General features: G+C 44.6%; 4 protein-coding genes and 1 long non-coding RNA gene across 5 annotated transcripts; 4 read left to right on the top strand and 1 right to left on the bottom strand.

The window, feature by feature from the left end:
- Positions 1-27192: 27192 nt before the first annotated feature.
- LOC141047832 (vitellogenin-like) lies at positions 27193-42382 on the top strand. Its single transcript, XM_073543154.1, has 7 exons — positions 27193-28325; positions 31246-31316; positions 34117-34285; positions 34640-34777; positions 37786-37966; positions 38065-38192; positions 42209-42382. Exons 1-7 carry the CDS (start codon positions 28104-28106, stop codon positions 42380-42382), a joined length of 1083 nt encoding a protein of 360 aa, XP_073399255.1. The 5' UTR covers positions 27193-28103.
- Positions 42383-115088: 72706 nt separating this feature from the next.
- On the top strand, positions 115089-119527 carry LOC141047664 (uncharacterized). Its single transcript, XR_012219876.1, has 3 exons — positions 115089-115238; positions 119036-119218; positions 119381-119527. It is a non-coding gene; the product is annotated as an uncharacterized lncRNA (long non-coding RNA).
- Positions 119528-126452: 6925 nt separating this feature from the next.
- Positions 126453-180269, top strand: LOC141047831 (apolipophorins-like). The gene is made up of 11 exons (XM_073543152.1): positions 126453-126461; positions 127191-127335; positions 163308-163466; positions 164863-164981; positions 166762-167043; positions 167884-168039; positions 170933-171117; positions 172684-172866; positions 179634-179683; positions 180096-180175; positions 180264-180269. The coding sequence occupies exons 1-11, from the start codon at positions 126453-126455 to the stop codon at positions 180267-180269; spliced, it is 1374 nt and encodes a 457-aa protein (XP_073399253.1).
- Positions 180083-474355, top strand: LOC141047663 (uncharacterized). The gene is made up of 52 exons (XM_073542859.1): positions 180083-180175; positions 180737-180917; positions 182030-182185; positions 193241-193374; positions 196671-196829; positions 198027-198198; positions 199933-200144; positions 203999-204187; positions 207494-207633; positions 242663-242825; positions 248572-248664; positions 258598-258732; positions 261402-261521; positions 263040-263132; positions 265034-265251; positions 266021-266214; positions 267023-267322; positions 267677-267897; positions 271388-271549; positions 276591-276668; positions 277576-277947; positions 278053-278406; positions 279919-280269; positions 312523-312657; positions 313757-313906; positions 315917-316033; positions 316574-316747; positions 325131-325338; positions 327494-327654; positions 329257-329369; positions 339069-339150; positions 375859-375996; positions 376226-376388; positions 376540-376661; positions 383271-383411; positions 385951-386064; positions 387756-387884; positions 414766-414927; positions 415012-415173; positions 415482-415650; positions 421436-421620; positions 423476-423568; positions 434914-435118; positions 442699-442886; positions 443617-443711; positions 453160-453344; positions 456330-456532; positions 456625-456787; positions 457327-457436; positions 460008-460130; positions 462697-462838; positions 474097-474355. The coding sequence occupies exons 2-52, from the start codon at positions 180740-180742 to the stop codon at positions 474099-474101; spliced, it is 8331 nt and encodes a 2776-aa protein (XP_073398960.1). The 5' UTR covers positions 180083-180175; positions 180737-180739; the 3' UTR covers positions 474102-474355.
- Positions 474356-541349: 66994 nt separating this feature from the next.
- RMI2 (RecQ mediated genome instability 2) lies at positions 541350-573193 on the bottom strand. The gene is made up of 2 exons (XM_073542858.1): positions 572791-573193; positions 541350-541735 (listed from the first exon to the last, which is right to left on the bottom strand). Exons 1-2 carry the CDS (start codon positions 573077-573079, stop codon positions 541581-541583), a joined length of 444 nt encoding a protein of 147 aa, XP_073398959.1. The 5' UTR covers positions 573080-573193; the 3' UTR covers positions 541350-541580.
- Positions 573194-576716: the final 3523 nt, after the last annotated feature.

Raw genomic sequence — 576716 nt, 5'->3', positions numbered from 1 at the left:
ACACAATTTTTCCCAGCTACCTGATCCCCACTATGAAGATAGTAAATCCTTGTAACATCCTTACATTATATGTTCCAGCAGTATACAAATCTTTATATTTCTTTTAAATGGGTTTTTACATAAACAAAATTTATCACCTCTTCACTGAACAGAGGAAAAGTGATTGCTGTGGGTCTGGCTGCTGAGACTTCTACTAATCTGAATAACAGAGGGACACAAGTCCTATAGACAGTGAATGGAGGAGTGGTCACATATGTCTGTTACTGCTCTGTTCATCTGAACGTGACATTGGTGCGTTCTCATGATTAGTGGGAACACTGGCACTCAGACCCCCAGCGATCATACATTTATCAGCTTTCCTGTGGACGGATAATGTATGTTGTTTAATAGACAACCTTTTTAAGTTTTAGCATTCCTCTAGTTCTTAGCTACAAAATCCAGCAGCAATGAAAACCACAGTGGCTCTGTAAGGAGATGGACATACTGGCCACGTTCCCCCTTGAAGACACGAGTATTGCTATGGTGTATAATGTTTATTGTGACATGCGTTGGTAGTGACAGAGTTGTGCTCTGCCCAGCTACAGGTAGTTACCAGAGGGACACAATGTTAATAGTGGGACTAGCCCAGAGTGAGAGGGGACAAGGTGAAGGGATAGAGGCAGTTTCCTGTTAGAAAGTCAATTCGGCTCTATCTTGCAGCTAGGGCAGACATTTGGTCTGAATACTCAGTCACATTACGTGAATTTCCCCGACGTGAGTGGAGACTAAGGCAGTAGATAACGTGATCCTGAGCAGAGAAAAAGAGAAATGTGACAAAAGGAGAGATGAATCTCCAGATGGGTCATGCGACAGGACGTGTAGCAGTATGGGCCCAGAGTTTATAACTCAGAGAGGTAACGGGGCAGGATGGAAACGAGAACGTGAGACAAAGAGAGTTCTCTGAGCGAGAGTTCAAGGTGTTAGAAGCAGAGAAGCTAAGTACCGTCCATAATGGGAAACTGATTCCTTTAAGAGGAAGAGATGACGCAGAACTATGGATTGATAATAGGACTTTCACTAAGTGGACAGTAGTATCATACTGGGGTATGGTGAAGGAAATGGGACTAGTTGAGGCAGAAACAAGTAAATATGTAAGGTGTAAAGAGACTGTGCGTGAAAATGCTTCGTGTTGGGTGTAATGCCCCTTTAGACGCAGTCCACACACCCATCCACCCTCATGTAATGTGTTGGGGCATAAGGCTGGAGTCAAACACCAAGTATAAAAAATACGGTCCGTATTTTACCGTCGTAATACGGAGAAATGTTCCCTGAACAGTGATCCGTATATCGTCCGTTGTCAAGATGTGGCTGCGCTTTTTGCGCATGTAAGCAACCGTATGACATCCATATTGCATCCGTATGCCGAGATTTTCTCGCCGGCTTGCAAAATGGACATATAATGGATCCCAATGACAGGTTAAAACACAAGCGAAAGAATAGATATATACACATAGAATACACACATATATATATATATATATATATATATATATATATATATACAGTATATACATGTCATTGAGACACACACATATATATATATATTTATATTTCATAGAGTTCCACATAGCATAATAGCCGCTAAATCAATTGGCGGCTTCTGTAAAATTAATACAAAACCCGACATGAAGTGACACATGGTTTGCCTGGGCTCCCACGGTAATTTTTCAACCAGAGAGGGAAAGCCAGTGAGTAAGGACAGATATTAATAGCCTAGAAAGGGACCATTGTTTTTGCCCCCCCCCCGGCTAAAAAAAAATCTGCCCCCAGCCACCCCAGAAAAGTTAGTGTAAATCCCTCAGTGTTCTGATTCTCAACCCAGGCTTCTATTAAAGGGATCATTGGTATGGAAGTCAGGACAAATCCACTCAGCGCTCTGGTTCTGACCCCAGGCCTCTCTTAAAGGGATCCCCGGTATGGAAGTTAGGGCCATTCCACTCAGCACTCTGATTCTGACCCCACGCTGATGGGGTGATGTGGGATATTAGGGGTAGTAGTCCGGTGGCTCTGGCTAACGGGATGATGTGGGATATTAGGGGGAGTAGTCCGGTGGCTCTGGCTGACAGGGTGATGTGGGATATTATGGGTAGCAGTCCAGTGGCTCTGGCTAACAGGATGTTGTGGGATATTAGGGGTAGTAGTCCGGTGGCTGTGACAGGATGATGTGGGATATTAGTGGTAGTTGTCCAGTGGCTATGGCTGACAGGATGATGTAGGATATTAGTAGTCCGGTGGCTCAGGCTGATGGGACGATGTGGGATATTAAGGGTAATAGTCCGGTAGCTCTGGCTGACGGAATTATGTGAGTTATTATAGTGAATGTGGCTATGCGGAATGGGCGGGGCTATACACTCAGCTTTATATATATATACACTCACTGGCCACTTTATTAGGTACACCATGCTAGTAAGGGGTTGGACCCCCTTTTGCCTTCAGAACTGCCTCAATTCTTCATGGCAGAGATTCAACAAGGTGCTGGAAGCATTCCTCAGAGATTTTGGACCATATTGACATGATGGCATCACACAGTTGGCGCAGATTTGTCGGCTGCACATCCCTGATGCGAATCTCCCGTTCCACCACATCCCAAAGATGCTCTATTGGATTGAGATCTGGTGACTGAGGAGGCCATTTGAGTACAGTAAACTCATTGTCATGTTCAAGAAACCAATCTGAGATGATTCGAGCTTTATGACATGGCGCATTATCCTGCTGAAAGTAGCCATCAGATGTTGGGTACATTGTGGTCATAAAGGGATGGACATGGTCAGCAACAATACTCAGGTAGGCTGTGGCGTTGCAAAGATGCTCAATTGGTACCAAGGGGCCCAAAGAGTGCCCAGAAAAAATTCCCCACACCATGACACCACCACCACCAGCCTGAACCGTTGATACAAGGCAGGATGGATCCATGCTTTCATGTTGTTTACGCCAAATTCTGACCCTACCATCCGAATGTCGCAGCAGAAATCGTGACTCATCAGACCAGGCAACGTTTTTCCAATCTTCTACTGTCCAATTTCGATGAGCTTGTGCAAATTTTAGCCTCAGTTTCCTGTTCTTAGCTGAGAGGAGTGGTACCCATTGTGGTCTTCTGCTGCTGTAGCCCATCTGCCTCAAAGTTCGACGCACTGTGCGTTCAGAGATGCTCTTCTGCCTACCTTGGTTGTAACGGGTGGCAATTTGAGTCACTGTTGCCTTTCTATCAGCTCGAACCAGTCTGCCCATTCTCCTCTGACCTCTGGCATCAACATGGCATTTCCGGCCACAGAACTGCCGCTCACTGGATTTTTTTTCTTTTTCGGACCATTCTCTGTAAACCCTAGAGATGGTTGTGCGTGAAAATCCCAGTAGATCAGCAGTTTCTGAAATTCTCAGACCAGCCCTTCTGGCACCAACAATCATGCCACGTTCAAAGGCACTCAAATCACCTTTCTTCCCCATACTGATGCTCGGTTTGAACTGCAGGAGATTGTCTTGACCATGTCTACATGCCTAAATGCACTGAGTTGCCGCCATGTGATTGGCTGATTAGAAATTAAGTCTTAACACACAGTTGGACAGGTGTACCTAATAAAGTGGCCAGTGAGTGTATATATATGTGTATATATAGATATATAATCATTATAATTTGTTATAACTAACCGTAGTTAGTTACTATGCACGGGCAGCGCCGGGCTCTTCAGCTAGTATGTATATGTGTCTCAATGACATGTGCATATATATATATATATATATATATATATATATATATCCAATGAGAGGAAAGAATAACATAGCACTCACCGATCCAGGTGAAAAAGTCCGCTTTATTTAGCAATCCACATTAAAACTTCATGGTCGGGAGGCTGGAGGGAGGAGTGAGCAATGTCTGACGATGGCATTGCTCACTCCTCCCTCCAGCCTCCCGACCATGAAGTTTTAATGTGGATTGCTAAATAAAGCGGACTTTTTCACCTGGATCGGTGAGTGCTATGCTATTCTTTCCTCTCATTGGATTTATACATTGTGTTTTCTGCACTAGCGCCCAAAATCGGGGTTTAGCCTCCACGAGCAGTATGGATATGACAGTCTCACATCAGCAGTAGTATTGGCAGTGCCGACTGGCTTTTTCTTTACGCGTTTATATATATGTATATATATATATATATATATATTCTATGTGTATATATCTATTCTTTCGTTTCTTAATTAAACATGTCAGTGTGATTTTACTATATTGCGCACTGAAGTGCCCGCTTTTGTTAAAGGACACCGGCGTGTATTTTTCGCAAGTCACACGTCTGGTCCGTGTGTATTCCGTATTTTTTTTTCTCGCCCCCATAGACTTGCATTGGTGTATTTTTGGAGGAATATGGCTGAGAAATATACGGCTGATGGGAGCTGCCCCATAGAGAATCATTGGTCCGTGTACATTGCGTTTTTTTTGTGCCTCTCACTCGTCCGTATTTCTCTCTAGTGTGACGCCAGCCTTAGAGATGAGTACCTTTCTCACGGCTACCACCCCGTGCCACGTTACACCTCCTATCAGTGATCCTGTCACAGTTCCGTGAAATGTTCAGCAAAGACCCCCATATATTTCAGCTTTTTTTTGCCACGGAGGTGCCGGCCTCGCAGATTATATTTCCCTCCCAAATATTAGTCATAACATTACTACAAATAGCTGCCACAGTTAAAGAAGTCGTCGCCAGGCTGCAGTTTGTTTGCTTTACTTACCCTTCCCGGGTCCAGTGCTCAATCTAACCGCTGCTCCCACTGTCCACAGCGCTAACATCACGTCAACAGTGCTGCAGTCAATCAAGTGAACTCAAGGGCTCTGAGCGACTTGAATCCCCTTGGCCGGAGCTGATAAGCTCAATTATTGGCTGCAGCTCTGTCGACTTGACGTAGGCACTGCAGACTAGGAGCAGCAGCAGAGATTGAGCACTGGACTAGGGGAGAGTGAGTAAAGCATTTTTCCTCTTTTTTTTCTCAAACTAGAAAACTGCTTTAGCCCATAAAATTCAGTCGCGGTACCCTCATAAGAACTTGTTCTGCTCACATCTTTTGCTGGGGGTTTGCAGATTGGTATTGGAGCCCTCCTACTAATGAAAGTGTGTTAGAGAATTTCTTCTTATCTTTTTCATCTAGACTTGTCTTTATGATATATTATTTCACCTTGGAAATACTTTTCCTTATAGATCGTGTGTGATATTTGTGTCCTAAACCATCTTTCCTGAGTAATGTATGCACTACCCTGCTATAGTTGGTGTGGCGCAGAATCCCCCCTTACCTTCTCGGGGCTGAAGGCTACTTGTGATTGGCTGGAAGTTTCTTTTCCCCTGGGAAGGGTGTGTGGGATAGGAGTTGTGCAGCAGGTTCTGATAGGCTGTGTTTTGTTCTTGTAGACCCCCATCCCTCCTACTGCAGTGGGGTGGAAATCAAGCAGTCTGTGCTTTGTGAAGAAAGTTTTCATTCATGCTGCTCTCTCTCTCTGAGCTCTCTTTTAGAAAAAGGACCAATGTTGCTTTGTTAATGTGGACCTAAGGGAGGTGATATTTTTTGGAGCATGGAACTGCGCGCTGTTCTCTTCTGGGTTCTTGTTGCTGGACCTTATGGCAGTAAGTAAAACATTAGAAACATATGTATTTTAGAGCCGGTTTAGCAGTTGACATGAGCAGCCATAAAAAAAAATGATTCCCTTCGTTCGTCACTCAGATTGATGGCAACTTATCAAATGTGAATGTTTAACTGAAAATTTACAGAGCAAAATGTTTTCATTGTCTTGTATCAGATTTTTTTTAACATGGCAAATGGAGGCGATGTCTTTTAACTCAAGTTTCTAAAGTTTTCCTCCCATGTTCATGAATTAGATGGAGGGGTCGGTGGGATACTTAGTAGTTCATCTAAAGTGTCATCTTTTCAATACAGGCAAATTTCTCAGGATAAGAATTGATTTTCTAAACTGCCTTTCTGCCCTATCTCTCTTGTCTATGTAATCGCGTTTCGATTTATGGTACCAATTCACATTACTGTTCCAATGATCCTTTCTACAAGACGGGGTATTCAAGGATAAAGGGAGAGATTTATTATCACTATTATTATTTATTATTATTATAGCGCCATTTATTCCATGGCGCTTTACATGTGCAAAGGGGTATACACAATAAAAAGGAGTACAGTAATCAGAGATGCAGAAGAATCCAAAATTAAGTCAACCATATTGGGTTTAAAGCGTTTATCCTGGGACAACGGAAATGGGTTGTCTCAGGATAGGCTCGGTCACTGATGATAATTGGTGCCATATTCCGTAAGTGTCTCACTGGTGAGGAATAGGGAGGACTCCTGCGACAAATTCAGATTGCTAAAGGCATTGTCGGGGAAAGTTTTGGGTCACTTTAGCCCTTGTTATCTCACTATTCACCAGTGGGCATATAATCTGTAATATATTGACTATGTGACCTCTTTTGAAGGAAATAAGTAGGAGATAAGGTGGCGGCGTAATTTTCCTATTGCTTTTGACATTTTATTCTAGTTTGGCTCTGTTCACATGAACATTGAAACCTCCGTCACAGATTCCTCTGAAAATTCTGGACATCATCCTGCACCCCATATTAAAATATAGGGTTCAATCACTGGGGTTAATTTCCCTGTTCTGATCCTTTGACCGAGCCCAAGAGTTGGATTTACTCATGTGAACAGATCATAAGTGATGGAGGTTGCAAGAGTAAGTCTCCCAACTGATTGGACATTGATGTCCTATCCTTGTGCTATGCTATCCATGGTTGTCTTAAGGCAATCCAAAAATTCTAGACATTGAGAAGATACATAATAAACGATAAATTGTACCAACTAATCATAATCATAATCTACATAAAACAATCCTGGAATCTCGCAGTTTTCTGTGTGACCTCTGAACCTCCTTATGGGGTGACAATTCCTGTTCTGTAGATTTTGGTATGGGTGGCAGGACATCCCTATAGATAACAATTATTTCTATGCTGTATATTCCAGAACATTTTAATGTTTGGAACTGAAGGAGAATGTGACAAATGATAAAAGTAGGACAGCACACACTGTTATTAATGCACAAAGATGTAGAAGTTTATTAATACCCCAGTGTCATGCATTAGCCCTAAAGCTCTTTCTCAATCCAAAGAGCCAGAGAAAACAGATTTAAGCTGCCATCTGAGATCATTGTCATCTCATTAGCATCACCAGTGGAATTACAATGACAGGTTTCACATATTAGCAGTTCTGTGCAGGGCTGGACTAGCCATCTGGCAATTCTGGCAAATGCCAGAAGGGCCTGTCTGGTCGTGGGCTGCCTTCTCTGCTACGTTGTTAACAGAATCGGTGTTCTCAAGGCACCCATACTGTTAAGAGTTGTGACGAAGCACAAAGTCACTTACCCCAGCAGGCCACGGGTGTCATTAGAAATATTGGACTTGTAGTAAGTCTTGCTTTCTTCAATCCAGGGCAATATATCCCATCTGGATCTTGGGGACGGGGACAACATGGGCCTGTGTGATTTCAAATGCCAGGCCTGAATTTCATTCCCAGTCCGCACTGTGCAAAGGTTTTAGGCAGGTGTGAAAAAATACTGCCAAATAAGAATGCCTTCAAAAATAAAAGTGACAATAGTTTATTTTCATCAATGAACAAAATGGAAAGTGATTGAATAAAAGAGAAATCTAAATCGAATCAATAATTTGCGTACAAAACAGCATTAATTCTTCTAGACATGTTTGCAAATATTTGAAAGATCTCTGCAAACATCTTGGAGAACTAACCACTGATCTTCTGTGGATCTCGCTTCTGCAAATCCTTCTGTTTCTTCATGTAATCCCACACAGACTTGATGATGTAGAGTCAAATACTTATCCATCATGCTATACCAACAGTGAGGCATCTAATTGTCTCCAAGTTTATTCTGCAGCAGGACAAGATCCCCAAAAATACAGCCAATATCATTAAGATCTATCTTCAGTGCCAAGAAAAAATGAAGAGTCCTGAAAGCGATGATCTGTTCCCCACAGAGTAATGGAAAACTGACAGAAGGATTTTCACAAGTATACATTCACAGATGATCTAATGTAACATAGTAACATAGTTAGCAAGGCCGAAAAAGACATTTGCCCTTCCAGTTCAGCCTATATTCCATCAGAATAAATCCCCAGATCTACGTCCTTCTAAAGAACCTAATAACTGTAAGATACAATATTGTTACGCTCCAGGAAGACATCCAGGCCTCTCTTGAACCCCTCGACTGAGTTCGCCATCACCACCTCCTCAGGCAAGGAAGTCCAGATTCTCCCTGCCCTAACAGTAAAGAATCCTCTTCTATGTTGGTGGAAAAACCTTCTCTCCTCCAGATGCAGAGAATGCCCCCTTGTGACCGTCACCTTCCTTGGTATAAGCAGATCCTCTGAGAGATATTTGTATTGTCCCCTTATATACTTATACATGGTTATTAGATCACCCCTCAATCATCTTTTTTCTAGAATAAATAATCCTAATTTTGCTAATCTCTCTGGGTATTGTAGTTTCCCCATCCTTTTTATTAATTTTGTTGCCCTCCTTTGTTCTCGCTCTAGTTCCATTATATCCTTCCTGAACACCGGTGCCCAAAACTGTACACAGTACTCCATGTGCGGTCTAACCAGAGATTTGTACAGAGGCAGTATAATGCTCTCATCATGTGTATCCAGACCTCTTTTAATGCACCCCATGATCCTGTTTGCCTTGGCAGCCGCTGCCTGGCATCTGTTGCTCCAGGTAAGTTTATCATTAACTAGGATTCCCAAGTCCTTCTCCATATCAGATTTACCAGTGGTTTCCCGTTCAGTGTGTAATGGTGATATTGATTCCTTCTTCACATGTATATAACTTGACATTTATCATTAAACCGTATTTGTCACCTTTTGGCCCAAGTTTCCAACTTATCCAGATCCATCTGTAGCAGAATACTATCTTCTCTTGTATTGACAGCTTTACATAATTTTCTAGCATCTGCAAATATCGATATTTTACTGTGTAAACCTTCTACCAGATTGTTAATAAATATGTTGAAGAGAATAAGTTGAATCTGTGGTTGATTCTCCAAGATATTTGGAACAACCTCCCTGATGAGTTCCTTCAAAAACGGTGTACAAGTGTACCTAGAAGAACTGTGTCTTTGATGCTGTTTTGAAGGCAAAGGAAGCATGTGAACCTGGGTATGTAATGGTCACAGCTTCTCTACACAGATCACACCGCATGCTCAGAACAGTCTTCAGTAGAAATCAATCCATCATCCCTATGGTCCAATGGTCCATGTGGCTTCTATAAAACATCTCTGAACTGCTGCAGACAGAGCAGAGCAGCCATTACAACAAGGAGACAATTCCCATAATAATATACAAGAAATAGAGTAAATACATTTGGAATAAAAATTAAAAGCAAAATAAAAATAAAAGAATATAAAAACCTGTCACCTGGGAAAACATTATTAACCTGCAGATATGGGGTCAATCTGTAGGTTAATAGCGTTATTAACCTGCCCGGTGCCCACATGTAGCTGAGCACTGCGGGGAGAAAATTAACTTTAGCCCACCAGCAGTGTTTGGGTGAGTTCAGTCACCACTCTGAGTTTAGAAAGCGGCGGCTGTAACTGCGTCCCCATCCTTGACTGACACTGGCTCTGCATTGGGGCTGGCTGTCGTCAGTGCCGGGGGTGCGTTACAGCTGCCGCTTTCTATACACAGAGCAGTGACTGAATCAGCAGCAGCGCCACCCCTGTGGCTGAAATCAGAACTTTGCCAGTGAGGAATAAAGATCATTTTCTCCCCACATTGTTTGGCTAACTGTGGTAGATTGGCTCACTCGTCTGCACACAGAGGTAGACACGGGTACACGGCGTCTTTAAGACCTTCCTTTGGTTTGCTATAGGCAGCATAAACCAAAGTGAAATAAAGCAAATACAGCCCTCTGGGCAAAACCGGAAAAAAAAAATGGTGGCAGGAAAACACAGTCTTTCTGAGAGTGGAGTTCTTCCCGCTAACGTCTCTCAGAACACACACAATTCAGGGTTTGAAAGCTTACACTTTCCTGGAGTGCTCCCTCTCCAGACACACACTGAACACTGAAAGCTTTGTCCGTCAGCCATTTAAGCCGAGACCATGTGACTCCTCCATCATGTGACTGATCACATGATCTTGACATCACACAGGTCCTGTCAGGACTCTGCAGATGGAGATATAGTGGACACAGGGCCGGCGTTAGGGGCAGGCACACCAGGCAGCTGCCTAGGGCCCCCGCTCCCCCAGGGGACCCCAGCTAGCAGCACATCATGCCGCCGCTATGGAGCCCCTGTGAGGCAGGGGGGCCCACCTGCCGCCAGCGCCGTCTACCCCCGCCACCGCATTGAAGGAGGCAATGATGGAGGAGAGAGCATCAGCCGACGCTCCCTCTCCCATCATTCCCTGCTCTGCCTCTAACACAGTGGGTGCACGATGATGTCATCGCTCACTCACTGTGTGCCAGGCAGAGAAGGAGACAGGAGCCGGGAGCAGCGCAGGCACGAGGAGAAGGTGAGGAATGTTTTTTTTTTAATCAGTGTGAGTACTGGACTGTGGGGCCATTCTGGAGGAGCTATATCCCATGCTGGGCTATATACCATGCTGAGCTGTATACTATGCTGGGCTATATACCATGCTGGGCTGTATACCATGCTGGGCTATATACCATGCTGGGCTGTATACCATGCTGGGCTGTATACCATGCTGGGCTGTATACCATGCTGGGCTATGTACCATGCTGGGCTTATACTATGCTGGGCTGTATACTATGCTGGGCTGTATACCATGCTGGGCTGTATACCATGCTGGGCTATATACCATGCTGGGCTGTATACTATGCTGGGCTGTATACTATGCTGGGCTGTATACCATGCTGGGCTGTATACTATGCTGCGCTGTATACCATGCTGGGCTATATACCATGCTGGGCTGTATACTATGCTGGGCTGTATACCATGCTGGGCTATATACCATGCTGGGCTGTATACCATGCTGGGCTATATACCATGCTGGGCTGTATACCATGGTGGTCTGTATACCATGCTGGGCTGTATACCATGCTGGGCTATATACCATGCTGGGCTGTATACCATGTTGGGCTGTATACCATGCTGGGCTGTATACCATGCTGGGCTGTATACCATGCTGGGCTATATACTATTCTGGGCTATATACCATGCTGGGCTGTATACTATGCTGGGCTGTATACCATGCTGGGCTATATACAATGCTGGGCTGTATACCATGGTGGTCTGTATGCCATGCTGGGCTATATACCATGCTGGGCTGTATACCATGGTGGTCTGTATGCCATGCTGGGCTATATACCATGCTGGGTTATATACTATTCTGGGCTATATACCATGGTGGGCTGTATACTATGCTGGTCTATATACCTTGCTGGACTGTATACCATGCTGGGCTATATACCATGCTTGGCTGTATACCATGGTGGTCTGTATGCCATGCTGGGCTATATACCTTGCTGGGCTGTATACTATGCTAGGCTGTACACCATGCTGGGCTATATATCATGTTGGGCTGTATACCATGCTGGGCTATATACCATGCTGGGCTGTATACCATGCTGGGCTGTATACCATGCTAGCTGTGTACCATGCTGGGCTGTATACCATGCTGGGCTGTATACTATTCTGGGCTATATACCATGCTGGGCTGTATACTATGCTGGGCTGTATACTATGCTGGGCTGTATACCATGCTGGTCTATATACCATGCTGGGCTGTATACCATGCTGGGCTATATACCATGGTGGTCTGTATGCCATGCTTGGCTGTATACCATGCTGTGCTATATACCATGGTGGGCTGTATACTATGCTGGGCTGTGCTATATACGATGTGGGGCTAGGCTATATACCATGTGGGGCTGGGCTATATACCATGTGGGGCTGGGCTATATACCATGTGGGGCTGGGCTATATACCATGTGGGGCTGGGCTATATACCATGCTGGGCTATATACCATGCTGGGCTATTTACCATGCTGGGCAGTATACCATGCTGGGCTGTATACCAGGCTGGCTATATACCATGCTGGCTATATACCATGCTGGGCTGTATACTATCCTGGGCTGTGCTATATACCATGTGCGGCTGTGCTATATACCATGTGGGGCTGGGCTATATACCATGTGGGGGTGGGCTATATACCATGTGGAGGTGGGCTATATACCATGCTGGGCTATATACAATGCTGGGCTGTATACCATGCTGGGCTTTATACCATGCTGGGCTATTTACCATGCTGGGCAGTATACCATGGTGGGCTGTATACCAGGCTGGCTATATTACATGCTGGCTATATACCATGCTGGGCTGTATACCATGCTGGGCAGTATACTATGCTGGGCTGTATATCATGCTGGGCTGTGTTATATAACATGTGGGGCTGTGCTATATACCATGTGGGGCTGGGCTATATACCATGGTGGTGCTGGGCTATATACCATGTGGGGCTGGGCTATATACCATGTGGTGCTGGGCTATATACCATTCTGGGTTATATACCATGTGGTGCTGTGCTATATACCATGGTGGGCTGTGCTATATACCATGGTGGGCTGTGCTAGATAACATGTGGTGCTGTGCTAGATAACGTGTGGTACTGTGCTTGATAATATGTGGTACTGTGCTATATACCATGTGGGGCTGTACTATATACCATGTGAAGCTGTGCTATATACCATGTGGTGCTGGGCTATATGCCATGTGGTACTGGGCTATATACTATGCGGCTGTGTTATATACCATGGGGGGTACATTTTACATTATATTCTATGGGAGAGGCTGTGTTGTATAATATGGGGGGCTACATTATATTCTATGGGGAGGCGAGCTGTATTATATTCTATTTGGGGCTACATTATATTCTATGGGGGGCTGTATTATATTTATTATATTCTATGGGGGGTGATTGCATCATGCTTTATGAGGGGGCTACATTATACTATATGAGGAGGCTACATTGTATTCTATGGGGGTCTGGATTATTTTCTATGAGGGGCTAGATTATATTGTATGGGGGCTTCATTATACTATGAGGATGGCTACATTGTATTCTATGTAGGGGCTACATTATACTATATAAGGGGCTGCATTATATCCTATGAGGGGGTTGCCATATATTCTACGGAGGGGTTACATTATACTATATGGGGGGTCTGCATTATATTCTATGGAGGTTACATTATTTCCTGTGGAGTGGCTGCATTATACTCTGGGGTATCTGCATTATTCTCTAAGAAGTGGCTGCATTATATTATAAGAGAAGTGCTGCATTATATTCTATGGGGGTTACTTTATATTGTATGGCGGGGCTGAAATTATACTCTGTAGGCTGGCTGCATTATGCTCTATGGGGTGGCGGCATTATACTATATGTGGGCTGCATTATACTGTGTCGAGCACTATGGGGAATACATTATATGAAGAACTATGGGGTGCATTATGCTATGGGAAGTGAATTGTACTACATGGATGACTATGGCGGTGCATTATACTATATGGAGAACTATGAGGAGTGTATTATACTATATGGAGGACTATGAGAAGTGTATTATACTATATGGAGGACTATGGGGGACATTATATTATATGGAGGACTATGGGGTGTAAACTGTAGATGTGCTGCTGATAACATGATACTGTATGGGGATCTGTTAGTGATCCATTAGTGATCATTCTGTCCCCATCATTCTTTCTCAGACGGTGAAAAGAGGCCGGGAAACAAGTGTTGAACGACTTCAATATTGTCGATCACACTCATTTAGTGGCCTGAACTCAGCGCATGTAAATAAAACCGAAATTCTTCTGTGTGATGTACAATATGTGAGCATTTGGGGCCCCATTTTATACTTTGCCTAAGGCCCCACTTTGCCTGAAACCGGCCCTGGACATTCTCCCACCCACTCTTTGAAGGTCCACTAAAACCACCCATAAAATAACTTTCAATTAATCCTCCCAACATGTAGTGTGCTGGAAGAAACTACTCTGGTTTTACATCAATGATGCCATCATGCGCAGTGACACGTATCTCCCATTCATCACTTCACCAGTGACTCCGTCACAATTTGTAAAAGGAAATACATTTGACACACCTTATTTCAGAGGACAAGTGAAAATTCTGGTGCCTAATCAAAATCAAAGGGGTATTCCCATCTTTGATTTCAGAATGTCTCATGTAGCGCAGAGAACTCATTGAGAGGTGCACTTCACTTAATGAATTTGGTGCATCTTATCAGTGGCATTCACCTCACTAGAAATGGTACTCCAATAAAGGACTGGAGTAACATTTCTGGAGTTAGAAACATAGAAACACTGTTACTTTCCTTGGATTTGATGGATAGCGGAGCCACAGCCCATCCCGCCCCAGCTCTGCCCATTTTGGTGTGAAGACTGAAAAAGTCGCCATATTTTCATGCAACTCTGCATTGTGAAAAAAAAATTGAGATTATTAAGATTTTTTAGGCCAGGTATCTGCTAAGTAGCACCAGTCTTGCCCCCAATGTGTGTTTCTGGGAAAGATGGCTGACATACAGTATTTTATATCTCTAAAACTCTTAAATTGTAATTCTGCCTAGAGATACAAAGGATATCATTTCATGCAAAAACGAAAAGCATTGAACAGGACGAAAATTCTTCCTTTTAAAAATGATTACATTCAGAATCAGAAAATGCTTAATTTTATACTGTTTATTTCCCCATTAATGTAAATTACATAAAAATCACAGCTAGATAATAACACTATGCTTTAATATCACCAAAAAAGGTAATGGAAAATACACAACTAATTAAATTCTCACATATGATGCAAACTCGCTCACAGACCGTGATCTTCTATGGGGTCTCCACACACGTTACTGTGGATATATAACAAAAGTGCAAGGTATCATTATAATTAGTGGAGGTTCATCAGAGTTTATAAGTAACCCCACGACAAAGCGGGTCCATATGTGTGATTTTACTGTTTTCTGCCCCTCTGCAGCACAATGTAGGAATTGCTCTTTAATGTGACTTTATTTGCAATAAAATTAAACACTTGGCACACCACAATGGCGGTGATAAAAGAGAAGAATAGAACAATGGGCGATATCTCCACCCCCTATTCAAAGATGTCCAGAGATGTCACTATAAAATGTCAACGGGGAGGAAAACCACTTTTGTTCATGGTTCCTTTATTCCCCCAGTTGATTGACTTTGAAAATTGAATGGGTCACAGTGAAGGTGGCAGAAAATGGCCTAATGAATAACTAACTCCAAGTCTCCGAGTCTATGTGTATTTTCTTCAATCTCTTGATTTTTTTTACCACTGAATATGAAAATTTTGAGACATTTGGGGCATTTTTGGTAGATAGCACCATGTTTTTCTTTTCACTGTCATATGAGCATTTGTCTTGCATGCATACGATATGTCGCCATACAGTGTTCAATAATAACATGATACACAGTGTTTCATTTACCCTTTAAGAACCCAGACATTTTACATCTTTGCACTTTTGATTTTTCCTCTTCTTGTTCCAAGAGCCATAACTTTTTTATTTTTTTTTTACTTTTTCATCTATATAGCCATGTGAGGGCTTCTTTTTTGTGAGATGAGTTGTACTTTTTATTGGCACGATCCATTTTACTCTATAAAAAGTTGTAAACGGTATGAAATGGTCAAGAAATACATTTTCATCATTGTATTTTGGGCATTGCTTTTACGGTTGTTCATTCTGGGATAAAAAATGACCTGTTAATATGATTCTACGGGTCAGTATGGTTATGGTGATACCAAGGGTTGGTAAATTTTGTGATATAAATCTACGCGTTTCGCAGTTATCCATCTTTCTCTCAGGACATAACCACATTCATGAATGTGGTTTTGTCCTGAGGAAGACGTTAGATAACTGCGAAACACATAGATTTTAAACCATGTGATAAAAACAGCTTTTATTCAATTCCATCTCTCGAGTCCATTTGTGGGGCATCACCAGCAGCGGCGCAGGAAAAAACGCCTACCTCCATACTACTACCTTTTGATCTCTGAATGTGCTGTGCTTGCACACTGCATCGGCTATGGACCCTCTGCATTTATTTAGATCTTAGTCTATGTACAGTCAGGGCCGGCCCGAACGTATAGGTGAACTAGGCGGCCGCCTAGGGCGCCGACCCATAGGGGGCGCCAGAGAAAAAATAGAAAAAATTATAAAAAATCTTTTCAAAAGGCAAAAAGTTTTAGGGATGGAAAGAAAAGTGTACATATTTAAGGGCAAATATGACGCAAGAGAGGTTGGTTGGGTTGGCAACAATTTCGATAGAATCTGAAGTTGCTAAACAAATTAATCTCGGTGACTTAGTGTCATCCTTTTAAAAAAAAAAAGGCAAGGAAACAAAAATTTTAATTACCTATGGTCGTTTTTGTTTTGTGTTATTGATTACTTTGTATATATTTGTCCTATACAACTTCTCAGAAGATTAAAGAGTTAGGAGAGAGTTAATTAATCATTGTTGTTGTGGTTTATTTTGCTCCTAAATTTATATCCCAAGTTTTCATCTACTGCCAAGAATAGTAGGGGCGCAACAAAATAGTTTCGCCTAGGGCGCCGTAATCTCTCGGGCCGGCCCTGTGTACAGTGATTGTGTAAAGAGGCTGCTCTATGACGTGTGTGCAGAAATAAGCAGATCACATGCACACAGATGAAATCCCAGTTCAGTGACCACATTTTGACAGCTTGTATATTCCATAACTGTCAGTGCTTTTAGTGCTCCGTTGAATCAATAAATATGCAGCACTACTTGTCTACGGTGTATAAAGTAAAATGTCTTGGAGAAACATCTGAAGTTTTGATCCATGGGTGTAGGCATTCTGGGACCCCAAGTGATTCCTGGAACAAAAAAGCACAAGTGCTCTACGTCATACCGTGCCACTTTGGTTCCTGCCAGCATTTTTTGGCTCGCTTTGGAGAGCAATGTATAAGCCACATCTTTTTTGCTAATGTGGGGCTTGTCCTTCTCTCACTCCTATCGCTGCTTAGGATTCAGGGCTAGAGACAAGCGATTACATTCAGAAATGATCGCCAAATGCGAGTTTGCCATATTCGTGACATATTGGTACCCTATTCGTGCCGAATTTATGTTTGACGATCATTTCTGAACATATTCGCTCATTTCAATATTGATATTGTGGTTGAAGTGTGATCCCCGTTACTTTGATGTGAATCTGATTTTACAGAGTTTCTTTTCTCCTTAAATGAAGAATAAATAAGATGTGGGCCTTGTATACGTCTGTTATCTCAGTCCAAAGAAATTGGATTACCGGAGTATTGTAATAGCCAGCAAACTGTTTCCAAAACGGCAAAACTTGAAATCAAATTGCTTGACGATAGCGCTGACGATTCGGAGACCATTTTTTAACTTAGATTTTCTGAAACATTGACCAAACACATAGAAACTATTACCATTAAAATGGTGGTAGTGCTAAAAAGAGGAAAACAATGCCACATAAAACTGTCCAGACCAGAGCGACCCAGAATTGTACAACTGAATGTCCAGACAGATCCTGAGGTCAGGACGTGAATAATGCTAGAACAACCCCTCTGTGGTTACAGAACAATGGACGGTTCGGACACAAAGCAGATGAGGAACATCCCGGTAATTCAAGGGTCAGAACTCAAGTCAAGCAATCCTAGTAATCAGGTCGGACTGGGTTTCCAAGGGCCCACCAGTAAGAAACCACTGTTCAACTACATGAAATGTTATCTTACCCTAGCTAGCCAATGTACTTATACTTCTCTATAATTAAAAAATGAGCAGTTTGTTAAATAAATGATGAGATGCTACTCTTGTCTGTACATAGTGAATTGGGCCAACAACTTCTCACATAGGCTAATTTCTGCACAAGGGCCCACTGTGGGATTCACCGGTTCCTCCATGAGCCAGTCCAAGCCTGATATTAATAATTTACGCTCAGATATTTTTTAAATTTGCCACCAATCTAATATCTACCAATACATGATTGCCTAGTGATAATGAACAGCAAAAAAACTTTTTACCCTCTGTCTGAGATTGGGCGTAATAGTACGCCGACGTCGGAATCCCTTCCTTTGATGTGAGCTCCGGTGCTAAGCCCACATCTTTCCCGGCACATGTCAGCTGTTTTGAACACACCATATGATGTGATTTAATTTTACCTGTATGCACTGTTTCTTAATATAGATATTATTTTTGACTGAAATAGATATTTTATCTGACTACACATATTTTTTTCTTTCTACAGTTGGAGCATCAGAGATTGTCGCAGACAATGGACCTTGTATGTCAGAATGTGCAGGTAAATATACAATATGCAGTAGTAATATGAATGGTAATAATAATATATTATCGTGCTTCGTCTAATAATTTAATACTATAACTTATTTTCACATATTTGAAACTTTTGTTTTTTGTAATTATAATAATGATTTTGTTATCATTTTACTAACGACCAAACTGGGCTACCGAACCCCTCAGCAAGGAAATCTGTGCCCGGGTAAGAAAATTAAAATTAAGTGTTACATTTATCATGTATCATCTAATAAGTTGAGACATGACACCAAATTGTGCTATCAAAAAGAGTATTGGAAGGTAAGTACTGCTCCAGCTCTTATGACCTCCTATGAGATTATTACCCCCAAAAGGATTGCCCATAGTCATGGCTGTCATGTGCCTGAAAATCTCTTTCTGCATGGCATGACTACATACCCAATGGAAGACGTTTAGCCAACACTTGTAAACCAGGAGAAATCTGTATAAACAGCAATTCCCAAATATAGAACCACATATACATTTGAAGATTATGAAATTTCTGGTCAATTCAGGATTTATCAAAGGAAACTTTGCAGTAATCCTAGGAGCAGTGTAAGGGTGCGGGAAAATATTCTGCAGATTTTATCAAAATATTTTTCTATTAGAGGCGAGCAAATCTATTCTTATCTATTCTTTGGGAATCGAATTTGTGCTAAACTTTAGTAATTTTAGTAATTTTCTGAACATGACAAATTCAAACTATTTTGAGATTTGATTCACCCAAATCACCTAAAATGACATTTTACACATTTCAAAAGATTGCATCAGTCAGAGAATACTCATGTAACCTCAAGTGTAATAAGGGGCTTCTCAATACTGTCACAGCGCATATAAAAGCACAAGCAGGGAATGGAGCAACCTTTTTGTGGTGAATCTGGTTAGTAAGAGGAAATTAGGGTTCAAAACTTAGCTAAAGAAATTGGGAGCAAAAGCCATAAAACACTTGATTAAACTATACTAATAGTTGCTAATGAGAAGCAAACGAGAGCCAGGCCGAAGTTTGCCAAAGACCAAAAGGATTGGACCATAGAGGACTGGAGTAAGGTAATCTCTGATGAGTCTAATTTTCAGCTTTGCCCAACTAATGGTTAGACGGAGACCTGGCGAGGCGTACAAACCGCAGTGTCTAGCACCCACTGTGAAATTTGGTGGAGGATCGGTGATGATCTGGGGATGCTTCAGCAAGGCTGGAATTGGGAAGGTTAATCTTTGCGAAGGACGTATGAATCAAGCTGGATGCAAGGTTATCCTGGAAAAACAGTTGATTCCTTCTGCTCAGGAAATGTTCCCCAACTCTGAGGACTGTTTTTTACCAGCAGGACAATGCGCCATTCCACACAGCTAGGTCAAACAATGTGTGAATGAAGGACCACCACATCAAATCCCAGTCATGGCCAGCCCAATCTCCAGACCTGAACCCCATTGAAAATCTCTGGAATGTAATCAAGAGGAAGATGGATAGTCACAAGCCATCAAACAAAGAAGAACTGCTTACATTTCTGTACCAGGAGTGGCATAAGGTCACCCAAAAGCAGTGTGAAAGACTGGTGGAAAGCATGCCAAGATGCATGAAAGCTGTGATTAAAAATCATGATTTTTCCAAAAAATATTGATTTCTGAACTCTTCCTGAGTTAAAACATTAGTATTGTTGTTTCTAAATGATTATGAACTTGTATTCTTAGCATTATTTGAGGTCTGCAAGCGCTGCATTTTTTTGTTATTTTGATCATTTCTCATTTTCTGAAAATAAATACAAAACTTAGTACTTGGAAATTCAGAGACATGTTGTCTGTAGTTTATAGAATAAAAGAGCAATTTACAATTTACTCAAAAACTATACCTATAAAGAGAAAAATCAGACAAACTGAAAATTTTGCAGTGTTCTCTTAATTTTTTGCCAGAGTTGTATATATATATATATATATATATATATATAAATATATTTTGTCAGGGATATCACACAGATTCCACCGCTGCCACCGATTTGTCAGGGAATGCCACTCCACTGCCTCCAAATGTCAGGACAATTACGCAATTGACTGACGAGTGGTGGACGAGGCCGCAGCTGTTTCCACTACTAGGCCGGTTATTGGAGAACTCACAGTGAGCGTGTGGTATATACACCTTGGATTCCTACACATAGAATATACATATATATATACTCAGATATTATCACTGCCAACTCCACAATAATAAAATGAACTACTAGCTGCCACCATGCAGGCCGATTGGACACCCATAACAGGTAGCATATAGCTTCAGGGATGCGGTTTATAGAGCAAGAGGAGTGGAGCTATACATTTTATATATTTAATCCAGAAAGGTAAGCAGTGTTTCTTAAAAATATACAAAGATGTATCAAAATGGGAACAAAACAATATACAATCACATTGCTAATTAAAAGGGATATCAAAAGAAAAATTCTAAATCTGTGTATTTGAAATGGTTCAGAGTTTGGCAGAGGAAGATCCCCCTTTTAGGAAAACAGATAGAACCACAGCAAGCTGTACCTTACAGGACTGACAAATGAAAGAGACCCAAACTCTGATTTTTATTAGATTGGTGAGCACATGTGTGGGGCTGGTTGTGGGATGTGCTAGGTGTTTTAGAAGTTTGAGATCCTCAACATTGAGGATATTTTTGCCCCTGAGAGATATCATGTTTCCTATCATGAATTTACCTTTATATAGAGTTGAAACACGGCAGGGATAGCATCATCTATCTGACCAATATTGAGTTGGAAGTATTCGGCTGGCCTTATGGTGATATGAGTGCATGCATTATGTTCATCCCTTCGCTACAAATGCCGAAAATATATCTCCCAATAATATCGGATTGATGCAAATTCCAATATTCATCCATGGTCACTGGCTCCAGAGAGTCTGAGATAATTTTTGAAGAGAGGAAGCCCCTGTACTTCTTCACCTCTGTGTATATCAGTGGTCCCCAACCTTTCTGACCTAGAGAGCTACAGTCAGCTCTGAGAGAGGGTCGCGAGCCACAACTAGCTCCCCCCTCACAGTAGTGGCAACTAGAGCCCCCATTACTGGTATAATGATAACCAAAGTTTTTCCACAGAAGTCACCCCAAAAGACTACAACAAGATCCAGTGATCCCCACAATACCCCCATTCAGTATTCTCCGATCCAGCACTCCCAACACACTGTCTCATCCAGCTTCAGGCACCATCTCTCACAGGTAGTATCAACCTGTCTCCAGCGTACCATACTTAAATTAAATCAAAACCCCTAAAGGGCCCATCACACTAAGCGAGATTGCTAGCGATATCGCTAAAGCGTCACCGATTTTGTGACGCAGCAGCGATATTGCTAGCGATATCGCTATGTGTGATACTTACCTCCGACCGGCTCCCCCGCTGGCTATTGCTGATCGCGCGAGAACGTCCAGGGCCATTTCTCGTTGGCCGCTTCCTGCTGGTGCCGACGAGCGACGCGTGGACGCGGGCGGGAGGACGTCTTCATCGCCACATCTTACAGTTAAGTAACGACCGCCGACCGCTGCTATGTCGCTGGTGAGATCTGCCTGTTTGGCAGCTCACTAGCGACCATTTAGTGATGCACCAGCGATCCTGACCGGGTTGTATCCTTGTCGGGATCGCTGGTGCATCGCTAAATGTGACGGTACCTTAAGACCAGTATATGTGCATCCAGATCTGCTCTTCTGTGCAGGACTACTCACAAAATTCACCATTTTGAGATGTACTCTTCATACCTGTTTGCTCCACCTGGAGCTAATGCAGCATGCTGTCAGACAGCCACGAGCCACAATTCATGGGACTGCAAGCCACATGAGGCTCCTGAGCTACAGGTTGGGGACCCCTGGTGTATATGGATGCTAGGCTTGTTGGCTTGTTCTCTTTAGATCCCCTGTGGTAATTACCTGTTCACAACAGGAGGTCATACTTTAATGGAGTTTGAAGTGTCAGAACTTTCTCACTTCCCCAGTTATAAGTAATGTCATATGTTCAATGTGAGTGTGATATGTCCCCTCTCTGGAAATGTCTTTAAAGATTTTACAAATTTTTTCTAAGGATGAAACTGACCACCGGAAAAAGTGAGAAGTGCTGCTGCCCTTTGACTCCCTCCAGATGTCAATAATGTCCAAAGGAAGTGAGAGTGAAGCAGCTACTGATTGGATATTTAAGGAGGTGGCGGGGACCCTCACATGCCTCCTCTCCCCTAGTAGCTGCTCACAGGATTGCGTGTAGCACATCATTGTTTATTAATGTGAAATGTAATGTTTATGTACTGTAATGTCATATGTCTGTCAGGTTCTGTGTATATGTGTGTAAACTAACTTGGCACACACACGTGAATTATGAAGGTGAGAAGAAGTATTTTAATGACCTTCGTCACTGTACTGAAAACAAAATTACTAAATTTCAAATAAATAAACCAAAGTATATACAATGAAATATTCCTGGGTACAGTTGTATACAAAAATAGTATTATGCCGTATACCCATAACGAATTATAGTGGACATTGAGGTTTAGAGTTTCATCCATAGGAATTATATGCACACAGAAAGACACAAAATACGTGTGAGCACATACCTATGTAATGTACTGAATGCACCTGTTTATAGGGCAACCTGTCCTATAGAGAAAGGATACTATTAATATTATCTAGCATGCCAGCACCCAGGTCCCCGTGTGCCCATAGTGGCGTGGTGGTGTTACATACCATAAAGAATAATGCCAGAGCATGGAAGATTAATTGTCTGTTGAGCCTAAAATAAAAGGTCCTTTGATGAAAAATTGTGACCATGCAGCCGATCCAAAGTTACAATGTAAAATGTGGTATCTTACCGGTTATGAGGGCGTGAGGTGGGTAATGGCCTGGACGCGGTTTCCACCGCTTGTCTCCCGTGATGTGTAGCGTGTGCCGGCCTGTGTTATATATACCCTGTGATTATCGCCGCTAACCGGAAGTTCTAGGGCGGAAGTACCTTAGCGTGCGGTTCAACGATGCCATCCTGTGTGTTCCACAGGCAGGAAGAACGTAGGGGGAGGGCGTGCTCAATGCCTGTCTATCATTGTGGGTTAAGGCCCTTTTACATTTAGCGATGCACCAACGATCCGACCAGCGATCCGACCCGGTCAGGATCGCTGGTGCATCGCTAAATGATCGCTAGTGAGCTGTCACACAGGCAGACCTCACAGCGATGCAGCAGCGACGCAGCGCACGATACTCACCTTTCACACACAGCGATCCTGACGTCCTCCCGCCCGCCTCCACGAGCCGGACATTCTCGCGCGATCAGCGATGGACAGCGGGGGGAGCCGGTCGGAGGTAAGTATCACACATAGCGATGTCGCTAGCGATATCGCTATAACGTCACAAAATCAGTGACGTTATAGCGATATCGCTAGCGATATTGCTATGTGTAAAACCCCCTTTACTCTTGCGAGAGCCGTCCTACTTAGAGCGCTGTTGCCTTCAAGATGTGTCTCAGTGCGGTGTTTCAAAAAAGGCATATGTCATTGTGCTGTTCAAGTGGGGCTGTGATCAGTGTTGGTCCGTGCTCACAGATAATAAATTCAATTCCGGGAGTTCTGTAATAGAGATTCATGGTGATAGTATCCTATAGATTACAGCTATGTCACAGCTTATTACATATAGAGAATCAATATGCAGAAAAGGCAATAGAACAATTATAGGAAATACAAATGCATTTATGATGTCAAGAAGGATTGTACGTCGTATTCTTTATTTAACCCCTTAGGTGCCAATGAGTTCAACTCATGAATCCAATACGCTTCTCTTCTTTTTAGTAACTTTATGCGGTTACCCCCCCTGCTTGGTGTCTGAACCTGCTCCATTATTTGAAATTTTAATTGAGCAATGTTGTGACCTGCTGCAACAAAATGTAAGGGAATTGGGAGGAGTAAATTTTTACATCTGATTGTGGATTTGTGTTTGGAGATTCGGTCCCTAATGGGCTGTGTGGTTTCCCCCACATAGAGAAGCCCACAGGGACATTTTATCAAGTATACCACAAACGACGTATTGCAGGTGTAATACTCCTTGATATTGTAACTTTTACCTGTATAGGGATGGAAAAAATGGTTGCCCTTGAGCACATTGTTGCACTGTGTGCATTGTAGGCAAGGAAAGGTGCCAAATTTAGGATTCATTAGGAAACGTTGTTTCCTGAGAGGTTGTGAAGAGCCAATGTCTGCTCTAATTAAATGGTCGCGTATATTGCGTGGGCGCCTAAAACAGGGGAGGAATGGTTCTTTAAATTCCTTGATGTTTGGATGAGCCGTACTGAGGAGGTGCCAATGTCTGCGTATACTGCTATGGAGGCGATACGCCAGAGGGTGGTAATCGTGAACGAAGGGGATGCGATTGTCCATTTTAGGTTTGGATGGAGTATTAGAGGGAACCATTGATTTTTTAGGATACCCCTTTCTGTGAATTTAAGGCACATTTCCTCCAAGCGTTGTTACCGAATCTGCTGATTGGATACTATTCTCTGGACCCTTTTCATTTGAGATTTTGGTATGGCATCTTTCATTTTGGTAGGATGTAAGCTCTCATAATGGAGCAGACTGTTACGATCTGTAGGTTTGACGTATATGTCTGTTGAAAGGATGCCGGTTTCATCTTTAATGACGAGGGTGTCGAGAAAATTGATCTCACGGGCGCTATATGACATTGTGAAATCCAGGCTCGGCCAAGAAGAACGTAGACGAGAAAAGAAACAGTTCAATGTATCTAGATTGCCCCCCCAGATGCAAAAAATATCATCAATATACCTCTTCCACACCAATGCATGTGTGCGGAAGAGGTCATCCATGAAAATGACGTCCTCCTCATAGTGCGCCACATAGCAATTAGCATATGGGGGCGCAGTATTCGAGCCCATAGCTGTGCCTTTGATCTGGAGATAAAAGGTATCCTCAAATAAAAAATAGTTCTTTGTGAGGAGGATAGAGAGTAGGTCACAGCATAAATTCACTTGTTCTGGATCAAAATGTGATATTTCCAATAGTCTACGTAATGATCTTAGACCTTCCATATGTGGTATTGATGTGTATAGATCTTTTATGTCAAAAATGACCAGTAGGGCTTCATTGGGAATTTGGCCTAAGTTATGTATTAGGTCAAGGAACGCTCCCGTATCTAGTATGAATGAAGTTGTGCGTCTGATGAGGGGTGTTAAAATTTTCTCCAGATATTTTGAGACAGGTGAAAAAATGGATTCTGTGGAAGCCACAATGGGTCTTCCAGGTGGATTGTCTAGACTTTTGTGTATTTTGTGGAGTACATAGAACACAGGGATGATGGGGTATTGTTTTGTTTGATATTCACAAGTTTTTTTTATCTAGAACTCCTCTGTTTATATATTTCATGAATATTTCTTGAAACTGATTTTGAATTTCATGAGTCGGGTCACCCCGTAGTGGTTGATATGTAGATGTATCCCCTAATTGGCGGTATATTTCATTCAGGTACATCGATTTGTCGAGAACTGCAACAGTTCTCCCCTTTGTCAGCAGGCTTGATAATTATATCATTGTTGTCTTGTAGGTTTTTTAATGCTTGTTGATCGAATGAAGACATGTTCCTAGGAAAGTGAACCTTTCCTTTGTTGATGTCATCCCTAAGGCCCTGAAATGTGTCATTGGCAAAGGATATAAATGTCTGTAGAGCATGTGAACCTGGAGGGGGCCTATAATTGCTTTTATTTCTAAGGCCTAAGCTATCTGAAGATATAATTGAATCGGGTAAAGTGGTGACAGGATTTGTGCTTCTCTCATTATCAGAAAAATGTAATTTCAATCTTAGCAGTCTGCAGTCTGTAAATCCATATCTAAATTAAATGTATTGAATCTGTAGCTTGGGCAGAAAGAGAGGCCCTTTTGTAACAACTGGTATTCCGCTATACTTAGGCTTTTGGATGACAAATTAATTACAAGCGGGTTGTTACCTGGGAACGAGTCTCTTGGTTGTAGTCCATGTTTCTCCGTGGATCTTTTTCCTCTACGGGTCCTCTTTTTCTGATGGGTCGGCATCTCTGCCCTAAAAAACGGTTCATGGACGGTTGTCTCTCGTGGTCTGATCCAGACGTGGAGATATCTGTTGAAGACCTGTAGTTGGAACGTGGAAAAAAATTTACAGAGTTGGAGGATTCCCGCCATTTATAAACCCTGTTCAGTTCGTAGTCTTCTGTGTCTCTGGCGAACTTGTTTCTTTTTCTTGCTTCCGTGTCTCGTCGGTGTTGTTCTATAATCCCCTTGATTTTGGTCTTCAGGGTGTTGAATTCCTCTGTGGGAATAGAAGAGGCCAATTGACTCTCAATGTTGTTGATCTCTTCTTCGCATTTGGTGATTCCTCGGTGAAGATGCTCTAACGTGAGAGTTATGAGATCAAAAGAACATTTGTTAATAATTTGTTCAAAGTGTGAGCAAAAATCTTGAGAGTCACTGAAGAGGGTGGGGCGCAAAGGAACATGTAGGCCTCTAGGTATCCTTTGGACCTTTAGATACTCAGTAAGTGTGGCACAATATAGTTCAAAATTAGTGCACTGAGTCTGAGGTCCCTCTCCAGATCCCGTCCCCTAGTTTCCTTGATTGCTTTCCATTGGGATAAAGCTGCGATGGCAGTAAAGGGCCCCAGGTGGAGAATAGTGCAGTTGGGCACCAGCTCAACAGGACCATCCCCAAGAAGGATCTGTGGTCTAAGGCCGGGGCGGGAGCAGCTGAGATGGCGTTTCCGGCACCTTTCCCAATTGGAACCCGAGGGGCTGACAGGGATTTGGTGACATGGAAAGCACAGATGGGACACTGACTGTCCAAAGAGATTGCCCAGATGGTAGGGAAAAGGAAGGCACGGACAGAACGGAGTTTGACTAGAGGTACAGCAGAAAATGCCGAGAGGAAAGAGAGAGAGATTACAGAAAGAATAGAGTCTGCCTGGAAGGCAGGGAAAGTGCAGAATATGTGACTGTGTGAATTGTGCTGCCCGTGTGATGAAAATACTGCTGTCCAGTAGTGGCAAGATGTTCCAACTTTTTAAATAAATACTGTACTTTCCTTTCCATGAAACGTGATTGTTTTATTTTAGAAAACAGTTTTTTTATTCATCAGTACCGAATGAATTTGGGAGTTGCATCATATCAGCTTTATTTCTTTAAATGAAACATCTGAAATAAACTTCTAAGTCATCTGCATGGATGAGTCATATATGCAATGTTTCACTGCGTTTAGTTTTTCCCTATAAAAACTAAAGTTCATTATTGTATAAACTTCAATGCCGCCAATAAAAGCTTTACCGAAAGCAACTTGTTTCCCACAAAATGTAAATTTATACGAACGTGTATAATACCAAAACATCTGATTGAAAAAAAATGAGTTTGGAAACGTTTCATTAATACGTAACGTGTTTTTGTGCAGAGAAATTCAATTGGGATCATTTACATAGCAAAATATAAATGTACATGTTAAAAGTGGGTCATATCTGATTAAAGAAAGGCTTGTTTTTGTTTTTATTTTGTCCAATGACTTGGACAATAGTAACCAAAAGTCATGTTTAACTTTGGAGATTTACACTGAGATTATCTAATAATTCTCTGAAAAGTATCTCTGTAGTATTCATCTAAAAACACTGGGAAGGTGCAGGATCTACAATAGTCATATCATTTTCTGAATATGCTTATACCGATTGTATTATTCTTGACAGTAAAGAAGTTCTTTCTACTTTTCACTCTTTTAGGTACCGGTCAGCTGGCGTTCCAGAAGGGATACAAATACATATACAGCTATTCTGCCATCACCGAAACATTTTTACAAGGAATTTCTGGCAAGAGCCTTCTGAAATTACAATGCTTTGTTCAGATAGAAGTTGTGGGAAAATGTCAGATGCTTTTAAAGGTGGATACTGTCTTTTACTTTTTAATTCTTATCTTTCAAAGTACTGAACTAATAACAGACATAGTACAAAGTGATGGCGCTCTCCAAATCACCCACTGTGGATTAATTATTAATTTTATTGGGATGCCCTTCACAATAAAGTCAACTTTCCCCTATACTTAGCAAATAGACGTGGAAAGTTCTATGTTACCCTAGAAGAATTGCCAGGGCAGAATATGGCGTCATGCTATAATTCCATACAAAGCCAATGAGGCGTCATCTTATCACTGTACAGACTCTGTTCACACAGCTTTGTAAAAGAATGTTTTTTCAACATTTTGGTAATTTGTAGTAACTCTCTGCTTTAGAATGAAGGGCAATGTGGGTTTGTTAAATATCCATCACTAAAAAAAAATTAGACTATTGTATTAAAGGGGATCTGTCTAATTTCACAATACAGACTGAACACATTATGAAATAGATCTTAGACCTGATGAGATTAGTGTGTTTACTTTGAAAATCAATCTCGGAATGGTCAAGGTGCCGTCATAAACCAATTGTGTCAGTGGGTGAAAACTCAAAATGGGGCCTTAAATGCTAACATTTTGCACCATCACATAGGAACATTTATGGTGCGTTTTCACAAATCACTTTCAAAGCATTAAACAAGCGCATTTCGGTGCTTGTTTTCCGGCCTCTTAAAACATGAATAATGATGGGACCGGAATGATTCCCACATGCATGCGCTTACGGGGGCGATATGATATCGACAATGATACATTTTGTTCTGGCATAATAGATCCAAGCACCCAATGAATGAGCATTTTTCTCATTCATTAAGTGACTGCTGACAAGTTTTTACCTACGAACACTTGTAGCGGGTATTTATAATATGGATACTACACAAGCACGCACTGTGTTATACACACATTCATACACTGCATATTACAAACAACCTATATGTTAAACATGCTGAATGTCACACACTTCCACAAACTGCATGTTCCACACACTCCATGTTACTAAACACTGCACACTACACACTCGCACTGCACATTAGACATGCTCACAGGGGATGCTACTCACCATGATGTCACCAAAGGTCCTTCTACCCTTATAACCTTGGAATTTGCACTGATAATACAGGACAGGCATTATCAGAGCAGTTTGTGGCTTGTAAAGGATGGGAGCCCTTATGACAGTTACTTTCCCTCCCCTTACCTCAGCCCTGAGATTAGATTTATAATCCTAACATTAGAATGAGAGTTTTAAACAAAAGCTATAGAATTAAAAAGCTCATGAGTAGGAGTGTATTCACTCTCAGCTCAGCCTGCCTGCCTGACAACTGCAGCTTGTACTGAGCACTGTAAGATCTCAGCAGGAGGAGGGACACTGAGGTTCTGTCAGTCAGGCTAGGTGGGTAAAGATTGGATTAAACTTTCATGAAGGATTGTACAGCCATTCCGATATGGATTATCAAAATAGATACACCAGCCTCATTGGGTCTAAATGGTCTATTTAATAATATATAGGGTTTACTTAGTGAAATCTGTTGACAAATTTACTTTAAGCCCTGTCTAAACAGATACTAAACAACAACCTACTAAATAGAAATATAAACAAAATAACCCACATTTACTAATGCTCTCTAAACAGTGTCCTGTGTGCAGTTAGACACTATTTTTTTTTAAATTTAAAGTCAACCGAACCTGTCAGCAGGATTTTGCTAAGTCAACTACAGACAGGGTCGGGTTGGAGCTGTTACTCTGATTAAAATTATACCTGGTGTGAAGAAATCCGTTTTGTGGTTCTTGTGTAATCAGTGTTAGAAGTTTTTAATTAATGAGATTCTTGTACTTCAGGGCAGAACCTGTCAAGAGATAGATGCTACTGCCCATACACCGCCGGCGCCATTTTACTGATGTTACTTTTTTTTAAAGACCAAAATATTAACTGCCCAAGCACAATATTTAAAATAAGAGACGGGTCTGAGAAGGTTCAGTGACCTGTCATTTAAGCCACAATGATGAGGCCAGAGCACGAAAAAAAGAGTTCCCCCGGAGCACGTGCATCACATTAACTGAAAACTTCTAACACTGGTTACTAGTGATGAGCGAGTATACTCTTTGCTCGGTTTTTCCTGAGCATGCTCGGGTGTCCTCCGAGTATTTTGGCATGCTGGGAGATTTAGTTTGTGTCGCCTCAGGTGCATGATTTGCGGCTGCTGGACAGCCTGAATACATATGAGGAATGCCTGTTTGTTAGGGAATCCCCACATGTATTCAGGCTGTCTAGCAGCCGTAAATCATGCAGCTGCGTCGACACAAACTAAATCTCCGAGCACGCCAAAATACTCGGAGGACACCCAAGCATGCTCGGGAAAACCCAAGCAATGAGTATACTCACTCATCACTACTGGTTACACAAGAACCACAAAACAGATTTCATCACCGCAGGTATCATTTTAATCAGTATAACAGCACCAATCTGACAATACCTGTAGTTTACTTAACAAAATCACGATGACAGATTCGCTTTAAGTTATGGCAGCTTTTATATGATTTACTTTATCCTATTAACTTGCTCCTAAATACTGGCACTTGCCATTAATAAATCTGGCACATTACTAGACTTTTCAGAGCCATTTTTTTTTTGCTGCCGACACATTTGTAAATTTGGGCCAATACTGTATCTATATAAACACATTAAACTTGCAAATTAAGAAGCAGCAAAACTACGTTAAAATACACAATGTGCCTTAGGAAATGCCTATAACTTACACTGATGATCATGGAGCTGTAATAGGGTAATGCAATATACATTTGAGCTCTACTCAAGAGGTACACAGATTTCTTTACTCTACATTTTTCAGTTTCTTGTGTACTACAGCACATTCCAGACTGTATTATACAATGTGTTCTTTTGTCTTCTTATTTTTTAGATACACAATGCACATTTGAAGGCAAATTTGACAACGCAGCAGGATTCAGAAAAGGAATTCCATGAGTTAAGGTGATAAAAGAAGGAATACAGTATATTAATTTATATTCTTATCATAGAACAAATACATGGATAGACAGACAGATTACACAATACAGCATATACGTGACAGAGGCAGCAGACCCCCATGGCCAACATGTTAAAGGTTTATGACTCATGTGTGGTTTTATGTGATAAGGGGGCTCTTTCTAAAATAGAAGTGTTATATGGTATACCCCTTTAAATAAAGTCACAAAGTAGTGCCTTATGGTGTTAGACTGATTTTCCACTTAGGATGGCACAAAAGTACAGAAGTACGCAGAGGTAATTGAAAAACTTTTGTCACAAGGAGGCGATGAGCTTGAAGGTACACAGTCTTACCGGAGGCAAGGTACCTGATGGTTTCACAGCTTGACTTGAGCAAACGAAAAACAGGTGGCCATTTACAACAATTTGCTGACACTTGAAAGAATATTTTGACATTTGCGATAAAGAGGACTTTTCCCCATTCGTTTTTCTTATATTTTATTTAAGAATAGATTGGGCAACCCCAGACTGGTGCATTTTCTAATCATCACTTATTTACAAATGAGATAGCAAGTGTTCCTAATGCCCCCGACTTTCTAGCACAAGTTGAGTTTTAACTTCCGGGTGGTAACTTCTGACCTGCAGAATAGGATCCCACAATTCTCCATGGCCCTTCTTCTTGGAAAGAGCAAGATCTCACTTTTTTGCACTAACTGAGTGCTGCCATATACTTTACTGAGCTGTTACCAAACAATAATTTCTCTAATAATGTTACTGTTTGGTTCCAGCTTAGTAAACTACGGGGCAGCAATGGTTTGGTGCAAATAACGAGATCTCACAAAATATTGCATTTTGACAGCAAGGAGAGCTGAGGATGGTTGTATGATCCTGCTCTACATGCCAGGATCCCATAATCTGGAAATTTGGACTTGACTTTTGCTAGAAACTTGAGTTCTTTAGGGGACATTAGAGACACTTGGGACCTTTTATGTTAATAGAAGATGTTTATTAAAATCAACAGTCTGGGGCTGCCTACTCTTTTCTTAGTTAAAAATGGCAGCCCGAAAATAGTGTTAGTTAATATTCTGTTCAAACTAAGTACCCTCGCTTGGTGCTGCAAAGCAGGGCCAATCACTTAAATACACCTTCACACCTGCTTGTTTTCCTTTAATCAACACCCCCTCTTCTTTGACAGCTATGGCTTCATAGGCCAGAGAAAGGAGGAGATAGATGAAAACCAAGCAGGTGGGAAGGTGTGAAGCGCCTGTGCTTGGTTTGAACAGTCATTCTGTGCTGACAGAGTCCCATTAATGATAATCTGCTGGCACTTTCCTCAGCAGCACCTCCATCACTCCACAACAGTCTCTGTGTCACAATCTCAGTGACTCAGCACACACACTTTGTGACAGTATCAACCTCAAACACAGTCATGTCTTGATGGCTAAAACAGGCACAACAGCTGGACTGGTAACTTTACACACTGTGCAGTTTACAACCACCGCCTGACAGTCTCTCACTCACATGCATAAATCTCCTAGTCTTCTCTAACATTACACTCAGGCCTCAGTATGCAGATGCTTATGGAGAAGCTATGTCCATGTTCATCTCTGGTGACTATTTCTTTACCCCATTCACTTGGTGGACTCTTCACACAGGCTGTATGTTCGCTAATCTCCTCCATCTGGAAAAACTCCAGAAAACTGCAGCTTAGGTGGGAGATTTATTGCTCCCATGTAGCCCTATCTACCCATGGAACCTCCTCACGCCCCACCTCTAGCTACCTATAGCATTGGTATTTTCTCACTACATCCTCCTCTTGTGCTTGTCTGCACTGATTGTATGTCGGACCACTACTGGCAGGACAGTCCCCTCCTGTTATGCTTTTTGACATGCCAAAAGCGAAGAAATCTGGCCCGATCCACACTAATCAAACTATCTCATCTTCAGCCTAAGGTAAAACCCTCACCCACTAATGATGGTCCTTCAAACTCTTGACCTGCTTACCCATTGACCCAGCAAAAGGTATTTCTTGACCCTGGGATGCTACATCGTCTAGCTACACCATCACTAACTCACAAATTTACACATGGTTTCACATCCATTAGTCACACATCTGTTACACAAAAAGATTTAAACATTATTTTTGTCACATATTCCATAGCATTGCTGTAACTTACCTAATTACAGGAGCAAAGTACTACCTAGCACCAACATATATTTACATGATATTGCATTTTCAAGAAATTTATATAGCAACCACTTAACTTTGGTGACCAGATGGTATTTCCACGGCAAGAAGGTCTTTTTCTGTTTGAGGGTAACTTTAATCCGTATAGCATAGCATGAGTCTCATAGCATTGGCGTAGTATGCCAACATGGTGCACTCCTACCATCCACTTCTCTCAAAAGACCCTCAAAGATATCTGGATGATAGTTGTTGGCAGAATGGTACCATCCCTACATTACTGCTACATCCCTGGGTGTCTTATGTTTCCTCCTTACGTAAGTGACCCAGCAATGTAACGATCAGTAGCAATATGGTATGAGATATCTTCGAGTACCATTGGGAAGATAGGTGTAAAGAAAGATGGATGGGTAGATGGATGAGTAGATCATAGACCGAAGATAGAGACTGTAAGCAGATGTGATATGTTCTGTTGAACTCTTTCTTATAATCATCTCTTAAAAAGTTCTCATGAATGACCTATCCTATGGATAGGTGATAAATGTAATTCCCAGGGAAAGAAAATCTTTAAGACGAACAGCTAAAGTGCACATAATCATTTTTCTTGTTTGCTGATAACAGGGACAATCTAGAAAAGCATCCCCTCCAGTTTACATACCACGATGGGAAAATCTCAAAGATATGTCCAGTGCGAGAGGAAAAGACATGGGCCCTCAATGTCAAGAGAGGAATTCTGAGCATTCTGCAGGGTAATCTTAAAGCACCTTCTGCTGGACGAACCATTGAGGAGGTAACATATTCATCTGCTTACTGTACCCTCATTTTATTAGCAATGTCCTCTCATCCATCATTCTTCTTTCCCACCATTGACCTTCCATGTTTTCCTCTTCACTGGAAGACACTAGTATTTCTGATTATTCTGGCATCTGTCTGTGAGTGTGGGATACTGGAAAGATCACTCCAGCTGTATACTCCAGAGGGATCACATTTGGAGTTAGCTGAATGACTCCGCTGTCTGCATGTTTCATGGCTTTGCAGCAGATGTTATTAATATGCACAGAACTGGAGTATTTCGGATTCTTTTTCTTGTGCTGTTGATGTGACAGTAAATGGTAACTGTAGTAGTAACTCTTTTTCTTTGCAGGTTGATGTTTTAGGAAAATGCCCAACAACATATGAGTTCAGAGGACAATCTGTCTGGAAGAAAAAAGACTTGACTCAGTGTACAAACAGTAAATTAGGATCCATATCACTGAAATCAGTTGCTCTTCCCGGGAAAACCGTAGGTATCCGACATGTTCTCATGCAAAAATAAGTCTGTGTCTGAGACCACATTAGAGGTAAATGTTCCTTGTGGTGAAAAGAATGGAGAAATAAGCTCAAAGCTTCAGAAAGGCCTGCTATCAAAGTATTGATTGTGGTGACCTTCAGTTCAGCTAATATAAGAGGCTTCTGAAGTGATGGAGAGCATGGAGCAAGTGGCAACAAAATAAAGCATTGGGACTATTTATTAGGATTCTTGATTTTTACAGACATTTATCATTTAGGGGTTTCGTATTCATACAGTGTGTGAATGACTGAATGCAGTGGAGGAGGAGTTTGTGCGGTTAGACCAAGTAGCAGCCGGCCATAGTGTGTAGGCTCAAATAATGAAAGACAGAGTCCCGGTGATGATGGGATGTTGATGATGTAAGACCTACTCTAGAACTGCATGGAGAGGTGGTTTGAATGATGTGCTGTATACTGTGTAACCCCATAAAATCCAGGCACCACCTGGCATATAGAGTAAGAGCTGGAAAACTGTTATCGCCCTTGTGTCCATCATTCTTGGACTAGTTGGTGACCCTGGGAATAGAGTCATCCTTCAGGAAGAGGAGATGACAGTACGAGGGGCCTATTACTGGTGCCATGTGTATGACGTGATGATGGACATTGATGGTTGTATTGTGGTTTCTCTAAGAGAGAATGAGGTGCTGATAAAAAATATCAGAACACTGACTAGGCTTTAGCCACAAGTCCGATTTTTGTATACTTGTAATTGTCAGTCTTTAGGGCCATTCAAAAGTCTGTGATTTTTCACAGACCAGAAAATCATAGAGACATGTCTAATTTTGATCGGAGGGTCAGATCAAAATTGGCAATTCAAGTCTATGGGTCTGTTAAAACATCAGACTGCATTCACATGGTTCGATTTTCATGGACTGTGAGAATGGAGAAGGTGGGGAAACTTTTTTTTCTACCACATATGAGAAAAACATGTCACTCAGACCAAACGCTAATCAAAGTGTGATTCATAAAAAATCGGTCCGTTTTTCTCGTACATGAAAGATTGGAGCCCTGACACACACAGATCCTATGTACCTAAAGGAGCAAAAAGCTGGCTTTCTAAGGGTGGTTTCACATTAGCGTATAAGGCCGCAGCATCGGCCTGCACATGGCCGCCGCTAAACCCCGCCTCTGCCGGTAGTTCCGCCTACGGGCGCATGACGCTGCATGTGTCCTGCGTCCCCTATCTTTAGCACTGGGGACGCAGGCCGTGCACAGGTATGCGTTTGGCGGCGCATGCGTCCTTTTGACGGTGCGCCGAGCGCACCAAATTGCAACAGGTTGCGTTTGGCGCTGGTTGGCGCACCCGTCAAAAGGACACATGCACCACCTGTAATGGTCAGGGGATGGACAAAGTCCGAGAGTGGACCCTCTGGGTCGCGGATCTGGAGCCCCTGGGTCGAGCGCGCCAGGTAATGACCGACCCCTATACAGGGATCGTTAGGGGCAACACCGCAGAGGACAGAACCGCGACAGCCGGTACCAGGAGGGGCGGCTCGGGGACACGGAGTACTGCGGGGCAAGGGCACCGGACGGGGATCCAGAGAGCCAGAGCCAGGATATAGGAGGAAGCAGCCAGGTAGCAGCTACTAGAGGGTAGCACAGGAGTGGACGCAGGAGCGAAAGGGTTACAGACTAGGAGGACCCAGAAGGGAGACACCAGGGCGGAATACGGAAGGGCCGTGACCCAAGGGACCAGGAGGAAGGGGCGAGGAGAAGGAAGGACAGGGCAGAGACAGCCAGGGAGAAGGAGAGGGAGCTAACAGGAAGCTTTAGCCAAACAGTGGGGCCAGAACAGAGCGTGGAGTATCACACAATCCTCAGGCGTCCTCTCTACAGTGAGGACGCCTGAAATACCTTAGGGTCCGGAAGTGGGAGGTACGCCCAGCCCTCAGCGCCGCCCACCGCCAGCAGAAGAAGGAGTGCTGGCGCGCGCCCGCGGCCTAAGGAGAGGGCGCAGAGAAGTAGCAGAGCAGGAGGCAGGGTAAGAGTGCGTGCTGTGGCGAGGACACTGATGGGGGGCTGTGGCAGCTGGTGCTGCCGACGAGGCCACGCGACCGGGCCCTGCCGCGGATGCTACACCACCAAACGCATACCTGCGCATGGCCTGTGTCCCTAGTGCTAAAGATAGGGGACACATGCAGCTTCATGCGCCCGTAGGTGGAGCTACCGGTGGAGGCGCGGCAGGTGGCGGGGCTTAGTGGTGGCTGTGCGCAGGCCGACACTGCGGCCTTAAACGCTAATGTGAAACCACCCTAAGTGCCACCAATTGAACGCTACCAGCCAATAAGTCATATAAAGTGTGTACTGAACCTTCCCTCATGACTTAGGGAATGTATCCAAACCCGAGTCTCCTCCTAGAGAAAAACACCCCCATGTGCACAAGTCTACTGATGGATATCTTTTCCTTCTTCCCCTGTGGTTGTCCATGCAGAGGAATTTAACACTTGCTGCCAGATTACAGCTGTGGTTCCTAACGGCAGGATGTGTTTTGATCAGCAAGGCAAAATTACAAAAAAGTTATTATCCAAAGTTGAATCATCCTTGCAACCAAATATTTGTAAAAGGTTTAGTCTCCTTGATGTCACTGTACACAGGAAATGCTCTTAAACCATTTTGATAAATGATTTCACTTTGTTTTGACAAGTTGCTCACATACTTATTGATGGATATGTTATTTTGCTAGATTTACGGAAATATTCTTAGAACGCTTTAACAGCTTTCTGGGTATCTAGTCTTAGTTATCCCCTCTTTTGCAATAACCTATTTTCTTTCCAGGAATTATCCAGGGCTAGTTAATCAGCATTCTTGAAATTTCCACTGACTATTGAAAATATGGAGGGATATACTTGTAATGCCATAAAACTTTATATTTTGTCAAGAGCAACTACTTTTAATTTGTTTTTGGAGTTCAAAAAGCACTGTCCCAATTGAAGTTCTTTTTGTTTTGTGTTTTTCATACAGCAAATTCTTGACTCTTACCTGGAATGTGTGCAGGTTTTTAAAGGCGGCGTATTAGCAGAAGCCACTTGCAATGAATTTCATCTCGTCACACTATTTTCTCGAAAAGGAATTGGCGCAAAAACAAGCGCTAAAACTATTCTCAAGCTGCAAAAAACAGATGTGGATACTATATCTAATAAAGGTTAGAGAAAAGGAAAACGCGTTTTATCTGTTAATCTTTCTGTTACCTACCTATACAAGTCATTGATGTTAATTTTTATGTCTATGGTTTGTGATTAGAGACGCTTGGAAGGGTTTATGTAACCAATCTGATGTATGAAAAGGAAACAGGCCCCTCCAAGCCAGGCGGAGAAGATGCGGCTGAGACTGTGAGAAACCTCTGCCAGTCTTCACATTTGAACTATGAGGTACTGTAGTAATGCAATATATTTGAATGAGTCTCAACATGACCAGCCTAAAGACTTAAGGAAGTTGGCCACTGCCTCAATACCTGATCGGTGGCGGCAAGCTACCTATTAGCGTTGGCCGGATGGTTGCTGGGTGTTGCACCGCCACAGATCAGATATTGATGGCCTATCCTAAAGATAGATAATCAATAAAGAAGTGGCCAACCCCTATAAGGTCTCACTTACATCTTAAATGGTCACCCCCCCTAAGGATAGGCTATCAATAAAAGAAGTAGTGGCCAATCTCTTCAAGCTCCCCATACAGCTTAGATGGCTGTCGGCTGAACAATGGTTTGGCCGACATATATCTCAGCCATTTTTCCCATACACTTGAGAATACAGAGTTACATAAGGTTGAAAAAAAAGACCTAGGTCCTTCAAGTTCAACCTTTCTCCACCACTTATACAGAAACACAGAAAAACACAGTATAACAAACCTATAAAAATACTCTGTTGTAAAAAAGTAATAGTAAACAGCAAGTGCTAGTAAAAAGATGATAACAAAACAGGGTATTTGGTTGATACGTATTTTGCAAAAAATGTATACTAAGCCGCTCTACCAAACGTCAAGGTATACCCATATCAGAGCAGTCCTAACTGATGTATTAAAAACCTGACCATGTGTATAGTACCTATATGAGCAGGACTCAGAAAGGTAATGTCCGATGTGGACACGCTGTGGAAGAGGGCTTATGTGTGCATGGCCCATAAGGGAGGGGTGGAGACCTCCCCAATCTTGCAAAAACAAGAAACCAATTGAATATAAACACATGGGCCATGCACACCGTGAACAAGTCTGTAGGACAGTGTTCACACCACCAAAAGACTGAAACACAGAAAAACACAGTATAACAAACATATAAAAATACTCTATTGTAAAAAAGTAACAGTAAACAGCAAGTGCTAGTAAAAAGATGATAACAAAACAGGGTACTTGGTTGATACGATTTTTGCAAAAAATGTATACTAAGCCGCTCTACCAAACATCAAGGTATTCCCATATCAGAGCAGTCCCTAACCGATGTATTTAAAAACCTGACCATGTGTATAGTACCTATATGAGCAGGATTCGGAAAGGTAATGATCGCATGAGCCGTCTTCCACAGCGTGTCCACATCGGACATCACCCTCAGTGATCTTGAGAATGGGGCTCTGGAACTTCATCGTTAATGGGAATGATGGAGGAGGCTGAGTACAGTCCCATTGACAATGAATGAAGCGGAGGTCAAGCTTGTGCATCTACTCCATTCAAGCCAAGGCTTTGTAGAGCCATGTTCTCAAGATTGCTGAGGTCCCAGAATAGTTAGTTTCTATCTCTTGAATAGGGGATCACCTTAGATTTAGGGAAAAAAATAAGTCATATAATTTATAGTGCAAGGTGCCGTTACTTTACTGAAAAGTGGTTGGAGAGACCTGGTTTGCTAAAGGGGTTGACATTAGTTATTGAGGTTTAGTATGTTGTATAATGCTTGCAGATACATATTGTAATAATGTTGATCGGAAGGCTGGGGAATCCTATGTTTGGATTCGTCATTCCAAATTTCTTTCTGCATTTGTGGGTTTAGAATTTTCTTTAAATGAACCAAATTCCTTTAACACTGTCTGGGACTGACGCTGAGGAACAGCTAGGGAACTGTGAGAAAGTGGGCAGTGGCTGAGGGTCTATACAGCCTCCAGTTACTGATGTTCTTCTGAATGAGAAGGTCCTGACCACAGGACTGCATGAGATATAGTGCTCTCATTCATAGGCTCTATCAGCCTTTTACATGCTTGAGCATTTCCACAATGATGGCTACCAATGTATGTATGTATGGCAGCGGTCACAGTAAGTGGTGTGATGACAGGATGAGAAATATGTAGAAAAGTATGTAACGCTGTGACGACCTTCTTACCTAATAGAGCAAGCAATTCATCTGCCATAAAAATGTAACTGGTGTAAACAGGTTTAATCTCATTTAAAAAATGGAGCTGTCTTCCAGTGGTCTTCCCTGCTGCAAAATCTTATCATTTTATTAGAGGGAACCTGCCTCTTCCAGAAAATCTTTTTACTTGTAGATATATTGTTAATCTGCAGATAAAATGTTAAAGGCATGTTGGGCTGCATAACTGAAGCAGTAGTTACAGGGAGAAAATAAACCACTATCTTCCCATATCAGGGAGGTGGAGGGAGCGATTACAGTCACTGCTCAGCATACAGTGAGCGCAGCTATAACCATGCCTGGCACAGTGATTGGCAGCCTGTTCTGAAGCATGTGTGTGCAGCATGTGTGTGCGGTGTGTGTGTGCAGCGTGTGTGGGCAGTGTGTGCGGCATGTGTGTGGGCAGTGTGTGCGGCATGTGTGTGCAGTGTGTGTGTGCAGCGTGTGTGGGCAGTGTGTGCGGCATGTGTGTGCAGCATGTGTGGGCAGTGTGTGTGTAGCATGTGTGTGCAGTATGTCTGTGCTGTGTGTGTGCATTGTGTGTGCCGTGTGTGTGTAGCTTGTGTGTGCAGCATATGTGTGCGGTGTGTGTGTGCAGCGTGTGTGTGCAGCATGTGTGTGCAGTGTGTGTGTGCAGTGTCTGTGCGCAGCGTGTGTGTGCAGTGTGTGTGCGCAGCATGTGTGTGCAGCATGTGTGTGCAGTATGTGTGTGCAGTGTGTGTGCGCAGTGTGTGTGTGCAGTATGTGTGTGCAGCATGTGTGTGCAGCGTATGTGTGCAGTGTGTGTGTTTAGCAAGTGTGTGCATGTGTAAGCAGCAAGTGTAAGCATGTGTGCGCAGCGTGTGTGTGCAGCATGTGTGTGGAGTGTGTGTGCGCAGCGTGTGTGTGCAGCATGTGTGTGCAGTATGTGTGTGCAGCATGTGTGTGCAGCGTGTGTGTGCAGCATGTGTGTGCAGTATGTGTGTGCAGTGTGTGTGCGCAGCGTGTGTGTGCAGTATGTGTGTGCAGCGTGTGTGTGCAGCATATGTGTGCAGTGTGTGTGTTTAGCATGTGTGTATGCAGCATGTGTGTGCATGTGTAAGCAGCAAGTGTAAGCATGTGTGCGCAGCGTGTGTGTGCAGCATGTGTGTGGAGTGTGTGTGCGCAGCGTGTGTGTGCAGCATGTGTGTGCAGCATGTGTGTGCATGTGTACGCAGCAAGTGTAAGCATGTGTGCGCAGCGTGTGTGCAGTGTGTGTGCGCAGCGTGTGTGTGCAGCGTGTGTGCAGTATGTGTGTGCAGCATGTGTGCGCAGCGTGTGTGCAGTATGTGTGTGCAGCGTGTGTGTGCAGCGTGTGTGCGCAGCGTGTGTGCACAGCGTGTGCACAGCGTGTGTGTGGAGCATGTGTGTGCAGCGCATGTGTGCAGCATGTGTATGCAGTATGTGTGTGCAGAGCTGGCAGTCATCAATGTGCAGGAGAGTGATACATTTTCTTCCTTTAGCTGCTGCTCCAGTATTGCAGGCAGGCATGGCATGGCATGATTGAAAAGTGAATAACAGTGAATCTGTCACCAGATTTTTGCTTTGTTATCTGAGAGCAGCATGATGTAGTGGCAGTGACCCTGATTCCAGCAATATATCACTACTGGGCTGCTTTCTGTAGTTTTGATGAAATCACTTTTATCTCCCAGTGTCCTGAATGCTGAGCTCTGTATAACCCCGCATATACCACTGATTGGCAGCTTTCTGTGTACACTCTGCATAGGCAGAAAGCTGGTGGAGGCGAGGTTATAAAGAGCCATTGAATATGGGGGACTACATCACAATACTAGTCCTCTAGTGACAATCTACTGCTGATAAAACCGCGACTTTATCAAAGCTACAGAAAGCAGCCGAGTAAGTGGCACATCACTGGAATCAGGATCTCGGACTGTATTTCATGTTGCTCTGAGATTAGGTGGCAAAAACCTGGTGACGATATCCTTTTAAACACTGTTCACCTGCAAATTAACCCTATATCTGACTGGTTCAGTTGCAGATTGGGGGGGTACATTTGATTTTCCTGATTGAAATTGTCAGTTACTAAGAGTGATTTCTATTTTGGAGATTTGCTCCCTTTCGCTGTTCCCCAGCAGTAATAAGGGGATTACTGTGTCTATTACACAGGAGGATGACATTGTCTCAGAAACATATTGGGCTACAGATTTGGGCACCACGGAAATTCAGGTCTGTGTGACGTCCCTCGCTGCATAATGACTTACTGTGTTTAATCATTTTCAGACTCTCATACACATCAGCTTGTCGTGCTTTTGGTTAACATGTAGGGTATTTAAAGTAAGGTTCAGATTTAAAGGGGTTTTCACAAGGTCATTAGCTTCCTGTTCACCAATTGCACTGTGCTCCTGCTTGAATGACAGATCGAGGCAATGGCATTGGGTCACGAAGATGCTGCGCGCTCTCACATGCTGCAAGCAGAGGCAGCTCTGCTTCTGCAGCACCGAAGAAGTAAAGTGAACGGGCACTTAAAGGGAATTTTTCAGCAGGTTTTGCTGTGTAATTTGCTGAGTAATTTGTAGGATCAGAGTCCCTGATTACAGTGTTGTGTCATTTACTTGGCTGTGTTTTGCTGTTTCAATACAATCAGTGTTTTACCAGCAGGAGATTATTATTACAGGACAGCTGATCTCGTGCCTCCTAGTCCAACCACACCACCAGCACTGACAACCTCTTTAATTGGTGACTGAGTATGATGAGTTGGTGGAGCGACACTACAAGCCCCGACACTGTCCAGTTGGTGTTGCCAGCGCCTGACTACGCAGGCACACGCCCCTTTGACAAGGAGAAGGGTAACATCCAGTTGCCAATATATTTCTAAACTTCTAGTAGGAATAACAGGGGAACCGCACAATGCGGTGTGCTGAACAAGATGATCCAGATTTCTTTCTTAATGGAGAATACAACAAACTCATCGGGAGATCTGATGGGGCCTCTTTAGATGCGTGAAAGCGATCACATTCATGGTCGAACTTTCTGAATAATTGAAAACATTTCTGGGTGGAATATTTTTCTTTGTCGACTGCAAACATTCCATGGCTTTAGATCAGATAAGAAAGTTGCCAGTTACCAAAACTAAATCATTCTCATAGTTTCTACTGCATAAAGTCCTTCATACCACCAGCGAGTGCCAAGTTCTCCATGCTTCATCTGCACCCCTAGCCATGAACAAAAGCTAATCGCACTAGACGGCTGACATCTCCCACCCAGCCGGGACCTCAGACCAATCTCATTAGAACGCGGGATTTTTTCCAACCTCCTTTTGTTGCCTTGGAGATATCATGTCTGTGACTTTTGCTAATTTGCTTCACTGATGTCTAATTCTTAGAGCCTTGTCCTGCACGCTCGGAGATTAATCTTGGTGCTTAAAAGCTAAAGAAAAACGAATAGGAATGTGGTAAAGCATGGAAGAAAAACTCTGGTCTTTAGAGTTAAGGATATATGAAATTAAGCAGGAGATTGTAGGAAAAACAATTTTAATTGGAATTAGTATGAATTTGACCAAGTTCACACTATCAGTATTTGGTCAGTATTTTATATCAGTATCTGTAAGCCAACACCAGGAGTGGGTGATAAATTCAGAAGTGGTAACGTGTTTCTATTATACCTTTCCTCCGAATGTTCCACTCCTGGTTTTGGCTTACAAATACTCATGTAAAATACTGATGAAATACTGAACGTGTGAACATGGCCTTAGTCTTGGGCTTGGGACGCCCTCCCAGGGCTGGGGGGTACTCGGTACCGGGCCGGTGTCAGGGGAATGTGTCACAGCAGCGGTGACCCGGTCCGTGGCCCTGGACGCCAATATCAATGGCGGTGGTGTTAAAGGTGTTAGAGTTTATTGGTATAGTTCGTGACGCCACTCGTGGTATTTGGCAAGTGAGGTGTTAGCCAATGCTGCATACAGATCCTCTGGGACTGATGGTGTGGTGCAGCAGAGATAGTATAGCTCCCCACAGGTGGAGCTGTAGTCCCAGGGCAGTGTAGGTGCAATGGATGAGGAGAGGCACAGGATGGTGTAGATGTTGTTACCCAGGTATAGTGATGCGGGAATAACTGGAGGACACCAGAGTATGCGGTTCCAAAGCTTTACTCACTGTTTGCAGTTCACACCACTACCTGCCTCCGTACTGTGTTCTCCAGGTCAGGGCTCCAGCCAACCTCCAGGCAGTACAGGACTCTCCCTTCCACACTCCGCCAATATGTACCTTCACTGAACGACTCCTCAAATGCGCCTTTAGGTGCGAAGCACTCCAGTACTTAGTTACCCTGGAATGCCTCTCTCTAGGTGTTCCTAGTCTCTACTTGTATGACAGACAGCTGTAGCCTGCTTCGGGGACTCCTCTCCTGAGTCCCGGCTCTCTATCCGTTTCGCTGTTGTGTCCCAAGTCTATGGTGGGAGTAAGGCGTTAGCGGCTCACTGCTCCTCCAGTGTCTGTTGCCGGATATAAAGATCCAATCAACCTCGGGGACCGGGCCCTGGCCTTTGCGCTGAGAACCTATAGGCAGGGTTCCTATCCAACCCACTCCTCCTCTCTGTTCTCCTTCTTCATTCCGATCTGTTCTATCTCTCTCTTATGGAATCTGTAGTCTTCAGTCTACGTCTCTTTCTCCTTCTCTTCCTTCCCTGAGAAGCTTGTTCCACTAAGACCAGTCCTCAGCCTCTCCTGTCCGACTGCCTTCCTCCGCCTTGAGCTCCTCTCAGGCTGACCTGCTGTCAGCCTGCTCTCTTCTCTGGGTCTCTGCCCAGACTGACCCCTTCTGGGTCTCTCCCAGACTCCTCTCTGGGTCTCTACCAGAGTGAACTGAAATCCTACACTTTCCCTCTCTTTTATATCATCTAACTCCACCCGCCTCCCAGCACATCTCGTGTTACGAAGCAGGGTTCCACGAGGGGTGCTCTGCTAACCCCCAGCCTGTAGCTGTTAGGTGGCCCCACTGAACTATCCTGTGTGTGGAATGCAGGTGTGGAGCATGGTCAGGAGTTCCCACCTTACCTGGATGGTGGGACACTACACCTTAGGAGAAAGTGCAGTACCTCTGTGGCGACTGAAGCCTCAGGGGCGCCACATACCCCCCGTTAAACACAGCACGTCCACGGGCTGCAAGACAACAAAAGGTACAACACAGGAACACACAAAAATTTTTAAATGCTGTTTAACAATACTTATCTAATCTTGCTAGTATAGGAGGCACATTTCTTAAACGTTACAAACAGGCTAACTTCCTATCTTAGTATCAAAGTTTACTTAAGTGCAATTCTCAATTCAAAGTGCTATACTCAACACATTCTCTTTATTAAATTTTCTATCAATTATTCTCTTTTTCTTTTTCTCTACTACTACTGCTATTGCTGGACGCAAGACCCTTACCATCTACTCTTGGCCTGTCACCTGTCACTTGCAATTCTTCAATCTTTATTCAATTCTCACATTCTATCTCAAAATTTTACTAATTCTCTGTATCAAAATATTCTATAAAAGACATTTACTTTTCATAAGACACAATATTATCAAATACGTTATCAATAAAACATTCAAAATTCTTGTAAGGTGCTGAACACTGCTCCCAGCCGGGATTTCTTGCAGTGTCTCTTGAGGTAGACATCATTCTTAGAAAAGTGTCCATGCAAAAACATTATCTTTGCAAAGAGTCTTTGTATGTAAAACCAAGAAAGGGGCACCTAAAGAGGTGCAACTATTTCCAAATAAAGTTTTTGGATCATACAGCGTTCATGATCTCCACAGTTCTATTTCAAAAACAAAGCAACAAGGGTGCTACCGGAAAAACATGATAGCCAAAAATAGAAAAAGGCACAACTGGTGCAAACAAAAACCCTCCTGGGTAACGAGAAATTTTGTAGATTAATAATAATAATCTTTATTTTTATATAGCGCTAACATATTCCGCAGCGCTTTACAGTTTGCACACATTTTCATCACTGTCCCCGGTGGGGCTCACAATCTATATTCCCTATCAGTATGTCTTTGGAGTGTGGGAGGAAACCGGAGTGCCCGGAGGAAACCCACGCAAACACGGGGAGAACATACAAACTCCTTGCAGATGTTGTCCTTGGTGGGATTCGAACCCAGGACTCCTCAGCTAACCACTGAGCCACCGTGCTGCCCTGCCTTTTAGTGCTGATCCATTCCTGGTGTTCTGGTACTGGAACCATCACCGTATTCTAGATAGTCATTCGCAATCCTCAGGTATTCCTCTTCCCACGGTGTCAATCCAGAGATTTTTTATTTGGGCTGCCGAACTGGAGATGATGCAAGAGCAGCCTGGTTTCCTGGAACAGGTACCGGAGCAGTCTGAGTGGTACCAGTGGATGGATGGGTAGCAGGCCGCTTCACATTATATCTTTCCAGAAGCTCCTCCGGAATGCGGCGGATATTCAGGGCGTACCACCCCCTGAGACCCTCATGTCGAGTGAAGGTGACATACTCCCCAGGTTGCAGGTTCCTGTCGGGATGCCCCCTCCTCAGGTGGGGCTCCACGTTCCGCCGGTTGAAGAACAGGTCACCGATCTTCTTGGGGTCTGCAATGAATCCGAACCTCTTCTCTTGGTTCACGTTCAGAACCTGCCCCCAACCAAGTGCATCCGAGGGTCCGTAATGGCCGGCACGGGCCTTCTCCTTCCAGGCCAAATCTGGGCCCAACGCAGCCTTCTTCCTCTGCTCCCTCTCCCAATACTCCGCTGCCAGTTTCTTCAGTGTGGCTCACCAGTGGGCCTCATTCTGCTCCTCCAGGGACCCACTTTCACCCACAGCACCAGCATCCCGGTCCCAGACCAGGTCCAGGACGACCTGGCCAGCCGCTGCAACTGCGGTACACCCCGGGGCCTCCCCAGGTGGAGGGACATCTGACATACCTGGGGCCTCCTGGCGGTGCGGCCTCTGCTCCGATGCAGGTGGTGATGGAGCAGCTGGTGGTTCCGGGCCCGCAGGGGACGCTGTGGGGACCTGCGCAGCCGCGTCAGGTCCGGGCGGGGGCTCCGCTTCCATCCCCGGGTCCTCCAGTAATTTCTTCGGGCAGGCGGCACCTAGCCGCACCGTCAGGGTGGACGTGTATATCACCGCTACCCGGGGACGGTCCAGTGTGGCAGCGGCAGGTACCGGTGGAGGGGGTACCGCTGGTGTAGTCCCCGACGGGGCGTGCTGCCGGCTCAGTCTTTCCAAGGCTTCCCGCCTCATCTGTAGACGGGTTGTCAACTCAGCTATTTCAGCCTCTATTTGTTGTTGGTCCATGTCGGAGCTCGGGTTGGAGCCTTCAGCCATGGCGCCGGGGGTTTGCACTTCCCCGCGCTCCGCAGGCCTCCTTCCCTTGCTCTCCAAAATGGCGTTCTGGTGTTCTTCTCCTTGCTCCGCCCTTCTGCTCGCCACTGGCTTTCTCTGCCCCTCCTTCCGGGGGCGGCGTCTTCTTCCCGCGCCTCCATACCAAGCCAGTATACGAACCCCTCGGGGGGTGGGCCATGCATCTGTCACATAGTAATTTAGGCAGGGACGGCCAAAGACTCTTCGCGGTCTTTTCTTAGAACCTCCCATCTCTTCGCGCCCTTCTTCTCCGCGCCAGCGGCCATTTCTAATGTCCATTTTACAGTCTATTAAATTTGGTCTTCTGGACATTTTCAAAAATTGTAAATCCAAGGCACACAGAACCCGATGGCATCGGGCTTCGTTATCCTGTTCGTGACGCAAAGTTGGGTCGCCCTCCCAGGGCTGTGGGGTACTCGGTACCGGGCTGGTGTCAAGGGAATGTGTCACAGCAGCGGTGACCCGGTCCGTGGCCCTGGGCGCCCAATATCAATGGCGGTGGTGTTAAAGGTGTTAGAGTTTATTGGTATAGTTCGTGACGCCACCTGTGGTATTTGGCAAGTGAGGTGTTAGCCAATGCTGCATACAGATCCTCTGGGACTGATGGTGTGGTGCAGCAGAGATGGTATAGCTCCCCACAGGTGGAGCTGTAGTCCCAGGGCAGTGTAGGTGCAATGGATGAGGAGAGGCACAGGATGGTGTAGATGTTGTTACCCAGGTATAGCGATGCGGGAATAACTGGAGGACACCAGAGTATGCGGTTCCAAAGCTTTACTCACTGTTTGCAGTTCACACCACTGCCTGCCTCCGTACTGTGTTCTCCAGGTCAGGGCTCCAGCCAACCTCCAGGCAGGACAGGACTCTCCCTTCCTCACTCCACCAATATGTACCTTCACTGAACGACTCCTCAAATGCGCCTTTAGGTGCGAAGCACTCCAGTACTTAGTTACCCTGGAATGCCTCTCTCTAGGTGTTCCTAGTCTCTACTTGTATGACAGACAGCTGTAGCCTGCTTCAGGGACTCCTCTCCTGAGTCCCGGCTCTCTATCCGTTTCGCTGTTGTGTCCCAAGTCTATGGTGGGAGTAAGGCGTTAGCGGCTCACTACTCCTCCGGTGTCTGTTGCCGGATATAAAGATCCAATGAACCTCGGGGACCGGGCCCCAGCCTTTTTGCTGAGAACCTATAGGCAGGGTTCCTATCCAACCCACTCCTCCTCTCTGTTCTCCTTCTCCTTCATTCCGATCTGTTCTATCTCTCTCTTATGGAATCTGTAGTCTTCAGTCTACGTCTCTTTCTCCTTTTCTTCCTTCCCTGAGAAGCTCGTTCCACTAAGACCAGTCCTCAGCCTCTCCTATCCGACTGCCTTCCTCCGCCTTGAGCTCCTCTCAGGCTGACCTGTTGTCAGCCTGCTCTCTTCTCTGGGTCTCTCCCCAGACTGACCCCTTCTGGGTCTCTCCCAGACTCCTCTCTGGGTCTCTCCCAGACTGAACCAAAATCCTACACTTTCCCTCTCTTTTATATCATCTAACTCCACCCGCCTCCCAGCACATCTCGTTGTGACGTCCGCCTGCGGGTCTGGGCTGCAGCCAGGCAACACCCCGAGAAACACTGATACCCTTTACCCCTATACAGGGATCTGGATTTATAGCAGAGCCCAGGAGGCGCTGTCTGAATAGGAGCACTGACCAGAGCAGGACGGTCACCAGAAAGGTGTTCCAATACAGGACACAAACGTGGAGATATGCGAGTCTAAACCAGTCGGGCAGCAATGGTACAAAAACGGTAGACAGAAGCAGAGTCAGATTCAGGCCGAGAGTCATAAACCAGGAGAGTAGCAGAGGTACAGAATCGTTAGGCAGAAGCAGAGTCAGATTCAGGCCGAGAGTCATAAACCAGGAGAGTAGCAGAGGTACAGAATCGTTAGGCAGAAGGAGAGTCAGAAGTCCAGGCCAAAGTCAGTCAGAAAGCAATTCACACAGTAACACACAGGGGAACCAAGAATATATCCGGCGGCTTGCAAGACCAGTCCCAAGGTATTTCAGGGATCAGGTCACCCCTCATAGGCTCCTGGACTGATGATGTCATCAGTACCGCCCCCAGGACCAGGCCAGATGGAGATGCAGTAACCTCTTGATGACTGACAGAGGGGTGGAGCCTGCGTCCACCAGATGCCTGCGCAGGTGCCCTTACTCTGTCAGCACCATAACTCCCGGGCGAGCCATGGCGCCTCCTAGTGACCGCGACAGGAGCAGCAGACCCAGAATTTAACGGCGACGTGACAGACCGGCGCCTCCTAGAGGCTAAAGCCGGGACAGTAGGCTCTGAGCCTGACGTGACAGAACCACGGCCCTGTCCAGTGGCCGAGGCAGGAATAGCCGTCCCTGAGTCTGACGATAAAGTGGCGGTCCGGCGCCTCCTAGAGGCCGCGACCGGAACAGCAGGCCCTAAGTCTGGCGGAAACGTGACAGTACCCCCCCTCCAAGAGGGGCCTCCGGACCCTCAAAACCCGGTTTATCAGGGTGAAGGAGGTGAAACCTTCTAATCAACCCCTTGGCATGAATGTCACTAGCGGGGACCCAGGACCTCTCCTCTGGGCCATAGCCTTTCCAATGAACTAAATATTGCACAGACTTTCTCACTAAACGGGAATCAAGGATGCCCTGGACTTCGTACTCCAAGGCACCCTTGACCAAAACTGGAGGAGGAGGGGACTGGACGGGATGAATTGGGGAGCGGTACACCTTGAGAAGGGATTTGTGGAAAACATTAGGAATTTTAAAAGACTGAGGGAGCCTTAAACGAAAGGCTACCGGGTTAATTACTTCTAATATCTCGTAGGGACCAATAAACCTGGGCCCCAGTTTGGCAGATGGCACCTTAAGCTTAATGTTTCTGGTAGACAGCCAAACTTTGTCCCCAACTCCTAGGTGCGGCCCCGTGGACCTCCGTTTATTTGCGGCCGAAGCCTGCCTGACCTGAGACCCTTTCAAGTTTGTGTTCACCTCCGACCAGATTGTCCTTAAGTGACGTATGGAATTCTCTACTCCCAGAAGCGCCGACATCTTGGCCGAAAATGAACCAAAACGTGGGTGCAAACCATGATTGCAGAAGAACGGGGTGGTTTTGATAGATTCCTGGTACTGGTTATTTAGAGCGAACTCAGCTAATGGGAGATGTTCCGCCCAATCAGACTGATGTTCCGAGACATAGCAGCGAAGATATTGCTCTAGAGCCTGGTTGGTACGCTCCGTTTGACCATTGGTCTCAGGGTGGTAAGCGGAGGAGAAGGATAATTCAATACCAATACGTTTGCAGAATGCTCTCCAGAATTTGGAAACAAACTGGGTACCTCGGTCGGACACGATATTCTCTGGAGCGCCATGCAGCCTTATTACATGAACAATAAACAACTTACTCAGAGTTTCTGAATTAGGTAATCCAGAGAGAGGAACAAAATGACATTGCTTACTGAACCTGTCCACCACCACCCAGATACATGTCTTCCCCTCTGAGGGTGGTAGGTCAGTAATGAAGTCCATGGAGATGTGGGTCCATGGACTCTCTGGAGCGGGCAAGGACTGGAGCCAGCCGGCAGGCCGATTGTGAGGGGACTTGGCGCGAGCACAGATTTCACAAGCTAGTACATAATCCTTGCAGTCCTTAACTACCGTTGGCCACCAAAAACTCCTAGTCACAAGTCTGGCGGTATTATTGACCCCAGGATGGCCTGCCAGGATGGAGTCGTGCGACTCCTTCAGAACTTGTAGGCGAAACGGCGCTGGAACAAACAATTTCTGGGGGGGCGTCGAGTCAGGGGCTGGTTCTGGGGACCTACGGATCTCCTCCAGAAGGTCCGGAGACACAGCCAACACAACAATACCATTGGCCAGTATTGGAACTGGTTCCGAGTCCTCAGCCTGTGAGGGGCAGAAACTTAGAGAGAGAGCATCAGCCCTCACATTTTTGGTACCAGGACGAAAGGTTATTAAGAAATCAAACCTAGAGAAGAACAAGGCCCACCTCGCTTGTCTAGGATTTAATCTTTTTGCTGACTCCAGGTAAGTCAGATTCTTGTGATCTGTAATCACAGTGATCTTATGTTTGGCGCCTTCGAGGAAGTGGCGCCATTCCTCGAAGGCCCATTTGATCGCCAATAACTCCCGATTACCTATATCGTAATTCTTCTCAGTGGCAGAGAATTTGTGGGAGAAAAAGGCACATGGGCGAAGCTGAGTGAGTGATGCAGTGCCTTGTGACAGCACTGCTCCCACTCCGACCTCAGAGGCGTCCACCTCTACAATAAACGGGCGGTCCAGATCAGGCAGAACCAAAACTGGGTTGGCTACAAAGCACTCTTTTAACGTAGCGAAAGCCTGAATTGCCTCAGGGTTCCAATTGGTCACGTCTGCCCCTTTTCGGGTCAAATCCGTGAGTGGTTTAGCAATTTCGGAGAAATCCCTGATGAATTTTCGGTAATAATTTGCAAACCCTAAAAATCGCTGCAGCGCTTTTAGCGACTTGGGTTGCACCCAAGTTTTAATAGGTTGGATCTTGGCAGGATCCATGCGGAAGCCTGTGCTTGAAACCACATATCCTAAAAATTGTACCTCCTCCGCAAAAAAAAACACATTTCTCCAGTTTAGCAAACAGGGAGTGTTCTCGCAGTCTCTGCAGTACAGAGCGAACGTGCTGAGCATGTGTCACAGGGTCAGCAGAATAAATCAAAATGTCATCTAAATACACGACGACATACACCCCACAAATGTCCCTGAAAATGTCATTTACAAAGTGCTGGAACACGGCAGGTGCGTTACTGAGTCCGAAGGGCATTACCAGGTACTCAAAGTGGCCAAGAGGGGTATTAAAGGCTGTTTTCCACTCATCCCCGTCTCTTATGCGGACTAGATTGTATGCCCCCCGGAGGTCCAGTTTAGTAAACCAACGGGCTCCCATTAGCTGATTAAAAAGATCAGGGATGAGTGGAAGCGGGTACTGGTTCTTTACAGTGATTGCATTCAATTCCCGGTAGTCAATGCAGGGTCTGAGACCACCATCTTTCTTTTCTACAAAGAAGAAGCCAGCTCCAACTGGTGAAATGGACGGTCTAATAAACCCCTTTTTTAAGCTATCAGCTATGTACTCGTTCATAGCCTGACGCTCTGGACCTGAGAGATTAAATATTCTCCCTTTTGGGAGACGGGCATCTGGAATCAGATCTATAGGGCAATCATACTTTCTGTGAGGGGGTAGCTTTTCAGATTTTGCAATAGAAAAGACATCCTCAAAATCTCTGAAGGCAAACGGTATGTGGAGGGGTTTAACTTTAACTTGGTTTACTGTTAGCGACATGCAGTTTTCCTGACAGTGTGAACTCCAGCGTATAACATCGCCTAGGTGCCAGTCGATGACTGGATTATGCTGGCGTAGCCATGGCATCCCCAAAATGACTGCAGCAGACAAATTATCCATCACAAAAAATGACATAACCTCGGTATGCAATGCTCCCACCGACATAGTGATTTTGTCAGTAACAAATTTAACCCCCTCCTGGACAATAGATGTGCCATTAATAGCCGTAGTTTTTATAGGGGCATTAAGTCTTAATAGGGGTACACCGAGACTTTTAGCAACCAAAGAATCCATAAAATTCCCTTCAGATCCACAATCCACATATGCGTTCACACACTGAGATTTCTGACCAAAAGAAAGGGCAATAGGCAATAAAACTTTAGCCGCATCTGCGGGCAATACCTGTGCCCCTGGGCAACCATAGCCAGAGATGCCCAGAGGCCGATGTCTCAGTAGTATGGATCTCTGACGCTCAGCTCTCTCTCTGAAGGCTCCAGACTGCAGCATACTGGTGCAGGAAGATGAAAGTGCTCCTTCAGGCTGTGCACTGAACCAGGTGTTTAGGCCAGAAATCAGCTCAGTCAGAAGGGAGAGAAAAAAAAAGTTCAGGGAGACTGCTTTTGTATATGCTGGATATATACACAAGAAGCAGTTTTTTTTTATATGGCCGGATATAATGTGACGTCCGCCTGCGGGTCTGGGCTGCAGCCAGGCAACACCCCGAGAAACACTGATACCCTTTACCCCTATACAGGGATCTGGATTTATAGCAGAGCCCAGGAGGCGCTGTCTGAATAGGAGCAGTGACCAGAGCAGGACGGTCGCCAGAAAGGTTTTCCAATACAGGACACAAACGTGGAGATATGCGAGTCTAAACCAGTCGGGCAGCAATGGTACAAAAACGGTAGACAGAAGCAGAGTCAGATTCAGGCCGAGAGTCATAAACCAGGAGAGTAGCAGAGGTACAGAATCGTTAGGCAGAAGCAGAGTCAGATTCAGGCCGAGAGTCATAAACCAGGAGAGTAGCAGAGGTACAGAATCGTTAGGCAGAAGCAGAGTCAGATTCAGGCCGAGAGTCATAAACCAGGAGAGTAGCAGAGGTACAGAATCGTTAGGCAGAAGCAGAGTCAGATTCAGGCCGAGAGTCATAAACCAGGAGAGTAGCAGAGGTACAGAATCGTTAGGCAGAAGCAGAGTCAGATTCAGGCCGAGAGTCATAAACCAGGAGAGTAGCAGAGGTACAGAATCGTTAGGCAGAAGCAGAGTCAGATTCAGGCCGAGAGTCATAAACCAGGAGAGTAGCAGAGGTACAGAATCGTTAGGCAGAAGCAGAGTCAGATTCAGGCCGAGAGTCATAAACCAGGAGAGTAGCAGAGGTACAGAATCGTTAGGCAGAAGCAGAGTCAGATTCAGGCCGAGAGTCATAAACCAGGAGAGTAGCAGAGGTACAGAATCGTTAGGCAGAAGCAGAGTCAGATTCAGGCCGAGAGTCATAAACCAGGAGAGTAGCAGAGGTACAGAATCGTTAGGCAGAAGCAGAGTCAGATTCAGGCCGAGAGTCATAAACCAGGAGAGTCGCAGAGGTACAGAATCGTTAGGCAGAAGCAGAGTCAGATTCAGGCCGAGAGTCATAAACCAGTAGAGTAGCAGAGGTACAGAATCGTTAGGCAGAAGCAGAGTCAGATTCAGGCCGAGAGTCATAAACCAGGAGAGTAGCAGAGGTACAGAATCGTTAGGCAGAAGCAGAGTCAGATTCAGGCCGAGAGTCATAAACCAGGAGAGTAGCAGAGGTACAGAATCGTTAGGCAGAAGCAGAGTCAGATTCAGGCCGAAAGTCATAAACCAGGAGAGTCGCAGAGGTACAGAATCGTTAGGCAGAAGGAGAGTCAGAAGTCCAGGCCAAAGTCAGTCAGTCAGAAAGCAATTCACACAGTAACACACAGGGGAACCAAGAATATATCCGGCGGCTTGCAAGACCAGTCCCAAGGTATTTCAGGGATCAGGTCACCCCTCATAGGTTCCTGGACTGATGATGTCATCAGTACCGCCCCCAGGACCAGGCCAGATGGAGATGCAGTAACCTCTTGATGACTGACAGAGGGGTGGAGCCTGCGTCCACCAGATGCCTGCGCAGGTGCCCTTACTCTGTCAGCACCATAACTCCCGGGCGAGCCATGGCGCCTCCTAGTGACCGCGACAGGAGCAGCAGACCCAGAATTTAACGGCGACGTGACAGACCGGCGCCTCCTAGAGGCTAAAGCCGGGACAGTAGGCTCTGAGCCTGACGTGACAGAACCACGGCCCTGTCCAGTGGCCGAGGCAGGAACAGCCGTCCCTGAGTCTGACGATAAAGTGGCGGTCCGGCGCCTCCTAGAGGCCGCGACCGGAACAGCAGGCCCTAAGTCTGGCGGAAACATGACACTCGTGTTACGAAGCAGGGTTCCACGAGGGGTGCTCTGCTAACCCCCAGCCTGTAGCTGTTAGGTGGCCCCACTGAACTATCCTGTGTGTGGAATGCAGGTGTGGTGCATGGTCAGGAGTTCCCACCTTACCTGGATGGTGGGGCACTACACCTTAGGAGAAGGTGCACTACCTCTGTGGCAACTGAAGCCTCAGGGGCGCCACAGGCTAAACCCACACTTTTGGAGTTAGACATTTTACCCTGGAGCAGAGATGTCAAACTCAAATACACAGAGGACAAAATTAAAAGCTTGGACAAAGTCGCAGGCTGACCTTGATATTTATTAAAAAAGTCTACAATTGAGGAAGTTTTTCCTTATCATTAAATATAACAATTAACTTTTTCATATAGAAGCAAACTTAAAGTGGTTGTCCCACAAAAATTACATTTTAATTAATAGATATTAGAATAACATAATGGAATAATATAGATTATGTAAGAGCAGTAAAAAGCACATGGCCCAATGGCCTAATTTAAAGAAGTAATAGCAAAGGATTAAAATCTTGAATAACACAGTTAATAAAACATGATGCAAACAAAAGTGCCCCCAAACACAGTATGATACTCCCACAGTGAATTCCTCCACAGTATCCTCCACACTAACAGCATGATGACCCTACTGTACCCCACTCCCTCAAGAAAGAATGGTGACCCCATCACAGTATGATTCCCCAACTGTAATTCCCACACAGCCCTCTATACAGTATAATGGTCACAAACGTGCTCCACACAGTATAACGGGGCCCTGCATTGCCTTCCATACAATATAATGGCACCACATAGTGCTTCATGCAGTATAGTGGCCCTACATAGTGCTCCATACAGTATAATGGCCACAAAAAGTGCTTCATACAGTATAATGGCCCCACATAGTGCTCCATACAGTATAGTGGCCCCACATACTGCTCCATACAGAATAATGGCCCCACATACTGCTCCATACAGTAAAATGGCCACAAAAAGTGCCCCATACAGTATAATGGCCCCACATAGTGCCCCATACAATATAATGGCCACCAAAAGTGCTCCATACAGTATAATGGGCCCTTTATAGTGTTCCATAGAGTGTAATGTCTTTACATAATGCTCCATACAGTATAATGGCCTCACATAGTGCTCTATACAGTATAATAGTCTCCTATAGTGCTTCATACAGGATAAAGGGCCCCACATAGTGCTCCATAGAGTATAATGGCCCCACATAGTGTTCCATACATTATAATGGACCTACATTGTGCTCCATACTGTAAAATAGTCTCACATATTGCTCCACACAGTATAAAGGGCCCCACACAGTGCTCCATACAGTGTAAAAAAAATTATTAAAATAGGTCCGTCATCCTCTTACAAAAATTAAAGGCGTTCTCCAATCTTAAGCTACAAGTCTACAGTCATTCAATGTGACTGCAGATTTGTCAATCCTCACATCACACATACTGCACACTGTGAGGTTTCTCCGGTGCCGGGTGGTCATGTGACGGCAGGTATACGGTATGTGTGCAGCCTCACTCAATGTAAGTGTGTTGAGCGAGGTTGGAAACAGTCTAGTCGGAATGTGGCCGGAAGTATGCATATCGTATACCCACGGTCATATGACTGCCCCACGCCTGTCTAGGACTATGACTAGGACTGTCTATCCTATGTTGGTTGCTGTGGTTGACCGTTATCTCAGTTGCCTTATTACCAGGCAGATGCCTATATTAGGTTATTATATGCCATGCGTATGCCATAACCTGCTAAGTATACCTGTAGTATGTTTTATTCTTGGTAGTATTATGCCCCATTAGAGTTCAATAAAAATGAAATCTGGCGCTCCCAAACAATTGGTATAGAAAATTCTTTAACCCCTTTCTGCCATGTGATGTACTATCCCATCCATGTGCCCTGGGAGTTAATTCCCAAGGACGGGATAGTATGTCATGGCATTTAATGCGACATCGCGACTTAAGTCGCGATGATCGCATTAAAATTCCGACGCCATCTTACCTTATGGTAGAAGGCCTCGGCATCCTGGGGTCTGTCGCCGCCTCCCTTCCGAGCGCTGTGATAGGCTGTTGAAATCGAAACAGCCAATCACAGCGCTTCTCATTGTTTCAGCAAATCGGAGCGGCTGAAACAATGATATCCTAGGCTAGGATCGAGTACCGATGTACTCGATCCTGGACCCGGTGCCTGGCAACACCAGGCACCGGCAAACCCCCCCCGGATTGGCGTGATCGCCGATTGCATCGATCGCGCCAATCGCAGGGCACAACGGCGCTATAGCGCCGCTCTGCCCTCCCAGTACCGGTCCGGATCGGTGCTGTATTAGCACCAATCCTAGGCAGGGACCTGATACAGAAACACAAACAAAAAGCACAGAATTACAAATGTGCAGAAATACCTTGCAGTAAGACATTTGACAGTAGTCAGCAAGTGCTGATAAAAGGTAACAACAAATACAGGGTATTTAGTCGATACGTTTTATTTGCAAAAAAATGTATGCTGTTGTGAGTTCATTTTCCCCTTCGTCACTGAGGTCTGGTGAACTCCCTATTCTGGTAAAGGAAGGTAATGAGCCTGATTATCAGGCACCTGAGCCTGATGATGATGACTGGCTGAGTGGAGTCACGGACTGGATATAAGGCTGCCGACGCCCTTCTGCCCTGCGGGTGATTTCTCTGTGGACCTCTAGGAGACCAGTCTGATTCCTGCTCCTCTAAAGCTAAGTTTTCTGCTTTGCCTGTTAGCATTTGTGTTTTGTTTTTTGTTTGCCTTGCTTTTCTGGATTCTGCCATTCCCTGCTGGGGTGAGCTGAATCTCCTTTTGCCGGTTGCTCTGTCTTCAGAATATTCCTGAGTACTGACATAGCTTTTTGAAGCCTAGCGTCTTCAGGGCCTTTTTCACTGTCAGTTTGTTGGCTCTTATTTTCATAGGGTTTTTCACGGATTGCAGACAGCAGCCTTCCTGTCCTTTCCTATCTAGTTAGCTTGGGCCCCGTCTTTGCTCAGTCTATCTTTCTGTCTGTGTTAATGTTCTTTCTTCTTGCTTCACCGTCATTATATATTGGGGGCTGCCTTTTGCTTAGGGGTCTGCTCTGGGGCAGTTTAGATTTCCCTTTCTGTCTTTAGGCTATATAGTCCTCTGGCTGTGATCGAGGGGTCTAGGGCATCGTAGGAATCCCCCATGGCTACTGCTAGTTGTGTTGATAGGTTCAGGGGTCTGCAATCCGATAGCTGCCAACTTCTCTGGTTTTCTGGACTTAGCTAGCATTTCTGTTTTTGCCTCCTACGGTGACTCATTCATAACAGTATGCCAAGCTGCTCCACCTCTTCAAGGTAACCCGTATTGAAGCAGTCCCTATCTAATGTATTTAAAACCTGAACATATGAACAGTGTCTAAATGAGCAGGATTAAGACAGGCGCTTTCTAGTATGGGCACAGCTCCTTATGTGCATGTCACACAAGAGAGAGGTGGGGTCTCTCAAATCATGCATAAGCACGAAAAAACTGGATTAAAAACACATGTGACATGCACAAATGTGAACAAGTCTGTTGGACAATGTTCACACCACCCACTGACCGAAACACAAACAAAAAGCACAGAATGACAAATGTGCAGAAATACCTTGCAGTAAGACATATGACAGTAGTCAGCAAGTGCTGATAAAAGGTATCAACAAATACAGGGTATTTAGTCGATATGTTTTTTTGCAAAAAAATGTATGCCAAGCTGCTCCACCTCGTCAAGGTAACCCGTATTGAAGCAGTCCCTATCTAATGTATTTAAAACCTGAACATATGAACAGTGTCTAAATGAGCAGGATTAAGACAGGCGCTTTCTAGTATGGGCACGTGGTGTAAGACAGCTCCTTATGTGCATGTCACACAAGAGAGGGGTGGGGTCTCTCAAATCATGCATAAGCACGAAAAAAACTGGATTAAAAACACATGTGACATGCACAAATGTGAACAAGTCTGTTGGACAATGTTCACACCACCCACTGACCGAAACACAAACAAAAAGCACAGAATGACAAATGTGCAGAAATACCTTGCAGTAAGACATATGACAATAGTCAGCAAGTGCTGATAAAAGGTAACAACAAATACAGGGTATTTAGTCGATACGTTTTTTTGCAGGGCCTGCAGGAGCTGGTTGGCGCGATCGATTAGATCGGTGATCGCGCCAACCACAGGGCACAGCTACTGTCACTCTGTGACCCCTCTGTGCCCTGTTGATGACCTGGGCATGACCTCCCTTTGAATCGGAGCTGTGAGCTCCGATTCTAGGCGGTTGCCATGGTCACCAGGCAGAGCAGGGATTGGTGGATCGATGTTATCATTCGATCCCACCAATGACAGGTCACAGCAGCGATGTGACCGCTCTGTGACCAGTCCCTGACCTGCCTGTGACCTGTATGACAGCTCTGCAGGGGATTCTCACACTAGCTGAGGATTCCCTAGAAAGCGGTCATACGTCTGGATCTCCTGGTGTGCTGGGTATTGTGGTGCCACAGCAGCTTGTAACATCACAATACCTGCTAAAGAAAGAAGAAAGAAAAACCTTACAACTGTAAGTATTGCCTGATCACCGATCCCTGCCCAATCTAGATTCATCCTCCCAATCTAGCTTCATCCCCCCAATCCCCCTTCCCTTTACCCCCTCTTTTTACCCCCCACCCCCCCTTTGCGCCACCTCCGTGCGCACATTTAGCAGCCGCCGAGCGTTGATTGGTGACGCAGTTCACCAATCAACACTCGTGCTTGCTTTTTTTTCCTAAGCCCCCTTTGCGCCAGCTCTGTATTCGCATCCTACAGCCGCCAAACTTTGATAAGTGACATAGTTCACTTATCATAGCTTGTGCTTGCTGATTTCCTTTTTTTACCCCCCCTTTGCGCCACCTGACTACAAGCGTAAGTGCTAATCTCTGTCCGATCTCTCTTCATCCCCACCCTTCCCCCTCTTTTTACCCCCCTCAATCCCCGTTTGCGCCGCCTCTGTGCACACATTTAGCAGCCCCCTTTGCGCCAACTCCGTATTCGCATCCCACAGCCGCCAAACTGTGATAAGTGACATAGTTCACTTATCATAGCTTGTGCCTGCTGATTTCCTTTTTTTCACCCCCCCTTTACGCCACTTAACTACAAGTGTAAGTGCTAATCCCTGATACCTGTCCGATCTCTCTTTATCCCCCGTTCCCCCCTCTTTTTACCCCCTCTATCCCCCTTTGCACCACCTCTGTGCGCACATTTAGCAGCCCCCTTTGCGCCAACTCCTTATTCGCATCCCACAGCCGCCAAACTGTGATAAGTGACATAGTTCACTTATAAGAGCTTGTGCCTGCTGATTTCCTTTTTTTCACCCCCCTTGCACCACACCTGTACGCACACCCAGCAGCCGCCACTGAACTTTGATAAGTGACGCCGTTCACTTATCAGAGCTAGGGCCTGCTGTTTTATACTTTTCTTTTCACAGGTATTTTTCTCCCCATTTCCTTTTTTCTTTTAGCTTTTTCTTTACAGAATAGGGTGCACCAATCACTAGCCCCCCCACACATACACATAGTTATAAATAAAGTACACCCAAGCACCACTTTCACAAAAAATGTCCCTCCCATCGCGTTCGTCCCAACAGCGCTATTCAATGGCATATTCTTACCTTGCCTCCGACACTGTTAGCGAGGACGAGGATCCGACTTTTCTTTATTTTTCGGATTCGTCATCCTCTTTCCCCTCCTCATCTTCCTCCTCGGGTCCTGCGGAACCGCCATGCAGACGCTCCAGGACAGAAGATGAGGCAGCGCCCACCATGCCCGAAGCTGATTCAGTAAACCCTGTTTGGACTTCGCCCCCCGAAAATTACGAGCCACTGATTCCTGATTTTGTGGCAGAATCAGGAATCAAGTTTGACACCACCGGCCTCACAGAAATAGACTTTTTCAAAGTCTTTTTCTCTGAGGATTTTGTTAACCTCATGGTGGAGCAAACTAATTTGTACGCTTGTCAATTTTTGGCGGAAAACCCGCGTTCATCATATTCCAACTGGTCTCCTGTGGCCGAAGATGAAATGATGTAGTTTTGGGGCCTGGTCCTCCACATGGGGATACTGAAGAAGCCAGAAATTCGGCAATATTGGAGTGTTTATATTTTATACAACACTCCAGTGTTCCGAATGGTCATGGTCCGGACACGTTTTGAGGCCATCCACAAGTTTCTGCATTATACCGATAATGCACAGTGTCCCGCACGAGATGACCCTAACTTTGATCGTCTGTTCAAAGTTCGGCCAGTCATCAAACACTTCAGCAAAAAGTTTGCTGAAGTGTACATGCCCCAAAGGGAGATCAGCGTGGATGAGTCCTTGGTCCATTTCAAGGGAAGGCTCGGATTCCATCAATACCTGCCCAGTAAGAGGGCCAGGTATGGAATCAAACGCTACAAACTTTGTGAGAGTACCTCAGGGTATACTCACAGGTTTAGAGTCTACGAAGGAAAGGACACCAGGATTGAACCCCCTGAGTGTCCTCCTGTCCTGGGAGTGAGTGGGAAAATTGTGTGGGATTTGGTTCACTCACTGCTGGATAAAGATTATCACCTCTACACTGATAACTTTTATACCAGTATCCCACTCTACAAATCTCTCTCTGCGCGAGGTACCGCAACTTGCGGTACTGTCCGCAAAAATCAGAGAGGCCTTCCGAAGACGCTACTTGGGCAGATGCTCAGAAAAGGTGAGAACAGAGCCCAATGTAGCGACCACCTACTGGTGGTCAAGTACAAGGACAAGAGGGATGTCCATCTCTTGACCACCATACACGGTGATGGCAGCACCCTCTGCACTCTACGGGGTACCTCCACACAGGTCAGCAAACCGACCTGTGTAGTGGGGTACAACAAAAACATGGGGGGCGTTGATCTCTCCGATCAATACCTCCAACCGTACAATGCTCTCAGAAAGGCTAGGGCGTGGTACAAAATGCTGGCCGTGCACATCGTACAAATGGCAGTGCTCAACGCATTCCTGCTGTCACAATGTGCACGCCACACCGATACGTCGTACCTTCATTTCCAGGAGATAGTGGTTAAGGCCCTGATGTTTGGCACTCAGGAAGGAGCGGGTCTCAGTACTTCCGGAACTGATGGTGCTCATATCGTACCAGGTCAGCATTTTCTGGGGGTGGTCCCGCCAACTGGTTGAAAAGGTAAGCCGCAAAAAAGGTGCCGAGTGTGTTACAAAAAGGGAATATGCAAGGACACCATTTACCAGTGCGACACCTGCCCCGAAAAACCTGTCCAGTGTATAAAGGATTGCTTCAAATTGTACCACACCTCCATACACTACTAATTTAAAATAGTTTAATTGGGGGCACATCTAGATTTGTTCTTTGGGGGTCTAGTATACAAAATGATGTCACATGTGGGTTTTTTTTCCTGTTTAGGCACATCAGGGGCTCTGCAAACGGAACATGACGCCAGAAGACCCATCAAAGTCTGCATTCCAAAACGTCACTACTTCCCTTTCGAGCCCCGACATGTGCCTAAACAGTTTTTTCCCACATGTGGGGTACCAGCGTACTCAGGACAAATTGGACAACGTCTTTTGGGGTCCAATTTCTCCTGTTACCCTTGGGAAAATTAAAAATTTGGGACTAAAAGATCATTTATGTGGAAACAAAATAGGATTTTATATTTTCACGCCTGGGCATTATAAGCTTTAACGAAACACTTGGGGGTTCAAAGTGCACACCACACATCTAGATAAGTTCCTTAGGGGGTCTAGTTTCCAAAATGGGGTCACTTGTGGGGGGTTTCCACTGTTTAGGTACATCAGGGGCTCTGCAAACGGAACATGACGCCCACAGACCATGCCATCAAAGTCTGCATTCCAAAACGTCATTATTTCCCTTTCGAGCCCTGCCGTGTGCCCAAACAGTGTTTCTCCCCTACATATGGGGTATCAGCGCACTCAGGACAAATTGTACAACAACTTTTGGTGTCCAATTTCTCCTGATACCTTTTGGAAAATAACAAATTTGGGACTAAACGATCATGTTTGTGGAAAAAATATGATTTTTTATTTTTACGCCCTGGCGTTACAAACTTCTATGAAGCACTTGGGGGTTCAAAGTGCTCACCACACATCTAGATGAGTTCCTTAGGTGGTCTAGTTTCCAAAATGGGGCCACTTGTGGTGGGCTTCCACTGTTTAGACATATCATGGGCTCTCCAAATGGAACATGGCGTCCGATTTCAATTTCAGCCAATTTTAGGTTGAAAAGTTCAAACGGCGCTCTTTCCCTTCCGAGCCCTGCCGGGTGCCCAAACAGTTTTTCTCCCCCACATATGGGGTATCAGCGCACTCATGATAAATTGGACAACAACTTTTGGGGTCCAATTTCTCCTGATACCCTTGGGAAAATAACAAATTGGGGAATAAACGATCATGTTTGTGGAAAAAATATGATTTTTTATTTTTACGCCCTGGCGTTACAAACTTCTATGAAGCACTTGGGGGTTCAAAGTGCTCACCACACATCTAGATGAGTTCCTTAGGTGGTCTAGTTTCCAAAATGGGGCCACTTGTGGTGGGCTTCCACTGTTTAGACATATCATGGGCTCTCCAAACGGAACATGGCGTCCGATTTCAATTTCAGCCAATTTTAGGTTGAAAAGTTCAAACGGCGCTCTTTCCCTTCCGAGCCCTGCCGGGTGCCCAAACAGTTTTTCTCCCCCACATATGGGGTATCAGCGCACTCATGATAAATTGGACAACAACTTTTGGGGTCCAATTTCTCCTGATACCCTTGGGAAAATAACAAATTGGGGAATAAACGATCATGTTTGTGGAAAAAATATGATTTTTTATTTTTACGCCCGGGCGTTATAAACTTCTGTGAAGCCCTTGGGGGTTCAAAGTGCTCACCACACATCTAGATGAGTTCCTTAGGGGGTCTAGTTTCCAAAATGGGGTCATTTGTTGGGGGTTTCCACTGTTTAGGCACATCATAGGCTCTGCAAACGGAACATGGCGTCCGATCTTAATTTCAGCCAATTTTAGGTTGAAAAATTCAAACGGCGCTCCTTCCCTTCTGAGCCCCCCCATGCGCCGAAGCAGTGGTTCCTCCCCACATATGGGTTATCAGCGTACTCAGGACAAAGTGGACAACAACTTTTGGGGTCCAATTTCTCCTGTTACCCTAGGGAAAATAAAAAAAAATGTTGCTAAAACATCATTTTTGTGACTAAAAAGTTAAATGTTCATTTTTTCCTTCCACATTGCTTCTGCTCCGGTGAAACACCTGAAGGGTTAATAATCTTCTTGAATGTAGTTTTGAGTAGCTTGAGGGGTGCAGTTTTTAGAATGGTGTCACTTTTGGGTATTTTCTGCCATATAGACCCCCTCAAAGTGACTTTAAATGTGAGGTGGTCCCTAAAAAAAATGGTTTTGAAAATTTTGTTGTAAAAATGAGAAATCACTGGTCAACCTTTAACCCTTATAACTTCCTAATAAAAAAAAATTGTTTCCAAAATTATGCTGATGTAAAGTAGACATGTGGGAAATGTTATTTAGTAATTATTTTGTGTCACATATTTCTCTATCCTAAGGGCATAAAAATTCAAAGTTTGAAAATTGCAATATTTTCAAAATTTTTTCCGCATTTCTGTTTTTTTCACAATTAAACGCAAGTTATATCAATGAAATTTTACCACTAGCATGAAGTACAATATGTCTCGAGAAAACATTCTCAGAATCGCCTAGGTCCGTTGAAGCGTTCCAGAGTTATGACCTCATAAAGGGACAGTGGTCAGAATTGTAAAAAATGGCCCGTCATTAATGCGCAAACCACCCTTGGGGTTAAGGGGTTAATTATATGGTCCACTGTAGTGTACAGTATATACAAGTGACATTTCGGTCAACTTGATCTTTTTTATATATACACAATTATGGTAGTATAGGACCACGTTGATGGCTTCATAGAGGTACAGTGGGGAAAAAAAGTATTTAGTCAGTCAGCAATAGTGCAAGTTCCACCACTTAAAAAGATGAGAGGCATCTGTAATTTACATCATAGGTAGACCTCAACTATGGGAGACAAACTGAAAAAAAAAATCCAGAAAATCACATTGTCTGTTTTTTTTTCATTTTATTTGCATATTATGGTGGAAAATAAGTATTTGGTCAGAAACAAGCAATCAAGATTTCTGGCTCTCACAGACCTGTAACTTCTTCTTTAAGAGTCTCCTCTTTCCTCCACTCATTACCTGTAGTAATGGCACCTGTTTAAACTTGTTATCAGTATAAAAAGACACCTGTGCACACCCTCAAACAGTCTGACTCCAAACTCCACTATGGTGAAGACCAAAGAGCTGTCAAAGGACACCAGAAACAAAATTGTAGCCCTGCACCAGGCTGGGAAGACTGAATCTGCAATAGCCAACCAGCTTGGAGTGAAGAAATCAACTGTGGGAGCAATAATTAGAAAATGGAAGACATACAAGACAACTGATAATCTCCCTCGATCTGGTGCTCCACGCAAAATCCCACCCCGTGGGGTCAGAATGATCACAAGAACGGTGAGCAAAAATCCCAGAACCACACGGGGGGACCTAGTGAATGAACTGCAGAGAGCTGGGACCAATGTAACAAGGCCTACCATAAGTAACACACTACGCCACCATGGACTCAGATCCTGCAGTGCCAGACGTGTCCCACTGCTTAAGCCTGTACATGTCCAGGCCCGTCTGAAGTTTGCTAGAGAGCATTTGGATGATCCAGAGGAGTTTTGGGAGAATGTCCTATGGTCTGATGAAACCAAACTGGAACTGTTTGGTAGAAACACAACTTGTCGTGTTTGGAGGAAAAAGAATACTGAGTTGCATCCATCAAACACCATACCTACTGTAAAGCATGGTGGTGGAAACATCATGCTTTGGGGCTGTTTCTCTGCAAAGGGGCCAGGACGACTGATCCGGGTACATGAAAGAATGAATGGGGCCATGTATCGTGAGATTTTGAGTGCAAACCTCCTTCCATCAGCAAGGGCATTGAAGATGAAACGTGACTGGGTCTTTCAACATGACAATGATCCAAAGCACACCGCCAGGGCAATGAAGGAGTGGCTTCGTAAGAAGCATTTCAAGGTCCTGGAGTGGCCTAGCCAGTCTCCAGATCTCAACCCTATAGAAAACCTTTGGAGGGAGTTGAAAGTCCGTGTTGCCAAGCGAAAAGCCAAAAACATCACTGCTCTAGAGGAGATCTGCATGGAGGAATGGGCCAACATACCAACAACAGTGTGTGGCAACCTTGTGAAGACTTACAGAAAACGTTTGACCTCTGTCATTGCCAACAAAGGATATATCACAAAGTATTGAGATGAAATTTTGTTTCTGACCAAATACTTATTTTCCACCATAATATGCAAATAAAATGAAAAAAAAAACAGACAATGTGATTTTCTGGATTTTTTTTTCTCAGTTTGTCTCCAATAGTTGAGGTCTACCTATGATGTAAATTACAGACGCCTCTCATCTTTTTAAGTGGTGGAACTTGCACTATTGCTGACTGACTAAATACTTTTTTTCCCCACTGTAGCTCTGTGGGAACGGTGACTGGTCAAAACTATGGTTTATCTTAATTATTGCAATGTTTCCGAGTATTACATAGTTTTTTGTTCTTGGGGAGCTTAATAATGCTTTTTTCTGCCCTTGGATAGATTACCATGATGCCAGGTTTTCTTTAATATTACTTGAAAATAAAAACTGAACTCACTGAAAAGTTAGTGTAAGTTTTATCTAAGTATCTAAATATTTTTTTTTTATTTTTTTTATGTGCGGCCAATTACCTAAAAGCTATTGGCCAGAGATGCTATCTACTCTGTACATGAGCCATATTCAACACATTATCATTTACCCTGTCGAACTGTCCCGAATCAGTCTTTAAATAAGCCTAGAGTGCTCTTAGTTGTGGGCTATGGATATAGTTTTCCAAGAGTGTCATATCTCTTCCAAGGAGTACAGAACTGTGTAAAGTAACCTTTCAGTTATTTACATGCAACATTCCGACTCTGAAACGCGTTCACTGAAAGTTACTACTGTTATTTTTAATGTAACTGTAATAACATGAATCTTATATAAACGTTTAAAGAGACTATGAAGTTCTACTTATTTAATGTTTCTATTTTTGGGCCCATGGAAAGGTGAGTGTGGATCGGTTTTATAGAAAGCAGCCACTGCTGCAATAACATTTAGCTGTAACTCAACTACTACGTACTGTATGTTATATAGGAGAAAATAGGAAAAATTCATGTGTGAATGCGGGGGCTCAGAATTCCTTTTATTGAGATAATTTGGGGTCCACAATGACTATAAGTTTATCGCCTGTCTTGTCAATTGGTGATAAGTGTATTTGATGGGATAAACCCTTATTGGACATGACCAGTTCCCTTCAAGAACCCTTTTACCTCTTTTCTGTCAGATATTCCTGTATTTATTAAAACAGTGCAATATGGAGCAGGTTTTGAATATGTTCTTTAAAGGAGATTTTAGCAGCGGAACCCCCCACTGATTATCTATTAATAGTACAGGTGCTTCTCACAAAATTAGAATATCATCAAAAAGTTGATTTTAGTGATGAGCGAGGATACTCGGTAACACTCGGTAATCCGAGTATTTCCGGGATTATTTGGCGGGACCTCGGTCCCCACCCTGCATGTTTGCCACTCTTTAGAGCGCCAATCAACATGCAGGGATTGTCTGCCATGCACTGTAATGCCGCAGTCATTTTGGTTGTGACATTACAGTGATTGGCTGGCCATACAGCGTCGTCAGGTCTATATCAGACCTGGCGCCGCTCTGCTCAGCACAGTCAGCTCCGAACTCAGGCAGTGTAGGGAGAGTTTCAGTTGAGATAGGGAGAGATTTGTGATTTTGTTAGTTAGTGTGGGTATACCATTGTTGAATCCACATATCAATCTAAACCATCAGTCATTCTAAAGTAAAGACTAATTACGGGGTATATAGATTGCAGTGCTAGGTAGGCAGGGAGTGTATCTGGTATATAGATATCAGTAGCAGGCAGTCATTTGTAATTGGCATACTTCATTGCATACTTCAAGAGAGTCCAATCCATTACTGTCTGCTGCTGCCTATTACATATATTGACCATGTATATGGGTCGCCCTCCCAGGGCTGTGGGGCCCGATGAGCTTCAATGGGAGATGTCACGGCAGCGGGGACCCGGCCCATGGCCCTGGGCGCCCATTATTCAGTGTGCTGATGATGAGTGATTCGTGATGCCACCTGTGGTGTTCGGCAATAGAGATGTAAGCCGACGCTGCAGACGGATCCTCTGGGACAGATGGTGTGGTACAGCAGTGATGTTATAGCCCTCCACAAGCAGGGCTGTAGTCCCAGGGCAGTGTAGGTGAAGTGACACTGAGGTGGTGTAGTGTCAGGCACAAGGGATGTAGCCGTGCTGGGCAGGTTGGAGCAGGAATAAGTGGAGGACACCAGGGCATGTAGTTCCAAAGCTTTACTCACAGTTTGTTGCAGGTACAGGTGCCCGCATCCGTGCTGTGTCCTCTGGGTCAGGAGCTCAGCCAACTTCCAGGCAAGATGAAGTACTCCTTTAATAATAATAATCTTTATTTTTATATAGCGCTAACATATTCCGCAGCGCTTTACAGTTTGCACACACTTTCATCACTGTCCCTGATGGGGCTCACAATCTAAATTCCCTATCAGTATGTCTTTGGAGTGTGGGAGGAAACCGGAGTGCCCGGAGGAAACCCACGCAAACACGGGGAGAACATACAAACTCCTTGCAGATGTTGTCCTTGGTGGGAATCGAACCCAGGACTCCAGTGCTGCAAGGCTGCAGCGCTAACCACTAAGCCACCGTGCTTTCCAACACTCCGCCAACATATGTGCCTTTTCTGAACGTCTCCTCTTATAGCGCCTTTGAATGAAGTACTCTTAGTACTGAGTTACACTGGAGTTCCTCCTGTCAGATGTTCCTATGAACTCTACTTGTACGGCAGACAGCTGTAGCCTGCTTCGGGGACTCCTTACTACTAAGTCCCGGCTCACTAGTATGTTGCTGTTGTGCCCCCAAGTCTTGTGTGGGAATAAAGTGGTCACTACTTCTATTCCTCCAGTGTCTGCTGCAGGACCATTAGTATCCATACAACCTCGGGGACCGGACCCCGGCCTTGCACTTAGAACTTGAAAAGGGTTCTCCTCTAACCCTGGTCCTTGTTCTCTTATTCTCCTTACGTTCCGTGCTAATCCTTCTTCCCAATGGAGAATCAAGCTTCCTTTCTCTGTCTCTTTCCTGTGCCAGCAGACCCAGATCACTGTGGCCTGCTGCAGCACTTCCTTCTTCCATCACTCTTCCGGGGATCTTCTTTCTCACATTCTGTCCTTCTACATCCTCACTCACTGACTGAATGAAAGACTGACTCACTGACTCAACTCTTCCCGCTCTTTTATGTGAACTAAACTCCACCCACCTCCCAGCACATTTCGTGTTCCAAGCAGGGAGCCACCAAGGGGTGCTATGCTACACTCCAAGCAGGGAGCCGCCGAAGGTGCTTTGCTACATTACTTTATGGTGTGGGGTACAGTTGTTGGAGCGTGGTCAGGTGTCTCCACCTTACCTGGATGGTGGGGTACCACACCTCAGGAGGATGTGCAGTACCTCTGTGGCGACTGAACCCTCAGGGGCACCACATATACATAGCCGCTTTATAATTGGCCAGGAATCATTTTTTTTGCATCTTAATCTAATTATTTAATTCCAAATCAATTCAGAGCACACTTTTTTTTCTCTATTTGCTTTTTGGGACTGCAGAACACAGCCAGATCCTTTTCATAGTACAGCGTGAAAATCCAGCTATTTTAAAAGGGTTTGCCCATCCCAGCGATCACATCTGGGTGCTCATAAAATTCTGCCTTTTTTGTGGTACTGTTAAAATTTTTTGGGAGTGTCTTATACCATTTCTTGACACCATTTTTCTGCCAAAAAATATTTAGCTGCCAAAAAAATATTTAGCTACAGGGCAGATATTTTACACTGGGTTTTGTCCGCCACACGGATCGCATGTCATTGCGCTCAAAATTGTGCCCTTTCAGGCCTCCATAGAATTGCTTTTGTTGTGTCTTAGCCTAATTATTGATACAATTTTGCTGGCCAAAAAAAAAATTTTTTAAATACAGGCCAGATATTTGAAAGTGGGCTATCTCCGTCAAGATGCCTCATCTATCTGTGGGCTACAAATTGTGACATTTGAGGCCTCCATTCAACTGTTTTTGCTGTGTGTTACTCCAATTATTAACACTATTTTGCTGTAAAAATATAAAACTACAGGCCACATATTTTACAGTGTAGTATCTCCGTCATACGCCTCATCTATCTGTGGGCTACAAATTGTGGCATTTGAAGCCTCCATTCAACTGTTTTTGCTGTGTGTTACACTAGTTCTTGACACTATTTTCCTGTAAAAAAATAAAAAATACAGGCCACATATTTTATAGTGTAGTATCTCCGTCACACACCTCATCTATCTGTGGGCTACAAATTGTGGCATTTGAGGCCTCCATTCAACTGTTTTTACTGTGTGTTACTCCAATTATTAACACTATTTTGCTGTAAAAAATAAAAATACGGGCCACATATTTCACAGTGTAGTATCTCCATTACATGCCTCTTCTACCTGTGGGCTACAATTTGTAGCATTTGAGATCTCCATTCAACTGATTTTCCTGTGTCTTAGCTTAGTTATTGACACCAGTTTGCTGAAAAAAAAATTGTTACCTACAAGCAAAATATTTTAAATTGTGGTTTTCGCGCACACAGATCACATAAAAGTTTGCTCCAAATTCAGCCATTTGTAGTGAACGTGGAAAATATTGTAGTCCATTTAAAATGGGCAAGGTGCGTGGCAAGGGACAGGGAAGTGGACGTGATGGTGATGGTGCATGCAGAGCCCGAGGCGGGGGCCTTGGGCAAGCTGAAATTGTGCCACAACAAACACCCACATCTTCTTGTTCGACCTTCCTGTCCCAATTACTAGGGTCCAACAGCATCATACCACTATTGAACCCAGAGCAGTGTCAAAAGGTTGTTGGTTGGATAGCAGATAATGCTTCCAGTCACTTTGCCACTTTGCATATTCCTCACTCTGATTCTCCTTCCTCCCACCATGACGGGTGCCGAGAGACAACTGATCCCACACTTAGACACTCCGATGAGCTGATCACTTTTCCATTTATAGATTCGGGCCACTCGCCCGGCCCACTTGAAGCGGGGCAAGAGGAGATCGCATGTAGCGATGTCCAAATATTTGAGCAGCCATTTTCACACGAAGGCGACAGTGGGAAAGTGTCCTTAGAGGTGGACGATGATGTGACACAATTGCCAGAAAGTCAGGAGGAGAACAATGGTGCGGAAGTGGAAGAAGAGGTGGTGGATGATATAGTAACTGATCCAACCTGGCAGGAGGACATGCAGAGCAAGGACAGCAGCACACGGGGGAGGGAGGCTTAGCACCCCAACAGGCAGGAAGAAGCAGTGTGGTGGCCACAGACAGAAGGTCGGCAACCATTTCTTATACCACCAACATGACTGAAGTTGGCAGTACAACTGTTAGGTCTTCCCGAGTCTGGTTGTTTTGTAAAGACTCTGCCGAAAACCCCAAACAGGCCATTTGAACCACTTGCCATGCCCGGATCAGCAGGGGTAGCAAAACTACCAGCCTGACCACCACCAACATGATCAGGCATATGGCAGCAAAGCACCCAACTTTGTGGGCCGAACCCCAGGCTCTAGGAACAGTGTCTGCGGGTGACACCACTGCTTCTTCCACTGTTGTGCGTGCAAGCCAATCACCTGTCCACGGTGCATGCGAAGATGCCTACTGCCCTGCACCTGTCGTTGCCCACACTCAACTAGCACCATCATCAAGCATGTCTACGTCCTTGTCCCAGTGCAGCCCTCAATTGTCCATACCCCAGTCATTGGAACACAAGCGGAAATACGCAGCCAACGCCCCACAGGCCACAGTACTAAATTCACACATTTCTCATCTGCTTGTGCTCAAAATGTTGCCTTTTCAGCTCGTGGAGACGGAAGCTTTCCGCAACCTGATGGCTGCGGCCGTCCCAAAGTACTTGGTCCCCAGCCGCCACTATTTCTCCTGGTGTGCCGTCCCGGCATTACACAAGCACGTGTTTTGTCAGAGCGCATTTTTAGTGCCGCTGATGGAATTATAATTGATAAGCGTATCTGCCTGTGAACTGAAAATGCTGACAGTCTGACTCCTATAAAAATGAACAAGGGCTGGATTAGGCCAGACTTCTGTACACCACCACATGATATCAGTGAAACCTAACATCAAATCCAGTGTCTTTTTTGGGAGGTATATTCCTATGCACCTCTTTACACCCACACATGGGTATACGCTTCCTGATTTGGGCTGTTTGCTGTTATCCTCCTTCTCCTCATCCTCATTATCCACCACCACTAGATCACCAAGGCGAATGTGTTCTGTGATACAACAGCCACGCTGTTCTTTTCAAGGGTGTTTATGATGCCTGTAAAAAAATGATGACACAGTAGATTGATGTGTACCACCAGGGGGAAATGTTTATCAGCCCATACACTTAGTGTACAGGCGTTACAAGTACAGGAGACCAGCTCCTTTAAATTGGGAAAGGATTTTTAGGAGGCCATCCTCCACATCTCTTCAGACACCACCACTAGATCACCAGGGTGAACGTGTTCCGTGATGCAGCAGCCACGTTATTGTTTTCAAGGGTGTTTATGATGCCCGTAAAAAAAATGTCTACACAGTATGTTGATGTGTACCCCCCCCGGGGGAAATGTTTGTCAGCCCATACACTTAGTGTATGGGCATTCCAAGTATAGGAGAGCCGCTCCTTTCTAATGGGAAAATTTTTTTATGAGGCCTTCCTCCACATTTCTTCCAAGGGGGATTGGGGTGCGTGCAAATTTGGAGCAGGCCTTGCGTTCACTTCATGGGCAAACATTATGGGAGTACCAAATGAATAATGGTAGCTATAGTTTCATGTGGCCATCCATTATGTGGGTGCAAAGGCTTATTGGGGTGCTTGTAACTTTGGGGCAGGGCAGGCCTTGCATTCAATGCATAATAAAACAGTATGGGAGTACCAAATGAATTCTGGGAATTTTGGTTGCATGTCGCCATCCAGGGCGTCTGTTCAATAGGTTGTTGGGGTACGTCCAAATTTGGAGAAGGCCTTGCATTCACTTCATGGTCAAACATTATGGGAGTACCAAATGAATAATGTGAACTTTGTTTTCATGTGGCCATCCAGGACGTTGGCTCAAAGGCTTATTGGGGTGCGTGTAACTTTGTGGCAGGGCAGGCCTTGCATTCAATGCATAAGCTAACAGTATGGGAGTACCAAATGAATACTGGGAACTTTGGTTGCATGTGGCCATCCAGGACATCTGTTCAATGGGTTATTGAGGTGCCTACAAATTTTGAGCAGCCCTGCCACTCACTGCATACGCAATAACAGTATAAGAGACCTACTGTTTGATAATGTGAACAACAAAGCATAGCCGGCTGATGGCTCTCTAAGAATAGTGAGGGTCGACTGCTGGCCCTATAAAAATAGACTTTGTGACTTGCAGAGTCCCTACTTCATAAATGAAACAGGATGTGCCTGATGATGTGTCACACACCACATGGCCAAAAAAGGTTGTAAAATGTTAAAATGACATTTCACAGTGCATGCATTTGTCTTGGTTGAAAGCAATGCTAAAGTTGAAAAAAGCATAAAATAATGCTACGTGTGAACATAGCCCAAGTGGTGGAGGAACATTTTAGTTTTGGGTTATTTATTTTGCCTTACATACAAATCATTACCCTGGAAAGGATGTTCCTTAATATATTTCCCAGGAAAATTCATTTTGGTTTTGTTTTTGTATGTTTTATTGTGCGCCTGTAAAAATGGCCTAAGACTCTGACAACATTGTTCACGGCTGTGACCTGGGAGTCAGAAATGCTTCCAGGGGTCTTCCCCATGATGTTCCCATGACATTTGAGCACTGTTCCCATCGATTTCGGACGTTTTTAGACCCTAAAAAGACCCCCGAGTGGTGCCGTGGCAAAAATGCTCCGTTTTCCCATACATTGAGCTCGATGCTTGGGGTGAACATCCGAACATTCCAATTTGCTCGACTCAAGCAACGAGCACCCGAGCCTTTTAGTGCTCGCCCATCTCTCGCTAATTTATTTCAGTTCTTCAAAACAAAAAGTGAAACTCATATATTATATAGAGTCATTACACACAGAGTGATCTATTTCAAGTGTTTATTTCTGTTAATGTTGATGATTATGGCTTGCAGCCAATGAAAACCCAAAAGTCACTATCTCAGTAAATTAGAATACTTTATGACACCGGCTTGAAAAATGATTTTAAAATCTGAAATGTTGGCCTACTAAAATGTATGTTCAGTAAATGCACTCAATACTTGGTCGGGGGTCATTTTGCATCAATTACTGCATCATTGCGGTGTGGCATGGATGCGATCAGCCTGTGGCACTGCTGAGGTGTTATGGAAGCCCAGGTTGCTTTGATAGCAGCCTTCAGCTCGTCTGCATTGTTTGGTCTTGTGTCTCTCATCTTCCTCTTGACAATCCCCCATAGATTCTCTACAGAGTCAATGTTGGAATATGTTTGGTGCAACAACTCCATTCCTGTCTATGAGTGTGTTCAGTTGCTAGATTTGTATGCTGTTTAGAAAGTTCAAAAAAAAAACTCCCAGAGGAACACACAGGGAGAGCATGTGACTGTATTTGCTGTTTTTCCTGTGTCTGTGTATGAGTGAAGCAGCCTGCTGTAGATGATGCACAGATAGAGACACACAAATTATTTATTCCTGATCTATTAAGCTTATCATATATTGTTCCTGAATAAATAAGCTATGTTGTCACACGCTTGGAGAGTATCCTGAATAATCCGCTGCCAACAGGATGCCAAACACTTGTTCCATTAAATCTCTCACATCAACCTTCAATAAGACAAGATTAAAGGGCATGGTCGATTGATTCTCCAACAGAGTCACAATGCCATCAGACATCGTGAATAATGTGATTCAGTTTATGCAAAAGTTATTATTTTTTTAAAGGCCATTTACAAATGCATCCTGAGATGACTCTTCTTAATAAAAGTAGTTCTTAAAACCTGGGCTTATAGCTAAGATCGTCTATACTATGTGAGGCAGTGACAGGTGTTATATTCGAGGGTTGCTATGTGTCCCCCACGATGTGCATAGAATCATATTAAGATCGCTGGAGGTCATTGCAGTCACAGATATAGCTGTGACTGCAGTGCAAAATAAAAGTTAGTTTGGTCTTGGACAAGCTATTTGCCCAAGGCAGATTTAAAAAACCCAGCATGGGCTTTTATTTTATTTTTGGAGCGAACTACAGGATGGTAGTGGGGCAGTTGCTCCCTACAGGCCAGGTCATACAAGTGGCTGACTGCCACAGGTTCCATTTAAGAAAAACCTGCAGCAAAGTGTTGGGTCACGGTCAGTGTCAGTCTTGGTTTGCACACTGCAGAGCAGGTGGCTTTGTAAATCTCAGCCTGTGTGAAATAACACGGAGCCAAGCGAAACTAAAAGGCCTGGCACCCCTCAGTGTGACACGGTGATGCAACACCCACGGCCACCAGTCTCTGATACGGACTATCTTGTTTCCCGGCTGCGATCTGGAGTTAACAAGATTTCAAAGACAACATTTAGGACATTTGCACCCCACTTGATATGCCCCAAAAAGCCCTTATAATGCATTTACGCTAAGTTTTGCTAAGCCACGGCTCTTTTTACATCTAGATCTTGAGACTGTCATGCCAAAATCAGGATTATTGGCATGCGTTGTACTCCAAGATCCTTACCTGATGAGTCTTGTTACAAAAAATTGCTTCAGGAAAGCACCAACTGTGCATCTTCTTTGGCGTGTTTTTGAGTTGTTGAAGCTGCCTGAGGATTTGACCGGTCACTACTTTTAACTGTTTCACGTCGTTACAAATGTGAGGCAGTTAAAAGATGTTCAAAGGACTGAACATATGCACAGCAAGACATTTGTATATTGCTGTGCATATGTTCATTCTGTAAACTGCTTAGCAAGCGCTTTTTCAGGGGGTTACTGAGCTAATTTAATTAATGGATGTACTCGTATAGTAGTCCTAAGAATCATCTACATTGATCTGTTGTTGATTAATATAAAATATACAGTGTATGACTCCATAGCAGAACAACCTTCTCAATATTGGCCTCCCTTACTTTGATGTTCAGCCATGAATTAGGTTAACTAAGCAGACACAGGATAACTGTGCAGGGTGAACAGTTCAAGTCAAAGAGAACGTCTTAGCTAGATATGTCAAGTGCTCCTTATTTGTGGTTAACCTGTAGGCATCTCTAGAAGAAGAGAGACTTTGTAATTTCATGCTTAGTGCTGGTTCATTTAATTAGCTCTACTGGCAACCTCTGGGACGCGGCTTTGTCCTTAGTGAAGTGTTGGCAGCACATGACACCAAACCTCGGTTGTTTTTGGAATCGTCTCAAGAGACCGCTATTTCAGATCATAAAAAATATTACCGGGTTAGTTTCCATTTAATGAGAAGCCATTTATGTGTTACAAACCATACCACAGGCAGGGAGGAATATCCTAAGGCCGCTTTCACACTTCAGGCTTTCGGTATCCGGCATGGTGCGGTGAAAAACCGGACTACCGGATCCGGCCGCAACCGCACACACCGGATCCTTCTTTCTGCCGGATATATTCCTGGCAGAGAAGGCTCCAGGCATGCGCAGTGCGAAAAAATGGTCCGGCGTTGGGAAAAAACGTTGCATTCAACGTTTTTTCCAGACGCCGGACCGGCTATTTTCTCCGGATCCGGAAAAAAACGGACGCGCCGCATTGCCATCCGGAGCAATGCGGCACTAATGAAACAGCACGGGGAAAAAGCCGGATCTGGTCGTAACAGGCGCCGGATCCGGCAGTCCGGTTTTTCGCCGCGCCATGCCGGATACCGAAAGCCTGAAGTGTGAAAGTGGCCTTAGAGAACCAGACCTAACGTGGCCGGGGTGCTGAAGCTGTGTATGGACCAATCTGCTCCAGATTGTAAGCAGTTTTTATTTCTAATATGAAATTTCTCTTTTTGAAAATTCCCTCGAATCAATTTGAATACAATCACGAGCAGCTATTTTATATAATCAGTCAGTGCATAATGAATATTGCGTGCTGATAGAAGAATTGATGATGAGTACTTTACAGGAGACCTGTCGCAAATTCAAAAGTGACTAGTTTTTGCTTTTATTCTGCTCTTGCTGTCCTTTTGCTACCCTGATTATTCTGCTTTATTTTCTTTTTTCTAAATACGCCGTACGGATTTTTTTTAGCTAGTGCCAATTCTTAAGGTGATTACCGATGGGGCGTGGGTAATTATGTAGACACGCCCCAAAAGAATCTTGTGAATCACCAAAATTTGCACTAAAAATAAATGCACATAACTCTGGAACTGCATGTTGAATTTTTGAAAAAATAAAAACAGAGTACTCTAGGGAGCAGCAGGAATAAAATAAGATGACAGTTAGTTAGGCGTCGGGTTCCTGTCACTGCACAGTGGATATCCCGAGCCTTGCTTCCAGCAGGGTCTCACATTCCTCTCCAGCTGCAGAGGAGCCTGCTCAGCAGACTGGTCGATCCCAGCGCTCTGCTCAGACCAGCTCTGTGGGCTTGGTTGCGGCTGTTGCCACCTCTGGTCCACCTATAGCAACACTTGCTGGACAGCAGCGAGCCACTCCAGGGTCTAAGTCCTCCTTTCGGTCCACTGAGCATGCCAGTGGGACGATCTCTCATTGGAGATCAGAGGTCACATGCTCAGGTCCTTCTCCAGCTTGGATTGGACCATCTGAAAGGTCAGGAAGGTCCCGGATGGACGCGGCTATAAAAGAGCCGCATGGCCGCATGGCCATGCGTTAGTATAGATTCTTATGCTTATTTGTGTGTATGAGGATGGATGCATGTATCTGGTGACTCACTCATTAAGACTCCCCTCCCTTTGATAAGCTTGTTGGTTAGGGATTCAGAGTGAGAGTCAGCGCCAATGGGTGGCTAGGCTCAAGCCACTGTGCTCCAAGTAGTCTACGCACACTAGCGCCGACTGTGCCTTCCTGCTACGGGCACTGTCGTACCACACCAGGTAGCTGTCACCGCCGTGCGACGCCGTGCGCACCTCTAGCACTTTCCTCCCCGTCCCGGGTGGTTAGTAGTGTCCGCCGAAGCGGCACTATGTGCACTTGGTGCAATTAAATACATTATTACCTCTTGCTGGCACCGCAGCCGCGGCGCTGAGCGCTGATGGTCTGGAGGAGCTCTAGTCCGGTGTCTCTAGGACAGGGCTCTGTTACCCTAATTAGCGCTCACTCAGCCGAGCTCTGTGAGTTCAACAGGCTCCGGCGTTTGTTGTAGCGGCTCTGTGGAGCAACAGAGTTCGCCTCTATTCACACTGGGTGAAGTCAACCCACGTGTAAGTAAGTATTTAGCCACCATCTGGCTCCGCCATTACTCAGCAGCAGGTTCCATCTCTGCACGGTGGACCACGGCTGCGAACGCACCTCATATTTCCTGCGTTCCACAGTCCCTAACATTATACTAGGGCCAGGGTCTGGCTAGTAATGGCAGATGAGCAACGACTGCATAGGTACATCCAGCAGCTGGAGGGCAGGTTGGCAGCGCTAGAGCGTTCCACCTCAGCTGCGGATGTTACCTCGGTCACTGTTCAAACAGCCACAGAGGCTGTCTCCCGTGTCTCCACGGCCATCCCTGCTCCGACTTTGTCCCGCCTCCCGCTGCCCGAGAAGTTCTCGGGTGATAGTGCATCATGCAGGGGTTTCATGAGTCAGTGCTCCATTCACCTAGTGTTGCTGGCCACATGATTTCCCTCTGAGCGGGCTAAGGTGGGATTCATCATCTTCCTCCTGTAGGGCAGGGCCTTGGAGTGGGCCACCCCGCTGTGGGAGCTTGGGTATCCCCTGGTACAAAGTGCCACCCATTTTCTGTTCACTCTGAAGCAGGTGTTCCTGGGGCCTCGGGTCACGCACGACACCGCACTTCAGTTGCTGGCCCCTAACTCAGGGTTCGTCTCTGGTCAGCCAGTAATGCCATCCTCTTCAGGACTCTGGCCTCAGAGCTGGAGTGGCCAGATAAGGTTCTCATACCTATATTCTGGAGAGGTCTGGCTGATCATGTCAAAGATGCCCTGGCCACCAGGGAGGTGCCCACCACTCTGGAGGAGCTCATTATGGTCTCCACCCGAATTAACCTTCGTTTCATGGAGCGAGGGCTGAAGCGCTCCAAGTCCAGTCAACGGTATAGGTTGGCCTCAACTTTTGCCAGATCGCTGGAACCTCCCGGTCAGGCGCACGAGTCTCCAGAGGCCATGGAGGTGTCCCGCACGGGTTCCAAGTTCCGGTCCGCACGGGTACCCCCGGTCTGTTTCCGTTGTCGGCAGACTGGACACCTTGCTAACCATTTCCCACAGCGGTCGGGAAACGCTCGCGTGTAGTGGTTATCGGAGGGGGCCTACTTGACAGCGACTTTCTCCTCCAAGCTATTGTTCAAAGGGGCGCTCGAGTTCAATTCTTCCACTCTGATTGTGGAGGTTTGCGTGGCAATTTCATGTCGTCTGCCTTCGCCCAGCAACATGCAATCCCCCTGGTCTTGCTGCCTCAACCAGTCACTATCAGAGTGGTGAATGGTGCGACACTACCGTCCCAGATCACCCACCAGACGGCTCCTCTGAGGCTCTCACTGTCTCCTTCTCATCAGGAGATGTTATCTCTCCTTGTTATGCCCGAAGGTATCGACCAGGTCCTCTGGCTACGATTTCACTCTCCTCATATAGAGTGGTCCTCGGGGAAAATTCTTGGTTGGAGCAAGTCCTGCGAGGGTAGGTGTCTGAGGGACTGCGTACAGGTCGCTACCTCTGAGGTTCCCGCAGATCTCTTCTCGCTTCCCAAGCCCTTTCAGCAGTATGCAGACGTTTTCTCCAAGAAGGTGGCGGAGACTCTTCCGCCGCACCGCCCTTACGACTGTCCTTTGACCTCTTGCCCGGTGCTGAACCCTACTCCCTTAAGGCGGTGCAGCGCCTTTTGGGGTTTGTTAACTATTATCGCCAGTTCATCCCCCATTTCTCCACCTTGGTGGCTCCTTTGGTTGTCCTCACCAAAAAGGGAGCCAATCCTAAAGTATGGTTTGAACAGGTCTCCGAGGCCATTTCCGCCATCAAGACACATTTCGCTGGCATTCCCATCCTCCACCGTCCCGATGTGGATAAACTGTTTATCCTGGAGGTAGATTCCTCGTCCGTCGGTGCCGGAGTGGTCCTTTATCAGAAGGACGCTCAAGGTTGGAAGCATCCCTGCTTCTTCTTCTCTAAGACCTTTTCACCGGCGGAGAGAAACTATTCCATCGGGGACAGGGCATTGTTGGCCATGAAGTTGGCCTTTTCTGAGTGGAGACATCTCCTGGAGGGTGCGTGGTTCCCCTTCCAGATGTACACCGACCATAAGAATCTTGTATATCTACAAACGGCCCAGCGGCTGAATTCCCGCCAGGCCAGATGGTCGCTGTTTTTCTCCCGATTCCGTTTCACCCTTCATTATCCGTCCGGTGAGAGGAATGTCCGGGCCGATGCTCTCTCTCGCTCCGTGGTGTCACTGGAGGAGGAGACTGAGCCTCGGCTAATCGTCCCATCCGAGAGCTTGACGACTGTGGCCCCGGTCGCTCTTGAATCGGTGCCCCGGGCAAGACCTTTGTCCCCACCCATCTGCGGCCAGAGGTTCTCTCTTGGGCCCACGCATCCAGGGAGGGAGGTCACTTTGGGATGAAGCGGACCACCGAACTCTTGGCGAGGACATATTGGTGGCCGCACATGGCACGAGACATGGGAGATTATATTCGGGCATGTGTTTCCTGCGCCCAGAACAGGTCCTCTCGTCAGAGGCCTGCCGGGCTACTTTACCCCCTGCCGGTGGCGGACAGACCTTGGGAGATGGTCGGCATGGACTTTGTGGTCGGCCTACCCAAGTCTAGTGGCAGCACGGTCATCTGGATGGTCACCGATCTTTTTTCTAAAATGGTGCACCTGGTACCACTCTCGCGGCTACCCTCTGCACGAGGCCTGGCAGCCTTGTTCATAAAACATGTCTTTTGCCTGCATGGTATACCGGACAAGATAGTCAGTGACTGGGGTCCCCAGTTTGCATCTCGGTTCTGGAGAGAGCTCTGTAGTCTGCTCAGTATTGAGCTAAATCTCTCCTCGGCCTACCACCCCGAAACGAAATGGATGGTTGAGAGAGCCAATCAGACCCTGGTCACATACCTATGACATTTTGTCTCGGCCTGACAGGATGACTGGGCATCCTTGCTACCATGGGCGGAGTTTGCTTTGAACAACACTGTGGCCAGCTCCACTGGTCAGACGCCGTTCCTCCTTAACTACGGCCAGCATCCGCGCGTCCCTGTCCCTATGCCCGTGTTGTCCACCGATTGCAGGGTGGCAGAGTGGGCAGTGGAGGCTCGAGACATTTGGGACCGCACTCAGGATGCCATCCAGGTCTCTAAGGAGAGAATGAGGGCTTCCGCTGACACGCATCGGCGCCCGGCTCCGACCTTTGCTCCTGGCGACTTAGTGTGGCTCTCCACCCGTAATATCAGGCTGCGGGTTGAGTCCACTAGGTTTTCTCCTCGCTACATTGGCCCATTCAAGGTTCTTCAGCAGGTCAATCCTGTGGTCTACTGTCTGGCCCTTCCACCACACTTGGCTATCACTGACACCTTCCATGTGTCCCTTCTTAAGCCTGTTCACATTTCCCATCTCTCCGAGTCATCTGCCAGGACATCAGACCTGTCTTTGGATGAGTTTGAGGTCAATGCCATCGTGGGATGCAAGGTGGTGCGTGGTAGAAAGTTTTATTTGGTGGACTGGAAGGGTCATGGTCCAGAGGCTCGGACCTGGGAGCCAGTGGAGAACATCCACGCTCCGCTTCTCATTGCGGCATTCGAGCGTAGCGAGGCTCAGAGAGGAGGGGGCCCTAGGAGGGGGGGTAATTTTAGGAGTCGGGTTCCTGTCGCTGCCCAGCAGGAATCCCAAGCCTTGCTTCCGGCGGTCTCCCATTCCTCTCCAGCCACAGAGGAGCCTGCTCAGCAGACTCGTCGATCCCGGTGCTCTGCTCAGACCAGCTCTGTGGGCTTGGTTGCTGCTGCCACCTCTGGTCCACCTATAGCAACACATGCTGGCCAGCAGCGAGCCACTCCAGGGACTAAGTCCTCCTTTCGGTCTACTGAGCATGCCCGTAGGACGATCTCTCATTGGAGATCGGAGGTCACATGCTCAGGTCCTTCTCCAGCTCGGATTGGACCATCTGAAAGGTCAGGAAGGTCCTGGAAGGACTCGCCTATAAAAGAGCCGCATGGCCATGCGCTAGTATAGATTCTTATGCTTATTTGTGTGTATGAGGATGGTTGCATGTATCTGGTGACTGACTCATTATGACTCCCCTCCCTTTGATACGCTTGTTGGTTAGGGATTCAGAGTGAGAGTCAGCGCCAATGGGTGGCTAGGCTCAAGCCACTGTGCTCCCAGTAGTCTACGCACACTAGCATCCGACTGTGCCTTCATACTACAGGCACTGTCGTACCACACCAGGTAGCTGTGACCGCCGTGCGACGCCGTGCGCTCCTCTAGCGCTTTCCTCCCCGTCCCGGGTGGTTAGTAGTGTCCGCCGAAGCGGCACTGTGTGCACTTAGTGCAATTAAATACATTATTACCTCTTGCTGGCACCGCAGCCGCGGTGCCGAGCGCTGATGGTCTGGAGGAGCTCTAGTCCGGTGTCTCTAGGACAGGGCTCTGTGACCTTAATTAGCGCTCACTCAGCCGAGCTCTGTGAGTTCAACAAGCTCCGGCGTTTGTTGTAGAGGGTCTGTGGAGCAACAGAGTTCGCCTCAATTCACACTGGGTGAAGTCATCCCACGTGTAAGTAAGCGTTTAGCCACCATCTTGTTCCGCCATTACTCAGCAGCAGGTTCCATCTCTGCACGGTCTCCTTTCATATTATTTGGTGCGTTCCGCAGTCCCTAACACAGTTCCTCTTTAAAATGGAAATGGACCTAATTTTTATGTTTTCACAAACCTCATCCCGGAGTTTACAGCCTCTTATCTCTTTTGATTTCCAAAACTGCAGAGCAGCTAGACGCTTCCCTATTTGGCATTTATTAGAATGGCTCTTTACCCAAGATTAGTGATGATCGAATGTACTTGGATAACATCTTATCTGAGCACTCTTGGGTGTTAGCCGAGTATCTTGTACTGCCTGTATATTATGTTCGAGTCTCCATGGCTGTATGATTTGTGGCTGTTAGAGCCCCGTCACACATAGCAACTCACCAGCGATCCCGACAACGATGTGAACTTGTCAGGATCGCTGGTGTGTCGCTACATGATCGCTGGTGAGCTGCCAAACAGGCAGCTTTACCAGCGATCAGGACAGCGACACGCGGGTATTAGCGACGCACGCCGCTTAGTTACCCACTGTGTGCCTTAGTTATCAGCGTGCTAGTGCAGGGAGCTGGTAACCAAGGTACACATCGGGTTTCTAAGTGTCGCTTGGCGCTTAGAAACCCGACGTGTACCTTGGTTACCAGCTCCCTGCACCAGCGCACTGGTAACTAAGGTACACATCGGGTTTTTAAGCGCCGCGCGGTGCTTAGAAACCCGATGTTAGCTCCAGCTCGCTGATCGCTGGTCTCCCGCCTGCCACACGCAGTGATGCATGCTGGCCAGCGGGAGACCAGCGAACAAAAAAAGGTCCTGGCCATTCCAGGACGATCAGCGATACCCGGCAGGGGGGCCAGTCGCTGATAAGTGTCACACACAGCGATCGCGCTGGTGAGATCGCTGTTGCGTCACAAAACTTGTGACTCAGCAACGATCTCGCTAGCGAGATCGCTGTGTGTGACGGGGGCTTTAGACAGCTTAAACACATGCAGAGATTGTGTATCAAACAGGCATTCCTCACATGCATTTAGGTTTTCTAACAAACACATATCATGCAGCCGCAAAGACTCGAACATAATATACGGGCACGTCCAGATGCTCGGATAAGACATTATACGAGCATGTTCGCTCATTACTACTCAAGATCTCTAACCATTGACAAAATATTTGACTGGTGTTGAATAATGGTGACATCAGACGTCTGTATAAATCAGATAGGGATCGGACCGCAATACTCAGACTGGCCACGGCTCTCTCTATCTGAGCATGACAGCTGCATTGAAATAAGTGAAGGTGTCTTGCTTGGGTTGGGAGAGCCGCCGGACAGTCCGTGCACTGCATTCTGATCTCAACCTGATTTATATGGCTGTCTGCCCTAAGTGTGAGGGTCAAACAGAAGAAATTATTATATCCATCTATACAGGCCATATAGGTGTAGCCATCTTGACAACTAATGAACCATCTTGATAACTAGTCACTAGAGTTGAGCGACTTTTGTTTTTTTAGGGTCGCGTTTCGTTTCGTGAAACCCGACTTTTCCAAAAGTCGGGTCGAGCAAGATCGTCCGATTATAGGAAAAAGTCGGGGTCGTCCCGAAACACGAAACCCAATGTAAGTCAATGGGGAATAAAAGTCGGCAGTGAGAGGAGGACAGGAAACACACCTACAGTGCCCATTTGAATGCCAAAAGCATCAATTCTTCTTACTTAAGCTTGTCAACCTTAATTAACTTCATAATACAAGTTACGCACTGAAAAATGGGGGTTATTTGGCTACAGACTGTGGGGGGGAGGGCTGGCTCCAGGTTTTCATGTGCCCTGGGCGAAAGAGCGCCCCTTTAACACATACCACAACTCATCATGCTCCGATACGGCAGAGAAATAGCGGTATAGTACAATGAAAAATACCTCACTTTTTACATCTCATGACGAGGCCCATCTATTTCTCCATACAGAATCATTGGTCCCATATAATGTTTGAAACAGTATATGATGAGCTCCACATAATGCTACAGTATATGTTGGTCCCCATGGATGAAGCTCTACTGTCTTATGGGCCCAAATAATGCTCCAAACATAATGGGCCCCATTTCTAATGCTCTAGTGTATAATGGGCCCTGTAAATGCTGCTCCAGTGTCTGATGTCCACCTTTGGAATGTTCCAGTGTATGGTGGGCCCCATCTATCATTCTCAGACGGTGTTAGGCCCAGTATGGATTGCACGTGATTGCACAAAGGTTAGAAAGGGTACCGTATCCCCGGATAACATGTATGGATAGCGTACACATTCAAAATATATGTCTCAGGAGGCAGGCTCAGACGGTGTTAGGCCCAGTATGGATTGCACGTGATTGCACAAAGGTTAGAAAGGGTACCGTATACCCGGATAACATGTATGGATAGCGTACACATTTAAAATATATGTCTCAGGAGGCAGGCTCAGACGGTGTTAGGCCCAGTATGGATTGCACGTGATTGCACAAAGGTTAGAAAGGGTACCGTATCCCCGGATAACATGTATGGATAGCGTACACATTCAAAATATATGTCTCAGGAGGCAGGCTCAGACGGTGTTAGGCCCAGTATGGATTGCACGTGATTGCACAAAGGTTAGAAAGGGTACCGTATCCCCGGATAACATGTATGGATAGCGTACACATTCAAAATATATGTCTATACATCAGGAGGCAGGCTCAGACGGTGTCAGGCACAGTATGGATTTGACGGCCCAGATTACACAGCGGAGGAGCAGGGAGAGGTAAAGATTGCAAATGCTGGGGCCCTGCCCAAGCAAGGGGGGCCCACTCGTGGGCGTCGGTACTGGCACTGGGCCCCTCATAGTACAGCGGTGTGTCTGACGGCGGGTGTGCACCACCACCGTCAGAGACACTTGATTGCACTATGAGGGACCCTGTGCCAGTGCCCGCGCCCAAGAGTCGGCCTACCCACCTGTCCAGGGCAACGGCACTCGCACGGTGTCGTGCGCTAGGTAGTGACCCCGGCCATGGGGGGGGAGGCAGCACAGTTAGGGAGTTTTAGAAAGTGGCATATGTTGATGTTGGACATTCAGCTGATGCAAAAGGCGAAATAGGTGAAGTACCAGGAAGAGGTGGACCAAAGCAAGCCATTTTTCTGTCACCCTATGTGTCATCAGGGGAAGGTGGGACAAAATCCTTGGAAACCCATGCGTGGTTCATTTTAATGGAGGTTAGATCATCCACATTTTGGGTTGACAGACGGGTCCTTTTTTCTGTCAGGATTGATCCAGCTGCACTGAAGACTCTTTCCGATAGCACACTTGCAGCTGGGCAAGTGAGCTCCTGTAAGGCATATTGGGCCAATTCAGGCCAGGTGTCCAGTTTAGCGGCCCAATAGTCAAAGGGGAATGACCTGTGTGGGAGAACATCGATAAGGTGCGTCAAAGTTTGCATGAGCAGACGCATAAGTGGGATGCTCATGCTTAGGATGGCGTCGTCTGCGCTTACCAGCCGTGTGCATTCCTCAAAACACTGAAGGACTTTACAAAGGTCTTTCAGCTTCGACCACTGCACACCTGTCAACTCCATGTCTGCTCTCAAAGTGCCTGGCCGTGTATCCTCCCACAAATGCATTATGGCCTGCCTCTGCTCGCACAGCCGCTCCACCATGTGCAGGGTGGAGTTCCACCTTGTTGCAATGTCGATAATGAGGCGGTGGTTGGGAAGGTGGAGCAATCGCTGCAGCTTCTGCATACGAACGGAGTGTACAGGCGACCGGCGGATGTGCGCGCACAGTCTTCGCACCTTCTGGAGCAGGGCTGTTAACTCCGGATAATTTTTGAGGAAGCACTGCACCACCAGGTTCAAGGTGTGAGCCAAGCAAGGTATGTGGCTGAGTTTTGAAAGGGCTATGGCTGCCACAAAATTACGGCCGTTATCACTAACTACCTTGCCTGCCTCAAGATGTACACTGCCCAGCCATGACTCAGTTTGTCGCTTCAAGTACTCGGCCAGCACCTCGGCGGTGTGTCTGTCGCCCAAACACATCATCTGCAACACAGCCTGCTGACGCTTTCCACTAGCTGCTCGATAGGGGGACACATCGTGTGCAACAGTGGCAGCTGCAGATGGAGTGCTCGTACGACTGCGCTCTGTGGACGAGCTTTCGCTTCTGGAGGAGGAGGAGGAGGAGGGTCGAACGCTTACAGCCAACTGTTTCCTATACCGTGGGCTAGGCAGCACTGTCCCACCACCGCTGTCCCCTGTGGACCCTGCATCCACCACATTAACCCAGTGCGCAGTGATGGACACGTAACGGCCCTGGCCATGCCGACTGGACCATGCATCAGTTGTGAGGTGCACCTTTCCGCTCACTGACTGCTTGAGTGCATGGACAATGCGGTCTTTCACATGATGGTGGAGGGCTGGGATGGCTTTGCGAGAGAAGAAGTGGCGACTGGGTAGGTCATAGCGTGGTACTGCATAGGCCATGAGTTCGCGGAAAGATGTGCTTTCCACCAACCGAAAGGGCATCATCTCAAACGAGATTAGTTTGGCAATGTGGGCGTTCAAACCCAGTGTACGCGGATGAGAGACTGAGTACTTTCTTGACCTACTGATAGTGTCTGGGAGGGTGAGCTGGACTTGAGAGCTGCATATGGTGGAAGTAGCGGTGGACAGGGCGGACTGAGAGAGGGTTGATGATGGTGATGGAGTTGGTGTTCTTTCTGATGGCCTAGAATCAGTCTTTCGTTGATATAACAGTGGGATTCCCTGACTGCTGTGGTCTTGCAACGACACCTCAACATTTGCTGCTGTGCTAACCGGTGGGCTTACAGTGGGGGAAACAATGTAGCGTTGCTGACTACCTTCGTTGTGATCAGTTGCACATGTGGCACTTGAGGTTTGGTGTTGTGTCCACGCTTGCAAGTGCATGCTGGTTAAATGTCTAAGCATGCAACTGGTATTCAAATTTTTCAGATTTTTCCCTCGGCTAAAGGTCTTTGCGCACTTCTTACAGATAACCTTGGCCTGATCATGAGGATTTTGGTCAAAAAAGTGCCACACTGCACTCTTCCTACTTTGGCAGACATTTTGCGGCCTAGCACGCTGTGATCTTTTGACCCTCTGGACAAGCTGTCCAGCAACTCTTTTGATGTTTGGAACCTGTCTTTGGAGTGCTCCGGGCCTGCCAGATAACAGCTGTTGCGATGTCGATGTCTGCTGTGGATGCTCCTCATCTGAGCTATTGGAAGCAGCACCCTCTTCCCCCAATGGATGCCAATCTGGGTCAACAACTGGGTCATCCATCACCTCCTCTTCTATGTCATGTGCACCTTCCTCTGTGTCACCGTGTATGGTGGTATAGTGTGCGGGAAGGGGCACCTGAGTCTCATCAGGGTCAGAATGTGGCTCTGTACACTGCGAGGACAATGTAGTGCTCTGAGTGAATGTACCAGCAGAATCATCCATCAGCGGCTGTGCATCAGTGCACTCCATGTCAGATTCATCTTGGCCTGGGTAATTCACCATTTCACTTGATAATCCAGGCATGGTATGTGAAAACAGCTCCATGGAGTAATCAGTAGTATGGCCTGCGTCATCCTTCAATCTTGGTTGGGGTGAAGGACACAAGGAAAGGTGTGGTTCATGAACATGAGCCTCCAATGACGACTCAGTGCTTTTACTTTTTACAACTGAAGAAGAGGAGGCGATAGAGCTGGAGGCTGAGTCAGCAATGTAAGACAAAACTTTTTCCTGATGCTCTGGCTTTAAAAGCGGTTTGCCAACTCCTAGAAAACTAAGCGTTCGAGGCCTTATGTAGCCAGACGATGACGCAGGGTCAGCACCTCCTGCATTTGGTCCTATTTTGCTCTTGCCACTACCATCAGATCCACCACCAACACCATCATTACCAGCTGCCAACCCCCGCCCAATTCCACGGCCTCTTCCACCAGCCTTCCTCATTTTTGGTAGAAATGTAGACAAAATCCAACAAACTATATAGTAATGTAAAACAAGGTACAAGGTGTCTATAGGACAGGGGAGATTTTGAATTTCTGCAGACACTTGTGGACACTGGACACTTTTGGATTGTGTGAGGCCCAATGAATATCTGAGCGCTAGGTGACAGGCTCGATGGCACCGCTGTGACCAAAGTGCCTAGAGGATAAGGGAGATTTTGAATCTCTGCACACACTTTTGGACACTGGACACTTTTGGATTGTGCGAGGCCCAATGAATATCTGAGCGCTATGTGACAGGCTCGATGGCACAGCTGTGACAAAAGTGACTAGAGGATAAGGGAGATTTTGAATCTCTGCACACACTTTTGGACACTGGACACTTTTGGATTGTGTGAGGCCCAATGAATATCTGAGCGCTATGTGACAGGCTCGATGGCACAGCTGTGACAAAAGTGACTAGAGGATAAGGGAGGTTTTGAATCTCTGCACACACTTTTGGACACTGGACACTTTTGGATTGTGTGAGGCCCAATGAATATCTGAGCGCTATGTGACAGGCTCGATGGCACAGCTGTGACAAAAGTGACTAGAGGATAAGGGAGATTTTGAATCTCTGCACACACTTTTGGACACTGGATGGACACTTTTGGATTGTGTGAGGCCCACTGATATCTGAGCGCTATGTGACAGGCTTGATGGCACAGCTGTGACCAAAGTGACTAGAGGATAAGGGAGATTTTGAATCTCTGCACACACTTTTGGACACTGGACACTTTTGGATTGTGTGAGGCCCAATGAATATCTGAGCGCTATGTGACAGGCTCGATGGCACAGCTGTGACCAAAGTGACTAGAGGATAAGGGAGATTTTGAATCTCTGCACACACTTTTGGACACTGGACACTTTTGGATTGTGTGAGGCCCAATGAATATCTGAGCGCTATGTGACAGGCTCGATGGCACAGCTGTGACAAAAGTGACTAGAGGATAAGGGAGATTTTGAATCTCTGCACACACTTTTGGACACTGGATGGACACTTTTGGATTGTGTGAGGCCCACTGATATCTGAGCGCTATGTGACAGGCTCGATGGCACAGCTGTGACCAAAGTGACTAGAGGATAAGGGAGATTTTGAATCTCTGCACACACTTTTGGACACTGTACACTTTTGGATTGTGTGAGGCCCACTGATATCTGAGCGCTATGTGACAGGCTCGATGGCACAGCTGTGACCAAAGTGACTAGAGGATAAGGGAGATTTTGAATCTCTGCACACACTTTTGGACACTGGACACGTTTGGATTGTGTGAGGCCCAATGAATATCTGAGCGCTATGTGACAGGCTCGATGGCACAGCTGTGACAAAAGTGACTAGAGGATAAGGGAGATTGGATTGCTTTTAAAAAAGCAGTTTGCGGAGCAGTGGGTAAACAGCAATGCAGGAATGTCAGGAAGCCTTAGAAGGCAGCCCAACAACCAACACCACTGATACACCACTATATAGCCTCCCCTTGCACTGCACACACAGTGACTGGTGTGTTGTGCAGGCCAAATTGCTAGCAGCAGAAGCAGTTTTTTTGTCTTCTCAGCAGGACAAAAAAAAAAATTGGGATTGCTTTTAAAAAAGCAGTTTGCGGAGCAGTGGGTAAACAGCAATGCAGGAATGTCAGGAAGCCTTAGAAGGCAGCCCAACAACCAACACCACTGATACACCACTATATAGCCTCCCCTTGCACTGCACACACAGTGACTGGTGTGTTGTGCAGGCCAAATCGCTAGCAGCAGAAGCAGTTTTTTTGTCTTCTTCCCTGCCTAACGCTCTCCCTACAGAATCAGCAGCAACCTCTCCCTATACTAAGATCGGCAGAAGTAAGATGGCGGTCGGCGTGCACGCCCTTTTATACCCCCTGTGACGCCCACCAAAGCAAGCCAATCACTTGCATGCCCTTCTGAAAGATGGTGGTGACCCGTGCCTATGTCATCACGTTGCCCACAGTGTCCGTGGATCCTGATTGGCTGAAAAAGAGCGCAAAACAAACTTTTGAAACGCGACTTTGGCGCGTAAGTCGCCGACCTCGTGGCCGACCTCATCCTAGGGTCGGGTTTCGTTTCATGAAACCCGACTTTGCTAAAAGTCGGCGACTTTTGAATTTTTTCGACTCGTTTCGCTCAACTCTACTAGTCACAGAAGGTTATCTCACTTAAAAGGCCTAAAATAACATTGCATAACCCACACCCACAGAATGATACCGAGCTACGAGTCAAATTACATTTTTTTGCCATTATATCTGTGTTAAGGGAAACTTGGCTAGATCTGTGTATCAATAAGGTCTAACAGGTTATTTGTGAATCAATCCGTTAGAAACAGACCCTAGTGTCATGTGATTGGGTCTAAAATCAGTGTGACTTCAGCTGGACTTTGAGATCATTGTGTTGGATATTGGACCCATCAGTGGATCCTGTGTACTTCTCTTTCTACTGCTTCGGTTCACCTGATCATCTTTACTTGTGAAATTGATGGTGGCCTGAGTTCATAAGCCATATTCTTATAATATGCACATCAATCAGTCATTTTCGAAATACTTTATTAAAGTTTTATAATACAATGATGAAGGGAAGGGTAAAGGTAAAAGGGTCTTGGAAAGAGATATAAATGCTTTATTTAAGACAAAAAAAGGGTAAAAACAGAAGGAAGGGAAGGGGATCAGGAGGGAAATATAACAGTACTGTTACACTTTAGTAAGAAAATGAGCAGAGATATGTATATACATATTATAAACTTAACAGTATGATATTATCTTATTATAATGCGGTGCAATGCTGAATTAGTCACATGGAACTATGCAAAAAGAATATTAGGATGGAGCTCTAGGGCCCAAAAAAAGGACCTTCATACCAAAATAACGGCGTGAATTTGACCCAAGAGTCCCATCTTTTGCTGAATTTATCAAAATAATTATTCGCAATTCCATGCGATTTTTCATAAGAGTAGTGTAAAGACATCTTATCTATAATATCATTCACTCTGGGAACCGAGTTTTCACCCCATAGTGTAGCAATTGCGTTTTTTGTTATCAGGAATAGATGAATAACTATATATCTTTGAGAAGAGTGTATGGTTTCTAAATCTAAAGAGAGCAAGGCCATTTGTGGGGTCAATAATACCTTTTGTTTAAGAATCTTATTTATTATGTTCTAAATTTCTATCCAGAGCAGACCAATTTTGGGGCAATCCCAAAATACATGCAGTAAACTTCCAGTAAAGCTGCAACCCCTCCAGCAGTCTGAGGATTTGCTTGGGAAAATTCTAGTCATTTTGGCCGGATCAATCAGTCATGAGCTAATACACAGGTCGATATATGTAAAAAAAATAGAAAAATGAAGAATGAAGGAACCTTGAAAAATGCATGGGCATTGCTTACCAGACTTATGTGTATGGAGATAAGCCTTGCCTGAGTACAAGTCCAGCATATTAATGTTCTCCCATTTTAGATTTACTATGCTGTACTCTACATGAAAATGAAATGCTTGTAAGACTTGTCACAACACATACAGTATATGAATTACAGGATTGTGTTTTTCCCTTTCCCTTTCTATCTAGACCACAGATCTGTTCATGAGTTTGGTTTTTGAGTTGAGACTTCTGACCCCTGACGCATTGTCTGATCTCTGGCAAAGGTCATCATTTAAGTGTAGAGACAACTGGTGAGTACTATGCAGGTTTAGCCTTGTGCCCTGAAATCACCAGTATATTATACAATTTTCCAAAATGCATGATTGATATATTCATGGTACATTTTATGTTACACTTTATTTTCTTGCAATTTTGTTAGTCATATAGTTTTACAAGTTGTTGTCTGAATCATGGGCTGACCTGTGCTTAAAGTTCCCTATTACCCCAATCTACTTAAAATGGGACTGTACTTTCAACAAACTGTCTAGAAATCAATAGTGCAAGTGATTATATGAAACTTTAGCATTGTATGTTATCAGAGAAATTAGCTTCATTCTTTACTTATCAGACACTTCTTACCCCCCCTCCTACCTCCTGAACTTAGAAGAGACAGAATGCAGGTGTCATGACCCCCCCATTATCTTCTATGCAGAGGAGAGGGGTAGAAGGAGTGACAAGCAGGGAGAAGAAACAGGCAGAGGCAGACAGAAAAACACAATGCAGAGCTCTGTAACTAGTGTTTTCCATCACATCAGAGTTTGATTCAGATCAAGACCGCTCAGTTCTGCCCTGCATATTGCTGCAGCTTGTCATTGTGAGCTAGCTTCCCTCTGTGTGCTGTGCTGTTTATGGAGGAAATCACTGCAGCCTGACTCCTCTCCAGCTTTCAGTGGCTTGCAAACTATAAAAAACTGGTAAGAATTTAGAAAATAAGTCACATGTAATATGCCGGCCGGATGGTAATCTTGTCAGCACAATCCATACTCACTGTGCTGTCAGTTGTTTCTTCCCTGCTGTGTCCCCATTATTCCTTTCACTCAAAAGACAAGAGGCAGAGTCCAAAGCAACTTTAAACATAACGGATTTATTCTCTTCACGACACAGCATATCCATAACACTTCCAGCACACTTGTCACACTACCAGAAATGCATTATTCTTTGTCTTTCCCTAACTTCTTATGCTTCACAAGAATAGGCCACAAAGATATAACGGGACGAGGAGCCTGCCACTTGTATTTATCTCCCTGGAATCGACTTCAGCCCAGACATGGAAATATTATCTCACCCCTTTACGGTTATCCTGCCCATGCACTTTCACGGTGGCCCACTCTACTACTTCTGTACTCAAGCTTCTTCTGTAACTTCATCACTACATTGCTGCATGTACTGTGCTCTTTACACTTCCCTTTTTACTTAATACTCCCACTCTTTCCTTGGATGGCTGGGCTTCTACGTCAGAACGTTACATGATAGCTAAGCAGCTCAGGCCACACTCAGTGCCCTCATCTAGTGGCCCTTTTCCTAACTGCACTGTCCCTAGCTTACATATAGTGCGAAAATACGTCACAATGCAATATATAGCAATTATATACATGACACATACAAATATGGCAATTATGTACATGTAGACAGTAGCATCAACATATAAAGGGGTTAAGCCCTGACCCCGTTACACAAACAGGACAGATTGCTCTGAAAAGACGCTTGAAAGTAGTTGTCCTTCAAAGGTTCATTAGGTCTGAAGAAATTACATATACGGTATACATAAAAACATGGCAACAGATTACAAAATATCTATATTCTTCAATCAGTAATGATAAAGTTGGTGACAATATGTAAGCAATCAGTAGTTTATTCCACCTGGACTACTAAGATGTAAAGAGTCCTACGTTATGTATATTACATGTAATAGTTTACATTTACAGCATATACGTGATAAAGTTTTAAAATGTATACTTTGCATGGAAAAATAATTCTGTATCATTTTTGTAAAGTTATACTGACCCGTACACTGATGTACCAATATTTGTAGACAAGTATATAGCTTGCAACTAGAAAGCGGTTGTCTGGTATTTTAAAAAGCTACCCTAAAAGCAAGCAATGTTGTAAACTATTAAAATAAGATTTAACAGCTACAAAGGTAGCACAGTCACAGAAGAGCAAATCTCACAGCTTTGCAGCCCTACAAAGTAATTTTGCTCCTGTTGAAGCCCCTTAGTGTCCCCATTCCACAGTACTCTCCACACACACAGTATGATGACCCTACAATTTCTACCCCACAAAGTATGATAGCCCAAACAGCTACCCCGAACACAGTATAATGCTCCCACTACAGTATAATGGACCCCACAGTCCCCCACACACAGTATGGTGGCCCTGGCACGGTCCTCGATACAGTATAATTGCCCCCCTACAGTATGTTCCCATTCCACAATACTCTCCACACACACAGTATGATAACCCTACAGTTTCTACCCCACAAAGTATGATAGCTGAACCAGTGACCCCCCCAATACAGTATCATGCTCCCAAATACAGTATAATGGCCCCCAAAGTCCCCCACACGCAGTATGATGGCCCTGGCACAGAACTCCATACAGTATAATTGCCCCCATACAGTATGATGGTCATAGACCCCATAGTGGCCACATGGTCTACTACTATTAGTGGTATGCCACTGACTGGGGCTACAGGGGATTTATAAGTTGAGTATTGTTGATTTTTTTATTTTATCACATTGCCCGCAACCTTGGAAGAATGTTTCTCAGGGCCGGATTTAAGAGGTGGGTGGCCCAGGGGCCCATTTTGGAGGGAGGCCCATTTTGTCAAGGTGCTGCAATTTGTAATGCAAAAACACAAAATTAAACGAGCGCAAGTTTAATTACAAAAATCATTTGCGCAGAGTAATTCACGTGAAATCATTCATTTTTTACAATCCAGGCACTTTCCTTGATTTTCGTGCTGCAAAATCACGAATGATGTCACTAAAGTCCAATTCACGCAGTATATCTGACTCGATGCTCATGATAGCCAAATTTACAAGTCGTTCCTGCTTCATGGATGTCCTTAATCGGTTTTGAACTAATTTAAGTTTTGAAAAGGAGCACTCACCACTGCAGTTTGTTACCATCAAAATTAGATATATCCTTAGAGCTATCTCAATAGTTGGGAAAGTGTCCTGCACACCCTTTTCCTTGATAAGCTTGTATACTACTGTTCAAAAGTTTAGGGTCATTTAGAGATTCCCTTATTTTTGAAAGAAAAACAGTTTTTTCCAATGAAGCTAACATTAAATGATTCAGAAATATACTATATACATTGTTAATGTGGTAAATGACTATTGTAGCTGCAAACGTCTGGTTTGTAATGCAATATCTTCATAGGTGTATAGAGGCCCATTTCGAGCAACCATCGCTCCAGTGTTCTTATGGTACTTTGTGTTTGCTAACTGTGTAAGAAGGCTAATGTGCAAGTATGTTAGCACAGCTGAAAACAGTTTGGCTGAATAGAGAAGCTATAAACCTGACCTTCCTTTGAGCTAGTTGAGAATCTGGAGCATTACATTTGTTGGCTCCATTAAACTCTCAAAATGGCCAGAAAAAAAGAACTTTCACGTGAAACTCGACAGTCTATTCTTGTTCTTAGAAATGAAGGCTATTCCATGCGAGAAATTGCCAAGAAACTGAAGATTTCCTACAATGGTGTGTACTACTCCCTTCAAAGGAGAGCACAAACAGGCTCTAACCAGAGTAGATAAAGTAGTGGGAGGCCCCGCTGCACAACTGAGCAACAAGACAAGTACATTAGAGTCTGTAGTTTGAGAAATTGACGCCTCACAGGTCCTCAACTGGCAGCTTCATTAAATAGTACACGCAAAACGCCAGTGTCAACGTCTACAGTGAAGAAGCGACTCCGGGATGCTGGCCATCAGGGCAAAGTGGCAAAGAAAAAGCCATATCTGAGACTTGCTAAAAAAAGGAAAAGATTAATATGGTCAAAATAACAGACATTGGACGGAGGAAGATTGGAAAAAAATGTTATGGGACAGACGAATCCAAGTTTGAGGTGTTTGGATCACACAGAAGAACATTTGTGAGATGCAGAACATCTAAAAAGATGCTGGAAGAGTGCCTGACAGCATCTGTCAAGCATGGTGGAGGTAATGTGATGGTCTGGGGTTGCTTTGGTGCTGGTGAAGTGGGAGATTTGTACAAGGTAAAAGGGATTTTGAATAAGGAAGGCTATCACTCCATTTTGCAAAGCCATGCCATACCTTGTGGACAGCGCTTGATTGGAGCCAATTTCATCCTACAACAGGACAATGACCCAAAGCACACCTCCAAATTATGTAAGAACTATTTAGGGAAGAAGCAGGCAGCTGGTATTCTATCTGTAATGGAGTGGCCAGCGCAGTCACCAGATCTCAACCCCATTGAGCTTATGTGGGAACAGCTTGACCATATGGTACGCAAAAAGTGCCCATCAAGCCAAACCAACTTGTGGGAGGGGCTTCTGGAAGCATGGGGAGAAATTTCTCCAGATTACCTCAGCAAATTTTAACTGCTAGAATGCCAAAGGTCTGCAATGCTGGAATTGCTGCAAAGGGAGCATTCTTTGACGAAAGTAAAGTTTGAAGGAAAAATTATTATTTCAAATAAAAATCTTTTTTTCGAACCTTGTCAATGTCTGGACTAGATTTTAAATTCATTTGACAACTCATTTGGTTAATAAAAGTGTGAGTTTTCATGGAAAACACAAAATTGTCTGGGTGACCCCAAACTTTTGAACGGTAGTGTACATGAAAAGTTCAGTGCTGATATCTTTTGGCTCCTCGCCTGTGAATAAATTGACAAATGTTACAAACTGACACAGTTCATTGATAAATGTAATGTCCAAGTCATCTGAATAAGACCTGACGAGTTGCTCTGCTGTGGCCTTAAGCTCATCTGAAGACAGTTCTTTCAGATGGCTAAAAAAGCTAAATTTGCTTGATATATCTTTATATGCTTGAAGACGTTGGTCAAGAGAAGCGATAAACTAATCAATGATAGGCAAGAAAGTTTCTGTTCTGTATTTTTCAGAAGGGCTGAGTTGAACTTCTTCCATATGGCCATAATCCAATGGGTTGAGACACACGTTTCGGCGCCTGTGTCGAGTTATCGTCTGAACATACTCAGATGAACCAGACAGCTCTTCGTCTTGCTTCTCATAAATTTTGAAGGAGTCACGCTTTGATGCGACATAGTTTTTTTTAAGCTGGTCAGTGACGCCACAGTAGGGTTTAGATCGAGTTTTGCGTGTTGTAGATTTTTACTAGTAGCATCTGTTCTTTGCAGGATATCATTCCAGAAGGTGGTGTTAATACCAATTTCAAGCTGATTCATTTATCTTAACAGTCCTTCTGCTTCACACCGTACACAGCTTTTTTCTTCAAATTCATCAGCATTCTGTTTAAGTACATCTAAACATTAGGTACAGGTACTAAGGAAGTCTGGCTAGCTAGGTCAGTGGATGCTGACGCAGGTGCCATGACTCTGCCACTCTGCGCCAGCCACTGAGATGTAGGACCGTAGTCAGATCCCTACACTTTCAAAAGTTTCTCTTTTGTTAAATGTTTCTTATCATTAGAAACAGTTCACAGCAAAGAGAGACGTATATTCTACATGTTTTGAGATATTTATCCCTATATTGGTGGGAGGCCCCCACTTGGTGGGTGGCCCAGGGCCCGGGCCCCTTGCCCCCCCAAAAAAATCCGGGCCTGATATTCCTTTAAAAATAATCCAAAATAAATGCCATATTAGGAGGAAGTGGGAAGGCTGCTAAGAAAGTATATAGATATAGTGTAGTTCATGTGTTAATACAATGAAGGAAATCCGAAATTCACCAAAAGAGTGTACGTATTCTACCATGAATGCAATCGTGGTAAAGAACAGTCAGGATTCCATAGGAAGGGCTCTTATTGTAGGTGAGGATACGACATGGCATTGATCCCAAACTAACGACCCCGTGCATTCTGAACCGTGCTGTAACCAAGAGTTATCCCTAGGGAACCAAAAATATAAATGACTTCACCCAGTGAGAATGACTTAGAGAGTCACCAGAGAAAGCCGTCATTCTCATGCAAATGTAATCCTCGGGGCAGCGCTGTCTGGGTCTCCCTCGTGAAATGATGAAGTGCACCTGTCCTTCCCTCGCCTTTCACTTACTCATGACTGACATCTATCACAGGCGATCTGTTTCATTTTAATGCTCGCCTTATTGTCTTTCTTTATCTGGCAGGAAATAATTCTGCAAAGAATTCGGTCTCACCGACAAAGGATATTTTCTAATTAATTCCCCTTAAATCCTGCATTTTCCTTGCTACTTCTGACCCGATTATCCATATTAATCAATGTAGTCGTTCTTGAAATATGCCTAATTACAATTGTTCTCTACTGAATTTCAATTGTTTGATTAGTTTGCCGGAGAATATGGACATTTGCAATGCTACTTGGCTTCTTTGTAATTAATGTTAAGCATTAAAAAGTAAAATATGACATCAAGGTATCATTTTTTATACAACCTATTTACCCCTTTCATACCAAACTATTAACATTCATACTTTGTTCACAACTTGGCTTTAAAGTAAAATTTGAGGACAAGATATTCTTGAATTTTCATTGTTTAAAGGGCTGTATCATTTGGATTAGGATCAGAATCGTTCAAAGTAAGGAAAGGGAGCTATGGGCGATGAGCCTGTGTGCGGCACATGGAGTCTCTATGGCTCCTTAGTGTGCAGAATATCCCCGAAAAACAGAATTCGAAAGAATATGAAACAAAGGGACGGACAAGAACTTTTGTCACAGCAGTCTGTGATACATAGGATAAGTCTCATATATGGCAGCTATTTACTAAGTTACAACAGTTATTCATGCCATACGATTTTACCAAACATTTTGCATATGTGTCAAAATTGCTACAAATTTCAATCAATGCAGATCTCTGAAACCTAAATTCATCAACACCTTTATATCATCTATGAGTTGCTGCATTCCAGAGCAAATAGCATTTTTATTCATATGCAAATTAAGTATTATGTGCTCTGGGCGTGGCAGAACACTTTCCAAGCTGCTGCCTCCCAAGGTTGTTTCCCAGCCTCTTCAGCATGGTCTGATTTCCTTGTCTGACATCAAAGAAGACAGTGAGTGAGCTATCAATCAACTAAAGAGCCTGGCACTGGGCAGGGAAACAACCTATGAAGGGAGAGACTTGTTAAGTGCTCTGTCACGCCCAGAGCAGTTAATACCTCATTTGCATATGAATTAAAACACTAATTGCTCTGGAATGCAGCACCAAATAAAAAATGTAAATATGTTGATGTATTTACAATGCAAAGACCTGCATGTCTGAATATGCAGTTTGGGGAGTTTGATCTGACCAACAGATTCCCTTTAACCCCTTCATGACCAAGCCTATTTTGACCTTAATGACCAGGCCATTTTTTGCAATTCTGACCAGTGTCCCTTTATGAGGTAATAACTCAGGAACGCTTCAACGGATCCTAGCGATTCTGAGAATGTTTTTTCGTGACATATTGGGCTTCATGTTATTGGCAAATTTAGGTCGATAATTTTTGCGTTTATTTGTGAAAAAAATGGAAATTTGGTGAAAATTTTGCAATTTTCAAATTTTGAATTTTTATTCTGTTAAATCAGAGAGGTATGTGACACAAAATAGTTACTAAATAACATTTCCCACATGTCTACTTTACATCAGCACAATTTTGGAAACATTTTTTTGTTAGGGAGTTATAAGGGTTAAAAGTTGACCAGCGATTTCTTATTTTTACAACAAAATTTACAAAACCATTTTTTTTAGGGACCACCTCACATTTGAAGTCACTTTCTTTGAGGGGTCTATATGGCAGAAAATACCCAAAAGTGACAACATTCTAAAAACTGCACCCCTCAAGCTACTCAAAATTACATTCAAGAAGATTATTAACCCTTCAGGTGCTTCACAGGAACTAAAGCAACGTGGAAGGAAAAAAATGGATGTTTTAATTTTTCCAGCAAAAATGTTCTTTTAGCATCAATTTTTTCATTTTCACATGGGTAACAGGATAAAATGGATCATAAAATTTGTTGTGCAATTTCTCCTGAGTACACCGATACCTCATATGTGGTCATAAACCACTGTTTGGGCGCACGGCAGGGCTCAGAAGGGAAGGAGCACCATTTGACTTTTTGAATGGAAAATATGCTGGAATATTTAGCGTTTGCCTTGTCGCATTTGGAGAGTCCCTGTGTGCCTAAACATTAGAGCTCCCCACAAGTGACCCCATTTTGGAAACTAGACCCTCCAAGGAACTTATCTACATGCATAATGAGCAATTTGAACCCCTAGGTGCTTCACAAATTGATCTGTAAAAAAAAAAAAGTACTTTTTCTCCACAAAAATTTATTTAACCTCAGTTTTTTCATTTTCACATGGGCAACAGGATAAAATGGATCCTAAAATTTGTTGGGCAATTTCTCCTGAGTGCACCGATACCTCATATGTGGTCATAAACCACTGTTTGTGCGCGTGGCAGGGCTCAGAAGGGAAGGAGAACCATTTGACTTTTTGAATGGAAAATATGCTGGAATATTTAGCGGTTGCCATGTCGCGTTTGGAGAGCCCCTGTGTGCCTAAACATTGGAGCTCCCCCACAAATGACCCCATATTGGAAACTAGACCCTCCAAGGAACTTATCTAGATGCATAATGAGCAATTTGAACCCCCAGGTGCTTCACAAATTGATCCGTAAAAAAAAAGTACTTTTTTTCACAAAAATGTTCTTTTAGCCTCAGTTTTTTCATTTTCATATGGGCAACAGGATAAAATAGATCCTAAAATTTGTTGGTCAATTTCTCCTGAGTACACCGATACCTCATATGTGGTCATAAACCACTGTTTGGGCACACGGCAGGGATGGCATCCCGGAAGGGATGTAGCGCCATTTGACTTTTTGAATGGAAAATTAGCTCCAATCGTTAGCGGACACCATGTTGTGTTTGGAGAGTCCCTGTGTGCCTAAACATTGGAGCTCCCCCACAAGTGACCCCATTTTGGAAACTAGACCCCCTAAGGAGCTTATCTAGATGTGTGGTGAGCACTCTGAACCCCAAAGTGCTTCACAGAAGTTTATAACGTAGAACCGTGAAAATAAAAAATAAATTTTTTTCCCTCAAAAAATGATTTTTAGCCCACCATTTTTTAAAAATTTTTACAAGGGTAATAAGATAAATTGGACCCCAAAAGTTGTTGTCCAGTTTGTCCTGAGTACGCTGGTACCCCATAAGGGGGGTGGACCACTGTTTGGGCACACGTTTGGGCTCGGAAGGGAAGTAGTGACGTTTTGAAATGTCGACTTGATGGAATGGTCTGCGGGCGTCATGTTACGTTTGCAGAGCCCCTGATGTACCTAAACAGTGGAAACCCCCCACAAGTGACCCCATTTTGGAAACTAGACCACCCAAGGAACTAATCTAGATGCGTGGTGAGCATGTTGAACCCCCAAGTGCTTCACAGAAGTTTATAACGCAGAGCCGTGAAAATAAAAAATAATTTTTTCCCCACAAAAATTATTTTTTTAGCCCCCAATTTTTAATTTTCCCAAGGGTAACAGGAGAAATTAGACCCCCAAAGTTCTTGTGCAATTTTTCCTGAGTACACTGATACCCCATATGTGGGGGTAAACTACTGTTTGGGCACACGTCGGGGCTTGGAATGGAGGCAGCACTGTTCGACTTTTTGAACACAAAATTGGCTGGAATAAATGGTGGCACCATGTCGTGTTTGGAGACCCCCTGATGTGCCTAAACAGTGGAAGCCCCTCAATTCTATCTCCAACCCTAACCCAAACACACCCCTAACCCTAATCCCAACCCTAATCATAACCCCAACACACCCCTAACCCTAATACCAACTCTAACCCTAATCACAAACCTAACCCTTATCCCAGCACCAACCCACCCCTAACCAAGGGGGGCGGTGATTTACTTTTTTTATTTTGATCACTGTGAGAGTTTATCACAGTGATCAAAATAAAAAAAATGAATCTGCCGCCGGGAAATGCCGGCTGGTGCTCTGCGCATGTGCCCGCCATTTTCCAAGATGGCGGCACCCATGGACCGGGATGGCCGGACGGCGGGACACCGGGACGGCCAGGGGGGGTTCGTGAGTATCGTGGGGGGGAGCGGAGGGAAGGGGGAGGGGGGTAGATTGTGACAGCGGCGCTCGATCGGCGCCGTCAGTCAGCGGGGGGGGTTAACTTAGTGTCTTCAGCCATGTCCGATGCTATTTCAGCATCGGCCATGGCTGGATTGTAATGTTTCATCAATTTTCATTGATGAAATATTACTATCGCTCTGATTGGCTGTTTCACTTTTAACAGCCAATCAGAGCGATCGTAGCCACGTGGGGGCGAAGCCACACCCCTGTGGTGAAGAACAAAGCCCCCTGTATCTGCGGGTTGGGTGACCTTTCAGTGACCCCGGTCACCCGACCCGCAGGGGGGCTTTAAAGTCATGACGCCACATAGGCGTCACTGGTCAGATTGGCACCAGTTTTCATGACGCCTATGTGGCGTCATTGGTCGGGAAGGGGGAAGATATTGTCGACTGCTTTTACATTGATGGCCTATCTTTAGGATAGGTCATCAATGTCTGATCGGATGAGGTCTGACACTGGCACCCCCGCCTATCAGCTGTTTTTGGTGTCGCTTGCCGAGCTGCTCCATCTACTTGTAGTGGCTGGTGCTTGGTACTGCACATTCGCCTCCTATTCAAATCAATAGGAGGCATATGGGTAGTACACTACGGCAGCCACTACAAGTAGATGGAGCAGCTTGGCAAGCGAGTACTTCCGGCCGGTGGTGATTAGCAGGGATGCTGGGTGTCGGACTCGACCAATCAGACATTTATGACCTATCATAAGGATAGGTCATCAATGTGTAAGTAGTGGACAACCTCTTTAATCTGAAGATGCATGATACATGGTAGAAAGTCTCAGACTTCAGTGCAGTGAATAGTGGGTTTCTTGACTCAATGACTTCAAAGCATTGACATTTTTGAATATATTGCATTGACACATTAGAAAATTTTAAAAGGAACTTGTTGTTCTTGCCGGTCTTGAGGAGGAGACATGCTGGAGTCATCTGCTCCTGACTCATGAAGAGGCCTTTCAGGAGTGTTGGACGAATGGTGTGATCCTCTGTCTGCGCCTCGCCACAAACCCAACCCCAGTCCCTGCTGCAGTAAGATTGTGACATAGTGACTGCTCATCATGAATTTGACGAGCGGCGGTCGGTACACCTCTGTGTTGCCCCAGCTCCTCCCAGTTTGTGAAAAGTTGCCTAATTTTAGTGCGTTTAAATTGCCCCATTAATTATACAACTTTTCAAAGCTTTTTACATCAGAACATTGACACCACAACTTTCATAAAACGGGTCCAATATATTTATGCTGACAATAAGTATTGTTGATAATCGCTTACGTGCTTCCATTATATTTGATGCCCTGTCCATGGTGCTGACATATTCTGTTGTAAGCATCGCCATAGATAACCACTTCATCTTCAATGGTAAAAGTCTTCACCCGAAGGAAAACCACCAAGCAACAAGTGGATTTTCTCAGGCACTTGTGAATCTCAGAGCTACAGACACGGGATCTAATGGTTTTGTTTGCTGACCCCTGGAAGGGTGCCAGGTCACCAGTTCTGTAGTTTATGGAAGCATTGAGCTTATGGGGTACGCTGCAACCAAGAAGGTGACCCCCAGAGAACACGTAAATGAGCAGCGTAGATTCTAACTATACATTGACGAGACTCGTAAGATAAACAAATATCACTATATACTGCGGCCAATAACTCACAGTTCTGGAAAGTATTGTGTAGTAAAGTAAATACACCCTGCTAATGATGTGGGATATGCAAACATGTCGCCCAAAAACAAAGGCCCTTACACAAGAAAACACAGATGACAGAGCGATCTATTTACTGGTCACTGCCCCAATCGCCCCATCTCGCCTTTATTCAATGTAATTATTTGGTTAACTCTATGTGTTCTGCTTTGAAATTATGCAAATATTGATTTTTCACCATGCTGTAAATAAAGCCTTAAAGGGGTATCTCCAACTCCAACATCCTATCTCAATATATAGTAGGTGCAATAATAATAATAATAATAATAACAATAATAATATTAACAAATGCCTCTAATTAGAAATGTAGAATAATTCTCCTGATTTGCTAGGTCTCTTACCCCTTGTGCAGGGCATTGCAGTAGCTTAGGTATCCATGGTAACAACCAAACATATCGTGACAGCTAGTTGCTAGTGGTTATAACCATGGATACCTAAGCTACTGCAATGCCCTGCACAAGGGGTAAGAGACCTAGCAAATCAGGAGAATTATACTACATTTCTAATTGGAAGTTTTTGCTATTATTAATACTAAACCTACTACATATTGAGAGAGGCTCTTGGAGATGGGAATACCCCTTTGAAGTAAATCAGCCCATCAACGTTATTTTTGATTCTTTACTATAAGCAGATTCATATTTACAGTATGTGCCAAATAAATGCATAAAAAAATATCTTCCTAGTGTCTGGAGCAGTTTTTTATCATCAAGAGCACCAAATCATCTTCCTCATCAAGATTATTAGAAAAATTTGATATATTGCTTTATATAGTGGCATGTAAAAGTTTGGGCACCCCGGGTCAAAATTACAGTTATTGTGACCAGTTAAGTAAGTTGAAGATGGAATGATTTCTAAAAGGGCTAATGTTAAAGATGACACATTTTCTCTGTATTTTAGGCCAAAAAAATTATATATTGTCATTTTTTACATTTTAAAAATTACAATAAGGAAAATAGGCCAATGCAAAAGTTTGGGCACCCTGCATAGTTAGTACCTAGTAGCACTCCCTTTTAAAAATATCACAGCTTGTAAACGCTTTTAGTAGCCAGCCAAGAGTCTTTCAATTCTTGTTTCATGGATTTTCATCCATTCTTCCTTGGAAAATTCTTCCATTTCTGTGAGATTCCTGGGCCGTCTTGCATGCACTACTACTTTGAGGACTAGCCACAGATTTTCAATGATGATCGAATCGGGGGACTGTGAGGGCCATTGAAAAACCTTTAGCTATCGCCTTTTGAGGTAGTCTATTGTTGATTTTGATGTGTGTGATCATTATCCATTTGTAGAAGCCATCCTGTTTTCAAATTCAGCTTTTTTACACATGGTGTTATGTTTGCATCAAGAATTTGTTGAAATTTAATTAAATCCATTCTTCCCTCTACCTGTGAAATATTCCCTGTGCCATTGTCTGCAACACAACCCGAAAACATGATTGATCCATTCCCATGCTTAATGGTTGGAGAGATGTTCTTTTCCTGAAATTCTATGCAATTTTTTCTCTGCACATACCTTTGATCATTGTGACCAAAGAGTTTTATTTTAACTTCAACGATTCACAGGACTTGTTTCTAAAATGCATTGGGCTTGTTTAGATGTTCTTTTGCATACCTCTGATGCTGAATTTTATGGTGAGGGTGCAGGAGAGGTTTTCTTCTGATGACTAGAGTTGAGCGAAACGGGTTGAAAAAATTCAAAAGTCGCCGACTTTTGGCAAAGTCGGGTTTCATGAAACGAAACCCGACCCTAGGATGAGGTCGGCCACGAGGTCGGCGACTTACGCGCCAAAGTCGCGTTTCAAAAGTTTGTTTTGCGCTCTTTTTCAGCCAATCAGGATCCACGGACACTGTGGGCAACGTGATGACATAGGCACGGGTCACCACCATCTTTCAGAAGGGCATGCAAGTGATTGGCTTGCTTTGGTGGGCGTCACAGGGGGTATAAAAGGGCGTGCACGCCGACCGCCATCTTACTTCTGCCGATCTTAGTATAGGGAGAGGTTGCTGCTGATTCTGTAGGGAGAGCATTAGGCAGGGAAGAAGACAAAAAAACTGCTTCTGCTGCTAGCGATTTGGCCTGCACAACACACCAGTCACTGTGTGTGCAGTGCAAGGGGAGGCTATATAGTGGTGTATCAGTGGTGTTGGTTGTTGGGCTGCCTTCTAAGGCTTCCTGACATTCCTGCATTGCTGTTTACCCACTGCTCCGCAAACTGCTTTTTTAAAAGCAATCCAATCTCCCTTATCCTCTAGTCACTTTTGTCACAGCTGTGCCATCGAGCCTGGCTGTCACATAGCGCTCAGATATTCATTGGGCCTCACACAATCCATAAGTGTCCAGTGTCCAAAAGTGTGTGCAGAGATTCAAAATCTCCCTTATCCTCTAGTCACTTTTGTCACAGCTGTGCCATCGAGCCTGTCACATAGCGCTCAGATATCAGTGGGCCTCACACAATCCAAAAGTGTCCACTGTCCACAAGTGTGTGCAGAAATTCAAAATCTCCCTTATCCTCTAGTCACTTTTGTCACAGCTGTGCCATCGAGCCTGTCACATAGCGCTCAGATATTCATTGGGCCTCACACAATCCAAAAGTGTCCAGTGTCCAAAAGTGTGTGCAGAGATTCAAAATCTCCCTTATCCTCTAGTCACTTTTGTCACAGCTGTGCCATCGAGCCTGTCACATAGCGCTCAGATATCAGTGGGCCTCACACAATCCAAAAGTGTCCAGTGTCCAAAAGTGTGTGCAGAAATTCAAAATCTCCCCTGTCCTATAGACACCTTGTACCTTGTTTTACATTACTATATAGTTTGTTGGATTTTGTCTACATTTCTACCAAAAATGAGGAAGGCTGGTGGAAGAGGCCGTGGAATTGGGCGGGGGTTGGCAGCTGGTAATGATGGTGTTGGTGGTGGATCTGATGGTAGTGGCAAGAGCAAAATAGGACCGAATGCAGGAGGTGCTGACCCTGCGTCATCGTCTGGCTACATAAGGCCTCGAACGCTTAGTTTTCTAGGAGTTGGCAAACCGCTTTTAAAGCCAGAGCATCAGGAAAAAGTTTTGTCTTACATTGCTGACTCAGCCTCCAGCTCTATCGCCTCCTCTTCTTCAGTTGTAAAAAGTAAAAGCACTGAGTCGTCATTGGAGGCTCATGTTCATGAACCACACCGTTCCTTGTGTCCTTCACCCCAACCAAGATTGAAGGATGACGCAGGCCATACTACTGATTACTCCATGGAGCTGTTTTCACATACCATGCCTGGATTATCAAGTGAAATGGTGAATTACCCAGGCCAAGATGAATCTGACATGGAGTGCACTGATGCACAGCCGCTGATGGATGATTCTGCTGGTACATTCACTCAGAGCACTACATTGTCCTCGCAGTGTACAGAGCCACATTCTGACCCTGATGAGACTCAGGTGCCCCTTCCCGCACACTATACCACCATACACGGTGACACAGAGGAAGGTGCACATGACATAGAAGAGGAGGTGATGGATGACCCAGTTGTTGACCCAGATTGGCATCCATTGGGGGAAGAGGGTGCTGCTTCCAATAGCTCAGATGAGGAGCATCCACAGCAGACATCGACATCGCAACAGCTGTTATCTGGCAGGCCCGGAGCACTCCAAAGACAGGTTCCAAACATCAAAAGAGTTGCTGGACAGCTTGTCCAGAGGGTCAAAAGATCACAGCGTGCTAGGCCGCAAAATGTCTGCCAAAGTAGGAAGAGTGCAGTGTGGCACTTTTTTGACCAAAATCCTCATGATCAGGCCAAGGTTATCTGTAAGAAGTGCGCAAAGACCTTTAGCCGAGGGAAAAATCTGAAAAATTTGAATACCAGTTGCATGCTTAGACATTTAACCAGCATGCACTTGCAAGCGTGGACACAACACCAAACCTCAAGTGCCACATGTGCAACTGATCACAACGAAGGTAGTCAACAACGCTACATTGTTTCCCCCACTGTAAGCCCACCGGTTAGCACAGCAGCAAATGTTGAGGTGTCGTTGCAAGGCCACAGCAGTCAGGGAATCCCACTGTTATATCAACGAAATACTGAATCTAGGCCATCAGAAAGAACACCAAACTCCATCACCATCATCAACCCTCTCTCAGTCCGCCCTGTCCACCGCTACTTCCACCATATGCAGCTCTAAGTCCAGCTCACCCTCCCAGACACTATCAGTAGGTCAAGAAAGTACTCAGTCTCTCATCCGCGTACACTGGGTTTGAACGCCCACATTGCCAAACTAATCTCGTTTGAGATGATGCCCTTTCGGTTGGTGGAAAGCACATCTTTCCGCGAACTCATGGCCTATGCAGTACCACGCTATGACCTACCCAGTCGCCACTTCTTCTCTCGCAAAGCCATCCCAGCCCTCCACCATCATGTGAAAGACCGCATTGTCCATGCACTCAAGCAGTCAGTGAGCGGAAAGGTGCACCTCACAACTGATGCATGGTCCAGTCGGCATGGCCAGGGCCGTTACGTGTCCATCACTGCGCACTGGGTTAATGTGGTGGATGCAGGGTCCACAGGGGACAGCGGTGGTGGGACAGTGCTGCCTAGCCCACGGTATAGGAAACAGTTGGCTGTAGGCGTTCGACCCTCCTCCTCCTCCTCCAGAAGCGAAAGCTCGTCCACAGAGCGCAGTCGTACGAGCACTCCATCTGCAGCTGCCACTGTTGCACACGATGTGTCCCCCTATCGAGCAGCTAGTGGAAAGCGTCAGCAGGCTGTGTTGCAGATGATGTGTTTGGGCGACAGACACACCGCCGAGGTGCTGGCTGAGTACTTGAAGCGACAAACTGAGTCATGGCTGGGCAGTGTACATCTTGAGGCAGGCAAGGTAGTTAGTGATAACGGCCGTAATTTTGTGGCAGCCATAGCCCTTTCAAAACTCAGCCACATACCTTGCTTGGCTCACACCTTGAACCTGGTGGTGCAGTGCTTCCTCAAAAATTATCCGGAGTTAACAGCCCTGCTCCAGAAGGTGCGAAGACTGTGCGCGCACATCCGCCGGTCGCCTGTACACTCCGTTCGTATGCAGAAGCTGCAGCGATTGCTCCACCTTCCCAACCACCGCCTCATTATCGACATTGCAACAAGGTGGAACTCCACCCTGCACATGGTGGAGCGGCTGTGCGAGCAGAGGCAGGCCATAATGCATTTGTGGGAGGATACACGGCCAGGCACTTTGAGAGCAGACATGGAGTTGACAGGTGTGCAGTGGTCGAAGCTGAAAGACCTTTGTAAAGTCCTTCAGTGTTTTGAGGAATGCACACGGCTGGTAAGCGCAGACGACGCCATCCTAAGCATGAGCATCCCACTTATGCGTCTGCTCATGCAAACTTTGACGCACCTTAAGGTGCAGGCGTCTGCAGCCAATGTTGATGAGGAGGAAGAGGAGGAGGGAATCCTTGATGACATTCAGCCATTGTCTGCTCAGGGACCTCTCCTGGACGAGGTGGAGGAAGAAGAGGAGGAGGAGGAGGATGATGGGGATGATTACTTAGGGGAGGAGGATGCATCTCGTGGGGCAAGTGAAAATGTTGGCGTGGCAAGGTCTGGTACAGGGTTTGTGCGTGACTGGAGGGATGTGGATTTGCCAGAAAGTGCTCCTCCAACCAGCACTCGCAGTGCATCATTGACACCGGGAACATTGGCCCACATGTCAGATTATGCCTTGCGGATCCTAAAAAGGGACCCCCGCATTGCCAAAATGATGAACGATGACGACTACTGGTTGGCCAGCATCCTGGATCCACGCTATAAAGGCAAATTACAAAACATCATGCCACAGGAGAACCTTGACCTAATATTGGCTAATAAACAAGCAACTCTGGTAAATCGGTTGCTTGAGGCATTCCCAGCACACAGCAGCGGTGATGGTTCTCACACGAGCCGTACGGGCCGGGGGCAGCTTGGCAGAGGTGTTCGTGGTGCACACAGCAGAAGTGGCGTTGGAGACAGGGGTTTCATGACAATGTTGTGGACTGATTTTTCAAATACCGCTCACACAACTGGTAATACTGCATCGATGGAAAGTGACAGGAGACAGCAGTTGTCAACTATGGTTACAAACTACTTTTCCTCCCATATCGATGTTCTCCCACACAGGTCATTCCCCTTTGACTATTGGGCCGCTAAACTGGACACCTGGCCTGAATTGGCACAATATGCCTTACAGGAGCTCGCTTGCCCAGCTGCAAGTGTGCTATCGGAAAGAATCTTCAGTGCAGCTGGATCAATCCTGACAGAAAAAAGGACCCGTCTGTCAACCCAAAATGTGGATGATCTAACCTTCATTAAAATGAACCATGCATGGGTTTCCAAGGATTTTGTCCCACCTTCCCCTGATGACACATAGGGTGGCAGAAAAATGGCTTGCTTTGGTCCACCTCTTCCTGGTACTTCACCTATTTTGCCTTTTGCATCAGCTGAATGTCCAACATCAACATATGCCACTTTCTAAAACTCCCTAACTGTGCTGCCTCCCCCCCCATGGCCGGGGTCACCACCTACCGCATGACACCGTGCGAGTGCCGTTGCCCTGGACAGGTGGGTAGGCCGACTCTTGGGCGCGGGCACTGGCACAGGGTCCCTCATAGTGCAATCAAGTGTCTCTGACGGTGGTGGTGCACACCCGCCGTCAGACACACCGCTGTACTATGAGGGGCCCAGTGCCAGTACCGACGCCCACGAGTGGGCCCCCCTTGCTTGGGCAGGGCCCCAGCATTTGCAATCATTACCTCTCCCTGCTCCTCCGCTGTGTAATCTGGGCCGTCAAATCCATACTGTGCCTGACACCGTCTGAGCCTGCCTCCTGAGACATATATTTTGAATGTGTACGCTATCCATACATGTTATCCAGGGATACGGTACCCTTTCTAAACTTTGTGCAATCACGTGCAATCCATACTGGGCCTAACACCGTCTGAGCCTGCCTCCTGAGACATATATTTTGAATGTGTACGCTATCCATACATGTTATCCAGGGATACGGTACCCTTTCTAACCTTTGTGCAATCACGTGCAATCCATACTGGGCCTAACACCGTCTGAGCCTGCCTCCTGAGACATATATTTTGAATGTGTACGCTATCCATACATGTTATCCGGGGATACGGTACCCTTTCTAACCTTTGTGCAATCACGTGCAATCCATACTGGACCTAACACCGTCTGAGCCTGCCTCCTGAGACATATATTTTGAATGTGTACGCTATCCATACATGTTATCCAGGGATACGGTACCCTTTCTAACCTTTGTGCAATCACGTGCAATCCATACTGGGCCTAACACCATCTGAGCCTGCCTCCTGAGACATATATTTTGAATGTGTACGCTATCCATACATGTTATCCGGGGATACGGTACCCTTTCTAACCTTTGTGCAATCACGTGCAATCCATACTGGGCCTAACACCGTCTGAGCCTGCCTCATGCTGTATAGACATATATTTTGAATGTGTACGCTATCCATACATGTTATCCAGGGATACGGTACCCTTTCTAACCTTTGTGCAATCACGTGCAATGCATACTGGGCCTAACACCGTCTGAGCCTGCCTCATGCTGTATAGACATATATTTTGAATGTGTACGCTATCCATACATGTTATCCAGGGATACGGTACCCTTTCTAACCTTTGTGCAATCACGTGCAATCCATACTGGGCCTAACACCGTCTGAGCCTGCCTCCTGAGACATATATTTTGAATGTGTACGCTATCCATACATGTTATCCAGGGATACAGTACCCTTTCTAACCTTTGTGCAATCACGTGCAATCCATACTGGGCCTAACACCGTCTGAGCCTGCCTCCTGAGACATATATTTTGAATGTGTACGCTATCCATACATGTTATCTGGGGATACGGTACCCTTTCTCACCTTTGTGCAATCACGTGTAATCCATACTGGGCGTGAGAACGGCTGGCGAGCTGTTAAGCAAGCTACAGCACCTGTCCAGACAAGTACAGGGATTCCCTAGCGAGGAGACATATTTGATTGTTTTCAATGTTGGGACAGCAATTTTTGGGGAGCACTATACTCTGGAGAATGATAGATGGGGCCCACCATACACTGGAACATTCCAAAGGTGGACATCAGACACTGGAGCAGCATTTACAGGGCCCATTATACACTAGAGCATTAGAAATGGGGCCCATTATGTTTGGAGCATTATTTGGGCCCATAAGACAGTGGAGCTTCATCCATGGGGACCAACATATACTGTAGCATTATGTGGAGCTCATCATATACTGTTTCAAACATTATATGGGACCAATGATTCTGTATGGAGAAATAGATGGGCCTCGTCATGAGATGTAAAAAGTGAGGTATTTTTCATTGTACTATACTGCTATTTCTCTGCCGTATCGGAGCATGATGAGTTGTGGTATGTGTTAAAGGGGCGCTCTTTCGCCCAGGGCACATGAAAACCTGCAGCCAGCCCTCCCCCCCCACAACTTTAGCCAAATAACCCCCATTTTTCAGTGCGTAACTTGTATTATGAAGTTAATTAAGGTTGACAAGCTTAAGAAAGAAGAATTGATGCTTTTGGCATTCAAATGGGCACTGTAGGTGTGTTTTCTGTCCTCCTCTCACTGCCGACTTTTATTCCCCATTGACTTACATTGGGTTTCGTGTTTCGGGACGACCCCGACTTTTCCCTATAATCGGACGATCTTGCTCGACCCGACTTTTGGAAAAGTCGGGTTTCACGAAACGAAACGCGACCCTAAAAAACCAAAAGTCGCTCAACTCTACTGATGACTCTTCCATGAAGGCCATATTTGATAAGGTGTCTCTGAACAATAGAACAATTACCACACCTCCAGAATCTGCTAAATCTTTCTGAAGCTCTTTTGCAGTCAAGTGGGGGTTCTGATATGCCTTTCTAGCAATCAGACAAGAAGCTCTCTGAAATTTTGTTTGGCCTTCCAGACCTTATCTTGACCTCCACTGTTCCTGTAAACTGCTATTTCTGAATTACATATTGAACTGAGGAAAGGACAACTTGAAAACGCTTTGCTATCTTCTTATAGCCTTCTCCTGCTTTGTGGGCCGCCACCATTTTAATTTTCAGAGTGCTAGGCAGCTGCTTAAAAGAACCCATGGTGGCTGTTTTTTCGCACAAGGTTGGAGGAGGCTATGTGTTTCTAAACCTGTGGAATCTGCATCAGCTGGCCTTTCCTAACATTGAGGGTGAACAAGCCATAACCCTTACAGGCTAATTAAGGTCTGAAACCTTGGTCAAAGTTATCTGAGCACACAAATCTCCAAAGGTGCCCAAACTTTAGCATCGGACCATTTTTCTTTTTGTAATTTTTAAAATGTGAAAAAATTACAATGTGTATTACTTTTTAGCCTAAAATACAAAACAAATGTGTCATCTTTAACTTTAGGCCTTTTAGAGATCATTTTATCTTCAACTTGCTTAACTGTTCACAATAACAGTAATTTTGACCAGGGGTGCCAAAACTTTTGCATGCCACTGTACATTGAACTGACTAATAAGAGAGTACACTGTGAGCCCCATAATACCATCTAGTGGTGGATACTGGTAGCCAGAATTTATGAATTTAAGGTCTACCTCTAATTAAAAAAAAAAAATACTTTCCATAAATTAATAGTAAAAGCAAAGATAAGAAAATTTGTACCTTATCATATCACTGGAAAAAAAACAAAAAAACTTTTTCTGGTGATTACACTTTTCTTTTGCTTCCCCTGCCTTCTCCACTAATCACGCAATAAATAAACTGCTATGAGGCCGCCCATAGACTACACAGAAGGAGAAGAGACAATCATGATCCCTTACCTTTATTTATCAAACAAACAGCATCATTGAGGACATTATTCAGCAGTACTAAGCAGTGTTGCTGTAAATCCAGCACTGGGAGGAGACAGAAACCCCTTTGGAAGCCACATCAGTATATGTGTATGTCTGTACACCTTTCCATGTGTCTCTGCAGCCCATCCCCTATCCTTTTTTTCCATAGATTAATATCGGCAGCCATTGTAACCTTATCCCTTAGTAAGCTGACAACTTGCCTCACTAACGGGACAAATTTTACCAATATAATCAAGGTAAATTATCAGGGAAAGGGGAAAGGGAGAAGAAAAGAAGTCTGAAAAGTGGAGAAATTAAGAAGTGGAACATTTTAACGTAGTACATGTAATATACTTCAAACCTTGCCTGTACTATGGAAATCTGTTTTACAGTTTGAGCTACACTGACAACTTTCTCTGTGATGACTTCTAATAGTTTTTTCATCAATTTCCCATTAGAATATATTATTTTTTTCTTTTAGGCAACCTCTTCTGGACGCTCTTCCATCCTGTGGAACTGAAGCCTGTGTTGGTTTAATGAAAGAAATTCTGCTTTCAAAAGAATTAGAAGATGAGAAAGTGGAATCATATCTGTGGTCACTGGCGTTCATAGCGGAACCGACATCCGGGATGATCGGCTCTCTCACTGTGAGTTTCTAAATTTCTTTATGTTTTGATAGTTACCCAGTGTTTCTTAATTGATCTGTTTGGTTTCTCTGACAAACGAGTATTGGTTGTATTTATAGAAATTGTGGAAATATTTTTTATCAAAAAGTAACACTTTAATAACACAAAAAAAAGTTCTCCAAAGTAATTTGGTTTGTTCCTTCCTATCTATTAGTGAATCAAAAATTCATTCTTACTCATCATTACTCACAATTATTAGGCACAAGAATAAGGCTCTCATGAGAGAATCGCATCACAACTGTGGAGAAGAAGGAGAACTTAAAGGGGTTGTCCGGGCTTTTCACATAATCTCAGTACATATCTGGGCTGCAGAATGGTGACAATAAGTAATTTACCTTCTGTCACCAGTTTGCAGGGTTTTCTAGATATCACTCTCTTGCTTCTGAGCAGAACATCCAAGGGGGGGTGTTCTGGCATTGAAATGAGAACTGGTCGTTTCCTCCTACTCTAATACTCTACTATGATTTTCCCTCCTCACTAGAGTTTCATTTTCCATAGATCACTGTTCAGTATGTGTCTGGGGGAGGAGCAGCTGGGTGGTTCTGCTCTCTGCACTGAGGCTGCTAGAGGGGGAGGATTTGTTACTGTGTGATGAGGGCTTGTTCATGTGGACGGGGAGGGCCTGTTGCTATGGAGGGTGGGGTTGTTGCTATAGAGGGCAGGTTTTTAGTAGAGTAGGAGGAAACGGACAGTTTTCATTTAAATGCCAGAACACACACCCCCCTTGGACGTTCTGCTCAGAAGCAAGTGACTGATATCTAGAAAACCCTGCAAACTGGTGACAGAAGGTAAATTACTTATTGTCAGCATTCTGCAGCCCAGATATGCACTGAGATTATGTGAAAAGCCCGGACAACCCCTTTAATTTCTCCATCTTTTCCATTGTCTGAGTTTGCGGATGTCGGACTGCACTAGGATGACATCTGAGGGTAGTCCGATATTTTACGCGCACCCATAGACTTGTATGAAAATAAACTAGTTTTACAAATTAAAAAATCCAGTATTGATATAATGTGTATAACGTCAGCGGTAGGTGTTGTCATCTGCAGCTTGACCAAATGAGTATCTCACTTACTAGAGGTCAGATAATACCTCATCCTGGAAGGTTTTTGCTTTTTTTATGTATTTTATGCTGACATCTCGACTTTCTGTGACTCATTGCCTATGACATCTTGTGTGTATTACAATACTAATTCTCTTAAGGTCAGCAGTATAACTTAGGACAGCTGAAAATAATTCTATGCAGTTGTTCAGAAGAATTTTCCATTTGATTATGTGTAAAATGAATGCAGTCTGCTTCTCATCCCGGCTGCAGCACTGACATTTCATACATTTAAAGGGACCATGTGCTCATCACTTACTATTGTTTTTACCAATACATATTACTGATGTTACCTAGTTACCTAAGCACTATATGGTAAAATATATGTGGTCATCTGATCATCACACCTGTATTTAGACCCTCTAATATTACGATTACTCTTCAATTTTGGTCTAGCCCAAACCCTGAAAAAACAGCCCCAAATTGGGCGATTGTCCTCATTCCTTCATATTTTACAGTAAGCACTCTTCTATTCTGACTTCTCAGCATTACACACTCCCAGTTTTCGTCAATCAGTCTGCAACATGATTTTTCACTCCAAGAACACATTTCCACTGCTCTGAGGTCCAGCAGCGCCATGCTTTGCACCACTCCAATCAGCGCATGACATAGCGTTGGTTTTCTAAGGCTTATGTGCAGCTTCTTGACCATGGATTCCAATTTCCTGACTCTCAATACTTGTGATGGTGTTACCTCTAGAGATGGCCTGTAATTCTGTAGTAAGAGATTCTGTAGAAAATGTACGTAATATTTTCACAACAGCTCTTGGCAGCCCTACTTTGCGAGATTGTGAGGTCTACTGTTTTATAGCTGAGCTGTTCTTACTCCCAGTTGCTTTGAGTTCACAAAAATAACACTTATAATATTCTAAGGTGTGTAAGTTATCCCCTATACATTGAATAAATTCCCGATCGCCGGTGATTCCACCGCTGTGACCCTCACCGATTCCGAGTACCGGTGTAACAGGCCATAGTGTACCCCGAGTCCAGACTATACCTGGGGTTAAATCGGCCTAGGCTTGACTATATCCTGGGTATATTATGGCCTAGGCCATTTCATACCCCCTCATGCCAGATTATACCCCTCTTGATATCAGCAGCGTTGAGTGATATGCAGAAGAATTATTTAATTTTTCAACATCTTTTTGGGGGTTCAGGTTTGTCAGGTAAGTTATGTGAACAAATAATTGACTTTAATCTTAAAGTTCTAAGCACAGATTTTTATTATTGAACCAGAAAAACTTCAATCAGTAAAAATATTAGACTTCTATAAAGATATAATGAGGTAATGAATCTACCGCACTTCTCAGTAGTTACACATTAACGGCAGCTGTGTCTGAGGATGACAGAAAGATCTGCACACTTTTCTACCAGAGAAAACCAGTGAAGTGAAAAGATCAAGTTACAATTGCATTCTAAGGGGTACTTCACACTAAGCGAGATCGCTAGTGAGATCGCTGATGCGTCATCTATTTTGTGACGCAACATCAGTGACCGGACCCCCCCGCCGGGTATCGCTGATCGTGCAGGAATGTCCCGGGCCATTTTTTGATCGTTGGTCTCCCACTGGCCAGCATGCATCACGTGGCAGTGGGAGACAAACGATCAGCGAGCACCCAGCGCTGTAAGCAGACGCTGGGAGCTGGTATCCAGGGTAAATAGCGGATAACTAAGTGCGCGCGTCGCTTAGTTACCCGCTGTGTACCCTGGATACCAGCGTGCTCGTGCTGGGAGCTGATATCCAAGGTAAACAGTGGGTAACTAAGTGACACACGCGCTTAGTCACCCGCTATTTATCCTGGATACCAGCGTCCTCGCTGGTCCTAATGCAGTGACCGCATCAAAATTGCAACTTGTTGCGTTCGACGCGGGTCGCCGCGGCGTCAAAACGACGCACCCGCATACATCTGCACGGCCTGCATACTCAATGTTAAAGATAGGTATGCGGGCGTAGGTGGAGCTGACCGGAGGAGGTGCGGCAGTGGGCGGAGCTTAACGGAGGAAGTCCACAGCCCTCCACAGCTCGACCATACGCAAATGTGAACCTAGCCTTAGTCTACAAACTTCTGACAACATGTCTCTGAATTTCCTAGCAATAAATTTTTTATTTTTTATCTGAAAAGGAGAAATGGTCAAAATTAAAAAAAAAACCAGTGCTTGCAGACCTCAAATAATGCTAAGAAAACATGTTCATAATCATTTAGGAACAACAATACCAATGTTTTAACTCAGGAAGAGTTCAGAAATCAATATTTTGTGGAATAACCATGATTTTTAAAGCTTTCTTGCGTCTTGGCATGCTTTCCACCAGTCTTTCACACTGCTTCTGGCACAAAAATTTAAGCTGCTCTTCTTTGTTTGATGGCTTGTGACTATTCATCATCCTCTTGATTACATTCCAGAGGTTTTCAATGGGGTTCAGGTCTGGAGAATGGGCTGCCCATGACAGGGATTTGATATGGTGGTCTCTTAATTTTTACCAGAGCTTTATGCTGTATTGTTTGGCATATCCATGAGTAAACCAAAGACAATCCTATAAAGCCTAATACATGTCTTGGGTACAGGCTTTGATCTATTCCCTATAAAGGTTTTCCCCAGCAGGAGAGTTTGGGCATTTTTGGTTTACAATAGCATAAATTATGGATCATGTTTTCCAGTTTTTGCTGCAAGACCCCGGAGCTGGACTGAGTGAATACCTCGCCATCACCTCCATGGTCCATCACTTCTGCTTGGCCAACGCAGCCTGTCATGAACTCCTGGAAGTACAAAATGTGCTGAATATTTTGAAAGAACGCCTGGGAAATAACTGTACTGCACAAGAACCTGAGGGAATACAGCAGGTGCGGGTAATGTGATGATGGGTGAACATTAATAAAGCCCATCAGAGAAGCCTGATTGTCATTTTTATACATTGTAATACTAAAATGGAATCAGACTAATTATTACTTTGGAAGTTTGGGAATATTGGGTTATTTTATTTTTGTTTCCTCATCTTTGTTTAGATGCAGGGCTTTTTAAAAGCTATAGGAAATGCTGGAAGGGCTGCAAGTTCACTAATACCTACACTCAGCTTGTGTGCTCTCCTGAAAACCAGTCCGGAAGGAACAAGGCTGGCCGCGGTGGACGCATTCAGGAGGATTCCCTGCTCCGCCAATGTAAGTGTCTGTTTTACACCACATTCTTCACCCACAAAGATGCCTTGAAGTATATAGTTCCCATTTTTAAACAGCATTTCCGCTTGGTGGCATAGCGTGGGTTGGCAGTGGGCAAGACAAGTATTTTGTGCTCCCTAACTCGTGAACCAGTAGTGCGCCCTCATTCCTTCCACCAGTATTGAACTCCTTATCCTCCACGTACAAGTAATTTATTTTAAGAAAATACTGATGCCATTACACTTTGCCCTCTGTTCCTCTATTTTCTGCTATTTCCTAAAATCTAATATATAGTTTAAAAAAATGAAAAATTATGATTTATTTTATTCTTATTACATTTTTGTGTTTTTATGTAGCTATCTTATCACCCTAGCCCAAAACCAAACCCTACCACTATCAATAATTCTAGGCCTAACCCTTAGGCTCGTCCTAAACTTTTTCCTGATCCAAGCTCTAACCCTAGTGCATGTCATAACCATACTTAGGGGGAGTAAAACATATTTAAAAGCTGAAAGTTTATTATAATATTAATGTGTTTTGTTTGCATGTGACACCTTAACATTTGGGGACAGGTTCTTGAGCAGTTCTCTGTCTCTCCTCTCTGAAAATTACAACTCGGAGGGGAGGCGGGAGCTGTAGGAGAGCACAGTGCAGTCTTTGTCATCTCAGTCAGTGACTATGCAGAGCGCAGCAATAGAGTTGAGTTTGTTCACAGGTGCTGTGCTTTGTATAGGCAGCAATATAGATGACAAAGCTGACTTCATCTTATTGAGCATTTGATCAGCTCGGTCGCTGCCTATGCAGAGCACCACAATCAACAAAAATTGACTGCTGTGCTTTGAATTGGAAGCTTTGGCAGCACACGACATGGCAAAGCAGCCCCTGGATGACTTCTGGCATCCCTGTGTTGCTCCAAAGAAAAGCCTGCAGTGACAACGGAGGGTGAAATTTTACACCCCCATAGAGTTTAAGGCCCAAGGAACAGCCTCTGTTTTCCCCCCATGGTATGCCATTGTTTCCACCTAAAAGGCTATGTAATACTAATGACTAAAGATAAGCGGAAAATGTGGTATGTGTTGAATAAATATGCCTCTACTTGCATTGCTATACAGTTTTGAATTGCTTGGAAAATATATGTATAGCATATGTAATCTGCAGGTTAATTAGTGTTAGAAAAGTGACTGGCGCCGCGGACGCGGCCCAGCAGGCGCCTCCACGCCGACAACGAGGGGCATGGACCCTCTATACCACAGAGGGGGACCGGGGCTTACCCCAACTAGGGAAGGGCAGCGACCGGGATTCTGTGGCAGCTGAGCATGTGAACAAAGGAGACACATAGGACTAGGTAACACCGCACAACTTCAGGTATCAAGAACGTAAAGTTTACTAAAGTAAAGTCACAGTTCATAGATGAAACAGGGCTATGCCAGGCTCTCGATTCCACACCTCCCAGAAGGGTACCACCCAGTGGTCCCCAAGGCACCAACGAATCATCGACATAGGCAGGACATCGGGATAAAGGCAGGACATAAGGGTACATGAGGACATCAGGACATAGGTTGGACATCAGAACACAGGCTCGATATCAGGACACAGGCTGAACATCAGGACATCAGGACACAGGTTGGACATCAGGACACAGGCTGGACATCAGAGTCACCGGCAGTCATCAGACAGGAGTCGTTTGTTTCCGGACATCCGACACAACCTACAGGCACCAATACAGTCATCAAGCTCCAGGCTCCAAGCAGCGGTTATCTGGTTCCAGAAAGCGGTCGTCAGGCTCCGGGCATCAGACCTAGGAAGGAACTGAAGCATGATGGTGCTAGAACTGCAGAATTGCTGGGCCTGCATGGAGCTAGCACAGCATGGTAGTCAGAGCACAGGGTAGTAGGTGCTCAGCAGGAACACCGATTTACTAAAGACAGTCACTGGGTGTGAGGCTCCAAACACAGAGGGATTCCAGGAACATAACAGCAGACAGTTCAGACATGGTCAGGCACAGGATTAAGAATTCAAGCCTGGATACACCGCCTCCAGGGCAGGGCCAATTTAGATAGGGTCAGGTACAGGACAGGTACAGGATCAAGGATTCAGGCCCGGATATACTACGTCCGGGCCGAGCGAGGGAACAGGACAAAGCAGGAATCAAGGCAGGGAATTTGGTACCAAAACAGAGAGAGACGAGGTCCAGAGACACAGACACGAGACACACATGCCAAAGTTCAGGAGATTTGTGAGTTGTGAGTAGCTCTGGCCCCTGCCCATAGGGGAGGGTAAACTTATAAAGGAGCTGCCCCTCAGCAATTGGCTGGGGACAGCATTTCAAGTACACACACTAACCCTGATAAAAGCAGGGGAGGTGTGGCCGCACATGCCCTAAGCACACACAGAAACCATTACAGCACAGTCAGTGCAGGAACTGAGGCTTAGAGCACCTGGCATCATCTGCAAGCCTAGACAGACGTGGAAAGTCATGCACTAGTTGCAAATGACGTCGCAGCCCGCGGACAGCTTCCACAGCGGTAACCAGGGACCGCACATGCGGATGGTCAAGCAGCAGAGCAAAGACCTAACAACACATGTGCAGCTACACAGCAGAGCAGGGAACTGAGCAGGCTCCATACAGGTAACAGCCAACAGTATCCCAGCTCAATTAGGGGGAAAGGAGCAAAGGGTTAAAGCAAACACATGCATTGTCACAAGCAGATACAGAAAGAACGGCGTGACACCGACCTTTTGACTGACAACTGGCTCTGTAGCGCATCAGTACAGGGATGTTCAGAATATGGAACATCACTCGGCTCACTCACAGCTGGAAGATATTTCCTCTGACAGTGACACCGTCAGTTTAGTTCATTGTCTTGCACAGCCCTCCTCCTCTGCTGCCATAACAGTTAAAGGGAATCTGTCAGCAGGTTTTTGCTAGATATCTGAAGGCAGCAAGAGATAGAGGCTGAAATACATTACAGTGTTCAGGGATGTGTCACTTCTCAAAGTGTGTGTTGTAGTTTACTAACTGCAAACCATTTATCACTAAGAGATTAACATTGCCGGACTAGTGCGGCAAATAAGCACCTCACTTTCTATGGACTTTGTACATACAGAGCCTGTTGTGGGCGGGGTTAGCTGTGGTGTGGGCATGGTTAGCTTTCTCAGCTCTGCTTCAGTCTAAATCTAAAAGCTCTGATTGTGTCAGAGCGGCTGCACCCTGTCATCTAAGTGATACACCACTGGATTCGACTTCTCTTTGCCTATATCAGGCTGCTCCCAGATGAGGTAGAAAAACCTGCTGACAGATTCCCTTTAGTCTTTTATATTGCAGACCTTCAATTCAATCAGTGACACTTGTCTTTTCTGCGCCTTTGTCCCCTAAGCCACAGCACGTCAAGGGCTAAGGAAGATATTTCACAACAATTTCCAGTTGATGTATTGGATGAAATGATTAATCCACATTTGTACTTGGAAGAGATGTTGTTGGATGAGATGGAGGACATGATTCAGGCACCTAGCTGTGTTAATGGCTTTTTCAGCCGTAGTGACAGCAGCATCCAAGATGGTTGTGGCACTCTTGAGTCAGAGCAAATCTAGAGGTGGGAATCAGGAGTAGGGGCAAGGAGCTGAGGACATTTCCCACACTGAGATATCTGTTAGTTGAGTAATTGATGATGATGTTAATGATAATGTTGAAGATGTTGATGTTGATTTTGATGGTAATGAGGATTTTTGTATGGCGGACAGGACCTGAGAACGAGATAGGGGTGATGAAAAGGTGGTGAGTGGTCATCAGAAAAGTGACTTGCGCGAAAAAGAGCGGAGCTGATGTTTCACATTGTTTTATAAATATTCTAACTACCTTCTTGGGGTTTTTGGAGTATGATGGGCAAGAAAATGTAACATTATTTGGGATTTTATTGCTGTGCTCCCAAAAAAGTTGTGTCAGGACTTAAGAATTGAACCGTTGTTTCACTGATTACTTATTCACCATCATCCCCAATTTTTTGTGAATATGAGAATTTTTTTTGATTATTGATTGGTGCAAATGATCACTATGCAAGATTGGGCTCCTCCGAAAGGCTGGCTCTAAAATGGAAGGTCATCCTCAAGTCCTGGCCCCTGCATGCATCGTTTATAAGAATGTATGGTTAAAACATGTTTTCCATGGGTCACATGACTAGGCAGATGAATTCTTAGTGGGCCCCTGCACAAGAAATTTCAGTTATGTTGCACACGTCTTTTCAAGGTAATTCAAGGCTTTTCAGTATTTTCAAATGGGAATTTTAGGAAAAATTTGGTGAATTTCAAAAGGTTAGCTCTTCTCTAGTGTCAATCTATTTGTGACGGTTCTTGTGAAAGGCACGGTGGCTCAGTGGTTAGCATTGCAGCGCTGGGGTCCGGGGTTCAAATCCCACCAAGGACAACATCTGCAAGAAGTTTGCATGTTCTCCATGTGTTTGCATGGGTTTCCTCCCACGTTCCAAAGACATACTTATAGGGAATTTAGATTGTGAGCCCAATGGGGACAGAGATAATGTATGTAAAGTGATGTGGAATTAATTGCGCTATATAAATGAGTAAAAAGAATAAATTCTTGAAGAATACTCACTAGAAAGAAGCTCTCTGCAGAGTGTTGTGTTCCATTGACTTTCCAATTTGCATTCCTTAGGATTAGTGTTTCTCCTAAGAAACAGGCAATCCCCGCATGTATTCAGGCTATCTAGCAGTCGCAAATCATGCAGCTACAGCGACAGAGACTAAAGCCCCCGTCACACTAAGCGACGCACCAGCGATCCCGACAGCGATACGACCTTGTCAGGATCGCTGGTGTGTCGCTATATGATCGCTGGTGAGCTGTCAAACAGGCAGATCTCACCAGTGATCAGGACAGCGACGACGCGGGTAACTAGCGTGCGCGGCGCTTAGTTCCCCGCTGTGTACCTTGGATACCAGCTCCCAGTGCGAGCATGCTGGTATCCAGGGTACACAGCGGGTAATTAAGTGAAGCACGCGCTTAGTTCCCCGCTGTGTACCTTGGATACCAGCTCCCAGTGCGAGCATGCTGGTATCCAGGGTACACAGCGGGTAATTAAGTGAAGCACGCGCTTAGTTCCCCGCTGTGTACCTTGGATACCAGCTCCCAGCGCGAGCATGCTGGTATCCAGGGTACACAGCGGGTAATTAAGTGAAGCACGCGCTTAGTTATCCGCTGTTTACCTTGGATACCAGCTCCCAGCGTTTGCTTACAGCGCTGGGAGCTCGCTGATCGATGGTCTCCCGCTGCCACATGCAGCGATGCCTTCTGGCCAGCGGGAGACCAACGATCAAAAAAATGGCCCTAGGCATTTTCTCAGTGTTTTTTTTCTGCAGCAAAACCTGATCTCTTGGCAGGAAGGAAGCTTCAGTAAAAAAGCGTGTTTTCCTTGTTTTTTCTTGCGTTTTTTGCGGCATTTTTTGTTTGTTTTTATGCGGTACTTTTGGCATGCTAGATTCGTCCCTTGTGCATGCTGATAACGTTTAGTGTTGAAAAAAAAGTCCTATTCTAAAGAATCAGGTATTGGCACAATAAACGCTGCAAAACTTGATTTCTCTGTTTTTGGTGCATTTTTTTTAGTGTTTTTTCACCACTCATTCAAGTCAATGGGTGAAAAACACTGAAAGAAGTGACATGCTCAATGTCCAAAAAACCTTGCAAAGCACAAAATACTGATGACAAAAAAAAGTGTGCGCATGGGATTTCGGAAATCTCAGACATAGCTGGTGCTGTAAAACGCAGCTGAAAATTAGCATAAAAACACAGCAAAAACACAACATGTGAACATAGCCTTAATATTCAAGACCAGTGCCTTGTATGAATCTAGACTAGACTAGCAGCTACTGTTCCCCAGACTAGCAGTCAAAAGTTTAATAGGTTTTTAGTATCATCGGCAGCCGACTAGAAAGTCAAAGATCTATTTTCTCACGGCATGTTGGCAAACAATATTTTGGAATCCCACCCTTCTTTAGGGGCTTCATTAATGAAGAATATGTTGGAATCCTGATTATCCGATGAAGATTTAGTTATTGTAATTGTGACATCTTGTTTTAAATGCAGAGTCTATAAAAACAGAACCGACCAGAGAATTTCAGCGGCTCAGGGTTAACGGCTTGGAGGAATGCTGAAGAATAGAGACGTGCCAGCAGGATATCTCCACATGCCGCTCTCCTCGCGGATCGCCCTGCGGTCTTATAGGAGGAGATCACTGAAGGTCTCACAGCGGGAAATGCTGAATATATCTTGCAAGCAAAACAGAAAGAAAAAAAGATGGCAGTCTGTCCTGTCTCTTACAGGCAAAATTTCACACATCTGCATTTATTTTTTAAAGGACAGCACGTTGATCCAACATGGATGGCATTCACGTCCTGCCCGTTATATCATGGACCCATCCACTGATGGGTGTGAGTTTGGGCTGTGAATTGTGAAAGCCGCTGTGAACTCGACTTTGCTTACATGTATACAAAACTTGGACACATGAATGGGATTTAAAGGGGTTGCCATCTTTCAAAAAAACCCTTGTCCCACGGCTGTAGTTTATTAGCCTGCTTTACTCCCCATCCCCTGGTCCAGCGTTGAGTCTCTACTGCTGCTCCCAGAGTCTGATATTAGATTGTCTCTACAGCCAATCAATGAGCTCAGAGGTTATGAAGTAGGTGTTCCTTCTACATGGGCAGCTCACTGATTGGCTGATGAGCTGTTGGCATGACATCAGTGCCAAAGCCAATATCGGATACCGAGGGAAAGCACAAAAGACTCGGGGATGGACCTGGGGACAGTGAGGAAAGACAATTTTTATTTTTTTTTAAGAGAAAGTGCAGCAGGGGATTTTTGGAAAAGGGGCAACGCCTTTAAGGGAGGTGAAGTCCATTTTGCTTTGCCAATACAAACATGGCTGGGGTAACTATCCTATCTATCTCATTACCAATGCTCAGTCAATATTCAACAGAGTAGAAGGTTATTAAGGTTATGAATGTTATTAAGCGCTGAGATCTCCTATCTCGAGATCTTGATGCCAAGATCTCCATCTGCGCATGCACCGCCCCCTGCAGCCATTTTCCCGAGTCCACCGCATAGGAAACCATGAAACTGCAGGGACTCTGGCCTTTCACAAAATGTCAGCAGAGCCTCTGCAGCACCGGACACCCGCAGTGGCACGCCGCACACCCTCATCCCAGCCGGCGGCCTGCAGCAACGCTCCACGCTTTCCTCCTCCAGCCGCAACCCTGGAACCCTGCTCCACCGTGGCCGGTAAGGTATATCCGCATTATAAGATGCACCCCCATTTTCCCCCAAAATTTTTGGGAAAAAAGTGCGTCTTATAATCCGAAAAATAAATTTCCGCACCATATACTGCATCTTTTGTTTGCTATCGTGATATTAAAAATAGATGTGTTCTTTGCTTTTTTTAGGAATCCTAATGTTTCTCCGTTAAAGCAGGATAATAAATAATGTGTATGGGCTATAGGGTGTTTAGGGAGAGATTTCTTGGTACTTAAGACATGGTGTAAATCAATCTTGTTTTCACCCACAGTCTCTTGTAGTATCATCCATCACTATCACAGATCACAGATTACTGACGTTTTCTCAGACTTTAGTCTAAATAACCTAAACTTCACTTCTTCATAGCGGGACACGTTATTTCAGCTGTACCACGACCTAGAAGAGTCAGAAGAGATACGGATTGCGGCATATTACACTGCTATGAAGTGTCCAAGCCAAGAACTAATATATTTAGTGCGACAAACACTCCGACGTGAGACATCAACACAAGGTAAGGCCAAAAGATGCAAATTCGGCCCATGGGTCTAAAACTGGTTTGCGATATAGACTTAAAACTTCACATCCCAGCATTTGACTAGCTGTTCAAGCCATGTCCAGATTTACTTATGGTGATATCATCGATATTGTGTTCCAGTCCTTCTACAGGGTCTCTACTATTCTCATTAGCTTAGAGATTCAGTGTTGTCATCCACCAAAAATCCTACTGCCTTGCAAACTGTGCGCGCAAAGTTATTAAAAGGAATCTGTCAGTAGGTTTTTGCTATGTTGTTTGAGAGCAGCATGATGTAGGGGCTGAGACCCTGATTCCAGCCATGAGTCACTTACTGGGCTGCTTGATGCAGTTTTTTATAGAATCCTTGTTTTCTCTGTTGTAGATGTAGTAGTGCTTAGAATGCTGAGCTGTGTATATCCATGCCAACATCTAAACTACCAATCAGTGGTGGGGCTGGGTTATACAGGTTAGCCTGACTGCCATGCACGTGAGACCTAGTCCTGCAGTGATATTCTCCTGCTGATAAAACACTGATTGTATTGAAACTACAGCACACAGACGAATAAGTGACACATCCCTGAAATCAGGCTGTCTTGCCCTATAGTATGCAGCTCTCATATTAAATAGCAAAAACCTTCTGACAGATTCTGTTTAAATGCTCAATCAAATTAATTGCAATAGGAAAAAAGTATATGAAAACTTTGTGGGTCGTATTTGTCCATCAAGACTTTGTATTATATATGTATATTTATATTATATATAACTTTATCCATATTTGTCTAATATACAGTGGGTCCAGAAAGTATTCAGACCCTTTTACATTTTTCACTCTTTGTTTCATTGCAACCATTTGGTAAATTCAAAAAAATCGAAATTTTTGCTAATTTATTAAAAAAGAAAAACTGAAATATCACATGGTCATAAGTATTCAGATCCTTTCCTCAGTATTGAGTAGATGCACCCTTTTGAGCTAGTACAGCCATAAGTCTTCTTGGGAATGATGCAACAAGTTTTTCACACCGGGATTTGGGGACCCTCTGCCATTCTTCCATGCAGATAGGAGTCCTTCATGTGTTTTTTTTTAGCAAACTCTATGCAGGCTTTCATATGTCTTGCACTGAGGAGAGGCTTCTGTCGGGCCACTCTGCCATAAAAGCCTGACTGGTGGAGGCTGCAGTGATAGTTGACTTTGTGGAGCTTTCTCCCATCTCCCTACTGTATCTGTGGAGCTCAGCCACAGTGATCTTGGGGTTCTCCTTTACCTCTCTCACCAAGGCTCTTCTCCCACGATTGCTCAGTTTGGCTGGACAGCCAAGTCTAGGAAGACTTCTGGTGGTCCCAAACTTCTTCCATTTAAAGATTATGGAGGCCACTGTGCTCTTAGGAACCTTGAATACTGCAGAAATTCTTTTGTAACCTTGGCCAGATCTGTGCCTTGCCACAATTCTGTCTCTGAGCTCCTTGGCCAGTTCCTTTGACCTCATGATTCTCATTTGGTCTGACATGCACTGTGAGCTGTGAGGTCTTATATAGACAGGTGTGCGCCTTTACAAATCAAGTCCTATCAGTCTAAATAAACCCAGCTGGACTCCAATGAAGGAGTAGAACCATCTCAAGGAGGATCACAAGGAAATGGACAGCATGTACTTAAATATGAGTGTCTGAGCCAAAGGTCTGACTAATTATGACCACGTGATATTTCAGTTTTTCTTTTTTAACCCCTTTCTGCCATGTGACGTATTATCCCGTCCATGTGCCCTGGGACTTAATCCCCAAGGACGGGATAGTACGTCATGGCATTTAATGCGACATCGCGACTTAAGTCGCGATGATCGCATTAAAATTCCGACGCCATCTTACCTTATGGTAGATGGCCTCGGCATCCTGGGGTCTGTTGCCACCCTCCCTTCCGAGCACTGTGATTGGCTGTTGAAATCGAAACAGCCAATCACAGCGTTTCTCATTGTTTCAGCCAATCGGAGCGGCTGAAACAATGATGTCTTAGGCTAGGATTGAGTACCGATGTACTTGATCCTGGACCCAGTGCCTGGCAACGCCATGCACCGGCAAAACCCCCCTGGATTGGCGCGATCGCCAATCACATCGATCGCGCCAATCGCAGGGCACAGCGGCGCTATAGAACCGCTCTGTCCTGCCAGTACCGGTCCGGATCGGTGCTGTATTAGCACCAATCCTAGGCAGGGACCTGATACAGGCCCAGTAGGGCCTGCAGGAGCTGGTTGGCACGATCGATTAGATCGGCGATCGCGCCAACCACAGGGCGCAGCTGCTGCCACTCTGTGACCGCTCTGTGCCCTGCTGATGACCTGGGTATGACCTGCCTTTGAATCGGCGCTGTGAGCTCCGATCCTGGGCAGTTGCCATGGTCACCAGGCAGAGCAGGGATTGGTGGATCGATGTTATCATTCGATCCCACCAATGACAGGTCACAGCAGCGATGTGACCACTCTGTGACCTGTCCCTGACCTGCCTGTGACCTGTATGACAGCTCTGCAGGGGGTCCTCACACTAGCTGAGGATTCCCTATAGAGCGGTCATACGTCTGGATCTCCTGGTGTGCTGGGTATTGTGGTGCCATAGCAGCTTGTAGCATCACAATACCTGCTAAAGAAAGAAGAAAGAAAAACCCTACAACTGTAAGTATTGCCTGATCCCAGATCGCTGCCCAATCTAGCTTCAACCCCCAATCTAGCTTCATCCCCCCCATCTAGCTTCATCCCCCCCAATCCCCCCTTCCCCCTACCCCCTCTTTTTACCCCCCTCCACCCCCCCTTTGCACCACCTCCGTGTGCACATTTAGCAGCCGCCGAGCGTTGATTGGTGACGCAGTTCACCGATCAACACTTGAGCTTGCTTTTTTTGTTCCTAAGCCCCCTTTGCGCCAGCTCCATATTTGCATCCCACAGCCACCAAACTTTGATCAGTGACATAGTTCACTTGTCATAGCTTTTGCCTGCCTGGACCTGTTGAAGCGTCTGTGTACGCAAAATGGCTGTCGTCCGCTTTTTCCTCGCATGCCTCATGTAATCTGCCCGTCCTCTATTGTGTGACCTTTAATGGTCGAATAAAGAAACACTACACTGCAAATTGGGTGAGTGCCGCATCTCTTTTTCTTCGTTTAAATAATTCTACATGTTTTTTCTGATGCAGAGCACCATTAACCCTAGCAGCGTGTTGCATACTGTGTGCCCGTGATTGATCCTGGACTAGTTGCTGGTGGATTAGGGCCTTGGTGCCGTTCATCTATGTTTTCTTTGAATTTAAACTAATTTGTACGCTCGTCAATTTTTGGCGGAAAACCCGCGTTCATCATATTCCAACTGGTCTCCTGTGGACGCAGTTGAAATGATGCAGTTTTGGGGCCTGGTCCTCCACATGGGGATAATGAAGAAGCCGGAAATTCGGCAATATTGGAGTGTTGATATTTTATACAACACTCCAGTGTTCCGAATGGTCATGGTCCGGACGCGTTTTGAGGCCATCCACAAGTTTCTGCATTATACTGATAATGCAAAGTGTCCCGCACGAGATGACCCCAACTTTGACCGTCTGTTCAAAGTTCGGCCGGTCATCGAACAATTCAACAGAAAGTTTGCTGAAGTGTACGTGCCCCAAAGGGAGATCAGCGTGGATGAGTCCTTGGTCCATTTCAAGGGAAGGCTCGGATTCCGTCAATACCTGCCCAGTAAGAGGGCCTGGTACGGAATCAAACTCTACAAACTTTGTGAGAGTACCTCAGGGTACACTCACAGGTTTAGAGTCTACGAAGGAAAGGACACCAGGATTGAACCCCCTGAGTGTCCTCCTGTCCTGGGAGTGAGTGGGAAAATTGTGTGGGATTTGGTTCACCCACTGCTGGATAAAGGTTATCACCTCTACACTGATAACTTTTATACCAGCATCCCACTCTACAAATCCCTCTCTGCGCGAGGTACCGCAGCCTGCGGTACTGTCCACAAAAATCAGAGAGGCCTTCCGAAGACGCTACTTGGGCAGATGCTCAGAAAAGGTGAGAGCAGAGCCCAATGTAGCGACCACCTACTGGTGGTCAAGTACAAGGACAAGAGGGATGTCCATCTCTTGACCACCATACACGGTGATGGCAGCACCCTCTGCACTGTACGGTGTACCTCCACACAGGTCAGCAAACCGACCTGTGTAGTGGGGTACAACAAAAACATGGGGGGCGTTGATCTCTCCGATCAATACCTCCAACCGTACAATGCTCTCAGAAAGGCCAGGGCGTGGTACAAAAAGCTGGCCGTGCACATCATACAAATGGCAATGCTCAACGCATTCCTGCTGTCACAATGTGCACGCCACACCAATACGTCGTATCTTCATTTCCAGGAGGTAGTGGTTAAGGCCCTGAGGTTTGGCGCTCATGAAGGAGCGGGTCCCAGTACTTCCGGAACTGAAGGTACTCTTATCGTACCAGGTCAGCATTTTCCGTGGGTGGTCCCGCCAACTGGTAGAAAAGGTAAGCCGCAAAAAAGGTGCCGAGTGTGTTACAAAAAGGGAATACGCAAGGACACCATTTACCAGTGCGACACCTGCCCCAAAAAACCTGGCCTGTGTATGAAGGATTGCTTCAAATTGTACCACACCTCCATGCACTACTAATTTACATTAGTTTAGTTGGGGGCACATCTAGATTTGTTCCATGGGGGTCTAGTATACAAAATGATGTCACATGTGTTTTTTTTTCCTGTTTAGGCACATCAGGGGCTCTGCAAACGGAACATGACGCCAGCAGATCCATCAAAGTCTGCATTCCAAAACGTCACTACTTCCCTTTCGAGCCCCGACATGTGCCTAAACAGTTTTTTCCCACATGTGGGGTACCAGCGTACTCAGGACAAAATGGACAATGTCTTTTGGGCTCCAATTTCTCCTGTTTACCTAGGGAAAATTAAAAATTGGGGAATAAAAGATCATTTATGTGGAAACAAAATAGGATTTTATATTTTCACGCCCGGGCATTATAAGCTTTAGCGAAACACTTGGGGGTTCAAAGTGCTCACCACACATCTAGATAAGTTCCTTAGGGGGTCTAGTTTCCAAAATGGGGTCACTTGTGGGGGGTTTCCACTGTTTAGGTACATCAAGGGCTCTGCAAACTGAACATGACGCCCGCAGACCATTCCATCAAAGTCTGCATTCCAAAACGTCATTACTTCCCTTTCGAGCCCTGCCGTGTGCCCAAACAGTGTTTTTCCCCCACATATGGGGTGTCAGCACACTCAGGACAAATTGGACAACAACTTTTGGGGTCCAATTTCTCCTGATACTCTTGGGAAAATAACAAATTGGGGACTAAGAGATCATTTTTTGTGGAAAAAAAAATTATTTTTTTTTCATGCCTGGGCATTATAAGCTTTAGCGAAAAACTAGGGGGTTCAAAGTGCTCACCAGACATCTAGATAAGTTCCTTAGGGGGTCTAGTTTCCAAAATGGGGTCACTTGTGTGGGGTTTCCTCTGTTTAGGCATATCATGGGCTCTCCAAACGGAACATGGCATCCAATTTCAATTTCAGCCAATTTTAGGTTGAAAATGTCAAACGGCACTCTTTCCCTTCCGAGCCCTGCCTTGTGCCCAAACAGTGTTTTTCCCCCACATATGAGGTATCAGCGCACTCAGGACAAATTGGACAACAACTTTTGGGGTCTAATTTCTCGTGATACTCTTGGGAAAATAACAAATTGGGGACTAAACGATCATGTTTGTGGAAAAAATATGATTTTTTATTTTTACGCCCGGGCGTTATAAACTTCTGTGAAGCCCTTGGGGGTTCAAAGTGCTCACCACACATCTAGATGAGTTCCTTAGGGGGTCTAGTTTCCAAAATAGGGTCACTTGTTGGGGATTTCCACTGTTTAGGCATATCATGGGCTCTCCAAACGGAACATGGCGTCCGATTTCAATTTCAGCCAATTTTAGGTTGAAAATGTCAAACGGCGCTCTTTCCCTTCCGAGCCCCGCCATGCGCCGAAACAGTGGTTCCTCCCCACAAATGGGGTATCAGCGTACTCAGGACAAATTGGACAACAACTTTTGGGGTCCACTTTCTCCTGTTACCCTTGGGAAAATAAAAAAATTGTTGCTAAAAGATCATTTTTGTGACTAAAAAGTTAAATGTTCATTTTTTCCTTCCACGTTGCTTCTGCTCCTGTGAAACACCTGAAGGGTTAATAATCTTCTTGAATGTAGTTTTGAGTAGCTTGAGGGGTGCAGTTTTTAGAATGGTGTCAATTTTGGGTATTTTCTCCATATAGACCCCTCAAAGTGACTTTGAATGTGAGGTGGTCCCTAAAAAAAATGGTTTTGTAAATTTTGCTGTAAAAATGAGAAATCGCTGGTCAATTTTTAACCCTTATAATAACTTCCTAATAAAAAAAAAATGTTGTTTCCAAAATTGTGCTGTTGTAAGGTAGACATGTGGGAAATGTTATTTAGTAATTATTTTGTGTCACATATATCTCTAATTTAAGGGCATAAAAATTCAAAGTTTGAAAATTGCAATATTTTCAAAATTTTTTCCATATTTCCATTTTTTTCACAATTAAACGCAAGTTGTATCAATGAAATTTTACCACAAACATGAAGTACAATATGTCACGAGAAAACATTCTCAGAATCGCCTAGATCTGTTGAAGCGTTCCAGAGTTATTACCTCATAAAGGAACAGTGGTCAGAATTGTAAAAAATGGCCCGTCATTAACGTGCAAACCACCCTTGGGTGTTAAGTGGTTTATAAATTTGCAAACATTTCTACATTTCTGTTTTTTTCAGTGAAGATGGGGTGAAGAGTGTACATTAATGAAAAAAAAAATGAACTTTTTTGGATTTACCAAATGGCTGCAAAGAAAGAAAGTGAAAAATTTAAAGGGGTCTGAATACTTTCTGTACCTACTGTATCTACTGCTATTGGAAGGGCATATTGATTCATCAGCAGTGGAGTGATGGAGCAGCTCTTCATTTTCTGCATTATACATTACAGTAGTTCTTTTTACTAGTAGTGCCTCCATGAGCCGACAATAACTGATGTAAGACATTGGCCGTGGCAAGCTGGCATGCCAAACTAGTTATTAAAATTCTTCAACTTTAAAAGTACAAATGTGCCAGCTAGTAGAGCTCTGTGCGCATTTCATGCCTGTGGCTGTTCTAAAGTTTTTAATTAAACACCCCCAGCCCTCACCTCCTCCGCTCCTATGGAAAGTATGATTTTTATTAGTCTGCATTAAATAGTAAGGCTGACTTCCAAAACTGAAACAGTCTGATTATACTTGCAGGGTAAGCTACTAAAGAAAAATTACGGTTGGCTATAATGCCACACATGTAGGCTGGATACTCCATGTAAAAGTATTATAGTAAGAACCCATAAAACATGGTTAAATTTATGACATTTTTGTTGGCTGGAATGTAAGATTACATCACATAGAAAGTGTAAAGAATGTTATTGAAGGAGGAATAAATTATTTTGCTGTGTATATTCATACTGTTATTTTGTTATTGCTAAAGTGCAAAAAAGTTGACAAATTTATAGAATATGCCATAAAATTAATATTGGCACAGGTATGACCACTCAGACCCTCACCAAAGGGGCTGCAGTGCTTTTACAAGTGCTATAATAATTTAGTTACCAGAGCTGAATTCACAGCTATACAGTATATCTCAGTACCGATGTGTGATGTACAGCTTGCTGCTGCTGCTTCTGAGCTTGTGCTCCATAAATACAGCAGAGAGCGGAAATCCCTCATATTTCTGTGCACCATATATATTGGAAATAACATATTTACTATTCTCCACCCACTAGTTCAGACACAAGTGCAGGTTAGAAATGGAGGCTGCAGAGTGGAAAGCTGGTGTAAAATGGAGGATACAAGTACACTTTAAATCCTAATATTGCTATTCTTGTCACAACTCTCTTGTCAAAATGCCCAGTTCCAGGGTCTCCTTCCCTGTCCCTAACACTAGGGGCACCCTAGCTATCCCTGCTACTCAGATTACTTCTGATTGTGAAGACGCCGGGACCACGTACCTTGCTGAACTCCTGGATCATCCCTATATCTGTCCCCCTTCCCCACCCAGGGAAGTGGGGAGTAATATTGTAATTATATTCACAAAGTAGACTTACAAGGGAGGACGTATAGGGATAAATGAAATACCAAATATACAAATATGCACTCACAGACGACAGACAGGAACACCAGGGGAAAAAAGTAAGGAAAACCAAATAAGAGGATTTGTACACTGCTGAAACACCAAGCAACAGTCACAGATTAACACTCCAAACGCCTCTACCAACAATAGACACCTCCACTCCAGACCAGGCAGTATAAGACTAATACTGGCAATTCCTGATTGCCAGAGGTGACTTTAAAGAGTATATATAAGAGAGGGTAGTGGGTGGCCAATATTGAACAGCTGAGATCATCCAGGCAGGAAAGTTTCAGTGTCTCTAAGCTGAACAGTTTAACCCCTGCACTGCTAACAGAAACCAGCACCGTTTAACATGAAGGAAAAGTGCTTCGAATCAGTGTAGGAGTACGTGAAATCAGACGCTTCTGTTTTTTGGCCACTCTCTGTCGCAGTAAACCCACGACAATACCCCTCTTTTAAGAGGGGCCTCCAGAATCTCAGGGACTGGTCTATCAAGCTGTGCTGCGTAGAATGACTGGATCAACCTTACCGCATGGATATCAGTTGTTAGTACCCACATTCTCTTTTCAGGACCGTAACACTTCCAGTGTAGCAGATACTGAGTGACTGACGAACCAAGTGACAGTCCACGATCTTGGCTATCTGAAACTCCAAATTCTAATCAACAATGACCTGAGATTGAGGTGGTGGTGATGGTTCAGAGGACGCAACATATTTTTTGGACAGAGACCGGTGAAACCCACTATGATGAATTCTAAAAGACGGAAAGCTACAGAGTAGACAATGGGCACAATCTTATAAGGACCAATGAACCTGGGACCCAGTTTACTAGTAGGGACCTTTAACTTAATGTTAAAGTTGATTAGTTTAATCTCTGCACTTCTAACAGAAACCTTAACCATTTATTATGAAGGAGAAGTGCTTCTAATCAGTGCAGGAGTACATGAAATGAGAAGCTGCGGTCTTCTGACCCCGCTCTGTCATGGTAAACCCATGACAATTCTCCTATGATTACCATATACATTATTAACATTCTATGACATCTGTGTGCATTGTTATTGGGTGCATAGGTTACAGTTGCACCTGGATATTACTGGATTTTTTGCCACATTTGAACAGTTCCTTAAGGCATTATGCTGTACATGTACTCCATTGCAAAGGATATCAGAAAAAAATTTACCATTTTTGCTTGCTGGTAAATTCATGCACCTTATAACGCTATTAAAGGGTAATCCAACATTAGTCACTCTATGGGTACCTTTACATATAACGATGTCCCAGTGATCCCACCAATGATCTGACATGGATGGGATCGCTGGGACATTGTTAGCTGATCGCTGGTGAGCTGTCACATAGACAGCCCCTCCAGCGATCAGGACCAGCGAGCAAGCTGGTTACCAACGTAAACATCTGGTTTCTAAGGGCTGCGGGGCTCTTAGAAACCCGATGTTTACCCTAGATACCAGCATGCACTGCAGGCAGGGCGGGAGGTGGAGGCAGAGCGGCGCAGACAGACCGGCGTAGCTCTGCTATCTGCTACTCCGGTCTGAAAGACTGGAGTAGCAGATAGCAGAGCTACTCCGGTCTGTGCGCCGCTCTGCCTCCACCTCCCACCCTGCCTGCAGTGGACTATGGTATCTAGGGTAAACATCGGGTTTCTAAGGGCCCTGCGGCCCTTAGAAACCCGATATTTACGTTGGTAACCAGCGTGCGGCGTCGCTCATCGCTGGCTCCTGCTGCCACACGCAGCGATGTGCGCTGGCCAGCGGGAGACCAGCGATGAAAAAACGGGCCAGGACGATCCAGCACGATCAGCGATACCCCGCGGGGGGGGGGGGGTCGATCGCTGCTGGATGTCACACACAGCGATCTCGCTGGAGAGATCGCTGATGTGTCACAAAATCAGCGATCTCGCCAGCGAGATCGCTGTGTGTAACGGGTCCTTGTGTGACTGCAAACTTATTTAACCTCACAGCATGTACAATGCATGCTGCAAGGATTCTCCTGTACTGGTGCCAGGAGTGGCCGGTAATGTGACCGCAATGTACGATTTGCATACTTTCAGACACATTCCGACTAGACTTGTTTATGTTAACTCAATTCAATTGCATTGAGCGAGGCTGCGTACGTCTAGTCGGCATGTGACCGCATGTATGCAAATCGCATACTTGAGGTCACGCTGCTACCTGAGAATCCAGACAGCACACAGCCTAAGGCCTCTTTCACATGTCTATGTTTGCAGTATGTGTGGCATCTGTTTTTTTCACGGATGTCACACGTACCCATATTAACCTATGCTGCTGTGCACATGTCCGTGTCTTTACATGGACCGTGTGTCCGTGTTTAAGTCACATGGAAACATGTCCGTTTTTTTTCCAGCAGCACAGATGGCAAGAGCCAATATAAGTCTATGGGTCAGTGTTAAACCCTTAGAGCACACAGATGGGATCCAAGAGCTGTCCATGTGCTGTACATGTTTAACACTGCAAAGAACAAGAGAAGCTTTGCAATATCTTTTTCATTTGCCATACTGGAAAAACACTGATTGCACACTGATCCAAAACACTGATGGCACACTGATCCAAAATACTGACTGCACACTGATCCAAAACATTGATTGCACACTGATCCAAAACACTGATGAGCCTGGTACTGTTTTTTTCTGGTACCGGTTTTATACGGACATGTGAAAGGGGCCGAAGCTGAACAATCCCTTTAATGAATGTCTCCCTTCATCTTCTGTAATTTTTCTTTGCAAATAGTCAACATATGTATTATTATGTGGTAAAGTAGAGTTCACTTTATGTGGTGTCATCATGTTGATTCACAGCTTTTAAATCTCCTAATTATGAGCGAAGAGAGGAGCAATTTCTGGCTTGGGAGTACGGACTAAAAATGTTCATCTCTCACATTTACTGTGACAATGATAATAAAGAACGGCAAAGTTATTGCCCAGTTCATGCCAACTCTTGAGTGCTCTAATATTGAAATATAGTTTCAATCTAGGTGTTGGAGATAAGTTTCTTTTATGAATTTAAAGGATACAAGTAAAAAATCTGATAGAATATGATAATGTGTTCTTTGTTGGAATTTTATTGTTTTTTTCCTTAACTGCTGAATTCTATATCTGTAAATGGATGAGTCGTTAACACTCTTGTCTTTTACCATTGGAACCAAGGGCAACCGTTATATGAGGGATTGTTCTTAGTGCCCCCCATACACAGTAGACTAATGCCAGCTGAACTCACCAATATCAAAGTGTTTGGCAGACGGTGTAATGTGTATGGGGGCTCTGGCTCAAGTCTTTCACAATCTTATTGTTGCAAAACATACTGAGGGCACTGACAGAGACATTTCTAAACTAGTGAAGTTTCCAATGAGCACTGTTGGGGTCATAATCTGAAAGTGGAAAGAACTTAATTTCACCATGAACCAGCCACCACTACATGCTCTCTGCAAAATGTCAGACAGAGGAGTGAACAGTTGTCCAAGAACAAAGGGGATGGGCGAACCCGAACAGTAAAGTTCGGTGTCTGTACCGTACACCTACTGTTCGAGCATGGACACCGAACTTGGACTTCACCAGGAGGTCCGTGTTACTGTTAGGGTTTGGCTGCCCGAACACTGGGTGTTTGTCGCACTGTCATGTGCATGACAGAGCGGCAAACACTGCTTCTGATAGGCAGTGAAATACTCCCCGCCGGTCAGAGAGCTGCGGTTCCCACACTGTCAAAAGACACCGCGAGCACTCGGCTGTGATCGGAGGTATAAAGTTTACCTCCGGTCACTGGTGTCAGCGGATGGGAAAACTGCTGCCATCATATGACACCTGTTGCCACTAATACCAGTGAGAGCAGGAACGGCTGATGGGATTATTCTTCAGCCGCTCCTGCGCTGTAAATAAATAATTTAAAAAAAAACTGGCATGGGTTCCCCTGTATTTTTGCTAACCAGCCAGGCAGAACTCACAGCTGGGGGCTGCAACCCTCGGCTGTCAACTTCATCAAGGCTAGTTATCAAGAATAGAGGGGTCCCTGTTATGAATGGGCATTGAGGAGGATAGCAGGCCCAAGCTAAGCCACAGAAAACCAGAGAGGTTGGTAACTAAGTGGATGCAGACCCCTGATCCTGTCCACACAACTAGCAGTAGCCGTGGAGCGTGCCTACGATGATCCTAGACGCCTCGGCACAGCCGGAGAGCTAACTAAGCCTAAACCAAGAAAGGGGAAAACCAAACTGCCCCGGAGCTGACCCTAAAGGAATAGATAGCCCCCAAACATATATTGTCGGTGAGACAAGATGAAAACACAAACGCAGGCAGAAAAATAGACTGAGCAAACGATGGGGCCCACACGGACTAGACAGGACAGAAAAGACACTGTCTGCAATCACGCAAAAAGCCCTGCAAAAAGTCCAACACGTCTGATGCACAAAAACACTGAAGTCGCACGACTATATCAGCACTCTGGTATATTCTGAAAGCAAAGGAAAAAGAGACCAATGTAACAGGGGACAAAACAAACTGGCACATGCAGTAACATATGGGCGGTGATTCAGCACAGCCCCAGCCGGAGCTCGCTGACCCGCACAAAGCAGAGATAAACAAAACCTGATCAAATGCAAACAGAATAATCAAATAACAACTTAGCTGAACATGCAGGGAAAGAATAGGAGACATCAGACCTCAGAAGGAACAGGAAGAAAATCACCAGCAGGGATAGAGGGAGTCAGCTGTCTTAAATCCCAATCAGAAACCCCAGATCTCCAATCGTCTTCCTCATTATCAGGTGGCAAGCCTCTGTCAATCAGATCATCTCCACTACCTCCAGTAACCACCAGAGGGAGTCCAGAAAGAGAACTCTCAACCCCTCTGTCAATCTGACCAGCTCCACTACCTTCAGTAATCACCAGAGGGAAGCCAGAGAAAGAATTCACAACAGTACCCCCCCTTGAGGAGGGGTCACCGAACTCTCATCCACGCCACCAGGCCGGTCAGGATGGGCCCGGTGAAAAGCACGACCCAATCTATCAGCATGAATGTCAGAAGCAGAGACCCAATAATTATCCTCCTGGCCATAACCCTTCCATTTGACCAAGTACTGGAGTCTCTGTCTAGCCAAACGAGAATCCAATTTTTTCTCTACCTCATACTCCAAATTACCTTTAAACAATACAGGGTCAGGAGGTGCCGCCATGGGAACTACTGGATCTACAAACCTCTTCAACAAGGATTTATGGAACACGTTATGAATCTTAAACGTAACTAGAAGAGCCAAACGGAAAGAAACTGGATTAAGGATTTCCAAAATCTTATAAGGTCCAAAGAATCTTGGCTTGAATTTTGGAGACGCAACCTTCATAGGAATATTCTTTGAAGACAACCAAACCATATCACCCACTTTAAACCGGGGACCAATGGTCCTATGCCGGTTGGAAAACCGTTGTGCCTTTTCCTGAGAGTGGGACAACTTATCCACCACTTGGTCCCAGATCTACTGCATTTTCTCTACCACAGAATCCACACTTGGGCAGGCAGAAGATTTTACCTGCCCTGAAGAAAATCGAGGATGAAACCCCAAGTTACAGAAAAAGGGCGACATCAAAGTGGCAGAACTAGCCCTAATGTTTAGCGCAAATTCGGCCAAGGGCAAAAATGAGACCCAGTCATCCTGATCAGCAGATATGAAACATCTCAAATAGGATTCCAAAGTCTGGTTTGTTCTCTCAGTCTGCCCATTGGTCTGAGGATGAAATGCAGAGGAGAAAGATAACTGAATTCCCAGTTTGGAACAAAAAGCTCTCCAAAATCTGGAAACAAACTGGACTCCTTTGTCAGACACAATGTTCTCAGGAATCCCGTGCAACCGAACCACCTGTTGTAAAAACAAGGGCACCAACTCAGAAGAAGATGGCAACTTTGGGAGTGGTACAAGATGGACCATCTTAGAAAATCTATCACAGGTCACCCGGATAACAGTCATTCTCTGAGAGACAGGAAGATCAGAAATAAAATCCATTGAGATATGAGTCCATGGCCTCCTTTGCACCGGCAGGGGCATCAACAACCCACTAGAACGAGAACAGGGCTTGGACCGAGAACAAGTCCCACAGGACTGCACAAAATTCCTGACATCACGCGATAAAGCAGGCCACCAAAAAGACTGACTCACCAAATCTCTGGTAAAAAAAATACCTGGATGACCAGCCAATGCAGAGCAATGAATTTCAGACATAACTCTTTTCCTCCACTGGTCAGGGACATACAATTTTCCCATAGTGCAACGTTCAGGTTTGTCCTCCTGAAATTCCTCCAGGGCACGTCTCAAATTGGGTGAGATGGCGGAAAGCACTACACCCTCATTTTGAATGGTAGTAGGCTCGGTCACATCAAGAGAATCCACAAAGAAACTCCTAGAAAGGGCATCTGCCTTAACATTCTTAGTGCCCGGAAGAAAAGAGACAACAAAATTAAAACGCGTGAAAAACAAGGCCCACCTAGCCTGTCTAGGATTCAAGCGTTTGGCCGATTCAAGATAAATCAAATTCCTGTGGTCGGTGAGGACCACAACTTGATGTCTAGCTCCCTCCAACCAATGTCTCCACTCTTCAAATTTCCATTTCATGGCCAACAATTCTCGATTCCCCACGTCATAGTTACGTTCAGATTGGGAGAATTTTCGAGAAAAGAAGGCACAGGGATTCATCTTAGAAGTCACCGGACCTCTTTTGGACAAAACGGCTCCTGCACCAATCACAGAAGCATCTACCTCTACCTGAAATGGGAGTGAGGCATCAGGTTGCCGTAGAACCGAAGCAGAAGTGAATCTCCGCTTAAGCTCCTGAAATGCCAAAACTGCCTCTGAAGACCATTTCACCACATCAGCGCCCTTTTTGGTCAAATCAGTCAGTGGTTTAACAATACCAGAAAAATTACTTATAAATTTACGGTAGAAATTAGCAAAACCCAAAAACTTCTGGAGAGCCTTCGAAGAAGTGGGCTGAACCCAATCATAAATGGCCTATATCTTGGCCGGGTCCATTTCAATAGCAGACGGGGACAAAATGAATCCCAAAAATGAAATCCTCTGTACACCAAAGAGGCACTTCGATCCCTTAACATACAGAGAATTTGCCCTCAAAATCCGGAACACAGTTCGGACATGTTCCACATGAGAATCCCAATCACTGGAAAAGATCAAAATATCATCCAGATAAATGATCAAAAACTTATCCACAAAGTCCTGGAAAATATCGTTCATGGAAGACAGAAGGGGCATTAGAGAGCCCAAAAGTCATCACCAGGTACTCGAAATGTCCCTCCAGAGTATTAAACGCCATCTTCCATTCATCCCCGTGCTTGATGTGAATAAGATTATACGCCCCCTGAGGTCAAGCTTGGTAAACCAACAGGCACTTTTAACTCTGGAAAATAAATCAGAAATCTGGGGTAACGGGTACTGATATTTAACAGTGATTTTGTTAAGGGAACGATAGTCAATACATGGCCTTAATGAACCATCTTTCTTGGCCAAAAAAAAAAACCCAGCACCTAAAGGTGAAGAGGATGGTCTAATATGATCCGTCTCCAACGACTCCTTGATATAAGATCGCATAGCATCATGTTCGGGTACCGATAAGATGAAAAGCCGACCCTTGGGAAATTTACACCCTGGCATTAACTCAATTGCACAATCATAACTCCTATGAGGAGGCAAAGACGCAGACTTACTCTCACTGAAACATCAGCCAAATAGTCAGGAATATCATGAGACTAGGGAGAGGTGGAGAAAACAGGAGTGTCACTAAGAACACATTGACAACCCCAACTCACCACAGACACAGATTTCCAATCTAAAACAGGATTATGAGTTTGCAACCAAGGGAAACCCAGAACAGTAGTATCATGCAAATTGTGCAACACCAAAAATTTACAATTTTCTTGGTGGTCCGGGGCGACCCGCATTATCACCTGGGTCCAAAACTGGAGTTTATTCTCCTCCAAAGGAGTAGCATCAATAACCCTCAAAGGGATAGGAGTCCGAGGGGTATCATGGGAAAACCACAACGTTTAGCAAAGTCCAAATCCATCAGATTCAAAGCTGCTCCTGAATCAACAAAATCCTTAGCGGAAAATGTAGACAAGGAGCAGATCAGGGTAATCGCCAAAAGGAACTTAGGCTATACACTGCCCACCGCAAATGTGTGAGCAAAACACTTTTCTCGTTTAGGGCAGACAGCAATAGTATGAGAGGCGTCCCCGCAGAAAAAGCACAACTTATTACGCCTTCTAAACTCCTGACGTTGCGCCCTATACAAAACCCTATCACATTGCATGGGTTCAGAAGTTTGTTCAAAAGGCGGCAACGCCTCTTGTGTAGTTTTACGTTCACGTAAACGCCGATCAATTTGAATGGCCAATGACATAGAGTCGCCAAGACCAGAGGGAACAGGAAATCCCACCATAACATCTTTTACGGTTTCTGCCAAACCCTTCTGAAAGAGAGCTGCTAGGGCATCGTCATTCCATTTAGTATGGACCGCCCACTTTCAGAATTTTTGACGATATAACTCTGCAGAATCGTGACCATGATTCAATGCCAATAAAGTTTTCTCAGCTTGATCAATACCATTAGGTTCATCATACAACAACCCCAAGGCTTGAAAAAACGCGTCCACATTAGCCAGAATAGGATCTCCGGGTGTCAAAGAAAAGGCCCAATCCTGGGGATCGCCGTGTAGCAGGGAGATGACAATTTTAACCTGCTGCACAGAGCTCCCTGATGAGTTAGGTTTCAAAGCAAAAAATAGTTTACAATTATTCTTAAAATTCAAAAATTTAGACCGATCCCTAGAAAACACATCAGGAGTAGGGATTTTTGGTTCAACAGCAGATGATTGAGCGAGATAGGTAGAAATTCCCTGCACTTCAGCAGCGAGCTGCTCAACATGATCAGACAATTGCTTAGTCTCCATTTAGACAAAAAATATCCTCCTACAGCCCCAGAAAAAAAAAGAGGAAAAAATATTTAAATAAAAAAATTCTGACCCTTTTTTTTTTTTAAATTCTTTCCTTCTTTAGAGTACCCTAGTCTACAGTTAGGCTGGTGATTCTGTTATGAATGGGCACCGAGGAGGATAGCAGGCCCAAGCTAAGACACAGAAAACCAGAGAGGTTTGTAACTAAGCGGAGGCAGACCTCTGATCCTGTCCACACAACTAGCAGTAGCCGCGGAGCGTGCCTACGATGATCCTAGATGCCTTGGCACTAGAGTTTAGCAAAACGGGTCGGTCAAATTCAAAAGTCGCCGACTTTCGCTAAAGTTGGGTTTCACCGATCGAAACCCGACCATAGCGTGAGGTCGGCCATGCGGTCGCCGACCCGAGCGCTAAAGTCGCGTTTCCCATAATGCTTCTAGCGCCTTTTCTCAGCCAATGATCAAGGACGCACACTGTGGGCAACGCGATGACATGAACAGCGGCCACCCCATCTTAGAGAAGGGCATTCAAGTGATTGGCTTGCTTTGTGTGGCATCACAGTGGCTATAAAAGCCCTGACCGCCGACCACCATTTTACTTCTTTCTCAATAGGGAGAGTGTTAGTCAGGAAAGAAAAAAAAAATCTGTGCTTCTGCTGATAGCGATTTTAACTGTACAGTTAGTGTGCAGTGACAGGGGAGGATTTTTGTGTGTGCAGCAGCGCTGGTGGTTATTAGGCTGCCTTATTAGGCTACCTGATAGCTGCATTGCTGTGTGCACACTGCTGTGCAGACTGCTTTTTTCAAATCACTCCTACTTTTATTCTTTTTTTCTGCACAGTTACCGAGCGTTCATTTTTTCACACACCGTATAGAGGTGTACGCTCTTCACACACTACCGTGTACCGGCTGATATCATGGACAAACACATGCTATCTGTGTGTGACTCCATAAAAAATAGACGGAGATTTACATTTTTCCATACATACACCGTATAGAGCTGTCCGCTTCTCAAACAGTATCGTATATCTGCTGTTTGGATTACGGTCAAATCTATACAGAGACAGCGTGTGTGTGTGAGACTCCGGAAATACATATACGGACATATCCATTTTTCCATACACCGTATAGAGCTGTCCGCTTCTCAAACAGTATTGTATATCTGCTGTTTGGATTACGGTCAAATCTATACAGAGAAAGCGTGTGTGTGTGAGTCAGGAAATACATATACGGACATTTCCATTTTTCCATACACCGTATAGAGCTGTCTGCTTCTCAAACAGTATCATATATCTGCCATTTGGATTACGGTCAAATCTATACAGAGGCAGCGTGTGTGTGTGACTCCGGAAAAAATAGACGGAGATTTAAAATTTTCCATACATACACCGTATAGAGCTGTCCGCTTCTCAAACAGTATTGTATATCTGCTGTTTGGATGATGGTCAAATCTATACAGAGACAGTGTGTTTGTGTGAGATTCCAGAAATACATATACGGACATTTCCATTTTTCCATACACCATATAGAGCTGTCCGCTTCTCAAACAGTATCATATATCTGCTGTTCGGATTACGGTCAAATCTATACAGAGCCAGCGTGTGTGAGCCCGTAAATACATATACGGACATTTCCATTTTTCCATACATACACCGTATAGAGCTCTCCGCTTCTGATACAGTACTGTATATCTGCTGTTTAGATTACGGTAAAATCCATACTGAGACAGCGTCTGTGTGTGACTACATAAAAAAATAGACGTAGATTTTCATTTTTCCATACATACATCGTATAGAGCTGTATGCTCCTCACACACTACCGTGTACCGGCTGGTATCATGAACAAATACATGCTATCTGTGTGTGACTCCGTAAAAAAATAGACGGATGTTTTCATTTTTCTATACATACACTGTATAGAGCTGTCCGCTTCTGATACAATACCGTATATCTGCTGTTTAGATTGCGGTAAAATCCATACTGAGACAGCGTCTGTGTGTAACTACGGAAAAAAATATATGTAGATTTTCTTTTTCCTTACATACACCGTATAGAGCTGTCCGCTTCTGATACAGTATCGTATATCTGCTGGTTGGATTACGGTCAAATACATACTGGGAGAGCGTCTGTGTGTGACTCTGGAAACAAATATATGGAGATTGACATTTTCCCAAAAAATGTATACAGCTGTACACTTCTGATACAGTACCATATATCTGCTGGTTGGATTACGGTCAAATTCATACTGGGAGAGCGTCTGTGACTAAGGAAATATATACAGAGATTTTAATTTTTCCCTACACCTTATACAGCTGTACGCTCCTCATACAGTACCATATATCTGCTGGTATTTTTGGTACATTTTCCCAAACATGAGGAAGTATGGTTGAAGAGGCCGCGGACATAGGCGGGGGGGCAGCTGGTACTCATGGTGGTGGTGGTGCATCTGCTGGTTACGCCAAAAGCACAATAGCAGCTAAGGCAGGAGGTGTTGAGCCTGCGGCATCGTCTGGCACAAGAAGGCCTGTAAGGTTCCCTTTTCTGGAAGTAGGTAAACCGCTTTTAAAGCCGGAGCATCAGGAACAGGTTTTGGCTTACATTGCCGAAACAGCCTCCAGCTCTATTGCCTCCTCTTCTGAGGTTTCAAAAACTGCAAGCACTGAGTTGTCAGTGCAGGCTTCTGGTCAGGAACAACACCTTTCCTTGTGTCCTTCACCCACACCAAAAGTGAAGGAGGCGGCAGGCCACACTTCAGATTACTTCATGGAGCTCTTTTCACATACCATGCCTGGGTTATCAAGTCAAATCTTGAATTCCCCAGTCCAAAATGAATCTGACATGGAGTGCACTGATGCACAGCCACTGCTCGATGATTCTGCTGGTACATTGACCCAGAACACTACATTTCCCTTGCAGTCTACTGAGCCAGAATCAGACCCTGATGAAACTCAGATGCCCCTTTCCGCATACTATACCACCTTACACGGTGACACAGAGGAAGGTGCAGATGAAAGTGCCGGTTTCCTGAGCAGGTGGGGGGCATACTCGTGGGTGACGGCACTGGCACAGGGCCCCTCATGGTACGCAAAAGTGTCTCTGCTGGTGGGAGGGCCCACTCGCCGTCAGACACACCGGTGTACTATGAGGGGCCCTGTGCCAGTGCCGTTGCCCACGAGTGGGCCCCCCGCTTGCTCAGGGCCACAGCACTTGCAATACTTACCTCTCCCTACTCCACCGCTGTGATGTCTTCTGCATTTCCTGATAGTGACATTCAAGTCAGAGAGAGCGATGACATCACGTCTGTATGCCCTCTGCCTAAACAGTCCAAGTGCAGAGAGCTGGAAGTTGGCGATGCTGAGGAGTCCAGAGTAGAGCAGTGCCCAGAGAGGAGAGGTATTTAATTTTTTTAAAGGTTGGGAGCAATTTTTGGGGAGCACTATACACTGGAGAATGATATATGGGGCCGATCATACACTGGAGCATCATCCATGAGGCCCATCATATACTGGAGCATTCCAAATGGGGGACATCAGACACTGGAGCAGCATTTACGGGGCCCATTATACACTGGAGCATTAGAAATGGGGCCCATTATATATGGAGCATTATTTGGGCCCATAAGACACTGGAGTATCATCCATGGGGCCCATCATATACTGGAGCATTCTAAATGGGGCAGATCAGACACTGCAGCAGCATCTATGGGGCCCATTATACACTGGAGCATTAGAAATGGGGCCCATTATATATGGAGCATTATTTGGGCCCATAAGACACTGGAGCATCATCCATGGGGCCCATCATGTACTGGAACATTCTAAATGGAGCAGATTATCAATGGAGCATTATTTGGGCCCATAAGACACTGAAGCATCATCCATGGGGCCCATCATATACTGGAGCATTCTAAATGGGGCAGGTTATATATGGAGCATTATTTGGGCCCATCATACACTGGAGCATCATCCATGAGGCCCATCATATACTGAAGCATTCTGAATGGGGCAAATTATATATGGAGCATTATTTGAGCCCATCATACACTGGAGCATCATCCATGAGCCCATCATATTCTGGAGCATTCCAAATGGGGGAAATCAAACACTGGAGCAGCATTTACGGGGCCATTATACAGTGGAGCATTAGAAGTGGGGCCCATTATACATTATATGGAGCATTATTTGGGCCCATAAGACACTGGAGCATCATCCATGGGGCCCATCATATACTTGAGCATTCTAAATGGGGCAGATCAGACACTGGAGCAGCATCTATGGGGCCCATTATACACTGGCGCATTGGAAATGGGGCCCATTATATATGAAGCATTATTTGGGCCCATAAGACACTGGAGCATCATCCATGGGGACCATCATATAATGTAGCATTATGTGGAGCTCATCATATACTGTATGGAACATTATATGGGACCAATTATTCTGTATGGAGAAATATATGGGGCTCATTATTCTGTATGGCGCACTATGTGGTGGTCATAATACTGTATGGAGTAATATACTGTCTGTTTTTTGAGCTATTGTAGAATTTAAAATAGGTATCAGTCATGTCATGAAATATTTTTCATTGTACTATACCTATATTTCTGTGCCGTATCGGAGCATCATGAATTGTGGTATGTGTTAAAGGGGCGCACTGACACTCTTTGACCCAGGGCACATGAAAATCTGGAGCCAGCCCTACCCCCCACAACTTTAGCCAAATAACCCCCAGTTTTCAATGCGTAACTATTATTATAAAGTAAATTAAGGTTGACAAGCTTAAGTAATAAGAATTGATGTTGGCATTGAAATAGGCACTGTAGGTGTGTTTACTGTCCTCCACTCCCTGTCGACTTTGCTTCCCCATTGACTTGCATTGGGTTTCGTGTTTCAGTAAGACCTCCGACTTTTCCCTATAGTCGGCCGATTTCATTCTCCTCGACTTTTGAGAAAGTCGGGTTTCATGAAACCTGACTCAACCCTAAAAAAGGCAAAGTCGCTCATCTCTGCTCGGCACAGCCGGAGAGCTAACTAAGCCTAAAGCAAGAAAGGGGAAAACCAAACTGCCCCGGAGCTGACCCCAAAGGAATAGATAGCCCCTAAACATATATTGTCGGTAAGACAAGATGAAAACACAAACGCAGGCAGAAAAATAGACTGAGCAAACGATGGGGCCCACACTGACTAGACAAGACAGGAACGTAAAGACACTGTCTGCAATCATGCAAAAAACCCTGCAAAAAGTCCAACATGTCTGATGCACAAAAACACTGAAGTCGCACGACTTCGCCCCCATTCTATCAGCACTCTGGTATATTCTGAAAGCAAAGCAAAATAACATATAACAGGGGACAAAACAAACTGGCACATGCAGTAACATATGGGTGGTGATTCAGCACAGCCCCAGACGGAGCTGGCTGACCCACACAAAGCAGAGATAAACAAAACCAGATCAAATGCAAACAGAATAACAAATGAACCACTTAGCTGAACATGCAGGGAAAGAGCAGGAGACATCAGACCTCAAAAGGAACAGGAAGAAAATCACCAGCAGGGATAGAGGGAGTCAGCTGTCTTAAATCCCAATCAGAAACCCCAGATCTCCAATAGTCTTCCTCATTATCAGGTGGCAAGCCTCTGGCAATCAGATCAGCTCCACTACCTCCAGTAGCCACCAGAGGGAGTCCAGAAAGAGAACTTGCAACCCCTCTGTCAATCTGACCAGCTCCACTACCTTCAGTAATCACCAGAGGGAAGCCAGAGAGAGAATTCACAACAGGTCCCCATGCTGTTTTTTAAATTATTTAAATACAGTTGTGGCCAAAAGTATTGACACCCCTGCAATTCTGTCAGATAATACTCAGTTTCTTCCTGAAAATGATTGCAAACACAAATTCTTTGGTATTATTATCTTCATTTAATTTGTCTTAAAAGAAAAAACACAAAAGAGAATGAAGCAAAAAGCAAAACATTGATCATTTCACACAAAACTCCAAAAATGGGCCAGACAAAAGTATTGGCACCCTCAGCCTAATACTTGGTTGCACAACCTTTAGCCAAAATAACTACGACCAACCGCTTCCGGTAACCATCAATGAGTTTCTTACAATGCTCTACTGGAATTTTAGACCGTTCTTCTTTGGCAAACTGCTCCAGGTCCCTGATATTTGAAGGATGCCTTCTCCAAACTGCAATTTTTAGATCCTTCCACAGGTGTTCTATGGGATTCAGGTCTGAACTCATTGCTGGCCACCTTAGAAGTCTCCAGTGCTTTCTCTCAAACCATTTTCTAGTGCTTTTTGAAGTATGTTTTTGGTCATTGTCCTGCTGGAAGACCCATGACCTCTGAGGGAGACCCAGCTTTCTCACACTGGGCCCTACATTATGCTGCAAAATTTGTTGGTAGTCTTCTGACTTCATAATGCCATGCACACGGTCAAGCAGTCCAGTGCCAGAGGCAGCAAAGCAACCCCAAAACATCAGGGAACCTCCGCCAAGTTTGACTGTAGGGACCGTGTTTTTTTCTTTGAATGCCTCTTTTTTTCTCCTGTAAACTCTATGTTGATGCCTTTGCCCAAAAAGCTCTACTTTTGTCTCATCTGACCAGAGAACATTCTTCTAAAACGTTTTAGGCTTTTTCAGGTAAGTTTTGGCAAACTCCAGCCTGGCTTTTTTATGTCTCGGGGTAAGAAGTGGGGTCTTCCTGGGTCTCCTACCATACAGTTCCTTTTCATTCAGACGCCGACGGATAGTATGGGTTGACACTGTTGTACCCTCGGTGTTGTGAGTTCATTTTCCCTTCGTCACTGAGGTCTGGTGAACTCCCTATTCTGGTAAAGGAAGGTAATGAGCCTGATTATCAGGCACCTGAGCCTAATGGTGATGACTGGCTGAGTGGAGTCACGGACTGGATATAAGGCTGCCGACGCCCTTCTGCCCTGCGGGTGATTTCTCTGTGGACTTCTAAGAGACCAGTCTGATTCCTGCTCCTCTAAAGCTAAGTTTTCTGCTTTGCCTTTTAGCATTTGTGTTTTGTTTTTGTTTGCCTTGCTTTTCTGGATTCTGCCATTCCCTGCTGGGGTGAGCTGAATCTCCTTTTGCCGGTCGCTCTGTCTTCAGAATATTCCTGAGTACTGACACAGTCTTTTTGAAGCCTAGCGTCTTCAGGGCCTTTTTCACTGTCAGTCTGTTGGCTCTTATTTTCATAGGGTTTTACACGGATTGCAGACAGCAGCCTTCCTGTCCTTTCCTATCTAGTTAGCTTGGGCCCCATCTTTGCTCAGTCTATCTTTCTGTCTGAGTTGTATACTTTCTTCTTGCTTCACCATCATTATATGTGGGGGGCTGCCTTTTGCTTTTGGGTCTGCTCTGTGGCAGTTTAGATTTCCCATTCTGTCTTTAGGCTATTTAGTCCTCCGGCTGTGATCGAGGGGTCTAGGGCATCGTAGGAGCCCCCCACGGCTACTGCTAGTTGTGTTGATAGGTTCAGGGGTCTGCAATCCGATAGCTGCCAACCTCTCTGGTTTTCTGGACTTAGCTAGCATTTCTGTTTTTGCCTCCTATGGTGACTCAATCATAACAGAATCACCCGCCATACCGCAGTTCCTAGGGTACTCAATTGCAGGAAAGAATTGTGTTTAAAAAAAAAAAAAAATAAAAAAAGAGTGTGTATATTCTTTCCTCTATATCTCTGAAGCCGTAGGGGGAATTTTTTTTTTTTCTCTCAATGGCGATAAAGCAATTGTCTGATCATGTGGAGCAGCTCGCTGCGGAAGTGCAGGGAATTTCCGCCTACCTTGCTCGTTCGTATGCTGTTGAACCAAAGATCCCTACACCTGATGTATTTTTTGGGGATCGATCTAAATTTTTGAGTTTCAAAAATAATTGTAAATTATTTTTTGCCTTGAAGCCTAACTCGTCAGGGAGCTCAGCGCAGCAGGTTAAAATTGTCATCTCTTTGCTGCGTGGTGATCCCCAGGATTGGGCGTTTTCTTTGAAACCAGATGATCCTATTCTGACTAATGTGAACGCATTCTTTCAAGCCTTGGGGTTGTTGAATGACGAACCTAATGCTATTGATCAGGCTGAAAAGACCCTGTTGGCATTGAACCAGGGTCGAGATTCTGCAGAGTTGTACTGTCAAACGTTCCGAAAGTGGGCGGTCCTTACTGCCTGGAATGATAATGCCTTGGCTGCTCTCTTTCGGAAGGGTTTGTCAGAAGCCGTAAAAGATACTATGGTGGGATTTCCTGTTCCCTCTGGTCTGGATGATTCTATGTCATTAGCCATTCAGGTTGATCGGCGTTTACGTGAATGCAGGATTGCACGAGAGGTGTTGCCACCGGTTGAACAGACGTCTGAACCTATGCAGTGTGATAGGGTTTTGTCTAAGGCGCAACGTCAGGAGTTCAGAAGGCGTAATAAGCTGTGTTTTTTCTGTGGAGATGCCTCGCATATTATTTCTGTTTGTCCTAAACGAGAGAAACGCTTTGCACACACGTTTTCTGTTGGTGGTGTTCAACCTAAGTTTCTTCTGGCAATTACTCTGATCTGCTCCCTGTCCACATTTTCTGCCAAGGCTTTTGTGGATTCGGGAGCAGCGCTAAACCTAATGGACTTGGATTTTGCTAAACGTTGTGGATTTCCGATGACACCTCTGCAGACGCCTATCCCTTTGAGGGGGATTGGTGCTACTCCTTTGGCGAAAAATAAACCTCAGTTTTGGACCCAGGTGGTCATGCGGGTCGCCCCAGACCATCAAGAAAATTGCAGATTTTTGGTGTTGCATGGTCTGCATGATGCCGTTGTTCTGGGGTTTCCCTGGTTGCAAATTCATAATCCAGTTTTGGATTGGAAATCTGTGTCTGTGGTGAGTTGGGGTTGTCGGTGTGCCTTTAGTGAGGCTCCGTTTTTTTCCACCTCTCCTCAGTCGCATGATGTTCCTGACTATTTGGCGGACTTTTATGTTTATGATGTATTTAGTGAGAATGAGTCTGCGTCCTTGCCTCCTCATAGGAGTTATGACTGTGCAATTGAACTGATCCCGGGGTGTAAATTTCCCAAGGGTCGGCTCTTCAATTTATCTGTACCCGAGCACCAGGCTAGGCGGTCCTATATTAAGGAGGTGTTAGAGAAGGGTCATATTAGACCATCCTCTTCACCCTTAGGTGCCGGGTTTTTTTTGTGGCCAAAAAGGATGGTTCTTTAAGGCCTTGTATTGATTATCGTGCCCTCAACAAAATTACAATTAAATATCACTATCCGTTACCCCTGATTTCGGATCTATTCTCTAGAGTTAGAGGCGCTTGCTGGTTTACCAAGCTTGACTTCAGGGGGGCATATAATCTTATCCGCATTAAGCAGGGGGATGAATGGAATACGGCGTTTAATACTCCGGAGGGACATTTTGAGTACCTGGTGATGCCTTTTGGGCTCACTAATGCCCCTTCTGTCTTCCAGTGCTTCATGAACGATATTTTCCGAGACTTTGTCGATAAATTTTTGATTATCTATCTGGATGATATTTTGATCTTCTCCAAGGATTGGGATTCTCGTGTGGAACATATTCGGACTGTGTTCCGGATCTTGAGGGAGAATTCCCTGTATGTCAAAGGATCGAAATGCCTTTTTGGAGTACAGAGGATTTCATTTTTGGGACTTATTTTGTCTCCGTCAACTATTGAAATGGACCCGGCCAAGGTACAGGCCATTTATGATTGGGTTCAGCCCACCTTTGAAGGCCCTCCAGAAGTTTTTGGGTTTTGCTAATTTTTATCGGAAATTTATAGCAAAATTTTCTAGTATTGCCAAGCCATTGACTGATCTGACTAAGAAGGGTGCTGATGTGTTGAATTGGTCTCCGGAGGCTGTTGCTTCCTTTCAGGAGCTGAAGCGAAGATTTACCTCCGCCCCGGTTTTGCGGCAACCTGATGTCTCACTCCCGTTCCAGGTAGAGGTGGATGCTTCTGAGATTGGTGCAGGAGCTGTTTTGTCCCGAAAGGATCCTGTAACATCTAAAATGAATCCCTGTGCTTTCTTTTCCCGAAAGTTCTCTCCATCTGAACGTAACTATGATGTGGGGAATCGGGAACTGTTGGCCATGAAATGGGCATTTGAGGAGTGGAGACATTGGTTGGAGGGAGCTAAACATCAAGTTGTGGTCCTCACTGACCACAAGAATTTGATTTACCTAGAGTCGGCTAAACGCTTGAACCCTAGACAGGCTAGGTGGGCCTTGTTTTTTACACGTTTTGATTTTGTGGTCTCTTTTCTTCCTGGAACTAAGAATGTCAAGGCAGACGCCCTCTCTAGGAGCTTCTTTGCTGATTCTCCTGTGGTGACCAAGCCTGCTACCATCTTCTGCGAAGGGGTAGTTCTTTCTGCCATCTCGCCCGATTTGAGACTTGCTCTGCAAGAGTTCCAGGAGGACAAACCTGAGCGTTGTCCCAGTGGAAAGTTGTATGTTCCTGACCAGTGGAAGAAGAGAGTGATGTCTGAAGTTCATTGCTCTGCATTGGCTGGTCATCCAGGTATTTTTGGTACTAGAGATCTGGTGAGTCGCTCTTTTTGGTGGCCCACCTTGTCTCATGATGTCAGGAATTTTGTGCAGTCCTGTGGGACTTGCTCCCGGTCTAAATCTTGTTCTCGCTCTAGTGGGTTGTTGATGCCTTTGCCGTCCCCAGGAGGCCATGGACCCATATTTCAATGGATTTCATCTCTGATATGCCGGTCTCTCAAAGAATGACTGTTATTTGGGTGATTTGTGATAGGTTCTCTAAGATGGTTCATCTTGTACCACTCCCTAAGTTGCCGTCTTCCTCTGAGTTGGTGCCCCTGTTTTTGCAACAGGTGGTTCGCTTGCACGGGATTCCTGAGAACATTGTATCTGACAGAGGAGTTCAGTTTGTGTCTAGATTTTGGAGGACTTTCTGTTCCAAGCTGGGAATTCAGTTGTCCTTCTCCTCTGCTTTTCACCCTCAGACCAATGGACAGACAGAGAGAACAAACCAGACCTTGGAGTCGTATTTGAGATGTTTTATTTCCGCTGATCAGGATGATTGGGTTTCATTTTTGCCCTTGGCCGAATTTGCTTTAAATAATAGAGCTAGTTCTGCCACTTTGATGTCACCTTTTTTTTGTAACTTTGGGTTTCATCCTTGATTTTCTTCAGGGCAGGTGGAGCCTTCTGCCTGCCCAGGTGTTGACACTGTGGTGGAGAGAATGCAGCAGATCTGGGACCAAGTGGTGGATAAGTTATCTCTCTCCCAGGAAAAGGCCCAGCGGTTTTCCAATCGACATAGGACCATTGGTCCCCAGTTTAAGATTGGTGATATGGTGTGGTTATCATCTATAATAATAAATGCCCTAAGCAGCTTCCGGTTGTAACAACTTCCATCCAGTTGTAACCGGTGACGTCACCACACACACACGCACATGTTAACCCTCAACACACCACACCGCCTCAACACACACTCCTCTCACCTTTCACCTCCACTCACGTCCACTCACTCTTTCACTCCACATACGTTCCTTTCTCTCACTCCGTTTCTCATACTCACACCGTCATCGTCGCTGCCCCGACATCTTCCTCCGCCGCCGCGATCCTGGATCCAGACGTTCTCCAGGCCGCCGACATGTTCTTGCGGCGACGCCATCTTGGATTTCGTGAAATCCCGCGATATTCAAGATGGCGTCGCCGCAAGAACATGTCGCTGGCGTGGACGACTCGGGATCCAAAAAGATGGCGTTGGCGAAATCTTGCGAGATTACGCCGACGCCATTTTGGATCCCGATGTCGTCCATGCCGGCGACATGTTCTTGCGGTGACGCCATTTTGGATCGGCAAAATCCCGCGATAGTCAAGATGGCGTCGCCGCAAGAACATGTCGCCGGCGAGGACGACGTCGGGATCCAAAATGGCGTCGGCGAAAACTCACGAGATTTCGCCGACGCCATTTTGGATCCCGACGTCGTCCACGCCGGCGACATGTTCTTCCGGCGACGCCATCTTGACTATCACGGGATTTCACGATACTCAAGATGGCGTCGCTGCAAGAACATGTCGCCGGCGTGGACAACGTCTGGATCCAGGATGGCGCCGGCGGAAGAAGATGTCGGGGATCGTGGAGCAGCGGCGATGACGGCGTGAGTATGAGAGACGGAGTGAGAGAAGGGGTCGTATGTGGAGTGAAAGAGTGAGTGGAGATGGTGAAAGGTGAGAGGAATGTGTGTGTTGAGGGTTAACATGGCAAGAGGTGTGATGCTATCGCATCCTCCCGATGCGATGGCATCGGGCCATAATCTAGTCAAAAAATATTGCTATGAAGGTGGCTTCTCCTAAGTTTAAGCCTAGATTTATTGGACCTTACAAGATTTTGGAGATTATTAATACGGTCTCTTTTCGTTTGGCTCTTCCTGTCACATTTAAAATCCATAATGTGTTCCATAAGTCCTTGTTGAAGAGGTTTGTTGAACCAGTTGTTCCTGGGGTGGCACCTCCGGACCCTGTATTGGTTGAAGGTAACATGGAATATGAGGTAGAGAAAATACTGGATTCCCGTCTGGCTAGACGGAGACTCCAGTATTTGGTTAAGTGGAAGGGTTATGGTCAGGAGGATAATTCCTGGGTCTCTGCCTCTGATATTCATGCCAAAAGATTGGTGAGTGCCTTTCATCGGGCTCACCCTGATCGCCCTGGTGGCGTGGTTGAGGGTTCGGTGACCCCTCTTCAAGGGGGAGGTACTGTTGTGAGTTCATTTTCCCCTTCGTCACTCAGGTCTGGTGAACTCCCTATTCTGGTAAAGGAAGGTAATGAGCCTGATTATCAGGCACCTGAGCCTAATGATGATGACTGGCTGAGTGGAGTCACGGTCTGGATATAAGGCTGCCGACGCCCTTCTGCCCTGCGGGTGATTTCTCTGTGGACTTCTAAGAGACCAGTCTGATTCCTGCTCCTCTAAAGCTAAGTTTTCTGCTTTGCCTTTTAGCATTTGTGTTTTGTTTTTGTTTGCCTTGCTTTTCTGGATTCTGCCATTCCCTGCTGGGGTGAGCTGAATCTCCTTTTGCCGGTTGCTCTGTCTTCAGAATATTCCTGAGTACTGACATAGTCAATTGAAGCCTAGCGTCTTCAGGGCCTTTTTCACTGTCAGTCTGTTGGCTCTTATTTTCATAGGGTTTTTCACGGATTGCAGACAGCAGCCTTCCTGTCCTTTCCTATCTAGTTAGCTTGGGCCCCGTCTTTGCTCAGTCTATCTTTCTGTCTGAGTTGTGTTCTTTCTTCTTGCTTCACCGTCATTATATGTGTGGGGCTGCCTTTTGCTTTGGGGTCTGCTCTGGGGCAGTTTAGATTTCCCTTTCTGTCTTTAGGCTATTTAGTCCTCCGGCTGTGATCGAGGGGTCTAGGGCATCGTAGGAACCCCCCACGGCTACTGCTAGTTGTGTTGATAGGTTCAGGGGTCTGCAATCCGATAGCTGCCAACCTCTCTGGTTTTCTGGACTTAGCTAGCATTTCTGTTTTTGCCTCCTACGGTGACTCAATCATAACACCTCGGACTGCAGGGCAGCTTGAACTTGTTTGGATGTTAGTCGAGGTTCTTTATCCAACATCCGCACAATCTTGCATTGAAATCTCTTGTCAATTTTTCTTTTCTGTCCACATCTAGGGAGGTTAGCCACAGTGCCATGGGCTTTAAACTTCTTGATGACACTGCGCACGGTAGACACAGGAACATTCAGATCTTTGGAGATGGACTTGTAGCCTTGAGATTGCTCATGCTTCCTCACAATTTGGTTTCTCAAGTCCTCAGACAGTTCTTTGGTTTTCTTTCTTTTCTCCATGCTCAATGTGGTACACACAAGGACACAGGACAGAGGTTGAGTCAACTTTAATCCATGTCAACTGGCTGCAAGTGTGATTTAGTTATTGCCAACACCTGTTAGGTGCCACAGGTAAGTTACAGGTGCTGTTAATTACACAACTTAGAGAAGCATCACATGATTTTTGAACAGCACCAATACTTTTGTCCACCCTCTTTTTTATGTTTGGTGTGGAATTATAACCAACTTGGCTTTAGGACAATTCTTTTTGTGTTTTTTCATTTAAGACAAATTAAATGAAGATAATAATACCAAAGAATTTGTGTTTGCAATCATTTTCAGGAAGAAACTTAGTATTATCTGACAAAATTGCAGGGGTGTCAATACTTTTGGCCACAACTATAAATAATTAAAAAAAATGGTTTAGGGTCCCCCCATTTTTGACAACCAGCCTTGCTAAAGCAGACAGCTGGGAGATGGTATTCTCAGGCTGGTAAGGGGCCATGGATATCGCCCCCCCAGCCTAAAAATATCAGCCCGCAGCTGCCCAGAAAAGGCACATCTATTAGATGCGCCAATTCTGGCCCTTTGCCTGGCTCTTCCCAATTGCAATGTAGCGGTGGCAAGTGGGGTGATAGTTGGGGGGTTGATGTCACCTTTGAATTCTCAGGTGACATCAAGCCCTGAGGTTAGTAATGGAGAGGTGTCAATAAGACACCCCCATTACTAAATCCATAGTCATATTGTATGAAAACACAGACACCCAGAAAAATTCCTTTAATTGAAAGAATGACACAGACTCCTTTAATAATCTTAATTAATCCATACTTATGACCTCGCCTAATTCCACCGAAGCCCTCAATCTCTTGTAATAAAAATGAAATAAAAAAATAATAATATACCACACCTGTCCGTCGTTCTGTCCCACCGTGAGAAAAACTCGCAGCAGTTTATTCACCAGTGGTTCTCAGCCTGGACGTTTGCATCTTGGTACCATCTATGTTGAAAAATGTTTATCCCCAGACATTGATTACGATGAGGGACAGAACGACAGACAGGTATGGTATATTGTTGTTATATGGTACATTGTTGGTATAAAGCTGCTAGTATGGCCAGGCCTGACCTGAATCCATTAGAAAATTTATGGAAGGAACTAATACTTGGTTCATAGAAGGAGCCCACGGGACCTTCATGATTTGAAGACTGTTTGGAAGAATGGGCCAAAATCACTCCTGAGCAATGCATGCGACTAGTTTCTCCATACAGGAGACATCTTGAAGCTTTTATCACCATCACGAACAAAGACTTTAGTATCAAGTATTTATTACATTTCTGTACACTTGTTCAATACTTTTTCCCTGTGTCATTTCTCATTATTAAACAAGGAGGGGAAAAAGACTAGACTAAATATGGTATGCACAACCACAAGTAAAAGATGAAAAAACCTTTATTACACATCAAGACAACCAACCATAAAAACAATTAAAAACAATGCGTGATGGTAAACCAACACCCACATGTAGACAATCAATGTGTGGAAATCCACCCTAAGTAGCAGTTTATGCAGGCTAATGAAAAACACATATATATGAAAACACCTGGAAGGTACATAAATGGAGCATGTATAAGTTATATAATGTGAACAATATGATGATAATAGCTGCCCTGAAAAACACAGAGCTAATAATAATGAATGTACCACCAGATGTGATAAGCCCTCACATATGCAAATCCTGGCACTGTAATGAATACTGGAGCCGCATAACCATAAAGTAGGTCTCAAACTCCATAACAGAAATCAGCTAGACATGAAAAGGGATCTAGTCCCTATAAGTTATATAGTGAGCATAAATATAAATTAGGTCACTAGAAACTATAAGAAGCTGGAGAAGTTCCTGACAATCACAAGGAGAAAATGACCATAAACCTGATGAATGGCGATCTGAACCAAGTGAACAAAAAGGGGGGCATGGACAAACCCAGTCACAACACAATGCCAGCTGTAATGGCTTAAAATGAAGCCATGTGGATGCGCTGCTACAGAGAAAAAGAGGGGGTGTGGAGGCAAGGCCCCACGCGTATCGCTGCACTTGGCAACTTTGTCATATTTCTCATTATTACACATAATTTTATTTACAGACTTCTATGGTTTAATTTCTTTGCCTCTGTGGATTGGATGGGTTGTTATCGACATCTGGTGACAATTTCATGTCAATAGCACCTTTAGAAATATATTTACTCAGAAAATTGGTGACGTGTTCAATAATAATTTCAACTACTGTATTTAGTTAAAACAACAGTTACTCTTTAAATTCCACGACAAGGGCAATCAATTTTCTATTCAAAAATGTTGTTTAATCCCTTACCGGCAATTGACCTACAGTTATGTCATATGCCGGCTACCAAGCTTTGATACAGGCTAAGAAATTGAGTCTGCATCCTTGTCGACAGGTGATGGCTGTTATATTCAGCCATCACCTACCTCTAACAGCCACACATAAAGCTGAGCTCCAAAATCTGCTGCTAACCTGTTAAATATCACTGTGAGTGTGTGATAGTGGCATTTACAGAGCGTGTCCTGATGGGCGAGCTGTTATAGTTGCATATCGGTGTACCTATCATGACGGTACTCCTATAGAGACCAGTTCCTGGCTGGCGTTCATAGGAGACTGTGATCTTTACTATATACAGAAATACCTTGCTCTGCTTTATATGGCTCAAGCAATCGAACAGGTGTAGTACGAGTGCCGACTGGGGGGTGGTCCCTTTCGGCTGTGGAACAGGCTGGAGGCAGAGGCAGAAATCTGTTCAATCAGGTCCAAACTTTATTCGGTGTCCTCTTGACATCCACAGCAGACACACCAGCTTCTGCTCCCTGGCCTGGGTACCAGTCACCTTCCTTCTGCTTCGATTGGCAAAGACCCTCCGGGTTCTTTCACCGTGGCTGCCATTAGGCCCATGGCCACAGCGCTTCGCCCTGGCTAAGTCTGCCCACTGTACACCTACTCACTCTTCGGTGTCCCAGCCGGCCAGTACCAAAACCTTCCATCAGTCGCTGCCATCCCCTCCTGCGGCTGCTTCCTCAGGGCCACCCCCCTCTCCGAATCACCGTCTTTGGCTCTCCTCTGTCCTTCCTGAGCTTCTCCTCTCTCCATCCTCTCCTGTGCTCTTCTCACTTCTTTCTTCCCCATGGGTGACTCTCTGCCCTGCCCCTGGGACTCTCCTCTCTTATATCTCCTCTCTCTGGAAATCCCCTTCTCAGTCCCATAACTCCGCCCACCATGACTATGCAGTTTCCCCAGCCTAAGGCTTGCTGTTAAGTTCTTTTCCCACTGCTCTCTGTCTCCATCTTGTGGCCAAAACCCAGTACTACGTTATCCTGCACTAATTCCCACCTGTTAACTGTACACATACAATAAAGCATAGTGCACATCATCCTTTACATGTTCTTTCTATCTCAGACAGGTCCATAGGTCAGTCCACCCCTACGCAGGATCAAGAGGACTAAAGCTGGGTTCATACTACTTTATGGCAGTCCATTAGATGGCCTGCATTACACCGCAGAATAACGCAGTGTAACGCAGTCATTAACCCCTATTATCGGGCGCATCGCTAACGCATGCCATAATCGGCATGTGCTAGTGATGTGCCGTCATTCTATGCCAGAGCCTCGGACACGGGCTGCAGCGTCTGAGGCTCCGTCACCGCTAGCGCAGATGAACCATCTGCGCTAGCGGTATAGTATAACGCCATCGCGTTAACGCAACCCGTCAATGCTATGCGTTGAACAGGCTGCCTTTGTGCAATATGAACCTGGCCTAAGAGGACTAACAAATGCAATAAAAAGTTAAAAAAAAATTTTGTTACAAAATATGAAATAGTAAAAAAACATAAGTTTAAATCAAAACCTCAAAAGCCCATTAAAAATTAAAAAATAAAAAAATTAAATAATATAGTTATGTTGTATCTTCATATTTGTAAAAATCTGATCTATTATAACATAAAATAAATTACCCAAACAGGCAAACAGTATAAAGAAAAAAAATCTTAACACCAAAATTGTGGGGGGGGGGGTTTGGCTGCTGCAACTGCGCCAATGATGATTATAAAAGGTGATCAAAACATCATATATACTTCAAAATGGTAAAGAGAATGGCTCAAGGCTCAAAATACAAGTCCTCACACAGTCTCATTGACTGAAAATTGAAAACGTTATTATGGCTCTTGGAAAAAGGGGACAGAAGCAAAAAAAACATTTTTACATACAAATTCTTAGTTTTTTTTCTCAGTACTTAAAAAAAAAAAAATATTCATACTTGGTATATTTTTCTCGCTTTTCAGTACATCACATCATAAAAGCAATTTTGTCATTCTAAAGTACAATACGTCCTGAAAAAATCAAGGCTTCATACAACTATGTTAATGGAAAAATAAAAAAGTTATGGCACTTGGGAGAATGGTAGGAAAAAAAACAAAAGCTGAAAAACGAGGCTCATAAAACTTTTACAAATAAAGCAACTTTTGTAAAAACTGCTTGGTAAAGGTTGCCAATTTCTTGATGTATACTATACAAATCTAGCTATCAATTCCTAAAATAAATTGTCTTTCCGAGGAATAAAAGGACACAAACTCCTGCATTCTGAAGAGAAGCCTTGGCAGCCCGTCACGTCTCCCTTGGCCTCTAGCAACCAAAGAGGATGTTAAATGACTTCATTAGTAAATTGATTTATTCACACAAGACATACTTTCAAGATGGAAATTAAATGGCTTCAAAATTTATGTCTGAAAGAAAGTGTCCTAATAAGATTTGCATTTTTTTCTGATCATTCTGAAAACAGTCTCTATTGTTAGGTCTTAATTAATCTTTTCTAAGGAGTTAATGTGAGGACATGGCTGAATTTTAAAGCTCGGTTCCACTTCAAATCTGAGAATGGCTTCACGTAACCCCAGATTTCGGAGATTTTCAATCATTTATGACTTATTTTTGTCATTTCAGTGGGGTCTTTTGTATGGAGTCACTTGTCACAACTCCTAGAATCTGATGATCCTCTCAAACAAGTCGTTGCAGATAACCTACCTGATGACATTCTCACCAAGGATTTTGAGGGTGAATCATGGAAATACTCAACATATTCAGATGCTACAGTTCACTCAGGTACCATTGCCAACCACTACCAGCAAACTAGCAAACCTGTCTTTTTTTTTTGCATTATTGCTATTGATGAGCGAGTATACTCGTTGCTCGGGTTTTCCCGACCATGCTCGGGTGACCTCCGAGTATTTTGGCGTGCTCTGAGATTTAGTTTTCGCTGTCTAATCTGCATTATTTGCGACTTGTAGACAGGCTGGACACATGTGGGAATTCCCTAACAAACAGGCATTCCACACATGTATTCAAGCTGTCTATCAGTCGTAAATCATGCAGATGAGATGACGAAATCTAAATCTCCGAGCACGCCAAAATACTCGGAGGACACCCGAGCATGCTCGGAAAAACCCGAGCAACGAGTATACTCGCTCATCAATAATTATTGCCCCATGAATGGGACTGTAGTGGGTGTTTATATGCAGTCTATAAGTGATCATTGAAAAAGTGTAATTAGAAGCTCCCATGATTTGCATTTGGTATGGTAGTATTTATAAAAGCTGGGACACTGTTCCTTAGTAGAGTTGAAAATAGACTGATGTGCCATAAAAAGTGAATATATTCGCAAAGCCAAATTTACACACAGAATTTGGTCAAACACAAAAGTGAGCACGAGAAAAGACCAGTAGTAATTATTATTTATACTTTTTCTTTCTTTTGAATGCACTGTTGGTTAAAAAAAATACACAAAAATTGCACTGAAACTGAATTAGAAAATCTGGCCTTGAAGGGAATCTGTCACCAAATTTTTACCACCAAATATGAGAGCAGCATAAGATAGAAACAGAGACTCTTATTCCAGTGGTGTGACAATTCCTGTGCTGTTTGATAAAATCACTGTTTTATCTGCTGCCGATCTACCAGTTTTCTGAATGCTGAGCTCTGTATAACCCCACACTGATTGGCTTTGTCTTCAGAAAGCAGCCAATCAGTGATGTGGGAAGGGTTATACAGAGCTCAGTATTCAGAAAACTAGTAAATCGGCAGCAGATAAAACAGTGATTTTATCATTTTTTTTTAATAGACAGCACATGGATGTAACATGGATGACATCAGTGTACTGTTTAGTATATCAAAGGCCCATTAATTCACATATATGTTTGGCCCGCAAATTTTAACAACTCGAACATATCTCCATTTTAAGATTCATGGACTTTAATGGTTACGTGTTCTGTTGAAAAAAAATGATAAAACATGTACACAAAACTCCATAATGTGAATGTGGCCTCAGTCAAAGCAAATTATGCACCTCAACTGAAAATGTAACAGCTTTTAATTATAAGTTACTATGGAAATTTTAAGAAATTTGCATTATTCTAGTTATTTTGGCAAGTGTGATACACTGTGTTTTGCCATTCTTTTATGAAAAGCTTTTGTCCTTAATATTTTACAAAAATCCTTCCAGATTCTGTAGGTGCCAATATGGAGGCTTCACTGATTTTTACACCATCATCCTTCATTCCACGCTCTGCAATGGCCAACCTTACAATACACACGTTGGGTCGAGCAGTGAATGTAATTGAGGTGAGTCAGTATGTTATCTACTTGTATAGCTTAAATTCAAATGATCGTATCTCAATGATTTACACATTTTTTTCTAAGGGGTTCTCGGGGAATAGAAAATAAATAAATAAGTAAATAACTAAATGAAATATAATTATAATTTCATAAATACATTTAGTTAGCAAATCATAATTGTTTTCTCTATGGCGGTGACGCTATGGAACTATAATGGCAGCCGTCCTGTTACAGTGATACAACCCTGTCTTAGAATGTCAGTACAGGAGACTGTGAGCATGTGCAGTAGGAAGGTCCACTGCAGTGACCATGAAGAACCAAGTACATATGCCATATATGGTCATTCAAAATTACAGGTAGGACAGTAGTGTGGGCAGCCTCTTCTTACCTCAGCCCCCCGGTATATGCAGTATTAGTTCAGTTAGACATGGCGGACAGCAGTGTGAGCAGCCTCTTCTTACCTCAGCACCCTTGGTATTGCCAGTATTAGGTCATATAAACAGGGTGGACAGCATTGTGAGCAGCCTCTTCTTACCTTAGCACCCTTGGTATTTTCAGTATTAGATCATATTGACAGGGTGGACAGCAGTGTGAGCAGCCTCTTCTTACCTCAGCACCCTTGGTATTTCCAGTATTAGGTCATACAGACAAGGTGGGCAGCAGTGTGAGCAGCCTCTTCTTACCTCAGCACCCCTGGAATCTCCAGTATTACATCAGGTAGACAGGGTGGACAGCAGTGTAAGCAGCATCTTCTTGCCTCATCACTTCTGATATGTCCAGTATTAGATCACATAGACAGAGTAAGCAGCAGTGTGAGCATCCTCTTCTTATCTCAGCACTCCTGATATATCTAGTATTAGATAACATAGACAGGCTAGACAGCAGTGTGAGCAGCCTCTTCATACCTCAGCACCACTGGTATCTTCAATATTAGATCAGATAGACAGGGTGGACAATAGTGTGAGCAGCATCTTCTTACCTCAGCACCCCTGATATCTCCAGTATTAGATCACATAGACAGGGTGGACAGTAGTGTGAGCAGCCTCTTCTTACCTCAGCACCCCTGATATGTCCAGTATTAGATCACATAGACAGAGTGGACAGCAGTGTGAGAAGCATCATCTTACCTCAGCACCACTGGTATCTCCAGTATTATATCACATAGAAAGGGTGGACAGCAGTGTGAGCAGCCTTTTCTTACTTCAGCACCACTGACATGTCCAGTATTAGATCACATAGACAGAGTGGACAGCAGTGTGAGAAGTGTCTTCTTACCTCAGCACCACTGGTATCTCCAGTATTAGATCACATAGACTGGGTGGACAGCAGTGTGAGCACCTCTTCTTACCTCAGCATCCCTGATATCTCCAGTATTAGATCACATAGGGTGGACAGCAGTGTGAGCAGTCTCTTCTTACCTCAGCACCCCTGATATCTCCAGTATTAGATCACATAGGGTGGACAGCAGTGTGAGCAGCCTCTTCTTACCTCCGCACTCCTGATATCTCCAGTATTAGATCACCTAGAGAGAGGACATAGCAGTGTGAGCAGCCTCTTCTTACGTATGCACTCATGATATCTCCAGTAGTAGATCAGTTAGACTTGGTGGACAGTAGTATTTCCATATCAGGTCATATCAGGAAATTAAATGGAGGGCATTTTATAGCAATTACAGTATATACATTTGTAATTTAATACAACAGTTATTAACAGCAAATTAGAAATATGCTCATAGATAACGTTGGAAATTGATGGTGGCCATGACTGCTTTAATGTTTTATCCTAGCTTGGAATTCGCTTGGAAAATGCAGAAGATCTTCTGAAGTCATTGCTGGGTCGTCACTCTTCAACATTAAATGAAATTCTTGTGGGGAAAGGGGAAGACAAGCAGTTTACTTCTGAACCACCCATGGAGACTGTAACATCACCTACTGATAAGAAGCCTACATCTAAGCGGTACAATCCAGGGGAACTGCTGGGAAAAAAGTCTGATCAGCAAAAAGTCAAGAAATCCAAGCACAGCTGTCCAAGTGGAAAGTACAACAAGCTAAATGAACTACACCAGAAGGTAATGAAGTATTACATCCTAATCCAAGCCAAACAGACCTTTCACCCTGTTCTGTATAGAAGGGCATATGCCACAAGCCCACCATTGTGCCTCACATGTCATGGTCCCAGGGGATATCACTGGAGCCAGATGCAGCTGCAAGTTGACTCATGATCAAGATATAGTATATAATATAATTTTAACAGTAAAGAAAGAAGATCCTAGTAGTCATATTAGAAACATAAAATAGAGCATAGAAATACAGAGATCATGATTTATATTTCTGTCAATTTATAGTTAATGGGTTGTCTAGTGAAAACAAGTTATAACCTATTGATCGGAGGGGTTCGGACAACTGGAAGCTGCATAGGTTAGCAGAATAGGAACACCTTTTTTCTAGAATGGATCGGTAGTGCCCGTGTTGGACCACCTCTCCATTGATTCCTTAAACGACAGCCAAGCGCTGTTCTCATACTCAGCAGTTCCGTAGAGTATGAATGGAGAGTATCAAACTTGCTTCTCTATTCTGTAATAGGGATATAAGTACCCACCCATTCATGGATACAAATTCCCCATTCTGCCAATCGGTGCTTTTCAATAAATAATTTTTCAAGGATCCATTTTGCTGGATTTTCCACTTCTTTTTCTCTGGGTTCTCAAGTTTCCTCCCACATTTCAAAAACAAACTGATAGGGAATTTAGATTGTGAGCCCCAATGGGGACAGAGATAATGATGTCTGTAAAGCGCTGTAGAATTAATGGCGCTATCAAAATTAAATAAATATAGTATTGATAGTAGTGGTCTTAAAAAAATAATAAAAGTAAATTTGATTAATGGCTTTTTCCATCATCTACTTGAAGTTTACAGAAGGAATGACTGAAAAGAGAGAACTAAAATGTGGTCTCAGCATGAAGATTTTTGGGAATGAACTCATCTTCCTGGATTGTGAAGGAGTAAGAGACACGATGAAACAATACTCCTTGAGCCTCGCTGGACTTGCAGTAAAACTGCTTAAGGTATAATCATTAGTGTTAGGTTTGTGTTGTGACCGTAGTTCTCAAGCGTCTCATGATAAAATATCTTCAGCGTTTCTTCAGGGATTAAATGACTTTCCGAATTTCCGTACTTTCCTGCGACTTCTGAAACAATTGTAAAATCCCACATGTTTGGAATATTTATTGGCCATTTGATAGAAGAAACAATCAGCCTTAATTGTTGAGTTTATTGCAGTGAAACCTAAAAAAAGCAATAACCCTTCACATATGTTTATTTTTTGTTTAGTTTTCTAAAAAATTTAATTTTGTAAAGATCTGAGCTTTTTAGGACAAAAAAACCTCACAAATGGGTGGTCTGAAACTAACAGACATTTAGGATTATATAATTCAGTTTAATGTAATAATTTAATTTCTTTTCTAATATACTTTAATTAAAAAGTCCCTACTATCAGTGGCGTACCTACAAAGTTATTGACCCTGATGCGAACTTTCAAATGGGGCCCCCCACCCCGGGCTGCCACTAGGAATTTTGGGGGCCACATACTGGCAAAATTTTTGGGGCCCCCTTGAGACCAGCCCAGGCTCCATCCCTCGAACTGTCCACAGCCCCACCGCTCCCATAACTCTACCCCCACATAGAGAATGAAAGGAGTGGAAGGCAGGTGTCTGACTTGCTACACCATAGAGGTCGCCCTCCATATTATATAACACAGCCTCCCCCATAGAATAGAATGTACCCCCCATGGTATATAACACTGCAGCATAGTATATAGCACAGCACCTCATGGTATGTAGCACAGCACCACATGGTATACAGCACAGCCCTGCATGGTATACAGCCCCCATGGTATACAGCACAGCATCCCCCCATGGTATACAGCACAGCGCCCCCCATGGTATACAGCACAGCACCCCCATGGTATACAGCACGCCCCATGGTATACAGCACCATGGTATACAGCCCCCCTAAGAATGGCCCCACAGTCCTGGCTGTACTCACTGTTGCATAAAAAAAGCTCCTCACCTTCTCCTCATGCCCGCGCTGCTGGCTGCTCCTGTCTCCTGCTCTGCCTGATACACAGTGAGTGCGCGATGACATCATCGCGCACTCGCTGTGTGTCAGAGGCAGAGTGGGGAATGATGGGAGAGGGAGCGTCAGCTGATGCTCTCTCCTCCATCATTGCTTTGAACTGTGCCGACGCCGGTATAGTTCAATGCGGCGGGGGGAGTCGGCGCTGACATGGTGCGTCTCTGACCCCCCCTCTCACCCAGCCTGCCCCACTGCTGGGGCCTGATTCAGGCCCCCTCTGCTCATAGTGGCTCCATACGCCAGTCAGGGCATTAATGCCCTGACTGGTGGCACTGGCGTTCGGGCCCCTAAACGCTCAGGCGCCCCGTCGCAGCTGCGACCCCTGCGACTGGAGATGTTATGCCCCTGCCTACTATTCCATCTCTGCTCTAACTGCTTTTATTTATTTATTTTTACCAACTTCCTGTTTGATAGTGCTTTCTTTGAGAATCCCTAGTGCATGCTAGGATACTCAAGATGTCCCTGTTGCAGTATCTGTCTCCACCCTGAAATGAGTCATCATCAATGACATTTCAAGGGCTGGGCTAGTCCCTGCTTTACTTAGCATGCATTGGTTGTCAATTCCGACATATGCTCATTAGATTCTTGTCACTGTGCAATTTTACTTTTAACGCATAGTGACAATGGGCTCCCTCGCTGCCTCTCATGAGACATAATGAGTCATTAAGACATTGCATGGTAAGGAGAGAACCCAACGAAAATGGAGAACAGAGATCAGCCTCACACCCGAAACTGACATCACTTTCAAGTATGGGTATGGTCTCTGCTTTTCCTTCTCACCAGGTTATCGCCTTGTAATGCACAATGACAGTGCGTTCTCTTTCTGGTTTGTCATTTCTCATCACAGCCGGCGAGGGAGCGCACTGTCAATGTGCATTAAAAAGAATATTTCACTGTTACAATATTCTACTGAGGATTCATGGAAATTGACAACCAACGCATTCTCAGCAGAGCATGGAATAGCCCAGCCCCTGAAAAAGATGTCACTAATGAGGCTTCATTTTAGGGTGGGGATGAAGGTTGCATCAGTGACCACAGCTTATGCCCGCTGATGACATCTCATTTTAGTATTCCAGCATACTCTTGGGATTCTCAAAGCATCCTCCAACAGAATATTAGCAAAATAAAGCAGTTAAGGTGGAGGGAGAACGGTAGAGACTTTTTTTTTTGTAGATACATTGAGCGTGATTCATTATTGCACTTGCATCAGGTTTTTTTTCGAGTTTTTGCTGTTTTGTCCTTTTTTATATACACCAAATTCATCTCTCCATTTGTGTATTTTTTTTAAATGTGTTTGCCTGTTTTTATTTCTTTTTTATTAGTTCACCTTGTTTTACAGTTTGCATATGTTCTCAACCTGCTTCATCACGAAACAATCACTGACCTCAGGGAGACCAGTCAAAGAAAACACTGCGGCAGCCGGCAAAGGCGCTCAATCAGTGAAATCCTAGGTGCAATGCTCCCTGGGAAATACAAATATGCAAATAAAGTCCGTGGAGCCTCATCCCTGGAGGAAGATCTGGCTAGTCCCGTGTTTGAGACTCTTAAATGAGGCTCCACGGACTTTATTTGCATATTCTCAACCTGCTTCACCATTTGCAACTTTTGAAAAAAAATAAAAGTCACAAAATTTCCGTGGAACTTTCAGTACACCACTGAATTGTTAGACAGACCTCGGCTGAGTGCAATTTTCTTTTTATATTATCACCATAATTCTAAGAATATGTTTACTTGTGACCAAAACATTATTGTTTGATGCACTAAGGGATATATATGAGAGAATATCTAATTTTTCTTTATTCTATGGGTTCTTATTTGTTACAGGGCCAAGAAGTCCAGTACAACAGAAGGCTGACCTTGGCAGCGGACAGCTTTATATTTCCAGTCATTTCTGGGTTTCCTGTTCAGCTTGCCATCAATGCCTCAGCTTCCACCAGCGTCAAGATTCGAGGAAATATGGACTTTAAGCAAGAAACTAATTTTTTCATAAATGGATATATTAAGCCAAGGTAAGAAAGCTCAGTGTAAGCAACGTATGCACCGTGCCACAGAGATGCAAATATCCTGAGTTATCTGAGGAGACCATTGATATAAACCCATAGTGCTAGTTTACTGGTCCTTTCTCAGACTTTACCCAAAGGAACATATAGGTATCCATCTGCTTAAAGGGCTTGTCCGGTCTGCAGTCACTGTGTGCAGACCTGTCGCTTATGCACGTAATGCGCGCTGAGAATTCTCCCCTGCCGGCACAAGGAGCAGACCACCATCTGACCGCAAGCATGTGATATGCATACTCCCAGCCACATTCCGACTAGTGTATTGAGTGAGGCAGGATACAGTCCAGTTGGAATGTGGTCGGGAGTATGCATATCGCATACTTATGGTCACATGACCGCCCTCTCCCTGAGCCGCAAATGGAGAAAAGTTACAGCATGTAGTGCCCGCTACGTGAGGATTCACAAGTCTGCAGTCACAGAGTGACAACTCCCACCTGGACATCCCCTTTAATGGGATCCTGCCAGAAGGATTTAGTTATGTAATCTGAGGTCAGAATAATGTAGATACTCAGACACTGATTCCAGCAATATGTCACTTAATGGGCTGTGTTTTTGATTAAATACAGTCAGCGTTTTATCAGCAGATTATCATTACAGGACAACCATACACCATCACTGATTAGCAACTTTGTGTCACTATACAATGCACACAGAAATCTGCTAATCAGAGGTGTTTGTGGGGTTACCAGGGCTCAACATTCTGAGCTCTGCTAGATCTGCAACAGAGAAAACTGTAATTCTATCATAACTGCTGCACCCAGTAAACTACAGTAAGTGGCATCACTGCAATCAGTGTCTCAGCCCCTAACTCGTGCTGCTCTCAGATGACATAGTTAACACCTGCTGGCAGATTCCTCTCAAGAGGTTATTGTCATCTCATTAAGTGATGGCACATCCCAAAAGCCTTATTGGCAGGGCTGCAAACTCTGGGATCCCCACTGATACTGAGAATGAAAGAGCCGCGTCCAGCTCACTGTGGGCCGAATGAATTAGAGCCTGTCTGTACTATTGCAACTAGGTATATTCTTCTCTAAAACACTCAGGCGTTTCAGAAAAAATATACTGTACTTAGAAAATCCAGCCGGGGACCATAACTGAATACGAGACTAGCCCGTTGCCTCCCTTGGCCGGCTCTTCCCAGCACTGCTGCAGATGATTGTCAGAAATAAAGTCAAAAACCTGTCTGTTGCATAATTGATAAAAATGGAAGCACTGATTATTATGGGGTCTGTCCCAGTTCCATTATATGTCAATTTTTAAAAGGAAAGAACATTTTTTGCACGTTGCGCTTTTTCTCCCGATCTAAAAATTGACACAAAAAACAGAACCCCGACAGATCACATAGTAATCAGCGGGATCCCTCTGCTTCCATTTCCTTCAGTTATGCCACGGAGGCGTTTTTTTTTTACATTGTTCCATTTGTCTTTTCCACTAAACTGAATTGTCAAACAGAATGTGCAAATGGAAATGAGAACTTTCTGTAAACTCTAAATCAGGAGTCTTGTCTTCCCCTACCAGTGCTTCACTCCAGCTATCTGCCCATATGGGAATTACCGGCGCAGTGGGAAAAATTGGCCTGAAGTGGGTGACAGGTGTAAAAAGTACGACCAGCTTGGATGGGGGAATTCATGTGAAGCGTGGACAAGATCTCAAGGTTTTCCTGAACACGCATGAAGAATCCATGGAAATACTGGATTACAGGTGAGGTTTTCGGGATCTTATCCATGTAACATTGTACTTGGGCATCACGTATGAAGTTTCCTGTAATGTCAGAATAACTTTGAGACATTGATCGTTGGATTAGTCTTGTGTCTTAAGTGCTTGCACAGGACCATGCAATGTAGTCATCTGCAGCAAATTCTCAACATTAACTTTCACTATGGGAAAAATCTTTCCCCTGGGGAAATTAAAGGGTTATAAGTAATATCACATAATGAAATAAATCTGGTCTCATATTAGTGTTACAATGCCATTGGTTTTCGTCATTTGGGTTTCATTATTACGGACAGTAGTTTGGATGAAATTTTGCCAACTGCAGGATCACTTGGCCGTAACTACAACAGCGACATCTATAGGTTATTTGTGGGTACTACAGTTCTGTGTGTTTTGGACCACTATACAATGAAGGTGATGAGCCTACACCCCAAATTGTTGCTACACTGCATTAACTGAGCTGCCAGCACATTTTTCAATTTCAGTTATAGGGAACACACAATAAGAAAGAACTTTGATGAATGGGTTAACATTATTGCTTTCTAGTTCCCAGCCAAAACGTCTAATAACCACTGGTAACCTCCTCATGTCCATTACTTATTATCCAGTTATAAGGTTACATATAACTAGAGTTGAGCAAATTTGTTCGGAATCGGTTCCAAATATGATCGGAATCGAATATTGTTTTTGCAATATTTGTCAAACACAGTCGAATGTCATTAGAGTCAATGGCAGTAGAAATTACCGAATATGTTCGGAACTGATCATCAAACATACATTCGGCAAAAATAGTGTTCGAATATGGCTCGAATATGTCAAAACCAGATTCGGTGACAAAAGCCGAACAAATTTGCTCATTTCTACATATAATCAGCATTGCCACTTAGTGATGGGCTAAACAGGAATTGTTAGAGGGCTGGTCAGGTGAGGAAAGTCTCCAGGAGTGGACCCTCTGGATCGGGGCACCGAGGGGCCCCGTGCGAGCCGCCAGGTGAAGCCGACCCCTATACAGGGATCGTTAGGAGCAGCCCCAGGGATTCGGGTACCACGATAGCAAGTACCGAGAGGGGCGGCTGAGAATGGACTGGAGTAAGACCACGGAACTACAGGAGACAGGACCGGAGTAGGATTGCAGGACTAGACCATGGACAGTAGGACGAGGCAGGGACACGGAAGACAGGACCAGAGTAGGACTGCGGGACTGGACAGCAGGACGGAGTGTGGACACAGAAGACAGGACTGGAGTAGGAATGCAGGACTGGACCACGGACAGCAGGACCGAGCAGGGACACAGAAGACAGGACCGGAGTAGGACTGCAGGACTGGACCACGAACAGCAGGACGGAGCAGGGACATGGAAGACAGGACCGGAGTAGGACTGCGAGAGACAAGTGTGGCAAGGTGAGCAGCAGTGGTAGCGGAACAGGAGCCTAATGTGCTATATGACACGAAGATCAGGCACCTCCATTACAGGAGGGCGGCCTGATATACCCCTGCCTGGTCTCCCATTGGTCCGGCGGTGCTTCCAGGTCACGGCACCACCGAAGCACAAGAGATGGGGAGGAGGCGCTCCCGCGGCTTACGGCACATGTGCATAGCATGCAGAGATGTCATCGGCCGCGGACCTGTCAGAAGAGGCCGCCGCAGCTGACGGGCAGCGAGAGGCTGCGACGCGGTAGCAGAGGCAGGGTGAGTATATGGTGGCGGCGTGACAGGAATAGTCGAAACCAATGATGTAAGTATACGTTAATCAAGGCCTAAAGTTACATTCAGACATTTATAGGTTTTTTTGCTAAACTGTTAGAGCAGCCTTACTGTAACTTCAAGGTTCTTGGACTCAGATGATGGCCGGTGACATAGATGCTTAGCTTTTGACTTCCACAAATCTCCAATGTTTAAGGGTATGTGCACACGTAGTTTTTAGTCTCTGCGGATTTTGTAGAGAAAACCGCAGGAAATCCGCAGGACAAAGTGCTGCGGTTTTTCTGCGGTTTATCTGTGGATTATCTGCGTTTTTTCTGCGGTTTTGCCCTGCGGTTTTACACCTCATAATGGATGAGGTGTAAAACCGCAGCGTTTCTGCACCAAACAATTGACATGCTGCGGATTGTAAACCGCAGCAAAACCGCGCGGAAAAAAACGCAGCATGTGCACAGCTTTTTTTTATTTCCATAGGAAATAAAGGTACTGTACAACGCAGCAGAATCTGCTGCATTTCTGCAGAGCCAAAAACGCTGCGGAAACGCAGCAGAAACCGCAAAGTGTGCACATACCCTTCGGCAATCTGGACATAAATTTGGGCGGCTCATACCTAATAGCAAATACAGAATTCATACCTACATGATGAGTAAAAGATGTCCCACTCAGGTTAATGCTTGGTCTTACATTTGCCATAATTATAAGAAAAAAGAAAGCTCTCAGCTCATCCACCATAAGAAAGAAAACCTCCTATTTCAGAAGGCGCACGAGAAAAGAATTCCGTGTTGAAGGGGCAAGAAGACTTCCAAAACGAAATAAGATCAAAGTCCATCAACAAGTCCTAAGTAGAAGAATTAAAAATCACTGTTTGTTAACATATAATGAATAGTAAAAAATCATTTGGGACTTCCCTCCGCATTTTGAACTATGTGGTTCTTAATCATAGATCGTTTTTTTGATTTTTAATTTTTCTACTTTGGCTGTTAAGGTGGATTTTTTTTTTGTATTGTACGTCTTATATTTGCCACATAGACCCATGCTGTATCTACTCTTATATTGAACATACAAGTGATGCAATTACTTATTTTTCTCTTCAAGCTCCCAATTGTACCTTACGGCAGGAGATGTTGTAGAAAAAATCAAAAGCCCTAGAGGTCAGACTGACAAAAAATCCTGCATGAATGAGGAAGGTAAGGACACAAAATGAGAATCCACATTGTAACTGATATATTTAAGGGCGTATTCCCATCTCCAAGATGCTATCCCAATAGGTGGTAGGTGTAATAATAATAATATTCGCAAATACCTCCAATTAGAAATGTAGTATAGTTCTTCTGATTTACTATGTCACTTACTCTGTTGTGAACTATCTCAATTTGACTTCTGAGTCGGGGCTCCCTCTGGTGGTTACTGTGGGTAGTGGAGCTGGCCGAAGTCTGCCACCTGACGACTATGATTGGAATGATTGGAAATCAGGGGTTAGTGACAGGAGTATTTAAGTGAGCAGGCATCTTTCAGTGTCTGCTGGTGATTTGTTTTCTTCCTGTGCATTCTGAGGTCTGCTGTCTCCTGCCTGATCCTGCATTTTTCAGTTAAGTTGTTCATTTGCTAATCCTTTGCATCTGATCTAGTTTTTCCTCTTTCTGCTTTGCTGTGAGGGTTCAGCGTGCTCCCTGCTGGGGCAGTGCTGGACCCTGCTCCATATGTTACAGCTTGTGTCATTTTGTTCAGTTCCCTGTTATATTAGTCTCTTTTGCTTTGCTGCCAGTTCATACCAGAATGCTGATATAGTGGGGGAGAGGTCGTGAGACCTCAGTGTTTTTTTGTACATCAGACGTGTTGGATTTTTAGGGTTTTTGCGTGATTGCAGACTGTGTCTTTCCTTTCCTTTCCTATCTAGTCAGTTTGGGCCCCATCATTTGCCCAGTCTATTTTCTGCCTGCGTTTGTGTCTCATCTTGTCTCACCGACAATATATGTCTGGGGGCTATTTTAGTCCTTTGGGGTTCTACTCCAGGGCAGTTTAGATTTCACCTTTCTTGCTTTCTTGTGTTGTTAGGATTAGGGGTCTGCAATCCGCTAAGTTATTATTTATTATTATTATTATTATTATTATTATTATATTTATATAGCACCATTGATTCCATGGTGCTGTACAGGAGAAGTTACCAAACTTTCTGGTTTCCTAGTGGCCTAGCCTATTCCTGCCATCCTCCTCGGTGACCAGTTCATAACATTACCCCATGTGCAGGGCTTTGCATTAGCTTATATATCCATGGTTACGACCACTAACACCTAACTAAAAACTGTCTCTATATGAGTGGCCATAACTATGGATACCTAAGCTAGTGCAATGCCCTGCTCATAGGGTAAGAGATATAGAAAATCAGAAGAACTATACTACATTTCTAATTGGAGGTATTTGCTAATATTATTATTATTATTATACTGAGTACGGATTGGGATAGGATCTTAAAGATGGAAATACCCGTTTAAAGTCTTATTTCATTTGTAAAAAAAAAAGAATATATAAATTTAGATGATTCCGTCTTACTTTTTTCTTTCTGTTTTCACCTGGATTTGCATACAAAAATGTTTAGTAGGCGTTTTTGGGGGGATGCGGGAGTCCATACAGGTTTAATAATTTATTTTAATATATTTTTTGATTGTTTATTGTTTTCTTTTTATTTTTAAAGTGATAACTAGCCTACCCTTTTATTAATATTTTATACTTTTTGAAGTTTTTCGTGATACATTTCACGAATGCATAGATTCCGGTAATGAAGTGTAGTTTTTGGAGCCATTTTCTGGGAACATATGGGTGGTAAAATCAACATTAAAGCAAAAAGATCCTTTAAAATCACTTTTTAATGCAATTTATTAAATCCTTCCACCACCACATAGAAAAATATACGTGTTTCAGATACAGTCCTTAGTCATTGCTTTATATATTGTAATGACTAAGTGTCTGAAAGTGTATGCTTATAGTGGTGGAAGGATTTTTTTTTTTACATGGATTTTAATATATCATAATAAAAAGTGTATTAAAGGATACTTTTACTGGAACCTCGCATCTGGATCTTGCAGTACTACAAGTCTCAGTGCAATTGGTATCCTTGCCCTGCATGTGAGCTGACCTTCTCTTTCTATTCAATCTTCATATGGGTGATGGTATCAGATTTATAGGCATACATCATACATAGACTTCAGCAGAAGAACACAAAAGTTATACAGGGTGAATCATTCTCTACTGTACCCGGTAACTTCTAAAACAGACAATCTATCGTACAGAAATTTGAACTGTGCTTACCTTTGTCCATGAGAAAGTGATGTTTTAAAGCACGGGTTGAAAAAGTCCACCGTTCGCATCCAAGCACTCCCCCATGCTTGGATATTGTAGAATGTATTTCGCAGAAGGTCTGGGGTCATAGCCTGAATTTCTCGCTGTATGTTCTCTCGGAGGGCCTGTAATTTTTGTTGCTCAGTACTCTACACCCAGCCTTTCAAACGACCCCAAAGAAAAAAATTCCGGCAATGTTCAAGTCTGTCTTGTAGTTGAGACAACTGGCGGGGCAACAAGTCAGCGAGACAACTCGGCGCGAGGATGTTTATCATCGCTGTCACTGAGGTTCATTGCACTCTCACTTCTCATGAACCAAAGAATGTACAGTCCAAATTTCATTACGGTCGCATGTCTTGTCTCTTTTAAAAGTTACAACAATTTTTCCAGGTAAAGTACTGAGTGAATCAACCTGTATAAACCTAAAATCAGGTGATGGCAAGAAAACTAATGTCCATTAACCACCAGGAGGACAGTTATGGTGCATGCAGGCGTTGCAGTTGCACCTCAATGTTAGATCCTACGGTTGCTTAAAAGGTCTCTTAGGCCTATATGAGAAGACCAATACTGTTAAAGTCCTGTGACAGTTGAGGGCTCCGTTGAACATTTTGTATTGGTCTATCAGCTTCAAGTTACGCCCCTTTTTACCACTTGCTCTTTTGCTTTCTTAGCCTCCAAGCTGTTGGGTTGGCAGCCTTGTTTGGAGCTGTCTTTCCCCGATGGGGATAATATATTACCTTTCCCCTTGTCTGGATCAGGAAAAGCATTGCTTATATTAAGAAAGCAAGACAAGGGGCTGCAACAATATCTCCTTGAAGCCTCTTACAACCATATCTCACAGGTACCGGAGATTTATGATTTTTTTTTGTTGTTGAAGTTATTAAATTATTAGACTCATTGTGGGCAGAAACATTGTGAAGTCATACAAATATATTTATTTCTTATCAGTTATTATCAGCTGCACCTTATACGAAATGGTAAAAAATATCTGCCAATTAGTGATGAGCGAACGTGCTTGGACAAGGTGTTATCTGATCATGCTTGGGTGCTAACAGAGTGTCTTCAGCGTGCTCAAAAAAATATGTTCTATCCCCGCGCCTGCATGTCACTGAATGACAGCAGGCAGGGCTCAGAAAACTGATGGATTCATACTGAAAGTGTATTCAAAAATTGTCTTTTCATTCTAGAAGTAGATCCCTTTTTTAAGAAATACTAATACCTTTTTGAAGCCTAACTTCACCCGGCCATAAACATCAGGCTGCCGTCATTCCCAATCCTCATTAGGTTCTGATTAGCATGAGACCCCAATGATCATGAGAATGAAAGACTGGCGTCCCCCACTTGAATGGAGTTGAGGTCATGCACATCAGATCCATTCATTGTCTGTGGGACGCAATAGGGTGACAGTGGACATTCATTGTCTATGGGGAGTGACAGTGGACATCGTTGATCGTCTCTCAGATGAGGTGTTTGGGACCCCTGTAATTATGATCTGTGGGTACCCCACTAATGGGACCGTCAGCAACTAATAATTTATCAATATAAATAGGGATTTCCTTCTATTCCTAAGCTGAGTTTCTGTACTTTATTCTTCTGCTCATTTTCCAGAGAGGTGGATGGTTGCCAAATGAAGCCACGTTGCATTTTTTCCTGGGAACGCCAAAATCTGAGATTAAAAGGGATGTTGGTATTGATTTATATTATAACATACCACATAGGAAATTCAGACTAAAGCTTTTACATCCTAAAAAGAAGGTTCAGATGGATGGTACGTTACATGGTGCTACGGCACACACACTTCTTACAACGGATCTTTGGCTATAAGTAGTTAGATACACCAGCATTACTAATTATGACACCATACATTCAACATAGATAAATATCTGAGACATGTATGTAAGGACGGAAGTCCTAAATATCTGTGAGGATTCCAAGGTACAAAGCAAAGCCGTAATTCACCATGAAATATAAGAATGCCAAGTCCCCTATGCTGGGAACCTTTACATGAAGAACATGTTTTTTTATGTTGCCAAGAGTGTTTCTGACGCTTCTAGTAGGATCGGTCATTGCTCTTGGTGATAAGAACAAGAAGGGAGAATGATTACACCTTAACATTGAGTCCAATCATTTCGATATATTCACTTTACATAAATAATTTTGTGCTTTTTCATTTTTAACAGGAAGAATTGAGTCGTCAAGAAATTCTAGGAACGGACACTTGGAATTAATTGTGGACGACAAGGAGATATATTACATCAAAGTATTTTTTTTTCTAAATTTTCATTACAAAATGAAAGATGCCAAACGTCTTAGACCTTTTCTTAGTTACTTTGTTGATCTGCATTTAGGTTTAGGACCTACATACTGCCATTTCATAGTGAACATCCAACGATTCTGTGAAAACCCATCCACTTTTCTAAGGCTAGTTTCACACTAGCGTATGGAGGAGCTGCGGAGGGATGCGGACTTCCTCAGTGAAGCTCCGCCCACAGCCACACCTCCTCCGGTCAGCTCCGCCTACGTCGGCAAGCGGCCTGCGTACCCTATCTTTAGTACTGGGTACGCAGGCTGTGCCGATGTATGCGGATGCCTCCGCATGCATCATTTTGACGGTGCGGCAACTGCACCAAAATGCAACACGTTGCGTTCAGCGTAGGTTGCCGCACCGTCAAAACAACACATACGGAGGCAGGACTTGAGAATTACATGCTGGCGGTTATTATTATTACATCTACTACATATTTGGATAGGCTCTTGGAGATGGGAATACCCCTTTACCAATACTGAGTTTGGAGAATGACTGTTTCCGTGTCCGTTTCAGGGAATGACAGATTTGCAGACAGTTGGTGGAGAACAGCGATACTCTGCTTTAGCGGAAGTGAAGTTGAGCAAGTATGGCAGCCCCATCATAGTCACGGGAAATATTACTAAACAACTGGGGAAGAAGATGGTGTTCTCTGCATCACTAAATAACTTACTGAAGGATACGGCCTTTATGACTGGTTAGTAACAGATTGCATTGCATTATATTTATATGTGCAGGAGTCAGTGCTGTCTGCTAAAAATGTCCACATTTTTTGGAATCCCACAGTCCCAATAATATTGTAGTGTACTGTATGTAAAAAATACACAGCAGGGTATTTGTTGTAACAGGCAGATGTATGCAACTGTATATGCCAACTACTTCTTGTACAAAGCGATCAAGTGATGCACACAGGTGTAATCCACAGGTAGGTTCACCTGTCCTATTCTAATGAATGCTACCGATGCACAGTGTCTGCCATTTGTGTACATCTCCTAGCGGGTATCTGTGGACGTGACTTCCTTGGCCCAATTCACCTTCCAATGTAAAAGTTAGCAGTGCCAACCTAACCCTTTAAGATATTACGTATCCTGTGGATAACCTTCTGATCGGGGTGGTAACACCCACAAATCCCAAGGATGGGGATCTTAAATTCCCCATTGGAAAGGATTGTTGTCGGTGCATGGTCGCCAACTCTCCATGCATTCTGCAGTTAGCCAGGAAGTACAGAATTCAGCAATTTCTGACTGTCCCATGTCTCACACTGATAGCGCCCCCTTTAAAATAAACTCTGAAGTCAGATTCTCAGGGAGATCTATGCCCCGCCCATAGATCTTACCAGCTCATTTACATTTGAGAAAGACATGGCTTTCTCTGGAATAAGACATCAGATAGCAAATATCAAGGTATCGTCTATACACATTTCTATGACCTAAATAATTAATTCAATATCGGGACAAGAAGCTTTTTTTAGAGTTGTTAAAAGTGAATATAGGGAAAAAAAACAAAACATGTGCCTGGTCAGTTTGACCATTAGGCTTTCATCTTTTATATAGTGTGTCACTTTTCATATTCATCTAAACATGTCAGAAAAGCATTGGATGCCCATGCAATGTTTTTTAATGAAGCCTTAATAGGGAATTTTTGGAATCTTTAAACTTGATGCCAGATTCCAATATTGAATTTGTCTCAATCATTTATTGGCAAAAGTCTCTATATCTTGTTTGAATTGACTAATTTGTGGGGGTTTTATTGTATTTGTTTGTCCATTATTTCAATAATCATTTGTGTTTCTTTTTTTTTCCAATACAGTTTTAATTGATAAGAAGTTTGACGATAAAATGAAGCAATATTCACTGGAGAGTGAAGCTTACGTTCCCGGTGTGTTTGGGTCATATGGTATTGGACTTTTACAACAGAGAGGAAGTGTATGGACCAACGCAATGAGAATCAAGTATGGCCTTTTAGGTAATGTGTCTAAGGACTCTGATGCTTTCTAGGGGCCAATGCTCACTGGAATAGGATGACCCTAATATGCAAACTGTTAGTTTTTGGGTTTAATATTACATTAACCATGGAGTTAGGAGCATTCCCCATATTACTGTAGTGGGAAATGCGATGCAGAGTAGATGAAGGATCTATGATTTACTTTATTGTGCTGGAATTTCTGCTAAAAAGGAATATGCAGTCATATATGGTGGGTGAAAGAAGTATTGCACACACCACCAATTTTCAAAGTACCAAATATATTTCTAAAGGAGCTACTGACATGAAATTCTCACCAGATGTCGGTAACAACCCATCCAATCCACAAATTTTCTATTGGACTCAAGTGAGATGATTGGCTCGGCCATTCAAGCAGCTTTATTTTCTTTCTCTGAAACCAATTGAGTTTCCTTGGCTGTGTGTTTGGAATGATTGCGGTACCGGGCCCGATGAGCTTCAATGGGAGAAGTCACGGCAGCTGGGACCCGGCCCGTGGCCCTGGGCGCCCATTGTAAAAGGGGAATGTTCAGTGTGCTTATGGTGATGAAAGTTTATAAGTGATTCGTGAAGCCATCTGTGGTGTTCGGCAATGAAGATGTTAAGCCGACGCTGCAGACAGATCCTCTGGGACCGATGGTGGGGTGCAGCAGTGATGTTATAGCCCTCCACAGGCAGGGCTGAAGTCCCAGGGCAGAGTAGGTGAAGTGACACGTAGATGATGTAGTGTCAGGCGCGGGGGATGGTGTAGTGCTGAGAGGGTTGACGCAGGAATAAGTGGAGGACACCAGGGCATGTAGTTCCAAAGCTATACTCACAGTCTGTTGTGGTACAGGCACCCGCATCTGTGCCGTGTCCTCCGGGTCAGAAGCCCAGTCAACCTCCAGGCAAGATGAAGTCCTCCCTTCCAACCCTCCGCCAACATGTGCCTTTTCTGAACGTCTCCTCTTATAGCGCCTTTGAGTGAAGTACTCCTAGTACTGAATTACACTGGAGTTCCTCCTGTCAGATGTTCCTATGAACTCTACTTGTATGGCAGACAGTTGTAGCCTGCTTCAGGGACTCCTTGCTGCTAAGTCCCGGCTCACTATCATTGCTGTTGTGCCCCCAAGTCTTGTGTGGGAATAAAGTGGTGACTACTTCTATTCCTCCGGTGTCTGCTGCAGGACCATTAGTATCCATACAACCTCGGGGAGCGGACCCCGGCCTTGCGCTACGAACTTGGGAAGGGTTCTCCTCTAACCCTAATCCTTAGTCCTCCTTTTCGCCTTACGTTCCGTACAATCCTTTCTTTCATATGGAGAATCAGGCTTCCGTTCTAATGTCTCTTCCCTGTGCCAGCGGACCCAGATCACTGAGATCTTCTCTCTTTCACTTCCCTGTCAGACTGACTGAATCCTAAACTCTTCCCGCTCTCTTGAGTGCAAACTAACCTCCACCCACCTCCCAGCATGCTTCGTGTTCCAAGCAGGGAGCCACCAAAGGTTGCTTTGCTACACTACTATGTTGTGTGGGATGCAGATGTTGGAGCGTGGTCAGGTGTCTCCACCTTACCTGGATGGTGGGATACCACACCTCAGGAGGAGGTGCAGTATCTCTGTGGCGACTGAACCCTCATGGGTGCCACAATTGTCATGCTGAAATGTGCACCCTCGTCTCATCTTCATCATCCTGGTAGATGGCAGCAGATTTTTTTCAAGAATGTCACTTTAAATATGTCCATTTATCCTTCCTTCAATTATATGAAGCTTGCCAGTGCTGTATGATGAAAAACAGCCCCACATCATGGTGTTCCCACCTACAAACTTCACTGTTGGTATGGTGTTTTTGGGGTCATGTGCAGTGCCGTTTGGCCTCCAAACACAGTGTGTTTTATGACATCCAAAAAGTTCAATTTTGGTCTCATCTGACCATACTATATTCTCCAAGTATTTCACAGACTTGTCTAAATGTTGTTGTGTGGTGAGCATGCATACAGGCCATGGAGGTTGAGTGCAATACTTATAGTTTTCCGTGAATCAATTATACCTGCTGATTTCGGGTCTATTTGTAGCTCTCCAAAGGTGGTCCTTGGCTCTTCGACAACTTTTGTTCATGTGTGCAATACTTTTTCCCTGTGTCATTTCTCATTATTACACATAATTTATAGACATCTACAGTTTGATTTTTTTGCCTGTGTGGATTGGATGGGTTGTTACCTACATCTGATGAGAATTTCATGTCAATAGCACCTTTAGAAATACATACTTAGAAAATTGGTGATGTGCTCAATACTTATTTCAACCACTGTATATACACCTCAAAATTGGCATTGCAATACCAAGAAGGAAAAGATGTGGAATTATAGAAAATCACATGAGCACAATGTGCAGAAATGTACAGTGTTGTACACACTTACACTGCTTGACTGCTATCAATCAGGTTTAATGGTTGTCTGAGGAATGTTCAGCCATGATGAATGCACTTGGGCATAGAAATCATCAAGATCCACTGCTGGCAGCTCACTCTGCAGATGCCGCCCAATGACATCCCAGATGTGCTCTATGGGAGACAAGTCTTGAACACGCTGTAGCCATGGTGCCATTCTTAGGCCATTGAAAAATGACTGCACAGGTATAGACTCTTTCAGTGCCATCATCTGTACTCCAAATGAGTATATTCTATTATTAATGCAGCTGAGAGCAGTTAAATAAATTGTGGCAAAGCAGGGGTTTGCAAGCCACTGGCATGCATTTTTTTTTACAGGAAATGAAGACAAATCCCCTAATAAAGGGATTTGATAATTTTCCTAACTTTCGACGTTGGACAAAAATATTAAAAAACATAAACTTAATTACTTTTTAATTTTAAAGCTTTAAATTGAGGGAAATTAAATTATCTCTCTCCCTGCAGGGTAGTACGAGAGCCATATATGGATTTGAGCCTGTGTGTGCCTAAATTGTAGTAGCACCCAGTTAAAGAGGACCATTAACTAAAAAATTCTTGCTGCGGCGATAACAATCAAACTATTGGCATTAGGGATGGGCGAATCCTGAAATACTCGGAATCGCTAGACTCTAACGAGTCCGACTCGGAAACTCGCTACTCGTTGCGAGTCTAGCGAGTCCAATGTTAATGAATGGGGATGCGAGTATTGCAGCGATTCCTGTGCTGCCATTTTTTTTGTTCCGCTTACTTCCCGCATGTGGCTGTGCCCACCATGCGGAAAGTAAGCAGAACAATTGCGGATGGTACCCACGGTCCGGAGGAGAGGAGACTGTCCTCCGGGCTTTGGGTACCATATCCCTGTAAAAAATAGAATTTAAAAATAAAAAATATTGTTATTCTCACCCTCCGACGTCCCGCGCAGTCTTCCCGCTTCTCTTCACGTTCTCGTTCCCAGTAGTCCTTTGCGAAAATGCCCGCGATGGCGTCCGTTCTCGCGGGATCGCGAAGTCTCGCGGTCATTCGCGCGACGTCATCGCGAATCACCGCGAGACATCGCGATCCCGCGAGAACGGACGTCATCGCGGGCATTTTCGCAAAGGATTACTGGGAACGGATGCGTGGAGAGGCGGGAAGGCTGCGCGGGACGTCGGAGGGTAGGAATAACACCATTTTTTATTTTTTTTTACATTCTATCTTTTACCATTAATGCTGCATAGACGGCCTCAGTAGTAAAAAGTTGGTCACACTTGTCAAACACTATGTTTGACGAGTGTGACCAACCTGTCAATCAGTTCTCCAAGCGATGCTACAGATCGCTTGGAAAACGCTAGCATTTTGCAAGCTAATTACGCTTGCAAAATGCTAGTTTTTCCGCGGGAAAATCGAGGGAATTTAAAATGCGATTTTCCCGCGGAATGGAATTCCGGAATTCTCGCGGTAATTTCCCCGAGAGTTCCGGTACGTGTGCACTTAGCCTTATTTGCATTGGACTCGTTACTGTGCGAGTAATCGCTTGGAAACTCGCAGAGTACCGACTCCTGCGAGTCCCCTACTACTCACAGAGTAATGAGTCCTAACGAGTAGATTCGCCCATCCCTAATTGGCATCGAAAAAGATAACCTTTGTTAAATCCAAGTCGATGTTATCAGAAAGTTTTCACTGGGTGTGTGAATTTCTTATCTTCGTACTATGCTGACCAACCATATGCAGGCAGCAGCATAGCAGAAAAAGAACTAGCCAATACAATAGCTTAGATTTCTCAGTTTGAGATGTAAGGATACATCTCTGACTTCCTGGTCTAACCTCCTGCATGAGTAGAAAGTAGTGGGATGTTAGAGCACACATGACTAACCTCTTTCAGATAAGGTCCCTGTGTAGGGAGGAGCCATATAGCTGAGTTTAGCGTTATAATATTAAAAACCCTTTCATGAAATCTCATCCTCTCATAGCACTGTCTGCTCAGTTGTACTTCCCCTCTCTCACCTTGCCTGTCTGAAGATGAATCACTCTTATGTCTGTTGTTCTCAAAACAGCTTTTGACCACAACATACATAAGTGTGTTTACTGACTCCCGACAGGCAGTGTGGGTGAGGGGCAGAACAACAGAACTGACAGTGCTATGAGAGAATGAGAGCTGATAGAATAGTTTGTAATGTGACACAGATAAACTCAGCTGCACTGTCCATCCCTCCACACTGACTCAGGCAGGAGGTTAGACCAGGAGATCAGAGCTGTATCCTTAGCTATTGTGGAACGTGTTCTTTTTTTTGCTGTGTACTGCCTACTTATGATTGGGCAACTCATATAGGAAGAAGAAGTACACTCCTCCTATGTCCAAGTGGATGCTAACTCAATGATTCCTATTATCTCCACAATGGAGAGGCAAAATAAAAAATAGGTGTTTTTTTATTCCACTCTACAGACACAATTACATTCTGTGTCCAATTTAAAATTAAAAATCTGGTGAAAGATCCTCTTTAAAGTATTAACCTTTGCTGTTAAGTTCTGCATTTTTTGGTGAGCGGTGCTGATGACATCACGTCTCCAGATACCTGGATTCGTGCACGAATATCATCAGTGCTACTTACCTGCCGAGGAGGAAGTGAGCAGTGTCGGTAAAACTCTACGTTAGGAAGAGTAGGCATAGCTTTATAAGCATAATATTATAAAGCTCTTTTACTGTTCAAGAACAAAAATATACATCCAAATGAACCCCATTAATTGAGCATATGGACCTGGAGTAACGTAATGGGTCCATCATATTTTTTTTTTAGAGAAAAACATGTGGTAATATTAGGTGGAAGCTAACTTAGCTGAAAGCTAATTTTATTATTTCATAAATGGCTGCTTTAAATTGTACTTTTCATAGATTACATTACTTCAGGCTCATATATTCACAGCACAGTTCGCGGTCCTTGGCACAGGCGCTGCTTTATAACGTTCATTTATCGTTTATCTTGTGCTTGGCTTGTTCCATGGAATCATTAGCTATATTTTATAACCTCAGTCTTTAGCCAGATTCAGCTGTGGTTCAGCGGGATCAGCGCTGTCAAATCCGCTCTTGTAACACAATTTTGATTAATTTTTTGCTTCTAGTTCATAACCCTGGACGCTGTTCCAGAGGGCACTTTCCTCGGAATTAAGATACAATTGAATGCAGATCTCATTCATTTACATTTGCCTAAGAGATTGCTAAATCTACGTGACTGTTGTGCAATCGAGCTGCTAAGGTGACCTCCCCTCTTCTCCATATTTCCACTTTATGTACATAAGTGTTGAATCAATCTAATTTCCAGCTTTACTACTTTGCTATAGATTTTTCGGACACTATTTTCCTTTTTTTTCTGCATATTTGTTTCTAAAACCAAAGTTTTTCATGGGAAATATTCATTAGTGCATCAGGCATTTTCATAAAAAAAAAAAATTGACCTTGCTGTCTCCTAAGCTGCTATCTAAAATGTTCAGAGCATCAGAGGTTTTACAGTAGGGTGAAACATAATAGACACCTTGTCTTGTGCACATACCCTAATGGAAATCTGTCACCAGGTTTTTGCGAACCCATCTGAGAGCGGCATAATGTAGCGGCACAGACCCCAATTCCACCAGTGTATTACTTACTGGGTTGTTTCCTGCAGTTTTGATGAAAATGAAAGTTTTATCTACCAGTTCTCTGAATGCTGAGCTCTGTGCACCCCGCCCACATCACTGATTGCCTGTTTATAACCCCGCCCACATCACTGATTGTCAGCTGCTTTCTATGTACACTGTGCATAGGCAGAAATCTGCAATTCAGTAGCTGGGACGGGTTATATAGGGCTTAAAAATATGGAGGACTACACAGCAGCTGAATTACTATTCCTCTAATGATTATCTCCTGCTGATAAAACAGTGATTGTATCAACACTGCAATAAGCAGCTCAGTAAGTGACACATGGCTACAATCAAGAGTCTCCGTCTGTACATCATGCTGATCTCAGATTACATGACGAAAACCTGTTGACAGAGTCTCAAATGGTTAATCCAGATTAATAATCTAATGATATTCATCATTCTGAACAATCTGATAACTAAGCAGACCAGCTAGTGGAATACATAATTTTCTGGCAACGGGCATGATCACTAGGAAGTTTAGATAAGGTGTTAAGGTTGCTATTTGGCTTCCCAATTAGCCCCGATTATTCCATAAGCCATTTTGATGGATGATTGCCTTAACTAGCCCCCGTCACACACAGCGATCTCGCTAGTTTTGTGACGCAACAGCGACCTCACCAGCGAGATCGCTGTGTGTGACACTGACCAGCGACCGGCCCCCCTGCCGGGTATCGCTGATCGTGCTCGAATGGCCTGGACTTTTTTTGATCATTCGTCTCCCGCTGGCCAGCACGCATCGCTGCTTGTGGCAGGCAGGAGACCAGCGATCAGCAAGCTGGAGCTGGTAACCAAGGTAAACATCGGGTTTCTTACCATGGTTACTAGCTCCCTGCACCAGCTTGCTGGTTTCTAACATACACAGCGGGTAACTAAGCGCCATGCATCGCTTGTTACCCGCGTGTCGCTGGTGCTGATTGCTCGTGAAGCTGCCTGTTTGGCAGCTCACCAGCGATCATGTAGCGACACACCAGCGATCCTGACCAGGTCAAATCATTGTCGGGATCGCTGGTGCGTCGCTATGTGTGACGGGGCCTTTAGTCTGATTGTTGTGACCTCTGAGCAGTAGGGTGGCCGATCGCACTACATAGGCACCCACCAGCACGAACAGACCAGAGCAGTGGCAACTGGCAGGGTAACAGGATGATGCAGTGTGTGAGTGCTGGTCAGCAAACCCAGACTTCAGAATACTTCCTTTATTATTCTAGTGTAGGGAAGGTGGCCGGACGGACGGACTAGTCAGAGTGAGGAGGGAAGGGTTTGCACAGTGTAGGTAGGTGTACAGTGGGGAAACAGCTAGGAAAGTGTAGTTGACGTGCAGTACATTGGGTTGACCATTAGATGGCAGGGAGGAGTGTGAGCAAAGGACTTGACATCAGCTTAGGGCTTTAGAAACCGTTGGTCATGGGGGGCGGGGGGGACAGTTTCAAGGAACCGGGTTAGCTATAAATACTGAGGGAGGGATCCAGAAAGTTCCAGTCCCCAGGGGGAGCTCCAGTGACAGGAGGACTGCGACAGTCTGTGCGCTGTGAGGTGAATCCAGACCAGGGGGACTGAGGAGAGAGAACGTCAGGGGGGTGGTCCTGACAGGAAAGTACCGCAAAAAAAGACGAGACAGAGGCGAAACATACCGTGTGGAAGAAGACGTCTGACCAGTAAAATTACTGTTGGTGTACGGGCCTAAGGCGGCCACAGTGACGGACCTGTCAGCAGCGTCATCAAGTGAAGTAGGGACGGTACGTGCATGTACGTCCCTGGTGCTAAGGTACGGTGTGTAAAGCGGGCCTAGAAACGGAGGCTCAGGATTGAAGTGAAGTGCGGTGTACTTCAGAGGCCGTCAGGCGGACGGCAAGCGAATAAACCTGGACCTGTTGTACCCGAATGTTGCCTCCAATTGTCTCTGTGCGTCTCTGCGTGGTATAACGAGGGATCACCCCCCTAGTCCGGCCCTCCCACCTCTACATTTGGCGTAGTCGGCAGGATCGCCGCCGCTAATACATCATCTTCTGCGGCAGGCCTGCCTTAAAGGATGGAGAAGGACTTGGACTGTGCTGCTTGGATTATAAATACCTGTGGATTACAATTGGCTTACCTGTGGATTACAAATTGGGTGCGCTGTGGTGACTCCGTGGTGCTGACAGAAGATCCGGGGCGGCATCAGGTGCTGCGCAAGATGGCGGCATTACTACAGAGCAGGGGAGAGGTCCGAGTGTTTGCAGTCGTGTTGAAAGGACTGGGGCCCCCTCCAACGTACCCCCGTGGACAGCAGTATGTGCCCGGAGGCCGACGCTCCCATGTACTGGACCCTGGCAGATGGGTGGAAAGGTCTGCCAACGCCCCACCCAGCAGGAGGAGTGGCACAGAAGAAAAACTTGGCTGCGGCTGTCTGACGCCATTCGAGTGCTGCCCAACGGACGGTATGAGACGCTGCGGGTGTCGGGGCCCCGGCCGCCTAGAGTGGCAGTGGCGGCAGGGGATGGAGCTGTGCCAGAAGTCGCCCTCAGGACCACGGGCAGGTAGCAGGATGCTGAGCTGGGGAGCGGAGCCTGAGCGGAGTCAGCGAGAGCGGCCGCCACCAATACCAGCAGAAGACTTCTCAGCGGAGCCCCCGAGTCTGGGGGAAAGGCCCGCAGGACAGTGGAGCGAGGGACGGAGGCTGCGGGGGAAGCCGCGTGTTGATGTGATGGAGGCCGCAGCGCCGGGGAAGGTGAGAGTACCCCCGGCACCACCAGTGCCTCCGCAAGCGGCCCCCACCATTCTGTCACAGCACGCGGCCCCCTGCGCACCGGAAGGCCTAGTTACATCGGGCCCTGTGGTGTATGCAGAACTGAGCGAGGCCCCCGCTCATGTCCCCGAATTACCCCGCCCGGAGTCACCAGTGCAGAGCTCACCCAAAGAAGACGCTGCTGCGCTTCCCCTGCTAATAGCAGCTGCATTGTTGAAATCGTCCGTAACTCCGGCTCTGTTGGCAGTAGTTGATGCGGCCTGTCCAGAGGCCGCGGTTATGCCTGCGCTGGAGCCGGCTGCGGCCGACTTGGCAGGCCCTGTGACTCCAGCCCTCAAGGACCCGGCTGTCCCCATTTGCCACCTGGCCCCAGCGGCAGCTGGGCCGCAGATATCATCGGCCGCCTCTGCCCCACGCACCTTTCCAGCGAAGTCCCGCCCACCGGACTCTGGGACTGGCGTGGCACCCTCCGTTTGGGTTGCGGAGGTGATTAAACAAAAGAAGACCCGGGAGCAGGAAGTGTGGAACCTGCTCCACGCTCAAGGAGAGGCCGTCATGGAAAAGAAGAGGACTTGAATGGACACCCTCAGTATCCCCGGGGGGCTCCACGGCTGTGGGGTCCCTCACTACTAGCCGCTACATAGTGAAGTAGACTGTCGAGAGTTCGGTGCACTGTAGTGCAGGTTCTGAAGAACAGTTCTAGTTTAAAAAAAAAAAAATGTTTGATGTGCTGAGTTTGTTTTTAGTATGTTCCTCTTACAGGATGTTATTTGCTGATTTGAAACTTGACAGAACGGGGATACGGAGAAGTGGAGGAGTGTTCAGGTCCAAGGAAGGGGGGAGAAAGAAGACTTGCAATGTTTTTTTTGTTATATGTTGGTTTTAGAAGCAAAAGAAAATGAAAAAAAATATATAAAAATGGGTACTTGTGCTATTATAAAGTTGTTTAATGTATAATATGCCAAAGTAAAATGCAACAGGTCCGGGTAAGGGAAGGTCTGCGGGACCAAAGGAAAGTGTGAGATCCGGTAGGGATCTGAGAGTTGAGGAGGTCTGGGAGACCGGGACGCCGACCATGACATGTTATTGAAAGAAAGGAAAATGAGTTGGAAGACGTGAGAGAGACAGCCATCCTAGGTCAGGTCCCCAACACCACGGACACCCCTGAAGGAGGAAGGCGGGCGCTGGTAATGATCTGGAAGGTAAGAGACCTCGATCATGGCGTACCGAATAGTGGAAGGTGACAGTAGGGGAGAGTAGGGGAAAGTACACGCCATAGAGAGAATATGGGTGTACCTAGCCCAATTTGAAAGACGTTGTCACGTGGCGTGCGCGCTGGTGAGTAGCAGTAGGCTGCTCAGAGCATAGTGCCCCCGCAGATAGTGGGTTTGACTCAACAGCTGGTCCGACAACAGAATGTAGGTTAGTTTCAGAACGACGAAGGCAGGGATGACGATTGTCGAGGACGACAATGGACAAAGGAAGGGAGAGTGTAGGGAAGGTTGTCTCTGTACGTCTCTGCGCGGTATAACGAGGGATCACCCCCCTAGTCCGGCCCTCCCACCTCTACACTAGGATAGTGGAAAGAGTTAGATTTTGCGAGATCTTGCCCTTTCACTGTAAGTTGTGGCTATAAATTCTGAATTGTAGAATCCCGCTGAATCTCACGGTCCAGACGTTCCCTTTTGGGGGACATTAAGCACAGTTACGAGTGTTTTTGTCACTATTACTGTATATGTAAAAAAATTGCAAGTCGGGGTTGACCACTGTGTTAAAAAAAACAGGCAGCCCTAGATTGGTGATATAGGTACTATGTACTGTAAGTATAAAATGTACCTAACTAGTCTTTTCACTCTTGTGTCTTGTCTCCACCTTGCTTATGTCAGTGTATGTTGTTTTTTTATCCAAAAAACATGAGTTTCCACATGTTAAAATTCTTAAATGCTAAAGGTATGGAGCACCTAAAATCCTGAATTTGGGAGACTGTCCCGCTATCCTGGGAGGTCGGTGGTATGTCCCATCATCAACTGTATGTGTCTCCTTAAGACAGATACAGCTGAACATATTGGTGGAGCGGGGAATTGTCAGATTTCCATAGTGTGAATTACAGCACATCATTTTCCAATGACTTACAGTTTTGCAATTTCCACTTTGCAGAAATCTGAATTTAAAATATATTTTTTTATTTTCACCATATCATTTTTTTTAATGTGACTAAAGTTATCTATTATTTGTTGCAGGTGATGCAAAATTTCTCCGCCATGAATGTGATACAGGCCAAAAAATAAAAATCGACACAGATTCTGAAGAACAGTATAGAGTTGACTTTGAGCATGAATTTCATTGTACACAAATTCAAGCTTTTAACCACAAGGTACGAAATTGGTTGTATAGTGCTACATTTGTTGTTTTATATATTGGACGTGATTAAAGGGGTTCTCTGAGAATAGAAAAAAACAAATATGTAAAGGAAATGTAATTATAAATACATTTCTAAATGCTTTTATTTTGAATTTGTATACCTCTAGCACTGCTGGTATCTCCAGTATTAGATCATATAGACAGAGTGGACACCAGTGTGAGCAGCCTCTTCTTACCTCACCACTTCTGGTATCTCTAGTAGTAGGTCAGAAAGATAGGGTGGACAGCAGTGTGAACAGTCTCTTCTTACCTCAGCACCCCTGATATCTTTAGTATTAGATCAGATAGACATGGTGAACTTCAGTGGGAGCAGCCTCTTCTTACCTCATCACTCTTGGTATCTCCAGTATTAGTTCATACAGACAGGGTGGGCAGCAGTGTGAGCAGCCTCTTGATATCTCAACACTCCTGGTATCGCCAGTATTAGGTCATATAGACAGGGTGGACAGCAGCGTGAGAAGCCTCTTCTTACCTCATCACTCCTGGTATATCCAGTATTAGATCAGATAGACAGGGTGGACAGCAGTGTGAGCAGCCTCTTCTTACCTCATCACTCCTGGTATATCCAGTATTAGATCAGATAGACAGGGTGGACAGCAGTGTGAGCAGCCTCTTCTTACCTCATCACTCCTGGTATATCCAGTATTAGGTCATATAGACAGGTTGGACAGCAGTGTGAGAAGCCGCTTCTTACCTCATCACTCCTGGTATATCCAGTATTAGATCAGATAGACAGGGTGGACAGCAGTGTGAGCAGCGTCTTCTTACCTCATCACTCCTGGTATCTACAGTATTAGGTCATATAGACAGGGTGGACAACAGTGTGAGCAGCCTCTTCTTACCTCACCACTCCTGGTATCTCTAGTAGTAGATCAGAAAGATAGGGTGGACAGCAGTGTGAGCAGCCTCTCCTAACTTCAGCCCTCCTGATTTCTCCACTATTGGATCAGATAGACAGAGTGGACAGCAGTGTGAACAGTCTCTTCTTACCTCAGCACCCCTGATATCTTTAGTATTAGATCAGATAGACATGGTGAACTGCAGTGGGAGCAGCTTCTTCTTACCTCATCACTCTTGGTATCTCCAGTTCATACAGACAGGGTGGGCAGCAGTGTGAGCAGCCTCTTGATATCTCAACACTCTTGGTATCGCCAGTATTAGGTCATGTAGACAGGGTGGACAGCAGTGTGAGAAGCCTCTTCTTACCTCATCACTCCTGGTATATCCAGTATTAGATCAGATAGACAGGGTGGACAGCAGTGTGAGCAGCCTCTTCATACCTCTTCACTCCTGGTATATCCAGTATTAAATCAGATAGACAGGGTAGACAGCAGTGTGAGCAGCCTCTTCTTACCTCATCACTCCTGGTATATCCAGTATTAGGTGAAATAGACAGGGTGGACAGCAGTGTGAGAAGCCTCTTCTTACCTCATCACTCCTGGTATATCCAGTATTAGATCAGATAGACAGGGTGGACAGCAGTGTGAGCAGCCTCTTCTTACCTCATCACTCCTGGTATATCCAGTATTAGATCAGATAGACACGGTGGACAGCAGTGTGAGCAGCCTCTTCTTACCTCCTCTCCTGGTATCTCTAGTATTAGGTCAAGTAGACAGGGTGGACAGCAGTGTGGGCAGCCTCTTCTTACCTCAACACTCCAAGTATTTCCAGTATTAGTCCAGTGAAACAGGGTGGACAGCAGTGTGAGCAACCTCTTCTTACTGCAGCACTCCTGATATCTCTAGTATTCGATCAGAAATACATGGCAGATTAGATAGACAGGGTGGACAAAATTGTGAGCAGCCTCTTCTTACCTCAGCACCTCTGTTCGTTGTGTCCACTATTTGAGCAGATAGACATGGTGGACAACAGTGTGAGCTGACTCTTGTTACCTCAGCACCTCTTTGGGAGCATATCTTCATACACATGAAGGAGGAATGGAGCTTGAACTTTCTACTCCATGTGCTCATAAATAGCTGCCTTATTAACATTCTAGGAAAGGTTTCTGGCAGTGCAACAAGACAGCATCCATTTTAATATACTATAGTGGTTACCGACAAATTTGAACAAATGTTATTTGCTAATTAAGGCATTTTATAATATTTTCAGAATATTTTTTTATGTATTTATTTACATTCCTAGCTATTCCCTTTAAATGGGATGTGTCACCTACAGTATATTATTTTCAATACAAATTAAATCTACATACTGATAAGTTTTCATTATTTATTTTGTGTTTGTCGAATTTAGAGTTCTTTTTTCTGTACATCATCGTGGAGGCTTCTTACTTTCTCTAGCTGCTGTTAACAGGATTCAGAAATATAATGCGCGGCAAGAATAGAAATCAATAGAAATAGTCATGATTTGACACACTGACTTCTATGGGAAAGTGTTGTGGGCATGCTCTGTGATGGGTGGAGAGGTCGGTGTGCAGGGAGGGGCAGGAAGTGAGCTGTAACTATCAGTAATTATAAACGGAGTATTCCGTATCATCATTATATAGAGGTCTTTTTTCATTGTAATCTTTTCTATGATTATACTGACACAACTAAGAAGTGATCCCTACAAACAATATGTGTATGGGGTTGTCCCCACTTCCTCTAGATGGCAGGGAAAAGAAGGATCAAGCATGTTGAGCTTCGACATGTCCGATCCTTTGTTCTATTATCAGATGTGGATGACAGATATTAATTTTCCTCTGCCCATGTCTAGTACTTGTAAGAGGTATTTTAAAAAAACAAGTAATGCAGTGAAGTATAAATTAGAAATGATAAAAGTATTTACATTTATTTCAGTAATAGAAAAATGAAACTCATGCAGTGAACAAATCGCCCATGATGGACAAAAACGTGCCTAACAGAATCTATTCACTATCATGGGGCCCGATAGCTTTCGGTTAGATTACTCGTCGCTTCACCTGAAAAAATAGTGAAACAGGTTGCACTAAAATTTCTACATTTTCTAAAGGTAATGCAGTTGGAAGACCTGAAATTACGTGGCAAGTGTAATTAATGCTGCAGGACTGAGATGTTATTTGAAACAGACACATAATATCATGAATGATTTACATGGGACTGACTGCAGAGAAGCATACTGTATATTATATCTTAGAGATATGCTGACATGAGCTCAATAGCTGATTCTTCAGGACTATGTCTCTATGTATAAACCGGAAGATCAAATATCATTTCACTTCCTATTCTTAAATTTTACTGATGTCTAACCACCGATGTTCTACATGTGTTACAGGTACATTTACATCATGAAGAATACGCACCTCACATACATTCCTACCTGGAGGTGAGCTATGGAAAACACTGGGACGAAATGAACAACAAGAAGAAACTATTCATAAGTCAGACATTCAAAAATAACTCCAATCCTTCTGCATCCAACTACTTCATGGAGGTAATGACATTTCCATAATGGCTATAGATCTCTGGGGGTAAGTTATTCTCAGTATAACTACAGCTGTTCTGTGTAGGCTTCAGAGGTTTGTTTTGAGAATATTAACTATAGAAAAGCATCATGAAAACCAAGGCACACACCAGACAGGTCAAGGATAAAGTTGGGGAGAACAGTAATGCAGGGTTAGAGTATAAGAAAACAATCCAAGCTCTGAACAACTCACGGAGCACTGTTCAATCTATCATCCAAAAATGGCACAACTGCAAACCTATCAAGACATGTTCATCCACCTAAACTGACATCCCAAGCAAAGAGAGCACTAATTAGAGAAGCAGCCGAGAGGCCCATGGTCGCTCTGGAGGAGCTGCAGAGATCCACAGCTCAGGTGGGAGAATCTGTTCACTGAACAATTATTAGTCACATACTGCACAAATTTTGCCTTTATGGAAGAGTGGCAAGAGGAAAGACATTTTTGAAAGCAAGCCATAAGACGTATCGTTTGCAGTTTGCAAAAAGTCATGTAGGGGACACAGCTAGCATGTGGAAGAAGATGCTCTAGTAAGATGAAAACAAAGTAGAACTTTGTGGACTAAATGCAAACTGCTGTGTATGGCAAAAAACTAACACTGCACATCACTCTGAAAACACCAGCCCCACTGTGAAACATGGTGGTGGCAGCATCATGCTGTAGGGGGGGTTTCTTCAGCAGGGTTTGGGAAGCTGGTCAGAGTTGATGTGAAGATGGAATGAGCTAAATCCTGGAGGAAAACCTATTAAAAGCTTCAAAATACTTGAGAGTGGGGCATATATGTTCATCTTCCAGCAGGACACCGACCCTAACCATAGTGACAGAGCTACAATGGATGGTTTAGATCAAAGCATATTCATGTGTTTATTCATTAAAGGCAGAAGTGGCCCTTTAAGGTACTGACTCAGGGGGATCAATACAAATGTACATCATAATTTTCAGATTTACATTTTTAGAATAATTAGAACACCATGTATCATTTCCTTTACACCTCACAAACACTTGCTACTTTGTGTTGGTATATCACATAAAATCCATGAAAAATAAATGTAAGTTTGTGGGTGTAACGTGAAAAAAATGTGAAAAATTAGTTTTTGGCTTTGGTTTTATTTGAAGAGCTCTAAAAACTTTCTTGTTGATTCTTGAAAGAGACAATGTATTTCTTTCAGTTCACCCTACAAGTCGCTGAGAAACAGGTGAACTATAGGACACAACTGCTACATACTCACTCAGCCCTGGAAAGCAATACTAATTTCAAAGTTCAGTACAATGACCGAATGCCATTTGTTGCCGGACTACAGTGGAAGGATATATCAAAGAATGACCTTTATAAATGGGAAGGTAAGATGGACAGAGACTCTGTTCTTATTATTTCATAGCATCAGAGCCAAATCCATCGCAATAATCACTGGCTGCATTTCAGGTTTTCTGCTGCTGATTTGTCACTGCTATATGGGGATTTGCAAATAGGTCAGTCTTGTTAAAGGGAATCTGTCACCTAATCTGGTTACAAGCAATACCTCCATAAGCACGGTAAAAATCAGAAAAATACTGATAGAGAAATAATTATGTTTAAAAATTACTATATTCACCGTGTTATATAGTTGCTTAAAGGAGAAGGGTTGACCATTCGAGAAAAGACTGAAATACCGAACCAGAGAAAAACTCGAATTTGTGGTCGAGATAAAAACTTTGATTGTATGAGCACACAATGCTTTTTACATTTTTTAGCTTTGTTACTATTTACCACTGTTGTCCAATAAAGGTATTTTAATTTTATTTTATGATCTCTCATTTTATTTTTTTTTTATATATATATTTTTATTATTTTTTATCTCGACCACAAATTCGAGTTTTTCTCTGGTTCGGTATTTCACCTAATCTGAGAGCAGGATAATGTAGAGACAAAGACCCTGATTCCAGCGATGTGTCACTTACTGGGCTATTTTCTATCGTTTGGGTAAAATCACTGTTTTATCAGCCAGAGATTATCACTAGACGACAGGTAGTCCTCCATATTCATGCGCTTTGATTGACAACTTTCTGCCTATGCACAGAATGCTGCCAATCAGTGATGTGGGCTGGGTTATACATCGCTCAGTATTCAGATTACTGAAAGATCTGCTGAAGAGAAAAGAGTGATTTTATCAAAATGACAGCAAGCAGACTAGTAAGGGACACATCACTGGAATCGGGGTCTCTGCACATACATCATGCTGCTCTCAGATGGGGTAGCAAAAAACCTGATGATAAATTCCCTTTAAGTGATCAAAACCTGCAGCTTTTGATCAGAGTCTGCGGGAATAAAGTACATGCTGGGAATTTTATAATATGCAGCACCGTTCTTCATCTGTGTTGATTGTTTCTAAATCGCTTGCTTGAAAAAGTTTTGATTCCCCATACAAATGTAATATACTAATATTATAAATATTATAAATGAAAATATATTATAAATGTAATATACCAATATTATACTGCATAATCATACCACATCTGCCAGGGCTCATTCACATTTCCATATTTTCAGTTGGAGTGCGATCCGACAAAACATTGGCTCTCACTTGCACCAATGTTAGTCTATGTTAGCCTATGTTGCCATGCACATGTCTGATTTTTTTATTCTGAGGAATAAATCGCTGCATGTCCAAGTTTGATATTATATCCAGATCACACTCAGCTATGCAAATGAAATAGTGTGTGGAAAACATCGGACTGCACTCTGATGACATCTGAGTGCAGTCCGATTTTCGCACACTGACACAATGGAGAAAATGGAGACTTTTTTCCCCCATCCTTTCCTCATCCGAGAGAATCGGATCACACTGATCAAATTATCAGAGTCTGATCAGAGTGGCATTTACACAATTGTCTCGATTCTCCCCGATGTGAGAATCTACGGCTGTCTGCAGCCGCCCTTTCTCTGTTTTATCGAGTGAGGGGCCAAGTTATGGACCACCCACTATGAAGACTATCATATACCCATTACTGACTAAATAAGTTGGCAATTAATCAGTTTCCTTTCTGACGATCTGTAGAAGACTCTAACATAACGTTACATTTTTTGCTTGTTCCTAGGGGCATTTACTATGGACACACCTTGGTTATATCTCTACTCAGCCCTCAAACTCCATCAGCCTCAGCGACACGCTTACCAGACAATGATTGAGCTGTCTGCTGGAAAAGCTCTGTCCGTCAAGAACTTAGTGCTGGATGTGTTCTACAAAGACTCAGGAAGTGAGAAAGAGGGAAGAATTCATATACACACACCTACGGTTACTTACCTAAGAGTCAGTCCAACCTTAAGATTGTTTTATTTTACAATTATGATTCAATATTCTTACATTACAGGAGCCCTCCTCCTCCTCCCATCAAAGTTTTTTTTCTCCTAATATATTGCAGTCATCATATTATTATACAGCACTGTGTACTTACAATTGCTCATTTTGCCTTTCTACCCAGCTAATTCTTCTCTTTTCCATTAGGTCTATGGCACAGTGTGATTAAAAACTGACTAGCTGAATCCTTCTAAGCTCTAGGTAGAAACAGTAAGTCTGTTTTCTCTACATAAGTCATCGTTAAACTAGAACTCTACAGCAGCTGGGTCAGGAGTTGAATAGGAGGTGGAGCTGGTCTGACATGGACTTTTCAAAGACATAGAATTGTAGTTGTAATGATGACTCATGCAGGGAAAATTGACCTCCTGTTTCTACATAGATCATAGAAGGATTTGGCTAGTCTGTTTTTAATCACATGATGTCATAGACCTAATGGAAAAGAGAAGGATAAGCTGGGTAGAAAGGCAAAATGAACAATTGTAAGTACACAGTGACATATAATATGACTATAATATATTAAAAGGATAAAACTTTGATAAGAGGAGGAGGAAGAGGAGGGCTTCTTCTGGAAGATAAATGTTGAAAAGTTCATTCTGCTATGACTGGGACGTTGGTTATAATGTATGTTATTGACCATTCAGTGAAGAAAATACCCGAGCTACAGTATATTATATTACTAACAGGTGTGAGGTCTGGACCCAATACAACAAGAAGATAATCCCTTTAATGGAATAAGCAGGGGTCAGTGCTTCACAGGGCTATAGGAGTCCACCACGGGATAGCCCCAGCTTAATCAACTCAGGATCCAAAACAGTGTATACTTACCTCCTGTAGGGGCGCTGTTCCAGTAAGATTGACTTCTATGTGACTTGTCCTGTCACTTGCTTCCTGCATCTATCGAGCAGCGGCTCGTCATCTGCAGCTCATCAATATTCTGCCAGGGGTGGAGGGGGGCGGTTATCCTCTCTGTACTAGCTGCTCACACAGTTCAGAAAAAGATGACTTCATTCCAGTAATATTGACTTCTGTTACTTGTCCTGTTACTTGCTGCCTGCATCCATCAAGCAGTGGCTCATCATCTTCAGTTCATTAATATTCTGCCGGTGGGGGGCGGATATCCACTCTGTACTAGCTACTCACACAATTCAGAACAAGATTACCCCATTCCAGTAATACTGACTTCTACGTGACTTGTCCTGTCACTTGCTGCCTGCATCCATCGAACAGTGGCTCGTCATCTGCAGCTCACCAATATTCTGCTGGGGGGGGCAGATATCCACTCTGTACTAGCTACTCACACAGTTCAGAACAAGATGACTCCATTCCAGTAATACTGACTACTACGTGACTTGTCCTGTCACTTGCTGCCTGCATCCATCGAGCAGTGGCTCGTCATCTGCAGCTCACCAATATTCTGCCGGGGGGGGGCGGATATCCACTCTGTACTAGCTACTCACACAATTCAGAACAAGATGACCCCATTCCAGTAATACTGACTTCTACGTGACTTGTCCTGTCACTTGCTGCCTGCATCCACCGAACAGTGGCTCGTCATCTGCAGCTCACCAATATTCTGTTGGGGGGGCGGGTATCCACTCTGTACTAGCTACTCACACAGTTCAGAACAAGATGACTCCATTCCAGCAATACTGACTTCTACGTGACTTGTCCTGTCACTTGCTGCCTGCATCTATCGGGCAGTGGCTCGCCATCTGCAGCTCACCAATATTCTGCCGGGGGGGGCGGATATCCTCTCTGTACTAGCTACTCACACAATTCAGAACAAGACTCCATTCCAGCAATACTGACTTCTACGTGACTTGTCCTGTCACTTGCTGCCTGCATCCGTCGAGCAGTGGCTCGTCATCTGCAGCTCACCAATATTCTTCTGGGGGGGGGCGGATATCCACTCTGTGCTAGCTACTCACACAGTTCAGAACAAGATGACCCCATTCCAGTAACACTGACTTCTACGTGACTTGTCCTGTCACTTGCTGCCTGCATCCATCAAGCAGTGGCTCATCATCTGCAGCTCCCAATATTCTGCCGGGGTGGTGGATATTCACTCTGTACTAGCTACTCACACAGTTCAGAACAAGATAACTCCATTCCAGTGATACTTCAACGTGACTTGTCCTGTTACTTGCTGCCTGCATCCATCGAGCAGTGACTCGTCATCTGCAGCTCATCAATATTCTGCTGGTGGGGGGGGCGGATATCCACTCTGTACTAGCTACTCACACAGTTCAGAACAAGATGACCCCATTCCAGTAATACTTACTTCTACGTGACTTGTCCTGTCACTTGCTGCCTGCATCCATCGAGCAGTGGCTCGTCATCTGCAGCTCACCAATATTCTTCCGGGGGGGGGGGCGGATATCCACTCTGTACTAGCTACTCACACAGTTCAGAACAAGATGACCCCATTCCAGTAATACTGACTTCTACGTGACTTGTCCTGTCACTTGCTGCCTGCATCCATCGAACAGTGGCTCGTCATCTGCAGCTCACCAATATTCTGCCGGGGGGGGGCGGATATTCACTCTGTACTAGCTACTCACACAGTTCAGAACAAGATGACTCCATTCCAGTAATACTGACTTCTACGTGACTTGTCCTGTCACTTGCTGCCTGCATCCATCGAGCAGTGGCTCATCATCTGCAGCTCACCAATATTCTTCCGGGGGGAGGGGGGGCGGATATCCACTCTGTGCTAGCTACTCACACAGTTCAGAACAAGATGACTCCATTCCAGTGATACTGACTTCTACGTGACTTGTCCTGTCACTTGCTGCCTGCATCCATCGAGCAGTGGCTCATCATCTGCAGCTCACCAATATTCTTCCGGGGGGGGTAGATATCCACTCTGCACTAGCTACTCACACAGTTCAGAACAAGATGACCCCATTCAGCGCTGATTTGGAACCCTTTGCTTGATGCGACTGCCAATTCATATGAGTAGACTTACAAATAATATTATTCTGGTTGTCCCCTTTCAGAAAACTTTCCTTGATATGCTGCGGTAGCTATAAAATAACAGAGTGTTATTTACCCTCCCCAAGAACTGAACTGGCCTCTTATTTGAATGCAGCACCGTCGTAATTTCGCCGACACTGCAGCACAGGTCGCTGAGCTCGCTGATTGGCTGCAGCGCTGCAAACAGAGACTGGGACAGCAAGAGAGAGTCGGCGCTGGACCTTGAAAAAGTTTTTTTTTTTTTTTTTAACTACTGCAGTCGATGACAGAACGTTTTCAGAAAGGGGATACACCCCCTTTAGATTGCCAAACACATTAGACTACAATCACCCTAACCATCCAGTATTGTTGGACTGGCTGATCTGTACCAGACGTTCAGCCAATGCTCCTTCTGCAGATATCCCTATCTTGTGCTGAGGCGGCAGTAGCTTGTTGTCCCTCTCCATTTAGAAGATGAGCGCCCCCAGAGGTGGGGAAGACTAACTGTTACAATGCAGCTATTAAAGCTTTATGGCCACTTTTGCACTAGGGCTTGTCCTGGATTAACATATTAAAGGGACTCAGCAGAGAATGACTGTTCAAACCAAATCCCACCACTTGGTGAATCATGGTGGGGACAAATATTTAACGGCACCTTCCCACCTGCTTGTTTTCACTCTTTTTACACCCTTCCTCTTTTTTGACTATTCAGTATTTAAAAGCATTAAAGGTTAAATTTCTATAAGGAGGGCAATATTATCACGCTGTGATCATTGCGGTGCTTGTACGTCAGTGATTTGCTCAGTAACGTTTTATCAACATGCGAATAACATTTGTCATCTGTTCCGTAGGCTTCTACTGTAAATTTTATTGGGGGCAAATCCTTCAGAAGTTATAGCGAAATGGTGTCGCTGTGGAACCAGTTGATTAAGAATGAGATCCACCTAGGAAATAGTGACAAAATGAAGATTATTTTGTTCAAGATCAAGGGCTCAAAACAAGAGTTTAATGTGACAGTGGATTATTGGATCACAGATCTGGTATGTTAGAAACGGCGGTTCTTAAGACATGTGTGAATCGCAATATGATTGCAAGATGTAACTGGAAGCTCCTAGGCCCAGATGCAAAAACTGTAACATAGCCTCAAACTATTATGCATCTTTAAAGGGAATCCGTCACCAGGTTCTTGCTATCCCATCTGAGAGCAGCATGATGTAGGGGCAGAGATCTTGATTCCAGTGATGTTTACTGGACTGCTAGTTTTGGTAAATCTCTGATTTATGTGCTGCAGATCTACCAGTTCTCTGGATGCTGAGTTCTTTATAACCCTGCCCACATCACTGATTGGCTGCTTTCAGTGTACACTGTGCATAGACAGAAAGCTGCCAATCAGTCGTAGGAGAGGAGTTATACAGACCTCATGAATATGGAGGACTACCTGGCAGCAGTTTTTATAGTCCTCTAGTGATAATCTCTTGCTGGTAAAACAGTGATTTTATGAAAGCTACATGTGGAGACATAGGGGTTCGGTGGGCTCTCCGGTCCGCTAGCTAAAATCACGTTGACCAGGGATCGTCCCACCGAATGCCCGGTCTCCTTTTAACGTGGGCATAACGCTAATCAGAAAACACAGAGTGAGGGTAAAATAGTGTGACAATACTTTATTGAACCGGCAGATAACACGTTGAACAGTCCCAGCAAAACACCCCAAGATAGTGCACATTACAGAGTCTCACCCTTCCGCTGACTCACTGGGATAATAGCAGCTGTTACCTCAGAGCTTCCAGGGTAGACTATGCCACATGTGATATGCACACAGAGAGGAGGTAACGACAAGCGTAGGAAGATGACAGTCCATTCAGATACAAGGCCAGTTGACCAGAGGGTCATAACCTGGCTTTATCTTCTCTGGGTTAATTCCCCTACCTGTGGCATGCATAGAGAGAAGGTAACGACAAGTTTAGGAAGAGACAGTCTGTTGAGTTACAAAGCCAGTTGACCTGAGGGTCACAACCTGGCTTCATCTTCCAGTGAGCCAGGAGACCGGCACGTCTCAATCTAGGGTTTCTCCAAATGTCTTTAAGGATTCAGCAATGGTAAATGGAGCAGATCTGTATTCTAACCGGGGCTCCGGTCCTCTAGGTTGTTTCCTGTAGAATGATAGATCCATGTCCCTCATGTTAGAGCCATGATGTCTTGCCTGCTGTCCTGTCTCTGGTCCTTTGGATCTTTTGATGTCTTGGTTGAATCTCTGGCTGTCTCTCTGTCTTCTGTTTCTATATATAGAAGAATGTACTCTCCTTTTATAACTAATAAGTGTCCTTCAATCCAAAATCACAGATAAGGGGAAGAATGGTGATGACCAAGTCGCATTGTTTGATTATGTAATCTATTTGCATAGATTTTTCTCCTCTATTTGGAATGCCAATAAACTATTGGGCCCGGAGAATGTGTAATTAGCATATCAGTAAACATCACTAGTCATAAAGGATAAGAGTACAATATGTTACATTAAATGCCAAGTCAATATTTCAGGTTTATACAAGCAAAAGTGTGTTTTCTTGACCAACCAGAAATCAAAACTTAAATTGAAAAGTCAACATATAGATAACAGTCTATTCTTTCTGGCTTGCTAAAAATAGTCGTCTAGTTAATTAAGATGCAATGCCGTGTCTCCACACTAAAGCAAACAGCCGAATAAGGGGTACATTGCTGAAATCTCTGCCCCTACATTATGCTGCTCTTAGATTAGATGTGAAAAAAAAAATTAGATGGCAAACATCTTTTGACAGATTCCCCTTAAAGTAGTTATCCCAGTAAATACACAGAATATGTGACTAACAAGAGATAGCTGTCCCATCAGTCCCATGGAAGTAAATCGAGTGGTAATCAGACATTTGCTCTACTGGTCCATTCACACTTCAAGACTTCCGCTCTCGGGATTTTTACCAGCCCCCCGGTTGTTGGACTCCCAGTGATCATTCATTTATCATCTATCTGGTTGAATAGTTGAACAAGTGAGAATCTGTCCTATCATAATATATAAGGATCTGCAAAGCAAAAATGAACATTTTTAACATTATATTATTATAAGTTTCAATATACATTCAAAGCCTTCATTGATTTTCTTTAAACTCTTAAAGGATCAAGACATTTTTTCAGTTTTTCCTTCCCTTCTTCCTGGAGCTATAACTTGTTTATTTTTCATCAACATAGTCATATGAGGGCTTGATTTTTGCAAGTCAAGTTGTGGTTTTGAATGACATTGTTCATTTTACCATATATTTTACTGAAAAACAGGAGAAAACTTCCTAGTTTGCTGAAAAAAATGTAATTCAGTCATTTTTGTGGGGGTTTTGTTTTTACGGCATTCATTGTACGGTAAAAATGATCTGGTAATATGATTCTATATGACTATTGTTATACAATCTTATAAGGATTTTTCTCAATTTCAGTGGTGAAAAAAAATCATAATCTTATAAAATACATGCTTGTTTGTGAAGCCATTTTCGGAGTCTCGTGGTTTGTATTTTTCAGTCCAAGGAGCTGTGTAAGGACCTTTTTTTTGAGTGCTGAGCTGTACTTTTTATTGATAATATTTTAGGTCAAATAAGACATTTTGACCGTTTCTCATTCTATTTTTTAAGGAAGTGAAGCGGCCGAAAAATCACAATTCTTTGATTTTCTTTCAGCATGTTGTCCTATGGTTTAAATCATTTGATAGTTTGATGTATCAAACTATTTTCAAACAGAATGATATCAAATATGTTTCTTCTTTTATGTTTTAATCTGTTTATTTTTGAATGGGGAAAAGGGGGTGATTTAAAGCTTTTTATTTTATTAAATTTTTTCATCCTTTTGGATGACTTGAACCTGCGATCATTTTTTTATTAATTATATATTTTTTTATTTTTGAGTTCCTAGAACTTGAACCTGTGATTGTTTCATCGTTTAAACCATATTCTACACTACTATAATATTCATATGAAGCCCAGTGTCAGGCTGAGCTTCATATGAGGACTAACATGGCAACCACTCAGGCATGTTAACCCATCAGCTCCCCACAATCACATCGCAGGTGGCTGAATGGAGCTGGTACATGAGTGTATCAGAAAACAGACCATTTAAATGCTGTTGTCAGAGATCAACAGTGGCATATAAATGGTTAACAGCAGCGAACAGTCGGTGAAATTACAATGTGTACATACCTTCTAAAATGCTGCTTCTAAAACTCACATATCAAATCAGTTGTTTTCATAAACTTTCCTCTTCATCGTTATGTTTTTTAAATCCAAAATTCTAGAAATACATTTTCCCTCCTTAACATATTTTTCTTTATTTTGTAGCCAAAGAAATCTAATTTTCTAATTAAATCAGTTTGGGTCGGTCAGAAGAACCCCCCATTAGTTTTACAACTGAACGGACAAATAGAAGATGTGAAAAAAGAAGTTCTGTTCTATCAGAAACGTGGACTCATACATTTCAGGTATTTTCATCTACAGACCCCTTGCTTTGACACCATGCACGTGCGTGTCATACTACACTAATACAAATGGTAATATAGTATTTTTACAGCTAGTCTCATTTTCATTATGGGTCACATTGCAAAAAAAAAAAATTCTGACAATCCATTCACCAGAATTGGTGACCAATGATCATATAGTCCCGTGAAATGCATGCGGTTAGTAAGCAAGAGCATTATATCATGGGTCATTATATCATGACCAGTCATTGCCCTGTGCCCCCTGAAGGGTGATCATAAAGATTTCACCCGCTAAGTCATCCCTAAAATTCCTGTTAGTTAGGGCTCATTCATTCCTCAGTTTTTCTTGTACGAGTGCTATCTGTGTTTTTCATGGATATCACACGTACCTATGATAGTCAATGGGGTAGTTCATAAGTTGGATTTTATTTTTTTCTTGGATATGGTGGTCTGCTCAAAATCATGGAGACTCATCCAATATTGGTCACATCAAACTCACTAATGCAAGCCTAGGGATCCATGAAATAATCGGATGCCATCCATGGCATATTTGTTTTTCACAGATGTTTGATAGGAGAAGCTTCAGAAATTTCCTTTATTTTTTTTTCCATCCATGAAAAGCTGATGGTAAAAAACGACATTGACCAAACTGTGATGACACTTTGATCAAAAACACTGATGAAACTAGGACTGTTTTTTGCGAATGAGAAAAATCACTGACATCTGAATCGACCCAAAGGGTCCTTTCACAACATAGTATTTTTCCTACGTTCAGTGGCTCTTTGGATGCTTAGATTCGATTCCGAATCCACCCGCAAAACGGGATTTGTGCTGATGGGGCCGTCGACTATAATGATGCAGACTGTCACCGTGTGCTCTGTTGTGCATCATTTTCGGCCATATATGCCAATTGGAGGCGGTCATGCAGACATAGTCTATTATTTTGCGCTGTCCGCTTCCAAAAGGCATATGTGGCCGAAAGAGCACACGGTGACTCCATATGAATCATTATAGTCAATGTCCCCTTTGACGCATACACCTGAATTCTGTTCTGCGTGAGGTCTGAGATGTAAGCCCCGACGGAGCCACTGAATGTAGGAAAAAACGCTATGTGAAAGGGCCATAACACAGTACTATGACCCCAACTGAACTCTTCAATAAACTCTAGAAATAAAGGAACAAGGTTCTGGTAACTGAGATGGTATATAAATCATCTCTCTTCCAAGAGGAAGAAAGCTAACGATGGGTGGCACCTGGGAGTCAGTTCTCCTCTTGGAGGAGAGATGATTTACACATTGTTTTTCGAGGGAGCATTTTCTTGTTTAGAAATCTCCCTTCACCACATTGGCCGGAAAAAGTGCCCCCTAGACTTGGACCTCCTAGTGGCATGTCTGATTGACAATTTCAATTACAATGTTGTAAGGGTTCTCAAAGTCAAATCATACATATATATCCCTTAAAAATGGTACTTTATTGTTTAAAAAACCACAAATGTGGTATACACCAGAAAAAGCGTGACTAAAGATGAAAAACAAAAATTAAAGTGTTCAAACAAACAAGCCCATACTAAGGTGACACCTTGGAATCCCTCGTAAAGACTAAGCTGTATCCTGCCTGTCCGCGGAGGTTGGCACCCTAGGGGGGAACGTTGTGGCGCCCCCGCTCAACGATGGCTGTCCCTAGGGGCCCTGATAAGCCCTACCGCCACTAGTGGTCCCTTCTACCCGATGCAAGATATGGGAACCCCTATCTCTAGACAGAGACCAAGCTGCTCTAAAGAGGACCCTGTGTCCCAAAGCAAAGAGGTTAAAATTAAATAGAACACATATGGCAATCGGTGGTCAGATTAGAGCAAGAGACATCATAATAGAAAAAACAGTTTGTGAATAGTGCCTCAATCTCATGTAGAAGATCTCTTAATATATAGAAAAGGCACTGACTCTAATAAGTCATAACACACAGAACGGATAAAGGCTATATCTCATTGCTGTATAAATACAGAAAAAATGCAGAACTGCCACAGCGATACTCATCTGCATTTTCTGCCACCTGCCAACAACCAGTTAACGCCTCAACGCGTTTCGCCTTATTAGGCTCATCAGGAGGCCCGATGCTTCGATATCTTGTGTCCCATAAAGGTGCAAATAGCTTACCGATACTCAGTGCAACTCCCCTCTTTAAAGCCGCCGCGCAGAGCAACAGCTCCGCCCACTCACGTTGCATGGCGTCTCTGCGCGCCAATTGCCTCGACACCCATCCACTGTTGCTCCAATCAGCTAACCGGACTCTCCAGCAGCGTCATGGTGACCAATCCGATGTCCTCAGACAGAAAGTCTCCCAGCATTCACCAATCAGCAGAGCTGAAACTGTTTGCCACGTCTGACATATACGCAGCGTCACTGCTGGATCGCCAATCAAATGTCTGTGGATAAGCCATCTCACAGCGCTCTCAAAGCGCTGCGGCTTAGAATCGCTGTCCACTCCGAAGTATATCACCCACATGTAAAATACACTCTCCAAATAAATCCACAGTAAAGCGCTAGGTATGGCATATAGACCGATGCTCAGTAGTCTTAATATGTTTTTCTTTTTTCGGCATGATGATTAGCACGCAGGTACGCAAATGTAAATCGCATCATAACCTTCAGCGGTGTGAACAGGAGTCAGTGGGCATGTCCCTCATTAAATGAATTGAACACTCTTTTACAATCAAAATATATATACCTATAGGAAAAAAGCATTATAGCACATATATATAGATCCTATAGTTGTTAATCCGATGTTAAATGATTTGCAAACATAGTTGGAGATAATAATAGATATGCATCAATATATATATACAGCATCCCTAGCACACACCTGTTAAAAAATTATTATGCCAATGGAGCTGAGATTAATAAGAGCTGCTCACATTCATTAGAGGGTGGATCTAGATACGGCAGTGAGGAGGGAAATTTTTTATATATATCCAATATTCCATGACAATGCATGGGGATCCCATTAAAAATGGGAAACACAAACAAAACCCAAAAGACCAATATCCTCAAAGCAGAACACATTATTCTACTGTGGCTCATAAGAAACAGGCAAACGACAGTTGCTCATTCAACCCCCTCGGCTCCAGGGACTCCATCCTGAATATCCATTCACATTCTCTCCTAAGAATCACCTTGTCCACATTACCTCCTCTTGGGTTAACATTAACAACCTCTATAGCACAAAATTTGATGTCACCGAGGTCGCCTTTATGGCACGTCCACATATGCATTGCAAGCGGGGTTTCTCTTTGATGCCTTATGTCCCCAAGATGTTCCCCCACTCTTCTTCTGAACTCTTTCCTAGTCTTACCTATGTAATTTTTAGGGCACGAACACGTGGCCATATAGATGACCCCTGTTGTCTTGCAGTTAGAGAAGTCACGATGATAGAAAATCTTGCCTGTACTCGCACTACAAAAGGACTTCCCTGGTCTCATATATTTACAAAAACTGCAATCCCCACACTTAAAAAAGCCGCAGGGTCTCCTATCTAGCCATGTCCCACCAACCCCTGGTCTCCTATAAAGGCTATGGACCAGCATGTCCTTGATTGATTTACCCTTTCTAAAGGTAATATTGGGACGCTCACCAATGATATTTTTCAAATCCGGATCTAACCTAAGGACATCCCAGTGCTTGGACAGGACCTTCCTAACCTCCTGATGATTTACATCAAAAGTCCCGATGACTCTTATTACTTCTGTCGAGTCTCCAGTCTCACGTTTCTGCAGCAGTTTACCCCTGTCTGCTTTCCTTGCAAAGTCATACGCCGTGTTTAAAACATGTTGTGGGTATCCCTTTGCCTTAAACCTACAGAACATGTCACCAGCCTGTTTATGGAACAGGTCATTCCTGGAACAATTCCTCCTCAATCGTAGGAATTGTCCCTTCGGGATGCCTCTCTTGAGGGGAACTGGGTGGTGGCTCTGCCAATGTAATAAACTATTTGTACTTGTCGGTTTCCGAAATATACTAGTGGAGATACCTCCCATTAGATCTTTTTTGATTTTGATATCTAAAAACGGTATTTCGGTTTTATGAATTTCTGAGGTAAATCTCAGGTTCACATTATTTTGATTCAGTTCTCTTACAAACTGATCTTTTTCCCCTGTCCATATCATAAAGACATCATCTATGAACCTGTACCACAGAGAAATCAGACCGTGCCACCACTTCTCTTCTCCTCCAAACACAATAGTCTCCTCCCACCAGCCCAGGAACAGGTTTGCATACGAAGGGGCACAGGGGCACCCCATCGCAGTGCCCCTGAGCTGGTGGTAGAATTTTCCATCAAAACAGAATGCATTATGGGTCAATACATATCGCAAGAGCGAGCACAAAAAAGTATTATGCCCTCTACAAGCTATTGACCTCTGACTCAAATAGTTTCCCACACCTCTGATGCCTACGTCATGTGGTATATTGCTATAGTGGGCTTCTATATCAATAGAAGCCAACCAAGCATCCCCCTCCAGATGTACGCCCTCTAATTTTAGCAATAGGTCGGATGTATCCCTTAAGTATGATGGCATAGAGACAACAAAGGGGCGTATTATCTGGTCGATATATAAACCGCTATTTTGTGTCAAAGAGTCCACACCTGATACAATCGGCCTCCCTTTGAGGGGATTGAGGCCCTTATGTATCTTTGGCAATGCATAAAAGGTGGCTACCATTGGAAACTTAGGAATAATGAAATCAAATTCAGTCTTTGAGATCAAGCCCTCCACTAGGGCCCTATCCACAATCAATTGCAACTCCCCTTTGAAGGTGACCATAGGATTCTCTTTTAACCCCTTCATGACCCAGCCTATTTTGACCTTAATGACCTGGCCATTTTTTGCAATTCTGACCAATGTCCCTTTATGAGGTAATAACTCAGGAACGCTTCAACGCATCCTAGCGATTCCGAGATTGTTTTTTCGTGACATATTGGGCTTCATGATAGTGGTATATTTAGGTCAATAATTTTTGCGTTTATTTGTGAAAAAAATGGAAATTTGGCAAAAATTTTGAAAATTTTGCAATTTTCAAATTTTGAATTTTTATTCTGTTAAACCAGAGTTATGTGACACAAAATAGTTAATAAATAACATTTCCCACATGTCTACTTTACATCAGCACAATTTTGGAAACAACATTTTTTTTCGTTAGGAAGTTATAAGGGTTAAAAGTTGACCAGCAATTTCTCATTTTTACAACAAAATTTACAAAACCATTTTTTTTAGGGACCACCTCACATTTGAAGTCACTTTGAGGGGTCTATATGGCAGAAAATACCCAAAAGTGTCACCATTCTAAAAACTGCACCCCTCAAGCTACTCAAAACTATATTCAAGAAGATTATTAACCCTTCAGGTGCTTCACAGGAACTAAAGCAACATGGAATGAAAAAATGGACATTTTAATTTTTCCAACCAAAATTTTATTTTAGCATCAGTTTTTTCATTTTCACATGGGTAACAGGATAAAATGTATCCTAAAATTTGTTGGGCAATTTCTCCTGAGTACACTGATACCTCATATGTGGTCATAAACCACTGTTTGGGCGCACGGCAGGGCTCAGAAGGCAAGGAGCGCCATTTTACTTTTTGAATGTAAAATATGCTTGAATGTTTAGCGGTTGCCATGTCTTGTTTTAAGAGTACCTGTGTGCCTAAACATTGGAGCTCCCCCACAAGTGAGCCCATTTTGGAAACTAGACCCTCCAAAGAACTTATCTAGATGCATAGTATGCACTTTGAACCCCCAGGTGCTTCACAAATTGATCTGTAAAAAAAAAAAGTACTTTTTTTTTCACAAAAATTTTATTTGGCCTCAGTTTTTTCATTTTCACATGGGCAACAGGATAAAATGGATCCTAAAATTTGTTGGGCAATTTCTCCTGAGTACATCAATATCTCATATGTGGTCATAAACCACTGTTTGGGCGCACCGCAAGGCCCGGAAGGGAAGGAGCGCCATGTGACTTTTTGATTGGAAAATTAGCTCCAATCGTTAGCGGACACCATGTCGCATTTGGAGAGCCCCTGTGTGCCTAAACATTGGAGCTCCCCCACAAGTGACCCCATTTTGGAAACTAGACCCCCGAAGGAACTTATCTAGATGTGTGGTGAGCACTTTGAACCCCCAAGTGCTTCACAGAAGTTTATAACGCAGAGCAGTGAAAATAAAAAAATAATTTTTTTTCCTCAAAAATGATTTTTTAGCCCGCTATTTTTTATTTTCCCAAGGGTAGCAGGATAAATTGGACCCCAAAAGTTGTTGTCCAGTTTGTCCTGAGTACACTGGTACCCCATATGTGGGGGAAAACCACTGTTTGAGCGCACGGCATGACTCAGAAGGGAAGGAGCGTCATTTGACTTTTTGAATGGAAAATTAGCTCCAATCGTTAGCGGACACCATGTTGTGTTTGCAGAGCCCCTGTGTGCGTAAACTTTGGAGCTCCCCCACAAATGACCCCATTTTGGAAACTAGACCCCCTAAGGAACTTATCTAGATGCATAGTGAGCACTTTGAACCCCCAGGTGCTACACAGAAGTTTATAACGCAGAGCCGTTAAAATAAAAATATTTTTTTTCCCTCAAAAAATAAATTTTTAGCCAGCTATTTTTTATTTTCACAAAGGTAACAGGATAAATTGGACCCCAAAAGTTGTTGTCCAGTGTGTCCTGAGTACGCTGGTACCCCATAAGTGGGGGGGGACCACTGTTTGGGCACACGTTGGGGCTCGGAAGGGAAGTAGTGACGCTTTGAAATGAAGACTTGATGGAATGGTCTGTGGGCGTCATGCTACATTTGCAGAGCCCCTGATGTACCTAAACAGTGGAAACCCCCCACAAGTGACCCCATTTTGGAAACTATATCACCTAAGGAACTAATCTAGATGTGAGGTCAGCACTTTGAACCCCCAAGTGCTTCACAGAAGTTTATAACGCAGAGCTGTGAAAATAAAAAAATATTTTTTTTTCCTCAAAAGTGATTTTTAGCCCACTATTTTTTATTTTCACAAGGGTAACAGGATAAATTGGACCCCAAAAGTTGTTGTCCAGGTTGTCCTGAGTACGCTGGTACCCCATATATGGGGGGGGGACCACTGTTTGGGCACACGTTGGGGCTCGGAAGGGAAGTAGTGACGCTTTGAAATGCCGACTTGATGGAATGGTCTGTGGGCGTCATGTTACGTTTGCAGAGCCCCTGATGTACCTAAACAGTGGAAACCCCCCACAAGTGACCCCATTTTGGAAACTAGACCCCCCAAGGAACTTATCTAGATGTGTGGTGAGCACGTTGAACCCCCAAGTGCTTCACAGAAGTTTATAACGCAGAACCGTGAAAATAAAAAATCTTTTTTATCCACAAAAATAATTATTTTAGCCCCCATTTTTTTATTTTCCCAAGGGTAACAGGAGAAATTAGACCCCTAAAGTTGTTGTGCAATTTTTCCTGAGTACCCTGATACCCCATAAGTGGGGGTACACCACTGTTTGGGCACACGTCGGGGCTCGAAATGGAGGGAGCACCGTTTGACTTTTTGAACGCAAAATTGGCTGGAATAAATGGTGGCTCCATGTCGCGTTTGGAGAGCCCCTGATGTGCCTAAACAGTGGAAACCCCTCAATTCTATCTCCAACCCTAACGCCAACACACCCCTAACCCTAATCCCAACCCTAATCATAACCCTAACCACAACCCTAATCCCAACACACCCCTAACGAAATCCCAACTCTAACCCTAACCACAAGCCTAACCGTAATCCCAACCCCAACCCTAATCCCAATTCCAACCCTAACCCTAAATTCAACCCTAACCCTTAGTCCAACCCTAACCCTTAGTCCAACCCTAACCCTTAGTCCAACCCTAACCCCTAGTCCAACCCTAACCCCTAGTCCAACCCTAACCCCTAGTCCAACCCTAACCCTTAGTCCAACCCTAACCCTAACCCTAACCCTAGCCCTAACCCTAGCCCTAACCCTAGCCCTGGACCTAACCCTAATGGAAAAAAAAAAAAAAAATTATTATTTGTCCCTACCTATGGGGGTGATAAAGGGGGCGGTGATTTACTTTTTATTTATTTTGATCACTATGAAAGTTTATCATAGTGATCAAAATAAATGAATGAATCTGCAGCGTTGCAGATTCGATTCGGCGCACTGCGCATGCGCCCGCCATCTTGCAAGATGGCGGCGCCCATGACGCTGGACGGCAGGACACCGGGACGGATAGCGGGAGATCGGAGGCACAAAGGAGGGTGAGGGGGTGATCGGAGGGTGAGAGGGGATGATCGGAGGGCTGGGGGGGCGGAGAGAAGGCGGGGGGGCAGATCATGACGGCGGCTGCCGATCGGTGCCGTCAGAAGGTGGCGGCAGCCGATCGGTGCCGTCAGTCGGTGTGGGGGGGGTCGGGTCTCGGTGTCCAGCCATGTCCGATGCTATTTCAGCATCGGCCATGGCTGGATTGTAATATTTCACTAATTTTCATTGGTGAAATATTACAATCGCTCTGATTGGCAGTTTCACTTTTAACAGCCAATCAGAGCGATCGTAGGCACGTGGGGGCTAAGCCACACCCCCAGGTGTTAACTCTGAAGGGTCCTTTGTGTGCGGGTCGGGTGACCTTTCAGTGACCCCGGTCACCCGACCCGCAGGGGGGCTATTTATAGCATGACGCCTACGTAGGCGTCATAGGTCGTTTGGGCACTGCTTTTCATGACGCCTACGTAGGCGTCATAGGTCGTGAAGGGGTTAAGACCTCATATGTCGAATTATCCTGCAGTATAACCTGGCACATTTTACGGTACTCAGCGTGGTTCAAGATTACCATATTACCCCCTTTGTCGGAGGGTTTCACTACTATTTGGTCATTTTTCTTTAAGGCCTCAAGTGCTAGTCTCTCACTGGTCAACAAATTATCATTATTCTCCCATTCTGGTCCTGTTAATCTCTTAAGGTCCCTTTCTACCAAACTGGCAAAGATATCAATGTTTCCCATATCCCCCAGAGGTGGCATCTTTTCGCTTTTATTTCTTAAAGTAGTAAAGGGACCTTTCCCAGCAATGGGGGCTCTATTATTTTCATTTAGAAGTCCAATGAGCGCCTCGTATCCTGCAATGTCCTCCTCATTAAGGCCCTGTTGTCTACAGGCCTCACGACTATTGTGTCTAAAGAACTTTTTCCACTTGAGTTTCCTACAAAACAAATTCAGATCTTTTACCCACTCAAAACAATTGAACCTATTCAATGGCACAAAATTCAGGCCTCTTGAGAGGACACTCTGTTCATCCATAGTGAGGATGTGCGAGGATAGGTTTATAATCTGACCTTTTAATGGTTGAACCGAGTTCTTAATTGATAACCCGTCCTCGCACCTTGTTCCAAAAAAGAGGAAGAGGAGACAGCTGGGGTAAAGGGCTGAGCAGAACCAGAACCTAAACCAGATACTAAATTGGAACCTGGAGAGGGAGAGGGAGTTGGCATTCGTAAACCTCCCCTGTGCGACCCTCTTCCTTTTTTCACATATCTGCCCCTCCCACCTTGCCATCTCTGTCTCGACAACGTCTCTCTGTACTGATAAGTACCCCCCGATACCCTCTCTGTCCTTTCTGTATCAGAGGTATCAATATCAGATGAAGAAGCCTCAGACTGTCTTTCTTTTTGGTAACTAAAAACCTGATTGTCACTAAAGTCCTTAAGATCTCTATGAAACTGGAGGTGCTTTCGCTCTTTTAGTAGGGCCTGATATCTCTCAACGGAATTTTGTAGTACTCCCTCCCTTCTATTAAAGTCGGTATCCCCTTTAAATTTCAGGACTTGTTCAATCAGTTTATTTAATTCCCCAGTGACCCTCTCAAACACCTTCCTTTCTTCTACCAATAGGATTTGCATAAATCTGAGAGATGACTCAATGGATTCCTTCATCCACACATTCAAAAGGTCCGGTGAAGAGATTCTGGGGGAAGGATTGATGTTTATCCTCAAATCTCTTGGGATTGTCCGATTTTTTTATATAGTTCTCAAGTGTCCTGAGTTCCCACCAAGATTTCAAAAAGTTTTTATAACCTCCATAGACTTCATTAAACAAATTTTTTAGAGCCAACGGGCCAGTATTGCCCTCAACTGACCCTACTGTATTGAATGCCTGATTTGCATCTTCCAGCCACAAATCTGAATTAATGGGGCCTGCTAGAAAACCAGCCATCCCAGGTTCGAATATAAACAATTTCAATTACAATGTTGTAAGGGTTCTCAAAGTCAAATCATACATATATATCCCTTAAAAATGGTACTTTATTGTTTAAAAAACCACAAATGTGGTATACACCAGAAAAAGTGTGACTAAAGATGAAAAACAAAAATTAAAGTGTTCAAACAAACAAGCCCATACTAAGGTGACACCTTGGAATCCCTCGTAAAGACTAAGCTGTATCCTGCCTGTCCGCGGAGGTTGGCACCCTAGGGGGGAACGTTGTGGCGCCCCCGCTCAACGATGGCTGTCCCTAGGGGCCCTGATAAGCCCTACCGCCACTAGTGGTCCCTTCTACCCAATGCAAGATATGGGAACCCCTATCTCTAGACAGAGACCAAGCTGCTCTAAAGAGGACCCTGTGTCCCAAAGCAAAGAGGTTAAAATTAAATAGAACACATATGGCAATCGGTGGTCAGATTAGAGCAAGAGACATCATAATAGAAAAAACAGTTTGTGAATAGTGCCTCAATCTCATGTAGAAGATCTCTTAATATATAGAAAAGGCACTGACTCTAATAAGTCATAACATACAGAACGGATAAAGGCTATATCTCATTGCTGTATAAATACAGAAAAAATGCAGAACTGCCACAGCGATACTCATCTGCATTTTCTGCCACCTGCCAACAACCAGTTAACGCCTCAACGCGTTTCGCCTTATTAGGCTCATCAGGAGGCCCGATGCTGCGATATCTTGTGTCCCATAAAGGTGCAAATAGCTTACCGATACTCAGTGCAACTCCCCTCTTTAAAGCCGCCGCGCAGAGCAACAGCTCCGCCCACTCACGTTGCATGGCGTCTCTGCGAGCCAATTGCCTCGACACTCATCCACTGTTGCTCCAATCAGCTAACCGGACTCTCCAGCAGCGTCATGGTGACCAATCCGATGTCCTCAGACAGAAAGTCTCCCAGCATTCACCAATCAGCAGAGCTGAAACTGTTTGCCACGTCTGACATATACGCAGCGTCACTGCTGGATCGCCAATCAAATGTCTGTGGATAAGCCATCTCACAGCGCTCTCAAAGCGCTGCGGCTTAGAATCGCTGTCCACTCCGAAGTATATCACCCACATGTAAAATACACTCTCCAAATAAATCCACAGTAAAGCGCTAGGTATGGCATATAGACCGATGCTCAGTAGTCTTAATATGTTTTTCTTTTTTCGGCATGATGATTAGCACGCAGATACGCAAATGTAAATCGCATCATAACCTTCAGCGGTGTGAACAGGAGTCAGTGGGCATGCCCCTCATTAAATGAATTGAACACTCTTTTACAATCAAAATATATATACCTATAGGAAAAAAGCATTATAGCACATATATATAGATCCTATAGTTGTTAATCCGATGTTAAATGATTTGCAAACATAGTTGGAGATAATAATAGATATGCATCAATATATATATACAGCATCCCTAGCACACACCTGTTAAAAAATTATTATGCCAATGGAGCTGAGATTAATAAGAGCTGCTCACATTCATTAGAGGGTGGATCTAGATACGGCAGTGAGGAGGGAAATTTTTTATATATATCCAATATTCCATGACAATGCATGGGGATCCCATTAAAAATGGGAAACACAAACAAAACCCAAAAGACCAATATCCTCAAAGCAGAACACATTATTCTACTGTGGCTCATAAGAAACAGGCAAACGACAGTTGCTCATTTAACCCCCTCGGCTCCAGGGACTCCATCCTGAATATCCATTCACATTCTCTCCTAAGAATCACCTTGTCCACATTACCTCCTCTTGGGTTAACATTAACAACTTCTATAGCACAAAATTTGATGTCACCGAGGTCGCCTTTATGGCACGTCCACATATGCATTGCAAGCGGGGTTTCTCTTTGATGCCTTATGTCCCCAAGATGTTCCCCCACTCTTCTTCTGAACTCTCTCCTAGTCTTACCTAAGTAATTTTTAGGGCACGAACACGTGGCCATATAGATGACCCCTGTTGTCTTGCAGTTAGAGAAGTCACGATGATAGAAAATCTTGCCTGTACTCGCAGTTCCATGACGCTGCTGGAGAGTCCGGTTAGCTGATTGGAGCAACAGTGGATGGGTGTCGAGGCAATTGGCGCGCAGAGACGCCATGCAACGTGAGTGGGCGGAGCTGTTGCTCTGCGCGGCGGCTTTAAAGAGGGGAGTTGCACTGAGTATCGGTAAGCTATTTGCACCTTTATGGGACACAAGATATCGCAGCATCGGGCCTCCTGATGAGCCTAATAAGGCGAAACGCGTTGAGGCGTTAACTGGTTGTTGGCAGGTGGCAGAAAATGCAGATGAGTATCGCTGTGGCAGTTCTGCATTTTTTCTGTATTTATACAGCAATGAGATATAGCCTTTATCCGTTCTGTGTGTTATGACTTATTAGAGTCAGTGCCTTTTCTATATATTAAGAGATCTTCTACATGAGATTGAGGCACTATTCACAAACTGTTTTTTCTATTATGATGTCTCTTGCTCTAATCTGACCACCGATTGCCATATGTGTTCTATTTAATTTTAACCTCTTTGCTTTGGGACACAGGGTCCTCTTTAGAGCAGCTTGGTCTCTGTCTAGAGATAGGGGTTCCCATATCTTGCATCGGGTAGAAGGGACCACTAGTGGCGGTAGGGCTTATCAGGGCCCCTAGGGACAGCCATCGTTGAGCGGGGGCGCCACAACGTTCCCCCCTAGGGTGCCAACCTCCGAGGACAGGCAGGATACAGCTTAGTCTTTACGAGGGATTCCAAGGTGTCACCTTAGTATGGCTTGTTTGTTTGAACACTTTAATTTTTGTTTTTCATCTTTAGTCACGCTTTTTCTGGTGTATACCACATTTGTGGTTTTTTAAACAATAAAGTACCATTTTTAAGGGATATATATGTATGATTTGGCATGTCTGATTGACAACACCGGACCTCCACGAGCACCATAACAGTCCTATCACCCGCAATCACCACCCTTTGTTGCTAAGCCGCTAATAGAACACACATTGCTTTAATGATATTACTGAGAGTTACAATTACTCAGTGCACTGGATGGATGACAGATGATTTGCAGTTAGCCTCAAGAAGCCTTTCCTGGCTAATACAGCGAGGCATATTTCACCGATGCTTTCTAATGCTCTTAGCATTCTCAGTCCCCTGCTCAGAATTTACTGCGCTGAACTTTTACACTCTGATAAACTGCTGAATTTCTTTGCACAATATAATGTGACTTGATGCTTATTATCTTCCCCTATAAAAATAGACATTAAAGGAATATACCAGTTATAGCAAATAAAGATTATTAGGATGTACTGTATCATGAAAGATTCTACAAATGTCATGTACGTTTTCTGTTTCAGTTTCTCATGGCTTTCAAAATTTTTGCTTACTAACATTTAATAGAAACTTTCATTGTTTTCTTACACAGGATTAACATCAGTGAGCCTAAGAACTAACAAGAACTAACTACCTGCCAGTTGTGCCTGGCGCCAATTTCTGCAAGCACAGAGCAGTCACACACCACTCCTGGGGGCGAATCAGCTGCTTCCTCTGATATCACATTGACATAAAAGCGGCTGCTCTTCCATGCTGCTCTGTTGACGGAACGTGACTGACGACATTATGCCGATTGACGGCCGGCTCTCCATTGCCTATTTGCGGGAATCCAGCTGTCAATCAGCATGACATCGGCAGTCACGCCACGTCAGCAGAACAGCCAGCAAAAGGAAGAGCTGCTCTGTTGACATGAAGCAGCTGAGTCGCAGGCAATTTTGGTCAGAGACTGCTCTGAGCTGGAGCTAGGACAGGCAGGCAGTTGCCTCTGTTAGCAACTACCTGCCTGATAGTGTTTGGGCCCATAGTAAAAAATTATAAAATATTCCTGCACAACTCCTTCAATGGTATAAATTCATATGCAGCTTCCTCTGCTTCCTCTGTGATAGCTGAAGGTAGCTAGAATTCTGTTATCTGAGAGAAGTTTGTAACCTACCAAAATATGAAATCACAGCCTCCAAAGATTGAAAAAGCTAATATTTATTGAAAAAAAAAATTATATATATATATATATATATATATATATATATATATTAGGGATTTGCTCTGATAGGTAATGGCAGGGCTGCAGTAACGAGGCAACACACAGGCTTAAAGTCCAATTTCAGTGGTTTAATGTCACGTTGCAAACAGCAGATTAACAGAAAGTAAGGAAAAACATAAATAGACTCCAGCTTGGAGAACTACTGGTTCCAGACTCGCCCCTTGCACGGGACGGGCTTAACTAAGCGGCTGCCAGGTCCTGCGGCATCCGCCAGGTGCCATTCCCAGGGTTTTTGAGAGTCTTGCTGCTATAGTCCTGCAGCATGGGGATCCTGTATACAAGTTCAGGCTAAGTCCAGCCAAGTTCCTGTAACTTCCAGACACACTCACCATGTGCCAAACACCAACCTCCATTACATAGCCCATAACCCCTCCTACAAGTGAGGTAAAAATCACATGGGCTGATCACGTGACCATGACATCATCGCAGGTCCTGTCTTTAGGGAAAAACCCGGCCAAACATTATCCTGCTGGGAGAAATGTATCTCCCATCCAATAAAACACCCTTTACTGTACCACATAATATATATATATATATATATATATATATATATATACTAGATGGTGGCCCGATTCTAATGCATCGGGTATTCTAGAATATATATGCAGTTTATTTTTGAAGATTTAATAATAATGCAATAATGCACCCCTCAATCCTGATATGTATGGTTATCTCAGCCCCAATCCTGATATGTATGGTTCTCTCACCCCCAATCCTGATATGCATGCTACCCATCAACCCCTTATCCTGGTATGCATGGTCCCCTGACCCCCCAATCCTGGAATGCATGGTCCTCTCACCCCCCCAATCCTGGTATGCATGGTCCTCTCACCTCTCTTTCCTGGTATGCATGGTCCTCTTACCCCCCTTTCAGGGTAAGCATGGTCCCCTCACCCCCAATCCTGGTATGCATGGTCCCTTCACCCCCCTATCCTGGTATGCATGGTCCCCTCACCCTCCTTTCTTGGTATGCATGGTCCCCTCACCCCCCCTTTGCTGGTATGCATGGTCCTCTCACACCCCAATCCTGGTATGTATGCTCACTGTCACCCCCCTTTCCTGGTATGTACTTTATGGTCCCCTCATCCCCCTATCCTGGTATGCATGATATCCTCACCCCCCTTTCCAGGTATGCATGGTCCCCTCACCCCCCTATCCTGGTATGCATGGTCCCCTCACCCCCCTTTCCTGATATGCATGGTCCCCTCACGCCCCAATCCTGGTATGCATGGTCCTCTTACCCTCCTTTTGGGGTATGCATGGTCCCCTCACCCCCCAGTCCTGGTATGCATGGTCCTCTCACACCCCAATCCTGGTATGCATGGTCCCCTCACCCCCCTATCCTGGTATGCATGGTCCCCTCAGCCCCCTTTCTTGGTATGCATGGTCCTCTTACACCCCAATCCTGGTATGTATGCTCACCGTCACTCCCCTTTCCTGGTATGTATGGTCCCCTCACCCCCAATCCTGGTATGCATGGTATCCTCACCCCCTTTCCTGGTATGCATGGTCCCCTCACCCCCCTTTCCTGATATGCATGGTCCCCTCACCCCCCAATCCTTGTATGCATGGTCCTCTTACCCCCTTTTGGGGTATGCATGGTCCCCTCACCCCCCCAGTCCTGGTATGCATGGTCCTCTCACCCCCCAATCCTGGTATGCATGGTCCCCTCACCCCCAATCCTGATATGCATGGTCCCCTCACCCCCCTTTCCTGATATGCATGGTGCCCTCACCCCCCTTTCCTGGTATGCATGGTTCCCTCACCCCTCTTTCCTGGTATGCATGGTCCCCTCACCCCCCTTTCCTGGTATGCATGGTCCCCTCACCCCCCTTTCCTGGTATGCATGGTCCCCTCACCCCCCTTTCCGTGTAGCCGCGACCAATCAACGTCGCAGCCCTCTGTCCGCGACCAATCAGCAACGCGGCCCTGTAGCCGCGACTAATCACTGCCGCGGCCCTGTACAAAAATAATATTAAAAAAAGTTATTCTCACCTTCCGGCGGCCTCCTGTTTTCTTTACACGCGCCCGGCCTCGCGTTCCCAGTAATGCTTTGCGGCTTAGACCGCTGATGACGTCGGTCTTTCTCGCTCTCGCGAGAGCGACGTTGGTCTTCTTTCTCGCTCTCGCGAGAGTGACGTCATCAGCGGTCTAAGCCGCAAAGCATTACTGGGAACACGAGGCCGGGTGCGTGGAAAGAAGACAGGAGGCTGTCGGAAGGTGAGAATAACTTTTTTTTATTTTAATTCTCTTTTTTACAGATGAAGGCCTGCGCCTGCTGCTGATTGGTCGCGGCCGCTTACCGTTACAAACAGCTGCGCCTGTCGCTGATTGGTTGCGGCCTGACGGGGGCATGGCGGCCCGCGATTTCGGTTACAGACAGACACGATAAGGCGTTTATATATATATATATATATATATATATCTATATACACTCACTGGCCACTTTATTAGGTACACCTGTCCAACTGTGTGTTAAGACTTAATTTCTAATCAGCCAATCACATGGCGGCAACTCAGTGCATTTAGGCATGTAGACATGGTCAAGACAATCTCCTGCAGTTCAAACCGAGCATCAGTATGGGGAAGAAAGGTGATTTGAGTGCCTTTGAACGTGGCATGATTGTTGGTGCCAGAAGGGCTGGTCTGAGTATTTCAGAAACTGCTGATCTACTGGGATTTTCACGCACAACCATCTCTAGGGTTTACAGAGAATGGTCCGAAAAAGAAAAAAAATCCAGTGAGCGGCAGTTCTGTGGCCGGAAATGCCTTGTTGATGCCAGAGGTCAGAGGAGAATGGGCATACTGGTTCGAGCTGATAGAAAGGCAACAGTGACTCAAATTGCCACCCATTACAACCAAGGTAGGCAGAAGAGCATCTCTGAATGCACAGTGCGTCGAACTTTGAGGCAGATGGGCTACAGCAGCAGAAGACCACACTGGGTACCACTCCTCTCAGCTAAGAACAGGCATCTGATGGCTACTTTCAGCAGGATAATGCGCCATGTCATAAAGCTCGAATCATCTCAGATTGGTTTCTTGAACATGACAATGAGTTCACTGTACTCAAATGGCCTCCTCAGTCACCAGATCTCAATCCAATAGAGCATCTTTGGGATGTGGTGGAACGGGAGATTCGCATCAGGGATGTGCAGCCGACAAATCTGCGCCAACTGTGTGATGCCATCATGTCAATATGGTCCAAAATCTCTGAGGAATGCTTCCAGCACCTTGTTGAATCTCTGCCACGAAGAATTGAGGCAGTTCTGAAGGCAAAAGGGGGTCCAACCCGTTACTAGCATGGTGTACCTAATAAAGTGGCCAGTGAGTGTATATATAGATATATATATATAAAAATGTAAAAATGAATGTATGTATGTGCGTATCTGTGTGTGTGTATATCAAGCCACGCCCACTCCACATAGCCATACTCAAAGCCCCATATAATAAATATCATATATACATATACTGTATATTTAATAAATATCTAATATAATATATATATATATATATATATATATATATATATATATATCTAATATATATATTTCATAGGCACCTCTTCTTGACCACAACAGGTTACACTGCCTGTATTGCCCATAGCAACTAATCACAGAGCATCTTTCATTTCACCAGAGCTCTTTAAAAGATGAAAGCTGAGCTGTGATTGGTTGCTATGAGCAACAGTTTTCCTTGTAGACAGTTGTGGTAACTGAGGCCTATTATTCTTATCATTTCTATGGTGTTATCGTCCTTCTGTAAAGCTGGAAATAACACAATTTATTACCGTGCTGACACAGACCACCCTCTGACACAGACTGCAGGGGGAGCCCACAATTAGGAACTTCTCTTTGTCTGGCATGAAGCCTCTGCCCCTTGCCAGTCATGTATAGTATCTAATTGGTGTATCCCTCTTTTTGAGCCTTCACTGTGAACCTCGCTTATTAATTTTTGGCAGTTTGTATATATCTAACTTAATTGATTAATTCTTTGTAATTTTATATATATGTATTTTTCAATAAAAATGTGCATATTAATTATTTTGAGGTTGTGACTTCATAATTTTGTAGATTAGATATTAACTGAAGTCCTCTCTCAGTTGTTATGATTTTTGTCCAGATATATTCTTTTCTCATATTTGAGGGAAGTATTGCATGAATGAAATGAAGGTAGGAGCTCTATGTGTCAAAAACATTAGCTCTCTGTTATTATATTTGAATTCTGTTTTAAATTCTCATTTCAGTTCATTGATGGTTCCTATAGTTTATGTGCTTCTATTCACCAAGTAACCTCTCCCTTTAATCTCTGTGTGCAAGTGTGTAATCCCTGAAAACTCAATGTGCCTGACAAATCCTGGTTATCAGTGGTCACTACTGTGTCTCCGGAGTCCAGGCTGTTTAACTTACTGTATTCCTCAACTTACCCTCTGGTATAGAAGCCATACAGCAGGACTAGGACTTGCCAGGGAAACTTAGATTATTATGGGGCTTATTTGTGTCTCAAATTAAGTAGCCTTTCATTCTTTGAAATTACATGGCGTGCCTATTTTCCAGGCTACCCCTGCAGTCTAGCAGCGGTAGCTAATTTCCTAGTAAAGCATCTTCCTGTTGATGAAGCTAGTATAATCACTGGATCAGGCCAGTTCCAGTGTCCCTGTGCTCCTCTGATGGTGCAGAGGCAAAGTTCATACGAGCAGTGCAACAATGCCACTAGTCTGAACTATCAAGCGCACTGCTTCCTTGCAAGCAGGAGGCAGGGGAGCAGTGCACTCCTGAAGACCAATCATGAGAACAACCAACAAATCCTTTAAAATACCGATATTTCAAACTATTAGTTCACTTTACAAAACAAAGTGAATGCAATATTTTAGCATGCTGTTCCATCAGTGCAGTGGACACACATTCTGTATACTTATTTCTCTAAAGAATGGGTATAATACCTCCTCACAGCAGGTAAATGAAAACCACCGGTGCCTTTCTAATTTACTTGTTCTGAGTATACTATAGATAAAATACAGTAGCTAATTATCTGTTCAATGAAGTGCTGCTTAATTGCTCTTATTAACCCAAGTTTTTTTTTTATAGTAGAGAATAAATATGCTCTTTGTTCTGCCCTTGCTGGCTCAATTTGCAGCTTAAATGGAGTTCTTAAATGTAAAAAGTCATAAAAACATCTCACAGCATATTGGCCGTGTATCCTGCTTTGTAATGGCTTTGTAAAGTTAGAAAATTTACACCTTTACAGCCGAGTAGAAGGGCATATATATATATATATACACTGCTCAAAGAAATAAAGGGAACACAAACTGCCTGTTGCAAATGGAATAGTGTTCCCTTTATTTTTATGAGCAGTATCTATCTATCTATCTATCTATCTATCTATCTATCTATCTATCTATCTATCTATCTATATATATATAAATATTATATATTGTGTTTACACTGTATACACTGTGTTTCGGGGTACTGCCCCTCGTAGTACCCCGAAACACAGTGTCTGCAAATTGAGATTCTGGCTTGGCTTTTATCCTAAGTCATGTAACAAGGCTCGTTAAAGGGTCGACATTGACTTTTAGGATTGCTACCTCCAATAGGTGGCACTAGAGTTCTAGTCCTCTTACTCTGAAGAGACAATTTGCATAATTAGCATTTCATTTGGAAAAAAAAGGTCCCAGAGTCTGGAGGAAGAGTGGAGAAGCCACAATCCAAGCTGCTTGAGGCTTAGTGTGAAGTTTCCACAATCAGTGATGGTTTGAGGAAGCCATGTCATCTGCTGGTGTAGGTCCACTGTGTTTTATCAACACCAAAGTCAGAGCAGCTATATTCCAAGGACATTTTAAAGCACTTCATGTTTCCCTCTGCTGACAAGCTTTTTGGAGATGGAAATTTCATTCTCCAGCAGGACGTTGGCCCCTGTCCACACTGCCAAAAGTACAAATATCTGGTTTAAAACCAACAGTATCACTGTGCTTGATTGGCCAGCAACCTCTCCGGACCTTAACCCCATAAAGAATCTATGGGTTACTGTCAAGAGGAAGATGAGAGACACCAGACCCAACAATGCAGACGAGCAGAAGGCTGCTATCAAAGCAACCTGGGTTTCCATAACACCTCAGCAGTGCCACAGGCTGATCGCCTCCATGTCACGCAGCATTGAGGCAGTAATTGATACAAAAGGAGCCTCGACCAAATATTGAGTGCCGGGGCGGACACTGACAGCTTGGGGCCCCTGTCCTTTCATGGCGTCAAAGCTACGTGTGTGTGTGTGTGTATATATATATATATATATATATATATATATATATAATATAGCCACACACATACATGTATATATATTACATAGTCTCCTTTATTATGTATATTGCCGTCCCCTATTATACAGTGCCCTCTCTTGTCATGTACAGTACCGTCCCTTACATATTGGATTATATAGAGCCCTGTTTTTTATTACGTACCGTCCTGTCTTGATAGCTGTATAATACAGTGATGGCTGATGGAGCATGGGAAAGCGTCCTTTCTAATGGAGGAGCTGATGGACTGGTAGTTTGGTCACCGGCTCCTCGATCAGCAGTCATTTTATATCTAAAAAGAGAGGGGACTATGTAATAAAAGAGGGTGCTGTGAATAACAAAATTAACAAGAATACATTATGTAAGAGACAGCACTATACATAACAGCAGAGGAAGCTATATAATAAGGGATGGTACAATAAATAACTAGAGAGGATGGTACGTAATAAGGGATGGTGTTATACATAATAAAATAGGAAACTATGTAACTAAAGATGGTGTTATACAGAATTAGTGAGTATGGGTCACCCTCCCAGGGCTGTGGGGTACTCGGTACCGGCCCGATGAGCTTCAATAGGAGATGTCACGGCAGCTGTGACCCGGCCCGTGGCCCTGGGTGCCCATTGTAAAAGGGGTTGTTTTAGTGTGCTTGTGGTGATGAAAGTTTATAAGTGATTCGTGACACCACCTGTGGTGTTCGGCAATGAAGATATAAGCTGACGCTGCAGACAGATCCTCTGGGACAGATGGTGTGGTGCAGCAGTGATTGTATAGCCCTCCACAGGCAGGGCTGTAGTCCCAGGGCAGAGTAAATGGAGTGACACGTAGATGGTGCAGTGTCAGGTGCAAGGGATGTAGCAGTGCTGGGCAGGTTAGCGCAGGAATAAGTGGAGGACACCAGGGCATGTAGTTCCAAAGCTTTACTCACAGTCTGTTGTACAAACAGGTGCCTGCCTCCGTGCCGTGTCCTCCGGGTCAGGGACTCAGTCAAGTTCCAGGCCCAATGGAATACTCCTTTCCAACACTCCGCCAACATGTACCTTTCTGAACGTCTCCTCTTATAGCGCCTTTAGGTGAAGTACTCCTAGTACTGAGTTACACTGGAGTTCCTCCTGTCCGATGTTCTTATGAACTCTACTTGTACGGCAGACAGCTGTAGCCTGCTTCGGGGACTCCTTGCTACTAAGTCCCGGCTCACTATTATGTTGCTGTGGTGCCCCCAAATCTTGTGTGGGATTAAAGTGGTCACTACTTCTATTCCTCCGATGTCTGCTGCAGGACCATTAGTATCCGTACAACCTCGGGGACCGGGTCCCGGCCTTGCACTTAGAACTTCTAGGAAGGGTTCTCTTCTAACCCACGTCCTCTGTTCTCTTTTACTCCTCACGTTCCACACTGATCTTCCTCTCTATGGAGAGTCAGGCTTCCAGTCTACGTTGCTCTCTTTCTCTTCCTTTCCCGTGCCAGCAGACCCAGGTCACTGGGATCTGCTGCAGCACTTCCATCCATCTATCCCTCTCTCCAGGGATCTTCTTCTCTCCAACTCTCTAACCAACTGACTGACTAATCCTAAACTCTTCCCGCTCTTTGTAATGTCATCTAACTCCACCCACCTCCCAGCACGTTTCGTGTTCCAAGCAGGGAGCCACCAATGGGTGCTTTACTATACTCCAAGCAGGGAGCCGCCGAAGGTGCTTTGCTACACTACTTTGTGGTGTGGGGTGCAGGTGCTGGAGCGTGGTCAGGAGTCTCCACCTTACCTGGATGGTGGGATACCACACCTCAGGAGGGAGGTGCAGTACCTCTGTGGCGACTGAGCCTCAGGGGCGCCACAAGTACACTATATACATAGGGACTTTGCTATACATAATAAGTACGTACACTATATACTAAGGGACTGTGTTAGACATAATAAGCGATAATGTGTTCCTCCACCTCCCCCTATTCCTAAGGCCATTATAAGTCCCCCTTCCTCCCATCCCAATCCCTCACACCCCTCATTGTCCTCCTCCCCTCGCATCCCATTATTTTCCTCTCCCCCACCCCATCATTGCCCTCTTCACCACCTCCATCATTTTCTTCTCCCCCACCACTATCTTTGCTTTCTCCCCCACCACCCCATCATTGCACATTCCATCACCTCCATCATTTCCTCCTTCTCCACCACCCCATTACTGCCCTTTCCACCACCACCATCATTGAATTCTCCCCCACCCCATCATCATTTCTTTTTCCCCCACCACCCCCTCATTGCCCTCTCCATCACCCCCATCATTGCCTTCTCCCCATCATGGCTTTCTCCCATCACCCCAACATGGCCTTCTCCCCATCACCCCATCATGGCCTTCTCCCCATCACCGCATCATGGCCTTCTCCCCATCACCCGATAATGGCCTCCTCCCCATCACCCCATCATGGCCTCCTCCCCACAGTGGCGTATCCAGGGGGGGCAGCCGGGGCAGTTGCCCCGGGCGCAGGCAGCAGGGGGGCGCAGTCGGGCCGCCCGGCCGCCTAATGCAGCGGTCCGCAGTATCTCCCCCCCCCCGGCGGCTGCGTTCTGCCGCTACCAGTCCTGGGAGTCGGCTGTTCTCTGTGTCAGCTGTCAAGCTGACAGCCGACGCAGAGAAGGAGGCCACGCCGACTCCCAGGCAGCAATTGTACTTGGCGTCTATACAGACGCCAGTACAATTGAAGCTCTGAACGCCGGGTCAGAGCGACGTCAGCAGCGTGATCAGGTCATGTGATCACGCTGCTGACGTCACTCCCGGCGCCCAGAGCGAACGCTGGTGGTAAGTGTGCTCCTCTGTGGAGCTGAAGAACCACCGAAGATGGGAGATGGGGGGGTGCTCATGAGTGGAGATGGGGGTTAATGAGCGGAGAAGGGGCTTAATGTGGGGATGGGGGTTAATGTGTGGGGGTTAATGAGTGGAGATGGGGGTTAATTTGTGGGGGTTAATGTGCGGGGGTTAATGAGTGGAGATGGGATTAATGTGGGGATGGGGGTTAATGAGTGGGGGGGTTAATGTGTGGGGGTTAATGAGTGGAGATGGGGGTTAATGTGGGGATGGGGGTTAATGTATGGGGATGGGGGTTAATGAGTGGAGATGGGGGTTAATGAGTGGAGATGGGGGTTAATGTGGGGATGGGGGTTAATGTGTGGGGGTTAATGAGTGGAGATGGGGGTTAATGTGTGGGGGTTAATGAGTGGAGATGGGATTAATGTGGGGATGGGGGTTAATGAGTGGGGGGGTTAATGTGTGGGGGTTAATGAGTGGAGATGGGGGTTAATGAGTGGAGATGGGATTAATGTGGGGATGGGGGTTAATGAGTGGGGGGTTAATGTGTGGAGATGGGGGTTAATGAGTGGGGGGTGTTAATGTGTGGAGATGGGGGTTAATGTGTGGGGGTTAATGAGTGGAGATGGGATTAATGTGGGGGGTTAATGAGTGGGGGGTTAATGTGGGGATTGGGGTTAATGAGTGTGGGGGTTAATGAGTGGAGATGGGGGATTAATGAGTGGACATGGGGGATTAATGAGTGGAGATGGGGGTTAATGTGTGGAGGGGTTAATGTGTGGGGGGATTTGGAGTGGGGGTACATAATGTGTGGGGGGATTTGGGAGTAGGGACGAGGGGTTATTGAGTGGGGATGGGTGTACTTAATGTGTGTGGGGGATTGGGGATGGGGGGATTTGGAGTGGGGGGTACATAATGTGTGGGGGGATTTGGAGTGGGGGTACATAATGTGTGGGGGGATTTGGGAGTAGGGACGAGGGGTTATTGAGTGGGGATGGGGGGTACTTAATGTGTGTGGGGGATTGGGGATGGGGGGATTTGGAGTGGGGATGGTATTTAATGTATGTGGGGAGATTTGAGGACACAAAATGAAGAGTATGTATGAGGAAACAGTATGGGGGATGGGTGCAGACAGTAAGGGGTGCGAACGGGTGAATGCATGTGGACACAGTATGGGGAGTCGGGGATATGTGTGAGCAGACAGTATAGAGAGTGAGGGGGTAAATATATGAGGAGACAGTATGGTGAACAGGAGGGATGTTAGAGGAGACAGTATGAGGAGGGAGGGGAATAGTGTGTGGTGACAGTATATTGCAGATATTTGTATTTAGGGGCATTATAATGACTCTTCTATCTTTAAGGGCATCGTGTGGGGATTTGCTGCAGAAGACCGGAAAAGATGGAAGTCTACAGAGACGGCTGTGGATGAGAAAACTCATCATGGGGTCTGGACAAGAAGATGAAAAGGAGACCGACTGCAGAGATGACGTCATCTATAAGGTACCTGGATGTAAATATTTGTGATACTGACTAATTCTCATGTTTTTATTTGTTAGGAACATTAAAGAGTTTGTCCAGGTTTGTGCTGAGTCTGCAGACATTCTATGTGACTGCAGACTTCTGAATTCTCACAGTGCACACTGAACGCTGTCAGGATTCTCTCGTGCCGGTAATTTACATACATACGGTCACATGCTGACTAGACATGTGTGGCCTCACTTAATGAAAGTGAACGGAGCGAGACCGGGCACGTCTAGTCGGAATGTGGCCAGAAGTATATAAATCACCTGCTTGTGCTGACATGACTGTACATCAGCAAGGGAGAATCCTAAAAGTGTGCAGTGCATTCGTTGTGAGATTCAGAAGCTGCAATGTCAGGATTCAGCTCTGCAGGTTCCAGTAGTCATCACATGGACACTTCACTCATATGCGATTTTCATAGTTATGGTCCTGTGACAACGAGCATCTCATCCTGCTTTCAGTTTTTTACTGAACATTGAGAGCATTAGGGAGGGCAGCTCGTGGGTACATGACTAACTGTGCAATTCGCATATGTACTTGGGGGGGGGGGGGGGCGCCGAACCAAATTCTTGCCCCGGGTGCCAGAAAGCCTGGATACGCCTCTGCCTCCCCATCACCCCATCATGGCCTTCTCCCCATCATGGCCTTCTCCCCATCATAGCCTTCTCCCCATCACCCCATCATGGCCTTCTCCCCATCACGGCCTCCTCCCCATTACTCCATCATGGCCTTCTCCCCATCACTCCCATCATGGCTTTCTCCCCATCACCCCATCATGGCCTTCTCCCATACCCCCATCATTGCCTTCTCCCCATCACTGCCATCATTGTATTCTCCAAATCACTCCCATCATTGCCTTCTCCATCACCCCATCATTAGCCCTCTCCCCATCACTCCCCTCTCCCCATCACCCCATCATGGCCTTCTCTATCACTCCTATCATTGCCTTCTCACCATCACTCCCATGATCCCATTAATTTCTTCTCTCCATCACCCCATCATGGCCTTCTCCCATCACCCCAGGGCCCAGGCATCATGGCCTTCTCTCCCCATCACTGCCGTCTCCTTATGCCCCCATCATTGACGGTTGACCTTCTCCTCCAGGGCCAGGCAGCTCCACCTACACACACACACACAGACATGCATATATACACACACACACTGACTGAGACACACACACACTGACTGACACACGCACACTCACACACACACTCACTAACACACACACACACACACACATACTGACTGACACACACACACACACTCACAAAGACACCACGCCACCTCTCTCCGCTCTCACCTGTCTGCAGCATCGCCCGCGGCCGCGCTTCCTCGCTCTGCTACAGCAGCGGCAGCTCAATGATGATGTCATTCAGCGGCACGCTCCTCTGTGTCAGGGACGGCGGGCAGGAAGCAGGATGGATAGATACTTGCAGCTCCACTCTTGCAATTTTCTCTTGCAGGTAGCGGGCCAGGAGAAAATGCCAAGATTGCCCTCCTCATTAGCCTCCCTGCAGGGGCCCCCTGGAGCCTTTGGGCCCCGGTGCAACGCACCGGTTGAACCGGCGGTATGTCCGCCCATGATTGAGTGCATTTGCTGAACATACATTTCAGTAGGCCAACATTTCAGATTTTAAAATCATTTTTCAAGCTGGTGTTATAAAGTATTCTAATTTACTGAGATAATGACTTTTGGGTTTTCATTGGCCGTAAGCCATAATCATCAACATTAACAGAAATAAACACTTGGAATACATCACTCTGTGTGTAATGACTCTATAGAATATATGAGTTTCCGTTTTTATGTATTGAAGAACTGAAATAAATTAACTTATTGATGATATTCTAATTATGTGCGAAAAAGCTGTGTATCTATACTCACATGGAGGGAACTAAATATTTCAGTCTTCCTGATTCTTGTCTAGCTATTCAATGGGCAAATATAGTGCAAAAAAACTAAAAAGTCATTTTACTGAAGAGGACTAGAAGAGAACTAAGGCTCATTCAGACATCAGAAACGAGAAAACGAACCAAGTTTCATCAGTGAGTTTCATTAGAGTTTCATCATTTTTTCAGTGATAAGAAAAAATAGTTTATCCACCTTCTCCTTGTCACGATCCATGCTGGATCATGTCAGATAAAAGCACTGGTAACCTTTTTTTTTCTCTCTAAGCTTTGTGCTTAGAGATAGTTTTGCCCTCGGTGGCCAGTATGGTCATTGCACTGGTGTTTTTAGAGATAGTTTTGCCCCGGTGGCCAGTATGGTCATTGCACTGGTGTTTTTAGAGATAGTTTTGCCCCCGGTGGTGGTTAGTGCAATTGCATGGGAATCATTAACAGGTGTGTTTACTCAATAAAGGTGTGTTAGTTGTGCTCACTCACGTTGGTGATATTGTTGGTCTTTTCCAACCATCCTGGGTGAAGCAAGGAGCTGAGGAGAGTCCAGGACAGCTCAGTCAGAGTCCTGCAGTGATAGCTATGGTGTCAGCGAGGAGTTCCTGTAAAGCGTGGTGGAGTGGCAGCTATGGTGTCAGTGAAGAATTCTTGCAAAGCTTGGTGGAGTGGCAGCTATGGTGTAGAGCTGCACTCAGTTGCTGGAAGCTGCACTCAGGTGCTGGACTCCGTTGCTGTACAGTTGCATTCAGGTGCTGGACACTGTTGCTGGACAGCTGCACTCAGGTGCTGGACTCTGTTGCTCCAAGGCGGCACTCGGGTGCTGGACGCTGTTGCTGTAAAGCTGCACCCAGGTGTTGGACACGGTGGGAGGAAGATGCACTCAGGTGTTGGACTCTGTTGCCAGGAGCAAGTGCATCAGAGAAAAGCTAAGTGTTTCCCTGTTTGTCACTTTTCCTCATGTTGGTGTTAGTACAACGGTGGGGCCAGTGCCTGCACCACCCAGCTCCCTAGTAAGGAATAGGTGTAGGGTGTGCTAGGGTGACAGGTATCCTGATCGGCGACAGGTGAGGAGCCTGTATAGGGAACGTTAGGAGTGTTAGGGACTCTGTCTTAGGGGAGTGCAGGAGGTCTCCACGTCCCCCGTTCCCTATCGCAGGGCCCACCATTGTAAATGTTTCCCTATCCCTTGTGTCTTGTTGTATTATTTACCGGCCTGCGAGCCACGTCACACTGGACAATTACACGTGCCGTGTCCTGTTGTATTAGCTACCGGCCTGCTGGCCGTGTCACACAGGACGGGGCATGTGACATTGTCACCAACCATACATTATTTTTCTGGTGAGCTTTGGGCCGTGTTCAGACCTGTGAGCAGTTGCTTCTGGGCCTCACTGAGGTGGGTGAGGAGCTGCATGGTGTGTTGAAGCAGGTCCAGCAGCAGTAGTCAGGGTCTGGGGCCTCCCCTCTGGTTCAACCAGAAATTCAAATTGTGGCTCTGGCAAAAATGCCCCCTAGAGTCCCTGCTGGGGAGCGGGACTTGCTCATACATGCGGACGCTCCCAGGCAGGTGGGAGGAGTCGGTGTCCCCATGGTGCTGTCTGGGATTCCCTGAGGTGAAGGGGTACATCCCTATAGTGAGCAGACTGGTGATATGGTCTACGGGGCTCACAACAAATCTTCCATACCACCGAAGAAGCCGCCCCCTCCTGGTCGTGTGGAGGAAGGCGACCAGGGAGTGTATTTTTCCTCCATATCCCAGGCCCCTCCCTCTCCAGTGTGAGCAGCAGGTGCACTGCGGGGGAGTAGGGGCAAGTCTCTACCCTCGCCATTAGCCAACCCTGGAGGGGCAGACCTCGTGGTGGAAAGGGTTGGGGGGTGGTGTACCCCTTGGTGGAGTGCGGGGGTGTGAGTGTGGTGACACAGGGGGACACCTCTGTTGTCAATCCCAGAGAGAATTCCCAGAGTGTTGTCAGACGAATACGTGGCAATGGACGTTCGGGTCCGGACCTGTGTGTGAGCGAGTGTGTATGGGTCCCACCAGGGGACATCTAGTGGAAGTGTGTTGTGGAGTCTTACCATCTCATATCAACCATATACATATATAACTCGTTCCCCAGGACGGCGCTTTGGAGATGTGTGGTGCCTCAGGAACTTATATTGCCAATGCCAGGGGTGCGTTTGTCGTGAACCTGGGGTGCAGGTGGTTGCTGGGGTGAGCTCTGGATCTGGGCGTCCCCTCTGTAGGTAGTTCCTCATGAGGAGCGGTTTTGAGGGTCCAGAGGCCCCTCATTAAGGGGAGGGTACTGTCATGATCCATGCTGGATCATGTCAGATAAAAGCACTGGTAACCTTTTTTTTCTCTCTAAGCTTTGTGCTTAGAGATAGTTTTGCCCTTGGTGGCTAGTATGGTCATTGCACTGGTGTTTTTAGAGATAGTTTTGCCCCGGTGGCCAGTATGGTCTTTGCACTGGTGTTTTTAGAGATAGTTTTGCCCCGGTGGTGGTTAGTGCAATTGCATGGGAATCATTAACAGGTGTGTTTACTCAATAAAGGTGTGTTAGTTGTGCTCACTGACGTTGGTGATATTGTTGGTATTTTCCAACCATCCTGGGTGAAGCAACGAGCTGAGGAGAGTCCAGGACAGCTCAGTCAGAGTCCTGGAGTGGCAGCTATGGTGTCAGCCAGGAGTTCCTGTAAAGCATGGTGGAGTGGCAGCTATGGTGTCAGTGAAGAATTCTTGCAAAGCTTGGTGGAGTGGCAGCTATGGTGTAGAGCTGCACTCAGTTGCTGGACTCTGTTGCTGGAAGCTGCACTCAGGTGCTGGTCTCTGTTGCTGGACAGTTGCACTCAGGTGCTGGACACTGTTGCTGGACAGCTGCACTCAGGTGCTGGACTCTGTCGCTCCAAGGCGGCACTCGGGTGCTGGACGCTGTTGCTGTAAAGCAGCACCCAGGTGTTGGACACGGTGGGAGGAAGATGCACTCAGGTGTTGGACTCTGTTGCCAGGAGCAAGTGCATCAGAGAAAAGCTAAGTGTTTCCCTGTTTGTCACTTTTCCTCATGTTGGTGTTAGTACAGCGGTGGGGCCAGTGCCTGCACCACCCAGCTCCCTAGTAAGGAATAGGTGTAGGGTGTGCTAGGGTGACAGGTATCCTGATGGGCGACAGGTGAGGAGCCTGTATAGGGAACGTTAGGAGTGTTAGGGACTCTGACTCAGGGGAGTGCAGGAGGTCTCCACGTCCCCCGTTCCCTATCGCAGGGCCCACCGTTGTAAATGTTTCCCTATCCCTTGTGTCTTGTTGTATTAGTTACCGGCCTGCGAGCCGCATCACACTGGACAATTACACGTGCCGTGTCCTGTTGTATTAGTTACCGGCCTGCTGGCCGTGTCACACAGGACGGGGCACGTGACACTCCTATCTATTAACCAGTGAAAAACATTGCTGATTTTGATCCCACACTCTGATCAATATCGAATATGTCTCCTTGATTTTGCACATACCACTCAGTCCAAGGAAAAAATCTGACAAGTGAAGAGCCCCATAGACTGTCATAGGTACGAGCGATATCTGCGAAAATTATTGATAGCAATTGTGAAAAATCTGACCACAGACACTTGTGAAGAGTCTTATTTTTTCCCCACTCTGAATAAATCGCTTCCTGAACCTAGAAGCTACTGTGGTGTCCTAATTATCTTCTACCCACAATAGGAGATAATAGTGTATCCTGATGATAGTTACTGCAGATGCAGAATATGTGCCAGTGTGCTGACCATGGAAGGTTGGTAAATGAAAACTACAGTTTTGCTATTTTTTTTTAACTTCCTTTGACTCGAACTCAAGCCATGGCGACTTGATGAATGATCTGTAGAAAAATCGATTTTGTGCAAGTCTAGATAGGTCCACCAGGTTCTTCTCCACCATTGTCTTGATAGTATCAAGCCATCGGGTTGCTGGTCTTCCTCTTCGACTTGTTCCTTGTATTTATCAGCACATGATGTCCTTCTCCAGAGTTCTGCTATGAGAGCTAGAATTCAAGGAATCTCCAGTCGTGGTTATTTAGCACCTTAGTCGATGTAATCAATACTGATCAATACACTTAAGGCGTATAAACAACCCTCCTCAGCTCTAGCATTGTGATATAGTAAGGACCCAAGTGCTGTCCTGTAATAATGCCAAACAAGGCCTTTACATACACAAGAAGTAATTTGTAAGAACATGCAAATAGTTAACCCCTTCATGACCTTGACATATAGGTACATCAAAGGCTGTGTTCCTGTCTTTGTTGCGGCCTCCGGCGCTGAGCCTGCATCTTTCCCAGCACATGACAGATGATCTGATCAGCTGACATGCGCCTCTAACAGCCATGGGCGGATCTGAGATCTACCCACAGCTGTTAACTAGTTAATTGCTGCTGTCAATCACTGACAGCGGCATTTAACATGCGCCAGACGGAAATGCATCACAAGTCCCGTCTATTGGTGCACCTGTCACATGATCGTGTGATACCGATAGGTTGTCATGACAAGTGGGGGTCTGCAGAAGAACCGCATGCCTGTCATTGTGAAAAACTTATTTTTCCAATTTCACCTCACTTGAAATTTTTTTTCCAGTATGGGAAAATTAATTGTGTCATTCAAAAGTACAATTTTTCCCACAAAAAAAACAAGCCATCACTTGGCCATATTGACGGAAAAATAAAAAAGTGGTGGCTCTGGAAAGAAGGGGAGCAAAAAACAAAAGCACAAAAATGAAAAATTGCAAGCGGCTAAATGAGTTACAGTTAAAAATAAATGAACAAAAGTTAAAGGACCCAAGTGGGACAAAAAAGTGTAACATAGAAAAAGAAATTATGTGACTACAAAAGCATTACAAAAATATTATGAAAAATAGAATAAACAAAGTTAAAGGTCCTTAATAGGACAAAAAAACGAAAGAGAAAAAATGTATATACAGTGGGGAAAAAAGTATTTAGTCAGCCACCAATTGTGCAAGTTCTCCCACTTAAAAAGATGAGAGAGGCCTGTAATTGACATCATAGGTAGACCACAACTATGAGAGTCAAAATGAGAAAACATCCAGAAAATCACCTTGTCTGATTTGCCAAGATTTATTTTGCAAATTATGGTGGAAAATAAGTATTTGGTCATTAACAAAAGTTCATCTCAATATTTTGTTATATATCCTTTGTTGGCAATTACAGAGATCAAACGTTTTCTGTAAGTCTTCACAAGGTTGGCACACATTGTTGGTGGTATGTCGGCCCATTCCTCCATGCAGATCTTCTCTAGAGCAGTGATATTTTGGGCCTGTTGCTGGGCAACACGGACTTTCAAATCCCTCCTAAGGTTTTCTATGGGGTTGAGATCTGGAGACTGGCTAGGCCACTCCAGGATCTTCATATACTTCTTACGAAACTACTCCTTCATTGCCCTGGCAGTGTGCTTGGATCATTATCATGATGAAAGACCCATCCACATTTCATCTTCAATGCCCTTGCTGACGGAAGGAAGTTTGCACTCAAAATCTCACGATACATGGCCCCATTCATTCTTTCATGTACACGGATCAGTCATCCTGGTTCCTTGGTAGAGAAACAACCCCAAAGCATGATGTTGCCCCCCCATGCTTCATGGTAGGTATGGTGTTCTTTGGATGCAACTCAGCATTCTGTCTCCTCCAAACACGACTAGTTTTGTTTCTACCAAACAGTTCTACTTTGGTTTCATCAGACCATATGACATTCTCCCAGTACTCTTCTGGATAACCCAAATACTCTCTCGCAAACTTCATACAGGCCCGGACAGGTACTGACTTAAGCAGGGGGACATGTCTGGCACTGCAGGATCTGAGTCCCTGGCGGCATAGTGTGTTACTGATGGTAGCCTTTGTTACGGTGGTCCCAGCTCTATGCAGGTCATTCTCTAGGTCCCCGCTTGTTGTTCTGGGATATTTGCTCACCGTTCTTGTGATCTTTTTGACCTCACGAGGTGAGCTCTTGCATGGAGCCCCAGATCAAGGGAGATTATCAGTGGTCTTTTATATCTTCTATTTTCTTATTATTGCTCCCACAGTTGATTTCATCACATCAAGCTGCTTGCCTATTGCAGATTCAGTCTTCCCAGCCTGGTGCAGGGCTACAATTGTGTTTCTGATGTCCTTCGACAGCCCTTTGATCTTCACCATAGTGGAGTTTGGAGTGTGACTGTTTGAGTTTGTGGACAGGTGTCTTTTATATTGATAACAAGTTCAACCAGGTGCCATTACTACAGGTAATGAGTAGAGGACAGAGGAGCCTCTTAAAGAAGAAATTACAGGTCTGTGAGAGCCAAAATTCTTGCATGTTTTTAGGTGACCAAATAGTTATTTTCCACCATAACTTGCAAAATAAATCTTGCCAAATCAGACAAGGTGATTTTCTGGATTTGTTTTCTCATTTTGACACTCATAGTTGTGGTCTACCTCTGATGTCAATTACAGGCCTCTCTCATCTTTTTAAGTGGGAGAACTTGCACAATTGGTGGCTGACTACATACTTTTTTTTACCCACTTTAAATATATAAACATTACCCAAAAAGAGCATGTAAGACAGAATAATCACTTGTTTAAAAGTAGGAAAAAATTTTAACATATCCAAGTTTGATCCAATGTTCATATCGCACTTGGCCATGCAAGTCAATGGCTGTGAGACCCTAGGCAAAACATAAAAAAGACAAAAATATACACTTGTGTACAATGTATTCATCTATTGCAAATCTGTTGAGAACTCACCATCACATAAAATTTACAAAGGATGGCAACTTTTTCTTTAGTAAAAGTTCATGTGGATAATATATTTGCAGTGTCTTACATTCTTGTCCGAATACGTTGTCTCCTGGCATAGAATAAATATTATTTGTTAATATTGCAGCACCTTTCAATATTGGTTTGGTTTTTTATTACATTTTATATTGTTAATGTTCATTTTACATGAGAGTCTAAGACTATACCTGGAACTGGAGAATAAATGGTGTGCAGGAAAAAAAAATCATTTTTCATTTTTAAATTAATAAAATAAATGGTTTTTTTTGTAGAGTTAATCTGACCTTTGTCTTTAAGGGTCAGATTCATTATCTCATTTGTGCCTTTTTGAAGTGTACTTTATTTGTGGTCATCTGACTTTTTTAAATTTGCCACTGTGGGGATGGTGTGGGGATTCCAGATGTTTTTGCCTGCTTTATCATTTGCAACTTTCCAAAAAGTCTTACATTTTGCTGCAAATGTATACCGGCCTATAAGAGTGATTTTATGTACCCCGACAATCTTTTTTAACAATTTTGCAAAATGTAGGAGATTTAGGTACTCTGCACTGTTTGCCAGTATTAAATAAGATATATCCAGAGTACAGGGCATTGTAGAATAGTTGCAGTTTTATTCTCAATGCATTTTGAAGTATTTATAACTTCTTCAGATACTTCGAAACGTGTTGCGAATAAAACAGCATCTATTCTAAAATACTCAGGACTCTCTGGATATTTCTTATTGGATACCGACCAGCAGTGCAGCATATCCACATCTCATACATGTGATTTCTGCGTTGGGCCTCCAACCTGCAGAGCAGCAGCAGCTGGAATTCGAACTTGAGGCCTTTCAGCGTTGGGCTTTCTCACAATACTAGGTGAGCATTCCCGTGCAACCCTACAATGCTTTTGTCTGGATAACGCCCTATTGCTTTTGTTTGTCCCCCCAGTTTTCCCTCATTTTGCAAAACGTAACTTTTTGTTCTAAAAAAGTCACAAATGGTTAAAGACAGAAAAAGACCATTTTTGACTTTGCCCCAAATTCTTTAACCATATGAGCCATTTTGATTCATTTGGCACAAAAAATGTCTCCCAGTGCCACAAGATAAAAGAAGAAAGGTGGCTTCAAAAATATCGCACATGATGAATCAGGCCCTAAATTTTTTAAAGAATTTGTGGATTTACTGCCATGGAAGTTAATTTCCATTTTTTATCTTGATAAATACAAATATAAGACGACAAGATATAATCTTGTATCTCCTGGCAACCGGGTAACCTTAAAGCAAATCCTCTCTCATACAAAGGGGCTAGCATTCTTGTATATACAAGACAAGCTGTCAAAAATCCTTTATGAAATTGTAAAGTCCCTTTAAGTGTTTCTTTTCTTGTTTAGGCATCCATTCAAACTTCCTGTCCCACAGAGTGTCCTTATCCAAGAAACGTTCACAGTTGATAAAAGGAAAAAACATTACGTACTGGAAACCAAACTGGTTCTTGACCAGACTGATGAATGCATACAGACCATTGTGCTTGGCTACCAAAGTGAAAATCCATATGTGAGTAGTAAAACTATAGTAGTAAAATAGTGAGTAGTAAAATCAACATATATAAAGTTGAGTGTAGGTATGTGTGTGTATGTATCAAGCCACAACCACTCCACATAGCCCTGACCACAGGGTTGCAGAGGGAAAGTGCGAGACGCGGGTGGATAGCGGAGCAGCGAGGGAGAGATCAGGACACTTATGGAGAGCGGTGCTGCGGAAGAATACAGCGGGACGGCACGTGGAGAGCGGGGCTGTGGAGGGAGAGAGTGGGGCTATGGAGGGAGAACAGGACATGGATGGCAAGCGTGGCTGTGGAGGGATAGAGTGGGACAGCGCATGGAGAGCAGGGCTGTGGAGGTTGAGAGCGGGGCTGTGGAGGGAGAGCAAGACATGGATGGAGAGCGGGGTGCAGAGGGATAGAATGGGACAGCGCATGGAGTTTGGGGCTGCAGAAGGAGAGAGCATGATGGCGGGTGGAGAGCGGGGCTGTTAAGGGAGAGAGCAGGACCCACAGTTAGGTACTATGCCTGGGCAACACCGGACTCTTCGGCTAGTGGCAATATAAAATCCAGTTATTTAATGGCCCTCCTAAAACCACAATCCATGTACTTGGGCCAAACAGCATACATATATGCACCACCAATAGAAAAATGGCACAGGTCAAATAGAAAGTATGTATGTAACTTTATTCATATAAATAATGATTTAGATAAAAACATAAATAAGGCAAGATAAATTGACGTTAGAGGCGGGAACACGTGAACAAAATTATATATGTATCATATACAGTCCCAATATGCATCATATATCCTGCAGTAGCAAACATAAAGTATACAATATGGTTTACATGAAGCTAGATGGCTTGAATGGAAAAAGTAAAATATAATACTAAATAAACCTTTAAAAAAAACACGGAATAAAGCCAGGGTGGAGTAAGGTAATAATAAGGCTATTACAAAAGCATCCATTGTAAAAAAGACAAATGCCAGCAGTATGAAACACTCATAGCAGAGCAGGAATATATAACCTGTAGGGAAGATAGCCAGGTAACCACTGCTCCCGACGCGCATTTCACAAAGAAATGCTTCATCCAGGGGTGAATTGTATTAAAAGAGTTATATCTATTTTCTATTTAGCCTGTGGCACTTTCTCTATTAATGGTGCAATTATTTAAAGAGATCGATCATCTTTGTGCAGTTTTTCTGGGGTTTCTGGATAATTGTTTACTGACAAGGACCTATGGTTCTCTTCCAATATAACCATTTTCCTGTCTATGCGATATTGGTCCCAGTGCCATGTCAGAAGATGAACGTTCCTATACATATATATATATATATATATATATACATATACAGTCATGGCCAAAAGTATTGACACCCCTGCAATTCTGACAGATAATACTCAGTTTCTTCCTGAAAATGATTGCAAACACAAATTCTTTGGTATTATTATCTTCATTTAATTTGTCTTAAATGAAAAAACACAAAAAGAATTGTCCTAAAGCCAAATTGGATATAATTCCACACCAAACATAACAAAGAGGGTGGACAAAAGTATTGGCACTGTTCGAAAAATCATGTGATGCTTCTCTAATTTGTGTAATTAACAGCACCTATAACTTACCTGTGGCACCTAACAGGTGTTGGCAATAACTAAATCACACTTGCAGCCAGTTGACATGGATTAAAGTTGACTCAACCTCTGTCTTGTGTCCTTGTATGTACCACATTGAGCATGGAGAAAAGAAAGAAGACCAAAGAACTGTCTGAGGACTTGAGAAACCAAATTGTGAGGAAGCATGAGCAATCTCAAGGCTACAAGTCCATCTCCAAAGACCTGAACGAGGAGGGGGTGTCGCATTGTATGTTAGAAACGCGTATATCTGCACAGAGATTGAAGCTTCAGAGACTGGGAGTTCTGTGGAAACTGTTTGGGTAAGAATACAAGGACAGAACAATGGAAAGGACACCATTGTAGGCATTTACTACAGGCCGCCTGTGCAAGCTGAAGATATGGATGAACTCTTTATGCATCAAATGGCCAAGTTCTCCAAAAAATATGACATAGTTGTCATGGGAGATTTCAACTATCCAGACATTTGTTGGGAATCTCTCTCAGGCAAAACTAACAGGTCAAGGAAATTCTTATCCTCTCTTGCTGACAACTTTATCTTCCAAAAGGTAAGGGAGAAAACAAGGGGAACTGCTACCTTGGATCTAATCCTTATAAACAGGGAGGAAATGGTTGAGGAGGTAAAAGTGGCTGGGACCCTAGGAGGTAGCGACCATGCTATTTTAGAATTTTGGATAACTAGAGGCGGAAGACCTGTGAAGACTCAGACATCAAGGTTAGATTTCAGAAAGGCAGATTTTAAAGGATTCAGAAAGAGAATTGGAGGGATCCAATGGCTGGATATCCTTAAAGACAAAAATGTCCAGGAAGGATGGGAAATCTTGAAAAATGAAATTCTCAAAGCACAGTTAACAATTCCGAAAAGAGGGAAGAATAGGAAGCATTTAAGGAAACCAGAATGGATGAACACAGAACTTAAGCACATGCTAAAAAGGAAGAAAAAAATGTTTATAAAATGGAAAGAGGGAGGCATATCTAAAGAAGAATATAATGCTGTCTGCAGAACCTGCAGGGCACAAATCAGATTATCTAAAGCTGAAAATGAATTGAGGCTTGCAAGAGATGTCAAAAGCAATAATAAAGGATTTTGGGGATATGTCAAAAGTAAAAGAAAAGTCAAAGATGCTATAGGATTTTTACAGGATGAAAATGATGAAATGGTAAGACAGGATGTTGAGAAGGCTGAACTTTTAAATTCCTATTTTGCATCTGTTTTCTCTCAGAAAGGAAATGTAACATCAACTGTTATTCACTGTCCTATTAAGGGAATAGAAGAATCCAGGATATCTATAAACAGAAAGATAGTGAGGAAACACTTAGCTAACCTAAATGAATTCAAGTCTCCAGGTCCAGATGAATTACACCCCAGAGTACTGAAGGAGATAGCAGAAGAAATTTTCGAACCCCTCTCCATAATCTTTGAAAATTCTTGGAGAACAGGAGAAGTGCCAGAAGACTGGAGAAGAGCAAATGTTGTTCCTATCTTCAAAAAGGGGAAGAAGGTGGACCCAGGCAACTATAGGCCGGTGAGTCTGACTTCTATACCAGGAAAGATCTTTGAACAAATTATTAAACAACATGTATGTCAGTACCTGGATAAGAATGAAGTGATTAAACAGAGTCAGCATGGGTTTGTAACTAATAAGTCATGTCAGACTAACTTAATTTCCTTCTATGATGGTATCACTGATTGGGTGGATCAAGGAAATGCTGTAGATATAGTATATCTTGACTTCAGCAAAGCATTTGACAAAGTCTCTCTTACAATCCTTATTGAAAAAATGACTAAGTATGGAATGGACAAGGCAACTGTTAGGTGGATTCATAACTGGCTTAGTGATCGGACACAAAGAGTGGTTGTAAATGGCTGCACATCCAGTTGGAAGAATGTCTCAAGTGGGGTACCACAGGGCTCTGTCCTGGGCCCTGTATTGTTCAACATCTTTATCAACGATTTAGATGAAGGAATTGAGGGTAAAGTGATTAAATTTGCTGATGACACAAAGCTAGGAGGGATAGCTAATACTAGAGAAGAGAGAGAGGATTCAAAAAGATTTAAATAAACTGGAGCAGTGGGCAGCAACTAACAGAATGGTTTTTAACAGGGAGAAATGCAAAGTACTACATCTGGGCAATAAAAATGAAAAAAGCATATATAGAATGGGAGGAATAGGGCTAAGTGACAGCACATGTGAAAAAGACTTGGGTATACTAATAGATAACAGACTGAATATGAGTCAACAGTGTGATGCAGCAGCAAAAAAGGCAAATGCAATTCTAGGATGTATTAACAGAAGCATACAGTCTAGATCACGTGAAGTCATTATTTCCCTCTACTCCTCTTTGGTCAGACCTCATCTGGAATATTGTGTCCAGTTTTGGGCACCACATTTTAAAAAAGACATCAACAAACTGGAGCAAGTTCAGAAAAGAGCGACCAGAATGGTGACCGGTCTGCAAACCATGTCTTATGAGGAAAGGTTGCAGGATTTGGGAATGTTTAGTTTGCAAAAGAGAAGACTGAGAGGAGACTTAATAGCTGTCTACAAATATCTAAAGGTCTGTCACATTGTAGAAGGATCATCTTTATTCTCATTTGCACAAGGAAAGACTAGAAGCAATGGGATGAAACTGAATGGGAGGAGACACAGATTAGATATTAGAAAAAACTTTTTGACAGTTAGAGTGATCAATGAGTGGAACAGGCTGCCACGAGAAGTGGTGAGTTCTCCTTCAATGGAAGTCTTCAAACAGAGGCTGGATAGACATCTGACTGGGATGATTTAGCGAATCCTGCTTTGAGCAGGGGGTTGGACCAGATGGCCCAGGAGGTCCCTTCCAACTCTACGATTCTATGGTTCTATGATTCTATGAATGTTCCTGTGTCATCAAGAAGTTTAAAGCCCATGGCACTGTGGCTAACCTCCCTAGATGTGGCCGGAAAAGAAAAATTGACAAGAGATTTCAACGCAAGATTGTGCGGATGTTGGATAAAGAACCTCCACTAACATCCAAACAAGTTCAAGCTGCCCTGCAGTCCAAGGGTACAACGGTGTCAACCCGTACTATCCGTCGGCATCTGAATGAAAAGGGACTGTATGGTAGGAGACCCAGGAAGACTCCACTTCTTACCCCGAGACATAAAAAAGCCAGGCTGGAGTTTGCCAAAACTTACCTGAAAAAGCCTAAAACATTTTGGAAGAATGTTCTTTGGTCAGATGAGACAAAAGTAGAGCTTTTAGGGCAAAAGCATCAACATAGAGTTTACAGGAGAAAAAAGAGGCATTCAAAGAAAAGTACATGGTCCCTACAGTCAAACATGGCGGAGGTTCCCTGATGTTTTGGGGTTGCTTTGCTGCCTCTGGCACTGGACTGCTTGACCGTGTGCATGGCATTATGAAGTCAGAAGACTACCAACAAATTTTGCAGCATAATTTAGGGCCCAGTGTGAGAAAGCTGGGTCTACCTCAGAGGTCATGGGTCTTCCAGCAGGACAATAACCCAAAACACACTTCAAAAAGCACTAGAAAATGGTTTGAGAGAAAGCACTGGAGACTTCTAAGGTGGCCAGCAATGAGTCCAGACCTGAATCCCATAGAACACCTGTGGAGAGATCTAAAAATGGCAGTTTGGAGAAGGCACCCTTCAAATATCAGGGACCTGGAGTAGTTTGCCAAAGAAGAATGGTCTAAAATTCCAGCAGAGCATTGTAAGAAACTCATTGATGGTTACCGGAAGCGGTTGGTCGTAGTTATTTTGGCTAAAGGTTGTGCAACCAAGTATTAGGCTGAGGGTGCCAATACTTTTGTCCGGCCCATTTTTGGAGTTGTGTGTGAAATGATCAAGGTTTTGCTTTTTGCTTCATTCTCTTTTGCGTTTTTTCATTTAAGACAAATTAAATGAAGATAATAATACCAAAGAATTTGTGTTTGCAATCATTTTCAGGAAGAAACTGAATATTATCTGACAGAATTGCAGGGGTGTCAATACTTTTGGCCATGACTGTATATATATATATATATATATATATATATATATATATATATATATATATATATACATATATTCTGGTAATGATTTATTTGTAACCAACATTTTTTTCTTCTCTTCTGCGACGTGTTTCTAGATTTGTGCTAGCCTAAAACATCCATTCAAGCAATCTCTTCAAACTCTACCTAGCAACATTGAAGCCTGCGTCTCAACGAGAAGATACATCTCTGTAAGTTCCAGTTTGCTTTTTGCAAATTGTTCAGTTGTAGTTATTGAAACCAGAGTCATCTAAATTAAATATCTGATGGCCTATGCTTTAGAAAAGTCCTCCTAAATGACATTCAGTTCCCATCCTATGATGTCTGTGACCTAAACCACGTGGGCGAGGTGGAAGTGTTTATGCTTATAAATCTCATCATAAGGAGGCCTCAACAGAGTTGTTTGCTTTAGAGAACCCCTTTATGTTAGAAAGGTTTCATCCTCAAAATTAGATGATCCCAATGCCCAACTGCAAATGGCGGGATGACCACTCATCTGTGACTCTCTCCATTCACATCTACGCGAATTCCAATAATCACAGAAAAGTGCATGGAAACTGGAGTGCATGGGCCTATGGCCAAACTATGCTGCAGACATTTCAATGAATGAACATATTAATTTATAAATCTGCAAACAAAAATCGACCAATAAGGAGCATATGACATCTCCTGACAAAACTGCAGAGGCGGTTAAACGTGCATCGAGTAGTGTTGAGCGATACCATCCAATATCGTGAAATATCGGATCGGATTGGATCAGACCGATACCCAAAAAGTATCGGATATCGCCGATTACGATACCCGAAACCAATGCAAGTCAATGGGACAGAAATATCGGAATTAAAATAAACCCTTTCTTTCCTTGTAGGTTAATTCTACATGAAGAAAAACAACTAATAATAATGTAGAATGTATTGGGGGAGGTAGAGGAGACATTAAAGGCATAGAGGTTTAGCCCAATCAAATGGAATACCAGGAAAAAAAAATTTTTTTTAAGACGTTCGAAGTTACAAAGATATTGACTACGTTAACCTTTTTTATATTTTGTCAGCTATGTATGTTTCACTACTTCCATGCTCTTCACCTTCTTTTTTACTTCTCCCACACTTTCTCCTTCATGATCCTCAGTAGCAGCAGCATTTTTTTCATCAACTTCATCACCTTATTCATCTTCTTCTTCACCTTCTTCCTATTATTCTTTTTTTTACATTCTTCATATTCTTCTTATTCAACTATTATTCTTCTTCATGTTCTACTTCTTCATCTTCTTCCTATTCTTCTTCTTCATCACATTCTTATTTGTGACAGGCATTCCTGTAGTTGTTATCTATAAAAGTTTGAAGATTACACCAGCCGTTCTGCCTGTCACAAAAGATTTACAACAGGATTTGTCTGCGTTCAGTTTGGTCTGCAGCAGCAGGCATTTTCCAGGGGCACCACGAGGAGGAACGGACTCACCCCCATACACTGCTTAGTCTTCTTCTGCTTATAATTTAGATAATATCTTTTGCTCTGATTTTTAGTCATATGCTTAATGTTCTTCTGCTTTTTGTTCTTCTGCTTCTTGGTCTTCTGTCTCTTGTTGTTCTGTATCTTGGTGGTTGTCTTCACGTTCTTTATCCTCTTAGTCATCTTCTTCAGGGTCATCTTTTTGGTCTTTGGGGTGGTCTTCAGGGTCGTCGTCAGGGAGATCTAGAGTGATTACCAAAAACCATTTCAAAAAGTTTGAACTTGGAAATGTAGCAGAAGGTACCAGAAGGCTGAGGAACTGCCAAGAACCAGCTGACGGTGCTGGAACCCGGATGGGTAGCAGAAGGAACAAGAGCCAATGGCACTACCGAGGACCAGCTGACGGTACTGGAACCCGGTGACTAAGCAGGAGGTACCTGTGCTAGAAAGCACTACCAAGGACCAGCAGACGTTGCTGGAACTCAGATACCGAGAAGGAGGCACCTAAGCCAAAGGCACTGCCGAGAACCAGCTGACGGTGCTGGAACCTGGATGGGTAGCAGAAGGTACCCATGAAAAACAAATTTGCAAGGCCGCGAACCGGCCGCAGTTACCGAAACCCACAGTCCTACAGGGGGGTGCTTGTCCTATTGGCACTACGGAACCAGCCTTTATTGCCAGAACCCGCAGCCCACATAGGAAGCACCTAAACTGCAGGCACCATAGAGTCGGCTAACCCGACCGCAACACGACAGGACAATGTATTGGTGCCAAAGTGACGTTGACACTTCCCTGAACCAGCTGACAGTGCTGGAACCCGGAGGGGAAGTAGAAGGAACAAGAGGCAATGGAACTACCGAGGACCAGCTGACGGTGCTGGAACCCAGATGGGTAGCAGAAGGAACAAGAGCCAATGGCACTACCGAGGACCAGCTGATGGTAGTGGAACCTGGTTACTAAGCATGAGGTAACTGTGCTAGAAAGCACTACCAAGGACCAGCAGATGTTGCTGGAACTCGGATACCGAGATGGAGGCACCTAAGCCAAAGGCACTGCCGAGAACCAACTGATGGTGCTGGAATCTGGATGGGTAGCAGAAGGTACTCATGAAAAACAAAGTTGCAAGGCCGCGAGCCAGCCGCAGTTACCGAAACCCACAGTCCTACAGGGGGTGCTTGTCCTATTGGCACTTTGGAACCAGCCTTTTTTGCCAGAACCTGCAGCCCACATAGGTAGCACCTAAACTGCAGGCACCATAGAGTCGGATATCCCAACCGCAACACGACAGGACAGTGTATTGGTGCCAAAGTGACGTTGACACTTCCCTGAACCAGCTGACGGTGCTGGAACCCGGAGGGGCAGCAGAAGGAACAAGAGGCAATGGAACTACCGAGGACCAGCTGATGGTACTGGAACCCGGTTACTAAGCAGGAGGTACCTGTGCTAGAAAGCACTACCAAGGGCCAGCAGACGTTGCTGGAACTCGGATACCGAGATGGAGGCACCTAAGCCAAAGGCACTGCTGAGAACCAGCTGACGGTGCTGGAACACGGAGGGGCAGCAGAAGGAACAAGAGGCAATGGAACTACCGAGAACCAGCTGACGGTGCTGGAACCTGGATGGGTAGCAGAAGGTACCCATGAAAAACAAAGTTGCAAGGCCGCGAGCCGGCCGCAGTTACCGAAACCCACAGTCCTACAGGGGGTGCTTGTCCTATTGGCACTACGGAACCAGCCTTTATTGCCAGAACCCGCAGCCCACATAGGAAGCACCTAAACTGCAGGCACCATAGAGTCGGCTAACCCGACTGTAACACAACAGGACAATGTATTGGTGCCAAAGTGACGTTGACACTTCCCTGAACCAGCTGATGGTGCTGGAACCCGGAGGGGCAGCAGAAGTAACAAGAGCCAATGGCACTACCGAGGACCAGCTGATGGTACTGGAACCCGGTTACTAAGCAGGAGGTACCTGTGCCAGAAAGCACTACCAAGGACCAGCAGACATTGCTGGAACTCGGATACCGAGAAGGAGGCACCTAAGCCAAAGGCACTGCCGAGAACCAGCTGACAGTGCTGGAACCCGGATGGGTAGCAGAAGGTACCCATGAAAAACAAAGTTGCAAGGCCGCAAGCCGGCTGCAGTTACCGAAACCCACAGTCCTACAGGGGGTGCTTGTCCTATTGGCACTACAGAACCAGCCTTTATTGCCAGAACCCGCAGCCCACATAGGAAGCACCTAAACTGCAGGCACCATAGAGTCGGCTAACCGAACCGCAACACGACAGGACAACGTATTGGTGGCAAAGTGACGTTGACTCTACTCGGAAACAGCTGGCGTGCTGGAACCAGGCTGGGCAGGAGGTAGTACCTGTGCCAAAGACACTTCTGATCAGCAACTGGCGGTGTTGGAGCCCAAGGATTACAGTAGAAACAGAGTGCATGCAGAGGCCTAATTGGAGCAAGTTTAAAATCTGGAGTAGTGTGAATGTGGACAGAGCAGGCGAAATTGCCGGACACACAGCAGGGGATCAGCTGACGTTACTGAACCCCACTAACACTGCAGCATGTGTTTTTCTCTGTGCAGACGGCACTTCTGAGCAACAACTGGTGGTGTTGGAGCCCAGGGTAATTCATGGAGTAGGCTAAGGTCTAATTGGAGCAAGTTTAATATCTAATGTTGGGATGAATGTGGAGGGAGCAGGAGATATTGCCGTACACACAGCAGGAGAGCAGCTGGCGTTACTGAACCCCACTAACACAGGAGCTAGTGTTTTTTTCTGTGCAGACGGCACTTCTGAGCAACAACTGGCGGTATTGGAGCCCAGGATCAATCATGGAGTAGGCCGAGGCCTACTTGGAGCAAGTTTAAAATCTGATGTAGTTTGAATGTGGAGGGAGCAGGAGATATTGCCGGACACACAGCAGGGGAGCAGCTGTCGTTACTGAACCCCACTAACACAGGAGCTAGTGTTTTTCTCTGTGCAGACGGCACTTCCGAGCAACAACTGGCGGTGTTGGAGCCCAGGATCAATCATGGTGTAGGCTGAGGCCTACTTGGAGCAAGTTTAAAATCTGATGTAGCTTGAATGTGGAGGGAGCAGGAGATATTGCCGGACACACAGCAGGAGAGCAGCTGGCGTTACTGAACCCCACTAACACAGGAGCTAGTGTTTTTTTCTGTGCAGACGGCACTTCTGAGCAACAACTGGCGGTGTTGGAGCCCAGGATCAATCATGGTGTAGGCTGAGGCCTACTTGGAGCAAGTTTAAAATCTGATGTAGTTTGAATGTGGAGGGAGCAGGAGATATTGCCGGACACACAGCAGGAGAGCAGCTGGCGTTACTGAACCCCACTAACACAGGAGCAGGTGTTTTTCTTTGTGCAGACGGCACTTCTGAGCAACAACTGGCGGTGTTGGAGCCCAGGGATTACAGTTCAGGTGGTAGAAACATGAACACAACAGGAGACCTGGATACTGTTGCCATCCAATTATTTATTCTGGAAGAGGACTGGCAAATTCAGGCGAGATCCAGGCCTTGATCATTTTCAGAAAAGTAAGCCGGTCAACGTTATCGGAGGATAGTCACCTGTGATGGTCTGTTAGTACACCACCTGCAGCACTAAAGACGCGTTCCGATAATACACTAGCAGCAGGGCAAGCCAGCACCTCCAATGCATACTGGCTAAGCTCTGGCCATGTATCCAGCTTAGAGACCCAAAACTTGAAGGGGGAAGAGCCATCTGGGAGTACACTGACAGGGCAAGACATGTAGTCTGTCACCATCTGACGGAAACGTTGCCTCCTGCTGACTGGAGCCGTCTGTGATGGTGTAGACATTTGTGTCGGGCACACAAAACTTTGCCACATTTGGGCCATACTGGTCTTGCCTTGTGCTGAGGCGCTGCCTCTGCTCCCTCTTTGTGCAGAGCTTCCTCCACTGCCTCGACGCACAGAGCTGCTTTGTAAAGCACTAGCAGCACTGCTCTCGGGTGGAATGGAGAACATGATGGAATGCACCAGTGTGTCTTTTTACGCTCCCGGTTCAACAGTGTTATGAGGCTTTGTAAGTTGTCCCGGTAGCGAGGATCTAGGAGGGTGTACACCCAATAATCAGCCGTGTTGAGAATGTGGGCGATGCGGCGGTCGTTTCTCAGGCACTGCAGCATGAAATCAACCATATGCTGCAGACTCCCAACTGGCCAAGAAACGCTGTCCCCTGCTTGAGGCGTCATCTCTGCCTGCTCTGCATCACCCCACCCTCGCTGTACATACTGACTACTAGAGCATTGTGTACCTCCCTCCTCTGGAGAGATGTCTTCCTCCTCCATTAACTCCTCCTCATCCTCCTCACAAAGTGTCCCCTGCCTAGGCCTTTGTGAGGAACCACGTTGCGCTGACTGTCCAGAAGCAGATGGCATTTGTGACTCCTTGTGACTCCTCATCCTCCACCTCTTCCAAAACCTCCTCCCTTAGTGCTTGCAGTGTTTTTTGAAGCAGGCAGATAAGGGGGACAGTCATGCCAACTAGTGCATCATCTGCACTTGCCATCCGCGTGGAATCATCGAAGGCCCCCAAAACGTGGCAGATGTCCTTCATAGAGGCCCATTCAGTGGTGGTGAAGTGTGACCGGCGTGCAGTGCGACTTGTTTGCGCCTGATGCAGCTGGTACTCCATTACTGCTGCCTGCTGCTCACACAACTGCTCCAACATACAGTATGTAACGTTGAATTCCACCTGGTGGGTAGGTCAAATATGATGCGATGTTCCGGAAGGCGGAATCGGCGCTGCAGAGCTGCAATGCGCGATCTTGCCATGCTGGAACGCCGCAAGTGAGCGCACTCTATGCGGACCTTGTGCAGCAGTGCATCAAGATCTGGATAGTCCCTCAGAAAGCTCTGCACGACCAAGTTGAGCACATGTGCCAGACATGGGATGTGAGTGAGGCTGCCTAGGCCGAGAGCTGCCGCCAGATTTCGGCCATTGTCACACACTACCAGGCCTGGCTGGAGATTCGCTGGCACAAACCACACGTCGCTTTCCTGCTTGATGGCATTCCAGAGCTCCTGCGCTGTGTGGCTTCGATTCCCCAAAGAAATTAATTTCAGTACGGCCTGTTGACGTTTGGCCACGGCTGTGCTCATATCGGTCGTAACAGGTAAGCGTTCACGGGTCCATGTGGAGGTAGACCGTGACGGCTCCTGCAGCGCTGATTCTGAGGAACTGGAGTATGAGGAGGAGTTAATGTGTACAGACTGGATTCCTGCAATCCTTGGAGTTGGCAGAACACGTACAGCGCCACTCTCAAGATCTGTACCCGGCTCCACAACATTGACCCAATGGGCAGTGAAGAAAAGGTATCGTCCCTGTCCATGTTTACTGGTCCACGCTTCAGTGGTCAGGTGGACCTTGCTACTGACGGCGTTTAGTAGCGCATGTTTAATTTTTCCCTTCACATGCGTTTGCAGGGCAGGGACGGCTTGCCTGCTGAAATAAAAGCGGCTGGGTACGGTGTATTGTGGGACTGCCAATGCCATGAAGTTACGGAAGGTGTCAGTCTCCACCAGCCTGAATGAAAGCATTTCAAGGGCCAGTAGTTTTGCAATGCCAGCATTCAGAGCCTGTGCTCAGGGATGGTTTGCCAAGTATGGCCGCCTTTTCTCCCATGCCTGTGCTACCGATGGCTGTAGAGTGGCCTGGGAGTGTGAGGATGACAGGGAACGTGGTGCTGTGGGTGGAATGTCACTGGGTCTCTGGACAACAGTGCCAGAGGTTCTTCCATGGCGATCCTGTGAGGAAGCCGAACCAGCTGTGTGTGAGCTGGAGGAAGAAGCTACAACACGAGCTGAAGAGGTGGTAGGTGGTGCTGTAGGTTGGCCTACGTCTTCAGTGTTTCTTTGGAATTCCACCACGTACTTGGTCCGCACATGTTTCCACATATTTGTGGTATTGAGGTTGCTGACACTTTTCCCTCTTTTGACTTTCTGATTACACAGCTTGCATTTGACAAAGCAAATGTCATCTGCAACTGTGTCAAAAAAGGACCACGCACTGCAAGTCCTGGGAGCGCCCGTTTTGGGTTTTGTAAGAGGAATGCTCCTAACGGGTGCCGAAGTGGAGGCTACAGGCAACCAAGTCTGCGCCCTCCCTCTCCCTCCTGTTTTGGCCGTTCGGGGAATCTCTTCCTCAGAGCTGCTCCCACCACCTTCCTGTTCCTCATGCCATGATGGGTCAAGGACTTCATCATCTACACTCCCCTCTTCAAACACCTGCTTCTCCTGGGTAGTCTTGCCAGCACAGTACGCACCAGAAAGTGGCACCTGAGTCTCATCATCTGATGCGTACTGAGGTGTGCTGACCATAGGCACTGGCCCACCCGCCTCTTCAGATGCAGAGGGACAAAGCAGTTGCGCATCACTGCATACTAACTCTTCATCACATTCTAGAATGCTGCTTGGCTGGCCCCCTGTTTCCAAGCCAAGAGATGCAGAGAACAGAAGTAGAGATGGCTCCTGTCCAGGGCTCTCTGACTGCCTGGGCAATTTGGCAGGTGGTGAAGAGACAGATGGTTGCTCTTCAGTGCTCTGGCCCTGAGAGGATGTGGAAGTAATTGAAGTCGATGCGTTAGCTGCCATCCATCCGACAACGGCTTCAATTTGTTCATCCCGCAGCAGTGGGGTACGGCGAGGTCCTACAAAGCTGCGCATAAAGGACTGTTCCCTGGTAAAACTGGGGGATGCTGAGTCACTGGTGCCCGCAGCAGGCACAGAATCCCCACGTCCTCTCCCTGCTGAAACTCCACGTCCACGACCACGTGCCTTACTCCCTGCCTTCTTCATCTTGGTAGACTGATAAAGATAGGCAGAAAAGTACAAAGGGGGGGCTTAGTGTGCTTATTCCTGAACAGCAGCTAACAGGTATAAGTAACACTAATTTTATAAAATGTGTGGACTACACTTTAATATGAGCTAATGTGGCCTACACAACTGTCAGGTGGAGTGTTTGGTGAACTTTATTTACATGTTTTTTTTTCAAAAAAACAAAAATGATGTGACCAAAGAAGTGAAAGCGATAGTATCACAAACTTTTTGGAGTTATTACAATGCAGGAAGGTAACCTACAATGCAATAGATGAGGCTCCAAAAAATAGGCTAATACTAGTCTGGCTGGGGCTGCAGGGCACAAGCTAGAAAAAAGGCTCCTCTATCTTCTCCTATTTAGTGTTTGCAACCAATCTAGCTGGATACAGATGGAAGCACACTAATAGGAGAAATTCTGGAAAAATAAGCAGGACTACAGCAAAAAAGAACAATGTGTGACGCAGTGACGCACGCTGAGCGGACTACAACCAGAGGTGGCTGCAGAACACGCTACAGCGTGAGCTGCACTCACACACAGAGACCTCACAGACAGCCGTGAACAGTGCAGAGAACTGTGCACTAGCATTGAATGGCTGCAGAAAGGCTCCGGTGTCTACTACTATATAGTGTTTGCAACCAATGTAGATGGATACGGATGGATGCACACTAATAGGAGAATTAATGAAAAATGAGCAGCAATAAAACAAAAATAAATATGTATGAGACAGTGACGCACGCTGAGTGGCCTACAACCAGAGGTGGCTGCAGGACACACTACACAGCATGAGCTGCACTCACACAGACCTTGCAGACAGCTGTGAACAGTGCTGCAAGGCGAAAGAAAGCTACAGTGGTTGATAATGTAGCCTGGGTAAAGTACAATATTATATAGCACATCGCTATCTCTAACTCTCCCTCAGAGTCTTGAACAGCAGCCTGTCCCTAACTGAATTCACAGCAGAGTGAACATAAAAATGGCGGCGGTGGCGGCTTTTATAGTGCATCATGACATCATTTCAGCAGCCAATCACAGCCATGCCATTAGTTAACATGCCTGCATGCCTAACAGGATGTGCCCACACTTCTGAGGATTCCTCATTGGCTGAATCAAATCAAACTGGCTCATAGCATTATGGGAACTTCCGATTCGGGTATTCGATATGCAAAAAGTATCGGAACTTAGTATCAGAATTCCGATACCGCGAATATCGTCCGATACCCGATATTTGCGGTTTCGGAATGCTCAACACTAGCGTCGAGGTGTTAGCAGCTGAGCAGCACTTTCTACTACTGTGGCCACAGGTAATAGACTATATTCATAACCTTGTACATTTAATATTTATGACTATCCTAATGCCCAATGATGTATATATGCTGCATAATAGCACAATTGACTGGGAATCAGTAGAGCATAGGTGCACACTGGGTTAGCTGCAATATTATTACCTTAAAGAGGTATTCACACTGATTGTGGCTATAGATAGATATATGTGACTACTATCTGCCTACCTGCTGCATAGTTTTTGGTATCACTGTCTGTCCTCCCTTTTTTGATTAATGTAATATATTTGATGTATTTTTGATATGTTATTTAAAATTATTTTACATCATCTAGCTGATCATATGCTCCTTCTTGGTCGTTTTGTAGTTTGCAATTCTTATGTTTGGAAGCAATCATTATATTATTCATGAGTACTTTTGCTGATTCCATTTTTATATATCTGCCTATTTTTTAATTTATCATTCATATTGAATTTGAACTACCTAAATGTAGCCAGTAAAATTACTTATTTATTACTCATACACCTCAACAGGGCAGGCATGAAGCTGAGGCGATCATTAAAGTTAACAGGAAAGATATCTTTGGTCTCACAGGGAAGTTTGAGAACAAATCTACCAAGAAGGAATTGCTGCAAGCCTTTCACATTGATATGACTCACGCTTTCCAGGTAATGTGACTTGGCGCTGATTCATTTGTGAAAAAATATCTGAACTGTTGGTCTCTTACAAATTACATTTTCTGCTGAAGCAAACGTTCCTTCCATTTCTTTATTAACATTGAGTTATACAGGCATAAAATATCAATGTGATTTGGCATTGTCTTACTCAATGGAAAACACAATCCAGTGGAGCCTTCTGTAACCTGGGCCTGAATTGAACAATGGAGCTTTTTCAGCATTTTTTAAGCTTTACATTTTAGAGAATTTTGGGAGCATTAGCTATTTTCTTTCAATTTTATTATGGCTGGTTCGCGGAGCCATGTAAAAAAAATCGTTCAGGGTTTCATACAATTGGGGCTCACAAATTAATCTAAATTCCCTATCAGTATGTCTTTGGAACATGGACGGAAACCGGAGAACCCGGAGGAAACCCACGCAAACACGGGGAGACCATACAAAATCCTTGCTGATGTTGTCCTTGGTGGCACTTGTGCCCATGACCCCAGTGCTGCAAGGCTGCAGTGCTAACCACTGAGCCACCGTGCGACATTGTGCTATAACTGCTTGTCATTGTAAACATTAGAATGAGCATTTATCTCATTCTCCACCCTCCTAGCCTCATTGACAGCTCCCCAGTGTTGCTTCTGCTGCTGAGATCTCACATTGCTCAGTACAAGCTGATGTCAGTCAGTCTGCAACTTGTTACATTTGAGCTCATTAATTTTCTCTCTCTCTATAGCTGAACTTATGAAATTCTCAACTTAATATTAGGATTATTTTTTTATCACGATAATTTTCTAGTGATGTTTTGTTCCACCAAAGTTTTATTCTTCTATGTAAAACATTTTTGTATTTTATCATTACATTTTAATTACTGGTCATATTCTCATTACCACTAAAGGAGACACCCTGTTTGAATATATCAGCTGCTTTGTTCCGCCAAGAAACTTCCTTGGCTTTTAAATCCATATGGAAGGACAGTCTGGTAATGTATGGTGGCGGCGTCTCACTACCCCAATGCGCGTTTCGCGGTTTGCTTCTTCCGGGGGCGCCCCCGGAGAAGCAAACCGTGAAACGCGCATCGGGGTAGTGAGACTACACCATACATTACCAGACTGTCCTTCCATATGGATTTAAAAGGCAAGGAAGTTTCTTGGCGGAACAAAGCAGCTGATATATTCAAACAGGGTGTCTCCTTTGGTGGTAATGAGAATATGACCAGTAATAAAAATGTTATGATAAAATACAAAAATGTTTTACATAGAAGATTAATATTAGGATTGTCAAATCCTTCTAACATGGATTTCCAATATAAATACACCAGTTTTATTGGGACTAAATGATTTATTTAATAATTTCTGCATTATGAAATCTAGTGACAGATCTGGCTTAAAGGCAGTCCGTCAACCTCAAAATTTCTTTTAAATGGGCTAAAAAATGTTGTAGAGGATTTAACCCCTATAAAAATGATACTAGCTCTGTACCTGTTAATGTAACAGTAAACAGTGTAACAGGAAAATAACTTTTAATTTGTATGCAAATGAGGGTGGCTATGGTCCACCCTTGGCCAAGAGTTCAGTGCACTTTTAGGTCTCCTTATTTGCATATTGGGGCTTTCCCCACTTCTGACTGACAGTGCTTATGTTATGACTGAGCCCTAACTCTCGCGAAGGAGGAACCTGTGGTGTGCAGGTTTGACATCTCCCCTGGGAAACCAGGGGAGATGTCAAACCTGCACACCACAGGTTCCTAAACAGACTAGTCAAATCTGTATCCTGACCCTGATTTATCCCTGACTGACCATGGAGGATGGCACCCTAAAATTATGCAATGGTGCCCCCACTCAACGATGGCTGACCCTGAGTGTCCTTAACTGCACCCTCAACTATACACAGAGTGTAACCCAAAACAACAACAACAGAACATATTGCACACAGACAGAGGGTGAGACACAGGGCTAAAAATGTGTTCACAAAGTCATACATGAAGGACAAAAGAAAAATAAAGGAACCCAAAAAGACCTTCAGTATACGTGAAAACCCCCAGACCCTGAATGTAACAAAATGGAAGAAGTGCTGAGAAGGGAAACACACAACCAAACTGCAGGAGAAGCAATAGAGAAAACCTTAACAAGATAATCATTGACTGGGGAGCTGGGACTCTAAACATCCATCTAACTTAGAATATAGCCAGTAAAGTCTACATGTGTCAGGAGAGTATAATTATCCCCTCGCAAGATGTGATAGGACAAATCAAAAAGAGGAATTGAAAACACCTGCACAGAAACAACACAGCAAAGCAAAGACAAGAGCATTATCAGCAGTTGGACAGAGACAACTCAGGCTGTGGTCCAATCAAGAGGGAAACCGACCACACAGCCAGATTTCACCAGATCAAGACCTCACCGATGTTGAGCAATTATAGCTCACATCCCAGAGTGAGCACTGTCTGAATGTTGCTGGTGTGTGAGTGCGCATGTGTATGGACATTGCCTGTCCTGTGCCGCGTATGCCCACAGTGACCGGGTGTGTTCTCCTTCATGTCTTCTTTGTGTTGATGCCGCTGACTACACTAATACACATCCATAAGTGTAGAGAGCTGCTTCAGAGAACTCGTGTGTGAGTTTTTAAGAATTAATCAGTAAAAATGTTTTTCTTCTGCTGTCCATTCTTTTACAGTTGAGGTTTCCACGTAAGTTGAGGTTTGATGGGGAAGTTTACTCAAAGGAAGATAAGCAAGTTGGATTTTACCATGGACTACAAGGAAAAGTCATAATCAATTCCAACAGCACAATACAGGTATGAAGTATAATTTTCCAAGACCTATAAGATTATCTTTTTTGGGTTGATAGGGCTGTGTGAGAGCTCATTTTTTGCGTGGCCAGCTGACGTTTTTATTGATCCCATTTGAGGGTCGATTTGACAATTTCATCGCTTCATTTTGCAACAAATGAAAAAAACGTGTTTTTTTCTTATTACATCGTTTACCGGGTTGATTAATTTTTTATTTTGATAGACTGGACTTGACGATACCAAATATGTTTTATTTTTTTATTGTTTTTATTTCTTCACTTTTATGGAGGAACAGTGGACAAAGGCTTGATCCGATTTTTTTACTTTCTTTAAAAACTATTTTTAAAATTTTTACTGTGTTTTTTATCTTCCTTAACAAACGTGAATGTGCAATTGTCCAATCGCTTATGCTATACTGCAGTACCACATTATACTGTATAGCAAAAATCACAGAGCACAAGCCACAAACTGGTCTTTACAGAAGCTCCATAATGGCAGGCACGGGGGGCCTTCACTAGACCCTCAGCTGCTAGGGAAGCCCATGGGCCCCCCGAAATCACACATAGAACAGTACGTCCCTGGTTTAAATGTCTTTGTCAGAAATTGACAGCAGCATTTAAAGAGAACCTGTCAGCACAATTTTGTAATGTAAAGTAAGGATGTGGCTGTAATGGTGCTGTAATTCTGATTACATTGATACTATAGGTGAAGAAATCCACATAGTGCTTCTTCTTTAATCACCATTTGGCATTTTCTGCTGATTAGATTTCAGTGCACAAGGGCTGGCCTGTGCGCTGGGTCTTCTCCTCCCTGTGATTTCCCTCCTGCCTCCGATCTGTGAATGAGGCAAAGGGGTCGGGGAATCACACACCAGATGCAGGCAGAGGGGACTCACAGGCAGAGAGGAGAAGACCCAGCTCATAGTCCGACCCCTGTGCACCGAAATCTACTTGGCAGAAGACTTCCAAAAGTGATTAAAGCGGATTTCTTCAAAAAGGTATAAATTTACTATGTATTACAGCACCATTACAACCATGAGTTTACTGTACATTACTAAAACCATGCCGACAGGTTCTCTTTAAGTTGTCTTCAACAGTGAATGGAACTCGGCTCTGCTAGTTGCTTGCTAGTTGCAGATGCTGGCTGTGTAACACAGCCATCATCTGTTGGGAAAGATGCAGGCTCAGAAGCTGAGCCTGCATCAAAGACAGTGACCAGATATAGGATGTAACACTGCATCATGCATGTCAATGTAAGTTTTCTCAATTTGTTATTGCTCTGTGGATCGATTGATTCTCATGCTACTTAGATATTTACATAGATTTTTCTCAAGTGCTCCCATCTTCTGGAATTGACATATTTTTATGTACAATACAAATAGAAGATTAAGATAAAATAGATAAGAAAATTCTAAATAGCCTCTGTTAAAAAGAAGCATATAATCAATTGTTCATAATCTCTGTAATTTTTGGTAATTTTTGTAATATTTTCTCCTGCTATTTACATGTTTTTTTTCTTTCACAGCTACACATTCAGTTTAACAAATCTCTCAATCAGATGGGGTTCTACTCTCAGCTATCCCATCCTTATCAGTGGAAAATTCCCCAGAATCTTCAGGTAACATTGAATAATAACCCAACATTTTGCCAGCTGAAGCTTTCATATGTGTAGCCAAACTGAGTCTAAGATCACACGCTGTCTTCCAAACGCGTTCAGTTCTTCTGTTACCTCCCTTCCTCTGGTTCACTCCGACAGAGTATGTCAAAGGAACTAATTTTTTCATTTTAATGGATTTGAATAAAAGTTTTTGATTTTATTTATGAAGCTGGATCTTTTCCTTCTACAAGCAACATTGAATAAAAACCCAACATTTTGCCAGCTGAAACCTTTATCGATCACTGAGAAATTCTTTGCAAAACATGATCCTATACAATAGAAAAAAAGTAAAATAACCCTTCTGTTGTGAACTGACCTGAGCTAGAGTAGTGATATTGCAAGCACTAGAGGCAGTTCCAGCAGGTAGCATCATCAGGAAAGAGGTTGGTACTCGGTGCAGTGGTATAGTTGGGAGGATAAGCAGGTATCATAGTCACGAAATAGCCAGAGGGTGGTACACAAAACAGCCGTAGGTTGAGGATATGCAGCAGGTGGAAAGAAGCTAGGCTAAAGGCTGGGAGCTCAATATTCTCGCAAGGAAGGAAGTGCACTTCCAGGTTTAAGTAGGGTGATCAATCAGGAGATCACAGGTTGGAGACAATCAGGAACTCGGTGGAGACAATCAGAAACATGGGGCGGAGACAATCAAGAGCTACACAGGTAATAGTATCTGGTATAGCAAGGAACTGTCCAGAAATATGAATAGCTCAGAGGGAAGAGCTGCTGGCTGGTGTGTAAGAGCTGCTGGGTTTGAGTCCAGACACCTGTGGCTTCAGTATTTGAGCATTGAATGCAATATTACAGTGACCACTGCCATAATTTGAGGTTGTTCTATCTTAATCTACAAGTCTGCAGTTACTTTCTGCGACTTCTGAATCCATAATGCCATAATTTGAGGTTGTTCTATCTTAAACTACAAGTCTGCAGTTACTTTCTGCGACTTCTGAATCCTCACATTGTGTGCACTGCGCATTGTGAGGATTTTCTGGCAACGGGAACTGGCGGGCACGGCCATGTTCAATGCTCGTGTATTGAGCGAGGTATACAAGTTTAGCCAAAATTTGCCCTGAAGTATGCAAATTGCACACTTTTGATCACCTTACCAACTGCTCTCGTGGTAACTACCTGCATCCTGCCAAAACGCAATGCATGCGAGGAGAGGATTAATAAGCCTGCAGTTACATAAAGTGACTGCAGACTTGTAGCTTAAAGAACTTGTCCACTAATTGGACAACTTCTTGTCATACTCCATGCTTGGTCCCCATAAAATAATAAAGCTTATACTCATCTCCCGCGCTGGTTACGTTACTGTGTTGACGGCCCTCGCTCTCCCCGGGGCTCTCGTGTATGGGGGCCAAATATTTTTGACCAAGAAGGGATTGTCCTAGTAGTGGACACCCCCTTTAAGATCGGACAACTTCTTTAAGCAGATTAAATTAATTAGCGCTTTATTTTCAGGTCTACCTACAGCACACGTCTTACAATAAATATTAGAATAGTGTTCTGCAAAATACTTTCTAGGCCTCGAACTACTAATTATCTGTAAAACAAGTCATATGCATTAGACTACATATTTGTCGATAAATCAGTGGCAAACTAGACGCTTCTGAACTCTAATGTAAAATGTCCTGCAGGAGCCCCCAATTATTACAGGTCCTTAATAGTATTCATTTTTTCATATGAGCCAAAGAGACATTTTGGGCCCCGCTGGGCTCAGGTACCACAGTAACCCTTGCATTCACTATATTTACACCCATGTGTTCGGTCATATTTATTCTCCAGTGTTTGTTTTCCTAATAATCTTATGTTAAGTGTCTTGTTAACTGGATCTGTATGTAACTTTCACATTCTTCTGTATTTAGATTCAAGCAATAGGAAAGAAATATGGTGGAAGTAGTACCAATGGAAGTGTTATTCTCCAGTGTGATGGTAAAGACATGGTATTAATAGAAGTTGATTTGAACCATGAGAGCCGAAAGCATATCAGAATACTTGGTGCGAGTGTGTCCATGCAGCAAGCTCTAACACCCGATCTGCAGACTGCTGGCTTAAAAATAATTGGGAAAGTCCTGCCGTCCAGGTAATATAATAATGGCAAGTTCTGTACATATGTGATGGCAAACATTTTAAATGGGTTGTCCGGTATAAATGAAAAGTCTGCAGTCAATCTGTGTGTCTGTTGATGTCTGAACCTTCCCAGCACACACGCAGTGTGCTGCGAGGATTCACCGGTCTCTAAACTGGGACTGGTGGGCACATATGCCTTAGGCATACTCCCGGCCAAAGCCCGTCTAGTGGACATGGCCTCCTTTCATGCACTTGTATTGAGCGGGGCTGCGTCCACTTGATGGCTACTCTCACTGGATGGCCACATCACTAGAAAGTGCACAGCCTTGCTCAATACAAGTGAGCCTGATTAATGGCTCCTCAGTGTCTCTCCTCCATGCTGTTGCTGAGATCTCACACTGCTCAGTACCAGCTGCATTTCTTAATCAGGCTAGGTAAAGAATGAATATACTTAGACTCATCAGCTATTTCATTTTGTAGTTGAACTCATCTTAATATCAGGATTGTATAACCATTCTGTCATGGATTTTCAAAGTACAGTAAATACATTAGGCTAGGTCTAAGAGATCTATTTAATAATTTGCATTGTGAAATCTGGTGACAGAACTGATGTATTCTTGTTAGCCAAGTTTCAGAATAAAGACTCTTTCCTACTATTTCATGGATCTCATTTTTTTCATGTTTTTATAGTTTCTTTGTCACCCTATAACACTATATTGATTAATTTCCCTTTTTTGCTGAGATTGATTCAGATAATTAACACATTTGTCGTTTTATGACAGAATGTCTTTAACATCCAGGATTCATTTCAATGACAAATCTTTCTTAATTGACTTATCGGGATCCAAAGAGCAGAAAGTGGGTCTTGTGTTATCATTTGCTGGTAATTTGGTACACAACTTTGAGATTTTGGCTAATGTCCCACAACAGCTTTCTGTTGAAGGAGCTTTAAAGCAAAAAAAGAATATAAATGAAGGTAAGATCCCTCTATGGAAAAACTAAAATCTGCATGACTACTCTCCTTTAACTGTTTTATGCAGCAAGACACATTTTAAGGTGATAACCATTCCCCTTTATGTGTGTCAGATTGAGGCCAGACAGACTTATAAGGTGTTACAGATTTCTAGGATATACTAATACCTATTGATGTAAGTCCAACATCTGGTACTTTTTTTGATTCTAAGAATGAGGCTGTAGCACCATATACTAATTGCCGCAGTCCGGTCCAATGGACATTGCTGGTCTGTGCCAATATAGGGGAGTTGTATAGGGCTGTGCTTCAACTGCACAAGCTCGGAGACATCCTGGAGACCATAGACTGGTAGTGGGGTTACTGGAAATCACAAGCAGAAGAAGAATCCAGTAGATCTCAGACAGACATCAGAGTTACTAGAAACTGCAGGGAGACAGGAGACGTCCCGGAGACCACAGACAGATTGCAAAGTTACTGGAAGCCGAAGGTAGACTGGAGACGTCCGGGACACCACAGACAGTTAGCAGAGTTACTGGAAGATGATAATTTACCAGAGACGTCCTGGAGACCACAGACAGGTAGAAGAGTTACTGGAATCCGCAGGCAGACAGGAGACATCTTGGAGATCACAGACAGGGATCAAAGTTACTGGAAGCCGCAGACAAGTAACTTGGGGACTGGAAACCACAAGCAGCCAGGAGATGTCCTGGAGACTGTGGACAGGAACTGTGTACAGACACGCTAAAAGTCTTACTAGAAAACCTTAATACCATGCACTTACAAGCCAATGATCTCCTAACTGTATTTTTAGGTTACATCAAGTTTGCAAAGAAGCGAAATTTCTACCAGATCAATTTCCGGAACAGAAATATTTTTCTCAGTGGCAGTCTTCATAATGTTAGTATAAGTTTTGCCCAAAATGGAAGCCATACGCTGCCTACAGAAGCTAGACTGAGAGCAAATGTTCACCTGGAGGATCTGCATAAACATGGACAAGTCTGCATCCAGATTGATTCAAAACTTCTCTGTGTTGACTTGGTAAATGCAGTTGACCAGGAGCACCATCTTAAAGGAGTGTTGTCACATAATATAGTTTCATTACAGAATGCAGGTATGTTACAGCAGACTTCATTATATTCTTATTAGACTGGTATTGGTACGTCCTATTTATTAGGATGCATATCTACATTAAAGCCAGTCACCTATAGGTACTAATTCTGAAATTAGAGTTACTGGCTCTTATGCACAGAACATACTGTTTTACCTAGTAATCTAGAGATAAGGGGCAGTAGTTATAGAATCGAGGCCGATACAATAAAGGAAGGAAGACATGATCGATAGAGGTGGTATCAAGTGCGGGAGATGGGTCATTATACAAGTTAATAGTTTTTTAGTGAAGCTTCCACCAAAGACTCAGAAACAAAATTCTTCTTGAAGAACTAACTATTTTGTGCTTATTTGGCAGGAATTCCGGTAGAGAGCGCTCTCGAGCTGACATATAACAACAGGAGTAACAACAAAACTTGTGGCATGGTATTGGGCACTGGACCGAGTAGAATTGATGTGTCCATGGGTATAGAGAGATCAACAGTACATACTCAGCTGGGCATGAGCTTGAAGCATAATAATGAAAAGCTTAAAAGTCATAAAATTCCCTACACTATGAATGGCGTCTGCTATTATCAGGTATCTAACCCGTTGCTATTTGATTTACATTTGGAATATTTATAATAAATGTACAATTGCATTGGTGTTAGACAATGAGGTCAAGCCTGGTTACCATTGTGTTGGTTTTGTATATGATCTCTTATGATTCATTCTTTTTTGTCATTTAGACAAGATTTGATGTTGGTGGAGCGAGAAATTTCCCAAGCCCCAAAACTGGACGCTTTTTAATTCCAGAGAATTGGCGGCAGGGTATAATACTTCTACTTCTGAGTGCCCTAGTTCTGCAGTGCTTACAGGTGTTGCCCAGTCAAATGATAATTATGCCATATTCCGAGGATCGAAGGGGGTCCTATACTCAGCACTCCTATCAATAATCTGAATTTAGTGAAGCTGCACTGTGCATCTCTGCTAATTGTGTAGCAGCCACTGTTGAGAGCAGCAGATCAGCTGAACAGGTGATGATCTACAGTACTTAGCAGCAGCCACTACACGGTGAACAGAGTTGTGAAGTGCAGTTCCATTAAGTGTTTACATCCAGCCACCACCAAAGCTAATAACAGCAGATCAGACCATCAATCCAGTATTAATAACCTAATCCATCAATATCATGTGCATGGAGAAACTCTTTTAGGGGAATTTATAGAAGAGTGTTCTCCAATCTGTGTTTAAAGGGAATCTGTCAGAATGATCACATTCACCACCCAACCTCTATACAGAATTATATTGCTTTTTGGACGATATTGTCATCCACAACTTTACGTATGCAATCTGCTACTTCCTGACTGAAATAACAGATTGAATACATAAAGTTGATCAGAGAGCAATATGATCATACAGACAGTTGAGGTGAGGTGGATTGTTTTGACAGATTCCCTTTAAGGAGCTACATGTGGAATACATTTTGCGCTCCAGTTGTTGGCAGCTCGAAATACTATTGTGCATTGCTTGAAATTAGTACAAGGGTCACCAAATAATATCACTGGCAATTATAATTTGGGTAATGGTGGCCATACACCTCAAGTAGCTGAATGCTTATTCGATTGACAGCAATGCCTTCCGACACCTCCATTTATGTGAACACTAGGCTGAGTGTTCATGTGCTCTAACCTCTCAGCCTGTCAGGGTTGTGAGCAAGTATGGTGCCACATCAGTGACAGGGTCTTAAAATCAACTCAGCCTTAGATGTCCGAGTACAAATACTGTAAGGAGTGTAGGTGAGTCAGGTTGCAGCTCTGTGTCAGTGACCAAAGATTGCAAGGCTGGCCAGTGACACAAGGGGCAGAGCTAGGGTAATGGCCAATGCTATGGATGGGGGGGGTGGAAGGCGATGTTCCTCAAGCAGAAGAGGAGTCCATCCAAGGCTGTCCATGGAGCCAGTCGCTGGAGGTAAGTCCTGCAGTGGGCTGCTCACCACCTGCAGGTCCCCCAGCCAGGCAGGCTTGAATTCCCTAATGCAAGCTACCCTGGCCAGTCTCGAGGCTGGGGACAAGGCTACCTACAAGACCCTCAGGGCAACAGCAGAGCGTTGTGAGGCAGCAGATGCTGCAGAACGTCAGTGTGAGAGCAAGTACATGGCTTTGCTACCTGGCTTCTACTTCTATGTAGCTCCCCAAACTGGTGTGCTAGAACGGATCGAGACCCTGGAAGGCATTCGGCCCGTTCCAGAGATCTGGAAAATGTAACTGGTGTGTGGGTAGGACGTACGATAATTCCATATGGTCCTTAAAGCACAGTAACCTACAGAAAGTGTCAGGTTGGCGCCGTTATACTGATTAAAATGATATCTTGGTTGCTGAATTCTGTCTTGTGGTTGTTTTTTAATCTTTATTTTCAGTTTTCAGTTAATGACATGCGAGCCTCTAGGGCGACTTGTGGACTTCATGTGGTGATCTGATTAGGTATTCATCAGTATGACTTCTGACAGGTAACTGATCCCCCAGTGACCAGCAACCTAGTTTACATAATGAATATTATATATATATATTTAAAAAAAAAAAATCCCCTTCTTCACGCAGGTGACGGCGTTGGAGCCTGCACTCCAGTATGATGGCATCCATAATGTGCATTTAATTATTCTTTTTGATGGTATCCATAAATTCCTAAAAAAAGAAAAAAAAAAAAACATTTGAAAATGGTGCCAACCGTGCCTGCGCAATAGCAGCTATCGGCGATCCGATAACTGCTACTGTACTGCGCAGGTGTCGGTGGTACCATTTGGCTAGAGAAAAAAAAATTGCCTCTTCCATGATCGTGATGCCTGCGTAGTAACATCTGTTGGATCGCCGATAGCTGCTACTTCGCAGGCATGGCTGGCGCCATCTTATTGTAGAAATTTTTTTTTCTATATCAAGATGGAGCTGCCTGCACAGTAGCAGCTATCGGCGATCCAACAGATGTTACTGCGCAGGCGCCGGCAGTGCCATCATGGAGGAGGCTTTTTTTTTCCTCTAGCAAGATGGCGACATCGGTGCCTACACAGTAGCAGCTACTGGATCGCCGATAGCTGCTACTGCAGGGGCTTGGCTGGCGCCATTTTCAAACTGATTTTTTTTTTAGGAATTTACGGATACCATCAAAAAGAATAATTAAATGCACATTATTCATGTGATCATGCAGCAGCGCAGATGCCGACGCCACCTGCCTGCAGAAGGGGATTTTTTTAAAATATATATACTGTATATAATATTCATTATGTAAACTAGGGGCAGGTCAGTGAGGGTTCAATGACCTGTCGGAAGCCATACTGATGAATACCTAATCAGAGCACCACATGAAGACCCCCCCACAGGCCGCCACGGAACACGAACATATCATTAACTGAAAACTGAAAATAAAGATTAAACAACAACCACAAGATGGATTTTTATGAACCAAGATATCATTGTAATCAGTATAACGGCGCCGACCTGACACTGTCTGTGGGATACTGTGCACAATCCTGCTGACAGGTTCCCTTTCTATCTTCTTACGAAATCCTATAAGACTGGACAAAGCAGTTACATGTCATGGGCTCTGCAAGAAGCCATCTTGGATACTAGCTGGTGTGGCTTGACCATCTGCTGAGCCAGGTGTCTTGTTATAGCTACACATGCTGAAGGAAGATTGTAAGTTGCCAGTAAATCCAACCATATTCTTCACAAGAGGGGTTGGCTGACATTTCTCTGTCTGTATGGGGTTTAAGGGATCACATCATTTTGTCAAATTCTTGATGAACGTTTTCGATCTTAACTTTCAATGTTGTTCATCCTCACCAGTCACATTTTCAAGCAGCTTGACAGCTACAAAGAATTTTAGACCATTGGCTTGGATGGGGTCCAGTCCTCTCTGTGTATTGCTTTTATCACATTACCAATATTATTATTGATTGATGTTGCATTTTTACTCTAGGTTCATTATTACTAATATCTTACATCCATTTACAATATACATCTGTTTTACTTAAGGTAAAAAAAAATATATATATATTTTTCTGCTAATAAAGTAAATTGTGTCTTGCTTTATATTTTAGAGTGCAAACAAGAAACTTCATGCTGGAGTCAATGTTTCAGTGGAAGGTGAAAACGTAAAATTTGAAGTTCAGAAGAATGTGTCAGGAAGCACGTCCGATATCAGTCTCGTTTTCCACAATGACTTCAGCTCTATAAAAAATATAATACCATCTAGCATAAAGGTTAGCGTCAGATCCACAATCACCAGTACATAAGCCATACATATGCAATGTTGAATGGTGAGGTGGTAGAGAGGTCATGCTTTGTAAACATATTATTAGCACATGCGTTAATGCTAGGAGCGCACTTTGTTAGATTTACGCTAAGACATGGAATCTAATGGTTGTTCCTTCAGTTAATGATCACAGTAAGGTCACATTCACAATTCCAATATTTGGAATATTTCACCATATGTACACTGCAGCCCATCTTGACTGAAAAAATCAGAAATGTAGAAATTTTTGCAGATTTATTAAAAAAGAAAAACTGAAATACCACATGGTCATGAGTATTCAGACCCTTTGCTCAGACACTCATATTTAAGTCACATGCTGAACATTTCCTTGTGATCCTCCTTGAAATGGTTCTACTCCTTCATTGGAGTCCAGCTGTGTTTAATTAAACTGACAGGACTTGATTTGTAAAGGCGCACACCTGTCTATATAAGATCTCACAGCTCACAGTGCATGTCAGACCAAATGAGAATCATGAGGTCAAAGGAACTGGCCAAGGAGCTCAGAGACAGAATTGTGGCAAGGCACAGATCTGGCCAAGGTTGCAAAAGAATTTCTGCAGTACTCAATGTTCCTAGAGCATGGTGGCCTCCATAATCCTAAAATGGAAGAAGTTTGGGACCACCAGAAGTCTTCCTAGACCTGGCGGTCCAGCCAAACTGAGCAATCGTGGGAGAAGAACCTTGGTGAGAGAGGTAAAGAAGAACCCCAAGATCACTATGGCTGAGCTCCACAGATGCAGTAGGGGGATAGGAGAAAGTTCCACAAAGTCAACTATCACTGCAGCCCCCCACAGTCGGGCCTTTATGGCAGAGTGGCCCGATGGAAGCCTTTCCTCAGTGCAAGACATATGATAGCCCGCATAGAGTTTGCTAAAAAACACATGAAGGACTCCCAGACTATGAGAAATAAGATTCTCTGGTCTGTTGAGATGAAGATAGAACTTTTTTGTGATAATTCTAAGCGGTATGTGTGGAGAAAACCAGGCACTGCTCATCACATGCCCAATACAATCCCAAAAGTGAAACATGGTGGTGGCAGCATCATGCTATGGGGGTGTTTTTCAGTTGCAGGGACAGGACGACTGGTTGCCATTGAAGGAAACATGAATGCGGCCAAGTATGGAGATATCTTGGACGAAAACCTATTCGAAAGTGCTCTGGACCTCAGACTTGGCTGAAGGTTCACCTTTCAATAAGACAATGACCCTAAGCACAAAGCTAAAATAACTAAGGAGTGGCCTCAGAACAACTCTGTGACCATTCTTGACTGGGCCAGCCAGAGCCCTGACCTAAACCCAATTGAGCATCTCTGGAGAGACCTGAAAATGTCTGTCCACCAACATTCACCATCCAACCTGACGGAACTGGAGAGGATCTGCAAGTTAGAATGGCAGAGGATCCCCTAATCAAGGTGGGAAAAACTTGTTGCATCATTCCCAAGAGGACTCATGGCTCTACTAGCTCAAAAGGGTGTCACGACTGCAGCAGCAAACGCGGCCCAGCAGGCGCCTCCACGCCGATGGCGAAGGGCGGGCATCCCCCGGGGACGCAATATGGACCCTCTATAACACAGAGGGGGACCCGGGCCTACCCGAACTAGGGAAGGGCAGGGACCGGGATACTGTGGCAGCTGAGCACGTTGACAAAGAAGACTCGTAGGACTTGATGACACCGCACAACTTCAGGTATAAATAAAGTAAAATTTACTTAAAATAAAGTCATAGTACATAGACAAAACAGGGCTAAACCAGGTATTTCCCAGTGGACCCCAAGGCACAATCAGATCACCGAGGCACTCATAAGCGGGACATCGGGACACAGGCAGGACATCAGGACACACGTGGTCATCAGGACACACGCGATCATCAGGACACACGCGATCATCAGGACACACGCGGTCATCAGGACACACGCGGTCATCAGGACACACAAGGTCATCAGGACATCAGGACACACGACGTCATCAGGACATCAGGACACACGACGTCATCAGGACATCAGGGTCACCCACAGGACATCAGAGTCACCGGCAGACATCAGACGGGAGTCGCTTGGTTCCGGACATCCAACAAGACCTACAGGCACCAGGCCCCACTGCAGTCATCCAGCTCCAGGCAGCGGTCATCAGGTTCCAGACTGCGGTCGACAGGCTCCGGGCATCGGACCTAGGAAGGAACTCAAGTGTGATGGTGCTAACACCGCAGGATTGCTGGGCCTGCATGGAGCTAGCACCGCATGGTAGTCAGAGCACAGCATAGTAGATGCTCAGCAGGAACACTGGTTACAAGAGTCTCAGAGTCACTGGGTGCAGGGCTCCAAACACAGAGGGATTCCAGGAACATAACACAGCAGACAGTTCAGACATAGTCAGGTACGGGATAGGTACATGATCAAGGATTCAAGCCTGGATACACCGCCTCCAGGCCAGGGTGAATTTAGACAGGGTCATGTACAGGACAGGTACAGGAACATGGATTCAGGCCCGGATATACTGCCTCTGGGGCAGGGCGAGGGAACAGGACAAAGCAGGAATCAAGGCAGGGAATTTGGTACCACAACCAAGAGAGATTAGGTCCACAGACACGAGACACACATAGCAAAGTCCAAGAGCTTTGTGAGAAGCTCTGGCCCCGCCCATAGGGCAGGGTAAGTTTATAAAGGAGCTGCCCCTCAGCAATTGGCTGGGGACAGCATTTCAAGTACACGCACTAACCCTGATAAAAGCAGGGAAGGTGTGGCTGTGCACGCCCTAAGCACACACAAAAACCATTGCAGCACAATCAGTGCAGGAACTGAGGCTTAGAGCACCTGGCATCGTCTGCAAGTCTAGACACACGTGGAAAGTCATGCACCAGCTGCAAATGACCTCACAACCCACGGACAGCTTCCACAGCGGCAACCAGGGACCGCACATGCGAATCGTCAAGCAGCAGAGCAAAGACCTAACAACACATGTGCAGCTACGCAGCAGAGCCAGGAACTGAGCAGGCTCCATACAGGTAAAAGCAGCAGTATCCCAGCTCAATTAGGGGGAAAGGAGTAAGGGGTTAAAGCAAACACATGCATTGTCACGCCGACAAGCTGATACAGACAGAGCGGCGTGACAAAGGGTGCTTCTACTCAATACTGAGAAAAGGGTCTGAATACTTATGACCATGTGATATTTCAATTTTTTCTTTTTAATAAATTTGCAAACAATTCTACATTTCTGTTTTTTTCCATCAAGATGGGGTGCAGAGTGTACATTCATGAGAAAAAAATGAACTTTTTTGAATTTACTAAATGGCTGCAATGAAACAAAGAGTGAAAAATTTAAAGGGGTCTGAATACTTTCCGTACCCACTGTACTTTAAAAGTTATAGGACAGCCAGGCTGATTTATGGTAACTAGCTTTATTTGCATCCTGCTTATTGTCAGCAGCTAAGGGCTCACTTGGGAAGGTGGCTTTGGTATGTGTGTCCATTTTTTTTCCACTCACTGGTCTGTATGTCCGGTTTTACACTCAGTGTTTGGTGTGTGTGTGTCTGTTTTTGCACTCACTGTTTGGTCTGTGTCCATTTTTACACTGAGTGTTTGGTCTGTGTGTCCGTTTTTACACTAAGTGTTTAGTGTGTATATCCATTATTACCATCAGTGTGTCTGTTTTTACCTTGAACGTTTGGTCTTTGTGTCCATTTTACCGTCACTGTGTCTTTGGCGTTTTTCGCCGATGGATAAATAAGTTAGGAAGCTTCTCAAATCCTTTGCAACGTTACACATGGGCACCACATGGATGCCATCCATGTTCTGTACATGTTTTTTATGGACCCATAGACTTACAGTATATTGGCCCTCGTCATCCGCGCTACCGGAAAAAAAGACATATCTGTGTGCGTTTACACGGACATCCGATCCATGATAAAACATGGACATGTGCACAGCAGCGTAGGTTATAATGGGTGTGTGTAGTGTACGTGAAAAAAAATGTGCAACATGTACATGCAACATGTCTGAATCAGGCCTTACAGGGGGGCATACAGGAATCACTGGTGTAGGAGCAAGAACCATACAGAATTGTCCCTGCGGAATCACGTATACATCAGCTAGACCTTTAAGATGCTTTGCGGTAGCAGGCAGTTAGATGACATATTGTAGCATGGTCTTTTGCTTGGTCCGGTTTGTATAATATGAATGAAAGGGAATCAGGTTTTTGCTATATAATCTTAGAGCAGCATAACATAGGGCAAGAAAGCCTGATTCCAGGGATGAATCACTTACTGGGCTGCTTGGTGTAGCGTTCATAGAATAATGTATCATGTAGATGTAGCAGAGCAAAGTCTTCTGCTCTTTGTATAACCCCAACCACACCCCTAACTGGCTGCTTTCAGTGTACATTGTGAGTAGGCAGCCAATCAGTGGTGAGGGCGGGGTTACACAAATTAGTCTGACTGCCTGGCACCTGAGCTGTAGTCCTGTAGTGTTAAAACACTGTTTACATTGAAATACAGCACACAATCTATTAAGTGTCACATCCCCAGAATCAGGCTTTCTTGCCCTACATAATGATGCTCTCGGACTAAAGAGTAAAAACCTGCTGACAGATTACCTTTAAGAAAAAAAGTTCCGTTAAAGGGTAACTAAACATTTCTAATGTTTTTACATATTTCAGTGCACTTGTAATTACAAGGTGATTGGTGGGGATATGGGTCTTGAGACACCCACCGATTGCTCAAGTCCACCCTGAGAGGTGTGCAGCTGAAGAGACAGGAGCATATACACAGAGCTGGGTACAGATTGAATAGAAAGCATAAACTTCTTTGCCACTGCTTTCTATTGAATCCGTACTCTGGGTGTTGTGTGTGGTCCTCTCGGGTGGGTGGGAGAGTCTTGTGAGATTATTGGTGGTCTTGGACCATATAACAATGTGCTGCTAATGTGAATTGTATTTGCATCTTGATTAGGCAGCAGATAAATGTGTAATTCTTTCTCATTCTCTTCTTATGCTGTAGGCCATTTGCAATGGTGAATTCACTCCTAACTTATTTTATGGGCACTGTCATGGGGAACTAACACGGAAAGTCATAGAGGTAAATAAAAATATTTATGCAATTAAAAAATCCAGATGGATTGTGACTCGGAAGATTATTATAGAAAAACTTAATGATACAGGAGTCCTACTTTGATTTGATATAAAGCTTTGGTAGTGATGAAAGATAAAATGTGAAATTTTTCAGTTTTCTACTGAAACTAGAGGATTGATAGAGGCCCCGGTTACAGGGAAAACAAACTGCCTCCGGTGATGACATCAGTCACTGGCAGAACAGATAGGAGTCCCAAGCTGTCACTGATTGCTATGTATGCTATATAGAATATTTTTTTAGATTCATTCCGCAACATTACATGTACAATGATGCAAAACTAAATCCCAGGAACAAATGACATCCCTGTATTGGGCTTGATCAATATTAGGTTAAAGGGGTGTTCCCAAAATTGGAAGTTATTCCCTATCCGTCAAAGAGAGGATCACTCCCCGATTGTTTGGGGGTCAGACCGTTAGGACTGCCACCAATCCCAAGAAGCAGGGTTCAGAGCCCTGCATGAATTGGGCAGTAGTTGATCATGTGAACTACCACTCCATTCATTCTTAATGGAACCGGTAGAAATAGCCGAGTGCTGCGTTTGGCTTGTCATTGGCACTCCCATAAGAATGAATGGAACAGCAGTGCCCATGAATGACCACCAGTCTATTCACATGGGGTTCTTCAGAGCCCCAATTCTCACATTTGCTATGGATCCCAGCAGTCAGACCCCCCCCCAACGATTGGGAACTTATTCCTTTTCCTATGGATAGGGGGTAACTTCCAAACTTGAGGCCACTCTTTTAAGCTCTATGTTACATTGTTTAACATTGAGAAGAGTATATTGTACAGTGCTTATCTTGCTGTGTATAATATTATATGCTAATCTAATGTAATAACTTCATGCTATGCTAAGATTTCAGGTCCCGTAAAAGCTACGTTCAATGGGTCACTTTTGACTACTGGTTACAAGACCAACATATTTGGACTGGCCTCCTCAGGTGACTCATTTGCTCGCCTAAACATCAACTCTGAATGGGGCCCACATAACACTATAGAGATCAGCTTTAAACACGCCCTACCTAAACTTCAAAGCCTTGGGATAGCCAAAGACGGCAAGATGAGGATTGTGGCGATCAGACAGGGGAAAAATGCCGCAGTGCTTGATGTTACAATTGGGAAATGCGTCTTCAAGGCCAATTGTGAAGTTCGGAGTGAGAGCAATGGAAGTTCATCGTCAAATCTAAACTGGACCAGCTCGGTGCTAAACTCCTGCAGCCTTCTTGAGGTAAAGAGGACCTCCACTGAGTGACTGAGTTTTATTCTTTACTGTATGGAAATTTAATAATCAAGTTATGCAGCTAAGACTAGTATTATTTTTCTTCTTTTTCAGAAATTACATTTCCCAAAGAACTTGACTATGAATGGCTCGTTACATAGAACTCACTGTGATTTTGGCTTCTCTATGAGGGTTGGCTATGAAGGAAAAGATGTCAAAGTGCAGTTGAAAACAATTTGTGACCCTTACACCGTCCAGGGAACAGTGAACCATTCTGTACCTTATCTAGCCGCTCTCGGATTGCCAATTACAAACCATATCGAGCTTTCCACATTGGCTGGATCCCCTGTTGGCGGTTGGATTTTGTTTAATTCTGGGAATTGCAAAATGAATGCAAAGGCGGACATAAGATCTAATAATCAAACAGAATGGCTCCTACAGACTCAAAATGATTGCAAATTGTTAAAGGTAACAATGTTGTATTCCTATGTTCTCTTCTAACTAAACTTAACGAGGACGTGCCACCAGGTCAACAGAAGAAATGTTATTCTTGCAGACTCCTTGAGTATCTTGTCATTTTTCTTTCTTAAATTTGCCATATGGTTCCAAAGATATAAACACTTTTTACTTAGTGCGCCCCATATTCCAATATTTATGTTTTGTTTTTGTTTTTTCTGCCAAGGGTGCCTGACTCACATGATCCTCGGGGGTGTTTCTTTGGGCAACTCTGCAGGATTACTCTATGAGAAACACACCCATGGTAAAATCGCTGATAAGACCGCCCACTGGACAAAAATCCCAGAGAGAGCAGATGTTTACATGACTAAATTGCAGATTATACTGAGTCTTTTTTCACAAAACTATATATCAATGTTCTCAGCTCCTCCTGATCTATAACATGGCACCTGCAGACTGGATGGTGTTTTCATAGGTTGCCTTTAAATGATAAAATTGCTGAAAAAGTTACTGGTGCGAGAATGCACAGTACATCACAGCGTATTATGTATAGAGGTGTACAGCTACAGACCACTTAGAAGGCATTTTGACCACCTGTCCACTGCTAAAAGCACCTACAATGAGTATGTGCCCATTGAAATTTGACCGAGCAGCACTGGACAATCGTGTCTTCAACTGAAGCATCACGTTTCCCTTACAATATGTGGATGGCTGTGTGTTGCTTGCCTGGGATGTGCTGCCCCTAGGATGCATTTTGTAAAAAAGGCAAGCTGGCAAAAGCATGAGTTTGGCAACCATATGCTAAGAATCTTGGGTTTCGGCATTGATATTACCTTGACATGTTGTAGACCAAGTGCACCTTTTTAAGGCAACATTTTTCCCCAATGTCAAAGGCCTCTTCCAGTAGGACAATGTCTACAGGTATACTGTAAGAATTGTTCAGGACTAGTATGAGGAACATGACAAAAAGCTCAAAATATTGAATTGGCCTCCAAATTCCCCAGATGTTACTTTGATAGAGCATTCATGGGTTGGTCTGGAAAAATCCATGAAGGTCATCTTCCAGTGTACAGCACTGCTTGATAATATCTTGGCAGCAGATACAATAGACCATCTTAAGACATCTCGTGGAGTCCACAAGTCAGAGTCATTTTGGTGGCTTGTTATATATTTAAATGCAGGAGAAATAAATGAAGGTGGATCCAACCTTGGTCTTAAAACTTTCTGTCTCAGGTTTTGCCCTTTATAAAAATTTGGAAAACTTTGTAATCAGTTTGCCTGATTTTATATTATTGATGTGGGGATTTCATTTATCAGTAAAATAATGCCCACATCAACCTTCACATCATCCAGTCGTAAAAGCAATTTAACGCAACAAAACCACCTAAGCGAACGAGAGGAAGCTCAACCCAATCCTCCTCATTAATTGTATGTTTTGGCAGCTTGATTCAATTAATAAAGCAAACACATTTATTTTTATGAGTGATGGAGATTAATATCCTGTGGTTTCATTTGCTTTGACAGGATCTCAATATTCCGTCTCAGGCGCGGATTAATGGTTCTGCTGTTATTAATGGTTGTGAAGCTGAGATGCTCTGTGCCCTGACGTTAGATGGCAACATGTCTGTGCTTCAAATCAGGACTGAGTGCCAGCCAAAACTAAAAGCCGAATTTATATTTAGACATAACCTGCCCATGATTAAAGAAATCAGCGAGGAAAGCAAACTCTCCATCACTGTTGGCAAACAGACAAATTACAATGTTGACGTCCTACTGAAGTCTGGAACTTGCTCTATTGAAGTCAAAGGAGATATAAATGCGGACAATAAATTGCAATGGAAGATGGTGGCAGAGAACAAGTGCAAAACTATCCAGGTAATAGGAATAAATCAAATTCAAAGTGAATGTATTTTTCAGTGCTATAGGTAAATATCTCATGTTTTGTGAGGATCTTCACCCTTGAGGTATGCTATCTTAGTCCCTTTTATTTTACTGTTGAGAATGGAAAAGGTAGTAGACGTTTTATGTCTTTTGTATTTCATTAAAAAAACTAGCTTGGCCCGTGCAAAATTTTCGCACATTGGTTGTCGGGGGCGCAGGCAATTTCAGCAAAAGCAAGCTGGTCAAATGTAAATGTATTTCATGAGCTGATGAACACAAGCAGGTATGTATATATGTAGATTGATAATACAATAAATTGTTTTGACAAGTAGAGGCCAAAAAATGTCTTCCGGTTGAGGTGCCACCTGCAGGTCATTGTGTCTTTCTGCAGGTTTATGAAAATGAATGTTTAAACTTTACCTTTCAAATGGTGTATCATGTGTGTGTGTGGGGCGAAGTAATGAGTGAAAAAGCAGTGCATGTTTACAAATGTGTTGGTAGTGTTCTTTGGAGTACTGTGGCGCCACCTGCAGGTCATTTTTCCTTACTGCAGGTTTATGAAAATTAATGTTTAAACTGTATCTTGTGATCAAATCATGGCTGTGTGGTTTGTTTGGCTGTTTTCTTGCTGAAGGAGGCAAGTTTACCTTTCAAATGGTGTATAATTTTTGTGTGTGGGTGCAGTATGAATGGGGATACAAAGGAATCACCGAAAAACAGTGTTTAGAAATAATAGAATAGATTGTTAAAAAAAAAAAATTCAAGGGGAGTATTTACATCCACGCTTACTGTGTAGTAAGCAGTGACTGTAGTCATTCCCTGACTTATCATCATACTGGGAACTGGCTTCGTTTTTCCATGTACACCATTTCAACAGCTGTAGGTTCCTTTCATCATACATCACTCAGCATTACAATTGCAACACAGAGAAGGAAAAATCATGGAATTATGGAAGTCATGGGATGGATAGATATGCTACTGATATTCAAATGATGAAAAATAGAAGCAAAATTTTAAATCATTTCACTTTATTCAGTACTGAGTATGAGCACAACGTGCAAAAATCCCCGCACTAACATACTATGACTGCTATTAATGGTTATTGGAGGACTGTTCTGCCATTCTGAATGCACTTGGGCATACAAATCATCAAGATCCTCCGCTGGCAGCTCCCTTTTCAGTTGCCAACCAATGATGTCCCAGATGTGCTCTATGGAGAACAACTCTGAAGAAGCTGCAGGCCATGGTACCACATTTAGGCCACACATGCTCCTCAAAGTAGCACAAGCAACATATATCTTGTCATTGTAATGTTGAAAAATAGCTCTTGAGACACTTGGGAGGAATGACCATATCCAATGGACCCATAGCCAAATTAATATAATGCCAAGCTGTTAGTTTAACTGCAAAAAGGACTAGAAGGGTCCGGCCAACAGACATTAAGCCACCCAACACCATAATCCTGGGAGTAGGACTGATGTGATGCTCTATCCTGAAGGCCACCTCTTGATGTTGCCAATGTGGTCTCTTCAGTCCAATCACCAGCTATCATTGCATCCAAGACAAAAGTGGAACTCATCAATGAAGAAGATAGACCTCAATTCTAGCCTCTGTGGCGCCCCTGAGGCTCAGTCGCCACAGAGGTACTGCACCTCCTCCTGAGGTGTGGTATCCCACCATCCAGGTAAGGTGGAGACTCCTGACCACACTCCAACACCTGCACCCCACACCACAAAGTAGTGTAGCAAAGCACCTTCAGCGGCTCCCTGCTTGGAGTATAGCAAAGCACCCATTGGTGGCTCCCTGCTTGGAACATGAAATGTGCTGGTAGGTGGATGGAGTTAGATGACATTACAAAGAGCAGGAAGAGTTGCGTTAAGTCAGTCAGTTGGTTAGAGAGTTGGAGAGAAGAAGATCCCTGGAGAGAGGGATAGATGGATGGAAGTGCTGCAGCAGATCCCAGTGACCTGGGTCTGCTGGCACGGGAAAGGAAAAGAGAGAGAGCAACGTAGACTGGAAGCCTGACTCTCCATATAGAGGAAGATCATTGCGGAACGTGAGGAGTAAAAGAGAACAGAGGACGTGGGTTAGAAGAGAACCCTTCCTATAAGTTCTAAGCGCAAGGCTGGGGCCCGGTCCCCGAGGTTGTACGGATACTAATGGTCCTGCAGCAGACACTGGAGGAATAGAAGTAGTGACCACTTTATTCCCACACAAGACTTGGGGGCACAACAGCAACATAATAGTGAGCCGGGACTTAGTAGCAACGAGTCCCCGAAGCAGGCTACAGCTGTCTGCCGTAAAAGTAGAGTTCATAGGAACATCCGACAGGAGGAACGCCAGTGTAACTCAGTACTAGGAGTACTTCACCTAAAGGCGCTATAAGAGGAGACGTTCAGAAAGGTACATGTTGGCGGAGTGTTGGAAAGGAGTATTCCATCTGGCCTGGAGGTTGACTGAGTCCCTGACCCGGAGGACACGGCATGGAGGCAGGCACCTGTTTGTACAACAGACTGTGAGTAAAGCTTTGGAACTACATGCCCTGGTGTCCTCCTCTTATTCCTGCGCTAACCTGCCCAGCACTGCTACATTCCTTGCACCTGACACTGCACCATCTACGTGTCACTCCATTTACTCTGCCCTGGGACTACAGCCCTGCCTGTGGAGGGCTATACCATCACTGCTGCACCACACCATATGTCCCAGAGGATCTGTCTGCAGCGTCGGCTTACATCTTCATTGCCGAACACCACAGGTGGTGTCACGAATCACTTATAAACTTTCATCACTTCAAGCACACTGAAACAACCCCTATTACAATGGGCGCCCAGGGCCACGGTCCGGGTCACAGCTGCCGTGACATCTCCTATTGAAGCTCATCGGGCCCGGTACCAAGTACCCCACAGCCCTGGGAGGGCGACCCACCTCCAATCTCAGATAGATAGATAGATAGAAGATAGATGAGTAAGGGTCCCATTTCACTTAGCGACGCATCGGCTATCCTGACAACTATACGACCTGGTAGGGATCGCTGGTGCATCGCTAAATGATCGCTAGTAATCTGCCAAACAGGCAGATCTCTTCAGCAATGCAGCAACAATCCAGCGATCAAACACAGCGATGTGCACTTGCCAGCGGGACGCCGACGAAGAAAAAATGGCCCAGGACATTCCTGCACGATCAGCGATATCCAGCAGGGGGTGCCGGTCGCGGCTGTGTGTCACATGTAGCGAGATCGCAGGCGAGATCGCTGCTGCGTCACAAAATCGGTGACGCGCTAGCGATCTCGCTATGTGAGACGGGGACTTTATTAGTTTATTTTTTATCAATTGTTTGTGAATTCATGATACCATCAATGAAATGTAGGTCCCTGACACCAGCAGCACTCATGCTACCCCAGATAAGGACACTGCCACCATCATGTTTCACTGTAGGCACCATGCATTTACAAGAATGAATGGTGCCTACAGTGAAACATGGTGGTGGTAGCATCCTTATGTTGAGCTACATGAGAGTTATTGGCGTTGGGAAGTTATATTTTATTAATAGTATCATGAATTTACAGAAGCACTGCTAAATATTAAAAGACAAGATGCTACCATCACTCCATACCCTTGGTGAATGTGCACACATCAAATATATACAGTGTAGATAGATAGATAGATGGATAGGATAGATATAATTTCTTTGTTTTTTTACGCTTTTTTGGACTTTGTACTAACAGGGACTTGGCTCTCCCCGTTTTTGATCCCAGAAAGAAAGCACACAGTTGAACGGCAGACTAGGGCACGCAAATCACCATATTAGCAGACGGAGCTATTTATCTGAAGTATTGCGGTATATATTTCAGTCAAAAAACGGAGGTGCTTGCATGAAAAAACATGAATATTTCAAAGTGAAATGAAAGAAGAAGAAATATGCAGCACTCACCAATATAGCTGAAAAGCTGTGCGTCTTTATTTCACATGAATTCCATCAACAGATGTGTGGACATGCAGGACGTTAGAGGAATGCTAGGGGAGTGAGGTGCCGGACAACGGCCGTTTCGCGATTACTCGCTTCTACGGGTCCACGCTTCTTCTTTCATTTCTCCCCATTTTTGATCTATGCATTTTGTCTATATATAGCTTTCAATGGGCAGGTTTCTGAACAGTGGGGCCTGCTTTGCCCACATTTACATTGAGGTCTGCTGACACAGGATGATGTTTACTATTAGAGACAGGGTACACCTTGTCACGGTGGGATGGCTTTTATGCTTTTTTTGATCACAGTGTCAACTGAGTACCCTATGTTATTTGCATGTACCATTACATTTTATTTATTTACTTACTGCAGGATATTTGCTCATTTTGTTTTTATCTTAGGTTTTGTCTGTTAATGGCCACAGTGTGAATGTGCTCCTATATGTTGCACCTATACCTATTTACAGTATATGTTCTAGTCTGACTTCTAACAGTAAATGGGTTCATGTTGGTTTCACTGTTTTCTGCCCTTCTGAGCTGATGGCAGCCTTGTACAGCTTTCTATTTTGAAAGGAAGTAATCATGGTGTGTCTTTAATCTGCTGCATTTAGCTTCCTCTGCCAACAACGGCGTCTTCGGTCCTCAACATTTATTATTTTTTGATGTTCCTCAAAGGAGCTTGAAGAGCACATGATAAACCCCAAAAAATTTTTATGTATTCACACAATGCATTTTGAAAAATGATCAAAATAAATTATTAATACCTTTATTTTTAACCCCTTTCTGACGTTACGTAATAGTACGCACATGTCGCACTAAGCATGCACCTTTCCTGGCACATGACAGCTGATCTATATAGCTGACATGTACCTGCAACAGCCGCGTGTGGAATCGCGATCCACCTGCGACTGTTAACTAGCTAAAAGCCAAGTCACTAATCCCACCCTTCGGTAACCCTGTCACATGATCACAGGTCACCGATGGGTCGGCATGACAACCAGAGGTCTGCAGCAGACCTCTATGATTGTCATTGCCAGATTGCTATGAGCACCGCCCCATGGTCAGCGCTCATAGCAAGTGAGCATTTCAACTACACACAGACGATCTGATCATTGAAGAATGCAAAAGTTAAAAAAAAATGTTTTTAAAAAATTAAAAAATATATAAAAGTTCAAATCACCCACCTTTTGCCCCAAAATAAAATATTTTAAAAAAATTAAACATGCACATATTTGGTATCACCGTGTTCAGAATTTCCTGTTGTATCAATATAAAAAAAGAATTAACCCGATTGCTTAACAAGAAAAAAAATTAAAAACCTCAGAATTAGGTTTTTTTAGTTGCCGCTACATTGCAATGAAATACAATAACGGGCGATCAAAAGATCGTATCTACACCAAAATGGTGTCAATAAAAACATCAACTCAGAGCACAAAAAATAATCCCTGACCCAACCCCAGATCACGAAAAATGGAGACGCTACGGGTCTCGGAAAATGGCACCTTTTTATTTAAAACAAATTTTGAATTTTTTTTTCACCATTTAACTAAAAAAAAAATCTACACATGTTTGGAGTCTGTGAACTTGTAATGACCTGAAGAATCATACTGGCAGGTCAGTTTTAGCAGTTAGTGAACATGATAAAAAACAAAACAACAACAACTGTGGAATTGCACTTTTTTTTGCAATTTCACCGCACTTGGATTTTTTTTCCCCATTTTCCAGAACACAATATGTTAAACGTGGTGTCGTTCAAAAGTCCAACTTGTCCCGCAAAAAAAACAAACCCTCACATAGCCATATTAAAAAGTTATGGCTCCTCTCATAGCTCTGGAAATAAATGGAGTAAAAAAAAGAAAACCCAAAATATAAAAATGGCCTTGGGGTTAAGGGGCTACAGCATTCTTTTTTTGCAATATTCTTTCAAAGCAAGAAGCCTGAAAATTTTGCACAGAACTATGAATGTATTGTATATGTGAATGCACAAAAAATATTTGGGATTTTATCGTGTGCTCTTCAAGCTCTTTTGAGGAACGCCAATAAATAGTCAACGTTGAGGACCATAGACACCTTTGTTGGTAGAGGAAGCTAAGTGCAGCAGATTAAAGACACACGATGATTACTTTCCTTCAAAATTCTGAAGGTTTCCAAGGACGACATCAGCTCAGAACTGGCAGAAACCAGTGAGACAAACCTATACCCATTTACTGGCTAGAAGTGGATAATGGCTGGCATTCTATTGCACTTGTATCACATGGATCGCTGTTCAGTTGGTTGCCATTTCTAATGCACCTTCCTTGGAGTGTGACCCACTCCAGACCCACAACAATTATATGATCACCATGTTGGCTTCTATCCGAACAGGAATGTTCTTGAGGCAAGCCCTTTAAATCTTGCTCCATTATTTCCTGTCTTGTATAGCAGGACACGTCGTTAGACTATTGGGTGTGGGTTGATGACTTGTCCTAATTTAGGCAAACTAAACAATATCAGTATGCCCTTTGAAATAAGTTCACATCTCCAGTTTTTATGGGAGCTATGAAGTGCTTTTGAGATAAGTGATATCCTAGTAAAGCTTGTAAAAGGGATTATCCAATGCTGATAGCCCCAAAGTTGCTGTTTCCTAAATTATGTATAAATACTGCTTAGAAGTACATGTTTAATGGATCATTTTAATTCCGGGTACATTTATACATAATTTACGTTTATACATAATTCACACATAAAATGCAATTAAGCAGCATGAGTTGCTTGGAATTACTGGAAAATTAATTGTCATATAATTATAATTTATTATAGGTTGAAATATGTTCGATGACCCGGCTTGTGATGGGTAAATGTCACAAGGTTTATTTACGGTAAATTTCAGGACACAATATTATGGTACCACTGATAGAAGAGCCTGTGTGTAAATGAGGTCACTTAGATTTAGAGTATGCTCCAAACATTGTAATTAAAATGTCTTTCGATAAGTGTGGTAAGTTCCCCTGGGTGGACATTAAGTCCTACAGTTCAGCATATGTGTCTAGTGATTAAAGGATTTTTAATAGTGACAAGACACTTGGAATAAACATGGTCTCGTAATGGTTATGAAAAGGTGAAATGAATGAAACTTGGCTATACATCTAAATTATAATTTACCATCCAAGTTATTTTCTTAGTTTTTTAACCTTTTTAGGTTGTCCGCTGAGGAAAAATCTGGCAAAGGGTTCAAACCGTTGTTTATTATTTTTTTATGATAAGCTATGCTCACGTGAACAATCCACATCACCACTGTTCCAAATTTGACTGTGTCCTTTGCTGGTGTCTACTACTGACCACATTAGTGGCCAAGGAAAGTCCTTGTATCCCTGCTGCAGATCATAATCAAGGGATTGGTTGTCTCCTTGCTGTAGATAGTGATTGGCTGTGTCCCCATTTAAATAGTGATCAGCTGTGTCCCTGCTGCAAATAATTGGCTGTGTCTCTGCTGCAGATAGTGATTGGCTGTGTCTCTGTTGTAGATAGTGATTGGCTGTGTCCCTGCTGCAGATAATGATTGGCTGTGTCCCTTCTGTAGATAGTGATTGGCTGTGTCCCTGCTGCAGATAGTGATTGGTTGTGTCCCTGCTATAGATAGTAATTGGTTGTGTCTCTGCTGTAGATAGTAATTGGTTGTGTCCCTGCTGCAGATAGTGATTGGTTGTGTCCCTGCTGCAGATAGTGATTGGCTGTGTCCCTGCTGCAGATAGTGATTGGCTGTGTCCCTGCTGCTGATAGTAATTGGTTGTGTCCCTGCTGCAGATAGTGATTGGCTGTGTCCCTGCGGCAGATAGTGATTGGCTGTGTCTCTGCTGTAGATAGTGATTGGCTGTGTCTCTTCTGTAGATAGTGATTGGCTGTGTGTCTGCTGCAGATAGTGATTGGCTGTGTCTCTGCTGCAGATAATGATTGGCTGTGTCTCTTCTGTAGATAGTGATTGGCTGTGTCTCTGCTGTAGATAGTGATTGGCTGTGTCTCTGCTGCAGATAGTGATTGGCTGCCTCCCTGCTGTAGATAGTGATTGACTTTGTCTCTGCTGTAGATAGTGATTGGCTGTGTCTCTGCTGCAGATAATGATTGGCTGTGTCTCTGCTGCAGATAGTGATTGGCTGTGTCCCCACTGCAGATAATTGATTGGGTCCCTGCTGTAGATAGTGACTGGCTGTGTCTCTGATGAAGATAGTGATAGGCTGTGTCCCTGCTGTAGATAGTGATTGGCTGTGTCTCTGCTGCAGATAGTGATTGTCTGTGTCTCTGCTGTAGATAATGATTGGCTGTGTCTCTGCTGCAGATAGTGATTGTCTGTGTCTCTGCTGTAGATAGTGATTGGCTGTGTCCCCGCTGCAGATAATTGATTGTGTCCCTGCTGTAGATAGTGACTGGCTGTGTCTCTGATGAAGATAGTGATTGGCTGTGTCCCTGCTGTAGATAGGGACTGGCTTTGCCTCTGATGAAGATAGTGATTGGCTGTGTCTCTGCTGCAGATAATGATTAAAAACACATGTGACATGCACACATATGAACAAGTCGGTAGGACACTGTTCATACCACCTACTGACTCAAACATAAACAGAGAGCACAGAATGACAATTGTGCAGAAATATCCTGCAGTAAAACATATACCAGTAGTCAGCAAGTGCTGATAAAAAGATAACAAATACAGGGTATTTAGTTGATATGTTTTTTTTGCAAAAAATGTATACCAAGCTGCTCCACCGCGTCAAGGTAACCCCTATTGAAGCAGTCCCTATCTAATGTATTTAAAACCTGAACATGTGAACAGTGTCTAAATGAACAGGATGAAGACAGGCGCTTCCTGGTATGGGCACGTGGTGTAAGCAAGCTCTTTATGTGCATGTCACACAAGAGAGGGGTGGGGTCTCTCAAATCATGCATAGGCACGGAAAAAACTGGATTAAAAACACATGTGACATGCACACATATGAACAAGTCGGTAGGACACTGATCATACCACCCACTGACTCAAACACAAACAGAGAGCACAGAATGACAATTGTGCAGAAATATCGTGCAGTAAAACATATACCTGTAGTCAGCTAGTGCTGATAAAAAGATAACAAATACAGGGTATTTAGTCGATACTTTTTTTGCAAAAAATGTATACCAAGCTGCTCCACCGCGTCAAGGTAACCCCTATTGAAGCAGTCCCTATCTAATGTATTTAAAACCTGAACATGTGAACAGTGTCTAAATGAACAGGATGAAGACAGGTGCAGATAATGATTGGCTGTGTCCCTGCGGCAGATAGTGATTGGCTGTGTGTCTGCTGTAGAAAGTGATTGGCTGTCTCCCTGCTGCAGATAATGTTTGGCTGTGTCTCTGCTGTAGATAATGATTGGCTGTGTGTCTGCTGCAGATTGTGATTGGCTGTGTCTCTGCTGCAGATGATTGGCTGTGTCTCTTCTGTAGATGGTTATTGGCTGTGTGTCTGCTGCAGATAGTGATTGGCTGTGTCTCTGCTGTGGTTAATGATTTGCTGTGTCTCTGCTGTAGATAGTGATTGGCTGTGTCTCTGCTGTAGATAATGATTGGCTGTGCCCCTGCTGCAGATAGTGATTGATTGTGTCCCTGCTGCAGATAGTGATTGGCTGTGTCCCTGCAGCAGATAATGATTGGCTGTGTCGCTGCTGCAGATAATGATTGGCTGTCTCCCTGCTGCAGATAATGTTTGGCTGTGTCTCTGCTGTAGATAATCATTGGCTGTGTCTATGCTGCAGATAATGATTGGCTGTGTCGCTGCTGCAGATAAAGATTGGCTGTATCTCTGCTGTAGATAGTGATTGGCTGTGTCTCTGCTGTAGATAGTGATTGGCTGTGTGTCTGCTGCAGATAGTGATTGGCTGTGTCTCTGCTGCAGATAATGATTGGCTGTGTCTCTTCTGTAGATAGTGATTGGCTGTTTCTCTGCTGTAGATAGTGATTGGCTGTGTCTCTGCTGCAGATAGTGATTGGCTGCCTCCCTGCTGTAGATAGTGATTGACTTTGTCTCTGCTGTAGATAGTGATTGGCTGTGTCTCTGCTGCAGATAATGATTGGCTGTGTCTCTGCTGCAGATAGTGATTGGCTGTGTCCCCGCTGCAGATAATTGATTGTGTCCCTGCTGTTGATAGTGACTGGCTGTGTCTCTGATGAAGATAGTGATTGGCTGTGTCTCTGCTGCAGATAGTGATTGTCTGTGTCTCTGCTGTAGATAATGATTGGCTGTGTCTCTGCTGCAGATAGTGATTGTCTGTGTCTCTGCTGTAGATAGTGATTGGCTGTGTCCCTGCTGCAGATAATTGATTGTGTCCCTGCTGTAGATAGTGACTGGCTGTGTCTCTGATGAAGATAGTGATTGGCTGTGTCCCTGCTGTAGATAGGGACTGGCTTTGTCTCTGATGAAGATAGTGATTGGCTGTGTCTCTGCTGCAGATAGTGATTGTCTGTGTCTCTGCTGTAGATAATGATTGGCTGTCTCCCTGCTGCAGATAATGTTTGGCTGTGTCTCTGCTGTAGATAATCATTGGCTGTGTCTATGCTGCAGATAATGATTGGCTGTGTCGCTGCTGCAGATAAAGATTGGCTGTATCTCTGCTGTAGATAGTGATTGGCTGTGTCTCTGCTGTAGATAGTGATTGGCTGTGTGTCTGCTGCAGATAGTGATTGGCTGTGTCTCTGCTGCAGATAATGATTGGCTGTGTCTCTTCTGTAGATAGTGATTGGCTGTTTCTCTGCTGTAGATAGTGATTGGCTGTGTCTCTGCTGCAGATAGTGATTGGCTGCCTCCCTGCTGTAGATAGTGATTGACTTTGTCTCTGCTGTAGATAGTGATTGGCTGTGTCTCTGCTGCAGATAATGATTGGCTGTGTCTCTGCTGCAGATAGTGATTGGCTGTGTCCCCGCTGCAGATAATTGATTGTGTCCCTGCTGTAGATAGTGACTGGCTGTGTCTCTGATGAAGATAGTGATTGGCTGTGTCTCTGCTGCAGATAGTGATTGTCTGTGTCTCTGCTGTAGATAATGATTGGCTGTGTCTCTGCTGCAGATAGTGATTGTCTGTGTCTCTGCTGTAGATAGTGATTGGCTGTGTCCCTGCTGCAGATAATTGATTGTGTCCCTGCTGTAGATAGTGACTTGCTGTGTCTCTGATGAAGATAGTGATTGGCTGTGTCCCTGCTGTAGATAGGGACTGGCTTTATCTCTGATGAAGATAGTGATTGGCTGTGTCTCTGCTGCAGATAGTGATTGTCTGTGTCTCTGCTGTAGATAGTGATTGGCTGTGTCCCCGCTGCAGATAATTGATTGGGTCCCTGCTGTAGATAGTGACTTGCTGTGTCTCTGATGAAGATAGTGATTGGCTGTGTCCCTGCTGTAGATAGGGACTGGCTTTATCTCTGATGAAGATAGTGATTGGCTGTGTCTCTGCTGCAGATAGTGATTGTCTGTGTCTCTGCTGTAGATAGTGATTGGCTGTGTCCCCGCTGCAGATAATTGATTGTGTCCCTGCTGTAGATAGTGATTGGCTGTGTCTTTGCTGCAGATAGTGATTGGCTGCCTCCCTGCTGTAGATAGTGATTGACTTTGTCTCTGCTGTAGATAGTGATTGGCTGTGTCTCTGCTGCAGATAATGATTGGCTGTGTCTCTGCTGCAGATAGTGATTGGCTGTGTCCCCGCTGCAGATAATTGATTGTGTCCCTGCTGTAGATAGTGACTGGCTGTGTCTCTGATGAAGATAGTGATTGGCTGTGTCTCTGCTGCAGATAGTGATTGGCTGTGTCTCTTCTGTAGATAGTGATTGGCTGTTTCTCTGCTGTAGATAGTGATTGGCTGTGTCTCTGCTGCAGATAGTGATTGGCTGCCTCCCTGCTGTAGATAGTGATTGACTTTGTCTCTGCTGTAGATAGTGATTGGCTGTGTCTCTGCTGCAGATAGTGATTGGCTGTGTCCCCGCTGCAGATAATTGATTGTGTCCCTGCTGTAGATAGTGACTGGCTGTGTCTCTGCTGCAGATAGTGATTGGCTGTGTCTCTGCTGCAGATAATGATTGGCTGTGTCTCTTCTGTAGATAGTGATTGGCTGTTTCTCTGCTGTAGATAGTGATTGGCTGTGTCTCTGCTGCAGATAGTGATTGGCTGCCTCCCTGCTGTAGATAGTGATTGACTTTGTCTCTGCTGTAGCTAGTGATTGGCTGTGTCTCTGCTGCAGATAATGATTGGCTGTGTCTCTGCTGCAGATAGTGATTGGCTGTGTCCCCGCTGCAGATAATTGATTGTGTCCCTGCTGTAGATAGTGACTGGCTGTGTCTCTGATGAAGATAGTGATTGGCTGTGTCTCTGCTGCAGATAGTGATTGTCTGTGTCTCTGCTGTAGATAATGATTGGCTGTGTCTCTGCTGCAGATAGTGATTGTCTGTGTCTCTGCTGTAGATAGTGATTGGCTGTGTCCCTGCTGCAGATAATTGATTGTGTCCCTGCTGTAGATAGTGACTGGCTGTGTCTCTGATGAAGATAGTGATTGGCTGTGTCCCTGCTGTAGATAGGGACTGGCTTTGTCTCTGATGAAGATAGTGATTGGCTGTGTCTCTGCTGCAGATAGTGATTGTCTGTGTCTCTGCTGTAGATAGTGATTGGCTGTGTCCCCGCTGCAGATAATTGATTGTGTCCCTGCTGTAGATAGTGACTGGCTGTGTCTCTGATGAAGATAGTGATTGGCTGTGTCCCTGCTGTAGATAGGGACTGGCTTTGTCTCTGATGAAGATAGTGATTGGCTGTGTCTCTGCTGCAGATAATGATTAAAAACACATGTGACATGCACACATATGAACAAGTCGGTAGGACACTGTTCATACCACCCACTGACTCAAACACCAACAGAGAGCACAGAATGACAATTGTGCAGAAATATCCTGCAGTAAAACATATACCAGTAGTCAGCAAGTGCTGATAAAAAGATGACAAATACAGGGTATTTAGTTGATACTTTTTTTGCAAAAAATGTATACCAAGCAGCTCCATTGTGTCAACTGAAGCAGTCCCTATCTAATGTATTTAAAACCTGAACATGTGAACAGTGTCTAAATGAACAGGATGAAGACAGGCGCTTCCTGGTATGGGCACGTGGTGTAAGCCAGCTCTTTATGTGCATGCCACACAAGAGAGGGGTGGGGTCTCTCAAATCATGCATAGGCACAGAAAAAAACTGGATTAAAAACAAGTGACATGCACACATATGAACAAGTCGGTAGGACACTGTTCATACCACCCACTGACTCAAACACAAACAGAAAGCACAGAATGACAATTGTGCAGAAATATCCTGCAGTAAGACATATACCTGTAGTCAGCTAGTGCTGATAAAAAGATAACAAATACAGGGTATTTAGTCGATACTTTTTTTGCAAAAAATGTATACCAAGCTGCTCCACAGCGTCAAGGTAACCCCTATTGAAGCAGTCCCTATCTAATGTATTTAAAACCTGAACATGTGAACAGTGTCTAAATGAACAGGATGAAGACAGGTGCAGATAATGATTGTCTGTGTCTCTGCTGTAGATAGAGATTGGCTGTGTCCCTGTTGTAGATAGTGATTGGCTGTGTCTCTGCTGTAGATAGTGATTGGCTGTGTCCTTGCTGTAGATAGTGATTGGCTGTGTCCCTGCTGCAGATAGTGATTGGCTGTGTCCCTGCTGCAGATCTTGATTGGCTGTGTCCCTGCTGTAGATAGTGATTGGCTGTGTCCCTGCTGAAGATAGTGATTGGCTGTGTCCCTGCTGTAGATAGTGATTGGCTGTGCCCCTGCTGCAGATAGTGATTGGCTGTGTCCCTGCTGCAGATCTTGATTGGCTGTGTCCCTGCTGTAGATAGTGATTGGCTGTGTCCCTGCTGCAGATAGTGATTGGCTGTGTCCCTGCTGTAGGTAGTGATTGGCTGTGTCTCTGCTGTAGATAGTGATTGGCTGTGTCTCTGCTGCAGATAGTGATTGGCTGCCTCCCTGCTGTAGATAGTGATTGACTTTGTCTCTGCTGTAGATAGTGATTGGCTGTGTCTCTGCTGCAGATAATGATTGGCTGTGTCTCTGCTGCAGATAGTGATTGGCTGTGTCCCCACTGCAGATAATTGATTGGGTCCCTGCTGTAGATAGTGACTGGCTGTGTCTCTGATGAAGATAGTGATAGGCTGTGTCCCTGCTGTAGATAGTGATTGGCTGTGTCTCTGCTGCAGATAGTGATTGTCTGTGTCTCTGCTGTAGATAATGATTGGCTGTGTCTCTGCTGCAGATAGTGATTGTCTGTGTCTCTGCTGTAGATAGTGATTGGCTGTGTCCCCGCTGCAGATAATTGATTGTGTCCCTGCTGTAGATAGTGACTGGCTGTGTCTCTGATGAAGATAGTGATTGGCTGTGTCCCTGCTGTAGATAGGGACTGGCTTTGCCTCTGATGAAGATAGTGATTGGCTGTGTCTCTGCTGCAGATAATGATTAAAAACACATGTGACATGCACACATATGAACAAGTCGGTAGGACACTGTTCATACCACCTACTGACTCAAACATAAACAGAGAGCACAGAATGACAATTGTGCAGAAATATCCTGCAGTAAAACATATACCAGTAGTCAGCAAGTGCTGATAAAAAGATAACAAATACAGGGTATTTAGTTGATATGTTTTTTTTGCAAAAAATGTATACCAAGCTGCTCCACCGCGTCAAGGTAACCCCTATTGAAGCAGTCCCTATCTAATGTATTTAAAACCTGAACATGTGAACAGTGTCTAAATGAACAGGATGAAGACAGGCGCTTCCTGGTATGGGCACGTGGTGTAAGCAAGCTCTTTATGTGCATGTCACACAAGAGAGGGGTGGGGTCTCTCAAATCATGCATAGGCACGGAAAAAACTGGATTAAAAACACATGTGACATGCACACATATGAACAAGTCGGTAGGACACTGATCATACCACCCACTGACTCAAACACAAACAGAGAGCACAGAATGACAATTGTGCAGAAATATCGTGCAGTAAAACATATACCTGTAGTCAGCTAGTGCTGATAAAAAGATAACAAATACAGGGTATTTAGTCGATACTTTTTTTGCAAAAAATGTATACCAAGCTGCTCCACCGCGTCAAGGTAACCCCTATTGAAGCAGTCCCTATCTAATGTATTTAAAACCTGAACATGTGAACAGTGTCTAAATGAACAGGATGAAGACAGGTGCAGATAATGATTGGCTGTGTCCCTGCGGCAGATAGTGATTGGCTGTGTGTCTGCTGTAGAAAGTGATTGGCTGTCTCCCTGCTGCAGATAATGTTTGGCTGTGTCTCTGCTGTAGATAATGATTGGCTGTGTGTCTGCTGCAGATTGTGATTGGCTGTGTCTCTGCTGCAGATGATTGGCTGTGTCTCTTCTGTAGATGGTTATTGGCTGTGTGTCTGCTGCAGATAGTGATTGGCTGTGTCTCTGCTGTGGTTAATGATTTGCTGTGTCTCTGCTGTAGATAGTGATTGGCTGTGTCTCTGCTGTAGATAATGATTGGCTGTGCCCCTGCTGCAGATAGTGATTGATTGTGTCCCTGCTGCAGATAGTGATTGGCTGTGTCCCTGCAGCAGATAATGATTGGCTGTGTCGCTGCTGCAGATAATGATTGGCTGTCTCCCTGCTGCAGATAATGTTTGGCTGTGTCTCTGCTGTAGATAATCATTGGCTGTGTCTATGCTGCAGATAATGATTGGCTGTGTCGCTGCTGCAGATAAAGATTGGCTGTATCTCTGCTGTAGATAGTGATTGGCTGTGTCTCTGCTGTAGATAGTGATTGGCTGTGTGTCTGCTGCAGATAGTGATTGGCTGTGTCTCTGCTGCAGATAATGATTGGCTGTGTCTCTTCTGTAGATAGTGATTGGCTGTTTCTCTGCTGTAGATAGTGATTGGCTGTGTCTCTGCTGCAGATAGTGATTGGCTGCCTCCCTGCTGTAGATAGTGATTGACTTTGTCTCTGCTGTAGATAGTGATTGGCTGTGTCTCTGCTGCAGATAATGATTGGCTGTGTCTCTGCTGCAGATAGTGATTGGCTGTGTCCCCGCTGCAGATAATTGATTGTGTCCCTGCTGTTGATAGTGACTGGCTGTGTCTCTGATGAAGATAGTGATTGGCTGTGTCTCTGCTGCAGATAGTGATTGTCTGTGTCTCTGCTGTAGATAATGATTGGCTGTGTCTCTGCTGCAGATAGTGATTGTCTGTGTCTCTGCTGTAGATAGTGATTGGCTGTGTCCCTGCTGCAGATAATTGATTGTGTCCCTGCTGTAGATAGTGACTGGCTGTGTCTCTGATGAAGATAGTGATTGGCTGTGTCCCTGCTGTAGATAGGGACTGGCTTTGTCTCTGATGAAGATAGTGATTGGCTGTGTCTCTGCTGCAGATAGTGATTGTCTGTGTCTCTGCTGTAGATAATGATTGGCTGTCTCCCTGCTGCAGATAATGTTTGGCTGTGTCTCTGCTGTAGATAATCATTGGCTGTGTCTATGCTGCAGATAATGATTGGCTGTGTCGCTGCTGCAGATAAAGATTGGCTGTATCTCTGCTGTAGATAGTGATTGGCTGTGTCTCTGCTGTAGATAGTGATTGGCTGTGTGTCTGCTGCAGATAGTGATTGGCTGTGTCTCTGCTGCAGATAATGATTGGCTGTGTCTCTTCTGTAGATAGTGATTGGCTGTTTCTCTGCTGTAGATAGTGATTGGCTGTGTCTCTGCTGCAGATAGTGATTGGCTGCCTCCCTGCTGTAGATAGTGATTGACTTTGTCTCTGCTGTAGATAGTGATTGGCTGTGTCTCTGCTGCAGATAATGATTGGCTGTGTCTCTGCTGCAGATAGTGATTGGCTGTGTCCCCGCTGCAGATAATTGATTGTGTCCCTGCTGTAGATAGTGACTGGCTGTGTCTCTGATGAAGATAGTGATTGGCTGTGTCTCTGCTGCAGATAGTGATTGTCTGTGTCTCTGCTGTAGATAATGATTGGCTGTGTCTCTGCTGCAGATAGTGATTGTCTGTGTCTCTGCTGTAGATAGTGATTGGCTGTGTCCCTGCTGCAGATAATTGATTGTGTCCCTGCTGTAGATAGTGACTTGCTGTGTCTCTGATGAAGATAGTGATTGGCTGTGTCCCTGCTGTAGATAGGGACTGGCTTTATCTCTGATGAAGATAGTGATTGGCTGTGTCTCTGCTGCAGATAGTGATTGTCTGTGTCTCTGCTGTAGATAGTGATTGGCTGTGTCCCCGCTGCAGATAATTGATTGTGTCCCTGCTGTAGATAGTGACTTGCTGTGTCTCTGATGAAGATAGTGATTGGCTGTGTCCCTGCTGTAGATAGGGACTGGCTTTATCTCTGATGAAGATAGTGATTGGCTGTGTCTCTGCTGCAGATAGTGATTGTCTGTGTCTCTGCTGTAGATAGTGATTGGCTGTGTCCCCGCTGCAGATAATTGATTGTGTCCCTGCTGTAGATAGTGATTGGCTGTGTCTTTGCTGCAGATAGTGATTGGCTGCCTCCCTGCTGTAGATAGTGATTGACTTTGTCTCTGCTGTAGATAGTGATTGGCTGTGTCTCTGCTGCAGATAATGATTGGCTGTGTCTCTGCTGCAGATAGTGATTGGCTGTGTCCCCGCTGCAGATAATTGATTGTGTCCCTGCTGTAGATAGTGACTGGCTGTGTCTCTGATGAAGATAGTGATTGGCTGTGTCTCTGCTGCAGATAGTGATTGGCTGTGTCTCTTCTGTAGATAGTGATTGGCTGTTTCTCTGCTGTAGATAGTGATTGGCTGTGTCTCTGCTGCAGATAGTGATTGGCTGCCTCCCTGCTGTAGATAGTGATTGACTTTGTCTCTGCTGTAGATAGTGATTGGCTGTGTCTCTGCTGCAGATAGTGATTGGCTGTGTCCCCGCTGCAGATAATTGATTGTGTCCCTGCTGTAGATAGTGACTGGCTGTGTCTCTGCTGCAGATAGTGATTGGCTGTGTCTCTGCTGCAGATAATGATTGGCTGTGTCTCTTCTGTAGATAGTGATTGGCTGTTTCTCTGCTGTAGATAGTGATTGGCTGTGTCTCTGCTGCAGATAGTGATTGGCTGCCTCCCTGCTGTAGATAGTGATTGACTTTGTCTCTGCTGTAGCTAGTGATTGGCTGTGTCTCTGCTGCAGATAATGATTGGCTGTGTCTCTGCTGCAGATAGTGATTGGCTGTGTCCCCGCTGCAGATAATTGATTGTGTCCCTGCTGTAGATAGTGACTGGCTGTGTCTCTGATGAAGATAGTGATTGGCTGTGTCTCTGCTGCAGATAGTGATTGTCTGTGTCTCTGCTGTAGATAATGATTGGCTGTGTCTCTGCTGCAGATAGTGATTGTCTGTGTCTCTGCTGTAGATAGTGATTGGCTGTGTCCCTGCTGCAGATAATTGATTGTGTCCCTGCTGTAGATAGTGACTGGCTGTGTCTCTGATGAAGATAGTGATTGGCTGTGTCCCTGCTGTAGATAGGGACTGGCTTTGTCTCTGATGAAGATAGTGATTGGCTGTGTCTCTGCTGCAGATAATGATTAAAAACACATGTGACATGCACACATATGAACAAGTCGGTAGGACACTGTTCATACCACCCACTGACTCAAACACCAACAGAGAGCACAGAATGACAATTGTGCAGAAATATCCTGCAGTAAAACATATACCAGTAGTCAGCAAGTGCTGATAAAAAGATGACAAATACAGGGTATTTAGTTGATACTTTTTTTGCAAAAAATGTATACCAAGCAGCTCCATTGTGTCAACTGAAGCAGTCCCTATCTAATGTATTTAAAACCTGAACATGTGAACAGTGTCTAAATGAACAGGATGAAGACAGGCGCTTCCTGGTATGGGCACGTGGTGTAAGCCAGCTCTTTATGTGCATGCCACACAAGAGAGGGGTGGGGTCTCTCAAATCATGCATAGGCACAGAAAAAAACTGGATTAAAAACAAGTGACATGCACACATATGAACAAGTCGGTAGGACACTGTTCATACCACCCACTGACTCAAACACAAACAGAAAGCACAGAATGACAATTGTGCAGAAATATCCTGCAGTAAGACATATACCTGTAGTCAGCTAGTGCTGATAAAAAGATAACAAATACAGGGTATTTAGTCGATACTTTTTTTGCAAAAAATGTATACCAAGCTGCTCCACAGCGTCAAGGTAACCCCTATTGAAGCAGTCCCTATCTAATGTATTTAAAACCTGAACATGTGAACAGTGTCTAAATGAACAGGATGAAGACAGGTGCAGATAATGATTGTCTGTGTCTCTGCTGTAGATAGAGATTGGCTGTGTCCCTGTTGTAGATAGTGATTGGCTGTGTCTCTGCTGTAGATAGTGATTGGCTGTGTCCTTGCTGTAGATAGTGATTGGCTGTGTCCCTGCTGCAGATAGTGATTGGCTGTGTCCCTGCTGCAGATCTTGATTGGCTGTGTCCCTGCTGTAGATAGTGATTGGCTGTGTCCCTGCTGAAGATAGTGATTGGCTGTGTCCCTGCTGTAGATAGTGATTGGCTGTGCCCCTGCTGCAGATAGTGATTGGCTGTGTCCCTGCTGCAGATCTTGATTGGCTGTGTCCCTGCTGTAGATAGTGATTGGCTGTGTCCCTGCTGCAGATAGTGATTGGCTGTGTCCCTGCTGTAGGTAGTGATTGGCTGTGTCCCTGCTGTAGATAGTGATTGGCTGTGTCTCTGCTGTAGATAGTGATTGGCTGTGTCCCTGCTGTAGATAGTGATTGGCTGTGTCTCTGCTGTAGATAGTGATTGGCTGTGTCCCTGCTGTAGATAGTGATTGGCTGTGTCTCTGCTGTAGATAGTGATTGGCTGTGTCTCTGCTGTAGATAGTGATTGGCTGTGTCCCTGCTGTAGATAGTGATTGGCTGTGTCTCTGCTGTAGATAGTGATTGGCTGTGTCCCTGCTGTAGATAGTGATTGGCTGTGTCCCTGCTGCAGATAGTGATTGGCTGTGTCCCTGCTGCAGATAGTGATTGGCTGTGTCCTTGCTGCAGATAGTGATTGGCTGTGTCCCTGCTGTAGATAGTGATTGGCTGTGTCCCTGCTGTAGATAGTGATTGGCTGTGTCTCTGCTGTAGATAGTGATTGGCTGTGTCCCTGCTGTAGATAGTGATTGGCTGTGTCTCTGCTGTAGATAGTGATTGGCTGTGTCCTTGCTGTAGATAGTGATTGGCTGTGTCTCTGCAGTAGATAGTGATTGGCTGTGTCCCTGCTGTAGATAGTGATTGGCTGTGTCCCTGCTGCAGATAGTGATTGGCTGTGTCCTTGCTGCAGATAGTGATTGGCTGTGTCCCTGCTGCAGATAGTGATTGGCTGTGTCCTTGCTGCAGATAGTGATTGGCTGTGTCCCTGCTGCAGATCGTGATTGGCTGTGTCCCTGCTGCAGATAGTGATTGGCTGTGTCCCTGCTGCAGATCGTGATTGGCTGTGTCCCTGCTGCAGATAGTGATTGGCTGTGTCCCTGCTGTTGATAGTGATTGGCTGTGTCCTTGCTGTAGATAGTGATTGGCTGTGTCTCTGCTGTAGATAGTGATTGGCTGTGTCCCTGCTGTAGATAGTGATTGGCTGTGTCCCTGCTGCAGACAGTGATTGGCTGTGTCCCTGCTGCAGACAGTGATTGGCTGTGTCTCTGCTGTAGATAGTGATTGGCTGTGTCCCTGCTGCAGATAGTGATTGGCTGTGTCCCTGCTGCAGATAGTGATTGGCTGTGTCCCTGCTGCAGATAGTGATTGGCTGTGTCCCTGCTGCAGATAGTGATTGGCTGTGTCCCTGCTGCAGATAGTGATTGGCTGTGTCTCTGCTGTAGATAGTGATTGGCTGTGTCTCTGCTGTAGATGGTGATTGGCTGTGTCCCTGCTGAAGATAGTGATTGGCTGTGTCCCTGCTGCAGATCTTGATTGGCTGTGTCCCTGCTGTAGATAGTGATTGGCTGTGTCCCTGCTGAAGATAGTGATTGGCTGTGTCCCTGCTGTAGATAGTGATTGGCTGTGCCCCTGCTGCAGATAGTGATTGGCTGTGTCCCTGCTGCAGATCTTGATTGGCTGTGTCCCTGCTGTAGATAGTGATTGGCTGTGTCCCTGCTGCAGATAGTGATTGGCTGTGTCCCTGCTGTAGGTAGTGATTGGCTGTGTCCCTGCTGTAGATAGTGATTGGCTGTGTCTCTGCTGTAGATAGTGATTGGCTGTGTGTCTGCTGCAGATAGTGATTGGCTGTGTCTCTGCTGCAGATAATGATTGGCTGTGTCTCTTCTGTAGATAGTGATTGGCTGTTTCTCTGCTGTAGATAGTGATTGGCTGTGTCTCTGCTGCAGATAGTGATTGGCTGCCTCCCTGCTGTAGATAGTGATTGACTTTGTCTCTGCTGTAGATAGTGATTGGCTGTGTCTCTGCTGCAGATAATGATTGGCTGTGTCTCTGCTGCAGATAGTGATTGGCTGTGTCCCCGCTGCAGATAATTGATTGTGTCCCTGCTGTAGATAGTGACTGGCTGTGTCTCTGATGAAGATAGTGATTGGCTGTGTCTCTGCTGCAGATAGTGATTGTCTGTGTCTCTGCTGTAGATAATGATTGGCTGTGTCTCTGCTGCAGATAGTGATTGTCTGTGTCTCTGCTGTAGATAGTGATTGGCTGTGTCCCTGCTGCAGATAATTGATTGTGTCCCTGCTGTAGATAGTGACTTGCTGTGTCTCTGATGAAGATAGTGATTGGCTGTGTCCCTGCTGTAGATAGGGACTGGCTTTATCTCTGATGAAGATAGTGATTGGCTGTGTCTCTGCTGCAGATAGTGATTGTCTGTGTCTCTGCTGTAGATAGTGATTGGCTGTGTCCCCGCTGCAGATAATTGATTGTGTCCCTGCTGTAGATAGTGACTTGCTGTGTCTCTGATGAAGATAGTGATTGGCTGTGTCCCTGCTGTAGATAGGGACTGGCTTTATCTCTGATGAAGATAGTGATTGGCTGTGTCTCTGCTGCAGATAGTGATTGTCTGTGTCTCTGCTGTAGATAGTGATTGGCTGTGTCCCCGCTGCAGATAATTGATTGTGTCCCTGCTGTAGATAGTGATTGGCTGTGTCTTTGCTGCAGATAGTGATTGGCTGCCTCCCTGCTGTAGATAGTGATTGACTTTGTCTCTGCTGTAGATAGTGATTGGCTGTGTCTCTGCTGCAGATAATGATTGGCTGTGTCTCTGCTGCAGATAGTGATTGGCTGTGTCCCCGCTGCAGATAATTGATTGTGTCCCTGCTGTAGATAGTGACTGGCTGTGTCTCTGATGAAGATAGTGATTGGCTGTGTCTCTGCTGCAGATAGTGATTGGCTGTGTCTCTTCTGTAGATAGTGATTGGCTGTTTCTCTGCTGTAGATAGTGATTGGCTGTGTCTCTGCTGCAGATAGTGATTGGCTGCCTCCCTGCTGTAGATAGTGATTGACTTTGTCTCTGCTGTAGATAGTGATTGGCTGTGTCTCTGCTGCAGATAGTGATTGGCTGTGTCCCCGCTGCAGATAATTGATTGTGTCCCTGCTGTAGATAGTGACTGGCTGTGTCTCTGCTGCAGATAGTGATTGGCTGTGTCTCTGCTGCAGATAATGATTGGCTGTGTCCCTGCTGTAGATAGTGATTGGCTGTGTCCCTGCTGTAGATAGTGATTGGCTGTGTCTCTGCTGCAGATAGTGATTGGCTGTGTCCCTGCTGTAGATAGTGATTGGCTGTGTCTCTGCTGTAGATAGTGATTGGCTGTGTCCTTGCTGTAGATAGTGATTGGCTGTGTCTCTGCAGTAGATAGTGATGGGCTGTGTCCCTGCTGTAGATAGTGATTGGCTGTGTCCCTGCTGCAGATAGTGATTGGCTGTGTCCTTGCTGCAGATAGTGATTGGCTGTGTCCCTGCTGCAGATAGTGATTGGCTGTGTCCTTGCTGCAGATAGTGATTGGCTGTGTCCCTGCTGCAGATCGTGATTGGCTGTGTCCCTGCTGCAGATAGTGATTGGCTGTGTCCCTGCTGCAGATCGTGATTGGCTGTGTCCCTGCTGCAGATAGTGATTGGCTGTGTCCCTGCTGTTGATAGTGATTGGCTGTGTCCTTGCTGTAGATAGTGATTGGCTGTGTCTCTGCTGTAGATAGTGATTGGCTGTGTCCCTGCTGTAGATAGTGATTGGCTGTGTCTCTGCTGTAGATAGTGATTGGCTGTGTCCCTGCTGTAGATAGTGATTGGCTGTGTCTCTGCTGTAGATAGTGATTGGCTGTGTCCTTGCTGTAGATAGTGATTGGCTGTGTCTCTGCAGTAGATAGTGATTGGCTGTGTCCCTGCTGTAGATAGTGATTGGCTGTGTCCCTGCTGCAGATAGTGATTGGCTGTGTCCTTGCTGCAGATAGTGATTGGCTGTGTCCCTGCTGCAGATAGTGATTGGCTGTGTCCTTGCTGCAGATAGTGATTGGCTGTGTCCCTGCTGCAGATCGTGATTGGCTGTGTCCCTGCTGCAGATAGTGATTGGCTGTGTCCCTGCTGCAGATCGTGATTGGCTGTGTCCCTGCTGCAGATAGTGATTGGCTGTGTCCCTGCTGTTGATAGTGATTGGCTGTGTCCTTGCTGTAGATAGTGATTGGCTGTGTCTCTGCTGTAGATAGTGATTGGCTGTGTCCCTGCTGTAGATAGTGATTGGCTGTGTCCCTGCTGCAGACAGTGATTGGCTGTGTCCCTGCTGCAGACAGTGATTGGCTGTGTCTCTGCTGTAGATAGTGATTGGCTGTGTCCCTGCTGCAGATAGTGATTGGCTGTGTCCCTGCTGCAGATAGTGATTGGCTGTGTCCCTGCTGCAGATAGTGATTGGCTGTGTCCCTGCTGCAGATAGTGATTGGCTGTGTCCCTGCTGCAGATAGTGATTGGCTGTGTCTCTGCTGTAGATAGTGATTGGCTGTGTCTCTGCTGTAGATGGTGATTGGCTGTGTCCCTGCTGAAGATAGTGATTGGCTGTGTCCCTGCTGCAGATCTTGATTGGCTGTGTCCCTGCTGTAGATAGTGATTGGCTGTGTCCCTGCTGAAGATAGTGATTGGCTGTGTCCCTGCTGTAGATAGTGATTGGCTGTGCCCCTGCTGCAGATAGTGATTGGCTGTGTCCCTGCTGCAGATCTTGATTGGCTGTGTCCCTGCTGTAGATAGTGATTGGCTGTGTCCCTGCTGCAGATAGTGATTGGCTGTGTCCCTGCTGTAGGTAGTGATTGGCTGTGTCCCTGCTGTAGATAGTGATTGGCTGTGTCTCTGCTGTAGATAGTGATTGGCTGTGTGTCTGCTGCAGATAGTGATTGGCTGTGTCTCTGCTGCAGATAATGATTGGCTGTGTCTCTTCTGTAGATAGTGATTGGCTGTTTCTCTGCTGTAGATAGTGATTGGCTGTGTCTCTGCTGCAGATAGTGATTGGCTGCCTCCCTGCTGTAGATAGTGATTGACTTTGTCTCTGCTGTAGATAGTGATTGGCTGTGTCTCTGCTGCAGATAATGATTGGCTGTGTCTCTGCTGCAGATAGTGATTGGCTGTGTCCCCGCTGCAGATAATTGATTGTGTCCCTGCTGTAGATAGTGACTGGCTGTGTCTCTGATGAAGATAGTGATTGGCTGTGTCTCTGCTGCAGATAGTGATTGTCTGTGTCTCTGCTGTAGATAATGATTGGCTGTGTCTCTGCTGCAGATAGTGATTGTCTGTGTCTCTGCTGTAGATAGTGATTGGCTGTGTCCCTGCTGCAGATAATTGATTGTGTCCCTGCTGTAGATAGTGACTTGCTGTGTCTCTGATGAAGATAGTGATTGGCTGTGTCCCTGCTGTAGATAGGGACTGGCTTTATCTCTGATGAAGATAGTGATTGGCTGTGTCTCTGCTGCAGATAGTGATTGTCTGTGTCTCTGCTGTAGATAGTGATTGGCTGTGTCCCCGCTGCAGATAATTGATTGTGTCCCTGCTGTAGATAGTGACTTGCTGTGTCTCTGATGAAGATAGTGATTGGCTGTGTCCCTGCTGTAGATAGGGACTGGCTTTATCTCTGATGAAGATAGTGATTGGCTGTGTCTCTGCTGCAGATAGTGATTGTCTGTGTCTCTGCTGTAGATAGTGATTGGCTGTGTCCCCGCTGCAGATAATTGATTGTGTCCCTGCTGTAGATAGTGATTGGCTGTGTCTTTGCTGCAGATAGTGATTGGCTGCCTCCCTGCTGTAGATAGTGATTGACTTTGTCTCTGCTGTAGATAGTGATTGGCTGTGTCTCTGCTGCAGATAATGATTGGCTGTGTCTCTGCTGCAGATAGTGATTGGCTGTGTCCCCGCTGCAGATAATTGATTGTGTCCCTGCTGTAGATAGTGACTGGCTGTGTCTCTGATGAAGATAGTGATTGGCTGTGTCTCTGCTGCAGATAGTGATTGGCTGTGTCTCTTCTGTAGATAGTGATTGGCTGTTTCTCTGCTGTAGATAGTGATTGGCTGTGTCTCTGCTGCAGATAGTGATTGGCTGCCTCCCTGCTGTAGATAGTGATTGACTTTGTCTCTGCTGTAGATAGTGATTGGCTGTGTCTCTGCTGCAGATAGTGATTGGCTGTGTCCCCGCTGCAGATAATTGATTGTGTCCCTGCTGTAGATAGTGACTGGCTGTGTCTCTGCTGCAGATAGTGATTGGCTGTGTCTCTGCTGCAGATAATGATTGGCTGTGTCTCTTCTGTAGATAGTGATTGGCTGTTTCTCTGCTGTAGATAGTGATTGGCTGTGTCTCTGCTGCAGATAGTGATTGGCTGCCTCCCTGCTGTAGATAGTGATTGACTTTGTCTCTGCTGTAGCTAGTGATTGGCTGTGTCTCTGCTGCAGATAATGATTGGCTGTGTCTCTGCTGCAGATAGTGATTGGCTGTGTCCCTGCTGTAGATAGTGATTGGCTGTGTCCCTGCTGCAGATAGTGATTGGCTGTGTCCTTGCTGCAGATAGTGATTGGCTGTGTCCCTGCTGCAGATAGTGATTGGCTGTGTCCTTGCTGCAGATAGTGATTGGCTGTGTCCCTGCTGCAGATCGTGATTGGCTGTGTCCCTGCTGCAGATAGTGATTGGCTGTGTCCCTGCTGCAGATCGTGATTGGCTGTGTCCCTGCTGCAGATAGTGATTGGCTGTGTCCCTGCTGTTGATAGTGATTGGCTGTGTCCTTGCTGTAGATAGTGATTGGCTGTGTCTCTGCTGTAGATAGTGATTGGCTGTGTCCCTGCTGTAGATAGTGATTGGCTGTGTCCCTGCTGCAGACAGTGATTGGCTGTGTCCCTGCTGCAGACAGTGATTGGCTGTGTCTCTGCTGTAGATAGTGATTGGCTGTGTCCCTGCTGCAGATAGTGATTGGCTGTGTCCCTGCTGCAGATAGTGATTGGCTGTGTCCCTGCTGCAGATAGTGATTGGCTGTGTCCCTGCTGCAGATAGTGATTGGCTGTGTCCCTGCTGCAGATAGTGATTGGCTGTGTCTCTGCTGTAGATAGTGATTGGCTGTGTCTCTGCTGTAGATGGTGATTGGCTGTGTCCCTGCTGAAGATAGTGATTGGCTGTGTCCCTGCTGCAGATCTTGATTGGCTGTGTCCCTGCTGTAGATAGTGATTGGCTGTGTCCCTGCTGAAGATAGTGATTGGCTGTGTCCCTGCTGTAGATAGTGATTGGCTGTGCCCCTGCTGCAGATAGTGATTGGCTGTGTCCCTGCTGCAGATCTTGATTGGCTGTGTCCCTGCTGTAGATAGTGATTGGCTGTGTCCCTGCTGCAGATAGTGATTGGCTGTGTCCCTGCTGTAGGTAGTGATTGGCTGTGTCCCTGCTGTAGATAGTGATTGGCTGTGTCTCTGCTGTAGATAGTGATTGGCTGTGTCCCTGCTGTAGATAGTGATTGGCTGTGTCTCTGCTGTAGATAGTGATTGGCTGTGTCCCTGCTGTAGATAGTGATTGGCTGTGTCTCTGCTGTAGATAGTGATTGGCTGTGTCTCTGCTGTAGATAGTGATTGGCTGTGTCCCTGCTGTAGATAGTGATTGGCTGTGTCTCTGCTGTAGATAGTGATTGGCTGTGTCCCTGCTGCAGATAGTGATTGGCTGTGTCCCTGCTGCAGATAGTGATTGGCTGTGTCCCTGCTGCAGATAGTGATTGGCTGTGTCCCTGCTGCAGATAGTGATTGGCTGTGTCCCTGCTGTAGATAGTGATTGGCTGTGTCCCTGCTGTAGATAGTGATTGGCTGTGTCCCTGCTGTAGATAGTGATTGGCTGTGTCTCTGCTGTAGATAGTGATTGGCTGTGTCCCTGTTGTAGATAGTGATTGGCTGTGTCTCTGCTGTAGATAGTGATTGGCTGTGTCCTTGCTGTAGATAGTGATTGGCTGTGTCTCTGCAGTAGATAGTGATTGGCTGTGTCCCTGCTGTAGATAGTGATTGGCTGTGTCCCTGCTGCAGATAGTGATTGGCTGTGTCCTTGCTGCAGATAGTGATTGGCTGTGTCCCTGCTGCAGATAGTGATTGGCTGTGTCCTTGCTGCAGATAGTGATTGGCTGTGTCCCTGCTGCAGATCGTGATTGGCTGTGTCCCTGCTGCAGATAGTGATTGGCTGTGTCCCTGCTGCAGATTGTGATTGGCTGTGTCCCTGCTGCAGATAGTGATTGGCTGTGTCCCTGCTGTTGATAGTGATTGGCTGTGTCCTTGCTGTAGATAGTGATTGGCTGTGTCTCTGCTGTAGATAGTGATTGGCTGTGTCCCTGCTGTAGACAGTGATTGGCTGTGTCCCTGCTGCAGACAGTGATTGGCTGTGTCCCTGCTGCAGACAGTGATTGGCTGTGTCTCTGCTGTAGATAGTGATTGGCTGTGTCCCTGCTGCAGATAGTGATTGGCTGTGTCCCTGCTGCAGATAGTGATTGGCTGTGTCCCTGCTGCAGATAGTGATTGGCTGTGTCCCTGCTGCAGATAGTGATTGGCTGTGTCCCTGCTGCAGATAGTGATTGGCTGTGTCTCTGCTGTAGATAGTGATTGGCTGTGTCTCTGCTGTAGATAGTGATTGGCTGTGTCCCTGCTGAAGATAGTGATTGGCTGTGTCCCTGCTGTAGATAGTGATTGGCTGTGTCCCTGCTGCAGATAGTGATTGGCTGTGTCTCTGCTGTAGATAGTGATTGGCTGTGTCTCTGCTGCAGATAGTGATTGGCTGTGTCCCTGCTGCAGATCGTGATTGGCTGTGTCCCTGCTGCAGATAGTGATTGGCTGTGTCCCTGCTGCAGATAGTGATTGGCTGTGTCTCTGCTGCAGATAGTGATTGGCTGTGTCCCTGCTGTAGATAGTGATTGGCTGTGTCCCTGCTGCAGATAGTGATTGGCTGTGTCTCTGCTGCAGATAGTGATTGGCTGTGTCCCTGCTGCAGATAGTGATTGGCTGTGTCCCTGCTGCAGATAGTGATTGGCTGTGTCCCTGCTGTAGATAGTGATTGGCTGTGTCCCTGCTGCAGATAGTGATTGGCTGTGTCCCTGCTGCAGATAGTGTTTGGCTGTGTCCCTGCTGTAGATCGTGATTGGCTGTGTCCCTGCTGCAGATAGTGATTGGCTGTGTCCCTGCTGCAGATAGTGATTGGCTGTGTCCCTGCTGCAGATCGTGATTGGCTGTGTCCCTGCTGTTGATAGTGATTGGCTGTGTCCTTGCTGTAGATAGTGATTGGCTGTGTCTCTGCTGTAGATAGTGATTGGCTGTGTCCCTGCTGTAGATAGTGATTGGCTGTGTCCCTGCTGTAGATAGTGATTGGCTGTGTCTCTGCTGCAGATAGTGATTGGCTGTGTCCCTGCTGCAGATCGTGATTGGCTGTGTCCCTGCTGTAGATAGTGATTGGCTGTGTCCCTGCTGTAGATAGTGATTGGCTGTGTCCCTGCTGCAGATTGTGATTGGCTGTGTCCCTGCTGCAGATAGTGATTGGCTGTGTCCCTGCTGCAGATAGTGATTGGCTGTGTCCTTGCTGCAGATAGTGATTGGCTGTGTCCCTGCTGTAGATCGTGATTGGCTGTGTCCCTGCTGTAGATAGTGATTGGCTGTGTCCCTGCTGTAGATAGTGATTGGCTGTGTCCCTGCTGCAGATAGTGATTGGCTGTGTCCCTGCTGTAGATCGTGATTGGCTGTGTCCTTGCTGCAGATAGTGATTGGCTGTGTCCCTGCTGCAGATAGTGATTGGCTGTGTCCCTGCTGCAGATAGTGATTGGCTGTGTCTCTGCTGCAGATAGTGATTGGCTGTGTCCCTGCTGCAGATAGTGATTGGCTGTGTCCCTGCTGCAGATAGTGATTGGCTGTGTCCCTGCTGTAGATAGTGATTGGCTGTGTCCCTGCTGCAGATAGTGATTGGCTGTGTCCCTGCTGCAGATAGTGTTTGGCTGTGTCCCTGCTGTAGATCGTGATTGGCTGTGTCCCTGCTGCAGATAGTGATTGGCTGTGTCCCTGCTGCAGATAGTGATTGGCTGTGTCCCTGCTGCAGATCGTGATTGGCTGTGTCCCTGCTGTTGATAGTGATTGGCTGTGTCCTTGCTGTAGATAGTGATTGGCTGTGTCTCTGCTGTAGATAGTGATTGGCTGTGTCCCTGCTGTAGATAGTGATTGGCTGTGTCCCTGCTGTAGATAGTGATTGGCTGTGTCTCTGCTGCAGATAGTGATTGGCTGTGTCCCTGCTGCAGATCGTGATTGGCTGTGTCCCTGCTGTAGATAGTGATTGGCTGTGTCCCTGCTGTAGATAGTGATTGGCTGTGTCCCTGCTGCAGATTGTGATTGGCTGTGTCCCTGCTGCAGATAGTGATTGGCTGTGTCCCTGCTGCAGATAGTGATTGGCTGTGTCCTTGCTGCAGATAGTGATTGGCTGTGTCCCTGCTGTAGATCGTGATTGGCTGTGTCCCTGCTGTAGATAGTGATTGGCTGTGTCCCTGCTGTAGATAGTGATTGGCTGTGTCCCTGCTGCAGATAGTGATTGGCTGTGTCCCTGCTGTAGATCATGATTGGCTGTGTCCTTGCTGCAGATAGTGATTGGCTGTGTCCCTGCTGCAGATAGTGATTGGCTGTGTCCCTGCTGTGTTGATAGTGATTGGCTGTGTCCCTGCTGTAGATAGTGATTGGCTGTGTCTCTGCTGTAGATAGTGATTGGCTGTGTCCCTGCTGCAGATAGTGATTGGCTGTGTCCCTGCTGTAGATAGTGATTGGCTGTGTCCTTGCTGGAGATAGTGATTGGCTGTGTCTCTGCTGTAGATAGTGATTGGCTGTGTCCCTGCTGTAGATAGTGATTGGCTGTGTCCCTGCTGTAGATAGTGATTGGCTGTGTCCTTGCTGTAGATAGTGATTGGCTGTGTCTCTGCTGCAGATAGTGATTGGCTGTGTCCCTGCTGTAGATAGTGATTGGCTGTGTCTCTGCTGTAGATAGTGATTGGCTGTGTCCCTGCTGCAGATCGTGATTGGCTCTGTCCCTGCTACAGTTTGTAGCACCACCGGTCAAAATGGGCAAAGCTGGGGATGAGCTAAGGCCGGACTGGGTGTGACTGTACCTCCCCGTTAAATTCATGAATAATCCTGGCATTTCTTGTAGTAGAAATGACACTCCGGTCTCTGACTAAAGTAACATTTCTGGCGAATCATGTGCCAGTGATATGATGTGCCCAATTCATTATACACTCACTGGCCACTTTATTAGGTACACCATGCTAGTAACGGGTTGGACCCCCTTTTGCCTTCAGAACTGCCTCAATTCTTCGTGGCAGAGATTCAACAAGGTGCTGGAAGCATTCCTCAGAGATTTTGGACCATATTGACATGATGGCATCACACAGTTGGCGCAGATTTGTCGGCTGCACATCCCTGATGCGAATCTCCCGTTCCACCACATCCCAAAGATGCTCTATTGGATTGAGATCTGGTGACTGAGGAGGCCATTTGAGTACAGTGAACTCATTGTCATGTTCAAGAAACCAATCTGAGATGATTCGAGCTTTATGACATGGCGCATTACCCTGCTGAAAGTAGCCATCAGATGTTGGGTACATTGTGGTCATAAAGGGATGGACATGGTCAGCAACAATACTCAGGTAGGCTGTGGCGTTGCAACGATGCTCAATTGGTACCAAGGGGCCCAAAGAGTGCCCAGAAAAAATTCCCCACACCATGACACCACCACCACCAGCCTGAACCGTTGATACAAGGCAGGATGGATCCATGCTTTCATGTTGTTTACGCCAAATTCTGACCCTACCATCCGAATGTCGCAGCAGAAATCGAGACTCATCAGACCAGGCAACGTTTTTCCAATCTTCTACTGTCCAATTTCGATGAGCTTGTGCAAATTGTAGCCTCAGTTTCCTGTTCTTAGCTGAGAGGAGTGGTACCCAGTGTGGTCTTCTGCTGCTGTAGCCCATCTGCCTCAAAGTTCGACGCACTGTGCGTTCAGAGATGCTCTTCTGCCTACCTTGGTTGTAACGGGTGGCAATTTGAGTCACTGTTGCCTTTCTATCAGCTCGAACCAGTCTGCCCATTCTCCTCTGACCTCTGGCATCAACATGGCATTTCCGGCCACAGAACTGCCGCTCACTGGATTTTTTTTCTTTTTCGGACCATTCTCTGTAAACCCTAGAGATGGTTGTGCGTGAAAATCCCAGTAGATCAGCAGTTTCTGAAATTCTCAGACCAGCCCTTCTGGCACCAACAATCTTGCCACGTTCAAAGGCACTCAAATCACCTTTCTTCCCCATACTGATGCTCGGTTTGAACTGCAGGAGATTGTCTTGACCATGTCTACATGCCTAAATGCACTGAGTTGCCGCCATGTGATTGGCTGATTAGAAATTAAGTCTTAACACACAGTTGGACAGGTGTACCTAATAAAGTGGCCAGTGAGTGTATACTGTGTGCTATTTGATGAATGCGCTGCATCTTATTCTTGCACGTTCCTAAATAAGACAGGGGTATGAAACACAAGTCTTAGTGAATGGGGGCCATTATTGTTTTAAAATATGCATTTTCTGTTTACAGCTCCTCTGCAGACCAATGTGTCTCCATGGTAACACTAACGCTTACTTTTTTACATAAGCTCTGTTTTATTTTGCATACTTAGATAAAATGAGAGGCACAGTTTGTTCAAATGGGAACTGGGTATTATGTTGTCAAATTTAGCTTAGAGGCGCACTAATGGTATTACTCTCTTTGTAAAGGACCTTGGAGCGCCCACAAAAATAGAAGGATCTGGATACATTGTAATAAACAAGAAAGCCAATCTGGACTCACAAATGTTAGTGGTGGTTGATGAAAGCACTCTGCAAGGATTACTCATCCTGAAAGCGACAGAGGTGGGCAAAATGATAACCGCAGTGCTGATTGGGTGGTCTTCCACTGTGCAGGGGATGCAGCACTTTGACACGGGGAGTGGTCACATCAAGAGGTCAATTTACTCTAACATGGAGAGGAAGAGTAGCAAGAACAGTACAATTCAGGGTTCTATAAAGTGAGACGCTAAAGAGATCATCTTTAGAGGCAAAGTATATAGATTGTTTTTTATTATTTGCTTCCTAAATGCAAAATTAAGCAACTTGCCAAATAGTCTTCATTAAGATTCGTTTGCTGTTTTGCTGCTCTGCAAAAAATGGCACAAATCCATCAGAGCTCCTGCTGCCGACAGTTGCCTCTTCATCTTTTCTCTCCCTTTCGCTTCCTTTAGAGATAGGGTGCATTCAGAAGGCCGTATAAATCGGACCGTAAATCACCGACTAACCGGCGAGTCTCTCAACCCGATCCTGACAGCTTCGTATGATTCTATGAAACTTTTATGCTTGGGTCTGGAGACCCATTGGCTAATCCAAGCATTGTAGTCTGATCTTGGTCTGATTTATACAGTTGTCTGACATTGCTCTTAGAAACTGCAACAGGGAAGAGGTTTGTACATAGATTTTAACAGCACTGAGATGGGAGAAAGCCTGTGCAGTGTCAGGGAGGGCAGAGAAAACAGAATACTGTTAAGAAGGAAAACATATGAAAGGAAATAAATGAAGGCTAAAAGCAACACTGATAAATTTAAAGCTAGTGAACACAGTAATACACACAGACCTCTCATACAGTTAATATTACGTGGAAGGAAACTCCAACAGTAGAAAAATCTTGGATTAGTCTGCCAGGAGCTCTAAAAATGAAAGAAGAAATGAAGATTGCAGATTGAATCTTAGTGCAATTTTATTAGATAACGGTAACCATTAACATGCGTAAAAATAATTGTTCCATGTGAAAGGTATCCATAGACTTAAAAGAAGGCACAGCATAACACAGCACCTTAATGCAATATATTAATAATCACCTAAGGCATTTCTATTATCCTTTGAAAGGAAAACAAGACAGACCTGTGAATCATTATGACATTTATGACCTTCTGGTTCTTTATATCTGTTTTTGCAACAGAGAAAACAAGAGTTGGATGCAATTCTCACCCATAATGTCCAGCCTGCAATAACTCTAGGTATACCCACCAGGACCATGGTGGACGTGACAACAGAAAGAAGCAGTGAACTTTATAGAAGATCAATTCACCTTAGCTGGGACAATAAACAGGTATTTAAAAACACATTTATTAAAGGGAATCTATCAGCAGGCTTTCACCCCCCTTCTCCTTACAATATATACAGTATATGAACATCATATAGCACAATTGTAGCAAGCATTATACATGTAAGAGGCTAGAGATTATAATTATCAATAGACGAATGTATCATATAGACTGCAAAAATAACAGAGCAAGTGCTCACATTAATAAATGAACAATCAGAGGGCGCCCCCTGAGGAAGGAGCTCAGTGCTCCGAAACGTGCGTCGGGGTGGGCTTACTTCCCTCCATTCCTGCATCAGTCAGGTATCATACCGTGAATATTCATTCCTGGCTATGTATGTAATTGTTCATTTATTCATGTGAGCACTTGCTCTGTTATTTTTGCAGTCTATATGATACTTTTCACATTGGCCATGTGTCATTATCTGTAGGTTTGGGGGTGGTTGGTTTTGTAAGCCCGTTTTGATGTGTGGCCATTAGGTGTGCGCATTGTTCCCCTCCTTTTTCATTGTACCTGGTTGTTTAATATTTTATATGTAGCATTTAATAAAATTGATCTTTTATGGGACTTGTATGACTGCTTGTTTGTTGTTTTTTAGTATGTATACATGTAGCTCTTTCCACCAAAAGTCCAGCAGTATCTTTACATGGTCAGTCCGTATCTCCATTACCGAGAAATCAGTGTTTGAATTGATATGCATATGGCTATGCTAGACTGAAACCTCTGTCACTCCAGCTATATTCCTCACCCAGTGTTGTCTCCTCCTGCTTGATTGACAGCCTCAATGTTGTGTAACTTCAGGCAAACTAGCCATCGGTCAAGCAGGAGGAGCCGACGCTGAATTGAGGGAATAGAGCTGGAGTGACTGAGGCTTCAGATCTACCATAGCTCTTTAGCCTCATTTGAATATCAATTCAAACCCTGATTTCTCAGTAGCAGAGGATCGGACTGGCCATGTAAAGATATTGCTGGACTAGTCTTTGAAAGAGCTACTAGCACATATATAGTTTGGGTGTGAAATCCTGCTAAGAGATTCTCTTTAAATATATATTCACCATGATTGTTAAGTAGAACTTGAAAGTACAGATACATATGTAGAAATCAGCCATTTAGGTATGAGCGCCATGTGAACAACACGTACAGAAAATGGGTGTCTAACTAAAGCTCGAAAGTCATACCTATGCTTTTCCACGGGAATTGTAGATGAAGAAAAATCACAAAAAAAGCCTGACAAACTCTAGGTCAGAATACCAATGCACTAGCAGGATGCAGCAGACCCCATGATAAAGGCAGGGGCATCACAGGTGCAAAACACTAATGAAACAAGCACTCACAAACCTACCAATTCATGGAGGGGATTGTTGCCTAGTACTAACAATGTACACAGATGAGGCTTTCATAGGGCACCAGTCACACAGGTATGTATAATGCACAGTGTCTGGCTTACAGCCTATTGATGACACCCATACTATTGGATCAGGTGGGCTGCACAGCACTATATAAGGGCACCCCACAAAACAGACGCCCCAAGTCACCCAATCAACCCTAAAGGACCTGGCTGCATCGTGCCAACAAATGGGAAAATGTGCACTAAAAACTGATTTATAAAATCCATAAGGTATTGGATGATATTTTGCCCAAAATATGCAAGCTTGCAACCCACGTCAAGGGTCCTCAGAGTTTTGCACTTGTGCTGCCTCCTGCCTTTATCATGTGGGCCTCCTGCATTCTGCTAGTGCTTTGATGATCCGATCTGAAGTTGATAAGGGTTTTTTTTTTTATTTTTGTCCGATTTTACTTTAACTGTATGTCCTTAGGGACTGTAGATAAGCCTCAATGTTGTATTTTTTGCCCCTCGCCGCTATGTGCGCTCTCTCTAGGTAGTTTTACGTTGGTGATGCAATGATGCAAGGAACATATGTATGTAAACGGGATTGTTGAGCAACCGTCGTAGTTTAGTACACGAGTAACAGTCGCGTTGACTCTTTTTTTTTCTCTTGAATTTGTGGTAATAGATTAGTGAAGAAGTGAATTTTCTTCAGAAAAATGAACACGTGACCTTTAGGTACAAGATAACACATAATCTGGAAACACTAAAAAAGTTCCTGCTTGAAGATAAAATGGAAATTAGGGTAAGTTATTTCCTATTACAGACCAACACTTTATTATGTATTAATATAGCACAAATAGGCCATTGTTTCCAGTAGGGGGCAGGAGCGAGTCATCTATTATGTGCATGACATGAACTTATTATTATTTTTTGCTAATAAAAGAACATCTACAGTTAGTCTTCGTCTTCACTAATGTCTTCTTATCAGACATGACCGTGCTAATCATTGTGACTGTAAATGCTTGAGATTTTCCAAAATATTCCTGTAATCACTTGACATTGTACTCAGAATATAGACCATCTATGCACGCAACCCTAAGCACTTAGGTTTTCCCCAAATTTCCTAAAAGCTGCTACACTTCAGTTACTCATAATGGCGTCTGGCCGCATTTCTCAGAACTATTCTGTATTCATGAACCCTTGAAGGTTTCCAAAACCTATGGCTATTATTAATTGTATCCAATAAGTCAGTGGTTTATTATTTATTATAATTACCCATCATTTCGAGGAAAAACCTTGTCCCTTGTATTCTCAGTGATGCAGAACTTTATTTTATTCTTAGGCTGATATAGAACTTGAGGAAAATAGAAATATGAGCCTTGCCACTTACTATGGAGCCCACGGCTTAAACGCCACGGTGCGGATAGAGAGCAATGAGACCAGCTGTAATCTTACCGCGGCCGTCCAGCACAACTGGCCTTGGCTGCTGCGCAACGGAGTTTCTGCCTCAATACAGGTGATGTAGCGAGATGTATAGAAAGGTTTATATTTGTATACCATGGCATATCTGACATCATGTCTAGGTACACCTTCAATAGTTGCCAAAAGAATACTTGTTCAGCCAACAGCCACTTCTCCCGATCCCTCGCTCCCATGCACATGCACGTTGGGTTCAGAAGAGCATGTGTTCTAATGGGGAGAGGGGAGTAAGCCACTGCCAGTCACCTCTGGTGTCGTCTTATGTGACTTGTGATGTAAATGGATAGTGGACACTCTATCCTAGATTTTAAGGAAACCTAACAGCTGATGCAAGGTGCCCAAAGCATGGGCAAGATGTATCAAAAACTGTCTACATGATTTCAGCCATATATGTTTGACTGTGAAAAGTGGCATCGTTTTAGAGAATAGCAAAGCTTAAAAGCCATCAGGTACCAAGCTGTGCGGGAAACTAGTCGGAAAGAAGGGTCTCCGGCTGCTTTTTCCTACCTGCTCCCCTTTAGTGACAGTTCTCTCCCTTTGTTAGTGTATAGGAAGAGAACTGTCAGTAACTGGTGGGGAGAAGCCGCCTTTCTGACTAGTCTCCCATTCAGTTTGTTTCCAGGTGGCTTTTTAAGTATGTTTTTCTCTGAAACCGCATTTCAGAATCAAACTTACCCAGCAAAAAACCTTACAACCAGTGCCTGAGACAGGCTCATCATGGATCGGTCACTATGTATCCGCTGTCAGGTTCCCATTAAGACAAAGGCAACTGTTGTGAGTTCATTTTCACCTCCGTCACTGAGGCCTGGTGAACTCCCTATTCTAGTGAAGGAAGGTAGTGAGCCTGATTATCAGGCACCTGGGACTGATGAAGACGATTGGCTGAGTGGAGTCACTGACTGGATTTAAGGCAGCCTACGCCCTTTCTGCCCTGCGGGTGATTTCTCTGTGGACTCCTGGACACCAGTCTGATTCCTGCTCTCCTAAAGTTAAGTTTTCTGTTTTGCCTTTTTGCATCTAAGATTTGTTTTTGTTTTTCTTGCTTTTTGGATTCTGCCACTCCCTGCTGGAGTGTGCAGTGTTCCGTGAGCTCTGTCTTCTGAAAGTACCTGAGTGCTGATTTAGTTTTTGAAGCTTAGTTGCTTCAGGGCCATTTTTATATCAGCTTGTTGGCTTTTGTCTCTGATAGGGTTTTGGCAGATTGCAGACAGCAGCCTTCCTATCCGTTCCTATCTAGGTAGTTTTTGGGCCCCGTCTTTGCTCAGCCTGTCTTTCTGTCTGTGTAAGTGTTTTCATCTTGCTTCACCATCATTATATGTGGGGGGCTGCCTATTGCTTTGGGGTCTGCTCTGGGGCAGTTAGATTTCCCCTTTCCTTCTTTAGGCCTAGATATCTCTCCGGCTATGATCGAGGGGTCTAGGTCATCGTAGGAACCCCCCACGGCTACTGCTAGTTGTGTTGATAGGTTCAGGGGTCTGCAATCTGATAGTTGCCAACTTCTCTGGTTTTCAGGACTTAGCTAGCATTTCTGTTTTTGCCTCCTACGGTGACTCAATCATAACAGAATCACCCGCCAAACCGCAGATCCTGGGGTACTCAATAGCAGGAAAGAATTGTGTTTAAAAAAAAAAAAAAAGGGTGTGTGTATATTCTTTCCTCTATATCTCTGAGGCCGTAGGGGGAATTTTTTTTTTTTTTCTCTCAATGGAGATAAAGCAAGTGTCTGATCGTGTGGAGCAGCTCGCTGCTGAAGTGCGAGGAATTTCCACCTATCTTGCTCGTTCACATGCTGTTGAACCAAAGATCCCCACACCTGATGTATTTTTTGGGGATCGATCTAAATTTTTGAGTTTCAAAAATAATTGTAAATTATTTTTTGCTTTGAAGCCTAACTCGTCAGGGAGCCCCGCACAGCAGGTTAAAATTGTCCTCTCTTTGCTGCGCGGCGATCCCCAGGATTGGGCGTTTTTTTTTAAACCAGATGACCCTATTCTGACTAATGTGAACGCATTTTTTCAAGCCTTGGGGTTGCTGTATGACGAACCTAATGCTATTGATCAGGCTGAAAAGACCCTGTTAGCATTGAACCAGGGTCGAGAATCTGCAGAGTTGTACTGTCAAAAGTTCCAAAAGTGGGCGGTCCTTACTACCTGGAATGATAGTACCTTGGCTGCTCTCTTTCGGAAGGGTTTGTCAGAAGCCGTAAAAGATACTATGGTGGGATTTCCTGTTCCCTCTGGTCTGGACGATTCTATGTCTTTAGCCATTCAGGTTGATCGGTGCTTACGTGAACGCAGGCTTACACGAGAGGTGTTGCCACCGGTTGAACAGACGTCTGAACCTATGCAATGTGATAGAGTTTTGTCTAAGGCGCAACGTCAGGAATTCAGAAGGCGTAATAAGCTGTGATTTTTTCTGTGGAGATGCCTCACATGTTATTTCTGTTTGTCCTAAACGTGAGAAACGCTTTGCACACACGTTTTCTGTTGGTGCGGTTCAGCCTAAGTTTCTTTTGGCGATTACTCTGATCTGTTCCCTGTCCACATTTTCCGCCAAGGCTTTTGTGGATTCGGGAGCAGCGCTAAACCTAATGGACTTGGATTTTGCTAAACGTTGTGGATTTCCATTGACACCTCTGCAGACGCCTATCCCTTTGAGGGGGATTGATGCTACCCCTCTGGCTAAAAATAAACCTCAGTTTTGGACCCAGTTGGTCATGCGGGTCGCCCCAGACCACCAAGAAAATTGCAGATTTTTGGTGTTGCATGGTCTGCATGATGCCGTTGTTCTGGGGTTTCCCTGGTTGCAGATTCATAATCCAGTTTTGGATTGGAAGTCTGTGTCTGTGGTGAGTTGGGGTTGCCGGTGTACCTTTAGTGAGGCTCCGGTTTTTTCCACCTCTCCTCAGTCGCATGAGGTTCCTGACTATTTGGCGGACTACTATGATTTATTTAGTGAGAATGAGTCTGCGTCCTTGCCTCCTCATAGGAGTTATGACTGTGCAATTGAACTAAACCCGGGGTGTAAATTTCCCAAGGGTCGGCTCTTCAATTTATCTGTACCCGAGCACGAGGCTATGCGGTCCTATATTAAGGAGGCATTGGAGAAGGGTCATATTAGACCATCCTCTTCACCCTTAGGTGCCGGTTTTTTTTTTGTGGCCAAGAAGGATGGTTCTTTAAGGCCTTGTATTGATTATCGTGCCCTCAATAAAATTACTATTAAATATCAGTATCCGTTACCCCTGATTTCGGATCTATTCTCTAGAGTCAGAGGTGCTTGCTGGTTTACCAAGCTTGACCTCAGGGGGGCGTATAATCTTATCCGCATTAAGCAGGGGGATGAATGGAAGACGGCGTTTAATACTCCGGAGGGACATTTTGAGTACCTGGTGATGCCTTTTGGGCTCACTAATGCCCCTTCTGTCTTCCAGTGCTTCATGAACGATATTTTCCGAGACTTTGTCGATAAATTTTTGATTATCTATCTGGATGATATTTTGATCTTCTCCAAGGATTGGGATTCTCATGTGGAACATATTCAGACTGTGTTCCGGATCTTGAGAGAGAATTCTCTGTATGTCAAAGGATCAAAATGCCTTTTTGGAGTACAGAGAATTTCTTTTTTGGGATTTATTTTGTCTCCGTCAACTATTGAAATGGACCCGGCCAAGGTACAGGCCATTTATGATTGGGTTCAGCCCACTTCTTTGAAGGCCCTCCAGAAGTTTTTGGGTTTTGCTAATTTTTATCGGAAATTTATAGCAAAATTTTCTAGTATTGCCAAACCATTGACTGACCTGACCAGGAAGGGTGCGGATGTGTTGAATTGATCTCCGGAGGCGGTTGCTTCCTTTCAGGAGCTGAAGCGTAGATTTACCTCCGCCCCGGTTCTGCGGCAACCTGATGTCTCACTCCCGTTCCAGGTAGAGGTGGATGCTTCTGAGATTGGTGCAGGAGCGGTGTTGTCCCAAAAGGATCCGGTAACATCTAAAATGAATCCCTGTGCTTTCTTTTCCCGTAAGTTCTCTTCATCTGAACGTAACTATGATGTGGGGAATCGGGAACTGTTGGCCATGAAATGGGCATTTGAGGAGTGGAGACATTGGTTGGAGGGAGCCAAACATCAAGTTGTGGTCCTCACTGACCACAAAAATTTGATTTACCTAGAGTCGGCTAAACGCTTGAACCCTAGACAGGCTAGGTGGGCCTTGTTTTTTACACGTTTTGATTTTGTGGTCTCTTTCCTTCCTGGAACTAAGAATGTCAAGGCAGACACCCTCTCTAGGAGTTTCTTTGCTGATTCTCCTGTGGTGACCAAGCCTGCCACCATCTTAGACGAAGGGGTAGTTCTTTCTGCCATCTCGCCCGATTTGAGACTTGCTCTGCAAGAGTTCCAGGAGGACAAACCTGAGCGTTGCCCCAGTGGAAAGTTGTATGTTCCTGACCAGTGGAAGAAGAGAGTGATGTCTGAAGTTCATTGCTCTGCATTGGCTGGTCATCCAGGTATTTTTGGTACTAGAGATCTGGTGAGTCGCTCTTTTTGGTGGCCCACCTTGTCTCATGATGTCAGGAATTTTGTGCAGTCCTGTGGGACTTCCTCCCGGTCTAAATCTTGTTCTCGCTCTAGTGGGTTGTTGATGCCTTTGCCGGTCCCCAGGAGGCCATGGACCCATATTTCAATGGATTTCATCTCTGATATGCCGGTCTCTCAAAGAATGACTGTTATTTGGGTGATTTGTGATAGGTTCTCTAAGATGGTTCATCTTGTACCACTCCCTAAGTTGCCATCTTCCTCTGAGTTGGTGCCTCTGTTTTTGCAACAGGTGGTCCGCTTGCACGGGATTCCTGAGAACATTGTATCTGACAGAGGAGTTCAATTTGTGTCTAAATTTTGGAGGACGTTCTGTTCCAAGTTGGGAATTCAGTTGTCCTTCTCCTCTGCTTTTCACCCTCAGACCAATGGGCAGACAGAGAGAACAAACCAGACCTTGGAGTCGTATTTGAGATGTTTTATTTCCGCTGATCAGGATGATTGGGTTTCATTTTTGCCCTTGGCCGAATTTGCTTTAAATAATAGAGCTATTTCTGCCACTTTGATGTCACCTTTTTTTTGTAACTTTGGTTTTCACCCTCGATTTTCTTCAGGGCAGGTGGAGCCTTCTGCCTGCCCAGGTGTTGACACTGTGGTGGAGAGAATGCACCAGATCTGGGACTAAGTGGTGGATAAGTTATCTCTCTCCTAGGAAAAGGCCCAGCGGTTTTCCAATCGACATAGGACCATTGGTCCCCAGTTTAAGATTGGTGATATGGTGTGGTTATCGTCAAAAAATATTGCTATGAAGGTGGCTTCTCCTAAGTTTAAGCCTAGATTTATTGGACCTTACAAGATTTTGGAGATTATTAATCTGGTCTCTTTTCGTTTGGCTCTTCCTGTCACATTTAAGATCCATAATGTGTTCCATAAGTCCTTGTTGAAGAGGTTTGTTGAGCCAGTTGTGCCTGAGGTGGCACCTCCGGACCCTGTATTGGTTGAAGGTAACTTGGAATATGAGGTAGAGAAAATTCTGGATTCCCGTCTGGCTAGACGGAGACTCCAGTATTTGGTTAAGTGGAAGGGTTATGGTCAGGAGGATAATTCCTGGGTCTCTGCCTCTGATATTCATGCCAAATGATTGGTGCATGCCTTTCATCGGGCTCACCCTGATCGCCCTGGTAGCGTTGTTGAGGGTTCGGTGACCCCTCCTCAAGGGGGGGGTACTGTTGTGAGTTCATTTTCCCCTCCGTACTGAGGCCTGGTGAACTCCCTATTCTAGTGAAGGAAGGTAGTGAGCCTGATTATCAGGCACCTGGGACTGATGAAGACGATTGGCTGAGTGGAGTCACTGACTGGATTTAAGGCAGCCTACGCCCTTTCTGCCCTGCGGGTGATTTCTCTGTGGACTCTTGGACACCAGTCTAATTCCTGCTCTCCTAAAGCTAAGTTTTCTGTTTTGCCTTTTTGCATCTAAGATTTGTTTTTGTTTTTCTTGCTTTTTGGATTCTGCCACTCCCTTCTGGAGTGTGCAGTGTTCCGTGAGCTCTGTCTTCTGAAAGTACCTGTGTGCTGATTTAGTTTTTGAAGCTTAGTTGCTTCAGGGCCATTTTTATATCAGCTTGTTGGCTTTTGTCTCTGATAGGGTTTTGGCAGATTGCAGACAGCAGCCTTCCTATCCGTTCCTATCTAGGTAGTTTTTGGGCCCCGTCTTTGCTCAGCCTGTCTTTCTGTCTGTGTAAGTGTTTTCATCTTGCTTCACCATCATTATATGTGGGGGGCTGCCTATTGCTTTGGGGTCTGCTCTGAGGCAGTTAGATTTCCCCTTTCCTTCTTTAGGCCTATGTATCTCTCCGGCTGTGATCGAGGGGTCTAGGTCATTGTAGGAACCCCCCACGGCTACTGCTAGTTGTGTTGATAGGTTCAGGGGTCTGCAATCTGATAGTTGCCAACTTCTCTGGTTTTCAGGACTTAGCTAGCATTTCTGTTTTTGCCTCCTACGGTGACTCAATCATAACAGGCAACCTTAGTAATGCCAAAATAGTGCTTTAAATTGTATCAGGAATGAGGGAAAAAGCTATTAAACACTACCGACTTTTAAAAAAAATAGTGCCCCCCCAAGTTAAATTCTTGTTTGTATCATGTGTAGCTGTACCCAAACACTTCCCAATACTGAAGATCAGTCGTTTCCATTCATGCGGAGCAATGTTTGCCCACTCTTTCTTGAATTGCTTTAAATTAGACTCACGGGATGGATTTTAAAGGGAATCTGTCAGCTGGTTTTTGCTATGTAATCTGAAGACCACATGCTGTAGGGGTTAAAATACAGAATTCATTGATGTCTCTATTATCAAGCTCCTCCTGTTGTTTATTTGTAATGATTGTTTTAGCACCGGGAACTTATGATTACTGGACTAGAGCAGCGGACGCCTCCTGGTCCAACACGCCCCCTCGTGTGATAGGCACCTCACTGTCTATGGACATTGCATACATAGAGACTAATGTGGGCGGGGCTAGCTTCCTCAGCTCTGCTGTAATGCTAAATCTAAAAACTCTGATTGTGCCAGAATGGCTGCACCCAGTAATCCAAGTGATACATAGCTGAATTCAGGGTCTCTTTGTTTACATCATGCTGCTCTCAAATGAGGTTGCAAAAAGCTTCTGATGGATTTCCTTTAATAAAGAACTGTCCATTTATCGTCTGTCCAAAACTTACCAGTTTAAGGTGGAGACTGCTTTCCGTCAGAAAATCCTGCAGAAGTTTGCACTTATATCATTGTGTCACCCAATTGTGCAAGTTTCAGATCACAGACAAGAAACTATCTCCTGACTGTGATTTGATTCTGTCTGGGAATTGAAACTCTCACACAATTGGGTTATGCTGCAAGACCATGAATGCATGATAACAAGGGCCCATTCACTTCAATAGGAGCTGAGATGCAGTACCCAAGAATGGCCACTACACAAAGAAAGGAGCTGTGATATACCACCTCCATACACTGTTTACTATATATGCCTTGATTCCAACTAAGCAGAAGAAAAGATACTTTACTAATACCATTATTGGTTCTCTTCATAGTTAGTTTGGAGGTGGGCTTGTCCATAACTAATTTGTCACTAATTTATCAAGTAGGAATAAGCAATGGGAGATACAAGGAATGATTCAAATATTATCTCATTTATTTAAAGGGAACGTGTCATCAGGTTCTCCCCATATAAAGTAAGGCCCGCATCTTTAAGCTTTCGGTTACCGCATTCTAGAATACTCTATATATGTCCCCAATCTGCTCTGCATGGCGCAAAAAAAGACCTTTATTATAATAAAAGATGACACGGTCCAATCCAGTGGGCGCCTCTGGTCTTGATCCGGTGCCTCCTTTCTTCTTGCGATTGCTGGCCTCCTCCCCTGCTTCACGTGGATGATGCTTCCTACGTCATCCACACAGTGTCCTCCATCGCGCTCCTGCCCAGGCGTACTTCTCTCTGCCCTGCCGAGGACAGAGCAGTATATTGAAAGGCGCATGCGCCGGCATAACCCTAAGGTCATCGGCACTCTTTGCCCTTTCCCTGCACATGCGCAGGAGAACGATGGAGGACACTTTTCGGATGACATTGGATGCATCACACACATGAAGTAGGGAAGGAGTACGGCGATCGTAGAAAGAGGAGGCACTGGATCAACACCAAAGACGCCCATCGGACCATCTGTGGGTGTAATGAGAGCTCTTTTTCGTGCCCTCCATAGTGGATTGGAGACATACAGACAGCAGAGGCTTATAGGTAATGGCCGTACTTTATATGGGGAAAGCCTTGTGACAGGTTCCCATTACCGTAATTCTGAAGCCTGATCATGAAAGCAATGAAATGACGGATATTTCTCTTTTTAGAGTTCGCTGGACATGCAAGCAAACAATGGCAAGCAGGCGGTAGCTGTGGAGGCCACAACATCGCAGAATAATTTTATGTGCTCCGTGGCTTCTCTATCCACACCGAAGAATTTCACGATCCTCTTCAAGAGTGCCCATAACAGCAACTCTTTTCTCAAATACGGATTTCCTAACGTAATCCATCTGATAGGAACGTTGGCTAAAGAAGGTGTGTAGGTTAATGGGAGAATGGCTGCACTCGGCTGATGGAGGAATTGATTGAGACAGTTCTGAAATGAGACCATAGTGTTATCTTTACCAGTTTATGTGTCCAATAAGAAGAATGGACTGATGGAAATGGCCCTGTAAAATATATTGAATGCACTGTATAATTGTGACTTTATATTACTCTTGCTATGAGGTTGGGGGCCCATAGAAAAGATAAAAGGTATGACCAATTATAAAATTATTAATAAGTTTAAAATAGTTTCAAAGGTTGAAAGAATATGCAAGTCCGAGTTTCACCTGCTGTATAAGTGTAATATGTTGATCCAGAGGAAGGCAAAAACCCCATGAAGCAGATGCTAATTGCCCCATATTAGGGGAAAAATTCCTTCCGAACTCCAAATATGTTCCAGACTAGTTCTTTGCATCAATGCCCCATCACAGAATCTAGTACCCATGATCTGTAATATTTTATTTTTTCCCCAAGGCACTGTTATTCATTCAAGTAAATTATTATGTGTTATATATTTTCATTTTTAAAATATATTAAAGAAAATTGTATTTCCTTTGGACAGACTTTTGAAAATGAGACCCATTATTGGTGCTGATTGACTCTACCACACCCATGAACATCAGAAGGACTTGATGATTTTTTGCCTCCATCCCCTTCACATGATCCTTAGGTTTATTCCTGTCATATTTGCCCTTACTTTGGCAATCCCTGCATAGGTTCCCACCACCCATTCCAATAAGGAAATCATTCAATATGGTCCAGGCCCCCAACCCACACCCCCTTCCTATAGCAGTGTCATGATTTGCCTTTAATAATGCAAATTCTCTTTACTATGGGATCTCCAGTAATGTAATCAGGGGACTTTCTTGTTTTATATACCTTATATACAAATTAATGATAATTTAAATGGAACCTGTGAGCTTATTGCTTGAGGCTGCATGAATCATGGACTGGCTCCTTGGCAAACCTGTATGTTTTTCTGCAGTTTTTCATAGAAAACATTCTTTGAAACATCCGTCAATACACACTCATAGGGAGTCTGTCTAGGAGAGCGGGGCAGCGAGAAGCCTCTGGGATTGGTCACCCTTGTTAGCTCGGCTGACGCTCCAAAGTATGTTTTCTCTGAAACCATTTTACATGGCTGTAATCAGGCTCGGACTGGACCACAGGAGAGCAGGAAAGTCCTCCGGTGGGCCACTTTGCGAGTGAGCAGTACTTTGCACAATATACTTGAATCACTATGTACAGACAATGTCAGCATCTTATTCATTTCACAATCTACGCAATTCATTGTTATGTGTGATTGAGAATAATGTCACATTTGCAGGAAGCTGAAAAGTGGAGTTGGTTACTGGTGGGCCCTCGGCACCTCAGTCCTGGCTGTAATAAAGGAGGCAGTGTATAATTGATACTGCTCATGGTTAAGGCAGAATGTACCAGCTGACAGGTTCCCTTTAATGAAAGGCTATATCATATATTAAGGAGCCTTCACTGTTTTGAAAACATAACTCCTTACATCTTATAGGATCTCTTATACCATACACAGAAGTAGGAGTAATCTGTTCCAAACTGGTCTGATATATGAGTTTTCAGCTCTATAGGGCCTTATTCACAAGTCCAATTTTTCCACAAACGAGAAAAATGGCAGTGCTAGTCAATGGACCCGCATTCAGGAGACATCCGAGCTTGGTCCATATTTCATGGGCTGTCAAAATGGAGAAGGTGGAATATTTGGTTGTTTTTTTTACTAATCCATGTACAACAACAATGGCCTGATTATTTTGATCAGAGTGTGGTCTGAGTGTCATCCATTTTTCTTGTACATTAAGTAGTAAAAAAAAACAACAAATTCTCCACCTTCTCCATTTTGACGGTCCGTGAAATATGGACCGAGCTTAGATGTCACCCGAGTGTGGTCTCCGATTATTTCACAGGCCCATTGACTTGCATTGCCAATTATGATCCTACCTTCAGTATTGGACACATCTCCACGATTTTCTGTAGACCAAGTGACATGTGAATGGCCCCATGGACTATCACAGGTGAAAAACACGGATAGCACTCGTATGTGAATATCGAAAACTGTGCAGGGGGAACTCCAGCGCCTAATATGTCACTGATCATGTTCTTGTTTTTACCTCCATAGGAAATAAAGTCAATGGTACCATGGATTTAATATCTGATAAGAAAAAATTAAGGATCGAAATAAAATCCTTTACGGATCTAAGTCATAACTTTGGCATTGCTGCGGGAGTGAAGCACTCGGTGCCTACACTGGTCGCCTGGTCAGTGCCAAATTCAATGCAGGTAACTCATTGACTGCTGAATGTGCCATCAACATAAATGGATTCTGCAGGCACCGCTGTGTACGTGTTACAGAAATGCACAGTGTGCGTACGGTGCTCAAATAAACACCACCGTCGTAAGTGGCACATTTGTGTTTTTGTTTAATTTCAGCTGCTCCCCTGAGGTTTTTTTTTAATCCACCAAAATATTCCATATATATATATCATATATTTTTAGGGTTAATTTTATATTTTCTGCAAGTGGGCGTGTCCCAAAGTATTATTTAGGGGCATGTCTATATGCTGCTTTGCATATTTATCCCGTGAGCTCCTCTCCCTTTTTAAAAGATCATAAAAATTACCATAAAATTAAAAGTCCCATATCTCTGGAGCCATGTGGCGGTTTAAATAAAAATAAAAAAAGATGAATAACCAGGAGCGTAGCGAGAGTAAAATAAGGACAAAAACTGGCCATTTTTGACCTCTTTAAAGGACAAATATACATTGATGGCTTATTTTTTGGATAACGTGCACGTCCTCTTCTCTTTATGATGGCCATGGGCAGCATTCATGAATTTGGCTGTATGAAGGGAAACTCTTTTACAGCGTATGTATTGTGGTAAAAATGACCTCGCAGTATGATTTTGCTCATCAGTACAATTGCGGCGATACCAAACATGTACATAATTTTATTACTTTATTGATGAAAAAAAATCAGAAGTTTTAAAAAAGAAATGTTTTGGGTTGTGTCGCCATTTTCCGAGACCCGTAATGTTTTTATTTTTCGGGCTATGGAGCTGTATGATGGCTTATGTTTTGCGGGACAAGACAATGTTTTTATTCACACCAAATAGCCGCGACCAAAAATAATTAATTTTGGCATTATTGTGTTTTTTTCCATTTACGCCGTTTACTGATCGCGTTAATTATTTTTATGTTTTGATAGTTCGGACTTTTCTGAATGCGGCGATACTAAATATGTGTAATTTTTTTTTTATTTAATAGTGGGTGATTTCAACTTTTATGTTTTTTTATTTTTTTCATATTCTTTTTTTTTTTTTACTTTTTCCTGTTCTTGTTAGTCCCCTTAGGGGACTTGAACCTGCGATCATCTGATCGCTTTTGCCATATACAGCGATACCACAGTATTGCTGTATATAGCAGAAATCACGGTCTACTTTGAAGCCACAGGAAGGATTTCAATGGAGCTCGGTAATGAGAGGCACAGGGGTCTTCAGCAGACCCCCTGGCTGTCATAGCAACCCATCAGCAACCTGCGATCACATCATCAGTGTACTGATGGGCGCATGGAATGACTCGCACCCATGTCAGAGTTTGACAGAGGCATTTAACAGGTTAACAATTGTGGATGGAGCTAACTTCCAGCTGTGATGGTTAGGGGCAGGTCCTGGCTGTAACACACAGCCATGATGTGCTGAGTATGTGGTGAGCCCAATCCATACATCCGCTACCGACTTGCGCCGTACAGGTACGGCGAATGTCGTGAAAGGGATAATATCCATACAGTATAGCACATAATGCCCGTCATATAGCTGTGCTGCCACTGGTTTCTTACACTCACGTATCGTACACTGGATACTGACACTTCTGTCTTTTTATTCAGGTGCTGATGCAAGCAGTTTTAACAAGCACAGATATTGGAGGAGCCCTGATGCTTCACAGCGATAAGGGCAGCAACATTTCATTGTCGGCTAATGTCAGATCCCACCAGCAGAGGTCAGTGTTTTCCTTCTGTGCTTAGAGTCGCACTGCCACCAGCCAATGTTACACGGACATGGCTGACGGCACCAGCGCACCGCTAAAGTTTATTCTTTCTGTTGATGCAGCTCTTATGGGAAAATCAAAAGGGAATTATTCCTAATGTAATAAATATTTTTGCTTGCAGATGTTTACAAAAAATGGACATCAGAGTTTATTTCGCAAACTGCTTCATTAATCTTATCAGTAGTCAGATGTGAAGAAAATCAGATCTATATTTTATTTTTTGGAGGGATAACAAATAAGTTTAGTTTTTTAATTTATTTGGATGACAGATAAAAAATGTGTTTTTTTTCCCCATAGTTCACTGTTTAAACCTCTACATCCACAACCCATATAACAGGGCCTGTGAGCATCGCTATAAGGCAAGGCGCAGACGATCATGCTGATCACACGCCGATCAGACTCTGCATAGAGTTTGATCAGAGTGTGATACGATTTTCTCAGATATGGAGTATTAAAAAAAAAAAAAAAAAAAAGTTTCCCTATCTTTTCCATTCGGCCTGTCCGTAAACATCGGACCGCACTCAGATGTCGTCCTAGTGTTGTCCAATGTTTTCCATGGACCCATAGACGTGAATGGGCGAGTCCCATCCCATATCGGAGGAAGATCGTGCATGCTGCCGTGGTTTTTTTTCTTGGACTGACTTGGTATGATGAAAAAAATCGAAAATGTGCACAGCCCCATAGAATAACATGGTGACTAGTGCTATCCATCAAAATGATGCACACCTATTTATACGGTTGTCTGCATGAGCCCTGAGAATCAGTAATATGACAGAAACATGCAGATTGAAAGAATACTTCACTTTATTGCACTAAATCTTAACAACTTGTTAAAAAATGAGATACAGAAAAATCCCCGGCTCCCTGTGTAGTATTATTTGGTTATATGTCTGCGTCTCGCAAAGGAGTACTATAAGGCTAGGTTCACATTTGCGTAGGGCAGAGCTGCTGAGGGCTGGATAGTTCCTCAGTTAAGCCCCGCCCACTGCCACACCTCTTCCATTCAGCTCCACCTACGTCGGCTTGCGTCCTGTGTACCTATCTTTAACATTGGGTATCGCAGGCCATGCGAGTGTATGTGGATGCCTCCGCAGGCGTTGTTTTGACACTGCGCTAAGCTGCGCTGAACGCAACATGTTGTATTTTGTAGGCGAAGCTGAAGGAAGTGGTGCGGCAGTGGGCTGGGTTTAACGGATGAACTACGCAGCCCTCCACAGCTCTGCCCTACGCAAATGTGAACCTAGCCTAATATAACTGTGTCTACTATGATTGTAGTTTATGTACTGTTTCTATTCTTGGGTGGTGTATTTGGCTCTTAGATTTCCTGTTGATCTGTTCCACCTCATACTTCCCGTATTTACCGACTTCTTTTGCTTTTCCTTGTTTTTATTTGCTACCTTAACTCTGTAATTTCTTATGATTTCCACTCATCTTGTAGACCTTTAAAGAGGATATTTCGGCACTTTAGTAAAAAATGCATGTAGTTGCTAATAGAGCTAATTACTTGTCTGTTGTACCCGGCAGCAGTCATTGACCGCTCCTGCCAGAGATTCAGCTACTCCCTGTCAATAGAGCAGCAGTTTCTCTTCCTGATGACAGGGTGGGACTACTGGTGTCATGCTAATTGACAGCTGGCTCTCTGCAGCCTAATTGGGGGATGCCTTCTGTCAGTCAGCATGATGTCAGTAGTCCCGCCTTGTCAACAGGAAAAGAAACTGCTGCTCTATTGACAGGGAGCAGCTGAATCTCTGGCAGGAGCGGTCAATGACCGGCACCGGGTACAACAGGCATGTAGTTGCCTCTGTTAGCAACTAGATGCTTTTTTTTAATTTCCATGCAGCCCCTTTAAGTATATAATGATCATGCAGGGTATATAATCTATATGTAATGAATGATCATGCAGTGTATTTTATAATACACATGACAGGTTCTCTTTAACCCCTTCATGACCGTAAGTTTTTTTGCTTTTTTTGCTACCCTTCTTCCCAGAGCCATAACTTTATTATTTTTCCATCAATATGGCCATGTGAGGGCTTCTTTTTTGTGGCACAAGTTGTAGTTTTGAACGACACCATTGGTTTTAACGTATCATGTATTGGATAATGGGAAAAAAGTTCCAAGTGCAGTAAAAAAGTGCAATTCCTGAGTTGTTGTTGTCATTTTTTTACCATGCTCACTAAATGCTAAAACTGACCTGCCATTATGAGTCTCCAGGTCATTACAAGTTCATAGACACCAAACTCATGGTGAAAAGAAAATCCAAACTTTGTTAAAAAAAAAAAAATTGTGCCATTTTCCGAGACCCGTAGCGTCTTCATTTTTTGTGATCTTGGGCTGGGTGAGGGCTTATTTTTTGCGCGCCAAGCTGATGTTTTTATTGATATCATTTTGGTGTAGATACAATCTTTTGATCACCCGTTATTGCATTTTATTGTAATGTAGTGGCGACCAAAAAAAGTAATTCTAAATTCAACGATACCAAATATATGTATATTTCATTTTTTCTATTGTTTTATTTTGAATGGGTGATTTGAACTTTTATATTTTTTAATATTTTTAAAAACAGGTTTTTTTTTTACTTTTTGCATGCTTCAATAGTCTCCATGGGAGACTAAAACCTGCAGTACTTTCACTTCTGCTACATACTGGCAATGATCGGATCGCCTGTATGTAGCAGAAATGCTCGCTTGCTATGAGCACCGACCACCAGGTGGTGCTCATAACAATCTAGAAATGACAGCCATAACGGTGTGCTGGAGATGTCTGGTTATCATGCCAATCCATCGCTAACGTGCGATCATGTGACGGGGTCACAGATGGGCAGGATTTCTGACGTGCTCCCTTTGCCATCACATTAACACTGCTGTGATGGTGTGATATGTTATGTGGGTATCATTTTGTGTCTATTTATATTTTACAGATTTCCATAGTGTTTTCTTGTTGCCCTGTATCATTCCGTGTATTACCCATATTGTCTAGAGTCTCAATTACCTTCCAAAAGTCTGAAAATTGAATTAGCTCACTTAAGGCCCCTTTACATTTAGCGATGCAGCAGTGATCCCGATAACGATACGACCCGGTCAGGATTGCTGGTGCATTGCTAAATGGTCGCTAGTGAGCTGCCAAACAGGCAGATCTCACAGCGATGCAGCAGCGATACAGCAGTCGTTACTTACCTTTCAGACACGGCGATCCTAACGTCCTCCCATCCGCATCCACGCGTCGCTCGTCGGCGCCAGCAGGAAGCGCCCGACGAGAAATGGAGCTGCGCGATCTCGCGTAATCAACGACAGACAGGGGGGGAGCCGGTCGGAGGTAAGTATCACACATAGTGATATCGCTAGCGATATCGCTGCTGCGTCACCAAATCGGTGATGCTTTAGCGATATTGCTAGCGATATCGCTATGTGTAAAACCTCCTTTACTGTCTGCAACCTAACTGTATCTATGCCTCTTGATGAACCCCCAGTAGTGCCTTAATCCCTAAGGTACCTTTGTCAGGTCAGGGAGGCCTGAAAACCACTCCAACCTGTCTGACTACCCCCTGGACATGAGGAGAGGGCTGAGGAGGACAGGAGCTGTACAAGTCTGACCTTGTGTGTTGATGATCATGTGAAAACAGCACGTCAGAGAGGAGGGGAAGGATATGAACCCATTTTATCCTCTGTCTTCTGGACTAATGGACTCTCATCTCCTTGGACATTCATTCTGTTACTGAACTGCATTGGTGTTCTGGACTATTGTATCCTCAGTGTTGTGGATTGTTTATGGACCTTTTAGTTTTGCCAATAATAAAGGTCTTAGTATTGTTCACACTTCCCTCTCTCTGTTGATTGTGTAGTATCGGAGAAGGACCCTGTCACAGCTGCTGTCAGAGATTGACAGTGTCATTTAACAGCTTAGCAGCCGTGAGTGCATCATGATTCCACCCGCGGCTGTTAGAGGCACATATCAGCTGTTCAAAACAGCTAACATGTGCCGGGAAATAAGTGGGCTCAGCGCCGGAGCCCACATCCAAGGGAGGGTCTCCGATGTGGGTGTATTAATACGTTCTACGCCGGAAAGATGTTAATATAAAAGCTTTGCATTGAAATAAGGTTGAAAATGAAGGCTCCTTATTATGGTAACTATTTTGCGTCTTTGGGCCAAAGCTAGATGAGCAAAATAAAGAGATTGTTCACTACTTTAACATTTGAGGACCTATCATTAAGATCGGTGGAGGTGTGACACCCGGCACCCCCGTCGATCAGCTCTTCTCGGTGCCGGCGGCTGCTGGAAGTGCTCAGTTACAGAGCTACTCCGTCTACTGATTGTGTCCGTGGCCGGGTACTGCACATCCGCCCTCTATTGATTTTAATAATAATATATCTCGTACTGTCCCACATGTGAGATTACAAAGAAAATGTTTATTCATAAGAAAAAGGGATATTAGCTTCTCAGGAAATTACAGTGCTCTGACTTTCCCTACAATCTTTTCATATTAATACGCTAACTTCTACTGGTCTCTCTTCCTTTTTATCTTCTCAGTAAATGTTTATAAATGTGCAAATCCGATATCCCGTTACTAGTTTTGTATTTTAGTGACATGAATTCTGTCTTGTCACAACATGCACCTAATAGTACAAATGATGTTGTGACCATAATCTAAAACGGCAAGAAAAGGTTAAAATAGTAGTGTAAGAAATGTAGGTTAGTGTGACATGAAATTGATAAAGTGTCATTCTCACTTGTCTATCATGATGCATATAATCCATAATAGAGGCTGAGTTCATTCACAATTACGTTAATGCCCAGAGTATTGACGTTATTAGAAGCCATTGTTGAAATAAGTTGGACTTTTTAGAGAAACCTTCAAGGCACAAATTTACCCCTCCACACATCCTGCTTACATTTCGTGTACATTATATATGTACAGTTATGTAAAAAATTGTTTGCCCCCTTCCTATTTCCTATTTTTTTTCATGTTTGTCACACTTCAATGTTTCAGATCACCAAGCAAATGTGAGAAATAAATCCAAACCTACAGGGCCCTGTGTAAAAGTGATTGCCCCCCTCCTCCCCTTAAAACATAAATTAATTGTGGTTTATCACATCTTTGGGAAGATGAGTTCACATTCCCTGGCCACACTCAGGCCTGTTTACTACCACACCTGTTCTCAATCAAGAAATCACTTCAACAGAAACTGCCTGACAATGTTAAGTAGACCAAAAGTTCCTCAAAAGCTAGACATCATGCAACTATCCAAAGAAATGCTGGAACAAATGAGAAACAAAGTATTTGAAATCTATCAGTCTGGAAAAGGTTATAAAGCCATTTCTAAAGCTTTGGGACTCCAGTGAACCACAGTGAGAGCCGTTATCCACAAATGGCAAAATCATGGAACAGTAGTGAACCTTCCCAGGAGTGGCCACCAAACCAAAATTACCACAAAAGTGCAGCGACAACTCATCCAAGAGGTCACAAAAGACCCCACAACAAGATCCGAAGAACTGCAGGCCTCACTTTCCTCAGTTAAGGTCAGTGTTCATGACTCCACCATAACAAAGAGACTGGGGAAAAATTGCTTGCATGGCAGAGTTCCAAGATGAAAACCACTGCTGAGCCATAAGAGCATAAAGGCTCTTCTTAGTTTTGCCAGAAAACATTTTTATGATCCCCAAGACTTTTGGGACAATACTCTATGGACTAAAACAAAGGTTGAACTTTTTGAAAGGTGTATGTCCTATTACATCTGGCGTAGAAGTAACACAGCATTTCAGAAAAGGAACATCATACCTACAGTAAAATATGGTGGTGTAGTGTGATGGTCTGAGGCTGTTTTGCTGTTTTTTTAATGTGCACATTGCAGATTCAGACTGAAAGTAGCAAAACCACACACTGAGCTTAATTTTTTCTGATTATCATAGAATTCCTGATATACATATATTATACCCAAAGTATCTAGAAGTTGATATTTCCAGGAGGTATAGGGTGACAAAAAGAAAATATTCCAGATGGCCAGAAGTGTGTGCATTAACACCAAATAGTGATTTGTAATATTTTGCTGTCTCAGGATGCCACCTGTTCTAGAACAGTTCTATTGGTTCTATCGGAGTTACGTTGAATTCCTTTTACATGTTGTTCCTGTGAAGTTCATGCAACAATAGCCTAGTGGTCAAGCAATGTATCATTCAAGTCCACAAGATCACCAGAATCTTACGCACACATTATGTGAAAACTATGTTCAGATGCAACATTCACTACTCAGTTCCAAACTGACAGTGTCGACATAAGATCTATAAGGGCATGTGCACATTATGTCTTCTTCAGGCAGATTCTCCCTGGAACCTACCTGACAGGCTCTAAAAATAACACAAAAAAAGAATTTTTCATTGCTCTGCATTTGTTCTGTCTTACTTCACTTTCCTTACACTCTTCAGGCATCAAAAGCTGTGAAGCTGCTAAAAGAAGTGACCTGGCCATTCTTAAGGCGGCTTCCACCACTGTTTTATAAATTACATTTAAACATTAAAAAGCCAGCAGCAGTTGCTGCAAAAGTGGTGCAATAAACATCAAAGGAAATGGTTAAGAAAAAACACTGCCAGCATCCTCATCAAGCATCAAGCATCTTTTTCTTCAAAAACAGTGCAGGTATCTCCGGTGATCATACTCTTGGATCATTTTGGATTAAATTTCCATTACCAAACAGATTGACAAAGCTGACATCACTATGTGCATTACTAAGCATTATCTTCAGTGACATGCAAAGCTCACCATTTTCCACTACCGTATTTTACATTTGCTGTACGTCAGCTCAATGCTTCCTGCCTAAGTTCAAAGTACCAGTTTATTTCTCTTGTGATAATAGATGTTAATCCTCGCTTCCATCGTGCATCAGATAATGGCATGTATGGGGGAATAAAAGTAAATGACACTTTAAAAGGTTGTCAACTATTCGAGCAACCTGTCACAACTCAGCTGTCGGGTGACCCGGAACCAAAGGCTCCTTCCCTGTCCCTAACACCAGGGGGAGCACTAGCTTGCCCTATTCCCCAGGATACTTTTGAAGGGGAGGATGCCAGGGCCTCCACCCTTACCTTATCTCCTGAATCAGCCCTCTGTCTGTTCCCTTCCCCCACCCAGGGAAGACGGGAGAGTGAAGCCATCGCCGATTGGTTTCAGGGATTGCGTGACACAATAATGTCATGTGAGCCCCAGGAGAGCCAGTGCCTACACCACTGGAACAGCGCCAGCACTGGAGGTGAGTATAAGTGTGATTATTTTTCTGGGGAAAAATATAGGGATTCGGAATGAGTTGAGTTGTGGACAACCACTTTAAATATGCCTGTGTTTCTGCCATTAGAATTTCTGCCCCGATGGATATAGTTTTCAAGAAAAAAAAGGTTTATTTTCTTATTTAGTTGCTCAGGAATTGTAGTGTTTATTTATTTTAGCAAAGAGTAAATTATCATCTTTCTAAATTGTAATACATATGTTACATATGAAGAATGTAAATACTTCCGTATTTGTTTCATGTCCCAAAAATGTCTGAAAGAAAAATGAAATAATTTTGCAAAACATTTTTGATAAAATATCTAACACTAACTAGCCTGCTTATCAAGAGATCATTGTCAATGTAATGACACCTGCTTTTAGCTAAATGCATCTTGAAATTGTAATGATTGAGGCACCATTATCTATATATTGTAGGGCATTATCTTTGTTCCTACAAAAACTAAAATGTAAAACTGCAGTTCCTGTGTTGACCTATGTGTCTCCATGGTTATGAGTATGCTATCTGTAACCATAGAAACAGATATCCACATAGTAACATCAGACACATAACATAATAGTACTTTACTCAAAATGATTTTTAAACTTTCTTTTTTTTAGGCAAGAAGAAAAAAATTCAAAGATTTGAAAAAATACATACCCCATGAACTTTTCCACATTTTTTTACGTTACACCCACAAATTTAAATGTATTTTATTGGGATTTTATGTGTGTGCAGTTGTATTCCCACCTGAGCCAAAAATTGTAGGGCCAACTTTCGTGGCAATTACCGCTGCAGATCTATTAGGCTATGTCCCTACCAGCTTTGCACATTGAGAGGCTGAAATTTTAAGATTCTTAATGGTATTTAAGCTGAAGAATATCATCCCCACAGCATGGTGCTGATACCACCATGTTTGACGGTGGGGATGGTGTATTCAGAGTGGATGCAGTGTTAGTTTTTCAGGGCACATAGCATACTGCATTTATCCCAAAAAGTTCTACTTTGGTCTCATCTGACCAGAGCACCTTCTTCCACATGCTAGCTGTGTCCCTTTCATGGCTTTTTGCAAACTGCAAAGAAGACTTCTTATGGCTTGCTTTAAAAAATGGCTTCCTTCTTGCCATTTTTTTTTTTATAATGCCAGGTTTGTGGAGTATAAGATGAATAGTTGTCTTTGGGCAGATTCTCACACCTAAGCTGTGGATCTCTGTATCTCTTCCAGAGTGACTATGGGTCTCTTGGCTGCTTGTTTAATTAGTGCTCTCCTTGCTTGGGATTCCAGTTTTGGGGGACGGCCATGTCTTGGTAGGTTTCAAGTTGTGCCTTCATTTTCAGATGATGAATTGAACAGAGCTCCATGTGATGTTCAGAGTTTGGACTATTTTTTTTTTATAACCTAATACTCCTTTCCTCTTCACAACTTTATCCCTGTCCTTTCTTGTGTGATCCTTGCTTTTCATACTGCTGTTTGATCGCTAATGTTCTCAAACAAACCTCTGAGGCCTTCACAGAACATCTGTAGTTATACTGAAAATAAATTACACTCAGGTGGACTCAGTTTACTAATTATTTGACTGCTGAAGGCAATTGAATCTTATTTAAGAGTATCAGACCACAGGGGGCTGAATACAATTGCACAACACAATTTTCAGATTAAAATATTTAGAAAACCATGTATCATTTCCTTTACAATTCACAAATTCTTGCCATTTAGTGTTGGTATATCACATGAAATCCCAATCAAATACATTTAAAGTTTAAATTTAAGTTTGTGAGTGTAATATGAAAAAATGTTGAAAAGTTAACGAAGTGTGATTACTTTTTCAAGGCACTGTATAAATAGCTACAATGGGCTTTTTCACTGCATTTCTCAACATTGAAATTTAAAAATCAAGAAGGAAAAGTTGTGAAATTTTAGAAATTAAAGGACGGACAGACATTTTATTGGTAGGAAAATTATGAAAAAAATCCCATTTTCCAGTACACTATATGCAAAATGTAATGGTGTCATTAAAAAGTACAGCTCATCCATCAAAGATCAAGCCATGATACTTCTGTATTGACGGGAAAATAAAAAGGTTATTATGGCTCTGGGAAGAAGGGGAGCAAAAAAACGTAAACGGAAATCGGAAAGTGGTTAAGTTGTTTTATTTTTTTATTTCCATTCTTTCATTATGTGCATATCATTAACATGTCTATCGATCTTGTGATTTCCATAACTCCGAGACTTTTCCTTCTTGGTGCTGAAATTTCAATATTGAGGAGTGTGTTTTTGTCGTTTTCAGTCATTCTTGTTATCTCTATTGTTTTCTTTTTCTATTAAGTTAAAAATGTAATGTAATGTGATATATTATATTATTCATTTTTTGGATGATTGGTTTTTTTTGCCATTTAGTGAGGAACTAATTGTGAAAACAGCACACAGTGTTCCTGCCTTGCAAAATTACATCCCGAGCTCCAGCACCTTCATCACAGGGGTAAGCATCTGTCTAGTGAAGAGTGACGAAATTCAGACGACATTCAGACCATACACTTTAATTTTACAAATTCAGTTCTGTATTGCATTATTGTGGGATTCATAGTGGTTACTGCTGAGAGTAGCAAAAAATACTTGAAAAGTGATCATCTGTTGTGAATTCCTTCCCTCGCCAAAAGACGTTTTTTTTCTGTATTTTATCAGTGTGCTAGATCTTGTTTTATTATGTGTTTATTTTTACTCACTTATATAGCGCCATTAATTCCACATCACTTTACAGACATCATCATCGCTGTCCCCACTGGGGATCACAATCTAGATTCCCTATCAGTATGTGTTTGGGAGGAAACCTGAGAACCCGGAGGAAACCCACGCAAACACAGGGGGACCACACAAACTCCTTGTAGATGTTGTCCTTGGTGGGATATGGACCCAGTTTGAGGCCATTTTTACCATCAGTGTAAGGGTGGTTTCACATTAGCGTTTAAGGCCGCAGCGTCGGCCTGCGCACGGCCACCGCTAAGCCCCGCCCCTGCCACGCCTATGGTAGCTCCGCCTACAGGCGCATAATGCTGCATACGTCCTGTGTCCCCTATCTTTAGCACTGGGGACGCAGGCCGTGTGCAGGTATGCTGTTGTGAGTTCATTTTCCCCTTCACTGTCGATGTCTGATGAACTCCCTCTTCTGGTGAAGGAAGGTAGTGAGGCTGATTACCAAACACCTTATCTGGTAGATGATGACTGGGTAACAGGAACTGCTGACTGGATATAAGGCAGCCGACGCCCTTCTGAGTCGCTGGTGATTTCTCTGCTGGATTCTTGGAGACCAGTCTGATTCCTGGTTCCCAAAGATAAGTTTTTGCTCTGCTATTGAACTTATTAGTTTTGTTTTGTTTAACTTGTTTTTTGGAGTTCAGCAATCCCCGGTCGGGGGTGTGCTGAGTTCCATTTTTGTCTCTGATCAGTTTGTCTCTTTGCTCTGTCTTCAGAATTTACCTGAGTGCTGATAAAGTCATTTTGAAGTCCTAGCGACTTCAGGGCCTGTTTTTCCTATCAGACGGTTGGGACATTTTTTGGTAGGGTTTTTTGCGGATTGCAGACAGCAGCTTTTCTATCCTGTCCTTTTTAGTTAGCTTGGGCCCCATCGTTTGCTCAACCTATCTTTCTATCTGTGTTAGTGTTTTCATCTTGCTTCACCGTCATTATATGTTGGGGGCTGCCTATTGCTTTGGGGTCTGCTCTGGGGCAGTTTAGATTTCCCCTTTCTTTCTTTAGGCCTATTTAGCTCTCCGGCTGTGATCGAGGGGTCTAGGGCATTGTAGGAACCCCCCACGGCTACTGTTAGTTGTTGTGGATAGGATCAGGGGTCTGCAATCCGATAGCTACCAACCTCTCCGGTTTTCTGGACTTAGCTTGAATTTTTGTTTTTTCCTCCTTTGGTGACTCATTCATAACAGAATCACCAGCCATACCGCAGATCCTAGGGTACTCAATAGCAGGAAAGAATTGTAAAAAAAAAAAAAAAGAGTTTGTCAGAATATTTTTCTTTTTTTTGTGTGTATATTTTTTCCTCTATGTCTCTGAGGCCGCAGGGGGAATTTTGTTTTCTTTCTCAATGGAGATGAAGCAATTGTCTGATTGTGTGGAGCAGCTCACTGCTGAAGTGCGGGGAATTTCCGCCTATCTTGCTCATTCACATGCTGCTGAACCAAAGATCCCTACTCCTGATGTGTTTTTTGGGGATCGGTCTAAATTTTTGAATTTTAAGAATAATTGTAAATTATTTTTTGCCTTGAAGCCTAACTCGCCGGGGAGCTCCGCGCAGCAGGTTAAAATTGTCATCTCTTTGCTGCGTGGCGAACCCCAGGATTGGGCATTTTCTTTGAAACCTGATGATCCTATTCTTACTAATGTGAACGCATTTTTTCAAGCCTTGGGGTTGTTGTATGATGAACCTAATGCTATTGATCAGGCTGAAAAGGCCCTGTTGGCATTGAGCCAGGGTCAGGATTCTGCAGAGTTGTACTGTCAAATATTCCGAAAGTGGGCGGTCCTTACTACCTGGAATGATGGTGCCTTGGCAGCTCTCTTTCGGAAGGGTTTGTCAGAAACCGTAAAAGATACTATGGTGGGATTTCCTGTTCCCTCTGGTCTTGACGATTCTATGTCATTAGCCATTCAGGTTGATCGGCGTTTGCGTGAACGCAAAACCGCACGAGAGGTGTTGCCACCTGTTGAACAAATGTCTGAACCTATGCAATATGATAGAGTTTTGTCTGGGGCGCAGCGTCAGGAGTTCAGAAGGCGTAATAAGCTGTGTTTCTTCTGTGGTGATGCCTCGCATATCATTTCTGTCTGCCCTAAACGAGAGAAACGTTTTGCACACACATTTGCTGTGGGTGGTGTTCAACCTAAGTTTCTTCTGGCAATTACTCTGATCTGCTCCCTGTCCACATTTTCCGCTAAGGCTTTTGTGGATTTGGGAGCAGCTCTGAACCTGATGGACTTGGATTTTGCTAAACGTTGTGGATTTCCTATGACACCTCTGCGGACGCCTATCCCTTTGAGGGGTATTAATGCTACTCCTTTGGCGAAGAATAAACCTCAGTTTTGGACCCAGGTGGTAATGCGGGTCGCCCCAGACCATCAAAAGAATTGCAGATTTTTGGTGTTGCATAATTTGCATGATACCATTGTTCTGGGGTTTCCCTGGTTGCAAATCCATAATCCAGTTTTGGATTGGAAATCTGTGTCTGTGGTGAGTTGGGGTTGTCGGTGTGCCCTTAGTGATGCTCCTGTTTTCTCCACCTCTCCCCAGTCCCCAGTCGCATGATGTTCCTGACTATTTAGCTGATTTTTATGATGTATTTAGTGAGAATGAGTCTGCGTCTTTGCCTCCTCATAGGAGTTATGACTGTGCAATTGAGCTGAGCCCTGGGTGTAAATTTCCCAAGGGTCGACTTTTCAATTTATCGGTACCCAAGCACGAGGCTATGCGATCCTATATTAAGGAGTTGTTGGAGAAGGGTCATATTAGACCATCCACTTCACCCTTAGGTGCTGGGGTTTTTTTCGTGGCTAAGAAAGATGGGTCATTAAGGCTTTGTATTGACTATCGTTCCCTCAACAAAATTACTGTTAAATATCAGTATCCTTTACCCCTGATTTCTGATCTATTCTCCAGAGTTAAAGGTGCTTGCTGGTTTACAAAGCTTGACCTCAGGAGGGCGTATAATCTTATTCGCATTAAGCATGGGGATGAATGGAAGATGACGTTTAATACTCCGGAGGGACATTTTGAGTACCTGGTGATGCCTTTTGGGCTCACTAATGCCCCTTCTGTCTTCCAGTGCTTCATGAATGATATTTTCCGAGACTTGGTGGATAAATTTTTGATCATCTATCTGGATGATATTTTGATCTTTTCCAAGGATTGGGACTCTCATGTGGAACATGTTCGGACTGTGTTCCGGATTTTGAGGGAGAATTCCCTGTATGTCAAGGGATCAAAATGCCTTTTTGGTGTACAGAGGATTTCATTTTTGGGATTTATGTTGTCTCCATCAACTATTGAAATGGACCTGGTCAAGGTACAGGCCATTTATGATTGGGTTCAGCCCACTTCTTTGAAGGCCCTCCAGAAGTTTTTGGGTTTTGCTAATTTTTATCGTAAATTTATAGCTAATTTTTTTGGTATTGCCAAACCATTGACTGATTTGACTAAGAAGGGTGCTGATGTGCTGAATTGGTCTCCGGAGGCTGTTTCTTCCTTTCAGGAGCTGAAGCGAAGGTTCACTTGTGCTCCGGTTTTGCGGCAACCTGATGTCTCACTCCCGTTTCAGGTAGAGGTGGACGCTTCTGAGATTGGTGCAGGAGCTGTTTTGTCCCAAAATGATCCTGTAACATCTAAAATGAATCCCTGTGCTTTCTTTTCCCGAAAGTTCTCCCCATCCGAACGTAACTATGATGTGGGGAATCGGGAACTGTTAGCCATGAAATGTTCATTAGAGGAGTGGAGACATTGGTTGGAGGGAGCTAAACATCAAGTCGTGGTCCTTACTGACCACAAGAATTTGATTTACCTGGAGTCGGCCAAACGCTTGAATCCTAGACAGGCTAGGTGGGCCTTGTTTTTCACACGTTTTGATTTTGTGGTCTATTTTCTTCCGGGCACTAAGAATGTCAAGGCAGACGCCCTCTCTAGGAGTTTCTTTGCTGATTCTCCTGTTGTGACCAAGCCTGCTACCATCTTAGGTGAGGGGGTAGTTCTTTCTGCCATCTCGCCCGATTTGAGACGTGCTCTGGAAGAGTTTCAGGACGACAAACCTGAGCGTTGTCCCATTGGAAAATTGTATGTTCCTGACCAGTGGAGGAAGAGAGAGATGTCTGAAGTTCATTGCTCTGCATTGGCTGGTCATCCAGGTATTTTTGGTACTAGAGATTTGGTGAGTCAGTCTTTTTGGTAGCCCGCCTTGTCTCGTGATGTCAGGAATTTTGTGCAGTCCTGTGGGACTTGCTCTCGGTCTAAACCTTGTTCTCGCTCTAGTGGGTTGTTGATGCCTTTGCCGGTGCCCAGGAGGCCATGGACCCATATTTCAATGGATTTTATCTCTGATATGCCTGTCTTTCAGAGAATGACTGTTATTTGGGTGATTTGTGATAGATTATCTAAGATGGTCCAACTTGTACCACTCCCTAAGTTGCCATCTTCCTCAGAGTTGGTGCCCTTGTTTTTGTAACAGGTGGTTCGCTTGCACAGGATTCCTGAGAACATTGTATCTGACAGAGGAGTTCAGTTTGTGTCTAGATTTTGGAGGACTTTCTGTTCCAAGCTGGGAATTCAGTTGTCCTTCTCCTCTGCGTTTCACCCTCAGACCAATGGGCAGACGGAGAGAACAAACCAGACTTTGGAGTCGTATTTGAGATGTTTTATTTCTGCTGATCAGGATGATTGAGTTTCATTTTTGCCCTTGGCCGAATTTGCTTTAAATAATAGAGCTAGTTCTGCCACTTTGATGACACCTTTTTTTTGTAACTTTGGGTTTCATCCTCGATTCTCTTCAGGGCAGGTGGAGCCTTCTGCCTGCCCAGGTGTTGACACTGTGGTGGAGAGAATGCACCAGATCTGGGACCAAGTGGTGGATAAGTTGTCTCTCTCCCAGGAAAAGGCTCAGCGGTTTTCCAACCGGCATAGGACCATTGGTCCCCAGTTTAAGTTGGGTGATATGGTTTGGTTGTCATCAAAGAATATCGCTATGAAGGTGGCTTCTCCAAAGTTTAAACCTAGATTTATTGGACCTTACAAGATTTTGGAGATTCTTAATCCAGTCTCTTTTCGATTGGCTCTTCCTGTTACATTTAAGATCCATAACGTGTTTCATAAGTCTCTGTTAAAGAGGTTTGTTGAGCCAGTAGTTCCTGTGGTGGCACCTCCTGACCCGGTATTGGTTGAAGGTAATGTGGAATATGAGGTTGAGAAGATACTGGATTCTCGCCAGGCTAGACGGAGACTCCAGTATTTGGTTAAATGGAAGGGTTATGGCCAGGAGGATAATTCTTGGGTCCCTGCATCCGATATTCATGCCGAAAGATTGGTTCGTGCCTTTCATCGGGCCCATCCTGATCGCCCTGGTGGCGTGGATGAGGGTTCGGTGACCCCTCCTCAAGGGGGAGGTACTGGTGTGAGTTCATTTTCCCCTTCACTGTCGATGTCTGATGAACTCCCTCTTCTGGTGAAGGAAGGTAGTGAGGCTGATTACCAAACACCTGATCTGGTAGATGATGACTGGGTAACATGAACTGCTGACTGGATATAAGACAGCCGACGCCCTTCTGAGTCGCTGGTGATTTCTCTGCTGGATTCTTGGAGACCAGTCTGATTCCTGGTTCCCAAAGATAAGTTTTTGCTCTGCTATTGAACTTATTAGTTTTGTTTTGTTTAACTTGTTTTTTGGAGTTCAGCCATCCCCGGTCGGGGGTGTGCTGAGTTCCATTTTTGTCTCTGATCAGTTTGTCTCTTTGCTCTGTCTTCAGAATTTACCTGAGTGCTGATATAGTCATTTTGAAGTCCTAGCGACTTCAGGGCCTGTTTTTCCTATCAGACGGTTGGGACATTTTTTGGTAGGGTTTTTTGCGGATTGCAGACAGCAGCTTTTCTATCCTGTCCTTTTTAGTTAGCTTGGGCCCCATCGTTTGCTCAACCTATCTTTCTATCTGTGTTAGTGTTTTCATCTTGCTTCACCGTCATTATATGTTGGGGGCTGCCTATTGCTTTGGGGTCTGCTCTGGGGCAGTTTAGATTTCCCCTTTCTTTCTTTAGGCCTATTTAGTTCTCTGGCTGTGATCGAGGGGTCTAGGGCATCGTAGGAACCCCCCACGGCTACTGTTAGTTGTTGTGGATAGGATCAGGGGTCTGCAATCCGATAGCTACCAACCTCTCCGGTTTTCTGGACTTAGCTTGTATTTTTGTTTTTTCCTCCTTCGGTGACTCATTCATAACAGCATGCGTTTGGCGGCGCATGCGTCCTTTTGACGGTGCGCCGAGCGCACCAAATTGCAACAGGTTGCGTTTGGTGCTGGTCGGCGCACCCATCAAAAGGACGCATGCGCTGCCAAACGCATACCTGCGCACGGCCTGCGTCCCCAGTGCTAAAGATAGGGGACGCAGGACGCATGCAGCGTCATGCACCCATAGGCGGAGCTACCAGTGGAGGCGTGACAGGGGGTGGGGCTTAGCAGCGGCCGTGCATGCTAATGTGAAACCATCCTAACACATGCAAAAAAAATCTGTAAATGCCTAATTTTATTTCCGGACTAGTCTGCAAAATAAATAGTGCATGTGAAAGGGTCAGTAAGATATAATGGGCATGTACTCTTTCCGTGAAAAATACGGAAAATGTACAACAAAAACGGACGGCGGAATGAAGCCCAAAGTTTCGTTAGGAGCTTTCTTTGCACTTCCCTTAGCATAGAACAGAAAATAATGTTCTACAGCTATTTTTTTCCCGTGAAATGATGGACACCATGGTGGAATCTTGGCATTTGGTATTAGAGTCAGTAGGGCTTGTAAGACCACCATTGGGGTCGGTTTTGTGACCGATCTTGCAGTGCTATTATTTTCATTACTCTTTATATAAAGGAAAACAAGAAAGTCTACGCTGATGTGAACAAAGCTTTTTAATGTGGTTAAAACTAGGATTCTGAAGGTCCCTAGAAAACATATACGAAAAGATGCTCCTGAATTGTTATTTTATGGAGAGCATTTACTGAAACAGACATGTCCGGCACGCTGACACGTCATCCTTTAACCCCTTGCCAATGTGACCAATTTCTGTTTTTTCCTCCCCTACTTCCCAGAGCCATAACTATTTTATTTTTCTATCCCCATAGTCGTATGAGGGCTGTTTTTTGTGGGACAAGTTGTACTTTTGAATTACCACGTAAAACAAATTTTCGGGGGTTGGGTCGCTATTTTCCGAGACCAATAAAGTTTTCAATTATCTGTCCATAGGTCTGTGTGATGGCATATTTTTTTCTGAGTGAGATGATGTTTTTATTGATACCATTTTGGTCGCTTATTACAGCATTTTTTTCAACTACAAAAAACCCCGTCATTTTGGCGTTCTTAAATTTTTTTTCTGTTTACAGTGTTTACTAATCATTGTTAATTATTTTCATATCTTCATTGATTGTACTTTTTTAATGAGGCGGTTTGACATACTGTATATGATTGTTAGAGGCAGGTAAAGCACAGCCATTATCTGCCGGTCATGACGCGAGCTCAACCCGTGAGCCAACTCCGTGTAGCTTGTTTTAAATTGCAATTTTGACACCCTTAAAATGTTCTAAAACAAAGGGGCCACAGAGCCTAAACACCCTGACACCATGGAGTGGCCATATGCAGGTACTTCACCTAAAAAGGGGAGCTACAGTTCTCAGTTGACTGACTTAAGGCATCCTCACCCATCACCTGTTTAAAGGGTCAGGAACATTCATCAAGCATTGCAGCCTCTTTTCTGCTAATTGCATACTCATTACATAGTACCTGCTATATTGGATATTGCAACATTATTCCATTGAAGTCAATGAGATAAAGCTGCCAATACCCAGTGTAAGGCCGGGGTCACACTACGGTACAATACGGACGAGTGCTACAGTGCCTACAAGTAGTATTCAACCCCCTGCAGATTTAGCAGGTTTGATAAGATGCAAATAAGTTAGAGCCTTCAAACCTCACACAAGAGCAGGATTTATTAACAGATGCATAAATCTTACAAACCAAAAAGTTATGTTGCTCAGTTAAATTTTAATAAATTTTAAACATAAAAGTGTGGGTCAATTATTATTCAACCCCTAGGTTTAATATTTTGTGGAATAACCCTTGTTTGCAATTACAGCTAATAATCGTCTTTTATAAGACCTGATCAGGCCGGCACAGGTCTCTGGAGTTATCTTGGCCCACTCCTCCATGCAGATCTTCTCCAAGTTATCTAGGTTCTTTGGGTGTCTCATGTGGACTTTAATCTTGAGCTCCTTCCACAAGTTTTCAATTGGGTTAAGGTCAGGAGACTGACTAGCCCACTCCAACACCTTGATTTTTTGCCTCTTGAACCAGGCCTTGGTTTTGTTGGCTGTGTGCTTTGGGTCGTTGTCTTGTTGGAAGATGAAATGACGACCCATCTTAAGATCCTTGATGGAGGAGCGGAGGTTCTTGGCCAAAATCTCCAGGTAGGCCGTGCTATCCATCTTCCCATGGATGCGGACCAGATGGCCAGGCCCCTTGGCTGAGAAACAGCCCCACAGCATGATGCTGCCACCACCATGCTTGACTGTAGGGATGGTATTCTTGGGGTCGTATGCAGTGCCATCCAGTCTCCAAACGTCACGTGTGTGGTTGGCACCAAAGATCTCGATCTTGGTCTCATCAGACCAGAGAACCTTGAACCAGTCTGTCTCAGAGTCCTCCAAGTGATCATGAGCAAACTGTAGACGAGCCTTGACATGACGCTTTGAAAGTAAAGGTACCTTACGGGCTCGTCTGGAACGGAGACCATTGCGGTGGAGTACGTTACTTATGGTATTGACTGAAACCAATGTCCCCACTGCCATGAGATCTTCCCGGAGCTCCTTCCTTGTTGTCCTTGGGTTAGCCTTGACTCTTCGGACAAGCCTGGCCTCGGCAGGAGAGGAAACTTTCAAAGGCTGTCCAGGCCGTGGAAGGCTAACAGTAGTTCCATAAGCCTTCCACTTCCGGATGATGCTCCCAACAGTGGAGACAGGTAGGCCCAACTCCTTGGAAAGGGTTTTGTACCCCTTGCCAGCCTTGTGACCCTCCATGATCTTGTCTCTGATGGCCTTGGAATGCTCCTTTGTCTTTCCCATGTTGACCATGTATGAGTGCTGTTCACAAGTTTGGGGAGGGTCTTAAATAGTCAGAAAAGGCTGGAAAAAGAGGTAATTAATCCAAACATGTGAAGCTCATTGTTCTTTGTGCCTGAAATACTTCTTAATACTTTAGGGGAACCAAACAGAATTCTGGTGGTTTGAGGGGTTGAATAATAAATGACCCTCTGAATAAACTTTTCACAATTTAAAAAAAAATTAAACAAAGAAATAACATTCTTTTTTGCTGCAGTGCATTTCACACTTCCAGGCTGATCTACAGTCCAAATGTCACAATGCCAAGTTAATTCCGAATGTGTAAACCTGCTAAATCTGCAGGGGGTTGAATACTACTTGTAGGCACTGTATACGAGAAAACATCTCATAGCACTCGGCCCAGTGTTAATCTATGTGGCAGCTGACATCACCGTTTATTTTCTCAGGCTCATTCAGTGTGCGTGTAAAATCGTAGCATGCTGCAGTTGTCACCGAGACTCGGCCAAGACTCACCAATGCAAGCCTATGGGTGCAAGAAAAAATCGCACAGCACTCGGACCATGCAAATCCTGTCCGATTTTTATGCACCGGTGTCCTTTGAAAAGCCGGCAATTCATGTCCCGCATACAGTAAAATCACAGAGTGACAGGTTAGAATAGAATAGATAGAATATATATATATATATATATATATATATACATATAGAATACATAGATATATAGATGTCAGTGACACTCACATATATATGTATTTATATTGCATAGATAGAAGAAAAGCCAGTAATTCATCTGCCATGTTCCGTAAAATCACTGCAGGATCCGACAGGATAGAAGAGATGGATTACATCAAATACAGTAAATATAAATATAATATGTAGATATATAGATGTCAGTGACAAATACAATTAGCACAGTTTGTGCACAAAATACTGGACATGTATTTAATTAATAAAAGATTATTTTTCGTAAAAAATGGAGTGGGCTCCCGTGCAATTTTCGTAACTAGCAGAGGGAAAGCCGATGGCTGGAGGCAGATGTCTATAGCCTCGGAAGAGGGTAATACCCATGCAGCTTCCCAGGCTATTAATATCAGCTCACAGCAGTATGCTTAGCCTTTACTGGCTATTAAAACGCTCGTCGGGGTTGCGAGCGTTTGGTCCCTAATGGATACTAAAGGTAAGAACTGAATGTAGCTTCAAATTGTGCAGTCCTTGCTCCCTTAAAGATATACAGTATATAGCACATTATTTTAAGGAGTGTAATACACTATTTGTTCTTTTGTTGGTACATTATTGTGGTACATGGACTGGTACTGTCCTCTTTAGGTGGGAGTAATTACTGCGTCTGCACTGGCACTTTACATGACTTGCTGCTAATTTTAGATTCTCCCATTCCATTTTACTTTATTGTCTGGGACCATTTGTTTTACAGCTGTGTTAAATAACTATCCACTTTGTCTTTTTTCATGTGATTTATGTAACTTATTTTGATGGATTATATTATTTAATACAATTTTTTGACATATTTTATTTGGGATTCTTCTGCTCCTTTTTCTTGTTTGTTTTCAAAGTCAATAGCAGTTCACAGAGAGACACTGAGCACATGGCGCTCAGTTTCTCTGCTGGATGACAGGCTGAATAGTCACACCATGCAGCCTGCCATCTAGATGTAGCAGAGCTGAACCCATTGTGGGACTAATAGACTAAAAGCATCTCTGTGGTAAGGTGAGGAATTTTGTTGTTTGTTTTTCTCCTTCGTCTCATTGGGGGACACAGGTACTGTGTGTGTATGCTACTGCCGTCTGAAGGCTGACACTAAGTATACAAAAAAAAGTTAGCTCCTTCTCTGCCACATATACCCTCGCCCTGATTGCGGGCGGAAACCAGTTTTTTGCTTAGTGTCCTATGGAGGCACACGCAGTCTGGATCTCTCCAGACTATTTTTTTTTGCTTTCTTGCTATGAAGAGGAGACAGGGGCGACGGATCCTATTGAAAGGGTCCGATCTCCCCAAACCATCAACGGGCGAGCACGCGTTGAGTATCGCCTCCGCGTATACTTTCCCGCACCGAAGGACATCTCTGGGACTTTTCCCCAGTCATCTATTTTTCTTTTATTTATGAAGATAAGACAGGGGCAACGCATCCTACTGAAAGGATCCGATCTCCCCAAACCATCAACGGGCGAGCACGTGCGAGTGTCCCTCCACGTATCCTTTCCCGCGACGTGGGACATTATGCCAGACTTAGCCCTGTCCACCCCTAGGTATTGAAACCATGGGCTTGCACAGAGGCACAAGACTAGTCTGTATGGCCTCCATTGCTCCAACACAAGACGGCGGTGCTGCATGGTGGCGGACGGTACCTCTCCTCGCCCCTACAAGGCAGACGGAGCTAGGGTGCCTGCATCGTCCTAAAATGAAATACCCCAGGTGCCGCTAGAGAGTGGCTGGAGTGGCAAGTATGGAGCTGGGGAGGGCCCTGGGCAGTGTTTCTTCGGAGGAGCAGGGTAAGGGCACACACTATGAAGTCCCCTGAGGTTTTTTCCACTGGTTATAATGGGGCTAGGGCTGCGGTCTGCAAGCGCCATTATCCCCCACCCTCCCCCCGCCTCTCTCCCTCCTCTCCTCCTTGCCTCTTCACCTCCCCTCCTCCCTCCTGGTACCTGCGCGTGGCTGTGTCCGGCAGGAAGCTCAGCAGGGTCGCGGACCTGCACCGCCAGCGGATGTGAGGAGAGCGGCATGAAGGACCGGATCGCCAGGGTAGCGGGGCCACCAGCGCACGAGTGGGCGGACGGTGTCAAATTTAACCCGCGGCTTCGGCCTAAGCCGCGGGTGGAAGTTCCGCCTACCGGCGTGATGTCATATCCGGCGCCGCCCCCCGTGACTAGGGCGGGCTCCGGATAAAATTGAGGCCCCGGCTTCAGTGCAGGGAAGGCCGCAATCAGGAGAGCACTCGCAGCCTACCCAGAGGTGAAGGAGCGCATCGGAGCCAGACCCAGGAGCGCAGGGGGGACACACTGGAGCAGGGTAAGTGCGACCCCGTCCCGGAGCCACACTACATGCATTAAAGGGTTACCCTCCTCCTCCTCCTTTCCCCTCAAACTTTCATAAATTTGGCCTAATCGGCAATATGTCTGGGAATGGAAAAACGCACATGTTCCTTTATGCCGCATGCGTTTCCTGTGGGGTTGTGTTACCACAAGCGCAGACTATTAAGTTATGTGAAGCCTGTGACTCCGAACGCGCCCAGGAGCCCTCCCCTGCGATGGAGCCCAGGGGTCTGGATCCCCCAGAATGGGGGTTATCACTCTCTCGGTCCATGGTTTTGTTACAAAGGCGATTGAGACCCTTCAGGCCCTGGATAGGGGTAGAGACGACGGCTCGCCTGTTTGGGAGGGTTCATCCACCTCACTAGAGCCTCCGGCCTGCAGGGGCCGCACTCTCTCTAGACAGACGCATAGGAAGAGAACCCACACTGCGTCTCCGGGCCCCTCCAGTGCTTCGGCATCCGTGAGTGCAGAGTCTCGCTCACCGTCACCATTTTCCGGGAGCGAGCAGAGTTCAGGTTATGACGTGGAGGAATCCTTGGACCTGGATACCCCGGGGTGTCGGGAGACGGTAGACAGTCTCATTGAAGCTGTCAATCAAACTTTGGGTATTGAGGAGGACGTCTCCCTAACCGCAGGTCATAAGATATCCTTTAAGAAGGCCAGGCGACCGCATAGAGTGTTTAGCACTCATCCAGAGTTCGAGGACATAGTGCAGCGGCACAGGGAACGTCCAGACAAGCGTTTTTCGGGACAAAAAAAGCTAGAAACGAGATATCCGTTTGCACCAGAGCTCTGTAAGAGATGGGCGGAATCTCCGGTTGTGGATCCCCCAGTGTCACGCCTCAAGAACTTTGTTGTCGGTGCCTAGTGTTTCTTCCATTAAAGACCCCACGGATCGGCTCACAGAGAGTTTAGCCCGCTCGGTGTATGAGGCATCAGGATCAGCACTCTCTCCTTCATTTGCAGCAACATGGGTAGCCAAGGCCATGATATCATGGTCAGATTCTTTAAATAAGGTCCTACAGGATAGAGACCTGCCGACGGAAGTGTCTGAGATAGCAGGTCAGATCGCGATGGCGGATGACTATTTAATCAATGCATCCTTGGATGCGGCTAATTGCGCAGCACTAGCGGCAGCGAATGCAATCGCCATTAGGAGAGCCCTGTGGTTAAGGCTATGGTGGGCTGATTAGATTTCCAAGAAATCCTTGACTTCCCTGCCTTATCAGGGTAGCCGCCTATTTGGGGAAAAATTAGACAAACTTATCTCAGATGCTACGGGGGGGAAAAGCAGCTTTCTCTCACAGCAGAAAATTAAACTGCCATTTCGTCAGCCTCAGGCACACTTTCGAGCATTTCGCAGCCCCTGGTGGATGGCAGCGGCCAGTTCTTCCGCCCCAGCTCGCTACAACCAAGACAAGGAGCGTCAGGTCACGTATAGAGCCTACCCTCTGGGCAGGATGCGAGGCCGCCCGCCCAGGTCAAGGGGGGCCAGCTCCCAGAGGCCCTCAGCGAAATGACTCGGGGCATCCGGTACCCGAAGACGGCAGAGTGGGCGGATGTCTACTCAGGTTCTGCCACGTCTGGGTCACAGTGGCACGCGACGCATGGGTGGTGGAATTAGTGTCGTCCGGGTACAAATAGAATTTGTCAGATCCTCCAAGACGATTTTTTCTTTCCCGGCTTCCCAAAGCAGAATCCCGGGCAGAGGCATTGCTAGGGGCCATCAATGTACTGCAGCGCAACGGGGTCATTGTCCCTGTACCAGAGTGTGAAAGAACTCAAGGTTTTTATTCCAACCTGTTCGCGGTCCCCAAGAAGGACGGGACAGTAAGGCCGGTTCTGGACCTAAAGCTCTTGAACAGGTTCATCAGAATCAGGCACTCTCTCCGTTCAGTCATATCGACCATGGAGCAGGGAGAATACTTGGCCTCGATCGATGTCCAGGATGCTTACCTGCACTTCCCTATTTTTCCCCCGCATCAAAGATTCCTACGTTTTGCAATCGATGGTCGGCATATCCAATTTGTAGCTTTGCCTTTCGGGTTGGCCACCGCCCCCCAAAGTGTTCACGAAGGTAATAGCCGTCGTCATGGCCATTCTACATTCTCGGGGCATAGTGGTTTTACCGTACTTAGACGACCTCTTAGTGAAGGGTCCATCCTTTTGGGCATGCGAGGAAAATGTCAGCATCACGCTGGATACCCTATCTCGCCTAGGATGGTTGGTCAATGGGAAAAAGTCATCCCTTTTCCCAGCTCAGAGGATTTCATTCCTAGGGATGATTTTCGACACCTCCCGAGGGTTGGTAATTCTCCCTCAGGACAAGGCTCGAGCGCTCCGGCAGGGAGTTCGGAATCTTCAACAACCAGGCCCTCACACCATTCGGTTCGGGATGAGGGTTCTAGGGAGGATGGTGGCGGCAATGGAAGCGATTCCGTTTGCCCAATTTCATCTTCATCCCCTGCAGCATGCTCTCTTGACATCTTGGGACAAGAGTCCATTCACACGCGATCATCAGTGCAGGTTGTCCTCTTGAGTCAGATGGTCACTTCAGTGGTGGACGCGCGACTCCTCTCTTCTTCAGGGGAAGCCCTTTCCCCCAGATCGATGGTTGGTGATCACAACCGATGCGAGTCTTCTCGGTTGGGGAGCAGTTTTCCGCCATCACACGGCTCAGGGGCAATGGTCGCATCAGGAGGCACGCCTCCCGATCAACTTGTTGGAGATTCGAGCGGTGCGGTTGGCACTGCAACATTTCCAGCACCTTCTAGCAGGACGTCCGGTCCGGATTCAATCAGACAATGCCACGGCGGTGGCGTACGTGAATCACTAGGGAGGCACACGCAGCAGGGCAACCATGCGCGAGATAGAGCATGTACTACGCTGGGCCGAGGGGAACCACTCGGTAATCTCAGCAGTCTACATACCAGACGTGGAAAATTGGGCAGCAGATTTCCTAAGCCAGCAGGGTGTCGCGGACGGGGAATGGTCCCCGCACCCCGAGGTCTTCCAGCAGATTTGCCAACGGTGGAGGACTCCGGACGTGGATCTGATGGCCTCCAGGGAAAACGCCAAAGTGGCCGTGTTTGTCGCTCGGTCTCAAGACCCGCGAGCAATCGCAGTGGATGCGTTGGTCCTACCATGGAACCAGTTTTGGCTCCCATACCTGTTTCCCCCGCTGCCACTACTTCCAAGGGTCATCAGAAAAATCAAGACAGAGGGGTTTCTGGCAATTCTGCTGGCTCCAGACTTGCCCCGTCGGGCATGGTACGCGGATCTAGTGCAGCTCCTCGCAGACGTTCCTTGGCGTCTGCCAGAACGACCAGACTTACTGTCTCAGGGGCCAATCTGCCACCCGAACTCAGGGGCCCTGTGTTTGACGGCATGGCCATTGAATCTTCTGACCCAGGCGGGGTTTGGGCGTGAAGTGGTTGCTACAATGGTTAGCGCCCAGAAGCCTACCTCGGCAAGAATTTACCATAACACTTGGAAGGTTTTCTTTCGGTGGTGTTGAGAGCACGGGGTTGCGCCACTGTCCTTCTCGGTTCCCAACATCCTGGCTTTTCTTCAGTCAGGCCTAGATACAGGATTGGCCCCGAGTTGCCTTAGGAGACAGATATCGGCCTTGTCTGTCCTCTTTCAGTGAAGGATCGCTACTAATATGCAGGTCAAGACGTTCGTTCAGGGGGTCTCTTATTTGGTGCCCCCCTTTAGAGCACCCATAGACGCCTGGGACCTTAACCTGGTCCTGAGTGTCCTGCAGGAAGCTCCTTTTGAACCGTTACAAGAAATTTCATTATCTTATCTTTCCAGGAAGGTCGTATTCTTGGTAGCCATAACTTCCATTAGGCGGGTCTCGGAGTTGGCAGCCCTATCTTGTAGAGCACCGTTTCTGACTTTTTACAAGGCTAAGGTAGTCCTTAGACCAGCTCCTCCCTTTCTGCCGAAGGTCGTGTCCTCTTTCCACATTAATGAGGACATTGTCCAGCGCCAGAACATAGGGTGGAAAGGGCGCTCAACATGTTGGACCTAGTGAGAGTGCTCAGGAGGTACGTGTCGAGGACGGCTCCTTTTCGACAGACAGACTCGCTGTTTGTGATCCCCGAAGGGCGCAGGAAGGGGCTTGCAGCCTCAAGGTCGACCATAGCCAGATGGATTCGTCTAACTATTCAAGAGGCTTACCATATTAGAGGCACACCGATTCCAACAGGGATAGGGGCGCACTCTACTCGGGCAGTGGGCGCCTCTTTGGCACCAGGCTTCGGCAGAGCAGGTATGCAAGGCGGCAACCTGGTCCAGCCTGCATACTTTTTCTAAGCATTACAATGTGCATACCCAGGCTTCGTCAGATGCAAGCCTGGGTAGAAAAATTCTCCAAGCAGCAGTGGCGCACCTTTAGACAGGAGGGCATGCATGCATGCATGCTTGGATCGGTGAGTTGACTTCCCACCCAGGGACTGCTTTAGGACGTCCCACAGTACCTGTGTCCCCCAATGAGACGAAGGAGAAACATGGATTTTTGTGAGTACTCACCGTAAAATCCTTTTCTCCGAGACGCTCATTGGGAGACACAGCACCCACCCTATGAGCCAGTTGGCTCTTGTTTATTTGATTAGTATAATTCCTTTTTAAAAGTAGGGTGGTCCTTTTTCAGACATATGGTATTCTGCGTTAAGGCTAATTTGTTTTGTGTTCTCCTACTGCTGTTGCACTAAACTGGTTTCCGCCCGCAATCGGGGCGAGGGTGTATGCGGCGGAGGAGGAGCTAACTTTTGTGTCAGCCTCCAGACGGCAGTAGCATACACCCACAGTACCTGTGTCCCCCAATGAGCGTCTCGGAGAAAAGGATTTTACGGTGAGTACTCACAAAAATCCATCTTTTTTCCTCTTTTGCAGATGACGAGGGCATCGAGGGAATGGGCGAGGTTGTAAATATTGTTTAATTAAGAATATTAAAAGAGTCTGTGTCTTTCTTTCAGTTAAAGGACTGGGTGTCTGTGTTTTCTTACAATGTGACTATGGGGTTAGTAATGGGGGCATCTTATTGACTCCTCTCCATTACTAACCTCGGGGCTTGATGTTACCAGACAATTTAAAGGTGACATCAACCCCCCCAACTATTACGCCACTTGCCACCGCTACAAGGCAAGTGGGAAGAGCGAGGCTAAGTGGCAGAATTGGTGCATTTTAGAGATGCATCTTTTCTGGGGCAGCTGAGAGCTGATGTTTTTAGCCGGGGGGGAGCAGCATTCATGGCCCCTTCCTAGGCTACTAATATTAGCCTGCAGCTGTCTGCATAGCCTTTGGTGGTTATTAATTATAGGGGGACCCTACATCATTTTTTGAGAGGGTCCCCCATTTTAATAGCCAGTATAGGCTAAGTATACAGTTGTGAGCTTGTATTAATAGCCTGGGAAGCTCCAAGGGTATTACCCCCTTCCCAGGCTATAAACATCTGCCCCCAGCCATCGGCTTTCCATCTGCTGGTTACAAAAATTGCGCTGGAGCCCACGCCATTTTTTTTTCCAAAACATAATCTTTTATTAATTAAATACATGTACAGTAATTTGCACACACATTGTACTAGTTGAATTTGTTACTATCATCTATATATCTACGTATTCTATTTGTATTTACTGTATGTAATCCATCTCTTCTATCCTGTCGGCTCCTGCAGTGATTTTACAGAGCACGGCAGATGAATTACCGGCTTTTATTCTATCTACCTATCTATGCAATATGAATACGTACATATATATGTGTGTCACTGACAACTATATATCTATGTATTCTATATGTAGATAATTATTCTATCTATTCTATTCTAACATGTCACTCTGTGAATATACTGTATGGGGCAGATGAATTGCCGGCTTTTATACTATCTATCTACCTATGTGTGTCTTAAAGAATATTTCTTTTGAAAATGATGTGTAAATGACATAGAGAATTGCTGTATGTAAAAGCCCATGTTAAAAACGCATTGCAATTGGATAGCAATCACACTGCATTCGGTTGTCAGTTGGATGCTAGGTGTGAGAAATCGGATTGTACTTGCATGACACTCGCATTACACTCCTACGACTCTCAGCAGGGAGTCTCAGACCAATTTTTCATACATTTAGTGTGACTCCAGTCTAACGGTAATGCCGGCGCCCATGCATGGTTCCCCTTCCTCTTTCATGCAGGGACGCTGACATACTCACCGCCACTTCTGCACGGTCACTTCTCCTTTCTCTCTGCATGCCCCGTTTCCTCCTGTTTGTGCACGCTGCACAGCCCCCCCAGTGGCATGCGTAGTGCATGCACGCACTCCCCTGCTCTTAAATGGGCTGAGCACATAGGCTGTAAATGTCCCCAGCCAATAGCTGGGAAGCATCTTGTATAAAAGGAAATTAATGAGTGTTTGTACAACTAGTGAGTTGCCAGGTTCCAGTGTCGGTACCTGAATCCTCTGGTTCCTGTGTATCCACAGCCTGAACCTGAATCCCTGGTCCTTGGTAGCCAGAGCTTGATCCCGAATCCAGCGGTACCTGGACCCCGAAACTACATCCGGTGGTACCTGAACCCTGAAGCCCCTCCAACAGTAACTGAACCCTGGAGCCGCTCCAGCATTAACTGAACCCTGAAGCCGCTCCAGTGGTACCAGAACCCTGAAGCTGCTCCAGAGGTACCTAAACACTGAAGCCCCTCCAGCGGTACCTGAACCTTGAAGCCCCTCCAGCAGTACTTGAACCCTGAATCCCCTCCAACGGTACCTGAACTGTGAAGCCCCTCCAGCGGTACCTGAACCTTGAAGCCGCACCGCACTCGTCACCGTTCTGTCAGTATTAGAACCTGAACGTGTGTCAGTCCTGGTTAGAGTTTGAGTCCGTACTGTTGGAGCCTGTTCAAGAATCCGAATCCAGCCCTGTCTGTGACTGAGTGTCAGTATCTGATCTGCCAGAGGATCCAGAACCTGTGCACTCTGAACAGACTCCTTATCCTGTCTTGCCAAGTTACTCCAAGCCCAGTCTGTGTCAGCGTACTTGACCCTTGTGGTCAGCAGCTGCAGTACTGGAGACTTTCTAGGAGTGGTTCCTCGCATCTACCTGCAGTTATTATTATTATTATTTATTGTTATAGCGCCATTTATTCCATGGTGCTTTACATGTAAGGAGGGGTATACATAATAAAAACAAGTACAATAATGTTAAACAATACAAGTCATAACTGGTACAGGAGGAGAGAGGACCCTGCCCGCGAAGGATCACAATCTACAAGGGATGGGTGAGAATACAGTAGGCGAGGGTAGAGCTGGTCATGCAGCGGTTTGGTCGATTAGTGGTTACTGCAGGTTATAGGCTTGTCGGAAGAAGTGGGTCTTCAGGCTCTTTTTGAAGGTTTCGATGGTAGGTGAGAGTCTGATATGTTGTGGTAGAGAGTTCCAGAGTAGGGGTGATGCGCGACTACACCATCAAGATCTCAAGAGAACACCAGGCATCCGCTTAGCTATGCCCCCCATGGCACAGTGGGTCCACAAACCACATGCGTCACCTTATTGCGTGACACCCAGCAGAGCAAATGCTATGTAGATGGCATGCAGATAAAAAGGGAAGAGACTGCTGTGCTCGCCCATCAATTATCTGATTAGCAGTGGTGCTGAGTTGGAGCCCACTATCAGTATTTCAAGCATAGAAAAACATTGTAATTTTTACGATAGCGGGAAATACTGTGGTCTAACCAGTCACCTGTGAAAATCCTAAAAATACACATATGATTTTTTTTGTAAACCTATCATTACCTGCAGTTTTTTCAAGACATCTTCTCAGGGTGTCATATTCTGTAGAATTTGATTAAAAAAAAAATGTGCAGGACCGTAAAGGACTTTATGGCGAAGAATTGTGAAATGATGTGTTTCACAATGAGAAATTGGCGACACTGCTGTGGGTTATGTGGCGACTTATCACAAGACATTATGACATTAGTGGTAACATTTGTGTCCTTTTTGGGACCTAAACCGTCTGATTTCTAAAGAAATGGCACTTGATGTGGTACGATAAACACACACACCTGGCCATAGACACGTACACAGCTTTTTTTGACTTGCATCGCAACCACAAGCTGTGAATGAACGCGATCTGAAACTGAGAAGTGTGTAATATTAATTTCTTAGAATCTTCTTAATTATGCAAACCATTGAAGACGTGCATTCATTGAGAGATTGTGTGGTGATATAGGAACCTTTATATTTTTATGATGTTCACATTGCTTTGTAGAATCTACCACAAATGTTCCTTGGATAATCTGAAAATCAACATTGAAATGTGTGAGATTTTTTGTCAGCAATTTATAAATTCTCGTGCACATTTCGAGTCTCTTAAAATTCTTTCTGTACAAGCTTGTTGGGACCTTCTCCATTACTCACCTGAAAAAGTGCTAAATAGACTCTAAAAAGACTGAATACAGTATATGCGCAGCAGTGTAAAAAGTACTTGCTTATCATGCGGTCAGTCTTTTGAGCTTCTTTAAACCACTTCAGGTCTCCAATGATGCAAAGTGGTTGAACGAAGTGACCCGACCCTTCCTCAGGCGGCTGAAACTTGGAAGCTGCTCACTAGTTTATTTAATGCAATTAAATTAAAAACCGGTCCCCAAAAAAGGTTGGAAAAGATGACTGAAAAGAAGTAAAAAAGTAGGTTTAGCACAATAGACGCCGGTGTGTCCTGAAGTGTCTTGTACCTTAAAAACTCATTAAATTCACAGAAGCCTAAAAGACATTGTGAGCTCATACATACCGTATTCTTTGCACACATTGCTGCACCAACCTGCTCAAAATTAATGGACTTAAAGCAGGTGCCGGGGAAGGTCAGAGAGGTCCGGCACCTGCACACTGCAGTACTATGCTTTGCCCTCAACAGGGCAGAACAGTGCGCATGCGCCGGAGCCGTGACGGGAAGCAAAGAAGAGGACGTCATCTCTAGAAGATGGGAGGCACCGGACCGGACCACGACACCCATCGGACCAGCACCGAACCTGGACCGCCCCTGGGTGAGTATAATATGACTCGTTTTTCTTATCTTTCAGGTTACATCGGGGGCTTATCTACAGCATTACAGAATGTTGTAGATAAGCCCCTGATGGCGGTGGCCGCAGCTTATATACGAAAAAATAGGTGACAGATTCCCTTTAAGGTGCATCTACACTGCAGCCAAATAATCTGTTTACCTAAACAGACTGTCAATCACCAGATGCAGGAGCATAACATTTGTTTGTAGGATGAATTTTTAAGCTTACTTAAACGGAGACTGTCACCCACAAAATGGAAATTAAACTGCATAAAGATTTATAATAGGTAATGTAGCCCATACAAAAATCATAGCAGGTGTATACAGTTTATATTAACATTTTCTAAAAAATACACTTTTTTTTAAATGCAAAGGAGGACGCTTCAGTGCACTCTTGGCATGGTCTATGCCTTGGTTCACTGTTATGCCCTAATATTTGCCTATCAAAGCTAGTCCCTTGTATTGACTGAGAGCGGTCCGCTGAAAACAGCGAGTACTCCAAGTGACAGTGTAGGTGTTCTCCGTTATAGGGATCCCGCCTGTCTGTGGTCACAGCTCGATGCACCTGGAAGTGTAGTGAGTGATTTCAGGGAAGACAGCGACATGTTACGTGTACATTGCTGTATGTTAACTTAAACACCCCTCATTAGAGTTGAGCGAAACGGGTCGAAAAAATTCAAAAGTCGCCGACTTTTGGCAAAGTCGTGTTTCATGAAACGAAACCCGACCCTAGGATGAGGTCGGCGACTTACGCGCCAAAGTCGCGTTTCAAAAGTTTGATTTGCGCTCTTTTTCAGCCAATCAGGATCCACGGACACTGTGGGCAACGTGATGACATAGGCACGGGTCACCACCATCTTTCAGAAGGGCATGCAAGTGATTGGCTTGCTTTGGTGGGCGTCACAGGGGGTATAAAAGGGCGTGCACGCCGACCGCCATCTTACTTTTGCCGATCTTAGTATAGGGAGAGGTTGCTGCTGATTCTGTAGGGAGAGCGTTAGGCAGGGAAGAAGACAAAAAAACTGCTTCTGCTGCTAGCGATTTAGCCTGCACAACACACAAGTCACTGTGTGTGCAGTGCAAGGGGAGGCTATATTGTGGTGTATCAGTGGTGTTGGTTGTTGGGCTGCCTTTTAAGGCTTCCTGACACGCTGGCATTGCTGTTTACCCACTGCTCCGCAAACTCCTTTTTTAAAAGCAATCCAATCTCCCTTATCCTCTCGTCAATTTGGTCACAGGCAGCTGTGCCATCGAGCTTGTCACATAGCGCTCAGATATCAGTGGGCCGCACACAATCCACAAGTGTCCAGTGTCCAAAAGTGTACGCAGAGATTCAAAATCTCCATTATCCTCTCGTCACTTTGGTCACAGGCAGCTGTGCCATTGAGCGTGTCACATAGCGCTCAGATATCAGTGGGCCGCACACAATACACAAGTGTCCAGTGTCCAAAAGTGTACGCAGAGATTCAAAATCTCCATTATCCTCTCGTCACTTTGGTCACAGGCAGCTGTGCCATCGAGCGTGTCACATAGCGCTCAGATATCAGTGGGCCGCACACAATCCACAAGTGTCCAGTGTCCAAAAGTGTACGCAGAGATTCAAAATCTCCATTATCCTCTCGTCACTTTGGTCACAGGCAGCTGTGCCATCGAGCGTGTCACATAGCGCTCAGATATCAGTGGGCCGCACACAATCCACAAGTGTCCACTGTCCACAAGTGTACGCAGAGATTCAAAATCTCCATTATCCTCTCGTCACTTTGGTCACAGGCAGCTGTGCCATCGAGCGTGTCACATAGCGCTCAGATATCAGTGGGCCGCACACAATCCACAAGTGTCCAGTGTCCAAAAGTGTACGCAGAGATTCAAAATCTCCATTATCCTCTCGTCACTTTGGTCACAGGCAGCTGTGCCATCGAGCGTGTCACATAGCACTCAGATATCAGTGGGCCGCACACAATCCACAAGTGTCCACTGTCCACAAGTGTACGCAGAGATTCAAAATCTCCATTATCCTCTCGTCACTTTGGTCACAGGCAGCTGTGCCATCGAGCGTGTCACATAGCGCTCAGATATCAGTGGGCCGCACACAATCCACAAGTGTCCAGTGTCCAAAAGTGTACGCAGAGATTCAAAATCTCCATTATCCTCTCGTCACTTTGGTCACAGGCAGCTGTGCCATCGAGCGTGTCACATAGCGCTCAGATATCAGTGGGCCGCACACAATCCACAAGTGTCCAGTGTCCAAAAGTGTACGCAGAGATTCAAAATCTCCATTATCCTCTCGTCACTTTGGTCACAGGCAGCTGTGCCATCGAGCGTGTCACATAGCGCTCAGATATCAGTGGGCCGCACACAATCCACAAGTGTCCACTGTCCACAAGTGTACGCAGAGATTCAAAATCTCCATTATCCTCTCGTCACTTTGGTCACAGGCAGCTGTGCCATCGAGCGTGTCACATAGCGCTCAGATATCAGTGGGCCGCACACAATACACAAGTGTCCAGTGTCCAAAAGTGTACGCAGAGATTCAAAATCTCCATTATCCTCTCGTCACTTTGGTCACAGGCAGCTGTGCCATCGAGCGTGTCACATAGCGCTCAGATATCAGTGGGCCGCACACAATCCACAAGTGTCCACTGTCCACAAGTGTACGCAGAGATTCAAAATCTCCATTATCCTCTCGTCACTTTGGTCACAGGCAGCTGTGCCATCGAGCGTGTCACATAGCGCTCAGATATCAGTGGGCCGCACACAATCCACAAGTGTCCAGTGTCCAAAAGTGTACGCAGAGATTCAAAATCTCCATTATCCTCTCGTCACTTTGGTCACAGGCAGCAGTGCCATCGAGCGTGTCACATAGCGCTCAGATATCAGTGGGCCGCACACAATCCACAAGTGTCCAGTGTCCAAAAGTGTACGCAGAGATTCAAAATCTCCATTATCCTCTCGTCACTTTGGTCACAGGCAGCTGTGCCATCGAGCGTGTCACATAGCGCTCAGATATCAGTGGGCCGCACACAATCCACAAGTGTCCACTGTCCACAAGTGTACGCAGAGATTTAAAATCTCCATTATCCTCTCGTCACTTTGGTCACAGGCAGCTGTGCCATCGAGCGTGTCACATAGCGCTCAGATATCAGTGGGCCGCACACAATCCACAAGTGTCCAGTGTCCAAAAGTGTACGCAGAGATTCAAAATCTCCATTATCCTCTCGTCACTTTGGTCACAGGCAGCTGTGCCATCGAGCGTGTCACATAGCGCTCAGATATCAGTGGGCCGCACACAATCCACAAGTGTCCAGTGTCCAAAAGTGTACGCAGAGATTCAAAATCTCCATTATCCTCTCGTCACTTTGGTCACAGGCAGCTGTGCCATCGAGCGTGTCACATAGCGCTCAGATATCAGTGGGCCGCACACAATCCACAAGTGTCCACTGTCCACAAGTGTACGCAGAGATTCAAAATCTCCATTATCCTCTCGTCACTTTGGTCACAGGCAGCTGTGCCATCGAGCGTGTCACATAGCGCTCAGATATCAGTGGGCCGCACACAATACACAAGTGTCCAGTGTCCAAAAGTGTACGCAGAGATTCAAAATCTCCATTATCCTCTCGTCACTTTGGTCACAGGCAGCTGTGCCATCGAGCGTGTCACATAGCGCTCAGATATCAGTGGGCCGCACACAATCCACAAGTGTCCACTGTCCACAAGTGTACGCAGAGATTCAAAATCTCCATTATCCTCTCGTCACTTTGGTCACAGGCAGCTGTGCCATCGAGCGTGTCACATAGCGCTCAGATATCAGTGGGCCGCACACAATCCACAAGTGTCCAGTGTCCAAAAGTGTACGCAGAGATTCAAAATCTCCATTATCCTCTCGTCACTTTGGTCACAGGCAGCTGTGCCATCGAGCGTGTCACATAGCGCTCAGATATCAGTGGGCCGCACACAATCCACAAGTGTCCAGTGTCCAAAAGTGTACGCAGAGATTCAAAATCTCCATTATCCTCTCGTCACTTTGGTCACAGGCAGCTGTGCCATCGAGCGTGTCACATAGCACTCAGATATCAGTGGGCCGCACACAATCCACAAGTGTCCACTGTCCACAAGTGTACGCAGAGATTCAAAATCTCCATTATCCTCTCGTCACTTTGGTCACAGGCAGCTGTGCCATCGAGCGTGTCACATAGTGCTCAGATATCAGTGGGCCGCACACAATCCACAAGTGTCCAGTGTCCAAAAGTGTACGCAGAGATTCAAAATCTCCATTATCCTCTCGTCACTTTGGTCACAGGCAGCTGTGCCATCGAGCGTGTCACATAGCGCTCAGATATCAGTGGGCCGCACACAATCCACAAGTGTCCACTGTCCACAAGTGTACGCAGAGATTCAAAATCTCCATTATCCTCTCGTCACTTTGGTCACAGGCAGCTGTGCCATCGAGCGTGTCACATAGCGCTCAGATATCAGTGGGCCGCACACAATCCACAAGTGTCCAGTGTCCAAAAGTGTACGCAGAGATTCAAAATCTCCATTATCCTCTCGTCACTTTGGTCACAGGCAGCTGTGCCATCGAGCGTGTCACATAGCGCTCAGATATCAGTGGGCCGCACACAATCCACAAGTGTCCACTGTCCACAAGTGTACGCAGAGATTCAAAATCTCCATTATCCTCTCGTCACTTTGGTCACAGGCAGCTGTGCCATCGAGCGTGTCACATAGCGCTCAGATATCAGTGGGCCGCACACAATCCACAAGTGTCCAGTGTCCAAAAGTGTACGCAGAGATTCAAAATCTCCATTATCCTCTCGTCACTTTGGTCACAGGCAGCTGTGCCATCGAGCGTGTCACATAGCGCTCAGATATCAGTGGGCCGCACACAATCCACAAGTGTCCACTGTCCACAAGTGTACGCAGAGATTCAAAATCTCCATTATCCTCTCGTCACTTTGGTCACAGGCAGCTGTGCCATCGAGCGTGTCACATAGCGCTCAGATATCAGTGGGCCGCACACAATCCACAAGTGTCCACTGTCCACAAGTGTGTGCAGAAATTCTAAAACTCCCCTGTCCTATAGACACCTTGTACCTTGTTTTACATTACTATATAGTTTGTTGGATTTTGTCTACATTTCTACCAAAAATGAGGAAGGCTGGTGGAAGAGACCGTGGAATTGGGCGGGGGTTGGCAGCTGGTAATGATGGTGTTGGTGGTGGATCTGATGGTAGTGGCAAGAGCAAAATAGGACCGAATGCAGGAGGTGCTGACCCTGCGTCATTGTCTGGCTACATAAGGACTCGAACGCTTAGTTTTCTAGGAGTTGGCAAACCGCTTTTAAAGGCAGAGCATCAGGAAAAAGTTTTGTCTTACATTGCTGACTCAGCCTCCAGCTCTATCGCCTCCTCTTCTTCAGTTGTAAAAAGTAAAAGCACTGAGTCGTCATTGGAGGCTCATGTTCATGAACCACACCTTTCCTTGTGTCCTTCACCCCAACCAAGATTGAAGGATGACGCAGGCCATACTACTGATTACTCCATGGATCTGTTTTCACATACCATGCCTGGATTATCAAGTCAAATGGTGAATTACCCAGGCCAAGATGAATCTGACATGGAGTGCACTGATGCACAGCCGCTGATGGATGATTCTGCTGGTACATTCACTCAGAGCACTACATTGTCCTCGCAGTGTACAGAGCCAGATTTTGACCCTGATGAGACTCAGGTGCCCCTTCCCGCACACTATACCACCATACACGGTGACACAGAGAAAGGTGCACATGACATAGGAGGTGATGGATGACCCAGTTGTTGACCCAGATTGGCATCCATTGGGGGAAGAGGGTGCTGCTTCCAATAGCTCAGATGAGGAGCATCCACAGCAGACATCGACATCGCAACAGCTGTTATCTGGCAGGCCCGGAGCACTCCAAAGACAGGTTCCAAACATCAAAAGAGTTGCTGGACAGCTTGTCCAGAGGGTCAAAAGATCACAGCGTGCTAGGCCGCAAAATGTCTGCCAAAGTAGGAAGAGTGCAGTGTGGCAGTTTTTTGAACAAAATCCTCATGATCAGGCCAAGGTTATCTGTAAGAAGTGCGCAAAGACCTTTAGCCGAGGGAAAAATCTGAAAAATTTGAATACCAGTTGCATGCTTAGACATTTAACCAGCATGCACTTGCAAGCGTGGACACAACACCAAACCTCAAGTGCCACATGTGCAACTGATCACAACGAAGGTAGTCAGCAATGCTACATTGTTTCCCCCACTGTAAGCCCACCGGTTAGCACAGCAGCAAATGTTGAGGTGTCGTTGCAAGGCCACAGCAGTCAGGGAATCCCACTGTTATATCAACGAAAGACTGATTCTAGGCCATCAGAAAGAACAACAACTCCATCACCATCATCAACCCTCTCTCAGTCCGCCCTGTCCACCGCTACTTCCACCATATGCAGCTCTCAAGTCCAGCTCACCCTCCTAGACACTATGAGTAGGTCAAGAAAGTACTCAGTCTCTCATCCGCGTACACTGGGTTTGAACGCCCACATTGCCAAACTAATCTCGTTTGAGATGATGCCCTTTCGGTTGGTGGAAAGCACAACTTTCCGCGAACTCATGGCCTATGCAGTACCACGCTATGACCTACCCAGTCGCCACTTCTTCTCTCGCAAAGCCATCCCAGCCCTCCACCATCATGTGAAAGACCGCATTGTCCATGCACTCAAGCAGTCAGTGAGCGGAAAGGTGCACCTCACAACTGATGCATGGTCCAGTCGGCATGGCCAGGGCCGTTACGTGTCCATCACTGCGCACTGGGTTAATGTGGTGGATGCAGGGTCCACAGGGGACAGCGGTGGTGGGACAGTGCTGCCTAGCCCACGGTATAGGAAACAGTTGGCTGTAGGCGTTCGACCCTCCTCCTCCTCCTCCTCCTCCAGAAGCGACAGTTCGTCCACAGAGCGCAGTCGTACGAGCACTCCATCTGCAGCTGCCACTGTTGCACACGATGTGTCCCCCTATCGAGCAGCTAGTGGAAAGCGTCAGCAGGCTGTGTTGCAGATGATGTGTTTGGGCGACAGACACACCGCCGAGGTGCTGGCCGAGTACTTGAAGCGACAAACTGAGTCATGGCTGGGCAGTGTACATCTTGAGGCAGGCAAGGTAGTTAGTGATAACGGCCGTAATTTTGTGGCAGCCATAGCCCTTTCAAAACTCAGCCACATACCTTGCTTGGCTCACACCTTGAACCTGGTGGTGCAGTGCTTCCTCAAAAATTATCCGGAGTTAACAGCCCTGCTCCAGAAGGTGCGAAGACTGTGCGCGCACATCCGCCGGTCGCCTGTACACTCCGTTCGTATGCAGAAGCTGCAGCGATTGCTCCACCTTCCCAACCACCGCCTCATTATCGACATTGCAACAAGGTGGAACTCCACCCTGCACATGGTGGAGCGGCTGTGCGAGCAGAGGCAGGCCATAATGCATTTGTGGGAGGATACACGGCCAGGCACTTTGAGAGCAGACATGGAGTTGACAGGCGTGCAGTGGTCGAAGCTGAAAGACCTTTGTAAAGTCCTTCAGTGTTTTGAGGAATGCACACGGCTGGTAAGCGCAGACGACGCCATCCTAAGCATGAGCATCCCACTTATGCGTCTGCTCATGCAAACTTTGACGCACCTTAAGGAGCAGGCGTCTGCAGCCAATGTTGATGAGGAGGAAGAGGAGGAGGGAATCCTTGATGACATTCAGCCATTGTCTGCTCAGGGACCTCTCCTGGACGAGGTGGAGGAAGAAGAGGAGGAGGAGGATGATGGGGATGATTACTTAGGGGAGGAGGATGCATCTCGTGGGGCAAGTGAAAATGTTGGCGTGGCAAGGTCTGGTACAGGGTTTGTGCGTGACTGGAGGGATGTGGATTTGCCAGAAAGTGCTCCTCCACTCGCAGTGCATCATTGACACCGGGAACATTGGCCCACATGTCAGATTATGCCTTGCGGATCCTAAAAAGGGACCCCCGCATTGCCAAAATGATGAACGATGACGACTACTGGTTGGCCAGCATCCTGGATCCACGCTATAAAGGCAAATTACAAAACATCATGCCACAGGAGAACCTTGACCTAATATTGGCTAATAAACAAGCAACTCTGGTAAATCGGTTGCTTGAGGCATTCCCAGCACACAGCAGCGGTGATGGTTCTCACACGAGCCGTACGGGCCGGGGGCAGCTTGGCGAGGTGTTCGTGGTGCACACAGCAGAAGTGGCGTTGGAGACAGGGGTTTCATGACAATGTTGTGGACTGATTTTTCAAATACCGCTCACACAACTGGTAATACTGCATCGATGGAAAGTGACAGGAGACAGCAGTTGTCAACTATGGTTACAAACTACTTTTCCTCCCATATCGATGTTCTCCCACACAGGTCATTCCCCTTTGACTATTGGGCCGCTAAACTGGACACCTGGCCTGAATTGGCACAATATGCCTTACAGGAGCTCGCTTGCCCAGCTGCAAGTGTGCTATCGGAAAGAGTCTTCAGTGCAGCTGGATCAATCCTGACAGAAAAAAGGACCCGTCTGTCAACCCAAAATGTGGATGATCTAACCTTCATTAAAATGAACCACGCATGGGTTTCCAAGGATTTTGTCCCACCTTCCCCTGATGACACATAGGGTGACAGAAAAATGGCTTGCTTTGGTCCACCTCTTCCTGGTACTTCACCTATTTCGCCTTTTGCATCAGCTGAATGTCCAACATCAACATATGCCACTTTCTAAAACTCCCTAACTGTGCTGCCTCCCCCCCCATGGCCGGGGTCACCACCTACCGCCCGACACCGTGCGAGTGCCGTTGCCCTGGACAGGTGGGTAGGCCGACTCTTGGGCACGGGCACTGGCACAGGGTCCCTCATAGTGCAATCAAGTGTCTCTGACGGTGGTGGTGCACACCCGCCGTCAGACACACCGCTGTACTATGAGGGGCCCAGTGCCAGTACCGACGCCCACGAGTGGGCCCTTCTTGCTTGGCCAGGGCCCCAGCATTTGCAATCTTTACCTCTCCCTGCTCCTCCGCTGTGTAATCTGGGCCGTCAAATCCATACTGTGCCTGACACCGTCTGAGCCTGCCTCCTGAGACATATATTTTGAATGTGTACGCTATCCATACATGTTATCCAGGGATACGGTACCCTTTCTAACCTTTGTGCAATGACGTGCAATCCATACTGGGTCTAACACCGTCTGAGCCTGCCTCATGCTGTATAGACATATATTTTGAATGTGTACGCTATCCATACATGTTATCCGGGGATACGGTACCCCTTCTAACCTTTATGCAATGACGTGCAATCCATACTGGGCCTAACACCGTCTGAGCCTGCCTCATGCTGTATAGACATATATTTTGAATGTGTACGCTATCCATACATGTTATCCGGGGATACGGTACCCCTTCTAACCTTTGTGCAATGACGTGCAATCCATACTGGGCCTAACACCGTCTGAGCCTGCCTCATGCTGTATAGACATATATTTTGAATGTGTACGCTATCCATACATGTTATCCGGGGATACGGTACCCCTTCTAACCTTTGTGCAATGACGTGCAATCCATACTGGGCCTAACACCGTCTGAGCCTGCCTCATGCTGTATAGACATATATTTTGAATGTGTACGCTATCCATACATGTTATCCGGGGATACGGTACCCTTTCTAACCTTTGTGCAATGACGTGCAATCCATACTGGGCCTAACACCGTCTGAGCCTGCCTCATGCTGTATAGACATATTTTGAATGTGTACGCTATCCATACATGTTATCCGGGGATACGGTACCCCTTCTAACCTTTGTGCAATGACGTGCAATCCATACTGGGCCTAACACCGTCTGAGCCTGCCTCATGCTGTATAGACATATATTTTGAATGTGTACGCTATCCATACATGTTATCCGGGGATACGGTACCCCTTTCTAACCTTTGTGCAATGACGTGCAATCCATACTGGGCCTAACACCGTCTGAGCCTGCCTCATGCTGTATAGACATATATTTTGAATGTGTACGCTATCCATACATGTTATCCGGGGATACGGTACCCTTTCTAACCTTTGTGCAATGACGTGCAATCCATACTGGACCTAACACCGTCTGAGCCTGCCTCATGCTGTATAGACATATATTTTGAATGTGTACGCTATCCATACATGTTATCCAGGGATACGGTACCCCTTCTAACCTTTGTGCAATGACGTGCAATCCATACTGGGCCTAACACCGTCTGAGCCTGCCTCATGCTGTATAGACATATATTTTGAATGTGTACGCTATCCATACATGTTATCCAGGGATACGGTACCCTTTCTAACCTTTGTGCAATCACGTGCAATCCATACTGGGCCTAACACCGTCTGAGCCTGCCTCATGCTGTATAGACATATATTTTGAATGTGTACGCTATCCATACATGTTATCCGGGGATACGGTACCCCTTCTAACCTTTGTGCAATGACGTGCAATCCATACTGGGCCTAACACCGTCTGAGCCTGCCTCATGCTGTATAGACATATATTTTGAATGTGTACGCTATCCATACATGTTATCCGGGGATACGGTACCCCTTCTAACCTTTGTGCAATGACGTGCAATCCATACTGGGCCTAACACCGTCTGAGCCTGCCTCATGCTGTATAGACATATATTTTGAATGTGTACGCTATCCATACATGTTATCCGGGGATACGGTACCCTTTCTAACCTTTGTGCAATGACGTGCAATCCATACTGGGCCTAACACCGTCTGAGCCTGCCTCATGCTGTATAGACATATATTTTGAATGTGTACGCTATCCATACATGTTATCCGGGGATACGGTACCCCTTCTAACCTTTGTGCAATGACGTGCAATCCATACTGGGCCTAACACCGTCTGAGCCTGCCTCATGCTGTATAGACATATATTTTGAATGTGTACGCTATCCATACATGTTATCCAGGGATACGGTACCCTTTCTAACCTTTGTGCAATCACGTGCAATCCATACTGGGCGTGAGAACGGCTGGCGAGCTGTTAAGCAAGCTACAGCACCTGTCCAGACAAGTACAGGGATTCCCTAGCGAGGAGACTTATTTGATTGTTTTCTATGTTGGGACAGCAATTTTTGGGGAGCACTATACTCTGGAGAATGATAGATGGGGCCCACCATACACTGGAACATTCCAAAGGTGGACATCAGACACTGGAGCAGCATTTACAGGGCCCATTATACACTAGAGCATTAGAAATGGGGCCCATTATGTTTGGAGCATTATTTGGGCCCATAAGACAGTGGAGCTTCATCCATGGGGACCAACATATACTGTAGCATTATGTGGAGCTCATCATATACTGTTTCAAACATTATATGGGACCAATGATTTTGTATGGAGAAATAGATGGGCCTCGTCATGAGATGTAAAAAGTGAGGTATTTTTCATTGTACTATACCGCTATTTCTCTGCCGTATCGGAGCATGATGAGTTGTGGTATGTGTTAAAGGGGCGCTCTTTCGCCCAGGGCACATGAAAACCTGCAGCCAGCCCTCCCCCCCCACAAATTTAGCCAAATAACCCCCATTTTTCAGTGCGTAACTTGTATTATGAAGTTAATTAAGGTTGACAAGCTTAAGTAAGAAGAATTGATGCTTTTGGCATTCAAATGGGCACTGTAGGTGTGTTTCCTGTCCTCCTCTCACTGCCGACTTTTATTCCCCATTGACTTACATTGGGTTTCGTGTTTCGGGACGACCCCGACTTTTCCCTATAATCGGACGATCTTGCTCGACCCGACTTTTGGAAAAGTCGGGTTTCACGAAACGAAACGCGACCCTAAAAAAACAAAAGTCGCTCAACTCTACCCCTCATCCTTCTCATTGAAGCTGCTCGAGTGTTGGCCAAAGACAAGTGCAAGAACCAGAAATAAGTAGGCATCTGCAGCCACATTGTGTGTTTGGCCACACTGACACTTGGAGCACAGTGATTTTAGGCAGCGCTTGCTCTTATCAATGGAGCATCATTCAAGACAAGGGACTGGCTTTAATATGCAAATAAAATGTGTAATAGCATTCCAAAGCCATAGGCGACGCCAGAGGAGCACCAATGTGCCTTCATTTACATAAAAAACTATGATTTTCAATTTTAATTTAAACTGTTAATCCCTGATATGATTATTATATGGGCTATGTTTTCTTAATAAATGTTTATATACTGTAATTTAATTGTCATTTGGGGGGTGACAAACACCCTTTATATATCAATTTTCTTGGCAGCATATTGTCCTGTGAACACATGCTGGCAAGAATAATGCTATTCTATGTGCACAGGAAGATCATGTAAAGAATTCTGTCCATTGCACCCTCCTCATTTATGAACTACGATCTCCACACTGCGCCCACATCATGCTGCCCCCTCTTTGAACTGTCCCTCTCATGTTAGTATTCTCCATATCGAGCCCATTTCCCCATAATGAATCCCAATGCTACTCCTTCTACATACTGAACCCACCGCACGCTACCCTCTTTTTCATAGTGATCCCATCTCACACTGCTCCTTTTTCCATAGTAATCTCACCCCACGTTGCCCTCTTTTCAATAGTGATCCCACCATATGCTCCCCTTTTCCATATAGATCCCACCCTACGCTGCCCCCTTTTCCATAGTGATCCACCCCATGCTGCTGCCTTTTCCATAGTGATCCCACCCCACACTGCACATTCCTCATAATAATCCCACCTCAAGTTGCCCCTTTTCCATAGTGATCCCACCTCATGCCCTTATGATGCCCCTTCTCCATAGTGATCCCACCTCAAGCTGCCCTCTTTTCCTTAGTGATTCCACCCCACACTGCCCCATCTTGTAGTGATGCCACCCCACACTGCCCCTATTCCATAGTGATCCCACCCCATGCTGCCCCTTCTGTAGCATGATTCCATCCCACGCCACCCCTTTTCCATAGTGATTCCACCCCATGCTGCCCCTTCTGTAGCATGATTCTATCCCACGCCACCCCTTTTCCATAGTGATCCCGCCTCATTCTGCCCATTTTCCATAGTGATACCACCCCACTCTGCTCCTTTTTCATTGATCCCACCCCACTCTGCCCCGTCTGTAGTGATGCCACCCCACAATGCCCCCTTTTCCATAGTGATCCACCCCATGCTGCCCCTTCTGTATCATGATTCCACCCACACTGCCCCTTCTCCATAACGATCCCACCCCACACTGCCCCTTTTTCAGTCATCCCACCCCACACTGCCCCTTATCCACTGATGCCACGCTGCCCCTTCTCCATAGTGATCCCACCCCATGTTCCCCTTTTTCAGTCATCCCACCCCAAGCTGCCCCTTCTCCATAGTGATCCCACCCCATGCTGCCCTTTTTTAGTCATCCCACCACAAGCTGCCCCTTTCCTATAGGAATCCCACCCCACACTAACCATTTTTCTATAGGCATCCCACCGCACAATGCCTGTTTTTCTATAGGCATCCCATGCCATGCTACCTGTTTTTCCATAGGTATTCCAACCCATATGGCCCTTTTCTATAGGCATCCCATCCCACTTGACTCCCTTTTACAAAGGCATCCCACCCCATGCGGCCCCCTTTTCCATAGGCATCCCACCCCATGCGGCCCCCTTTTTCATAGGCATCCCACCCCATATTGCCCCGTTTTTCCATACTGGTCTGACACTTCTGTACATAGAGCCCCCCACCCCAGGCTGTTACCTGTATCTTCAGCTCAATGACTGCTTACCTGCTCCCGGCTCTGGCTACATCTCCTCTGTGGCAGAAACTCATGAAGGATGAGGTGTTTGAAACAAAAATTAAAGCTGTTGAGAAAAGAGATTGGGATTTTTTTAAAGAACTCGTGAAGAAATTTCTAGGTAACAACAAAGATCTAAAATTTAAAGATGTTGTCCAGTACTTGGACAATCCGTTCTTAATCAAAATTTTAGGCCCCCATAAAATAATAAAGTCTATACTCACCTCCTGTGCAGGCGCCGTTCTCGCAATGTCGTCGCTCCCTGTTCCACGGCTCTGGTGCATTTGTTGTGGTATGTTACGCTGGCGTTCAATGAGCACCAGTGTCACTGTCTCCGCCTTTGGATACAATTGAACACGAACAGGAAGTTTGGGCTGCAGCTGCTCTTGGACTTCCTGCTTCTGCTCAATTCGACAGGAGGCAGGGAAAGTGATGCCAGCTCTGATTGGGAGCCAGCATCACGTGTCACAACAAAAGCAGGAGAGCCCCAGGACCGCAAGCGCCGACACCGTGGGAACGGCCTCAGCATGGGAGGTGAGCGTAAGTTTTATTATTTTATCGGGGCCAAGCAAGGGGTATGAGAATAAGTTGCCCAAATAGAGGACAACTTCTTTAATTCCATTGTGGAGAACGTGCTGAAACGTTTCAAAGCCTTGGGTTGTCTGATGAAATTGAAGCTACATTTTTTACATTCCCATTTGGACTACTTTCCTGAAAACCTTGGTTCTGTTAGCGAAGAGCACGGAGAAAGATTTAATCAGGATATCAAGAAGATGGAACGACGATACCAAGGCTGATGTAAAGGGAACATGATGGGGGACTACTGCTGGATGCTTCACAGAGAAGATGTGCAGGGCCGGCCTTCTATAACAGAAAAGGTATCAAGAGAAGCTTTGAAGAGAAAAGGAAAAGGCGCAAGAATTAATTTCCAATAATAGTTGCAGAATGAATGTTCAATAAACTTTTAGATATAATATTGTGTACATTTTTGGCTACAATAAAGATTTATCTTGTTCATTTCACTTGTATGTAATTTCATTGGCGTTTTGTGCAAAATTCATATATGATGGTTAAAAATGAAAGTGTTTTGTTTTTTTTTTTAAATCAGGGTATAAGAAACCGTAGGAATCAATCACTGGACTTGAAAAAATTTTAATAAATGCAAATTTTGCATACTTGTGTGGGCAAACCTATAAAATCATTACAGTTACTTTAGCAAATTGTTTCATGACCTACTGACAGAAGTAAAACCAGATGACCAATGTTTTGTGATGCAGTGAATTGCTTCTGTTATAGACTATTGTAGGTTACACTTGGAAAGACAGAAATAATTGTAAACATTCCCTGTAGATTTTGGAAGTTGTGTTTTTTTTTTAAATTCAGAAAATATATATCTATCATATTGTTTAAAAACATTGCCTATATGGATTTTGTAGGTCACCTACACTGAAAATGAAGCAGAAGGAAAACTGCATATCAAGATGGATGAAAAAGAAATTCATTTCTCATCAAAGATACATTTTATGGAAAACACATGTTTGAACATTCTACAATTTAGGCATTCTTTAGTACAGGTTGGTACTGGTAATCTGGAATATTGCTAATCCGGCAAATAAAATCATTTCCCACATGGTTTTATCAGGCAATATATCATTTCTAGAATAATTTGTCTTCTCTCTGCTCCTAAAATAAGCTAAATTGTTTGTAGGGTCAAAATAAAAATCTTTAGGAAATGGTTTCAATGATTGATTCAGTTGTAAACTTTAACCTAATTATGTAACATAGATGTTTGTACTTTTCCAGTTGAAGAACCTTCCAGCATTAATAGAGATGAGGACAGTGTATGGAAAAAAACATCGAAGAGTTGCGATTGAGCATAAAACCATTTGGGGCAGAAAAGAATTGAAACTGGCTGCATCTTACTCTGGGCAGTTTCCAAAATTATCTGGAGGACATGAGATAACAGGTGAGATTAGTATACAGGAGAAAGCGGACTACAGAACATGCCATCGTTGTCAACGAGCGATAGAAAAAAGCATTCCCTGCTTCATTTACAATTAAAATTTGGAATGAAAAAAGTATACTGACTCTTGATACCAACTATTCTTGTGTTCCAGGGGAATTTTCTCAGACTCTTTTCCTTGCAGCTTTGTGCCAGGCAAACGTCAGTATCAGTATAGAGCACTCAGCTCATAATCATCAAGATCATATCGCCTTTGGTTGGAACAATAAAAACCAGGTGAATATTTGTCTCTTTATTTACATATCTATTCAAATGTAAAAGCGCGCAACACCATACACACAGAGTCTATGTCATGTGAGCCCCGGGAGACCCGGTGCTGACATTGCTGGAACAGTCCCTGTACAGAAGGTGAGTATACTATGACCATTTTTCTTTTGAGGGTTGAGGAAAGCTTTAAAACTCACTCACAATTAACTTACAGTGTGTATCCATTCTATTTTACATATAGAATTAATTTACACTGAAGGATCTGCATGTTGACAGGCTCAGCTGTAAAACGGTGCGGCGCAGTAGCCGTGGGCGAGGTACTTGTCTTCCATGCCCGGCACGCTACATGAAAATGGGGGTCCCGGCTGTGAGTGTTCTTCTTGTTACTTGGGCCGTATGCCTCTACAGACTGTATGGTGCTGCTAGATAGGGCAGGCCAAGACCAGATGTTAGAGAACGAATTGAAGGAGACCAAAGTCCAACATTAACCCCTTAGTGACGGAGCCAATTTTTTAAACTTTGACCAATGTCACTTTATGTGGTGATAACTCTGGAATGCTTCAACAAATCACATTGATTTTGAGATTGTTTTTTTGTGGCACATTATAATTTATGATAATATTAAATTTAGGTCGATAAGTTTTGTGTTTATTTATAAAAAGTTTCAGAAATTTGACAAAAATGTAAAAAAATTGCAATTTTCAAAAGTTGAATGATTATCTCTTTAATCCAGATCGTCACACCACACAAAAACATTAATATATAACATTTCCCACATGTCTGCTTTACATCAGCACCATTTTTAAAACGCTAATTTATTTTATTAGCCTTTTAGGGGGTTTAATAATGTAGCAGCAATTTTTCATTTTTTCAAGGAAATTTACAAAATTTGTTTTTTTAGGGACCTATCCAGGTTTGAAGTGACTTTTGGGGTGCTATATATTGGAAGACCCCAAATGTAATACCATTTTAAAAACAGCACCCCTCGACATATTGAAAACTGCTGTCAAATAGTTTATTAACCCTTCAGGTGATTTTCAGAAATTAATGCAAAGTGGTATATCAGGAATTAAAAAGTGTTTGTTTACCACCTAAATGTTGGTAACTTCTGAAGTGACCGCTACAGCCGGCAGACTCTAAGGCCACTATTTGGCCATGAACTGCTATGGTAAACATCAGGACCACACAATCATGATCTCGGTGTGTTAATTAGATTAAAGCAGAAGCCCACACAATCTATTAACCATTTATTAGATGTAGTCACTTTTGACAGCAGCAACTAAGGGGTTAAACAGATCTGGATGGTGCCAACACTAATCATTTGTGATACAGCAAGTTGTCAGCTACAGTGTACAGCTATCAGCTGCTGGATTGTCACCTGTATGGGGATGCTATTCTCTTACATCTCAGGTCAGTAAAAAGACGTATTGGCTGTCTTTAAGGGGTTAAACTTCTTTTTTCTGAACATGAACTCGATAAGAACTATATACATCAGATAATAGGCTTGTTTCTTCACAAATGGTTCCAGGGCTGCCACTAGGAATTTTGGGGCCCCATACCGGCAACATTTTTGGGTCCCCCTTGAGACTCCACCCAGGCTCCACCCCAGCCCCGCTTCCACCCCTCGAACAGTCCATAGTCCCATCGCTTTCTCGTGGAAAAACTCCACTTCTCACCCATCACACATATATATTTTACAGGTTATACAGTGATCAATGACATTATACACAGGAGCTCTGTAAACAGTGTCAGTGTACAGGTAATGCATTGGTCACTGGTGACATTGTACAGAGGAGCTCTTTATATAGTGTCAGTGTAAAGGTAGTACAGTGATCACTGGTGACATTGTACACAGGACTTCTGTATATAGTATACAGTGTATAGTCTCCATGTACAGGTAAGACACTGACTCACCGGTGATGTCTCTAGGTGAAGTCCTTCATCTTTGCTTTTCATCTTCATCCTGCACAGACCGCCATCACTTCCTTCCAGCCATGGCTCATCACTGCAGTTAATAACAGTTATATAGAGCACCGCTTGCAGAGCGCATTACTTAATTTTCCTAACTTCTACACTACACCAGATGAAGAAAAAAAGGCGACATATTGTCACTCTGCACAGTAGCAAGACCGCCCCCCCATTTAAAACAATGTCCCCAAAAAATAAAATAAATACATCATTTCAGTAATAATATCCCACAATTAGCCCCTATGGTAATAATATCCCCCATCCTGGCCCCCGTGTGTCTCAGTCCTGGCTCCAGCCATATGTTCTCCCATCCTGGCCCCATATGTTCTCCCATCCTGCCCTCATGAGTATCCATTCTGCCCCATCTGATGACCCATCCTGCCTCATATGATCTCTCCATCCTGCCCCATCTGTCCCATGATCCTGCCTCATGTGCCTCATGATCCTGCCTCATCTGTCCCATGATTCTGCCTCATCCTCCCCATGATCCTGCCCCATCTGTCTCCATCCTGCCCCATAATCCTGCACCATGTGTCTCCATCCTGCCACATGATCCTGCACCATGTTTCTCCATCCTGCCCCAGGTTCCTGCCCCATGATCCTGCCCCATCTGTCTCAATCCTGTCCCATGATCCTGCACCATCTGTCTCTATCCTGCTCCATGTTCCTGCCCCATCTATCTCCATCCTGTCACATATCTCCATCCTGCCCCATGTCTCCATCCTGCCCCATGTCTCCATCCTGCACAGTGTCCATCCTGCACAGTGTGTCACCATCCTGCCACATGATCCTGCACATGTGTCTCCATCCTGCCCCATGATCCTGCCCCATTTGTCTCCATCCTGCCTCATGATCCTGCACCATCTGTCTCCATTCTGCCCCATGTTCCTTCCCCATCTGTCTCCATCCTGCCTCATGTCTCCATCATGCACCATGTGTTTCCATCCTGCCCCATGTCTCCATCCTGCACCATATATTTTCACCCTGCCCCATGTCTCCATCCTGCCTCATGATCCTGCACCATGTGTCTACATCCTACCTCATGTTCCTGCCCCATCTGTCTCCATCCTGCCCCATGTTCCTACCCTATTTTCCTGCCCCATCTGTCTCCATCCTGCCCCATGTCTCCATCCTGCACCATGTGTTTCCATCCTGCCCAATGTCTCCATCCTGCCCCATGTTCCTGCCTCATCTGACTCCATCCTGTCCCATGTTTCCATTTTGCCCCATGATCCTGCACCATCTGTCTTCATCCTGCACCAGGTCTCCCTCCTGCCCCATGTCTCCATCCTGCACCATCTGTATTCATCCTGCCCCAAGTTCTTGCCCCATCTGTCTCTATCCTGCCCCATGTGCTTGCTCCATCAGTCTCCATCCTGTCCCATGTCTCCATCCTGTCCCATGATCCTGCACCATTTCTCTCCATCCTGCACCATGTGTCTCCATCATGCCCCATGATCCTGCACCATGTGTCTCTATCCTGCCCCATCTGTCTCCGTCCTGCCCTATGTGTCTCCATCCTGCCCCATGATCCTGCACCATCTGTCTCCATCCTGCCCCATGTTCCTGCCCCATCTGTCTCCATCCTGTCCCATCTGTCTCCATCGTGTCCCATTTGGTGAGATAATAGAAGTAATGATGACACCATGTTCTAGACCGAAAATTATTTACTAGCATAAATATGCTACAAAGACACTTATTTAAATGTATTTACTAGCACTAAATATTATCTCTCTTCTTACATTTTGTTTTCTCAAATTATAAGTTTACCATTTCTGCATTATGTCCAGATGGAGTCCAGCACTGAACATGATTGAAAGTTCTCAGTCTTTAATTCTTGCACTACTAAAATCCATAAGAAGCAGAATAGTGAGCCATTGCTAACATGTTTCCAAAGCACGGTGCTCCTAACCAAAGCTCATGGCGTATTCTCTTTTTTTATCAATATTCAGTACAGTAATAGCATCCAATAAGAAATGATTAGAACAAACCTCATGAAGTAAAAGGATATTAATAGGAACATGTAACAAATGACCCCTTGGGTTCAAGAGTCATGAATGTAATATTTTGCAATAAATGAGGTATATGATGGTTCAGGGTCTGCACGGCCCAAAGTTCAAAGATACGTTCACACATGAAGATGGAGCATGAATGTGGTTTATTGTCATCAACCCGTTTCAAGGTTTTCAATCTTCTTCATCAGGACCAAACCAGAAATAAATTTGAACCACTATATTCCTCATTTTTTGCAACATATCTCCTTAGTACATCCTGCTCCAGACTTTACATGCTTCTGTAGGAGTTGTGACTGTCACAAACGTTTTAGTAGAGCGTACCTATAATATTTTATACCACATGGTTAGAAGATAAGACCCTATTTGCACTTTTTGTCACTCCAGCTTTACCATTTGATTTACTTATGGATGTAAATTGGGTGACATACAAAAATGCTATGTTGCTAGAAGTGCCAAAGACCTGCTATGCTAGAGACCTGTCAATCATCTGCAGCGGCACTAGAAAGAATTGACTAGGGGCGGAGCCAGACTAGTCTCATCTTAGGCTATTGTCCGTGGCCGAATTTTTAAAGCATATTTTCTTTGAAATGCCAAAGTGTCTGATGAGATGAAAATAGAACTTTTTGGTGATAATTCTAAGCTGTATGTGTGGAGAAAACCAGGCACTGCTCATCATCTGTCCAATGCAATCCCAACAGTGAAACATGATGGTGGCAGCATCATGCTATTGGGGTGTTTTTCAGCTGCAGGGACAGGACGACTTGTTGCAATAGAAGGAAACATGAATGCGGCCAAGTACAAAGATATCCTGGTTGAAAACCTCTTCCAGAGTGCTCTGGACTGCAGACTTGGCCGATGGTTCAGCTTCCAACAAGGAAATGACCCTAAGCACCCTACTAAAATAACAAAGGAGTGGCTTCAGAACAACTCTATGACCATTCTTGACTGTCCCAGCCAGAGCCCTGACCTAAACCCAATTGAGTATCTCTGGAGAGACCTGAAAATGGCTGTCCACCAACGTTCACCATCCAACCTGACGGAACTGGAGAGGTTCTGCAAGGAAGAATGGCAGAGGATCCCCAAATCCAGGTGTGAAAAACTTGTTGCATCATTCCCAAGAAGACTTATAGCTGTTCTATCTCAGAAGGGTGCTTCTACTCAATACTAGGCAAATGGTCTGAATACTTATGACCATGGAATATTTCAGTTTTTCTTTTTTAATGACTTTACAGAAATTTTACATTTCTGTTTTTTTCAGTCAAGATGGGGTGCAAAATGCACATTAATGAGAAAAAAATTAACTTTTTTGAATTTACCAAATGGCTGCAATGAAACAAAGAGTTAAAAATTTAAAGGGGTCTGAAAATTTTCCATACTCACTGTATATATGAATGTAATGTAGTGTTAGCATAGTAATATACTCACCTACCGCTGCTCTCTGCGGTGTCCAGTGCCGTTCTGCTCCTCTTCTGAGTGATGTCAACCCTCTGTAGACTCTCCGTGTCACGTTGCGCACTGCTTGAACCAGATGAGGCTTTTCCAATGTAAGTCTACGTAGTGTCAGACCAAGACTCCATTATCTGTCATTGTAAAACAGAAACCGGCTCACACAGAGTGCATGGAAGGAGCCAGAGTGTCACAGGTTTCCCGCGACAGAGAGGAGCCAGGAGAACGCAGTACCTGATTTCTCTTACTCTTGCACTGATTAGAAGCAATTCACCTTCATATTAAACAGTACAGATTTCTTTTAGCAGTGCAGCGGTTAATCTGCTCTGTTGAGATCTCCTGGAAGCTTCCCTGCATTAAGGCTCTCATCTGTTCACTGTTAGCCACTCCCAAGTCCTATATAATCAGTGCCATGGCTAGCACTCATTGTCAGAGATAGCTTATGCTGCCTGACTGCAGGTTGTTGGTGGTTGTTGGAGAAGGCATTTGGTTGATTTATCTGTGACTGTTGCTAGGTTTTGAGTGTGTGATCATTTCTTTTTTTTCTCCTACTTTGGTTTAACTCACACTCCCATCCTCCACTCCCCAGTGTTTACTTCTGTTGTTTATCTGTGTATGTTTGTATGATTGGTATTTTCCTTGTTACCTTGTTAGTCTAGTTGCTGTATTATGGTACAATACTACTCACCTCCTCCCTGGGTGGGGGAAGGGTATAGCCTGAGGGCGGATTCAGGAGCTAAGGCAAGGAACGTGGCCCCAGCATCTTCACCATCAGAAGTAATCTGGAGAACTGGTCAGATTCATGACACAGAGAGTCTGAAAAACACTGATGTCACTGGGAAGAGGAGCAGAGATTTTATTAATATCTTTTTAGGATCTCTAGAAAAACAGCATTTTCAGGCAAGAGAAGCGACAGAGATAGCAGCACATGATGCATATAAATCAGACATGCACACTACAGGCGAGAGTCATAATTTGTGTTTATTTTAAGTGACTTTTTTTGTCCTGTTAAATTTGTTGACGTTTTGTGTGACAAATTCTTCAAAATGGAGCACGTGGTTCATTAACAGGTGAACACATATAAAGTAAACTTTAAAAAGTGCAAATGAAAAACAGATAAAAACACCAAAAACAAGACTAACAAGGCACAAATGCAATAATGAATCAAAACCTATGTTTTCTTCTGAAGGTCAACCTGTCCTCCTCTCTGAAAATTGGGAAGGAACACTTGTACTACAAAGCTGGCTTTTCACATCCTTTCAATTTTGTTGTGAAAGATATGGAAATGGGTTCTTTATCAGAATGGAAAAACAACCAATATATTCAAAAGGTAAATAGTAATATACACGTGTAAAAAAAAGATCAGAAAATGTGTAATATTCATTTATGTCAGTTCTAATTCAAATTACAGCAAAAACATTTCCATTTTCAGAAATTTTCAGTTATTTATAAGATAGATAGCGCGAGATAGGGTAGATGGATAGATAGAATAAGAGATACAGTAGATGGATAGAGAGATAGATAGATAGAATGTATAGATAGAGAGATAGATAAAATGGATAGAGAGATGCTGGCCCTCTTAAAGGGGTTTTTCCAATATCATAAGGAATCATAACTAGTTATGATCGAGCAGTAAACTGCTCAGTTGCTCAGTACTCGAATCAAGCAGGTCGAGCTTCTCGGACTTGCTTGACTTGAGTATCGAGCATAATGTAAGTCAATGAAGGAATCAAGCATGTTTCCGGGAGACCTGCGCTTGACGTCCAAGAAGGAGAGAGAGAGATTTGAATGAACTTATTACAGGAACCTGAGCACTCAAGCACTACATGATACTCGGCATTGCTCGGTACATGATCGAGCACCCAAATGCTTGATTGGGTAGCGAGCAGTGCCGAGCATGCCTTCACTAAAAATGACCTGTCACATAACAAGACTGTCCAAACTGCCAGCATCATGTTATAGAACGGACAAAGCTGAGCAGATTGATAATTCTCTGTAAAATGATTCAGAATACCTTGTAAGCTATTGATTTAAATCTGTGATCTTTCTATGCCTAGGAGTCCAGTAGGCGGTGCCGCTCAATGATTGACGCTCTGTGAGCATACATAGAACCGCCCACTGGATATCTAAGCCCTTAATGAGCAAGGATTGTAATCAGTACAGTAGAATTTATACTAAACTAGCTGCTGGCCTGATTCTAAAGCATCAGGTACTCTAGAATATGGCCAGCAGGAGATTAAAATAAAAAAAGTGATATCCTCACCATCCGACGGCCCCCGGACTGTATCCCTCTTCTCCATGCTCCTGGCATCCTCCATTCCTAGTAATGCTTTGCGCCAAAGACCGCTGCTGACGTCACTCTCGCGAGAGTGCGACGTCATCAGCTTTCTTTGGCGCAAAGCCTTACTGGGAACGAAGATGCCGGGAGCGTGGAGAGGAGAGAAAAAGTCCGGAGGCCGTCAGAAGGTGAGTATATCACTCTTTTTTATTTTAATTCTATTTTTTTACAAGTTTATGGTACCCAGGGTCCGGAGGAGTCTCCTCTCCTCTGGACCCTGGGTACCGCTAGCCGGTCATCTCCCGGCTGCGTCACCGCTGACGCCTGTGCGCCCGGAGATGACCCGCAGCAACCGTCGGGAGATCAGCGGCGCTAGCCGCTGATCTCCCGACGGTAGCCGTGGAGTGCGTGCTTCTAATTGAGGACTGCGCGCTGCGCCTGTCGCTGATTGGTCGAGGCCTGGCGGCCGCGACCAATCGGCAACGCAGTATTTCGGTTACAGACAGACAGACACCATAAGACGATTACTGTATATATATAGATGATTTTGAACACAATGATATATTCATCTGCTCCTCCATCTCTACTTTATAGCCTACTGCCCACAGAGTGGACTGCATGTTCAATATTAAAGGTTTCTTTAAAGGCAGATGCAGACGACCGTATGTTCTCCATCACAGTTTGATCGGAGTGGAATCCATTTTTATAAAGAAAAAAAATTCCTCTATGTTCACCATTCAGTCTGTCTGTGAAAATTGGGCCTCATTCAGATGTTATCCGGGTGCGGTCCAATGTTTTCCATGGACGCATAGACATGAATGGGCGAGTGCCATCTGAATATTGGAGGAAAATCGTGCATGGTGCAGTTCTTTTCCTCTGACCGACTCGGTCTGGGGGAAAAAAAATCACACATGTACACCCCAAAGAATAACATTTGCTGGAGAGCGATTCTTTTTTTGACAGATCACACTTGGGTCGAAACTACACTGTCTTCAATCAGTGACATATAATGATTGATTTCAACCGCAGTGTACTTAGTAATGTTTAAAGGAAATCTGTCACTGTAGTTTTGCCATCTAATCTGAGAACATCATTATCTAGAGACAGAGACCCTATTTGCAGCGATGTGTAACTTGCTTTATTTCTTATTGTAGTTTTGATAAGATCACAGTTTTATCAGCAGGAGATTATCACTAGAGGACAAGTAAACCTGCTGCAAAGTAGTCCTCCATATTCATGAGTTCTGTAAAACCACGCCTCCACCACTGATTGACAGCTTTCTGCCTATGGACAGTGTACACAGAAAGCTATCAATCAGAGGTGTGGGCGGGGTTATACAGAGCTCAGCATTCAGAGAACTGCTACATCTGCTACATCTGCATCAGAGAAAACAAGGATTTTACCAAAACTGCAACAAGCAGCCAGTATATGATCCATTGCTGGAATCATAGTCTCTGCCCCTACATTATGCTGCTCTCATATGAAATAAAGACCTGGTGGCAGATTCCAATTTAAATAAAAGGCAATAATTGAATGTGGTTTACAAATAATTTCCCCTTGTCCCCACTCATGGTATATGTATATGTTGTAGACACATGTCGCTTGGAATAAAGGCCTTCCTTTCAATATCACAGTAATCCTAGAGGACAAAGTATCTAATTTCTCCAGTGTATGGAATGGCTGTGTGGACATTTTACCAGGTCAGGTATGAACTATGTGATCACAAAAATGTTTTGTTTCTTTTTTTTTTTAATAATTGTTCAAGTATTTGCCTGACCCTGATAGGAATACAAAGAATTAGGGAGTTAAAGGATTTGTCCACTACTAGGACAACCCCATTTCAGTCCTCATGTTTGGCTTCGTTAAAGTAAAAGCACCTATACGCACATACCGTGCTGTGCCATTCCATGTGTGTCGGCACTCATGTTCCCGAGGAACATGTGAGGTTGTTACGTCATCTGAACCTTGCACCCAGTCGACGTGTAGTGAAGTGGACTGACCTATGGACCTGTCTGCAGCAGGAAGGTGAATGCAAAATGTGCAGTAAAAGTACTTGACGTGAACTGGTGTATATGTATGTGGTGAGACAGCAAGAGACAGTGAAAGATGGTAAAGTACTGGGTTTTGACCACTAGGGGGAGACCAAGAATAGCAGGAAAAGGAGATGGTGCAGTATAAAGGTTTGGCCACAAGATGGAGGCAGAGAGCAGTGAGAAAAGGGCTAAACAGCAGCTTAAGGCTAGGAAACCGCATAGTCATGGTGGGCGGGGTTACGGGGACTCAAGAGGGAAATTCCCCAGGAGGGGAATAAAAAGGCAGGGAGAGTTCCAGAAGGAAGCCAGTCCAGGAGGAGGAGTTCAGCAGAGGAGGAGACTGAAGGAGGAAGAGACTGAGAAAGGAAGAACTCCAGGAGGGACTGGAAGGAGAAACAGTCAGGGGGGTGTCCCTGACAGGAGAGCCGCAGGACAGAGGAAGCCCAGGGGTTCCATACGGACAGACTCGGACAGGCGAAGCGCTGTGGTGGTAGGCCTAGGGCAGCCACAGTGATAGAACCGCGAGGGACGTCAATTTAGGAAAGAGAAAAAGGTGAAAGGTACCTGTGCCTGTGTGTACGGAAGCTGTCGTGCTGCTGTGGTCGTCGGAAGGACGGCCATTAAAGAGGACCTGTTGAACATACATCGGTTTCTGTCTCCAGTCTGTTCACGGCGAAAAAGGGACCACTCCCCAGTCGGCTCACGTACCTACAAGCGCTGGCAACACTGTCCCGCCTTTGGACAAATCTAATGTCCAGAGGAAGTCAGAGAGCACTTCCTGTTAATATTTGATATGTCTAGTTAATTTATGAGAAGCACAAACATCATAGATCCTTATTAAGTTAGAGCAAAGAAACCGGAGAACCTGGAGGAAACCCACGCAAACCCCTGGAGAACATACAAACTCCTTGCAGATGGTGTCCTTGGTGGGATTTGAACCCAGTACCCCAGCGATGCTAACCACTGAGCCACTATGGAGTCCACAATTATGTAACCAATCTTTACATGTGTGAAGAAATGTTTTATTCTAGGGGCAAATATAGCATTTAATAACGTGGCCAATGTTGCTGTTTGAAGGTTTGCAAAGGTAGGATGTCTATGTGTAGATAACACAGGAGCACACGTTCACAATAAGTGATGGTCACAGCTAGCGTTCCCTCACAGTCCACAAAGTGGGGGTAAGAACACTCCTGTAAAAGTTAATGAACATATGCAGTCTACAATAATTTATGTTTTACTAATTTTCTGTGCCCAAATTGCTTATAGGCCCCATTGAAATAGTTAATTTTATTGGCAGCTCCTGCTAATTCCTAATGTTACTGAATTTCAAGTAATAATTCATATCATGTACTCCTCGCTACAGATGCAACACATCTTGACCACCAGAAACCTTCACTTATGTGGGTATTTGGAGAAAACAGCAAACGTGGTTCAGGAAATTGGGACTTTGAAGTGGAACGACAAGAAAATTGCGCAAAGTGTATTGTATAAGGTAAATTATATTGCAAGTATGTGTCAATATATATGAATATTGTAGGCATTCACTTTCTCAGGTAGGCATTAGGTAGCGTTCACACAGGCATTGGATTCTTGGGTCAAAACAATGTAATGTTTATTTCCACTGGTTGAACAGTATCAAATCAAAATCAAAAACACAAAATCCTTTTGCCTTGTCCAGGCTCAAACTAAACACTATTGACCTTGGCTACACATACAACGCTGAGCTAGTCCCAGTTCGGTCAAATACAACAGCTACTGTACATAACAACCAGCGATACTTGCAGTTTGGTGCACACAACCAGTGCAGTCTCTTCTCAGAGAGAGATTTTGGCTTGTCTCTACCCCAAGCTCCAATACTATCCACTTTAATCAGCTTCCCCCTAGCTGAGTGACTAAGATGATCGCCTAGCCTGGTTATATGCAGGGCTAGCCATGTGAAAATAATCAGAGCCTGTAGAGCTAGGGTTTAACACTAGCCTACCTGGCTTTACTACTAGAGATGAGCGAACTTGTTCGGAAAATGTTCGCCAATCTCAAATTTGGCATGAACCTAGAATATATGGATTCGTGTTCGGTTTCATTTTCACTCAAAGTCGACAAAATTCAGTCACAATTCGCTAAATCATCGCATTTCCACTAATGCTTTCGTTATGATTTTGGCTAGGATAGTGTTGCTGCATGATGTGCTGGGTGATGGGGGGATGTGTTTGATGAGGGGAGCGGATGTGGAGAGGTTAGAGGAGTGACGCGCTCTTTGTTTTTTTCCCCTTAACTTATGTGTGTTGATTCTAGCAGCCAATCAAGGCACAGAAATCATCCATAGCGTCTTTACGCAAAGTCTTCTGTGATTGTCTGCTGATGTCCCTAGCCATATAAAAAGCGGACATCTTGTTTTGCTGGCTCCATTTTCTCAGTGTCACAGTGCAGAGAAGCTGCTTCTGCTAGTGCTGCAAGTAAACTTGTCAGTTAGTTAGATAGGATCCTGTCCTGTATGAAATCGATCATCTAGTATCTAACTAGATTGTGCAAATCTGTGTTACAGTCTCAGGAGACCCCATTTGCTACTCCAAATCGTTTGTGATAAAACTGTGTTTCCGTGACAAATCAGAAGGCCAGATTTCCACTTACAAATCGTTAGGCCTAATATTGGAGTGCAGTCAGAAGGTACAATTAGTTAATCCAAATCGTTTGTGATAAAACAGTGCTTCGATGACAAACCTGAAGGCAAGATTTTCACTTAAACATCGTTAGGCCAAATATTGGGTGCAGCCAGAAGGCCCAATTAGCTAATCCAAACCGTTTGTGATAAAACTGTGTTTCAGTGACAATTCTGAAGGTGAGATTTCCACTTAAAAATCGTTAGGTATAACAGTGTTGTTCAGGCACACTATCTAAGAAAATAAATAGTTATTGTATATTTAGTGACAGGTGACTGACAGCTGTGCGCCTAAGGTTGTGAAACAGCAGGTTACAAGAGGGGAAGGCTACATACAACATGAATGGGAAAAAGCGACATCGTGCTGGAAAGGGGAATAGGTTTGGTGTTCGATGTATATGTGGGTTAGGTGTTAATGCTAATGAAAGCTCAACTGAACAAACATCGTCTCATCCAATACAAAAAACACTCACAACATCTGTTACTGGACCGGCTACTCGACTCCCTTTCCTTGACAGCCGCACAGCGGTACACCTTGTAGATGAGGCTCAAAAAGAGCATGTGCTCCAGTGGATGGCAAGCGCTGTATCAAGTGGCCTCACGTCCTCTTTCTCCACCTTAACATCACACACAGTACAATCCTCAGAGGTGGAACCCCAATCACCTTTGTTTCCCCCCGCTTGAAAAGTTTCCAAATGCCCAACTGACTGTGGGGACCCACAGATGGGCCATTCTGAAGAGCTGTTCACACATTCTATTCCATGGGCATCAGAGGTCTGCTCCGAAGATTCACAGAATCAAGAGGAGGAAAGCATATGCACCAACGCCAAAAGTTTTTTCATGTTGTATCCAGGTTGGATCCAGAGCGGCACAAAGTAGAGTCCAAGTAGAATCCAGACCCTCGTCACAAAACATTAACCACCGGGGCTGGAGGTGATCTGTACTGTGGTGTCAGGGCAGGAAGAGGAGGAGAGTGACTCTCAGAGTGAGGAGTGTGAGAAAAGAGAGGATGATGATGAGGTTGTAGATCCCACTTGGTGTGAACCCAAAGGTATGCAGCTGAGTAGCTCAGCAGAGGAGGTGGAGGAGGAAGGCGAGGAGGTTGAAATGTGGAGATTCCAAGTTGGGTCTCCATCTGGTGGATTGGCTGTGGTGGAAGGTATATCAGAGGTCTATTTTAATATTTCTACTTTGTGGAAATTGATGCCACTTTAGTGGTGTTTGACAATATGTTTTTTGAAATGTGGAGATTCCAAGTTGGGTCTCCATCTGGTGGATTGTCTATAGTGGAAGGTGTATCAGAAGCCTATTATACTGTTTCTACTCTGTGAAAATTGATGTCACTTTAGTGGTGTGTGACTTTTCTTTGAAATGTGAAGTCTTCAAGTTGAGTATCCATCTGGTGGGTTGCCTTGGTAAGTAGGGCTTCCAGACAGGCAGGCCTGCACTTACTTTTAGTCAACTACTTGTGTTACTTTACTTACATATTTCTACCAATATTACTGTATGAAACTAATTTTGTGCCATCTGAGTGTGGCTGGAAAGAAAAAAAAATGGAGGCATTGCATGAGGTATCAGGGCTCAGAGCTAAAAAGGCTTACACTACTCCCTTAACCACCAGTCCCTTATTGAAATTTCAATTCCAAGCTGTGAATATTGGACAAGATCCTGATACCCCATGCATGGCCCATGGCTGACTGCTTCTGTGCCATTATAAAAGATTCTACTGTGGGTCAATTGATCAGTCAACAACCTGTGTTACTTTCCTTATGTTTTTCTACCAATAGTACTTTATTAGACTGATGTTTGGGCCATCTGAAAAAAAAAATCGAAGGTGTTTCATGAAGTATCATGGCTCCTAGCTAAGAAAGCTTACACTGCTCCCTTAACCACCGGGTCCTCATTGAAACTTCAATTCAAAGCTGTAAATTCTGGCCCAGACCCTGATATCTTATGCATGGCCCATGGCTGATGGCTGCTGGGCCATTTGCAAATTTCTATTGTGGGTCAATTGATGCCAGTTTTCATGGTGTATGCTCCTAATTCTAACTGTTAATAAAGCTTTTTGACACCCCTTAAGGTGTTGTGTATAAGTTTAGTTTGGCCTCCCATTGAATTTAATGGGGTTCAGGTACGTTCGGCGAACATCTAAACGTTCAGCAAATCGAACCAAACCTTGTGTCACGCCCCCCACCAGCGCCGTGACTTACCTGCGCACCTCCCGGCGCGCCCCCGCTCCACGACGTGTCCCTGCTCCTGACATCTGACCTCCTTGTCGTCGCGCCTGTGCCCGACGCTCTGACTGGAACCTGTGATGCGGTGGCTCCGCCCCAACATGGCGGCGCCCACCGTCTATTTCTTCCCGGCGTCTTCCCAGGTAAGACGCCTATGTATCTTTGTGGTGTCGCTGTCCGTTCAGCCAGCGTTCACCCATCTCCCAGGCCCGGTATCCCTACCTTGTTTGTTCCGCCTGTGCTGTCGCTGATAGCTTCTGTGTCCTCCTCCTCGCTATCGCTGTGTCCCTGTCTCTGTCTCCCCTCTGGTGTCTTCCCCTGTGCTACCATCTCTGGTAATCTGTCTGAGTGCCCCCTGCCTATTGTTCCCTTTGTCTGTTCTACCTTAGGTCCTTATCTTCATTGTTACCGTTTCTTCTTCTCTTGCAGCCTCCAGTCTCTGCCAGTCCCGAGTGCTCCACGTCCTTGTCCCTCTCAGGCTCCGTGTTCACTGTTACTTCCTCTCTGTTGCTTCTCTGACTCACTACCCTAGTCTCCCTGGTGCTTACCCAGTCGCCCCTTTGGCTCCGGCTGTCACGGTTTCATCCCTTGTGGGCCTGCCCCTAACACTCCCTGTATAGGGGTGGCTCCACCTGGTCAGCTCGCCCATGGGGGCTCTGGAGGCGTGACCCAGAGGGTCCACTCCGGGTTGTTCTAGCTTTTTCTACCCATCCTAGCACAACCGTAACACCTTGAAAGGTTCGCTCATCTCTATATTCTACCCCCTCTGCCCAAAGGCAGGAGCTGGGCACGGTCTGCCAATAGACAGAGCCTACAGGGCCTTATATTGGGTAAGTAACTTGGGCACTAACACAAGTAACCTATCCTCCCAGTCTTAATTTGACTCACTCGACTCAACTGATTATACCCCCTGGATTATTCCTCTTGGGCTTAGAGGAGGCTCGTTTACCTGTCCCTTCACTTTGTTCCCATGACACAAAAGATCATTATGCCTGGTCCCTTGCAGAAACCAATTATCGGCTCCTGTCTTCTGTGAACTCCATTTAACACAGTTCCATTTTCTAAAGTACCTTTTACTGTTAAGTTTCTGAGTTGGGCAGTACCATAGTTGTCCTAGGACTCCAACAGGTCAGAGATATTGGCCTCAAGGGATGCCTCCTCATCCACCTTTCCAGGCAGTACAGTGAAACAGAAACTCACCGTTTACATCAGGTGCCTTTGTTACCATATTTGACTTCTGGTGGCATACTGGACTACTGGATGCTACAGGTTTAGCCCATAATTCTTAGAGCAATGGAAAATTTTGACCAATAACAATAGCATACAAGTCTTTGACAACTCCTAGTTTGTGGGATATGGAACCACAGTCTGTGCATATGTTGACCTGGGCCATGGACTAGTTCTTTGAGTCTCCATGGATGCACGGTACCCCTACCCCTTTTTCCATGGATCCCTACATGCAGAAGTGTGGCCTTTGCCAGGGTCACTAAACTTACTGAGTTCAGAAATCCAGTCAATTGGACACTGTTCAGTCACATGGCATTCCTGAGTCCCCTCTCCAGGATGAGAAATGGCACTGCTAGCAGGATAGGCGAAGTAGGAGTAGTGCCAACCTATTCTGCAGTTTATCGGCTCCAAAGTCAAGGGACAATCAGCTGATATATGACCCAAAATTTGACACCTACGACAGACAATGGTACAAGATGTAACCTTTGAACCTAGCGCTGACCCCTCCTGGGTCTTTGTGCACCCCTCAGATGTGTCCTTGGGCCTCTTCTTTTGGGTCTCCCATAAATGTGACCTCAGACATTGATTTCTCAGAGAGTTCTCCGTAGTATCTTTTTACGATGCTCACAAGGTTATCTGCATTCTGGGGATCTCCTTGGGCAACCCAGCTTTGCAGGAGTTTCGGTAGTGAGTGGATAAATGGATCCACTTCTTTATTGCGGTAAATTAAAACATGGAAGCAGGGGAGTAGGTCATACAGTGGACGATGGCTGTTTTGCCTGAATATAATGCTTCAATGGATCCATGTACCCGTGTCTTAACTTACCGCAATAAAGACTTTTTTGCAAGATCCCGGAGTGCAAAGGTATATATGAGTTTTATAGTGCCGTTTTTTAGTCTCGAGATGCAGCCATTTTTGTACCAGGTGTAACAGATTTATCATCTTGGACAAGGGGCTTTTGTCTGTCCCTTTGGTAGTACCAGAGTTGTGCCCAAACTGCCAGGTTGACGCCCAAATTCCATAATCTCCTCCTTCAGCTTTTTGTACGCCTTGGCAGCCTGTAGGGCAAGGTTGTAGTATGCTTTCTGCAGTTCCCTGGTATGGAATGGAGCTAAGACCTCTGGCCAGTGCTCTGAGGGCAGTTTCTCTCTGTCTGACACTCTCTCAAATAGTTTGCTTGTGTGTGTGTGTGTGTGTTTATATGTAAACAGTTTTATGTGTTCTGTGAACATTTCTTTGATCTCTAAAACTGATAAAAAACTTTAAACATTTTTAAGGGCTTGTATTCCTCAGCTATACAGTGTTTTGTGGTCTGTGAATATCTCTGTGATCTCTAAAACTGATCAAAAGCTTTAAAAAAAAGCTGTAGGCTTCTGTTTCTCAGCCATACTGTACAGTGTTACGGGGTCTGGGAACATTTCTCTAAAACTGAACCAAAGCCTTTAAAATTTTTGTAGGCTTCCACTTCTCAGCCATGCAGTGTTATGGGGTCTGTGAACATTTCTGTGATCTCTAAAACTGAGAAAAAGCTTTTCCAAATTTTGTAGGCTTCCATTTCTCAGGCATAATGTGCTACATGGCCTGTGAACATTTCTATAATCTCAAAAATTGATAAAAAGCATTTAAAAATGTTGTAGGCTTCCCTTTCTCAGCCATACAGTGTTACATGGTCTGTGAACATTTCTGTGAACTCTAAAACTGATAAAAGCCTTTTAAAAATGTTGTAGGCTTCCATTTCTCAACTATACAGTGTTACGTGGTCTGTGAACATTTCTGTGATCTCTAAAACTAATAGAAAGCTTTTAAAAATTGTGTATGATTCCTTTGCTCAGCCATTCAGTACTACGTGGTCTGTGAACATTTCTGTGATCTGATAAAAAAAGCTTTTAAAAATTTTGTAAGCTTCCATTTCTCAGCCATACAGTTCTGTGTGGTCTGGAAAAATTTTCTGTGACCTCTAAAACTGATAAAAAGCTTTAAAAAAATTGTAGTCTTTCATTTGTCAGCCATATAAGGTTATGTGTTCTGTGAACATTTCTGTGATCTCTAAAACTGATCAAAAGCTTTTAAAAAGTTTTGTAGGCTTCCATTTCTCAGCCATACAATGTTATGTGGTCTGTGAACATTTCTGTGATATCTAAAACTGATAAAAAGCTTTTAAAATTTTATGCAGGTTTCCATTTCAGTCATGCAGTGGTAGGCTACTTTCACACTAGCGTCGTGCGTCGCATGTCGCAATGCGTCATTTTGAAGAAAAAACGCATCCTGCAAAGTTGCCCGCAGGATGCGTTTTTTCTCCATAGACTTACATTAGCGACGCATTGCAACACATTGCTACACGTCGCATCCGTCGTGCGACGGATGCGTCGTGTTTTGGCGGCCGTGACGAACACAAAAACGATACATGTAACTTTTTTGTGCTTTGTCTCTGCCATTTTCGATCGCGCATGCGTGGCCGAAGCTCCGCCCCCTCCTCCCCGGACATTACAATGGGGCAGCGGATGCGTTGTAAAACTGCCTCCGCTGCCCCCGTTTTGCACAACTTTCACAACGAGCGACGGTACGTTGCCCCGACGCAGGGCGACAGCCGTCGCACGACGCTAGTGTGAAAGTAGCCGTATGTGGTCTGTGAATCTCCATGATCTCTACAACTAAGAAAAAGTATCTAAACATTTTTCTGGAATGAATTTGATTGTTATCCATAAACTTTTGCTTTCTTTCAATTATTTTATGCTGGAGCAAACTCTCAAAAACCGCTTTGATTGCTGCAGGTGACCAATTTTATTTTCAAGAGACCTAGCAATTGCACAATGCTTAAGATGTGTGTTAAGGGATGGGGAAGTGGAAGTACTGATGATGATGCATGCATATGCTGAGGATGTAGGGCAGGTGCGACTACATCTGTTGCTGGACCACAAGAAACATGCCCATCCACAACACAGGTTCCTGTCCCACTTTGCAGGGAGGCAAGGTACACCACTTCTGAAGCCATAGCAGTGCGAACAGGTGGTCTGTTGGATAGCAGATAATGTTTACATCAGAATTGGCAGCACCACCCAGTCTTCCACATGGTCCAGTCTCACTAGTGTAAAGTCTGGATCACTTAATCTTCACCCTCATCCACCTTCCTCCCACCTTGTTGAGTCCCAGGAGAGTAGTGGCCCCACACTAGGACACTACGAGAAGCTCTTTATAATATAATTTCTTGATTGTGGACTCTCAACCTTCATTCTCCAAGTGGGAAAGGAGGACATGCTGTTTAGTGATGCACAAACCTTATTTTAATCATGGCTACAAGAACATGACGGTGGAGAACGGCAAATTTGGGATAAGGATTATGATGATGAGACACAGTTGCAGCTGAGTCTTGTTGTTAAGTCACAAAGTCAAGAGGACCAATGTGAAGTGGTGAAAAACGAGGTGGTGGAAGACGAAGTCACTGACTTAACCTGGGAAGCTAGCATGCAGAGCATGGCCAGTGGCACTGAGGGGGAGAGATCGGCAGCACAGAAGTAGACTACCCCACTTTTGTGCGTACTTAAACAGTTGCTGTTTACAATTAAACATGAAGCTTTGCATGCGGGCCAGGTGGGGATGGACGAAGACATAACACATAGAGATTGTAGCCATCCCAGCCTCATCTTATCTGCTCAGCGTGGATTGGGTATCAATGGGGAGGAGGAGGAACAGGAGCTGGTGGCTAGCGAAACAGAGGCTAGTAGCCATACAACCTTTCTCCGGTCTCTCCTATGAATTGTCATCATGATGGAGACAGGGAAATGTTGGCTGTATGGAGCTTGGCACATATGGCCGACTTTATGTACTGCTGCCTTTCCTGTGACCCTCATGTTACATTCATCTTGGCCAAAAAAGAGTGCTGGTTGTTCACCCTGCTAGACCCACACTGAAAGGAAAACTTTATATCTCTTCTTCCTGAGGTGGAAAGGTCTTCTAAAATGGTGCTATACCAGAAGTCCATTGTGGAAAATACGTTGCAAAATTTCCCATCAGATAACGCTAGCGGCAGGGGCAAGCTTATTTGCTCAGGAAAGTAGGGGAGGCTGGGGAGACACACAGCAGAGGCAGGGGTGCACTGTCAAAGGTGTGGGCCATTTCATGACACCAGCCCAGCACCCAGGGCCTGATGACCGGGTATTTTTGACAAGTAGGGAAAAACTTTTAAAAATGGTCAAGCAATACCTGGCTGACCAAACCAGTGTACTCCCTAATTCCTTTGAGACTTTCAACTAATGGGTCTCAAAGCTGGACACCTGGCATGAGCTGTTCCTCTATGCCTTGCAGGTGTTGTGCTACCCTGCCGCTAGCATCTTGTCTGAGCAGGAATTTAGTGCTGCCGGGGGGGGGTCATAACAGATAGGTGATTTTGCCTGTCAACAGAGAGAGCAGACAAGCTCACTCTCATAAAAATGTCTAAATCCTGGATTAGCCCACACTTTTCCACACCACCAGATGACAGCAGCACATAAAGTGTTTGTAATATTCAATATTTTAATGAGGCCTGCCAGTTGTTGCCTTTCAGGATTCTATGAATGACCCTCATAATTTCTGTCTGGTTTTGCACTTTCTGCAAAGCCTTTATGACTTTATAAGTACATCAACTACATTTTCAAAATATTTTACTTCAAAAAAATTTTTATGGATACAATGACTCATCCATACAGCTTAACATGCTTATTGTTGCATTATGGTGGTATGTACACTACCGTTTAAAAGTTTGGGGTCACCCAGAAAATTGTGTTTTTCATGAAAACTTATACTTTTATTAATCAAATGAGTTGCCAAATGAATTTAAAATCTAGTCCAGACATTGACAAGGTTCGAAAAAAAGATTTTTATTTGAAATAATAATTTTCTCCTTCAAACTTTGCTTTCGTCAAAGAATGCTCCCTTTGCAGCAATTACAGCATTGCAGACCTTTGGCATTCTAGCAGTTAATTTGCTGAGGTAATCTGGAGAAATTTCCCCCATAATTCCAGAAACCCCTCCCACAAGTTGGTTTGGCTTGATGGGCACTTTTTGCGTACCATACGGTCAAGCTGCTCCCACAACAGCTCAATGGGGTTGAGATCTGGTGACTGTGCTGGCCACCTCATTACAGATAGAATACCAGCTTCCTGCTTCTTCCCTAAATAGTTCTTGTATAATTTGGAGGTGTGCTTTGGGTCATTGTCCTGTTGTAGGATGAAATTAGCTCCAATCAAGCGCTGTCCGCAGGGTATGGCACGGTGTTGCAAAATGGAGTGATAGCCTTACTTATTCAAAATCCCCTTTACCTTGTACAAATCTCCCACTTTACCAACACCAAAGCAACCCCAGACCATCACATTACCTCCACTATGCTTGACAGATGACATCAGACACTCTTCCAGCATCTTTTCAGTTGTTCTGCGTCTCACAAATGTTCTTCTGTGTCATCCAAATACTGCAAACTTGGATTCGTCTGTCCATAACACTTTTTACCAATCTTCTTCTGTCCAATATCTGTGTTCTTTTGCCCATATTAATCTTTTCCTTTTATTAGCCAGTCTCAGATTTGGCTTTTTCTTTGCCACTCTGCCCTGAAGGCCAGCATCCCGGAGTCACCTCTTGACTGTAGATGTTGATACTGGCGTTTTGCCTGTACTATTTAATGAAACTGCCAGTTGAGGACCTGTGAGGAGTCGATTTCTCAAACTACAGACTCTAATGTACTGGTCTTGTTGCTCAGTTGCGCAGCGGGGCCTCCCACTTCTCTTTCTCCTCTGGTTAGAGCCTGTTTGTGCTCTCCTCTAAAGGGAGTAGTGCACACCGTTGTAGGAAATCTTCAGTTTCTTGGCAATTTCTTGCATGGAATAGCCTTCATTTCTAAGAACAAGTATAGACTGTCGAGTTTCACATGAAAGTTCTTTTTTTCTGGCCATTTTGAGAGTTTAATGGAACCAAAAAATGTAATGCTCCAGATTCTCAACTAGCTCAAAGGAAGGTCAGGTTTATAGCTTCTCTAATCAGCCAAACTGTTTTAAGCTGTGCTAGCATACTTGCACAATGGTTTTCAAGGGTATTCTAACCATCCATTAGCCTTCTTACGCAGATAGCAAACACAAAGTACCATAAGAACACTGGAGTGATGGTTGTTGGAAATGGGCCTTTATACACCTATGAAGTTATTGCATTACAAACCAGACGTTTGCTGCTAGAATAGTCATTTACCAAATTAATAATGTATAGAGTGTATTTCTGAATCATTTAATGTTAGCTTCATGCAAAAAACTGTGATTTTCTTTCAAAAATAAGAAAATTTCTAAGTGACCCTAAACTTTTGAATGGAAGTGTACATATGCAATGGCATGTAAAAGTTTGGTCATCCCTGGTAAAATTTGCTTTTACTGAGAACAGTTAAACAATTTGAAGATGATATGTTCTCTAAAAGGACTAAAGTTAAAGATGACACATTTCCTTTGTATTTTAGAAAAAATAAATATATTGTCATTTTTTACATTTAAAAAAATACAAAAAGGAAAATGGGCAGATACAAAGGTTTGGGCATCCTTGGTCAAAATAACCTGACCAGGTTCAAACTTATATTTATTCTGCCTTGTGAGTCACAGGCATGCTGCTGTGACCACAAGGCACTCCAACGGATCTAATACACTTCTGAGCGCATCCTGGGGGACACATAGCGACCCTCACATATGACACCAGTCACTGCCTCACAGAAGCTAGCATTAAATGATTCAGAAGTACACCCTATATATTGTTAATTCTAGCTGCAAACGTCTGGTTTGTAATGCAATATCTTCATAGGTGTATATAGGCCCATTTTCAACAACCATCACTCCAGTGTTTTTATGGTACTTTGTGTTTGCTAACTATGTAAAAAGGTTAATGGATGGTTAGAATACCCTTGAAAAACCTTGTGCAAATATGTTAGCACAGCTGAAAACAGTTTGGCTGATTAGAGAAGCTATAAACCTGACCTTCCTTTGAGCTAGTTGAGAATCTGGAGCATTACATTTGTTGGTTCCATTAAACTCTCAAAATGGCCAGAAAAAAAGAACTTTCATGGGAAACTCGACAGTCTATTCTTGTTCTTAGAAATGAAGGCTATTCCATGCAAGAAATTGCCAAGAAACTGAAGATTTCCTACAACAGTGTGTACTACTCCCTTTAGAGGAGAGCACAAACAGGCTCTAACCAGAGGAGAAAGAGAAGTGGGAGGCCCCGCTGCGCAACTGAGCAACAAGACCAGTACATTCCTGTTAACTGCAATTTCTCAATTACATTTCAAACTGATGAAAGGGCAACTTGAAAATGCTTTGCTATCTTCTCATAGCCTTCTCCTGCTTTGTGGGCCTCCACCCTGCAGGCCTCCACCCAGACGCGTAGAAGAACCCATCGTTGCTGTTTTTTGGCTGGGTTTTTATAAAGCTGGAAAATTTGCTTCACCTACCCTTTCCTAATGATAGTGAACAAGCCATAACCCTAACAGGTTAATTAAGGTCTGAAACATTGGTCAAAAGTATCTGAGCACATAAATCTCCAAGGATGCCCAAACCTTTGTATCTGCCCATTTTCCTTTTTGTATTTATTTAAATGTAAAAAATGACAATATATTTATTTTTTCTAAAATACAAAGGAAATGTGTCATCTTTAACTTTAGTCCTTTTAGAGAACATATCATCTTCAAATTGTTTAACTGTTCTCAGTAAAAGCAAATTTTACCAGGGATGACCAAACTTTTACATGCCATTGCATATGTACACTTCCGTTCAAAAGTTTAGGGTCACTTAGAAATTTTCTTATTTTTGAAAGAAAATCACAGTTTTTTGCATGAAGCTAACATTAAATGATTCAGAAATACACTCTATACATTATTAATTTGGTAAATGACTATTCTAGCTGCAAACGTCTGGTTTGTAATGCAATATCTTCATAGGTGTATAAAGGCCCATTTCCAACAACCATCACTCCAGTGTTCTTATGGTACTTTGTGTTTGCTAACTGCGCAAGAAGGCTAATGGATGGTTAGAATACCCTTGAAAACCATTGTGCAAGTATGCTAGCACAGCTTAAAACAGTTTGGCTGATTAGAGAAGCTATAAACCTGACCTTCCTTTGAGCTAGTTGAGAATCTGGAGCAAAACATTTGTTGGTTCCATTAAACTCTCAAAATGGCCAGAAAAAAAGAACTTTCATGTGAAACTCGACAGTCTATTCTTGTTCTTAGAAATGAAGGCTATTCCATGCAAGAAATTGCCAAGAAACTGAAGATTTCCTACAACAGTGTGTACTACTCCCTTCAGAGAAGAATACAAACAGGCTCTAACCAGAGGAGAAAGAGAAGTGGGAGGCCCCGCTGCACAGCTGAGCAACAGGACAAGTACATTAGAGTCTGTAGTTTGAGAACGCGACGCCTCACAGGTCCTCAACTGGCAGCTTCATTAAATAGTACACACAAAAGGTCAGTGTCAATGACCAAAGTGAAGAGGCGACCCTGGGGTGCTGGCCTTCAGGCAGAGTGGCAAGGAAAAAGCCAAATCTGAGACTGGCTAATAAAAGGAAAAGATAAATATGGGCAAAGCAGACATCCAAATTATGCAAGAACTATTTAGGGAAGAAGCAGGCAACTGGTATTCTATCTGTTATACCTGTAATGGAGTGGCCAGCGCAGTCACCAGATCTCAACCCCATTGAGCTGTTGTGGGAACAGCTTGACCATATGGTACGCAAAAAGTGCCCATAAAGCCAAACCAATTTGTGGGAGGGGCTTCTGGAAACATGGGCTGAAATTTCTCCAGATTACCTCAGCAAATTAACTACTAGAATGCCAAAGGTCTGCAATGCTGTAATTGCTGCAAAGGGAGCATTGTTTGACGAAAGCAAAGTGTGATGGTGTGATATGTTATGTGGATGTCATTTTTTGTATATTCCTATTTTTAACAATTCCAGTTATTTTCATATTGTTTTTCTTATTACATTGTAAGCCTACAGCCTCACTATATCTGTCTCTTGATGACCCCCTGTAGTGCATTAATCCCTAAGGCCCTTTGTTCTCTTCTGGAAGGCAACTTGTTTGACTACCCCTGGACAAGGAAGGGGGAGGGGGGAAGAATGGCAGCTGGACAAGTCAGTTCCGGTAGAGACAAGATGGTGAAAAGGCTGCATTTCAGAGAGAAGGACCCATTTTATCCTCTGGTGCTAGAGTTGAATTCTCGTTTCCCTGGACATTTTATCCTGTTACTGGACTGCATTCTCATTCTGGACTATCTTATCCTTTGTGGGGTGGACTGAATATGGACCTTTTCGTCTTTTTGCCTGAATAAAGGTCTTGGAATTGTTCACTCTTCCCTTGCTCTGTTGATTGTGTGATACCAGAGAAGGACCCCGTGACAACTGGTGGCAGCAGTGGGATCAACAGAGCATCACCCAATGGAGAACCACCCACAGAGTGAGTACAGAAATTGGACTGTATGCAGTTTAGAGGAGAGAGCCAGAGACCTGGGCCTGAACTACCAGGGACTGACTAAAGAGGCCTTAATCGATCTACTGGTGGGCGCTAGCCCGGCCACCTCCTCCCAGATGTCTGAAGGACGAGCACTGGAGACAGGGATCCCCATCCAGAAAAGCCAGTGGTTGGTGTGGTATGAAGAAGAGATGGCGGTTCTGGGCCCCGGCGTCTCTCAGGAGTACAAGGAGGAGGCTGCCCGCCGGGCACAGCGGAGACAGGAAGCAATGGAGCTTGAAAAAGGGAGTAACGCTATGTGGAGTGTAACCCCAAAAATCCGGGAGCCTGTACGGATCACCCAGACAGAGTTTAAGCCATTTGATGAGGCTTCTGGAGATGTGGAGGGGCTCTTCAAAGACTTTGAGCAGCAGTGTGCTGTGATGGAGGTGCCCCACTCTAGCTGGATGCGTTTGTTAGTGGGGCTCCTGAACGGAAGCTTGGCGGAGGCTTACCGAACCATTGATGCACTGCGGAATCGGGATTATAACATTGTAAAGCGGACTATCCTGGATTACCATGCTATCACCCCAGACTCATATAGGGCCAAGTTCCGAGACCTCCCATGCACCACGGGGGGATCGTTTAGGATGTATGCACATAAGATGTCCGAGGCATGTCGGAGATGGCTGGAAGCAGAAAACACCTTTACTGTAGAAGATGTTATACAGGCGTTCCTTATAGAACAATTTCTTGCCAAGTGCCCTGCAGAGGTACGGGAATGGGTCCGGGAGCGCACGCCGTGTACCGTGGATAGAGCTGCAGCCCTGGCCGATGAAGCCCTTACTATCCGGCCGCAATGGAGGAGGCTTCTGGACAATGAACCACGGCCTGCTCCCGCGCCCCGTCCCCCTCCAATTATATCTGCCCTTCCACCTAGTCGCAAGCCGATGACAATCACGCCTCACAATCCTAGGCCCCAACAGTTCCGACTACGACCTGGGGGTATCACAGAGAGGAGGTGTTATGGGTGTGGGCAACCTGGACATTTGCAGTCTGGCTGTCCCTCCAGGATTCGGAGGGAGCCCCACGCAGCCCCACCTCATCCAGTGCATCTTGTACATTCCACCACACCTGAGGAAGAGCTACCACCACCCCCACCAGAGTGGACCAGCGACCACGGCACCATAGATACCCCTCCTGGAGTGTACGGACTCCGGCCTCTGTCCTTTAGCTACTCAGAGCAACGGCAACGCCACCTGCAGAATGTCTTTATTGATGGATACAAAGTGTCAGGATTTAGAGACACGGGGGCATTCTTGACTATCGCTGACCCCCGTGTGGTTCAACCCGAGGCAATTTACCAGGGTCCAGGAATTCCCATTGTCCTGGCGGGCGGTGCCCGCAAATATATACAGCGAGCTTCTGTGCGTTTGGATTATGGTTGTGGAGAAAAACTGTGTTGGATTGGAGTTATGGGAGTACTTCCTGCAGATATCCTCCTTGGGAACGACATTGGGGAGTTACAGTGCCCAATTTGTGACCACGTTAGACTTGAGCAAGGGGTACTGGCAGATACCCCTAACGGAGGATGCTCGGGAGCGCTCAGCCTTCATTACTCCATTTGGGCTTTATGAGTTCCTGGGAATGCCCTTTGGGATGAAAACTGCCCCCGCTACTTTCCAGAGACAGGTGGATCGACTGTTACAACAATGTCAGGACTTTGCCTGTGCTTACTAGACGACATCGCCATTTTTAGCACAACCTGGGAGGAACATCTTAAACACTTGGGCATAGTCCTGGACTGTATCCTTACTGCAGGACTGACCATTCGCCCTGATAAGTGCCAAATAGGGATGGCTGAGGTGCAGTACCTCGGGCATAGAGTAGGGGGTAGGACACTAAGACCTGAGCCTGCCAAGGTGGAAGCCATTAGCAACTGGTGTAGACCCCAGACTAAAAAGCAGGTACTTACGTTTTTAGGAACTGCTGGTTACTATCGCAAATTTGTTTCTAATTTCAACACCTTGGCCAAGCCCCTAACTGACCTGACCCGCAAGAACATGCCTAGGAATGTGACGTGGACGACGGCATGCGAGGATGTCTTTTCAGCGTTAAAGACTGCCCTCGTCACTGTTCCTGTCTTGGCTGCCCCGGATTATAAACGCAGGTTCCTCGTGCAGACAGATGCATCCACCTTTGGGATTGGGGCAGTACTTAGCAAAGTGAACGCCGCCGGAGAAGAACATCCTGTTCCTTTTGCCAGTCGGAAACTACTGGATTGGGAAGTTGCCTATGCCACTATTGAAAAGGAGTGCCTTGCCATCATATGGGCGCTAAAAAAATTGCAGCCCTACTTGTATGGCAGAGACTTTACAATTGTTACAGACCACAACCCCCTCACATGGCAGAATCGCGTATCAGGGGACAATGGAAGATTGCTGCGGTGGAGCTTGTCCTTACAACCCTACAGCTTCTCCATCCAATACAAGCGAGGAAGCCAACACCAGAACGCCGATGGACTGTCTCGACAAGAAGAACCATAGGCTCCCCAGGCCGACCTACCCCTGCCACTGTACAAGGAATTATAACTAACTGAGCAATGTGGACTAAAGTGAGAAGGCCAGAGGTCTGTGTAGACCTCATGGCGTGCTCAATTATTATGGGGGGGAGAGGTTGTGATGGTGTGATATGTTATGTGGATGTCATTTTTTTTATATTCCTATTTTTAACAATTCCAGTTATATTCATAGTGTTTTTCTTATTACATTGTAAGCCTACAGCCTCACTGTATCTGTCTCTTGATGACCCCCTGTAGTGCATTAATCCCTAAGGCCCTTTGTTCTCTACTGGGAGGCAACTTGTTTGACTACCCCTGGACAAGGAAGGGGGTGGGGGGAAGAACGGCAGCTGGACAAGTCAGTTCCGGTAGAGACAAGATGGTGAAAAGGCTGCATTTCAGAGAGAAGGACCCATTTTATCCTCTGGTGCTAGAGTTGGATTCTCATTTCCCTGGACATTTTATCCTGTTACTGGACTGCATTCTCATTCTGGACTATCTTATCCTTTGTGGGGTGGACTGAATATGGACCTTTTCGTATTTTTGCCTGAATAAAGGTCTTGGAATTGTTCACTTTTCGCTTGCTCTGTTGATTGTGTGATACCAGAGAAGGACCCCGTGACACAAAGTTTGAAGGAGAAAATTATTATCTATATATATAAAACTGAATGTATATATGTGTGTATCACCAACCAATCATGAAGCATCTTTCATTTCACCAGAGCTGTTCAAAAGAAGCTGAGCTGTGATTGGTTGCTATGAGAAACAGTTTTCCTTGCAACCAATCACTAAGCATCTCTCATTTCTCCAGAGCTGGTTAAAAGAAGCTGAGCTGTGATTTGTTGCTATGAGCAAGTTTTCCCACTTGACAACACCTCAGCAGACGGATCTGTCGCAGCAGCCAGTGTATGAAATTTAAAGGAACAGAACTCTGGAAAAAGGGAGAGAGAAGACCCCAGGGTCTTTTAAAGGGATCATTGGTATGGAAGTTAGAGTAAATCCGCTCTGCGATTTGGTTCTGACCCCAGGCCTCTCTTAAAGGGATCCCCGGTATGGAAGTCAGGGCAATTGCCTTCAAATGCTCTGGTACTGAACCCAGGCTCTCTTAAAGGGATCTCCTGTATGGAAGATAGGGCTAATCCCTCAGCGCTGTGATTCTGACCCAAGAGTTCTATTAAAGGGATCATTGGTATGCAAGTAAGGGCAAATCCACTCAGCGCTCTGGATCTGATCCCAGGCTCTCTTAAAGGGATCCCCTGTATGGAAATTGGTACAAATCCACTCAGCTCTCTGGTTCTGACCCAAAGCCCCTCTTAAAGGGATCCCCGGTATGGAAGTGAGGACAAATCCACTCTGCACTTTGGTACTGACCCCAGGCCTCTCTTAAAGGGATCCCCGGTATGAAAGTGAGGGCAAATCCACTCTGCGCTTTGGTACTGACCCCAGGCCTCTCTTAAAGGGATCCCGGTATGGAAGGTAGGACCGTCCCACTCAGCGCTCTGGTTATGATCCCAGACTGATGGGTTGATGTGGGATATTAGGGGTAGTAGTCCGGTGGCTCTGGCTGATGGGATGATGTAGGATATTAGGGGGAGTAGTCTGGAGGCTCTTGCTGACGGAATGATGTGGGATATTAGGGGGAGTAGTCCGGTGGCTCTGGCTGACGTGATGATGTGGGATATTATGGGTAGTAGTCCGGCGGCTGTGACAGGATGATGTGGGATATTAGTGGCAGTTGTCTGGTGGCTTTGGCTGATGGATGATGCAGGATATTATGGGTAGTAGTTCGGCGGCTGTGACGGGATGATGTGGGATATTAGTGGTAATTGTCCAGTGGCTCTGACTGATGGGATGATGTGGGATGAAACTGAATGGGAGGAGACACAGATTGGATATTAGAAAAAGCTTTTTGACAGAGTGATCAATGAGTGGAACAGGCTGCCACGAGAGGTGGTGAGTTCTCCTTCAATAGAAATCTTCAAACAGAGGCTGGTAGATATCTGTCTGGGATGATTTAGCGAATCCTGCTTTGAGCAGGGGGTTGGACCAGATGGCCCAGGAGGTCCCTTCCAACTCTACGATTCTATGATTCCATGATTAGGGATAGTAGTCTGGTGACTTTGACGGGATGATGTGGGACATTAGGGGTAGTAGTCCGGTGGCACTGGCTGATGGGGCGATGTGGGATATTAAGGGTAGTAGTCCGGTAGCTCTGGCTGATGGGATGATGTGGGATATTATAGTGAATGTGACTATGTGGAGTGGGCGGGGCTCTACACTGAGCTTTATATATATAGATATAATCATTATAATTTGCTATAACTAACCGTAGTTACTATGCCCGGGCAGCGCCGGGCTCTTCAGCTAGTTTCAAATAAAAATCTTATTTTTGAACCTTGTCAATGTCTGGACTAGATTTTAAATTCATTTGGCAATTCATTTGATTAATAAAAGTATGAGTTTTCATGGAAAACACAAAATTGTCTGGTCGACCCTAAACTTTTGAACGGTATTGTATGTATGTATATGTATTTTTATACAGTATACAGGTATTCAGCGTATATACAGTACTGCATTGTGTATATATAGAAATACATATATATATATATGTACTGTATACATACACACACATATATACACATAAGAATACATCTACATGTCTGTATGTGCAGCATACATATATGTGATATGTGTATATATACAGCACTGTACAGTGTGTGTATGAGTGTTTGTGTGTGTTTATATGTATATATAAAGCATACAGTACTATATGGTGTTTGTGTGTGTGTATATGTATTTGTATTAATATATATTTTGTTTTGGGTTATTTTTCTGATTAAATGTATTGAGGAAAGGTTTACATTCTGTATGTACTTTGTGGTTGTGTTATCTTATAGTGCCACATTATTGCTTTTGGTGCTTCCACATAAAACTGTGAGTGATGGATAATGTTTCCATGTTAAGTACCTTAGCTCAAGTTCTATATAATTGAATGTGGGGAAGATAAAGTTCTGCAGAAGAGGTGCGGTGTTTCATAGGAAGTGGTGTTTTACTTTTAACAAAGAGGCCTTTTGTGCCAGAAAGCGTCGTCACGGTGCAACCTCAATGAAGTCAGCCAAACCCTGAGGACAGTTTGACATCCATTTGCACTCCTCTATTCAGTTATTGAAAATAGTATTTTCATAGACTAACACTTTGGTTTATGTTTCAACCTCTTCCCACAGATATTGGGTCTTCTAGGTCTGACTCAACCAAGTTTTCTAGGTATTGTTACAAAGTGTTGTTCCAAATATTTTTGTGTTTTTCAACAATCAAGTATAAAACATGATAATATGTTCATTTTTTTCAGGGCAGCCATCTATACAGGGATCCTTCGAGTTACATTGCCATCAGATTACAAAATGTTCATTAGTAAATTAGTTATCCAGTCAATATCTGCAGAGCAGTGTTAGAGATGGGGTGTTGTGTACTGGGCAGACTTGCATTATTTTGATTGTTGTGAAAGAATTCAGGAGGTTGCACAAAGAAATGAAAAACTGAGCAGCACCTTTAAACACAATAAAGCAAGTGTGAACAGGTGCAAGCTGCTAAAAGTGTAAATATATACAGAATAAAGAATACAGCAGCACTCTGTATGCGCTAAGGTGTATGCAAGCAATGAATATGTGGATTTCGGACTGCATTACTGCTATATAGAATACTAGCTGAAGAGCCCGGCGCTGCCCGGGCATAGTAACTAACTGTGGTTAGTTATAGCAAATTATAATTATCCTCCATCCCATAGTCCCATGCCCATATACCCATCACACATCCTCCATCCCATAGTCCCGTGCCCATATACCCATCATACATATCCACGATCCCATAGGCCCGTGCCCATATACCCATCATACATATCCTCCATCCCATAGTCGAGTGCCCCTATACCCATCACACATCCTCCATCCCATAGTCCCATGCCCATATACCCATCACACATCCTCCATCCCATAGTCCCATGCCCATATACCCATCATACATATCCGCCATCCCATAGTTCCGTGCCCATATACCCGTCATACATATCCTCCATCCCATAGTCCAGTGCCCATATACCCATCACACATCCTCCATCCCATAGTCCCGTGCCCATATATCCATCATACATATCCTCCATCCCATAGTTCTGTGCCCATATACCCCTCATACATATCCTCCATCCCATAGTCCAGTGCCCATATACCCATCACACATCCTCCATCCCATAGTCCCGTGCCCATATACCCATCATACATATCCTCCATCCCATAGTCCAGTGCCCATATACCCATCAATCATATCCTCCATCCCATAGTCCAGTGCCCATATACCCATCAATCATATCCTCCATCCCATAGGCCCGTGCCCATATACCCATCACACATCCTCCATCCCATAGTCCCATGCCCATATACCCATCACACATCCTCCATCCCATAGTCCCATGCCCTTATACACATCATACATATTCGCCATCCCATAGTCCCGTGCCCATATACCCGTCATACATATCCTCCATCCCATAGTCCAGCGTCCATATTCCCATCACACATCCTCCATCCCATAGTCAACCATTATGACATCATAGTGAGCAGTGGGGCTTGCAACCTATGATGACATCAGCGTCGCCATGGCAACCATTATGACATCATAATGAGGGGCGGGGCTTGATACACACACACTTTTTCCCCATTATGTAGATAGGGGCAAAATTGTTTGGTGAATTGGAACGCGCGGGGTTAACATTTCACCTCACAACATAGCCTAGGACACTCTCGGGGTCCAGACGTGTGACTGTGCCAAATTTTGTGGCTGTAGATGCGACAGTGTGGATGCCAATCCCGGACATACACACATACATACATACATACATACACACACTTGAGCTTTATATATTAGATACATATAAAATGAAGGTATTTGGCCAATTCCTGTGTGCCCACCTCCTAAAACGACAAATTAAATGGACATGTAGGATCCAATATATAATCTATATAATACAATCACAGTAGCTTGTACCTGTTCACATTTGCTTCATTCTGTTAGCAAGTGTTGGTGAGTTTTTTCTTTTTTGTTTTATACTATGGTGACTACCTACTTAGTTGGCTGAGCACTCCTCCCATCAGTCTCAGCCTGTTTTCAATTAGCATTTGATCATACATGCCTTTTAAATTTGGAGACTTTCATCCTGGAAGAGGCATATCTCATAGAATAGAAATAGCATCAAGTGGCGTAACTTGAAGCTCATGGGCACCAAAGCAAAATCTCCTACAGCGCCCCAAATATTGTACGTTTTTAATAGTAATAGTCTTTTCATACGGGCCAAAGGGACCTTTTTGGGACCCTTAAGCTCCAGGGCCTGGGTGCAATTGATACCCCTGCACCTATCATAGTTATGCCCATGATAGCGTCCCATCATACAAAAAGTTGCCTCTTGTGGTTGGTGGGTATACACAAGAATTATAGGGGTTGTCCTCTTTCAAAAAAGTACCGGAGCTCAACCATTTTATTGAGGTAGAGAGCTTGAACCCCTGCTCTTAGTTATTGGCTGTATTCTGTAGACAACAACAGACAACAGAGCATCGGCAGACGCTCAACACTGGACAGGTGCAGAGTAAGTAAAGTCCCAAAGCTACAGTTTTGGAGTTTTTTTTACTACTGATAGAGCTTTCAGGAGGAACTTTACTGAAAAGGGACAACCACTTTAATGTCTCTTATATTAATCCTGAAATCCCCTTATCTTAATGACACCCCAGTATGGCATGAATTGGACATTCTCCATTTTTAATGATTACCATCGGTCAGTAAAAGCGAAACAATCAGAACTGACATGAATAGCCACAGAGAATACAGTAGAATTTGTGTGCAGTCAATTAAAAACACGTACGAAGAACACTGAGAAAACATTTTTGAGCAAAATTTGAGGACATTTATTAAGCTTTTTTTTGTCAGTGTTCTATATAAAGGATGAAATAATATTAAAAAATTATTTACTTTGCTTACTTTGAGCCAAAAGCTTTGATTTTTTTCCTCAATTTTACATCACTCTTGACTCTTTTCTGAAGAGTGATTGAGTCTTAGCAGAAAGGGGCACAGGACAACATTGGAAATCCAGATTTACCAGAATTTGTAGCCCCGATGGCACAGATTTCATGTTATTGTTCACAGACAGCCCAAAATTTGCCAAATGTATTAGGGGTCGTGCGCTGTGATTCATTGTTATTGCTATGGGCAGTAAAGGCAGTTCTTCTAGATAGCGTCCATAAATCTTCCTCATAGTCTTTTATTAGCTCATCTTGAAATACTTCTCTAAAAGATACTCTGCTAAAATCCTGATTGTAAAGAACACAAGTAATGAAACTGGTGAGTGAAAAGTTTTCAGAGGCTGGCACGTTGTTAATGGCTTTCCTAATATCTTCTATAAGAATTCCAAGGGGATGTCCACTACTTAGATACTAATGACGTCACATATCTATAAGAAAGGTCATCAATATTAGATCAGTGGTGGTCTGACACCTTTCAACTCCACCATTCAGCTGTTGTCAGCTCCAGTGTCGGCTGATGTAAACAGTCTACAGTGTGAATAGGACCTGAGCTGCAGATCTCGGCAATGGTCACTAAACAGTCTACAGAACTGTGCTGTTCTGACTCTGTACTTACCCGTAAACCACAGCTGATAACATCTGATCACTGGGGGTGCCGGGTGTGAGGCCCCTAATATATAAGCTCATCAATATCATAAGCGCAGGCAATCACTTTTGCCAGACATAAACTGCTGTATAATGTAATTCCCGAATTTAATATTTAGCCTGAATCTCCATGTTTATTATCATGATGTTCAGGGTCCAACAGTCTATGCTTTGTAAAGGGAGTCTGTGACTTCCAAAACGCAAATTAAACACCGTAAACATATATATGAGAATTGGCCACTATTACATTCATACTAGTAGTACATTTTAATGTTTGAGTGGCTGAGAAAATTACTTATTTAGTATAAAAATGAGGTAGCTCTGGTGCACCCTTGGAAGGACCAAGTGCTCAGCTTCAGTGCACCCTTGACAAGACCAAGGGATCAGCTTCGGTGCACCCTTGACCGGACCAAGGGTTCAGCTTCGGTGCACCCTTGGCAGGACCAAGGGCTCAGCTTCGGTGCCCCCTTGACAGGACCAAGGGATCAGCTTCGGTGCACCCTTGACCGGACCAAAGGCTCAGCTTCGGTGCACCCTTGACAGGACCAAGGGCTCAGCTTCGGTGCACCCTTGACCGGACCAAAGGTTCAGCATCGGTGCACCCTTGAAAGGACCAAGAGCTCACCTTCGGTGCACCCTTGAAAGGACCAAGCGCTCAGCTTCTGTGCACCCTTGACAGGACCAAAGGCTCAGCTTCGGTGCTCCCTTGACAGGACCAAGGGCTCAGCTTCGGTGCACCCCTGACCGGACCTAGGGCTCAGCTTCAGTGCTCCCTTGACAGGACCAAGGGATCAGCTTCAGGACACCCTTGACAGGAACAAAGACTCAGCGCACGATAAAGTCAGTTTTCTCTGCTGCAGATCTAGCAGAGCTCAATTGCTCTGATGTGTATAATCTGCCCACACCACAGCTTTCTGTGTACATTTTATAGAGACAGAGAGAGCTAGTCAGTGCTGGGAGTGAGTTTGGTCTACCCTGCACGTGCCAAGTGGTCCTGTAATGATAATCTCGTGCTGATAAAACACAATGTATTGAAACAGCAAAACACAACCCAGTAAGTGTTATAAACCCTGTAATTAGGTACCCAGTTCCTACATGTTGGTGCTCTCAGATTACATAGCAAAAACCTGCTGACAGATTCCCTTTAACCAAATAAAGTTTATTGAGGTGATAAAAAGAATTACATCTTGGTCAGATATAGCAAAACAAGATATTATATTCAAAGTAACACTTCAGAAATACAATAGAAGCATACTCTGCGCAGTGGTAACATCATTGAAAGGAGAAAATAATTACCAATATACACATTAGGGGGCACTCCAATATATACATTAGGGGGCACACATTCAAACATCAAACAGAAGCAACCACTTATTAGGGCGCAGTCAGACCGCTGTATAAATCGGACTGAGATCGAACCCGCAGGGCTCAGATTGGCTGTGTCTCTCCGAATCCGAGCATGACTGATGCTTAGAAATATATAAAGTAGTCATGCTCAGGCCTGGAAAGCAGCTGGCCAGTCCGTGAATTGCAGTCCGATCTCAGTCCGATTTTTAAGTCCTTTTGACTGTGCCCCTAATTACACAAAATGCGTAATCCTATTCACTGCATATCCGATCCACATAATAAAGAGCCATGCAATCAATTGCCCAATATCACTCAGACAATATAATGAGTAAGGGGTGACAATGGGTAATGTGCCTGAATGTAAAGTATTTACCTTTAGTGAGTGGCACCGCTAAAGCAGCTGGGACCAGTGCGTCTGCCTCGACGCGTGTTTCAGATGCTCGTCGTTCATCAGACGTCCTGACGAAGGACAAGCATCCGAAACGCGCGTCAGGGCAAACGCGCTGGTCCCAGCTGCTTTAGCGGTGCCACTCACTTGATACTTTACATTCAGGCACATTAACCATTGTCACCCCTTGCTCATGATATTGTCTGAGCGATATTGGGCAATTGATTGCATAGCTCTTTGTGGATCAGATATGCAGTGAATAGGATTATACAGGCATAGTGGCCTTTTAACTTTTTCTTGTTTCAGGTCTGGGTACCTTTTATCTGCATATGTATATGATATATTCATTTAATCTTTTGGCCATGATTCTCTTTGATCACCCTTCATCAAAGGTGTAATGGTTAGGCGGCTTGGGTCAGTGCGTTTTCTCCCATGGTGTGCAGTATGCCCGTGCCTGTATCCATTCTGTCATTGTCATTGTCTTTTACCTACTGTAATTTTGAATAAAGATTTTTCACTTTTCTACTAATGGATCTATGGTCGTTTGCTGTGGTTTTACCACTTCCCCCTTATGTGCTCCTAATTAGACTAGTTCAAACAATTATCATTGCTTGTTGTGCTTCATCATCTGATGAGCTAGAATCAGTGGCATAACTACAAAGTTATGGACCCCGGTGCAAACTTTCAAATGCCCCCCATGACAAAATACACGCACATCTCTGCTCCGTACACCTCGTACACGCGCGGCTCCACTCCGTACACCTCGTACACTCGCGGCTCCACTCCGTACACCTCATACACGCGCGGCTCCGCTCCATACACCTTGTACACGCGCGGCTCCGCTCCGTACACCTTGTACACGCGCAGCTCTGCTCCGTACACATCGTACACACGCGGCTCTGCTCCGTACACCTCGTACTCACACGGCTCCGCACACCTCGTAAACACACAGCTCCGCTCCGTACACATGCGGCTCCTCTCTGTACACCTCGTACACACGCGGCTTCGCTCACCTCGTACACACACGGCTCTGCTCCGTACACCTTGTAAATCCCTCCTGACCCCACACATAAACTTACCCTCATCCAGCACCATGACAACCAGCACATCACAGTCCTGTATACATGGAGGCTCCTGATCATGTGACCCCTGACTCCTCCCCTCCTGTGACCTCATTACAGGTCCTGTGCACACAGAACAGCCATCACGTCAGGCCATTTGCAGCCTGGCAGCCAATCAAAGCACGAAGCTGAACAGTAATGAGCGGCTGCAGCTCCCAGAGGCTGCCACTCCCCTGACACACCCTCTACACAGCCCCGACCTCTGCGACCATGGTAATTATGCCCCTGGCTAGAATGATACATATTCTCATATAAAGCCCAATCACAAGCCCTTCAGCAGGCTCCCAACTGCTATGATAACCCATTGTAACCCCATGGTTACACATGTGCATCAGCATCCCTGCCCTTTAAATCCTGCCGTCAGTGATGGATAGTAATATTGAAATGAATAAACAGCAGCCATTCCAACTAGATGTTACAAGCTGATGCAGACTGCACAGCACAGCCGACATCTGCCAAGTGCGGCTCCACTCCTGAACCTGCTCCATATACCCCCTGTGCTTATATGGACTAGAAAGCATAGCATGTTGGACCGTAAACATGCTAAATATTAGGGATTTACATAAGATAGTTTTCTGAATTTATAAGGAACCAATACATTTGAGCACGTAAATATTCTTTTAGAACTGTTGACTGTATTGGCATTTTCTATAAGTAATACGCTATTGATTTTTCTTCACACTGCTGCAGAGAGATAACACACCAGATCCTGACAGTCTACAACTAGAAGCCACATTTGATAACATCTTTGCATTTGGCTGTAGCAAACAGCGTGTTCTGACCAAAATAGACACGAATTACATGGACACCATGAACCACATCCTGAAGCTGGAAGTCTGTGATCTTCCACATGTAAGTCTGCAGTTTTATTAGTGCATTTGTACATATTTTAATTCTCTGCTCCTCTAGTAGAAAACTTTTTGCACTTACTTTTAGCCAATTGTTTTGTCTGGAAGCCATCTTCTTGGCAAGGAAGAACTTCTACAATCGAAGATTCAGCTAAGCATTTCTCCAGATGAGAACGACGACACGATGTTGGCTTTGGCCTTGTTTGATCATGGGGAAAGAGCAACACAAAATTATTCACTAAACTTACAGGTAAGAGTATTGGTTTAAAGGAAACAATAGAACTTACACTGAATTATTTTCCATTTACTATAGTAGCTTTCACAAGAAGACTATAACTACTTGAAATTCCATGTTCTCACCATCAAGTTCTTCTTGACATCCATGAAAACTGTTTAGATATTGGTGGAATTTTATCGGACTTTCCAGTTAAGCCTAGTTTCTTGTATGGCTGGGATTGTCCTTCCGTACAGTTTTAGGGTACATATTAAAATGTGAGAAATTAAGGGACACAGAACCCTATGTAGTTGGTAACTTTTGTTAACCCTTGAATATTTTAGTTTCAAGCATCATCTGCAGTTCAGATTGGTTTCAATGGAAAATACATGTCATCTCCTGCCATTCAGCAACTCCAGCTAGAGGGGAACTTTCATGACAATGACAAATGGACCGTGAGTGCTTCCAGTGAGCAGAGATGTTTTCAGATGAAATTTGGACAACACGTGACAGGTAGAGTATTTCACTACGTGAGATGAATAATGGATTCATTGAATTGTGACTTTTGTATAATTTGCATGGCTTTTAGATTTTATGGACCTCATTTTACAAATGATTTGCCAATCCCAACGTGTTTTTTTTACATATGTGATTCCTCTTATGTTTCCATTTTTGCTCGAGGATGTATTATTTTAATTTTCCATTTAATTTCTGACACAACAGCCCTTATGTCTAAACAGTTTAATGAACAAGAGAAATAATAAGAGTTTTTGATGAGTCAAAAAGTAAGAAAAGGTTGAATTCTAGAGATGGTTTTGAAGTGTAGGTGACATGAGGATATATTGGGTGAAAAAAATTGTTCCAAAATATGTCAGAAATGATGACATTTTTAAACATATGATCAAACATGTTAACTATAGGTTGTCTTTATTTCAATGATTCCTACAGCAGGAAAGGACTTTGATTAGTTTAGTCCTAATGTAATAAATAAAACTTTTATATATGACCCAGAAGTCATACACCGCTACTCTTTCTTGACTATGCAGTACTAATGCAAAGTAATTTGAAGTTCCTGAGCCTCAATTTGAAATCTGTCATAGCCCTCCCACTTACCTGCGATTTGCAATTTAAAATACTGCAGTTACAGGTGTGCTCTTGGACTATTCCACACCCCCTATAGGCACCTTCCCGATTGAAAAGAAAATGGGTATCCGGTTATTGGAGGGGGTGGGTCTGAAACTGAACAATATTTAGAATTTGTTTTCAACTGAACAAGTAAAATTGAGCCAAAAAGATGAAAATTTGGACTCTGTTTAAGCGCCTTTCCTGGAAACAATTGCGTGGTCTACTATGTCTGGCAAAAAAAAACACCAACAAACATTTATTTATTAACATACTCCTTTGACGTCATTTAGGTGAATTAATACATTTAGGGTCAGATTTGAATACTGTTTTTTGGTTTTCATATGCAACCCCAAGGCGAAATACTCAGTGGTAAGCATAAAGTGACATAGGCGTAATTTTCAGCAATAAGCGTAAAGTGATATAGGCAGAATTTTCAGAGATAAGCCTAAAATGATATAGGCAGATAAACATAAAGTGATATAAGCAGAATTCTCAGATGAAAACATAAAGTGATGTAAGTGGAATTCTCAGCGGTAAGTATAAAGTGATATAAATAGAGATGAGCGAATGTGGTCGGTGACACTGGAATATCGCTCAAGTATCTGGGTGCTCGGATATCGACAAGCATTGGCTGATACTCGGATTTGAAGCTTGAAGCCCCGCTCTGCGTGTTTGGCACCTGTTGCACAACCAATAAGCATGTGGTGGTTGCCTCCCAGTTACCGCAAGGCCATAGCCATCTTGGTAGTGGCTTTACTGTGATTGACTAGCTGCATTACCTCATCAGAGGTTATAAAAGAACTCGTGCCACTCTATTTGGCTCGCTGATGCTGTTGGACAGCACCGGGACAGTTATAATTGGAGGGAGAGAGCAGTTATCCAGGCCTATGTGTGCACCGTTTAATTAATCTGAGTCCTCTAGTGTTGATACTGGGGCTGATGGTGAACCATCATACTAACAGTACGTCTAAGGACTAATCTTGTGCTTTGCTGTTTGTATCAGATACATTCTGCACCCCACCCATTAGCCCAAGGGTGTTTATAATCAACTCTGATTCCTACCAGCTTCCTTTAATGTTTGTAACCCAAGAGAGACATGTTTGCCCATTCAGACTGTAGACTTTTATAACACAAGAGAGGCATTTATTAGATGATAGGGCCCATCAGAGAAGTGTCACCTTGTCGTGGCTGAAGGGCTCACATGAATTGGCCAATTTATACGCTAAGAACCTTTACTTTTGTAAGTAATTTTTTTTAAAAAATGTTTACTTTTTATTACAGTTTACTTAGCAATTATGATAGATTTTGTGTTTGCATGTGTATTGGTCTCTACAGAGTGCTGCTGCTGCGTTCCTCTATTTGCTCATTATGGATTCATTGCAGTAGGCACCTATTCATACTATATGGAGGTGCTGGTCAGGTTTTTTGTTCTGCATTTAGCCTGAGGTAAAAAAAAATTACTATAGTGTCATCCATAGAGTATTATATGCTTTGTGTTACATTACATTATGTTGGTATATAATACTTCAAAAAAAGTTGATTTTTTTTTTCTGGATTAAATAGTCATTGACAGAGTATTTTGTGCTTTCTGTTAAATTTTGGTGGTATATAACACTCCAAAAATGCATTGAAAAATGTTTCTGGATTGAATTAGTAATCCATACAGTTTAACATGCTTAGTGGGTAACAAGGCGTCAAAGTTGGCAGAATCCTACAAGACTCCTGGTTGAGAGACCTGAAGAATATCGAAGCCTGGCCAAGCTGGAACGACAGCGGAGGTGGCAGGAACCTGAGGTCCTGAACCGTCCACTTTCCCGGAACCTCCAAGGCCCGAACCCAGTGTGAAGCCTTCACTCCTGGGGTTCTTGTGGACTGTAGACAGGAGAGACAGGATCCATCAACTAAAACGTGGACTGCAGGGCTTAGCTGCTCGGAAGAGAGGAGGAGCTGAGCCAGGACCAGGGCTGGAGATATGCTAGGGGTCCACTAGCCATAAGGTACTGAGAGATGAAGGTCGTTACATACAACCGGCAGTGGAGATGAGGATCCATAGAAGAGTTTGGGACCCGTCATCACATCTCGTTAAACCAGCTGGGCAGTACAGATGGAACCCTTCCCTCGAAAGCTGCAAGAGCTGACAGCTTGAACCAGGGTTGATTTCCTCTAAATGGAAATGCAACATCACTAATATGCGGTGGGTGTGATCCAAGAAGGAAGGGAGCAGGATGAACTCTTCTTGAGAAATGAATGGGCCTGTGAGAGGCTCCTTGAGGCAGCTTGAGATGGGGCTACCGCCCCCGAGAGATCGGACTGTCTTTGGGGTTCTCCACCTAATATGCGGGAACAGGCAATGGTGCAGGTGACACAGGGGGCTGTCGCCCACATTTTCATGTCGAGGGCTCCGGCACTACCTGAAGCCAGGTCATTAAATGCCTAGGCATCTGGGAATCGGGCTCCAGGAAGCAGGGCAGTCCCCCCAGCCTCCCGAGGAAGGAGAAGAAGTGGAGACCTGAAGATGATTACCATATTACCCCCCCTTAAAATTTTACGTGACTTTGTACTTAGTGCAAAGCATTTATCAGTGTAGGAGACTGGAGTACCTCAACTATACTTGTTTTCCTGGCTTTGCATTTTGAGCAAAGCCTTTATGAGTGTAGGAGTACATCAACTACACTTATATTTGAATGAGGCACACCAGTTGTTGCCTTTCAGGGGCCTATGGATGACTGGATGACCCTTCTTATAATTTTTACCTAGATTTGCATTTTTTTTTTTGCAAACCCTTTGAGTGTAGCACTACATCAACTAGATTTTCAAAATATTTATGTTCAAAAATGTTTCCGGATTGAGTTTGTCATCCATAGAGTATTACATACTTTTGTTATATTACGGTGGTATATAAAACTCAAAAGAAAGGTTAAAAAAAATTCTGGATTGAATTTGTCATCCATAACATATTAGGTGCTTTGTTTTACATTTACTTTATATGTAACACTCCATTAAAGGGTTCAAAAAATTTTCTAGAGTGAATTGTCATACATAGAGTATTACATTCTTTATTTTACATGACTTTGGAATGTCTGACTCAGCCCCTTTCTTTCAATCTCCGATGTACTTTGATGTACTAAAATACTGTCTCTGCCCCCTCAATCCCTTTCTTTTATACCTGTATACCTGGCCCCCTTTAGCCAGTCAGCTGACCCCATTCACGCCCCCTTTCCACTAATACCCCCACCATAATTTGCACCTTAAACCCCCCCATCCACCATTTTAGATCCTAACCCCCCCTTCTAAAACTTCATTTTAGTTTATCCTTGCTTTGTTTTACCCCTATTAGGGCCTGGCATACCTCCTGGTCACGAGGCCCTCCCTTCTACAACCTGTGGCTTGCAGTATGGCCCACTTTTTGGTGGTATATAACACTCAAAAAGCTTTGAAAAACTCTTCTGGATTCATTTAGTCATCCGTAGAGTAATACGTGCTTTCTGTTAAAATTTTGAAGCGATACAGAGGGCTGTTAAGTGCATGTAGAGTGTGTGAACAGATGATTCGGGGGTCCTGGTTTTGAAGAAAATTTTGCATGGGCAAAACAGGGATAGTTAAATAAGTATATTGAGGTGACATACCAGTCTTTGTCTAATTTTTGACACTTCTTGATTTCTTCATAACTTATACTGAAATTTCCAATTTTTATAAAAGAAATCTATTTTGATTTACTTAAATTATTGATTTTAATCATTTTTTTTAATTTTGCCTTACATACAAGTCATTATACAGGAATACATTTTTTTTAACTTTTTGTTTTCTTCAATTGTTAATGTTTTATTGCCAGTCCTTAAAATTGAGTAAAAGTGTGACACCATTGTTCGAAGCAGCGATCTGGGAGTCTGAGATGCTTCATGAAGTCGACCCCGTGCTGTTCTCCTTCTACGCAGCATTTTTTCCATCCATTTCAACTTTTTCACTGCCTTCGTAGACCTCCTTGTAGGGTCTGCAGAAAAAATGCTCTAATTTCCCATTGACTCCCATTATGCTCGTTACTTGAAACGCGCATCCGAGCATTAGGAATTGCTTGGTTCGAGCACCGGAGCGTTTTAGTGTTTGCTCATCCCTTGATACAAACACTTCTAGAGTTGAGCGACTTTGGTCGGATCGGGTTTCATGAAACAAAATTTGTTTCAGATGAAACTGGTCCGACTAGGGCAAAAAAAGTCGGAGTTTCGTACGAAACCCGACCCCAATGCAAGTCAATGGGAAATAAAAGTCAGCATTGAGTGGATGACATTCATCCGCTCAATGCCGACTTTTATTCCCCATTGACTTGCATTGGGGTCGGGTTTCGGACGAAACTCCGACTTTTTTGCCCTAGTCGGACCAGTTTCTTCTGAAACAAATTTTGTTTTATGAAACCCGATCCGACCAAAGTCGCTCAGCTCTAAACGCTTCCCTAATGTGAAGATAGACTGTTGCCTACAATCACAGCCTTCTACAAGGTTTTTCGTTTCTTTGTGTACTGAGAAATAAAAAAGTATTTTTTTTACTAAGCTGGAGGTTTAGAGTCCCTTTTGCTTGACAAAGACGCAGACCTATTTTAATGGTCAATACGTATCAGCTACTTTTCTGTACATGTTTTTGGTGTAATAAAAAGAATCAACCGAAATTGGATACTGTTGGTGCTTCTTCTCTGGACATTGCGGAGAATTAAGGTTCCTATGTTGGGTGTACTTGTTTGTCTCACAATTTTTAACCTCTGTAGCAATCATAACGAGATGTCAACCCTCCTCAAGATTGAGATGGATTGCATAAATCTATGCTGAAACTTTGTATACTGAGAAGTTATTTTTTAATGGGGCTCTTTAAAGCATCTTAGAAGTTAAAGCCAAATTCACGGCACAAAATGTTTTGCTATCAGGGCAACGACAGAATTATCTGATTCAGAACATTGAATGCCGAGCACAAGTCAATCTGATAGTTATTTAAAGAACGGAAAGAACAGAACATGATGTTGCCATTGGAGGTGGCATTGTTCTCACCTATTAGACTGTGGCAGGACAACGTCTCCTCTGCAAAACTTAGGTCGGTTATTGAAGAGCGTACAACGCATCTTTCTCACCCGATGTTTATTAAACAAAACAATTCTGTCCTCAAGTGTCCAATTTTATGTGTTTCTTAGGAAGTTCGGAGGAAAAAGGATTAGAGCTCAGCGCTTGCACCGACTCCAGGAATTTAGCTACATCGGATATTTATATGAATATTAACAGAACACTGGAAAGATTAGGACACTTTGTCCTTTCGACAGTCAACCAGAGTCTAAGTTTATCTTACCAAGGATGTGGAGAGAATGTAGCCAAAGCCGAGGTGACGTATACTCAAGGGTTTGCTACGGTTATTTAAAGATTCCATATATTATCTTCATCACAGCGGTTTATATTACTGATTGATAAATCTATCTAATTTATTGGCGTACTTTGTGGCAGAAATTTTCATTAAAATGTTAGGGTATTTTTTGACACTGTGTCACATGTAAGGCCACGCAGTTTCTCAAACAAAAGACAAAGTGTCTAAAACGTATCATAAATGTGGTTCCAATCAGGAAAGACCAGTTTTTCTTTGTTCTTTGGAAACACACTGCCGTTTTCGATACAGAAGCGGATTCAACTCAGAGGAAAGTCCTCGCTGCACATTTTTCATTTCTATTGAATCCACTTATGGCTTTGGTTAAATAAAACAGCTTAAAGGGGTTGTCCACTACTAGGACAACCTCTTCTTAAACTAAATGTTTGACCCTGATTCCAGCGATGCATTACTTAGTTTACTGGGTGCAGCAGTTGTGAAACAGTCAGAGTTTTTAGATGTAGCAGTGCTCAGAAAGCTAGCTCCGCCCACATCGCTGATTAGCATATCTCTGTGTACAATGTATATGGACAGTGAGCTGCTAATCAGTGCTGGTGGGTGTGGTTGGACCAAGACTTATGTGGGCACCAGTCAAGGCAGTGATGATCTCCTGCTGATAAAACACTAATTGTATTGAAACAACAGCACGCAGCCTAAAAAGTGATACATCCCTAAAATCTGTCTCAGCCCCTACTTCATGCTGCGCTCAGATTACATAGCAAAAATTGCTGACATTTTCCCTTTAGCCCAGAAGTGTATTGTAGTGCAGTCTAGTAAGTGAGAACCACACTATACACAGTGCTCAGGTCATGTAGAAAATAAATTTCTAAGTTGTACTGCATATACATAAAAGGAATCGCAAGACGTACGGCACAAATGACACCCCTTGTGGTTTTGTCACGCTATTTAGAATATTAAGGCTATGTTCACACGTTGCGTTTTCGCTGTGCTGTTTTTTTCTGCAGGCAAAACCTGCTCTCTTGGCAATAAAAAAGCTGCTTACAAAAAGCAGGTTTTGCTGCATATTTGCTCCGTATTTATTGCGTCTTTGTTGTCTCTTGGACATGCTGATAAAGTTTACTGCTGCCCATAAAAATCACGGTGCAATTTCCCTAGGGCTTGTGCACACGTTGCAGATTTGGTGCGTTTTTGGTTTGTTTTTGCCATGCAGATTTGCTAGCAAAACCTGAAACAATCCTGATGCCAGCAACATGAATCAGAAACCTGAAGTGTCATTCACACATTGCTTATTTGTGACTTGCAGATTTGGTGCAGAAAATAATCTGCAGCGCGTCAATTCCCTGTGCGTCTTTCACCATTGACTTCATTCAAATCAGTTAAAAACTCAGGCAAAAACGCACAACCGCAGGTAAAAAAAACAAGTGATTTTTGCAGCTGCGTTTTTCCTGCCAAGAGATGCAGAAATGGTGCATCCAGTTATTGAACGTGTGTGAGTTTTTGCCCCAAAGTGAATACCCTCGGGGTTTTTTTGCTGCGTTTTTCCACTTTTTGCTTACTATGGGTAAAAAAAATGCTGAAAAACCATAAAAGAAGTGACATACTGTAGTTCTCAAAAAGCACAGCAGTTTTCCAAATCAGGAAAAAAAACAACCAATGTGTGTGCATGACCCATCTGAAAATCTCATAACCTTTACTGGTAGTGTAAAACGCAGCTTAAAATTTGCATTGATAGAGCAGCAAAAACCCAACATGTGAACATAGCCTAAATCTCTATTTTCCTTTTAGAAAAATATTCATAAATATTCCTCCCAGATACAAATGGAGCTGATGGATTCATAACGTTTATCTTCTGTCTTAGAACATACTAGGCAGCCTTGCATCCAGTTTGAAAATAAGACTTGCAGAAATGAATAAAAAATTTGAAGTATACGTTGGCGGAATCCAGAAAACTGTGAGTAATGTATTAAATTTTACAAAAATGCAGCATTTGTCTTTTTGCCTTCAGTTACTTACTCCTTGGACAACATCTCATACTCCTTGCTTGGCCCCAATAACATAATAATAAGGATGTGTGCCCACGTTGCGTTTTTAAGCGTTTCTGCGCCGTTTTTGCCGCTGCGGAAACGCTTAAAAAACGCTAACAAAATGCATCCCCATGCAATCCTATGGGATTCTGCAGTTGTTGTGCCAATGCTGCGGACTTTTCTGCTGCAAAATCGCATCGCTGTAAAATCTGCAGCATGTCCATTAATTTTGCGAAATCGCGGCGATTCCGCCGCCATAGGATTGCATTGAAACGCTCACTTTATGCATGTGGCTATGCATACAGTTTATATACAGATATCGCATACATAAGCTGTTTACCAATTTTCTAAATATACACTGCTCAAAAAAATAAAGGGAACACTCAATTACACATCCTAGATCTGAATGAATTAAATATTCTCATTGAATACTTTGTTCTGCACGCAAAAATCATCAATGGAAATCAAATTTATTAACCAATGGAGGCCTGGATTTGGAGTCACACACAAAATTAAAGTGGAATGTAATGTCCTTAAAACAAGTAAAAATGATGCTCAGTATTGTGTGTGGCCTCCATGTGCCTGTATGACCTCCCTACAACACATGGGTATGCTCCTGATGAGGCGGTGGATGGTCTCCTGAGGGATCTCCTCCCAGACCTGGACTAAAGCATCAGCCAACTCCTGGACAGTCTGTGGTGCAACGTGACGTTGGTGGATGGAGCGAGACATGATGTCCCAGATGTGCTCAATCGGATTCAGGTCTGGGGAATGGACAGGCCAGTTCATAGCTTCAATGCCTTCATCTTGCAGGAACTGAGGATCTCATCTCGGTACCTAATGGCAGTCAGGCTATCTCTGGCGAGCACATGGAGGGCTGTGCGGCCCTCCAAAGAAATGCCACCCCACACCATTACTGACCCACTGCCAAACCGGTCATGCTGAAGGATGTTGCAGGCAGCAGATCACTCTCCATGGCGTTTCCAGACTCTCTCACATCTGTCACATGTGCTCAGTGTGAACCTGCTTTCATCTGTGAAGAGCACAGGGCGCCAGTGGTGAATTTGCCAATCCTGGTGTTATGTAGCAAATGCCAAGCATCCTGCATGGTGTTGGGCTGTGAGAACAACCCCCATCTGTGGACTTCGGGCACTCAGACCATCCTCATGGAGTCGGTTTCTATCCGTTTGTGCAGACACATGCACATTTATGGCCTGCTGCAGGACTCTGGCAGTGCTCCTCTTGTTCCTCCTTGCACAAAGGCTGGGGTAGCGGTACTGCTGCTGGGTTGTTGCCCTCCTACGGCCCCCTCCACGTCTCCTGGTGTACTGGCCTGTCCTGGTAGCGCCTCCAGCCTCTGGACGCTACGCTGACAGAAACAGCAAACCTTCTTGCCACAGCTCCTATTGATGTGCCATCCTGGATAAGCTGCACTACCTGAGCCACTTGTGTGGGTTGTAGAGTCCATCTCATGCTACCATGAGTGTGAAAGCACAAACAACATTCAAAAGTGACCAAAACATCAGCCAGAAAGCATTGGTACTGAGATGTGGTCTGTGGTCCCCACCTGCAGAACCACTGCTTTATTGAGGGTGTCTTGATAATTGCCAATAATTTCCATCTGTTGTCTATTCCATTTGCACAACAGCATGTGAAATTGATTGTCAATCTGTGTTGCTTCCTAAGTGGACAGTTTGATTTCACAGAAGTTTGATTTACTTGGAGTTATATTCTATTGCTTAAGTGTTCCCTTTTATTTTTTTGAGCAGTGTATTAGATTACTTAGTCTGCAACGATCTGGGAATTCAGCTTTTCATAATCCAGGGGAAAAGTTAGCTTTCCCTACATTAAATTACTGTAAAAGACCTGATGTAAGATCTATGCTTCCCAGAAAACAAATGACCAGAGCTAGATTTCTGCAGATGATCGTCCATCATTGAATTCTAGGAGATGAATGTATAACTGCACTTTCAGGTCACTTTGCATAATAATCTTTCTTGTGTGTGTGTAAAGTACCACAGAGCAGTAGCCGTGGGCAAGTTGCTCTTCCATGTCGCCCCGACACTTTACTGGAAAAGATGGGTCCTGGCTGGGGGTTGGTGTTGTGAGGACCTTGCGCCCGTGCCGGCCACCTTTAGCCAATGGTGTTGGCTAGCCAAGACCACAAAGTCCGCAGACTAATTAAGGAGACTTTGGTTCAAACATGGGGATGTTACTGAACTTGATAAGGGTTATGTACAAGGGATAGCGGATACACAGTCTTAAGCAAGTTTCCTTCATAGTAAGAAGCCTTTTCATTCCCATTCTATCTTTCATCTGTAGGCTATTCCAGGCCTCTGCAGCTTATCTGTTTCATCTCTACATCTCCACAACCCAGCTTCTAGGCCACAGTCCTGATCAGCGAGTTTCTCTCTACTCTCTGCGGTTTTGCGTCCTATCACTATGGACACCCTGGATCTCCTGCTCGGGATCCCCACTAGTCCCACTCTCTCAGTCCTCTATAGGTCCGTTAACTTTAGCACTAGCAAGCTTGTGACTCAGCATCTTATCCGGTAACGCCTTCTGGATGGTCTCTGTCTCATTAGTAACTCTCTTTAAGATCTTGCTATTTCTTGCTCCACTCTCTTCTAGCTGTGGTCACCCCCTTGGTAGCACTGTACACTTGTCACTCTCCAAACTCTAACTCCATCTAACTGTCAGGAAGTAGTATGGTTTCCCTGGCCCTAATCCCTCCCATGTGAGCCAGTCCCAACTCTTAATGCTCACTTACTCTGTTGTCTGTTGCTGGGCAGAACTTCACTACAAAACACTATTTTACAGTCAACTATCTACATCCTATAGTATACACTAATATCACTATCTATGTCTTATCCTACACTATACACATTATGCATGTTACACTTATGTATTACCTCTTCATTACTCATGCACTTTACATTATCATATTCCAATACATTACACAACCAAACATATTATACTTCACAAGATATACAAAAGACGCATAACACTATATGCACAACGCGATTGGTGTCTTCAGGCGCGGGAATGAGGCAGTTCAGTCCACACCCCTTACATGTGTACGTGAGGAATAGTGAAGAAGAAAGCTTTATCACTCACATATAACCCTGTAGGTATAATACATTTGGAAGTAATTAAACTTTTACATTTAGATTACAATGTTTGAGGACCAAATTATTTGCCACCTCCTTATGTGTGTGATATATGTTTTCTACATGGAAATAACCGAACAAGAATATATTATGATTTCGGCCTTCTTTATTCATATACAGAATTTATCCTAGTTCAAAACATCATTTTGTGATTTCTTTGTGTATTGCATATTAGTTATTTATTAATGTATCTCTATTTTTAAGAGGCAGGGGCTGTCGAACTTGTAGTTGTGCCACTTTTTCTTTCTGTGACCATACATAGGGATCCCTAGCTAAGACATTTTTTTAAATTGTGTTCTATAATTAGGCTTAAAAGATAAGGATTCTAGGAACTGATAAGCCTTCACCGAGTCACTCCGTCCACACTTCTATGAATTATCAGTGGTAAAGGGTTCATTCTTGTTACCTGATCACCATATACTTAGAACAGGAAGTTCTGTATGGCTCGTACATCAGACTGGAACCTCGGAGGTGATTGAACGATTAATCTCATAGCTAACAATTTCGTATAATATTGGTTGTTGCTAGATCTTCAACATTTTACTGGCAGACTGAATTACAGTGATACCTAAATTTAATTACATACTTAAAGTGTAATACCGTAAATAAAGTAGATATAAAAACTCTACACACTCCTGCTAAAATTCTAGGTTTTATTTTTCAAGTTAAAAAAAAAATAATTTCCGAAAGAATCATTTTAGAATTTTTTCACCTTTGATGTCACTTATTATCTGTCCAATTCAATTGAAAAATAAACTGAAATATTTTAGGGTGAAAAAAAGAAACATAAAGAACTAAAATAATGTGATCCATATATACTAGATGCACATCCGTAAACTAATATTATTTGAATTCATTACGACGCATTCAGTCTTTTTGGGCAGCAGTCTATGGCACATCTAGAATTGGAAATCTATGCCCTCTTTTACTTGAAGTAGCAGTCCAAATCTGTCAAATTGCGAGGACATCTCTTGTGCACAGCGTCCTTGTGTACAGCCCACATGTTTTCAAAAATAGGAATGTTAATAGCTTCGTTTTTATCAATTAACAAAGTACAAAGTAAATGAACAAAAGAGAAATCTACATGAAATCAATATTGGATGTGACCACACTGTTTTCAAAACATCATCAAAGCCTCAAATTTTCTAGGTACACATATACATTGTTTATTTTATTGATTATGCTTGGCTTATATACCACCATCATATTCCGCAGCGCTTGGCATACATTATCATCACTGTCCGCATTGGGGCTCACAGTATAAATTCCCTATTCTTATGCCTTTGGATGGTGGCATAACTAAAGTCTGAGGGGCCACGGTGCAAAATTTGGACTGCCTCAGCTGATTTTATATATTTTATATATATAGTGTCCCTCATTCTGATAGTTTGTACAGGTGCAAACTAAGTATCCATCTTCATATATAACCAACAAATAATGGTGCACTCTGTAGCACTACAGGATGAAAACATGAAATGTATAAAACTAGATGGAGGCCCGATGCTATCGCATCGGGAGGGCGGTAATGTCACGGTGGGGGCAGGCTTTGCAGCGTTGAGAATCTCTCCCCCCATGTGCTCACCCACCTATCCGCTCTCTCTTTCCCATGTGCTGACTTCTAGCGTCTGTGCTCTCTTCTTTGACCTGTCTACCCCATGTGCTATCCCCCTTGTCTGCTGTCTCTCTCCTTCCTGTGCTGTGTCCTCCCCTCATGTGCTGTCCCGCTTGAGCTGTCCCCCCCGTTCTCTATGTCTCCTGTGTCTGACCATGTACAGAACATACCACAGCTCCTGGGCAGGGGAGGAAGCAAAAGAAAATACTGACATTACAGCAGGAGATCGCAGAGGATACATTTTGTGAGGTGAAATATTGTTTAAAAACAGTCAGTGAAATATTTTACCTCACAAAATGAATCTTCTGTCATCCCCTGCTGTAATGTCAGTATTGAAAAAAAGTTTTTTATAGTTCCAGCACACGATGTGAAAAAATTAAGAAAAGCCTTTATTTAATCCATAATTAAAAAATGCAATTCCAGTGATGATAAAAGCATGTGTAGGCTTACGCGTTTCGGATCATATTTGACCCTTAATCATAGCAACGCTAGAAGGCTTTTCTTAATTTTTTCACATCGTGTGCTGGAACTATAAAAAACTTTTTTTATTGAGCATTTCTCCCAGATGGGTATGGATCCACTCCGTGCACCGAGATTATGGAAAGGAGGACTGGGCAGGCTGAACCAGGTGAGCTGAAGATCTATCCTACATTGTTTGATATTATAATGTCAGTATTGTCTTTTGCTTCCTCCCCTGCCCAGGAGATGTGGTATGCTCCGTACACGGTCAGACACAGACAGTTTTTAAAATGAACTTTTGTTCGTGGGAAAACCACTTTAATGTGACCAGCTTCCTCTGCCTGTAGACACTTCACGCATCTGCCGCCGGGATCAACCGAATGATTCACTGCACCTGCATGGAATTCGCACAGGCGCAGTGCGACAGTGTTCCGCTGGTGGTACCGCGCAAAAGGCTGCGTGAGTGAGTGAGAGTGTATGTAAGTATGAATGTGAGAGTGTGAATGTGAGAGTGTGAGTGTTAGTGTGTGAGTGTGTGTGGTGCGACGGTGTTCCGCTGGTGGTACCACGCAATAGGTTGGTACCAGCAGCAGTTTCCATATTGAGACACCCATCACTTGGGTGCCCCAGTATGGCGGTCAGTGATCTTTCTCCCCTTGGAATTCTGGGATACGGTGACATCTGGACAGAACAGGAAATTAAAATATTACAACAAGGCAATTATATAAATAGATATACAGTTGTGGCCAAAAGTATTGACACCCCTGCAATTTTGTCAGATAATACTCAGTTTCTTCCTGAAAATGATTGCAAACACAAATTCTTTGGTATTATTATCTTCATTTAATTTGTCTTAAATGAAAAAACACAAAAGAGAATGAAGCAAAAAGCAAAACATTGATCATTTCACACAAAACTCCAAAAATGGGCCAGACAAAAGTATTGGCACCCTCAGCCTAATACTTGGTTGCACAACCTTTAGCCAAAATAACTGCGACCAACCACTTCCGGTAACCATCAATGAGTTTCTTACAATGCTCTGCTGGAATTTTAGACCATTCTTATTTGGCAAACTGCTCCAGATCCCTGATATTTGAAGGGTGCCTTCTCCAAACTGCCATTTTTAGATCTCTCCACAGGTGTTCTATGGGATTCAGGTCTGGACTCATTGCTGGCCACCTTAGAAGTCTCCAGTGCTTTCTCTCAAACCATTTTCTAGTGCTTTTTGAAGTGTGTTTTGGGACATTGTCCTGCTGGAAGACACATGACCTCTGAGGGAGACCCAGCTTTCTCACTCTGGGCCCTACATTATGCTGCAAAATTTGTTGGTAGTCTTCTGACTACATAATGCCATGCACACGGTCAAGCAGTCCAGTGCCAGAGGCAGCAAAGCAACCCCAAAACATCAGGGAACCTCCGCCATGTTTGACTGTAGGGACCGTGTTCTTTTCTTTGAATGTCTCTTTTTTTCTCCTGTAAACTCTATGTTGATGCCTTTGCCCAAAAAGCTCTACTTTTGTCTCATCTGACCAGAGAACATTCTTCCAAAACGTTTTAGGCTTTTTCAGGTAAGTTTTGGCAAACTCCAGCCTGGCTTTTTTATGTCTCGGGGTAAGAAGTGGGGTCTTCCTGGGTCTCCTACCATACAGTCCCTTTTCATTCAGATGCCAACGGATAGTACGGGTTGACACTGTTGTACCCTCGGACTGCAGGGGAGCTTGAACTTGTTTGGATGTTAGTCGAGGTTCTTTATCCAACATCCGCACAATCTTGCGTTGAAATATCTTGTCAATTTTTCTTTTCCGTCCACATCTAGGGAGGTTAGCCACAGTGCCATGGGCTTTAAACTTCTTGATGACACTGCGCACGGTAGACACAGGAACATTCAGGTCTTTGGAGATGGACTTGTAGCCTTGAGATTGCTCATGATTCCTCACAATTTGGTTTCTCAAGTCCTCAAACAGTTCTTTGGTCTTCTTTATTTTCTCCATGCTCAATGGGGTACACACAAGGACACAGGACAGAGGTTGAGTCAACTTTAATCCATGTCAACTGGCTGCAAGTGTGATTTAGTTATTGTCAACACCTGTTAGGTGCCACAGGTAAGTTACAGGTGCTGTAATTACACAAATTAGAGAAGCATCACATGATTTTTCGAACAGTGCCAATACTTTTGTCCACCCTCTTTTTTATGTTTGGTGTGAAATTTTATCCAATTTGGCTTTAGAACAATTCTTTTTGTGCTTTTTCATTTAAGACAAATTAAATGAAGATAATAATACCAAAGAATTTGTGTTTGCAATCATTTTCAGGAAGAAACTGAGTATTATCTGGCAGAATTGCAGGAGTGTCAATACTTTTGGCCACAACTGTAAATTGCGTTGGTGCACTAGAAAATAGGAAAAATTGAGAATGCTTAGTTCATAAATTGGCCAATTCATGTGTTCCCAGCAGCCATGATTGGGTGATTCTCATTGATGGGAACCTATCTAATGTGAATTTTCTGCTATACATAGGCTCTATGACTGAGCACTCCACCTATCAGCCTCTGGCGGTTTTAATCATAGCGTGATCCTATCTACCCACATAAATGCAGGCTTCAGCCTAGTAGAGGATTCACATTAGAAAAGTTCCCAGTGGGATGCAACATTGGTCCGCCTCCACGTGGTGCACGCTGCGTAAAGCTAAAGGACTAACAATTTTGACGACCAATCAAACTACATCTAGATCTCCTGGTCAATATATTTTACATCATATTTGGTATTTATTCTTATAAGATGTTAAAATATATGTTCATACGATTAAAGTAAAGTAAAGTTCCTAGCAACAAGAATCATCTTATCGCGGCTGCTGGGTATACATGAATTGGCCAATTTTTCCTATTTTCTAGAGCAGTATTGCAATTCGTATTTCATGTTTTCATGCAATAGCGCTACATAGTGCAACTCCTCACTGCACCATTGTGCTTTATTTCGTATATGCACTGCAATCTAAGGTAACAAATACCTCTCTTTTCATGTCTCTGATCTGCTCTTTATGCAAGACCTTATGCTTTATTATGAAGTGTATAACTTTATCTCCTATTTGGAGCTGTGTCCATTGTATATATTGTACATATTTTGTATTTTTTCTATTTTGCTCCACTATCTACTCTGGGTGATCCCTCATTTTATGCTTTTATGTTTAATAAATTTTGGTGAACTGTGTTTATATTTATACACGTTATTTATTTTTCTTGCAGCGATATATGATTAAAGACCTTGGCAGGGTCGAAATGTCATCTTTAATCGCATATGTAAATCTGCTCCCTGGCTTAATATTTGTATCACAATAAAATTTACTCTTTGTACAAGTCATTCCACTTGAGTGTGCGGTGAACATTAATCCTCTTGATATATAATGCACAGCCCATAGTCCTCCATGTTAGTATAATACACAGCCCATATCCTTCACACAGTATGAAGTACTATAGGATGTGCATTATATAGTATAATGCACAATTCATAGACCTCCATATAGTATAATACACGCCATAGACCTCCATATAATGTAATGGACTTTCCATAGTCCTCCGTATAATATAATGCACAGTCCATTGTCCTCCATATAGTATACTGCACTTCACATATCCTCCATACAGTATAATACACGCCATAGTCCTCAATATAATATAATGCACTCTCCATAGCCCTCCATATAATATAATGCACAACCCATAGTCCTCCATATAGTATAGTATATTGCATAACCCATAGTCCTACATATAGTGTACTGCATAGCCCTTCCACAAAGTATAATGCACCCCTCAGTCCTCTATATAGTATAATGCACTCCTCATAGTCCTCCATACAGTACAGTGCACTCTACATAGTGTTAGGGACGGCGGAACGCACTGAATATAAATAATAGGAAGTGCGTTCGCCGCCCGGGGTCCACCGTGCAGTAGGTGTAACAACCGCTGCTGAGTAATGGCGGACTTGCTATATGGCGGTATACTGCGCTTGGGTTAAATGTCACCCGAGGTGCACAGAGCAGTGTTAAACTCACAGAGGCGCTTTAGTATCAGTAAAGCATAAATGCCCAGCCTGTTAGCTTCACAGGTCTCAGCTGGTGTGCACACACGGTATATGGTCACAGGACACGACCCAAGGCAGAGGTCGGTGTCCGTTTTGACCTACCGTGTGTGCGGCGTCGCTACCGCGGACGCCATTCAGTGCTGCTAAGTGCAGCGTGGCGGCAACTACCACTGCTGTACGATAGTGCCGTGAGGCATGACACCATCGGACGCTAGTGTAGCGGTGCAGTAGGCACAGTGGCATATGGCTTGCCACTGACTGGCGCGGACTATCCTCTAATTCCCTATCCACATGCGTAATATCCAAGGGTAGGGGTTTCAAATGAGTCAGTCACCAGAATCATACATCCGTCACCATTCACACATCTAGCAAATAATGTCTATACTAGCGCATGGGCGAGCGACCATGCGGGCCTTTTATAGCCACGCGCTTCCAGGACCTTCCAGGCCTCTGGGATGGGCCAATCAGAACAGGACAAGGACCTGAGCACGTGACCCCCGATCTCCACTGGGATATCATCTCATGGGCATGCCCAGTAGCGCGGCGAGAGGACTTAGCCTCTGGAGTGGTTTCCTGCAAAGCAGGTTGTGCTACCATTGCTGGTCCAGAGGTGGCAGCAACATCCAGACCCAGAGAGCTGGTCTGAGCAGGGCGCCTGGATCGCCGAGATTGCTGTGCAGGTCCCTGAGCGGTCGGAAAGGAATGGGAGACCACTGGATGTATGGCTCTGGATTCCCGCTGTACAGCTGCAGGAATCCGACGCCAAACACATAGTTCTCCATACAGTATAATGCAATAATGCACTCCCAATAGACCTCCATACAGTTTAATGCACTCCATATAGTATAATGTCCTCCATATAGTATTATGCACTCCAAATATTCCTCCATCTAGGATAATGCACAGTCCATAGTCCTCCATATAGTATACTGTACAGCCCATAGTCACCCATATAGTATAATGCACCCCATTGTCCGCACTATAATATAATGCACTCTCCATAGTCCTCCATACAGTATAATGCACTCCCCATAGTCCTCCATACAGTAAAATGCACAACCCATAGTCCTCTATATAGTATACTGTACAGCCCGCTACGCTACGCTACTGGCAGGAGTGAACAGTTGTTTTTGTTGGTACTATATTTGGGTACATATGACTTTGAAGTTTTTATTCCATTTTTTTTTTTTATTGTAGTTACCATACTGGATAAAAATAACTTATTACGCAAGATCAGACTTTTACAGAAGTGGCATTTTTGGAGTGAGAAGAGTGATACTGTAAATGAAACTTTTATACTTGCGATATATTTTTGTTTTATTAATTCCGTATGAGTGCTAGCAAGTGACTTCAGCACCCTACGATCGGCGATGTTCATCCCAACCCCTTTGCTGTAACCACTTCAGTGTGAAATGTGTACAGAGACTTATTATTTTTTGTCACTACAGCGAATTACTGGACTCAGTGGTCATGCCAATGTGATTGACCTGAGACCACTGAGCCTACTGATTGGTGGCAGTGGTCATATCCTGTAGTCATGACGTCACCACTGCTGTGGTGGAGAGGCAAAACTTGAGCGGCAGGGGGTTAGTATGGTTCATTTTTCATTGTGAAGGCTAGGATGTCTTTGAAATAAAAATATATCCCCTTATAAGCTTTTAAACTAATTTATCGTTATAATCATCTGCTTCTGATCCTGTCATGTCTTGCTGCTGTCCTATATACACTAGGTTTAAGTTTTTTTCCGACACCTTTGCAATCCGTCTTGTCCAGAATTGATGTAGTATGATGAGAACATAATAATAATAATAAGGACAATGTCATACTAATACCTTATACAGTAATGTATTCATTCTAATTGCTTATCACATACACAAATAAAACTTTGAAATGCTAAGATTGAATGCATCGGTTTATTCCACTCTCGTGATTTTCTTCTCAACTGTATTTTACAGGTGCAAAAATATGATTTTCTCCATGAAGCAGCAGGGTGGTCTCTGGCGGGGTCCCAGGAGATAGCTGAACTCCTACAGTATGGCCCTAAAGCAGTTCACCAGATGTGGAAACAGAGCAGTCTACGACAAATGCTCCGACATGACCTTCCTTTATACTTAGAAAAACTCAACAATTTGGTTCAGCAAATGCAAACTGAACTGCAAAGTAAGAAAATTGATTTATATTCTAACTGTTAACAAGGAAAATGGTAACAACCAATATATTTAATTCAAACATTTTCAAGAGGAGTAAGGCTGGATTCACACTAGCGTTTTTTTGCGCTGCGTGCGCATACATGCGCATTCGCAATGCGCCCCTATGTTTAAAATGGTTGCGCTTGTATGCGTTTTTGTGCGCATGCATTTTTTTGCAGTGTGTGCCTATGCGCGCCGGACGCACCCTGTTGCATTTTTGGTGCGCCCAACCTGTGTGAAAAAAGCGCATGTGCACAAATGCGCAAAAAACCCACATTATAGTCTATAGGAACGCTGATGTGCGCGTGGACATGCGCACGTCAGTGTTTAAAAACGCATGCGTTTTTAGAGTCAAAATGGTTAACAGGCATGCGCAAAAAATAAGCAAATGTATACCAAACGCTTGATGCGTTTTTTGTATGCATTTGCACTGCGCACGGAGCGCAGCGCAAAAAAAAGCTAGTGTGAAAGTAGCCTTACACAGGAACAACAGAGTTCTAGAAAAAGATGTTCCTGGATCATTGTTTTTCTGCACGGAATGCAAGTATTCCTTAAAACAGACATATCACGCTGATTGGTAATTTAATTTGATTGACCCCCCCAATTTTTTAACCCCTTTATGACATTCTCCATATAAAAACAGTGCATGTCGTAAGCGGATGTATGTAGCGGGCTCACACAGCGAGCCCGCCCCATACCTGGCAAGTGATGGCTGTGTATTACAGCCAGGACCAGCCGCAATTGTCAACTTGTTAAATGCCACTGTCAATCTCTGACAGCGACATTTAACACACACCGAAGTGCGTGCATATGATTACCCCCGCCATCGGCGCACCCGTGACGTGATTGCGGGTTACCAATGGGTTAGCATTACATTTAGGGGTCTGCTGATGACCCCCCTTGCCTGTCATTACAGAGCTCCTTTGAAACCCTTCCTCTGACCAGGCTTCAAAGGAGACCGTAAGTTCTCAATTTGCATCTTCAAGTACCCTAAGGGGGCAAAAGTAAAATAAAAAGTTTTAAAAAGTCTGAAAAAAATAAAAGTTCAAATCACCCCTCTTTCCCCCATTCAAAATAAAGATATTAAAAAAAATAAATACAGTAAATACACATGTGAAATCACCGCTATCAAAAAACTTTGATCTATCAAAATGTAACAACAATTAACCTGATTGGTAAACACCGCAAACGGGGAAAAAAATCAAAAATGGAAAAAATTTAAAAATGCCAAAATTACGTCTTTTTGGTCCGGTTGTCCAAAAGCGATCAAAAAGTCATATCTATTAAAAAATGGCACTAGTAAAAAAAAAAAAATTGTTCCGCAAAAAATAAACTATCACACAGCTCCATCGGCCGAAAAAGAAAAATCTTATGGGTCTCGTTAAATGGCGACAACCCCCCAATTTTTTTTTTTTTTTGCAAACATTTGATTTTTTTTCACTACTAAAATAATAAAACAAAACTGAACATGTTTTTTATCTCTGTAATTATATTGATGAGAAGAATCATATTGCATGGTAATTTTTATCACAAAATATACACCGTAAAAACAATTCCCAAAAGACAATGTCTGATTATTTTTTTTTCACAATTTCATCGCACTTGGAATTTTTTTTCCCATTGTTGAGTACAATATGTGGTAAAATAAATTGTGTCACTAAAAAGTACACCTCCTCCCACAAGAAACAAGCCTTCATATATCTATGTGGACAGAAAAATAAAAGTTATGCTTCTGGGAAGAATGAAAACCAAAAAAGGTCCATAAATATGATATGTCAACTTCCAAAAGATGACAATAAGCCCAAACAAAGGGAAGTGCCAGACAAGAATAAAATATAAATAGTGTATTAACAAAATGTATTAAAATTACATCAAAATTAGACAAAATTGTGCAGAACAAGGCAGAGTGAGCTCCAAGCAACACAAATAAAATCATGTGAACCAGGTATATATTATAACTAGCTGAAGAGCCCGGCGCTGCCCGGGAATAGTAACTAACTGTGGTTAGTAATAACAAATTAGAATTATCCTCCATCCCATAGTCCCATGCCAATATACCCATCATGCATATTCTCCATCCCATAGTCCCGTGCCCATATACCCATCATACATATCCTCCATCCCATAGTCCAGTGCCCATATACCCATCATACATATCCTCCATCCCATAGTCCCGTGCCCATATACCCATCATATATATCCACCATTCCATAGGCCCGTGCCCATATACCCATCATACATATTCTCCATCCCATAGTTGAGTGTTCATATACCCATCATGCATATCCTCCATCCCATAGTAGAGTGCCCATATACCCATCACACATCCTCCATCCCATAGTCCCGTGCCCATATACCCATCATACACATCCTCCATCCCATAGTTGAGTGTCCATATACCATCATGCATATCCTCCATCCCATAGTAGAGTGCCCATATACCCATCACACATCCTCCATCTCATAGTCCCGTGCCCATATTCCCGTCATACATATCCTCCATCCCATAGTCCAGTGCCCATATACCCATCATACATCCTCCATCCCATAGTCCCGTGCCCATATACCCATCATACATATCTGCCATCCCATAGTCCCGTGCTCATATACCCGTCATACATATCCTCCATCCCACAGTCCAGTGCCCGTATACCCATTACACATCCTCCATCCCATAGTCAACCATTATGACATCATAATGAGCGGCGGGGCTTGCAACCTATAATGACATCAGCGTCGCCAAGGCAACCATTATGACGTCATAATGAGGGGCAGGGCTTGATACACACACACTTTTTCCCCATTATGTAGATAGGGGCAAAATTGTTTGGTGAATTGGAACATGTGGGGTTAAAATTTTGTCTCACAACATTTCCTAGGACGCTCTCGGGGTCCAGACGTGTGACTGTGCCAAATTTTGTGGCTGTAGCTGCGACGGTGCGGATGCCAATCCCGGACATACACACACACACATATACATACATACATACGTACATATATACATACATACACACATTGAGCTTTATATATTAGATATATGATTTAAAGACCAGAACCAAATACCCAATCTGTTAAATTATAATACCCATGTGGGTTATAAAACCAATAGGGGTGAGAGACTGGACTAAAAAACACAATAGCAGCAGTGTGGCCAGATACAATCATAGTACAGGGAAAGAAAGTGCAACGTGCCAAAGTGCTGTAGATGTATGTATACACGTATGTACAGTCCATATAGCTGAAATAATACCCAGAGAATAGAGCAAATACAAAAAGTGCAAGGCACTAAAGTATACTGGCAGGGAAAGTAATCTCAATAAACTGTGCAAAAAATGCTGCTGGATAATAAATGATACCTGGTGTTTGTTGCTGGGAGAGGAACCCCGATGCGCGTTTCGCTTAAACCGCCTTTTCCAAGTGGACCGCTTCTTCTGGGAAGAATGGGAGGAAAAAACGGAACCGCAAAAACAGAAGTTGGCTGCGGCATGAAGGGGTTAACCTTTTTTTTATACCTTAAAGAGTAATCGTTATTTTCATTTTTTTTTATATATATATAGATTAAAAGTACATGTGAAAATAAGAAACTTTTTTTAATATATCTTATCAAGGAAATTTGCTTCTTTCTCCTCTTGGACAGATCTCAAAGTTCTCAGTTTGCAAGTAACAGTAAATCTGCCTTCAGTGAATACATATTTTACCATTACTGAGAAAGGAGATGACAGCTGATGCTTAAAGTTTTATGGAATTTGCAGTAAAACGTCTGTTTTTGCCTTGATTTCCTCCCTTCATAAAAAAATATAATTAGCAAATACCATCTCCTACCAGTAGTGGGAAAATCTGTCTTCCCTGAAAACAGCTTTTTAACCCATGATTTGAAAGTGAGACATCAGTCCAAAAGGTGAAAGAAGAAGATTTACCTGATATAGTTTCTTATTTTCATGTGTACTATCGACTTGTAAAATAAAAATTAAACAATAGTTACGCTGGGAATTTAGATATTTAGTAATAGACCAAATATGACAAATTCATCACAGTGGCTCATGCTGGATGATAACTTCGGCACATCTCTAGATATCTTAATATCATCTCTTGGTTACTTTGTTTTAGATGATTTTTTTTTCACACTTTTTATAAAACCATGTCCCTTTTTACAAAATCGCCTGTCCCTCTCTTTGTCAATTGAAGCTATTTGTAAAATTCTCCCTTGTGGAGTATTCTTGGATTTTCTAGATTTTGACACGTGTAAAAAAATAAATTAATCTGATCAATGAAAAGACTGAAGTCAAGAAGACATTTTAAATTCCATTCATTTCAGCCATTCAGCAACTATTATCCGGGAATGCTTTCATTTTGCCCTCCACCAGCAGGATTCACAACTACTTTAGTGTTGATATAATATTAAAAGGACTCTGTCGGCAGTTTTGAGTTCCCGCGATAGTTCTAATCTGTGTTAGGTTGCTGTCATGCGCAGGGCCGGCCCAAACGTATAGGCGAACTAGGCGGCCGCCTAGGGCGCCGACCCAAAGAGGGCGCCAGAGAAAAAATAGAAAAAATTATAAAAAATCTTTTCAAAAGGCAAAAAGTTTTAGGGATGGAAAGAAGAGTGTACATATTTAAGGGCAAATATGACGCAAGATAGGTTGGTTGGGTTGGCAACAATTTTGATAGAATCTGAAGTTGCTAAACAAATTAATCTCGGTGACTTAGTGTCATCCTTTTAAAAAAAAAAAGGCAAGGAAACAAAAATTTTAATTACCTATGGTCGTTTTTGTTTTGTGTTATTGATTACTTTGTATATATTTGTCCTATACAACTTCTCAGAAGATTAAAGAGTTAGGAGAGAGTTAATTAATCATTGTTGTTGTGGTTTATTTTGCTCCTAAATTTATATCCAAAGTTTTCATCTACTGCCAAGAATAGTAGGGGCGCAACAAAATAGTTTCGCCTAGGGCGCCGTAATCTCTCGGGCCGGCCCTGGTCATGCGGCTTAAATACGGAACTTTGTTTTTTTCAATCCTGTATTCCATTCCAGAGTAATCGCTTTTCCAGTTTGAATGTAAATGATCAGCAACGGCAGATGGGTTTGTTCCTGCACTTAAAGGTCTTTGTCCTCTCTCTTTTTTCCCCACCTTCAACCGTCCTCTGTTCGCTAAGTGACAGGTCACTCTTCTGAGTGGCGTTCCTTCCAACAATCTCACGTAGGTGTCGTCATTCCTTGGGTCGGTTCATGCCCAGATCCATTGTTAAGCTCTCAAAATATGATCGGGACTTGACTGTACCCAAACTGCCCCAGAGAATGACAACGCCTGCCCAAAATCTCTGGCGGAAGAGGAAGGTGTGACATTGAGTCACTACTCACAGACAAGCCATGAGACAGGGTATTCAGGAGGTCTGAGGTCAGATACCAGGAGGGCTCGAAGTACAGAGGGGCATGACAAAGGCATGGTCAGGTAACAATACTAAAGGTATACTACTAAAATAATCCTGTACAATAAATCGCCAAAATGAAAAAAAAAGTCATACTGTGCCCAAGACATCATATTCCTAATGTAATTGTGATGCTATTGTGATGCTATATTCAAAATATACAGGGATGCCAAACCTACATAACACCACCAAAAGAGGCAATATAATGCAGTACTAAAATAACACCTTCATACAAACCCAAAATAATGCTGAAATAAAGAGATAAATTATGGGGCCAAAATATTACTGCTTTCACACAAGTGTGTTTGGCTTAACATTTTGCTTTGGGATTTGTCAAAACCAGGAGTCCAAAGCACGACAGATGTACAATTTATTCCATTACTCACTAATTTTGGCTTGATGATGGAAAATATTGACCTATAGTAAGTACTGCTGTGTGAATGTTGTCATGGCATATACAGTGCCTTGAAAAAGTAGCAAGAATTTGTGAAGTATAAAGGAAAGTTACATGGTTATCTAATTTTAAAAATATAAATCTGAAATTTGTGACGTGCATTTGTATTTCGCCCCCTGTAGTCTGAGACGCATAAATAAACCCTTGATTGACAAATTGCCTCCAAAAGTCGCATTTTTAGTATATTGAGTCCACATGTGTATAATTTATTCTCACTATAACTACAGCTGTTCTATGAAGGCCTCAGAGGTTTGTTTTAGAACATTAGAAATCAAATAGCATCATAAAATGCAAGGAACACACCAGACAGGTCAGGGATGAAGTTGTGGAGAAGAGTAAAGCAGGGTTAAAGCAGAGTTGGATTCTAAAAATACCATAAGCTCTGAACATCTCACAAAGTCTGTGATCAATCCATCATCCAAAAATAGGAGTATGGCACAACTGCAAACCTACCAATACATGACTGTCCAGCTAAACAGATATCCAAAGCAAGGAGAGCATTAATCAAAGAAGCAGCCAAGTGGCCAATGGTCATTCTGGAGGAACTGCAAAGATCCACAGCTCAGGTGGGACAATCTGCAGACAGGACAACTATTAGTTGTATACTCCACAAATCTGGCCTTTATGAAAAAGAGGCAAGAAGAAAACCATTTTTGAAAGCAAGCCATAAGAAGTCCTAATTGAAGTTTACAAAAAGCCATGTATGGGACAGAGCTAGCATATGGAAGAAGGTGCTGTGGCCAGATAAGACTAAAATATACTTTTTGGACAAAATGCAAAATGATATGTGTGGCAGAAAACTCACACTGCACATCACCCTGAAAACACCATCCCCACCGTCATACATGGTGGTGACAGCATCATGCTTTGGAGATGATTTTCTTCAGTGGGGACAAGAAAGAGTTGATGGGAAGATGTATGGAGCCAAGTACAGGGAAATCCTATAGGAAAACCTGTTTAGACTGCATAAGACTTGAGAGTAGGGCATAGGTCAACCTTCCAGTGGGTAAGGACTCTAAACATACTGTCAGAGCTACAATGGATGGTTTAAAACAAAGCATATTCATGTGTTTGAATGGCCCAGTCACAGTTCAGGCCTAAATCCCATTGAGAATCTGTTGCAAGAGTTGGAGACTGCTGTTCAAAGACGCCTCCATCCAATCTCACTGAGCTACAGCTAGATTTCAAAGAAGAATGGGCAAAATTTCATCCTCTAGATGTGCAAAGCTTGTAGAGACATACCTCAGAAGACTTGAAGCAGTAATTTCAGAGAAAGGTGGTCCTACAAAATATTGACTCAGGTGAGGTGAATACAAATGCGTGATACAATTGTCAGATTTCTATTTTTAAAATATTTAGAAAACCATGTATCATTCATTTCCTTTACACCTCGCAAATGATTGTTACCTTGTGTTGATATATCACATAAAATCCCTATAGAATACATTTAAGTTTGTGGGTGTAAGGTAAAAATGTGGAAAAGTTCATAGGGTGTGAATACTTTTTCAAGGCACTGTATAGGTAGGGAGCAGGAAGGGGAGGAGGTTTATAGAGAGGCTATCTTTTCTTTCTATCCTCATATGTATCTTTAATAATGCCAAAGTCAAGCTCTTCACATAATATTTTGCTTGTTGTGCAGTGTCTTATCACATTACAATGTGTCATTTCAGAACCTCTTGCTACCTTAAAAGATGCCTATTACGATGCCACCTTAAAGCCGCTGGATGACGTTTGGAGGGACAAAACGGACATTATTCTTCACCAAATCAATGCATACTTCCCACGTATTATTAAGGATGAATGGTTGATGGAACCTATTAGACACGTTTTGCATGGCATAAAGGCTGGTGTAGATTTGGTGGGTATAAAAAATAAAAAGTCTGAAGTGTATGACTCCAGAGACTGCGTAAGAAATAGTATTCTTCTTAAAGGGAATCTGTCAGCAGCGGGATGTTGGGTGAGAGACCCCCATTCCAGTGACTTGTCACTTACTGGGCTGCCTGCTGCAGTTGTGATAACTCTGAATGCTGAGCTCTGTATAACCCACTCACACTGTTGATTGGCAGCTTTCTGCTTATGCACAGCGTACACCGAAAGCTGCCTATCAGTGGTGGCTCCAGGGTTATGCAGAGCTTATGAATATGGAGTACTATGAGGCGGCAGGTTTACTAGTCCTCTAGTGATAATCTCCTACTGGTTAAACAGTACTTTTATCAAACCTACAGCAAGCAGCCCAGTAAGTGCCACGTGCCTAGAATCAGGATATCTGTCTCTACACCATGATGCTCTCAGATTAGGAGGCAAAAGCCTGCTCACAGATTACACACACTGTGGGGGAATATCTGCCATTAGTACAGCTATTTCTTAAATTGAAAGGGGCTTTCTACAGTTTCCTTTATTTCTGTGGCTGGCAGTGCTGCTATGCAGGTAAACACAGACCTCAGACCCCTACTGATCATAAAGTAATGGCATGATTAAGCAATATAGCTTTACTTTATAAGAAAACCCTTTAACCAGAGGAAACTTCACAATTAGTGTAATAATTAAATATATTTATATAATTCACATATTCATTTATTTTAACTTAGGGCATTCACCAGATCCTGAAGTGGACAGAGAACAAGCTTTCCAGAGCAGTAAGTAGGATTCGGAAACCTCTGACAGGACTGTTTCGTTACTCCAGGTATGATTAGCAATAATTAGTGTAATTATGTCATCTTAAAGGGTTTTTCTCATATATATTTTCAAGAGAGATCTAAAGGGTAACGTTTCTCCTTGGGAAAAGCTGCATGCATGACATGCCAGTGTAAGGAGACTTATAGGCCATGCAATTCCCCTCTGGGAAATTAAATATGCAAATTGCCTCTTCAGACAGGAAAAGGACTAGCACTCTAGTGCCACCTATTGGAAGTAGCAATCCTAAAAGTCACTATCAACACCTTACCGAGCCTTGCCATATGACTTGGGACATCTGCCAAATCAGAAATTGATATTACATTTTATTTTATTGGGATCTTATGTGACAAACCAACAATAAGTAGCAAGAATTTGTGTAGTGTAAAGGAATTCATACATGTTTTCTAATTATTTTAACAATATAAATCTGAAAATATATGTTCTGCATTTGTATTTAGCCCCCTGTAGACACCCCTAAATAAAATCCTGAGTGTCCAATTGCCTCCAGAAGTCCCATAATTAGTAAATTGAGTTTACTTATGTATAATTTATTCTCAGTATAACTACAGCTGTTCTGTTAAGGCTTCAGAGGTTTGTTTAAGAAAATTTGACATCAAACAAGATCATGAAAAACAAGGAACACACCAGATAGGTCAGGGATAAAGTTGTGGATAAGATTAAAGCAGGGTTAGGTTCTAAAAAAATTTGCCCATGCTCTGAACATCTCACGTGGCACTGTTTAATCCATCAACCGAAAATGGAAGGAATATGACACAACTGCAAAACTTCCAAGATAAGCCTGTCTACCTAAAAAGACATCCCAAGCAAGGAAAGCACTAATTAGAGAAGCAGCTAAGAGGCCCATGGTTACGCTGGATGAGCTGCAAAAATTCACAGCTAAGGTTGAAGAATCTGTCCACAGGACAACTATTAGTCATATACTCCACAAATCTGGCTTTTAAGGAAGAGTGGCAAGAAGAAAGCCATTTTTGAAAGGAAACCATAAGAATTCCTGTTTTCAGTTTGCAAAAAGCCACAAAAATCCATGTACGGTACACAGCTAGCATGTGGAAGAAGGTGCTCTGCTCAGATAAGACGAAAGTAGAACTTTTGGGGCTAAATGTAAAACACAATGTGTGGCGGAAAACTTAATGCTACACGTCACCTTGAAAACACCACTACACTGTCAAACATGGTGGCGGCAGCATCATGCTGTGGGGATGCTTTTCTTCAGCAGGGACAGGGGAGCTGGACAGAGTTGATGGTTAGATGGATGGAGCTAAATACAGGGCAATCCTGTAGGAAAATCTCTTGAAGGCTGCAAACGACTTGAGACTGAGGCATAGGTTCACCCTTCAGCAGGACAAAAAACCCTAAACATCCTGCCATAGCTACACTGGATGGTTTAGATCAAATCATATTTATGTGTTTGAATGGCCCAGACACAGTCCAGGCCTAAATCCCATTGAGAATCATTGGCAAGACTTGAAAACTGTTGTTCATAGACGCCTCCATCCAATCTCTCTGACCTAGAGCTAGTTTGCAAAGAAGAATGGGCAAAAAGTTTAGCCTCTAAATGTGCAAAGCTGATAGAGACAGACCCCAAAAGACTTGTAGCAGTATTTGCAGTGAAAGGTGGTCTACAAAGTATTGACTCAGTGGGCTTAATACAAATACACAATCATCATTTTTATATTTTTAAAATATTTAGAAAACCATGTATCATTTCCTTTACACTTCACAAATACTTGCTACTTTGTGTTGATATATCACATAATATTCAAAGAAAAAACATTTAAGTTTGTGGGCATAACAAACATTAAAAAATGTGGAAAAGTTCAGCGGGAATGAATACATTTTCAAGGCACTGTAATTGTGGCTGCACCGAGGAATAAAACTTTTTTTTTTATTTTATTTTGTCATTGCATTTCGGAGAATTAGCAATCAAAGTATATGATGGTGACCAATCATACGTAAGCAGCACTCAAAGGCAAGAAGAACACACCACATCCATAGCTCAGAGCAGGTTTCTGTATGTGAGCTGTAACGATACAGCTCTGACCGCCTGGTCTAGCCACCTACCTGAGACAGTGTGGCAGGATGGACAATGCAGCAGAGCTTAGCTGTGTCACATTGTCACCCACTTGGACTTAAAAATGATAAGTGATTAGGTGTCAAATAATTTGCCAATTATCTCCGCAACAGAGAGGCGAAATTAAACAAAAAAAAGTCCAATCATGGAATAAAAAAATGGTTTTATTGGCGCATATGGAATAAGTAATTAAATAATAGCCTCAGTAAGTACCGACCTTGATGAGGTTTTCTTTCAGTAGTCCACTAAATCATGGTTTGGCCAAAAAAAGTCTACAGAGAAGTCTAAATCCGAATACAATCTACTCCCATTCATGTTGCTAATAAGGAATCACTGATGAAAGAAAACATATTTATGGACTATATTTGGTCCATGCACTTTTGCATCGTTGTGATGTCACTCCATACAGGACTCGTAAGGGAAGTTTGAGTTAACTTGTCTAGTGCGCACCTCTGGCCGTAACGTACTACACTTTCTACCATCCTGTTAACAACACGCCGAATCGGAGTAGATTCTATCTGGATTTGAACTTTTCTGTAGATTCTTTCTGGCCAAACCAAGATTTAGTGGACCACGGAATGTATATCTATGAGAAAACCTCATCAAGGTCGGTACTGACTGTGGCTCATATTTAATCATTTATTTCACAGCCATTGCAATAGGCCCATAGGACAGAATCTGGGGTGGGTAGCAAACGAGCACCAAACCTTCCTGTTCTGGCTCGGTTTTCTCTACGTGTGGTCTGATTAAATGATGACTGTTAGAGAAATTTCCGCAGAATCATTCAGATGTATGAACAGATGACATTAACATGTTACAAATGTTAAACTCTGCCTTAACAACCCAGTGTATTCATATGACTGAACTTTTACAGAATCATCTGCTTCCTCTTCCTCGTTTACATCTTATTTAAAAACAGCTCTTTTCATACATATTGTGTGGATTTGACATTGCACTTGTCTTTCTTCCTCAAATTGCTACTGTAGAATTTTGCAAAGCTCAAAGACTAGAAACATGGCCTAATTCTAACTAATAGGTACTAAACCACTCTAAAAAAAAAGACAAGAACTGGAAATCTAGCAGTCTAAAGAGATCTATATACCACACATCCAACAGTCTACAGACGTCTATATGCTACACATCTTACAGTCTACTGAAATCTACAGTCATGGCTGAAAATGTTGACACCCGTGAAATTGGATCGCCCGCCAGGGCAGTGGGGTACTCGGTACCGGGCCGGTATCTCAGAGGGAAGTGTCACAGTAGCGGTGACCCGGTCCGTGGCCCTGGGCGTCCATGTAAAAGGGGTTAAGAGTGGCTGGTTAAAGTTTATAAGTGGATGATACCCGACGCCACCTGTGGTGATCGTCAATGAAGGGGTTAAGCCGACGCTGCAGGCAGATCCTCTGGGACAGATGGTATAAGGCAGCAAGATGTAATAGCTCCCCACTGGTAGAGCTGTAGTCCCAGGGCAGTGGTAATAGGTGTTGAGGAAGAGGGTGTAGTGTCTGGCACAGAGATGTAGCAGTGCTGGAGGGTTTGCAGGAACAATGCAATGACACAACAGGGTGCAGTTTCCGTTACCTTTACTGTGCTTTGTAAATGCAGTCCAGGGTCCAGATTACAGATGGAACAGAGGCTGGCCAGCTTGGAAGCAACGTAGGAATCTCTCTATGTAGATGGGTTGTGTAGTCTCCTTTCTAGCGCTTTCTGAGGTACTTGCAGTACTGTGTTACACTGAAGTTCCACTTGCTTGTTCTCTTTTAGAACTCCCTCGTATGGCAGACAGCTGTAGCCTCCTTCTTCTGGCTCACACATTGCTGTTGTGCCTCCGAGTCTTATGTGGGAACAGAGCAATTACAGAGCTTCCTATTCCTCCGGTTTCTGCTGCAGGAACATCAGTATCCGTACCTTGGAGACCGGACTCCAGACCATGCGCTACAGCTAGAAGTGAGCCTGAACTCTGCTCAATCTTCCAGCTCTTCTCCTCACGTCCACACACATTACCCTCCTCAAATGAACTAACTACTTTCCCCTTCCTGGCCCCCAGAGAGCAGCTCCTCCCCCAGTTTTGGTTCAGAGCTCCCTTTGCTGGCCTGGAGTGGGAACTGTGCTGTGTGTTGTATTTAACTGATAGAGAGACCCTTCATTGCTTCCAAGCATGACATCACACTCCCTAGGAGGAAGGTAATGCCACTGTGGTGACCATACTCCTGGGGGCACCAAAAAATTGTTCCAGAAAATGAAGTATGTCTCCCAGAAAATTAATGCAATTATATGTTTTGTTATACACATCTTTATTTCCTTTGTGTGTATTGGAATAAAACAAAAAAAACTGAGAAAAAAAGGCAAATTGGACATAATTTCAAACAAAACCCCCAAAATGGGCCCGACAAAATAGTTGGCATCCTCAACTTAATATTTGATTCCACACTCTTTGAAATAAATAACGGCAATCAATCGCTTCCGCTAACCATAATCAAGCTTCTTACACCTCCCAACTGGAATTTAGGACCACTCTTCTTTTGCAAACTGCTCCAGGTGTGTCATATTTGAATGGTGCCTTCTCCCAACAGCAATTTTAAGATCACTCCACAGGAGTTCAATAGGATTTAGATTCGGACTCATTGCTGATCTCTTCAGAACTCTTAAGCACTTTGTTTCCATCCATTTCTGGGTGCTTTTTGAAGTATGTTTATGGTCATTGTCCTGCTGGAAGACCCATGACTTAAGACACAAACTGAGCTTTCTGTCACTGGGCACTACATTGCAACCCAAAATCTTTTGGTAATCTTCAGATTTGCACTCACCTTGCACACAGACTTGCACACACCTTGCACTCAGTCAAGGCACCCAGTGCCAGAGACAGCAACACAGCCTCAAAACATCTTTTAACCTCCACCATATTTGACTGTAGGTAATGTGTTCTTTTCTTTACGTTTACTGTAAATAGTAGAATGATATGCTTTACCAAAAACTTTGCCAGAATTATTTTGGCTTATTTGCATATAAATTGGCAAACTGCAGTCTAGCTTTTTTATGTCTGTATAAGCAGTGGGGTCCTCCTGAGTATTCTAGCATTTCATTTCATTCAAATATCGACAGATAGTTCACGCTGACACTGATGCACCCGGATCCTGCAGGACAACGTGAATTTCTTTGGAACTTGATTGGGGCTGCTTATCCAGTATCTGAACTATCCAAGGAGATAAGATACAGTGCGATGGGTTGTAAACTTCTTGATTATGTTGCGCACCATCTGGAGATGAACTTGTAACGTTGAGATTGTTGATATTGCTCAACAATTTTGATTCTGAAGTCCTTAGACAGTTCTCTTCCCCTTTCTCTGTTCTCCATGCGTAATGTGGCACATACAGACACACAAAGAATGAGTCAATTTCTCCCCTTTTTTCTAGCTTCAGGTGTGGTTTTCATATTGTCAACAACACCTGTTATTTGCCACAAGTGAGTTTCAACAAGCATCACATGCTTGAAGCAAAGTTCTTTGCCCACAATTTTAGAAAGGTGCAAACAATTTTGTCCAGCTCATTTGTGGGGTTTTGTGTGAGATTTTGTCCAATTTCCCTTTTTTTCTCTGTTTTTTTATGTTTCAATACACACAAAGGAAATAAATATGTGTATAGCAAAACATGCATAATTACAATCATTTTCCTGGAGAAATACTTCATTTTCTGGAACACTTTCAAGGGTGCCAACACTTTCGGCCAGAACTGTATATACAAAACATCCAATAGTCAACAGATGTCTATATACTACACATCCAACAGTCTACTGAAATTTATATAGTACACATCCAAAAATCTACTGAGATCTATATACCACATGGGAAGCGCACCGTAAATCCTGCCTATCGGTGACCCCGTCACGTGATCGCGGATCACTGGTGGGTCGGCATGACAACCAGAGGTCTCCAGCAGACCTCTATTATTGTCACTACTGGATTGCTATGAGCGCCACCCGATCATTGCCTGTATGTAGCAGAGCCGATCAGACAACTGCAGCTTCTAGTCTCCCATGGAGCCTTTTGAAGTAAAAAGTAAAAATATGTTTTTAAAAATATTAAAAAAAATATAAAAGTTAAAATCATCCTATTCAAAATAAAACAATAAAAAAATCAAATATGCACATATTTGGTATCGCTGCGTTCAGAATTGTCCGATCTATCAATATATTAAAAAGAATTAATCTGATTGGTAAATGGCGTAACGAGACAAAAATTCAAAATGCCAGAATTATGTTTTTTTGGTCACCACTACATTGCAATAAAATGCAATAATAGGCGATCAAAAGATTGTATCTACAGTCATATGTAAAAGTTTGGGCACCCCTATTAATGTTAACCTTTTTTCTTTATAACAATTTTGGTTTTTGCAACAGCTATTTCAGTTTTATATATCTAATAACTGATGGACTCAGTTATATTTCTGGATTCAAATGAGGTTTATTGTACTAACAGAAAATGTGCAATCTGCATTTAAACAAAATTTGACCGGTGCAAAAGTATGGGCACCCTTATCATTTTCTTGATTTGAACACTCCTAACTACTTTTTACTGACTTCCTGAAGCACTAAATTGGTTTTGTAACCTCATTGAGCTTTGAACTTCATAGCCAGGTGTATCAAATAATGAGAAAAGGTATTTAAAGTGGCCACTTGCAAGTAGTTCTCCTATTTGATTCTCCTATGAAGAGTGGCATCATGGGCTCCTCAAAACAACTCTCAAATGATCTGAAAACAAAGATTATTCAACATAGCTTTTCAGGGGAAGGATACAAAAAGTTGTCTCAGAGATTTAACCTGTCAGTTTCCACTGTGAGGAACATAGTAAGGAAATGGAAGAACACAGGTACAGTTCTTGTTAAGCCCAGAAGTGGCAGGCCAAGAAAAATATCAGAAAGGCAGAGAAGAAGAATGGTGAGAACAGTCAAGGACAATCCACAGACCACCTCCAAAGACCTGCAGCATCATCTTGCTGCAGATGGTGTCACTGTGCATCGGTCAACAATACAGCGCATGCATAACGCCTTTTTGTATGACCAAACAACTCAATCTTTGTCTCATCAGTCCACAGGACCTTCTTCCAAAATGTAACTGGCTTGTCCAAATGTGCTTTTGCATACCTCAGGCGACTCTGTTTGTGGCGTGCTTGCAGAAACGGCTTCTTTCGCATCACTCTCCGATACAGCTTCTCCTTGTGCAAAGTGCGCTGTATTGTTGACCGATGCACAGTGACACCATCTGCAGCAAGATGATGCTGCAGGTCTTTGGAGGTGGTCTGTGGATTGTCCTTGACTGTTCTCACCATTCTTCTTCTCTGCCTTTCTGATATTTTTCTTGGCCTGCCACTTCTGGGCTTAACAAGAACTGTACCTGTGTTCTTCCATTTCCTTACTATGTTCCTCACAGTGGAAACTGACAGGTTAAATCTCTGAGACAACTTTTTGTATCCTTCCCCTGAAAAGCTATGTTGAATAATCTTTGTTTTCAGATCATTTGAGAGTTGTTTTGAGGAGCCCATGATGCCACTCTTCATAGGAGAATCAAATAGGAGAACTACTTGCAAGTGGCCACCTTAAATACCTTTTCTCATGATTTGATACACCTGGCTATGAAGTTCAAAGCTCAATGAGGTTACAAAACCAATTTAGTGCTTCAGGAAGTCAGCAAAAAGTAGTTAGGAGTGTTCAAATCAAGAAAATGATATGGGTGCCCATACTTTTGCACCGGTGAAATTTTGTTTAAATGCAGATTGCACATTTTCTGTTAGTACAATAAACCTCATTTGAATCCAGAAATATAACTGAGTCCATCAGTTATTAGATATATGAAACTGAAATACCTGTTGCAAAAACCAAAATTGTTATAAAGAAAAAAGGTTAACATTAATAGGGGTGCCCAAACTTTTACATATGACTGTATATCAAAATGGTATCAATAAAAACGTCAGCTCGGCATGCAAAAATAAGCCCTCACCCAGCCCCAAATCATGAAAAATGGAGAAGCTACAAGTCTCGGAAAATGGTGCTTTTTTTTTTTTTTTTTTACCAAAGTTTGGAATTTTTTCTCACCACTTAAATAAAAAGAACAAGCCCTCACATGGCCATTTTGACAGAAAAATCAAAAGGTTATGGCTCTGGGAAGAAGGGAAGCGAAAAACAAAAATGCAAAAACGGAAAATGGCCCGGAGGTTAAGAGGTTAAAAGGTACACACATACAAAATGCAAACAGCAACGTTATATACAAATATAAAGGGACAAGATCTGTGCCTGTTCAGTTTCTCACTTTTGTCTACCTTACCGCGAAGGTTGGCACCCTAGACCTGCGCATTGGTGCCCCCCGTTGATCGACGGCTCTCCCTTCTTGCCCTACTGTACCCTGTGTCTGGAGGGATCAAGACGATAGATCAAAAAGTGCTAGTGCAGTTAAATTGGACAAATTTGTTATCATCAAGCTAGAAACAAAAAATTGTTTTTTTATGAGAAAACTCATGGATAGTCATTGCCGGATTTCTCCTTTCGTAATGTGCCGAATATTTGCTATGGGTGAAAGGAGTGGATTGCAGTAGGCCAGTTCATGACCCAAGCTATTCTGTGAAGCCGTGCTGTTGTGATGGATGCAGTATGTGGTTTAGCATTGTCTTGCTGAAATATACAAAGCCTTCCCTGAAATAGATGTTGCCTAAATGGGAGCATATGTTCTACAACCTCTGTGAAAGCTCAGCATTCATAGTGTCATCCATGATGTGTACGCTGCCCATACCATAGGCACTAATGCAGCCTCATACCATCCTAGATGCCAGCTTTTGAACTGTGTGCTGATGACAAGCTGGATGGTCCATTGTCTCTCGAGTCTACAGGACACTGCATTCGTGATTTACATTAAAGAATTTAACAGTTTAACTCGTTTTCATTCATTATTTTTTCTTCTTTTTACATTTTACAAAGCGTCCCAACATTTTGGAATTGTAGATGAACAGTATGGTAATAACCCCTCTAAATAATGATAAAAAATAAGTAAATAAATAGGTCCAATGTTTCTCAATCTTCTTGTATTCTAAGCTTTCTCTTGAATTACTTGCTTGTCCTGAGTAAACTATTGTTTTAGTAACGGGAAACTTCTAAATCTGATTGTGTTGCCAAGTTTTCATTAGATATAAGCATTGCATCCGATATTCATCATTGACCTTGCTAAGAAAAGAGGAAAACACTTCGACTTAATTATTGCCTGACTTTGCAATAACGTACACTTGTGTTGCACAATCCAAGGTTGATATTCACATGTGTTGGGTTGGAAGTGTAACTCCTACCGGGACATTCATTTGTCTGTTTCTTGTATTTTGCAGTAACTGTTCTGTCACCTTAAGTTTCCCTGTGCTTCCCATGGAATACCACTTAACAGACCTTGCAAATGTCACGCACTACATCATTGAGGAGAAGCTAATGAAACCACTAAGAGAACTGTACAGCGTGAATCCTGTAGCGGAGTATTACCGATTTAAACGAAGGATGATGGAGAGTCCATTCGAGTGTAGGTGACACTTACTTGGTGCGGTTCCATACAGGGTTGCCAGCAGTCCAGAAATTTCAGGACAGTCCATAAAACTAGGTCACTTTTTTTTGCCCTGTCCGTAAAAAATATTTAAGGCGTCCGTGATTTCTTTGAAGCTGAAGAAAATTATACAAATTATTTTGACTGTAATTATCACCATTTTACAGTTTATAGTGAATGCAGCTGATTTTTTTCATATTAGTATGATGGACTGTAGACAGGTATCACTTACAATCTTAATGATTTATTATGGTTTCCCAATGTGTCTGTAAAAAAAAAATTCTGCCTGTGATTTTTTTTTGAAGCCGAAGAAAATTATACAAATTACTTTGATGGTAATTATCATCATTTTACAGTTTATAGTGAATACAGCTGATGTTTTCGTATTAGAATGATGGCCTGTAGACAGGTATCATTAACAATCTTAATGATTTATTATGGTTTTCCAATGTGGCTGTAAAAAAATATAGTATGCCCGTGATTTTTTTTATAAGCTGTCTAGAAAAAATACAAAGTCAAGTTGGCAACCTTGCTTCCATGTATAAAAATTCTGGCTTTATAATGTTATCTACTATATAATCGTCTAATTCTGTCTGTCTGTCTGTAATGGAAATCTCGCATCGCTGATTGGTTGTGCCCGGATGGCCGCGACCAATCAGCAACAGGCGCGGTCCGGCTGTGAATTGGCGCGGAATTCGAACGACGCACGCCATCGCTACCGTCGGGAGATCTGCGGCGCTAGCCTCTAATCTCCCAACGGTTGCCGTGGGTCATCTCCTGCCACCATCAGGGGCTTATCTACAGCATTCTGTAATGCTGTAGATAAGCCCCCGATGAAACCTGAAAGATAAAAAAAAAAAGAGTTCGGGTCCTGTTACACGCTTCTATGTCCCAGCAATCCCACCAACGATCCGACGTGGTTGGGATCGCTGGGACATAGTTAGCTGATCACTGGTGAGCTGTCACATAGGCAGACTCACCAGCGATCAGGACCAGCGGGCACGCTGGTATCCAAGGTAAACAGCGGGTAACTAATGAAAAAGATGCGGGTAACTAAGCGTTGATTGTTGCTACGTGTCACACGCAATGATGTCGTTTTGACATCGCTGCAACGTCACCAAACTGGTGACGTTGCAACGATATCATTCACTATATTGTTGCGTGTAACGGGGCCTTTAGATTATACTCACCCTGGCGTTCGGTCCGGTCCGATGAGTGTCGCCAACCCGTCCGGCGCTTCCCATCTTCATACGATGACGTCCTCCTCCTTGCTTCTCCCTCGGCTCCTGCGCATGCGTACTTTATCGGCCCTGTTGAGGGCAGAGCAGAGTACTGCAGTGCGCAGGCGCCGGACCTCTCTGACCTTTTCTGGCCCTTGCGCACTGCAGTACTTTACTCTGCAATCAACAGGGCAGATAAAGTATGCATGCACAGGAGCCGAGGGAGAAGCAAGGAGGAGGACATCATCATATGAAGATAGGAGGTGCCGGACCGGACGGAGACACCCACCGCACCTCCCCCTGATAATCTAACATGTTTCTTATTTTTCAGGTTTCATCGGGGCTTATCTACAGCATTACAGAATGCTGTAGATAAACCCCTGATGGCAGTGGCCCCAGCTTATGCGGCAAAAATGGGGTGACAGATTCCCTTTAAATAAGCTACATACATATTCTTGAATACCCGATGCCTTAGAATCGGGTCACCATCTAGTACTGACATAATATGCTAAACTTAAGATAGAAGCAAAATAAACGTATACCCTGCTGTAAGTATAAAGCAATAGTGCCTATAGATAACATAGGAAAAAAGAAAAGGTGCTGCAAGTGTGTTACCCTCAATGGAAGACACAGCGAGCAAAGGATTGTATATTTTCACCTGTGGGTTGTGACCCAGCACAACTCCGTACTTGTAAGAATGAAAGACTGCTGCTCCAACCACTGACCCGCACACTGGTGGGTGCACTGCCACAGTATGAAGGCAAGGGTGGACAAGTGAGACCCTTTTCTTCACTCTGTGGCAGCGCCCAGGGATAATCACTCTTTTTCCTGTATGGTTTTAATATAAATAATATCGGCTACTTACAGTAGCAAACACCGTTTTTGATTTAAAAAAATGTAAAAGCCATCCCACTAGCGCCAGGGTGTTCCCAGTGGGGACGGTCCTAACCTCTAGTAATAAAATTTTATTAGGTGTCAAAAATGACCTGTGTGAATAAAGGCAGAGCAGGACCAGAGTGCAACTATGGACACCCTGCAATGGGAAGCTATATAACGTAATGCCCTGCTTTTCAAAGTGTTTATTAAGTACCTTATGTCATTTATATATACTATTGATTTTTACTTACAGCAGGGTAATGTTCATTTTGCTTCTATTTTAGGTTTTGTCTGTTTAATGGCCAGTGTGAACAAGCTCTTACACGTTGCATATACTTGTACTCTTATACTACACCTAACACTTCAGTTCATTTCTTTTGATTTTTCTTTAGTTTCTTGCACACAGTGCCCATAAGGGTGTGCCCTCCCTTTCTTTGAACTTGGCGTTACGTTATATAGCTTCCAATTGCGGGGTGTCCATAGTTGGTCCCTGGCCCTGCTTGGCTCTTATTCACATTGAGGTCATTTTTGATACGTGGTAAGGTTTTAATACAAGAGGTTAGGACCATCCCGATTCGATACACCTTGTCGTTGGTGGGATGGCTTTTACGCTTTTTTTTGGAAAAGATATTATGAATCCTAATTGAAAAAATCATTTTAGCCCAAATACATGCATTTAAATAATTCAAAAACTTTCCCCAAACTTGGAAAACGTCTTTAAAATGTTTTAGACTTCCTGACTCTGATGTTAAATGAATATCATACACAAGCTCAAGATCATAAAGACTTGAAAAACATAAGCTATGGGATCAGTTTGTCTTCTTTATGTATTTTTATACTTTATTATCTCTGTCTCTTTTTTCACTAGATCACGCCGTGTTGATTGGAAACAAGCACATTGTGACCTTTGATGGAAACATTGCGGATCTCTCTTCTAAATGTAGCCTCCTGTTGGCAAAAGATTTTCTGCACGATACATTTACTATAGTACTGAACCAAGGCACTAGTGGCCAGAGGTCATTACACGTAGAAATGAATCAGGTTGCCATTGACATCTATCCTGGACTAAAGGTAACATTTTCAGCCTCCATCCAACATTGAAGTTTAATATTAAAATTTCATTTCTTGATGTTGATCATGTTGATCTCAATATTTTTACACAGATAGAAGAAAACTGCCAAAACCTCGATCTACCTACGTTTAAGAATGGAATATCAATAAAAAAGAACGTTAATAACATCGAAGTCTCAAATCAAGAAGGAATAACTTTACAATGCGACAATCACTACGACGTCTGCAGTATTACCCTGGAAGGATGGCATCATGGTATAAGTCAAAGTGAAGCAACTATGGAACCAGTGTAGTTAAATATCCAATTACAGTGGATGCTCACAAATGTTAGAAGTTGTGATCCATCAAATAAGTGGTGTAAAGTTATCGTTACGGACGTTCTTTGAGCCGTCAAGTCCTGTACTGTCACACATTCTGCACCATAAGCAGTGGACCTGTGTAAAAGTGTTTTCAAATCTTCTTCTTCTTCTTCAGGAGCGCACTGCTCCCCATCCTCTTGACTTCTTGCTTGTTAGGGGGACGGTGCACTCCTGAAGATTCACAGTTCAGATCAGCTGAATTGTTGAGCTACTGGTCTGTACTGTGCACTCTCTATCCGAGGCCACCACTGCATTTTTCTGCCTGCCTAAAAAAAGGAGGATACTGCGGAAAATGAAGTTAGGCAGGGCACAAAGTGACCCGCCTGCTTCATTAAAGACAATGGTGTCGTTGAAAGCTCTGACAGACCTACGGACAAGTGGCTAAAATGTGACACGAACCCGACCTTACATGACCTGATTATTTTGTAATTCTAGGAGTCTCTGCTGGACATTTTGGCACTAATGACAATGAAGCTGGAAATGATCTCCTGCTTCCAGACCACTCTCGTGCAAACAGCACACACGACTTTTCACTGAAATGGCAGGTATTTATCCATTCTGCATTGATCTTCCTGAGTTTAAAAAAAAAAAAATATAATATATCAATATAAAATATATTACCAATATATTTAAAACACTGTTAGTATGTATTAGCAGCATTAACCCCTTCATGACAGCCAATACGTATTTTTCCTGACCTGAGATATAAGGGAATATCATCCCCATATAGGTGACAATCCAGCAGCTCTAGGCTGTCCACTATATCTGACAACTTGCTGTATCACAAATCAAATGATAGGTGTTGGCACCATCCATATCTGTTTAACCCCTTAGTTGCTGCTGTCAAAAGTGACTACATTAAATAAATGGTTATTAGATTGTGGGGACTTGCACTTTAATCTAATTGATACACCGAGATTATGATTCTGTGGTCCTCATGTTTGCCATAGCAGTTCATGGCCAAATAGCGGCCTTAGAGTCTCCCGGCTGTAACGACCGGTTCAGAAGTTAGCGACATTTAGGTGGTAAACAAACACTTTTTCCTTCCGGCTATACCACTTTCCATTAATTCCTGAAAATCACCTGAAGGGTTAATAAACTACCTGACAGCAGTTTTCAATATGTCAGGGGGTGCCGTTTTTAAAATGGTATCATGTTTGGGGTTTTCCAATATATAGCACCCCCAAAGTCACTTCAAACCTGGATAGGTCCCTCAAAAAAATATATTTTGTAAATTTCCTTGAAAAAATGAAAAATCATTGCTGCATTTTTAAACCTCCTAAAAGGCTAATAAAATAAATTAGCGTTTTAAAAATAGTGGTGATGTAAAGCAGACATGTGGGAAATGTTATTTATTAATGTTTTTCTGTGGTATGACTATCTGGATTAAAGGGATAATCATTCAAAGTTTGAAAATTGCAATTTTTTTTACATTTTTGTCAAGTTTCTGATTTTTTTTTTATAAATAAACACTAAATATATCAATCTAAATTTACCACTATCATAAATTACAATGTGCCATAAAAAGCAGTCTCAAAATCACTGGGATTTGTTGAAGTGTTCCAGAGTTATGACCACATAAAGTGACATTAGTCAGAATTGAAAAAATTGGCCCGGTCACGAAGGGGTTAATACTTATATTTGTTTGTACTATCTTACCTGTACTAGCTCGTAAAAACTCTCCCCTACTATCTCTTGTGAGATTGTATGCCAGTTGTTTTAAAAATTTAATATGTAAATATTTTTTATGACACCAGATTAATATTATAACTACTTTTTTTGGGACTGAAACATTATTAATTTACATTAAAATAAAACATAATTTCCAAGTAATGAAAATTAACTATGTCCCTTCCCCCCTCAAGATTCATGGTAATAGTTCTTAATTCTCTAGTGAATAGTTATTTCATTTCCTATAGGTGACAGTTTAAACCCTTCCCAAAATCCACTTTACGCATTTGGAACAAATTATTGGGAGGTGTACGGAGCGGGCTCAGCGGCTGAGCCCGTCCTATTCCCATGGTATGATGGCTGTGTTACACAGACATCGTATGCCTCTAACAGCCAGGGATCTGAGCTCTGTCCGCTGATATTAACCAAATACATGTCGCGGTCAATCTTTGACAGCCGCATTTAAATCGCTCAAACCAGGGACTTGCCGTTCCATGTCCCTCATGAGGCATTGCATTCAAGAGGTGCGGAAAGGTTGCAACGACTGTGTGGGTTTTGCTGAAGATCCTCGTGCATGCTATGATGAGATTCCTATGAAGAACAGCCTGTAGCTTGCATTCATAGGAGACCATGATTTGTCCTATACTTTACAATACAGGTGTATAGCATAAGCAATCAGACGATCAAAGGTTGAAGTCCTCTGGGAGACTGAAAAAAAAGGAAAAAAAGGAATGTTTTTAAATATATTAAAAGACATTAAAAATTCAAATCACTTCCTTTTCCCCTCATTAAAAAAAGAAAATATATTTGGTAGCACTGCATTTGTAAAAGTCCGCTCTGTCAAGATATAGAACTAACCTGATCAGTAAACACCGTAAAGACATTTTTTCTTAGAAATGACAAAAGTACAGTTGTTAAATTGCCACGATGCTGCTAAAAATGCACAAAAATTTCCTGTCTATCCTGAAATGCTAACAGTATAAAAGCTCTCATGCAGCTCCATCCTCAGAAAAATGATAACGTTATGGGTCCACTAAAATAATTTAAAAAATGGACAAATTTGGTAATGTCGTGAACATACTGACCTGGAGAATCATGTTTCTGGGTCACTTTTAACACACACATAAAACTGAAGCCCAAAAAAAGTGTCGGAATTGTTTTGGTTATTTTTTTTCGCAATCTTTCCACACTTGTAATTTTTTTTAAATTTTCCATTACATTGAATGGTAAAATAAATGGTGTTATTCAAATGTACATAAAAATCAATCCCTCATACAGCTATATCGAGGAAAAATAAAAGACGCTATGGCTCTTGGAAAAAAGGGGAGGAAAAAAACTAAATTGGTTGCATTGTGAACGGGTTAAAATAATCCAGCAAAATCAGTAATAGTTTCCTGTAGAAACATTAGAACATGTGATTATTTGCTTTTTCATGATTTCCGTAGGTTGACAGTCAGTGTAGTTCCGGAAGAAAGAAGGTGAAGGCCTGTACCACTGCACCTCATCAGAAGCTATGTAAAGCCTTCTTCCAAGGGGGGCAGTCTGTGCTCCGGAACTGCTTCAGAGTTGTAAGATTTTAGAAAAACTATTTTTAAAAATGTTTTGTTTTATATATGTGTAGCTGTAACACTGGAGACCTGTTAGTCTTCTTTGTGACTTCAAAGGGTAAATGTGCTTCTACACCTTAGATAACGTGTCTGGTCAACAGCTATCTCTCTTGACTCCACTATATACAGGAATGTCAAGGATAAGGGGGCCGATACACACAATGATATTGTGAACGATATCGTTGCAACGTCACCAGTTTGGTGACGTTGCAGCGATGTTGAAACGACATTGTTGTGTGTGACATGTAGCAACGATCAGCGATCAGACGGCTGATTGTTAATTGTTGCTTAATGCTCTGGGCCTTAATTCTGTCATTGGTCTCCAGCTGGACAGCACACGTCGCTGCCTGTGACAGCGAGAGACCAACGATCAGCGACGCTGGGAGCTGGTATCCAGGGTAAACAGCGGGTAACTAAGAGCCGCGCGGCTCTTAGTTACCCACTGTTTACCCTAGATACCAGCGTGCTCGCTGGTCCTGATCGCTGGTGGGTCTGTCTATGTGACAGCTCACCAGCGATCAGCTAACTATGTCCCAGTGATACCATCCACGTCAGATCGTTGGTGGGATCGCTGGGACATTGAAGCATGTAATGGGACCCTAACAGTAGTTTTTCAGATATTGCATGGGAGAGATCACCCAGATTCCACCACTGCCACCAAGTTGTAAGGTAAAAGCAACTCCTCTGCCTCCAATCGTCAGGGCAATTATGCAATTCACTAACCATAGATGTTCAAGGCTGCTGCCGCTGCGTTTACTACAAGGCTGGTTATTGGGGAACTCACAGTGAGTGTATGGTATATACACCTCAGATTCCAGCTCATGGAATATATAAATATAACCCAGAATGGTTACTGTCAACTCCACAATAACAAAAATGCACCACTACTAGCTGCCAACACCAATCATTTATACAGGCCGATTAGACACCCAAAACAGGTTGCATATTGTTTGAGGGGTGCAGTTTACAGAGCAAGAGGAACAGAGATATTACATTTTATATATTTAATTCAGACAGGTAGGTAGTGTTTATAGAAAATATAGAAAGAGGTTACAAAATGGGAGCAAAGCAATATATATACAATTACAAGGAATAAAAAGGAATAGCAAAAGAAAACTACTAAACCTCAAATCACGGAAATGGTTCAGAGCTTAGCAGAGGGAGGTACTCCATAGGAAAACGGACAGAACCCACAGCAAGCTGTACTTTCCAAGTCTGATGAGAATGACCGAAATCCAAATACTGCTTCTTATCAGATCAAGGTTACAGCTAAATACCTACCCTTAGGGAGCTCATATGGGGTCTGATTGTAAGATGTGCTAGGTCTGTCAGAATTTTGTGAGATCCCCAACTTACAAGATAGCTTCGCCCCTGGAGGTGGTAGATATTCTTGTCATGTCATGTTTTTTATTGTAATTTTATCTTTACATGGAGATGAAACATGACAAACATCTCCAAAACGTCTAAGAAGATTCTTTTATTAGTGCTTTCATTAGAGGAAGCACTTTGGTTCGTGCATAAAAAAATCTCAGACCTGATGTATTTTTCCCAACAAATCTCCCTATTGTAATCACCTGGACAATTAAAGAGACCTCTACTTCAATGGAGATGGCTATATCATCTATCACTTCCTACTTATAATTAATTTTCTCCAGCTATAATTAGCTTCTTTCAGCCACAATCCCATATGTTCAATCTGAAGGTGATATATGCCCTCTGTGAAATTTTTATTTTTTCTCTATGACAATGAACATTCAAGAAAGGCAGAGTAAATCGCTACCAGTCTCATCTGACAGGAGTGTATCTGACTGCAGAACAAGAGTATTGAACACACTTCTTGCGCCATCTGTTGTGGAAGAGTCAGAAGGCCCCCATACATATTAGATCTTTCACCAGGCAAGATGAAATTGGAGAATTTGGTTGACTGTAATATATTCAAGAAAGTGACCCTTTATTCCTACAATCCTCAGATTGTTGAAAATATATAGGATGTTCACAACCCCAGAGTCACATTAGCATTAAAGGGAACGTGTAACCTTAATATACTCAACTATCGCCATCTTCTAAGGGATCTAGTACTGTTCTGCTCCTTTTCTCAATGACGTCACTGCTCTTCTGACTCTCCGTGTCACACTGTGCGCTTTCACAATGTAAGTCTATGGAGCGACAGAACAAGGCTTCATAGGCTTTAATTATTAAAGAGAGAAAATTATTTTTTCCTAATATTCAAAAGCCATATTGCTATTCATATTTCATATACTTCACATTGACATGCTTTAGCATGATAGAGTGCAACCTTTTTCTGTATACAGTCTGAAGGGCAGTGATGTCACTGAGAAGAGGAGCAGAACAGCACTGGATCCCTTAGAAGACTGTGGTAGGTGAGTAACAATACACTACATACACATATACACAGCTGGCCACAACTTGAGAAAATAAGTCTGGCTTCAGTTTCAGATTTGGATGTCTCTTCTTGTCGTCGTAAAATCCATGCATCACCTTACTGTGTTTTAATGTTTGTCTTCAGGTTCCGCCCGCCCCGTTTTATAGAATGTGTGTAGAAGACATTTGTGATTCACACGAGATTAAACCCATCTGTAACTTGGCGGCTGCATATGTCCATTTATGCAACCGAAACTTTGTTCCTGTAGAAATACCTTCCCAATGCGGTGAGTATTTTAAACCACTCCAAAATTGTGAGACGGAGAGCGAGAATACAGCCATAACAACTCATTATTTCCTTACTAAAGCATTAAGCTTATGAAGGTAGCATCATTCTTTGGTAATACTTTTCTGAAGACAAATTCATGGAAAAGAAAAATGGATGGATAAATGTGAAAAAATAACAAATACTATTGAAATATAGGCGTGCAATCTACAGGCGAGCTGCAACTTGTAGATTACACAGGTCAACGAAAAAAATTTTTTTTTCTGGTGTCCAAAATATTTTAATGAATTTGGGGTATTTTTGGGGTGCTGATTCTGAATATGTCATCAGTTTTGCCAGATTGGCTCAAGTTTTTGAGATTTTTGGTATCTTATTTATAGCACTTGTTGGTAAATGCGACGCATCATCTCATTAATTTCTTTGGATTAGTACTTGAACTGAGCAGTTCTCAATATAGTTTTGTGTTAATTAGTGTTCTAAAAGTTTGTTCATAGCTTGATTTTTGCACTAACTTTATGTTGTTGTCTGTTTTCCAGTGAAAAGCATGAACTCATCATGAAGAAGTTGTCTTAACGATCCAGACTCATTCTGTTACATTTGTGGTGAATATACACTGCCAAAACATAGAAGAAACATAACACACTTCGTAAAAAAAGTGTATTTTGCCTATTTTGGGGTTATGCTTGGGGACCAAGACAAGTTTTGGGCACCACACATAGTGTGCAAAGCATGTATCGAATTATTACGAAAATGGAGCAAAGGACAAAGAAAAAGCTTCAAATTTGGTGTTCCAATGGTGTGGAGAGAGCCAAAAAATCATCATGATGACTGTTATTTCTGTGCAGTGCAAGTGCAAGGATTCAATAAGCATAAGAAACGAAAATGGGAGTAACATGGAATCTGCAAGAAGGCCTGTCCCTCATTGTGAAGATGTGCCTGTACCTGTGTTTACCATAAATAACAGTCATCATGATGATTTTTTGGCTCTCTCCACACCATTGGAACACCAAATTTGAAGCTTTTTCTTTGTCCTTTGCTCCATTTTCGTAATAATTCGATACATGCTTTGCACACTATGTGTGGTGCCCAAAACTTGTCTTGGTCCCCAAGCATAACCCCAAAATAGGCAAAATACACTTTTTTTACGAAGTCTGTTATGTTTCTTCTATGTTTTGGCAGTGTGTATTCACCACAAATGTAACAGAATGAGTCTGGATCGTTAAGACAACTTCTTCTTGATGAGTTCATGCTTTTCACTGGAAAACAGACAACAACATAAAGTTAGTGCAAAAATCAAGCTATGAACAAACTTTTAGAACACTAATTAACACAAAACTATATTGAGAACTGCTCAGTTCAAGTACTAATCCAAAGAAATTAATGAGATGATGCGTCGCATTTACCAACAAGTGCTATAAATAAGATACCAAAAATCTCAAAAACTTGAGCCAATCTGGCAAAACTGATGACATATTCAGAATCAGCACCCCAAAAATACCCTAAATTCGATGAAATATCTTTGGCACCAAAAATGCTGTTGACCAGTGTTATTTATTTTCCAACAAGAAAAGCATAAATCTCAAACTACCATCAATGGTAATGTCACTATCCTGACTTTAATGTAAAAGACAATTTGTGCAGTAGCTGGATATGAAAACAGGTGCTATTTCACAATCTCTATGAATATTACAGAGCAGGCAATAAAAAATGTCATAGCGAAAAAACCCTGAGATCTGACTCTAAATTAGAGACTTTTATCACTGATGTAAATGGAGAGTTGGCTGCAAAGCCGCTGGTTCTCCACATTGATAATCACATGCACTAAACTAAAGAAACCAGAGTGCAATGATCCTAACGGCCACCGGGGGCAAAACTAGAACTGAAACCACCACAGTGCAATGCCCCTAATGGCCACCGGGGGCAAAACTATCTTTAAGCACCACAGCTTAAGGGAAAAAAAAAAAGGTTACTAGTGCATTTAATCTGTCATGATCCAGCATGGATCATGACAGACGTCTCCTGGTGCTATTGTAAGAGTCGAGTCATCCAAATACTGAAGATATGAATGTTACTTGAAATTGAATATTTGACATAATGTTCATTTTATGACAGGTCTGAACATTTTATGCTAGGGAGATCTAGTCCTAATCCCTATCCATTCAGCACAGCTGCCTTATAACAGTGTAGAGTTTTATTGCTCGAGTTTTATAATGGAACGTTTTGTAATTTTCTACTGTGCATACGTTTCAATTTTTCACCATTTTATTCTGTAATTGAGAACATCTTGGCTTACATCCAGCAAACACCATGCAGAAATGTAAGTGACCACATCTGGAAGATTTCTAGAGTTGTAGTAATGCTCTGTGAGCTAAATAGCCTAGACTTCAGGCTTACACATTTAAAGGGAAGCTGTCAACGGATTTTTAGATCGCAAAGGAAGGTCACCGCAAAAAAGTATCTGCAATGGTGATTACTTCCATACCTTTATATTATACAGTGGGGGAAATAAGTATGTGATCCCTTGCTGATTTGGTAAATTTGCCCACTGACAAAGATATGAACAGTCTATAATTTTAAGGGTAGGTTAATTTTAACATTGAGAGATAAAATATCAAAAATAAAATCCACAAAATCACATTGTATAAATTATATAAATTTATTTGCATTTTGTAGTGACAAATAAATATTTGATCCCTCTGGCTTACAGAACTTGATACTTGGTGGCAAAAACCCTTTTCGGCAAGAACAGCAGTCAGACGTTTTTTGTAGTTGCTGATGAGGTTTGCGCACTTGTCAGGAGGAATTTTGGTCCACTCCTCTTTGCAGATCATTTCTAAATCATTAAGATTTTGAGGCTGTCGCTTGGCAACTCGGAGCTTCAACTCCCTCCATAAGTTTTCTATGGGATTAAGGTCTGGAGACTGGTTAGACCACTCCAAGACCTTAATGTGCTTGTTACATAGAGTATTGAACAATAGATATTTTCCAGTATGCTGATTACCCGTTGTATAAGTCAAGCTAGTTTATGTTGACCTGCCAACCGGAGAAGAACGAATTATGCAGAATTATTAAATACTCAAACAATGCAAATTAATAAATAATTGGATATTCTTCTGTATCAAGAAAACTAGAGACTCTTTACAAAACCACAGCCTGGAAAACTCTACAGGACAGCAGCCAGGACATCATAGCTCCATCACAAGGGACAAAGATTTGACATTCTAAGGGATGTCAGCTCAGGGGACGACGGTCCCGGCTGAAAGAATACAGATCTGCTCCATTAACAATCACTGAACTCATGGATACGTTTGGGGAAGCCAGGATTTGGACCGAGAGGTTACCTGGCTCCATGGAGTTGTTCAGAGAAACCCTTCGGTCACCTGGCCTCGTACCTTAATGGACTGTCAGCTTCCTAAGATTTTCATTAACTCCTCTCTGTGCGTGCCACAGGTGGGGATAGTCGGCCATGGAAGTGCCAAATTTGCAGCTGCTATAATCCCGGTGAGTAAGCAGAAGTGTGAGACTCTGTACTCTTTGCACCATTTTGGGTATTTTGCTGGGATTGTTTTATATGTTGTCTGTTTAGTTGTTCAATAAAGTATTGCCACACTGTTTTACCCTCACCCTCTGTTGTCTGAATAGTATTGTGCCCACAGTAAAAGGAGAGTGGGATGAACCCTGGTCCATGCAGTCTTGAGCCACTGGACTAGAGCACCTGCTGACCCCCTGTGTGTCCACATTTTGGTGGCAACGGTGGGATACTGCTCAGCCTGGCGAATCAGGGGGAGCTGCAGGGGACTAGTGTTCTAGACACCATCAAAGGCTGCACAACCAGGGAGGCATACAGACAGACCCAGAAGACCATACGTGAGGCATATACAGCAAGTTTCAGACGCCACTGTGTCCAACCCGACCAATTCAGCCTTGAGAAGAGGAACAGAGTGGATCTATAATCGCAACAAGAAACTGCAACTACAGGAGCTGTGCCAGGTTTTATGGATTGAATATCAGGCCACTGACACTCAATTGGATTTAATCCAGGAACCACAAGGTGAGGAGGACATGATATGTGGATGCAATGGATACGAGTTGGCTCTCATCAATTACATGTGGAGGTAGTTGGCCCTGGAAGCTCCAAAGTCGCAGCTGCAATAATCATAGTGAGTCAACGGAAGGGTGAGACTCTGTAATTTTGCACCATTTTGGGTATTTTACTGGGACTATTCTTTATGTTATTTGTCTGTTTGGTGGTTCAATAAAGTATTGCCACACTGTTTTACCCTCGCACTGTATTGTCTGAGTAGTATTATGCCCACAGTAAAAGGAGAGCAGGCGTTCAGTGGGATAAGCCCTGGTCCTTGTGGTCTCGAGCCAGTGGGCTTGAGCACACGCTGACCCCCCGTGTCTCCACACACCCCTTTTAAGTCTTAGCCATATTTTAGTGAGTGGAAACAGACACAGACAAAATAATTCAATTTACCTTATTAACAATTGCTCAGAGTCATTTGGGTTTTGGAGCAGTGGCGCAGTACTTGGCACACTGTTGCTTTACAGATTTGTTGTCTAGGTACTTGGCAAGTATAGTTTTGATACAAAGCTCTTGCCCATGCAGCACACTAATACCTCAAATATACCACATTAAACCCCAAGCTAAAATTGGTCCTAGTGTGTGTATGAGATAGGGATAACAGATTGTGATCCTCCTTGGTGACAGGGACTTTACTGCACTTCCAAATATGTTGGCGTTATATAAACAAGAAAAAAAGAATAGAAATTCCATTAAAGTCTCCAAAACTGATACGTATCCAGTCGTAATAGCTGAGTCTCCAGATTCTTCGGTGTACGGCTGTTATCGGCCGCTATGCTGCTTCTTAATGTGCTGCATTCGTCCGGATGGTGATGATCAGCACACTACTCATTGTGACATCGCCACTTGTCCTTGATCTATAGCTAACATTTTAAGAGTGAGGGTGCTGTAATCGCTGTTTTGTTGCTAGCACTCCATTGCTGACATCGAGGTCATTTGCTATGCTTATAAAAACATTATGGCCTTCCCACAGTTTGTTTTTCCTCAAAGCTGTGCTGCATTTACTGAAAGCAGTAGAGTGAAATACATATCATCGCTGGCCAGATGCTGTAGTGATGGAATGGGCATTTCATTGCGCTGCGGTAATGTGTCTGCCCGGCGGGCTGCTCATTACTAATGTGCACCGCTGGCTTTCTGGTTGTATGATAATAAAATGAAATCCTATTTACTGATCTCTAATCTATATCTCCACGTTGTCGTAAGACTAATTGTTCAGGGATCAGTTTGTTGTCTGTATTGTTACGCATACTGAATAGTTTTAGATCATTGCTGTTGGTAATTTTCTCTTGGGGCTGCATATTGCTGTTGGCTGAGTCGTGGCAGTGCAATGTTTGTTAACATAAAGAATTTACAAATCGAGGATACTGAACAGTTGGTAAGCGAGGCAGCTAATGGAGTCAGAAATGAAGGCTTTTTCCAGATGTGGCAGAGTTTTTCCATAGATTTAGCTGTTAGGGTATGTGCCTTCTCTGCACCTGAAAATGCAGCATAAAATGAACTTAGTGCACAACAATGTCAAAACAGTTAAAAAATTGAAGCACTTACGTACAGTAAATGATATGATCATGCTTCTGCTCGGAAGCTGCCCACTCTCTAAGCTTAAAGGGAATCTGTCATGTCCAATTATGCTATTAACCTACAAATATGAGGTTAATAGTGTTATGAAGGTGCCCGGCCGCTGTACTGAAAGCGCGGCCCCCCGGAAGAACATGAATTTTTTTTCTCCTGGGAGCCGCCGACTTTGTCATGCAGGCTTGACTGGAGCAGTCAGAGTCACCGTTTACAGCACTGAGAGTTGCGGCTGTACACATGCCTCGGCACCCACTGACAACTAGCTCTGTACTGATATACTGATGAGACATGTGGCTCGGTATCGATGCACTGCAGAGCCATCTGTCAGTCTGTGCTGGGGTGTGGCTAGTGTGGCGCCCCTGAGGACTCAGTTGCCACAGAGGTACTGCACCTCCTCCTAAGGTGTGGTGCCCCACCGTCCAGGTAGGTTGGGGGCTCCTGACCACGCTCCAACACTTGCATCCCACACAACACAGTAGTTCAACAAAGCCACATTGCGGCTCCCTGCTTGGAGTGTAGCAGAGCACCTTTGGTGGCTCCCTGCTTGGAACACTAAACGTGCTGGGAGGCGGGTGGAGTTAGAATACATAAAAGAGCACGGAGGTTTAGAGTTTCAGAGAGTTCAGAGTCAGTCAGTGAGGAGTGAGGAGAGAAGATCCCTGGGAGAGGGATGGAGGAAGGAGGTGCTGCAGCAGATCTCAGTGACCTGGGTCTGCTGGCACGGGAAAGGAAAGAAGGAGAAAGACATTGAACAGAAACCTGTTCTTCCATAAGAAGGAAAGACTAGTACGGAACGTAGGAGTAAAAGGGAACAGAGGACGCGGGTTAGAGGAAGAAACCTGCCTAGAAGTTCTAAGCGCAAGGCCTGGGCCCGGTCCCCGAGGTTGTATGGACACTAATGGTTCTGCAGCAGACACCGGTGGAGTAGTGGGCTGTAAACGCACTACTCCCATCTCAGACTTGGGGGCACAACAGCAACATTGATAGTGAGCCGGGACTTAAGAAGCAAGGAGTCCCCGAAGCAGGCTACAGCTGTCTGCAGTACAAGGAAAGTTCTTGGGAACATCTGTCAGGAGGAACTCCAGTGTAACTCAGTACTAGGAGTACTTCACACTTAAAGGCACTATAAGAGGAGACGTTCAGAAAGGCACATGTTGGCGGAGTGTTGGAAGGGAGCATTCCATCTGACCTGGAGGGTGACTGAGTCCCTGACCCCGAGGACACAGCACAGAGGCAGGCACCTATGTGTACTACAGACTGTGAGTAAAGCTTTGGAACTACATGCCCTGGTGTCCTCCATTCATTCCTGCGCTAACACACTCAGCACCGCTACATCTGGGTACCAGCTTCTACACCGCCTGCACCTCTCCTCTACCCCTACATCTACACTGCCCTGGGACTACAGCTCCACCTGTGGGGAGCTTCACCATCTTGGCTGCAACACACCACCAGTCCCAGAGGATCTGCATGCAGCGTCGGCTTAACATTTCCCTTGCCGAGCACCACAGGTGGCGTCACAAACTATTCATTCAAACCATTACATTTCCCCCATTACTTGGGCGACCAGGGCCACGGACCGGGTCCCCACTGCTGTGACACATCCCGCTGATACCGGCCCGGTACCGAGTACCCCACAGCCCTGGGAGGGCGACCAAAACTTGGTGTCACAAACAGGATGACGAGACCCGATGCCATCGGGTTCTGTGTGCCTAAGACTTAAAGTTTTTGAAAATGTGCAAAAGACCCAATTTAATGGACTGTAAAATGAACATTAAAAATGGCCGCTGGCGCGGTGAAGAAAGGCGTGACAACATGGGAGGGCCTAGGAAAAGACCGCGAACTGTCCTGGGCCTCCCCTGCCTGAATTACTATGCAACGACGACATGGTCCACCCCCTGAGGGGTTCGTATACTGGCTTGGTATGGAGGAGTTGGAAGAAGACCCCGCCCCCAGAAGGAGGAGCGGAAGCCAGGGGCGGGAAAAGAGCCGAGACAGGAAGGAGAACGCCAGAACACCATGGAAAGAGAAAAGAAGTCAGAAGAATGGAGGGAGGGGAAGCCACTCGCCCCCAGGCCGCCCCTGCGGAGGATACGACCGCTGATACACCCTCTGCAGCACCCGCCACCACCTCACAACAGATATTGCCATTGGATGAGCCCCGTCCGGAGGAGGTATATGAGGGTTCCAGAGCCGAATGGAGGGCCGGGACCGCGTCCCCGTCTGGACCGGGCGCGGTTGCACAGGCCTCCACCGACGGCTCCGGCAGAAACTGGCCTTGCCCCCGCCCAAATCCTGCTGCGATCTACCCCATCGGCAACACCGGGAGTTGCGGCTGCCACCGTCCACTACCAGGTACTGGGAATGGAACTTCGCCTGGGAGCGCAAGGTATGATCACCGCCCCCGACCTGACCTTAGTCTTGGGAGCGGAACCAACAAATAGGAATGGCCCAATTGACCTCCGCCGGTGACCCCAGACTGCGGTGCTGCTAGCCGAGGTCCCGATGGACACTGAAGAATCGGATTCTGAGGATCCAGCGACAGCGCTGGCTGAATCACCGACAGCAGCAGAAGTGCCCTCGGTGGTAGCAGATATGCCGTCTCCGCAGGCAGTTGACATTTCCATGGCCCTTTCCATTACCCCGACTGGTCCCTATCTTACCCTTTGGGAGGCAGAGTACATGCGTTTGGCAAGCAACCAGCAACAAGACAAAGACACCCAAAGTATCACCCCTGGAAGCAGTTCCAGTCCAGAAACCCCAGGAGGGGACAACAACTAGTCATGATGCTTCCTTAATTTAACTCTCGTTACCCAGGAGGGTATTTGCACCGTTGTGCCTTTGTTTCCTATTTTTTGTACCAGTTTTCTATTTTTGGCTATCATGTTCTAGTTTTGTTTTTCCAGTGTTGCCCAGTTGTATTGGCAGCCTCCATATTGAACTGTGAAGATCATGAACGCTGAATGGTCCAGAACTGTAATTTGTACATAGTTTGCATCTCTTAAGGTGTTCTCTCTTGGTTTTACATAGGACCCTTTTCCTTGAAAAGGGATTACCTCATCATAAGGACCTGTCCAGACATGTTGGCCAGACCAGTGTCTACAATTGCACTTATTGATAATGCTTAATGTTATTCTTTGAATAGAAATGAGGAAGTGATATAATGAAAGTATTATTGACAGATTTTATAGGGTTATATTGAAAAAGAAATAGTGAGTATTTTACAGTTTTGTGAATAAAGATATTGTGAATCTGAATAAAAAATTGAAGTTACAGATGATGAACCAGGCACCCACGGTTGTCACTTAGAGAAGCAAGTAAGAGAAGGTGAAAAGTAACAGAAAGCAAATATGTTGCTAGGAAATGTGAATTGATATTGAGTTGCTTCCACAGCACTTTAGGTAGCATAACTTTGAATTTAGATAAGTTAGTTAACTTGTTTGTAACGTTCAAGAAACTGTGCCTCCCACATTGAGAAGTTTAGTATAAGACATGTTTATTCAGCATTACAAAATTTTGTATGCTCCTGTATTGTTGTATTGAGCCGCTGCTCACTGAGAACTGATGACTGAAGCCCCTCCAGCATACCTGAATTACTGAAAGCTGGCAGCTCCTGGGAGAAATAAGGTTCATTTTCTCCCAGGTACCATGCTTTCAGTACAGCAATTGGGCATCCTCCATAATGCTATTAAACTGCAGATTACCCATATACAGTATCTTCAGGTTAATAGCGTTATCGGACATGACAGGTCCCCTTTAACAGCATAGAGTAAGAGATGCCACAAGAACGATAGCTAAACTGCCTTAAGAAAAAAATTGGCGGTGTTTTCCAAAAGTGGCTTTACCGCGGAGATCTAAGCAGCTTCTCTGGTGTCTAACATACACCGTGTTAACATATGCTTAGTCTACTATAATTCACAGAAAATCTATGACAAAAGTACCCTGTGTTGATAGTGGAGTTTGCAAAGGATTGTGCTTCAGATTCTCAATACGGCTTATTCATAACAGTGAAATTCATCACATTTTTCAACAGATTAGCATTTGAAAATAAATCCCCAGCATGTCCTGAATTCTGCATTGATTTGTTTTTTTCTACATGTACGGGGGGGGGGGGGGGTTATCCACAGATATGAAATTTACACCTATAATCTGCATTTATACCTGGCCTAGTGGATCAATTACATGTAGCAAGAATCAAACAACAGTAACCAAACCTAACCATAATAAGTGATGATGCACCACCTGATCTTCGTGATAGAGTTGATCTTTTCTACATTTTATGATTGAATCCTTAGTCAACTTTTATCTGAAACAAAGTGGCATTATGGGGAAGAGGTTACGACTAAAGCAATATACAAAAGTCGTTGATGTATCCCCTTCCCAAGGTGTAACACATGTGCATGACACGTTGGGTCTCGGTGTATGGAGAGGGTTTAGAAGCGGAGTTTGCTCCATACATAATTAGTACTGCCTACATCGTTCACTGGTACCTACCTTTAACAGCAGCAATCAGAGATAGCTATTTTTTTAAGTGGAAACTTCAAAAAACACAGATTGTGATTGTAAAGTTGGAGAGTTTCTACTCTAAAAACTCCTGACTCCAGTGTGAAAATGCCCTATGAGTACCAGTAATCCAGAAGAGCATGAATCAGAGCAATGGTGAGCTTTGACTTTTTCCAAGGTAAGAAAACTGCAACACAACTGCATCAAATAGGACATGTTGAAGTTCAAATTCTGTTAAAGGGAACCTGTCAGCTGTTTGGGCATCTATAAGATACGGCCACTGTTTGGGCCGCTATAAGATACGGCCACTGCCTTTCAGGGCTTATCTATAGCATTCTATAATGCTGTAGATAAGCCCCCGATCCAACCTGCAAGATAAGAAAAATAAGTTTTATTATATTCATCCGGGGGGGGGGGGGGGCGGTCAGGTCCGATGGGTATCGCAGGTCCGGGTCCAGCGCCTCCCATCTTCTTGCGACACCGCCCTTCTGCTTGATTCATAGCTCCCTGGCATCGCGCTCCTGCACAGGCACACTTATCTGCTCTGTTGAAGGCAGAGCAAAGTACTGCAATGCGCAGGCGCCGGGAAAGCTCAGAGACCCAGCACCTGCGCACTGCAGAAATCTGCTCTCCCCTTAACAGGGCAGAGAAGTACACCTGCGCAGAAGCGCGATGCCGGGGAAACATGAAGCAAGCTATGGGGCAGCGTTGCAAGATGATGGGAGGCGCCGGACCCTGACCTGCAACACCCATCAGACCGGACCGCACCAGACCGCCCCCCGGGTGAGTATAATAAAACTTATTTTTCTTATCTTGCAGGTCGGACCAGGGGCTTATCTACAGCATTATAGAATGCTGTAGATAAGCCCTTAAAGGTGGTGGCCGCATCTTATAGCGGCCAAAACAGCTGACAGGTTCCCTTTAATTTTGCTAAATTGCAATATCGCCTCCTACACTTTCTACGCTGCACACATTCATATGCCTTTCACTACATTCTGGAGCCATGTGCATATGTTGATAACTGTAATACTAGCACAGCTATTAATAATATCAAATGAAATGTAAATCAGGTTTTCATTTGGGCATTTTTTTTCTTGCAGTGTGAAGTTTTCGCCATCCACGGAAGCAGCAGTGACGCACACGTCCATGTTGTATAGTATCTGAGAAGTAATAACACACTAAGTGCTTATATAAGATCTTCGACAAAAAACTTGTATCACCTAAACAGATATAAACTAGTTGCACACTAAATCCAAAATGGTATGAAACTGAATATGTGGAACATCTGACACGTCTCCCCCACTGTTCTGCTGTAAAGGAACACTATTTTATTTTTAATAAAAGAGGATTCTTGTTTCATATCCGTACCTTCTTTGATTCTTTATTGTGCCATTTTTCTGGAAAGATTTTTTTCATGCTAGGATGAGTTGCAGAGTTTCTCAGTGACTGAACAACTTTGTCGAGAGGAACTTGTACAATTATTCAGTCGGGTCTTTGACCATTACCATTCACATTTATTAATGTTCAGAAGTAGTGTTGAGCATTCCGATACCGCAAGTATCGGGTATCGGCCGATACTTGCTGTATCGGAATTCCGATACCGACTTCCGATATTTTTTCAATATCGGAATTCGGCATCGGAATCGGAAGTTCAAAGTTGATTGACAGACTGACGTCATCATGATGCGTGGTGTGTGCGCATCATGATGCGCCGTCATTTCGGGCCTTCCGGGGGTCTCTGCCGGCCTGCCGGGGGGCTGTGCCGGCCTGCCGGGGGGGCTGTGTGGACTGCCCGGGGTCTGTACCGGCCTGCCGGGGGGCTGTGCCGGCCTGCCGGTGGTCTGTGCACCCTGTGGGGGTCTGTGCCGGCCTGCCGGGGGGCTGTGCCGGCCTGCCGGGGGGCTGTGCAGGCTCCGGGGGGCTGTGCCGGCCTGCCGGGGGGCTGTGCCGGCCTGCCGGTGGTCTGTGCAGGCTCCGGGGGGCTGTGCCGGCCTGCCGGGGGGCTGTGCCGGCCTGCCGGTGGTCTGTGCAGGCTTCGGGGGTCTGTGCAGGCATCGTCCGATGGGACTACAAGTCCCATCGGGCGATGCCTGCTACCATGACAGTGATTGACACATTAGCCAATGATGGGACAGTAGTAGTCCCATCATCCGGCTAATGTGTTAAATGTTAAAAAAAAAAAAAAAAAAATACTACATACATACTACATGCATGCTACATACATACTACATGCTACATACATACTGCATGCTACATACATACTACATACATACTACATGCATGCTACATACATACTACATGCTACATACATACTACATATATACTACATACATACTACATACATGCTACATACATACTGCATGCTACATACATACCACATACATACTACATACTACATATATACTACATGCATGCTACATACATACTACATGCTACATACATACCACATACATACTACATACATGCTACATACTACATACATACTACATACATACTACATACATGCTACATGCATGCTACATGCATGCTACATACATACTACATACATACTACATGCATGCTACATACATACTACATGCATGCTACATACATACTACATGCATGCTACATACATACTACATGCTACATACATACCACATACATACTACATACATACTACATATATACTACATGCATGCTACATACATACTACATGCATGCTACATACATACTACATGCATGCTACATACATACTACATGCTACATACATACATACATACTACATATATACTACATGCATGCTACATACATACTACATGCTACATGCATACCACATACATACATGCTACATACATACTACATATATACTACATGCATGCTACATACATACTACATATATACTACATGCATGCTACATACTACATGCATGCTACATACATACTACATGCTACATACATACATACATACTACATATATACTACATGCATGCTACATACATACTACATGCTACATACATACTACATGCTACATACATACCACATACATACATGCTACATACATACTACATATATACTACATGCATGCTACATACATACTACATATATACTACATGCATGCTACATACATACTACATACATACTACATACATACCACATATATACTACATACATACAATACATTCATACAATACATACATAGACATACAGTACATATAACATAGAGTAACATACTTACCAATACTTGTCACATTGTTCCCCGAAGCCATTGTCGTCTACGGAATAAATATTAACATAACAAACCACAAAAATACTCACCCACGATCCGAAGCAGTCCACGAGTGTGTCCCACGACGATCTTGGGTAGAGAACTGCAGCATCAGATGATGCTGCCGTTCTCTACGGGCTGCAGGAATCCAATGACGGAAGGTAGGTATCCTTCCGCACTGTATTCCTCCGCCACTTAAAAAAAAAAAAGTCCCTAGTCTCACTTTATGCCATTGCTGTGTGGGAATTTCCCACACAGCAATGGCATAAAGTGAGACTAGGGACTTTTTTTTTTTTTAAGTGGCGGAGGAATACAGTGCGGAAGGATACCTACCTTCCGTCATTGGATTCCTGCAGCCCGTAGAGAACGGCAGCATCAGCTGATGCTGCAGTTCTCTACCCAAGATCGTCGTGGGACACACTCGTGGACTGCTTCGGATCGTGGGTGAGTATTTTTGTGGTTTGTTATGTTAATATTTATTCCGTAGACGACAATGGCTTCGGGGAACAATGTGACAAGTATTGGTAAGTATGTTACTCTATGTTATATGTACTGTATGTCTATGTATGTATTGTATGAATGTATTGTATGTATGTAGTATATATGTGGTATGTATGTATGTAGTATGTATGTAGCATGCATGTAGCATGCAGTATGTATGTAGCATGCATGTAGTATATATGTAGTATGTATGTAGCATGCATGTAGTATATATGTAGTATGTATGTAGCATGTAGCATGCATGTAGTATGTATGTGGTATGTATGTAGCATGTAGTATGTATGTAGCATGCATGTAGTATATATGTAGTATGTATGTAGCATGTAGTATGTATGTAGCATGCATGTAGTATGTATGTAGTATGTAGCATGTAGTATGTATGTAGCATGCATGTAGTATATATGTAGTATGTATGTAGTATATATGTAGTATGTATGTTGCATGTAGTATTTATGTAGTATGAATGTAGCATGTATGTAGTATGTAGTATGAATGTAGCATGTATGTAGTATGCATGTTGTATGTATGTAGCATGTAATTTTTTTTTTATTTTTTTTTTACATTTAACACATTAGCCGGATGATGGGACTACTACTGTCCCATCATTGGCTAATGTGTCAATCACTGTCATGGTAGCAGGCATCGCCCGATGGGACTTGTAGTCCCATCGGACGATGCCTGCACAGACCCCCGAAGCCTGCACAGCCCCCCGGCAGGCCGGCACAGCCCCCCGGCAGGCCGGCACAGCCCCCCGGAGCCTGCACAGCCCCCCGGCAGGCCGGCACAGCCCCCCGGCAGGCCGGCACAGCCCCCCGGCAGGCCGGCACAGCCCACCGGAGCCTGCACAGCCCCCCGGCAGGCCGGCACAGACCACCGGAGCCTGCACAGACCCCCTGGCAGGCCGGCACAGCCCCCCGAAAGGCCCGTACAGACCCCAGAGAGGCTGTACAAGGGCAGGAAAGGGTTTTTCTTATTCCGATACCGGAAGTCCCATAGACTTGAATGGGACTTCCGGTATCGGAATCGGCGATACCGATACTTTTTTTAAAGATCGGCCGATACCATCCGATACGATACTTTGAAGTATCGGACGGTATCGCTCAACTCTATTCAGAAGTAGAGTTGAGCGATACCAGCCGATACTTGAAAATATCGGATCGGAATGGATCGGCCGATCTTAAAAAAAAGTATCGGTATCGCCGATTCCGATACCGGGAACCAATGCAAGTCAATGGGGCCAAAATATCGGAATAAAAAAAAACCCTTTCTTTCCTTGTAGGTTAATTCTACATGAAGAAAAACAACTAAGAATAATGTAGAATGTATTGTGGGAGGTGGAGGAGACATTAAAGCCATAGAGGTTTAGCCCAATCAAATGGAATAGCAGGAATTAAACTTTTTTTTTAAAGACGTTAGGAGTTACAAAGATATTGACTATGTTAGCCTCATTTATATTTTGCCAGACATGTATGTCGTCTTCTTCTTTCTTCTTTCTTCTTCTTTCTTATTCTTCTTCCTTTTTTTACCTTCTTCTTCTTATTATTCCTTTTTTTACATTCTTCTTCTTCTTCTTCCTTTTTTTACATTCTTCTGCTTCCTTTTTTTACATTCTTCTTCTTATTCCTTTTTTTACATTCTTCTTCTTCTTCCTTTTTTTAAATTCTTCTACTTCCTTTTTTTACATTCTTCTTCTTCTTCCTTTTCTTACATTCTTCATATTCTTCTTATTCAACAATTATTATTCTACATATTCAACTTCTTCATCTTCTTCCTATTCTTCTTCATCATATTCTTATTTGTGTCAGGTATTCCTGTAGTTGTTGTCTAGAAAAGTTAGAAGTTTACACCTTCCGTTCTGCCTGTCACAAAAGATTTACAACAGGATTTGTCCGCGTTCAGTTTGGCCTGCAGCAGCAGGCCTTTTCCAGGGGCACCACGAGGAGGAACGGACTCACCCCCATACACTGCTTAGTCTTCTTCTGCTTATAAATAAGATAATATCATTTGCTCAGAGTATTAGTCTTATGCTTAATGTTCTTCTGCTTTGTTTTTTTATGCTTCTTTGTCTTCTCTCTCTTGTTGTTCTGCATCTTGGTGGTTGTCTTCCTGTTCTTTGTCCTCTTGAACCAGCTGACGGTACTGGCACCCGGAGGGGCAGCAGAAGGAACAAGAGCCAATGGCACTACCGAGGACCAGCTGACGGTGCTGGAACCCGGTTACTAAGCAGGAGGTACCTGTGCTACAAAGCACTACCAAGGACCAGCAGACGTTGCCGGAACTCGGATACCGAGATGGAGGCACCTAGGCCAAAGGCTTTGCCGAGAACCAGCTGACGGTGCTGGAACCCGGATGGGTAGCATAAGCTGCAAGAGCAAATGGAAATAGCGAGGACCAGCTGACAGTGCTGGCACCCGGAGGGGCAGCAGAAGGAATAAGAGCCAATGGCACAATCAAGGACCAGCTGACGGTGCTGGAACACGGTTACTAAGCAGGAGGTACCTGTGCTACAAAGCACTACCAAGGACCAGCAGACGTTGCTGGAACTCGGATACCGAGATGGAGGCACCTAGGCCAAAGGCTCTGCCGAGAACCAGCTGACGGTGCTGGAACCCGGATGGGTAGCATAAGCTGCAAGAGCAAATGGAAATAGCGAGGACCAGCTGACAGTGCTGGCACCCGGAGGGGCAGCAGAAGGAATAAGAGCCAATGGCACAACCGAGGACCAGCTGATGGTGCTGGAACCCGGTTACTAAGCAGGAGGTACCTGTGCTACAAAGCACTACCAAGGACCAGCAGACGTTGCCGGAACTCGGATACCGAGATGGAGGCACCTAGGCCAAAGGCTCTGCCGAGAACCAGCTGACGGTGCTGGAACCCGGAGGGGTAGCATAAGCTGCAAGAGCAAATGGAAATAGCGAGGACCAGCTGACAGTGCTGGCACCCGGAGGGGCAGCAGAAGGAATAAGAGCCAATGGCACAACCGAGGACCAGCTGACGGTGCTGGAACCCGGTTACTAAGCAGGAGGTACCTGTGCTACAAAGCACTACCAAGGACCAGCAGACGTTGCCGGAACTCGGATACCGAGATGGAGGCACCTAGGCCAAAGGCTCTGCCGAGAACCAGCTGACGGTGCTGGAACCCGGAGGGGCAGCTGAAGTTACCCCTGAAAAGCAAAGTTGGCATGCCGCAAGCTGGCCGCAGTTACCGAATCACACAGTCCTACAGGGGGTGCTTGTCCTACTGGCACTACGGAACAAGCCTTTCTTACCAGAACCCGCAGTCCACATAGGAAGCACCTAAACTGCTGGCACCCTAGCCTCGGCTAACCCAACCGCAACACGACATGGCAACTTGGGGTGGCAAACTGACATTGACACTTCCCGGAAACAGCAGGCAGGGCTGGAACCAAGATGGGCAGGAGGGAGTACCCGTGCCAAAGTCAGTTATGAGCAGCAACTGGCGATGTTGGAGCCCAGGGACAAGCACTTAGCAGGCTGAGGCCTGATGTGCTGTCAATTGGGAGGCAGCAGGACAGATTGCCATCAAAACAGCAGGGGAACAGCTGACGTTACTGAACCCCACAAACACAGGAGCTAGTGTTTTACTCTGTGAAGACGGCACTTCCGAGCAACAACTGGCTGTGTTGAAGCCCAGGGACAAGCACGGAGCAGGCTGAGGCTGCATTGAAGAAATTTTAAGATCGGTTGTAGACTTCTACTAATTTTAACCAAGCTCCACTTAGGCCTGTGGCTTCACTGATTTTCGTATTTCCCCTGTCCTCCAACCCCGCCAGTTACAGCTCCGAAGTGGCGTCTGCACAATCCACACTTGTTCCTGTGTTACAGGTGTTCAGTCCGGTCAGATAATCCCCTGATGTGTGTCCGGCAATGTCGCCTGCTCTGTCCACATTCCCATAACTAGTTACTACATAACTACATAACTAGTTATGGGAATGTGGACAGAGCAGGCGACATTGCCGGACACACATCAGGGGATTACTGACAGGACTGAACACCTGTAACACAGGAACAAGTGTGGATTGTGCAGACGCCACTTCAGAGCTGTAACTGGCAGGGTTGGAGGACAGGGGAAATACGAGAGACAGTGGAGCCACAGGCCTAATTGGAGCACGGTTAAAAATCAGTAGTAGTAGGACTGTGTAGGCAGCAGGAGACTTTGCCATCCACACAGCAGGGGATCAGCTAGCGTTACTGAACCCCACTGAGACACGGGAGCAAGTGTCTCTTTCCGTGTGGACGGCACTTCCGAGCTACAACTGGCTGTGTTGAAGCCCAGGAAATAGGAGGGTGTAGGCAGAGGCCTACTGTCTTTGGAATGCGGAGACAGCAGGAGAGACTGCCATCCACACAGCAGGTGAACAGCTGACGTTACTGAACCCCACTGAGACACGGCAGCAAGTGTCTCTTTCCGTGTGGACGGCACTTCCGATCTACAACTGGCTGTGTTGAAGCCCAGGAAATAGGAGGGTGTAGGCAGAGGCCTACTGTCTTTGGAATGCGGAGACAGCAGGAGAGACTGCCATCCACACAGCAGGGGAACAGCTGGCGTTACTGAACCCCACTGAGACACGGCAGCAAGTGTCTCTTTCCGTGTGGACGGCACTTCCGAGCTACAACTGGCTGTGTTGAAGCCCAGGAAATAGGAGGGTGTAGGCAGAGGCCTACTGTCTTTGGAATGCGGAGACAGCAGGAGAGACTGCCATCCACACAGCAGGGGAACAGCTGACGTTACTGAACCCCACAGAGACACAGCAGCAAGTGTCTCTTTCCGTGTGGACGGCACTTCCGAGCTACAACTGGCTGTGTTGAAGCCCAGGAAATAGGAGGGTGTAGGCAGAGGCCTACTGTCTTTGGAATGCGGAGACAGCAGGAGAGACTGCCATTCACACAGCAGGGGAACAGCTGGCGTTACTGAACCCCACTGAGACACGGCAGCAAGTGTCTCTTTCCGTGTGGACGGCACTTCCGAGCTACAACTGGCTGTGTTGAAGCCCAGGAAATAGGAGGGTGTAGGCAGAGGCCTACTGTCTTTGGAATGCGGAGACAGCAGGAGAGACTGCCATCCACACAGAAGGGGAACAGCTGGCGTTAATGAACCCCACTGAGACACGGCAGCAAGTGTCTCTTTCCGTGTGGACGGCACTTCCGAGCTACAACTGGCTGTGTTGAAGCCCAGGAAATAGGAGGGTGTAGGCAGAGGCCTACTGTCTTTGGAATGCGGAGACAGCAGGAGAGACTGCCATCCACACAGCAGGGGAACAGCTGGCGTTACTGAACCCCACTGAGACACGGAAGCAAGTGTCTCTTTTCGTGTGGACGGCACTTCCGAGCTACAACTGGCTGTGTTGAAGCCCAGGAAATAGGAGGGTGTAGGCAGAGGCCTACTGTCTTTGGAATGCGGAGACAGCAGGAGAGACTGCCATCTCCACAGCAGGGGAACAGCTGGCAGTGCTGAACCCCACTAACACTTGAACGAATGTGTTTGGCTCTGTGGAGACGACACTTCTGAACACCAACTGACACTGTTGGAGCCCAGGATCAGGCGTGGAGCAGGCTGGGGCCTACTGGATTTTGGCAGGTGTAGGCAGCAGGAGACTTGCCATCTCCACAGCAGGGGAACAGCTGGCAGTGCTGAACCCCACTAACACTTGAACGAATGTGTTTGGCTCTGTGGAGACGACACTTCTGAACACCAACTGACGCTGTTGGAGCCCAGGATTAGGCGAGGAGGAGGCTGGGGCCTGTTGCTTTTGGCAGGTGAAGGCAGCAGGAGACTTGCCATCTCCACAGCAGGGGAACAGCTGGCAGTGCTGAACCCCACTAACACTTGAACGAATGTGTTTGGCTCTGTGGAGACGACACTTCTGAACACCAACTGACGCTGTTGGAGCCCAGGATTAGGCGAGGAGCAGGCTGGGGCCTGTTGCTTTTGGCAGGTGAAGGCAGCAGGAGACTTGCCATCTCCACAGCAGGGGAACAGCTGGCAGTGCTGAACCCCACTAACACTTGAACGAATGTGTTTGGCTCTGTGGAGACGACACTTCTGAACACCAACTGATGCTGTTGGAGCCCAGGATTAGGCGAGGAGCAGGCTGGGGCCTGTTGCTTTTGGCAGGTGAAGGCAGCAGGAGACTTGCCATCTCCACAGCAGGGGAACAGCTGGCAGTGCTGAACCCCACTAACACTTGAACGAATGTGTTTGGCTCTGTGGAGACGACACTTCTGAACACCAACTGACGCTGTTGGAGCCCAGGATTAGGCGAGGAGCAGGCTGGGGCCTGTTGCTTTTGGCAGGTGAAGGCAGCAGGAGACTTGCCATCTCCACAGCAGGGGAACAGCTGGCAGTGCTGAACCCCACTAACACTTGAACGAATGTGTTTGGCTCTGTGGAGACGACACTTCTGAACACCAACTGATGCTGTTGGAGCCCAGGATTAGGCGAGGAGCAGGCTGGGGCCTGTTGCTTTTGGCAGGTGAAGGCAGCAGGAGACTTGCCATCTCCACAGCAGGGGAACAGCTGGCAGTGCTGAACCCCACTAACACTTGAACGAATGTGTTTGGCTCTGTGGAGACGACACTTCTGAACACCAACTGACGCTGTTGGAGCCCAGGATTAGGCGAGGAGCAGGCTGGGGCCTGTTGCTTTTGGCAGGTGAAGGCAGCAGGAGACTTGCCATCTCCACAGCAGGGGAACAGCTGGCAGTGCTGAACCCCACTAACACTTGAACGAATGTGTTTGGCTCAGTGGAGACGACACTTCTGAACACCAACTGACGCTGTTGGAGCCCAGGATCAGGCGTGGAGCAGGCTGGGGCCTACTGGATTTTGGCAGGTGTAGGCAGCAGGAGACTTGCCATCTCCACAGCAGGGGAACAGCTGGCAGTGCTGAACCCCACTAACACTTGAACGAATGTGTTTGGCTCTGTGGAGACGACACTTCTGAACACCAACTGACGCTGTTGGAGCCCAGGATTACACATACCGCATGCAGAGGCCAATGGGCAGCGGTTTTTATGAAGGTTGTTGACTACTACTAATTCTAACTATGCTCCACTTAGGCCTCTGGCTCCACTGTCTCTACTATTTACCCTGGCCTCCAACCCCGCCAGATACATTTCTGAAGTGGCGTCAGCACAATCTACACTTGTTCCTGTGTTACTGGTGCTCAGTTCCATCAGTTGATCCCCTGATGTTTGTCCGGCAAGTTCGCCAGCTCTGTCCTCATTCCCACTACTGGTTATGGGAATGTGGACAGAGCAGGAGACCTTGCCGGACACACATCAGGGGATAAACTGATGGGACTGAGCCACAGGAACAAGTGTAGATTGTGCTGACGCCACTTCAGAGATGTAGATGGCGGGGTTGGAGGCCAGGGGAAATAGTAGAGACAGTGGAGCCAGAGACCTAAGTTGGGCACGGTTAAAAATCAGTAGTGGTTTGAATGTTGATGGAGCTGGTGACTTTGCCGTCCACACAGCAGGGGATCAGCTGATGTTACTGAACCCCACTAACACAGGAGCTAGTGTGTTTCTCTGTGCAGACGACACATCTGAGCGACAACTGGCTGTGTTGAAGCACAGGGATTATAGTTCAGGTGGTAGAAAAATGAACACACCAGCAGACCTGGATACAGTTGCCAACCACTAATTTAGTCTGTAAGAGGAATGGCAAAGTCTTTGGAGATCCAGGCCTTGTTCATTTTCAGAAAAGTCAGTCGGTCAACATTATCGGAAGATAGTCGCGTGCGACGGTCTGTTAGTACACCACCTGCGGCACTAAAGACGCGTTGCGATAATACACTGGCAGCAGGGCAAGCCAGCACCTCCAATGCATACTGGCTAAGCTCTGGCCATGTATCCAGCTTAGAGACCCAAAACTTGAAGGGGGAAGAGCCATCTGGGAGTACAGTGACAGGGCAAGACATGTAGTCTGACACCATCTGACGGAAGCGTTGCCTCCTGCTGACTTGAGGCGTCGCTGATGGTGTAGACAATTGTGGTGGACACACAAAACTTTGCCACATTTGGGCCATAGTGGTCTTGCCTTGTGCTGCGGCGCTGCCTCTGCTCCCTCTTTGTGCAGAGTTTCCTCCACTGCCTCGACGCACAGAGCTGCTTTGTAAAGCACTAGCAACAATGCTGTCGGGTGGAATGGAAAACATTATGGACTGCACCAGTGACTCTTCGTACTCCCGCAGTTTACGCTCCCGGTTCAACGTTGGTATGAGCCTTTGTACGCTGTGAGGATCTAGGAGGGTGTACACCCAATAATCAGCCGAGACGAGAATGTGGGCGATGCGGCAGTCGTTTCTCAGGCACTGCAGCATGAAATCAACCATGTGCTGCAGACTCCCAACTGCCAAAGAACCGCTGTCCCCTGTTTGAGGCGTGACCTCGGCCTGCTCTGCATCACCCCACCCTCGCTGTACATACTGAGTAGAGGTTTGTGTACCTCCCTCCTCTGGAGAGATGTCTTCCTCCTCTATCGACTCCTCCTCATCCTCCTCACAAAGTGTCCCCTGCCTAGGCCTTTGTGAGGAAACACGTAGCGCAGACTGTCCAGAAGCAGATGGCATTTGGGACTCCTCATCCTCCACCTCTTCCGAAACCTCATCCCTTAGTGCTTGCAGTGTTTGTTGAAGCAGGCAGATAAGGGGGACAGTCATGCTGACTAGTGCATCATCTGCACTCGCCATTCGCGTGGATTCATCGAAGGCACGCAAAACGAGGCAGATGTCCTTCATAGAGGCCCACTCAATGGTGCTGAAGTGTGAACGGCGCACAGTGCGACTTGTTTGCGCCTGATGCAGCTGGTACTCCATGACTGCTGCCTGCTGCTCACACAACCGCTCCAACATATGTAACGTTGAATTCCACCGGGTGGGTAGGTCACATATGATGCGATGTTCCGGAAGGCCAAATCGTCGCTGCAGAGCAGCGAGGCGCGATCTTGCCGTGCTGGAACGCCGCAAGTGAGCGCACTCTATGCGGACTTTGTGCAACAGTGCATCAAGATCCGGATAGTCCCTCAGAAAGCTCTGCACGACCAAGTTAAGCACATGTGCCAGACATGGGATGTGTGTGAGGTTGCCTAGGCCAAGAGCTGCCACCAGATTTCGGCCATTGTCACACACTACCAAGCCCGGCTGGAGATTCGCTGGCCCAAACCACACATCGCTCTCCTGCTTGATAGCATTCCAGAGCTCCTGCGCTGTGTGGCTTCGATTCCCCAAAGAAATTAATTTGAGTACAGCCTGTTGACGTTTGGCCACGGCTGTGCTCATATCGGTCGTAACAGGCTCCTGCTCTGCTGTTTCTGAGGAACTTGAGTAGGAGGAGGAGTCTATGTGTACAGACTGGAGTCCTGCAATCCGTGGCGTTGGAAGAACACGTACAGCGCCACTCTCCAGATCTGTACCCGGCTCCACAACATTGACCCAGTGGGCAGTGAGGGAAAGGTATCGTCCCTGTCCATGGTTACTGGTCCATGCATCGGTGGTTAGGTGGACCTTGCTACTAACGGCGTTTAGTAGCGCATGTTTTATTTTGCCCTCAACATGTTTCTGCAGGGCAGGGACGGCTCGCCTGCTGAAATAAAAGCGGCTGGGCACGTTGTATTGGGGGACTGCCAATGCCATTAAGTCCCGGAAGGTGTCAGTGTCCACCAGCCTGAATGACAGCATTTCAACTGCCAGAAGTTTGGCAATGCCAGCATTCAGAGACTGTGCTCGGGGATGGTTTGCCGAGTAAGGGCGCCTTTTATCCCATGCCTGTGCTACCGATGGCTGTGATGGATGGGAACGTGCTGCTATGGGTGGAATCTGACAGGGTCTCCGGACAACAGTGGCAGAGGTTCTTCCTTGGCGATCCTGTGAGGAAGCCGAACCAGCAGTGTGTGAGCTGGAGGAAGAGGCCCCAACACGAACTGAAGAGGTGGTAGGTGGTGCTGTACGTTGGCCTACGTCTTCAGGGTGTCTCTGCAACTCCAACTCGTGCTTGGTGCGCACATGTTTCCACATATTTGTGGTATTGAGGTTGCTGACATTTCTCCCTCTTTTGACTTTCTGATGACACAGCTTGCATTTGACAAAGCAAATGTCATCTGCAACTGTGTCAAAAAAGGACCACGCACTGCAAGTCTTGGGAGCGCCCGTTTTGCCTTTGGAATGAGGAATGCTCCTAACGGGTGCCGAAGTGGAGGGTACAGGCAACCAAGTCTTCCCCCTCCCTCTGCCTCCTGTTTTGGCCGGTAGGGGAATCTCTTCCTCCGAGCTGCTCCCACCACCTTCCTGTTCCTCACGCCATGATGGGTCCAAGGATCTCATCATCTTCCCTCCCCTCTTCAAACAGCTGCTTCTCCGGGGTTGTCTCGCCAGCACCGTACGCACCAGAAAGTGGCAACTGAGTCTCGTCATCATCTGATGCGTACTGAGGTGTGCTGACCATAGGCACTGGCCCACTCGCCTCTTCAGATTCAGAGGGACAAAGAAGTTGCGCAACACTGCATACTCCCTCTTCTTCACATTCAGGAATGCTGCTTGGCTGGCCCCTTCTTTCCAAGCCAACAGATTCCGAGAACAGAAGTAGAGACTGTGATGGCTCCTGTCCATGTCTCTCTGACTGCCTGGGCACTTTGGCAGGTGGTGAAGAGACAGATGGTTGCTCTTCGGTGCTCTGGTCCTGAGAGGCTGTGGAAGTAATTGAAGTCGATGCGTTAGCTGCCATCCATCCGACAACGGCTTCAATTTGTTCCTCCCGCAGCAGTGGGGTACGTTGAGGTCCTACAAAGCTGCGCATAAAGGACTGTTGCCTGCTAAAACTGGGGGATGCTGATCCACTGGTGCCCGCAGCAGGCCCAGAATCCCCACGTCCTCTACCTGCAGAATCCCCACGTCCTCTCCGTGCAGAATCCCCACGTCCTCTCCCTGCTGAAACTCCATGCCCACGCCCACGCGCCTTACTCCCTGCCTTCTTCATCTTGCCAGACTGCTTAAGATAGGCAGAAAAGTACAAAGGGGGGCCTTAGTGTGCTTATTCCTGAACAGCTGGTTACAGGTACAAGAAACACTAATTTTATGAAGTGTGTGTGTGTGGACTACACTTTAATAGGAGCTGATGTGGCCTACACAAGTTCTAAATGTAGTGTTTGGTGAACTTTTTTTGTGGTTTCTTTGTTGGAAACAAACTCAAAGTATGTGAACAAAGAATTGAAACTGATAGTATCACCAACTTTTTGGAGCTATTACAATGCAGGCAGGTAACCTACAATGCAAAAAAATGGGGTAATACTAATCTGGCTGCGCCAGCAGGGCACAAGCCAGAAAAAAAGGCTCCTCTATCTACTCCTATATAGTGTTTGCAACCAACCAATGTTGATGGATACGGATGGATGCACACTAATAGGAGAAGAAAAAATGAGCTGCACTCAAAGACAAATATGTGTGAGGCAGTGACGCACGTTGAGCGTCCTACAACCAGACGTAGCTGCAGGACACTCTACTCAGCGTGAGCTGCACTCACACACAGTCAGAGACCTCTCAGACAGCCGTGAACAGTGCAGCTAAGTGGGCACTGGCACTGACAGGCTGCAGAAAGGCTCCGCTGTGTACTCCTATATAGTGTTTGCAACCACCGTAGATGGAGACGGATGGATGCACACTAATAGAAGAAAAAATGAGCTGCACTCAAATAAAAATATGTGTGAGGCACTGACGCACGCTGAGCGTCCTACAACCAGACATAGCTGCAGGACACACTACTCAGCGTGAGCTGCACTCACACACAGTCAGAGACCTCTCAGACAGCCGTGAACAGTGCAGGAAAGTGGACACTAGCACTGCAAGGCTGCAGAAAGGCTCCGCTGTCTACTACTAGTGTTTGCAACCAACGTATATGGATACGGATGGAAGCACACTAGATTGAAATTCTGTAAAAAATGCAGCTCAAAAATTAAAAGATGTATGAGGCAGCAGTGAGGCACGCTGGGCAGCCTACAACCTGACGTGGCTGCAGGACCCACTCCACAGCGTGAGCTGCACTCACACAGCCCTTGCAGACAGCTGTGAACACTGCTGCTAGGGCAAAGAAGGCTACAGTGGTGGTTTATGTAGCCTGGGTAAAGCACTAGATGTTTGGTGGAATCGCTATTTCTAACTGTCCCTCACAGTCTTCTACAGCAGCCTGTCCCTAACTGAATTCACAGCAGAGTGAACCAGAAATGGCGGCTGCGGTGGCTTTTATAGTGCATCATGACATCATTTCGGCAGCCAATCACAGCCATGCCAATAGTTAACATGCCTACATGCCTAACAGGATGTGCCCACACTTCGGAGGATTCCCATTGGCTAAATCAAAGCAAGCAGGCTCATAGCATGATGGGAACTTCCGATTCCGGTATCCGATATGACAAAAGTATCGGAAGTCAGTATCGGAATTCCGATACCGCTAATATCGGCCGATACCCGATACTTGCGGTATCGGAATGCTCAACACTATTCAGAAGTGAATATGATGATATTCTAGAAAGCAAATCAACATAAGCTACTAATGAAATATCATGAACAGATGTGAAGCCCAAGAGGCTTGTCTGGTTTTGGAAAGGGAGGTCAATTTCTATCACTCAGTGCTGACAAATTGTTTCTACCAATGAAGGACCCAATACGTCCAAGCAACACAAAACAGATCACTGAATTTAAAAGGAACTTTGTAAGGGTATGTTCCCACGGTCAGTAAAAGCTGTGAGTTGGATGCTGCGTACAGCCGCAGCATCCAGATGTTACAGCATAGTGGATGGGATTTCAAGAAATCCCATGGCCACTATACATCCAGACACCCGCGGATCACCTGCGGAGGCGGACATGCGGCACGTTTTTCCAGACCGCAGCATGTCAATTTATCTTGCGGAAACTCGAGGCTCTGCAACATAAATTTCACCCTCACAATATATTGAACGCGGTGATTCCGCATGGTTCATTGAACACATGCGGATTCACCTGCGTTCAGAAGCTGGCAGCGCTTTGGAAAAAACGGACATGTGCAGCATCCAAAGCGCTGCAAATTACTGACAGTGTGCACCTACAATAAAGCTTCATTATTCACGTGATGGAGCTACAAAGGATTGAAATGGTTGTGCCCTAATGGAGATCCCTTTGGGCTCATGCAGACGACAGTATTTTCGGTTAAAGTATGATCCAACAAAACACCGGATTGTACTTGGATCAATGTTATTCTATAAGGCTGGAATAAGAAAAGGAAGGAGGAAAAAAACAGTGCAATAAGGTTTCATCCAAGGGAGATGTGAATGTTTAAATAAGGTCATACTAACCTGATTTAGTTGTATATATACAACATTTCAACCACTTATACATCCAGCTGCTGCAGGTCCTACGGGTCACCAGACCAAGAAAACACAGATAAGGAGGATTTGCATCATGATTTTCATGTCCTGATGAAGAAGTCCGTAGTACTTCGAAACGCGTTGACTAAATAAAGAAAAAATGCATGTACTTTCGGTCTGTATTTGGATTATAGGGGATACCAACAACTCAGATTATACTCAAATCCTCCTAATGTCTATTCTATGAGTGAGGCTGGGCACATGTCGGATTTTTTTTCTTGGACCAAGTATGTCTGAAGAAAAAAATCGCAGCATGCAAGACATTGGATCGCACTTGGCCATGCAAATCAATGGGTCCGTCAAAAGAGTCGGATCACACTCAGATAACATCTGAGTCTGATTTTCATAGACTGACAGAATGGAGAAGAGCGAGAATTTGTTGTTCCATCTTCTCCACATCCAAGAAAATAAGATTACACTCTGATCAGAGTATGATTAGTATAATCGGACCAATTTTCTCAGATGAGAGAAAATACTATCGTGTGACCGTTGCCTTTGTGAATGTCATCAAAGTGCTGGATAAATAAAAATACATACTTACTTCTCAGACCTTGATAACCAAAGACACCATAAGGAGTACAAAGTCCAAAGAATATAAAATATATATAATTTTATTAGACATAATTGTCACAAACATGAATACTTACAAAAGGATCAGGTAATGAAGGCAAGGTCACAGATTAAATACCATGTAAAAAATGCCAAAGTGCATTATACCACCATGGGAATCTAATATATAAAGCTCAAAGTGTGTATGTGTGTATGTGTATGTGTGTGTGTATGTGTGTGTGTGTGTGTATGTGTGTGTGTGTGTGTGTGTGTGTGTATGTTTGTTTGTATGTCCGGGATAGGCATCCGCACCGTCGCAGCTACAGCCACAAAATTTGGCACAGTCACACGTCTGGACCCCAAGAGCGTCCTAAGCTATGTTGTGAGGCGAAATTTTAACCCTGCGCGTTCCAATTCACCAAACAATTTTGCCCCTATCTACATACTGAGGGAAAAAGTGTGTGAGTGTCAATCCCCGCCCCTCATTGTGATGTCACAATGCCCCTATTTGCATACTGGGGAAGCAGTGTGTGTGCGCCAAGCCCCGCCCCTCATCATGATGTCACAATGGTTGCCATGGCGACGCTGATGTCATCAAAGGTTGCAAGCCCCGCCTCCGCTCATTATGATGTCATAATGGTTGACTATGAGATGGAGGATGTGTGATGAGTATATGGGCACCGGACTATGGGATGGAGGATATGTATGATGGGTATATGGGAACGGCACTATGGGATGGAGGATATGTATATGGGCACGGGACTATGGGATGGAGGATATGTATGATGGGTATATGGGAATGGGACTATGGGATGGAGGATGTGTGATGGGTATATGGGCACTGGACTATGGGATGGAGGATATGTTTGACGGGTATATGGGCACGGGACTATGGGATGGCGGATATGTATATGGGCACGGGATTATGGGATGGAGGATGTGTGATGGGTATACGGGCACTGGACTATGGAATAGAGGATATGTTTGACGGGTATATGGGCACGGGACTATGGGATGGCGGATATGTATATGGGCACGGGATTATGGGATGGAGGATGTGTGATGGGTATACGGGCACTGGACTATAGGATGGAGGATATGTATGATGGGTATATGGGCACAGGACTATGAGATGGTGGATATGTATGATGGGTATATGGGCACTCGACTATGGGATGGAGGATATGTATGATGGGTATATGGGCACGGGACTATGAGATGAAGGATGTGTGATGGGTATATGGGCACTCGACTATGGGATGGCGAATATGTATGATGGGTATATGGGCATGGGACTATGGGATGGAGAATATGTATGATGGGTATATGGGCATGGGACTATGGGATGGAGAATATGTATGATGGGTATATGGGCATGGGACTATGGGATGGAGGATGTGTGATGGGTATATAGGCACTCGACTTTGGGATGGAGGAAATGTATGATGGGTATATGGGCACGGGCCTATGGGATCGTGGATATGTATGATGGGTATATGGGCACGGGACTATGGGATGGAGGATAATTATAATTTTCTATAACTAACCACAGTTAGTTACTATGCCCGGGCAGCGCCGGGCTCTTCAGCTAGTATTTTATATTCTTTGGACTTTGTACTCCTTATGGTGTCTTTGGTTATCAAGTTCTAATGTGGAGTGTCCTGTGGAAGCCCTCTATTACCTATCACTGATATGGGTCGAGTGGGTGTTCTATCATACATTGTGCTTTGGATGGTTTGTTATTATCTATTACTTCTTAGACCGATGCCATTCCTCTGCCCTGAGCCCTATAGTGGACAACCTGTTTAAACTTGCTGGGATCCCAATGATTACAGATGATCACTAGTAATTTATTTAAAATAGCTACTTCCTAATTTTATATAAAGACACACAAAAAAATTTCCTTCACACACTGGAAAATACATTTTATTATAACATTCTAAAATGATTTGTGTCAAAATATCATTTTAATGATTGAAGTCCTTTAACTTTCTACTCTTATTTATGGACCATCTCTTAAAAATGATGCATTGGAGAGGCTGTTAAAAAGAAATTCTACGAATGTTTGTCATAAATTATTTTCAAACCCATAGACTGTTTTCTGCATGAAGTAGTGAAAGTCAAATATTTGGTTTAATGATCTAAATCAATGATCATAATGGGAATAGTCAGCTGTAACAGTGTACTGAATATGCATGGAAAATCAGGAGAGACAGAGTTATAACACACTCTTATTGACCACAGCAAGAAGTGTAACTTAGGGAGCAAACTAAAAACTGACTGCTGTATTATATAAATTTCGTTCAACTTCACAATTGTGTTCCACTTGTTGTTGATTCTTCACCAAAAATTTACATTTGGTATCTTTATGTTTGAAACATGATATGTGAGAAAAGACTGAAAAGTTCCAGGGGTCCGAATATTTTCGCAAGGCACTGTGTGTATATATATATATATATATATATATATATATATATATATATATATATATATATATATATATAATGATGGACGAAAATGTTGACACCCTTGAAATAGTTGCATAAAATTAGGTATTTACTCAAGAACCCCACTGCTGACACAGAAAAAAAGACTAGTCTGCAGTTTGCCAAAATGTAAGTAATCCAAAATAGCTCTGGGAAAGGTTCTTGTGAACAGATGAGACGAAGATAGAGCTTTTTGGTAAAGCACATCATTCTACTATTTACTGTAAACGTATAGAAAAGAGCACAGTACCTACAGTCAAATATGGTGGAGGTTCAAAGATGTTTTGGTGTTGTTTTGCTGCCTTTGGCACTGGATGCCTTAACTGTGTGAAAGACATCATGAAATCTGAAGATTACCAAAGGATTTTGGGTCACAATATAGTGAATCAAAAAAAGTCCACAGGACCAGGGAAGAAATATCAAAAGTGCAATCATATAATCCCTTTAAAAATATGAACTTTAATAAATTGAGGTAGAAAACACCCCCCTAGCGCAATAACGCAATTAACAAACTATACAATAATAACCTATGATAGCCCTACACTAACCTGCTATCCCTTCCTGACAGTGGAGGTTGGCACCCTAAAAGATACGATTTGGCACCCCCACTCCGTGGCGGCTGTCCCAGACTCGCCCTAAATGACCCTTATGAACTACAGGTGGGAAAACAATAAGCAAATAAGAGATGAAAGATAGTGCTTAATATAATACACAGTGTTGTGAGTTCATTCTCTGGTTCCCCTTCTGGACTCCCTCTGGTGGTGTCGGGAGGTGTTGCGGCTAGTTTGATCGGTGGAGATCCACCACCTGAGAATGAGGATGACAATTGGATCTCAGGATTCTCTGATTGGATTTAAGACAGCTGACGCACTATTCAGTTGCTGGTGATTCCTTCTGGCTTGTCAGCTCTTGGTTTTCAGCTCTGTTCCAGTCATCTAAAGCTAAGTTTTTCTGCTAATGTTCACATTTGATTTTGTTGGTCTATTCAGTTTTTTTTGTGGTCTGCCAGCCCCGGCTGGGGGCTGAGCTGAATTTCCACTCTTATTTATCAGTATTTTGCCAATTGGCTTTTTGTCCCTTACTAGCTCGGTCTCTTTTTGCTCTGTCTCAGAATATTTCAGAGTGCTGATATAGTGGGAGAAGTCTAGTGACTTCAGGGTTAATTTTGCTATCAGAAGTGTTGGACATTATTTTTGTAGGGTTTTTTGCAGGTTGCAGACAGTGTCTTCCCTTTCCTTTCCTGTCTAGTTAGTTTGGGCCCCATCATTTGCTCAGCCTAATTTCCTGCCTGTGTTTGTGCCTTCATCTTGTTTCACCGTCAATACATGTGTGGGTGCTATCTATTCCTTTGGGGTCTGCTCTGGGGCAGTTAGTTTTCCCTTTTCTTGCTTTAGGCTTATGTAGTCCTCCGGCCGTGACGAGGCGTCTAGGTTCATTGTAGGCACGCTCCACGGCTACTGCTAGTTGTGTGGTAAGATCAGGGATCTGCAATCTGCATAGTTACCAACCACTCTGGTTTACTGTGGCTTAGCTTGTTTTGCCTTTTTCTCCTCGGTGACCCATTCATAACAACACAGGCTATTAATGTACAATATATAAAAGAGAGGTTATTTGTGATGCTCAGGAGCAGACAACGTCCGAGAGTGGACCCTCTGGATCATGGATCTGGAGCCCCTGGGCCAAGCGCGCCAGGTGATAACCGACCCCTATACAGGGATCATTAGGGGCAGGATCACAAGGGTCAGAACCGCGACAGCCGGTATCAAGTGGGACGGCTCGTAGGAGAAGTAAGGCTACAGGTGGACTGGGATGCCGGACAGAATCTAGGGTACCTAAGCAGGGGGTACCGGAGAAGGAGGGATACCAGTAGGGGCAGCAGGAGAAGGCACAGTAGGCGAGGGAAGACAGACGTGGAAATCCCAAGCGCAGCAATAACAACGGACGGGCTGAGGACAGAGGACCCAGGAAAGCAAGGAGATAGACAAGGGGGCTTGTACACAGCCGACAGACAGGGAGGACACTGGAAGGAACGCACAGACAAGGCGAGGCGGAGGCAGGCAGGAGGGACGGCAACGGAACAGAGACAGAGACGAGGTACACAGGAATCGAGGAAAACACTAGACAAGAGTACTGTAGTAGAACTATAGAGGCCAGAATAGTGCAGGGATACCACACAATCACCAGGCGTCTTCCCCTTAAGGAAGACGTCTGAAATACCTTAAGCCAGGAAGTAGGTCACTAAGCCCTGCCCCTCAGCGACGCCCCCCGCCATGTGAAGAGAGCGGTCGGGGGCATGCCCACAGCCTAAGGGTGGCGCACGGGACCGCAGCAGAACTGGAGACAGGATGGGAGAGCGCGCGAGTGGAGGAGCGCAGGTGAGAAGAGGTTGCGGCGGGTGCCGCCGCTGATGGAACATCAGCGGGCACGGCCGCCGATGTCACACTATTACATGTAAACATGTGAGGTGTCCAGATAGAGAGGCAAACCTATCTGGACACCTCAAATCCATGAATTGGCTGGTTCCTTATTGTGCCTCCTGATGAACCGTGTGGATGGGGAAATGCGTCGAGGCTGGAAGCTAAGTTTGGGTTAACCCCCAGCTTTTTCTATAATTTTTTTTTTTTTTTGTTTGGCAATAGGTATCATCCATTACCTTCTATGGGAACCAATATGGATATAATTCTGATGTTCCTTTATTGAACCACGCTATTTTTTACCTCTATGTCTGTCCTTGTCTGATTTTACTGCAGTTTTTTTTTTTTGGCTTTATTTGATAATGCATATGGAATCTATGTTTTCTGTAGTCTATTAATACCCAAAAAGACAAGATTGCCACTATCTACTGGTAGCTTATGGAATCTATATTTTCTGTGGTCTATTAATATCCCAAAAGACAATACTTGTTACTATCTATTGGTTATACAAGAGGTTTCTCTACAATAACAGGCTAGTGTAGGGCTATCATAGGTTATTATTGTAAAGAGTTTGTTAATTGTGTTATTGCACTAGGGGGGTGTTTTTTACCTCAATTTATTAAAGTTTCATATTTTTAAAGGGATTATATAGTCACAAAATAGTGCCCAGTGTCAGAAAGCTGAGTTTGCGTCCTAGGTCTTGGGTCTTCCAGTATGACAATGGCCCTAAAAATACTTCAAGAAGCACCCAGAAATGGATAGAAAAAAGCACTGGAGAGTTCTGAAGTGGCCAGCAGTGAGTCCAGATCTAAATCTCATTAAACAGCTGTGGAGAGATGCTAATATTGCTGTTTGGAGAAGGCAGATATAAGAGACCTGGAGCAAAAATAAAGTGGTCCACAATTCCAGTTGAGAGGTGTAGAAGCTTGCTGATAGTTATAGTAAGTGATTGATTGCAGCTATTTATTCCAAAGGATGTGTGAAAATATTAAGTTGAGGATGCCAACAATTTTGTCCAGCCTTTTTTTGGGGTTTAGTGTCAAATTATGTCTAATTTGCCGTTCTCTGTTTTTTTTGTGTTTTTCCAATACACACAAAGGAAATAAACATGGTACAGAACATGTGTAATTGCAATAATTTTCTAGGAGAAATACTTCACTTTCTCAATTTCAAGGGTGCGAACACTTTTATCCATAACGGCATATACATTTATAATACTTGTAATATAACAAAGTTCTTGAAACCTGACAAATATAAATCATATTGGAGATATTAAATTTATAGGGAATAATGAGAGAAAATCTGCGCTCAGTCTCCTTTTTTATTAATTACCGTATATACTCGAATATAAGCCAAGATTTTCAGCCCAAAAAATTGGGCTGAAAGTCCCCCTCTCGTCTTATATTCGAGTCATATACAAAGGGGGTCAGAGGGGGAGGGGGGGCGGGGGTGTGAGGTCATACTTACCCGTCCTGACACTGTGTCTTGAGCACCCAGCTTCTCCCCATGCTCTCTCTTCCTGCCTTCAGTGGTCACGTGGTGCCGCTCATTAAAACTCATGAATATGTGCATATTCATGAGTTTTAATGAGCGGTACCACGTGACCGCTGAAGGCAGGAAGAGAGAGCGCGGAGAAGCTGGGGGCTCAAGACACAGCGTCAGGACGGGTAAGTATAGCGATACTCACCTGTCCTGCGTCCATGGCTGCTTGCTGCTGTCTGTCATCGGTCAGTGACTTCAGACAGCAGAGGGCGCGGTGACGTGGTTAGTGCGCGCCGCGCCCCCTGCAGTCTGAACGTCACTGACTGATGACGTGGCAGATAGCGGTGAGCAGCCATGGACGCAGGACACGTGAGTATCTCAGGTGCCAGCAGTGACACCGGCACCTGACACCCAGCGACGGAGAGGTGAGTATGTCTTTTTTTTTATTTTTACATGCAGCAGCAGCATGGGGGCAGCAATCTATGGAGCTTCTTATGGGGGCAGCATATGGGGGAATAATCTGGAGCTTCTTCTGGGGTCAGCATATGGGGGAACAATCTATGGAGCTTCTTATGGGGGCAGCATATGGGGGAATAATCTGGAGCTTCTTCTGGGGTCAGCATATGGGGGAACAATCTATGGAGCTTCTTATGGGGCAGCATATGGGGGAACAATCTATGGAGCTTCTTATGGGGACACCATATGGTGGAATAATCTATGGAGCATTTCCCACCCTAGGCTTATACTCGAGTCAATAAGTTCTCACAGTTTTTTGTGGCAAAATTAGGGGGGGTCGGCTTATACTTGGGTCGGCTTATACTCGAGTATATACGGTAAGTGGCACATACGACAACATTTATGGTCAAAAATTTTGTCACAAATGTTCATGAAATGTTTTTCTTGTTCATATTGGAATATGCACATTGTAGATTCAGACTGAAAGCACCAAAACCAGGAAACAAGATAGGAAGAAACGTGTGAAACAAAACAGAATAAGTGTCAAAAATTAGATTCCTCAAAATACCCCATTTTAGGCCGGAGTCACACTACCGTACAATACAGCCAAGTGCGTGCGATAAAACATCACATAGCACTTGGCCCAGTGTTAATCCATGGGGCAGCTCACATCTGTGATTATTTTCTCATGTCATAATCGGCATGTGATTGGCACCGTGACTTGGCCAAGTCACTGCTCACTCGCACCCATAAAAGTCTTTGGGTGTGAGTGACACAACGCGCAGCACTCGATATCATCCAAGTGCTCTGCGATATACGTCGACGCTGTCAGCAGAGATGGAGAAATTACTTTCTCTGCCTCCTGCAGCTGTGCGAGAGGATCGGAGCACAGTAGCATGAGATTCGGCTCCCGCTCGCAGCAGAGCAGAAGCCGAGGGTCATTAGCATATATCATGCGATGTCTCGCATCGGATGCCATACGCTAGTGTGACTCCAACCTTACTCTGAGGACAGCTTTACACACTCTGGCATTCTCTCAAGCAGCTTCATCATGAAGTCACCTGGATTGGGTTTTCAGCAGGCATGAATGGAGTACCCAGAAGTTCTGATCACTTGATTGCTTTTCCTTCAATCATGGTCCAACTGTAGCATAGTTACTGCGTGGGCAGAGGGTGCGGTTACCCTGGGCCCCACGATCAGAGGGGCCCACCTGGAGCTACACACTACCGGGCTCCATTCTGTGGACCACCAGTCTGTTTAAGCCTGCTGTCTACAGAACTGGCAGAGACACCAGAGCCCTGTGCTGGGACTCTGACGTCCTGTGTGCCTGGGACCTGGGAGGGGGATCTCATCTGCCGCAGGAGATATTGGGCTGTGCAGGGAGCTGCATCTCCTGGGACTCTTTCAGACAACCACTTGAAACTAAGAAATCACCTTTAATAGGATGGTTCTTTCATGCCAGAGGTTCATATTCACAAAAGATAGAACAATTCAAAATCAGCCATAGAAGAATCTGGACTAGATGGGGGATGGACCTTTTCAAGGCGGTGGTCTTCTGGAGAGATTTCACGGCATATAATAATACTAGTATTTAGCAGTCTCCAGTAGTGAGGGAAAATGTGCCTGAAAAAAGGGGGTCACATTACATATGGTCGAGTCATAATAAATGGGTTAAGTTATATTAAATGTGTTCACAAAGAGATTGTACTACATTCAGACGTTTCACTGCCGAACGGTGTAGATAATGGTGTGAACGCAGAAGAATTCATCATCACAGTTATACTCTTGCACTTCAGCGTCATGACAATCACTTTCGAGAATAGGCATGGTGTGGTGTAATTCATCTATGATCCCATCTCTGATACAACATAATATGACATTCCAACAACTCGACTGTGCTTAAGTGTTGGCAAAAGTCATAATGTAGAACATTACATTGTGTATACAATGGAGACATATACATTTTTGGACATTGGAATTTATTTGCCAGAAAGACTGCTACACATGCCTACTGGTTCCAAGGCCATTGCACTCGCAAAGTACATTATGCTAGCTATGAACAGTATGTGATTAACCCATGATTATTCTGCAAGCTTTAGAATTATTTTTAGCTATGATTATGATTACTATTTCAGTGGTGTATGTTAGATATTATAGCTGCTGGTCTCCAGGCAGTAGCTCAAGTTAGAGATAGAGACAGCAGAGAATAAAGTTGCTAAAAATGGCTAAAAGTCATATAATGGCCAAAATTGTTTTATTCCTCATGTAAATACATGACAGGTACGCTTTAGGCAGGTTCATGTTTCTGTCTAAGGACATACCATCAAAGAACCAGTCTGAACCCAATAAGATGTATGTTATCATTGAGTATATGAATTCTGAACTACATTAATGCTACATAGACAACACGTATAAACTTGAGGTTCTTAGCGCACAGTTTGGTCAAATTGTGTGAGTCCATCTACGAGCTGCAAGGCAGTCTCACTAGATGGCAACCTACTCTAACAGACCAACCTTTTCTGGACCCTGTCCTACAAATATAAAGGGCAGATAGGATCCAGCTCTAATAAAAATTAGTTTTGGACATACACACAGATACAATATTTAGACACATTAGAGGAATTATTGAATGTGTGGTCACAAGCAAACACCATTTTTTTTGTTTCTTTGTAGGTGGTTTGAGGCAATTATGCATGTTGCACATTGTTAGGATCTGACATCTTACAGTGCCTACCCAAAGTCACATCTGGCCATTTAACAGATTGTAATTATTTATTCACCCTGATTTGAATAAAGTGAATGTGGAAAGGGTTAAATTGGTTGATCTACCTACCTACTATGGTGACATAAATCATAGTATAGTATAGATCATCGTTCCTAGCAATTGATAAGGTTTATTGCCTATTCTTAGAAATGAGAATTTGTGTTTTACGTACACATACTGGAAGTGGAGAACGCATCATTTTATCTACAAAGAATGTCGTTCGTTTCTATTCTCACTGCTCATAATCGAATCTCGGTCAGTGAGCTGGCCTACTAGTATGCTTGTGGGTGTTCATCAGGACACAATAGCTATGACAGGCCACCACTGGTGCCCTATACAAGTTCAGTCATACCGTTTTTAAGTCTTTGATGGTAATTTAGAAACATTGAAAAATGCATCATATGTCTCATTTTGAGGTTCTGAGCTGCATTTAAAATTTCAAGGAAGGGAACATGTTATATTGGAGTCCAATGCAAGGGATGCAGAGTGTACTCCTCCCCACGCAACAAGGTATACCCAATCAAGATGGTCCCTAACTCTAATGACTCACCTCGTTATGTGCCAGCAAGACTCAAAACAGACTGGGACAGAGAAGGACCTGGATCTGACTGTTGTACACCTGCCTGTGGTAAGCTAAACAGGCAAGGTGCAAAGCCCAAACGAGGGGTGGGGAGTTTGGCACCCTCCATTTGGAGAAAACAGCAAAAGCGCAAAAAGGTTTACCCGTCCAGGCCTCCAGAAAAATGCACTATCAGGATGCAGAATACCGATGAAACAACCGCTCACAGCCTACCAATACATGGAGGGGGCGGTTGCCTGGTATGTTAATGCACAATAAAAAACTTGTATGCGGCGCTGTTCACACTATGGCCATGCACAGCATCCAGGCCAGCCTTGTAGTGACACCCTTCCATTAGCTCAGGCGGGCTGCCCAGCGCTATCAAAATGCATGCCATGTGAACAGACACCGCAGTTTACAAGACCAAATGGGCCCAACTGCACCCTCCATTTGTACAAGAAACTAAAGCAAAATCAAAAACATGGGTCAGAACACTTGTTAGTAAAAATGTATTAGGTAGGTGTGTAGGGTCGGTGGGCCGAGCTGGGGGGTGGTCCCTTGATATACCGCGCAGTGACGTACAGACACAAGATGAGGCAGGTTTCGGGTGCAACAGGTCCAAGTTTATTCGTGCTCTCGCCGTCCGACTGACGGTCCTCACAATACAACACAGTACCTTCCTCACGGCCCTCCGTGTCCAGGGCCGCTCCACACACCGTACTTTTCACCTGGGACGTATATGTATGTCCTGTACCTCTTTCACTCTTCTACGCTCTTGTCAGCTCCGTCACTGTGGCTGCCGTAGGCCTGTACACCAACAGTAATTTCACTGGTCAAACGTTGTGCCAAATACGGTGTCCTACACCCGGTGTCTCGTCTATACTGCGGTTCTTCCTGTCAGGACCACCCCCCTGACTTTCTCTCTCCTCAGTCCCCCTGGTTTGGGTTTCCTCACAGTGCACAAACTGTTGTAGTCCTTCTGTCACTTGAGCTCCCCCTGGGGACTGGAACTTTCTGGAACCCTCCTGTCAAATTTATATCATTCCCGGTTCCCTGTTACTCCCTCCCATGACCAACGATTTCCTAAGCCCTAAGCTGATGTCAAGTCCTTTGCTCACACTCCTCCCTGCCCTCTAATGGTCAACCCAAGGTACTGCACGTCCACTACACTTTCTCAGCTGTTTCCCCACTGTAGTAACTGACACCTGTCTAAACTGTGCAAACCTTCCTTTCTCTATTCTGACAAGTCCGTCCGTCCGTCCGTCAGGTCACCTTCCCTATAGGTGCACATTCACACTGTGGCCACTAACAGACAAACACAACCTAAAATAAAAATGAGTGGATGTATTATTTTATAGTCTGTAACATAAACTTTATGTGAGTAAATTCTTCGTACATATTGGAAAATGTCTGTTGCACAAATTTTAAAGTGCTTTACTGTGTTTTTTTTAAAAATGAGGCTTGTTAAAAAAATAAAGAATTCTCTTAGCCCATGAAACATCTGACCGCTCTGAAACTGTAATTTAGATGATCACTGCTACTACAGAAAATTATGACGATCCACTAATCAAGTGACCATAGGAGTAAATCATTGTGATCAAAAATCCTGCGTCAGTCATACAAACATCACTGCAACACCACTGCCTGTATCCCTGCATGGTTTCCCATCCCCCCACCATGCAGGGACACTGACATACTCCCCACTCGTGGCTTTGCTGTAAGCTCTGTGTCCTCTGCTGGCTGTGCATGTTTCCTGGCAGCATGCTTAGGGCACATGCGTGGGAACTCCCTGGTTCTTAAAGAAACAGTGCGTGCCCTTCTAAGATGTCCCCAGCTATTGCTGAGAGGCACTTAGTACTTAAGGCACCTCCACCTCTTGGGAGATGTCTGAGCAACATTCTTTGAGGGTGTGTGCAACTATTCAGTTGCCAGGTAATGTCCTCTTTCTGATCTTGCCTGAACCTGTTTCCCTGGGTCTGTATACCCAGGTCTGAACCCTGAATCTGTACCTGTATCTGATCTTTGTATCTAAGCCTGGATCTTTCCCTAAAAATGCTGTGTCTGTACCTATCCCTAAAACTGCAGTGTCTGAACCAATACCTATCGCTAACCTGCAGTGCTGAACCAGTACCTATCACTTAACCTGCTGTGTCTGCATCTGTATTTATCTCTAACCCTGCAGTGTCTGAACCAGTACCTATCGCTTAACCTGCTGTGACTGTACCTGTACTTATTACTAACCCTGCAGTGTCTGAACCAGAACCTATTGCAAAACCTGCAGCATCTGAACCTGTACCTATCTTTGAAACCTGCAGTGTCTGAACCAGTACCGATCTCTATTCTATTGTCACTGTGCAACATTAGTGATCTGTGTGTACACTTGCTACTTCATTGTAAGTACTCTGTGTGAATCTGGTCCTGTCTGTCCTGTGTGTACCTGTCCTTGTATTGGTCTTGTGTGAACTTGTGCCTGCCTGCCCTGTGTGTACGTACGTATCCTTGCAATTGTCCCATGCTTACCTGATCCTGTTCATTCCATTTGAACCGTGTCTTGTCTCGCCTATCCGCATCTGCAGTTTCCTGCTTGACCGCGTCTGCGGTTCCCTGCTTGACCGCGCCTGTAGTTCCTTGTCTATTCAGTCAGAACTGGGTCTTACCTGTTCCTGTATTCCAGTTGTTCCTGCCAACTGACCCAGTCCTTCGTGAAACTGGTCCTGTCCGTTCACTCTGAATTGGGTCCTACCCGTTCCTGTATTCAAGTCATACCTGCCAGTGACTCAGTCCATCCTGAAACTGATCCTCTTCATCCAGTGTGAACTGGCTTCTACCTCTGCCAGTGTATCAGCAGTGCCCATCTGCCTGCCAGTGTATCAGCCATGCCCTACTGCCTGCCAGTGAATCAGCCATGCCTGCCTCCCTGCCAATAAATCCGTCATGCTGCCTGCCTGCCAATGTATCAGCCGTGCCCACCTCCATCGACCTGCGTGTTTACCAGCCATGTCTGCCTGCACCCTGATGCCTGTACATCACCCGTATGCACCTGTGCCTGCCTGCATACCAGCCAGGGCTGCCAGTACCTGTCTATGAATCAGTTGAGCCAGACAGTATCTACCTACACCTGTCGTTACAGTGTTCTGTCCCCTTGGGAGACAGCAGCTACTGCCGGATGCCACCCGGGAGTGGTACCTGGCAGTTACCTGTCACACAAGCCTGACCTCACCACTAGAGGCTCCAGCGAACACAGAGGTAGTTGCTTAGTCACGCCCCTCCGGGGTAAGTCTGGTTCGTGGCACAGTGCTCCACGATCCACGCTCACGCAAACCAGTCTGGGCACAAAGGAATCAATCACCACTGAGGCCTGTGATTGGCTATAGTGGTGAAGTGAATTTTTAGATTTTATAATGTTCCTAATTCTATTTCAACTTTTCACCTTCCTGACCACACAAAATTTTACAATTCTGGCCAGAGTCAATTTATGAGGTAATCACTCTGGAATGCTTCAACGTATCCCTGTGATTCTGATTTTTTTTTTGTGACACTTTGAACTTTATGGTAGTGCTACATTTAGGTCAATATTTTTTGCATTTGGCAAAAATCTTTGAAAATGTTACAATTTTCAAACTTTTAATTTTTATGCTCTTAAACCAAATATTTATTAACTAGTTTCTGTTATATATCTAACATTTCCCACATTTACTTTACATGAGCATCATTTTTTTAAACATAATTTGCTTTTGTTAGGAAGTTAGAAGGGTTAAAAATTTATCAAAAATGTCTCTTTTTCCACAAAATTTACAAAACCAACATTTTAAGGGACCGCATCACATTTGAATTGACTTTAACAGTCCTATATGACAGAAAATATCAAAAAGTGACACCATTTTAAACTGCACTAAAAGTGCTCAAAGCCACATAGAAGAAGTTTATTAAGCTTGCAGGTGGTTCACAGGAATTAAAAGCAATGTGGGCAAAAAATGAATATTTTACTTTTTGTCACAAAAATTTTGCTTTAGCCCCAAATTTGGCGTTTTCACAAGTGAAACAGGAGAAAATTAACCCTAAAGTTTGTTGTCCAATTTTTCCTGAGTACGTCAATACTCCATATGTGGAAACTACTGTTTAGGCTCACGGCAGGGCTTGGAAGGGAAGGAGCGCCATTTGGCTTTTGGATGGAGTGCAAATTGGCTAGAATCGATAAAAGACACCATGATGGGTTAGCAGAGAGCAAATTGAATTCCGGAGTGCAATTTTGTCTGGAATAGAGATTGTGGATGCAGTGTTACATTTAAAGAGGCCCTGACATGTCTATCAGCAGAATCTCCCACAAGTGACCCCATTTTGCAAACTACATCTCTCATGCAATTCATCTAGGGAGCATTTTATTCCTCAGGTGATTTACAGAATTGTATGACATTGGGTGAATCAATGGAAAATTACCATTTTTTCCATTAAAATGTTGCTCTGGTCCCAAGTTTTTAGTTTTCAAAAGGGATAACAGAAATTTATTGGTAAAATTTGTTACACAATTTCTCGTGAGTATGCTAATACTCCTCATGTGCTCAAAACTACTTTCGAGGCACAGTGCAAAGCCCAGAAGGGAAAAAGCACCCTTTTGGAGTTCAAATGTTGCTGAAATAGTTTGAGGGTGCCATGTCACATTGGCAGAGCCCCCAAATGTAATTAATCTAGGGGTACAATGAGAATGTTGACACCACATGTGCCTCAAAGAATTTTATACCATTGGGCAGTGAAGAAAGAATAATTATACTTTTACCACTGAAATGTTGTTTTAGCCCCAGATTTTTGTTTTTATAAGGGCTAATAGGAAAAATGGACCTCACAGTTTGTTGTGTAATTTCTCCTGAGTGCACCAATACCCTGTAAGGCCTGTTTCACACTTCAGTTTTTCACAATCAGTCAAGATCCGCCATTTTTATTGGCGGATCCGTTTTTTTCCCCATTGACTTTCATTATCGGCGGATTTTGACTTATGATCGTCCGTTGCGTCCGTATTTGTGCGGATCCGTCAAAATTTTGGCGTCCGCTGAGATCACCGAACGGACCATGCAACTTTTTTTGCTGTCCGGATCCGCATTTTCCCCTTTTAACCCTGAATCAAGTCTCGCTGCTGGATGAAAATTTTTTCTCTCTCTCTCCTGCTGTACTCCCGCGACTTCAACCATTATCGTGCGATACCTTCACTGCTGTACTCCCGTGACTTCAGCCATTATCGTGCGATACCTTTACTGCTGTACTCCCGCGACTTCAGACATTATCGCGCGATACCTTCACTGCTGTACTCCCGCGACTTCATCGCGCGATGCCTTCATATCGCAGCCATGGACCCCATTCCAACATGCACGTACTCTGCTATATTGCGCCGATATGCTCTCTGCGAGGGTTCCTTTAAATTTTAACCATCGGCGGATCCGTACATCCGCCATTCCGGTGACACCCGTTCCTGTCAGTCCGCCTGCGGATCCGTTTTCCGCTATTTTGGCGGATTTACACTGACAAGAAAAAGTGATGTGTGAAACAGGTGTAATTGGGAAATAATTGTTAGGCACAGTGCAAAACTCAGGAGGGAAGGAGCACCATATTATAGTGCAGATTTTACAGTTATGGTTTGTGGGTGTCATGACTCGTGACCCACTGGAAGAGTCCCTGAGGTGCCAGAACAACAGAACCCCCATAAGTGACCCAATTTTACAAACTGAACCTCTCAATGAATTCATCTAGGGGTGCAGTGATCATTTTGACACCACGGGTGTGTCACAGAATTTTATACCATTGAGCAGTGAAAAAAAAATTACATTTTTACCAGAAAAAATTAGTTTCGGCCCCAGATCTTACACTTTTACAAGGGGAAATGACATGGCAAAAACGCACCAACTCTGCAATGTGTGCACAAGCCTTTAGCGGCTAGTGTCAAAATTGCAAGCTTTTTTAACTTTTTTTAATCTAGTGATAAGAAAAATTGAAAAAATATCAAAAAATTTAATTTTAAAATACTTTTAACATAAAAACCTGAATTAAGCAAAAGGTAATTTTCTGATGATGTATTGCCTAAGGTATATGAGTCACAGAAATCCAGATTCTCCATTCAGTATGCAATCGCTGCATGCAGGTAGATAACGTAGGTATGGAAGAAATGATTACGAGGTCTATAGGAACACAAGTTTGCTTTCTCATTTGTGAGTTTTGTACAGTTCTGGGGAAATGATCATTCATACATGATGGCAGGCAAATGTGTCTGAGATTAGGTCTACCATGATATCACAAATCATGTAAATAATACTGGACAGATCCTCTAGCAGTAATGGAGTTGGACACCCACACACTATTTCCAGCTCTTTCACATTTCACTGCAATTTTAGATTCCCCTAAATAGATTATTCATATTAAAGATCTGTTTCCATTTCCTGGGAAGAACTTCTCCTGAACACTGAGACATGATCAGTATAAATGCTTACTGTAGAAATAGTGATTTTCTTTTTAGCATTGATAAGACTTAAAACAGTGAATCCAGCAATATGAATAAATTACTTCCTTTAATAGCAAAGTCATTTAAGCCGCCTTGATGCAAAATATTCACAGATATTTGCAGTGAATTTCGAACTTTTTGTTCAAAAAATGTTCCTTCCTGTTGAAAGGTACTGTTTTTTGATAAAATTTTTAATTAAAACAGGTTGAATACAAGAAGTAGGTTTGCTGTTTTCTGTCCTGTTGAACAAGATGAATTCTCTATTCTGTGCCATAGATGTCAATGACAAAAAAATAGGCATCGAAATAAGCACCCATCAGATTAGGCACCCTGTTTGAAAGGTACTGCAATGGGGCACTGTCAGTGATCGCCTGGCAGCTCTAAATTGGCTTCCATGGATGACTTAGCAAAAGACGCCCTGCTTACCAGATGCCAGGGGCAGCCCTGACCTTCAATCTTTAACCCCTTTACATGGATCTGAACTTAAACAGTGTCCCCTAAGCCGGGACCAAAGAATGAGCTTCTGTGAGATTGTGCATGCTGGCAGGAGAGGTCAGGTAGTCGGATCAGAACCAGAAGGGCAAGAAAACTAAAAATTCATAATATGCAAGAATAGTGAGTGAAACAATCTGAGGACAAAACAAGAAACAATAGTAATACAAGGAGCTAAACAGACATGACTAAACCTGAGGAACACAAAACTATATCTGACAGCTTCCTGCAGTATGGTGAAAGCTCAAGGAGGGTGTGGTGCTCTCAAATTGGCTGGAGCAGGAGCTGATAACTCCAACTGGACAGCACACACACCTATACTGTCAGACTGGACTGCACTGCAGGTCTCAACCACTGTAATCTTAGTGGCTGGACAGAGCTTCTGGTTCCAATGTCTCCTCTGTCACCAGTGCCGCCCGAGAATGAATAAGGCAGCGCATGACTATGGCTGCAGAAGCAGATGTTGGGAGATGTGACAGGTACCTTTTGTCTATTTTTGGAACAAAAAGAATCTTTCAACAGTGCAGAAATGTCTTGTTAACCTAGTCTTAATCGATCAGATCTCATCTCAGAAGAATGCCTCAACCAGAAGTAATGTTCTGTTTTGTACGCAATGTAGTGCTACGGTAGCACACTTATGCAGTGATGTGGCAGTGACCCAGCAAAGTTCAAATCAAACATCTTTTTAATGATCAACTCAGAAAAACACAGCACATGACATCCTCCAGATCGCAGCCGGGAAACATATCCTCTGGTTTACAGTCACTAAACATACCAGTCCTCCTCTGACTTTTGCCATGGGCGACTGTACTGCCGTGTTAATGTGCTACTCACAGCTTTACACAGTACACGATATCCTTCAGCTTACAGTCACTAAACATACCAGTCGTTCTCTTGAGACTGTGTTAATGTTCTACTCACAGCATTACACAGTACACTATATTCTCCATTTTACAGTCACTAAACACGCCAGTCTTCCTTTGGACACAGAACAGTCTACCTCCGGTTCACCGCCGGGCACAAGACAGTCCACCTCTGAGACCTGTTGCTGTGGGCGACTGCACCACTGTGTGCGATGTGGGTGCCAGGCCCCTGAGCTGCCTTGACTTCACTTGTCTGAGATGCCTCACACAGGTGGAGCCCGACAGAACTGACTGCTCTGCCTTTTAGCACACACCAGACTGACACTCAACCTAACACACAAACCCTATACTGAAGAGTTTTTAACTAGCAACCTATGGCTTTCAGCCTCATGGAAAACCAGACCCGGAATGAAACGGACTGCAACACAACAACCTAGCAATGAATAAGAGCCACTAAGCTCGAAACGCGTTTGCTTACGGATCCCTGGGGAAGTTGTTGACCCTTATGCTGTATGTCATGATGCTGGATTTTAAAGTTTACTTCAATAAATGATGGATTTTAAAGGAACAATGAGCTGGATTATCGGCGGCGTCTAAAAATCCCTAAAATTGCCAAATCTCCGGGCCCGGATGGGATACACCCCCGAGTACTGCAGGAATTAAGCACAGTCATAGATAGACCATTATTTTTAATCTTTAAAGATTCCATAATAACAGGGACTGTACCACAGGACTGGTGTATAGCAAATGTGGTGCCAATATTCAAAAAGGGGACAAAAACTGAACTTGGAAATTATAGGCCAGTAAGTTTAACCTCAACTGTGGGTAAAATCCTGGAGGGTTTTCTAAGAGATACTATACTGGAGTATCTGGAGAAGAATAACCTCATGACCCAATATCAACATGGATTTACAAGGGACCGTTCCTGTCAGACTAATCTGATAAGCATTTATGAAGAGGTAAGTTCCGGACTGAACCAAGGGAATGCAGTGGACGTGGTGTACATGGACTTTTCAAAAGCTTTTGATACGGTGCCACACAAAAGGTTGATACATAAAATGAGAACAATGGGGATAGGGGAAAATGTTGTGAGCTCATTTTCGGGTTTGCCTCTGGCTTCTGGTGAGGGTTATGGAGCTGGCTGTGCTGACAGAGGAGTAGTGAGTTCTCTATCTGGACTCCCTCTGTTGGTGAAGCGAGGTAATGAAGCTGATCTAAATGGCAGAGACCGGCCACCTGAGGAAGAGGACTGTGATTGGACATCAGGAATTTCTGATTGGATTTAAGGCAGCCGACTCCCTAGTTTCTTGCTGGTGATTTCTCCTGACTGTGGCTTCTGGTTTCCAGTTTGGTTCCTGCCTTCTTAAAGCTAAGTTTTCTCTGCTATTGTTTATATGAGTTTTCGTCTGGTTTACTTAGTTTTTGTGTTCAGCCAGCCCTGGCTGGGACTGGGCTGAATCCCCATTTTGTCTCTCATCAGTTGATCTCTTTTCAGAATATACCTGAGTGCTGATATAGGGAATTGAAGTCTAGCGACTTCAGGGCCTTCTTCTATCAGACGTGTTGGACATTTTTTGGCAGGGTTTTTTGCATGATTGCAGACAGCAGCTTTTCTTTCCTGTCCTTTCTAGTTAGTGAGGGCCCCATCGTTTGCTCAGCCTATCTTTCTATCTGTGTTTGTGTTTTAATCATGTTTCACTGACAATACATGTTGGGGGCTGTCTATTGCTTTGGGGTCTGCTCTGGGGCAGTTTAGATTTTCCCTTTCTTTCTTTAGGCTTATTTAGTTCTCTGGCCATGACGAGGCGTCTCGGTCCACCGTAGGCACGCTCCATGGCTACTGCTAGTTGTGTGGATAGGATCAAGGGTCTGCAATCCGCTAGTTACCAACCTCTCCGGTTTTCTGGGCTTAGCTTGCTTTTTGTTTTTTCCTCCTCGGTGACTCATTCATAACAGGAAAATATGTGTAGGTGGGTTAAGAGTTGGCTCAGGGATAGGAAACAAAGGGTGGTTATTAATGGAACACAGTCGGTCTGGGTCACGGTTTGCAGTGGGGTACCACAGGGGTCAGTTTTGGGCCCGCTTCTTTTTAACATATTTATTAATGACCTTGTAGGGGGCATAGAGAGTAGAATTTCAATATTTGCAGATGACACTAAACTCTGCAGGGTAATCAATACAGAGGAGGACAATTTTATATTACAGGAGGATTTATGTAAACTAGAAGCTTGGGCTGATAAATGGCAAATGAGCTTTAATGGGGATAAATGTAAGGTCATGCACTTGGGTAGAACGAATAAGATGTATAATTATGTGCTTAATTGTAAAACACTGGGCAAAACTGTCACTGAAAAAGACCTGGGTGTATGGGTGGACGACAAACTCACAGTTAGTGGCCAGTGTCAGGCAGCTGCTGCAAAGGCAAATAAAATAATGGGATGCATTAAAAGAGGCATAGATGCTCATGAGGAGAACATAATTTTACCTCTATATAAGTCACTAGTGCGACCACACTTAGAATACTGTGTACAGTTCTGGTCTCCAGTGTATAAAAAAGACATAGCTGAACTGGAGCGGGTGCAAAGAAGAGCGACCAAGGTTATTAGGGAACTAGGGTGTCTGCAATACCAAGACAGGTTATTACACTTGGGGTTAGTTTGGAGAATCGAAGGCTTAGGGGTGATCTTATTACAATGTATAAATATATGCGGGGACAGTACAAAGACCTTTCTAATGATCTTTTTACTCTTAGACCTGTGACGGGGACAAGGGGGCATCCTCTACGCCTGGAGGAAAGAAGGTTTAAGCATACTCACAGACGCGGATTCTGTACTGTAAGAGCAGTGAGACTATGGAACTCTCTGCCATATGATGTTGTAATGAGTGATTCCCTACTAAAATTTAAGAAGGGCCTGGATGCCTTTCTTAAAAAGTATAATATTACAGGGTATATACACTGGTTTCCTTAATATTGCGTTGATCCAGGGAGCTAGTCTGATTGCTGTATGTGGAGTCGGGAAGGAATTTTTTTCCCCAATGTGAAGCCTAATGTTTGCCACATGGGTTTTTTTTTGCCTTCCTCTGGATCAACATGTTAGGGCAGGTTAGGACAGGATATGGGTTGAACTAGATGGCCTTAAAGTCTCCCTTCAACCTTAATAACTATGTTACTATGTTATCTCTTCTATCGATTACTAATCCTGCTGCACTACAGACTTTCCGTGCTCTGGTTCCTGGACATCTAAGAGGTGAGCTGACCTTTTTCTTTTATTTCTTTATACTACCATCTTGCAGTCTGTTTCAAAACACGAACCCAGAGCAGATTTTCCCTAAATCTGCCTTGGACACTAGGATGCTCAAGACCTATACTCACTTTAGTCTGCATTGCAGCCACAGCTACGTCTGTGACTTTAATGCACTCTCATGGCCTCAATACGCCTCTGGGCGCATCCTGGGGTGGTGGGAACATACAGCGACCCCTACATGTAACACCGATCACTGCCTCACAGTAGGAATAGATATACTATCGTAAGGAGAACTATGTCCCCTTTTCCCAATAGGATACAAACATGATAAAGGTTCCTTTTTTGCTGTCCTGTTGAAAAAAATAAAATTTTAGGCCTCCAGTTCATCAGTTTTACTCAAGATATCTGGACTAAAACTGCAAAAATTGTCTGGTATTGGGTCATCTCTACTAACTTTTAACAAACATAGATCTTCATGCAGCGAGCGCTGACAACTTCTTTAACATTTACACCATACAAGTGACTGAAATGTACATCACTCCCTTACTGGAATTCTTTTCTTAGTCTGGCGCATAGCAGCTGAAAGACACGTCAAATTCATTACAAGGCTAAGGTCTCACAATGGCTGTAGTGCATTTAACTAGAGTTGAGCGACTTTTGGTTTTTTAGGGTCGCGTTTCGTTTCGTGAAACCCGACTTTTCCAAAAGTCGGGTCGAGCAAGATCGTCCGATTATAGGGAAAAGTCGGGGTCGTCCCGAAACACGAAACCCAATGTAAGTCAATGGGGAATAAAAGTCGGCAGTGAGAGGAGGACAGGAAACACACCTACAGTGCCCATTTGAATGCCAAAAGCATCAATTCTTCTTACTTAAGCTTGTCAACCTTAATTAACTTCATAATACAAGTTACGCACTGAAAAATGGGGGTTATTTGGCTAAAGTTGTGGGGGGGGAGGGCTGGCTGCAGGTTTTCATGTGCCCTGGGCGAAAGAGCGCCCCTTTAACATATACCACAACTCATCATGCTCCGATACGGCAGAGAAATAGCGGTATAGTACAATGAAAAATACCTCACTTTTTACATCTCATGACGAGGCCCATCTATTTCTCCATACAGAATCATTGGTCCCATATAATGTTTGAAACAGTATATGATGAGCTCCACATAATGCTACAGTATATGTTGGTCCCCATGGATGAAGCTCCACTGTCTTATGGGCCCAAATAATGCTCCAAACATAATGGGCCCCATTTCTAATGCTCTAGTGTATAATGGGCCCTGTAAATGCTGCTCCAGTGTCTGATGTCCACCTTTGGAATGTTCCAGTGTATGGTGGGCCCCATCTATCATTCTCCAGAGTATAGTGCTCCCCAAAAATTGCTGTCCCAACATTGAAAACAATCAAATAAGTCTCCTCGCTAGGGAATCCCTGTACTTGTCTGGATTCCTCGTCGTCCCCATCTTCCATCTCACTGCACAGTATTTCAACTTTGCAAGTGCTGTGATCCTGAGCAAGCAGGGGGGGCCCACTCGTTGGCGACGGCACTGGCACAGGGCCCCTGATAGTACGGTGGTGTGTCTGATGGCGGGTGGGCCGAACCTGCACTTTCATCTGCAGCTTCCTCTTTGTCACCGTGTAAGATGGAACTGTATATGGGAAGGGTAACCTGAGTTTCATCAGGGTCAGATTCAGGTCGTGTAGCGTGCGAGGGGAATGTAGTGGTCTGGGTCAATGTACCAGCAGATTCATCGAGCAGTGGCTGGGCATCAGTGCACTTGTGTCGCCCCCAGGAGTACGGTCGCCACAGTGGCATTACCTTCTTCCTAGGGAGTGTGATGTCATGCTTGGGAGCAACGAACGATCTCTCTAACAGGTTAACTGATTGGGCGGCGTTATTCCCACGAGTCATGACCCTCCAAACAGCGTTCATGAAGGCAAAGTGTTTGTTTTACGTGGGCAGTATGGTTGCAAAGCTGAACCTTAAAGGAATGTCCAGAAGGGCACCACCAGGAGTGGAGCCTACGGTTAAATTCGACTCCACCTGGGAAACCTCAACCATGCCAGCTACAGAACAGATGCACACATTGCAAGCTTAATTCTGTTAACGAACGAGACTCCGTCATGCCCCGCGGTCCGAGTCCGGCTTACTAGAGGGACACGTGAGGCTCTGACACATGAGATTGGCCAATAACTGGTGTGTCATGCCCTTACATGTCCGTGGCTGCATGTGCGCTACACTGAAAAGGCCAGCGTTTGTCGCTTACAGGTGCAGATAACACGCTGAACAACGTTAGTGATGGGGATCACTGATTACAATTATTACCCGCGAACAATGATTTCCCAGTAAGTGCAGGTCAACCTCAGTTCCGGAATTAGGCCTAACCGTCATTCCTGAAAAAATGAAAAACTTACGTGTGCAAACCACAGGTGCTGTAGCTTGCTTAACAGCTCGCCAGCCGTTCTCACGCCCAGTATGGATTACACGTGATTGCACAAAGGTGAGAAAGGGTACCGTATCCCCAGATAACATGTATGGATAGCGTACACATTCAAAATATATGTCTATACATCAGGAGGCAGGCTCAGACGGTGTTAGGCCCAGTATGGATTGCACGTGATTGCACAAAGGTTAGAAAGGGTACCGTATCCCCAGATAACATGTATGGATAGCGTACACATTCAAAATATATGTCTATACATCAGGAGGCAGGCTCAGACGGTGTTAGGCCCAGTATGGATTGCACGTGATTGCACAAAGGTTAGAAAGGGTACCGTATCCCCAGATAACATGTATGGATAGCGTACACATTCAAAATATATGTCTATACATCAGGAGGCAGGCTCAGACGGTGTTAGGCCCAGTATGGATTGCACGTGATTGCACAAAGGTTAGAAAGGGTACCGTTTCCCCGGATAACATGTATGGATAGCGTACACATTCAAAATATATGTCTATACATCAGGAGGCAGGCTCAGACGGTGTTAGGCCCAGTATGGATTGCACGTGATTGCACAAAGGTTAGAAAGGGTACCGTATCCCCAGATAACATGTATGGATAGCGTACACATTCAAAATATATGTCTATACATCAGGAGGCAGGCTCAGACGGTGTCAGGCACAGTATGGATTTGACGGCCCTGACTACACAGCGGAGGAGCAGGGAGAGGTAAAGATTGCAAATGCTGGGGCCCTGCCCAAGCAAGGGGGCCCACTCGTGGGCGTCGGTACTGGCACTGGGCCCCTCATAGTACGGCGGTGTGTCTGACGGCGGGTGTGCACCACCACCGTCAGAGAAACTTGATTGCACTATGAAGGACCCTGTACCAGTGCCCGCGCCCAAGAGTCGGCCTACCCACCTGTCCAGGGCAACGGCACTCGCACGGTGTCGTGCGCTAGGTGGTGACCCCGGCCATGGGGGGGGGAGGCAGCACAGTTAGGGAGTTTTAGAAAGTGGCATATGTTGATGTTGGACATTCAGCTGATGCAAAAGGTGAAATAGGTCAAGTCCCAGGAAGAGGTGGACCAAAGCAAGCCATTTTTTTTCTGTCACCCTATGTGTCATCAGGGGAAGGTGGGACAAAATCCTTGGAAACCCATGCGTGGTTCATTTTAATGAAGGTTAGATCATCCACATTTTGGGTTGACAGACGGGTCCTTTTTTCTGTCAGGATTGATCCAGCTGCACTGAAGACTCTTTCCGATAGCACACTTGCAGCTGGGCACGCGAGCTCCTGTAAGGCATATTGTGCCAATTCAGGCCAGGTGTCCAGTTTAGCGGCCCAATAGTCAAAGGGGAATGACCTGTGTGGGAGAACATCGATATGGGAGGAAAAGTAGTTTGTAACCATAGTTGACAACTGCTGTCTCCTGTCACTTTCCATCGATGCAGTATTACCAGTTGTGTGAGCGGTACTTGAAAAATCAGTCCACAACATTGTCATGAAACCCCTGTCTCCAACGCCACTTCTGCTGTGTGCACCACGAACACCTCTGCCAAGCTGCCCCCGGCCCGTACGGCTCGTGTGAGAACCATCACCGCTGCTGTGTGCTGGGAATGCCTCAAGCAACCGATTTACCAGAGTTGCTTGTTTATTAGCCAATATTAGGTCAAGGTTCTCCTGTGGCATGATGTTTTGTAATTTGCCTTTATAGCGTGGATCCAGGATGCTGGCCAACCAGTAGTCGTCATCGTTCATCATTTTGGCAATGCGTGGGTCCCTTTTTAGGATCTGCAAGGCATAATCTGACATGTGGGCCAATGTTCCCGGTGTCAATGATGCACTGCGAGTGCTGGTTGGAGGAGCACTTTCTGGCAAATCCACATCCCTCCAGTCACGCACAAACCCTGTACCAGACCTTGCCACGCCAACATTTTCAATTGCCCCACGAGATGCATCCTCCTCCCCTAAGTAATCATCCCCATCATCCTCCTCCTCCTCCTCTTCTTCCTCCACTTCGTCCAGGAGAGGTCCCTGAGCAGACAATGGCTGAATGTCATCAAGGATTCCCTCCTCCTCTTCCTCCTCATCAACATTGGCTGCAGACGCCTGCTCCTTAAGGTGCGTCAAAGTTTGCATGAGCAGACGCATAAGTGGGATGCTCATGCTTAGGATGGCGTCGTCTGCGCTTACCAGCCGTGTGCATTCCTCAAAACACTGAAGGACTTTACAGAGGTCTTTCAGCTTCGACCACTGCACACCTGTCAACTCCATGTCTGCTCTCAAAGTGCCTGGCCGTGTATCCTCCCACAAATGCATTATGGCCTGCCTCTGCTCGCACAGCCGCTCCACCATGTGCAGGGTGGAGTTCCACCTTGTTGCAATGTCGATAATGAGGCGGTGGTTGGGAAGGTGGAGCAATCGCTGCATCAAGTACTCGGCCAGCACCTCGGCGGTGTGTCTGTTGCCCAAACACATCATCTGCAACACAGCCTGCTGACGCTTTCCACTAGCTGCTCGATAGGGGGACACATCGTGTGCAACAGTGGCAGCTGCAGATGGAGTGCTCGTACGACTGCGCTCTGTGGACGAGCTTTTGCTTCTGGAGGAGGAGGAGGAGGAGGGTCGAACGCCTACAGCCAACTGTTTCCTATACCGTGGGCTAGGCAGCACTGTCCCACCACCGCTGTCCCCTGTGGAACCCGCATCCACCACATTAACCCAGTGAGCAGCGATGGACACGTAACGGCCCTGGCCATGCCGACTGGACCATGCATCAGTTGTGAGGTGCACCTTTCCGCTCACTGACTGCTTGAGTGCATGGACAATGCGGTCTTTCACATGATGGTGGAGGGCTGGGATGGCTTTGCGAGAGAAGAAGTGGCGACTGGGTAGGTCATAGCGTGGTACTGCATAGGCCATGAGTTCGCGGAAAGCTGTGCTTTCCACCAACCGAAAGGGCATCATCTCAAACGAGATTAGTTTGGCAATGTGGGCGTTCAAACCCAGTGTACGCAGATGAGAGACTGATTACTTTCTTGACCTACTCATAGTGTCTGGGAGGGTGAGCTGGACTTGAGAGCTGCATATGGTGGAAGTAGCGGTGGACAGGGCGGACTGAGAGAGGGTTGATGATGGTGATGGAGTTGGTGTTCTTTCTGATGGCCTAGAATCAGTCTTTCGTTGATATAACAGTGGGATTCCCTGACTGCTGTGGCCTTGCAACGACACCTCAACATTTGCTGCTGTGCTAACCGGTGGGCTTACAGTGGGGGAAACAATGTAGCGTTGCTGACTACCTTCGTTGTGATCAGTTGCACATGTGGCACTTGAGGTTTGGTGTTGTGTCCACGCTTGCAAGTGCATGCTGGTTAAATGTCTAAGCATGCAACTGGTATTCAAATTTTTCAGATTTTTCCCTCGGCTAAAGGTCTTTGCTCACTTCTTACAGATAACCTTGGCCTGATCATGAGGATTTTGTTCAAAAAAGTGCCACACTGCACTCTTCCTACTTTGGCAGACATTTTGCGGCCTAGCACGCTGTGATCTTTTGACCCTCTGGACAAGCTGTCCAGCAACTCTTTTGATGTTTGGAACCTGTCTTTGGAGTGCTCCGGGCCTGCCAGATAACAGCTGTTGCGATGTCGATGTCTGCTGTGGATGCTCCTCATCTGAGCTATTGGAAGCAGCACCCTCTTCCCCCAATGGATGCCAATCTGGGTCAACAACTGGGTCATCCATCACCTCCTCTTCTATGTCATGTGCACCTTCCTCTGTGTCACTGTGTATGGTGGTATAGTGTGCGGGAAGGGGCACCTGAGTCTCATCAGGGTCAGAATCTGGCTCTGTACACTGCGAGGACAATGTAGTGCTCTGAGTGAATGTACCAGCAGAATCATCCATCAGCGGCTGTGCATCAGTGCACTCCATGTCAGATTCATCTTGGCCTGGGTAATTCACTATTTGACTTGATAATCCAGGCATGGTATGTTAAAACAGCTCCATGGAGTAATCAGTAGTATGGCCTGCGTCATCCTTCAATCTTGGTTGGGGTGAAGGACACAAGGAAAGGTATGGTTCATGAACATGAGCCTCCAATGACGACTCAGTGCTTTTACTTTTTACAACTGAAGAAGAGGAGGCGATAGAGCTGGAGGCTGAGTCAGCAATGTAAGACAAAACTTTTTCCTGATGCTCTGGCTTTAAAAGCGGTTTGCCAACTCCTAGAAAACTAAGCGTTCGAGGCCTTATGTAGCCAGACGATGACGCAGGCTCAACACCTCCTGCATTCGGTCCTATTTTGCTCTTGCCACTACCATCAGATCCACCACCAACACCATCATTACCAGCTGCCAACCCCCGCCCAATTCGATGGCCTCTTCCACCAGCCTTCCTCATTTTTGGTAGAAATGTAGACAAAATCCAACAAACTATATAGTAATGTAAAACAAGGTACAAGGTGTCTATAGGACAGGGGAGATTTTGAATTTCTGCAGACACTTGTGGACACTGGACACTTTTGGATTGTGTGAGGCCCACTGATATCTGAGCGCTATGTCACAGGCTCGATGGCACAGCTGTGACAAAAGTGTGAGGCCCACTGATATCTGAGCGCTATGTCACAGGCTCGATGGCACAGCTGTGACAAAAGTGACGAGAGGATAAGGGAGATTTTGAATTTCTGCACACACTTGTGGACACTGGACACTTTTGGATTGTGTGAGACCCAATGAATATCTGAGCGCTATGTGACAGGCTCGATGGCACAGCTGTGACCAAAGTGACTAGAGGATAAGGGAGATTTTGAATTTCTGCACACACTTGTGGACACTGGACACTTTTGGATTGTGTGAGAGCCAATGAATATCTGAGCGCTATGTGACAGGCTCGATGGCACAGCTGTGACCAAAGTGACTAGAGGATAAGGGAGATTTTGAATTTCTGCACACACTTGTGGACACTGGACACTTTTGGATTGTGTGAGGCCCAATGAATATCTGAGCGCTATGTGACAGGCTCGATGGCACAGCTGTGACCAAAGTGACTAGAGGATAAAGGAGATTTTGAATTTCTGCAGACACTTGTGGACACTGGACACTTTTGGATTGTGTGAGGCCCACTGATATCTGAGCGCTATGTCACAGGCTCGATGGCACAGCTGTGACAAAAGTGACTAGAGGATAAGGGAGATTGGATTGCTTTTAAAAAAGCAGTTTGCAGAGCAGTGGGTAAACAGCAATGCCAGCCTGTCAGGAAGCCTTAAAAGGCAGCCCAACAACCAACACCACTGATACACCACTATATAGCCTCCCCTTGCACTGCACACACAGTGACTGGTGTGTTGTACAGGCCAAATCGCTAGCAGCAGAAGCAGTTTTTTTTTCTTCTCAGCAGGACAAAAAAAAAAAATTGGGATTGCTTTTAAAAAAGCAGTTTGCGGAGCAGTGGGTAAACAGCAATGCAGGAATGTCAGGAAGCCTTAGAAGGCAGCCCAACAACCAACACCACTGATACACCACTATATAGCCTCCCCTTGCACTGCACACACAGTGACTGGTGTGTTGTGCAGGCCAAATCGCTAGCAGCAGAAGCAGTTTTTTTGTCTTCTTCCCTGCCTAACGCTCTCCCTACAGAATCAGCAGCAACCTCTCCCTATACTGAGATCGGCAGAAGTAAGATGGCGGTCGGCGTGCACGCCCTTTTATACCCCCTGTGACGCCCACCAAAGCAAGCCAATCACTTGCATGCCCTTCTGAAAGATGGTGGTGACCCCTGCCTTTGTCATCACGTTGCCCACAGTGTCCGTGGATCCTGATTGGCTGAAAAAGAGCGCAAAACAAACTTTTGAAACGCGACTTTGGCGCGTAAGTCGCCGACCTCGTGGCCGACCTCATCCTAGGGTCGGGTTTCGTTTCATGAAACCCGACTTTGCCAAAAGTCGGCGACTTTTGAAATTTTTCGACCCGTTTCGCTCAACTCTACATTTAACACAATTTATGCTTCATCAACAGTAGCGTGCAAAATGCCTATCTTGATACAGCGGTACAGCTTCAGCAGTGGCCACAAGCCACCCTCGTACATGGCCAGGCCTCTGACTAACAAGCAATCCCTGTGTTAGCTCATTATCTACTCCAGTGACTCCCTTTCAGGCTTTGCTTAGTGAAGCAGAAAAAAAATATATTACAGAGTAGTGTCAGAAAACCATAAAGTACATCTAAAATTACAGGTGGTATTTTCATACTTCACACATCTGTCATTCACAATCCAGGTAAAGACTGTGATACACGGACCAACTGCGGTTCTTCTCGCCCTTACAACACCTGATATACAGTTGTGTCAAAAAGTGTTTACCCCCTTTCTGATTTCCTATTCTTTTGCATGTCTGTCACACTTAAATGTTTCACATCACCAAACAAATTTAAATATTAAACAAAGATAATACAAGTAAAAACAAAATGCAGTTTTTAAATGAAGGTCTTTGTAAATAAGGGAAAAAGAAATCCAAACCTACAGGGTCCTGTGTGAAAAAGTGATTACCCCTAAACCTAGTAACTGGTGGGGCCACCCTTAGCAGCAACAACTGCAATCAAGCATTTGTGATAACTGACAATCAGTCTTTTACAACGCTCTGGAGGAATTTTGGCCACTCATCCTTTCAGATTTGCTGTAATTCAGCTACATTGGAGGGTTTCTGAGCATGAACCGTTGTTTTAAGGTCATGCCACAGCATCTCAAACAGATTAAGGTCAGGACTTTGACTAGGCTACTCCAAAGTCTTAACTTTGTTTTTCTTAAGCCAATCAGAGTTGAACTTGCTGGTGTGTTTTGGATGATTTTCCTACTGCATAACCCAAGTGTACTTCAGCTTAAGGTCACAAACAGTCAGACATTCTCCTTTAGGATTTTTTGGTAGACAGCAGAATTTATGGTTCAATTTACAACAGCAAGTCTTCCAGGTCCTGAAGCAGCAAAATAGCCCCAGATCTTCACACTACCACTACATTTTACTGTTGGTATGATGTTCCTTTCTACGCCAAATATAGTGGACATCCACCTTCCAAAAAGTTCATCTGTTGTCTCCTCAGTCCACAGACTATTCTCCAAAATGTCTTGGGGATCATCAAGATATTGTCTGGCAAAACTGAAATGAGCCTTTATGTTATTGCTCAACAGTGCTTATCATCTTGGAACTCTGTCATGCAGGCCATTTTTGCCCAGTCTCTTTCTTATGGTGCAGTCATGAACACTGACCTTATCTGAGGCCTACTGTACTTTGGATGCTGTTGCAGGATCTTGTGGACCTCTTGGATGAGCTGTCGCTGCACTCCTGGGGTAATTTTGGTTGGCCGGACAATCTTGAAGAGGTTTACCACTGTTCTATGTTTTTGCCATTTGTGGATAATGGCTCTCACTGTGGTTTGCCAAAAGTTTAGAAATTGCTTTATATCCTTTTCCAGACTGATAGATCTCAATTGCTTTGTTTCTAAGGTGTTCAAGAATTTCTTTAGATGGCGAGGTTTTGAGGTTTGTTTGGTCTACAACACGTTGTCAGATAGGTCCTATTTAAGTGATTTCTTGATTGAGAACAGGTGTGGCAGTACTCAGGCCTGGCTGTGGCTAGGGAATTTGACCTCAGCTTCCCAAAGATGTGATAAACCACAGCTAATTTATGTTTTTCACACAGGGCCCGTAGGTCTAGATTCTTTTCCCTAATAATAAAGAGCTTCATTTAAAAACTGCATTTTGTGTTTACTTGTGTTATCTTTGTCTAATATTTAAATTTGTTTTGTGACCTGAAACATTTACATGTGACAAACATGCAAAAGGAAAATCAGGAATGTGGCAAATATTTTCACACAACTGTAGGTCTATGAAGCTGTTGCACACCACTTATTTTTATGGCTTGATAAAGGCCCTGCGTGGCCAAAGCGTCACGTGAATTTTTTTTTTGTACAATACAAATAAAGTGATCCAAAGGGAATCTGGTGCCTTATTTTCTTGATTTCTGTATTGCTCCAACCTTGTGGAGGGTTGCAGTAAGACTGCACGGACTACAGAGTGGTGTACAGGATACACCAATTGCAATATGATGCTGTTGAGGTTGGTTCAGACGACCTGTGATAGGTCTGTTCATCGTGGTTCGTGCTCAGTCCATCAATGTCAGGATGTGGGAAGCCGGCCTTGTAAAAGAGAAAATATGGTTTGCCCCCTCACTAATGCAAACCGTAAAAGTGTTGTTTGATTCAATTTACCAGTGCAAGGCTCAGTCGACACTGCATGTGTACCCACTGTTAGGTGTGTATGCTCAGGAGGTTTGTGTCTGGCAGTGGGCACAGTGAGGAGGAAGATCGAGGCATCAGTCCACCATAGGGACCCATTCTAAAGAAACGTATACCGAATGCCATGTAGTGGCCCTCTGTATAGGAACGTGCAGTCTGCCGACACCTTAACCCTTGGAAGAGAACAATTTTAATGTGAGTGGTTCTAACTAGTGGAAAAAAAATGCACTTACGGCAATACAAGAGTATGATATTTCTCATAATTTGGATGTTTCATGGGAAATAGTGAAATAATAAACAAAACAAGCAAAAAATTTTCAGTTCGGTCATGTATCTAAATCAGCTCATAACTTGAGACACTGCCAAGATGTGATATCCCAGATAAATCTAATATTTCAAGTGCAAACGGCATCAGTAATCGCTCCTTCTATGTGGCGTTTTCAAGGCATTTTTTGTCCTGAAGTTTTTGGGTTTTTTTTGTTAGCATTCTGTGGGCGATTTCCTCACTTTTCCAGAAATCATTAAAGAGTAACTGTCATTTTAATTTTTATTTCATAAATCAATATTACACGTGAAAATGTAGACGGGAGGTGCTCTGCCTCTAGCTGCTCCCTCCTCCAGTGTTTATAGAATTGCATCCATAGCAGCCGCCATCTTCTATCTCAGTGATGTGACTGTCTTCACTGAAAACACATTTTACCTCAGAATTGAGAATTGTGATAATGAATGATCAGTCCTTGAAGTGAAAGAAGCAGATTTATCTGATAAGACATATTACAAATGTGCTTATTTTGACATGTTCTATTGATTTATGATGTAAAAATTAAAATGATGGTTACTCATTAACTCCTAAACCCCCAAGGGTGGTTTGCACGTTAATGCTCGGGCCAATTTTTACAATTCTGACCACTGTCCCTGTATGAGGTAATAACTCTGAAACGCTTCCATGGATCCCGGTGATTCTGACATTGCTTTCTCGTGACATATGGTACTTCATGTTAGTGGTAAAACTTCATTCATATAACTTGCATTTATTTGTGAAAAAAATGGAAATTTGGCGAAAATTTCACAATTTTCCAACTTTTAATTTTTATGCCCTTAAATCACAGAGATACGGCACACAAAAAACTTAATAAGTAACATTTCCCACATGTTTACTTTACATCAGCATAATTTTGGAACCAAAATTTTTTTTTGTTAGGAAGTTATGAGTTAAAAGTTCACCAGCGATTTCTCATTTTTGCAACACCATTTTATTTTTAAGGACCACATCACATTTGAAGCCACTTTGAGGGGTCTATATGATAGAAAATACCCAAAAGTGACACCATTCTAAAAACTGCACCCCTTAAGGTGCTCAAAACCACATTCAAAAAGTATATTAACCCTTCAGGTGCTTCACAGGAATTTTTTGAATATTTAAAAAAATGAACATTAACTTTTTTCACAAAAAAAATACTTCAGGTTCAATTTTTTTTATTTTACCAAGTGTAAAAGGAGAAATTGTACTGGAAAAGTTATTGTGCAATTTGTCCTGAGTACGCTGATACCTGATATGTGAGGGGGAACCACTGTTTGGGCGCATGAAAGAGCTCAGAAGGGAAGGAGCGCCGTTTGACTTTTTCAATGCAAAATTGGCTGGAATTCAGATCGGATGCCATGTAACGTTTGGAGGGTCCCTGATGTACCTAAACAGTGGAAACCCCCCACAAGTGACCCTATTTTGGAAACTAGACCCCCCAAGGAACTTATCTAGATATGTGGTGAGAACTTTCAACCCACAAGGGCTTCACAAAAGTTTATAACGTACAGCGGTACAATTAAAAATTCATATTTTTTCCACAAAAATGATCTTTTCACCCCCAATTTTTATTGTCCCAAGGGTAACAGGACCCTGAAAGTTATTGTGCAAATTGTCTTGAGTACGCTGATACCCCATATGTGGGTGTAAATGACTATTTGGGCGCATGGCAGAGCTTGGAAGGGAAGCAGCGTCATTTGACTTTTCTGGCTGGAATTGAGATCAGACACCATGTCGCATTTGGAAAGCCCCTGATGTACCTAAACAGTGGAAACCCCCCACAAATGACACCATTTTGGAAACTAGACCTCCCAAGGAACTTATCTAGATGTGTGGTGAGAACTTTGAACCCCCAAGGGCTTCACAGAAGTTTATAACGTACAGCTATACAATTAAAAAATCATATTTTTTCCACAAAAATTATCTTTTAACCCTCAATTCTTACTTTTCCAAGGGTAACAGGACCCTAAAATTTATTGTGCAATTTGTCCCGAGTACGCTGATACCCCATATGTGGGTGTAAACGACTATTTGGGCGCATAGCAGAGCTCGGAAGGGAAGCAGCGCCATTTGACTTTTTTGACTGGAATTGAGATCGGACACCATGTTGCGTTTGGAAAGCCTCTGATGTCCCTAAACAGTGGAATCTCCCCACAAGTGACCCCTTTTGGAAACTAGACCACCTAAGGAACTTATCTAGATGTATGGTGAGCACTTTGAACCCCCCAGTGCTTCACAGAAGTTTATAACGACCGGGTGTGAAAATAAAAAGATGGTATTTTTTCCACAAACATGATCATTTAGTCCCCAATATTTTATTTTCCCAAGGGTAACAAGAGAAATTGGACCCCAAAAGTTGTTGACCAATTTGTCCTGAGTACACTGATACCCCATATGTGGGAGAAAACTACTGTATGGGCACACGTCGGGGCTCGGAAGGGAAGTAGTGACGTTTTGGAATGCAGACTTTGATGGAATGGTCTGCAGGTGTCATGTGCGTTTGGAGAGCCTCTGATGTACCTAAACTATTGAAACTCCCCACAAGTGACCCCATTTTGGAAACTAGACCCCCCACGGAACTTATCTAGATGTGTGGTGAGCACTTTGAACCCACAAGTGCTTCACAGAAGTTTATAACGCCCAGGCGTGAAAATAAATCATTTTTTTTCCACAAAAATATTTTTGCCCCCAATTTTTTATTTTCCTAAGGGCAACAGGAGAAATAGGACCCCAAAAGTTGTTTTACAATTTGTCCTGAGTACGCTGATACCCCATATGTGGGGGGTAAAACACTGTTTGGGCGCATGGCAGAGTTTGGAAGGAGCACCATTTGACTTATTCAACGCAGAATTGGCTGGAATTGAGATCAGACACCATGTTGCATTTGGAGAGCACCTGATGTGCCTAAACAGTGAAAACCCCCAATTCTAACTCCAACCCTAACCCCAATACACCACTAACCCTAATCTCAGCCCTAACCCTAACCCTAATGGAAATAAATACATTTTCTTTTAGTTTTATTATTTTTCCCTAACTAAGGGGGTGATAACGGGGGGTTTGATTTACTATTTATGGCGGTTTTTATGTTTGGCAGCTGTCGCACGCTAAAAGACGCTTTTTATTGTAAAAATAGTTTTTGCATCACCACATATTGAGAGCTATAATTTTTCCATATTTTGACCCACCGAGTCATGTGAGGTCTTATTTTTTGCGGGACGAGTTGACGTTTTTATTGGTACCATTTTCGGGCACGTGACATCTTTTGATCGCTTTTTATTCTGATTTTTGGGACGCAGAATGAACAAAAACCAGCTTTTCATGAATTTCTTTTGGGGGGGGTGCGTTTACACTGTTCCGCGTGCGGTAAAATTAATAAAGCGGTTTTATTCTTCGGGTCAGTACGGTTACAGCGATACCTCATTTATGTCTTTTCTTATGTTTTGTCGGTTTTATGCAATGAAAACTTTTATATAAAAAATAATTATTTTTGCATTGCTTTATTCTGCGAACTATAACTTTTTTATTTTTTTGCTGATGATGCTGTATGGTGGCTCGTTTTTTGCGGGACAAGATGACGTTTTCAGCGGTACTATGGATATTTATATGCGTCTTTTTGATCGTACATTATTGCACTTTTTGTTCGGCGGTATGATAAAACATTTTTTGCTTCATTTTTAATTTTTTAAGTGGTTCGCTAAAGGGGGTAACTAATGGGACAGTTTTATAGGGCAGGTCGTTACGGACGCGGCGATACCAAATATGTGTAGTTTTATTGTTTTGTTTTTTTATTTCCAAAAAATGAATTTATTAGGGAATATTTTTTTTTTTTTTAATTTATTTGGCGATTTTTTATAAATTATTTTTACTTTTTTTTTTTTTTTAACTTTATTAGGTTGTCCCAGTTGGGACATCACTGTCCTGTGACAGATCACTGATCTGTCACATCACAGATCACTGTGACAGATCAGCGATCTGTCACAGGCACTACTGCAGACTTCCTCATGCCTGCGCTTTGCAGGCACTGAGGAAGCCAGCTCCCTACAGGCCCCCGAAGGTCCCCGTCACCATCTTGGATCTGGGGGCCTGTAGGGAAGGAGCCCCCCGCAGCAGCGCTGCACATTGCGCTGCCGTGGGGGGCTCAGGGAAGCACGGAGGGAGCCCCCTCCCTGCCGATGCTTCCCTTTAACCCCTGGTACACCGCAATCGTGTTTGATCGCGGTGTGCAAGGGGTTAACATGTCGGGGGCGGTCTGTGACTGCCCCTGTGACATATTGTGCCGGGTGTCAGCTGTAATAATCAGCTGACACCCGGCCGCGATCAGCGGCGCTCACCTAGTGGGCGCCGCTGATCGCTGTGACATACTATCCCGTCCCTGGGAATTAAGTCCCAGGGCATATGGACGGGATAGTACGTCACATGGCAGTAAGGGGTTAAGCAATAAATAAAAAAAACTAGCGTTTCCTGAGGTGAAAATGCCTCAAAACGCTTACAATACCCTCAAAAAGACCCCCAGACTTCTTTGAAGTATTTTTATAGCCTTCCCGTTAACTTGGATTATAAAGTATGGAGCGGCTTCACAGCCGAGATCACCTGGAGAATTGACACATTACTTATTTTAAATACTTCGCGTTTTTGGAAACTTGAGGCCAATCAAAAGATTGAAAGTCTGAACAGCAAGACATTTTTCAATAGAAATTAATAGGTAGAGTCTTTCAAGTGTTTTTTTGGGGGGGTTTTCTAAACCTGCATGGAAAGACGCCTCAAAAAAAGGCTGAGCACAAACCCTTACACTTTATGGCTGGGGTATGCCTATGACTGCTGTGCAGTTTTACCTGAACTCACCACAAGGTGGCAGTGTGTAGAAGTCAGGACTTCATGCACATCATACAACTAGCAGCCAAATGTTGTCACCGTTGCTCATAGCAACTAATTATGACAGACGGCCAGACTAATCCTTCAGTGTTATTCCTCAGAGCCTGCTCCATTCATCCCCCACTGTACGCCCTCACTAGTCCTTCATATAAGAATATACACACATTACCCTAAAAAAAGTACTTTATACCGGTCAGATTTTCCTTCTACATGTCCGCTCTGAACTGTACAGCGCTACGGAATATGTTGGTGCTAAATAATGAACAGACATAACATTTTTGTGAAATAACACCGATTACATCAAGAGAATTGCACAGCCTATTGGGGTGAGATACACAGTAAACCATTACGTCTTGACGTTTAAGGGGTAGTGTGATATAGAAAAAAAATGAAGCCATGAAGGCACTGGAAGAGGTTGTGCCACGAACAAAAGTACATTTTAATCAACAGATCTTGGAATAAAAATAAACTCCACAATTGGATGTGTTTCAAATAAAATGTTCCTGTGCTGAGATAATCTTATAAATGTGCCCCTGCTGTGTACTGTGTAATGGCTGTGTCTGATCGTGCAGGGACATGGTCTGATCATACCACAGCTCCTGGGCAGGGGAGGAAGTAACAGTATACAGACAGGACCGCATGGGTCTCCTAGGCAGGGGAGGAAGCAGAAGTGAGTATACAGACAGGACATCATGGGATCACAGCTGATACTTTGAGGTAAAATATTGCTTAAAAACAGGCAGTGAAATGTTTTACCTCACAGAGAGAATCAGCTGTGATCCCCTGCTGTCCTGTCTGTATCCTTTCTTTTGCTTCCTTCCCTGCCCAGGAGACCCATGCAGTCCTGTTTACTCTCTTTTGCTTCCTTCCCTGCCCAGGAGCTGTGGTATGATCTGACCATGTTCCTGTACGGTCAGACTTAGCCATTACACAGTACGGGCACATTTATAAGATTATCTCAGCACAGGAACATTTTATTTAACCCCTTAACGTCCAATGACGGGCATAGCCCGTCATTGGACGTCTCCCCTGCTTTGATGAGGGCTCCGGCAATGAGCTTGCATCAAAGCTGGGACATGTCAGCTGTTTTGAACAGCTGACATGTGCCCGCAATAGGCGCAGGTGGAATCGCGATCCACCTGCCCCTATTAACTAGTTAAATGCCGCTGTCAAACACTGACAGTGGCATTTAATAAGCGCTGCCGGCTGCGCAGCTGGAAATGCGCACATTCATTGGCATAACAACCCACAGGTCTCCTGGAGACCTCTATGGTTGTTAATGCCGCATTGCTATGAGCGCCACCCGGTGGTCGGCGCTCATAGCAATGCAGTAATTCTGCTACATATAGGCGATCTGCTCATCGCCTATATGTAGCAGAGCCAATCAAGTATAGGATGCTTCTAGCCTCCCATGGAGGCTATTGAAGCATGCCAAAATAAAAAAAAAGTTTTAAAAAATCTGAAAAAAATAAAAATAAAAGTTTAAATTATCCCCCTTTCAAAATAAAACAATTAAAAAAAAAAAAAATCACACATACACATTTGGTATCGCCGCGTTCAGAATCACCCGATTAAAAAAAGCATTAACCTGATCGCTAAACGGCGTGATGAGAAAAAAAAAACAAAACTCCAGAATTACGGTTTATTGGTCGCTGTGACATTGCATTAAAATGCAATAACGGGTGATCAAAAGAACGTATCTGCACAAAAGTGGTAACATTAAAAATGTCAGCTTGGTAAAAATGCAAAACGAAAAAAAAAACCTGGTCATTAAGGGGTTAAACACAACCAATTGTGGAGTTTATTTTTATTCCAAGATCTGTTGATTAAAATGTACATTCATGGCACAACCCCTTTAACGTATAAAACTATAGCATGCACACCTTTCAGCAACCCTACGGATCCAGGGCAGGCGACAGCCAGAAGTCAGTCCAGGTCTCAGGAAGTGACTGCCTGCTCCATTCAGAACAGTACGTTTTGGCACGATGAAGAGGTGCTAGTATCCCTTGTAATTGTCAGAGAAAAATAACCACACTCAAATGAAGACTTTAGGAATCTTATAATGCTCAAATTACATTTTTGCATACAGAAAAACAGTGTTATGTTGATGAGGGGACTTTCTATCCAAGACATTTGACGTGTCGACCCATCCGAGGTCTTTCTCAGAGTTGCTTGGGGGAAGTGAAAGGATGAGAAAATCAGTTTGCTGCAACATATAATCAGTGGATAAGTACATCAATATACAAATATGAATGGTCCACAACATAGAAACAAGACCTATGACAAGTCAAAACTTAAAGCGTTTTTGATGCCAGTCCCCATATCCAACAAACTCCTAAAGTCTTCATGTGAGTGTGGTTGATTCTCTTCTGACTGCTCCTTTCAGTAGAGAGACCACTGAAATATTCAGGAGCCGCGAACAACACAGTAACATTGGATAACATTCTCCCTGGTCCTCTGACTTCTCAATGCTTCTAGAACTAGCACAGACCTCTGGAGAAGTCTGCCTGGAATTACGGGGGTGCAGGATGGGGAGTATACCACCTTTTTTATTGGTATTCATGCCTAAAAAGGGTCTCTGTAAGCACAGAATTAGACCGGTTTCACATTTGCGTATCAGGGCGCAGCGACGGCCTGCACACGCCCGCCGCTAAGCCCCGCCCCCTGTCGCGCCTCCGACGGTAGCTCCACCTTCCGCCTATCGACGCAGGACGCTGCATGCGTCCTGCGTCCCCTATCTTTATCACTGGGGACGCATGCCGTGCGCAGTATGCGTTTGGCGGCGCATGCGTCCTTTTGACAGTGCGCCGAGCGCAACCAAATTGCAACAGGTTGTGTTTGGCGCTGGTCAGGGCACCGTCAAAAGAACGCATGTGCCGCCAAATGCATACTGCTCCCCCAGTAATAAAGATAGGGGACGAAGGACGCATGCAGCGTCATGCATCGATAGGCGGAGCTACCAGCGGAGGCGCGGCAGGGCTTAGCGGCGACCGTATGCAGGCCGTCGCTGAGCGCTGATACGCAAATGTGAAACCGGCCTTACTGTTCAAACCAAGTACAGGTGCTTGATGTATTCTTGGCGTTGCCAAATATTTAAGTTCACCTTCACACCTACTTGTTTTACATTTGGATGTTACTTTGATATGTATTAACTTTGTACAAGTCATGTACATCCCTTTGTGACATCAGTATTCCCCAATGCCATAACAATGCGTACATTGTCCTGGAATGGTCTGGGGAACACAATGAAGCGTTCAATGTGATGACTTCACCTCCAAATGCCTCAGATCTCAATACAATTAAGCATCTACGAGATGTACTAGAAAAACAAGTCCAAATAATCCAGGCGGTACCTGTTAAATATATTTCGGGTGGAGTTGTATATGGAAGGGCAGGGTCCCCAGTCGTTCTCTACATGATGAAGTAATTCACTGCAATGTCCCTCAGCACCAGAATCTGGACAGGACTAGTGACTCTACAGATCATGATTGTATAGCTTACATGAAGGTTGGGTTCATGTATGTGGTTATAGGTCTGTGAACTGAGAATTTGCGCAGCATCTAGTTCTCAGCAGCTTAGTGGTTTCAAACAAATCACTTTATCTAGTTGCCATCTTCACATGTAACTCAGGAAACTTCTGTAATATCCTACTTACACCAAAATTAAATGTTTCCACACTGGAGGCAAGGGTGGACACGCAATGCAAAACGCAAATAAAAATGTATATTTATAGAAGGCTCTGCGTTATCCAAGTCTCCAATCAAGTAATGCGACATTGGAATCTGAAGGCACTTTCTCAGTATTGTCTATATATACATTACAGCGGGATAGAAAAATAAAGCTAGTGCAGGAACATCCCAAAAATCCAGACTTTAAGGGTGGTTTTACACTTACCGTATTTTTGCAGTTCGTTATTGCGGCCCGTTTTTGCGGGCTGTATCGACACATTTTTTGAGATGTACCGCAATAACGGGCCGCAAAAAAATGTTTGCGGATCGCCGTTTTTTCCCCCCAATAATATGGAAATAGTATTGGAGAAAAAAAAACGGCGTTCCGCAAAACTGGAACTGTCAGCGCGCATCAAAAACAAACTTCCGGTTTGTTTTTGCGGCCCCATTGATTTAAATGGGCACCGTGTCCGTACGCCGTGAAAAATATCGAGCAAGCTTGATATTTTTCACGGCCGTATATATGGCCCTCGAGGCCATACGGCATACGGCACACCATTGAATTTTTGCAGGCCGAGTTTGCGGCCCCATAGAAAGCTATTGGGGCCGCAAAATTGGCCCGCAAAAATACAGTAAGTGTGAAACCACCCTAACATAGTAAAAACTCACTATCCTGGTGGAGTGATGCTACAAATAGATTCTAGGGTTGTTGTATTTTTGTTGTTTGAAGCTCCAAAGATGCTGCAACCCAGGGCCAGCTACAGGTTTTCGTGGGTCCCTTTAAGACAATCCACAATTCATGATGCAGATAAGAAATATAGGCATAGTACAATGACAAAGATTTCACTTACTGCTTACATTACATGAGTGATATCTACTGTAAATTCTAGTGACTACAGACTTCTCATTTTAGACAGGACAGTATAATCCGCCATACAGTATTATGGACACCACAGTCCTCCATACAGTATTATGGGCCCCATATATTGCTCCATACAGTATTATGGGTACCACAGTGCTCTATACAGTATTATGGGCCACATATATTGTTCAATACAGTATTATGGGCCCCATATATTGCTCCATATAGTATAATGTGCCCCATATGTTGCTACATACAGTATATAATGGCAAAATATATTTCTCCATACCGTATAATGGGCCCCATACAATGCTCCATACAGTATAATAGACCCCATATAATACACCATACATTAAAAAAAAAAATTCTCACCTCTCCCGTTCCCCACAGCTCCAATCTTCTCAGCATCTTCTGACTCACTGCAGTGCTCAGCATAGAGGGCACACTGTAGTGAATTCATTGCACCCTCTACCCTAAGACGTCAGAGAAAGTCAGAAGACGCCGAAGAAAATGGAGATGTGGGGAACAAAGAGAGGTGAGTACTTGAGGGGTTGAGGGGTGGGCGGTGCCAGCTCCATTGCATGCCGGAGTCCCCAATAGTGAGGTAGCCCCCCGTTCGTCCAGGGCCCCGACACTTGCTCAGGTGCGCTGAGTGGAGCCATCGCCCCTGCTGCAACCACTAGGAGTTTCTCACTAAAGGATCCTGGTGGTTAAAAAATGTAGGACAAAATCTGGCAAAATATTTTGTGTCTACCCCTTAAACCACTTCATCTGTAGCCTGTTGTCACCTTCCTGACCAGGCCAAATTTTACAATTCTGCCCACTGAGTGGTAATAACTTTGGAACGCTTCAATGGATCCTAGTGGTTCTGGGATAGTTTTCTCATGACATACTGTACTTCATAATTTGTTCAATATGACTTGCATTTATTTATAGACCCTTTTGCAATTTTCAAATTTGTAAACAATTTTTTCTTTGTTATGACATTAAAACGGTTAAAAGTTGACGAGCCATTTCTCATTTTTCCAACAAAAATTTTTGAAGTGAAAAGGTGGGATTATAGTTTAATGTCATGAACATGCTATAATTGTTTGTACCCCTTTTTCTTGTTATTAAATTGATAAAAACAGTTTAAAAAAAATTTTTTTTGACGTGACATCACAATTGAAGTGACTTTGAGGGGCCTATATGACAGAAAATAGACAAAAGTGACATCATTCTAAAAACTGCACCCCTCAAGGTGCTCAAAACCACATTCAAGAAGTTTATTAATCCTTCAGGTGCTTCACAGGAAACTGAAGGAAAAAATGAAAATGTAACATTTTCACAAAAATGTTACTTTAGACTCATTTTTTTTTATTTTCACAAAGGTAACAAAAGAAAGTGGACCACAAAAATTGTTGTGCAATTTTTCCTGAGTACGCCGATACCCCATAGGTGGGGGGAAACCACTATTTGGGTACACAGCAGGGCTCAGAAGGGAAGGAGAGACTGTTTGGAGCACAGACTTTGATTAAATGGTTTGCACGCGCCATGTTGCTTTTGGAGAACCCCTGATGTGCCTACACATTGGAAATCCCCCACAAGTGACCATATTTTGGAAACTAGACCCCTCAAGGAATTTATCTAGAGGCTTATAGTAATGATTATCCTTTGGTTTTACTCGTGTATGAATTTATAATGTGGTGTACATAAAGCCCCCGTTACACACTGCGATATCGCTGCATGTGATACTTACCTCCGACCGGCTCCCCCGCTGGTAATCGCTGATCGCGCGAGAAGCTGCTGGACCATTCCTCGTCGGTCACTTCCTGCTGTGATGACGCGCGACGCGTGGAGCCGGGCGGGAGGACGTCAGGATTGCCTCGTCTGACAGGTAAGTAGCGACCCCCCGACCCCAGCGATGTCGCTAGTGAGATCTGCCTGTATGGCAGCTCACTAGCGACCACCTAGCGATGCACCAGCGATCCTGACTGCGTCATATCGCTAGTCGGGATCGCTGGTGCATCGCTAGGCGTAACGGTACCCTAAGATTTTAAAAGTGTGCTGTTTCAATGAGATAAAAACAAAATTCATTTGTTGTGGACCTGTGGTATGCTTTGAAGCAATCCTTAATATAATGGCCAGGTTTTGCAATAGTACCGTATATACTAGTGTATAAGCCAACCCGTGTATAAGCCGACCCCCCTAATTTTGTCACAAAAAACTGGGAAAATTTATTGATTTGCGTATAAGCCTAGGGTGCACAGTGAGTGGCCCCAGATTTGCTGCACAGTGCGTGGCCTCAGATAATGCTGCACAGCAAATGGCCCCAGATAAGGCTGCACAGCGAGTGGCCCCAGATAAGGCTGCACAGCGAGTGGCCCCAGATAAGGCTGCACAGCGAGTGGCCCCAGATAAGGCTGCACAGCGAGTGGCCCCAGATAAGGCTGCACAGCGAGTGGCCCCAGATAAGGCAGCACAGCGAGTGGCCCCAGATAAGGCAGCACAGCGAGTGGCCCCCGATAATGACAGTGAGTGGCCCCAGTTTTGCTGCACAGTGAGTGGCCCCAGATGAGGACAGTGACAGGTCCAAGATAATGCTGCAGTGAGTGGCCCCAGTAATGCTGCACAGTGAGTGGCCCCAGTTTTGCTGGCCCCAGCTAATGCTGCAGTGAGTGGCCCCAGTTTTGCTGCAGTGAGTGGTCCCAGATAATGCTGCACAGCGAGTGGCCCCAGTTTTGCTGGCCCCAGATAATGCTGCACAGTGAGTGGCCCCAGATAATGAGGACAGTGAGTGGTCCCAGATAATGCTGCACAGTGAGTGGCCCCAGTTTTGCTGCAGTGAGTGGTCCCAGATAATGAGGACAGTGAGCGGCCCCATCATGTTGCTGCTGCCTCCGTTACAAAAAAAAACAAACTGTATACTCATCTCCGTCGCTGCCCATCAGCGTTGCCGGCTCTGCACTCATCCCCTCCTGGCGCTCGCCTCTGCAGCCCCCTGCTTGTTCCATGTTCTCGGTGCCGCTGCTCTTCCTGCTTCAGCGGTCACGTGGTACCGCTCATTAAAGTCATGTATATGCGCATATTCATGACTTTAATGAGCGGTGCCACGGGACCGCTGAAGAAGGAAGAGCAGGGGCACTGAGAGCATGGAACAAGCAGAGAGGCTGCAGAGACGAGCCAGGAGAGGATGAGCATGATCTGACACCCCTGCTCCCCCTCCCCCGCCGATCCCCCCCGGTATATGACTCGCATATAAGCCGAGAGGGGAACTTTCAGCCCAAAAAAATGGGCTGAAAATCTCGGCTTCTGCACGAGTATATACGGTAAATTGTGTCTTTTCAGATTCCCATCTTGGAGCATACTCTGCACATTTTTGGTGATCTTCCTTTCTTCCCCGTTTGGGGAATCTCTGCTGGAAATTGTTGCCCTGGTAAGATATGGGCACTATCAGTTTCAGAAGTACTGGGACCCTCACCTTCTTGAATGCCAAACATTAGGGCCTTGATGACTACCTCCTAAAACTGAAGGGAGGTCCCTATAATGCCTGCAGATCAAAACAACATGAAAGCACTGTACAGTGTGATCTGTGCAATGTCCACGGACAATTTTTTTTGTACCATACTTTAGCTTTTTGCATGGCACTATATGGTTTGAGAACCTCATCTGAGAGCTCTACACACCCCAATGTACTTATTGTAATCCAAGATACAATTTTGCTTTGGGACTTTGTGTTGTGGCAACTCTGACAGCTGTTGTCACGGTGTATGGTGGTCAAGATAAGGACATCCCTCTTGTTCTTATACTTGGCCACCAGCATGTTGTCCCTGCTTTGTGCTCTGCTGTTGCCCTCTCTCAGCAGTTGCCCTTAGGGATATCGAGAAGGGGTTGACAGCCGAGGAACCCCTCCAACTCAAAGCCTTGCCTAGACATTTTTATCAATATCACAAGAGTGATTTGAGCCTTCTTAAAGTGAAGGGCATCGATATGGTATCCCTAGGATCCGTATAGGGGAACCTCAGCAAAAGCCTTGCAAAGATGGTAAGTAGATGTATAGGTTGGGAAGCATTGCTCCATTTGGGCTGAATGAAAATTTGGGGTTTACTGCCTTTTTATAACGTATTGTGGTATATGCGTTGTGTTTTTATGGGATAAGGGTATATAGACAGGGATTTAATATTAGGATTTTAATATCGTATGTTGTAATATCAGCATTTTCACATTTTCTTTTTCATATTATTAGTTATTTTTTATTTTCTCTACCACATCAGACCTTGTTGTCTATTACCTTTCGATGTCGCCTTGATGCTATGTGGGGAATTGATCGGTGTCATTCGTTCTTGTGTCTGCTGGTCTTAAATAAATGAACGTCACACATAGGATTCCTTCGGGCTAAGCCTTAGGATACCCACATGTAACACTGGTGAAATCGTCGCAATTTAGGAACTATTTTACGTTCATTTTGTTACTTTCTACCGAGGATATATGAATTTTACATGTAAATCTCATTATGACTTTTTAATTCACGAGGGTGTACTGCCACTTGTCTTTTGAGCAATTCTTATTTAATTTTCATAGCCCCTTAGTCACAATTCCACTATTATCTTTCATTGAAATATGCTCAGTTAAGTTTATTCTAGTTTTTAAGTGGACCACTTCACAAAATTAGTATTTATTCTTCATTGGCATCATACATTCATTCACCAGATAATAGATCTTCACACAATTGTAATCAAGCAGAAATTTTTTGCGACTTTTCAATTCACATTAAAATATATAATTTCATAATACGCTCATCTAAGATAATGTACACTTCACCTTTTCTCACATTTTAATTGCAGCTTTTTTCAGAAACTTTAGTAGACCATCCTCTTTCCTTTTCCAGTCACATGCATTTTCCTGTGCTTACGGTTCCAAACTGTGAGGCTTGCTGTGACTGATTGAGCGCGCATGTCCATCAGCACGGTCCTCTGACTTCAGGTACCCAGGTACTGCTAGAACGCACAGCTGCCATCACCATAACTGCGCTGCGTGCTTGCGGTCCAATCACCGGAGGTGACAAGTCACTCACAGAGGGTGGGCAGATGACAGTGCGTTGCATCACATTTCCGGCAACCTGAACTGTGCACGCAACACAGGGATTCCACAGATCATTGACACATCATCTCCTTAAAGGTCTGGTGTCCCTCCTCCCTGACAAAGTGTGGACGAAACGCACGTCGGGGCTGAGGGACGCAGGACAGATCCTTCTTCACTGTAAGTTTGCACAGCATGAACAGCTTTTGTTTGTACCTACCCTGTTTTTATGTTGCGTTGCATTGCACATATTACTGCATCAGCCAGACAAACAATACTTAGGACTTTATGCTTTTAGCTTTACGTCTTTATGCCAATAGTCTGTGAAAAATGAGGATGAATGAACTCATGGAGATCAACATCCAACACTGCGGAGACACCATCACATGTTTTTCAATGCAGTGATCCTAGAGCAATGCCCCCATCCCTTATGGGAAATATGCAAAAACATGCAAAACACAAGCCGCGGAGACACTATCACGTTTCTCAACGCAAGCAATGACTAGCCAGGTCTTTCCCCGGGAAGGAACAACCACAGGAAGGGCAATCTCCAATGAAGGAAACCACCTATGCCAAAACATGGTATCATCCACAGACAGCTGTTTCGGGGTATTGCCCCTCATCAGTGTGGAGTAGGAAACTGGCATTGCTCCTACTAGCATATTTCCCATAAGGGATGGGGGCATTGCTCTAGAATCACTTGCCAGTCCTACTCTAACATGAAAGCCACAGAAAAGAGGAAAAAAAGCATCTCTGCCTGTTTTTGTTTTTTTCTCTAATATTGGATGATTTTTTCCTCTTTTTGAGGTTTTCATGTTAGAGTAGGACTGGCAAGTGTAAGGAACTTTGACGCAGTTTGCCAGCTTACGTATTATGGCCATAATATTAACCAATACCTTACATATATTGATGTTTTTGTGCACTTTTTATCTTTTCAGGGTGCAGTTGGGCCCAAATGGCTCTGTAAACTGTGGCCTCTGTTCACACGGGATGCATTATAGTTAGCACTGGGCAGCCCTATATGGTGTTACTGAGAGGCTGTGAACCAGAAGCCCTGCATTCCCTGTGTGAACACTGCCACATACGGATTATTTTTTTTGCACTGGTGTGCCACACGGCCAATCCCTGATTGTAGGCTGGCTGTTTCATTAGGTATTATTGCACCTGTGCAGTTGCCATTTTACTTGGGTCCGCTGCACCGATAGTGCATTTGTATTGAGTTCCTTCCAGGTACCAATATTAGCGGTGATGGTAGAAGTCACAAACGGAGGGCAGATAAATAAAAATATTCTCCTTTACTACAATATAAAATGTCGGGCGATGCTCTGGCCGGTAGCAATCGCCCTGCTCTCTCCGATGCTAACCCGCCGTCAGAAGCGGATCATGCGCCGGGAGATGTAATTAGAGCCGGCAAGGTGCAGGACCTTGCGTGACGTCACAGTCACGTGTTAGGTCACGTGATCGGCTTAAGGTAAGCTAACAGGACCAAAAAACCAATTTGGATTGTTTTTTTGATCCTGTTAGCTTTCCTTAAGCTGATCACGTGACCTAACAGGACCAAAAAACCAATCCAAGTTGTTTTCTTGGTCCAGTTAGCTTACCTTAAGCCGATCACGTGACCTAACAGGACCAAAAAAAAAAAATCCAAATTGTTTTTTTGGTCTGTTAGCTTTCCTTAAGCCGATCACGTGACCTAACACGTGACTGTGACGTCACGCAAGGTCCTGCACCTTGCCGGCTCTAATTACATCTCCCGGCGCATGATCCGCTTCTGACGGCGGGTTAGCATCGGAGAGCAGGGCGATTGCTACTGGCCGGAGCATAGCCCGACATTTTGGATTGTAGTAAAGGTGAACATTTTTATTCATCTGCCCTCCGTTTGTGACTTCTACCATCACTGCTAATATTGGTACCTGGAAGGAACTATCATCTGAGCACATAGAAGCACAGTAAGGCTGGTTTCACATTAGCGTTGAAACAACGCTGCGCACTGCGTCGGTAAGCCCCGCACCGGCTCCCTGCCCGCCCCATCCTGGATCACCGCCTACTATCGCATTTGCACGCATGCGATCGGCGCACCCTATCTTTAGCATAGGGTGCGCAGATCATGCGCTGCCAGTGTGAAAGTAGCGTGCTGCGTACTTTTGACGGTGTTGCATTTCGGCGCGCATGGCTTACCGACGCAGTGCGCAGCGTTGTTTCAAAGCTAATGTGAAACCAGCCTAAGAGAAGCATTTTTTTGGACTGAATCTCAGACAGGTGTAGGGTTGGTAGGGCGAGCTGGGGGGGTGGTCCCTCTTCTTACCGCGCAGAGACGAAACAGAGACAAGATGGAGGCAGGTACTGGGTACAACAGGTCCAAGTTTATTTCTGCGCGCTGTCCATCTGACGGCCCTCGCAACACATCGCCATATCGCTCTCTCTCGGCCCTCCGCATCCAGAGCCGCTTCACGACACAGCACAGTACCTCACTCATGGCCCTCTATATCCAGAGCCGCTTCACACACCGTGTTCCTCGCCGGGGACGTATATATACGTCCTGTCCTTTCTCCTTTCCTGACGTAGTTACAGCTTCCGACACTGTGGCTGCCCTAAGCCAAATCACCAACAGTCCGTTCACTGGTCAGACATCGTACTCTACACGGTGTGCCTATTCCCTTTTAACTCGTCTCTGTTGCGGTGTGTCAGGACCACCCCCCTGTTGTTCTCTCTCCTCAGTCCCCCTGGTTTAGATTCTCCTCACAGCGCACAGACTGTAGCAGTCCTCCTGTCACTGGAGCTCCCCCTGGGGACTGGAACCTTCTGGAACCCTCCCTCAGTATTTATAGCTAACCCGGTTCCTTGAAACTGTCACTGTAACCCCGCCCCCCATGACCAACGGTTTCTAAAGCCCTAAGCTGATGTCAAGTCCTTTGCTCACACTCCTCCCTGCCATCTAATGGTCAACCCAAGGTACTGCACGTCCACTACACTTTCCTAGCTGTTTCCCCACTGTAATAACCGACACCTACCTACACTGTGCAAACCTTTCCTTCTTCTCTCTGACTAGTCCGTCCGTCAGGTCACCTTCCCTACACAGGTAATACCGCATTTGGTATGAACAGTGACTTGAACGGTCAGAACTACTGTCTCAGTGCATTTAGGGATTCATCTGTGCAGATATCATTTTATAAATCTGGATGAGTCACTTATTACACCTTTTTAGATGGTTACTAATTGCATTTTGGAAGCGAGGAATCTAACTTATGTAGGTAAGCATCTCTGCCTGTTTTTGGTTTTAAGTCGCAAATCATGCAGATATGACGAGGAAAACTAAATCTCCGAGCACGCCAAAATATTCGGAGATCACTAGAGCAAAGATGCTACTCGCCAATCACTAGTTTAACTGATACACAACTTGGGTAATAAAAGGGAAGTATAATGCTCACCTGATGGGGTTGCACCTTTGCAATATGTATAGCGCAAACATCAGCTGCTGCAGGACACAGGTCCAAAGACCTAAGAGAAAAGTGGATCAAGGTTTGATGTGTCTAAGTCTGCGCTATTGATGAAGGCTGCCAGATGGAAGATTTTCCTTAAAAGCTTTTATTTTAAATAAGTTTTCAAAGTCAATGCGTTTCGTTCACACAGGACCTCTTTTGTCCTGAAGAAGAGGTCCTGGGTGACTTCGAAACGCATTAACTTCCATCTGGCAGCCCATCAGTAGCGCAGACACATCAAACCTAGATCCACTACTTTAAGGCTCATACTATATACAGAATAAACAATTTTGAGGAAGATGGGAAGTACAATATATAGGAGACATAAAAAACACACTTACCACATTGATTTCTGGGGCTTCATCTTCTCAACCTTTCACAGTAGAAATGGCACATAATTGGGGTCGTTGCTTACAAGATCAGATCACAGACACTAACATTTCAGCTACATTGTGTTTATTTCATGGTTCACAAAAACATTATATATAAAAGTTGCAACAGTTATTTACAATAATTACATGATGTCCATCACGCTGACAATAAATAAAACCACATTGTATCATCATCTCCCCCAAAATGGACAGAAGCTGAGGTTTCCTACCATACTGGTCTGAGAAGGAATCATTTCCCAGTAAGTGTCTAGGGCAGGAGCTCTTGTGGGTGAGATACACTAGCTGTATTTGATGTTCCTGTGTAGATCCTCCACTTCATATCTCCACATAGAACGGAGTACAGGATTGTCCGACAGATCACTGATCTTCACGGCACGGAGAATGGGCTCAGGGCTGCAGGAGAGGACAGAGCCCATCACCATCACATACTTTCCTGTGAAAGAAGAGAAACCGATGTGTCATTCTGATCCAATAATTGACAATATGCAGCTAAAGGTCGGAGTCAGTTCTCCACTTTCAGGAGCCAACTTCCCGTGCACTGATGGACGGCGCAGCCCTGCCCATGGCATATAAACCAGTGCAGGCTGGGCAATCCTTAGCAGGCACTTTCAGGTTTCAGCGTACGTGGCTCCAAAAAAATGCTCTTGTTCGGATATTCGAATAATTTTTGCTTTTTTTTTTTGCAATCTATGGGACTTAATTTTTATGGAATTTTATACACTTTTTTCGCTGATATCAGGGGAAAATTAAAGCAAAATATAAAACACTTTTTTCATTTAGCAGACATCAGCTAAAGACATTTTAAACGGTGTTCCCCTTTCCATAGAAAATATTTTTAGATATTGGGCATTTTTTTCGATGGGGCGTGCCTAGAAACTCAGATTCAGACTGGCAATGTCTCTTTTTTTATTTATATTTGTTTATTGTACTTTTGCCATTTTTTTCATTAATTTTATACACTGTGGCCTCATTGTCTTATGACCTTTTCAGCATAATATATTTTTATTACTGATTTCTGATCATTTTATATATTTGGATATATCACATTTTTTTTTACATTTTTAATTTGGGTTTTAGACTGCAATCTTTTAACGGCTTATACTATTGCACTGCGATACTTTGGTATTGCTGTGTACAGTGTAACTAATGGTCCAACCTGTAACTGAGTTTCATAGGATTACCAAGGTTGCAGCCATGGCGGGGGGCTTGAGAAGGCCATGAATACACACTGGCTCCCCGCAATTGCTGCCAAGGGGAGCCGAAGGTTCCCCATATGAGCTGAGTTAGCTCTAGTTTCTGTCAGATTACTACAGTAACCCTTAAAGGGATTGACCGGTATAAATTGATAAGTCACGCAAAGTGACTGCAGACTTATCAATTTAGACCGGACAACCCCTTTAAGGGGTTAAAGAGGACCTGTCACTTGCCAAAAAGAGATCATTTTTGACCTGCTGTAAATTCCATTTTTCTCCTGAATGTGACATTATTTTCCTTTTCTTCCTGCGACTCTACATCCCTCAGATATGGCCCCTCGTCCACCATATTGTCTTTTTATCCAAGAGAGCGCCTCTTTAAGGGGTTAAATGTAAACATTATTTCACCTTCCTCTCAATGGAAAGTACTAATCAGGGGACTCGTATAAATAGGGCACTAATATATATTCAAGATCACGCTAGTTTTATGCAAACTAATTCACAGAAAAAGAACCCCAATAAACTATATATAAAAAATATACCTTTTATTTAACGTATTAAAATACTGGTGCACAAACAATACCATCACCAAAAAAAGAAAAAGACTCAATAGAAAAGGTCAAAAGGGAAATGCCCGGCCCTACTCTAAAACTCAACAGCACCCTACCTAGCAGCAGAGGTTGGCACCTTAGGCTGGTTTCACATTTGCGTTTTTTAGCGCTGGAAAAAAACGCATACGTGCGCATGCGATTTTTCCCCTATATTTAACATGGGTGCGCATACCTGCGCGCTTGTAAGCGCATGTATGCGATTTTCATGCGCTGCGTTTTTTTGGGGTGTGCGTTGGTATTTTCCAGACGCTGCATGTTGCATTTTTTGGCCCTTGAAAAAATCGCATGCGCACGTATGCGCACGTTTTGCGCTAAAAATGGCCATTATAGCCTATGGATGCGCATACGTGCGCACTGGCATGCGCAGGTATGCGATTTTTTAGTGCTGCGTTTTTTGGGTGGTGTCCACTTTTTATCCTAGTTAGAATCTTCTAAAGTCAAAAAAAAAAAGTCTATATAAAGGAGGTGCCTGCCAAAACTCTGCCACTACTACACTAGACAGATTGAAGAGCAGACATTCAACCAAGAACCCATTATATCAGCAAAGAATGTGAGTATATTACATTATATGCCTGTCCTTTTAAATTATGTATGTACTAATGATTTTTATTATTTTTACATGCAGTATGTCTTCAGAATCTGAGTATTCCCCATCGCGGCAGGAATTGGCGCAAGCAGACCGTGAGGTGATTATTTTCGTGCATCTGGTAAGTATATCTGCTGCTTCTCCAAATCTCTTACGTTTTTTTCAACTTTCAGACATCGTCATCATCATCTGTGGACGGGAATAGTGAGGGCGAAGAGCAGGAGCAGCGAAGCCAAGTCCCGGTGGTGATACGGAATGTAAGTATCAAATGATTTGTAATGTTCTTTATTTTTTTTTTTATCTTCTATTTTTACTCTTTTTTTGTTTCTTTTTTTGTAACTTTTTAGTCAATTTAAATTTGATTATTCTAATGAATGTGTTTTGTCTAGGTTCCACAACGGGATGAAGACGTCTACCTGGATAATGAGCAGCTCATCAGCCTGGTCCAGGAGCGTTCGCCGTTGTGGGACAGCCGTGACCGGCTGTACAAGGACAATGTGGTGACCCGGCGGCTATGGAATGAGGTGGCCGCAGCGTTGATGGATGGCTGGGACAGCGCCACAGCATCCGCCAAAAAGGCGTTTAGTGAGTATTTCCCTGCTCTGTATTGTGCCGCAGTGACTGTTGTCCTTGACGGCACTGTTGGGTTTCGTGCTAGGCGTATTCTAGCAGGAAACCCAACAGTGTCATCGGGGTCTACAGTGACTGCTTTGAGTATTGTATTGCTACATTGTGCCGCAGTGACTGTTGTCCTTGACGGCACTGTTGGGTTTCGTGCTAGGCGTATTCTAGCAGGAAACCCAACAGTGTCATCGTGGTCTACAGTGACTGCTTTGAGTATTGTATTGCTACATTGTGACGCAGTGACTGTTGTCCTTGACGGCACTGTTGGGTTTCGTGCTAGGCGTATTCTAGCAGGAAACCCAACAGTGTCATCGTGGTCTACAGTGACTGCTTTGAGTATTGTATTGCTACATTGTGACGCAGTGACTGTTGTCCTTGACGGCACTGTTGGGTTTCGTGCTAGGTGTATTCTAGCAGGAAACCCAACAGTGTCATCGGGGTCTACAGTGACTGCTTTGAGTATTGTATTGCTACATTGTGCCGCAGTGACTGTTGTCCTTGACGGCACTGTTGGGTTTCGTGCTAGGTGTATTCGAGCAGGAAACCCAACAGTGTCATCGGGGTCTACAGTGACTGCTTTGAGTATTGTATTGCTACATTGTGCCGCAGTGACTGTTGTCCTTGACGGCACTGTTGGGTTTCGTGCTAGGCGTATTCTAGCAGGAAACCCAACAGTGTCATCGTGGTCTACAGTGACTGCTTTGAGTATTGTATTGCTACATTGTGACGCAGTGACTGTTGTCCTTGACGGCACTGTTGGGTTTCGTGCTAGGTGTATTCTAGCAGGAAACCCAACAGTGTCATCGGGGTCTACAGTGACTGCTTTGAGTATTGTATTGCTACATTGTGCCGCAGTGACTGTTGTCCTTGACGGCACTGTTGGGTTTCGTGCTAGGCGTATTCTAGCAGGAAACCCAACAGTGTAATCGGGGTCTACAGTGACTGCTTTGAGTATTGTATTGCTACATTGTGCCGCAGTGACTGTTGTCCTTGACGGCACTGTTGGGTTTCGTGCTAGGTGTATTCGAGCAGGAAACCCAACAGTGTCATCGGGGTCTACAGTGACTGCTTTGAGTATTGTATTGCTACATTGTGCCGCAGTGACTGTTGTCCTTGACGGCACTGTTGGGTTTCGTGCTAGGCGTATTCTAGCAGGAAACCCAACAGTGTCATCGGGGTCTACAGTGACTGCTTTGAGTATTGTATTGCTACATTGTGACGCAGTGACTGTTGTCCTTGACGGCACTGTTTTTTTTTATCAACAGTGGACAAAGTCCGAACACGTTGGCGTTCGATCAAGGACCGCTTCAACAGTGATGTTCGTGCTGAGGGCCAGGTTCGCAGTGGATCTGCGTCAAGGACCAGAACTAGATACCGTCACTATCACGCGTTGCAGTTCCTAAGACCGGTCCTTGCCACAAGATCGTAAGTATTATACATTTTGGGTTTTTATTTTTATTAATCTGTGTTTTTCTAATCCACAGCTGATGCTTCTTGTAAAGGCATGGTAGTAATGATTTTCCTTTCTTCCACAGCACCTGGAGCAGCACCCTGCAACCTGGCCCTGGAGCGGTCCTTCCTCGGACGTCCTCTGACCCGTCCCAGCCATCCGACAGCCAGGAAGCACCTTGCAGGTCCCACACACACACAGCTGGTGACCAGGAAGCTGGGCCATCAGGTGTTCCCCTGTCCCAGGTCTCTGCCACTGGTTATGCGGGCACTACCCGCCAGCGGCAGAGGGCCTTGGACAGGAATGTCTTGCCCGAGTTTATGCATTTGAGCGAGACATTTAATTCCAGCCTCAAGTCACTGTCCGACAGAGTTGAAAGCGGTTTTGCACTGATGGAACGTGGTTTTAACCACTTTGAACACCGCTTCAATTCTGTAGAACAGCGCCTTGACCGTCTGGAGGCCGACCTCAACAGACCAGCACACCATTTTTTTAGTAAGATTGAAAAGGGCATGGCGGAACACCTTAGTCCTGATCAACAGCTGAATGTGCTGCAGGCCTGCAACAATGCTTTCTTGCAGGCTATGCAGCATAATCGGTACGGTCAGCAGTCAGTGGTGTCCTTTCCACCTGTGCCACCATTGACTCGCTTCACCTCACTACCGACTTGTGCTGCATACCACTGCACGGACACCTCTCTTCAAAGCCAGGACACCCACCGTTACACCACCACAAGTCTGAGTGCAGCTGGTCACTTCACCGACACCACCATGGCAAGCGCTGCTCCTGTCTGGAGCACCACCGCCAATCCCATGCATGCGTGGAGCTCAGCCACCACTAGGCAAACATGGAACAGCCCTGCCGCTACAACAACATGTAGTAGCCCTGCCACCACCACTCTGCAAACCTGGACCATCACTGCCGCCACCAGTCCTCCTGCAAGGACGAGCACTGACAACGAAGAGCAGCAGCAGCCACCTCAGCAGCAGCAGCCACCTCAGCAGCAGCCACCTCAGCAGCAGCCGCCACCTCAGCAGCAGCAGCAACCACCTCAGCAGCAGCAGCCACCTCAGCAGCAGCCGCCACCTCAGCAGCAGCCGCCACCTCAGCAGCAGCCGCCACCTCAGCAGCAGCCGCCACCTCAGCAGCAGCCGCCACCTCAGCAGCAGCCGCCACCTCAGCAGCAGCCGCCACCTCAGCAGCAGCCGCCACCTCAGCAGCAGCCGCCACCTCAGCAGCAGCAGCCATACCAGCAGACGGGGGACCTGCATTCCATATTTGCCCCTAGTTCAAGGCGAAATCAATCAAGGCGGGCATTGGGCCAAAGTCGGTCCAGGCACACAAGCCTACGGCGACATGCCATTACAACTAATGTACCTGAACAGATTTCCTCTCCTACAAGTGTTCCTACTTTAATTCCCTTAACTGGACTACCTTCCCCCACAAGTTTTGTTGCCCCTTCCCCTCAAACACCGTCTTCAACTGCAAGTGTTGCATATTCCCTGCACACCCCCAAATTGAAACCATCTGCCCCCAAACGCCGTAAAAAATAATTTTTAGTTTTATTTTTGTGATAAAAAATAAATTTACATTTGTGGTTCACCATTAATAAGTTTCATTAATGTTGTTTGCGCCGCTCACACACACTGATGGGTAAATACATGTTAAAAACAAACCCAAGGGCTAGTATAGTCATATGTGAAATAACATGGACTAGTATAGTCATTCCAAGGCCTAGTGTAATAACTCTAGTTTTACCAAATAGAATCTGGTTTCATGAAAAACAAACTGTGGAAACTTGTCTAAAAAATAAGTTTCTTTCTAGTTTCACCAGTTTGTTTTTTGTGAAACAAGATGCTAGTTGTTAAAAATCGAGTTATTACAGTAGGCCTTGGTATGACTATACTAGGCCGTGGTATTTCACATATTACTATACTACTAGCCCCAAGGCCTACTATACTCATATTTGAAATACCACGGCCTAGTATAGTCATTACAAGGCCTAGTGTAATAACTCTAGTTTTACCAAATATAATCTGGTTTCATGAAAAACAAAATGTTGAAACTTGTCTAAAAAATAAGTTTATTTCTAGTTTCACCAGTTTGTTTTTTGTGAAACAAGATGCTAGTTGTTAAAAATCGAGTTATTACAGTAGGCCTTGGTATGACTATACTAGGCCGTGGTATTTCACATATTACTATACTACTAGCACCAAGGCCTACTATACTCATATTTGAAATACCACGGCCTAGTATATTCATTCCAAGGCCTAGTGTAATAACTCTATTTTTACCAAATAGAATCTGGTTTCATGAAAAACAAACTGTTGAAACTTGTCTAAAAAATAAGTTTCTTTCTAGTTTCACCAGTTTGTTTTTTGTGAAACAAGATGCTAGTTGTTAAAAATCGAGTTATTACAGTAGGCCTTGGTATGACTATACTAGGCCGTGGTATTTCACATATTACTATACTACTAGCCCCAAGGCCTACTATACTCATATTTGAAATACCACGGCCTAGTATAGTCATTACAAGGCCTAGTGTAATAACTCTAGTTTTACCAACTAGAATCTATTTTCAAACTGTTGAAACTTGTCAAGTTTTGTGAAATAAGATACTAGTTTGCCAAAATCGAGTAGGCCTTGTGGCCTTGTTATGACTATACTAGGCCGTGGTATTTCACATATGAATATACTAGTAGGCACAAGGCCTAATATACTCATATTTGAAATACCACGGCCTAGTATAGTCATTCCAAGGCCTAGTGTAACTTACTTGTATTCCCCATGGACTTTCATTGGGGTTGGGTTTTGAGGGTTGTGTTTTGAGAAAATCACATACTTTGTTTTAAACTAGTTGCACAATTTTCGATTGAAAAAAAAATGGTTTCATGATTCATGGCCTGCAGCTTTGCTCATTCCAATATATTTCACGCAGACTAGCAATGCTGAATTTTAACTCATATGTGTATTTACCTGCCCAGGTGTGTGAACATAAAAAAATTCAGTTATACATGGGAAGTTTTTTAATTAATTGGAGTTTAAAAAATATAGTGCACTCAGTAATGGTATCAAATAAGGATTTTTATTACCATAAACAACAACATTACACCATTTCATCTTGCCAGTGCACCCGTCCTACATCAGAAATAAAGTAGGCCGCAAATTTGTCCCTCATTTGGCCAACTTCAACGGATGACCTGAGAGTGTGCTGAGTGAATTCAGGCAATGGGTTAGGAGCATCATCGTCCAGTTCAAAGGTCGGGTGCTCTTTAGCCATCACAAAGTTATGTAGAACCACACAGGCCTTCACCACCTCATCGACTGTTTCAAGTTTAAGATTAATGGCCGTGCCCAGAATTCGCCATCTGGAAACAAGAATCCCAAAAGCACACTCGACAGTTCTTCTGGCCCTGGTCAGCCTGTAATTAAATATTTTTTTGGTGTGGTCCAAGTCCCGGCTGGAGTAGGGTTTCAGTAAGTTTCCGCACATTTGAAAAGCCTCATCGCCAACCATTACAAAGGGCAGTGGCGGAGCTTCGGTGTGAGGAAGAGGCCGTGGCATAGGGAAATTAAATTGGTTGCCATACAACCTCCGGCCCATGTCTGAGTTTTTAAAAGCCTGCGAGTCATTACCACGGCCAAATGCTCCAATGTCCACTGCTACAAACATACATCCGGCATCCGCAATTGCAATGAGTACTATTGAAAAGTACTTTTTGTAATTATAGTACTCAGATCCCGTTCTTTGGGGTTTGATGATCCGTATGTGTTTCCCATCAACAGCTCCCAAACAGTTGGGAAAATTGCATACTGTCCAGAATTTGTCAGCAATTTCCATCCACTTTTCAGCGGTGGGCAGGGGCATAAATTCTGGGCAAAGAACATTCCAGAGAGCCCGGCAGGTGTCAGCAACAATTCCAGACAAGGTAGAGATTCCAATACGGTACTGGAAGTGTAGTGAGGATAGGGTTTCTCCAGTCGCCAGGAATCTGTGAACAGACAAAGAAGTAAAATTAATATTTATGTATATTATTTTTAAAAACTATAAAATAAGATATTAGTACATTCACGAAAACTAATTACCCAAGGTTTTGAATACTAAATTTCCAAAAAAAAACATCAGACCACACCCCTTTGTTTTTAAAACATACCGTAATGTCACCAGTAGCCGTTCTTCAGGAGGAATCGCAAGACGGAGCTGTGTGTCCTGTCTCCGGATGGATTGTTGGACACGAGCAAGCAAATCCATGAAACTTTCGTGGGACATCCGGATATAATCATTAAATTTCTCCGGGTTTGCACGTAGCTCGCTGTAGAGGGTGTGGTATGCCCCACGGCTCTCCCGGAGTTCAACAATCGGATGTATCCACATACGCCGCCGTCTTCGCTGCCTCTCTCTCTTCCTTTGTTCATGGCAAGCAACTGCATACGCCTGAGCCATCGCGATGTCCAAATCCAAGTTGAAGTGAAAACTCTTCCAGCGCAGATCCATGGTCACGAGAAGAATCAAGCAAATGTGAAGAATACTGTAGACAAGGTCTATATATATTAACATACCACACCCACAATGAAGTCCCATTGGTCTTGTGTGTTGTTGAATGGTTGTATTTTCTTTTTTGTGGGGTTTTTCCAAAATCTGTAAAAAAACGCAAACGCACAAAAAACGCATACAAACGCGCAAAAACGCTGCGTTTTTTTCCTGCATGCGCATTAAAATGCTGGAAAAAAACGCAGCGTTTGTATGCATTTGTATGCGTTTTTTTAATGCGTTTTTTTGCGGGAAAAACGCGCTGCAAAAAAAAGCAAGTGTGAAACTAGCCTTATACTTGCGCAATGGAGCCCCCGCTCACCGTCGGCTGATGGTGAGTGGGGGCGCCACTGTGCAGGTATAGGGTGCCAACCTCCGCTGCTAGTTACGGTGCTGTTGAATTTTAGAGTAGGGCCAGGCATTTCCCTTGACCTTTTCTATTGAGTCTTTTTCTTTTTTTGGTGATGGTATTGTGTTTGTGCACCCGTATTTTAACGATATGTTAATAAAAGGTATAATTTAGTTTATTGGGGTTCTTTTTCTGTGAATTAGTGTTCATACTCTAACTATCCTTTTGTACTGTGAATTATTTATTTTCTATGCAAACTACCAAGCTAGACAAATAAAATATACATAATGTAAACCATACGCTTTCCGGGAATTGCCCCTTGTTGCTATAATAGCGTGTAAACAATATGTAACATATGGAAGTTATGGTTTCCAGAGAACTCTGCGAGGTCAACATATGGTTTATAGTGAACAAGAAACAGAAAGTGAAAACCAAGAGGCTACAAAAAAATCTGGAAGTAAAACATAATGCTGAGTCCCAGATGAAGGCAATGTCTGCAGCAGCTCTTCCTTCTCAACCATTTACCTACAGACAACCCTCCTGCTATTAAAGGCTTGTTTACATGCTGTATTTTTCAGGCGTAAAAAAGATTTAAAGTACCAGAAAAGTGAATGAGATTTCTGAATTCTCATGCTGATTATTTTTTCTTGTGCATGTCAACCATCAAAGCGTTTTTTTCTAATCTGCAGCATGTCAATTCTTTGAGAATTTTTTAGCCATTAAAATGAATGGGAAAAAAAAAGTGCAAGTAACAGCTGATCAGAAACGCGTTTATTTTCCGCATAGTTTTTCCTGCCCAATACTCTGGTTTTTGGTGCAGAGAATTATAAAGAGAAAGACTAAAGTTCCCCATATTTACGGACTGTACGGGAATTTACATGGATCGGCCGACCCTGACCCCTCACCACGTGAATACATAGTAATGATAGCCAAGACTTCATAGTAAACAATGCTTCTGAAGTCACCACAGATTACAATTATACTGAGGGAAAAAATCAGGTGTTTTCTCCAGGTGCCATTACAGGGACTTTCCGTCTGGCCTCGCGTTTTCAGTAATTCCGCTGCCTCCTTCCTTATACTACAATTTTTGAGATGTGCCTGGAGGAATCATCTACCAGCATTACGAGGGGATACTTGGGGCATCTTAGGTGGTACGTGGGACATCACAGAGATTGTGATCATTATGGGTCAGTAGAAATGCTGCTCCTCAGGCTGCAACCCACTATACACCCAAACCAATCATAATAAAGATTTAGGTAAAGTTTTCTGACGCCAGACTAGTACAGAAGTCACCGTAGAACACCAACTGTTGGCTACATACAATCGTGGCCAACATTTGTGAGACTGACAAGTTTTTGCTTTTCACAATTTGTCTGCTGCTTCAGTGTTTTTAGATCTTTTAGTCAGACGCTTCCATGGTTGGTTACTGAAGTACAACCATTTCATACGTATTTAAACATTTCAGCAGCCGCATACAGTAAAATCACAGCGTGACCTGACAAAATATAATATTGTGAGGAACTGAAATACTTTCCCAGCACAGATGACTAGTTACCTCAATTTATGTTGTATTTACATGCAATGACCTTATCTGGTGGGGGAATATGTGCCTTTCTTTCTCTCGACAGGGGGGCCACTTGGGTTCACACCACTCCAGACTGGCCAGAGACTTCACTGGCTTTGAATTCAATGTACATTGGTGAAGGGGGTTGGAATGTTGGATTTGGTTAGGGGGTTGGGAGTAGAGTTGAGACTTGATGGGGGAGAGCAGTTGTGTCTGGGGATCTGAAGCAAAAGGAGCAGAGTTAAGGCCGCTCCTGGAACCCATGAATGGACTATCGAACTTGGAACTAAGTTTTCTCGGGCTTCGGTCGTGAGATCTATATTCCCCTAGGAATTATCCCATGGGCTATTTTTACTAACTTGTTGCTGATCCCGTGGACTGGGGGCATTACATTGGGGTCATCTACCTGGACTTACTGAAATGCTTGTATGGATACAAAAAAAACTTGTTGCATAGTTAACCTGCCTAGGTGATAACCAACACCCACAACTCTAGATCTTCACAAGTGGTGACAGCAGTGGGATCACCTATCTCTGAACAGCGTAACAGAGAAAGTTACTGATGGTGACTTGGCAGAAGAGATGGCAGACTCCATCTACAAGAAACTCAAGTAGGAGCAGCTGAGAGCCCTGTGCTCTGTGAGAGAGCTGGGGTGGTCGATGGCGGACAACCGGATGATCCTAATACAACGCTTGGACGAGTGGGATCGAGATCACCCACAGGAGGAGATCAGTCCAGATGTAGAAGAGGACAGCCCAGTGGACGGACAACAGCCGTGGGCAATCATTCCGATGGCAGAGGATCGATTGACCGAGTTGGGGCGGGTGCTGGCTGCGCTAGGAGAGCAGGCCACAGAAAGAGAACGGGCGGCTGTGATAAGCAAATATCTGGGTGTCCATGTAGCCGTAACCCCACCACGCTCTGCGCAGATGACAGTGGATAACGGGAGAGGGGGACCCGCATCTTTGAGGTACCGGGACATGCCACAGTTTAATGAAGACACTACGGGTATTGATGACCATCTTCGATTAGTTGAGAACCTCTGCCTGCTTCATGAGGTGTCCATTGAGGACTGGCCAAGATTTTTGAGTGTTGGCCTGACCGGGAAAGCCAGAGAAGCTTTTAATAACTTGTCTTCTGGGGATCAGAGGTGTTACGCTACCATTCGCAGCGCATTACTGGAGAGGTATGCCGTCACACCTGAAACCTACCGGAGGAAGTTTCCGGAGACTGAAAAGCCCAATGCACATACGCATCGGGAGTTTGCCAACACATTACGTACAGCATGTGCTCGGTGGATCGAAGGACTGGGAGCTCGGGAAACTGAACATGTCTTGGATATATTCATGCGGGAGCAATTTATGTCCAAGCTCTCACGTGACCTACAGGAATGGGTGGCGGATAGAAAACCACGGAGTTTGGCGGAGGCTGCAAGATTGGCTGATTGGTCTGCCAATCGTCCAGGGCGGTGTGGGAGAACAGCTCCGGCAAGTCTGGAACAGGGGCTTCCCGAGAGGCCAGCGAGACCCATGGTCCAGCGAGAGGAGGAACTGCGAGGATTTCGTACTCTACAAAGAGGGGGAGGTCTCCAAAAACCCCAAGTACGGCCAGCATCAGGGCGAGGGGGATTAAGCTGCCATAACTGTGGACGCATGGGACACTTCGCCAGGGAATGCCGGGCCCATTCGGGTCCACGTCATCTGCATTTCCAACCTGTGAACAGTGTACTGCAATGGGGCTGGAATGCTGGGGGTGAGAAAAGAGGGGGAGGTTCCCCAAAACTCCAAGTACGGCCCACATCAGGGCGAGGTGGATTAAGCTGCCATAACTGCGGACGCAGGGGACACTTCGCCAGGGAATGCCGGGCACATTCGAGTCCACGTAGCTGGAGGAGAATCTCTGAACATTCGGACAGCCCGACTACATTTAGACTGGGGACACAGCAAGGGAATTTACATTTAGACTGGGGACACAGCAAGGGAATGGTGGATGTGGAGGTAGTGCGACACCTACCTGTGGATGTGTTGCTGGGCAACAACTTAGGAGCAGGGTTGGTGTGCCACTGGACCAGTGTCACAACCCGAAGCCAAGGACTCATTCCCGCTGCATCAGAAGACCTCGACATGCCAAATAACCTCCCGCCAGTGTGGGAGAGACCACGGCAATGCTGATGGACTATCGAGACAAACTGAGGAAGCCAAGAACTCTGGTAATTGTCGTCAGGAGGATAGTCAATTTCATGAATTGGAGCCAAATACTTGCCGTGCTGGAAAAGTGGGGGAGGAATGTGAGGAACTGAAATACTTTCCCAGCACAGATGACTAGTTACCTCAATTTATGTTGTATTTACATGCAATGACCTTATCTGGTGGGGGAATATGTGCCTTTCTTTCTCTCGGCAGGGGGGCCACTTGGGTTCACACCACTCCAGACTGGCCAGAGACTTCACTGGCTGTGAATTCAATGTACATTGGTGAAGGGGGATGGAATGTTGGATTTGGTTAGGGGGTTGGGAGTAGAGTTGAGAGACTTGATGGGGGAGAGCAGTTGTGTCTGGGGATCTGAAGCAAAAGGAGCAGAGTTAAGGCCGCTCCTGGAACCCATGAATGGACTATCGAACTTGGAAATAAGTTTTCTCGGGCTTCGGTCGTGAGATCTATATTCCCCTAGGAATTATCCCATGGGCTATTTTTACTAACTTGTTGCTGATCCCGTGGACTGGGGGCATTACATTGGGGTCATCTACCTGGACTTAAGGTACTGTCACACTTAGCGATGTACCAGCGATCCCGACCAGCGATATGACGCGGTCAGGATCGCTGGTACATCGCTAAGTGGTCGCTAGTGAGCTGCCACACAGGCAGATCTCACCAGCGACATCGCTGGAGACGGGGATCGCTACTTACCTATCACACCAGGCGATCCTGCGTCCTCCCGCCCGGCTCCACGCGTCGCTCGTCGTCACAGCAGGAAGCGCCGCAGGAAGCTGACGACGAGAAACAGTCCAGGACGTTCTCGCGCGATCAGCGATAACCAGCGGGGGAGCGGTCGGAGGTAAATATCAGACACAGCGATATCGCTAGCAATATCGCTATAACGTCACTAGTTATAGCGATATTGCTAGCGATATCGCTTAGTGTGACATGCCCTTTACTGAAATGCTTGTATGGATACAAAAAAAACTTGTTGCATCGTTAACCTGCCTAGGTGATTACCAACACCCACAACTCTATGAGGTTCTCGCGGTGACGTCAGTGAGGTGAAAGGAGTTCATTGCGAGGCACTCAGCAAGCACACACAGCTCAGTGTCTCTGCTGGATGACAGGCTGTATAGTCACATCATGCAACCTGCCATCCAAATGTAGCAGAGCTAGATGCGTCATGGGACAATTGGGTTATCCTCTCGTCGGACAGGTGAGGAATATGGTTGTTTATTGTTTTAATTCTTTTACAGGAGACACTGGCTTCAGTGGATTGGGTGTTGCAATGAGTATATGCGTTTTTGGTAAATTTAGTTTCATTAAAGGAGTCTGTCACCATTTCAAATAAAGGATTTTATTCTGGGTGTTAAACTGTTAAAAAAAAAAAAAAAAAGTGACTATGGGGTTAGCAATATGGACGATTAATAGATGCCTTTCCATTGCTAACCTCCAGGCTTGAGGTCACCTGACAATACAAAGGTGACATCAACCACATTATTATCACCCCACTTGCCACCGCATCAGGGAAAATGGGAAGAGCGAGGCCAAGTGTCAGAATTGGAGCAACTTATAGACGTCTCATTTCTGGGGGCTATTAATATCAAAGCACAGCTGTCTGCCTAGGCTTTGCTGGTTATTAATTACAGGACCCTGCTTCATTTTTTTTTTTTAGGGGGGGGGCAAGAATTGCTCTATGTAAAAACTCATTTTAAAATCGGATTGCATTTGCATGGAAATCGAATGCTAGGTGTTTTAAAAATCGGAATGTCCTCGCATCAAACTTGCATGACACTTGTCCCATTTTTCTGGACCGAAATTGGACGTTTTGTTTTTTTTTTTTTAAATTGGTGATGGGTATGAGCTCTCTTGGACAAATCCTGAATGATGGAGACCCATTCTTGTCTATTCCGTGTTTATCACAATTTCTGTATTCTTGTTTGTCCAGCCTGTTTTTGAGGATTGACCACATGCTCTCAACGGGACTGAGATCTGGCGAGTTTCCAGGACTTTAACCTAAAATTTCAATGTTTTGTTCGCCGAGGTACTTAGCTATCACTTTCGTCTTGTGACATGGTCTCCATCATACTGGAAAATGCATTGCTTATCCCCAAATAGCACTAAGTCACAAGGCAAAATAGAGAAGAATGGGTTGTCCAAATAAGGGTCAACACTGTAAATATTGAGTTTTTGCATAAACGTGATGCATTTGTCCATAAAAGTGTAAAATCCTATAAAATGCTGATAACTGTACTTCTGTAAAGACAGAAACATCCGAGTAACAGATCTAAAAACACTGAATCAGACATTGTGAAAAAAAAGAAAATTTGTGTCAGTCTTAAAACTTTTGGCCACAACTGTACAATACCGTGGCACCTGTCTGCTGTGGCGCACGATACTGGGTTTTAGGGATAGATATCAATGTCTCAGGCATCATTCACATGATTGATTATGTTGTACGTGTGAAGTCAGCGTTTTTACTGACGGCACAGTAAAGCATTTTATGGAGCTTTTCATGTCAGGAATTTGCATTTTGGAACGAACCCAAAATAAATTTTTTTTTTTTTTTTTTTTTAAAAGTACACAGGCACCACTAAATCACTGTGCTCTCTGGTTCTTTGAAGACGCTTGGGAAAACCTTCACAACTTTTTTTTGTGTGTGTGCATACGATAAAAATGGACACCGATAGAACAGATCCACCTTGACGGAAATGTAAATACGCTGTCATAAACTCACCAGTTTTTGCACTTATTTTAATCCCGCTGCTCCCATCTATTCCATAGGGAGGCTGTGCGGGCCTCACGCAGTGTGTGGGCAGGGAGGCTGTGCGGGCCTCACGCAGTGTGTGGGCAGGGAGGCTGTGCGGGCCTCACGCAGTGTGTGGGCAGGGAGGCTGTGCGGGCCTCACGCAGTGTGTGGGCAGGGAGGCTGTGCGGGCCTCACGCAGTGTGTGGGCAGGGAGGCTGTGCGGGCCTCACGCAGTGTGTGGGCAGGGAGGCTGTGCGGGCCTCACGCAGTGTGTGGGCAGGGAGGCTGTGCGGGCCTCACGCAGTGTGTGGGCAGGGAGGCTGTGCGGGCCTCACGCAGTGTGTGGGCAGGGAGGCTGTGCGGGGCTCATGCTGTATATGAGGAAGCTGTGCGGGGCTCACGCAGTGTGTGGGCAGGGAGGCTGTGCGGGGCTCACGCAGTGTGTGGGCAGGGAGGCTGTGCGGGCCTCACGCAGTGTGTGGGCAGGGAGGCTGTGCGGGCCTCACGCAGTGTGTGGGCAGGGAGGCTGTGCGGGCCTCACGCAGTGTGTGGGCAGGGAGGCTGTGCGGGCCTCACGCAGTGTGTGGGCAGGGAGGCTGTGCGGGCCTCACGCAGTGTGTGGGCAGGGAGGCTGTGCGGGGCTCATGCTGTATATGAGGAAGCTGTGCGGGGCTCACGCAGTGTGTGGGCAGGGAGGCTGTGCGGGGCTCACGCAGTGTGTGGGCAGGGAGGCTGTGCGGGGCTCACGCAGTGTGTGGGCAGGGAGGCTGTGCGGGGCTCACGCAGTGTGTGGGCAGGGAGGCTGTGCGGGGCTCACGCAGTGTGTGGGCAGGGAGGCTGTGCGGGGCTCACGCAGTGTGTGGGCAGGGAGGCTGTGCGGGGCTCACGCAGTGTGTGGGCAGGGAGGCTGTGCGGGGCTCACGCAGTGTGTGGGCAGGGAGGCTGTGCGGGGCTCACGCAGTGTGGGCAGGGAGGCTGTGCGGGGCTCACGCAGTGTGGGCAGGGAGGCTGTGCGGGGCTCACGCAGTGTGGGCAGGGAGGCTGTGCGGGGCTCACGCAGTGTGGGCAGGGAGGCTGTGCGGGGCTCACGCAGTGTGGGCAGGGAGGCTGTGCGGGGCTCACGCAGTGTGGGCAGGGAGGCTGTGCGGGGCTCACGCAGTGTGGGCAGGGAGGCTGCGGGGGCCTCACGCAATGTATATGGGGAGGCTGTGTGAGTCTCATGCAGTATATGGGGAGTCTGTGTGGGGCTCATGCTGTATATGGGGAGGCTGTGTGGGGCTCATGCAGTATATAGGGAGGCTGTGTGGGGCTCATGCAGTGTATATAGGGAGGCTGTGTGGGGCTCATGCTGTATATAGGGAGGCTGTGTGGGGCTCATGCAGTATATGGGGAGGCTGTGTGGGGCTCATGCTGTATATAGGGAGGCTGTGTGGGGCTCATGCTGTATATAGGGAGGCTGTGTGGGGCTCATGCTGTATATAGGGAGGCTGTGTGGGGCTCATGCTGTATATAGGGAGGCTGTGTGCGGCTCATGCTGTATATAGGGAGGCTGTGTGGGGCTCATGCTGTATATAGGGAGGCTGTGTGGGGCTCATGCTGTATATAGGGAGGCTGTGTGGGGCTCATGCTGTATATAGGGAGGCTGTGTGGGGCTCATGCTGTATATAGGGAGGCTGTGTGGGGCTCATGCTGTATATAGGGAGGCTGTGTGGGGCTCATGCTGTATATAGGGAGGCTGTGTGGGGCTCATGCTGTATATAGGGAGGCTGTGTGGGGCTCATGCTGTATATAGGGAGGCTGTGTAGGGCTCACGCAGTGTGTATTGGGAGGCTGTGTGGGGCTCATGCTGTATAAGGGGAGGCTGTGTGGGGCTCATGCAGTATATAGGGAGGCTGTGTGGGGCTCATGCAGTATATAGGGAGGCTGTGTGGGGCTCATGCTGTATATGGGGAGGCTGTGTGGGGCTCACGCAGTGTGTATTGGGAGGCTGTGTGGGGCTCATGCTGTATAAGGGGAGGCTGTGTGGGGCTCATGCAGTATATAGGGAGGCTGTGTGGGGCTCATGCTGTATATGGGGAGGCTGTGTGGGGCTCACGCAGTGTGTATTGGGAGGCTGTGTGGGGCTCATGCTGTATAAGGGGAGGCTGTGTGGGGCTCATGCAGTATATAGGGAGGCTGTGTGGGACTCATGCTACAGCCCCCTATATACATATAGGGAGGCTGTGCGGGGCTCATGCTATATATGGGGAGGCTGTGTGGGGCTCATGCAGTATATGGGGAGGCTGTGTGGGGCTCATGCTGTATATGGGGAGGCTGTGTGGGGCTCATGCTATATATGGGGAGGCTGTGTGGGGCTCACGCAGTGTGTATTGGGAGGCTGTGTGGGGCTCATGCAGTATATGGGGAGGCTGTGTGGGGCTCATGCAGTATATGGGGAGGCTGTGTGGGGCTCATGCAGTATAAGGGGAGGCTGTGTGGGGCTCATGCAGTGTGTATTGGGAGGCTGTGTGGGGCTCATGCTGTATAAGGGGAGGCTGTGTGGGGCTCATGCAGTATATAGGGAGGCTGTGTGGGGCTCACGCAGTATATGGGGAGGCTGTGTGGGGCTCACGCAGTGTGTATTGGGAGGCTGTGTGGGGCTCATGCTGTATATGGGGAGGCTGTGTGGGGCTCATGCAGTATATAGGGAGGCTGTGTGGGGCTCATGCAGTATATAGGGAGGCTGTGTGGGGCTCATGCTGTATAAGGGGAGGCTGTGTGGGGCTCATGCAGTATATAGGGAGGCTGTGTGGGGCTCATGCAGTGTATATAGGGAGGCTGTGTGGGGCTCATGCAGTGTATATAGCAGGGGTCCTCAAACTACGGCCCGCGGGCCACATGCGGCCCGCCAAGGACTTTTATCCGGCCCCCCGCCAGGCCGACATTGAACTTATGAACTGCACTGCAGTTCAATGCCGGCGGGCCCTGTAATCGCGGGCGGGACGAGGCGCCGAGGAAAGGCGTTACGCAGCCCTCCGTATGCAGCAGAGCACAGTGCACACAGACGGCCTGATTATCAACACGCCGCCTGCGCGGCCTGATGACGTCACACCGCCTGTGGGCCTGTGCAGGAAGAAGAATGAGATGAGCGGGCGTCTCTTCAGAGCAGCGGGGGACATAGGTGAGTACTTTTTTTTTTTTAACGCCGGGTCCTATTGGGGTCATTTACCTGCCTAATGGGGACATGTGCTGCCTATTGGGGACATTTATCTGCCTAATGGGGACATTTACCTGCCTAATGGGGACCTGTGCTGCCTAATGGGGACATGTGTTGCCTAATGGGGACATTTACCTGCCAATTGGGGACCTGTGCTGCCTATTGGGGACCTGTGCTGCCTATTGGGGACCTGTGCTGCCTATTGGGGACATTTGTCTGCCTAATGGGGACATTTACCTGCCTAATGGGGACATTTACCTGCCTAATGGGGACATTTACCTGCCTATTGGGGACCTGTGCTGCCTAATGGGGACATTTACCTGCCTATTGGAGACCTGTGCTGCCTAATGGGGACCTGTGCTGCCTAATGGGGACATTTACCTGCCTAATGGGGGACCCGTGCTGCCTAATGGGGACTGTGCTGCCTATTGGGGACTTGTTCTGCCTAATGGGGACATTTACCTGCCAATTGGGGACCTGTGCTGCCTAATGGGGACCTGTGCTGCCTAATGGGGACATTTATCTTCCTAATGGGGACATTTACCTGCCTAATGGGGACCTGTGTTGCCTAATGGGGACATTTACCTGCCTATTGGGGACCTGTGCTGCCTAATGGGGACATTTACCTGCCTATTGGGGACCTGTGCTGCCTAATGGGGACCTGTGCTGTCTAATGGGGACATTTACCTGCCTAATGGGGACATTTACCTGCCTAATGGGGACTGTGCTGCCTATTGGGGACCTGTGCTGCCTAATGGGGACTGTGCTGCCTAATGGGGACATTTACCTGCCTATTGGGGACATCTACCTGCCTATTGGGGACATCTACCTGCCTATTGGGGACATCTACCTGCCTAATGGGGACATCTACCTGACTATTGGGGACATTTGCCTGCCTAATGGGGGACCTGTGCTGCCTAATGGGGACCTGTGCTGCCTATTGGGGACATTTACCTGCCTATTGGGGACCTTTACCTGCCTATTGGGGACATTTACCTGCCTATTGGGGACATTTACCTGCCTATTGGGGACATTTACCTGCCTATTGGGGACATTTACCTGCCTAATGGGGACATTTACCTGACTATTGGGGACCTGTGCTGCCTATTGGGGACATTTATCTGCCTAATGGGGACATCTACCTGCCTACTGGAGACTTGTGCTGCCTAATGGGGACCTGTGCTGCCTAATGGGGACATTTACCTGCCTAATGGGGACTTGTGCTGCCTAATGGGGACTGTTCTGCCTATTGGGGACCTGTGCTGCCTAATGGGGACCTGTGCTGCATATTGGGGGCATTTACCTGCCTATTGGGGACCTGTGCTGCCTAATGGGGACCTGTGCTGCCTAATGGGGACATTTACCTGCCTATTGGGGACTTGTGCTGCCTAATGGGGACCTGTGCTGCCTAATGGGGACCGTTACCTGCCTAATTTGGACATTTACCTGCCTATTAGGGACCTGTGCTGCCTATTGGGGACATTTACCTGCCTATTGGGGACCTTTGCTGCCTATTGGGGACATTTACCTGCCTATTGGGGACCTTTGCTGCCTATTGGGGACATTTACCTGCCTATTGGGGACCTGTGCTGCCTATTGGGGACATTTACCTGCCTATTGGGGACCTATGCTGCCTATTGGGGACATTTACCTGTCTATTGGGGACCTGTGCTGCCTATTGGGGACATTTACCTGCCTTTTAGGGACCATTGTTGCCTATTGGGGATTCTTGCACCACACCAGTCTGAGCCTGAGGTAAAAGTAGAGTTCCACCAATATGGGCACTGGTGAGGCTGCATTGATAGGCACTGATCAGACTGCATTGATGTGCACTCATCAGGCTGCGCTGATGGGCACTGATCAGGCTGCATTGATAGGCACTGATCAGGCTGCATTGATAGGCACTGATCGGGCTGCATTGATGGGCACTGATCAGGCTGCACTGATGGGCACTGATCAGGCTGCATTGATGGGCACTGATCAGGCCGCATTGATGGGCACTGATCAGGCCGCATTGATGGGCACTGATCAGGCTACATTGATGGGCACTGATCAGGCTACATTGATGGGCACTGGTCAGGCTGCATTGATGGGCACTGGTCAGGCTGCATTGATGGGCACTGATCAGGCTGCATTGATGGGCACTGATCAGGCTGCATTGATGGGCACTGATCAGGCTGCATTGATGGGCACTGATCAGGCTGCATTGATGGGCACTGATCAGGCTGCATTGATGGGCACTGATCAGGCTGCATTGATGGGCAGTGCAGTTTGTATGTCTCTGTGTGGGCAATTTTATTGCTGGTATATTGTTTTTGTAGCGCTGTATATATGTTGGTATTTTACTAATAGCAATTTTGAATCCCTAGGAAACAATGATATCAAGAAAGAGAAAAAATTGACTCGAAGTGTAGGATATTCGAAGAACCCCAAAAATCGGTAAGTTTGATGATTTAACTTCATTTTTAATATTGTATTTGTTCCTATTTTTGTTTTATTACCTCTAAATAAGATATGTGCAGTGTGCACAGGAATTTATTCATAATTTTTTTTAAACTATATTCCGGCCCTCCAATGGTCCGAGGGACCGTGATCTGGCCCCCTGTTTAAAAAGTTTGAGGACCCCTGGTATATAGGGAGGCTGTGTGGGGCTCATGCAGTATATGGGGAGGCTGTGTGGGGCTCATGCTATATATGGGGAGGCTGTGTGGGGCTCACGCAGTGTGTATTGGGAGGCTGTGTGGGGCTCATGCTGTATAAGGGGAGGCTGTGTGGGGCTCATGCAGTATATAGGGAGGCTGTGTGGGGCTCATGCAGTATATGGGGAGGCTGTGTGGGGCTCACGCAGTGTGTATTGGGAGGCTGTGTGGGGCTCATGCAGTATATAGGGAGGCTGTGTGGGGCTCATGCTGTATAAGGGGAGGCTGTGTGGGGCTCATGCTGTATAAGGGGAGGCTGTGTGGGGCTCATGCTGTATATAGGGAGGCTGTGTGGGGCTCATGCAGTGTATTGGGAGGCTGTGTGGGGCTCATGCAGTGTATTGGGAGGCTGTGTGGGGCTCATGCTGTATAAGGGGAGGCTGTGTGGGGCTCATGCAGTATATAGGGAGGCTGTGTGGGGCTCATGCAGTATATAGGGAGGCTGTGTGGGGCTCATGCTGTATATAGGGAGGCTGTGTGGGGCTCATGCAGTATATGTATATGCATGTATCATGTATCATGTATGCATGTATCATGCAGTATATATATTTAGCTCTGGTTGGGATAGCACGCGTGCGGGCTCACGCGTGCAACAGATATTAAGTGCAACGGGATCAAGTGTTTTGCAGTTAGACAATGCATTGAAGCTGATGTTCCTCTCTTCTCTTCTTCACACAGGTATTTCATTCCATCATCCATGTATGCTGTCTGACAAGTGTGAACTGCATCATATATTGCCAGATATTTTTATGGTATTTCATTCCATCATCCATGTATGCTGTCTGACAAGTGTGAACTGCATCATATATTGCCAGATATTTTTATGGTATTTCATTCCATCACTCCTGTGGTGGGTCTTTATTTTATTTTTTTTTTTTAACTATTTGGTTTCTGCTTTGAAGTGTAGAACGGTTTTTTTTTCCCTTTCTCTGTTTGATGGCCTTGTCCAGCGTTAGTTATTTACCCTGCATAGTAATGCCTGCTCTGGCCTTGTGCTAATTGGTTAATTACTGATTGTGGCCTTTTGGTGGCTGAAGCTAGCAGACATTTCATTTCATATATATTTAGCTCTGGTTGGGATAGCACGCGTGCGGGCTCACGCGTGCAACAGATATTAAGTGCAACGGGATCAAGTGTTTTGCAGTTAGACAATGCAGTTGGGCAGGAGACAGGTAAGGTGCATAAGTTTTTCATGCACGCATGCTTCTTGGTCAGTCGTACTACATATGCATTGATCATATCAACCTGCTGCTTTTTTGTCTTCACCTCTGCTTTCTAACAACTCGCCTGCCCTTTTACACATTCTGTGCACTCTCTGCATATCCACCCCTCCCTTTTCCCCTCTCCCATGTATAACTCTGAGGCTCTATTGACATTTCTTACCCACACCAAACCATCCAAAACCACCATGCAGCACTCAAAACGTTCATACAAATCATCCCACCACCTGCTTTTTCTGTTTTTTCTCCTTTTAATAGTTGCAGGTGACATCTCCCCCAACCCTGGGCCTCCCTCCACCAGCATACGTTACTCTCCTCCATCTGCATATAGAAACCCTGCTAATCTTATTAACATTCAGTGCATGCCTTCTCCTCTCACTTTCCAATGTGCTCTCTGGAATGCACGGTCTGTGTGTAACAAACTGACTTACATTCACGATCTTTTTCTCTCTAATTCCCTTAACCTTCTGGCTATTACAGAAACCTGGATCCAGCATTCAGACACCACCGCTGCTGCCGCTCTCTCGTTTGGTGGGCTAAAATTTTCACATACCCCCAGACCTGAGAACAGACAGGGTGGAGGTGTTGGTTTGCTCCTTTCATCACAATGTGCTTTCCAGGTCATCCCCCCCGGTTCCCTCACTTACATTTCCTTCCTTTGAAGTCCACGCCATCAGACTCTTTAAGCCCTTCTCCTTACGAGTGGCGGTCGTTTATCGCCCTCCAGGCTCCTCCCGCCAGTTTCTAGACCACTTCACCACCTGGCTTACTCACTTTCTATCCTGTGACATCCCCACCCTCATCATGGGAGACTTTAACATCCCCATCAATGATCCGCTCTCCCAGTCTGCCTCTCATCTTCTTTCTCTAACTTCTTCATTCGGCCTCTCACAGTTTACTAATTCTCCTACACATGAGGACGGGAATACTCTGGACCTGGTTTTCTCCCGTCCCGGCTCGCTGCACGACTTTACTAATTCACCCCTCCCGCTCTCGGACCACAACCTTCTTTCCTTCTCTGTCAAGATTTGTCTCCTCACCCGGAACACCCCCACTTACCACACTTATCGGAATACACGTACCATTAATACCCAACAGCTTAGGGACAATCTCCACACATCTTTAGCCCCCATCTCCACCCTCTCCTGTCCAGACATAGCATTGTCACACTTAAATAATACACTGAAGAATGCCCTAGATGAAGCAGCACCTTCTATACGCAGAAAGACCCGACACGGACAACGGCAGCCCTGGCACACAACGCAAACACGCTTTCTTCAGCGCTGCTCGAGGTGTGCAGAGCGGCAGTGGAGAAAATCTCTCTTAGCAGAAGACTTCATCCACTATAAGTTCATGCTCAAAACCTATAACTCTGCCCTTCATCTGGCCAAACAATCCTACTTCACCACCCTCATCACCTCACTATCCAACAACCCAAGACAACTTTTTGAAACCTTAAACTCCCTCCTGAAACCTAAAGTACAGGCCCCCATCACCAACCTCAGCGGTGAGGATCTGGCCACTTATTTCCTAGAAAAAATCAACCACATCCATCAGGATATCTCAGCCCTATCTCCTCAGTGCCTGGATCCCCTTCCCTGCCGCACCTCAAGCTCACTAGACATCTTTGAGCCTGTTTCAGAAGAAGAAGTTTCCAAGCTCCTCGCTTCTGCTCGGCCTACAACCTGCAACAGTGACCCTATTCCTTCACAGCTCCTGCAGTCTCTCTCACCAGTGGTCACCACTCACCTGACTAAAATATTTAACCTCTCTCTTTCTTCAGGTATATTTCCCTCCTCATTTAAACATGCCATCATAACCCCTTTACTTAAAAAGCCATCCCTGGACCAGAACTGCACTGCTAACTACAGACCTGTCTCTAACCTTCCCTTCATCTCTAAACTCCTGGAACGCCTGGTCCACTCCCGTCTAATCCGCTATCTCTCGGATAACTCTCTTCTCGACCCCTTACAATCTGGTTTCCGCTCTTTACACTCTACTGAAACTGCCCTCACTAAAGTCTCTAATGATTTAATAACAGCTAAATCGAAAGGTCATTGCTCCCTGCTGATTCTCCTGGATCTCTCTGCCGCATTTGACACTGTGGATCACCAGCTCCTCCTCACTATGCTCCGCTCTATAGGCCTCAAGGACACAGCCCTCTCCTGGTTCTCCTCCTACCTCTCTGACCGCTCCTTCACTGTATCTTTTTCCGGCTCCTCTTCTCGTCCCCTTACTATCGGGGTCCCGCAGGGCTCAGTCCTAGGCCCCCTCCTCTTTATACACTGCCCCTATTGGACAAACAATCAGCAGATTTGGGTTCCAGTATCATCTCTATGCTGATGACACCCAATTATACACTTCTTCCCCTGACATCACCCCTACCCTAATTCAAAATACCAAGGATTGTCTGTCTGCTGTCTCTAGCATCATGTCCTCCCTCTATCTGAAACTAAATCTCTCTAAAACTGAACTTCTTGTGTTTCTCCCCTCTACTAACCTCACTCTACCTAACATCGAAATAACCCTGGAGGGTTCAACCATAACTCCCAAGCAGCATGCCCGCTGTCTTCGGGTCATATTCGACACTGAACTTTCCTTTACTCCGTACATCCGATCACTCAGTCGCTCTTGTCACCTGCATCTTAAAAACATCTCCAGAATCCGACCTTTTCTCACCTTTGAAACTGCTAAGACTCTTACTGTCGCTCTTATTCATTCTCGCCTGGACTACTGCAACTCTCTTCTGATCGGTCTCCCTCTTACCAAACTTTCTCCTCTCCAATCCATCTTGAATGCGGCAGCCAGGGTCATATTTCTGTCCAGCCGCTTCACCGATGCCTCCATCTTGTGCCAGTCATTACACTGGCTACCTATTCGCTACAGGGTCCAGTATAAACTCATCTCTCTCACCCACAAAGCTCTCCACTGTTCTGCACCGCCTTATATCTCCTCTCTCATCTCTGTCTATCGCCCTACACGTGCCCTCCGTTCTACAAATGACCTAAGACTAACATCCCCCGTAATCCGAACCTCTCACCTCCGCCTCCAAGACTTCTCTCGTGCTGCTCCAGCTCTCTGGAATGCACTTCCCCAGGCGATCAGACTGATACCTAGCCCTGACCTATTCAAGCGCGCTTTGAAAACCCATCTCTTCAAACAAGCCTACCACATCAACTACCCAGCAAGCTAACTTTGCCCTGTTCCCTCCTTCCAAATATTATTCTGAATCTGCACCCTACTATTCATCTGTCTCCACACCCTTCATGCACATGATAACTGCACTTGATACTTGTCTATTGCACTTAAACACACGGGCTGATGACCGGATCATGCAGCTTTATATGAAAATCCCTATTATAATTGCCAGACCTGAATTAACAAGCATTTTTCACCTACTGTGTCCCCCCATTTCCTTGTAGATTGTAAGCTTGCGAGCAGGGACCTCACTCCTAATGTCACTGTTTGAATTGTCTTAACTTGTATTGAATTTATTGTCTGTACATGTCCCCGCTTAATTGTAAAGTGCTGCGGAATATGTTGGCGCTATATAAATAAAAAAAAATTATTATTATTATTATTATTATTATTATTATTATTATTATTATTATTATTATATGGGGAGGCTGTGTGGGGCTCATGCAGTATATAGGGAGGCTGTGTGGGGCTCATGCTGTATATGGGGAGGCTGTGTGGGGCTCATGCTGTATATGGGGAGGCTGTGTGGGGCTCATGCTGTATATGGGGAGGCTGTGCGGGGCTCATGCTGTATATGGGGAGGCTGTGCGGGGCTCATGCTGTATATGGGGAGGCTGTGCGGGGCTCATGCTGTATATGGGGAGGCTGTGCGGGGCTCATGCTGTATATGGGGAGGCTGTGCGGGGCTCATGCTGTATATGGGGAGGCTGTGCGGGGCTCATGCAGTATATGGGGAGGCTGTGCGGGGCTCATGCTGTATATAGGGAGGCTGTGTGGGGCTCATGCTGTATATAGGGAGGCTGTGTGGGGCTCATGCTGTATATGGGGAGGCTGTGTGGGGCTCACGCAGTGTGTATTGGGAGGCTGTGTGGGGCTCATGCTGTATAAGGGGAGGCTGTGTGGGGCTCATGCAGTATATAGGGAGGCCGTGTGGGGCTCATGCAGTATATAGGGAGGCTGTGTGGGGCTCACGCAGTGTGTATTGGGAGGCTGTGTGGGGCTCATGCTGTATAAGGGGAGGCTGTGTGGGGCTCATGCAGTATATAGGGAGGCTGTGTGGGGCTCATGCAGTATATGGGGCTCATGCAGTATATGGGGAGGCTGTGTGGGGGCTCACGCAGTGTGTATTGGGAGGCTGTGTGGGGCTCATGCTGTATAAGGGGAGGCTGTGTGGGGCTCATGCAGTATATGGGGAGGCTGTGTGGGGCTCATGCAGTATATAGGGAGGCTGTGTGGGACTCATGCTACAGCCCCCTATATACATATAGGGAGGCTGTGCGGGGCTCATGCTATATATGGGGAGGCTGTGTGGGGCTCATGCAGTATATGGGGAGGCTGTGTGGGGCTCATGCTATATATGGGGAGGCTGTGTGGGGCTCACGCAGTGTGTATTGCGAGGCTGTGTGGGGCTCATGCAGTATATGGGGAGGCTGTGTGGGGCTCATGCAGTATATGGGGAGGCTGTGTGGGGATCATGCAGTATAAGGGGAGGCTGTGTGGGGCTCATGCAGTGTGTATTGGGAGGCTGTGTGGGGCTCATGCTGTATAAGGGGAGGCTGTGTGGGGCTCATGCAGTATATAGGGAGGCTGTGTGGGGCTCATGCAGTATAAGGGGAGGCTGTGTGGGGCTCATGCAGTATAAGGGGAGGCTGTGTGGGGCTCATGCAGTATAAGGGGAGGCTGTGTGGGGCTCATGCTGTATATAGGGAGGCTGTGTGGGGCTCATGCAGTATATAGGGAGGCTGTGTGGGGCTCACGCAGTATATGGGGAGGCTGTGTGGGGCTCACGCAGTGTGTATTGGGAGGCTGTGTGGGGCTCATGATGTATATGGGGAGGCTGTGTGGGGCTCATGCAGTATATAGGGAGGCTGTGTGGGGCTCATGCAGTATAAGGGGAGGCTGTGTGGGGCTCATGCAGTATAAGGGGAGGCTGTGTGGGGCTCATGCAGTATAAGGGGAGGCTGTGTGGGGCTCATGCTGTATAAGGGGAGGCTGTGTGGGGCTCATGCAGTGTATTGGGAGGCTGTGTGGGACTCATGCTGTATAAGGGGAGGCTGTGTGGGGCTCATGCAGTATATAGGGAGGCTGTGTGGGGCTCATGCAGTGTATATAGGGAGGCTGTGTGGGGCTCATGCAGTGTATATAGGGAGGCTGTGTGGGGCTCATGCAGTATATGGGGAGGCTGTGTGGGGCTCATGCAGTATATGGGGAGGCTGTGTGGGGCTCACGCAGTGTGTATTGGGAGGCTGTGTGGGGCTCATGCAGTATATGGGGAGGCTGTGTGGGGCTCATGCAGTATAAGGGGAGGCTGTGTGGGGCTCATGCAGTATAAGGGGAGGCTGTGTGGGGCTCATGCAGTGTGTATTGGGAGGCTGTGTGGGGCTCATGCTGTATAAGGGGAGGCTGTGTGGGGCTCATGCAGTATATAGGGAGGCTGTGTGGGGCTCATGCAGTATATGGGGAGGCTGTGTGGGGCTCACGCAGTGTGTATTGGGAGGCTGTGTGGGGCTCATGCAGTATATAGGGAGGCTGTGTGGGGCTCATGCAGTATATAGGGAGGCTGTGTGGGGCTCATGCTGTATAAGGGGAGGCTGTGTGGGGCTCATGCTGTATAAGGGGAGGCTGTGTGGGGCTCATGCTGTATAAGGGGAGGCTGTGTGGGGCTCATGCAGTGTGTATTGGGAGGCTGTGTGGGGCTCATGCAGTATATGGGGAGGCTGTGTGGGGCTCACGCAGTGTGTATTGGGAGGCTGTGTGGGGCTCATGCAGTATATGGGGAGGCTGTGTGGGGCTCATGCAGTATAAGGGGAGGCTGTGTGGGGCTCATGCAGTATAAGGGGAGGCTGTGTGGGGCTCATGCAGTGTGTATTGGGAGGCTGTGTGGGGCTCATGCTGTATAAGGGGAGGCTGTGTGGGGCTCATGCAGTATATAGGGAGGCTGTGTGGGGCTCATGCAGTATATGGGGAGGCTGTGTGGGGCTCACGCAGTGTGTATTGGGAGGCTGTGTGGGGCTCATGCAGTATATAGGGAGGCTGTGTGGGGCTCATGCAGTATATAGGGAGGCTGTGTGGGGCTCATGCTGTATAAGGGGAGGCTGTGTGGGGCTCATGCTGTATAAGGGGAGGCTGTGTGGGGCTCATGCTGTATAAGGGGAGGCTGTGTGGGGCTCATGCTGTATAAGGGGAGGCTGTGTGGGGCTCATGCTGTATAAGGGGAGGCTGTGTGGGGCTCATGCTGTATAAGGGGAGGCTGTGTGGGGCTCATGCTGTATAAGGGGAGGCTGTGTGGGGCTCATGCTGTATATAGGGAGGCTGTGTGGGGCTCATGCTGTATATAGGGAGGCTGTGTGGGGCTCATGCTGTATATAGGGAGGCTGTGTGGGGCTCATGCTGTATATAGGGAGGCTGTGTGGGGCTCATGCAGTATATAGGGAGGCTGTGTGGGGCTCATGCAGTGTATATAGGGAGGCTGTGTGGGGCTCATGCTGTATATAGGGAGGCTGTGTGGGGCTCATGCAGTATATAGGGAGGCTGTGTGGGGCTCATGCTGTATATGGGGAGGCTGTGTGGGGCTCATGCTGTATATAGGGAGGCTGTGTGGGGCTCATGCTGTATATAGGGAGGCTGTGTGGGGCTCATGCTGTATATAGGGAGGCTGTGTGGGGCTCATGCTGTATATAGGGAGGCTGTGTGGGGCTCATGCTGTATATAGGGAGGCTGTGCGGGGCTCATGCTGTATATAGGGAGGCTGTGCGGGGCTCATGCTGTATATAGGGAGGCTGTGTGGGGCTCATGCTGTATATAGGGAGGCTGTGTGGGGCTCATGCTGTATATAGGGAGGCTGTGTGGGGCTCATGCTGTATATAGGGAGGCTGTGTGGGGCTCATGCAGTATATGGGGAGGCTGTGTGGGGCTCATGCAGTATATAGGGAGGCTGTGTGGGGCTCATGCAGTATATAGGGAGGCTGTGTGGGGCTCATGCAGTATATGGGGAGGCTGTGTGGGGCTCATGCTGTATAAGGGGAGGCTGTGTGGGGCTCATGCAGTGTATTGGGAGGCTGTGTGGGGCTCATGCAGTATATAGGGAGGCTGTGTGGGGCTCATGCTGTATAAGGGGAGGCTGTGTGGGGCTCATGCAGTGTATATAGGGAGGCTGTGTGGGGCTCACGCAGTGTGTATTGGAGGCTGTGTGGGGCTCATGCTGTATAAGGGGAGGCTGTGTGGGGCTCATGCAGTATATAGGGAGGCTGTGTGGGGCTCATGCTGTATAAGGGGAGGCTGTGTGGGGCTCATGCTGTATATAGGGAGGCTGTGTGGGGGTCATGCAGTATATAGGGAGGCTGTGTGGGGCTCATGCTGTATAAGGGGAGGCTGTGTGGGGCTCACGCAGTGTGTATTGGGAGGCTGTGTGGGGCTCATGCTGTATATGGGGAGGCTGTGTGGGGCTCATGCTGTATAAGGGGAGGCTGTGTGGGGCTCACGCAGTGTGTATTGGGAGGCTGTGTGGGGCTCATGCTGTATAAGGGGAGGCTGTGTGGGGCTCATGCTGTATATAGGGAGGCTGTGTGGGGCTCATGCAGTATATAGGGAGGCTGTGTGGGGCTCACGCTGTATAAGGGGAGGCTGTGTGGGGCTCACGCAGTGTGTATTGGGAGGCTGTGTGGGGCTCATGCTGTATATAGGGAGGCTGTGTGGGGCTCATGCTGTATAAGGGGAGGCTGTGTGGGGCTCATGCTGTATAAGGGGAGGCTGTGTGGGGCTCACGCAGTGTGTATTGGGAGGCTGTGTGGGGCTCATGCTGTATATAGGGAGGCTGTGTGGGGCTCATGCTGTATAAGGGGAGGCTGTGTGGGGCTCACGCAGTGTGTATTGGGAGGCTGTGTGGGGCTCATGCTGTATATAGGGAGGCTGTGTGGGGCTCATGCAGTATATAGGGAGGCTGTGTGGGGCTCATGCTGTATAAGGGGAGGCTGTGTGGGGCTCACGCAGTGTGTATTGGGAGGCTGTGTGGGGCTCATGCTGTATATAGGGAGGCTGTGTGGGGCTCATGCAGTATATAGGGAGGCTGTGTGGGGCTCATGCTGTATAAGGGGAGGCTGTGTGGGGCTCACGCAGTGTGTATTGGGAGGCTGTGTGGGGCTCATGCTGTATATAGGGAGGCTGTGTGGGGCTCATGCAGTATATAGGGAGGCTGTGTGGGGCTCATGCTGTATAAGGGGAGGCTGATGTGCAGTAGTCAGAGCTCTTCTACAGAGGTTCCAGGAGCTCCTGGAGGACACGCACCATACAGCCCGGGCACACGGTGCACCCTCCAGCATACCTTGCTCCAGGCACGGCTTCCCCTTGGGCACCTTATCAGCCGCACACACAGTGAAGGTGTGGCTGTCATCGGTCAGGCGCAGTGTGGTCCCCCGCTCCGGCCGCACCTGGATCACACTGCCCTGCATCCACACCACGCTGACCTCCAGCTCCCCGCCGCCAGGGCACTGCTCCAGCCAGAAGGACGGCCCCGGCCGCTTCTTACACTGCGTCAGCCGGGCCGCCAGCATCTTCACCGGGGGGGAGCTGAACTGTGCTCCCGCCGCCTGCACCGCACTCACATCCGCCATGCGTCTCCCCACCGCGGCTCAGTCCAAACCCCGCGCTGTACTGAGCAGGACGCCAGAGCGAGCACCCTACAAGTGTCAGTGTCTCCTGCGCCGCCATCTTGGTGTAGCCTCGGCTCACTGCTCAGGGCCCAGCACTCTATAGTTTCCAGTCACCAGTGTGCTGGTGACATTTAGTGTTTTATATATTTCATTTATAGAATTTATTATATATTTATGTACATTATCTGTCATTATTTTGAAAACAAATGGTGCTGTCAGGAATGGCTCTTTTTGCACAATTGGCTTCTGTCATCCTGAGCGCTCTTTATAGGGGAAGATGTGGCCCATAGGCCGCTGCAAAATGGGAGCAGCTTGTATGAAGGTCGTCATTTATGTAAAAGACCCTTTATTACGTTCACACAACGTATCATATCAATCCACGGCATCTATCAGCATCCATTACTTCAGACTACGTGGCTAGCGCACTCTTATAAGGGGCATGTGCCTTCGCCGCGCTCTTCTGTTAGGTGGTCGCATCCAATAAGTTGGGATGCCCTATATTCAGTACAGCGCAGCTGATCCTCTTCTACCTGTGCTGTGGGACTACAAGTGACAGTATGTCCTAATTATATGGGAAAGAGAATTTACAATTGTTGAGGCCTTCTGGGAATTGTAGTTCTGTAACTAAAGATGAAGGCATTAGCACAATTCTAATATCAATTATACGTGCTATTGTGCCGCATGTTATTCTCCCCCAGCTGCCCATTGTGCACAGGCCATGTCCTGTACCTGCACTACACACTATTGACTACCGAGGGAGAGAAACGGCAACAAACCCGTCCATGGCTGTCGTCATCCCCATACCACCAACTGATAAGGTTTTATAAGATGTGTACTGGATATATATAGCTACTCCATCTGGGTCGCCCTCACACCCAGGGCAGCGGGGTACTCGGTACCGGGCCGGTGTCAGGGGGGAATATGTGTCACAGCAGCAGTGACCCGGTCCGTGGCCCTGGGCGCCCAATATCAATGGCGGTGATGTTAATGGTGTTAAAGTTTATTAGAATAGATTATGACGCCACCCGTGGTGTTTGGCAAGTAAGATGTTGAGCAAACGCTGCATGCAGATCCGCTGGGACTGATGGTGTGGTGCAGCAAAGATGGTGTTGCTCCCCACAGGTGGAGCTGTAGTCCCAGGGCAGTGTAGGTGCAATGGATGAGGAGAGGCGCAGAATGGTGTAGATGTTGTTACCCAGGTGTAAAGGCGCTGGAATAACTGGAGGACACCCGAGTATGCGGTTCCAAAGCTTTACTCACTGTTTGCAGTTCACACAACTGCCTGCCTCTGTACTGTGTTCTCCAGGTCAGGGCTCCAGCCAACCTCCAGGCAGGATAGGATTCTCCCTTCCACACTCCACCAACATGTACCCTACTGAAAGACTCCTCCAATGCGCCTTTAGGTGCGAAGCACTCCAGTACTTACTTACCCTGGAATGCCTCTCTCTAGGTGTTCCTAGTCTTTACTTGTATGACAGACAGCTGTAGCCTGCTTCGGGGACTCCGCACTGCGTCCCGGCTCTCTATTCAGTTGCTGTTGTGTCCCAAGTCTCTGATGGGAGCAAGGCGTTAGCGGCACACTACTCCGGTGTCTGTAGCCGGACATAAAGATCCAATCAACCTCGGGGACCGGGCCCCGGCCTTCGCGCTCTTTGGACTGGAAGGGTTCTCTCTCTTTCTCAACCTGCTTCCCACCGTCCTTCTATTCTCTGTTCCAATCTGTTCTATCTCTCTTATGGAAGGTTAGGTTATCAATCTTATCAGTCTCTTTCTCTGGTCTTTCTCGTGCCAGCAGCCCAGATCACTGGGACCTGCTGCAGCACGTCCCTCAGACACCCATCTTCTCTCTCCTCTAACCAATTAACTACTAGCTTTCACTCTTCCCACTCTTTTGCATCATCTCTCTCCACCTGCCTCCCAGCACATCTCGTGTTACGAAGCAGGGTTCCACGAGGGGTGCTCTGCAACCCCCAGCCTGAAGCTGTTAGGTGGCCCCACTGAACTATCCTGTGTGTGGAATGCAGGTGTGGAGCATGGTCAGGAGTTCGCAGCCTACCTGGATGGTGGGGCACTACACCTTAGGAGAAGGTGCAGTACCTCTGTGGCGACTGAAGCCTCAGAGGCGCCACACATCTATAAATCAGGACTAGGAAAAAGGGAGAATGCCCCTACAGAAAGTCACCACACAAACAGTTCAAATTCTCCACTATAGAAGACCTCTGGAAGGCCAGACCTGAAAAAAGGACTCTGTGTCAGCACAGAATGGCTGGTCAAACCACGTACAGGCGCTCGGTGCACCACGGTGTGGTCAACATGTAATTACACCTTCCTACCTGCTTTCCCTCTATCTCCACCTTCCCCCTTATTTGATTGAGAGCTCTGGCTTCATAGAGCCAGAGAAGAGAGGAGATAAATGAGGAAACCAAGCAGGTGGGAAGATGTACTTAGAGAAGTTGTCCACTACTTGGATAACTTCTTCTCATATCCCTCATTTGGCCCTGATAAGCGGTGATGTCTCACCCTCAGCATGCACCGTATTTTTATGCAGCTGTCAAACTTGGCTCAGGAGAGCTGGCAGCCACTCCGTGCTGTGCGTTCTAATCTTGGTTCCATTTATACGGCCGTCTGACTGCGCCTTTATTCAGTGGCTGCTTCATTCTCATGGGCCATCAGTGTTATATGCCAGTCACAGCCACCTCTCCACTGATGTAGTCTGAAGCTGCACACCTTTACAGTGTACATGTCCGTGCCTCACTTGACAAGGGTAATTTCAGGTTGCATGGGAGCTTTGTAACCATCCTGATCAGGGCCGGCGTCAGCACCCGGCATACCCGGGCAAGTGCCGGGGCCCTGGCGAGACAGGGGGGCCCACTCAAGCTGTCTGGGATACCATGACGCAGCCCCTCACAGCCAGCAATCACAATGAGCCATCGCTACCGCTGTCTCTTGTGTGCGGCACAAGACCTGTGATGAGATCACAGGAGGGGAGGAGTCAGGGGTTACATGATCAGGGGCATCTGTGTCTGCAGGACTCTGCTGTGCTGGTTGTCGTCATCATGGTGCTGGATGAGGGAAGTTTCTGTGTGGGGTCAGGAGGGGTTTACAGTGTGGATGTAGCAGAGCTGTGTTTGTATGAGGTGTACGGAGCAGAGCCGTATGTGTATGAGGTGTACGGAGCAGAGCCGTGTGTGTACAAGGAGTACTGGAGCGTAGCCACGTGTGTACGAGGTGTATGGAGCAGAGCCATGTGCGTTCGAGGTGTATAGAGCGGAGCCGTGTGTACAAGGAGTACAGAGCGGAGCCATGTGTGTACGTGCTGTACGGAGCGGAGCCGTGTGTACGAAGTGTACGGAGTGGAACCGTGTGTGTACGAGGTGTACGGAGCGCAGCTGTGTGTGCGAGGTGTGCGGAGCGGAGCCGTGTGTGTACGAGGTGTACGGTCCGGAGCCATGTGTGCATGAGGTATGCGGAGCGGTGCCCGGACCCATGTGTGTACGAGGTGTACAGAGCAGAGCCATGTGTGTACGAGGTGTACAGAGCGGAGCCATGTGTTTACGAGGTGTACAGAGTGGACCCATGTGTGTATGAGGTGTGCGGA

The sequence above is a fragment of the Dendrobates tinctorius genome, unplaced genomic scaffold, assembly GCF_039654945.1.
Source record: "Dendrobates tinctorius isolate UK_male_01 unplaced genomic scaffold, ASM3965494v1 ptg000129l, whole genome shotgun sequence".
Taxonomy (NCBI): domain Eukaryota; kingdom Metazoa; phylum Chordata; class Amphibia; order Anura; family Dendrobatidae; genus Dendrobates; species Dendrobates tinctorius.
This window is presented reverse-complemented; position numbering and strand designations above follow the sequence as displayed.

Excerpts from the sequence above, each read along its gene's own strand:
- LOC141047832 (XM_073543154.1), top strand. The coding sequence starts at position 28,104 with ATGCTTATACCGATTGTATTATTCTTGACAGTAAAGAAGTTCTTTCTA. Across the intron at positions 31,317-34,116 it reads AAGGAATTCCATGAGTTAAG|GGACAATCTAGAAAAGCATC; the intron begins GTGATAAAAGAA and ends TGCTGATAACAG. Across the intron at positions 37,967-38,064 it reads GGATACTATATCTAATAAAG|AGACGCTTGGAAGGGTTTAT; the intron begins GTTAGAGAAAAG and ends GTTTGTGATTAG.
- LOC141047831 (XM_073543152.1), top strand. Across the intron at positions 171,118-172,683 it reads AATGGATATATTAAGCCAAG|TGCTTCACTCCAGCTATCTG; the intron begins GTAAGAAAGCTC and ends TTCCCCTACCAG. Across the intron at positions 179,684-180,095 it reads AAAGAAGGTTCAGATGGATG|GAAGAATTGAGTCGTCAAGA; the intron begins GTACGTTACATG and ends CATTTTTAACAG.
- LOC141047663 (XM_073542859.1), top strand. The coding sequence starts at position 180,740 with ATGACAGATTTGCAGACAGTTGGTGGAGAACAGCGATACTCTGCTTTA. Across the intron at positions 193,375-196,670 it reads TTCAAGCTTTTAACCACAAG|GTACATTTACATCATGAAGA; the intron begins GTACGAAATTGG and ends CATGTGTTACAG. Across the intron at positions 200,145-203,998 it reads CTACGGTTACTTACCTAAGA|GCTTCTACTGTAAATTTTAT; the intron begins GTCAGTCCAACC and ends TCTGTTCCGTAG.
- RMI2 (XM_073542858.1), bottom strand. The coding sequence starts at position 573,079 with ATGGCGGATGTGAGTGCGGTGCAGGCGGCGGGAGCACAGTTCAGCTCC. Across the intron at positions 541,736-572,790 it reads GAAGCCGTGCCTGGAGCAAG|GAAAGTATGTGATGGTGATG; the intron begins GTATGCTGGAGG and ends CTTCTTTCACAG.